The sequence below is a fragment of the Pan paniscus genome, chromosome 1 (genome assembly GCF_029289425.2).
Source record: "Pan paniscus chromosome 1, NHGRI_mPanPan1-v2.0_pri, whole genome shotgun sequence".
NCBI classification, from domain to species: domain Eukaryota; kingdom Metazoa; phylum Chordata; class Mammalia; order Primates; family Hominidae; genus Pan; species Pan paniscus.
This window is the reverse complement of record NC_073249.2, coordinates 131923528-132500243: the sequence shown is the minus strand read 5'-3', so window position 1 is coordinate 132500243 and position 576716 is coordinate 131923528. Positions and strand designations below refer to the sequence as shown.

Here is a 576716-nt window from a genome sequence, read left to right as displayed (position 1 = left end):
ACCCCAGCCTGCCACTCTCAGACTTGAAAAGGACTTTCCAAGCTGGAGGGAGAGGTTAGAGGGGAAGTGGAGGGATGTAGAGGGCAGTTACAGTGGTGGCGGGATGTGCACTTGAACACAACTCCAGTGGAAAGGTAGGTAACCCAGAGGGAGTCACCAAATTGCTTTGGATGGTTTCTATCATCTGGTGGAAAGGAAGCCTAAATAAAAAAATCACGTGTTAGAGAAATGAAAAATACTACTATTGTGTCCGTGGACTCTGTTCTTCTATTTGTACCACTATGGGGCCTCGTGTATGGGAAGTCATGAAGTCTCATGGCTCTGGAGTAGGAAGTTGCACTAAACGGTGAAAGGCTGGACAGGAGGCTCCTGGTGCATGCACTGGCCTGCACTGAGCAGCCTTTTGGTCCTCATCCATTGGGTGCTCTTCTCTGGAAGCTGGCGGGTCTGTAGAAGGAAGTATCATTCCTTCCTTCACATCCACCTCTTCTTCGAAGCCTTTGTGGATCCCCACAGAAGAATATGGTCATTTCCTCCTTGGACTCTGAGAGAGAGAGAGCTGGTGAAGGAGAGCTGGTGGAAGATTGCTCTAGATCCAGTGTGGGGCCTGGGGTCCCTAATGGTCAGCAGAATGAGAATTGAGTTAGAAATAGAGTCACAGAGTCAGGGAGAGCCAGGGCAAGCTAGAATCTGGGAGCATCCCTGCATTTGTCTCTCGCCACCTCTAACCATGATGACCAAATGGCTGCCACTTCACTTCTCCTGTCCAAATCTTGTGAAAATATCTCTTTCAGTTAACTATAATCTAGAACCATACAGGGACCATAACTCTGGGAGACATAGTTCCAGATTAGCCAAATTGACACATTATAAAATTGCTCATAGAACCCTATGAGCATAGAGTTGACAACAATACCCATTAAAACATAATTTATTACTTGTAAAAGGGTTACTTAGATGTTGCGAGGAAAATAGAGTGTAGGGGAGTAACTGTGGGAACAGGAGGCTAGCCAGGAGGCTATTGCAGTCTTCCAGTGAGACAGGAGAATGGCTTGAAGTAGAGGGAGAGCAGAGGAGGTGACCTTTGGAATTGGGGTGTATTTTAAAGGTAGAGATAAGCAGGCTTTGCTGATGGATTGAATGTGGCATGGGAGAAGAAAGATAAGTCAATGATAACACCAAGAAGTTTTGGCCTGAGCCAATGGTGGCTGTTTCCTAAAATGGGAAAGACTAGGGGAAAAACAGGTTTTGGGTTTGGGAGAAATTAAAGATTCTCTTTGCATGTGTTGAGATTAAGATGCCTGTTAGCTATCCAAGGAGAGAGTTTGTGTAAGTATTTGGATCAACAGTGCAGCTCTGGAGTTCAGAAAAGAGGTTGGCGGCTGTGACATGTATTTGGGAGTCATCAGCATCTAGATATTATGGGCATCTGGCATGATAGAGCCATGGACTTGAATATATTACCTAGAGAGTGATTATTGATAGAGAATGGGAGAACTAATGAGAACTAATTATCTTAGTTCAAGCACTAAGTTAATCCAATATTTAGAAGTTGGAAAGAAGATGGTGTCCAAGAGGGAATAGGAAGTTAAGGAGAAAATCCAGATGAGGGATTCCAGGGATCAAAGGAAATTTGTTTTTTATAAGGTAGAAAATAATACAGGATGTTTATCTTCTGCTAGGAATGATCAAATAATACGGGAGAGATTTATACGGCTGGAATGAAGGGATAATTTTAGGGGGCAGTGTCATTAAGTAATTGAAAAGGCATGAAAATGAAATGTTATTTTACACTATAAGTTCACATTCTAGGGACCTTCTCTTTGTGTTTATATTTGATGGTCAGTGCTTATACAACATGATAGGGTGCTTTTGACTGCAAGGAACAGAAAACCTGACTCAGCTCGCTTAAACAATTAGATAACGTCCAGTGAAAAGTCCATGGGTTGGGACTTTGAGCAAGGCTTGATCTAGCAGCTTGGTGCTGTCACCAAAGACTTCACTTCTTTTTTCTTTTTTTTTTTAAGCAGTCATCTATAACATGTCTCAAAGAGTGGTTACAAACACATGTGAAACAAATGTGAAATTCAAAGGTCTTGCCAAAGGAATGAAAAGCAAAGACTTCACTTTTTACAATTGCTCTGCACTGCTCTCCAATATGTCAGCTCCATGTATAGCTGGCTCCCTTTGTGGTCTCAAGACTGCTGCCAGCAGCTCTTGTGGCTACGTCTCTTCACTGTGTTCATCAAGAAAGAGCATCCTGCCATTCCCAGAAAAAGCCTTGATATACACTCCTCTTAGTCTTGGTTAGGTCACATGCCTACCTCTAAACCGATTTTTGCAGCCATGAAGAAGGAATGTGCTGACTGGCAAAGCTGGAATCACCTAGATCACAGTCAAAAAGCAAGGGCTGTGGGAAAGGAGAGCATAAGCATTCATTCTAAGTATCTGAACGAAAGTCGGAGGATGTCATAACAGTAATAAACCTTCCAAGCAACTATTGGAGGAAAATCACACAATTAAGTACACATGTCCTAGAACAGGTAAAAAGAGCATTTGGGAATGAGTTTATTCACCATTTGATGAGTAGAGATAATTGTTTAAGGGGCAGTTCCTTAGATTATAAGCCATCAGCTGAAACTAAGCCAAAATGTCTTTGGATTTCATGAGTATTAGTTTCTTATATGTAAGCCAAATTCAGTTAATAATTTAAGATTGGAAAAATATCTTTAGAACGCATGAAAGGGCTGGGCATGGTGGCTCACGCCTATAATCTCAGCACTTTGGGAGGCCGAGGTGGGTGAATCACTTGAAGTCAGGAGTTTGCCAACATGGCAAAACCCTTTCTCTACTAAAAATACAAAAATTAGCCAGGCATGGTGGCTCACACCTGTAATCCCAGCTACTCAGAAGGCTGAGGCATGAGAATCGCTTGAACCTGGGAGGCAGAGGTTGCAGTGAGCCGAGATCTCACCACTGTACTCCAGCCTGGAGACAAAGCCAGACTCTGTCTCACAAAACAAAACAAAGAATGCATGATAGTTTGGTTAACTAACAATTAGCTCTATGGGGTACATTACTGGTCAAGTAATGAAGTATAATTTGGTCCACTGGAGGGCAACAGTTTCTGGATTGCAGCCAACAGTCTTTGGTATGGTTTCTGCCCCAGTGTCAATCACAGTGCTGATTTTTAGTATCGGCTGTTAGGTCTCAGCAATTCAGAGGGATGTGGCAAAGTAGGGAGTGGTTAACATTTGCTGTGTGGAAGCTTTCTGATTATTGCAGTTCAGCCTCATTCCAGTCCATAATGAATCCCTTCCTTGTGATCAGCCAGATTCCTCATTAGTACCCAGACCTGTTTTCAATCTGCCAGTATTTTCCTTAGTGGAATAATTCAAATTCCTTAGATAATGAGGCCAAGAAATTACATAATGCTATAATTAATCCTGGCAGGGAAATATCTGGTTAGGCACCTTCTGCTGTAGCTTGTTCTGCCTCCTCATGTAATGTACTAAGCTCTTTGTCCCAGGTAGCCCCATGTGAGCAGGAATTTGAGATAAAGGTTGAAGCACCTTCTTTGAGGATGTGCCCCCATGCCAGTTTCTTTTTTGTTGACTCTGCTGCAAATACATCCCTTTTCTCTGTATAACAAAACACTACAACAGTGCAAGATTCAACCTCTCTAGCCTCTGTGTTGATGGCCAAAAAAAAGTAATAATAAACAAAACCAACCAAATAAACCAACCACTGGTCTGTTTTCCATAATTTCTCCAAAATGGCTATCATTCTTATGAGGACATCAAAGGTTTGTTTCAGGCATTCTTCCTTAGGATGTGGGTTACATAAAACAGTTCATGTTTGGAATTTTATTGACCATGTTCAATTTCTTTGGTGCAAAGGAACAAAATGGACTTAAAATTTATTAACAGCTAGATAGTGAGCTGAGGCTGCTCATCTGAGTGCTTGCTCAATTTCTTTGTGGAACCACTTCTGAGTAGGTGTGCCATCTGGATGCTTTTCCTAGATAACAGTGCCCCCTTCCACAGTGGGAAGCAAAAGCAGTCTTGTGGCCCAGTAGGTGCCAAGAACCTTTTTCATCTCTAGTTAGAATCCTCTTTTACTACAGTTGAGAGAATAAGGCTGTTTTGCATTTGAATGGAGAACTACATTCTAGAGATAATAAAGCCAACTCAACTCAGCCATGACTGACTGAGTCCACTGTGCAGTCACCCTCAAGAGCTGTAAACCATGAGCTAGGCCCAGTCCCTGCCCTCCAAGAGCTCTCAACCTAGCTTGCTTTTAATGGACTCTAGAGATCTCATTCCACTTATATCTCTCCCTATCCTATATTGTCCTTTTACCTAATTTTGTTTCAATACAATCATCCCAAGAATGTTTCTTTTTTTCTCATCTCCAATTAGTCAAACTACTGCCAATGGGAAGAAATCTCTCCAAGTCTGCAGTAGACAGCATTATCTTTTCTCTTCCCTGTAAGACGACATCCCTGCCCCCTGTCATGTGCCTTGCGGTGACTCCAGTAGACAAAGTATTGTCAGGCTTGGTCACTTGCTTGGGACAGTAGCATGTGAACAGAAGTGACAATGGGCACGTACAGAGCAGAAGTGTAGGAGATGGGCTTAAAGCTTGAAGCTGTGGTTGCCGGTTTCTACCAGTTTTTTGTTTTTCCCTCTGCCCTGATCTAATTAGGGGCTTCTCCATTGGTTTGCATCCTAGAATGTGAAAACATTGAGAAGAAGTGCAGTCAGGCTACAGTCACCAAAATGTATTATAAGTGAAAAAGATACGTTGTTGTAAGCCACTGACAATTTTACAGTCATTTACTGTAGTAGAGCTAATACAAACACCAAACTGTACATAAATAATAAATGGAAGATAGAATAAGTACAACAGTAACAATTCCCAGTCACCTTTATTTATATAAAAGTATATTAAATAAATTATCTCAATATATACAAATAGAACAATATTACCTACATAAATAGAAAATCCCCATATAGAAAACCTTTTTAAAAAATTATATATACAATGTCAACCATAGAAGCTTTAAGTACCTTAAATCATAAACTCTGTAGTTTGTGTAGTAGTCTTATAAAAATATAGTTAGCTCTCAAATGTTTAATGCCACTTAAGTCAGTTAAAGTGCAGATCGTAAAGCATATTAGGAAGGTGCCCAGAATACCAATGTCTCCTGCACTTAACACATTAATACAAAGTTTGCCAATTGTTTTGAATTTCCAAATGTATTCCTGAAAAAAAAAAGAACCTAAACACTATATTATAGACATATGTTAGAAAAGTCCTAGAAATGCACCCAATTTCCTTCCATTTTACTTTCCTACATGGATTGAAGTCAGCCCCTCAAAAGCTTTTCGGCTGGGCATGGTGGTTCACGCCCATAATACTAGCACTTTGGGAGGCCAAGGTGGGTGGATCACCTGAGGTCAGGAATTCAAGACCAGCCTGGCCAAGATGGTGAAACCCCATCTCTACTAAAAAATACAAAAATTAGCTTGGCGTGGTAGTGCGCACCTGTAATCCCAGCTACTCGGGAGGCTGAGGCAGAGAATTGCTTGAACCCGGGAGGCGGAGGGTGCAGTGAGCCAAGATCGTGCTACTGCACCCCAGCCTGGGCAACAGAGCAAGACTCCGTCTCAAAAAAAAAAAAAAAAGCTTTTCAAAAGTCCACCCAGGATTTTTTAAGACATTTTCCCATTTGTTTTTGCTTGGACGACCTGGTTACTCCTTGAGTGCGGAATATATAATCTAAAGCATGTTATGTGCAAAAGGTGCCATAGTGTTAAAAATTAAAACTTGGAATTGGTTGTAGTACCATTCGTTACATTTCAAAGTGACTAATGCTGATGTCAAAACCAGAATGCTAATGGTAATAACAGGTCATATCAAGAGCTTTTTTGAACTCCAGGGTCTTCATGCTCCGAAATACTCATTTGCGTTTCCATGTATTCTATCCTCTTCAAAGTTCTCGGTCACAGTGCAATATAGCATTTGCAGTAGCTCCAACAGTGCTTCCTTTATGAAACATTCAGTGGGGAGTTCTCCTTCCAGCTCTGCCCCACTCCTGCCTTTCTACACTTGTGTAGAGATATAGCCAGGATGATGACAAGGATGATGACCACAAATACCACAGCTCCAATGATGTAGAATATTTCTGAAAAATAAAGGGCATCTAGTCAACTTGGAGAGCTCAAATCCCATTTATCAGTGGACAAAATTGACGGCATAACCCCAAATTACACCATCCTATTTTTGTGCAATTTGACTTTCTTCCACTCTTTCCACCACACTTAGATTAGGAAAGAATTTGTCAAACCCTGAATGTTTCAGAGTAATTGACAATGGCTAAACACATTTAATGGGCATTTAATAAACTGAATAATGCACAGTCCAGAAAAGATATGTAGTTGGAGGTAAGAACAATGGCTGGAAAGAAGTGCCTAAAAACGATGCTGAGATTGATGGCAATGATTATAACAGAAGGTGAACCCTAAGTGCAAAGTGGGAGATCCAAAGTGCTACCAGGATTTGGGTGAAGAAGAGATAGTAACTAGTTGGTGCAGTAGCAAGGCCTTCTGGTGGAAGTGGCGTTTGAAATGCCTCTCCAAGATAGAGAAGGGCCAGGGAAGCAGAGAAGTGTGTGTGCACAAAAGGAGAGGCAGTGGAATTAGAGCTAGGCTTTAGGACAATGACTGAAGGCTGTGGGTAGGATGGCTCAGAGGGGTGCAGGACCAGAGGTAAAGAGAAACCTCTCCTGTCAGTGGCAATAAACAGGAGAGAACAGTTTATTTAAAGTGTTTTAAAATGTTCAAATATCATCTTCACATGGAGCTAAGCCATCATTTCTTTCTTCGTTGTTTCTTTTTTTTTTTTTTTGAGATGGAATCTCGCTCTGTCACCCAGGCTGGAGTACAGTGGTCCAATCTCAGCTCACTTCAGCCTCCGCCTCCCAGGTTCAAGCAATTCTCCTGCCTCAACCTCCCGAGTAGCTGGGACTACAGACACGTGCAACCACACCCAGCTACTTTTTGTATTTTGAGTAGAGATGGGCTTTTACCATGTTGGCCAGGCTGGTCCCAAACTCCTGACCTCAAGTGATTTGCCTGCCTGGGCCTCCCAAAGTGCTGGGACTACAGGCGTGAGCCACCACACCCAGCGTAAGCCATCGTTTATATCCCCTGACTCTTTTCTTCACTGGAAGTACTCAGAATACTTTCCCTGTAAGGCATGGAGCGAGACACACAGGCTTGCAGCTTCCTGCAAGAGTCTGAAGGCCCACAGCACTTCTGGTTAGGGACCGTTCCTCGCACCATGTGCCTGAGCTCCCAACATATGTACATGCATGTACACACACGTGTCCGCCATATACACACATGCATGCATGTGGGTATATTTGATATACTCAATCCCTTCCCTTGATGGGTTAGACTCTATAGCCTCTGTGGCAACAGCCCACAGTGGGTACTCACAAATGTCCACTGTGTCCTGCTGCAGCTGGTCCAGAAGCCACCCCCAGAATTAGAATTTAAGCATGAAAAAATGCCCAGGGAAATCTGTGACTTGTTGCTAAATCCTAAACACAGTTTGTGTATCCAGTGCTCAGCAGAGGGCTTAGCACATGACAGGTGCTCAAGAAAACACCTGCTAATACAAGGGCACAATCAACACAGAAACATTTCTAAATGTCCAAAATCTTTTTTGTACCAAAGCAAAATCAAAACCAAAAGCAAAATCAAAACCAAAACAAACAAATAACAACAAAAAACCTCTAGGCAGTTTGTTTTCCTGAATATTTAACCAAGGAAGTATATCCCAGCCCTGAGGGTGGAGCTACTCCTCCAGAAGTCACCCATAGCACCCATACCTCCAGGCAAATGGCTGGCAGAGCCACTCACCTCTGAATTCCCCTTTCTCGTGGCCCATACACTCGACCGGGCTGTCTGTACTCTTCCGGTTAACTGTTCGGGAGGGAATCACTGCTTGAACACTGAAACAGTAGTTTTCTCCTTTATCCACATCAATCAAAAACTCATTAGTGTTTGTTTTGGCTGTTTTCTGTAAAAAGATAGAGTTCTTAATTCATCTGGGCTCTGAGTCAATTCTTTCCCCTTTATTAAGTCACTGTGGAAGTAAAAACCTAGGTTCTAAGCAAAGCCTACAAGAACATAGCTGACACGTGAAGGATTAGAAGTGACTTCGCTAATCAGTTTCCCTTGATCACTGCTAAAAATGCCTTTTCCAAGACTGAGAAGATCCAATTTAGGCATATTGAACCCTATTGAGCCCCTTTAGAAGATATCTGCAGTAAAAGAAAAAGGAAGGGAGTATTATGCATTGAACCAAAAACAAATTTTGTGCCTGGGATCCTCAATAGAGGGAGAAATGTGAGCGTGGTGGGACCTTTAGAGATGACCTGATCCAGCCAGTTGGCTGAGGAACCTGGGTCTCTGAGGGGGCCCTGCCCAGAGTCACAAGGTAGTGCAGAGTCACAGGTAGGACCAGGCCTATTGTCCACCCCTCCCCACAGTGGGCGCTCCCCCTTCTACTCCATCACCTTCTCAACAACTCTGTTCTGCTATTTTTGAATTGGGGAAGAAATGGGCTGTAAAACCCAAGTATTCACAATTTAAAACAGGTCATAAAAACAAATTAAAAAATGCTCACCTTTCCCGAACTTGAAGATTTCCAATAATAAAGTGTATAAATTAAGTCCTTGCCAAAAACATCCCGGAGGCTTAGGAAAGTGTTGTTCCTTCTGACTAAAGTCCGTTCATCTTCTACGGTCACATTCACTTTTGTTCCCACTTGTTCAAAACTCTGAATTGTTGGCTGTCCGAGGTTTGCTGAAACAAAGGAAATGAGCTTGGTTGGAACCAAAGAATTCTGTACAAAGTCAAATCCTGTTTTGTTATCACAATTGACAACTTAATTATCTCTCATATAAAACATGTGCATAGAACCAGCTCCCTGAAAGAAGCAGGCGTGGCAGCCTGGAGCTGAATCCTAAGACATTCTGTGGTAGTGCTGGCCCAAGGGGAAGACAATGGAGCCTCAGATGTCATTTTAAGTTTTCTAGTAGTCACATTAGAAAAAGTAAAAAGGAACAGGTGAAATTAATTTTAATAATATATTTTATTTAACCAAAGACAGTTGACCCCTGAACAACATGGGTTTGAACTCTGTGGATCCACTTGTATGCAAATTTTTTTAAATAAAAGTTACACCAAGTGTGCCTGCCTCCTACTTCCTCCATCTTTTCTCCTGCCGTGGCCCCTGCTCTTCCTCCTCCTCCTCCTCCTCAGCCTACTCAACATGAAGATGACGAGGATGAACACCTTTATGATGATCCACTTCCACTTTATCAATAGTAAATATATTTTCTCTTCCTTATAATTCTTTCTCTTCCTTCCTTCCTTCTTTCTTTTCTTTTCTTTTTTTTCTTTCTTTCCCTTTCTTTTTTAGACAGAGTCTCGCTCTGTCACCCAGGCCGGAGTGCAGTGGCGCAATCTCAGTTCACTGCAACCTCCTCCACCTGGGTTGAAGTGATTCTCCTGCCTCAGCCTCCCAAGTAGCTGGGATTACAGGCACCCACAACCATGCCTGGCTAATTTTTGTATTTTTAGTAGAGATGGGGTTTCACCATGTTGGCCAGGCTGGTCTTGAACTCCTGACCTCAAGTGATCCACCCGCCTTAGCATCCCAAAGTGCTGAGATTACAGGCATGAGCCACCATGCCCAGCCTCTTTTCCTTATAATTTTCTTAATAACATTTTCTTTCCTCTAGCTTACTTTATTGTAAGAATACAGTATATAATACACACAACATGAAAAATGTGTGTTAATTGACTGTTTGTCTTATTGGTAAGGCTCCAGTCAACAGTCAACCGATAGGTAGGCTATTAGTAGTTAAGTTTTTGGGGAGTCAAGTTATACTCGGATTTTCAACTGCACAGGGAGTCGGTGCCTCTCAGCCATGCATTGCTTGAGTCAACTGCATATATCTGGAATATAATCATTTTAAAGTGTAATCAATATAAAAAAGTTTTGGGATATTCTACACTTCTTAAATTCCAGTGTGTACTTTATACTTAGAGCATTAGCCATATTTCAAGTGGTCAACAGCCACATGTGGCTAGTGACTACTATACTGAACAGGGTGGTAGCATAAACTACGATATTTTAGGTTCAAAAATATGTAGGGCTGTGAGAAAGCCCAGGAAATGTCCCTGGTACCTCGAGAAGCCGGATTTAACCACTGGGTCTCTGCAATGGCTCAATTATCTCATGTGCTTTGGTTAAATGACAGGAAAACAAACATCAATTCACAGGCCAAATATGTGTGTGCACATGCAAAACAAACACATAAAATATCTTCTATCTTGCACCAACAAAGGATTTGAAGTAGCTTACAAAAAAACTCAAGAACTATTAATATAAAAGAGAATCATGAGGATGCCATTAATTAGGGGGGAAATGAATGTCAACCATGCCACAGTCACCAGAGGGGCTGCTGACGCTGCTACATTCTTGCCTGGTGCCACAAAAGACACAAGCAGAAGCACCTGGGGGTCTGGAGGGTCTTGCAAATGGGGGCTCTGGGAAGGCAGCCACATTCACCTGGGGTCAGGCCCCCTATTTCAACCCTCAAAGTAGATACCAGAGGAGGATGGTTGGTTGGTTGTCCGTCCACCCCTTCTCTTCACCATTCCTACCTTGAGAAACTGTTCTCTCTCGCTGGGCCTAACACTCACACAACACCTTCATTCTAACCAGCTGGCCTTACAGGAGAAGCTAATTTCACTCTACTCAATGTGCTACATGCATTTATCTAAAATGCCTAGCTCAGAGCCACAGTTGCGGCAAAAGAATAAATCTCCTACTTGACAGGAATTCTCTTCATTCTTTTACTGGCTCCTAGGGCCAGCTTACAGGGGCAAAGGCTGAGGAGGAAAGTACTCCACCTTTCCAAAACCAGAACGAGGGTGACAGGCAGATGGCTGGGCAGGTGCTGGCACATCACGGAACTCAAATCATGGCCAACTGATTAGAAAAGGTCAGCATAATTAGGCCAATTATGGGCTCAGAGGGAAACCATGGACTTTCCTCATTGATTTATGACCATTTGGGAAAAATCCTCAACTGGGATTTTTGGTGTGATAACGGGACAGAAAAATCAGGATACATGATATATATATAGGGAAAAGCTAAAACCCCGGCCTTGGTGGATTTCCCATCCCTACCCCCTTCCCTGGCCCGCCCTCTCCCAACACACATTCAGCCGGTTACTGAGGACAGTAACAGGGTCTGGGGACAGACTGGGGGAGAAAGTTACTTGATGACACTGTCATCAGCTCCAAAGTTCACATTCTGTGAACCTCCTACCACATCTGGAATGTGTGAAGAGGGCTGTGATACATACCAGTTTCTGAGAAAAAAAGAATAAATATTTTTAATTTCGTAGCCCCTAAAGGCACAAGATCACGAGAATGTTCAGACATTTCTAACAAGAATGAACGGTATTACAGCCCAAGCCACTTACTCTCCAGGTAAGGTGTGAACTCTGGGGAGTTCTCATACAGAGGCTCCCCAGCAGAACCGGTGCTCTCCACATTCCCTGCCGGGTAGGAGAAGACCCGTGCCAAGTATGTCTGCTTCACATCCTTCACAATCTCGTCGGTGAGGTCACACTCTGTGTCTGTTGTGTAAAAGCATTTGGTTTTCCAATCTCCTGACTTAGTGCTAAAGAAAGAAAAGAAGGAAGAAACATAAATGGAATGTTACAATTTGCACCCAACAAGATAGACTGCTTCCTGGCTGTGGTGTTCTGTGCTAACATCAGGAGCCCTACAATCAACCCTAATGATGCAGTCACTGTGCTGAGCACTTTGCTTTTTTTTAAACATTGTTTTGTAGAGATGGGGTCTTGCTATGTTGCCCAGGCTGATCCTTCTGCTTCGGCCTCCCAAAGTGCTGAATGTACAGGTGTGAGCCATCATACCTAGCAACACTGAGCACTTGGGATGCATGTTTGAGTCCTCATAGCAACCCAGGGGATGGCTCTGTAATTTGCCTTGTTTTTACAAATAAGGCTACTGAGACAAAGTGAGATTGGGTGACTAGCTCAAAATCACACAGCTGGACTTTGAACCAGACAGCTATTTGACTCTTGGATCTGTACTCAACCATTTTGTTAAATATCTTTCTTTTAGAATGTAGACGCTCTCTGTCAGGGTAACAGGAGAGAAAGGGCAGTTTTCCATCAAGATGAGGCAACTGAGACAAAGTGAGGTTGTTTACTATAGTCTACTTATTATAGTTGTTTGTTATATAATGTTCTATATTCTATGTAGAATAGAGTCTATATAGTGAGTCTACATAATAACATGTTATACATATATTCTCTCATGACCACTATTAATAATATTATTAATCATTCATTGACTCCACTATATGCCAGGTATTCTGCTGGGCCCTTTACTCATGTTACTTCATTTGATATAATCCTTCCAAGAAGGTGTTGGATCTTTCTTATCCATGAGGACATTGAAGCTCACAGGCACTAAGCAACTTGCAGAAGGTCACATATCTAACGAGTGGCAGAGCTGGGTCTGTTTGCCCCATTATACTACATGCCTCCCTTCCTTTGCAAGATGTGAATCCATCCCAACAAAGATTACAGAATAACAGTACAGGTAGTATCTGTCTAATAAAGTCTGAGACTAAAAAGCTAAAGACAGATCTTTCTTTTGTGAGACGTCATTGAAGGGGAAATGATTTAAAGGACTTCTACTGACAATGAAATTCTTCTAAATAACCAAAATAATAAATAGGTGAAGCGTCACTGCAACTTGATTCACACACTTCTGTCCCATGGAAAGTGACAGTTATGCTGCTCTTCCCTTTGGCATTACTGACTGCCAGAGCCAGACCCCATCGTTCAAGGCCAGGTCCCAACTCCACCTGCTCCAGGAATCTCCAGATCTCCCTGCTGGGCATTTACATCTCCCTCCCCTGTCCCCCAGCATGAGTTTCTCCATGATGCTGTTAATATGAACACAGTCTGCCTGGTACGAGGGCTGCATGCCCTTGTGTGCCCCCATTAAGCAGCAGGGCTATAGGGTCTCGCTGACTATTAGATGGTTTGCATTTACAGGTTGAATTAATACATAATCTCAGGGAAAACAAGGCACCACATGGATTCCATTGTCTAAATTCACACATAAAAGCCACAAATATATTTTCTTTCAAAATCTGAACTAAGTAACCAGGCCAAAAGGATTTGGGTAAACACATTCTTTATCCTAAAGTGCACAAACTAAGATTGATACTGAAATATTTTGGTTTCTATTTATTTAATTTTATGTGATAAAAGTAGAGAGGCTATTTTGTTCCCGAATGACCAAAATGTGTTTTATTTTATCATTTCCATTTCAAAAAGTGAATGAGACTATGCTGTTTCCTTTTTATCAGTACAGCAAATAGTTGTTCAGATAACAGGAGAAAGTCTCCTAGGGCTTTCTATGTAACATAGAGATACAGTATTTGGTTCCTCCCAGCTCACAGCAGGGACCACATACTCTATAGCAAAATTTAGCACAAGGATTTATACAGTACCATGGTAAGTAGTAAAACTGTATAAACAGGTAATGAAGGGACAATTCTGTAGAAAATCCCTCTGAATGCCATTAATAGCATTAACACTTTAAAAGCTTCCAAGGTTCCTCCAGGCATTGCAAAACCCTCTGATTTGGAATTTTGAGTTAACTAAAAAATTCAGCCACTAATTTGGTTGCAGGTTGTTTTCCAGAAGCTTGTAAATTCAGCTTTAGAATTCAGAACATTTCCATGGAATGAATATCACCGGTGACGGTTTGTGCTAAGGCTTAAGCCAATAACATTTCCCAACCACCACTGAAAACTGTTAGCAAAGGTGAAAAATGCAGTTGGAGCTCCAAGTAGGGGCTTCTGCACAGCAGTAGTGTCCTGCGGCTGGAGCCAGGCTGCAGTAGTGAGAGCAGTCGGGAGGGAAGAGGGGCAGCTGCTTAAGATGCTAACTGTAGGGAGGGAAAACAGGCAGAGAGGAAGGCCAACTGAGGAGATGCAGTGGGCAAGACTTTCCTTCTTCCTCCCGCTTTGGAGCCTCCCATCAGACTGTGGCAGAGCCACCTGAGGGGTGGTGGTGTGTGGATACTGGGTAGACTTTGGTTCCAGACCTGACATGGGCACTCACCATCAGTGTAGTCATGAATAAATCCCTCACTTCTCAGAGCAACAGTTTCCTCAACTGTAAAATGACTGCTCTGGTCCTTTTTAACCAGGAATCTCATTTATTCCTGGGGTGGGCAGGAGAAGAGTGCACACCTCAGGCAAAGGCTGATGGAAAAGCTCCCAGGCCCTCCAGTACAGCAGCAAGAGATTGTTCAGTCCATGGGACCACCCTGAGTCGGCTGGCATTCCCCAAGCTGTAGCCCTGCGTTCTGTTGTTTGCAGATCAGGAGCTGTGCTCATTTAAATAACAGCGGCCTTATAAAGTTCAAGAACTTACAGTTAACAAAGGCTTATGTTTAAAAAACAGATGAATCATAAATATATTCCCATGTGTCCCTCAAATATTAGATTGAATATATTTAGGAGGTAAGCATTCCTCCCAAAATCTAATTTTTACCATATGGAAGTAAAATGTTTACTAAGGTAAACTTCAGGCCTGTATCAGAGAAATTACTTACTAATTCTCAATTGGTGAAATCTGAATTGACAAGTTTGACCAGAACTGTAATCATTATTTCAGGTTATGAAATTCCTTCATCTTTCTCTCCCCCCACCCCCATACATATCCACACATGCATGCACGTATGCATGCAAGTTCTCCTTGCTGGTTTGGCAACTGCTGTCATGAAGTTCATTTTGAAAAACAAGAACATTCACTTAAAAGATGCATCGTTATCTAGAAGTTGCATTCCTAATGCTGTAAAAGGCCTGGCACAAGCTGAAACAAAACAGAACAGCAAAATACCTTTTGTTTTAGCTGGTGCTACTTTTGTACTTTTATGTAATTAGCATTAAAATAATTTCCACAGCAGCTATTCTCTATTTCATAAGATCTCTACCAAGCCTCCTAGAACATTTCAAAAACCAAAAACTCGCCAAGAATATGGTGAAAACTATCAAGGAAGACATAACCTTTAGATTGAACATGCTGAATTATCGCCTCCTGGGGACAGCTGCCAGTCAGAGTTGAGGCACCAAGAAGCAGAGCCACCCCAGACCCAGAGGGTGCAGACAGCAGAGTATTTCTGCTCTGCCAGGCTCAGTGAGTCACGCATTTGGCCTCCTCCACTAAGATCATGTATTCTACCAGATTTCGATTCATGGAGTCCAAAGATGAATGAATCAAACACTGCTTAAGGGCAATGTATACATTGGGATTCCTCCCCACCTCTTCCCTAAGGTGTTAGACATTGTTCACAGTCTAGACAGCAACAGAAAAAGACATTAATGTTTAGAAGAGATTAATTAATCTATCATGACCCAAAGCACACTTCAGTGCCTACTCAAGATGGTTCATCTCTCCACAGTTTATACTCCACTTAGGAACTCTCCCATCATTTCCAAAAACAATTAAAACAATTAAAATGTTCTATCATTTTAAGGTCTGGAAATGTTGCAGGCCTAATAGAGTATGACACCGGCCAGCGAATTGCCAAGAATCCCTTCTTCTTCGTCATCTGTTAAATAATTTCATCCAGTAATCAGCTTTAAAGACATTCTTGTTCAGCATAGGAGAGTAGAAACATCAAAGACCTTAATTTTCTTTTTCTGTACCCAGCTTACCTTATTTGAACAGTGTAGACTTGATTGATGGGTTTGGGTTCCCACTCCAAAATTGTCTTGAAATTAGTTGATTTCCAAGTTAAATTATATGCTGCCACAGTATTTGTAGTGCCTTTAAACAACAGAGAAACAGCTATTATTACATGCACTTCAGAGCACTCGAATGTATTGATGTATAAAACTCCTTCCCACCTGACATCACCATAAACCTCACTTTTTATTTTTCAACCACAAAAGCTTCATTAGTGAATTATCAAGAGAAAAAGAATCTTCAAATTTTTTCTAGACCTAGAATTTCTTCATGACAAGATTCACCTTGTAATCCCAGGACACCGGCAAGGATCTTGACATTTTCGTTTGAAATTATTCATGGGCAAAGCCTTGTTATAACTTGACCGGGAAGAGCCCAGAGCCATCAGTGTGCCAGTCCAGGACTCAGCTCAGGAAGAGTCAGGTTCAGCCCGCCAGGAAGGGTTTTCAGTAAGTTACGGAAAAAGGCAAATCCCACACGTGTGACAAGAGTTAGGACTGCATACAAATGAAAAAAGCCAAACTTCACTTTTTCCACTTTTATCTGAAACGTCGCTACACTGAAACTTCCACAGAGACCCACGGGGACGTGTGGCCTGTCACACCGTCGGCTGTATTGGATCAGGATTATTTATTATGAAGGTCTGCTTTGCCAGTACGCAGCAGGTCCCAGTCTCTACGCCGTCCCGAACACCTCGTAGAAATACGGGGCATGCACAACGTTGTACCTGCTCCAATCTAAGCAGCAATCCAGCCCTTTTGGATTGCCTCTACCCAAACCTAGAACAAAGATGGCCAGGAAAAGACCAGGGACGCTCTTTATTAAGGGAAGATGCACATATAATGAAAGATAATATCCAAACCTCTGCACGCCAACATGTGCAGATGCAGGCACAAGTCCTATCATATTGAAGGTCGCAACCCACTGGGAAGCCCTTTCCCCAGAGTTAAAGCCGGAGCCAAAAGTCCGCTTATGCAACAACAGCCCAATTACTCGGACACCCCGAGCAAAACTCTCCAGCGGAAGGGGCAGCGGGGTCTGGGGCGCCAACTCCCTCCCTGCAACTCCCGCCGGCGCCCGAGGGACTCGGTTCATTCAAGCCGGGCTGGGTGAGCGCAGCCGAGTCCCGTAGGCGCGGGGGACAACATGGGCGCCCCGGGGAACCAGGGCGAGCCCGCTGCCAGCCAGGACTGTCGCCTCCCTCCTGCGTGTGGCGCGCCCCGGGCTTCCAGGGGCTGGTGCCACTCACCTGAAGCGCCGGCCACCTGGGCGAAGACCCAGCCGAGCAGGAGCGTCCGAGCGACGGCGGTATCGCGGCGCGGGACCCGGGGCCAGGCAGGGGTCTCCATGTCTACCAGTTGGCGGCGAAATCGAGCGGGTTCCGTGGCGCCCGGGGGGCTGGGGAGATTGGGCTGAAGGCGCCCTGGGCCGGCCAGAGGGAGTGTGAGGGGGTGCGGGGAGCTCGCAGTCTTGGGGAGCCGGTGCCCCGCGCGCTATAAAGGGCCGGCGGCGCGCTCTCCCGCGCCTCTGCCCGCCCCCGGCGCCCGCCCCCGCCGCTCCTCCCGACTCCCCGCCCCCGGCCCGGGTCACTTGCCGTCGCGGTGGGCGGCCCCCGGCGAGTCCACACCCCTGCCCCGCCTCCTCCCGGTAGGAAACTCCGGGACCCTGCAAGGGATGACTCACCCCAGTGATTCAACCGCGCCACCGAGCGCGGAGCTTCCCTGGAGGACGCAGGCGGGTCTAGTTGCCCGGGTCCCCCAAGGCCCCCGGATTCACCCAGGCCCGCGACTCCGACGTGCAGCTTAGGTGGGTTGCAGGTCTATGGCAGGAAAGGGAGGGCGCCTTGGAAGAATTCTTCCCTTCCATTTGGTGATAAAGTGGGAGAGGCGGCATTTACAACATTTAATAGAAAGCACGGGCTCTGGGCTCCCCTCGGGCAGCGGAGGGCATTTCCCGGATGCTTTGCCCACCTGGGGCAGAAGCTCGGGACCTGCAGCGAAGTAAACGTGTGGCTGTGAGCAGGGCCCTCTCCCAGCCACGGTGGCTTCTTCTACCCCACGAAGGTCAAGAATACCTGGCCTGCCCACCGCGCGGGGCCCTTAGCGGGTCGAACAGGAGAAAGGTGGTGCGAATGCCGGTGTCAGCCACGGTGTGACCGGCTCGGCTCACAGGTCTGAGGGTCAGTTGGCTCAGGCATCGCCCGGTACGACCAGAGATAGTGACTGAGGAAGAGCAGCCTCACATCTGGCAGTTTGCCTCTGGGAGAATTCCAGCGTGACATCTGCAGCTCTGTGGTTCCAGAAAGGATGGTTCCCACATTGAAGAAGACATCTGTGGGACTGAGTTCCACCGAAATGCAGAGGAACCAAAAATGAAAATGAAAAATGTAACCAGAGTTGTGTGCCACTAGTCTTAAGCTTTGGTTTTTCTAAATTATTTTCTGGCTTCTCCTTCTGGGCTTTGCTGTAAACTTGCCAAGCATGAGAACAACTCTTCATCTATTGAGTGGCATTTTAAGCCATCCTGTCAAAGTATCTCCTGTCATTTTTATTATTATTACTCTATATTGCCTGCAAGACACGACTGGAGAATTCTTAGTGTAAGAATTGTTTGTTTCCTCTCTCCTTCTTTCCCACGTTTTCCCAGGGAAGTCAGTCTTGCATTTTAATGCATACTATATACATATTTCATATAGCTTACTGAACCACTTGTTTTAACAGAATAAAACTGTGCAAAATTTTAATTTTCCTCCTTTGCCTGAACTGAAATAGCACATCCAGGTTTAGCCCTTGTAGACTTTCCTTCCTCGAAGCAGAAAGTTGCCCTTGATGATTTCCTCTTTGAGCTCTCTGCCAGCTCTGAAACCCACAAAGTTTATGTTTGCAAAACTAAGCCATGCAATCCTCTTTTTATGCAGGCTCTAGCCTGAGTCATTTTCCCTAAGAGATCTTCAGCCCCACCTGGGATGTGATTCTTTGCTCTCTGGGATTGAAGGTAGCTGAAGAGAAATAGTTACACTTTAGGTTTGTTACAAGACCCAAGAAATTGTTGCAATTCCACTTGGAGTCACTGACTTTTCTGAAATCATATAGGGCTTTAAACAACGTCAAGATCAACCATTTGATAAAAATGTTTACCATTGGATTGTGATACAAAATGTGCCTTAAATATTGATAAATTAGATGAATATTTATTTTGTATATCCATTAAAATAGACAGGAAAGAGAAGATGTTGGGTGTTTGCACAGGCTTTTTAGTCAGTACGGAATGACATTCTTCAAGATTTAAAAATGCTAAAATCATTACCATTTTCAAGAAGAGGGAGGAAGAAAACGTGGTAAATAATATTTCATTGCGAAGTGTTTTTCCCTGACTGATCTAATTGTGGCCAGATCAACTTTTTGACGGTGCGAAGTGTACTTTTTAATGGTGCCAAACAGCAGTTGATCTATAATAACTGCTGCTGGGCACCATTAAAAAGTACATATCTAAAATTTCACTGTTGAAATTTGTTCACAAGAACAAATTGACTGTTAAAATTATTCCCTAACCTTAACACAATTTTTTTTACTCCCCTCAGTAAAGTCAAGCTTAGCAGTTAACAGTTCCCTCCTCCATGACTGTCTTGGAGGCTCTGAGAAGTTCAAAAAGTTACTAAACTATAACAATAATCTCTCTGGCTTGACCAGTCCCTTTCTGATTGGATTTTAGGATGTCAGAGGATGGGAGAACCTCACAGACATTCTTTTATGGATGAGAACCCTGTGGCCAGCTGATCTGAGTAAACTGGCTTGCCTAACCACACAGTGCAGATCTGGTCTTCTGACCCCGGGGGCTTTCCTTCCATCACCAGGCTTTCTCCGACTCCCAATGAAGGAAAGTAAGACTGGGTGGTAAATCCATCAAATGAATGATTAATTAATCCATCCATAAGCACTCAAAAATGTTCTGCATGTACAAAAAGTGCAGAAACGTGCAAAACTGCACAAAAACTGCACACAAAGTATAGAAAATACTTTGCAGTTTGAGGAACTCATTGTTCTTAGGCAGAAATATCCTGATGGTTAGTCCTTGAAATAGACAGACAAGGAGACACGTAGAAGAGTTTGAATTCCCTTTGCATAACCAGTGATGAAATGTGGTTGATGAGAAGTCTGAAAATAACTGCGGAGATGTTTCAGCCCTTCCACTGTACTTTTATAGTACTTGCTGCCAATTTTACCGACTCATTTTCATTGAGAACTTCACTTAATCTCACTTGTGTGTTTACCTGTTAATCTTTCCTGTTGGATTGGGTTTTTTGTCTGTTTTTTTCCTCTCTCAACCCTTTCCACAATTATCAGCACATAATAGGCACTTAATACCTTTTGAGTCAATGAATACTTTATAAAACTATGAGTGCAACCAAATATTTCACTGGTGTTCAAGAGATGAAATCTGTCACTGAAAACTCTTTCTAGGGGCCAGGCAGTGAGTGTTTCATGATGCTGAGATTGGTAAGAAAATACAAATCCATCATGACTGGAAAGGCACCACTCGACCGCAAGTTCTAGCAGTCTAACCAGTGATTAGCTATCTCTGCACCACCAGAAAATCTCACCAGGAGGAGAGATAGCTGAGAAGCAGAAACCAGATACAGAAGTTTGGAAAATAGCTAGCATTTTTTTAAAAGACTGGATTCTACGATGATTCAGAATATACTTCATCATGCGATGAGGTTGTTGATAGTTTTCCTTGCATACAGAGGCTGAATAACTTTTTAAAACAAATTCCTCAAAATGTTTATTTCCCAGGAAAGAGATAGGTTAAGATACATGATAGCAAGTAAAATTGAGAATAATTCAGAGAAACTTATTTTATGCATATGAAATGGTAAAAAGAGCAATGAAACCATTTTACCCAAAATTCAGGTAAAAGGCAAAGTATGAGAAAATGCCAGAGGGAATTAGGAGTTAGTAGGAACACAGAGTTCTGGAGGAAAAGGAAAAAAGTGACTCAGCAGAACCTAAGAAACATCTGGCAGGGTATAGTTAGTCATGGAAAAATTGGCAGTCATGATTATGCATTTTGTGAAAATAGCAATATACTAGTCCAACAGTTCATTTAGACCAAAATTAAATAGTTGAAAGTCAGTATGATAAAATCTATTATCCTAGTCATTCAAAATACTTCTATCAACTGTCTAGAACAGCTTACAAGAAGCTTTGCTAAATGAGTTATCACATAGCACCAGTATTCTGAAAAATGTAACTTTAGAGAAAAACCTTCCAATTCAAGTCTTAGACTGGGATTGGTATTTTCAGCAGACATCTATTTTTATAAACGTAAAGCTTATCAAACTACCTTTCAACTTTCATTTTGATGAACAGTAAATATTATTTTATTATCTACATACAATGGTGACAAAATAGATAAATAATAAATATGAATTGTGGGTATTATTTTAGTAACAAAAAGTCATTTAAAATGAAAACCCTTAACCTATGTTCTTATTAATATAATATTTATGTGATTTAAAATTTTGTATATGGTATCATTTACTTAAGCATCTCTTGATTCCTCATTTCTGTAACTCTTTATACCTGACATATGCACTAAATTTGATGAACAGAAATTCATTCATTCAACAAATGCTTGAATGTCCACCAGATACTGGGTTCTTTGCTAGACTCTGGATGTACAGAGTAAAACAAAGAAATCCCTTTCCTGTTAAACATATCATCATTCCTACTTATGTCCAGATTTTATGTTTGTTTGTTTGTTTTTTGAGACAGAGTTTCGCTCTTGTTGCCCCAGGCTGGAGTGCAATGGCACAATCTCGGCTCACTGCAACTCCACCTCCCGGGTTCAAAGCAATTCTCCTGCCTCACCCTCCTGAGTAACTGGGATTACAGGCATGTGCCACCATGCCCAACTAATTTTGTATTTTTAGTACATACGGGTTTATCTATGTTGGTCAGGCTGGTCTCAAACTCCCGACCTCAGGTGATCCTCCTGCCTCTGCCCCCCAAAGTGCCAGGATTACAGGTGTGAACCACCACGCCCGGCAGATTTTATGGTTTGAATGATTTTCTATCAGCATTTGAATTGGATATAAAACAATCTTAACAGTGAGGTTTATTTACAAATTTCATTCTGTCCTCCCCCCAAAAAGATTTAGGTATGTCATGATCAGTTCATCAAATAGGTATCTTTAACTCAGAAAATGACTTACAGGTTTAAAATATACATTCTCTATCAGTTTGAACGTATTGATGAACTCTCAAAGTTTTGAATGTGGAAAAAATATATGAAGCTCAACAAGAAAGACAGCTTTATAAAAAGGCAAGTCTAGCAGAAAAGATAACCAAGTAGGAGGAGATTCCTCATGTGAGGAAAAAAATAAGTAAAATAATCAGCTTAAAAGCATGTGTGCAAGATATTTCATTGTTATTTTTATGTTTGTTTGTTGACATTTTATAGCCTAGTTAACAGATGCTCCAAATTTTGAGCCTGTAACCCTTCCAATCCCTTGCTGCCTTTGATGGTGATGCTCCATCCTATTATACCAACTCCACATTGAAGCAGAGCTCTCAAGACAGACGTAATTCCTTAGTAAGCAAAGTTATTTTTCACACTGGAAACATGTTTGTTTGACTGGTTGTAATTGTCATCCTAAACCATCATTACCCTTTATGTTACAACATATTAGCATCTCACAGTTCTAAATCAACTACTTCTATTCTCACAGTTCTAAATCAAATACTTCTATTCCTTGCCATAAGGGGAATAACAGGTTGCTTTAGCCTCATTGTTTGTGTCCCCTCACACCCCCCCAACAAATCCGTATGTTGAAATCCTAACCTCCAATGTGATGGTGTTAGGAGGCGGAGCCATAAGTAGATGATCTGGTCGAGGATGGAGCCTTTGTGAATGGGGTTAGTGCCCTTATAAAAGAGCTTCATCTTCCTTTCTGCCATGTGAGGACATAGCAAGAAGACGGTTCAGGAAGCTGAACCAAACCTGCTGGAAACTTGATCTTGGACTTCCCAGCCTCCAGAACTGTGAGAAATAAATTTATGTTTGTTTAAGCCAGTTGGACTATGGTATTTTTTGTTATGGCAGCCTGAATGGACTAAGATACAGGACATATACTATGGAGACAGCTATTAAAATGACCAATTTAGAGCGATTGATCTTAGACCTGCACCTTATTTTAAGAATAGTGTTTACTTTGCATCTCCAATCACAATGGATTTGTTAACCAAGATCCTGCCTTATATGGGTTAATCAATACTTATTAAGGGATTACTATGCACAGGACAGTATACCAGGAACTGTGAGTCCCTTTGGTAAAATATCTTGTAACTAGTCAGGAAGACGAGACAAATACTTAAGCTTCCACAGGGGAAAGTGGTACGAATGATGTGGGATATAGTGTCACATCTCTTGCTAGTAGATTGAAAGCCCTGTGTTGGAAGAGACTGCTCTATCTTTACAGGTAGCTACAGTGCTAGGAACAGTGCCTGGCACACAGTAGGTCCTCCGTATTCAGAAAGCTTTGCTTAAAGATACAGAAGATGTTCAGGATCTCTACAGAGAGAGTTTGGTTCTCACTGGGGTGATGAGAGAAGGTTCCCTAGAGGAAAGTATTATTTAAGCTGTGGCTTAGTCCATTTAGTCTGCTCTAACAAAATACCTTAGACTGGGTAATTTATAAGTAACAGAAATAACAGTTCTGGCAGCTGGGAAGTCCAAGATGAAGGCACTGGAAGATTCGGTGTCTGGCAAGGGCTCACTCTTTGATTCGTAGCCAGAAACTTGTTGTTGTATCTCCATGGCAGAAGGGACAAGGCAGCTCCATTTAACCTCCTTTATAAGGGCACAAATCCCATGCATGAGAGCAGGGCCTCATGCATCACTGCCTAAAAGGCCCCACCTCTTAATACGATCACATTGGGCATTAGGTTCCAATGTATGAATTTTAGGAGGAAACCAACATCAGACCATAACAAGCTGGACCACAGAGGAACAGCAGAGAGGAGGAGGAGAGTTTTAATAAGAAAGAGGAGGTCATGGCCTCTAAGAGTGAGCAGAAAACCAGTTACAGGCAGACTCTGGAGATAATGAAGATTCAATTCCAGACCATGGCAATAAACCAAGTATCACAAGAAAGCAAGTCACACAAACTTTTCGGTTTCCTAGCACATATAAAAGTTATGTTTATACTACATCATAGTCTATAAAGTATATAATAGCATTATGTCTAAAAAAGTACAGACCTTAATTTAACAATACTTTATTGCTAAAAAAAATACTACGAATCATCTGAGCCGTCAGAGAGTTGTACTTTTTTTGGTGGTGAAGGGTCTTGTCTTGATGTCGCTGGCTGCTGACTGATCAGGGTGGTGATTACTGAAAATCGGGGTGGCCGTGGCAATTTCTTAAAATAAGATAACATGAAGTTTGCCACATTGATTTTTCCTTTCACAAAAGTTTTCATCACCCTATATTGAGGTTACGCATGATGTCTGTGTCTTCTGCTCTACCCTAGCATCATGCAGGCAGGAATGTGTCTGTCTTGGTTCTCCACCAAAGGCCAGTACTTCTAATACTTAGATGCTATAATCAAGCACTTGCCAAAAAAAAAAAAAAAAACGAAAAAGTCTGATAACGAAGACATAGCCCTGACATGGTTCTGACAGTTTATGTCTTGGTTATGGTTATGACAAAACCTTTCTGAGGATTCAGGAAATCTGCAAAATGGCTTTGTTCTGTCTTTTATTTCTTCTTAGCTGATGTCATGATGTCAGTGGAAAAGCAAATGATCATTTGGGAATATCCAGTGATCTCAATACCAGTCTATTACTATCTGCCAGTGAAAATGGCCAAAAAATATTGTTCTAGCATCCTATAGGTATTAACTGAATGCTCACAACAACCTTCTGAGAGGTAGGTGGAACTTATACATTTTACAGACAGGCTAACTGAAGCCCAGAGAGGTTAAATAACTTGCCCAAAGTGGCACAGCTGGGAAATGGCTAAGCTGGGATTTGAACACAAATAGTGGAGCTGCAAGGTGCACATCCACAACCTATGTTGCTATGTGGCCTCTCCTCAGTCATGACATTAACACATGCACATTTCCTATGAAAGCTCAGTGAAAACCACTGCACTGATTCAAGTCCCTTTTTCCTTTTTCCCCTGTCTTCCCTACCTGTTGAAGTTGACCCTCTGTGATGCGCCTGGCTTCAAAACATGGGGACTTTCTGAAAGAAAACTAAGCCAAAACCTGGCCCAAGTCAAGAACAAAGGGATCTTTCTTTTGCTTTGTTTCCAACTCATTTCATCCACATCTAGATTGCTTTCCTCTCCAAAACAGGAAAAAGGAAGCTATCTCTGAAAATGGCTTATTTACCCTGACAACATGAGATAAATGCTCCTCAGCATCTTATTATTTATTAAGAAATATGGGTCATGATTACAACTCATAAATATTAGGAAAGCCCTTTCTGACCTACTTCTTGCTTATGGCATCATTGAGCTGATGAGTTAGATTAGTCCATAATCACTTTCACTTATCTATCAGCCATTCCACAGCCCTTTTCTCACCTATGAATTAATGTCCTATTTATCATCGTGATACAAACATCCAGGCTCAAGCTGGAACTTGTCGTGCAGTCACTTCTATTTCCCTGGAATATTTGTGCAGTGATTGCTCCCTACTTGAGAGCCCCGTAGGGAGCCTCTGCAGATGAGCTCCCTCCTATGGGATGTAGGGTGGTCTCCACTACGACCTGACTCCTCTGTGGTCAGTCACTTCCCCAAATGTAATCTATGTTGCCTGGTACCAGCTTCAGAGCCTGCCTCTAGTACCAGGTTATGTGATACCAGTGCCTGGGTGTCACCTAGAAAAATGTCGGCGTCTGCAGAACCCATGACTGAGGCTCATCCCAGGAAAAATCACCTTGTGCCCTTTTCCTCCCTCCCATCAGAAACATTTTTGTCGTTTGGCAATCAGGTTACAATAATCATTACAAGCAGTCATTAAGGAAAAAAACTCATAGGCGCAATGGTAGTTGATTGAGATGGGGCGTGTGTGTGTGTGTGTGTGTGTGTGTGTGTGTTAGGGAGCTGTTGGGGAAGGTGGAGATTTTATTTTTATAATGAAGAGGGTTTGGAATTGATTGTAAAGGCATGAACCACAAACACCCACCAGCTGTCTCCGAATATCCCACGAATGGGAAAGGAGAGCTTTGGACCCGTACGTGAGAAAGTCATTTTGCCTCTGTTTTTACAGGGCAGAAAGGTCATGCTGTAACTGGAGATATTACCCCAATGATACCAAGCAATACCAATAGATTCTCAGTCCCAGCTGCTTTTTAGCTGAGTGGGGTAGGGATGGTTTCTCACAGTCTCATACAGCGATGAGTTACAATAATAGGTGTGCCAGAGCTGCTATCTCTGTGGTTCTGTTTCACAGAGAATTCCACGCACTCTAAATTACCAAAGAGAACTTCTTCCTTCGTTGCAGTTTCAGCTCCAGCTGCTGCACTCTTTCTTGATGGTATCTGATGTCTGGCCCTGCTTTGGTATCTGCCTTTTGTACGCTGTATCCAATGTGGGCCTCCTGAAAATCTGATCCCTGGATATCTGATTCAGGCCTTTTCTGTTGCTAGAGAAGTGTGCATGCTGGCTCTTGGCTTTCTTATGTGCTTGTGACCTGTTGGGCAAGGCACTAAATAACTATTCTCCAGTCAGCATTTCAAAGAGAAGATTAGGAACACGTTAAGCCTTTAGTTTAAATGGTTCAGTTAATCCAGGAGTAAAGCACACTGAGGTTTGAGGCCATGTGAAATAGCTGACGTCTTAAAATGAAATGTAAGCATGGAAAAGTGGCACACACTCCTTCCATGAAGGGAAGGAAATGTGAACGCACGCTGCCCATATGTGTCTAGCCATTTGATTTCCCTGGGGTTTAGCTGTACTATCTGTAAAAATGGGGCAATGGGCCTGTGGTCTGGATCTCATATTTTATGATTTGCTACTTAAAGACTTGGATATTTGGGCCAGAGCTTATTATCATAGCTGATCTGTGCCAGTTATATTGAATAATTACTATTTCCAATTTTATTTTAAAGTTTTAATTGACATTTATCTGCTTCTAATAATTGTAGTTCATAGTTTCTGGGAACCTACTTTCCAAACTGACGTTGTTCAAAGCATCCAATATTTCCAGATATAAACTGGTTATGAGAGTTTAACACCAAAACCAGACTGATTGTTTCTTTTCACAGGAATTAACTCAGATATTAGAGGTCATTTGCTTGCGGGTCTGTTTGCTTTAGTTCGGCATTGACGTCACATGCAGTAATTATGGTTACTGCGGCCTTAGCACTGTCCATCATTACCAAGACTCGGCCATGCAGTCGGTGCCCAGTGAATGCTCAGCTCTCAGGGCTGGATAATCTCACCAGGCACATTGGTAGGGCAATCACACACCCAGGACAGGGTAGGTGCCCAAAGGAGACGGCTGGGTGAAAATGGGTTGCAGGACAGGCTCTGCACCTGCTATCAGTGTTCATCACTTTCCGTACTCAGCAGGGATGTGCTGTTCTGGGAAGGGCTTTGGGGAGGAGAGAACTAAATAGGGACAGGTGAGAGAGTAAGACACAAAGTAATTTTCTGGGATTCTTCTATCAAGTATAATATCCTCCCAGACAAACTCACTGAATTTTCCCTTCAACTAATAGCCTCTGGCCTCTCAATTCTTCAAAGCCTTCTTGATGATAATGGACAAGTATTGGTGGTTTCCCCCAGCACCCACTTTCTAATCCTCCCACCTTCACTAAGCACCTGCCTCAATGAGTAGATTTCCCTTTGCCTGAACACTTCACAAAGAAACCGTTGTTTTACCAGCATTGATGAGTATTCTGCCTAGGGTAGTATTGTTTAGTCACTGATAACATCCTGAATATTTTGAGTGCTTGCCATGCACTAGGCTTCTCTAATTTACTGCTCATGAAAACCCTGGGAAGCAGGCGCCATGACCTTCCCCATTTTACCCTTGAGAAAGCTGGGGCTAAAAGCGGCTAATGTAACTTGCTCAAGATCACACACTGGGGTGTGGTAGAGCTGGGGCCCAAAGCACGTTGTTTCGCTCCAGAGTGCATGCACTTGACCATGACCCAGCCGGTGAGCACCCTGCCCAGCACTCACTCTGCATCAGCACAGAGTGAGATTCTGCAACGGCATCAGAAGAACAAGCTGTTCCTCCTGCCCTAGAGGGGGCCTAGGGAGGGGAAGGCAGAAATATGCGCTACAAGAGGACACAGTGCCAGGTCCATGATACAGACAGAACAAGAGTGCTGCAGGGGCCTGAGAAAAGAGTCGTCAATTCTGGGTGCGGAATTATTTTATCTTTCAATTCACCTGGCTAACATGAATTATTATACATTAAAACAATGATTCGGACTGAAAACTGGGGAAACAGTGCCTTTTACACCCACACAAAATGGATGTATGGCTTCAAATAAAATTTTAGAGCCCATTTCTCATTTGCATTCCCCAAATAATTGGATGCCTCTCTGTTGACTTTTGTTTTTTCTCTTACTGTCAATTTTCTTCAAGGGTGAATTTAGCTTCCTTTAGCAGCTTACTTCATTCCTTCCCAAGGTGTTAATGTTGATGTAAAATCTTTTGATTAACTCTGAGGAGGAAGAACAGTCCCTTAAGTTGATCTGCCCCTCCCACACCCGTTAAACTCCTCTAGCTTAATGAAACCAAAGAATCAGACAAACCCCACATCCACCCAGCCCTCTAGTTCACCCCCTGAACAGTTGTTTGATTGATGGATAATGTTTTGACTTGGCTGCTCAAGCCAATGACAATAATGACAGTGTTTGATCTTGTAGACAAAGCCTAAAACTTCGCTGATGTCTTTAGGTGTTGAAAGGAATAAAAATTTCAGATTAGTATAATGATCAAAATGCTACTGAGGATCAGATCCAGGTAGAATTTGCTTTTTTCTGTGTAAATTCACTCAGAGTGAGGCAGCAGGAAACCCTAGGATGCGGTGGGTGAGGAGGCTGGAACGAACAAGACCTGAGTGGGTGGAAGGGTGGCTTCCCAACAGCCCTGCTGAGCCCCAGGCTGCAAGCCCCTGTGGGGGTGGAGGGTGGGAATGTCCCAGCAGGACGCCAGCAGACTTTGTCCTTTCTTGAAAACACAAACAGATTGAGAAGTCTGCACAAATTGCTACATGATACCCAACATCCTGTGGCTGAGTAAACGGAGACACTTGGCTACCTAAGTCCTTGCTTATGTTTAAAAATTTAGTATTCCAGGAAGCAGAGATTTTACACCAAGGATGTCCAGGTTTGGACATGATTTTTTTCCTCTTATGAAACAGAAACATGTCTGCACTCTTAAGATACAACAATATCATCCCAGGAATGCAATTATGAGTGTATTGCCTGAAAGAAATGAATATCTCGAAAAACAAATAGAGTCTTCTTTTTCCTTATCAACCAGATAAACCCGTTTTTAAAGAAAAGTTTGCTATGCAAGAAATTTATTCAGATGTATTTTTTCCTAATTATTAATCAACCAGAAAGTAAGTTATGCCACTGAATTAGTTTACTTACCTAGTCACTTTTTGCAAAGCATTAATCTAAGGGGAGAAAAATCAGACTTAGAAGTAAATAAAATGTTTTTTCCACTCCCTGTCCCCTTCCAGATGGGGAGGGATGGATGGGCTGTGAGGTCCCCCAGCCAAGAAGCTGGAAGAACTTTCTCGAATCCTGCAGAGCTGCTCAGGGGCCTGCTTTGTATCTGCCTGGCTGTTCCAGGGAGGTTGGAAGACAAACTGAAGGCTTTCCATTGCTGAACATCAGACCTCAGAAGTGCTAACTGGAGGGCTCCCAAGCTGGCTCAGATCAGCCTCATATTGCCCCGAACAGTATCATCACCGCTTTGCCCTGGTGGGGAAACTACTCTTTACCCTCTGTATGAACCTATGAAGCACGCAGGTCACTGGGGCAATTTCTGAGTTTGAAGTTGCTTGGATTTGCCATTGCTGCTATGTTGAGGGGAAGGGAGTGCTTTTGAAGAAAATGTTCATCTCTAGTTCCAGTAACAGGCATGGAATTGACACATAACAGGTGTTTGTTGAATTGAGCTGAATAAATTAGAATCTGGGGCAAAATATAGTTGTTCTTTATAGTTCTAAGTCTATTAATAAAGCAGATATATCCTTATTACATGTTTTACTGCCATAAATGTGTCTACCAGAACTAGGAATAATGACAGACGGAAGGGTTGAGGATTCTTTCTGACGATACCCTGCCGGGACACCCGCTTCCTCCCTCCCTGTCCAGATGGGGTGGACTACAGTGCTCTGGCTCACACCAGGGGTGGAGGTATTCCCATTATTTGTCTGTTTTGTTGTCTGTAGTGCTTAGTCAGAATGCTGCCTGTTACATTGCAGGGGTTCAATGACTTTCTGTGGAATGAATGAACAGACAGATGGTTACTTACCCCAGGGGCATAACGGCCTCACATAGCTGCAGCGTGAGCAGTGCCCTCTGCAGTCCTGGACCCAGATGCATAGAGGCCGAGATGTTCAGCCTTCCACCCCATGGCCATCCCGGAGCCTGGGGCTGACTCTGTTCTGGTTTGGCTGCTTCTCTTCAGACAGTTGTCAAGCTCTGTCTTTTCTCAAACAGCTTTATTAAAATGAGTTATAACTACAAGAAGTTAGTTCTATAGTTATCTTCTATTTTGCAAATTGAACATGCATTCATTATTCTTTGATACTTCCTTGGAATTTACATTTCCTGGATTTTTAGCCCATCTTTAGGGTCCTCTTTCTCACTTTCCTAAAAATGCTTTAATATATTTGATAATGTGTTGGGGAGAACATCATTTTCGCCAGGGATGAGCAGAGAAAGTCCTTGCATATTACCTACTCGTCTTTGATCAGTGGCCTCTGGCAATACCTCCAATCCTTCTTTCCCCGCCCAGCCCCACCTCTTGCCATATTTGCAACCGATTCTCCGCTACATTGTTGATTTCAGCATAGTGCCAGTTATTCACCTGTATGCCCTTAGATTCGTAACTGGCCTTTCTCTGTCCAGCCCTATATGTCAGGGAAGTCCACCTCCCAGGCTCCTTTTCCCTCCAGCCTCAGGTAAGTTCAGTCATTGGGAGGAACAGTCAGAAGCCTGGAGGGCAAGAGAAAGGGAAAAGCCAGGGCATTTCTCCCCACCCTCAGACTCTGTGCTGGTCAGCGTGTCCATTGCTGGCTGTGCCTCCATCTTGGACCCAGCTGGGCAGCCCTACACCTGGGATCTGGCAGCACCACTTCTTCCTGTTGCCCCCTGTCCCTGGGGATGGTAGCAGATGTCAGCTCTTGTTCTTCTTGAGACTGCCTCCTGTGCCCTTTCTGGTTTCTCAGCTCTTCCATGACTTTTGTAACCAATTCCCTGTAACAAATCCACTCTGTGTGAGAAACCTGGAGTGGCTTCTGATATCTGATAAGACTCTAATGGCACAGCCCAAAAATACCACTGGTGACTTCATGTGAGCCCCTCGCTTTCCTTCTGACTGGAATGGGTGCCTTCACCAGATACCCTGATAATCAGTTATCTGTGGAAAATCTCTGAAATCTTTGAATGGCTAAGTTAAAAGTAAGTATATATTTCATTAATTAGCATTCATCCAAATATTCACTGCATGCTGAAAAATATTTTTAATTTCTATTTCTTTTGGAGCAACCATTTGAAAGATTGCTGGTTGAAAAGAAAGAGCACTAATTTGGCAATGGTTTTGCTTGCCTTCCAAGCCTGGAGACAGCTGGGGTAACTGACTTGTCACTCACTCAACGTCAGGCCACCTTCCACCTCTGCTGAAGCCATTTGTGCAGTGTGCTTTGGACACCAGTGAGAACCCAAAGCTAGATCCAGTGTAGCTGTCCCAAGGAACCTGGCAGATGACTCAGGGCTGCAGGTCTGGGTTGGTGAGGTTCAGTGGGAAGGGAGTTGTCATCAGAGCCAGACGTGCCTACTTTGGAGTCCCAGCTTTGGATCTCCCAAGCTGTGTAAGGTTGGGAAAGTTTCTTAAATTATTTAAGTCTTTTTTTTTAATATCATTTTTCAAATGAGGAGAAGAAAGCGTGTTTTGAAGGGTTGTGAGGATTGCAGATGATGGGTGCTGGCACCTCAAAGGGAGCTCTGAAGATTACAACAGCAATTATTAGTAATAGATGCCTGTCTAAGATGATCCTGTATGTATGAAGTTGGTGGTCACTTCTTAGTTGTAGCAAGTGTGGCTTTGGCTGGCAGTTCTTAGCTCTCTGCTAAGTCATGAAGAAACCCAAGAAAACAGAGTTATGTTTGCTTTGTAAAACAAAGTATTACCAGTACATTCTGCTCAACTATGTACTGGTAGCATTTATAAACAATTTATTCTAACTTTTTTTTCAAAATACTGTTGCAAAAAAGTCTTGTTTCTTCTTTCCTCTTTGCACAGTCATTAAATTTCTGCAATTCTAAAACAGAATAGCATCTAATAGACTGCATATGAAATGTGTTTACTATCTTCAAATAGTTTCTGGCCTATTCATTAAGTACTCAATATTTATTTATTTATTTATTTATTTAATTTATTTTTTAAGACAGAGTTTCGCTCTTGTTGCCCAGGCTATAGTACAATGGTATGATCTCAGCTCACTGCAACCTCTGCCTCCTGGCTTCAAGTGATTCTCATGCCTCTGTCTCCCGAGTAGCTGGGATTACAGGCACGCACCACCAAGCCCCGCTGATTTTTCTATTTTTAGTAGAGACAGGGTTTCACCGTGTTGGCCAGGCTGGTCTTGAACTCCTGACCTCATGATCCACCCCCCTTGGCCTCCCAAAGTGCTGAGAATTACAAGCGTGAGCCACCGCACCGGGCCTCAATATTTATTTATGACATCATGTTACTCTGTTCAGTAACTAAAATAAATTGGCAAATATGGATCTGTATTTTATTTTTTTAGCAGAAGAATTCTGTCCTATATTGCTCTTTTCTTTTGGGTATTGGTCAAATTTAAATAACATATACGAAAGTGTTTTTTATGCTATCTGTTACTGGAAATAAAAGCTCTTTAATTAGTTAACTGAGATAGGTGAGATAGGATACTAATATACAAAGTTTTAATAGTCCCAAGATTGGCCCAATAGCTATATGGGCAATAATACTGTGTATTTAAATTAATTTTAATTTTAAAAATAATAAATATATTGTTACTATATGATCTTCAGTAAATAAAGAATATATAGAAAAAGTGAACCTCTCCCCTTCAGCCTCCCCAAGTTCTACTCTTCTCTCCAAAAGACTGTTAAGAATTTGACATCTATCCTTCAAGATCTTTTTCTATGTACATGCAGACACACATATGAGGCCTCCGCAGATATTCTATTTTTGTTTATTCCATAAATGGGATTATACAGAATGTATTCTGCAGGTGGCTTTTTGTTCTTTTTTACAATATTTTGGAGGGCTCTGTACGTTGATTGGTATTCTTATTTTTATTTTTATTTTTCAAAGAAAGCCTCGAGGCCCCCTGCTGTAGGTTCAGAGTGGCTCCTCCCAGGCAGTTAGACTCCCTGTCTATTGAACTTGGGGCGGATGTGCCAGGCAACTCCCAAGGTTCAGAGGCACCTTAGGCTTTACTGTCAATGGGCTTTATATTAGGGTGTAGACACCAGGGCTTTCTACCTGGCTTTACATTAGGGTGGTTGCCTTAGAGACAAAGACCTGCCTTCTAGGAAGACCCAGTGAGCAGTAAGGCCACAGCCAGCATCTGTAACTCTAAGACTTGGTTCCTGAGAGCTGGCTCTGCTCCTTTACCATCGACACAGTATATAAGGTCAGCTCATGACCCATACCCGAAGCCAGCTGCCATCTGTTTCCAGATATGCTCAGAGGTAACCCAGATCTAAGGCCTTTTAAAGAACACAATAACTGTTTCTACTAAAAAGTTGGCTTCCTTAATTGGTTCTTTTCTGGGTTTATTAATCTTGCCTGTTTATTAAACACATGTTGCTTAGTCTTTGTAAGCAGGATTAAAAAATGAAGAGATTCAGAATGTTTAACTTTGTGTAGCCCCGGGCTCAGACCTGGTAAATATTGGATGGTGTTGATAAAAATGCAGGTCCTGAATATATGACCTTGTGGGGCTAGACAGGCATCTTTCCTTATGAGACATCGGCTAAATTCTGGCTTCACCAAACTCTAAGCTGGAGGGCATGATACCAAGATTTTGCTTTTGATTTGAGCTCCTTTGAAAAAGACTGATTGATGCTGTTTAGAAACTAGGCAAACTACATGGTTAATTTTATTCAATAACTCTGTTAAATGTTTTGAGTCATTGCTTTTTTTACTCAAAAGGAAAAAGCCAGTGATAGTTTACATTATGATCTTTTGAGAAGTAAAAAATAAAACACCCAGGTAGATGGATAGGAGACGGGAAGAAGGAAGAACCTTGCAACCCAAACCATCCTATTAAATGCTGACTGGCATTGACTTCAAAAGCATGGGGTGAGAATAGTCTGGAGCATAGCTTCATCAATGAGCACTCTGAGGTCCGAAGACTGAAATGTGCTGAGAGTAAGTGCCAGCACTTCAACCCTCATCAAACAGAGGGACTTTTGCTATGGAAGGTGATCAAGGGACTTGTTTGGAGGCAGAAGGGAGCCTCTCTCCCTTCTTGCCCTTTGAGAAGAGAAAGGGGAAAAGAGTGGGCGATAGGTGTGGGAAGGCTGCTGGTTTGTCAGAAGGTGAATTGATAAACATGCCAGAGACTAAGTACTTCTGACTCTTAAACAACAGTTCAGGGCTGGATGTGGTGGCTCACGCCTGCACTCCTAGTGCTTTGGGAGGCCAAGGCAGGAGGATCGCTTGAGGCCAGGAATTTGAGGTTTTGATTTTCATGTCTTTGATGGTTAGTGATGTTGAGCATTTTTTCATGTTTGTTGGCTACTTCTATGTTTTCAAAAAGAAGTCATAGATACCACCTCACACCAGTCAAAATGGCTATTAAAAAGTCAAAAAAATAACAAGGGCAGCAAGGCTGTGAAGAAAAGGGAATGCTTATACACTGCTGGTGGGAATGTAAATTAGTTCAGCCACTGTGGAAAGCAGTTTGGAGATTTCTCAAAGGACTTAGAACTATCATTAAGTCCAGTAATCCCATGAATGAGTATATACTCAAAGGAAAATAAATCATTATATCAAAAAGACACATGCACTCATATGTTCATCGAAGCACTATTCACAATAGCAAATACATGGAATCAACCTAGGTGTTCATCAATGGTGGATTGGATAAAGAAAATGAGGTACATATACACCATGGAATACTACACAGCCATAAAGGAGAATAAAATTATTTCCTTTGCAACAACATGGATGCAGCCGGAGGCCATTATCCCAAGTGAACAAATGCAGGAACAGAAAACCAAATACTGCGTGTTCTCATTTATAAACGGGAGCTAAACACTGGGTAAACATGAACATAAAGATGGGAATCATAGACTCTGGGGACTATTAGAGTGGGGAGAGAGGGAGTGGATAAGGGTTGAAAAACTACCTATTGGGTACTGTGCTTACTACCTTTGTGATGGGATCATTTGTACTTCAAACCTCAGTGTCACACAATATACTCATGTAAAAAAACCTGCACATGTGCCCCCTGAATCTAAAGTAAAAGTTGAAATTATAAAAATATATATATATAAAAGAAAATGTGGCACATATACACCATGGAATACTATGCAGCCATATAAAAGGATGAGTTCATGTCATTTGTAGGGACATGGATGAAGCTGGAAACCATCATTCTGAGCAAACTGTCACAAGGATGGAAAACCAAACACCGCATGTTCTCACTCATAGGTGGGTGAACAATGAGAACACTTGGACACAGGGTGGGGAACATCACACACTGGGGCCTGTTGGGGGGGAGGGGGCTGGGGGAGGGATAGCATTAGGAGAAATACTTAATGTAAATGATGAGTTGATGGGTGCAGCAAACCAACATGGCACATGTATACCTAAGTAACAAACCTGCACGTTGTGCACATGTACCCTAGAACTTAAAGTATAATAAAAAAATTAAAAATAATAATTATGCCTTTAAATGTCCACTTTAAATATGCCAATTATGTTTCAATAAAAATATTTTAAAGAAAAAAAAGAAATGTTTGGAATGCCGTTCTATCTTCCCCATCCACCGCCTTTGCCTGTCAAGCAGTCTCCTTATGTGGATGGATTTGCTTTCCTAAGCAGCCTCTCCCACAGAGAGATGAGTGAAGTTGTTTTTTGATCCAAACACTCCGATCCCTGGCAATTTGTTTCCTCCTAGAAATTAGTGAAATTAGTGAATTGCCTTTTGAGTGTGCATGGCCACCTTTAGTGAACTTGAACCATTCAACTTGTCCCTCTAGAGCTTGCTTATTGTGGGTAAGGAGAAGTGGGAAAGTCACTATGGGATTGAGAGAGATGCCACCTAAGATAGATTTCCTCTGCATCTCTGTGAGGGCTCCTCAGCCCATTCCAAACACCACAGCCTGTCTTGTGTGAGGTCATTGACCTTTACAGTCTCTTGGCCTCTTGTGCTCTCCACCCGGTAGCTTTCATTGCCCTGCCTGGGTTTGGGGCCCAACCCATGACATAGATACCTTTGGGAGGTGAAAAGCTGAATTAGCAAGAGGCCAGACAGAATGACACAGACAAGCCTGTCTTTCTGGAAAGCCATTGTTCTCATGTCAACTCTTGAGAAATGTGTCTCTAAGATTTCAGCCAGGAAACTTATAAAGCCCATGCTCTTAACCTATGGGGCAGAAGATCCCAGGTCATGGGCTCCTTCAAGGACAGGGCCAGCATGGAAAAGCTGCTGTTACTATTTTCAAGACAACAGGGCCACTGAGAAATGTTTAGAACAAAGCTTTGGTGATGCAGAATCATTCGCACTTTCAGCACATTACACTAATCAAAGGAAACTCAATTATATTAGCTATGCTTTGTACCACTTTGTTTATTAAAACCAGGACATGAGCAATGCGTTTTAGAAATTTTTCAGTAAGTCTTGAAATAACAAAGGATTTCTTTATATAACTCAGTTTGTAATACCAGTGCTGTCCAACAGAGATATGTGAGCCACATATGCGACTTAAATTTTTTAGTAGCCATATTTAAAAAAATAGAAACAGGTGAAATGAGTTTTGAGCTTGTTTTACTGATCCCAATATATCCCAAGCATTATCATTTCAATATGTAATCAGTATAAAAATTATTAATGAGATATTTTACATTCTGGTTTTTGTTTTTACTTTTTTGTGGAGGGGATACTAAGTCAAAATTCAATGTATCTTTTTTTTTTTTTTTTGAGATGGAGTCTTGCTCTGTCACTCAGGCTGGAGTGCAGTGGCGCGATCTCGGCTCACTGCAAGCTCCACCTCCCGAGTTCACGCCATTCTTCCGCCTCAGCCTCCCGAGTAGCTGGGACTACAGACGCCTGCCACCACGCCTGACTAATTTTGTTTTGTATTTTTAGTAGACGGGGTTTCACTGTGTTAGCCAGGATGGTCTCGATCTCCTGACCTCGTGATCCACCCGCCTCGGCCTCCCAAAGTGCTGGGATTATAGGCGTGAGCCACCGCGCCCAGCCCAGTGTATCATTTTTAAAGAGCATCTCAATTAGAACTAGCTGTGCTTCAAGTTCTCAGTAGCCACAGGTAGCTAGTGGGTGGCTACTATATAGAAAGAAGAGTGTAATCCTAAGCCTTTTCTATACCACGGACTTTCTGCACTTTTGAATTCTAACGCAAGGAACTCATCATTAACTCAACTTGACCTGAGGTTCTCAGTATGGATGGCAAAGCTCATGTTAATGTGCTAATAATCTGCCACACTAGTCTCCTTCCTGGGCTATTCCTGCTTCCACTATATTTTGTATACACAATTAGGATGATCCCTATAAAGCTGAAGTTAGATACCATCACTTCTCTGCTCAAAACTTTTCCGTGGCTTTACATCCCAGTCATTACCATGGCTTACAAGGCCCCACACAGTCTGATCCCTGCCTACAGCGTTGGTCTCATTTCCTACAATTCTCTCCCTCGCTTGCTCCACTTACTCATCTCAGCCGCATGGGATTGTTGCTGCTCTTTGACCGTGCCAAGCACACTCCCGCCCCATTTGCTTCTCCCCTTGTGCTAGAGCTCTTTCCCCAACATCTTCCCATGGTTTACCTTGAACTTCCTGCACAATGTCATTCCTCAGAGAGGCCTTCCTGGAGTACTCTATATAAAATAGCCCTCAAAGAGGGTTTCTCTTAAGGCCCCTTCTCATGACCCTATAGTTTCATCCTCTTCTTACCCACTTTATTGCTTTTCATAGCACTTGTTTGTTAGCTAGTTTATTTTCTACCTCCCTCAGCCCCACACCACACAAGGTGAGCTCCATGAAAGGAGGGACTTCCTCTGTTTCATTCGGAGGCACTGGGGACCCAGCAATAGAATCTGGAACACAGTAGGTGCTCAACAAATATTGGTAAGTGAAAGAATAAAGGAATGAATCCAATTTTGGTGAGAGACGCTTCTGAGTATTATGGGTTCCCACAACAATAATAGATTTATATCTAAGGTCCTTATTTGAGCTTAGTTCTCAAACCAAGCAACTGTTTTCTCAGTGGTAAATACTCCCCTGAACAGAAACGCAATGGCCATGCATTCATCCAGGTCATTCAGCTCTGCTTGGTGTCTTGCTTCCTGATCCCCTTATTGCACTTCTTATTAGTGCAGCCATTATCTCACCTTTTGCAGGCCAGATCAGACATGCTTTGTTTTATTTGATGAATTGTAAATCGATAGTCATCTCACACAGCAGTTCCCAACCTTTTTGGCACCAGGGACTGGTTTCATGTGAGACAACTTTTCCACAGACTGGGGTTGGTGGGGCGATCTTTTCGGGATGATTCAAGTGCATTGGGTTTATTGTGCACTTTATTTCGATTATTATTACATTATAATATATAATGAAATAATTATACAACTCACCATAATGTAGCATCAGTGGGACCCCAGTCCCACCTGGGGGTGATGGGAGACAGTGACAGATCATCAGGCATTAGATTATCATAAGGAGCGGGAAACCTAGATCCTGCACATGCACAGTTCACAACAGAGTTTGCACTCCATGAGAGTCTAATGTGGCAGCTGATCTGACAGGAGTCGGAGCTCATGCAGTAATGCAATTGAAGGGGAGTGGCTGTAAACACAGAAGAAGCTTTGCTTGCTCGCCCACCACTCTCCTCCTACTGTGTAGCCCAGTTCCTAACAGGCTATGGACTGGTATCAGTTGATGGCCCAGGGGTGGGGGATCCCTGTTCTAACAAATCCTACATGTGTTGCTTTGCTCATGGCTCCTGCTTACAGCAACTCGAGTTGCTTAAAACTAGATAAACAATCTCTGTTAAGGAAGTCCAGCCTTCCTTGTGACTATCCGGTTGTCCTTCTCTTTAATAGTATGCACACATTCCCTTCAGAAACTCAGGGAGGATCCCTGGCATTTGTGTTTGGGCATTGGAATTCACACTAATTTCCCTGTCCAGGTTGGGTGCTCACAGCCATGAGGAGTTGCTAAGTAAACATCTGCTCTCGGCAGGGCCCTCTGAGGTCAGGCACAGCCATCAACAGTGGCTGCATGCCTCTCATGCTTCTGAGTTACGTTTGTCCTGCTTCTGAGAAGATCAGCCACTTCAGAATGAACCAATTGATACAATCGCTAGGTGCCCTCCTGTAGTACCTCTGTGAGGTTTGAAGGACTTGCCCTGATGAACCTCCACCTCCCTGTAATTCCCTAAAAGATCTGCAGCACAAAGCTGTGAAGGTGCTGGTCAGGGGTGGAATGCAACTGATGCTGTCACCAGACTCTAATCCCAATATCTCCCAGATATTCCACAGATACCACATTCTAACCAGAATAATCTGCATAATCTAAAGGGTTTATGATATGTGGCTGTGGGACTGGACCAATATGAGCCCACAGAAGCCTGCATACTTGGAACCACTCGGTGGGATCAATGTCATTAGGAGACACAACTATAAATGCTGTCATTCAACCCAGCTTGAATGAAGAACAAAGAACATGCTCCAGGAGAATAAAGAACAGAGCATCTCCTTGGTAAGTATTCTAAATATATAAGTATCATGAATTCTGATTAGTTGTAAGATAAAGCTAAAAAATCTTTTTTATATGAACATAGAAAAGTATAATGGCCGTTGCGAACTATCTGTCAGAATTACGCAAATTATTTAGAATTTATTAAAGGCTGTGTGACCCATTTTCTTTTTGTTGTTGTTGTTGTTGTTTTGTTTTTATTGCATGGCAGAGTCTAGGCTCAAGTGTCACTTCTTCAGAGAGGCTTTCCCTGACCATCCTAGGCAAGGGTCTTCCCTGTTATTTTCTGTCCTGTACACCGTTTGTGTCTTTAATAGCATGTATTGTAAGCTATAACTATACATTTGTTTTCTTGTTTCTTACCTGTGTTCCTGACAAGATTAGAAACTCCACAAAGGCAACAGAACATGTTTATTTTATTCACCCTTATATACTCAGGAACAGGTACCATACTTGGCCCATGAAGTACTTAAAAATATTAATTGAATGAATGATTTAGTGACAGTCTTTCAACAAATATCCCTAAACAAAAACGACTAAATCAAGATAAAGTATCATCATTATCAACAGTGAAATTGATATCACTGCTGTCAATATCAATTCCAAAAGTCTAAATTATTTTGAAAGAGGCAGTTGACTAATGCAATCTAGGAGTTAAAACAGGTTAATTCTTGAAAGGTCCGTTATTCTAACTGGGCAAATAATATTTTGTGTTCTAGACTTTTACATTCATGTAATACTGATTTATCAAAGTTTGTAAACTTTGCCAAGCTTTACCCAGAGAGGACAAGAGCAGTGAGGATGTTGGCTTAACTAGATCCAGGAGTGTGAGCTAATATTAGATTAGAGGTCAATTAATGGATGACTCTACCTGCCAGATTAGGACATCAAGGTTCATTCAATTCAGTTCCACAAATTTTTATCAATGACTTATAGTACTCCAGATGACATGAATTAAATAGGGTTCTATAGTCAATAAACTCAGTCTATCAGAGAGAGACAAACTTGACAATTTTGACAATCACTCAAATAGAAGCATGGACACCATGATTTAGTCACTCAGAAGAGAGGCAGCTTGCTTTCCTGGTACGCTGGGGAAGACTTGCCAAATGATATGATTTCCACCTTAGGGCCTTGGCACCTGCTGTTCCCTCTCCTAGAATAAATTATGGCCCCAGATTTTCGAGATCACCTCATAACACTTCAGGTTACCTCCTCCATCACTATTTATCTATCTGGTTTCTTCTTGGCACTTACCATTATCTGCAATTATCTAGATATTTCCTTTTTACTTGTTTATTGTCTATCTTACCCCTCAAGAACATAAGCTCTGTGAGAGCAGAGACCTGGTCTTTGTGCATTAGGGGTTTATGAAAACCTAGAAATGTGACTGAGACATGGTAGGAAATGGAGATGTCTATGGAGTCACCGAGGGGCTCACAGCAATAGGGAGTCATTGGAACTTCTCGATTGCAAATGATATGACAGAATTGCTTTGGAAAAATCATCCTGGCAATGAGGTTTGTCAGAATGATTGGATGGGGAGACAGCCAATGACTGGGGAGACACAGAATTGGGGTAAGAGAAACATTTAGAAGATACCTATAGTAACTTAGATGTGAGTGATATAAGGATATGAGTTGTGGTAGGAAGCATGAAAAGGGAGGTTGAATTCAAGACATAAGTTGAAAGAAGAAACTGCACTCACACTGGCCTTCTTATGAATCCTAAGGCAGGCCTAGCCCCATCCTGCTCATGGGGCTTCTTGGACCCTTTTCCCCCAGATCTTTGCATTTTATTTAGATCTCTGCTCATGTGTCACCTTATTAAAAAATGTTTTTTCCTGACCACCTTATCTTAAAAGCATCCTCCCCACCCATGCCCTGATTTTGCTTTTCTTCCAGGCGCATTCACCTCCTGCCATTACATTGTTTACACTGCATTATATTACACATTACATGTAAGCTCCCTGAAGCCAGGAGGGCAAAAACTCATTCTACCTTGTTTGCTACTCTATTTTCAATGAATGGCATATAACAGGAGCTCAACACATATTTGTTGAACTAATTGATACACAAATTAGATTAGATATAAATATGGTTAATAAGAGAAATGGTCAAGGGAGACCTTGGGTCATTAGGAAATTAAAATAACAGAAATAGGGAGCTTGGTAGGAATTACAGGTCCATGAGAAAAGCTCTTCATTAGGACAGATTCAGCTAAGCCTCTATTTTGCAGCATCAGTGTCTGAAACATAGCAGGCCCTCAATTAATCTAAAGTGAATAAAAGAATATCTTATTTGCCCTTCCAATTACTGTATGTCAGGAAATTAATAAAAATTACATCCTCAATGAATAATTTTCCTTCTTCAGATATTTTACTAATGCATATTGGTTTTACTAGTGAGGCTTTGCTAGATTTAACTAAGCCATCCGTACCACAGATTCTTTTAAACTACTGCCTTTAGGGTTTCCTTGGGGAGTACAATTAACATCTTAACTTATAACAATCTAGTTTGGATTAATAATGCCCTGATTTCAATAGTACGTAAAAGCTTTGCTTCTCTGGAGTGTAATTCCCTCACTCTCTTTTGTGCTGTTATTGCCATGCAAATTACATCTTATATATTATATGCCCATCACATAGATTTTAATTATTGTTTTATGCAGTTGTCTTTTAAATCAGATAGAAGAAAAAGGAGTTACAACCATAAAATACCATCTTCCATATTTACTATGTACTTATCTTTACCAGTACACTCTATTTCTTTATGTAGATTTGAGTTACTGTCCAGTGTCCTTCCATTTCAGTCTGAAGGACTTCATTTAGAATTTATTTTCTGTATGACATATTTGCTAGTTTTCAGTCAGGTCCGTGTGAAGAGACCACCAAACAGGCTTTGTGTGAGCAACAAGGCTGTTTATTTCACCTGGGTGCAGGCGGGCTGAGTCTGAAAACAGTCAGCGAAGGGAGATAGGGGTGGGGCCGTTTTATAGGATTTGGGCGGGTAAAGGAAGATTAGTCAAAGGGGGTTGTTCTTTGTCGGGCAGGGGTGGGAGTCACAAGGTGTTCAGTGGGGGAGCTTTTGAGGCAGGATGAGCCAGGAGAAGGAATTTCACAAGATAATATCATCAGTTAAGGCAGAAACAGGCCATTTTCACTTCTTTTGTGATTCTTCAGTTACTTCAGGCCATCTGGATGTGTATGTGCAGGGCACAGGGGATATGATGGCTTAGCTTGGGCTCAGAGGCCTGACATTCATGTCTTCTTATATTAATAAGAAAAATAAAATGAAATAGTGGTAAAGTGTTGGGGCAGTGAAAATTTTTTTGGGTGGCATGGAGAGATAATGGGCGATGTTTCTCAGGGCTGCTTCAAGCAGGATTGGGGCAGCGTGGGAGACTAGAGTGGGAGAGGTTAAGTTGAAGGAGGATTTTGTGGTAAGGGGTGATATTGTGGAGTTGTTAGAAAGAGCATTTGTCATATAGAATGATTGGTGATGGCCTGGATATGGTTTTGGATGAATTGAGAAACTAAATGGAAGACACAAAGTCCGAATTAAGAGAAGGAGAAAAACAGGTATTAAAGGACTAAGAATTGGGAGGACCCAGGACATCCAATTAGAGAATGCCCAAGGGGTTCAGTGTAATTACTTGCTTGGTTGGTGAGTTTTTAGGCTCTATCCAAGTTTTTGGGGTGCAGTTCAAGTTGGGCTGGTGTCTCGGATGAGACTGGGGCCTAATAAAAAGGTGTGTCTATACAGGAGCTCAGATGGGCTGTATCCTGTAGCATTCCAAGGACAGGCCCGAATTCTGAGAAGGGAAAGTGGTAAAAGTATTGTCCAGTCCTTTTTAAGTTGGTGGCTGAGCTTGGTGAGGTGCTTTTTTTAAAAGACCATTTGTTCACTGAATACCAAGAGCCTGAGAAACTGCTTCGGTGATTTGACTAATAAAAGCCGGTCTGTTATCGGACTGTATAGAGGTGGGAAGGCCAAACCTAAGAATTATGTCTGACAGAGGGGAAGAAATGACCACGGTGGCCTTCTCAGACCCTGTGGGAAATGCCTGTACTCATCCAGTGAAAGTGTCTACCTAGACCAAGAGGTATTTTAGTTTCCTGACTCAGGGCATGTGAGTAAAGTCAATTTGCCAGTCCTGAGAGGGGACAAATCTCTGAGCTTGATGTGTAGGAAATGGAGGCGGCCTGAACAATCCCTGAGGGGTAGTAGAATAGCAGATGGAACACTGAGAAGTGATTTCCTTGAGGATAGATTCCCACAATGGAAAGGAAATGAGAGGTTCTAAGAGGTGGGCTAGCAGCTTGTAACCTACATGGAAGAGGTTACAAAATGATGACAGAATAGAATGGGCCTGTGAGGCTGGAAGGAGATATTTTCCTTGGTCTAAGAACCATTTGCCTTGTGTGGGAAGAGATTGATAGGTGGAAGTTTTAGTTGGGGAGTAGATGGGAGTGGCCAGATGAGAAGAAGAAAAACTGCTGTGAGGGATAGAAGTTGGAATGCTAGCTGCTTTTTTAGCTATCTTATCAGCATAAGCATTGTCCTGAGTGGTGGGATCTGACACCTTTTGATAGCTGCTTTTTTAGCTACTTTATCAGCAGAAGCGTTGTCCTGAGCCATGGATCTGATGCCTTTTGATGGCCTTTGCAGTGAATGACTCCACCTTCCTTTGGAAGTAAAGCAGCCTTGAGAAGAGTTTTTATTAAAGAGGCATTAATGATGGAGGACCCTTGAGTAGTGAGGAAACCTCTTTCAGCCCATATAACAGCATGGTGGTGTAGGATATGGAAGGCACATTTAGAGTCAGTATAAATGTTGATGTGTAGTCCCTTTGCAAGCATGAGGGCCCAAGTTAAGGCAATGAGTTCAGCTTGCTGAGAGGTAGTGGAAGAGGGCAGAGCGGTAGCCTCAATCATACATGTGGAAGATACTATAGCATAGCCTGCCTTTGCTGGTGAGTGGCAATTAGGCCTGGTGGAACTGCCATCAATAAACCAAGTGTGATCAGAGTGAGGAAGAGGAAAGAATATGGGGAAATGGAGTGAATGTCAGGTGGACCAGAGAGATAGTCATGGGGGTCAGGTGTGGTATCAGGAATAATGTGGGAGGCTGGATTGAAGTCCAGGCCAGGAACAATGGTAATTGTGGAAGACTCAACAAAGAGTGAGTATAGCTGAAGAAGCCAGGGAGCAGAAAGTATATGCGCCAGGTGGGAGGAAGAAAATAGATTTTGGAAGTTATGGGAACTGTAGAGAGTGAGTTGAGCATAGTTTGTGATTTTGAGGGCCTCTAAAAGCATTAAAGCAGCGGCAGCCGCTGCATGCAGACATGAAGGCTAGGCTAAACCAGTAAGGTCAAGTTGGACAGAAAGGCTACAGGGCACGGTCCCGACTCTTGGGTAAGAATTCTGACCACACTAACCATGCCTAGGAAAGGAAAGGAGTTGTTGTTCTGTAGAAGGGATTGGGGTTTGGGAGATTAGTCAGACACGATCAGCAGGGAGAGCACATGTGTTTTTATGAGAATTATGCTGAGAAAGGTAACAGATGAGGAAGAAATTTGGGCTTGACTGAAGTAATGGGGGCTGTCTGTGAAGCCTTGTAGCAGTACAGCCCAGGTAATTTGCTGAGCCTGATGGGTGTCAGGGTCAGTCCAAGTGAAAGCGAAGAGAGGCTGGGATGAAGGGTGCAAAGGAATAGTAAAGAAAGCATGTTTGAGATCCAGAATAGAAGAATGGGCTGTGGAGGGAGGTATTGAGGATAGGAGAGTATATGGGTTTGTCACCATGAGGTGGATAGGTAAAACAATTTGGTTGATAAGGTGCAGATCCTGAACTAAACCTGTAAGTCTTGTCCGGTTTTTGGACAGGTAAAATGGGGAATTGTAAGGAGAGTTTATAGGCTTTAAAAGGCCATGCTGTAACAGGGGAGTGATAACAGGCTTTAATCCTTTTAAAGCATGCTGTGGGATGGGATACTGGCGTTGAGTGGGGTAAGGGTGATTAGGTTTTAATGGGATGGTAAGGGGTGCATCATCCATTGCCAAGGAGGGAGTAGAGGTGTCCTATACTTGTGGGTTAAGGTGGGGGGATACGAGAGGAAGACACGAAGGAGGCTTTGGGTTGGGAAGAAGGGTGGCAATGAGATGTGGCTGCAGTCCAGGAATAATAAGGGAAGCAGATAATTTGGTTAAAATGTCTGGGCCTAATAAGGGAACTGGGCAGGTGGGGTTAAATAAAAAGGAATGTATAAAAGAACATTGTCCAAGTTGGCACCAGAGTTGGGGAGTTTTAAGAGGTTTAGAAGCCTGGCCGTCAATACCCACAACAATTATGGGGGCAAGGGAAACAGTCCTTGAAAAGAAGGTAATGTGGAGTTGGTAGCCTCAGTATTGATTAAGAAGGGGACAGACTTACCCTCCACTGTAAAAGTTACCCAAAGCGTCTGTGATGGTCCTGTAGGCTTCTGAGGTGATCGGGCAGTATCAGTCTTCAGCTGCTAAGCTGAGAAGATCTGGGAAGGAGTCAGTCAGAGAGCCTTAGGCCAGAGCTCCAGGGGCTCTGGGAGTGGCTGCCAGGTGAGTTGAACAGTCCTATTTTCAGTGGGGTTCCGCACAGATGGGACACAGCTTAGGAGGGGTCCTGGGCTGCAGGCATTCCTTGGCCCAGTGGCCAGATTTCTGGCACTTGTAGCAAGCTCCTGGGGGAAGAGGGTTTGGAGGAACCCCTGGCAGCTGTGGTTCAGGTGTTTGGTGTTCTTGTGTGCTGGAGATGTGGCTGGGGTTTGTCTCACAGTGGAGGCAAGGAATTGCAACTCAGAAATACATTGCTACTTGGCTGCCTCTACTTTATTATTGTACACCTTGAAGGCGAGGTTAATTAAGTCCTGTTGTGGGGTTTGAGGGCTGGAATCTAATTTTTGGAGCTTTTTCTAATGTCGGGAGTGGGTTGGGTAATAAAATGCGTGTTGAGAATAAGATGGCCTTCTGGCCCTTCTGGGTCTAGGGCGGTAAAGCATCTAAGGGTTGTTGCCAAATGGGCCATGGACTGGGCTGGGTTTTTATATTTGATGAAAAAGAGACTAAATGCTATCTGATTTGGGAGAGGTCGGATAAAGAAAAGAGAGCATTAACGTTGACTATGCCTTTAGCTCCAGCCGCTTTTTTTTTTTTTTTTTTGAGATGGAGTCTTGCTCTGCTGCCTAGGCTGGAGTGCAGTGGCATGATCTCGGCTCACTGCAAGCTCTGCCTTCCAGGTTCACGCCATTCTCCTGCCTCAGCCTCCCGAGTAGCTGGGACTACAGGTACCTGCCACCATGCCTGGCTAAGTTTTTGTATTTTTAGTAGAGATGGGGTTTCACCGTGTTAGTCAGCATGGTCTCAATCTCCTGACCTTGTTATCTGCCTGCCTCAGCCTCCCAAAGTGCTGGGATTACAGGTCTGACTCACTGCACCTGGCCAGCTCCAGCCACCTTTTTAAGAGGAAATTGCTGGGCAGGTGGGGGAGAGCTAGTTGCGGAAGGAAACTGTAAGCCGGACCAGGCGTGAGGAGGGGAGGTGCTAAAAGGATTATAGGGTGGGGGAGCGGAGGCCGAGGAAAAATTAGGACCTGGCTTGGCCTGGTGAGGAGCAGCCTGGGGAGGAGGGGAGAGGTCAGATGGGTCTGTAGAAAAGGAAGATCAGAAAGTCTCAGTGACGCTTGGGGTTGGGACTGAGGGGACAGTCGGGAGGGAAAGAAGGATTTGGGACAAGCTGCATTGGGAACAGAGACTAGGGAGGGACTGATGTGTAAAAAAATGCCTGGACGTCAGGCATCTCAGACCGTTTGCCCATTTTATGACAAGAATTATCTAGATCTTATAGGATGGAAAAATTGAAAGTGCCATTCTCTGACTATTGGAACTACTGTCGAGTTTGTATCAGGCCCAAGTGGCATTGCAGTAGAAAATAAGATGCTTAGATTTTAGGTCAGGTGAGAGTTGAAGAGGTTTTAAGTTCTTGAGAACACAGGCTGAGGGAGAAGAAGGAAGAATGGAGGGTGGAAGGTTGCCCATAGTGAAGGAGGCAAGTTTAAAGAGAAGGGTAGAGACATGGAGAGAAGGGGTGGGGGGTGCTTGCCTCCCAGGAAAGTGGAGAAGGGGTGGGGAGAGACACAGAGAGAAGGGGGGGGTGCTTTCCCCCCAGGAAAGTGGAGAAGGGGTAGAGACACGGAGAGAAGGGGTGGGGTGAGCAGCCCTGGGCTGCAATGTGGGTGAGCAGCTGAAGCAGGCGTCCCTGCAATTGACTTGCCACCAAGGGAATGTGGGTGAATGACCAAGGCAGGCATCCCTGCAGTGATCAGATACCAATTAAATGTGGGTGAATAATCAGGCAGGTGTCCCTGCAATGATTAAACACCAAGGGAAGACTGCCTTCCCAAGTCTGTGACTGGTGCCGGAGTTTTGGGTCCATGGATAAAACGTGTCTCCTTTGTCTCTACCAGAAAAGGAAAGAAACTGAAATTAAGAGAAGGGAAAAATTGAAGTGTGGTGCTAAGATTGAAAGGAGAAAGAGGTTGAGGGATAATGAGAGAGGTTGGAGAAGAGAGTAAAAAGAGGCCGCTTACCTGATTTAAAATTGGTGAGATGTTCCTTGGGCTGGTTAGTCTGAGGACCAGAGGTCGTATGTGGATCTTTCTCATGGATCAAAGAGCAGGAGGACAGGGGATTGATCTCCCAAGGGAGGTCCCCTGATCTGAGTCATGGCACCAAATTTCACTCATGTCCATGTGAAGGGACCACCAAACAGGCTTTGTGTGAGCAACAAGGCTGTTTATTTCACCTGGGTGCAGGTGGGCTGAGTCCGAAAAGAGAGTCAGTGAAGGGAGATAGGGATGGGGCCGTTTTATAGGATTTGGGCAGGTAAAGGAAAATTAGTCAAAGGGGGGTTGTTCTCTGGTGGGCAGGGATGGGGGTCACAAGGTGCTCAGTGGGGGAGCTTTTGAGCCAGGACGAGCCAGGAGAAGGAATTTCACAAGATAATATCATCAGTTAAGGCAGGAACAGGCCATTTTCACTTCTTTTGTGGTGGAATGTCATCAGCTAAGGCAGGAACAGGCCATTTTCACTTCTTTTGTGATTCTTCAGTTACTTCAGGCCGTCTGGATGTGCAGGTCACAGGGGATATGATGGCTTAGCTTGGGCTCAGAGGCCTGACACTAGTGACGAATTCTTTCAGTTTTTAAAATCTGGGAATATCTTAATTTCTCCACTTTTGAAGGATGTTGAATTCTTGGCTGGCAGTCTTTCTTTCAGAACTTTGACTATGGCATCCTACTGCTTTTTGGCCCCCATGGTTCCTTATAAGAAATCAGCTGTTCATCTGATTGAGAATCCCTTATACATGATTAGTCATTTATCTCTTGCTGCTTTCAAGATCCTGTCTTTGTCTCAGCTTTTAGCAATTTAATTATGATCTGTCTAGGTGTGAATCATTTTTAGCTTATCCTACTTGGAAGGACAAGCTATTTATCCTGTTTTTGTTTTGTTTTTAGCATCTGGGATGTGTACATTAAAGTTTTGGTCAAATTTGGGAAGTTTTCAGCCATTATTTTTTCATATATTCTTTCTGTTCTTTTTTCTCCTCTCCTTCTGAAACTCTCATTATTCGTATTTTGGGATGCTTAATGGTGTCTCACAGGTCTCTGAGGCTCTGTTCGTATTCTTTATTCTTTTTTTTCTTTGTTTTCCTCAGACTGGATAGTCTCAATTGACCTCTTAAAGCACAGCAATTCTGTCTTCTGCCTGCCCATATATGTTGTTGAACTACTCTAGTGATTTTAAAATTTCAATTATTGTATTTTTCTTCTTAAAAAATTTCTGACTTTTAAGTTCAGGGGTACATGTGCAGGATGTGCAAGTTTGTTACATAGGTACATATGTGCCATGGTGGTTTGCTGCACAGATCATCCCATTGCCCAGGCATTAAGCTCAGCATTCATTTGCTATTCTTCCTGATGCTCTCCCTCCTCCCATCCCACATCCTCTGACAGGCCCCAGTGTGTGTTGTTCCACATCCATGTGTCCATGTTTTCTCAACATTCAGCTCCCACTGAAAAGTGAGAACATGTGGTATTTGGGTTTCTGTTCCTGCATTAGTTTGCTAAGGATAATGGGCTTCAACTCCAACCATGTCCCTGCAAAGGACATGATCTCATTCCTTTTTATGGCTGCATAGTTTCCATGGTGTATATGTACCACGTTTTTTCTTCATCCAGCATATCACTGCTGCCCATTTAGGTTGATTCCATGTCTTTGCTATTGTGTATAGTGCTGCAGTGAACATACATGTCCATGTATCTTTATAATAGGACAATTTATAGTCCTTTAGATATATACCCAGTAATGAGATTGCTGAGTCAAATGGTATTTCTGGCTCTAGGTCTTTGCAGAATTGTCACACTGTCTTCCACAATGGTTGAACTGATTTACATTCCCACTAACAGTGTAAAAATGTTCCTTTTTCTCCACATATTGCCAGTATCTGTTGCTTTTTGACTTTTTAATAATATCCATTCTGACTGGTGTGAGATGATATCTCATTGTGGTTTTGATTTGCATTTCTCTAATGATCAGTGATGAGCTTTTTTTCATATGTTTGTTGGCTGCATGTATGCCTTCTTTTGAAAAGTGTTCATGTCCTTTGCCCACTTTTTAATGGGGTTGTTTTTGTCTTGTAAATTTGTTTAAATTCTTTATAGATGCTGAATATTTGACCTTTGCCAGATAGACAGATTGTAAAATTTTTCTCCCACTCTGTATGTTATCTGTTTATTCTGTTGATAGTTTCTTTTGCTGTGCAGAAGTTCTTTAGTTTAAACAGATTCCATTTGTCAATTTTTGCTTTTGTTGCAATTGCTTTTGGTGTCTTTGTCATGAAATCTTTGTCTGTGCCCCTGGCCTGAATGGTATTGCCTAGGTTTTCTTCTAGGGTTTTTGTAGTTTTGGGTTTTGTATTTAAGTCTTTAGTCCATTCTGAGTTGATTTTTGTATATGGTGTAAGAGGGGTATCCAGTTTCAATTTTCTGCATATAGTCAAGTAGTTCTCCCAGCACCATTTATTAAATAGGGAGTCCTTTCTCCATTGCTTGTTTTTTTCAGGTTTGTCAAAGATCGGATGGTTGTAGGTGTGCAGTCTTATTTCTGGGTTCTCTATTCTGTTCCATTGGTCTATGTGTCTGTTTTTATACTGGTATCTGCTGTTTTGGTTACTGTAGCCTTGTAGTATAGTTTGAAGTCAGGTAACAGACTTTGTTCTTTTGCTTAGGATTGCCTTGGCTATTTGGGCCCTTTTTTGGCTCCATATAAATTTTTAAATAGTTTTTTCTAATTCTGTGAGGAATGTGAAATGGTAGTTTAATGGGAATAGCATTGAATTTATAAATTGCTTTGGGCAGTATTGTCATTTTCACAATATTGATTCTTCCTATCCATGGGCATGGAATGTTTTTCCATTTATTTGTGTCATCTCTGATTTCTTTGAGCAGTGGTTTGTAGTTCTCCTTGAAGAAGTCCTTCATTTCCCTTGTTGGCTGTATTCCTAGTTATTTTATTCTTTTTGTGGCAATTGTGAATGGCAGTTCATTCGTGATTTGGCTCTTGGCATATAGGAATGCTAGCAATTTTTGCACATTGATTTTGTATTCTGAGATTTTGCTGAAGTTGCTTATCAGCTTAAGAAGCTTTTGGGCTGAGACGAGGGGTTTTTCTAGATATAGGATCATGCCATCTGCAAACAAAGATAGCTTAACTTCCTGTCTTATATAAAAACAGTTTATTTCTTTCTCTCGCCTAATTGCCCTGGCCAGAAATTCCAGTATTTTGTTGAATAGGAGTGGTGAGAGAGGGCAGACTTACCTTGTGCTGGTTTTCAAGTGGAATGCTTCTGGCTTTTTTCCATTCAGCATGATATTGGCTGTGGGTTTGTCATATATGGCTGTTATTATTTTGACGTATGTTCCTTCAATACCTAATATGTTTTTAACGTGAAGCAGTGTTGAATTTTATTGAAGGCCTTTTCTTCATCTATTGAGATGATCATGTGGTTTTTGTCTTAGTTCTGTTTATGTGATGAGTTACATTTATTGATTTGTGTATGTTGAACTAGCCTTGCATCCCAAGGATGAAGCCTACTTGGTTGTGGTGGATAAGCTTTTTGATGTGCTGTTGGATTTGGTTTGCCAGTATTTTGTTGAGGATTTTTGCATTGATGTTCATCAAGGATATTGGCCAGAAGTTTTCTTTTTTTTCTTGTATCTCTGCCAGATTTTGGTATCAGGATGATGCTGGCCTCATAGCATGAGTTAGGGAGGAGTCTCTCCTTTTCAATTTTTTTGAATAGTTTCGGTAGGAATCGTACCAGCTCTTATCTGTGCCTCTGGTAGAATTCAGCTGTGAATTCATCTGGTCCTGGGCTTTCATTTATTGGTAGGCTATTTATTACTGCTTCAATTTTGGAACTCATTATTGGTCGGTTCAGGGGTTCAGTTTCTTCCTGGTTCAGTCTTGGGAGGGTGTATGTGTCCAGGAACTTATCCATTTCTTCTAGATTTTCTAGTTTCTGTGCATAGAGGTTTTTACAGTACTCTCTGATGGTTGTTTGTATTTCTGTGGGGTCAGTGCTAGTATTCCCCTTATCATTTCTGATTGTGTTTATTTGAATCTTCTCTCTTTTCTTCTTTATTAGTCTAGCTAGTGGTCTATTTTATTAATTTTTTCAAAAAACCAGCTCCTGGATTCATTGATTTTTTTGAAGGGTTTTTCGTGTCTCTATCTCCTTCAGTTCAGCTCTGGTCTTGGTTATTTCTTATCTTCTGCTAGCTTTGGGGCGTGTTTGCTCTTTGTTCTCTAGCTTTTTAACTGTGATGTTAGGTTGTTAATTTGAGATCTTTCTAGCTTTTTTATGTGGGCATTTAGTGCTATAAATTTCCCTCTTAATGCTTCTTTAGCTGTGTCCCAAAGATTCTGGTACATTGTATCTTTGTTCTCATTAGTTTCAAAGAACTTGATTTCTGCCTTAATTTCATTATTTACCCAAATGTCCCTCAGGAGCAGGTTGTTCAATTTCCATGTAGTTGTATGGTTTTGAGTGAATTTCTTTTTTTCTTTCTTTCTTTTTTTTTTTGAGATGTAGTTTTGCTCTTGTTGCCCAGGCTGGAGTGCATTGGCGCAATCTCGGCTCACCGCAACCTCCTCCTCCCGGGTTCAAGCAATTCTCCTGCCTCAGCCTCTCCAAGTAGCTGGAATTATAGGCATGTGCCACCACGCCCAGCTAATTTGGTATTTTTAGTAGAGATGGGTTTCTCCATGTTGGACAGGCTGATCTTGAACTCCTGACCTCAGGTGATCCGCCCGCCTTGGACCTCAGGTGACCCACCTGCCTTGGACTCCCAAAGTGCTGGGATTACAGATGTGAGCCACCACACCTGGCCTGTGAATATCTTAATCTTGAGTTCTAATTTGATTGTGCTGTCATCTGAGAGACTGTTATGATTTCAGTACTTTTGCATTTGCTGAGGAGTATTTTACTTCTGATTATGTGATCAATTTTAGAGTAAGTGCCATGTGGCGAGAAGGAGGATGTATGTTCTGTTGTTTTTGGGTGGAGAGTTCTATAGATATCTATCAGGTCCACTTGATCCAGAGCTGAGTTCAGTTCCTGGATATCTTTGTCAATTTTCTGTCCTGATGATATGTCTAATATTGTCAGTGGGGTGTTAAATTCTCTCACTATTATTTTGTGAGAGTCTAAGTCTCTTTGAAGATCTCTAAGAACTTGCTTTATGAATCTGGGTGCACCTATTGGAGATATATGTATACACACACATATACATATATATGTGTGTGTGTGTATATATATATACACATATATATACATATATGTATATATACATATATACATATATATGTACATATATACACATGTATATATGTGTATATATACATATATATGTATATATGTATATATATACACACACACACATATATGTATATATATTAGCTCTTCTTGTTGAATTGAACCCTTTACCATATGTAATGCCCTTCTTTGTCTTTTTTTATCTTTGTTGTTTTCAAGTCTGTTTTGTCAGAAACCAGAATTGCAATCCCTACTTTTTTTCTGTTTTCCATTTGCTTAGTAAATTTTCCTCCACTCCTTTATTTTGAGCCTGTGTGTGTCTTTGCATGTGAGATGGGTCTCTTGAAAACAACATACCAATGAATCTTGGTTCTTTATCTGTGTCTTTTAATTAGGATATTTAGTCCATTTACATTTAAGCTTAGTATTGTTATGTGTGGCTTTAATCCTGCCATCATAATGCTTTGCAGACTTGTTTATGTGATTGCTTCAGAGTGTCACTGGTCTGTATACTTCAGTGTGGTTTTGTAGGGGATGATAACAGTTTTTCCTTTCCATATTCAGTGCTTTCTTCGGGAGCTCTTGTAAGGCAGGTCTGATGGTAACAAATTCCTGCAGCATTTGCATGTCTGAAAAATATCTTATTTCTCCTTCACTTATGAAGCTTCGTTTGGCTGGATATGAAATTCTGTGTTGGAAATTATTTTCTTTAAGAGTGTTGAATATTGCCCCCTAATCTCTTCTGGCTTGGAGGGTTTCTGCTGAGAGGTCCACTGTTAGTCTGATGGTCTTCCCTGTAGGTGACCTGGCCCTTCTCTCTGGCTGCCCTTAACATTTTTTATTTCATTTCAACCTTGGAGAATTTGATGGTTATGAGTCTTGGGGATGATCTTCTTGTGGAGAATTTTACTGGGGTTCTCTGCATTTCCTGAATGTGAATGTTGGCCTGTCTTGCTAGGTTGGGAAAGGTCTCCTGGATGATATCCTGAAGTATGCTTTTCAAATTGATTCCATTCTCCCCGTCTCTTTCAGATACCCTAGTCAGTCGTAGATTAGGTCTCTTTACATAATCCCATACTTCTCGGAGGTTTTCTTCATTCCTTTCATTTTTTTTTTTTTGTCTATTCTTGTCTGCTTGTCTTATTTCAGAAAGATAGTCTTTAAGCTCTGAGATTCTTTCCTCCACTTGGTCTGTTCTGCTATTAATACTTGTGACTGCATTGTTAAGTTTTTATAGTGTGTTTTTCAACTCCATCAGGTCAGTTATGTTTCTATCTATACTGGATATTATGGCTCCTGCTGCTTCCTACAGACACATTCAGGCTGGCAACAGGTCAGCTCCTGCATTGTTTTATCATGATTCTTAGCTCCTTTGCATTGGGTTACAACATGCTTCTTTAGCTCAGTGAAGTTCATTTTTATCCACATTCTGAAGACTACTTCTGTCATTTCAGCCATACCAGCCTCAGCCCAGTTCTGACTGCTTGCTGGAGAAGTGCTGCACTCATTTGGAGAAAAAGGGACACTCTGGCTTTTTGAGTTTTCAGTGTTTTTTTGTTGGTTCTTTCTCATCTTTGTGGGCTTATCTACTTTCGATCTTTGGAGTTGCTGACCTTTGGATGGGGTTTTTGTGGGCCTTTTTGCTTTTGTTGTTTGTTTGTTTGTTTGTTTTTCTTTTAACAGTCTGGCCACTCTTTCATAGGCTGCTGCAGTTTTCTGTGGGTCCATTCTGGACCCTAGTCACCTTGGTTTTTCCCTTACCTGGAGGTATCACCAGTGAAGGCTGTGAAAAAGCAAAGATGGCAGCCTGCCCCTTCCTCTGGAAGGTCCTCCATCCCAGAGGGTACTGACCTGTTGCCAGCCTGAATGTGCCTGTAGGAAGTGGCTAGAGATCCCGGTCTTTCAGTCAGGAGGAATGGGATCAGAGATCTGCTTAAAGAAGCAGTTTGGCTGCTTTTTTATAGAGTAGCTGTGCTGTGTTGGGGATCCCTTCAGCCCCCAGTTGGTTTAGGTTCTGCAATATCCTCAGGCTGGACCAGCTGAGATGCCCAAACAGCCAAGGTGTTGGCCTGCCCCGCCACCCCAGGCTCCCCATCCCAGGGAGAAATTAGAACTCTGTCAGCCATAGAACATGGGCAGGGAAGGCCAAGTCCTCTGCTGGGGGGACCAACACCTTAGGAGAAGTGGATCAGGGTCCTGCTTGAAGAAGCAGTCTGACCATGCCTCAACAAAACAGCCATGTTGTGCTGGGAAACTGCCTCTGCCCCTGTAGACTTGGACTCTCCAAAGCCTGCAGGCTAGAATGGCTGAGTCATCCAAACAACCAAGGTAGTGGCCCACCCTTCCTCCCCAGGCATTCCATCCCAGGAGAGATCAGATTCCTGCTTAAAGAAGCATTCTGGCCAGGCTCTGGCAAAGCAGCTGTGCTGTGCTGGGGAGACACCTCCTCATCTGGACTGTCTGACTCTCCAAAGCCCACAGTCTGGAATGGCCAAGTAGATCAAACAGCAGATATGGCACCCGCCCCTCCCCCTAGGGGTTCAGTCTTGTATCAGGCAGGCTCCACCCTGTTGCTGGTGGCTTGCTGGAATTCCAAGCCAGTGGGTTTTATCTTGTGAGGTGCCGTGAAAGTGGGGCCCACAGACTGATGCTGCTCAGCCTCCTGGATTCAGCCCACTTCTTTGGGGTATGCACGGACCTCCTGATTTGCCTCGTTGCATACACCTTTATTAGAGATCCTGAGGCCAGAGTATGTAAAGCTCCTGGGTCTCTGTGTGTGCCTGAGCAGGCACTCTGCCAAGACTCCATACAGCTCTGTGTGTTGAACCTAAGGCCCTGATGGTGTGGGCTCACAAAGGGATTCCCTGATCTGCGGGTTGCAAAGATCTGTGGGAAAAGCATGGTTTCCCAGGGTTGCACATTCACTCACCACTTCCCTTGGCTGGGGGTGGGGGTTCCCTTGACTCTGTGTCACTCCTAGGTGGGCTGTCACCCCGCCCTAGTTTTCTTTATTCTCCGTGCTTTGAGTTGTTTCCCTGATCAGTCCCAATGCGAGTATCTGGCTATTTCAGTTAAAGGTGCTGTATTCACGCACCTCTTTCGTTCCTCTCTGTGAATGCCACAGACCGCAGCTGCCTCTAATCAGCCATCTTGGTCCCCTTTATTGTACTTTTCAACTCCAGAATTTCTATTTGTTTTCTTAAAAATAATTTTAATCTCTTTATCTGGTGAGACATTCTTCTCATACTTTCCTTTAGTTTAGACATAGTTTTCTTTAGTTCTTTGAACATATTTAAAGTAGCTGACTTTGTCTAGTATTACAGAATCTGGCTTTCCAGGGATAGTTTTTATTGGCTGCTTTTTCCCTCTGAGCATAGGCCATATATTCTTGTTTCTTTGCATGTTTCATAATTTTTACAGACATTTCTAAAAACTAGACTTTTAAAAATATAATGTGGTAACTCTGGAACAGATTCCCATCTCCAGGATTTGTTGTTGCTGGTTTGTTTCTGAACTAATTCTGTAAAATTTGCATTCTTTTTCATATGTGGTTATTGATGTCTCTGCTCAGTTATCTTAGTGGTCAGGTAATGATTACACAGAAATTTATCAAATGCTTAGGACCAAGAAGTGTCATAGTGTTTGGTCAGGGGGTCTATGTGAATATTTGAGATACATCTTCAAAATTCAGCCAGACAGTTTCCAACTCCACCTTAGCCTTCACTTCCTGCTTGGGCAGAACCTCAATATCAATCAGAGGTGAGAGTTTAGGCCTTGTTAGTTCTTTCCTGAGTATGTGCACAGCCCTGGGCATGCACGTAACCTTCTAGATTACCAGGAATATATCAAAGCTTTCCAAAGCTCCCTATGGACATTTCACTACCCTGACTTTCTTTTTAAGATTTTTTATTAGCTTATTGTTTGACCCAACTGCTATCTACCACTTTGGGCAGCTATATTGTTTTCAACCAATGCTTCTAGGAAAAGACTCTCCACAGTAGACAGGTACTTTCCAAGTCAGTTCAAATAAAGACATCCTTGCAAGTGGAGTCTCCCAGGAACTACCAGACAGATCAAATAATGACAATTCTCTGGGAATGGGGCTTTGAAGGAGATCTAATCCCACATAACCCCCTCCAGTGTCTTCCTGGATGCTGATTTTCACTGTACTTGTGGGCTGTTGGTTTTCAAGGCTGTTGTTGAGTTGTGGAGGGAGAAATAGGGATAGAGCAAATTAAAATGTCATAAATATTGCTACCCTTACTGAGATTGAGCCATTTTTCCTTGAATAAACTTTCCTTGTATTGCTGTAAGCCTTTGCTTAATTTCCAATGTTCTGAAAAATTTGACTCTGACCATTTTTGTCAGTGTTCTCACTGCTTGTATAGAGATGATTTTCCACGATCCTCACTTATGCTTTTCACTGATACCCCTCCACAGATTCTTTCAATGGCATTTATCTTTTCCTTGACATCAACTCTTATTTTTCCAAACACTGAAAAATCTAAAGCCCCAAATAGTTTATACGTGCTCTGTTTTCAAGAAGTGAGTTTTCTGAGGTAAATGTTTATTCTTATGAAAATCACCAGTAAAACAAGGCAATTAATGAATGTACAAACAGACAAGCCACAGAAAAGATAAATTGTTTGTGACTGTCTTCAACTTTCATCATTTGTTAATGTCTTTTTTCATCATTTGTTAATGTCTTTTTTCTTGTTTGTCTTAGTGCAGACCTGGTTAACCTGAAAATTCCTGGTTAGATTTTGACTGTGTGGGTCAGCTCCTCATCTCCCTGGGCCTGAGCAATTCTGGAAGAGAAAGAGACTGAGGTAGAGTTGGTCTTCAGCAGCTCCTTCACTGTTGGCCATCAGTGTTGTAATAATCAGCTTGAGCTGCCATCACAGATTGCCACAGATGGGGTGGCTTAAATGACAGAAATTTATTTTCTCACAGTTCTGGAATTCTGAGATCAAGTTGCTGGCAGGCTTGGTTTCTCCTGAGGCCCCTCTCTTTGGCTTGTTGGTGGCTTCCTTCTTCCTGTGTCCTCACAAAACCTTTCTTCTGTGTGTGCATGCTCCTGGTGTCTCTTCCTCTTCTTATAAGGACAACAGTCGTATTGGATTACAGCCCCACCCTTATGAACTCATGTAACTTTTTTTTTTTTTTTTTTTTTTTTGAGATGGAGTCTCACTCTGTTGCCAGGCTGGAGTGAAGTAGCATGTTCTCGGCTTACTGCAACCTTCGCCTCCTGGGTTCAAGTGATTCTCCTGCCTCAGCCTCCCTAGTAGCTGGAACTACAGGCGCACACCACCACGCCCAGCTAATTTTTGTATTTTTAGTAGAGACAGAGTTTCACCACATTGGCCAGAATGCTGGCCTTGATCTCTTGACCTCATGATCCACCCACCTTGGCCCCCGAAAGTGCTGGGATTACAGGCGTGAGCTACTGCACCCAGCCTGAACTCATGTAACCTTAATTACCTCCTTAAAGGCCTGATTTCCAAATACAGTCACTTTGGAGGCTAGAGCTTCAAAATATGAATTTGTGGGGAGGGACACAATTTAATTCATAAGAAATGTCTAATACACAGTAAGTAAGTTCCCCATAAACACTCATTGATCATATGCGTTCTCTTTGGCTCCTTGACCTTTACATTTCTGCACCATCCTTTTTTCTTCTTCTTCTTTTTTTTTTTTTTTGAGATGGAGTCTTGCTCTGTCACCCAGGCTGGCATGCAATGGCGTGATCTCCGCTCACTGCAACCTTCACCTCCTGGGTTCAAGCGATTCTCCTGCCTCAGCCTCCTGAGTAGCTGGAATTACAGGCGCGCACCACAACGCCCGGCTAATTTTTGTATTTTTTAGTAGAGATGGGGTTTCACCATGTTGGTCATGCTGGTCTTGAACTCCCAACCTCAGGTGATCCACCCACCTCGGCCTCCAAACGTGCTGGGATTACAGGCGTGAGCCACCACACCCAGCCCATTTCTGCACCATCCTTATCCCTCTGCAAGCACCTCCCAAACTAGGCACTATGGCTTCTGGTCTACTGTGACAGCAGCACTATGCAGAGTTGCCAGACTAGGAATCCTGACAACAGAGTTCAAATCCCTTCTCTGGTGTCAAAAAGCTGTATTGCCTTGGGCAAGTCAGTTAACCCACCAATTTTCTCTAGCTTTTGCATTTTTGAGTGGTTTGGCCCAATTATCTCACTGCTCTCTATTCCCTAGGCTCTTGATTTGTCACCAACTTCTACTACTAAAACATCCTTGCTTCATCTTCTGTGTAGCCATATCTAGGGGTCAGCTAGCAAAATATATCCTGGTAATGCACTGACTAAATAGCTCTCCAGAGTAGTCTTCGTCTCTGCCAGATGTATTTCTGGAAATACTGTCCCTGTTGCTGCTGCTCAGGTAAGAGTTGCATTAGCATTGCTGGGTAGTTTAGCCCAGGAAGGAAACATGCAGTGAGAGAAAGGGCTGGTATGGGAGGTAAGTAGGGGTAGAGTGGAAGCTGGGAACTCATTCACGTATATTTGCTTAATCAACTTTTGCTAGGAATCTACTTGTTCCAAGCATTGTGCAAAGTGATGAACCAGAGCTCACATCAAGGGCTTCTCTGACCATAGGATTTGTATTTGGCATGAATTATAGTTGTAGAAAAAGATAAATGACCTGGGTTCAAGTTTTGAATTTGTTGTTTATTTCTCTGTGACAACAGGCAAGCCACTTACCTCTTCAAAGTCTTGGTTATTCCATTTTAAAAAGAAGGGATGGATCAAGTGTTTTTATGGTCAGTTCTCCCACTTTGGCTCTCACCTCCTAGAATTCTGTTTCACTGGGAGTTGGGTGTAGATCCTGTCCAAAGAAAAATCTGTATTTTTGAGCTTGTTTTCCGCATAAGGCTGCTCTGCAAAGAAGATGGAAGGAGAGAAGTGTACAAGTGGCAAACGTTTGGAGGGGGTGGAATTAACCCCACAGTTCATTCAGAAAACTTGGAAAGGAACCCTTAAGGGAACCAAGTATTTGCATTCTTATACTGTCCTTTGGGGGTGCTATTAAGGAATACCTCACAGATGATAGGAAATAACTTGTTTTAGCAGTGTGGACCAAGAAGGGTCCATTGTGGGTTATTAACCCTAAGGAGATTAGCCAGGTGTTAATAGTAAATGCAGACTCAAGGGACAAAACTATCATTTGCCCAGTGAAATAGACACTTTAGTCACATGTTTATGTGTTTTGGTGCAAGAACCATGTTTTGTTAACTTCTCTATTTCTCATACCTAGCAACACAGAGCAGAAACTAAATGGACATAATAGTCCTTGTTCTCCAAATGAAATTTTCTTCATACCACCTGCTTAAAAATAGAGACAAAACCAAAACCAAATTTTAATACTGACAGTGTTCCCTAAATTGTTGAAGAACTAGATTTCATTATCTTCAACAAATTCAGTAGAAGTTGTCCATACCTTTGAAGTTAGCAATTTAAGCCTTTGCCTCTCCAGGTCCCAACGGTACCTCTATGTTCAGGCTAACTTGGTCTCAGTGTCAGCCTTCATGGACAGCTTGGATGATACAGGCAAGGTGGTATATCACAGTGGATAAGGCTCGGGCTTCAGGCCAGGGCTAGATTTGAGTTCCGACTCTGCCACTCACAACCTTGTAACTTTGGCAAGGTGCTAATCTCTCTAAGTCCAGTTTCCAAGTCTATGAAATGAGGATGATACTATTACCTACCTTACAGAGTCATTGTGAAGAATAATTTTTAAAATGCATTAAACTATACAGTGAGTGGCATAAAATTTAAAGGCACAGAAATTGTGAGCTTTTTGAAGAACTGATAGTTTGAAGAACTGATAGTTATGGGTAGGAAGGAGAACTTTCTATTTCTTTTATTTTTTCAGGATCCATATAGCATAGCTATATTGTTATTATTAATTATTATTATTGTACTTTAAACCTGTATATTAACTTTATCAGGAGACTAGGATACATCTGAACCACAGCATGGATACTTGCTCAACCTGAGATGTCATTAATTGGTTTTCCAGATGTCATTTCAGAGAAGTCCCATAAACCACTGTCCTGTATTATTAGCGTGCTCACAAGGTTTAGAAGAAATCAAGTTTAAAAAAATGCAGTCAAAGAGATGCAGCAAAAATAAAACAAAATTAAAAGTCATCTCATACATTTGTATTTATAAATAGTACCATGTTCTCTATGAAATAATACTTAAAATCTTTGAGGATATACATGTAACTTCTTCAAAGCCATGACAAGAAATAAAACATACACAAATCCTCAATACTGATATAAATATTTTTAAAGTCTTTCCAAACCAGTGAATCTAAACACTACACTTCCTTCTATTTTTCCTACCCTCCCTCCTTCAAATGAACACTCTTGTTTTCTTTATGTCCCAAAGGCACTTGAATTCATATACTGGTGATCAGAGACTCAAATTTTAAGAGCTGTTCCTCCCAAGTACTTAGAAATATTTGAAATAATTACATGCAGATAGACTCTCTGGAAGTTAGCTTTCCTTCGAGTAATTGGAAACAGTGAGTAGCTGGCATTTTAGAGTTTTTCAAAAGAGATATTAATCAGGGCAACTGTTGTATTCTTGGAGAAGGAAAATATGAGCTATGTGGTAGATAAATATTTTGGCCACAGTTATATCTAAAATAGGAAGATGACACTCCCAGGACTTGACAAAGCTTCATTGGATCAAATATGCAGCTCATGATCCCACTTTTTCTTGAGAATTTGGGGTTGAGAAGTGGCTGGATATCCATATTTGTTGAGATACTAAAGATTGAAGTCACAATAATGAGAATGAATTAGGCATCCGGGGATAATGAGGCATCCCAGCTGCTCTGAGATATTCACAGGGATTTTTGAGAGACCAGAGAGCTTCTCTGAAGTTTATACACCTGTTCAACTTCCTGTGTGTATTTCTTGAAGATCATTTATGCTCCAGATGCAAGATTCTCTCTTATTTTTCTGGAACTCCAGATCTCACCCTCCTTGTAACAGTTAGTGCTCTCGCAAGCATAACTCTAAAGTTTTCCTGAGGCTGGGGGATAAAAGCAAAACAGAATAAAGTTAGAGGCCTGAACAAATGAAATGGTCCTTCTCTTTTCTTTCTCTATGTCAGCATAAAAATCCCCTGTGTGTCTCTTTCAAATATGTGACTATTTTTTAAAAACTTCCAAATCCAGACAATAAATTTTGGTTCTCTGTACTTGGACCAAATGCCTAATAGAATGGGTAAGTTTGGGGCATAGTCACCACAGTGGAATACATTATAACAATTAGAATGAACAGCCTGCTACGAATGCAACAATACCAGTGACTCTCATAAGCAGAATGTTGAATGGAAGAAGCCAGACACACAAGTTTGCACACTATGTGATTTATTTTATATGAAATATAGAAACAGGAAAACTAACTGGGATAGGGATTGTCCTTTGTGGGAGGAGGTATCAGTGTGTCTTCTGGGGTGTTCATGACATTGTTTTTTGTTCTAAGTGCTGGTTACACAGTTGTGTTCTTTGCAAAAATTCCTTAGATTGTACACTAATCATACATATCCTTTCTGTATGTTTCATTTCATTAAAAAAATCTTTTTAAAAAATGATTTACGAAAGCAGCTGACCCTCAAGCCATTGGCCAAAACCTTGTCTGATTTCAGTCTGCTATCCCTCACTTATCTTTTGGCCCTTTCTGTATTTTCTAATTTACCTTGGAAGAAAATCCTTTAAGACTTTTCAAAGTTTTCCATGATGGCATCCCTAGTAAACATAATCAAGCATTTATGATTTTGGGTGGCATAACGATTTCCAGATTTCTCTATCAGGGATTTTGTACACTGTTGTCTAACATGTTATGAACTTCTCAGGGTGTTCTTGTTGGGGTCATTTGAGCTGTCAGCTAAATCATTCCTTTTGTTTGCAAAGATTTCAGGAAAACACATGTTCTTTTATGGCAAGACTGCAGTGGTGATTACCAGCTGGCATGGGTTTTGTGTATTTTATTTAGTGATTTCTTACAGTCATCTGATGATAGAGGGAAACTGGAATAGCTCAGATGCAAGGATGATGGAACACAGATTACAAAAAGACATTTTTTTCTGAGTGTTACTAATGTTTTCGATTTATTCATTAATAAAAAGTGCACAGTATAAGCCTTTTATCCCAATCCAAGTACTCAGTGAAAGATTAACAATAAACACTGGATGGCACAGACATGATTTGTTTGGCATGATTTAAACATATGAAAACAGCAATTAACATTTAATATACCACATGACTACTTTTGCTTTTAACAAAGTAATCATCATATGTGGTAACAAATACATATGATTTTTCATTTAGAAATATTACAAGAAAACCACACTTAATGTTGCAACAACAAAAATTTAACCCATTAACTACAAACTCTCTTCATTTTTCCTCCTTCAAGTTGCTGTTTTGTGTCTTAAACTGAGCCAGTCATATTTGAGCACATATTTATTTAGAGTGATAGACTCATTTAGAGTGAAAGACTTCCAAATTTCCCTTGAAAATATAAGATATTGTTAATTATATAAACACTATCACATCACATACCACAAAGACACTAAAAGTACCCATAAAATAGCTATATCCAGTAATTATTTTGGAAAGTCTGTCCAAGCTGTAAAATATGACTTACTGACTATGGGATAGTGCTTGGATAGATAATAAGATAAGCTCAGAAATGCTAGCAGTTTTCAAAGTGTTCTATTTGTTCTTTATTTTTATATTGATTTGTTGATAGAGTTTTCCCAGATATAATTAATAAGCAAGAAAGGAGAGCAGTTAAATTAATTAATTCACCTTTATATTTGTTTAATAGAAGAACCAAAATTTGGTTTTTAAAAAGGTGTTTTATGCCAGTAATGATGTGGAAATCTGCAGGTATCTTAAGCTCATCAGAGGAAATATCTTAAGACAATTTTAAAATGCTTGGGTCCTGAAAAGAAATGTCAAACGTAGTGCGATCATAGCTCACTGCAGCCTTGAACTCTTGGGCTCAAGCAAGCCTCCTGCCTCAGCCTCTGGAACAACTAAGACTACAGGCATGTGCTACTACACTGGGATAATTATTTTTTAATTTAATTTTATTTTGCAGAGATGGGGGTCTCACTATCTTGCCAAGCTGGTCTCAAACTCCTGGCCTCAAGCAATCCTCCCACATAAGCCTCCCAAACTGCTGGGATAACAGGCTTGAGTCACTGTGCCAGGCCCTGACTATTATTTTTTAAACACTACATTTAAAAGTTGTCACTGATTATTTAAAATAATAAACAGTAACAAAGAGGCCAGGCGTGGTGGCTCATGCCTGTAATCCCAGCACTTTGGGAGGCTGAGATGGACGGATCACCTGAGGGGTCAGGAGTTCACGACCAGCCTGGCCAACGTGGTGAACCTGTCTCTACTAAAAATACAAAAATTAGCTGGGCATGGTGGCTGGCGCCTGTAATCCCAGCTACTCGGGAGGCTGAGGTAGGATAATTGCTTGAACCCAGGAGGCGAAGGTTGCAGTGAGCCGAGATCATGCCACTGCACTCCAGCCTGGGCAACAGAGCGAGACTCTGTCTCAAAAAACAAAACAAAACAAAACAAAACAGGAACAAAGAATAATAAAATAGGTAGGAATTATCCCGAAATGGAAGGCCTTTCAGTTTCAAACAAGTTGACTTTTCAAGGCAACTAGTTAATTAGTTTTCCCCCAGCAAAGAATCACCTTCCTCTCTCAGGCAAGCTTGAACCTGACAACACTGCTTTCATCCCATGCAGGATGGTCACTGCAGTTTCTGGAACTCTCAGTCCCCCATCAGTGATGGTCTATTACAAAGATCTTTCTCTTCTCCTAGGAAGCACAAAGATCCTCTTTCCTGGGTCGGGCTGAGGTTCTTGAGGGCATAACTGTTACAAGGACGCTGAGACTTAAAGTCCCCAAATGTGATTTTTCTGCTGGAACAAACTATCATAGTCAAACCTCCCTTTTTTCAGGAACAGATGAAATAATCTGAGGAAGGTGCATGGCCTGTGTGAGTAGGAAGAGCGGTGAGGTGGAGGGGCCTCAAGCCCAGAGCTCAGCCGGCCCACAGCTCTCCAGCACAGCAGCGTGATGGAGACAGGGAAAAGCTCTCCTATAGTCAGACCCTTGGCTTTGACAAGGGTACAGTCACTCTCCCTGGATCCTGACCCAGAAGTCTTCTTAGTACTCTGAATTTCCTTGTATTTAAAGCAGAGATAAAGAGTTCCGTTCTGTAGGACCGGGACTTTTGGGTCAAAAGCTAAACACCCTGCTAAGCCTATTAATTTCTGTGTGATTTCATATACCCAGCACCTTGCTTAGATCTGGTCCTTCACAAAGACCTGAAATTCACTGAGTATTGAAAGTATTTCACAGTTCATCTACGTCTGTCACCTTGAACGTGAAACAGGTTTCATGCAAAATATTAATAAAGTAGTTTTTTAGTATGTCTGCCTCTCCAATAGAGATTGCCAAACACTGGGGCTGTCTTGGTCAGCCAGAGCCAAGGGGTGACCCTACAGTAAACACCATACCTCAGGCACTTCTGCTGAAGGGTCCACCTTTCAGCATATCTGCTACATGGGATCCTCTTTTCTGCCCTCCCTCTCTCCCCAGGGCCCTCCTCCAGTCACAAGAAATGACCTGGGATGTGCTGTTGACTTAGGGTGATAGATAGGCCATCCGGCAACTTATGACATGACCTAGTTCAAAATGATAAACTTGTCTAGGAATGCAGCTAAAAATATCAAGAGGACAAATTACTAGGAACCAGCTCAAAAGAGGGGACATTCAGAAACAGATAAAGCTGGGACCATGCCAGGTCCATGTTCCTGGCATTGAAAGTTACGGGGAAGTAAAACCCTAAGTAAGCATCAGCGAAGAGGCACAAATAAGGCTGAGCAGAGGGAAAGAACACAGCAAAAGGTAGAAGGGCAGAAAAAGAATAGCTGAGAATGTTTTCTGAATTTTAGTTTCTTTTCCTGGGTTTCTGTGCACTCCTCATAATAAACCTCCACACTTTTTGAGTCACTGTGGTCTGTTTGTTGCACCCAAAAGAGCAAAACCAGAACAGTTAGATGCATGTGATCTTCCCTTCCTTCCAGGGAGTGATTCAAGCCCGTGGGGGGAGAATCTCAGATGACTGGAGTTGTGGATTGCCCATACTAATGGGGCTCCCTAACAGATCAGTAATACTACAAACATAGCAGGCCTCAGGTCTCTAAATTACCGGACTGAAGTAATGACTCACTCTCCTCATTTCCAATTCTGGCCCACAGTTTGTAGAAGAGGGCTTTCCTTCCTTGCTGTGGGCTGTCGAGGACATTGACACCTGGCAGCGATCTTATTTCTCCCTGACACTGTTTCTCCCTGGCATTTGTAAGAATGGAGTAGAGGGGAATTCCTTAAGAAGGCATTTTAGATTTCTGGATAGTAGGAGAAGGAAACTAGAAAAGGCTCAACACCCCTACAAATTATTCTTTGATTTTTTCATAGCCAGCCATTGGGCATTTAACAAAAAAAAAAAAAAAAAAAAAAAAGGGCTTATGCAGCAGCTGTGACTTTAGGAGAGTTTCACCTCACCTGGTACTGACCGATAGACTGGTTACCAGGGCTGAGTGTAAATTCTGTTCCTGTATGGGAGGAGACAGAGGTGCCCGACCCAGGCTTGCTGGAGGGCAGCACTGTTGTGGCCAGGACCACCACCGGAACATCTCCCAGTGCTCTTTCCATCTATCTTCAAAGCAGGATTTCACTGCACAATTGAATGCTTTTCATTCTGTTGCCCAGGCTGGAGTGCAGTGATGCTATCTTGGTTTACTGCAATCTCTGCCTCCCAGGCTCAAACAATCTTCCTGTCTCAGCCTCCCAAGTAGCTGGGACTTCAGGCATGTGCCACCAAGCCTGGCTAAGTTTTGAATTTTTTGTAGAGATGGGTTTCACCATGTTGGCCGGGCTGGTCTTGAACCCCTGGGCTCAACCAATTCACCCACCTTGGCCTCACCAAGTGCTGGGATTACAGGCGTGAGCCACCCGCACCCAGTCTAAACAATTTATGGTTGTTGTTGTTTTTTAATGAGTTCATGGAAAGTTGATTTCTTCTGTCCGTCAATCTTAAAAAGAGTTCTCCTCTTACTGGAAACCTGTGCTGTGAGATGAATTTGAAAGGAGCAGACTCCTGTGACTAGCTCTGCTTCTTTCATTGTTTTCCATCTTGAAAAGCATGTGAAGCTGCTGAGTGAGGAAATAATATTTTCTTAAAATGTCATAGCTCATGCCTTTCCATCTTTGAATGGAAAATCTGACCATCAAGGCCTCACTGCTCTGTGCTTTCCACCTGCAAAAGCAATTGGAATCTAGGATGTAGGCTGAAGAAATAAGCAGTGCGTCCCCTCCAGAGAGTGCGGGAGCCCATACATCTTTGGGAGGCCAGAGCAGCCAGCTCACTGGGAACAGTCCAGAAATTCCGACCTCCCAGGGCACTGCGATGCCACTGTAATTTAGGGTGCTCTAACTCACCTCTTTCACCTTCAGTTCTGAGAAGCTCAGGAGCCTAGTTCCCATTATGGTGTCAACACAATGGCTGGGACTTAGAAAGACTTAAAAGAAGAAAAGAGGTCACAGCTCTCCCTGCCAAGCATAAAACAGAGGCCCATTTGTGCAGCCCCTCTTTGGTCATCCTGCCTCTGTTCTGAAATAATCAACTTCGTGAAAAGAGTGGGCAGGAGCCCCAGATTGTAGCTCCCATCCTCCCCGCCCCCAGCCCCACATCTCATAGCTCTTCTTTCATCTCGGCAACAATTACCATCTGAGAAAGGGCTCCAATTTACCTCCTTTAGAATAAAACCCACTTCAAGAAAAACCACCCAAATACTCCTCAGAAACAAGAGCTCTGATGGGCATGGTAGCATTTCCTCCCTGATGGGAAGGGGCAGTCTTGGGTCTGTCCATCACTCAGATGAATGAATACTGTCGCTAAGCAACCATCTCTAACCCCAGTCTAGAGCTAGCAAGAAGAGAAAGAATGAGGCCACTTATTTCCCAGTCTCTGCTCATTACTGGCTCATGGCTTTGTCTGGAAAGACTATGAATACACAAAAGTGTCCTCAGGCTTACACTAACGGTAATAGTATATTTCAAGACAGAGTGACAGAGAGCAACAGTGGCCTTAAAGCAGGTTGAAGTCACTTCTGCAGTTCTAGTGAGTTGTCCAAGGCCGCAGATTGGTAGCAGGGACCCAGTAGATACAGTGGAGTTGTATATATGCTATTTCATTTGAGTCTCACAAGCACCCTGGAAAGTGTTAGCTGTTTTACGTTTGAGAGACTGAAGTTTGAAGACAGGTGAAGTGACTGGGCCAAGATTACACAGAAAATGAGCAGCTGAGTCAGGCCTGGGTTCTGGGTCTGTCTAATTTAAAGCACTTGCCCTTTCCTCCACACGCACTGCAGCCTCCAGACTTCTGGGAAGGAAGTGAGGGAGCCAGCCAGGCAGGTGCTGGTGTTTATTAACAACTAAATATTTGCCAATTTAAAAATCCTATTGGGTTCCTCTCCAGCTGATCATGATTGGATTTCTTTCTGGCCACAGCAGCTTACTAAATGTTTATCCACACTGTTATGCTCATCAAGTATTTCGGGAACATGCCGAGGCTTCCTGGCTTCAGGAAAGGGGATGGAGTCAAGTCTTCATGGTGGACACTGCTGTGTCTGGAGTGCAGCCAATGTATGGCGGGGTGAGGAAGGAATTGTGTTCTTTTACTCACCCCTCAGGATGCCATTCTTCGCCCACCAGGCGACGGTAGTCCTTAGCTCAAATTTACTTCCGCCTTTTCCTGCCTGGAAAGCTCTTCTTATCCTCTAAGATGCTTCCCAGTAGAGCCTTCATGAGTCTTCCCAGCAGCTGATTGCTCCTCCTCCTTCTCTAGAACAATTTGCCTGGCAGGTGGGCCCTGCACTGCACTGCCCGAATCCTCCTTCATTGCAGAACTTGTTGCCCCCGTTGCTAGAACAGCTGTTGGTAGATGACCTTTGGCTGTCAGCTCCTCAAGGATGCCCGCAGCTGCCCACGTCAGGCCCCTGTCTGGTGGCCCACATCCAGTGATGAATCAGTGTAGCATGTGAAGGCTATCTCTATCTAACCCAGCACAACTCTGAAGGGACGGAGCTCCCTGTGGGGTCGCCTTCATCAAGCCTGTATCACAGCTTAGCATTTCTGCCCACCCTGCTTCCTCCTTCTTCGTTCCACAGGTGTTGAACCCAAGGGCAATCTGGATGCCCAACTCTGTCTCAGAGACAGTTTTCTGGGGAGCCCAATGTGCTACATTCTCCTTCAGACCTTCTCTGTACACAACCGTCTGGCCCATTAGATTGCGAGCAACTTAGTGCAGGGGTCCGGTCCGTGGCCTGTTAGGAACTGGGACACACAGCGTGGGGTGAGCGGTGGGCAAGACAGCAAGCATTACCACCTGAGCTCCGCCTCCTGTCAAATCAACAGCGGCAGTAGATTCTCACAGAAGCGAACCCTACTGTGAACTGCGCATGCGAGGGATCTGGGTTGTGCACTCCTTGTGAGAATCTCACGCGTGATGATCTGAGGTGGAACAGTTTTCATCCCGAAACATCCCCCCATCCCACCTAGCTATCTGTGAAAAAATTTGGAAAATTGTCTTTCACAAAACCAGTCCCTGGTGCCAAAAAAGGTTGGGGACTACTGCCTTAGAGGCAAAAGCTGTACCTTATTTATTTCCAGACCTACAGTGCCTAACCCAGCCTGGCCAGCAGGTGCTTGGTAGATGTCTATTGAATGAATAAACATAGTCACTTAAAATGATGAGAGAGACTGAAAGACTGATACTTGTGGATGGACATCTCAGATAGAGTCTTTTTTCCACTTTGAAAATACTGCCTTCCCAGAAGAGTATGCAAGCAACTCTATTATCTAAACTGGGAGGGGCATGGACTCCCTCCTTTCCCAAACTCTGTCCTGCTGGACTAAAAACTAGGCTTGGGGTGTGGTCCTTCAGGATTATTGAAATACAGTGAGGAGCCAGGTCCAGGAGCTGTGTCTGCAGTGCAGTCAATGTATGGCCAAAGGCTGGTCATTCCCAAATAGCAGCCCTGTGCTCTGCACCTCCTTCCGTGGGTAGATGGTTTTCTCCCAGTTTATTTCTGTTTTATTTTAACCTAACATTTAGAAGATACTCTGTTTCAGGTGAGATAAACCTGTTGCTCACACCTGTCCAGATGCCCTGTCCAAATGAGCCCCAGGGGCTACCTGGTGGTGGCAGTCATAGTGGCAGCCCAGATGGAAGCGTTTCATGTAGAACAGAGACAGTGAGACAGCTACAAGCCAAGGCATTTGGGAAGAACAGTGATTCCTTTTATGACCCTTCCCTGAATGCAATTGAGAGGCATAGGGTTCCTCTCTCCAAGGAAAGGATGGATTTATCCCCGACAGAGAAAGAAGGAATACGCAGTCCTCCAAGGGGGGAAACTCTTGTAAGTGCTACAGGAGGGACCTCGGTGAACACTTTGAAGTTCCCGGGTCATAACCTCAAATGCTCTCAGGACTATTATGTCAGTGACTTCAGGATTATTGGTCCAGGTCTGCTTCTTTTTTTTTTTTTTTTTTTTGAGACAGAGTTTCACTGTGTCGCCCAGGCTGGAGTGCAGTGGTGTGATCTAGGCTCACTGCAACCTCTGCCTTCTGGGTTCAAGTGATTCTCCTGCCTCAGCCTCCAAGTAGCTGGGATTACAGGTGAGTGCCACCATGCCTGGCTAATTTTTTATATTTTGGATAGAGATGGGGTTTCACCATGTTGGCCAGGCTGGTCTCAAACTACTGATCTCAAGTGATCCACCCACCTCTGCCTCCCAAAGTGCTGGGATTACAGGTGTGAGCCACTGTGCCCGGCCCCAGGTCTGCTTCTGAAGGAGCCTGGGTGTAGCCACCAGTGGCCACAGAGGCTCCTTGCCAGACCTCCTTGTGGCTTGGAACAAACTTGGCCCAAAGGAAAAAGGGACAAAAGAGGGGCCTCTCCCTTTGCAGAGGATATACGTCCTCTCCTGACTCAGGCAGGCACATTCCTCCTGTCATCAAGTGGCTCCCTCCGATGTGACACCGGAGGCCCTCCTGATTTACTGCCATGCAGCTGTGTTTGTGCAAGAATCTACATATAAACAAGAGTTGCCAGCATGTTGCACAAGCAAGTCCTAAAGTCATCAACACGTGTCTTTATTTGCAGTCTTCCACCGTGCCTTCATGTTCCTTAATGTTGTGTTTACTATTGGTGATCTCTCCCTGATGTTGGATGAGAACTCCAAGCAGATTCCAAGATGTTTTGCTTACTCTTAGGTAAGGGACAATTCCAGGGTGTTTTTAAGCAGCAAATACTGACTTAATTCAGCAATTAGAAAGTCCAGTCTAAGAGAGCAATCAAAACTTGGAACCCGATAAGATGTCAAACCCTGCAGAGGGCCTGCAGAGGGCTGGGAGCTGGCTGTGGAGGACTGGGTGGTGGTCTGATTGGCTTCTGCCAAGTGGGGCTGGCCCGTGGGGAGGGAAGAGAGGAAAAGTCTCACTTCAGTGGGGATTGTCATTAGCTGGCCTCACCTTTTAGTGCCTCTTGTCCTCCATCTCTTGGGGCACTTTCATGAGCAATTCTCAGGTTCCCCACCAGGTAGTGCCTTCAGCAGTACTGTCGGACCCAAGTCAGGGCATCTCTGTTTTGAAGGGTTGCTGGCAATCCCTCTTCAGTCCCAAGCATTTACCTCCAACTTCTTGCTATGGGGATCTCTCAGCCACTGCAGGAGGCCCTTAGGACAACATCCTTGATGACCCAAGCCAGGGTGTCTTTCCTTATAGTCCATCGTTACAATACTGCACAGCCCTTGCCCCAACAAACCAGGGGTGCTGGCCGGCCCTGCCAAGACAGCAATCTGCTGACCCGGCTTCCAAAGCAGCAGGTCGGTCCAGCTCTCAGCCTGTGGGATCCTAGGTGGGAGTCAGGCCTTTCTCCCCAATTATAGGGGTCATATATGAAGCTCTTTGGGGGCCAAGGAAGCAGGCAATCTTCCTTGCCTCAGGGAATAGAGGGGATGGGCCCATAGCACAGCTTTCTCCAGATAAATCCTCCTCATAGAATCCTCTCTCCTTGCCACCTCTTGGCACTGTTTTTGTTTTTGTTTTTGAGACAGAGTCTCACTTCATCATGCAGGCTGGAGCGCTGTGGTGTGATCTCAGCTCACTGCAACCTCTGCCTCCTGGGTTCAGGTGATTCTTGTGCCTCAGCCTCCCGAGTAGCTGGGATTACTGGCATGTGTGACCATGCCCAGCTAATTTTTGTGTTTTTAGTAGAGATAGGACTTTGCCATGTTGGCCAGGTTGGTCTCAAACTCCTGACCTCAAGTGATCCACCCCCCTGGCCACCCAAATTGCTGGGATTACAGATGTGAGCCACCACGCCAGGCCCTCTTGGCCCTTTTTCATTCTCTAAGTCGTGAGAAGATTTAACAGTTATGGAGCAGGTTTTCTGAATTTTCCTTTGAAGCAAACATGGAGATTTGACTTCTTAGTCTGGGATTACAAACATACTGTGTTTTGTGCCTCATCAAAGCTTCAATTTAATATCCTGTTACATAAAACTTTCCAAATGCTGGTTGTTACATTCCAATAATTTCAAATTATTTAAAACAAAAACCACACATCTCACAGGTATGTTTACGCAGTGGCATCAAAATCACTAGAAAGAGGACAGAGTCTTAGACTCAGCCATGAGTGAAAGCATTTTTCTGCAACACTTCTTACAAAATTTAAGGGCCTGAGGAGGGCAGATTCATGAACACACCTCTGCCCTCTGTGGAGAAAGGGAGAGGAGGGGCTGGAAGAGGGTCCTGATGTCAGTTTGGGTGATTGCAGAGGTGGAAGCAGGGTTAGCAGCAGGGAAATTTTCCTGCTTCCCCAAGTCTTCTGCCCTTCAGCAGGGGCAGCAATGTGGTCAAAGGCATGGATTCCAGGGCTGGCCAGACCTAGATTTGAATCCCAGCACTGCTGCTGATGAGCTGTGTAACCTTGGGAAAGTATTTCACTCCCTGGAATCTCAGGTTCTGCCTCAGCAAAATGAGGGTGTTGCTCACCTCACATTGCACAGTCATAGTAATGAGGTAAGATCTTCCGTGTAAAGTGACTGTATGGTCCAGCGTGTGGCAAGCTCTCCATGAGTAACAGCTGTTGCTATTTCAGCTCCAGCAGATGCTGTGTCTTATAGTGAACCAGGAGAGAATTTTGGAGAGAACATGCATGATAAAGCCCCCTGGGAAAAGTCACAGCAAAATCTCTCAAGCCTGAGCTGGAAAACAAAAGAGTTAGAAAAAATGTATTTACTAATCACATCCCAGGTGTCCAGCTGTAACTTTACGAGTCTTTTATTTATTTATTTATTTTTACTTTTATTTTTTATTGAGATAAGATCTCAGTGTGCCACCCAGGCTGGAGTACAGTGGCAGTCTTGGCTCACTGCAGCCTCAAATTCCCAGGCTCAGGTGATCCTCCCACCTCAGCATCCTGAGAAGCTGGAACCACAGGTGTGTGCCACCATGCCTGGCTAATTATTGTATTTTTTGTAGAGTTTTTCCATGTTGCCCAGGCTGGTGTCAAACTCCTAGGCTCAAGTGATTCACCCGCTTTGGCCTCCCAAAGTGCTGGAATTGAGCCACCACGCCTGTGTGTCAAGCTATAATTTTAGGAGTCTTTGTAAAGAGCACTTTAAAAGAGATTTTTCATTTAACGTTTGGAGTAACTCCATGACATTGGAAATTTCATAGAAAGAAATCAGAGCTCAGGAATGTTTCTTTTTGGTTTAGGTTTGGATGCCTATGGCAGAAAAAGCCTAAAGTAATAATGACTAAAATAGGATAGAACTATATTTCCCTTTCATATGAAAGAAGTTTGTCAATAGACAATTCAGAGCTTATACAATTTTATGTAGTGGAAGGACCTGAGCCCTTTTTGTCTTTTTGCTCTCAGCCTTAGCGTCTACCTTTTTTTTTTTTTTTTTTGAGACAGGGTCACGCTCTGTCGCCAGGCTGGAGTGCAGTGGCATGATCTCGGCTCACCACAACCTCTGCCTGTCGGGTTCAAGCGATTCTCCTGCCTCAGCCTTCTGAGTAGCTAGTACTACAGGCGCACACCACCACGCCTAGTTAATTTTTTTGTATTTTTAGTAGAGACTAGATTTCACCATGTTGGTTAGGATGGTCTTGATCTCCTGACCTCATGATCTGCCAGCCTCAGCCTCCCAAAGTGCTGGGATTACAAGTGTGAGCCACCGTGCCTGGCCTTTAGCTTCTACTTTATGGTCCGATTCCCGCAATCCCCTCCATGTTCCAGCCAGCAGGCAAGAAGAAGGAACAAAAAAGAGTGCACTCGCTTTTTTCAAGAACACTTCCTGAAAGTCGCATACATTGCTTTCACTTATAACTCATCAGCTAAAACTTAGTCACATGGCTAGACCTAGTTGCAAGGGAGGTTGGGAAATGTAGTGTTTATTGTGGGAGGCCATTTACCCCACTAAAAATCAGGGCTTCTGATACCAAGGAAGTAAAGAATGGCTTTGGGACCAAACAACCAGCAATTTCTGCTTTTGGTGTGAAATAGCGTGCCCAGAGTTTCTCAGTTGTGCCCTGTCTGCAGAAGACACTGCGTACCCCAGAGGCAAGTAGTAAGGACAGGGTGGTGGCGGAAGGGTGGGAGCTTAGCATAATGTCCACCCTCAAATTAGGGAGGTGGCTCTAGGGTTCCCGGCCGGCTCTCCTGCAATTCCAGTTACTTTGCCAGGAGCCTGGAGGACTCAGCTAATTGCCTGAATCTTCACTGCCACCTGGCTTTAGCCAGTGGTCACTGGTACTGAAGCCTGTTGCAGCCTGCAAGCCGGAGCGGAGAGGGAAAATTTCAAAGTCAGTGTTGAAATCATCAGGAGGAGTAAAAAGTAGAGCCATTTTTATTTCTTTCCAGGTCCCTGACCTCAGTTTCTCTTTGAGAATGGTGGATTTGTGGTTCAGCTAATATTTAGTGAGCATCTACTTTATGCAAGACCCCAGATAGCCCCGAGGCAATACAGACTTGAGTGGACAGGGTCCTACTTTCAGGATCATAGATATGTACACAGGTAACTCTAAGGCAAGGCCCCGGAAAAGGTAAAGTGAGGTGGGCAATCAGCGTAGGGCGTTGGGGGAACATTCAGGAAACAGAAGGCATTTGAGCTTGGCTTGGAGGAGCAGTTGGAATAGTGATTAGAGTAACTTGGGGAAATGGTCAAAGGGCACCCCAAAGAAAGAAAAGAAGAGCAGAAAGGGCCTGAGAAAAAGTAATTAACGTAGAACCATTGGAGTTTATGGAGGCTGTGTGGTGTGTGTGTGTAGTGTGTATGTGCATGTTTTTAGAATGGACATGGGCATGGAGACGGGGTGGAATGAGATGAGAGAAAAAACTGGGAAAGTAGTTTGAAGTAGCTCGCAGCAGGCTGTACATGCTAGAATAAGAACCCCAGGCTTTATTATGTAGAAAGGAGAAAGTCATCAAAACATTTTGAAAGGGGGTAACATAATAGGCTTCCCTTTCTGTCATATATATATATATATATATATACACATTTTTTTTTTAATATAAAGCAGCAGACATTCTCTAAGAGGGCCAAACACCAACACAAGTCACAATAGAGAGGGCTTATTATCGGCATTTTCAGTTTTCCATTTACAGACATTCTATAGTTAGATGATGACAAATTTCCATGGGAAAAGCTCAAAGTGTGGAATGAGCATAGTTCTGTTCCCATCTGAATAGGTTGTCACTAGCCAAGGTCACTGGGGAGGAGGCTCTAGAGACTTGTCCAGATACAGCTTCTCTCTCTGTGGGTTAGACTTAGCCTGACTCCCCAGGAGCAGGGCAGCCTCACCTGAATGGTAGCTGAGCAGGGCACTGAGCAGGGAGGGACAAGAGCTTCCTCTGCCCAAGCCCAGGGCACCTGGAAAGCCAGCCTCCTCTCCTGGAGGAAAGGAGGAGATTGAGAGGGTGACCCGGGGTGGTGGACAACTGTATCCCTCATGTTCTCTGCCACTTCCACCTACACTGTTGCAGTGTCTGAGAAACTTATCAGAACAAGTTCTCCTGTCCATTAAATAGCATTTAATCCTCTGAGGAGCCTTAAGAATTGGGAATATGCTACATTTTACTCTGGAAAATATGTTTAGTTTTTTGGTACTCACTGAAAACCTGGTGCATGGGAGACTGAAAAAAATACAGTGATGTTTTATGCACATGAAAGCAGCAAGTTATGTCAGTTACTTCATCTGTTACCAAGGATTTGGGAATTTTAGAGGCTCATTGGGTAAAAGCAGACTTTATTTTCATTTCCTAGACTGAAACAATATAGGGTTGTGAGAAGTTTAACTGTAATTTTTTTGTCATTGTTTAAAGCTGCAACTTTGAACATTGTGCTGAAACTTAGATCTGAGAGATTAGCAGATCTATATAGTAGCATCTGATTTGTCAGGGATCATCAGGGGATGAGGCATTTCAGAGAAATAAAATATTCCAGTATTTAAATCATATCTCTTGAGGGTCTTAATGTTTGTGTTAATCATTTTTTGATGTAAGAGTTTCCCAAATCTCCAGCTAACCCACTGCCTTGTGAAACAAGAATGCAGTATCAGATCCCATTTGCCCTGCTGATTTAAGAGCATTTGTATGAAAGCCAGTTATCAGATCATTCTGATGCACTGCCCTCTGAGGCTACCAAAACTTGTTGGGTGTTTACCCCTGTCTTCAGCGGACCCATTTGTCATCATCCTATAATTCTGTTAGCCATAAGTACCCCCAGTATATTTTCCTGGGCAAGAATGTGGTATTTCCGTCTGGTGTTGGCATTAGAGGATCTCCATCCGAGTGACAGTTGGGTTTGTTTAGGCTTGCTTTGATTAGCCTTGCTTGCTTGTAATGTGAAGTCCAAAGATCAGAATTCAAGTTCCATTTCTTTCTCTTCTCCTTGTATGATCTTGGACAAGTTATCAGCCCCTCTATACCTGGGTTTGCCTGCTAACAAAAATGGTCATAATAATACCCAGCCCAGGGCTGAGAATGAAGCTGTATCATAAATACAATGTGTTATACAAATGGTAGTTCATTTCACTACAAAATACCTGCTCATGCCCAACTTCACCTTAGGCATATAATTGATCAGGAGTGAGTTGTTGAGAGCACTTCTGAGTTTTAAATAACATGGAGAGGGGCTGTTTATTGAAGGGATAACTGTGGCAGATGCAGCAGGAAGGCTCTAAGGGGAAAGCGTCTCCCCTAAATTTCCTATTATGCAACTTAGTGTCCAGAACACTGTGGTGGTTGAGAATCAGGGTTCAGCAGAATATGCAAATTGCCTTTCCTTTCATCAGGACACAAAGAAAGAAATGAGCCCCCAAAATATCTCTCAGAAGTGACATGGGTTTATCATTTCCATTATCCTTGACACTTTTCAGGGGTTAAATGTCTCTGGCATGTTATTATTTGAGTATTACTAGCCCTTTAAGAGCCTCGACACTTCTGGAAAGCAGCCCGTGGAGCTGCTTCAGCACCGAGTGGGTCTGAGCTACAAGAGGGTGACCGCTAATCCTAATTCTAACCCCAACCTGAATTTATGAGGTCCTGCTGGTACGCAGAGGGAGGACTGGAGGGACCAGTCAGGTTGGCCAGCTGGCCCAGTGGTATAGGGAGCCGTTGGATTGGGGTTTGTCACATAAACTGGGACCCTGCCCAAAGCCGAGACGTCGTAAGATTCCCCTGTTTTGCACAACCCTGTGGTAGTAGCCACATCCTTATTGTGTAAACTCAGGTTTAACCACAGAACAACCAGCTTATGCCTTGTTAGATGAGGAGAAGCTTAACCCACTGAAGAGTACTTTCTTTTAATAAGGAGAGACAACTTCAAAAAAAATTTTTTTAGGGGCCCCCAAAATTTCAGATGAGGACACTATGAAGATTTTGAGTCTTGCAAGCTGTGTGATTAAAATGATCAAGTGATTAAAATGCTGTTTTAATGCGATTATAAAATGGTATTTTAGTTTGGACACATCCTTAGAAAGACTCCTTCTGCAGAAAAACTGACGCAGCAATTTGTAGAGGGAACTCACAGGTGTTCCATGAACTGAATCACTACATGGGGGATTTTTAAAAGCTGGATTGGGGGAGCAGTGGATGGTAGAATGAATCCTTTATCTTGAAGATATAGCAAAAGTAAATACAAATTATACAGCCTGTAAGATTAATGCTTTTGAATCATAAAAAATAAACACAAAATTCTTGTGGCTTAGTTGCATAAAGATAAGCAATTCAAAGTCCATATCTTTAATGATAGCCTTTTTCTGTCGTAAGTAAAGACTGCATCAAGGAATTAATGCAAACACATTTCTGCCTGCCATCCTTATATTTCTCCTTTCTTGCTAAAATTACCTACTTCACAGGATGTGAGAATTAAATGAGATATGTGTCACTGTGTTTAGCACCAAAGAAACACTAAATAAGTATTGTCAAGTTGAAATCTGAATAATGCTTTTCTTCTTCTCCCTGTCTTCCTTCTCCTTTCCCCATCCTCACCTGCTTTCTTGGTGCTTACTGAGAACTGACTGTGTCCCCTGGACTGGGGCAGAGGTGGCCCTGCTCTCCAGGAGCTTTGCTTATTCACTTACTCGACCAGTATTTATTGAACTCCAACTTGTACCAGGCTGTCTTCCAGCCCTGGAGACTCAGTGTTGAGGTTGAAAAAGTCCCTGTTTACATCCAAGGGTTAATACACCAATACATTAATCAATCCATAGTATAACCTTGAGTACTATTAAGCGCTACAAAGAAAGACGAAGAAGGCTAAAGGGATGGAGAATGGTGGAAGTGAGTTGGAGGCTATTTTACATGGATACATCAAGAAAGCCTCTCTGGAGAAGGTGGCATTTGGGCAGAGTCCTGAATGAGGTGAGGAGGTGGCCCATGAGAGGATCCAGGCAGAGGATGAGGCAGGGGCACAGGAAACAGCATGTGCAAAGGCCCTGAGGTGAGCACAAGCTTGGCATGGTCTCAGGAAAACAAAAAGATCAGAAGGGTATGGTCTCAGGAAAACAAAAATATAGTGAGCTGAGAGAAGGTTGTCACACAGGAGCCTGGAGGCGTGGGGTGAGGAGAAGATCACATAGGGCCTCATGGGGCATGCTATGAAGTTTGTTCAGATTGTATTCCAGGATTGATGGGAAGCTATTGGAGAGTTTTGAGTCCTTATATTGTTTATGTGCTTTAAAAGGATCACTTTAGCCACTGGAGAATACAGAAGAGCAAGAGCAGAGGCCCCAACCAGGGGGCTAGTATAGGGACGGAGAGGCAGTATAACACAGCGGGGAAGCCTCCAGGGCCAGACTGCCAGGGTTTGAAGCATGTCTGCCATTGATGAGCAGCATGAGCATGGACAAGTTAAATAACTCACCTGCACTTCACTTCTCTCATCTATAAAATGGAGATGTAATAGGGTTACCACATTGTACAACTCCAGAATCTCCCCCTGGAGTCCAACGAGTGCAGCGTGCACAGTGCCACTCAGAGCTGTGCAATGCAGCGGTCTCCATCATGAGTCCTACCTTGTTGTGTTACCATGAAGATTAAGGCATAACACACATGTAAAGTGCGTAGAACAATGCCTGGTACCCAAGAATATCTCAAAAATATCTGTTATTATTTGTAGCTGAGGTGAGAGATGATGGTAAGTGGATTAAAGTCGTTACAGTGGGGGTGGTGAAAAGTGATAAAATTTGAAATGAAATTTGAAGAAAGAGCTTGTGCTGGTTCCCAGGGCACAACCACTAATGATGATGGAATTCAGAAGCACATCCTTGCCAGGACTTCTAGGTGGGTTTCTTAGTATGATTCTATTTTGGAGCTGAATTTCTCAGAATCTTCCCCACCACGATGTTTTCCACCTAAAACGATGAGTGGATGTAGTACATATTTTATAGAGTGATTATGAGATTTAAACAGGATCTTGCATGTAAATACCCTAACTTAGTGCCTAGTACATTGTAAGTTTCAATGACCGTTAGCTATCATCGTCATCATCATCTGAGCAGCTCAATGTTTCTGCTTAATGCAGGCACATACCTACAACTCCACAGAAGAGAGATAGCAGCAGTTTTCCCCTCTTGTGAGGAGAGCTAAAGAGAACAGAAGCATTTGGGAATTAAGGTCCTGAGGCCATAGTGTCCCTAAAGGAGGCCTGTTGTTGTGCCCTTGGACACCCTCCATGGCCCTCAAAAGGCCTGGATAAGAACCAGCCCAACCAGGAAGAGAAGCACCGGAACCTAAATAAAGACATAGGATTCAAAAGGCATGATTCACCTTTATTTCATTGGGTTTACCACTTACAGAGCCCAAGTCAACCATGTAAAGCTATGAAATTTATGTTCTATTCCTTTTCCTGACCCGCTTGGCCCTAATGAACCTCAAACACAAATACTGGAGGTGGCAAGGGGACCTCGGCAGGCCCAAGAGCTGCAGATACCCAACTCCTCCCAGGCCCTCCTCAACACCACCCCGCTCTGCTCTGCCCCACTGATGCCAGGTCCTGGTATCATTGCTGTCTGACTACTCACACACCATGAGGTAGCGTCCCTGCTTTTTTTTTTTTTTTTTTCTGAGACAGAGTCTCGCTCTGTCACCCAGACTGGAGTGCAGTGGCACGATCTCGGCTCACTGCAAGCTCCGCCTCCCGGGTTCATGCTATTCTCCTGCCTCAGCCTCCCGAGTAGCTGGGACTACAGGTGCCCACCACCACACTCGGCTAATTTTTTTTTGTATTTTTAGCAGAGACGGGGTTTCTCATGTTAGCCAGGATGGTCTCGATCTCCTGACCTCGTGATCCGCCCGCCTCGGCCTCCCAAAGTGCTGGGATTACAGGCGTGAGCCACCGAGCCCGGCCGGCAACCCTGTTTTATTTGTTCTTGGATGTATGAACCATATAATTCCTTCTTCAAAAGTCATAAAGGCGAGACTCCAGCCAATAATTCCACATAAAAAGAGAGCGCCATTTTCTCGCTCTCAGGCTTGGTAACGATTCCTGCTGTGAGGCAGTCATTATGGAAATGACTCAGTCTTTCTCTCCTGTGTTAATAAGATTTTACTGTCTTTGATCCTGACTCAAAGTGGCTGAGAGCAATATGGGGATCACAGAAGCTGTACCAGAGTGTGTCACTATGTAACTTTTCTTAACTTACCAAAATACCATGTGGATAGGAGCCATTCCAGCCCATCGCCTTGCTTCCGAGTTGGCTGTAGTCTTAGCCGGGTTCACACAATGGGCATCTGCTAATCTCTTTCCTTACCTGCCAGGAAGTTGAGGCCAAAGTTCTGTTTTCTCTCTAAAGGCTAATCAAGCTGTAAAGATGGTTAGTGGGCTGAGCTCAAAATAAGGCACCTGAGCTCTCTTTGCATCTCTAACATCCACAACACTAAGCTTCTTCCTGGGGTCCCAGTGTGATAACTGACCCAGGCCCACATGGCAAACGAAAGCTATTAGGGTGACTGTGGAAACTTCTGTGTCTTCTTCTTGGTTGAAATTATCCTTCTGGAACACATCTGGGGATCCTGGCCATTTAGAAGCCATCCAGGAGCCATTCATTTATTTGACAGACATTACTGATCACCTACAATCCAATGCCAAACAGCACTAGGCATTGAGTACAGAGAGACAAAAGGCACAGCTTCTAATGTCAGGGACCTCAAGGTGTCATGTAGGGGACTGATGAAAAAATGAACAATGTGAGTCGTATGGTTAGTGCTATAAAATATTTTGGGTGCTACAGAGGCGTTCAAGGAGTACTGACCACACTGGTGGTCAAGAAAGATTTCCTAAAGGAAGACACACTTAGATGACCTGAAGGGTGCACTGGCGCCCTCTAATCAGAGAAGGGCGAGGAAGGAAGCAGAGGGACATTTCTAAAGAGAGAGGGAACAGCACATGCAACAAAGCTGGCTAGCTGTGACCACTAACATCCATTTCCTCCTTCCTGGTCGAATAGCTAGGTGATACCTCCCAGCCTCCCTTTCAGTTGAGGATGCTACGAGACTGCATTCTGGCCAATGGGAAGTGTGCAGAGACGCCGGGTGTTCTGGCCTACAGGATCCTCTTGTGTGTTCTCTGTGTGCTTCCCTACCTCAGCTAATTGGGAACAGATAGAAATCAGATCACAAAGGGCTTGTGTGCTGCCTGAAGGAACTCCATGTTACAGTGCTGGTAAGAAGCAAATGAGCACAGCAAAGTGACCATACTTAGTGTTTAGAAAAATGGAGGTGGCAGGGTATTAGGGACAGGTTAAACTTTACTTGAGCTTAAGAAATCCCCTACCTTTTTGTTTTCCAAAACACCCCCATCCTTTTGTGTTCCATGGCAAAATCTCAAAGGACCATCCTGCCCTCCAATATTTCAAGTAAGACCTGCCTCCATCCTTTCTAGAGATTCCTGTGAGATTCCTTTGTTTACCTGCCTGTGTAAAGCCCCAGGGCCCCTTCCTTTTCTTTGAGACATTCTCCTTTCATGAACATTCTCCCTATTGCAATACCCTGAATAAAACCATCTCCTTGATGGTCTGGTGCATTTGGTCTTTCACATGAGCACTGGATGAGGAGTCAAATCTTCTAAGTGAAGTTCTGCTTCTACTTGAGAGTAGACTTCCACCTTGCTTTATTTTGCTTTGTTTTGTTTCGAGACAAGGTCTTGCTCTATCACCCAGGCTGGAGTGCAGTTTTGTGATCATGACTCATTGAAGCCTCAGGCTCAGATGATCCTCCCACCTCAGCCTCCTGAGTAGCTGGAACTACAGGCACGTACCACCATGCCTGGCTAATTTTTTTTTTTTAATTTTCATAGAGACAGGATCTCGCTATGGTGCCCAGGATGATCTTGAACTCTTGGGCCCAAGTAATTCACCCGTCTTGTCCTCCCAAAGTGCTAGGATTAAGGACGTTGACTCCCAACATCCTTGGCCTCTGCTTTATTTTTCTTCAACACATCTTATTGCATATTATTTATCATCAGTCCTCCATTAGAATATAAACTCCTTGAGGAATGGACTTGCCTTCTTGACCACTGCATGTCCAGGGCCTAGCACAACTCCTGGCACGTAGCAGGTGCTCAATTATTAGGACAAATCATGGCTTGGTGACCTGATCCCAGACCACCTGAGCTTTCTACCACCCTCCCTCGGCACCTCTGACCTTTCTTGCTCTCCATTGTTTCTCTCCCTCTTTCTCTGTGTTCCTGTCTGTCTCTCTTGCTCTAATCTCTCTCTGCCTGCCTCTCCCCCTTCCTCTTTGTGGATCTCGTTCTTAATCCCTCCCTTCTTGTTTTCCCCTGTCTCCTCCTTGGGCCTTGGGCCTGCAGTTCCCTCTTAGCCCTTCAGCTCCTACTTTTCAGCCAGGTTGTTTATCGGGAGGATATGGACCCAGGTGACAGAGCACCAGCTGTGGAATAAGGAATGACCCAACCCCATCTGTGTTTGTATCTGTTGAGTCATACAACTTTAGCACCTTCGGACATTCGTCTGCTCACAGGCTCCTTGAAAGTTAAAGATTTACCCAGAACTGGCCAAGTCCATGTTTTGGTAACAATCAACAAAGTGATCTATAAGCCTTGCTCCAAGCAGATTGCTGAGTGCTGAGAAGGAAAAAAGAACCCAGGTGAGAGGCCCCTGCCTCTCAGGAGCTTCCAGTCTAGTTAGCCAAGGAGGTGAGGCCCACACACAGTCTTACAGGAAACAGAGAACAAAGACAGGTAGAATTTGGGGTGTAGGCTGTGTAAACCAATGGGTCTGGAAAGGATTGGCCATTGCTAACTTTGGAACTTCGAGACACGTGGTCTGTGTGTGAATGATGAAGCAGGGATCAGGGCTTCGACTGCAGACAGGAAAGCAAGAAGTGAGGGTCAGTGAGTTGCAGTGTTCTGTTGGTAACTGCAAGGCTCTTTCGGCCACTGTGGCCCAAGCTTGCTTGAGGGGCCTCCTGTCTTATCAAGGCCCCACACTGTGTCCTTCTCATCCCATCATCAAACTGAGTTAAGGTGCAGGACTCGGTGAATGGAGATTTCCTCAGAACACAGAGTTAGAGCTGATGAGCTGGGCAGCCAGGTGTGGCTGCACAGAGGAGCATAAGCAGTTGTGTCCTGGAGCTGCAGGCCTGATCTAAGTTTCTTCATGTGGAGACTGCATCTCAGTGTATCTGGAGTGAACTCTCCCTCTAGTTTCTTAATAGCTATCCGCTGAATTGATTGAGATAGTAGGAAATTGTCTGAAAATCTTGATGAATAAACCCTGCAGTATGGCTGATGCCTTTTCCTCTGCAGGCTCAGAAAGTTGCCCACAGGAAAGTACAGCTCTGAGACACAGTGGGAGGTGGGTGGCCAGGTTGAGCTGAGGGCAGAAAACAGAAGGTGGTGACTTCGTGCTGGTTGTGGAAACTCCAGGCTGATGGCGATCCATCCAGTGTGAAACTTGTTTATACTGACACAAAGCTGAAGAGCACTTGGCATTCCTTTAGTTACTGCTTTTATAAACAGAGGGGCCTGAAACTTCCTGGGAAATGCTGGGAGCATCGTATGGCCTCCTAAGGTGGCTCTTTGTGGTTCTATAACTCTGGGGAGGCAGAGAAGGGAACGCATACTTTCCTGAGCCCTGGCTCATTTATAAATGTGGCGGGTGAGGTGGCAGAAATGAGTAAACTGAGTAAATGTTCCTCCCAGAGGATGATTCTTAGAGCAAAAAGGGATTTGAGGGTGGAAGGAAGCGATTAGCAGAAAGGGGCGTGGGGGTGCGCACGGGGCATCTCCCAAGTTCCTTCAGGAGGCGAGCTCTCATCTTACAGTCTTGTTGACTCCTGTCCTTGCTCCCATCTAACCTTGCCCAAAATACACACCGAAAACCAAATCCCCCCAGGAAGGCCGGTTCGTTTAGTCACCCCTTCCTTATCGCTGACGGTCTCCTTGCTCACATTTCACTCCCATTGCTGACTCACAGGTTTGTCTTAAAAACTGCGGTTTTTGCACCTTGGGAAGATAATTTTATAACCCCATACCTGCTCTCTAGGTCTGGTCTGTGTGCTGTTAGAGTTGGTGTGTCTATGTCAGAGATACCAACAACATTTGAAGCCAAAGTTCATGGCCTGGGTTAATGGATATTTAGGGCAAAGGCCCCAGTTCCACATTCAGATCTCCCTCCCCCACCAATTAGTATATTTAGGAAATATTTAAATGGCAACTCAGCAATGATCAACTCGATTTACTTCTGTTTCTTTATTTTAAAAAATAGTATTATCCAGGCTCCACATTTCAGTATTAAGATGCCTTAAGTTATTGAAATTTCAATTGTAATAAAGTAATAAAATGAGTCCTGGAGGCACGGGAGTGAAAAGGGGCTAATATCTCTAATATTTGTTAACCATTCACCTGCTCTGCCAGGCATCATGGGTGCTTTGCACATGACTTCTTAATCCACCTAGAAATGAGGTGTCAAGAAAGTGTGATTTACTCTCATTTCAGTTGAAGGAAGTACGGCTAAGTGGCATGTGCAAGTTCACACAGCCAATAGAAAATGCAATTGGGACCAGAAGCCACATTTGCAGGACTTCAAAGCCAAAGTTCTTCCCACCACAAAACCAGGATGCCTTCCTCTGCCACTGGAGTCTGCTGGACCAACCAGCAGCACAGGCAATGGCTATTGCTTTTGGTTATAGCATCAACGCAATCTATCTAAGTTGTGTTTTTTTTTTTTTTTTTTTTTTTTTGAGAGGGAGTCTCACTCTGTTGCCCAGGCTGGAGTGCAGTGGTGTGATCTTGGCTCACTGCAATCTCCACCTCCCAGGTTCAAGCGATTTTCCTGCCTCAGCCTCTGCAACAGCTGGGACTACAAGCGCGTGCCACCACGTCTGGCTAAATTTTTTTTTTTTTTGTATTTTTAGTAGAGACGAAGTTTCACCATGTTGGCCAGGCTGGTCTCAAATTCCTGACCTCATGATCTGCCCACCTCAGCCTCCCAAAGTGCTGGGATTACAGGTGTGAGCCACCATGCCTGGCCCAATCTATCTAAGTTTTTCTGTGGAAAAGTAGAATTATCTGCTGAATAATAAAACACCTTTTAGATAAAATTGCATTATGGTTTTCAAACTTCTTGAATCCATATTATTTATTTCTTACCACAATCCTATAGATATCATTATTAGGGATTATGGTGAGCACCTGCTCACCATATTTTTACCAGCCCAGCATCCACTTCTTTTTCTTATGGCACCAACAGATCACTGCCCTTAGAGGATCACTCTTCCTCCATCCTCAGTCCATGTGATTTGCCTAGGGCTGACCCCAGTGACTGGCTCTAGGAGTCTAGACCCAAACCCGACCAATGAGGGCACTGATCTCTGATTGGTTTAGGGGTGAGCATGGGCATGTTGACCAATCAGAGGAAATGAGCATCAGCTCCCAACCTTTTGCAGAAACAATAAGACATTGGAGCTTTCCTCCTGGTGGTGGTGCAAAGCTGGCAGGAAGTGCTGGTCGCTGTCTTTGCCTAACTTGGGGAGAGCTGTTCTGAGAATGGAGGTAAATCCAGAGGAGAGCTGAGCTAAAGAGAGGGAGGAGACAGGTCCCTGATGACATTGTCTGGCACCCAAATACAGCAGTGCTCAAAGTCCAGTCTCTCCCGGACTTCTTAGCTCATTAAACTAAGAAAATCTGCCTTTGTTTAAGCTGGTTAGAGTTGAATTTCTGTCACTTTGTTATATATTATTCAAATTATTGCTCTCTACTGGCAAGGGAAATTTGGTTGAGATCACTGTTTTTCTTCACAAATGTATAAATTTGGAAAGGACACTTTATTTCTTATAAACGGTTACAGCCTGCAAGGTGGCCATCTGCAGGCTGGGGAGTGTAGCCTCTGGCAAAGACTGAAGACAGGCACTTTGAAGGAGGAAGGTTTGGACAGGAATTTAAGCTGAATGGGTTGGCCAAGTACACATATTCAACAGGTTATAAGAGGAGCCATGAATATTCATGAAGGTGGTCCTGACGCATGCATATTGAACAAACATGCATGTAACATACAACCCGTGTTCACCTAGGGGTGAAGACTTAACATTTAAATGTGTTACAATTAGGCCCTTAATGTCAAAGGTCTTTTTAGGATGCAAAGGCACTCAAGTGTGCATCCTCTGTAAACTGGCCAGAGTCAGTCAATGGTTGGTGGTCTTCTTATCAGGAGAAAGTTACTGAAATCAGTCTCTTGTCCAATCAAAGCTGTAGTGATGGCTTGTGGAACAGGGGGTCAGTTAGTGCATGGCAGTGGCTGCAAATTGTTTTACTATTGCTTATCTCTAGGCCAGTGCTTGTTCAGCTGCTAGAGAAAAAGGTAAACCTTGTGGCAGAGAACACAGTTTATTCTTTAGGTGTAGAGGTGAGTGACTCAACCCTTGTCTGGCATGGCTCTAGGTCCTGTTTATAATTTGGTATTTTATTGCCACAAAGAGTCTGTTCTGTCAGTCTTATGAGCTCAATTTTAACATTAATGCTGCTCAGTTCTTTCTAACCCATAAAAGGGAGGGGGCATAATGGGGCGTATCTGATCTCCTGTCAAGGCTCAGTTTTTAACATTTTCTGAGGCCTCCTTGGACAAGAGGGAGTCCATTCCGTCAGTTGGGGAGCTTAGGATTTTATTTTTAGTTTATAGTTTCATCCTTCCCAACCTTCTTAGCCATTTATGAGTTGTGGATTCTGGGGATACAAGAAGCAGCCAGTCCCAGAGATGTTTCTTATTTTGTCATAGGGTGGTGGAGTGGGTTGCTGATAACACAAGGCATTATGAGCTAAAGTTGAAATCCACTTTCACTTTCCCTGTCTTCTCAATTTTTCTCTCATTTGAAAGGGTGTGAGAGAGCCAGAGAAACTGAAAGAATTAGGAAGAAGAGGGGAGAGGTGGTGTTTGGGGACACTGTTGGAAGGGAGACAGGACCTGCATGTGCAATGCACATTAGGCAATATTAAATGTGACTCTAGGCATTTGGTGAGAGGTCAGAAATGAAAATGTAGTTTTAGGCAACCTAGATAAAGGTGAGAGGTGAAAGGTCAAGTTTCAGGAGTCTATGTGTCAGAGTCATGTGAACCAGAGCAACTCCATCTTAAATAAGAGCTGGGTAAAATGAGGCTGAAAACTACTGGGCTGCATTCTCAGATGGTTAAGGCATTCTAAGTCACAGGATGAGATAGGAGGTCAGTGCAAAATAGAAGTCATAAAGACCTTGCTGTTAAAACAGGTCACAGTAAACGAGCCGGCCAAAACTTACTGAAACCAAAATGGCGACGAGAGTGACCTCTGGTCGTCCTCACTGCTGCACTCCCACCAGCGCCATGACAGTTTGCAAATGCCATGGCGACATCAGGAAGGTACCCTATATGGTCTAAAAAGGGGAGGCATAAATAATCCACCCCTTGTTTAGCATATCATCAAAAAATAACCATAAAAATGGGCAACCAGCAGCCCTTGGGGCTGCTCTGTCTATGGAATAGCCATTCTTTTATTCCTTTGCTTTTGTAATAAACTTGCTTTCATTTTACACTGCGGACTTGCCCTGAATTCTTTCTTGCATGAGATCCAAGAACCCTCTCTTGGGATCTGGATCGGGACCCCTTTCCTGCAACATATGCAAGGAAAGAAATGCAGAGGAATGGAACTGAGCCGTGGAACAGACATTTGGGGTTGGGCAGGAGGAGTTAGCAGAGAGATCTGCATAGCTCTTATCCTACTTAGCACTAGTGCTGTTCAAGGTAGAACTCACAGCATAAGAATTCACTCTGAAACATAGAATAGGGTGTCTTTAGGTATATACATATAAATCAATATTCAGAAAATGCAGACTCTTAAGATTGTAAAATCTGCTGTTCTTCCATAATTTATTCATTTCTTTTGCAGTTGAAGAAAATGTGTTTAGGGCAAGTTACCGTTGGCATGTTTGACCATAAAAAATAGTTTGAGTTTTTAAAATAATTTCAGAATGTCTAAGAATTAAATATTTTCTCTGTGTACTTTTCTATATGTGAAATTTAGGGTCAAAACATCACAAAACGCCCTCCAAATGATAAGACCGAAATATTATTTTAGATCAGAGCCTTGTCAACCTTTAGTGTACACTAGAGTCTTTTGATTATTTTGAGAAGTCTGTAGTCTTGAAAGCATATCATATGAGAAGATAGATAATGATATAGAACTGCTAATGGAAACTTGTATGTAAGAATTTTGTTTTTTCTGGCTTCATAGAGCAAACCCTTGTTTACATAGAATAAGAGAGAAAAAAGAGGCAAGAGGATACATTACATTTCTAAGTTAAGTGCAAGCATCCTGGATATTGTAACAGACTGGGAGTTGTGTTAGAGTCTATTTGATTCTCAAAGCATTTAGCGGCCTTTCATTAGGCAGCACCCTGCCTTCCACGTCACAGGCTGTCACACACACTTGTTGAGGATGATGCTGGTGACGTCATCAGTCCTTTTTCAGCAAAGTCTCCTGAAAATAAAGCTCAGATTGGCTGTGCACATCTCTGGACCTAGTCCAGAGTCAAGCACCACTGAGGGCAGGGACCTGCCCAGGGGTGCTGCTGACGTTTGAGATGGAGTGGTTCTTCACAGCACAGAAGTGTTCCATCACTGTGGGACATTTAATATCCCTTCCCTCTTCACTAGATGTTTGCAACACTCCCCAATCATTGTGATAACCGTGACACCATGGTTACCCCTACATTACCAAATACCCTCTAAGAGATTCCGCTTTCCCTTCTTAGTCGGTAACCAGTAGAAGATTGCCCCTTTGGTTCTGAAGATGTTAGCTATTGGAACCTCAAAGGCTTAGGAAACTGCCAACACCTGAGATCTAACTTGATCTAACCTTAACCCACCATCTATTTCTGCCATGACCATGCTACTTTCATCCTTTATAATTGCCAGGCAGAAATAACAAATACTTTGGGATATTGTTGTTCATGACCACTATCCACCCCAGACTTTCCTATCAAATCACATGCAAGTGCTTTAAACCTGCTGCATTAGAATTAAGGCTTTGAGTTATTCACTGGGAAGGAAAAGTTCCAGAAGTTCAGAAACTTAGGAAGCAGTGTGGAGCCCAAGAGACGCAGAGAGCAGCAGCTCTTCTTTAGAGCACATGCAGCTTCTGAGATTCTTCTTCTGGGTGCGCATGTTGAGGAAAAGATGATCCCTCGGCTTCTGCAGCCGCCTTTGCACTTGCTCCTTCCTCTGAAGAGCTCACCAGGAAGTCTCTCTGGGCGCCTTCTCCGCACTCCAGACTTCCCACACTCCAGACTTCCCACACTCAGCAGCACCTCCACCCTGACCCTGCCTGCTTCCAACTAAGTCGTTTCACTTCCTGTTGCCTGGGGCAATCAACACATGTAAATTTTCAGAGCTGAGTTTTATTTTTTTTGAGGGAAAATATTTTAAGGAATTTTTAGGGGGATTTCAGTAGAAGACCCGGGGATTCCCAGCACTATTCTGCTATGCTAAGAATATTAAGTTGTAGTCCCCTAAATATTTGCAAAGTCACATTGTCCTTTCCCTTGTTTCTGAAAAGAACAAAACCATGCAGCCAATAGCTGATCATTCCATTTTCAAGTTCACCTAGGTCAGAAAACCACTGTGGGCGGTTGCTTCAAGGCAGCTTATAACTGCTTCCATGGAAGTCATTGTTTATTTTTATTTTTTAATTAATTAATTAATTAATTTGAGACGGAGTCTCACTCTGTTGCCCAGGCTGGACAGCAGTGGCACCCTCTTGGCTCATTGCAACCTCCGCCTCCCAGGTTCCAGCAATTCTCCTGCCTCAGCCTTCCGAGTACCTGGGACTACAGGTGTGCACCACCACACTTGGCTAATTTTTGTATTTTTTGGTAGAGACGGGCTTTCACCATATTGGCCAGGCTGGTCTCGAACTCCTGACCTTGTGATCCACCCGCCTCAGCCTCCCAAAGTGCTGGGATTACAGGCATGAGCTACCACGCTTGGCTGCAATTGTTTATTAAGAGCAGCTACTTGGCCTTCGGGAATATAAATATTTATACTACCAAAAAAAAAAAAATGCAAAGAATTCATGAAGGTCTCTAGAAATTTGAAAAAAGTAGTGTAATGGTGAAGAAGAGAACAGTCATTGGTGTTCTGGATTAAAGTCCTAGCTCTACCCACCTAATGCATTGGACAAATTACTTGACCTCTCTTATCCTCAGGAGTCTCAGCTATAAAGTAGGGATAATAATATTACTTATGACAGGGGGTTTTGGAAAGGATTATGTAAAATAAAATAAGTGAAGAATTGAGCTAATTCCTGGCATATAGTAGTCACTTAACATATTGTAATTATGATGATGGTTTTTCCTACAGAAAGAATGGACACTTGAGAAAATAAAGGTTTTGTTGGGGAGGGGAAGCAGGAAGGGAGGAAAGATGAGCCTAAAGAAGTAAAAACATTTTTTCCAATTACAAATTTATTAACCCCTAAAATGATGTTATAGTTTCAGAGAAAATTAGAAGCATAGAAAAAAAAAAAGCAAAAGATTGTGGTGACATATATGTAATTAACTGAACAAGCAGGAAGAATTCGAAAGCATTTGAATTGAGATCCTAGAATTCATAGCTGGTCTCCCTGCCCACCAAGAAGGCATGTTAATCTGGATTCTTTAGAGACAATAGAAATGTCTTAAATTCCTTTGGGTGCAGTAAAATGGCCCTAGCTTGCACTAGCCCCATTGAAAGGTAGAGATTAAATTGAAGATAACCAAGCACCTGTCATTCTTCCCACTGCCTTCTGGATCACTACAAAGAAATAAGGATTTGTCTTTTCAAAGAGCAGGAGAGCAGTAGCTCATGAGGCAGTGTTGATTGACGGTTCATGCTCGAAGAAAGGTATGAGTGCTGCACTCAATTTTAACTTAAAAAAAATCAGAGACTTGTATTTCCTGTTAGAAAGCTCTGCAGAGGGGTGTGACCAAGGATTCTGGAGAATTAATGACAGACATATGGGTAGCTTCTTAGCGACACAGGAGGAGATGAGATGCACGTATGCCGTGTGTTAGGGGGGTAATGGGTGCTTGGATTGAAACTCGTCTGCTGTTTGCTGAGCCCCACTCCTCCTTCAGAGTCGCTTTCAGGCCTCCATTTCTCCATGAAGCACTTTTAACACTGATCCACACTAAAAATAATGACAATAGCATATTAGTAACAATAGTAATTACCATTTATTTAATGCCTACCAGTTGTGAGGCACTATGCTAGGAGTTTAACATATAATATCTATTTCTTAACAATAATCGGATCCTAAAAACAATCCAACAAGCTTTATGCATATTACCTCTGATTTTTATAACGAGTAAGATAAGTTTTATTATCCTTGCTTCACAGATGAGGAAATAGGCTTAGAGAGGTTGTAGTGTGCCCAAGTCCTCACAGCCTGTTGCAGACACAGCTGGCATTGGACACTTTCCTGAGGGCAAGGGTCTGGATGTGCACATCTTTTGTAGCCCTCATAGCACAGCCCTCAGTCCCCCTTGTTCTGCAAAAGGTCCTCAGCATATGTTATATGATTATGTGATTCTGTCAAAGGTGTTCAAATGAGAGTGACTCCATCTTGAATAGGGGCTGGGTAAAATAAGGCTGAGACCTACTGGGCTGCATTCCCAAGTGGTTAGGCATTCTTAGTCACAGAATGGGATAGGAGGTCGGCACAAGATACAGGTCACAAAGACCCTGCTGATTAAGCAGGATGTGGTAAGGAAGCTGGCCAAAATCGGCCAAAACCAAGATGGCAATGAAAGTGACCTCTGCTCATCTTCACTGCTCATTATAAGCTGATTATAATACATTAGCATGCTAAAAGACACTCCCACCAGTGCCATGAAGTTTACAAATGACATGGCAACATCAGGAAGTTACCCTATTTGGTCTAAAAGGGAGAGGAACCCTCAGTTTCAAGAATTGACCACCACTTTCCTGGAAAACTCATGAATAATCCACCCTTTGTTGCATATAATCAAGAAATAACTATAAGTATACTCAGTGGAGCAGCCCGTGCTGCTACTCTGCCTATGGAGTAGCCATTCTTTATTCCTTTACTTTTCTAATAAACTTGCTTTCACTTTGTGGACATGCCCCGAATTCTTTCTTGCCCAAGGTCCAAGAGTCCTCTCTTGGGGTCTAAATCAGGATCCCTTTCTGGTAACACTTCAAATAAATATTTGCCATCTACATTTAGGGGTGGTACTATGGTGTGTGTACATCCTGGGGCTGGTATACAGGGAACCTGGATGTGGTCTCTGAGAGAGCTTGAGGCACCGGCATCCACTAGCCACGTGCTGCCAGCAGCTGGGCTGCCTGCCTCTCGCCATACTCATCCACATCCCAGAAAATGCCAGGATTTAGAGCCAGAGCTGACCACTCACACCATCTGGACCATCCCCATCTATAAATCTACACATATAGGGTCTTTTTTGAGTGAGACTCAGAGAGCGTGAGTCAACCAAGTTCATATAGCTAAAAGTGGCAGGGTTGGGACATGAATGCAGGTCACCTCCTAAACCTTCATCCCACCCTTTTCCATGATACAACAGCAAGGCAGGGCATGAGGGAATGTCAGAGCAGAAGAGGGCCCCTCCTGGCTGAGCTGTCCATGGTGGCGGTCTTTCAGGGAACCCGCCCCGAAAATCACATAGGTTCTTTTCTGTTTTCCTAAGCATCTGCTGGCTTGAGAAATAAAGGGACAAAGTACAAAAGAGAGAAATTTTAAAGCTGGGCATCCGCGGGGGACATCACACATTGGTAGGATCCGTGATGTCACAAAACCAGCAAGTTTTTATTAGGGAAGTTTTTATTAGGGATTTTCAAAAGGGGAGGGAGTGTGCAAATAGGTGTGGGTGACAGACATCAAGTACTTAACAGGGTAATAGAATATCACAAGGCAAGTGGAGGCAGGGCGAGATCACAGGACCATAAGACTGAGGTGAAATTAAAATTGCTAATGAAGTTTCGGGCACCATTGTCATTGATAACATCTTATCAGGAGACAGGGTTTTGAGATCAACTGTTCTGACCAAAATTTATTAGGCGGGAATTTCCTCTTCCTAATAAGCCTGGGAGTGCTATGGGAGACTGGAGACTATTTCACCTCTGCAGACTTGACATTAAGAGACAGGTACACCCTCGGGGGGCCAGTTCAGAGACCTACCCCTATGTGTGCATTCTCTTTCTCAGGGATGTTCCATGCTGAGAAAGAGAATTCAGTGATATTTCTCCCATTTGCTTTTGAAAGAAGAGAAATATGGCTCTGTTCTGCCCGGCTCACCGGTGGTCAGAGTTTAAGGTTATCTCTCTTATTCCCTGAACATTGCTGTTATCCTGTTCTTTTTTCAAGGTGCTCAGATTTCATATTGCACAAACACACATGCTGTACAATTTGTGCAGTTAATGCAATTATTACAGGGTCCTGAGGCGATACACATCCTCCTCGGCTGACAAGATTAAGAGATTAAAGTAAAACAGGCATAGGAAATCACAGGGGTATTGACTGGGGAAGTGATAAGTCTCCATGAAATCTTTACAATTTATGTTTAGAGATTGCAGTAAAGACAGGCATAAGAAATTACAAAAGTATTAATTTGGGGAACTAATAAATGTCCATAAAATCTTCACAATCCACGTTCTTCTGTCATGGCTTCAGCTGGTCCCTCCATTTGGGGTCCCTGACTTCCCGCAACAGCAGTCAGTCTGGCCATTGGGCTGGGGTGGAGTGACATAGATCACATGCCTGTCGGTCATGCCCCACCCGGCACCACTATGCAACAGCCCCAGATGCACATGCAGGACAGGCAGGGGACCAGCCTGTGGAGACCATTTTGTCTGCCTAGAGTTAAGCCTTGTCAGTGATTGACAATGTGGACCAAGGGAGAAGGTCTATTTTCTGAAAGTTTCATTCTGCATGCTCCCTTAAAAACCCATTGTAATGTTCATCCAAGCAAGCTACACGTTTGTGGCAGATTTCTCTTGATTATATTTGGCTTATTTTGCTTATTTCAGATTTTATCTGTTACACCTGTCTAAACATTCCAGAATAAACCACAGGTATGCAAATCTTGGTTAACTATTTAAAAATAGGGATACATGCAGTTGAAAATACTTTTATTTTACAAAGTGAGTTTTTAAACAATCTGTACCAAGTTTCACAGATTCACTGTTTTTTTCTTTCCTGGAGGAAATTACCCTACACAATAAAACTATATTCCCCTCATGTTGCCCCTTTCTTCAAAGTAGGTCAGCAAGCCCTTGGGCATATGTTATGTGGAAGGAAGGCTCTGTGGCAGATAACAGCTATGGACACTCGTCTCTGTCCTCAAGGGGTTTACACTTCATTTGCAGAAAAACAACAACAGCTGGCAGGTATTGAATACCTCTTGTGTGCCAGGCACTATACCAGGCACTTTGCATAGGCTATCGCATTGACTCCTCCTAACATGCTTAGTGAGGTGGTACTAGTGGGTGAGAAACTGAGAGGCTCAGGGAGGTTTTGTGTTTTGCCCAAGATCACAACTACTGTGAGTGGTGGAGCTGGTCTGTGTACTTGGCAGTCTGACTCCATGCACACCTACCTATTAAGTGCTACAGCCAGCAGGTGCCACCACTTAACAGTTGCTGCTGTGTATGGATTAGTTCCCCAACAAGGGTGCAGATGCCTGGTAGATTCCCAACATCTTACCTCTTTTGAATGCCCAACAGCCCCAGGAGCGCTGTGCTCCCAGTTGAGGTTGACTAAATGTTCTTTGACTGATTGCACAGGAGAGGGGAGATATGTTGTCTTGCGGTGCCCTGAGAATTGAGATGGACCTTATAAGGAATAAACTCTCTCAACAGTGAGGATGAAATCAAGCCCAGGAACATTTCCTAGGACAGGCCTCGGCAAGCCTTAGCGAGGACCTAATCATCCAATGCTGCCAAGAAGCAATAGTTTAGACGTCGTTATGTCCCACGTTCTCGAACAAGTTTACCTGTTGTACTGGAGAGTCGACTTTCAGTTTAGGGATCAGGAGCCTCCACATGCGGGTCCTTGCTTAGGAACCCTGCGGCAGCATTGAGGGGAGAGAAGCTCGGAGCCCCGCCTGCCCTCAAATGCTCAAAGTGGAGCTCTGAGCTGTAATAAGGCCTTGGTCCTGGCACCAGACAAAATATATGGGTGTATGTATATTTATGTGTCTATCTAGCCTTTATTCATTTATATATTTAAATTTTACATTTTGATGATGAAGCCATAGGCCTCACTCTACTTGTCTAGGAGCTGTGTTCTGAGTTCCACCTGCAGCTATCCCCGTGTAGATGTTATGCCGCTCAGGGCTGAGGCTGGGGAAAGGCAGGAATCAAAATAGAGGGGCCAAGTCCAGTGGAGGCTGGATCCATCCTGGAATATGTCATCTGTGACATTTAAAGCCACCAAAGGCATTTTCCAGCAACCTTTAACATCCTGGGCAGAGGGGTCTGGAAAAAAGTTGTGTTCCCTCCTTTAACCTCCCTTTCCACCTGGTGCTTCCTTTTCCAAGAATAAAAGGGCGCTACCTGTGTGAGTTGGCCAGGCCACTCTGCAGCCAAAGAATCCGGGGGCTGGCTCAGTGCCAGGCAGCACCACACCCAGGTCTGCTCTCCTGCACATTTATCTGCAGAGGCCCTGCACGCTGCTGGGGAGGAGAGGTGGGCTTTCTTGGCTGACTCATGCCGAGGAATTGAAAAGCCCAGACACATTTGGTTCATCAATTCCTCCCAGGTCTCAGCCTGTGCTTACTAACCCAGGCAGTGTGTACTGACACCGAGAAACTGGGTGTCTCCGGGAGTCAGCGATCTCAGATCTGTGAGTGACATATAGGACTTGATTTGATCTTCATTTCAAGTACCAACTGCTTTTTTATCTTCTTTTACTTTGTTCTTCTTTAACTCATTAGGGAATTTTTCAGTAGGATTAAGTAAAATAGATTCCTCAAATTTGTTTCCAAGTTCAGATCCAACCAGGATTTTTCAACATCCTCTTGGTTCCCTGCCACATACAATAAATACTATGGTCAAATATTATTACATCATGACAGCAACGTCTAAGGTGAGGCTTGTAGAAACAGCATTGAAAGGAGCCCTGGATATCCTGGTCCTCGTTCTGGAGATGGGGAGGCATTCACTCCAGGAATGGACCTTCTACCCTTAAGGCAGGCCCAGATCCAGGCTTCTCCTGCCTGAATACTACACACAGTTCCTAAGCCAGGAGCCCTATGTTGGCTCAAGAACCTGCAACTTAAAGCAGACTCCTCCAGTGCTAGAGACAAATGGGAGGTAGCAATGCCTGAACAATTGACCCTTGACAGCTTTGGATGGACAGAGAAGGTCTTCAACAAAGTCATTCTTTCTCATCTCAGTGGTCTTTGAAGAACTCCTTCCAGCTGAGCTACTGTGGAGTTAACTCAGCATGGCTGAGCATTTATCGGAACCTACTAAGTGCTGTGAGGTACCAGGCCCTGCAAAAGGATAAATGTGCCCAGTTCCTGTCCTGCGTGGACTCAAAGGGCGAGCAGGCCTTGGGTTGATGATTTAGCCCAGGACAATGATCAGAACACACTGCGGGCCTAAATGATTCACCAGAGTCTGCTTTTCTCAGGGATGTAGTCTTGACGGAATCTTAAAGAAGTTCCTTTATCTCTAGCATTTTCTCTTATTTTCTGTCATTTCCTACCTACTGTGGGGTTTAAAGGGGCTGATAAGGGAGGGAAGCAAATACACAGTGTGTTGAATGAGCAGGTTGGTTACCTTGTGGACAACTGTGCTTGTCCTCCTGGGACCTGGGAAGGATGGTGTAGAACTTTCCTGGCACCATCCCACTTGCAGGCGAGGAATCCGGGGGACGTGTCTACCAGTTCTGTCCGCCACTGGCAGAGAGCATTCACTCCCCAGAAAGCCTGGCCTGACCTGCCTGTGGCCCCAGCACATTCCTGAGGACAAAGAAATCCAGAGAAATTGCTGAGGCAGAGAGTCACAGAAGGCGCAGGCCTGTGGAAGGGTGAGGCCAGTGGACCTGGGCAAGGCATTGGCAGACGGTGTCATGCTCCCAGGCCTGGTGGAGCTGCCTGCAGCACAGAGACCAGCCCTCCTGAGGATGAGGGGAAATAGCAGGCAGCGTGGGAATGGCAGCATTAATACCCCACCCGGGGCAGAGGAACGTGGACCCAGCGATGTCAGCCTCTCCTCCCCACACCAGCGGGAGAAAGTGGGAGCACAGGCAGAGGTGTTGTTTCAGGCAGCTCTCCTAACAGAACTTTCCTTATGAAAATATGTAAGCACTCAGGGAAATAAGTTTGAATTAACTTTACATACACACAGTGAGGTTTCCTCAGTCTATACATGGCCTCAGCACAGGCTCAGAGCATCACCTGTACAATTCCTGCACTGACCGACACAGGTTTAGCTGGTAGCAGGGACAGGTGCTGGGTGGGAAGCTCTCAGTTCCTGCTTTTCACCCCCATCTAAGTGTTCTCTAAGACCAGGGATTGATCCTGGCTCACCTGGAGCGTGCTCCACAGTCCGAGGATTTGGGAGGGTTTCTGTGTTCATGCCTACCTGGCAGGCAGAGGTTTCTGTGACCTAAAAGCTGTCTGTGGGAGCCTGTCTGGCTCTGGTGAGCCTGCTTCCTGGGAGCAGCCCCAGCCTCCCTGTGTGTCTCATGCCCCCTGGACTCAACAGGGGCTTGGAAGATCCTGAGGCTGCATCAGGGTCCTTGGCCAAAATTCACACTGGAAGTTACTCTGCCTGACTCCTAGGTGCCAAGGAGTCTATTAATACTTATGAGCTGTTCATTAGCATTGGGAGAAATCAGCCCAAACTCTGGCGGGAAGGGAGGGTGTGTGTTTGTCTAAATAGTTTGGTGCTTGGTCAGCCGCCCTCCTGTTTGTGAAATCTGTGAGGCCCCTCACCACAGCCTGGGGCTGGAAGCAGGCCTCCAGTCGAGCTGGCAGCAACCCCAGCCCCCTAGGTTCTGGCCACAGCGAAGAGAACATTCAGGTTCGAGCCCCCTTCATCCTCAGGCCGGGAGGAGATTGAAGTCTCTGACATGTCTTTTCAACTCCTTCCATTTAATTGTTAATTAGGAGAGAGCAGAGGGAAGAAGGAAAGGTAAATGTTTCCCTTCTTGACAAAGCAATCACTCTGCGGCTGGGCCACAGTTCCCTGACCAGTGAGGAGCCCAGGTGAGTCCTCATCGGTTCAGAAATGGTGAGCAGTTCTTTCTAGCCCTGGCCTCCCGAGCCCAGGAAGCCTTCTTGCTTTTCCTCTTTAGGTGAACATAGCCCTTTGGGGTTGAAAAAAGAGCAGGAGATGGCCAGGCACAAAAAGTCATTCTCTAAAGATCTTGCCTAGGAAGAGAGAAATCAAAGCTAAACCCAGGCTCTGTATCAGATCAGGGACCAACTCTCATCTCAGCTGTCGACGCTGCTGCGGTTCCAGGCCTCTTGGATGAACTGGTTGGGCTGCCTGAGCAGTTTATTTCTAAAGGGTATAGGAGCCTCTGGGATAGAACTCATTCCAGGGGGAGAGCGAGGCATAGTGGGCCTCGCCAACAGTGAAGCGTCAGGTGTCGGAGGCAAGCTGCGATTCTGACTTCAGTGTGGTTGCATCTGTTCTCCATCTGGTCCCTTGGAGACCTCATCTGGGTCACAGGAGAGAAAGGGCGGCCAGTAAAATATATACACACACGCATATATATATGATAAAATATTCTTTAAAAATCTCAGCTTCATCCTGCCACCCACCAACTGTGTGACTGTGGGCAGGTTACCTCTCCTCTCTATGCCTCAGCCTCCTCATCATTAAATGGTGATGCCCACAGTGCCTGAGAGGGCTGCTCTGAAGTCATTGGAGTTCGTGTTTGTAAACTGCTTAGAATGCTGTAAATGCTAAGTGTTATATAAACAAAACCCAAAGCACCCGTAAGACAGGGCACAAGAAGCTCTAGTTTGGGACTGTCTGACAGCGCCCAAGGAGGCGAGCGAAGCAGGCCTCACGCCTCTCCGCAGACCCCGAGAGGCTCCAGCACATCAGAGAGCAGCACCAGCTCAGCTCCTGCAGCACCCAGGGGTTCCTCTGCTGGCAGGGAATGCTTTGGGGACGCAGAGACAGCTGGGGCTGGAGTGCGCATTGGAGAAAGGCCTGTGTGGGTGGGTAAGAGGCAGCTGCAGGTGGGCCGCTGCTGTGAATGTAGCCTCGTCCACACCTGCTGGCTCTGAGGCCCAAGGGGCTGGGTCACAGATAGAAGCCCCTGCACAGCTCCATTCAGAGTCAAAGTCCGTTTCCCTGTAGCCCCTAGGTAGCTCAGAGAAAGGTGAGGGTGGTCTCCTGGGAGGGGCCTGAAGCGCAGCAGTTCTCCCCATCTCACCTGTTATTCTGTTAAGTTTAGTAGCTGAGTCCACTTAGGCTACTATAACAAAATGCCACAAGCTGGGTGGCTTGTCAACAACAGAAATTTATTCCTCACAGTTCTGGAGGCTGAGAAATCCAAGATCGAGGCACTGGCAGATTTGGTGTCTGCTGAGGGCCCACTTTCTGGTTCATAAATGGCACCTGGCTGTGTCCTCACAGAGTGGGAGGGGCACGTGAGCTCCCGGGCCCGTTTCCTAAGGGCCCTCATGACCTAATCACCTCCCCAGAGGCCCCACCTCCTAACACCATCACCTTGGTGGTTAGAATTTCACCATAAGAATTTGGGACGGACACAAATATTCAGGCCATAGCATTTAATAAAACTCCTCCGTTCTTTTGTGTTTCACTTCTATGGGGCTGGGCTTCTTCCATGTTCATAAATACGAATCCCAATCCTTATGGACTGTGCTCACAGGAAACCTTATTTTGAATCCTTTGGCTCACTTGTGAGGGTAGCTGTTACAACTGACAAGTGGAGTCCATGAAAAGTCAACACCGAAAGGTGGGCTCTTTGAAAAGCAGCTGGAAAAGAAAGTGGAAGAAGAATGGGAGGCCAGGCTGCATTTGAAAGGAAGGGTGTTAATTAGGAACCCCTCATTTTAAAGAGGGGCTAGACCCCTTGCTCAAGGCTTAATAAGAGGCTTCAGAACTGGTCCTGCTGGCTCCCCCCAGCCTTCACCCCAGCTCCCCTCTGTAATATAAGCAGAGAGCTAGGGAAAGAAGGAGAAAGAGGGCAAGTGTTAGTCAATGTGGTGTTCACAAGGGGAGGTGAGTTCCTCCCCAAAGCTAGGTGGAGACTTGGATGTGCTCTGAGACTGGGGGTGCCCTCAGAGTAGAGCAGAACATGGTGACACTGGGAAAGCTCTTGAAGAACCTGGCTTGTGTGCTGGGAGTTTGGAGGCACCCATGAACGTTGAGGCCAAAACCTGGACATTTCTGAAGGCAGAAGGCCCGTGGAAGTGGCCTGGGTGGAGGAACGAGGTTACTGTCCATCAGTTGCTTGGCAGTAAGCTAATTGGCCAAGTGAGGCAATGCCCTGCCCAGAGAGGAAGTTAAAGGCACAAGCCACAATGCTGGTGAAAGGGAGATATGGCTGCCCTGAAGGGGGACTCAGAACAGGGGTATGGCTGGATACAGCTTCCAAAAAAACCTTGCCCATCATTTATGATAAGATCAGTGTACCATCAAAATTTCCAGGATCATATAGACCCTGACTGAGCCAGGGTGACACTAGAAACATCCCACACAGACAGGTGGCTGGCCATGTTAGATGGTCCCTGTCCCCCTCCAACCTAAAGGCACTTAACCCATGAAAGGGAAAGTGAAGAATAAGAGGACTGACCACACACTCGACCTCCCTCAAATCCCTCGCTGAGGGCTGACTTTCCCAAGGAGAGGGAAGAAATGAGATTTAAATTGGATCCGAGGTTGGCATTTTGAACCAGACTGGGCTGGACAATGAATGAATGTGATTGTTAGATTATGGAATATACTTAAGACAGTCATTACAGGATGGGCAAAAGTGGTAACTGGAGAAAGAGAAAACCTTATCATACTTGTTTCCCACCTACTTGAGACTCTTCAAGCCATTTTTGCAGCCATTAATTCTAGAAACACTAATAATATATCTTCCCTTTGAAACACAAAATTTGGAGAAACTTAAAAATGGAGCAAGAGTGGTTGCCTTGTTTGGAGCAAAGATCTGAAAACTCTGAAACATTCTTCAAGCTTGGGGAGCTGCTTCCAAAGATTTGTCGATGCATGGTTTATTCGTTTTCTAACGCTGCTGTAACAAATTACCACACAGTGGCTGAAAACAATACAACTCTATCATCTTATAGCTCCATAGGTTAGAAGTCCAACATGGGACTCATTAAGCTAAAATCAAGATCTTAGGCCTTTCTGGAGGCCATAGAGGTGAATCTGTTTCCTTGCCATTTTCAGGTTCTAGAAGTAGCCAACATTCCCACATTCCTTGGTCCGTGGCCATTCTTCCATCTTCAAAATCAGCAATGGAAGGTTGAGACCTTCTCCCTGCACCACTCTGACTTCTCTTCTGCCTTCCTCTTCCACTTTTAAGGACACTTGTGATTACATTGGGCCCACCCAGATAATCCAGGATAATCTTTAGATCAAGTCGGTTGGCAACCTCAATTTCACCTGCAAGTGTAATTCCCCTTTTCCATGCAACCTAACATATTTGCAGGTTCTGGAGATTAGGACATGGACAACTTCGGAGAGCCATTATTCTCCTACCACATGTGGCTTGCATATTATTGAATTCAACTTAATTTAACACAAATGCACGCAATCCTCACAATAAACCAGCCAAGATTCAATCACAAGCCATCACCTTGCCTCACAGGAGTAGGGAGAAGCCCAGCTTACTGTGAACCATGAAAGAGAGCAGCCAAAAGACTACTGGACATTGATCATGTCCGCAGGGCCAAATGAAAGCTGTTCAATCCCACTTATGCCCCAAGCAGGAGAGCCCGCAGGACACACGCCCTGCACTCACCTGCAGCGAGGATCTGAACTCCTGAGCTGCTGCCTGCCTCCACCCACATGCTCTGCTGATACCAGCACTTACCCTTTCCACTGATAAACATCTTATCAGCACGGCAGATATCTGGCTTTCAAAATCCTAAATGACTATGACCAGTTTGAGGTGCTACAAGATGCTGCTGACTTAGGGAACAAGAAAGGTGGAGTGCCCTCTCATTAGGTTCCTGAGTGGTAAAGAGAGCTGGAGCCACCCTCCCTCCCATCTTCAGGGAGGCCCAGGGTGGGAGAGTGTGCTGGAGACTAGGACTCAGTGCTCTTAGCTGCGTCTCCTGGGATGGGAGATGCAGGCAGGGATCCTGGCAACTCTTCTGTATTTTGTCAGGCTGATGTCTCATCCTCACAGCTCCTGGCTCAGGGTGCACTGACAGTTGCTATCTGGACTCCAGATATGGAAATGGGATTCTAGCCATCATTCCCTGCCATGCTGGCCCAGCCGTACTGGGCCTTATGAGTGTCCTGGAGTGTTGAGGAGGTGTGAAGAGCAGAGCCCCTGTGGAGTGTCACCTCCTCACACCTTGCTGGGCACTCTGGGGTCCAGGAAGTTCTCACCTCCATTAGGGCACCCTAGCAGGTTAGCTTGGCCCTGGGGTAGGGGCAGGGGTAGGGGCAGGGATTTGGTCCGGCATGACCCCTCGTCATTGGAATGCTTCCCCAGAGCACTCCCTCCCTCGGTCCTGTCATTGGGGCACTTTGAGGACAGCAAACTCACTGTTAGGCCACTCTCAGCGATGGGCTCCTGGGCAGCTGAGACATCAGTGAGGGATTCCTTCCCCACTGCAGCACAGCCACCCCGCCCAGCTGTTTTATACAAAAGCTCTCATTCTGTTTAAGAAGGCTCACCAGCCTGCTGGCAAGGGTGAGACGGACTGTTAAGCCAGAACCTCAAGCTATTGGGACTTGTTTACCCTTCTGAAGAGTGAGATGGGCCCGTTGTGCCCTAGAATCACAATACCACCTTGATTCAGAGAATGAGATGGGTCTACCCTTTCCTAGAAACACAATATGAGGCCTTGGCATCACCCTTCCCTGAGAACATTCATTCATTTAAGATGGGATCATCTTCCCCCTAAGAACTGACTGAAGACCTTCCTTCCAAAGCACAAAAATCCACAAATCCACTCTAAGCACATTTTTTATAATGAGCACTATGACTTTCATAATGGAAAAAAAAATCATCTGTATTTTTAAATGTTTGAATGGCAAGGCCATGTAGATTGCAGCCAGACGAGATCACATTCCCAATTAAAATAATCAGTTTCCAGTGTTCAGACACTTTGGTGGAGCTGTAGCCTGACAATAATTTTGCCACGGTTGTTTTAGGGATGAGTACACAGGGAAGTTTCCTCCCTCAGAAAGAACCCTGGACTAAGTCAGAAGACCTGGCTGTCAACTCCAGCTCTTTCTCTTTGCCGATGTGACCTTGAGCCTTGGTTTCTCCCTCTGTCAGGTGGGGAGAGGGATGTAGCCCCGCCTGCGGGCCGCCTAGGGTGTTTTGAAATTCTGATGAAATAAGGCCAGTGAAAGAGTGTCATCATCAGGTGGCCCTGGAGAGGAAAAGTGGCTGAGAATCCCCTGCAATGCTGGTGATTCTATCAGGCAACAGTAGCAGAGCATGTACCTGCCCATCACTCCCGCTGCCCTCAAGCACAGCTTCCAAGGGACGCCCTCAGCCGGGACTAGGACTCCAATGGCAAGGCTGGGAGACTGGGAGACCTGCCCGGCCGGAGGCCGGCTGCGCCATGATTTCCTTCCTGGCTTCAGTGAGAGTTTCCACCCAGTCTGGCAGTGAAGTAGTGCCAGGATCTTCTTCAGGAGCATGTTTCCAGGTGAGGAGTCATTTAGGGAACCATACCGCAGGGATCCCCCACTCTCAGGTGGACCCTTGGAGCCAGACTTGCCGACAGCCATAGAGGTCGTCATGCGCTGCCGCCCTAAGACTGCATCCTCTAATACTGCTCCTTCCCAGCCACGCATGTTGATCCTGCTCAGCAAGAATCAGAGAGCTCTGTATCTGCACTGCAAACAGCTGACTTCCTAGAGAAGTGCTTTCATGAAACTGTGTTTTAATGTGTGATGGAATGTAGGCTTATGTTGAAGCCGAGAACAGAAGCAGCATCTGTTTTCTGAGTCTACTAGGAAGATAGTCATTGCCTTGGCCTTGTCATAAAGGCTTAGTTTCCCTTTTATCTTTGCTTTTCTCTTCACCTTTACCTAACTCACGGCATTCTGCTGCATTTTGTGTATTCTCATACACCATCCTCAGTCCTCTGTGGAAGGAAGAAGGGTATTGCAGCTGATGCTCTCAGTGTCCCACCCGTATCCCTTGGACAAGTCCTGCCAACCAATTGCCTGAACCTGCATTTGCTCCTGAGGTTTCTCCCCTCTCTTGACTAGAAACCGGGGAAGGCAGCATAGTCTAGATGCTGTGGAATGAACACATCTCCAGCAGGAGCTCTGCAATTTATATATAAATATCCCAGCTTCCTCATCCTCAGGTGGAATAATTTCTCAGCATGTGTTTTGCATCTTTCCCCAGAGTTTCTAGGGTTAAGCTCTAGTGGCTTCCTGTGGCAGCTGACTTCATAGGCTCCCTTTCCTTCTAGGGACCCCTTCCCCACTTCCTGGCAAGAACTACTTGCACTTCCCAAATACACTCTTTCTAGAAGTAGATCTTGAATCTTTGCTTGAAGATCCACTTCTAGGAGAATCTAAGCTAAAAGGGATATGAATAAACAGAAATGAATAGAAACCAGTAAAATGTCTTATATATTACAAATAATCAAATAAATGTTTGTTGAGTTAAGGAGATAACAATGCAGTGTATTCTCAACGCTTAGCGCAGAGCTGAGTGCAGAGGAGATGTTCAATAAATGCTTGAAAGGGAGGTAAAATGATCCTAGTTAAGCACAGATTGGATGATCACCCAGTGGATGTATCACAAATGGGCTTGAAGAATCGTTGACTAAGTGGACAAGCCAAGCTCTGGGGATTCAGGTAGATTAGAGTTCTATAGGTATGACCTGCTACAGTGGAGGTGGGAGCCTTCTGAATGCTAAGAATGGGGCTAGCTTTGGATTTTCAGTTAGTCTTTCTTATTTCTGTAGTGAATTTTCTTTGATTATACAAAATTTATTTCAAACACCTTTACTGAGATATAATCTATACACCATAACATTCACATTTTATAGTATAATATTCAGTGGTTTTTAGTATCTTTATAGATTGTATAACTAATTCCAGAATACCACCTCCCCCAAAGAAACCTGTACCCATTAGCCATCACTTCCCATTCCAACTCCCCCAAGCCCCAGCCAAGCACTAATCTATTTTCTGTTTCTACAGATTTGCCTTTCATAGACATTTCAAATAAATGGAATCCTATAATATGTGGTCTTTCGTGACTGGGTTCTTTCACTTGGCATAATGTTTTCAAGGCTCATCTATGTTGTAGCATGAATCAGTACGTCATCTTTTTTATTGCCAAATAATATTCTATTATATGAATAGATCACATTATGTTTATCCATTCATCAGTTGATAGACATTTGGACTCTTTCCATTTTCTGGCTATCATGAATAATGCTGCTATGAACATCCATGTACAAGTTTTTATGTGGACCTATGTTTTCATTTCTCTTGAGTATATACCTAGGAGTAGAATTGCTGGGGCATATGGTAACTCTATGTTGAACTTTTTCAGGAGCTGCCAAATTGTTTTCCAAAGTAGCTGCACCATTTACATTCCCAGCAGCAATGGAGGAGGATTCTGATTTCCCCACATCCTCACTAATATTTGTCATAGTCTTTCTTTTCTAGTATATTCTCCTAGTGGGTATGAAGTGGCATCTTATTATAGTTTTGACTTTTCCCTAATAACTAATGGTGTTGAGCATAATTTCATGTACTTATTGAACATTTGCATATCTTCTTTGGAGAAATGTCTATTCAGATCCTCTGCCCATTTTAAAATTGTGTTACATGTGTTTTTTATTGTTGAGTTGTAAGAGTTCTTTATATATTCTAGATACTAGACCCTTATCAGACATACAATCTGCAAATATTTTCTCCCACTCTGTAGTTGTTTTTTCACTTTTTTCACAGTGCCTGTTGAAGCACAAGAGTTTTCCATTTTGATGAAATCCAGCTTATCTATTTTTGTCTTTGGTTGCTTTTGCTTTTGGTGTCACTTCTAGGAAACCATTGCCAAATCCAAGGTCATAAAGATTTACATCTAAAATTTCTTCTAAGAATTTTTTAGTGTTAGCTCTTACATTTAGGTCTTTGATCCTTTTCAAGTTAATTTTTGTACATGGTGTAAGGTAGGAATCCAACTTCATTCTTTTCCATGTGGATATACACTTATCCCAAAACATTTTGTTAAAAAGAGTATTCTTTCTCCTAGTAAATTATCATGGCACCCTTGTCAAAATTAATTGACCATAAATGCAAAGGTTTATTTCTATATTCTCCATTTGATTTCATTCATCTATATATGTCTATCCATATAGCAGTACCACAGTGTCTTGATTACAGTAGCTTTGCAGTAAGTTTTGAAATTGGGAAGTGTGAGTCCTCTTTGTTCTTCATTTCAAGACTGTTTTGGCCACTCTGGGTCCCTTGGATTTCCATATGAATTTTAGTATCAGCTTGTCAATTTCTGAAACAAATCCAGCTAGGATTTTGACAGGGATTTTGTTAGTCTTGTATATCAATTTGGGGAGTCTAGCCATCTTAATATTAAGTTATCTGGTCCACAAACATCAGATATCTTTTCATATATTTAGACCTTCTTTCATTTTCTTCAACAGTATTTTGTAATTTTCAGTGTACAAGTCTTGCACTTCCTTTGTTAAATTTATTCTAAGTATTTTATTCTTTTTGATGGTATTGTAAATGGAATTGTTTCTTAATTATATTTTTGATTGTTGATTGTTAGTGTATAGAAACAAATTGATTTTTGTATGATCCCACAAAATTTCAAAATCTGTTTTTTTCCTCTTCAAAATCAAGAGTCATTATTTCCAAGAAATGTTTTCTCCATCTTAAGGCAAGAGATTATTTGAAGCCTGCCATAGAGCACCTAAAGCTTGGGGTTGTCCTTGAGAGAAAACAAAAAATTCTTGGTGTCGGGAACTGTAGCACATGGTTTACTTAGTCTTTAAGATAAGGTAGGCTTACAGAAAGTCATGAACTTTAAAATGTCTGAGAAGTCCTTGAGCACAGAACACAGATCTGGGAGTAGTACAAACCGGTTACAAAATGAGACATTAAGCTCAAAGAGCTGGTAGTGTAATGACATGTGCAGAAGAAATGCATGTTAAAAAAATGAAAACAAGACAAATAAATACTCTCTCAAGGAAAATGAGTATATGCATTCCACTACCAACTTTGGGCATTGGTTATGAAATTTAGAGCTTGGTTAGATTTTAGGGTCATCCAGCCTTGTCCTCTGAATTTGCAGTTAAGAAAACTGAGTCTGGGCTGGGCACGGTGGCTCACGCCTGTAATCCCAGCACTTTGGGAGGCCGAGGTGGGTGGATCACAAGGTCAGGAGTTCAAGACCAGCCTGGCCAACGTGATGAAACCCCGTCTCTACTAAAAATACAAAAATTAGCCAGGCATGGTGGTGCGAACCTGTAATCTCAGCTACTCGGGAAGCTAAGGCAGAGAATTGCTTGAACCCAGGAGGCAGAGGTTGCAGTAAGCCGAGATCGCGCCACTGCATTCCAGCCTGGGTGACAGAATGAGACTTTTCTCAGGAAAAAAAAAAAAGAAAAAAAGAAAAGAAAACTGAGTCTGGAAAGGTGAAGTGGCTTTGGGTCCTATACAGGATAAAAAGCACAGTTTGGAAACAAATTACCCAAGATATTACCACTATGAGACTTTGGGAAAGGTTGCTTAACTTCCATCAACATTAGTTCTTCACCTGTGAAAAAGGAAAAAAAAGGATGTCTACATTGCAGACTGGTTGTAGGAAATCAGTTATTCAGTCAATAGTCTTTCCTGGGCACCTTGTGCCAGGCACTGCATTTGGTGCTGAGGATAGAGTGGAGAACAAAAGACATACAGCTCATGACCACAAGAAGAGTAGTCTCAGGATGAGAACTAAATGAGGTAGATAGGTAATAGGGTGCGAGGCTTAGCTTTTTTCCTCTGGCTCACTGTGTTCGCTCAGTTATTTTCCTAAAGGTGGGGGCCTTATTGTAGTACTCTTTTGTTTGTTTGTTTGTTTGTTTGTTTGTGACAGTTTCACTTTTATCGCCCAGGCTGGAGTGCAATGGCGTGATCCTGACTCACTGCAACCTCCACCTCCTGGGTTCAAGTGATTCTCCTGCCTCAGCCTCTCAAGTAGTCTCAGTGGGATTACAGGTGCCCACTGCCACGCCCAGATAATTTTTGTATTTTTAGTAGAGACAGGGTTTCACCATGTTGGCCAGGCTGATCTCGAACTCCTGGCCTCAGGCGATCTGCCCACTTTGGCCTCCCTTCCAAAGTGCTAAGATTACAGGCGTGAGCCACTGAGCCCAGCCTGTACTCAGTTTTTGAATCCTGAGTGCCAAGCCCAGTGCTAGACACACTGTAGATTCTCAATAACTGTTGAACAAAACGAATCTTCTTTATTGTACCCCAAGTCAAAGGAGGACTTTAAACACATAAAGAAATAACAGAGTTTGGCGTGGTGAGGATGTAGAGCATTTTAGGAGGAGGTGATGACCAGCATGATAAGCCTGGCATTAGGCCAGGTCCTCGTCCCAAGCAAAAGGTAAATGTATCAGTTGAGCAAAGGTTTATTCTATTTTATTTTTAAATTGAAGCTAATCTCTTGATAAAACAAAACAAAAAAAGCTTTCTGGTCCCTTTTTCCTTCTAGTCACATTCACACGTGACGGTCTTTTCTCACAGAATAAATCAGTTTAGCTAGGAAGACTGTTTTAAAATAGAAATAAATGCACTTTCTATCAACATCACTCTGAGAGAAAAATAAAAGCAAACCATCACAAGTTCGAGCCTGTCCAAACTGGGATGATAAGAACGATGGAGGCAATAAAATTATAGGGAGAAGGGAATTCAGGCACAGGAACAGGAGTCCAGGCCCCCAGGGCATCACTGGGGATTTCTGTATGGGAAGGCCCCCTCATTCTTCCTGCTGGGGCTGAAACAGCTTGTGGTTTGCAGTCCTGCTGGGAGGGGGCAGAGAGATCAGAAACCAGACTGGGAGCGGGGAGCAGCTGGTTATCATGAACCATGTATCAGGCATTACACAGACCAGCCAGGTCCCTAATCTCTCCTTGTCTCATAAAAATCAGCCCTCTACAGACCTTATGAGAGAGTGAAAAAAGAGTTGATGTTGAAAACAATACTCAAATGGAAAGCTAGAGGGCTGGATTTTGGATTCAACCCTGCTGCTCCTTGATTGCATGATCTTGCTGGACTTACCTCAACTCCGAATACCCATTTCCTCATTTGTAAAATAAGAAGCTGGAACTAGATGAGGTGTGTTAAGTCCCAAGAGTATTTTGTAATTTTGTAATTTTCAGTGTACAAGTCTTGCACTTCTTTTGTTAAATTTATTCCTGAATATTTTATTCTTTTTGATGGTATTGCAAATGGAATGACCATTTAGGGAGTAAGGGAGTAGAGGAATGCCCCTTTACTGTATCTCATCCATGGCAGCATGACTAATCAATCGCCCCCCACTGTCCTTCCAACAAGCTGCCTGAGCTCCTTCACAGACCAGTGTTGCACAGAACCAACACCAATCATTTGGAACTGGAGTGTAAAATACAGCTTACTTGCCATCCTCGAACAGATGTACAAGGCTTTCTTATGTGATTCTAAATCATTTTCTCTAGGTTTGTGCAGGCTTCCCAATGCAGCTGCCATGCAACAGAAACCGAATGATTCCATAAAGTCAAGAAATAACCATGATGGCTCTTCGTAAGCGTAAGCTTGGTGAATACTATCATTTTGGTAGAGTATTATTTTGGTAGAAGACTCCCAACACTGCCGTCATGCAGTGAGATCTTGCTGAAGGAAGGGGATCTCATGGGATTGGGGTCTGGGAGGAGGTTTGAAAAGATAAGGAAAGTTCCACTGAGGACTAGAGGAAAGGGTAAAATGACAATACCCTTCTTTGTGGGTCACTTCATAGTTTACCAAGTATTCTCATGTCCACTGTTTGCTTGTGCTTCAAGTCAGCCTTTTGAGGTAAGTGTCCTTATCATTGTTTCTCAGAGGAAGACATAGAGGTTCACAGAAATTAGGTAACTTATCCAAAATCACATAGCTACTAAGGAGTAAAGCCTGGGCCTTCACTAAATATGTAAATGTTGCTTTCGGCATCTGACCATGACCCTCCCTCTCTACCGCAAGTCTCTCTAGCAAGCTGCTTTCCAGAGAGGCAAAGCCGTTCCAACAATCATGGTTTGACAGAAGTCCCTGACAGAACAGAATATCACGAGTGATGGCAAACTTTTTTTTTTTTTTATATACCTTGGCTTGAGATTAGAGTAGTAATAAGCTCTAAAAACAGTAAATTCATCATAATTCTTGCCCACAGGATGAGAGAGCATGCATGGAAAAGAAACATTCAAGTTTGGAATCAGAGTTTCCAATAACTAAGGTTTTGGAATCACCCAGAATATCCATAAGCAGGATTCCCCCTAGATTTGTGATCTTATTTCCAGGGAATTCCTGGTTTGGATTATAAGTGAAAGTCAAATCTGTTTCTGACCAAGTTTTGGCTTTGATATCCTTAGTGAGGTACTCCCTTTTCCCAGACCCCCAGGAATTTAGCGCCCTAGTCCTGAAACTGGTGACTGGAAACACTTGGAAATTCTTGTGATTGAGCAACTGAGGACTTCAAGTAAACCCCTAGCAGTCAGGACACACCCTGTGTGTGAGTTAGTCCTGAGATCACTGAAGGAAGTTTAAATTCTGGTTCCAAGAAAGTGCCTGTTTATCTTTGTGTATTACAGGATCACTGGAGGTCCAGGGCAGTGTTCCCGGCCTGCCTCACATAGGAGGGTGAGGGGTGAGTGGGTTTCACTACAAATAAAGATCTTCAAGTGAATATTTAAATAATGAAATTTCTTCCAATAAAATTTTTCTTATATCTTATTCATATTATTTTCTTCAACTACTTATTTAGCTTGTGAAAATAATAACTATTTTAGTTAATTTCCTTTACTAGGCCCTCAAACAAAAATCACATCTGTGATAGAAAGCGCCTAGATACTTGCTCATACCCTTGTAAACCACACTCCTTTTTAGACTGGGAGATGGGAAAGGGGGCAGTCATGTCCCTGCATCCCAGCCTGCGGACCCAAATCCCTGCTGATGGGGAGGGCCAGAAAATGACAGCAGAAAGTAGGATGCTTCCAGACGTGGAAGGGTGTGGAGTTCTCGGTGTCACAGCTTGAACTTAGAAAGCACAGACTCAATAACAATGGAGGATCAACTGTGGTTTCAACACAAAACTCAGAATCTAAGTGCTTAGAATTACTATGGTCTTAGAGATAGACTGTTAGGTCTTGTTGCATACAAGGTTGTTTAGGGCAAAATGACGGGTACATATACAAAGTAAAAGACAGCGTCCTTTCCCTTGAAAAACATACTGATGGTCAGGGTATACAGAACACATAAACACGAAACAATTGGAGAATGATAGACAAATGTCCCAATGCGGAATAAATCAGACAGAAGGAGCAGAGGCGATATGACTGTGGAAGGGGATCAGGTCCCCAGGCTGCATGTACGTTTTCTCCCTAATCTGTCCCCATTGTTCTTTGAGGACATCTGCCCCATCCTAAAGCATCCTAAACCTAAAGTCTTCACTTATTCTTTCTCATTTTCTTTTCCCTAACGAATATTTCCACAGGTTTCCAGCAAGGGCAGAGTATCCTACGTTAATTAGAAGATAGAGAGAGATGCCCAGAAATAGCAAATAATAATATAATAGAGAAATAAATATAATATATTGATGATAAGAGAAACAACAGAAGATACAACATATCAGGGGTAAAAGAGATTAAGAATCAACAGCGTATTTTATAAAGAGAATATCCAGCTGACCAATAAACATATGAAAAGGTGCTGAACTTCACTAGTCATCAGGGAACTTGCTATGATCTGAATGTTCATGTCCCCCCAAAATTCACATGTTGAAATCTTAACTCCCAAAGTGGTGGTATTAGGAGGTGGGGATTTAGGGAAGTGATTAGGTCACAGAGGCAGTGTCCTCATAATGCAACTAGTCCCCTTATGAAAAGGTCCCGGCCGGGTTTAGTGGCTCACACCTGTAATCCCAGCAGTTTAGGAGGCTGAGGTGGGTGGATCATCTGAGGTCAAGAGTTTAAGACCAGCCTGGCCAACATGGCAAAACCCTATCTCTACCAAAAAAAAAAAAAAAAAAAATCAAAACACACACACACACACACACAAATTAGCTGGGTGTGCTGGCACATGCCTGTAATCCCAGCTACTTGGGAGGCTGAGGCAGGAGAATTGCTTCAACCTGGGAGGTGGAGGTTGCAGTGAGCCAATATCGTACCGCTGCACACAAGCCTGGGTCACAGAGCAAGACTCTATCTGAAAAAAAAAACAAAGAAACAAACAAATAAGGCCCGGGAGAGACCCCTTACCCCTTCCATCATGTGAGGGCACAGCAAAAAGGCGCCATCTATGAGCTGGAAAGTGGGCCCTCACCAGATACTGACTGCTTTAATCTCAGACTCCCAGCTTCCAGGACTGAGAAACAATTTTTGTTGTTTATAAGCTGTCAGCTCAAATGGACTACAATAGAACTGCAAATTAAATATCTCACTGTTATACTACCACACATCCAGTTGAATGGCAAAAAGAAAAAAGACAGGCAATACTAAGTTTTGGTAAGGATATAGAGTAACTAAAACTCTCACATACTTATGATGAGAATGTAAGTTACTATCTCTACTAACAAAATTGAATACATATGTACCCTATGACCCAGCAATTCCACTCAACTGAAATGTTCATATATGTTCACCAAAAGACATGCAAAAATGTACTTAGGAGCACTATTTATTATAGCCCCAACTGGAAACCACAAATGTCTGTCAACAGTAGTATGTATAAAGGAATTATGGTATATGTATATGATGGAACCCTATACAGCAATGAGAACGAATGAATCTTAATTCCAACTCTGTGAAACACCGTGATGAATCTCACTCACAGAGTGAATGTGAGAGAAATAAACCAGGCACAAAACAGTAGATACTGCAATTTTCTTTCTATAAAGTTAAAAAACAGACAAAACTTATCAGTCAAAAGTCAGAATAGTAGTTACCCTTGTTGGGGACAGTGACTTAAAGAGGGCATGGGGGAGCCTTCGGGATTCTGTCACTGTCTGGTTCATCATCTGGGTACTGGTTATACAAGTGCGTTTTCTTTGCAAAAATTCAGTGAGCTGTACGCATTTGATCTGTGCACTTTTCTGTTTGTATATCTTCATAAAATTATGAAGATAAAAATCAATGGTGCATGCAAGAGTAAAGTTGGACTCTTACCTCACACCATATAAAAAATTAACTCAAAATGGACCACAGACCTAAATATAAGAGCTGACATTATAAAACACTTAGAAGAAAACATAGGTATAAATCTTCACGAACTTGGATTTGGCAATGGTTTATTAGATATGACACCAAAAACACAAGCAACAAAGAAAAAGATACATAAGTCAGACTCCATCAAAATTGAAAACTTACATGCTTCAAAAGGCACTATGAAGAAAGTGAAAATATAACCCACAGAATGGGAGAAAATATTTGCAGATCATATATCTGATAAGAATCTAGCATCTAGAACATATAAAAGACTCTTAAAAGTCAACAATAAAAAGACAAATAACCAAATTTTTAAATGGACAAAGGATTAAATAGACATTTCTTCAAAAAAGATATACAAATGTTCAATAAGCAATGCAATGATGCTCAACATCATTAATCATTAGGGAAATGCAAATCAAAACCACAGAGATACCACTTCACACACAGTACCATGGCTAACATAAAAAAGACAGATCCAGACAATAACAAGTGGTGGTGAGGATGTGGAAAAATTGGAACTCTCATACATTGTTGGTGGGAATATAAAATGGTGTAGCTGCTTTGGAAACCAGTATTGCAGTTCTTCAAAATGTTTGACATAAAGTTACTCTATACTCCATATATTCTACTCCTAGGTATATACTCAAGAGAAATGAAGACATATGTCTACACAAATAAGTGTACATGAATTTTATTGCAGCACTTTCAAAATAGCCAACAAAAGTAAAAAGAGCCCAAATGTCCATCAACTTATGAATGAATAAGCAAAATGTGGTATATCTATATAATCAAATATTGTTCAACCATAAGAGGAATGAAGTGCTAATGTGTGCTACAATATGGATGAATCTTGAAAGCATGTTAAGTGAAAGAATCCAGTCAAAAAGGCCACGTATTGTGTAATTCCATTTATAGGAAATGTCCGGGAGAGGAAAATCCATAGAAATAAAAAGCAGATTAGTGGTTGCCAGGGGCTGTGGGAAGAAGAGAATAGGAAGTGACTGTTAATAGGCACTTTTTTTTTCCTGGGGAGGGGAGTGATAAAAAATATTCTGGAATTATACAGTAGTAATATTGCACAACTTGTGACTATACTTTAAACCATTGAGTTGTACACTTTAAAAGGTTGCATTTTATAATATGTGAATTATATCTTAATTTTAAAAATCTGGCAGAGGGAGACAAAATAAATAAAGTAACTAGGTAATATGAAAAAAATCAATAGCACAGTTAAATTACTTTGTTTGGAGACCATCTTTGTATCCCTTGCAAGAGCCTGCTGGATTCCATTCTAAACCTTCCATGCTGAAGAGTATGAAATTATGAAGCAGGGATGTGTACACTGTTATCTATCCCTACTTTTCTCCCTGTAGTACCTCCCACCTTGCCTTGTATGTTCATTTTTGCCTTATAGACTAGGGTTTCTCCAAGTGTCACCTGAGTCCAATTGCATCCCAAATCTCTTCTAATGCTTGTGCAAAATTCTTGGGCCTCACTCCACATACACTGAAACAGAAACGCTGTGGGTATAACTCTGGACTTGACATTTTTAACAAGTTATCCACCTATTAAAAATAATACTATTATTAATAATAGTAGCTTTTACCTATAAAATACTATTAATATGTGCAGGCACCATTCCAAATGCTTTACATAAACTGACTTATTTAATCCTCAGCACAATCTATGACTAGGTACTATTATTGTCCCCATTTTACAGATGAGTAAACTGAGATACTGATAGATTAAGAAACTTTCCCAGAGGCATAGAACTATTAAGTGTAGAGCTGAGAATGAAATGCAGGCAGCCTAGCTTCAGACTGCAAGCTTTCCACCAGGGCGCAATACCACCTCTTCTCCCCATTGATTCTTATGCTTCAGTCTAAGATTCACTGCAATGATTATTATTTAATGCATCACTTGCACCTGCAAAAATAAAAATCTGTCTCTGCCTTTGATGTGGAAATTTACAAAACCCAATCATCTTAAGGGGAACGTGCCAAGCTGGTGTGAGATAGTAAGTTTGGAAATTTGGACATGAAACTAGTACACACCTTTGGGAAAAGCATCATGCCCACTCCCCACCCCCAATCAATGAACTGCAATGATGCAAACCACCCAGAGAAGAGGCCTGTCTGCTGTGGGAGAAACCTGGCCTGAGTTCCATTCTGAAGCCCGGACCAGGCTTCCCCCATGGTGCTTCTGACTCACCAGGACAAGGTGGGGGAGCCTTATTTGTGGGTGTCATTGTTCTTGTCACAGAACTTGGTCAGGCCTGTTAGGAAGTCCCAGCCAGCTTCAGGTTGTCTACTGATGGCCCAGGCCACTTTCACGCTGGAATTGGGTCTCACAGCTTCTGTGTGGCCAGAGTCAGCACGGCCACAAGGGCCAGGGTTGGCTCCACATCACATGGGCACCTTCCAGTGCAGCTCTCCCAGGTGACAGGAGGCACACTGACAAGAGCTTGGTGTTGGATGGTGGAAAGGGCACTAGCCTGGGATGAGAAGACACAAGAAAAATTGCTGCATCTGCCCCTGTGGGTGGGTGCGATGGGCAGTCATGCAGTCTCTAAAGCCTCAGACACCTCACCTGTAGAATAAGGAAAATACTTCCCAGCCAACGCCTCTGCAGGTGGCTAAGATGACTGATAAAGAAAACATCAGTGAAACTGCTTCCTCCAGCATTGGCGTCATTCTGAATTGCCAATCTATAACTCTATGTCTGGCCTTCCTCAACTGTAAAGGACTGGCATTCGCTCACTCATTCAACAAATATTAATTGAGTGAACGTGTGACTTTCCACGTAGATAACATGGAGAGCTGCAAAGTGACTAATAGGCATCTGAAGGCTAATGTAGTTGAAGCAGAACTCTTGTTTCTCCAGGAAACCCGCCCCTCTTCCAGCTTGCCCCATCTAGGAAACAGCATCCATATCCATCCACTTGCTGAAGCTAAAACTCAGGAGTCAGCTTTAACTTCTCCCTTACTTCTTTCAATCCCTAAGCAAAGCCTTGAACATACACTTGAGTCTCTCTCCCACTTGCAACACCGCATTCCAGTCCAGTGCCACCATCCAGCTCTTCATCCATGGCACCACCTCCATGCCAGTCTCTGCTTCCTTTCAGAGGCTCTATACTCAGCAGGCAGGACAAATCACATCACGTCCCTCCCCTGCTGGGAAGTCTGCAGTGGCTTCCCAGTGCACTTGAACTGAAAGCCACGCTGTCAAGGCCCAACATGACCTGGCCCCTTCCCCTCCTACACAGCTCTCCTTTACTGTGTTCCAGCCACTCCAGCCAGCCTACTTACTCATCCCAGCATGCCAAGCTCATTCCCATCCCAGGCCTTTGCGCTGGCTACTGACCCTATCCTGGAATGCTCTTCTGCCGGAACATTGCCTGACTCCTTCTCATCACCTAGGTTTCAGTTCAAGTAGCATATCCTCAGTGAAGCCACCACTCCCTGTCCTGAGTTACTCTTTACCTCTTTATCTGTTCCAGTTTCTGTTATGATCTGATATTGCACCTGTTAGGATCTGATGTTATCCTAACTATGTGTTTATCTACATGTCAAGTATCTGTCATTCCCCTCAAATATACTCTGTTTCACAAGAGAGGCACTTTGTCTGGTTATCCCCAGCTCCTAATGCTTGACACATAACTGGCACTTAACAAATATTTCTCAAAGGGATGAACTGATATTACTATTACTGCACTGCTTTCAAATACATTTGTCTTGTTCTGAAAAGAATTTAAGGGGGTTATAGAACTGAATAAAATGGAATAAGATTTGTAAAACACCAGCCTAGGAAATTAGGTTTTTTTAAGAAAGAGGGTAGGATACTTAGAAGAACTCTTAGCCTTGCATTGTTCCTGGGCTCAGCCCCGGGAGCGCCTCTTCTCCACCCTCATGCTACCCCCACCTACCCTTTATTCTGCCATCCGCTCTAGGCTGTGGCTCCAAATACCAGCAATGCATTTCTATTCAGCCAGATGTCTACCTGAAACCCAAGCTCACTCATCTCCACTGGGGGTCTAACAGGCCCCGCACTCCTAGCGTGTTCAAATCTACTGCCCCAGATTCCCTTCATGGGAGAGCATGTAGTTAAAGACACTCTATCCTTTCAATTTCTCAGGGCCATCCTTGGCCCCCTCCTGTCCTTCGTGCCCCACACTGTATCTGTCAACAAATCCTATTACCCAGAATGTGACCTCTTCCCACCTACTACCATGCTGGCTCAGCACACCATCTCCTCTGAGTTCCTGCAGGGGTCCCCTAAGTGGTCTCCCTGCTTCTACCTCTGTCTCTATGTGTGCTGTCAGCTCGTTAGCTAGAGGGACCCTTTGAAGTTATGCCACTCCTCTGCTCCAAACCTTCTAATGGCTTCTCATCTTACGCAGTGTAAAGGCCCAAGTACAGCAAAGCCCTCTGAAGCTCGACTGGAGCTTGCTTCCGGTTACTTCTTGGACCCTATCGCTGCCTCACCCACTCCACTCCAGCCACGCCATCCTCCTTGCTGTTTCTTCAACATGCTGGGCACACTCCTGCCTCAGGGTTTTGAACTCCCTGTTTCCTATCTCTGGAATGCTTTTTTTCCCCAGGGATCTAGACAGCACACATCACTCCTTCAGGCTTTGCTCAGATGGCAACTTCGCCGTCAGTGCTTCTCAGACCTCTGCTCTATTTAAAATGTATTTTCAGAGTAGTATCTAGAACAGTGTTTGGTGGGTAGCAGGTACTCAGTAACTACTTGTTGTTTAATGAGTGCAGATGAAGAAGAGTGAGGCAAAGGCATGAAGCACACACTTCAAGGTCTTTATATTGCTTAGTGTTGAGCCACAAACTTGCCGCTCCACTTTCTAACAGTCAGCACACACATGAAAGCAGTTTCAGTTATGCGCATCACAGTACCCGTCTATAAAATCCAATCAAACCATTTGTTCAGGAAAAACATAATAACTCTTCCTGATACCGAGATCAGAGAGAAAGCTCTCCCATTATCCTTTCTGAAGAGGTTGTAATATTGTGAGCAAAGTCCTCAGTTCAGAGCACTAGAAAGCTGCAGCAACAAGGAGCAGAGTGCTTCTTGTTACATTTTCCAGTGTGGTTGATGCCTTATACCAGAGTATAATTAAGGTAAAAGCAGGGCCAGAACAGTTTGGTGCCGAGATGCAGCTTTCTTTTGAACGGATCCAGGAACAGACCTAGAGTAGCAGGAACTCCCAGAAACAAACCTGGAGTACCCAGGATCAGGCATGCTTTATGGCTCTTGCCAGTGCCTCTCAATGAAGCTTGCATTTGCTGAGAAATTGACAGGTAGTTTATGAGAATGGGTCATTCTTGGAGTGTCATGGAGATTGTACCAATATAGCTTTAGAAGCATGACCATGGTCCATGTACATGCATTCCCTGGAGTAATGCAGTGCACAACCTGTACAACTGAGTGAGGCATCCTCATTTAGGACGCTGGATAAGTGTAGAGACCTAGGCTTTAACTAGTAGCCAAAGCCAAAGGTGGCTTGCCACATATGTATAAAAGATGCAGTGCCAAAAAAGGATACATAATATCTAATGTACTGCAGAAATGGGCTAAAGCAACAGCAGTGGGCAGGGCCAAGATGCTTCATAGAAAGAACCTGGAGTTGGGCTATCAGAGAATGGCTACAAGAATACTAGAGTGAAAATGCTCAAAGCAGTTGAAACAAAATACACTCCCCCATGCCAGCTATAAAAGATCTCAGCAGAGCTCCCACTGACCAACTCACTTGAGCTGTGTGCTTTTTATTCAGTGCACAATTGTGAAATAAACATTGAGGTAGGGCCGGGCACGGTGGCTCACGCCAGTAATTCCAAGACTTTGGGAGGCCGAGGCAAGCGGATCACGAGGTCAGGAGTTCCAGACCAGCCTGACAAACATGGTGAAACCCCCGTCTCTACTAAAAATACAAAAATTAGCCAGGTGTGGTGGCGTGCGTCTGTAATCCCAGCTACTCAGGAGGCTGAGGCAGGAGAATTGCTTGAACCTGGGAGGCAGAGGTTGCAATGAGCCAAGATCGTGCCACTGCACTCCAGGCTGGGTGACAGAACGAGACTCTATCTTAAAAAAAGAAAAAAAAGCCAGGCACAGTGGCTCACGCCTGTAATCCCAGCACTTTGGGAGGCCGAGGCGGGCAGATCACAGGGTCAGGAGATCAAGACCATCCTGGCTAACACAGTGAAACCCCGTCTCTACTGAATATACAAAAAAAAAAAATTAGCCAGGCGTGGTAGTGGGCACCTGCAGTCCCAGCCACTTGGGAGGCTAAGGCAGGAGAATGGTGTGAAGCCAGGAGGCAGAGCTTGCAGTGAGCTGAGATTGCGCCACTGCACTCCAGCCTGGGCGACAGAGCGAGACTCTGTCTCAAAAAACAAAAAAACAAACAAAAAAAACACATCGAGGTAGATGGCTGAATTACATTGCTATTTGGGATTGCTAGCCGTAAACAAATCAGGAGCAGTTACCAGAACTGATGACTGCAGTAAGGTTTCCCACTAAGAAATTTGATTCTATAAAATTTACAGTAATACAAATACAAATATTCACTCCACTGGGGTTCACACTCAGTTCTCCTGTCCAAGGGCTCCTAATTTGCACATGACAGGAAGATCAGTATTTCCCTATGTCCATGTGTAAGAAGTACATTTCTTGAATTTTTGTGGTAAGTCAAGGACTTCCATGAGAATTAATTTTCACATGCATACATCCCCCAAAGATACATTTTGTCTTTCATTTATTGGAAGATATGAAGAAATTACATGATAATTAAGCTGAAAAATATGCAATGTGGCAATGACTAAGCAAACACCTCAGCTTTCATGATCGCCATTATCACAGCTGACTGGAGTCCCCAGGAATGCATTCATTCAGAGTCAAACCCGCGTTGAGAGCCTACCATGTGCCAAGCCCCGTGCTAGGCATTTTTCTGAGGATGGGTTGGGAGTGGGGAGTGGAGATAAAGATCAAGAAGACATGACCCTTGACCTTAAGGAGATCCCAATCTAGTGGAGGAATCATAACTTTCTCATCTGAAAGTTCATCTAGCCCTGCAAGGCAGTGCATGGTGAGCATGCATTTCAGGATGCACCTTGTATGATCTCTGTGGACGAGAGGGGTCTGGGGCCTCCAAGGGAGGCAGGCCTTGAGCTGGTCTTGAAGAAGATTAGAATATGGAAAACTGGGTCTAATAGAGGGGAGACAATCACCAACCTCCTTCCTCTGATTGCTACTCAGAGAGAAATTAAATTCGTAGGGCTTGGTGTTGCAGACCTGTAATCCTAGCACTCTGGGTAGCTGAGACAGGAGCCAGCTTGCCTGCCTTCCTTCTTTCCTTCCTTTCTTTCCTTCTCTCTCTCTCTCTCTCTTCTTACGAGACAGGGTTTCCCTCTGTCGCCCAGGCTGGAATGCAATGTTGCAATCATGGCTAACTGCAGTCTTGACTTCCAGGACTCCAACAACCCTTCCAACTCAGCCTCCCAAGTAGCTGGGACTACAGGCATGCACCACCACACCTAACTAACTTAAATTATTATTATTATTATTATTATTATTATTATTATTTGTAGAGACAAGGTCTCACTATGTTGCCTAACCGATACACCTCTGGAGCAGCTCCTGGGGTTCCCTCCTCCTAACACATACAGCCCAACATGACTTAGCCAGCAAGAAGGAAGAAAGGAGCCAATGACAAGAGCATGCTTATGATGAGCCAGGCATTCTTCTAATCACATTACCCACAATTCTAACCTCCCCCCGACTCTGCCAGGCAGGAGCAATTGCAATTGCTCACTTCTAGTAATCAAGGAGCAGAGGTGCAAAGATTTTCTAAGTCACACACAGTTAATAGGCAGCAAAGACCAACCACCCTGATAGGTCTGATGCTTTCTACTACTCAGACACAACCAAGTGTGGACAAGGAGGGCCTCAGAGAACTGGATCAGGTGTCCTCATGGGTCTCTCTTCACTGCAGGAGGATAAGAGAAAGAATCTCCAGTGTTCTATTGAATCCAAGCAGGAGCAGATTATTTAGGGAAGCCCGGGGCAGCAGTCCTTTAGAACTGGAAGTAAACTCGAAAAATGTCCAGTTCAACCTTGTTTTACAGAAGAGGGAACTGAGGCTTAGAGAGGTAAAGTGATTTGTCCAAAGTTAAGTGATGCCTACATAGTTTATGGCTCTTCTCCCCACAGTGTACTGCAAATCCTACATCCATGACCTTCATGGACACCAGGCAAATTAGGGTATGCCCTTTCTTGCAGGTCTTCTCTGTGTCTGTCTGGGTTCAAGAAGCAGGAAATGATGGAAAGTGCTCTGTGTTGACAAGGGACTTGTCCATTCTGGGTCCTTTGCTCTCCTCCAGGTCACAAACTCCCCACCTGATGTTCTCCCCTTTCATTCCCACTCTGCTTTCAGGAAAGGGTTGGACAGGTGACACCTTGGTAGGAATTTAAATCATATCATTGGGCACTATATTCATTTAGGCTGTCTCTCCAATCATCAATGAAAAACTTCATCCTCATCAAAGAGACTTCAGTCCCAGCCACAGATTGGTTTTTTGGAGGGGTGGGGTGGGGAGGGGGCGGGTGGTGACAGCAAGGCTAGGAGGGAGGGGGTCATGGGTGAGATCTGATACGCTTAATAGAGCAGCAGTCACTCCAAGCAGCTTTGTACCCTGAGGATCTTATCCAAGTTGGTTTTCGTGTCGGAGCTCAACACCGCCTTACAGAAGATGTTTTGGTGATGAAATAAGAGCTTTCGTATCTGTTTAGGCAGCTCGCGCATTCCCGCAAGCCTCCTGACCTGAGCAGGCTGAGTCAGGGACAGGCCTATTTGTTAGATAAACTCAGAGAGTTACAGGTTTCTCAAGACGTTATAAATCCATCCCGTGTGCGAGTACTTCCCTTTCCTTAAATGGATTATTAGAAAAGATTGGATGCAAATCAAGAATTCAATTTCTAACCAAGCAAATTTCCACCCACACAGAGAACTCATTTTAGCGTAGGCAACTTCTAATAAATAAAAGATTTTCTTCAACTCCGAGACTGACTTCTCATTAAAATGAGGTGGGACTCTACAGGGGTCTTTTAAGGGTCCCTGTCTGGGTGCTGAAATCCAACATGTCATAGTTTAAAAGCACCGTAGACACACTAAATGAACCTATGTACTCTCATTTGCTGCTCACACCTTCCCTGGGATGAAGGCTGCTGAGTGAGCTCTACGCTTGGCAAGGAAATGTGGAGCAGGTTGTACCCGAGAACGTCCATAATTCCACCTCTGATCAGACAGGTGTGGCATCAAATCCTGGCCCAGACACAAAAGCTGTTTGACTTTGGACAACATACGTAATCTCCCTGAGCCTGGGACTCTTCTAGGTCTTGAAAACAGGGGCACTAACACCCACCTCCCAGTGCTGCTGTGAAGACCACACAAGATACCTTTGTAAAGCCCCTGGATATAGTAATCACTTTGTTTCTTGCTAGCAATTATTATGTAAGGAACTTTTCTAAACATGTTTTTCTCTTTTCACATGAGGTTTTTTCCTGAGCATGTGGAAAACTGTGATGGTAGATATTTTGGAAAACACAGAAAACCATAAAAAAGAAAATAAAATTGTCTGTGTTCCCAACACTCAAAAAGAATCACTATTAACATTTTGATATACTTTAATTTCATAACATCCACACAGATGCACACATACTTCTATATAGTCACACACATATAATTTTGTGGTTGAGAATGTATACTGTTTTCTTTTTTCACCTAACATTATATTTTGAGCATTTTCTTATATAATTAAAAATTCTTAAAAACATCATATTCAACAGTTTCAAAATAATAATATTTTCTGTCTTAATTTCATTGTATACAATTCTTTGTGTTTCTGATTATTTCATATTTTTCTTTTTATTCCTAATTTTGCAGATGAATCGACTGATCAAAGCACATGAACTTTTTAAAAAAGAGTAATAAGTTTACGTAAATAAAGAAAGCTTAAATTATACAGAACTGAAAATATTAGAAATCTATATCTAATTAAATGTGTATAAATTAGCCAACTCCATAGACATTTCTAGTTAAGCATTCGTAAAAATACATATTAATTCTTTCCTTTTATTTAGAGATAACACATGCCTACATAACATGATGACCCTGGCCAAAAAAAAAAATCAGATGATAAAAATATTCTCAAGTTGTGAAAATGATGTGAAAAACATTTCAGTGACAACATTCTTCATGAATATAAACCTCTGATTTAATTCCTCTGATTTACCTTTGAACATGCAGAAGCATGATGGTTTTAAATTTTTTTTTAATGTGGTGGTCAGGATTATCATCAAACAAATATTTTACAGATATTGGTATCATAACACATCGGCTTATTAACATTTAAGGCTTTTTGCATGCACAATATCTCATTGTGAGAAAAACAATTTTAATATTGGTTATTTGCCATAATTTTTTAAACTTTCAAAGCCTTTTCAACATAAGAGAATGGCTGCACACATTTTCTTATAAAATATAATCTTTAAAAAATTAACTAAGATTGGTCTTTATGGTTCCTAGTAATAAGTCCTTGTCTTATTTTTTCAAATAGTATAAATTATACGCTTATGTAATATGCAGGACTGCATTAAGACCCAGTAGTTCCTAAACAATGTTACCAAATAACCACATAAATCCCAAATGCACCAAAGTTCAAGTATCTTTGTAATATCCTTCCACCTAATTGAAGTTGAAGCTGTTCCTTTTGGGTATTTTTCTACTTCAGTATGAAGTATATTGTTAGAATTTCATTAGTGGGTTCATTATGTGGCTTTTTAAAGACAAAAGTGGTTTTGATTTCTCTGATAGTTCACAATTCTGATGAGACATTTTCTTGGAAGTCATATAGTCAAGAGATGCTTTGAATAACCAAACACTCTTTAGTAGCTGTAATCTCTCAATGCCACTGTTACAAATGAGTGTTTATATCCTTGGCTATAATATCAGTATTTCCCAGATGGCTTACCTGTTCCCACAATACACTTCATTGTTTTAAAATCTGAATATTTCCATTATTATAATTTGTTTGATTATAATCCTGACCACCACATTTTAATGACTGATTGAATCCAGTTTAAACCAATTATTACATATTTTCTTCAAATTTGCTTTTAAGTAGTGACTTTGCTAGTGGTACCAAATCTATACAGCAGCCATGTAAGGTGTATTGCTTTTCTTCCTGTAAACTATTGGTGAGCACGAGAAGGCAATCCACCAAACTCCAAGATCTCCTATCCTCACCAAATAAGGTACAAATTCACTCACACATATTTTTCTGCAAAAAGTTAAAGCTACTTTCAATCTCAAATTCATGTTCAGCAGAACTTGTGCAACTGTTTCATGGTCCTGCGAAACCTTAGGGAAAGCCCGCCATATTTTGATAATAGGCTGTCTAAAAAATCAGAATCACTGGAGTTAACCAGATATATTTAACTATCATGGTGTAATTTTTCCGGCAGGTGGCCTGCACAAGCCAGTTCATTTTCTTTACTTGTCATGCCCACAGCCCCCACTTGAAGAGGAATGTTCCTTTCCATAGGAAAGATTTGAGATTTGGAAAAAAATGATGAACTTTCTTTCTGCAATAGGTGCCCTTACGTAGTTTATGTGGGCATTTCCTAGCTTGTCCAATTGTTCTAGTTACGTAAGCAGCCAACTGTCTTGGAAATTTCTTAAGCTCCTTCATGTTCTTACCAGTCAAAGTAGAGATCCTTTCTCTAAGACCATCAATGAAATGATCCTCAATAATATTAGAAAATTCCCATTTTTAACATTGGGGTTTCAGATGCTGTAGTTCCTAAACATCAGTGCCTCAGGTTACTGCAGCTGTTCAGCCCAGTCCTGGCATCCACTGGGCAGCCCTCTCAGGCCTGTGCAAGACCTGCTAGGAGAGCGCCCCTTGGGCAAGGTGGGGGCACTTCCCTGACTCCGCCCAATGCTGGTTCTGCCCTTTTCCAGTGGGTCGGTGGGTCGTGAAGGACCTGAAGGAGGGGGAAGAGCTACAGTCTATGAGCTATTAAGGCAGTAGTGGAAATTTGCTGTCCAGAAAATTTGTACCAACTCAACTTCCATCAGCAGGGGAGAAAAGTAAATCTTTGGGAACCTTTGCAACTTTCCCATGCCTGTTCTTATTTGCTCCTATGGCAATTAACAATGAAAGCCAAAAAGATAAGGGGGTCTGTGAAAGATGTCAGAGAACCAGAAAGGGGAGATTGGGAAGTTGGTCCTCATTCCTGGGCTCTGGAAAGCAATAGCAGGAAATTGAATAGATGATAAAAGGTTTACAAAAGCCTGAGGGATAGAAGAAAGAGGGATGTGGGGATGGCAAGGAGGTGCCTCTCAGTGTATATTTTCACCCCTGGATGACACAGAATGTCCTTGGGGCAAGGTGGCAGCCCTGCTCCTTTGCACTGAGTTCTAAGTGCAGTGCTGGGTACACTATGGAGCCCAGGAAGTACCGTGTAACGATAGGCTCCCATGAGCCTGGAGGAGGACATGGAAAGTGGATTTTTTAAATGGTCATCTGCAAGAAAAATCCAGAGTGGAATTCTTGTGTCTGGTCAGCTCTATGGACAATTAGGAGCTAGTGTTGCGTGGAAGAGACATAGGTGCCTTTAGACCAGCTCTCTACCTCTGGCTCGCTCTTTTGGTTTGGTTTCGTTTCGTTGGTTTAATTTTTATTTTATTTATTTTTTAATTAACAAATAACAACTGTACATATTCACAGAGTGTGTAGTGATGCTTCTATACATATAATAAATGGTGACAGATCAGGGTAATCAGCATGTCCATATCTCAAACATTTATCATTTCTTTGTGTTGGGACCATTCAATATCCTCCTTCTAGCTATTTGAAGCTATATAATGTGTATTGTTAGCTAGGTCATCCTACAGTGGTATTGAACACCAAAACTTATTCCTCCTAGCTAGCTATAATTTTGTACCTTTTAACAAATGTCTCCCCATCCCTCCTTTCCCCCTACCTTTTCCAGCCTCTAGTATATGCTGTTCTACTTTTTACTTCTTTGAGACAGCTTTATTTATTTATTAAGCTTCCACATATGAATAAACATGTGGTGTTCAACTTTCTGGTCCTGGCTTACTTCACTTAACGTAATGTCCTGTAGCTCCATCCGTGTTGCTGGGAATGACAGGATTTCATTCTTTTTTATGGCTGAATAGTATTCCATAGGGCTTGTTCTTAACAGACTATGTGAAGGAGGTGATCATCCAGGCTTTTTGGTCTTATAAAACTTAATCCGGCTGGGCACAGTGGCTCATGCCTGTAATCCCAGCACTTTGGGAGGCCGAGGTGGGTGGATCACGAGGTCAGGACAGCGAGACCATCCTGGCTAACATGGTGAAACCCTGTCTCTACTAAAAAATACAAAAAATTAGCCGGGCGTGGTGGCGGGTGCCTGTAGTCCTAGCTACTTGGGAGGCTGAGGCAGGAGAATGGTGTGAACCCAGGAGGCGGAGCTTGCAGTGAGCCGAGACAGCACCATTGCACTCCAGCCTGGGCAACAGAGCAAGACTCCGCCTCAAAAAAAAAAAAAATACAAAAATTAGCTGGGCTTGGTGGCATGTGTCTGTAATCCTAGCTATTCAGGAGGCTGAGGCAGGAGAATTGCTTCAACCCGGGAGGTGGAGGTTGCAGTGAGCCGAGATGGCACCACTGCACTCTGGCCTGGGCAACAGAGCAAGACTCTGTCTCAAAAAAACAAAAACCAAACAAACCTAACCCACTTTCCATCAATCCATCAATCAGCTTTCAACGAGCACCCCTTTAATGCTCCGCACTTTTGCACTTGGGCTGAGCCCTGCAGGGTCACACGTGAAGTGGAAGCCATAGTACCTGCCTGTGAGGATGTGGTCTTGGTGAGGAGGCCAGACCAACACCCATGAACGCATCACAAACCACAAAAGACCATAGAAAAGCAAGCATCAGACTGTGCATGGAGTGCAAGCTGGTGCAGTGGGAGTCCCAAGGACAGGAGGTGGACAGGACAAGGGCTTCAGCGCAGAGGTGAGGCTTGAGCTTTAGAGATCCCAGGGGTGGCCTTGAGATCTACATGCTCCTTTGAGTGTAAAGGGCTGATCGTTCTGAGAGGAGGAAAGGCATCACCCCTCACTTTCTGGGTCCCCTGCTCCTTGCAGGACCACCTGCACAACACCACCGTGCTCAAGGGCTATCAGTGAAGGAAAAGGGAAGAAAGGAACAAATGGCCTGTGGCGGGGTAAAAAACAACTCCAGCTCTTCCTACCAGGCCAACTTTTGTGACTGGCTCCCAGGCTGCCTTGCCTCTGGGGTTCAAGGGAGGCTTGTCTTCTGAGAGTCGGTAGGATTAGACAAAAACTCCAGCTCTGTTCCAAGGGTCTATCAATATCCTCATAGCTGGGTATGTTAAGTGCTGGTATATTTACCCTGTTTAATCATGGTTCCATCCCTCTGAAGAAAAAGCTGATTACAGCCACTTGGGGAGAGAGAAATAACAGTGACCTTCTGCAGAACCAGCGATAACTTATTCCTTATAAGGAGTGGATAAACAAAATGCCCCACACTCATCACTCAGGAATGTGCACCTCTTTGTGTGTTCTTCCTAACAGTACCTAGTAATTGGGCTCAACACCTCAGTGCAGCATTTCCTGTCATCTCTGGGACAGCAGAGTGGAGGTGACCTCCCTTCCCACTCATTGGAGAGAACATTAATTGCTAGAGGTAATCCTAACCATAAAGTTTCTGGATCAGAGTTGTAATTGCATTGAATACGAATAAAAGGCTGTTAAAAGGAAGATTTCTATTATCTGAGAAATCAAACTTTCTAGCAGCTTTAACACCTGTTCACAATGGGTTTTTATTCAACCCCCATTAAAAGAAGTCAAAAGTTACAGGTATCAAAGCCAAAGTCCCTCCAGAAGCTAACATAGTAATAAAACCATCAGTAATTTTAATGATTGTTTACATATGGTGCCTCCTCTAGGTCAGGCACTTTACTTATGATCTGTTAATTCCTGTATTAACCTAGTAATTATACCCAATTTTATAAGAGCAAATATTAAAGCTCAAGGAGAGATTACGTCATTTGCCAGAGTTCACACAGCTAACAAGTGGAAAAACAGAGATTTGAACCTGTTTTCCTGACTCCAAAGCCAGCAAAGTTCTTTCAACTGGAGCCAGAAATACCCTAATGCCCATGGGTGACCAGGGTCCCTTCTGGGCCATGTGGTGTGGAGAATGAGTTTGACCACCCCAACTTGTCTTGTTCCTCAAGAGGATTTCCCAGACCTTCAAGGAATAAAATAATGTTGTGTTTTCTCCTAAACTGGTTTTCATCCAAATCTTGTGTTGCTCAGAAAAACATGGAGCCAGAAAGCCAAATTCCAGAGTCCTCTCTGTGGTCATCCCGGGAGGGGCCCAGGCAGCAGGGTTATCCTAGGCCTATTCATGAGATGCTCCAGGTTGAGCCTCCCTCTCCCCGGTTGGCCTGGCAGCCTGTTCACTGGCTGCTCTCATAAGCCACCCAGGCTGCGTCCCTCCAGCTCCCATCGCTAGTCAGCTGGGCCAGACCCCACCCCTGTATTCAGTGTGGTTGCCAGACATGCAGCCCCACCATGATCCCCATTCTTCATTCAACCAATATTATGTACCCATTATACATGCAAGGCACAGTCTTAAGCTCTTGGGGGACAAGACAGAGATAATCCATGATCTCTGTGAGTGGTCATTCAGGAATATGGAGTGAATGCTCAACCAGTTACACAACTAATTGCTTAATTATAATTGTATAAATCCTTCAGAAGTTGCCAAGTTGCTAAGGGAGTGTGCAACTGGGGTGGGGATGGGGGGCTTGACTAGGACTGAGGGATGAGGAAAAGCCTCTCCTAGGAAAAAGACAAGAGGGCTGAAGCACACAGAAAGAGGGGTCAGTGGTACAAAATGAGGCCAGAGTGGTCAGCAAGGCTCCATCTTGAGGGCCTTTATAGGGCTGGAATTTATCTTTGGAACAAGGAGACTCCATTGAAGGGTTCAGGTTGTGAATGATACATGTGTATGGATCAGGGAAGAAAAGAATGATATGTCTACCAAAAAATTCTGAATTGTGCTGAGAATTAACAACTGTCTTTTTAGCCTTTTGTCTCCCTAAAATAGTAAGTTTCCAGTAACTCACAAGTTGACAATTAAAGGGGTTGTAATAGATGTCCTTTTAAAAAAATAATTTTTTTATAGACAAGGTCTTGCCTGTTGCCCAGGCTGGAGTGCAGTGGCACAATCAAAGCTCTCTGCAGCCTCAAACTCCTGGGCTTAAGCAATCCTCCTGCCTCAGCCTCCTGAGTGGCCTGGACTAGAGGCGTGAACCACCACACCCAGCTAATTTTATTTTTTGCAGAGACTTGTTCTCCCTGTGTTGCCCAGGCTGGTCTCAAACTACTAACCTCAAGCAATCCTCCTGTCTTAGCCTCCCAAAGTGCTGGGATTACAGGTGTGAGCCACCATGCCCGGTCCAATAAGTGTTCATGATAATGTGGATTTGTTCTTGACAATCAGGACTCGAGCCCAGGCAATCTTCTGCAAGTCAGAGTATTCACCCACCCCTGCATCAGTCTGAATCTGGAAAACTCTTCTGGCACAGCCATGTTTCAGTGAGTAGGCCCACCCTGCCCCATTCAGAGGGGTGGATTTGAAGAGGCACTTAGGGCCAGTCTGGAGGAAAGAGACAAGGCAAAGAGTAGGATGGTGCTGGGACCTCAAGGACCGATTCCTTTTATCAGCGTTGTCCACATGGGTTGCTCTTCTGGGCCCTGGGAAAGCATTAGAGACCCCCAGACATGATTCTCAGAGTCTGCCCTGACATGTCACTCCAGAAGATCGAGGTCTTTGGTCCTTGAGCCCTTTACTTTGAACACGAGAAGTGTTTGCTCGCGGGATCTACACAAGTCTTTTTTTTTTTTTTTTTTTTGGAGATGGAGTCTCGCTCTGTCACCCAGGCTGGAGTGCAATGGCACAATCTCAGCTCACTGCAAACTCCGCCTCCCCGTTCAAGTGATTGTCCTGCTTCAGCCTCCCAAGTAGCTGGGATTACCGATGCCCGCCACCAGGCCCGGCTAATTTTTGTATTTTTAGTAGAGATGAGGCTTCACCAGGTTGACCAGGCTGGTCTTGAACTCCTGACCTCAGGTGATCCACCCCCTCTGGCCTCCCAAAGTGCTGGGATTACAGGCGTGAGCCACCATGCCCAACCTCAAGTCTTTTCTGATCCTAACATTCTGGGACCTAATCACTTCAAAGGAGACATGCCATTTCCGGCTGAGGCCCCAAGAGGAATGTTTTATGGTGGACAACTCTGAGGGCTGGCATGGGGCCTGGAGAGGGAATGGAAAGGAAGAAGGGAGCTGATGGGAGGTCCACAAAGACTTTCGTTGAATGGTGGGGAGGGGGCAAGGCAGAAAGCAACTTATGGCATGATTCTACCCAGAGACAGCCCAGCCTTTGAAAACTTGCCTCGCCCAGAGTGAGAAAGATTTAAACAACACACACACCGACACACACACCCACATAAGCGCCCCCCCCCCATCATACATATATTCCATGCATTTCTTAATTAAGGGAATGCTAACATTTCTTTAAAGTACAATTCTTAAAATGATATTTTAAGAAGACCACATTTAAGGAGACCACATTCTTTAACTTGTGAGAATATACCTCCAACCTCTTAATAAAATTGTGATTAAAAAAAAACTTTCTCGAATTGTGACTAAATTTGATGTCATTGATTAAAATGTTGCCAATTTGCAACATTAATAACCTTGTTGCTATGCCTGTTCTACCAAAACCCTTTTCCTAGTATTTCTTACATCACCACACATCTGAAAAAGTTTCTTTCATGCGTGTCCGTGTGAAGAGACCACCAAAAAGGCTTTGTGCGAGCAACATGGCTGTTTATTTCACCTGGGTGCAGGCGGGCTGAGTCCGAAAAGAGAGTCAGTGAAGGGAGATAGGGGTGGGGCCGTTTTATAGGATTTGGGAAGGTAATGGAAAATTACAGTCAAAGGGGGTTGTTCTCTGGTGGGCAGGGGCGGGGGTCACAAGGTGCTCAGTGGGGGAGCTTCTGAGCCAGGAGAAGGAAATTCACAGGGTTAATCACTCAGTGAAGGTGGGGCAGGAACAAATCACAATGGTGGAATGTCATCAGTTAAGGCGGGGCAGGGCCTTTTCACTTCTTTTGTGATTCTTCAGTTACTTCAGGCCATCTGGGCGTATACGTGCAAGACACAGGGGATGCGATGGCTTGGCTTGGGCTCAGAGGCCTGACAGTTTCCACTGGGCTTCTCCCCTCCAAAGAGCTCCTGGGATGGCCTTGGGATCCACATGGTGGGCTCAGCCCACAGGTGGGGGAGGGGAAGGTGCTCTTCACCTGTGTTGCATCAGCAGCGTGAGCTGCTGCTATCATGTGTTGAAGAGAATGTGAGACAAAAAGAGATAATATTTGAAATGGAAAGAAAATAGTATTACTAAGCCAAGTGATCAAATATTGCCAATTTTGCTTGCCAGCTATCATGAACTGATAACAAATTAGCAAAAGGCCAAACTTACATGCACGAAGTTGTCCTGAGCAGTGGCCGGATCCAGACATAACACATCTCCAGATATCATTCATGGCTTACAAGCTTTGTAGTCTTTGCCCTGTGATGAGGCTATCCTCCCAGCGGGGTAGGAGGAAATGATTCCTTGTGCTCTAGCTGGTCGTAGTGGCTTATACTCTGGCCAGGAGGTCAGAAAACTGTCACAGAACCAACTCTGCTCATTATTTGCTGTGTGCTTTGGCCAAGTCTCCTAACTCATTGGAGTCTGTATTTCCTTATCTCTGAAATGACAGCAACACTCAACACACGTTGACTGAGGACAGACCGTATGCTAGTCTGAACTATGTGTGAGTGAACACATAGTCATCACTTCCATGAGAGTGGAATAGTGGATATAAAACTCAGTACCACATGTGAGTGACTCCAAATATTACAGCATCCTCATTTGCTAAATGAACTCTTAAGAAAAGGTTTTTACTTTTATATTGGTTGATATTAAAATATATCAGGATGTTAATTAAATAGACAAATGTCTGTGCATAATAATGTGTTATTTTAATTACTTATAGGTAAAATCACATGCTATTCATTAATTTGTAAATCTTGATTAAAATGTTGAGTTTTCATTATATATTTAAAAATCACAGCCAGGCACAGTGGCTCACGCCTGTAATCCCAGAACTTTGGGAGGCCAAAGAGGGCAGGTCACCTGAGGTTAGGAGGTCAAGACCAGCCTGGCCAACATGGTGAAACCCCGTCTCTACTAAAAATATTTTTTTAAAAATTAGCCAGACATGGTGGTGGGGACCTGTAATCCCAGCTGCTCAGGAGGCTGAGGCAGAAGAACTGCTTGAACCCAGGAGATGGAGGTTGCAGTGAGTTGACACGGTGCCACTGCACTCCAGTCTGGGTGAGAGAGTGAGTCTCCGTCACAAAAAAAAAAAAAAAAAATCACATCATGTTTATAATGCAGAAATACTGCCTTTACCCACTCACAGTGCAATACTTTTAATCAAATTCTTCCAGTGCACTTTTGATATCAGTGTTTTGACATTCCCTACGGCCAGTCTTCAAGCCCATTTTTCAGAGCACAGCATCTTCATATTCATCTGGATTGCTTGAGATTCAGCACTTCTTGAATCTAAATATGACGTTGTCATTGAAAATTATACCTCATGCCGTGATAGTTTTTTCCCTATTTGTGATCTCATAAGATAACTGTCACGCCTCTGAGCCCAAGCTAAGCCATCATATCCCCAATGACCTGCATGTATACATCCAGATGGCCTGAAGCAACTGAAGATCCACAAAAGAAGTGAAAATAGCCTTAACTGATGACATTCCACCATTGTGATTTGTTTCTGCCCCACCCTAACTGATCAATGTACTTTGTAATCTCCCCCACCCTTAAGAAGTTTCTTTGTAATTCTCCCTACCCTTAAGAAGATTCTTTGTAATTCTCCTCACCCTTGAGAATGTACTTTGTGAGATCCACTCCCTGCCCCCAAAACATTGGTCTTAACTCCATCGCCTATCCCAAAACCTATATAAACTAATGATAATCCCACCACCCTTTGCTGACTCTCTTTTTGGACTCAGCCCGCCTGCACCCAGGTGAAATAAACAGCCTTTTTGCTCATACAAAGCCTGTTTCTATGCAGACACAAAAAATGATGAGTTCATGTCCTTTGTAGGGACATGGATGAAGCTGGAAACTATCATTCTCAGCAAACTATCTCAAGGACAAAAAACCAAACACCGCTTGTTCTCGCTCATAGGTGGGAATTGAACAATAAGAACACATGGACACAGGAAGGGGAACATCACATACCGGGGACTGTTGTGGGGTGAGGGGAGGGGGGAGGGATAGCATTAGGAGACGTACCTAATGCTAAATGACGAGTTAATGGGTGCAGCACACCAACATGGCACATGTATACATATGTAACAAACCTGCATGTTGTGCACTTGTACCCTAAAACTTAAAGTATAATAATAATAAAATAAAATTTTTTTTAAAAAGCCTGTTTGGTGGTCTCTTCACACGGACATGTGAGACAATAACCACATATCCTTCAAGTATGGTATATTAATAATGTTGACTTTCAACATGATCTTTATCATGTTGATCTTTATATGGTTTGTTTACTGTGACCTCCAACACTCAACAATTATCCTCAGGAATAATTGCCAAACGTGTCAGATTTCTTTGCCACTTTTTTTCCTGTATTACCAGTAGTCTTCCATAAGATCCCACATTAGCATTACTTTAGATGGCTTAAGACTAACATATGTTCATCAAAAACAAGGTTGCTGTCTGAAATAAAGTGATTGAATGCTTTGTGTTCTGTAAAGACTCTACTATAAGATGACTCCAACAGATAATTTTGAGGAGAAAAGGCATAATTATGTGATAATTATAATAAAGGCTAGAGGGCATTAATAGCTCCAAATGAAAAGTGTTCAGAGATAAGAGAGAGTATAGACTAGCTATATGATTAATCATTGAGTTGTTCATTTTTCTTAACCTCTTTACCTAGAAAATAAGGCCAATCAACAATACCTCAGAATGTTGCTGGGAGGAGTAAATGAGTTTATAAATTCTAGCATAGTGCCTGGCTTGAAGGTGTACTTAGGGTGAGGGCCATCATTCCCTGAGTTCTTCCAGCTCTGCTCCCACTTGTGACTTTATGGGATGTTAAAGGAAAAGGAACAGGGGCAGGACAAGACAGGAACAAAGTATCTTTGCCCATTGTTCAGCTGAGACAGATTAGAGTTTTTCCAAAGGTGCTTTCCCAAGAACCAAAGGAAAACTAAGAACTAAAGACACAAAGACTGTAGTTACAGAGCCCCTCCCCAGATCTCAGTGTCATTGTTCCTTTCTGCATCTTTCAGTCCTGTGGCATTTTCCTCTGCTAGTCTCGCTTATACATGCAGCCACTACGGAATGCTGGGGCCATGTGAGAGGAGGGGATTTGCATAACAGTAGAAAACCACTGGGATTTGGAGGAGGGTGAACTGACTTTAAGTCAGCCTCTACCTTTCACTGGCTTTAAGATGTTGAAAATGTCCATTTGCCTCTCCAAGTCTCAGTTTCTTTATCCTTATGTAAACAAAAAAGTGAGACAGATCTCAATCAATTTATTTTGTTAAGGTTAAGGACATTTGCAGAAGAAATAAAGACAGAGTCACAGAAAGAGGAGAAAGGCCTGTGCCTTTCTCCAAAGATGATTTTGAGGGCTTCAATATTTAAAGGGGAAAAGTGGGCTGGAGGGGAAAGAGGGAGGGTATGGTAATCCAAGGGAGGGTATGGTAATTCAAGAGAAAAGGAACAGATAGGGGAATAGTCAATTATGTATTTGTTTTGTGCTCAGTAAATTGGCACTTTGCATAAGACAAGGCTAACATAGAATAACTCTGTGGAGATATTTAACCTCTTATCTGTAGCTATCTGCTTAGGAACAAAAGGAAAGTCAGCTTCTTGCATAACTCAGCTTTCAGCTTAAGTTTTTTCCTTTGGCATACTGAATTGAGGTCTCGAATTTTTATTTTCCTTTCACATTTCTCCACCCTTTTCTTTTTAAAAGCTTTCAGAGAAAGCATTTTAGAAGAAAGTGAGTCTCTGGTATTGGGTTTTATCTGATGTCTCATGGCAAGGACAGTTTATTCCTAGACGGATAGGTCACAAGTTGTTAGGCAAGCTCACCTTTAGTAAGTTGTGAAGCCTTACATCCCACAAAGGAAAAAAAAAACATAGGAGAGGGACGAGAGAAAGAAAACAACAAACAAACAAAAAAGGAGAACAATCCTGGAAACCTGATATAGGCCATATTACTCTGAACTCCATACATCAGTAGGCAGGTAAGAAAGTGTTTTATCTATATAAATAGGATGCTATTATTTTCTTCCAAAGTTTAAGTTGTCTAGCTTCAGTTTGTATGGCATTTAAAAAAGCACAGCTTAGTTTTTCGTGATTTTCAAATCAGGAAAAATGGGGAAAAAAGGAAAAGAAGGAAACAAATTGAAAACATTATTTTGGAGACTTGTAGCCAGAAAAAATTTTAGAATTCAGTCCAAATTGTAGAAAATAATAAAAATTAAAAAGCCTTAGGCAAGGTTAGAATCTAATAACAGGTGTACACAGTTTATTTGGAAACATAACTTTTCTCTCTCCAATTCCCCAATTTTATTAAAGACAAAATCATAGTAGGACCAATTTATTTGTAAAATAAGTTTTAGTTCTATTATACTTGCCTTAATTATTTGCATAAATTGCAGCAAGAATAATCACTTGTCATACAGGCTGTCTCTCTCTCTTTTTTTTAAATTGGCTTTGCTGTAACCTTTTTCATAAGGAGTCTAAGACTAGACCTTCTTAAAAGCCTTGAGCCCAGCCTGCAGATACCTGTGCGAATTGGGTGAATTTCTCTCTTTTCAAGGTGCCAAGAAAACTTAGGGTTCCTAGGCCTGCCAGAAAGTGATATTCTTCACTTACCACAGGTCAGGACCCTGTAAAGAACAATGTATAAAGCCAGTTTTTCAAGGGGCTTTTATCAGCTCTGTAGGTCAGCCTCCTTTTCTCAAGGCAATCTGAAAATGCCATTTCAGTCAAGGCCTTGGTAAAACAACCAGTGTCTCCAATTATGCCCTCTTATAAAAGAAAACAGATCCTTATTGAACTTATGCAAATAATTATTTTGTCATAAATTAAGAATACTCAAAAAATAGTTTCCAAATTTTGGAGAAATTAGGTTGAGAGAAAGGATATGTTTTTAATTTTGCTCATAAAAGCATACTTTACTCAGTTGTTAAAAGCTGCAAATAGCTTAAAAGAAGAGAAAGTTTTCTTGACTTTGAAGAACAAAACAAAAAGAATCAGCAAATGTTTTAAACAAAAAGTCATAAAAGATTATTTCAATCTTCAGTTAGTTCAGTCCATTCAATTAACTCCTGTTCTGCTCGATATTGGATCAACAATCCTCATGAATACATCAGACCTCCCTGAGAGTCCTGGAAGTTTTTCTCTATTCCAATGGCACAATCTCTCAATTTACCAGAAACCTATATTTAAGAGTACTCCTCAGAGTTCTATAACTGATTATAAACGGCCCTATAAAAGGATCAAAGTAGGCCAGGCGCAGTGGCTCACACCTGTAATCCCAGCACTTCGGGAGGCTGAGGCGGGTGGATCACCTGAGGTTGGGAGTTCGAGACCAGCCTGACCAATATGGAGAAACCCTGTCTCTACTAAAAATACAAAATTGGCCAGGCATGGTGGTGCATGCCTGTCATCCCAGCTACTCGGGAGGCTGAGGCAGGAGAAGCACTTGAACCCGGGAGGCGGAGGTTGCGGTGAGCCGAGATCGTGCCATTGCACTCCAGCCTGGGCAACAAGAGTGAACTCCGTCTCGGGAAAAAAAAAAAAAAAAAGGATCAAAGTAAATCATAGATGACAAAAATCTTAGACCAGTCATGGTTAAAGACACAATTGACAAAAAATTGTTTACTTCTGTGGCATACAAAGTTTTACATAATCGTCATAATTACTACTACTGATAACATATACTAAGACATATCAGAATTACAGGATTCTCATATAATTTTGGAACAAACACTAATAGCACATTTATGTAAATACTATCCAAAGAAGATTAAATACCATTTTGTATTTGACAATGCTTCCTTTATTATTTTATTGTACCAAATAAACCAAATACATTTCATTTGGACTTCATGAGACCTAATATCAAAACATTAATGAGGTCAAAAGGACTGAATTTAGAATATGATTTTGGAAAGTTTGTCAAATATCTAAAGTTTAAAACACTTGATATAACAAAATAGGATCGCAGGTCATTATAAAGACAGTCATTCATTTAGCCAAAGTGATAACTCGAAGATTTCAAAAAAAGGCAAAAACCTGTATTCTTTGAGAGAGGAGACTTACTTCCCCAAACAATAAGCCCTGATAAAGACAGCATGAGGCCAATTAAATGTCTCATAAATCTTATAAACAAATCTATTAAATTTTAATCACTTGACTATAACATATAATTTCTATAAACTTTTTAATAATATTTTACAATTTTTTAAATTAAAGTGTTAGTTAATACTCCAAGAAAATCTTGTTAATCTGACACAGGGGCCCAGATGCTGGCCTTGCATCCATGTAACCTTTGATATTAATGTTTAATTCATAGAGAAACTTTAAACTAATTTTATTTCTCAAAATCAGCCCTACAATCTCATGTGCCTATCTCTTCTGTGGTAGTCCCAGGGCCTAGAAGGGTTAAATAGTTTTAATTTCTGGCTCTGTGTCTCATGAACAGTTTATCTTGATAGTTGTCTTCTCCTGGGTTGGCAAATAAGGCTTTAACTGCTGTCAGTGTTTAAGATTGAACAGGATCTGGAGTCCTCTCTGGATCCGAAAGTAAAAGCCCTGTAACTTAACAGCACAGGACTTCAAAAGCAACACAGAGAGTTACATGGATATAATAACCTTCATGTTTTTAAATCTCAGTTTTCCTAGGACTTGCATTAGTTAGACATAGGAAGAGTAGGTCCTGGGTCATAAGTGAAAGTTTTCAATTTCATAGAAGAATTTAAAGCCAAGAGCACAGAATGTTATATTGGAAGAAAATATTTCCTTTAGACAATTTAGATAAAACATTTTTAGTATCAGGACACAATGGAAGTTAGAACCTGAGGAAAAAAATATAAGAGCTGACGAAAAAGTTGAAGGAGAACATTATTGTCTCAGGCCTTCTCAAAGGGGAGAGAAAACTGAAAATAATGACATGCAATAAAAGTTGAACTTTTGGGTTAAAAAAGTTAAAAGCTCTTATAATTTTATTAAGATTAAATCAATACCTTCAGATAAATTTGATGTTCCAACCAACTCTTTAATTTATTAGTGTATTGTTAAATACCAAAGAATATTATAATTTCCTTTTAATTATAGCCAATTTGATCACATAAAGTTCTTTTTCATAAATTCTCTTTTTACAACCCTTATTCCAACTTGCACAAACATTTATGACATGCTTGGATGTCCTGTCTTATCCTAAATATCACTCTTTCTTAAATAACCAGTTATTTTATTTTAGGTCAAAAAATTTACCATACAAGATCCTTTCTCATATAAAATGATTTTCCTTTTAATCTTTCTTACCCCAAATACCTCTTTATATGTATAACTTTCTTTACATCTCTTATTTACTGGTTCCCTTTAGCTTGTTTTATAAACAACCTTTAAATAACTTTTGAGTTAGACAAAAATTGTTTCCTTTTAATAAGAACACATTGTTTTTTAGAAAAATGATTTTCTATAATTTTTATTTAAAAAATTGGAAATGACCCAGGTATTTAATTAATATATATTATTTAATTTAACTTTAGGTTCTAAATTATACGACAAGTTTATTTACAAGCACTTATTCTATTACATTTGCCTATTTAACTTGTTTAAATAGTTGATCTAGATTACATATGAAAACTGTGATGGTCATCATTTAGAGTTATTTCCCTGTTAACAATTTTTATAGGCTGTGAATTTCAGGTGTTTACTTAAGTAAGAATATTAAGGTTAAATAAATGTTTTGGGTTTTTTTTGGTCAATAACTCAGGATTTAGCTATTTTCATTAAACCAACAATATTAAATGCTTTATTTATCAAAAAGTTACACAAAGATAATTCTCTTTTGGGCTACATTTATAGCTTTACAACCCTCATGCCAAATCTTGACACCTTATAGTATTTAAGAGAAAAGAATATAAAATTGCTTGACCAATAAATCTAAACAATAATGTATGTTGGCGATTCTGAAGACATTTCTAATTTTATTTTACCAATAATTTTAAAGCCAGTTTATTTATTAAAACTCTATTTAAGTCACATTAACTTGAAAAGCAACTGGGCTTATTTACTGAATTTGTGAGTTCTCCCTTATTTTTAAGCCAGTTTGGTACCTTGTGGCCATAAACATAACAATACACATGTAGGTATACATAAACACACCTAAGCCCACACACACTCATACAAATAAAGATCCTATAGCTTTTACTTCAGAACTCTAGCCATGAGATACCAATACAAACTTAACCAGTTTACCAAAAAACAGTTGGATGCGAACACGGTTTTTCTCTCAACAATAGTAGAAAGGTCCTCTGAACTAGAAAAAAATTTACATTTTCTTAAGCAAAAACCACATCCTCATGTTTTTATAAACTTCCCCAAAAACACATCATACTATCCTACTAATCTAACTTTTAGTAACTCTAATTCCCAGTAAAAAACCTAGGATTACTTAATTTAACTTAACATGACTTTAAGATTTTAAATTATTGGAGAGGATTTTGAGACAAAATTTACCAAATTAATCTTACCAAAGATTACTAAAGTCATGTGAACTGAAAAGCCTCTGAGCTAGCTTCTATTAAGTTGATGAACACTGACTTTTCTTTAAGCCAATTAATTAGAGCTCTTTCACATAATTGATAGTGAAATATTATTTCCACTTGAGACATAGGAACATATAGACATAATAGACACCCAGACAAAGGCAGATCTTACAGATTTAAAAGTTCTCATTTGCCTGTTTTCAAAACTTTTCTCTATTTTAGACTGTTAATCTCATGATTATCTGTTCTATGTCCTGAACAATTGTTAATGAGGCAACTGTAAATTTGCATCCCAAAGACATGACTTAGGTGAAACAATGTAGAAAATGTACATCTCAAAGGCACACGCTTAGATCTAAACAAAGGCAATGTCTGTTATGTGAACTTCAAGCCATTGTAGGGACCCAGAAGCTCTTACTAAGTGGAGATTTCCTGTAAAGATGTAAATTTCCTTTGCAAATAATTTTATTAAAGTGACTCAATTGGATAGGTGTTATTTTCAATTTAGCTTGATTAGATTACTAGCTTTATGGTAGATCCCTTTAAGGAATAGGGCCAAGAAAGCCTGCACAATTTTCTTAATTTAAATGTACAAAGAAATAAGTAGCCCCCTGTAGTAATGACCATTTCCTATAAACTGTCCTTAGCCATCCCTAAGATTGTGGTTCTCTGCCACCATTACACACACCAAGGCCAAATTCTCTCATAGTACAAGGTAATCTCTGGTACCCCCACCAAAGACAAAGACATCAGGTAATGCAATACAAGAAAGCAGAGCTTTAGACCTGAGAAAAATCTGCCCGTGACTTTTGAAACTCCACAAAGAAAGCAGGACACCCCGAAAAAGGGTGAGTGGCACCTTTATTCTGAGTTCTTTAATGGGTTTGATTAGAAGCCTTCTCTATGTTTTGTTTTGTTTTGAATTTGCTTGGTACCAAAGATGGCAAAGGGGGAAGGAGGAATAGAATGGAAGAAAAGTAAACAAAAGAACAATCTTTTAAGAAAGGAAGTGAACAGAGAACCTGTTTGAGTAGGTAGGTAGGCAGACATAAGCAAGGCAGGGCAGTGCCCTACCCCTCAACCAGGACTGCCAGGAGACTGTCAAGTGATGGTCAGGCAGTTATTAAACTGTCTGTCCAAAACAATTGGTCGAAGCCAGCAGCAGGGAACGGTGGTCTCCCAATAGATAGAAAACACCTGAAGCTGGTGATCAGCTGCTATCAATAAGATCTCAGGAGCTGGGCGAGTGGAGTCAAGCATGCGCATGCTAAGAGGCAAAATGGCAGAGTTTAGCTGGGATATGACCTTCCTCTAGGAACACTCTACTGGTAAGGGAACAACGCCTCAAGTGAGCATGCGCAAAACTTCGGCAAACACACTGTGCCTGGGGCCCCTCCCAAGTTCTGGGAGGCCGCTGCACATGTGGACGTCCCATCCCAAAGGAAGAATCAGGGCAGAAGAGACACAAGAGCCCGGAAGCATGCCAACATAAAAAAACCCAAGTTTACATTTGGATCTCTCAAGTTGTCCTCTTGGCCCTCTTCCAAGCGTACTTTACTTCCTTTCATTCCTGCTCTAATACTTTTTAATAAACTTTCACTCTTGCTTTATAACTTGCCGTGGTCTCTCATTCTGCCTTATGCCCCTCAGACGAATTCTTTCCTCTGAGGAGGCAAGAATCAAGTTGCTGCATACTCATATAGATTTGCTGCTGCTAACGAAACCAAGCGTATGATTTTTTCTTCTTTTTTGCAGCTGTGAGGAGTTTTAGCCAATTCAAAAACATTGTTCACCATAACTTGAAATTCTCATTTGGATTTGACCAAGTAAAGTAGAGTTGGTCGAATCCAATGTGAGAAAGACTAAAATAATAAGGAAACAACAAAACAACAACAACAACAACAAAACCAATGCGATTACTGAGCACTTTAGTGTTAAAAGGAAATTAAGATCAGCTGGTTGTCAATCTTAACTCTTAGTCATTAAGCAGGATTTTCAAGACAAAACTTCAATTCAGCTACTTACCTAGGAGTGGCGCCCAGGCTCAATACTCCTCTCTACCATTTTAGAAGCAGTAAAAGACTCAAACTCACCTTCCCTGTTGGATACAAGCTGAAACTCCAGAAAGGAGTTGCCTGCCATCCATTGTCATGGAAACAGGAAAACTCGCCTGTTTTGTTGGAAGTGAGTAAAACTCCAGAAAAGGAGTTGTACTTCAAAATAAACCTTAGATCTCAACCAAATTTGGGGTGATCAGGGATTCTCCAGAGGGAGGAGCTCCCAGACCTCAGAAAATTGTCTTATCTTTGAGCAACAAAGATAACCTAAGCTGGTACCAAGTACTGGTAAGAGATTTGTCAAAAGTCAGGGGCACCTCCTCTCAGAGTCCCTTCCATCGGCTGCCAATTTGTAAGCCAAAAAGTATCTGAGACAGGTCTCAATCAATTTAAAAGTTTATTTTGTCAAGGTTAAGGACATGCCCAGAATAAATAAAGACAGAGCCACAGAAATAGTCTGTGGTCTGTGCCTTTCTCCAAAGATGATTTTGAGGACATCAATATTTAAAGGGAAAAAGTGGACTGGAGGGGAAAGAGGAAGGGTATGGTAATCCCTATATTGCAAGAGAAAAGGAGCAGGTAGAGGAATAGTCAATTATGTATTCATCTTGTGCTCAGTAAATTGGCACTTTTCATAAGATAAAGTGAACATAGACTAACTGCCTATGGAGATATTTAACCTCTTATCTGCAGCTATCTGCTCAGAAACAAAAAGAAAGGCAGCTTCTTGCATGACTCAGCTTTTAGCTTAATTTTTTTTCCTTTGGCATAGTGAATTGAGATCCTGAGTTTTTATTTTCCTTTCACACATATAATGGGGACAAATGTCTTGGAGAAATTTTGAAGATTCTTCTCTCGGAAGATTAGATTGATCATATATCCAAAGTATTCAGTACAGAGACTGGCCAGTAAACAACTGTTAAGTCCTTTCTATTCTTCCGTGTATTTCCTAGAGTGGGCAAAGAATGGAGGGGACAGGTGGTCCATTTCCCTTTTTCTAGGGTAGCTTAGCAAGACACTAGTCATAGCAATAACTCTGAACCACTCCGTTTCCTTTTCTTAGTGAAGGTTTAAATTTTGTTTGAATTTTACTAAAAGAAATGCCTTGTCAAGGATGACTTCCAGAACTAGGGTTGGCTGCTTTGATTAGCATCTGCTCTGGAAAAAGCACCCACCTCAAGTTCAAAGTCATTCCCTGCTCTTTGGAGAAGATAAAGTAAGCACATGTCTTCTCTCACCAGCACAAGGAAAACTTCTCCAGGTAGAGGAAGGGTGAAGACCTCATCTTTCAATCTTTGCTTCTTGAACCACCTTCACAGATTTCACAGGGGCTAAAAAAGTCTATCTTCTCCCAGGTCAGCAAAGAAAAGCAGCATCCTTTCTCTTCTGTAGTCAACCTTCATTCAGGCTTAATGGAGTGAAAAAAATTATAACCCTCTTCTCAGAGAGGACTGTCTTTGTTAAAGAAAAGACCCTGATAAACATCTGGGGTTAGAAGGTGAGACCCTGAATCATGACTTAGCTGAAGACAAGCTCATTAGAAGATAATTAAACTTTTCTGAATTAGAATTCAATGGAACTTGAACAGAAAAGATTTATTGGGAGGGTGATGGAGAAAGAAGAAAGATGGCAAGCCACGTGGTTGAGAGGCCAAAAAACTGCTAAGAACAAGGAGGTCTGCTTCAGATTCCAAAGTCATTTGCTCTGTTCTGATGTAACTATCTCCACAGCTTCCTAACCCCTTCAGGACAGTCTGCTTTACAGGCATTCACATTGAGTACGAGTGGCTTTTTTAGTGGAAGTCAAGTGCATAGGCCAAGTCCCACATGTGGGTCACTTTGATGTAAAACAAAGACAACATCTACAGACTGAAGAGCCGAGTCAGAAACTGAACTAATTCAGTGGAAGCAGGAACTCAAAAGCCAAGGCTGACAACAAGCAAGTCTTTTTAGAATTTGTGGATATTGTAGGGGTGATTTTTCTTGTCCACAGGTCTTTGAATTGGTATTTGAGCCCATCTTTATGCATCTTATAGGACAAGGTAGGATTCTCTGGGTGCCATGTATGTGGCATATCCTAGACAAACTCAGCTAGTTTATCCTAGCATCTTTGGGATCTGCCTTGCCTCAGGAGTATCTGCTCCTAAGGCAGTGAGGCTCTCTACTATGTAAGTGTGAAAATAACCATTATCTTGTTACAGAACCAAACTGGGGTCCATTGGCTCAGCACAGTAAGACCAGATACCCACACCAAGGTTCGTAGCAGGAAAAAGGAAGGTATTTATTTGCAGGGTGCCAGGCAAGGAGGATTGAGCAGCTAATGCTTAAGTCCCAGCCTTCCCCATATGGCTTGTAGGTAAAGATTTTTAAAGGCAGGCATAAATTTCAGGAAAGCAGAAGTTACAGACAAAACCACAAATCAATACTGATTTAGCTAAGTCTCTGAACACCCGCATATTGATTTTGGCCGAAAAGGGTGGGATATCTTGAAGCAGGGGGCTCACAGGTCATAGTTAGATTCAAAGATTTTCTGTAATTGGTTAAAGAAGAGAAGTTTTGTTTAAAAATTTGGGGTCAGTGCAAAAGAATGTTACTCTGGTTGGTTATGACTTCCTCCAGGCTTCTCAGAAAGAAATTTAGAACAAAGAACAGTGCTGAGTTCAGTCCCCAATTCCCCCTTATCTGAGGTCTACATGCAAGAAGATCCATGTGGTGGGGGGTCCCAGTTTCTGAGAAGCAACTCAGAGACATGGTAAGATGTTATCTTTAGTTTTTGTAGGGGAACGAAACATTCTGTGAGTCTAGCTTCCCTGGCTATTGTTTTAAGCTACTGTTACCTTCTTGCTTTTCAAGTTGCTTATTTACTTCTCAGAACTAGCTAGGTGCCTAGAATTTCCCTTGAAGGAACTCAAGATCTTCCTTTCTTTCCATGTTTGGGGTTGGGGCTAGGGAAGAGGTCCTTAAGAGGAATTCTCTAATCCATCTCAATCTTCTCCCATAGCCTGTCTCTCTCCCAGTTCAGAGTTTTAGGACCAGAAGGAGGAATTCTTCTCCAATTTCTCTTTCCTTCTTTCTGGGTCTCCAATCTTCCTCAGACTTTATGCCACCACTAGAGATGAAGGTAGCTCACCCCAGGTGGTGGTTCTCACTGCTGTCCGCAGTGGGTGTTCAGAGACTTAGCTTCCACCTTCAAGATATACAGAAAGAGTCCCAGAGATGTTTAATGGCAGATCTCACTGAGGTAGCCCCAGGGCCTTTGCTGCCCATCTTTGGTGGGACCCACTCACCTCCACCTGTTCTGTTCATGCTTCCCAGACCCTCTCCCAGGGTTGGAGAGATCCTCCTGTTAACCACAGCATTCTCCCTTACCAGTTGGCCAAAAGAAGCGTGTGGGACGTCTATTGGGCGGTCACCACTCTCCCCTGCCAGGGACAGTATCATCTGGCCTCTGCATATCAGATCATATCTCCAATCAGATGCCTGATTCCTGACTAGGGCCTTTATTTCTTCCAGACATTCCAGTGGGTTGGCAGAAGTCACCATGTTGACTGTAGGAACTTTGGTCTTAGGCCCAGCCTTTGTCTTTTCTGTGGCCACTCCTGACCTCCCTTTATCAGTTGCTTTCTTGGAGGAATATTTAATAGAGAAGAGCCAGGGCCCCCCAGGCTCAGGGGCTCCATCTGTCTTGTCTCTCAGAGCCTCAGCTACCTCTCTTGGCTGCCAGTTTGGCCCCTTGTCAGTATCCTACAGAATTTCTGCCTCCAAGGTCTTCTGACCTCCCCTGCTCTGTTTTTCTGAGGTGTCCCCCAACCCCTGGCTTTCCTTATCAGGGCCTTTTGTTTTTTGGCTACACTATTGGTTTGAGCCATTGCTGGACTTACGGGAACAAGAAGACAACAGGTGAGAAAGCCCTAGGTTTTAACTTCCCCCAGCAATGTATTCCTTCCATGCCCAGCCACTGGGCATTTGTAAAGTACCCAGAGCCTGGTCATGGCCACAAACGCATCTTTCTGTCCTATATCCCATTTAGAAAACAAAAAATCTGCAGCTAGCTCACTGCCAGCGCTCATTTAATTTTACATAAACATGCTCCTTGAAGCTAAAGCAAATCTGACTGATTTTTCAATGTGAAAACAAAATATAAAAACTGTTCTTGGAGTTATTTCTAAACAGAACTTGTCTCTAATCCTAATATAACAGAAACGTATATGATGATCAGTATTTAATTTTATTTTTCATGTGGTAAATTTCAAAGCATGGGACAAAGGCAGAACATCCCATTCTGCACAAAAATATTGCGCTTCTCTCAGGACCTTCTTGCCATCTTTATCATTGTGTGCTCAGCAAACTTTGCAGCGACCAGTTGGATTCCATTTCCCTGATGTTGGTGGTATGCTCTTGGGGAAATGTCTTCCAGACAGGGAAGAAGCGTGACATCATCAGAGCATGGATGACCTTGAAGACTTTGCTGCCCTGGCCTGTGATGCTTTTCCAGCATTCTTTCACTCAGCGTCAGTCTGAAGTTTATATGGCTCATCGTGTGCTCAGGATTGTCCTTCCAGAACAGGATGTAGGAGCTTAGCACTGCAATGTTTAGAGGGTGACAAAAGAATTTCTTAGACCAGCTGGGCAGATGGCTTATGCCTGTAATCCCAGCACTTTGGGAGGCCTAGGTGGGTGGATCACCTGAGGTCAGGAGATCGAGACCAGCCTGACCAACATGGTAAAACCTGTCTCTACTGAAAACACAAAAATTGGCTGGGTGTGGTGGCGCACACCTGTGGTCCCAGCTATTCGGGAGGCTGAGGCAGGAGAATTGCTTGAATCCGAGAGGCAGAGGTTGCAGTGAGCCGAGATTGCACCACTGCACTCCAGCCTGGGTGACAGAGTGAGACTCCATCTCAAAAATAAAAAAGTATACATATAATTAAGGCCAGGCATCATAGCTTACACCTGTAATCCCAGCCCTTTGGGAGGCCAAGGCAGGTGGATCACCTGAGGTCAGGAGTTAGAGACCAGCCTGACCAATGTGGAGAAACCACGTCTCTACTAAAAATACAAAAATTAGCTGGGCATGGTGGCACATGCCTGTAATTCCAGCTACCCAGGAGGCTGAGGCAGCAGAACCACTTAAACCCAGGAGGTGGAGGTTGCGATGAGCCAAGATCGCGCCATTGCACTCCCGCCTGGGCGACAAAGTGAGACCCCATCTCAAAATAAGTAAATAAATAAACAAAAAAGAATTTCTTAGACCAAACCTTGTGCCTTTTGTGCTCAGTTGGATAGGAAGTGAGCATCTGATCAGCCAGTCCACTGCTCCCACATTCTCGTGATAATCCACAATGACACATGGCTTCTTAGTCTTCTTTCCATTTCTGTTGTTTACTTCAATCACAGTATCACTGTGGAATGTTGACAACATTGTCACCTCCTTCTTGTCACACCATTTCAGTGCCATAAGCTCACCACAGAATTAACATTATGCATAGGAATGCTACATTTTCTAGGATTTGACATTTTCCGTGATAAGAATGACTATATTTTATAAATGGAAACACCACTACTAAAAACAGAATGCTATAAATGGAATGATGTATTTTGTTTCCAAAGTCAATATACCACAGCGATGCAAAAATAATAATAAAAGCAAAATATTCTGTGGCAAACTTTGGTGGTAAGATTAGGACTGTAATCTGTGAGTTATCTTGGGGTAAACTCTGCAGCTGCAAGTGTTCCGGGGCAAATGGGAAATGGGTTAAGAAACCCCTTTCCCACTGCCTCTTTAGATTACATAATTCACTCTGGTTCTCCAGACGTCCTACTTTTAATAACACAAGCTAAAATTTATTGAGCACATCATATGTGCTAGGCACTCTGCTAAGCACTTAGCTTTCATTGAATCATTTAATTCCTACCACGACCCTGTAAAGCAGGAACTATTATTCCTTCACCTCAGAACTGAGGTGCTGAGAAGTTAGGTAACCTTCCCGCATAGCTAGAAAGTGATGGACTAATGATGAAGCCTGTGTTTTTTATCTCTATGCTCTACTGCATCTTACTGAGCCTTATTATGTCTGTCAGCCATTTCCTTTACCAAAGAGAACACCCTACTTCCTGCCCACCCAGTGAGTAGATAAGTATGTTTGACCAGCTGTCCTTAGCTTCGCACATGTAATGAGTATCAAGTAGTGTTTGGAGGATGGATGGAGAGGTAGATGAGTAGGGGGATAGGTAGGGGGGATGGGTGGGTAGATAATGGGCAGACAGTTGGATGAATAAGTGAATGTATGGGTGGATGAATGGATGATGGGTGGATAGATGAGTGGATGAATAGATACATGAGTGAGTGGATCATAGATGAATAGATGAGTGGATGGATGGATGGATTAATGAATAATTGGATGATAAGTGGAGAGATGGGTGGATGAATAGATGTGTGGATGAATGGATGATGAGTGAATAGATGGAAGGATGAGTGGATGCATAGATTGATGGGCAAATGGACGGGTAGATGGACTGCCACATGATCAAGGGGCTTTTGTGAAGAAAAACATTTAGGAACACAAGAAGCCCAACTAATGTAGAGCTACATACTCTCTGGCTGATTTGTTGCCTCTTTTCTCCAGATCCTATAGTCTATTCTGTTTGTAGGAGGAGAGCTTCCTCTAGGTATCTAGCCCCTACAGAACAAATAGAGCAACAGTGTTCCCTCTAACAGTTGCTTCTGCCTATGTTTATTTTCATAGGTGCTTCACATTAACTTTGGAATTCAAAATGGATTTGCTCAGGGTGGCTTGGTTTTCAGTAAGGCTGGCTGTTCCTTGATTCTGGTGGGATCCTGTGGCCCAAACCTGACTCAGAAGCACTGGCCTGCGGGATACATTGTTTATGTCTGGAGGTCTGAGGCACCCCTATTGTGCAGAAACAAGGAAATGCACATTTCCCAACACTTCGGCTACAAAACAGAGGCTAGGACTGAATATAGTGTGCTCTTTTAACTCTGAAAAAGTTCATGAAAAAGTCGAGCTTGCAGGATGGGAACAAACTCCCTTATTAGGCCTTTCCCCTTCACTTCCAGATTCCTGTCTACCCTCATCCTAACTCCCACACAACTCCCAGCCCTCTCCTCTTGTTCCCCTGATTCCAGATGACAAACTCACTCTTGCTAAGGTGTTAGTGATTTACTTCTTTTCTTTACCATTAAAGAAAAATTTCTTCAATAAAAGCCATATTAAACTCAAAGCCAGAGTCACTCGAATTCCCCAAGCAAGTCATATCCACTGGGTCTGTCATTCAGGCTATTAGTTTTATGTATTCTTTTTATTAACATTATATTTAAATCAAATTGATCAGAAAATAACTCAAGCCCAAGTTCATTTCCCATTGACTTTAGTGTTTCTAGAGAGTTTCTTCCCGTCCTCCTCAGACTGAAGATTTGGGGCACAAACATGCTAACCTTTCTCACCAATCCCGGGACCCTCAGCCCATGTCTCACTGCAAGGTATGCAATTCACCAGAAGTGGCCTGCCCTGCTCCTTACATAAGGCCTACTTGCCCCTTTGGAGTGACCAAGATGCTCTGGCCATGAGGCTGGGGCTGCGGTACTCCTCTGGCAGTGTTCTATCATCATCCTCAAGTACTAGGTTGGTGCAAATGTAATTACGGTGTTTGCCTTTTTTTTTAAAAAAGACAAAAACTGCAATTACTTTTGCACCTACCTAATAGTTGTAGTACAGGAAGGTGCTACAGGATGGTAGAAGAAGCCGGGCATGAAGGTACAGGAAGGTAGAGTTACCTCCGCTGGAGAGTTTTCAAGATGTTGACCAACACGTGCATTTTCACATGGGCATAAAAGAAAGGAAAGAAAAAATTGCATTTGCCCTCCTTTGGTCTCCCTCTGAGCTTTTTGATAAGCTCTACGTGCCCAGCTCTAATCCTTTTGCCTGATTGTGAGCTAAGATTACAGGTAAACTCTGTGAACTTTCTGCATGAAAAGTTATATATACAAAAAAGTTCCTTCCCTTGTGCTCTAAATCCTGTTTGCCATTCAAATAACAGTGGGAAATTGTTGTCGTATCCGATCAGCCTATTTATGTGAAAGCAGATTAAGTCTTTATGCTCTGTGAACTCTGGACAAACCTGCCCATGACAGGTGTGTCCCAGCCCCTGGCAATCGTTCATGCTGGGGCCCCAAGCTCCTTTTATTTCTTCAGATGGAGGGAAGGTGTGCTTTTGGCAGGGAGGAAGTAGTCAGTGTGAAATTGGAGAAAGGCATTCAGTCTTCCAAGTGGACACAGTGTCCCCGCGCACGGCTGGCAAGCAGGGTGCAGGCTGATTTCAGCCGGCTCGGCCCCTCAGGGATAGTGTGTAAGGTGCCCCTGGCCGCTGGGGTTACCTGGCTTTGCTATGAGGATCTCTGGCTGCTCTGGAGAGAGTTAAAAGTGTCTTAGCTTTTGGAATGCTTGCTATAGATTTGCCCATATTAGACCTAAAAAGAGCAAGCGTGTCAGCGTTGGAGCAATGAGAGTATGTAGAGTTGGCAGGCTGGCCAGGGGACTGCATCACCCCTGCGAGTTCAGAGGCATTTCTCATCAATGCCCACTCAGCAAAAAGACGCTGAATCTCAACCCTGGCACATTGAAAATTTCTTTGAATTCTCCAGCCCAAACAGCTCTTAGATATGCAAAGCATAATTGACAGAAACTTGAAGCTAGAAGCCTCCTTGAAAGGCCACCTATGCCAACCCCCAGGTTTTAGGCAAAACCACCCTTCAACTATTCTAGAAAATACTCCTGGAAGCTGATGGGAAGATTGCTGGCTTGAAATTTCCTTTTGAAAATATGATGGATGAACTCCGAGGGCATCCCGAATCCTTGTCTTTTTATTTTATTAATTTTATTGTGTGATGAAAGAAAAATTCTCTGAAGTCAGACGTCAACAACCCACCCCCACCACTATTCTCCTCCTCCTCCTCTTTGGTTGGTTCCCTGGGAGACCACCGTGAGACAAGATAAATGAGCAGCAAGGTTTTTGAAGCCAGTGCTCAGGAACAACACCTGTAAGAAAATAAAGGAAGCAGGACTGAGCTGCAGTACAACTGTCATGCAATCGGGGCAACCTCAGTGTAGCGACGCGGGCAGAAAGTACTTCTCTTTCCCTGCATCAAGGGATCAGTCTCAGGAAAGGAGAGGGATTGGTGCATATTGGGTCCCGTGCCCACTCCCTGGTCCAATCACTGTGGCCAGGGGATGAGTGATTATGATTGGCCAGCCCCAGGTCACATGGCCACAAATATCAGGGGAACGGAAAAGCTTGCTGGACAGACGGAAAAAACAGGTACCACACACCTCTAAAACTACCTCTCAAAATTCTGAAAAGACTAGTGAAAGTATACATAACTGTTTGGGAAGCCCAGGCGGGCGGATCACCTGAGGTCAGGAGTTCAAGACCAGCCTGGGCAACGTGGTGAAACCTGGTCTCTACAAAAATACAAAAATTAGCCGGGCATGATGGTGGGTACCTGTAATCCCAGCTACTCGGGAGGCTGAGGCGGGAGAATTGCTTAAACCCGGGAAGCAGAGGTTGCAGTAAGCCTAGATTGCGCCACTGCACTCTAGCCTGGGCGACTGAGCAAGACTCTGTCTCAATTAAAAAAAAAAAAAAGTATACATAACTGCCTAACAGAGGACGTAATAGGACACACCCAATAAATGGTCATTGTTGTTTCCTCCAGCAGCACCGTAAGAAGGAATACAAACAATCTTTCTTCTGCAGTCTTGGAGCAAACAGGTGCTGATAAAATCAACATTAGTTCAAGCCTCACCCCCAAAGTTGAACTGAGCCTGAACCTTTCTGAAGAATGAAGAATGTTTAGCAAACATTCCCCTCCAGTGTGCCTAAACTTCATGTATCTTTGTACTTCCTCGGCCAGATGGGCCTGGACCACCAGAAACGTCATAAGGATGTTTATCTCCTTGAAAACTTCGATGGTCCAAAAGTATTTCTGAAGAAAGACAGTCCCCAGTGTTTTTCTGACCTCTTCACAGAGCCAGAGCCAGAGCCAGGGCATTTGGATGAAGTGGGGAAATTCCTGTGTCCGAACTGAATATCAGCATCCTGCAATGTCTTGTTGCCAAGAATGGGTCATGTATGTCCTTCTCCTCCTCAAAACTATAAACCTCTCCAGAACCTCCTGAAGAATTAAGGACAGAGAGTTCTGGGCCCTCGGTGACAAGCCCACCACCCCTACTGCCCTGCTCCAATGCTATGCTGTGGCCAATCAGATGTCCCAAAGTTCCCCAAACTCCAGGGTCACCTGCCCTCTACCTCCTTATCATGCTCACTGTTCCCTGTATGAGAACATGATCTTCCCATCTACCGCTCCCCTAACTCAACCCTCAAAATCCCGCTCATTTTCAAGCCCACCCTAAAGCCTTTCCTACCCTTTCAGCCAACTGTGGTCTTGACTACCTTTAGTCTCCTTATGGAATATGTATTTTGCCTTATGCTATGTTAACTTGAATGATGATCTTCATAATTTATTTAAAGAACATTTATCAAGAACCTACTATGTATCTGTACTAGGCACTGGTGAGGAGATGCATGAGATAAAACGAACCCAGCCAATCTGGGGCTCTTAGCAGCCCCGGTGCAATGTATTTCAACTGATGATTTTCCAGCATTTTAAAATTCATTTGCTTGTCCTACCTAGCTCATGCATTAGATAATTCGGTCACTAACCTGTTCTGAGTTTTGGTGTCCCTCGATGACAAAATGAGAGCTTCAGGCTACATGGTCACTGAAGATCTCTTCCTACACAGCAGTGAATCTCTCATGTTCTATTGTTGCCTTGTCAGCATTTCATCACTTTGCTCCTGTTTTTATCATCCAGCAATACAAGGTGTCCCTCTGAGCTTCAGAAAACTGGGAGCAGAAGTTTGGAATTAATACATAATAGCATATCTATGTTTCCTGAACATAAACAGTGTGGTGGTCAAGTTGGTGAAAAGCCATAACCTCTTATCTGGACCACAATCTCTTCATCTGTAAAATGGGACAGTGGGAGTAGAGGTCACTAAGGCCCCTTCCAACTCTGATACTCTGTGATTCATAATCATCCCCTCTTTTGCTCCCACAAGAGCACATCATGTTCTGCAAGGAGATGGCTGCCAAACCGCCTGGAAGAGGGAAGCAAACACTAATCCACCCCGAGCCTCACCCCAGGGAGACCAGCTGAGTTTGAAGAAAACGCTGCAGTGGAGTCCAGAAGGCTTGGGTTTTAGCTGCTGGCCCCCATTCTCTGCATAAATTTGCTGTGGGAACCATTTGAACAACTTTAATCTCTGGAAAGAGCAACAGCCAACATTACTTGATTAAGTAACTCACCCTCCTTAACTCATCTCCCAGCTGCCTTTTCCCAGGTTTGGTGCCTCCTGGGTCCTGACCACAGTCCTGTGGGTAGAATGAACCACTGTCTGCAGCACCATGTTGAAGACTGCAGCTTCAATCAAAGAACTTGTTGGCCAGCTACCTGTCAGTCAAATAACTTGATGGATGATGAAAAATTTAGTCAACTAACACTGTTCCAAGCAGAGAAGAAGCTTTTTAAATGGATCTCCTTTTAGCCTACTATATTCTGTCTTTGTCCATTCTTGCAGCTGTAACGAAATACCTTAGACTGGGTGATTTATAAATAATAGAAATTTATTTCCCACAGTCTGAAGGCTGGGAAGCTCAAGACCATGGTGCCAGCAGATTTGGTGTTTGTTGAGATATTGTTCTCTGCTTCCAGGGTGGCTCCTGGTTGCTGTGTCTTCACATGGCAGAGGGACAAAAGGGGTGTTCTGTCTCCCTCAAGCTCTTTTATAAGGGTTCTAATCCCATCTGTGAGCACTCTGCCAAAGGTGCAACTTTTTAATACTATCTTAATTTGGGGGGCTAAGTTCTAACACATAAATTTTGGAGGGACATATACATTCAAACCATAGTATTTTTCATTTCCCTGTAAAATGTGCTGGCCAATGACTCTCAACATGAAGCCCACACCCTGTGCTTTAACTCCCACCAGCTGAGCTATACAAGCTATATGCTTACCAGGGGGCAGCTGCACTTGTCCCCAAGCCTGTTTATGGCAACAGTCCTTTAATTGTAACCATGTAATTTACTTGAGTATCAAATAAACCAATGAAATACAAGTGCAAAAAGAGATCTGTTGGTTATATAAAAAGAAAACTAAATTAAGAGGCAAACAAAGGTAAATTTCTAAAAATATTTGCAGTCAGTTTTGATGTTTGAAGTAAGTGACAGTGTTTGATGAAAAATAATAAAAAACGCAGAAAGATTCTACACTCAGTCCTATAGTGTCTATATCTTCTTATTTCCCTTTGAAGAAGCCAAAACAAAAAATTATAAATAAGACAGTGTATCTGTAGTTTATAAAACAAAAACAAAACACAAATGCCAATCAGAAGGACCCACACTGAAAGAAAAAAAGTCTTAACATCAAAACATTGACTAATCTTTTTTCTTTTTTTGAGATGGATTCTCACTCTGTCGTCCAGGCTGGAGTGCAGTGGTGCAATCTCAGCTCACTGCAACCTCTGTCTACCGGGTTCAAGTGATTCTCCTGCCTCAGCCTCCCCAGTAGCTGGGATTAGGGGCATGCACCACCATGCCCAGCTAATTTTTTTGTATTTTTAGTAGAAACGTGGTTTCACCATGTTGGCCAGGCTGGTCTCAAACTCCTGACCTCAAATGATCTGCCTGCCTTGGCCTCCCAAAGTGCTTCAATTACAGGCATGAGCCACTGTGCCCAGCCACGAACAATCTTTTAAGTTAAAATACAATATATAAGATATGTTTGAATCAGTTTTGTTACTTTTTAAGTACAAACCTAAAAATATTTTAACTGAACGTAAATGAATGACATTCTGTAGTCTGGGACCCAGGTATTTTATAGTTTTTCAACTTACGTTAATATTTTAGGATTGTCTCCATAGTTATTATTATTATGACAAATTTCAAGCATATATGAAATAGAAAAGTAGAGTGAACCTCCATATCCCGTTGTTCAAACTGTGCCATCTATGCTTCATCTTTTTCCTTTGCTGATGTAGTTTACAACAAACTTCAGACATGTCATTTTATCTCTACTTCAGGGATATCAGTAGATATCTCTTAAAATATGGAGATTTTCTTATATAATTGCAACACCATCATACCCAACATAATTAGCGACAGTTCTTTTGTGTCGTCTAATATTTCTGCCTTTTCTTAGATTGCCCCCAAAATGTCTTTTCACTATCAGTTTGCTCAAATCATGATATAACTACAGTGTACACATTACATTAGTTTGTGTCTCTAATGCCTTTTTAAATTTAGAACAGTACCCCCTTTTTATGCCATTAATTTATTGAAAAATCCCTTTTGTAAATAGATATATGAAAATTTCAAAGAGTTCAGAGAATTTCAAAGAATAGCAATTGACAAGGTTTTATCGGTGAGAAATCTCAAAAAATGCCAAAACAGACCCCAGATTTCTCAGGGTGCTCAGGGAGCTAATGTTGTCATGGCCCAGGGAAGAGTTTCTACCTCTTTCGGACTGACAAAATGAGCAGAGAACTGGAGACTGGGTTGAAAGATGAAAGGTTTAAAGTTCTGAAAAACAAAGATTCAAGCCGTCAAGAAAATGCAAATCAAAAACACAATGAGATACCACATCACACCCACTAGGATAACTATAATCAGAAAAAGATAATAAACAAGTGTTATTGAGGCTGTGAAGAAATTGGAACCCCCATACGTTGCTACTGGGAACATATTTTGAAAAACAGGCTGACGGTTCCTCAGAAATTAAACAGGGTGAACAATGACCCTGAAATTCCACTCCTAGATATAACTCAAGAGAAATGAAAACATATGTCCACACAAAAACTTGTACGTGACTGTTCATAAAAAATTATTCATAATAGCCAAAAAGTCAACACAATCCAAATGTCCATGATCAATGGATAAATTGACTGGTAGAACCACACACTGGAATATTATTCAGTCATAAAAAGGAATGAAGAACTGCTATGTGCTACAACATGGGTAAAGCTTGAAGATATTAGGCTAAGTAAAAGAAGCCAGCCTTCTGAAGGACACATATTGTACAATTCCATTTATGTGAAATACTTATAATTGATAACTGCAGAGACAGAAAGTAGATTAGTGATTGCCTAGGGCTTGGGAATTGGGAGGATTGGGGGAAGGATGACTGAGGAAATTCTTTTTGGAGTGATGAAAATGTTTGGAATTAGTAGTGGTAGTTGCACAATTCTGTGAATATACTAAAAGCCATTGAATGTACACTTTAAATGGGTGTATTGTATGGTATGTGAATTATATCTCAATAAAGCTGTTAAAACACACACACACACACACACACACACACACACACACACACACACACACACTGGGTTTAGGGGTCCTTTATTAGCCAGGCTTGAGTGTAGAGGGGCCCTGCCCAGCAGGGGTTCACCTCTGCAGAGGATAGAAGGGAGCCTGCTTGGTGGCTGTTGGAAAGAGTGACTCAGCAATGCCAGTGGGGGTCACCAAGGGAGAGCACGTGGTCACCCTCGCGGGTCCCTACAGTCTTCTGGAGTGGGTTGTTCTGGGTTAGGAACCAGATGGCCTCTTGACCCTGATTTCAGTAACTCCATGAAAGGAAACCCAAGGGGAACATGAAGGAGAACTGATTTTCCTTTTCATTACTGGCTGCCTCACTTCTTCTCAGGCCTGCACTCACCTTTATTTTCCTGCCTGCCTTCCTGGAGGGCAGTGAGACGCAGGCCCAGATCCTTCACACAGGGGAGCGGGAAGAGAGGGAGGAAGAGGCTGCCCATCAACATTGCCACCATGGCAGCCTCCTGCCCCTGAGAAAGTGGAAATGCCCAGGTATGACACGAAAGCAGCTTTTCCCAGGCAGTCAGGGGAAGCTAAGATCCCATGTCCCCGTGGCTTCAGGTGGAATGTGCTGTGGTGGGTGGGCTGTCGGGCAACATCCAGGCCTGAGGTCACAGAAGAGGAACGGTGGGACGGCGGTGCAGAAGTTTCCTTGCCTGATTTTGAAAGTCTTATTCAGGCTGTTCAAGCTGCTAGTCTTATCAGAAATGGGTATCTGCCTGGCCCACACATTTCCAATTTTCCCTCTGGCCACAGGATCCTGTGCCCATTTGGCAAAGGAATGGGTCTCAGAAGAAGCATGTGGTCTCATGGAAATTACAGAGCTCAACTGGATCTGCAGAAAGGGCTCTGGGCTGGCTGGTAAAATGAAAAGATTCCATTTGTGGAAGGGCAGCGGTGGGTGGGCCAAATTCCCATGAGGCTTTGAAGATGCTCCTGGGCATCAGCCGGCCTTCCAGCCTCCTCCCTCCTCACTCCCACTGCTTCCAACTGCTGGTCCCACTCAGAGGAAAAGTGGCCACAGGCCACAGCCCTTCCTGGTAGCTCCAAGGGAATAGGTAAATAAACAGAAATAAGACAAACATAAATAAGAGTGTAACTTACAAAGCGTGTGTTCCCAGGGAGAAGAATCCAGAGAAAACACAAAAAGTTGTCTAGAAGCCGCAGCCTAGATGCTAAAGAAGTGCTGTCTTCAACCCTGTAGAAACTGATACTCCACCCGCTTGTTCTTTCTGCTTCTAGTCCTGTGACCCCAGGAACCATCCTCTTTCCCTAGGACTATCAGCCAGCATCTCTCCTCTGTCGCCTCCAACCTGCCCTCTTCCCGCTCCACCCAGCACACCTGCAGGCAGGAGTGAGAATCGTTGCTATGTGGAGTGGGCAAGTGTCTTGACCACTGTCCTTCCCATTTACATCATGCCTGTCCTAGGGGTAATAACAATACTCACCTCACTGGGTGTGCTGAAGGTTAAATGAGAAAATGTATGCATCCAGCACAGAAAGCATAATATGTTTTCTTTTCTTTTCTCTCTCCTCCTCCTTTTTCATTCTTTCCACAATCTTTCCTTCCTTCCCCAAAAGTTACACTTTTCCAAGCTTAAAGCTCCATCTTGGCATCAACTGTAACCTGAATGTATGCCATTCACAGCTGATTTGCCGGGTGCTGTGCCACACAGTTCTGAACCCCAGTGAGGGATCAATCCACACCCAGTCCCCAGCTCTACCAGTCTCTGGAGCACTCTGCACTGCTCTCTCCAGCCCTACCTCATGCACACGAAAGGGGGCTTGGCCAAGTTTAGCATGTCATCACTGGCAGCCACACTCTGACCTGCAGTAACTTCTGCATTGGTTGACATTCACCGCTTTGAACATAGAAACAAGAGGCTCCCTGTAGCTGCTGCCTTTTGTGGGCTTCGCCATCGTCCTCCTGAGCAGGTGGTTCCTGCGAGGGATGCAGCTGTAATGTGCTTCCTTTTTTACTTCTTTGGGCCCTAGCTGCACCAACAGTATGCAGATGTTCTGTGACTGTTACAAGGACCCATGTTAGGTGTCACTGAAGCAACCTAAGCAAGCATGAAGGGATGGGAGGTGTTTTTTGGTCCGTTCTACAACCCTGTAAATAAGACTCCAGCCCTTCACTTTGGGGCCCACACATCACAGTGAAATAGCCAGGCCCATCAGTTTGCTCCAGTGGAAAGCAGTGTCCCAGGGAGAGGGTGATCGTCCTCTTCAGATAACTAGAAACTGCCCAGGAAGCCTCAGCTGTGCAAGAGAACACTCACCAGCCATGTTCCACACACTGAGGCTGCTGCCCTTCACCTGAGGTCTCCTTGACTACATGGCGATCCCTGGCTGGCTGGTGCAAGGTGACCCGCCCTGCCTTGGCCCCATTCCTGCAGCATGGACCTCAGTGGGCGATGGAAATCACCCTTTTCCTGAGCTTCTAGAGTGGCTTTCCCCCAAAAGTGGGCTGTGTGGAGTCTTGTGCATCTGCTGCATAGTCTTGAGAAATGCTCCACCAAAGACAGACAGAGAGAGAGAAAGAGAGAGATTCTATGGGCAATATATTTAGAAAATATATTTATAATTAGAAGGTATGGTATAATATATTCCTCTCCAACTGCTGTTCCCCCCATCTTGGAGGCTCTTAAGGTGTATGAGCTGATGAAGAGAAGGGAGAGGTCTTGCAATCAAGACGTCTGTTTAACATCATAGGGCCCAGTAGCTCCCAGATCAATGGAACACAGCTTGGGAAATGTGGCTCCAAGAGAGGTTCAGAAACCTGTTTGGACATCCAAGCCACATTTGGAGCCTCTTAAATACCACTTCCCATGCTCTGACTCACATGGGGTCTGGAAATCCATATCCCTAAAAGCTCCCCACTCTCTCCTTTGCCCTGCATGTGGGTGGTGCTGGGAACCACTCTTCTGGGACTTGGGGGCAGGGAGGAGGTTGGGTGGAAGTCCCAGGTTGCTGCTTTCTTTAGCAGTTATCCCATTCACTTAGGGCTTTCCAGTGAAGGAGACTGCTGCCAATTAAACAGAACTCCCCTCTCCTTGGTAAGAGCAGTGTTAGGAATGCCCCTTTCTGGACTCAGCCTCTGTTTTCATCCTAAGTAAATCTGAGAAGGCTCTTTGCTTGCATTTGGAACCTGTTCTAGGCTACAGGGAAGCAGCAGGATTAAGAAGAATGAATAAATGGGCTGGGGCTGCACATCCAGGGTGTCATCCATGGTGGTGGGTCTAAGGCCTTGCCTGGCCCCCTAGATCCTGCTGGGTCCTAAAATCCTCTTTCTATCCTGGTGTATTAGTCTATTTTCACGCACTGATAAGGACATACCCAAGACAGGGAAGAAAAGGGGCTTGATTGGATTTATAGTTCTACATGGCTGGGCAGGCCTCAGAATCATGGCAGGAGGCAAAAGGCACTTCTTACATGGTGGCGGCAAGAGAAAAAATGAGGAAGAAAAAGCGGAAACCCCTGATAAACCCATCAGATCTCATGAGACTTATTCACTATCACAAGAATAGCATGAGAAAGACTGGCCCTCATGATTCGATTGCTTCCCCCTGGGTCCCTCCCACAACAATGGGAATTCTGGGAGATACAATTCAAGGTGAGATTTGGGTGGGGACACAGAGCCAAACCATATCATCTGGGCACAAAATTGCATTTAATTGTCTCACACACTACATTGCTTCACACCTCTGTGCTTTGCTCTCAGGATTCCCTCTGTTGATACTCATTTACCCAATGCTTACTTTACTTGGATAAGTAAGTCTTTTACCAAAGATTGGCCTAGGTATCATTTTCTTCAGGAAATCTTCCCAAATATCAGGTTGGACCCAGTGTTCCTCCTCTGTCTTTCCAACATGCCAGGACAAAATCCCATTTTAACACTTAGTTCATAGGTGCTGAAAGGATGGGTTCATGAGTCCATGTGTTACTAAGCAATCAATGGGCTCGGTGCCCGATGCACACAGAAGCCAATACTATGGCACAAGCTTTTGAGAAAAGAAAAGTTTTATTGCTAGTCAACTGGCAAGGAGGTGTTATCTGACTGGATCCTGCAATTAGGTGTTTCCAGGAGGCATGATCTGCCTAGACCCTGCCGTAGAGTGATGCCAGAGCTTGATCTGATTGGAGCCTGAATTCTGCCATGCAGTGTCTGCTTCTTTTATCAGTCCCCCTCCTCAGTCCACTCCTCGGTTCCAGCCCTTAGGAGCCCCCTGTGGTTGCATATTTGCTTCATCTGGGCATGCTCAGGTTATGTGACCTTCAACCTGGGGGTCCATGGCAATTGAAAAACAACTCACAACTTTGTTCCATAAAAGTTGAGCCAGATTGGTCTGGTGCTGTTACACATACTTTCCCCGACCCCAGCTCCACCCACTTCTACTTTTAAACTCTGTGTGTGTATAAAATACAAGGTCTCATTTCTGAAAATTCTTGCTAAAATCTGTGTCATTTTAAAATGCAAATGATCCACCTATCCTTGATTCCTCAGTGGCCCTGGTGGAGCTCCTCTACATTCATGATTTTCAACTTATTGTCCTCTCCTCTCCCTTGTGAAGGGTTAGAACACCTCGACTGCACCTTAAATTTTTTAAGGTCAGAGAGTGTGTTTTATACATCTTTAAGCCCCTGAGGCCTAAATATTACCAGCTCATCTGTTGATAATCTCTTGGGAGACAGGTTTCATTTATGTGATTATTATCTTTTTGGTTTCACATCCAGAAATCTAAGCTAATGATTTTTTTTTTTCTTTTGCAGGCTTCCACATTAAGGACTCAGAAATTTCTAACACTTTACAAGAGGGAGGAGTGAACAGCAAGTGGTTTGGAAATCACAAATTTGTAGGAGCTCAGCAAGTGCTACTTAGGTCTAAGGGACACAGGGCAGGTTTGGATTAAGAAATGACACCAGTTTGGGGCCGGGCGCGGTGGCTCACGCCTGTAATCCCAGCACTTTGGGAGGCCAAGGCAGGCGGATCATGAGGTCAGGAGATTGAGACCATCCTGGCTAACATGGTGAAACCCCATCTCTACTAAAAATACAAAAACAAAGTTAGCCAGGCATGGTGGCAGGCATCTGTATTCCCAGCTACTCTCAAGACTGAGGCAGGAGAATGACATGAACCGGGGAGGCAGAGGTTGCAGTGAGCCGAGATCGCACCACTGCGCTCCAGCCTGGGCGACAGAGAAAGACTCCATCTCAAAAAAAAAAAAAAAAAAAGAAAGAAAGAAAGAAAGAAAGAAAGAAAGAAAGAAAGAAAGAAAGAAATTAAAAAAAGAAATGACACCAGTTTTGGCCAAAAAGTTCTTAAAATGAGACTTCACATTTTACAGAAATAACAATAATAACTAAAGAAAAAAAATCCTTTACCCTATAGATTAAATCTATTTTCTTTGCTTGTGCAACCCACTTATTTTCATGTGGAACCTGGACATCTGAACTAGAAATAACAGCACCAGTCGGGGTTCAGTGGGAGACTAGTGGTACCTGTGAGAGGGAAAACTGAGCTGAGGTCAAGAAATTGACTATCTACAAAGATGCGTGGGATTAAGGGAAATTAGTAAAGGATGATGAGGTGCCCAGGAACTAGCAACAGTCGGAAGCCATTACCTATGTTTCCTAGGTAACCTGGAAGGAGTTCCCAGAATCTGGAAACAATGTAACAGCAGGGGAGCATTGTTCAACAGGGGCAAGAATGGAGCCACAGCCCCCCATAGCCCACAGGAAGCTGGGGGGAGAAAGTCCCAACCTCACTCTCCTCCCGCCTCCCGTCTCCTCCCTTGGCCAAACCCAACAGAGGTCAGAGATCAAAGGAGCCTATTGATGCAGATCCTCAACCTTCTGGAGCACAGAGGATGGTGGAGAGGGAGGAAAGGGGATCTAAAGGGACAAGTGTAGAATATCCAGTGCAACAGCTTTTGATTAGAAAAGAAAGTCATATTCCTTTACTTAATATCCAAATCACAGCAACTCTGAGCCCCTACCTCCCACAAATTAGTCTTTTCCCCTCAAGCCCTGAAGAGGGTGTTGCACCCAACTTCCCTTACTGATAGAATGCAAGCCCCAGACCCTCACCTGCCACTGGCTTTTGGCAGGATCTGTGACACTAAAATTACATCCGCTCTTTTCTAATCCTAGCTAATATGGGCTAAGAGAGGACAGTCTTAGGATTCTGGGAACTTCCTGTCCAGCTGATTCACAAAAGTCACAGACCAGCTGTCTTCTAAAGTAAAACTACCTCCTGGCCATGACTGTAATATGCTAGATTTCTGGAGCCCTTTAGAAAAATGGGCTCCTACCGGGCACGGTGGCTCATGCCTGTAATCCCAGCACTTTGGGAGGCTGAGGCAGGCAGATCACAAGGTCAGGAGTTTGAGACCAGCCGGACCAATATGGTGAAACACCATCTCTACTGAAAATACAAAAATTAGCTGAGCCTGGTGGCAGGTGCCTGTAATCCCAGCTATTCAGGAGGCTGAGGCAGGAGAATCGCTTGAACCTGGGAGGCAGAGGTTGCAGTGAGCTGAGAGTGCCACTGCACTCCAGCCTGGGAGACAGAGCAAGACTCTGTCTAAAAAAAAAAAAAAGAAAGAAAAAGAAAAAGAAAAATGGGCTCCTTCTGGGTGCTTTTACTAAACACTAAATTAGAAAACATGTCTTTATCCTGCAGTCAGGAGACAATGATGTATCGGATGTCTGCTCCATATGAATTAAATAAAAGGAGATGTGAAAGTAAACAAAAAAATTGACTCTAAGTCATGAGAGAAACTTTTGCTTTCAAAATTTCATGACCATTTTGGACAAAAGCATGGGTTATTTCTTATGCAAAATGGCATTGTCTGTCCTTCGATGGCACTGGTTTTGTGATTTTCTGAGCTTCAGAGCCTCATTATCCACTTACCATCTATTATTACTAATGTTGTCTTGAACTGAGACAACATGTTGTAACGAACTGGTTGTGAAATTTACTGGCAACTTCCAGACATGCCCACCCATCCCAGAGTAGGATAAATAGGGGCCTGGAAATATTTGGTATGCTACAGATTATCATTCTTAAAGGCTTACCACAAACATTTCAAGTTTAGAGCCCAGAAACATGATTTGAAGAATTCTGGCTAAATAGGCATTGGCAACAATTCTCAGAACTACTTTGGCTGACTTGGGAGCATGCATGACTCAACTTTCACCTCTTTTACCTCCAATCAGTTATGGTAAAATCCTGTTTAATTTGTATTCGTAATCAGGATGGCTTTTAGAATGTTTCCCCTGACGAAGGAGGAGATACGCTGGATTCTAGTGCAGATCAGAAACTTTGAGTATGAAAACACTGTGGGATTGGTATTAGGATGTTCTTGGCTACAAGTAACTAAAAATCCAATTAAAAAACCCTGACATAATGGAGAAAAATTCTGATTTCACACAACAAAAAACACTACCCGGATATGATAGGCTGGCTCCCAGGTTAGTGACACCATCAAAATCCTAACTTCTCTCCACTTTCTTGCTTGGCCATCCTCAGTGCAAATCTATTGGCCTGTCCTCAGGTTATTGAACTTGTGGTTATAAAATGGCATTCACTGTTGTATCACATGAAAACACAAAACTGTCCAAATTAAAAAATGTTTCTGCATTTCTTTTTAAGAGGGATGCAATCTTTTCTTAGAATCCCTTAGGAGACTCCTGTTCTTTCTTTCTTTCTTTCTTTCTTTTTTTTTTTTTTTTGAGATGGAGTCTCACTCTGTCACCCAGGCTGGAGTGCAGTGGTGCAATCTCAGCTCACTGCAACCTCTGCCTCCTGGGTTCAAGTGATTCTCGTGCCTCAGCCTCCTGAGTAGCTGGGACTACAGGTGCGTGCCACCACACCCAGCTAATTTTTGTATTTTTAGCAGAGATGGTGTTTCGCCATGTTGGCCAGGCTGGTCTTGATCTCCTGACCTCAGGTGATCCACCTGCTTCAGTTTCCCAAAGTGCTGGGATTACAGGTGTGAGCCACCATGCTCAGGCGGCTCCCATTATTTCTTATTAGCCTGAATTGCATCACTGTTCAGGCTGAATCTGTTACTAGCAATAACAACAAGGTCACTCTGATTGACATGCTCTTTGATAGTCACTGACAGCCCCTTTTTAGCCCACTCTTGTCCCTTCTATCACCTGAGGGAGAGCTATAAACCTTACATTGCTGTTTTAAGAGTGGGTTTGTACAATAGTTAGATACAGGTTAGTAATTTTCCAGAAACACAGGTTACTGAGACAAATGAGCAATTTCCCCAGCAAAACTGTCAGTCCCGTCAGGAAAAAAGGGAATGTTTTCTCCGTCAAGTGGCAGTTGGCTGGCTTAAGAGGCCAGCAAGCAAATTCTATGTTTACAAGATCAATAATGGGGCTCCCGGAGTCAGAGATGAAATCTTACTATGAAACATCTTAGCTGCATCCAAGGTCAGCAACAGGGGACATTATTGTTAATTAGAGGCCCATGTGATGGCATTTGTTAAAGAAATGAATCTGTCCACCAGTAGCATACACCTTTTCACTTGTAGTGTAGCAGTCTTCCTGCTCCTTAGCTCAACTGGGTCTGAGTTCTTGTCTCACAACCAGGAAGAATGAGGCAAACAGATACCAGAGAGTGAGTGGAGTAGAATTCATTAAGCGAAAAAAAAATTCTCAGGAGAGAGGGGATGTGGGGGGTGGTTTCCTTCCCCAAAGGGAGGAAAGTCCCCCGTGTGGCTGGGTCCAGGGCCTTTCATGGACTCAGAACAGGGAGTGTGTGCTGATTGGTTTGTGAGTATGTGAAAAAGGCTAAAGTGAAGACACCGCTCAAAGGTGAGCACAACAGTGTAGAAAACCAATTAAGAAAGGGTAGATATACGTAAAATAGGTGAAGGGTGGGGATCAGTCAGAGGAAAGTGGACCAAATAGGAAGGCAAATTCTCAATTTAGTCCAAGGATTTAAGTTGTAGCTTGGCTTTCAGGCTTTAAACTATCTTCAGCTTGGAGGTGGTATTTCACCAGGGACCCTCCCTTATCTGCCTAGGCATTTAGCTGCCTCCTGTCACTATCAGTAACATATGGCCCTTTGGGTTAAAGTCCTGCTCATAGACCTAACAGGTCCCACACTGCTACAATCATTTCTTCCCTACTCTCCCAGCTTACATCAATCTCTCCACCTATTTTCTATCCCTAAAATCCTACAGCATGTATAGGTTATATACTTTAATTTATTATAATAGTGATTCGTCTTAACCAGGGAGACAGTGTCATGTAAGAGTTCCTGTGTTCAAATCCTTGTTCTGCAACTTACTTGCCATGGAATCTTGGGTAAGTTATTCAATGTCTCCATTCATGTGTCCTTATCTGCAAATGGTATAGTAAGGGTGTCTGGTTTATAAAAGTGTTATGATTGTTACAGGTAAAATAATTGGTATACAGCAAGTGCTCAATAACTGGTAGCTACTATTATTTTTTAAATATTTATGTCCTTTAGCCCAGAAATTCTTCTTCTAGAATAAAGAATAAGTAATCATGATTTTTTATAAAAACTATATCTTCAGCATTTTTTATAATATCAAAAACTGGATATAGTCTCGGTATATAAGAATAGAGGACTGGTTAAATACATTATAATCTATCCATAAAATGGAACACTATTCAGTAATTAAATATCAATATCTCTCTCTATATGACATGAATGTTCAAAAAATATGGTTACGTGAGAAAAACAAAAATAGAAAACAATATGGTAGTGAAGACCATACTCCTAAAAGGATGAGCCTCTCTGGAAGGGAATTACGCCAGGACACTTACCAAGTTGTTAATGGTGATTAGGATTCTAGGCTATGTTTTTCTTATCTATACTTTCAATTTTTCTATAATCAATTTTTAAAATAATTGTCTATAATTATAAGAAGTCCATGTAGAAATTCAGACTCTCAAACTGTCTTATACTATTTATGTCCTGGCCTTGGCTGACTGTCTTGCACCAAGCTCCCTACTCTGGGAACTAGAGTGAGGCTGTTCTAAGAGGGGGTACTTAGCCAAGGGCAGCCCACCTTGGGTGGGCTCAGAGACCCACAAGTTGTGAGGAGCTCTGTCCAGCAGGGGGATGGTGAGCACGAGGCTGAGCAGCTCCCTTTGGGATCTAGACAAGAGCATGAGGGATGGAGTGGATGTCCTGGTAGGTGATAAGAACAAACCAGGACTTGGGAGAAGGAAAGGAATAGAGATCCCACAAGACAGAGAAACTGTATAAATAAGAAAACGAAGGAGGTTTCCAACATTGCCTCAAGTTCCCAAAGGCTTGCTGGTTTCTGGACCAATTTTCGTCCACTGGTATCCTTAAGGTCAATGCTAATTTCTGAGAGTATTTTTGAATGAGTCTCTGTGTCTCACAATAAAAACAACAGAACCATCAGTTCTCTTAGCATTGTCTTCCCAAATGGATTATGAATGTCTTTAGGGCATGCAGCATGCCTTTCACATCAAGCACATGGGGTTCAAGGCCGTGCACATGTTAGCTGACCACTTAATGCTTCATTCATTCACCATTTATTCACTCAACAACTATTGAATGTATGTTTAGGGGGTGCCAAGTGTATTTCTAAGCACTGGGGAAACAACAGTGAATAAGACAAATCAAAAAATCACTGCCTTCTTGGGACAGGGAAACATGTGAAATACAATAAATAAAATATATAGTAAGCTAGGGCATGAAAACTGCTAATGAGAAAATTCAAGAAAGGGAGTACTAAGAGTGAAAAGAGGGTGGACAGGCATTGCAATTATAAACAGCACAGACAGAAAGGCCTCCCTAAGAAAGAATATTTGAGCAGAGTCCCAAAGGAGTTGGGGGAGCATGCCATGTAGTTATCTGGGGAAAAAGCATTCCCAGCAGAGAGAAGAGCAAGTGTAAATGCCCCGAGGCAATGAGAGCTGGTGTGTTTGAGAAAGACAGTGACACCAATGTGGCTAGAGTAGAGTGAACAAGGAGGAGAGGGAGGCCAATGGAAACGGGTCCATTGCCTATAACTGATATAAGTTGTGTTGAACTTGACAAGACTGGAGGACAGGGAGGCCCAAGAAAGGCCAATGGTTGTCACAGAGAGGCACTTGTTGAGGTGAAGCCTTGACCTCTAACCACCTAAGACTGGAAAGTGGAGCCTGAGTCATTGTTTGGGGTCCTATCTTTAAGTAGGAGAGATCAGGGAGGGAAGAGAGGAGAGTCTGGATTGCATGTGGTCAGATCAGGGGGGCACAGAAGGACTGTGGCTTTTACTCTGAGTGATGTGGGGAGACACAGGAAACTTTTGAACAGAGTCGAGACACAGTGTGACTTGGGTTGTCACAGATCACCAGGCTGCTGTGTGGAGAACAGACTGCAGGAGAAAGAAACAGGCTTTTGCAGCTACCCAGGGGAGAGATGATGGTAGTTCAGATGAGGATGGTAGTAATAGAGGCTGTGGGAAGAGGCAAAGCCACATTCCAGATGTGATTTGGAGGTGTAACACCACAGTAAACATGGTATCTTGAAGTGATATGACTCAAAACAAAGCCTCCGGCTTCACTTTCCAGTTTTAGATTGGAGGGTAAGCCAATCCCTCAACACATCCCTCCCAAAACCAACCTTCCACCTTTCTGGCACAGTATGACTCATGTCGCTTTTAGACAATAAGGCATTTCCATGGGCCATTGCCTGGATGAATCTTCTTTCCTAAGCTACTCCCATATTTCCTTCTTTCGGGCTATTCATCAGCAATTGTCTAAAATAATTGAATGAAGCACATTGTCCTTTTTGAGATCTCCTTATCAAGTCTTTGGTGAGCTCAGACAAAATAGCCAGACTGCCCTTTAAAATTAATTCACACACATCATAGTGAGTGGTGAAAAGCTGAAAGCTTTTCCTTGAGGATCAGGAAAAGACAAGGATGACCACTTTCACCACTTCTGTCCAATTTAGTGTTAGAAGTCCTAGCCAGATCAGTTAGGCAAGAGAAAGAAATAGAAGGCATCTAAAGTGTAAAGAAGGAAGTCAAGTTGTCCCTGTTTGCAGATGACATGATTGCATACATAGAAAACCCTGAAGACTCTACAAAAAAAGGAAAAATAAAAAGGACTAAAAAACAAATTCAGTAAAATTGCAGCATACAAAATCTACATATAAAAATCAATAGTGTTTCTACAGGCTAACAATGAACTATACGAAAAAGAAATCAGGAAAACAATTGCATTTACAATGGCTAGGAAAAATATATACCTAGGAATAAAGTCAACCAAGGAGGTGAAAGATCTCTATGCTGAAAATTGTAAAGCACTGAAGAAAGAAATTGAAAAGGACACAAATAAATGAAAAGATACTCTGTGTTCATGGATTGGAAGAATTAATATTGTTAAAATGGCCATACTGCCGAAAGCAATCTGTCAATCTGTGGACCTATTAAAACTATGGAATCCCTATGAAAATACCATGACATTCTTCACAGAAATAGAAAAAAAATCCTAAAATTCATATGGAACCACAGAAGATCCCCTAATAGCCAAAGCAATCCTAAGCAAAAAGAACAAAGCTGGAGGCATCACACTACTTGACTTCAAAATATATTACAATGTAGTAGTAACCATAATAGCGTGGTACTGGCACAAAAACAGCACATAGACAAATGGCACAGAATAAGAGCTCAGAAATAAATTCATGCTCCCACAGCCAACTGATTTTCTACCAAGTTGTTAAGAACACACATTAGGGAAAAGACAGTCTTTTCAATAAATGGTGGAAAATTAGATATCCACATGTAGAAGAATGAGACTAGATCCCTATCTTTCGCCATATAAAAAAATCAACTCAAAATGGATTAAAGACTTAAATGTAAAACTTAAGATATGAAACTACTAGAAGAAAACATGGGGATACACTTCACAACATTGCACTGGGCAAAAATTTGTTTAAATAAGACCTCAAAAGCACAAGCAACAATAGCAAAAATAGACAAACAGGATTATATCAAACTAAAAATCCTTTTGCACAGCAAAGGAAACTATTAACAGAATGAAGAGATAACCTACAGAATGTGAAAAAATATTTGCAAACTATACATCTGACAAGGGGTTAATTTCCAGAATACATAAAGAACTTAAACAACTCAACAGAAAACAAAAACAAATAACCAGACTTTAAAAAATGGGCAAAATACCCTAATAGACATTTTTCAAAAGAAGACTACAAATGGCCAGCAGGTATATAAAAAAATACTCAACATCACTAATCATCAAGGAAACACAATCAACACCATAATCGGATACCACCTCATTCTAGTTAGAATGGCTATCAACAAAAAGACAAAAGAGGCCAGGCACAGTGGCTCACACCTGTAATCCCAGTACTTTGGGAGGCTGAGGCAGGTGGATCACCTGAGGTCAGGAATTTGAGACCAGCCTGGCCAACATAGTGAAATCCCGCTGCTACTAAAAATACAAAAATTAGCCAGATGTGGTGGTTGGCGCCTGTAATCCCAGCTACTCGGGAGGCTGAGGTGGGAGAATCACTGGAACCCTGGAGGCGGAGGTTGCAGTAAGCCGAGATCGCGCCACTGCACTCCAGCTTGGGAGACAGAGCAAGACTCCAACAATGGATGAACAGATAAAGAAAATGAGGTATATATATACAATGGAATACTATTCAGCCATAAAAAATAAAATCCTGTCATTTGTGACAACATGGATGAGCCTGGAGGACATCATGTCAAGTGAAATATGCCAAACACAAAAAGACAAAACACATGGTTTTACACATACATGGAATTTTTAAAAAGTTGATATAATAGAAGCAGAGAGTAGAACAGTGGTTACCAGAAACTGGGGAGAGAAAAGGAAGGTTAGGGAAAATTTTGTTTATGGGTACAAAGTTACTGTTAGATAGGAGGATTCAGTTCTGATGTCCTGTTGCACAGTAGGGTGACTATGATTAACAGTAAAGTACTGTATATTATGAAATAGCTAGAAGAGAGGCTTTTTTTTTTTTTTGACAGAGTCTTATTCTGTCACCCAGGCTAGACTGTGGTGGCATGATCTCGGCTCACTACGACCTCTGCCTCCCAAGTTCAAGCAGTTCTCATGCCTCAGCCTCACGAGTAGCTGGGACTGCAGGCGTTTGCCAACACAGCTAATTTTTTTATTTTTAGTAGAGATGAGGCTTTGCCACGTTGGCCAGGCTGGTCTCAAACTCTTGGCCTCGAGTGATCCACTGCCTCGGCCTCCCAAAGTGCTGGGATTACAGGTGTGAGCCACCGCAACCGGCCGAGAGGCTTTTGAAGGTTCTCACCAAAAACAGATAATAAATGCATGAGATGATGAATGCACTAACTACCCTACTTGGATCGTTATACAACATATATATGTGTGTGTGATATATATATGTGATATGTAAAAATATATATAGTGTGATATATAAAAATATATATAGTGTGATATACATAAATATATATATTTTTTGAAAAATCAAATTGTAGAATGAGGTGGTATCCCATTATGGTGTTGATTGTATTTCCCTGATGGTTAGTGAGGTTGAGTATTTTTTGGAGTATTGTGTGAGGTATTGCTCCTCACACAAGGGCATTAGCTGTGGGGGTCTGCCCGCAGACCCTGACCCAAACGACGGATGAATAAAACGTACACTGACGCACAGATATTCTGCTTTGCCAGTCCAGCTGAGCGTCCGACCGCCTGCACACCGAGAGGTTTGTCACTGCGGTCGGCCCTGAGCAGCTTGCACTCCAGGCATTTATTTAGTATACAATTAATAATAGAAGCTTTGAGGAAACACACTTGTGGATAATTAACATTGTTAAGAGAGTAGTTCTACGAATGATTAAAGCTCAGGTACCACGGTCTAAAGTAAATACCATTAGGGGGCAATTTCCCTGGTCGACCTCCCTCACAGAGGGCCATCTGGCTCAAAGGTTAGTTAAAGGAGGTAGGGTAAACAGACTTAATTGGGGAAACCTCTATTGTTACTAGTATTTACCCTATGACTTAATGCTCTGAGGTAACAGGCTGCCTTCAGCCTGTTCAGTTATTACAAGCTATGTAACCTTTCAGCCTTCCAAAAGATTCATGACTATTTCCTATGACTTTCCCTAATATTTCCCTTTAATATTTCTGCCATCATCCTGAGTGAATCCCAACACCCCATTAATATGTACAATGACAATGTGTCAATAAATAAATCATCTACACATTTTCTTTGACAATGAAAAACAGTTTCTCCATAGCCTTGGGAAGGAGCAGGGAAGGGAGGGAAGAAAAACAGTAAGGAATGCTCAAGTCCGGGGCTCCTGGTATAAAGCTGCCCCTAAGTTAAAAGTTGGGAAGAACCTCAAAGAGTGATTAAGGTATCTTTCTATGTCATGAGTCACCACTGAGAAACATCAAGTGCTGCCCTGAGACCTCCAAGACTTAACATGCTTCCATATATAACTAATAAATTACTAGGAAGAGACTTAGCCCCTTGATGAATGTCTTATTGAGACTGGACAACATAATTTCTGTGAAATCAATAACCAGCCGTTCTTCCTCACCAATACCCTCCCTAGCTAAACATTGTTCATTAGAAGAGATGAAGCAACTTTGAAACATACATTATCCCCCATCTTTTTAGCTATTGCTGAGAAATTTTGAGTACGAATTAGTAACAGGGAAAAGAATCATACTTAAAAGCATGCCATAAATGGGGCTGTTGAATTTTTGAGTCAACCAGAACCAGAACTAATGTCTGCCAATATGCATGATTTAATTGCTCAAGGTCACTTTCAAGAAGCTGTGCTAAATGCTGACAGACTTTGTTGGAATTATCAGAATTTTTTCAGGCTCAGTCATCTTGGCCTACCTCAGGGAGAAGTCAGATAAAATGTCAGAGGTCTGACTACCCAAACTCCAAGTCACATATTTTCTTCCTTGCCTGTGCTCACTAGCTTCTTCTAAAGTCCATTGGTTTTAGAGTCAAATGATCTGCTTTTGAAATCTAACTTCAACACTCACTAGAAGCTTAAAATCATTTAACAAATATTTATTGAATACCTACTGTGTTACAGGCACTGTAAACATTGGTGAGCATACAGCTCTTTGAGCCTTGGTTTCTTCACATATAGATGGCACTAATAACCCTTCCTTTGACAGTAAACCCAGTAGGGGGCAGGATTAGTGATAGGATTAAGTGACATGGTGGGGCACAGTGGCTCACACCTGTAATCCCAGCACTTTTGAGAGTCTGAGGCACGCAGATCACTTGAGGTCGGGAGTTCAAGACCAGCCTGGGCAACATAGCAAGACCCCATCTCTCTCTCAAAAAAAAAACATTAGCCAGGCATGATAATGCACACCTGTAGTCACAGCTACTCAGGAGGCTGAGGCAGGGCAATCCCTTGAGCCCAAGAGTTCAAGGCTGCAACAAGCTAGGATCACACTACTGCACTCCAGGGTGGGCAAGAGTGAGACCCAGTTTAAAAAAAAAAAGGATTAAGTGAGATGTTTGCTGAACAGCCAGCACATAGTACATACACAGTAAGTGGTAGCCATTATTGTAAGAAAATATTCAGATTTTAAAAGTGGGTAAGAAACATTTCCTCAGCATACCACCCCTTGAACTAGCAAGTAAGAAACTTGATCCTCTTTGAGAAAGTAATCACAATTGGCCCCAGAACATTACACTCTTTTGAAATGGCCTCTTACTGTTCCATGCCTATGATTCCATGATGGTTAACTTATACATCAACTTGACTGGACAATGGGGTGCCCAGATATTTGGACAAACATCATTTGGGTATTTCCGTGAGGGTGATTTGGATGAGATAAGCATTTAAGTTGGTAGACTATGTAAAGCAGATTGCCCTCTCTAATGTGGATGGGCCTCATCCAGTCAGCTGAAGGACCAAATAGAACAAAAGGCTAACCCTTCTCTGAGTAGAAGGAAATTCTTTCTGCCTAATTGCCTTTGAACTGGAACATCAGCTTTTTTCCTGCCTTCGGTCTTGAACTGAAACATCAGCTCTTCCTTGGTCTCAAGCCTGTTGGCTTTCAGATATGAACAAACACCATCAGCTTTCCTGCTTCTCAGGCCTTTGGACACAGACTGGAACTAAACCATAGTCTTTCCTGGTTCTCTAGCTTGCAGACTCACCGTGCAGATCTTGGGACTTTCCCATCTCCATAATTGCATGAGCCAGTTTCATCCCATTCCTTCAAGTTCTCTGGAGAACCCTAACACGTTTCCAACGTCTTTTTCCACTCCCCATAATTTACTCTGTACTCTAGTTGGGCTGGACCCAGAATGCTGCTTGGCCTGCCATGCTCTTATGTGTCTTCCTGCCTTTGCACAAACATTTCCTCTGCCCCCAAAGCCCTCCTCTACCCTAATCTTCAGGGTCAACTCCTGCTCACCTGTTAGAACTCAATTTTTGTGTCACTTAACTCAGGATCTTATCCTTTTGAGTTTGGGCCTTCTCCCATGTTAGCCAATGCTCACATCATTTTCATATACTCTTTTGAAATCACCTCTTACTGGTCCTGAGAAGAATGCCATGATTAACTTTTACAAATGAAGGTTTATAAGCCCCAACCAAAAAAAAAAAAAGGAACTTCAGATCCACCATTGAACAGGAGATTTCTTCCAGATTACGTGCTTATTACTGTGGCCAGCTTGCCTTTAAAAGCTCTTTCACAATTAGAGATGAAAACTCCATCCTTCTGCAGAGGCAGCCCTAGCTGTAGAGGGCTGGAGACATGGCCCAGGCAAAGGGTATCAAAGGTATGTGTCAATCAAACCTCCCACAGGCCAGTGCTCTTCATCATGAAATGCAAAGGGAGATGTTGGCAGATACAGGTTATGTGGGATCCTCTGAGCTGAGATTCAGAGGGCAGTTGCAGCTCCTTCTTACCTCAGAAGCACTACAAATGGCATCACAGACAAGGGAGAATTTCCTATTGGTCCCTAGGATGGTTCAGGGAATATGAGAAACCAAAAAGAAAAAAGATAACAGAAGATGCAACGATAAAAGTTGGGGCAGGGACTCCTGGGCATGGAGAAAAAGCGTACAGGAATGCCGGGCAGTTCAGGCTGACCTAAGGAAGAGCCCTGGATCAAGAAAAGACTGCCTTCTCCTCCTAGACATCTGGAGTCCCCGTACCTCATCCTGATATCTGGTGACTCCTGGAGGTTTTCCTGGAGAGAGCGGGAGTGTCTACTTGACATCGAAAGGTCAGTATTGGGGTGAACAGTGAGAGGGGGTTAGTGTGCTGTGGACACCAGTGAATGGAGACCTAGAGGGATGGAAATCCACATGCAGTGTAGGAGATGAGGCTTGCACTCCATGAAGCTAAGGCACCGACTGCATTTTGCTTGAAAAGTCTTATACTGCCAGGATCTGGAGTTCAGATAAAACTCTCTTGGCTACACCCATCAGTGGAGTTACTTCTGAAGTTGTTAAAACAGTGTTGTTATAACACTGCTAGAATGGCTATTAAGTTGTGTATGGTATGGAATAGACCAGAGAAACCATAGGAACTTATTACACCGATTAACTAAATTTTACCTATAAGGTTTCTTCCAAGTTGCCATTTTCAAGATAGTCTTAACTTTAAAAACAAAAAGAAAGTATTTTCACCTCTTGCTTTACAGAAAGTAGACAAAAATATTATTCTAGATGAAATAAGTGTCTCCACAGCCAAGGATGTATCAGGGAGAATTGCATTCCCCTTGTTTCAACTTCTTTAAACATATCTGCCTTTAACAAATGTGCTGAACATGCGTTGTATACAGTATAATGTTTCAGTATATTCCAGTGATGAATTGCCCAGCACCTTATCATAAAAAATGCCCAGCACTTTTATCACTTTATCATAAAAGTAAATAGTACCGTGATTTTTAAAACTCCCAGTAGTTTGGGTACATAGAGATTTAATTATACTGGATCCCTTCACTCACACAGCATTGCTTATACATCTCCATGCATAACTTGGGTCCACACATCTAGCCTTGGTTTGGTTTTTCTTTTTGAAATATATGGTATATTACTGTTTCTTCAGTTTCATGTATCTTGCTAGCTGAAAGACAACTAAACGAAACTGAAGGCATTATCCTCCCTCCGATTCTCACTCCCTGCTGTGTCCCTGGTGGTGTCAAGGACACAGTTCTCCTTTCACTTCCCAGTGTTGTTACTGCTGGGAAGCAGGGCAGGTAAACCACAACTAAATCCACATCCTGCAAGACCCCTAGGAGCTGATTTCTCAGCTCAGAGGCAAAAGAAGCAGCAATGGCCCACACTCACCCACTGAAAACCCCTCTAAATGCTCCCCAGCTTTCAGAAGGCCTCATCTCATTCTTTCCTCAGACCCAGCAGGGGTCAGTCCTTGTTCCCAGCCTTCCTCAGGAGGCCCTGACCTCGGCCAGTGCTGAAAAAGGAGTCACTCATTGCCCTGGCTGGGCTTTGAGAAGGTCAGGCCTGAGGCCTGGGTGGCCTCACCTAAGGGAACAAACAGTACACAGAGTCACCCTTCACTGACCCTTGCTCATGGAGGAGGCATGATGTGAAAAGTCCCTGATCCTCCCTCCTTTGCTCTGGAATGTATCTTATTCCTTCCAGATGTTTTCCCTAATAATAGCTGCTTGATCTAATGTAAGAGTGAGTCTGTATTCCCCAAGTGCACTGTGGACAATGGGAAAATAATCCAGAAATGAGTGGGGAAAGAGTACTTGGGGGTTAAATAATCTTTTTTTCCTGGATGGTCCTCAGAGTTGATAACCCATAAGGCCTAAAGTTTGAAAGGAAGAACTAAAACTGTTTATTTGCCAATGACATAATGTCTGGTGTAGAAAATCCCAAAGAATCTAAAAACCAAAAATCAAGCAAAGAAAACCCTCATAGAACTAATAGTTGGGTTTACCACAGTTGCAGAATACAAGATCAATATACAAAAATCAATTGTATTTCTGTATACTATGAATGACTGTGTGGAAACCAAAATTTAAAACACAGTATTCATTTACATTATCACCTCCTCAAAATAAAAAATATGTAAGTATAACCAACAAAACATGTACAGGACTGCTGAAAACTTCAAAATGATGATGAAAGAAATTAAAGAAGAAGTAAATAAATGGAAAAACATATTGTGTTTATGGATTGGCAGATTCAACATAGTGAAGATGCCAATTCTCCTGAAATTGATTTATTAGTTTAACACAATTCTCCTGAAATTGACTTATTACTTTAACACAATTCTTATCAAAACTCCAGCAAGGTTTTTTTGAAGACTTAGACAAGATTATTATAAAAGTTATGTGGAAAGGCAATGGATTAGAATAATTGAAACAATTTCCTGAAAGAATTAAATGGGAGGAATCACTCTATCTGATTAAGATTTACTTCATAGCAACAAACAATAGAGACGATGTATATTAGTGAAGGAACAGATAGATCAATGAAATTGAATAGAAAAGCCAGAATTAAATCCACAAAAGTACAGTCAACTGATCGTCAATGGAGGAAGAATAGCCTTTTAAACAGACAGTGCTGGAAAAGTTGGACATCCTTAGGCAAAAAGAAAGAAAAAAATGAACTTCAATCTATATCTCCTATCTTATACAAAAGTAATTCAAAATTCCTTATAGATTTAAATGTAAAATGTAAAACTATAAAACTTTTAGAAAACATAAGAGAAAATCTTTAGGAGCTAGGGCAAGGTGAAGAGTTCTTAGACATGACACTAAAAGCACAATCATCAAAAGAAAAAATCCATTAAGTTGTACTTCATTTAAATTTTAAAATTTTGCTCTGTGAAAGACTATTAAAGAGATGAAAAGACATGCTATAGACTACTAGAAAATATTTGCAAAACACACATATGACAAAGGACTCATATCTAAAATACATGAACTCTCAACACTCAACAGTAGCCAGGGGCTAGGGAGTAGGGAATTGGGGGTGTGACTACAAAGGCATAGCATGAGAGATATCTCTGTAGTGCTAGAACAGTTCTGTGTCTTGATTATGGTGGTTGTTACATGAATTTACATGTGATAAGAATGTATAAAATCAGATGCAAAACTAGTGAACTTTAAATAAGGTGTGTGTATTATACTACTGTCAACTGTCTGGCTGTGATATTGGGGAAAATTGGGTGAAGAGTACACAGTCCCCTCTAAACTACTTTTTGTACCTTCCTTTGAATCTATAATTATTCATTACCTGGATAGTCATCAAGTTGTTAATCCACTCACAATAACTGAGACTTAACTCTATTCTCCCATTGTAGACAGCAAATCTTTACAGGGACTGAGGCTTATATCTCTTTATGCCCTCCATATTCTGGCCACAGCTGAGTGCTCAGTATGTTTCTAAATGATAGCTGTCCTTGATCTCCTTTGGTGCTTGCCTCAAATTGGAATCTTTGCCCCTGCGTCTTTACCTAAAACTGTCTGATGTATCCATCAGCCAGGCCCTGAGGAGCCCCACTTGTTCCAGATTCTTCAGATCCTCCTGGCAGCAGCAGGCCAGTCCAAATGAACATTCCACTCTGTACTTTCCAAGAAAGTGGAAGCTCCTTGAGACAGGATCTCCTTCTGTCATGTGCACCACTGTATCCCCATCCCCTAGAGTAGTGTCCAATATATAGTAGGGACTCAGAAAATATTTGTGGACTGACTACCCATTAAAAAGAGAGAGAGAGAGAGAAAGTAACGAGCAAAACAATCTTGCATGCAATCTAGCATGCAAAAAAGTCATAGGTCAACAAGGCTCGCTCTTCTAATAAGAAGAAGGAAGCAATCTTTATATGTGTGTCTCTTATAGAGGCCCATCTAAAAACACCTTCATGAGCCACCCTATGTGCAGTGATTTTTCCTTCTTCAGAATTTGCACAAACACCTCAAAGAATTGTTACTGTGTGGTGCACTCAGTTGAATTCTATCCAGGCATTCACTAAGCCATACTGTGTGCTGGGCACTGTACCAGCAATGGGGGTTCAGAGATTAGCAAAGTCTGCTTCCTGTCCCAAAGAAGCTTCCGGCACAATCGGGGGAGACAGACAAGCAGATCATTCCTATGGGTGTGCCTACAGTGCTAGGATGGCACAGAAGAGAGGAATCCCGGTATAGTCTGGGAACATTGGGGTGGGCTCCCAAGTTATCAGACAGATGGGGAGATGGACAGGCAGGCAGATGACCACTACTGAGTTCTGTGCCAGACACCATGCTGAATATTATACACATCCTCTCACTGAGGCTTCTACAACTCCATAAGGCCAGTTTTATTCTTTCCAACTCACCTGAATCTGGGAGGACAAGTAGGATCGGGCAGGTAAGAGGAAGGGGAAAGGTGATCCCAGGTTCAGAGAACATCATGAACAGAAGCAGGGAAGTGTGCACACCGGGATTGTCTGGGGACCTGCAAGCACAAGTCATTTGTATTACTGGGGCAAAAACTTGACTGAGATCAAAATGGAAAAGGAACCAGAAGTAACCAAAAGAATCAACCCCAGAAGGTTTTGTTTGCCATGCCAAAAATGACAACGGTCTTCAGACCAGTCTCTATGGAAGCCTGGCATTCATGGGGCTAGGCCATGAGTTACTGCACATGTTTGGTGCTAATTTCATTAAAATGTGTTTCAGATAATATTGTAGCAGATGCTGTTTGTACCCTGCCCATACTTCCTGCTCCTTGACATTGCATTACACACCAGCCCACTTCAAACTGCCAGCCCTTGCATTGCTTTGACTGAGTTTTCTTTGACAGACAGAGTCCACTGTGCCTGACCACATGGCTGGTTGCCCACACCCCACAGCTCTCAGACAACGGAGTTGGTTATAAAATTCCAGCTCCATTTCCCCTTGGGAGAAATAACTCTGAGCCACAGGTCCTATGCTGGCTCTCAGAGCTCCCCAGTGGGGTTAGCTCTGGTTGTCCACAGCGGTAATTTACTCGATCAATTTTCCTCCATTGGCTACCTTCCCTTTCCCATCTTTTGTCCTCACCTTCCTACAAGGTGTTTCCTGAGAGCACCTCTTAGATGAGCTGCTTGCATTTAAATCCTGTGTCAAAGTCTGTTCCTGGGGCAACCCAAGCTAAGACACACACACACACACACACAGAGGCATAGACTATCTCTGGTAGGATTCAAAGAAACTGATAAATGTGGTGTGGCTTCTGGGAAGAAAAACATTTCTTGGGAACAGGGCTGAGGGAGGAGACTTATTTGTCACAAAATATACTTTTTTTGTTGTTTTCACCTTTTGGCTTTTGCACCATTTCCATGAATTTTCTATTTAAAAAAATAAAATAACTTCCAAAGCTTGACCAGAGGCAATCAAAGAAAACCAATAAATCCTGTTAAAATTAAATAAATACTTTTTTAAAAGCTACCCAAAATATGTACTTTAAATCATTTAAAAAATCAACTGTGATTTTACAACAACATAGTCACATGGGCTTTGTATCAAAACATTGTAACATGTTGGAGACCACCAACGTATTAACTCATGTTGCCAGGAAAATTCTCTTTGAGATAGTCTGAAAAATTTATCTTTTCTGCTAGTTTCATTCATAACTTTGAATGTTTAACAGAGGTGTCACTGATTAGTAAGATTGTAGCTCTATATAGGTGATTTCTTAAAATCCAGGTCCATGCATGTCCTCTCAATTTGTACAAGCATACTACTATGGTAAACTGAGTCACACTCAACCAAATTCACACAGGCAAAACCTAGGTGATCATGATCCCTCCCACTGCATAATGGTGAGTTGTGCAGTCAGGATCGTATCACACGAGCACCTGTCCTGAGGCTGGGTTGCTTTTGATTTGACTTTTACATTTAACACAGGGAGTAAAAGCACTTAAATATTGTTAATGATTCAACTTAGAATCAAATTTTCCTCCTACTCCACATTTAAGGTATTGGGTCTGTTTAATTGAGCGCATCCTGAGATTTCAAGGCAAGCTGTTTAAAAATTAAAAATAAAGTAAAGCAAAACAATTTTATGACCTACTTCTGTGAATTGAACTTTCTCAACATTGGACAATAGAAACAAATGCAGGAATAAATTGAATACCAAGGCTGACATAAAACTGCAACTGTACCCATGACCATGAATGTCAAATGTTTACACTTCTTAAAATACTCACATTGTTCAGAGTGACTGGCTTTATAACAATGTGTGCCTATAAAGTACATATCTACCAATAAGATAACTTTTCATCTGTTTCTTCTATTGGTTTTGAATATAACATTTATTTGAAAAACAAGTTACATTTCCAAATGTTTGTGATCTCTGACGTGGATGACGGTGACCAGGGCCAGCTCCTACGCGGGCATGGGCGAGTGCTGTGGCCAGATGTGTGTGTTTGAGGCAGGCCACCCTGGCTGCTGTTGGAAAGGGAACTGGAGCCAGCCAGTCTCCACTCTGGGCAGACAACTGGAAGGTGCTGGGAGTCAGGCTAGAGATAAAGATTTGGCATCGCAAGCCTGGTGGGAGGTGGTTGACGTCTTGGGTGCTGAGGCTGGAGCCCAGGGCGAGTGTGAAGTAAGAGGAGGGGGTCAAGATGAAAGCCTGAGAAGCCATCTTCAGCCGCTCTTTCCACAGGCATCAGCATCAACCTCTTGACTACAGGACACCCCTGGAGGAGTGAGACTTTGGAATCAACATTCTTGAACACCCCACGAGACCTAAAAAAAAACCCTGCATATAGCAGCTGTTCTGTAAATGTTTCTAGACTGACTTATTTCTTCCAGACAGCAAGGGATTGTATTATAATGAGAATCTCATTTAAACAAATTCATCAAAATTCCTGTATTATAGCCAAACTTGTTTAAATGTCTCTACCTAGGTGGAATTAGCAGCTGGCATCTTTTTAAAAAAATTATCACAATTTTTAAAAAATATGCATACTCTGAATTTCAAGTCAAGGCTAAATTTTAAAAAAAGAAAAAGAGAGTGTGTGCACACACTGGGCACTTTTGAATGGCATATTTTCTCCCTAAAGAAGAAACAAAACAAGGGAGGAAGAGAGGAAGAGAGGGAAAGAAGGAAGGGAGGAGGGAAGAAAGGAAGAAAGGAAGGAAGGAAGGAAGGAAGGAAGGAAGGAAGGAAGGAAGGAAGGAAGGAAGGAAGGAAAGAAGGGAGGGAGGGAGGGAGGGAGGGAAAAATGCATGGTTTGTGGTTAACCAGGCCCTTAGCAGACATCCTATAGAGAAAGTACATGATGAAACATGCCTAGCCTGAGTTTCCTACCTACTCTGAATTTCTTTCCCCTCTGCTGATATTTAATAACTGGGCTCAGAGGATAATTCCTTTTATTTCCTCTCCCTGTCTGCTCCACTCCCCTGCAAACTCCTTCCAGGTTTCTGAAGCAGAGTCTGGGCCTCCCTGAGTGGAACTCGCCCAGCCACATTGAGAGAGAGTCTCACTGCTCATCTCCCTGGGGCCCCAGTGCCTTGAAGCTACTTCCTGAAGGACCATGTGGGGACCTGAGAGAGGACACTGAGCCTGCTTTCATGGTAAATGTGTGCCTTGCCCTGTTAGTTTCTTTCCCTGGGTGGGAACAGAACAACCAAGAAGGGGGAAATGTCTTCCGTGGCGGGGTGATTCCCACCCTTCCCCTCTCAGGAGGAACTTCCCGGCCACCCCACTGTCCGCATTGTCCCTGAGGGCTGGAGGTTGACCAATGTGGGCCTGGGATGGGCCTTACTGTGGTCCCTCACCTCCTCCCTCTGTCCCCATGTCCATCTGTGCAAACTCTGGTTGAGATGACTGTCACAGGAAGTCTGGAGGGAGGAAAGAAGTCACAGAAGGGCAACGTCGGAGGGGAAGGAGGGAGGGAAGGAGGCTCTGTGGTGGGTGGGACCCTCCCAGCACCGTCCTCAGGTCCAGGGCTCCACTAGAGGGAAGCGAAGGAACATAGGTTTCAGGGACCCTCGCTTGCCTTTTCAGAGCCCTGTGCCTAATTTCGTTTTTGTAACTTTACATTCTTAAGAAAGTGTCCGCAAATTCTGTAGGCTTCAAGGCCCCGAAACCAAATCCAGATGGTACCACTAGCTGACTTTGAGTCACTTTTCTCCTGCTGCCACCTCCCAGAACCACGCTCTACACATTCCTACATCCCTGGCTCACTTGGCTGCAGCCGCTGGCACAGGTCTCCTTGTTCTTTGGACATACCAGGCGGTGGCCAAGGCATTAGGGCCTTGGCATTGGCTGTTCCCTCTGCCTGGAAGCCTCTTCCCCCAGGTGAAGGCTTTTCCCACCTCCTTCATGCAAGTGGTGCTTTCTCAGTGAGGCCTGCCCTGAGCTCCCTAGTCAAGGTGGAATCCCCGGCTTCTTTGACCTTGTGTTGCCTTCTACCTGCTAAGTTCCCACATCAGTTATCATCTGCTAACACAATTCAAAATCTAGTTATTTACTGTTTTCTGTCCTCCTCCCACCACTAGAACTTAAGTTCCATGAAGGAAGGGAAATTCAAATCTGTTTTGTTTACTGACGCATTCTGAGCACCTAGTACATAGCAGTCACTCGGTTCATATTTGTCTGATAAATGCACGAAATTGCAGGTCCTAAGGCAAGGATACTGCCTGCTGCAGTTTGAGGACAGCTCTGGCCAATAGGCATCCAAATGAGAGAAAGAAAAATTGCTTCTCAGGGGCAACTGGCTTTGCAGGCTATCATGGGCCAAGGCCATGGACACCAGTGCATCCCGTCCCTGCCTGTCTGTCTCAGGATGCATCATTTGGCTCTGGGAATGTGCTGCCATCTAAGAACTTGCCAGAACTGCTGAGGCTGGGACAGGAGAGGGGCTGAAGCCTGCCCAGGCCGTGACTGTCTCACTGGTACTGGGGATCGTGGGACTTGTCATGTGTGGTGTCTAGACCTGGAAAAGTGTAGCTAATTACTAACATAGCAAAGTGCTGAGTTAAAGAACAGAGATGTTTACTCAGAGCTGGTGCTAATTTCCTGCCTTTGCAGTGGCTGCTGGACTGGGAGGTGCACATCTGGCAGCACTTGCTGGCCTGACCCAAGGATGCAGAGCTAGAGCTCCAGAGGGTGATCATCTTGTGTCATTTGAGTCCCACAGGGACACGTCACTGATTGGCATTTTACCCTGGCGCCGAGAAGAGGGCGTGGAGGACACCAAGATGTCCATGGGGTTGGCAACCCATAGTCAGCCAGCCAAGACCACCCCTGCAGACAATGCTGATGACATCATGACGATCCTAAGCTTTATATAGTAGTTCACAGTCGCCAAAGCTCTTTGTCATACCCTATTTAATTTTATGGTCATCCAAACCTGTAAGAAAGACAGAGCAGGAATTGTCATCCCATTTTCCACAGGAAGAATGTGAGGTCTAAAGGTGAGGCTGTGTATCACAGAGCTAGCAAACGTCATGCTGGACTGGCTTCAGCACTAACAACTACACCCTGTCCTGTGTGCTCAGAGACATGGACCCTTGACACCCCTGGGTTTAACACTTGCAGCTTCAACTATATCCTAGAAACCTCAAAGGCCCCTGAGTGTAGTGACTTATCCCTGCACTGTGGCTGAATTTGAATCCTCCTTCGATGAGGCCAGCTTGGGAGTCACATGGCTCACAGTGTACTTGGCTTGACATTTTTTAATCACCCTGTGGGCACCCTAACCCTCCTGTGACAATTTAAAAGCAAAACAAAAACCAAAAAAATTGTTTGCTTTTGAAAAATAGCCATCAGCTGCAAGTCAGCTAAAATCAAAGAGGCAATGGATGAGTGTGAATTTCATCATTAGGGGTGTAGTTGTCAATGAGACGTACTCGCGGCTGCCTTCTGATACACACTTGCCAAGTGTCAAATGTTTTGTTAGGTGCTTTACAAATGTTGAGTCTGGGTTGTCAAAGCCTGTGCTTTGAAATTCTACATCGTACTTTTCTCCTTGGAGATGCAACCTAGCAGCCTGTGTAGAGGCCTATATTTCTGAGCTCACATACCTTCAGACTCAGAAAGGTCTCAGAAAGTAACTTGTCTCTTTGTCTGTCTGTCTCTCTCTCTCTCCTTTACCATTGTCCTTCCTCTCTTCCCCCAGTAATTTTATAGCCTTCTTCTCCAATCTTCTCTTTCTTGGGCTGACCTGGAAACTCCAAATTCCTCTCTCTTCATCTTGCAGAATAATCCATTCATTCAACAAATAGTTTTCGGATGCCTATTTTATGCCAGGCCCTATGAGCCACTAGGGAAATGGCAGTGAACAAAACAGACATGAATCCCTGCCTTCCTGAGGAGTCCGTGCTAGTGGAGGACAAACAAACAAAAACAAGGTAAAGTCAGGCAGGATAAAGCAGTGAGGGAAATAAGACAAGAGGAAGGGGAATGGGGAGTGATGGGGCTCCCATTTGAGATGTGAGATCAGGGAAGGCCTTCCTGAAGAAAAGGTATTTGGGCAGAGGCCAGAGTCGAAGAGAGGAGAAAATCATGTCATCGTCAGAGGAGGAACATCCCTAGTGTGGGAATGAGCTAAGCCTAGAGTTGCAGAGTTAACAAACAGGAGGAGGAGGACGAGAAACAAGAGGAGATGAACAAGAAAAGGGATTGTTTAGTATATGTCGCATTCAACATTTGGAACACACTTGTCTTAGTCTAACCACGTGTGCTGCTGTAACACAAAACCACAGACTGGTTCCTCTATAAAGAACAGAAATTAGCTGGGATTGGTGTCCAGTGAGGGCCCAGTCTCTGCTTCCAAGATGGCACCTTGCTGCTGCGTCCTCTGCAGGGGAGGAACACTGTGTCTCACAGAACAGAAGAACAGAAGGGCAAACCCACTCCCTCAAGCCCTTCTATAAGGCCCCAGTCCCATCCATGAGGGCTCCACCTTCATTACTTAATCACCTAAAGCAGGGTTCCCAAGCCCTGGACCACCAACCGATACAGGTTCATGTCCTGTTAGGAACCAGGCCACACAGCGGGAGGTGGGGGCAAGCGAGCAAGCGAAGCTTCATTTGTATTTATAGCCACTTCCCATCCCTCGCATTACAGCCTGAGCTCCACCCTCTGTCAGATCAGCAGCAGCATTAGATTCTCTATAGGAGTAGGAACCCTACTGGAACTATGCATGCAAGGGATCTAGGTCATGCTCTTCTTATGAGAATTTAACTAATGCCTATGATCTAGCATGGAACAGTTTCATCCCCAAACCATCCCCACCCCTCCAACCTGTTGAAAAATTGTCTTCCACAAAACTGGTCCCTGGTGCCAAAAAGCCTGGGGACCACTGACCTAAAGGACTCACTCCTTAATGCTATTACATTAGAAATTAAGTTTCAACATGAATTGTGGAGGAGACACACATTCAAACCATAACAATACTTATACTAAAATAATTACATGTTGTTTATCTGAAATTCAAATTTAACTTGGAATCCCGTATTTTATCTGGCAACCCTGGATTTTGGCTTAAGGAGTGGAAAGGAGACCAATGTGGCCACAATGGAGGAAGCAAGGAGAAGATGGAGGGAGATGAGGTTGGGGAAATTTGGAGAGGAGAGGGTGGTTGACATTTCAAACACAGAGAAGCCATCTAGGTATGCTTCCAGCTCTTCCAGTGGAATTGTCTCCACCTGTCCAAGAGAGAAACCCATGCTGAGGGCTGTGAAAGAGGAAATAGGAAAGAACATAGCACAGGGAACTCAATCTAGACTGAGTCCTAAAGTGGTTCAAGTCTGCAGCATCCCTTCTTCGAACGAGGTAAGATTCTTTGGAAACCCTGGGGTATCAACTAGGTCTTGGCTCCTTCACCCAGCAGAACAGCTGGGTCCTGAGCAGACAAACTGAGGGAGGTGGAGTGGGGGCATTACCTGGGAGCCCAGAGGTTAGATTATCTCAAGACAGGTAAGGTGGGGGGATAGAGTCAACAAATTCTCAGGGATCCAGAATCCTTGGTGGCTGGCTGTGGGCATCCTGGGAGGGGACAGATCAGCCCAGGGAGTCAAGAATTTGCCATTGGCCAGGACAGTTTATTTGAGAATCTGAACTGCAAGCAAACCTTGGTGACAGATCTGAGCTGTAAGTATTAAGGTTGAAACAGAAAATACCCTTTGAGGTTAAGATGTATATAAACCATTGGGCCTCATGCTGGCTGACTTTGGGATCTGGGGAAAAGCAAGATAAACCTAGGGAGACATTTCAAGGAAATTCTGCTTTAGCCCCTGACGCCTACTTCATAGTAGGTGTTTAGTCCCTGAGGATTAAATGAGATGATGTATGTAAATCACCACACTTGGTACATTGGTAAGTATGACATTAAATGGTAAATGTCCCTTCTTCATTATACTGCTGTTCCCAAATCTGGGACCTGAAGGGAGCTTAAGACACCCTCTACCCCCTTGGCCTGCACACATATACACACACACACACACACAGACACACACACACATATATGAGAGAAACTGCATGGTTAGATCTGAGCACTACAACCGAATCTCTTCCCTTTCTTGTAGATAGTGAGCTGGTAAGATTAAAATGCCTGGCACATAGCAGCTGCCCAATAAATATTGCTATATGAGTAAAAAGGAAATAAGTGGCCTTATTCTCTCTGTTCTCCCAGAGTTCAATTTTTCACTTTCAACCCGACAAAAAAGGAAGTAGGGCTGCCCGAGTGGGGCTATGGAGAATCAGGAGCAAACTGCTCCCCGCCCTTCCCAGTTCAGGGGTGTTGCTTCATCGCCCGACTGACACGCAGGCCAGAGAAGCAGCTGAATCCCCGCAGAGCTGCTGCCTTATAAGGACATTGGCCAGGCCTGCCAGGTGTGTCATCCCAAAGCCCTGTGATGGCCCCAGTGAGTCAAGGCCAGGGTGGATTAAAAAAACTCAGAAAAGCCATATGGGCAGCAAGTGAGAGTTTTCTCACTTCCTTTCCTCCTCTCATGTTTCCATATGTTTTAAATTATTATCCCATTTACCACTTACCTCTGCAACTGGGAAAACAGAGAATAGAATTTTTGATTTAGAAAAGAGGTACTCATAAGCTATTACTCCAGTAGCAAAGGAAATTCTCTCTCTGATTTTCTGGTGGGTTGCTGGTGGGGAGTGAGCTGATGAAATGAAGAAAGTATAGCCTGCGGAGAAGTCCCCTTAAGAATGAATTTGTGGTGGCCCCTCCAGGACAAGGCAGGATCCAGCAGCGTAGAGAGCTGCCTCCATCCCAGGGCAGTGTGGGGAGACCCAGTCTCCCTCTGCTGAGGGAGGACTCGATGCTCCCAAAGGCAAGCCAGCAATGGGCAGGGAGACTTGGAGAAAAGTGGTCCTTTTGAAAGATATGAAGGCCCAAGAAGGGGCAGTGGTACTGAACAGAAGTGGCATAGAATCATGGCCAAGAAATTGGGCTTTGAAATCTCACAGACCTGGATTTGAGCCCCAAATTTGCCAACTTTAGCTGGGTGAACTAGAGCAAGTTAGTTTTTTTTTTTTTTTTTTTTGAGACAGAGTCTTGCTCTGTTGCCCAGGCTGAAATGATCATAGCTCACTGCAGCCTCGACCTGAGTAGCTGGGACCATAGGCACACCCCACCATGCCCAGCTAATTCATTTTTATTTTTTGTAGAGACGGGGTCTTTCTATGTTGCCCAGGCTGATCTTGAACTCCTGGGCTCAAGCGATCCTCTCACACTGGCTTTCCAAAGTGCTGAGATTACACCATGCCTGGCCTTCATCTTTGTAAATCTCCATGGCCTACTGTGTGAAATATTTGTTCATTTAGGAAATACCTACAGAGCATTTCAATGCCTTGCTCACTTTAGCTCATCAGAGCAAACCAGTGAAGTAGATTCTATTATTATCCCCATTTTACAGGTGAGGAAAATAGGTGACTTGCCCAAGGCCACACAGCTAGTAACTAGGAGAACTGAAATTTGACCCCAGGCAGTCAGGCACCAGGATCTGCAGTCCCAAGTTTAAACTATGCCAAGAGGCTATAATTGCACCTGCTTTGCCTGATGGAATTCTGGAGGACTAAGTGGACCAGGGCATGTAAAAAGCTCTTATCACAGTGCCTGAAGCATGGTCAAACTCAGTGAATGCTACCTATTATCATTTGTCTGTTATTTGTGAGGATTGCCCAGAAGTGGATCCTGAGAGGAAGGGTCCTGTGCAAGTGACTTAGTAAAGACAAGCTCCCAAAGAAACGGGTCTGGTACGGGAATGGGGCAAGTAGGCAGGGGACTGAGAAGAAGCCAAGCAAGGGTGCAACTGCAGGCAAGGTCTCACAAGGGAATGTGTGAGATTTCTGAGTTTGTCCCCATGGAGACAAGGGAGCTGGGCTTTGTGGTGTTAAACTGTTGGTCTCTGGCTAAGGGATGCCCTAAAAAGATGGAAACTTCCTGGCATGTCTGGGCTCTGCACCTGTGGGCAAAGCAGTGTAGTAACCAGATGGCAGTCTTCCAAAGAGAGTCACAGGTATGGGGCTGTTTGAAGCAAAAGCACCAAAAAGCACTGGCGGAGTTCACAGAAACAGCAAAAATAGATCCAAAGGCCTCTGAGGGAGCAGGAACTGAGCCCACCCAAGACCACCCCTTGCATCACTCAGACCAGCTCACATCTTCCATTCTGTGAACTTCATTCTGCCATTGTGCCTTCAAGAGGGTGGACACTCACAGTTTCTGGGGGAAAACTTAACAAGATAACAGTTAGTGAGACAAGATACATCTCTTCTCACACAAGTTTATGTAAACCATTCACACAAGTTTCTACAAAAGAATATTAATTGTGCCAGACACAGTGGCTCATGCCTGTAATTCCAGAACTTTGGGAGGCCGAGGAAGGCCGATCACCTTAGGTCAGGAGTTCGAGACCAGCCTAGCCAACGTAGTGAAACTCTGTCGCTACTAAAAATACAAAAATTAGCTGGGCGTGGTGGCACGCCCCTGTAATCCCAGCTACTCAGGAGGCTGAGGTGGGAGAATCGCTTGAATCTGGGAGGTGGAGGTTGCAGTGAGCCAAGATCACACCACTGCACTTCAGCCTGGGCGGCAGAGTGAGACTCCATTTCAAAAAAAAAGAATACAAAGAATATTAATTGCAACATTAATAATAGCTAAAATGCAAATAAGTCAAACTTATTTGATCTCTAGGGATCAAACTTAGATCTCTAGGGATTTGCTTTTTCCTTTTAACAATTGCATAATATTCTATGGTATGGCCGCATACCATGATTTATTCAACTAAGCCACTGATTTATTATTATTCATTTAACCAAGCCACTACTGATGAAAGTTTGACTTACTTGCATTTGAGCTATTATTAACAATGTTGCAATTAATATTCTTTTACATAAATTTGTGTGAGTGGTTAACATAAACCTTTGCAGTGGTCCCTTGGCTGTGGCTGATATTCATCATCTCCCTGCTCTGCCACTCTTTCTAGAATCCCCCCACTCCCAGCAAGTACTTCCGGCGGTGTAGGTGGCTTGCTTGATGAGGTGATGCAGACTTTTAGCCCTAAAGGGTTTATCTCCCACACTCTAAAGAACATGAATCCTAACAGGTATCCAGAGTTGTCGCCCCTTCCATCTTAACGGGTTCAGTCAACATAAAGTCACCAATATGGTGGACAAAGTACACTGTACTTTCAGTTTCCTAAGAAAGGAAAAAGATGAAATTCCATTAGCCATAGTCAAAAGAGCACGCCATCAATACCAAGAAAAACTGTAAACTCATATTAATTAACCTGTTGTGATTTGGTTAAAAAGAAACCATTAACCAACAGGAGCCAGAGAGGGTTCTCTAAGAACAAGTGAGGCCTAGGGCACATTGAGGATGAGCAAAAGAGAAATTGTAAATCGGTTTATTTTGGTCTTGGTAACAAGTGAAAAAGAATGGTTGAGAGAAATGTAGGTGGAAGAGATAAAAAGGAATGGATAAAGTGTCTATTATTCGTAGATTCCTTTTATACAAACAATTCTTTTCCACTGATAGTTGAAAACTGAGCGTAATTTTTTCCTGTCTGCTGGGTGGAAATAGATTGTGAAATGTTGTCTTGTGGTTTCTAAAGAGTAAGTAGAAAACTGCATTAAAAATGCAGCACTAATCCATGCGATGTGAGACCTGCCATCAGGAGCTAAACCACCAAGCCAAGGTCCCTCCCTCAGAAATTACCTGTGTGGCAGCCAGTTTCTCACATGCTAGCAGAGGCAAGTCTCTCAAATTGCCCTTTAATAAGCAAGAAGAAAAACTGTCTCCCAGATTGGTAGTATTTATTGTTTTTGCTATTACTATAATATCTGCTTGTAAAATCTCCAAAATATGAAGTAGAATGTGGAAGTCCCTAATAACTCTAACTTGATCCAGTGACAATATGGTGATAAAACTGTTAGTGGTCTGATATATATATATATATATATTTTTTCACCTCTTTTGTAGAATAAAAGAATGAAAGGAAGGATGGATGAGCAGATGGATAAAATGCTTTACAATCTGCCTCTTTCACTTAATATATTGCGGACATCTTTCCTTGTAAAAACATAAATCTCTTGGGATTTGCTTTTTTTTCTTTTAACAATTGCATAATATTCCATCATATGGCTGCACCATGATTTTTTTTAACCAAACCAATACTGATGAAAGTTCGAATTATTTGCATTTTAACTATTTTGACAGTGTTGCAATTAATATATATATATATTTTGAGACAGACTTTCACTCTTGTTGTCCAGGCTGGGGTGCAATGGCGTGATCTCGGCTCACTGCAACCACCTCTGCCTCCCAAGTAGCTGGGATTACAGGCATCCACCACCATGCCCGGCTAATTTTGTTATTTTTCATAGAGACAGCATTTCTCCATGTTGGTCAGGCTGGTCTCGAACTCCCGCCCTCAGGTGATCCGCCCGCCTTGGCCTCCCAAAGTGCTGGCATCAGCCACCGTGCCCGGCCTGCAATTAATATTCTTTTACATAAACGTGGTGTCTTTATCTGATTATTCCTGTAGGACAAATCTCTGCAAGTTCCAGGAATTGCTGGGTCAGAGATCAACCAAATTCTAAATTTGGAATTATTATTGCTTAATAGCCCTCAAAAGGGTCTACAAATTTACACTCTCACCAATGGTACATCAGAGTACCTGTTTCGCCACAACCTGCAGCTTTTATTGTTTACATGGGAGACAAGGAAGAATCCAATGTCTTTGGTCAATTTTTTCATAGGGAATTTGTCTTTTTCTTATTGGTTAATAAGAACAGATTGCTTATTAAGGACATTAATCCTTGGTAATATCAGGGAATATTTTCAGAACAAGCCATTTTAATGAAATAAATGCTCCTGACTAATGGGAGAAAAGGCATAATATTGTGATGTAATAATTTCACATTCATATACAGAGAACCTCCTCAGCCCACCCTGTGCATAGCATGCATAGCAGATATGTGCTGCATAGAACACACATAGAAGATAGACAGATGAACCAAATTGATGATTGTTTAAAGAAAGAGATAAACTAATAAATAAATGCCATATAGTGCAAAATATTATAAGGGAGTTTCAGGCAAGGTTCAGTGAGGGACTAACAGGGGAACAGTCAGCTCTGGCCAGGAAGGGTGGAAAAGGCTGTCTTTTTCCCTGGTGATCGTCTGTGGGTATCTTAGGTGGTTTGTCTTGCTGATTTGTGAGAGGTTGTTCTGATGCACTAGAATGAGAAACAGCATGCTGAATTCTGTTGGGATGTTCTGAATTTGAGAATACGGTAGAGCGGGATGGTGGGAGGGATGGTAATTCCCATCAAACACCTTCACCTCTCCCATCCCCTGATCTTGTCAGATAATACACATCTCTAGAGGGGGAGTCCCATGAAACCCACGCATGGAGCCCAGTAGAGTGATAAGCAGGTGCAACCTGAAAATGAGGAGTGTAGGCTAAATCCCCAAAGCAATTGGCAGTCTTCGATGAGTTTTAAGTGGTGTTGGCGATGGGGGCTGCACTTCCTATTTGTGTCATAGAAACCCTCTAGCTGCTTTGTGAAGGGGTTCTAGGAAAGCAACTCTGGAAGGCAGACCTATGTGAGGGCTGCTGGAGGACAAAGATGCTTGGGCCAGAACCAAGGTACCACACAGATTGGAAAGACATAGGGGTGGGAGCTGCTGACTGTTTGGACACCAGGGATGGTGAGCATGAGTGATGGTGCCATTCCCTGAGTTAGGAGGTGTAGAAGGAGAAGCAGGTTTGGGGAGTTTAGTGGAGAAGTAGGTACCTGTGGGGCTACTAGTGAAGATGCCCAGAAGGCAGCCACATACATGGATTCAGAACTTATAAGTCAGTTCTCAACTGGACCTTTGGAGGGAGAGTCAGCAGCCTGTTCCTGAACATTGAAACCTCGGAAATGGATGCTATTGCCCCTTGCAGGGTTAGGATGAGCAACAGGGCTGGCACAGAACCCTAGGGAACACCAACAGGGCAAGACAGAGGATGGAAGACCAAGACTACTGGGACAAACGCTAACTCTCTACAGGCTCTGAGATGCCACAAGAGTAAGGCAAAAACAACCTAAGACTCACTCTTTAGTTCATCTAGCAAACCCAAGCTGAAAATTTAAAATACACTCTAGATTTCAATGCTGGTTTAACCTGGCTAGAGTATGGAGTCCAGCAGTTCTTTTCCCTGGTATCATAGCTGCAAACCCATCCAAACTGTGCTCTGCTCCCAACCAGTTCTTTAGGATTGAAGGAGTTCAGCTTCAGCGTATGAGGCGTCTCTATCCCCTGATTCACAAAGTGACTTTTCCACAATCCCAACTAATTCTGTTTCCCTGAGCTGTGCTTCACCAATATACATCTTCTTCTTTCCCTGCAGCCCTGTGGAAAAAACGTTTCAACATAAGGAAGTGTATAATGTGGAGGAAAAAACCAACATGCCCTCTAAGGGTTCATGGTCTCATTGAAATGTGGCACATCCGCCAGCTTCCCAGGGCTCCCGGGCTGGGTGTTGGGGTGGACTGGGAGTCAGATGGTGATGATGTGCCCAAGTGCATCTGACTCTTGCCTAACAGAGGAGCAATTTTTAGCAAATGTTAAGGAGGATTTGCTCTCCCTTTAGGATGATCAATTTTTCCACTAGGCAAGACTCATTCAATTGCCTTTCCAGAACCCTTACACTCTAGTCTGAATCACACATTGGGAAATTAATAATTCACTATCTTGTGCCACCAGTCATGTCCTCAAGTGGATTCTAAATTCCCTGAGGAGCCAGAGGCCATGATGTTACTTCTCCTGGATCTCCCAAGTGCCCACAACTGGGCTACATCCATGGGAGACCCTTGATGAAGTGAAGTTGATCAGGGAATGCAGAGCACTCAGGCCCACATACCTCGGCCTTGGGGAGCATCTAGTGCAACCCCTTACAGATAGGGAAACTGAAAGCCACAGGGGTGCAGCAGCGTGTGCAGTCACACAGCCCATTGATGACAGAGCTGTTACACAAGGAAGTGAGGAGAAGCAGCAGGGTGACAGACCAAGAGTGTGGCCTTTGCCAGGCCTCCTTCACTTACTGGCCATGTGAGTGTGGGCTCCTTACCACACCTCCTCCACTTCCCCTGTTATAAAGCAGAAATCATAAGTGAACTTCAGGCTGGGTGCAGTGGGTGGCCCATGCCTGTAATCCCAGCACTTTGGGAAGCCAAGGCAGGCAGGTTGCTTGAGCGCAGGAGTTCAAGACCAGCGTGGGCAACACAGCAAGACCCCATCTCTCCAAAAAAAATACAAAAATTAGCTGGGCGTGGTGGCATGCACCTGTAGTCCCAGCTACTCAGGAGGCTGAGGCGGGAGGACTATTGGAGCCCAGGGAGGTCAAGGCTGTAGAGGGCCGTGATCATACCACTGCACCCTAGGGGCAGAATGAGACCCTGTCTCAAAAAAAAGGTGAACCTCAGCTGAGGGCATTATGAAGACCAAATGGGCAGACCCATAGAAAGCTCGTGGCACAAGGCCTAGAGTAGAATAAGTGTTCAATAAACATCAGCAAAAGGGAAATACATAACTCCAAAAGAAAAACACATAATTTCATTGAAGTGTTTGCCACCTCCAAGTATTTAGTATGAATTTATTAAATAACTTGACATTTTCAACTCAACTCTACTCATATAGAGAACACAGCTGGGAGTCGGGCACTTTGAGTTTCCTAAGCGCAGGACTGTTCCTTTCCAAGCAAGAGGTCCACACGGCTCCGAACACTGTCTAGGCTGTACTCTAACATTATTGTCAGCACGATTGCCTGCAACAGTCAGGTCTAGCAGTCAGAGCTGGAAATACCCTGCTCAGATGAAGTAATGCAACCAGAGGGCAGAAGGGAGAAGTGGTCCCCACAGCACGGGGGAGGAAGCGGAGGGAGGGTTACAGGAAAAAGCTTTTCCTTTTCACAAACTGTCACTTTAACTAAAATGCAGTCTCATCTCAGCCTGTTGTAGATGCTTATTATACACTGTAAAATCATACTCACTGGAGGTGTATTCTAGCTCCCATGTTTCCTCCCAAAGCTATGCGATCTTGGGAGTTATGCAATTTTTCTGTGCTTAGTTTCATGGTTTGCCCTTCATTCTGCAAAATGGGGACAACAGTAACTTACGGTTAACCCCTGATTAATTACTGCATCAATTTAAAAAAACAATTCCTGTGAAAGATTTAGAACAGAGTGTCTAGCGTATAATAAGCATTCTATAAATATTAGTTGCTATTGTTTTTAAAATTGTCTATCCTATAGTTTGAATACAGCTGTAGAGTTATTATTTCAGGAGCAAAATCTTGATACCCTTTTCCACCTGGCTCAATTTAATCTGAATTCAATTAAAAATCAAAAGAGAATTGAATTTAGAGTTCCATTCATGAATACAAAAGGCTGGGAGGAAACACACCCCAACTGACACAGTGGATGCGGTAGGATAGGACTATGAACAGATTTTGTTCTTCCTTTTCACCTTCTGTATTTTCCATCAATTATTTGTATGATTAAAATCAATCATTTCAGACAAGAGGGACATCGTGAGCTGTGAGAAACATCTTCTATCTGTTGCTTTCTGTAGGCAGAGACAAAGGAAGAGGCTCCAGTTTGCCATTCTCTTAACCGAGAGGCTTCCTACCTCATCTAATGTGGAGATTCTACTGACCCGGGAAGCCTTCCCTCCTGTTACCTCAAGCCGGCCTCCTAGCCTTTTGCCTCCTCCCACTCACAGCCTGCCTGGTTGCAGGTTGGTGGGAAAGGAGGGGACAGGGGGCTGTACTCCCCAGAGGCCCTTCCACTCCTTGACTCAGGCCGGGTTCTGTCAGTTGCACTCTTCTGCTGAGATGTCCATCTTCTGTTTGTGCCACCTCTGCATCCTTGCCTCATTGCCCTGCCCACTATGACAGCCTTCTCTTTCCAGGACTTCAGCAACTGGTGCATCCTTCTTTCCCTTCCATAGTCATGGCTGCTTTCAACACACAGCTGTTGTCTGTCTGTTTGCTTATTTGATTGTTTTATAGTATGATTCCTTTAATAGAGTCCAAAAACTAGCAAACTAGACCGTATTTATTGTGAGATGTATATGTAGGTGGCTTACTATAAAGAGCAGCAATTGTATCTATGGCACTGTTCATAGCACTTCATATACATTTGCCATATTTAATCTTTTAAACAACCTTATCAGCTTGCATCTTCTCATTATCCTTATATCACAGATGAAGAAACAGCACAGAGGGATGAAGTAGTTTGCTCAAGGATATATAGCTGGTGAGTAGAGGAAACAAGATGTGAATCAATGTCTTCTGGCTACAGATTCTGTGTCCTTCACCACTGTACCATGTTGCTTTGTAAAAAGCAGCATGGAAATAATTGTCCCAAAAGTCAGAATAGTAGGTAGCTTTAGGGGAGGCAAAGGATTGAAATCAGCAAAATATGTGGGAGAGATTCTGGGATGCTGGAAGTGGTCCCCATCATGACCTATGTGGTGTTTACATAGGAATTCACTTTATGATTATTTGTTGAACCACATGTGTCTCTTATGTAATATACAGACGCTCTTTGACTTATGTTGGGTTCATCCAGACATAGCTCATCATAAGTTGAGGAGCCAATGCACATGGCTTTAGCACCATTGCAAAGTTGAAAAAGGAAAATCGTATGTCAAACCATCCTAAGTTGGGGACTGTCGGTATATTGTTGATGGGGTTTTGGGGGTACTGAGCACTAAACTCTGGAAGGCAAGTGGCTACACTACAGGTTTGACTTCTCAGGTCTACCTCGACCTGTTCATTCCATAAAACACTGGAGGCACCTGCTTCATGTTCAGGACACTGGCACCAGCAAAGCTTCTGAGAAGAAACGGCTTCTGGACACTAGAGCAGCTGAAGTGCCTGAGGGGCTAGTGCCATTGAAATAAGTGTCCACGCCTTCCTTATCCTGCGGCCTGGAGCCAGGGTGGGGTGGGGAGCTTCTTCTAAACTTTCTGTCCTATGGCTGAGGCCCCTGGGAAGTCTTCCAGAAAAATCTTCCAGGAAGACCTGGGCAAGTCACAGCCCAGGGCAGCAAGGCCACAGTCATGCTGGAGCCAGAGGGAAAGGGCAGGTCCTCGCATCTTCCATGCTCGCATCCTGCCTGACCTGGGACCTCCCAGAACGCTGACCTCCATCTCTGCGCCATCTGAGACCCGCACAGGTGCAGCAGTCCTTGGATCTCTGCCTCCACAGAGCCCTAGCTCACTCCTCGCTAAAAGGTGGTGAGGAGCCTTTGTCCACTGCTGCCCAGAATGAGGCTCTAGCTTCTTCACAAAGGGGTTCACAAGTAGTGAGGCCTGGGATTCCGGAGTCCAATCCTAATCCAGTCTGAGGCAGGCAGGACCCTGTGACATTATGTTCTTCTCACTGCATCTTACACCTTACAGGGGGCCCCACAGTGTTGCAGGAGCAATGACTTGTGGCTTTGGGGAGGTCTTTGCTCTACTTCTGGACTCTGGCACTGGAGGCCTGATTCATATGCTGATGATGACACCAGAATTCCCCTTCCACCCCCTAACCAGGCTTGAAAGTCCAGCTTGCTTCCCAGCTCCCCATCATGGCCTCATCCCTGCAGAGTTGGCACAGTCCACACTTCTCGCTGCCCATTCTGCTTGCTCTCCCTGGGCCAGCTCCCCTTCTTTCAGTGCTGCTCATTCCAAATCGGCAGCTCACACCAGCCCCCTCTCCTGACTGCCAGATACCCTTCCTCTTCCTCCTCCTCGTGCTAATACTCAGTGTCTTAGTTTGTTTCGTGTTGCTGTAACAGAATACCACAGACTGGATAATTTATTTATTTTATTTTATTTTATTTTACTTTTTTTGAGACAGAGTCTCACTCTCATCCAGGCTGGAGTGCAGTGGCATGATCTCATCTCGCTGCAGCCTCCACCTCCTGGGTTCAAGGGATCCTCCTGCCTCAGCCTCCCGAGTAGTTGGGACTACAAACATGCACCACCGTACCTGGCTAAATTTATAAATTAAAAAGTTTATTTCTTATAGTTCTGGAGGCTGGGAAGTCTAAGGTCGAGGGGCCCTTGTCTGGTGAGGGCCTTTTTGCTGCATCCTCCCATGATGAAAGAGGAAAGGGCAAGAGCACACAAGACCGGGCTCACTTTTATAACACTTCCTCTCTTGCAATAACAAATGCATGAGATTTGTTACTGATGATGCGATTAATCATTTATGAGGACCCATTAATCTATCCATTAACAACATTCATTCATTAATCACCTCTTAAAGGCCCCACCTCCCAACACTGTTGCACTGGGAATTACGTTTTCAACACGTGAACTTCGTAAGCATTTACTGAGTGAATGTAAGCATTTACTGAGCGCTTACAATATACCAGACCCAGCATCAAAGTCTTATATACAATATCTTATTTAATCCCGGTTAAGCACACCTCATGACACTTGTTAGGGGTTCCATATGTATTGAATAAATGAGTCTTCACAATAATCTTTTGTGGAAGTTACTATTAATCTCTCCATCTCATAGATGAGAAAATGAAGACTTGGAGATGTTAAATAATCAGCCCACAGTCACAACGATGAGTGGCAGAGCTGGGATGTATGTCAATAGCAGGTCTGTTTCTAGGATCTATGTGCTTACCCACTGATATGCTGTCATTCATCTGTTCATTTAACAAATATTAATCCAGTACCTACTATTAGACACAGGAGTTGCAACGGAAAATAAAACAGACAAAATCTTTGATGTATAGAGCTAACATTCTAGTGAGAGAGACAAACATTAAACAAGATAAGTAACATGTATGATGAATAGTGGTGAGAGCTAATAAAAAGATAAAGAAGGGAAGGAAAGAGTAAGGGGTGTCATTTTAGATGAATGAACAGGGAGGCTTCACAAAGAGGGGATCGTTGGGTAAAGCCCTGAAGGGGGTGAGGGAGTCAACTTTAAGGAAAGGGCTTTGGAGCTAGGGTACCAGGTGCCAAGGCTCTGAGGTAGGAGAGTTCCTGACAAGTTCTAGGAATTGTGAGGAGACCAATGCCTTTGGAGCAGAGGCACTGAGTCTCCCTCAGTAATGGGAACTCAAAGAGTAGGAGGAGCCAGGTTGCATAGGGCCTTAGGTCTCTGTACAGAGTGGCATGAACCCTGAGTGTGATGGGATTCATCGGAAGATTACAAGGGGAGGCATGACGTGCTGATGTGGCTTTTGACAAGATTCCTCAGGCTGCCACACTGAGAGACACGGCAAATGCATCAGCATGGAGACCAGCAATCTGAACAACTGCTATGGCAATTCTTCAGATAAGAGATTATGGTGGCTGGAGCTTGGGTAGTAGCCATAGAAATGGTAGGAAATGGTTTATTTGAAATACGTTTTCAAGATGGAACCCATAGGCTTCTAGACTGCTGGGCTCGGCTGCCTATTGGACACCTGCATGTTCCCCTCACACCTCAGACTCATCATATCAGAAACTGAACTCATTACCTTTCCCCTAGAAATATTCATCCCTCCTGTACTTTAATCCCTGTTATTACCACTCCCAGCTAGACAGCGGCCCAAGCCAGAAACCTGGGCACCATCATCGATCCATCTCTGTCCACCTTCCATTCTGCTTTCTCCTTCTTCATCCCCAACTCCACTGCCTTTAATTCAGTCCCACATCCCTCTGGCCTGGACTCTCAACAGTTTCCCTCCTCTGGCCTGGTTCAGCAAACTCCACAAGGAACCAGGATGATCTTTACTGGAAGCAGACCACATCCATTTAAAACTCTTCTGAGACTCTCTGTTGACTGCTAAAGAAGTCCAAATTCTCTGGCCCAGAGATCTTCAAAAGAAATACAATGCAAGCCACATACATAATTTAAAATTTTCTAGTAGTCACATTAAAAAAGTAAAGCAAAATAAGGTGATTGTAATGACATACATGATTAACCCAATATATCCAAAATATTATTATCTTAACATGTAATTGTCAAAAGACAGAATAACAACAAATTTAGTTTAATGATCTTAGTTGGATTTTATTTGTGATTCTAGAATGAAGCAACATCTTATTTTATAAAACAGAATAAGTGTTCCAATGGGCTGAGCAGATTTTATAGACAGAAAAGGGCTGAAGAAAGCAGAAACAGAATGAAAAATCAGAGTGGTTGTTTCAAAGCTGCTTTCCTTGTAAAGGTAAAAGCAGAGCGCACTTTCCTCATCATGCTGGCTAAAACTGACTCTTTTGGGGATTAGGCTGTTATCTGTCTCTCTCCTGATTTCTCAGAAGGTCAGATAAACAATTTACTTTTGGCTTGATAGGGTGGAACTTCAGCACGCATAACTCCACTTTGGTTTGGTCTGCTGGGCCTAGTGCTCCTGCTCAGTCCAAACCAATGACATCTATAAATTTTATTAACACAAGGAATATTAAAAAGCATTAATGATATAGTTTGCATTCCTTTTTTCATAGTAAGTCTTCAATCTCTGGTGTCTACTTTACCCTCACAGCACATTGCACTTTGGACCAGTCACATTTCAGTCACTGAGGAGCAATGTGTGGCTACACAGGGGACAGTGCAGCTCCAGCCAATCAACCACAGCCTTGCCCTTGGTCTTCTCTAGCTCCTCTCCAGCCTCATCCCCACCCCCGCCCATGGTCCCTCACCTGCTTGTTTCCTGGGCTGCAGCAGATCTTATCCACACACCAGGTTGTTCATGATTCTCCGCCCTTGCACATCAATTTAGAGGTGTGCTGGAGCACAATCAAGTAAATCTCTTCCCAGCTCCCCATTCAGTGATGCCATATAGCCTGAAGTCAGCCAAGCTGGAAGCATCTATACTATAGAAACTGCAAGCACTCTAACACAAGGCTTTTTCTGTGGAACGGGTGGGCCCATTGTGAAACATTTGCCAGCATATCACTGCATGTAATGACCACCACCCTGCCCTGCCACCACCATGCTCTTCTGCCACCCCTCGTTCACTGGATAAACTTGGCCATCAGTGATCTGTGTATGTTTGCAGCCCTACTAGACTTTAACTTCAGAAAGCAGAGCCTAGATTTTTTTTATCTAGTGCTTGGCATGTAGTAGAGTTCTTTCCTCCTCCTATTTTTCATTATTTTTCTGAACACTCTATTATAATTATCATTGTATATAAAAGACCATCAAGAAAATATGTTTAAAATATAATATGAATCCTGTTTCCTCTACTTACTGGTGTCATGGCCTCAGGCAAGGTACTTAACTGTAATGAATATTTGTTTCCGTATAGGAAAAGAGGTTTAAAAACATATTCACTGCAAAGCTGCTGCAATGATTAAACCATCTAAATTGTTTAGTCCAGTAATGATTACATACCACAATCACTCAAAAATGTTTAGGAGTTATTACTAAGTGTTTAAGTATCTATTGCTTGTATAAAGTAGTTTCTCAAAGCCTTTTTGTTAAAATAAATGTTGAATGAAATTTTAGAAATTCCTCGAGTCCGATTCGGAGAGTATGAGTCAGAATTCCAGCTGCAGACAGATGGCACGTACACTCAAAGGGGTGACTAAGGGGAGTTTATTAAAAGAGTATTTACAAAAGTCTAGGCAAGTTTAAGGGAACCCCAGGGTTGGCAACAGTCCATGACCACCAATCAGCCTGAATGTGCAAGGGAAAGGAACATTTACCTGAATGCAGTAAGAACTGTAGCTACAGGAAAGGTCTATCAACAGGAGCTGCAGCCCTCCTTAAATGAACCCAGCAAGCCATCAGTGGAGGAGGTGGATAGATATCCTGCCTCACTTTCCTCCAGCTCTCCAGAAGATCGCCTGCCAGTGCTTCCCAGTGGCACAACCCAGGGAGCCCATGGCAGACCCTGCAGGCCAGCCACTTGGACAGTGAGCCCGATGGAGAGGGCAGCAGATGGACTGGAGGCCCAAGCAGGGAATCACATACACAGAGAGTCTTCAAGTGGGACAAAACCTCCATCAGCCTACAGGTGTCCAGTTTTGCTTACATATCAAAGACAATAATCATCGATACTGGGCAGTGTTTCTTTGGTTTTAGCCTTGAAGGAAAGAATCAGATAACAAGCATTTATGTGGCTATCTGGTTACTTCTTCTTCTTGTTTTTTTTTTTTTTTTTGAGACGGAGTTTCACTCTTGTCACCCAGGCTAGAGTGCAATGGCGTGATCTTGGCTCACCGCAACCTCCACCTCCTGGGTTCAAGCGATTCTCCTGCCTCAGCCTCCTGAATAGCTGGAATTACTGGTGCCCGCCACCATACCTGGCTAATTTTTGTATTTTTAATAGAGATGGGGTTTCACCATGTTGGTCAGGCTGGTCTCGAACTCCTGACCTCAGGTGATCCACCTGCCTCCACCTCCCAAAGTGCTGGGATTACAGGTGTAAGCCACTGTGCCCAGCCAACTACCTAGTTATTTTATCTGCAAGTGTATTCCCTCAAATATAAGAAAGCTGATTTTACTCTATGACCTTCCACTTTGTTGGCATCTCAGCATTCTTAGAAAAAGTTCTTTTCCATGTCTAACTTAAACAACAGAAATATGCACTACAACAGAAATATGTTGTATCTTAAACAGTTCTCCATAGAGCAGAAAAAGAATTGGTATATATAACCTTGATTAAATCACCACTATAGTATTTTTACCTTTACAATTGATCATCACAGTACTTTTCATTTTTGTCCTGTGATCCCCTTTCTAATCATCTATTCAGCTTCTAGCCATGGCCTGTCAGATATCCTACCCATGTCAGAAGAGTGGTTAAAATGCTGGTTTGATTATCTTTGCATCTTGTGGAAGCCTGGAAAAAGATTTATAATTTTCTTGGAAAGGCCTGGAAGGAGGCTATAATCATTTCCTGGCTTTGTTCTGGAAGCTCTCCAGCTTCTCCACAAAGCCCTTATGCTAGAGAGGACGGCCAGGAGATCAGTTTCACTTTCCTATCTATCCTAAGATAGCGGTCTTCTGAGTCTTTCCTTGTTTCTGCTGGCAATTTCTAAATGCAAGGGCTGATGCCCATTCCACAAGAAAGAGATAGGGAAGGAAGGGGGAAGGCAGCAAGGGTCTTGCCAACATTTTGATTCCTTCGGTAGAATGTAAGCTCCATGAGGGCAGGGGCCACATCTACCCACTCACCTCATGTCCCCAGCGCTTAGCCTAGTGTCTGGCACATTGAAGGTGCTCAGCCCTTTTGTAGAATGAATAAATGAATGAAGGCACACAATGTGCTGAACACTTTAAGATATTGGAGATCTTGTTTTTCAGATGGGAAAATGGAGAGCCCAATATTATTTAAAATGTCAGCAATGGGCAAGGCTTCAACCCCGTCTTCTGGCTTTTGCCATCCAATACATCCCACTACTTCCCATCTAAAATGATGCCTTCCTTTGTCAAGTCATCTTGCTTTACCTTTGCTATTACCTTGCTCAAGTTCAACTTTTGAGTAGCATGCCTGGACCCACAAGCCCCGCCACGATCAAGAGCCCCTCTCTCCACAGTTAACCCATCTATGTTGCTGTCTCTCACTGGCCTTGCCCCAGAGGTCTTCCCTCTTCTCATCTTAAGATCTGCAGCCTTTCGGGGGGTTTATGAGTGTATTGTAGAAGCTTTTTTTTTTTTTTGAGACAGAGCTCCGCCTCCCGGGTTCATGCCATTCTCCTGCCTCAGTCTCCCGAGTAGCTGGGACTACAGGCGCCCACCACCACGCCCAGCTAATTTTTTTGTATTTTTAGTAGAGATGGGGTTTCACCGTGTTAGCCAGGATGGTCTTGATCTCCTGACCTGGTGATCCACCCGCCTTGGCCTCCCAAAGTGCTGGGATTACAGGCCTGAGCCACCGCGCCCGGCCAACCCCCCGTCACCCAGGCTGAAGTGCAGTGGCATGATCTCAGCTCACTGCAATCTCCACCTCCCAGATTCAAGCGATTCTTGTGCCTCAGCCTCCTGAGTAGCTGGGATTTCAGGCATGCGCCACCACACCCAGCTACAGAGGTTTCTTTTTGAGTAAACTATATGTGGGATATTAGAAACTGTGACTGCCTCAGAGCCACCACCTGCCTGTATTGATCTCCATAGCCCAGTGGCTTGCAGCTCCTGGTGTGCCAATGGTCTGGGTGGATGCCTGCACCACCTAAGGCTGCCCCAGGGTACGAGCATCAAGCTGCAAACTGGTTCCAAAATGAGTTTCCCTTTCCTCCAACCCACCACCATGAGTTCCTGGACACCCCTGGCCTAAAAGTCCCAGAAAATAGTGAGGACAGTGCCTTGTTTGGGTAGCCCTCCCCCACCCACTCCCAAGATCCAGTGTTTCTCTGTCCAGGCTGTCTTCCCCCTGTATCCAGAACTGACCAGTTATAGACCTCTACTACCTCTACTTGCCTTGGCTCCATTCTCTTTGGCAGAGACAGATGTGGAGCTACCAGAGCCCTGGGTGAAAGGCATACTTTTGCATTTGTGCAGGCCCTTCCCACCCATTTATAGGTGTAACTTTTACAAAGCCTAGATTCCTGTGTGTTGGCACTGGGACAATGTTGTATTTAAGAAGCACAGGACAATATCCAAAATATAATTTAAAAGGAAATGCATTCTTTATTCATCCTCAGGTAAGTCATAACAGAGAATAAACATAGATAGGAACTCTAACATTTACTGAATTCCCAATTTCTTTCTTTCTTTCTTTCTTTCTTTTTTTTGACAGGATCTCACTCTGTCACCCAGGCTAGAGTGCAGTAGTATGATTATAGTTCACTGCAGCCTCAACCTCCTGGCTCAAGCAATCCTCCTGCCTCAGCCTCCCATGTACCTGGGACCACAAGTGTGCATGACCATACTCAGCTAATTATTTTGTTGTAGAGACAGGGATCTCACTTTGTTGCCCAGCCTGGTCTTGAACTTCTGGGCTCAAGCAATCCTCCTGCCTCATCGTCCCAAAGTGCTGGCATTACAGGCATGAGCCACCGTGCCCAGCCTAAATTCCCAGTTTCTTCTCTGTTCATAGTTCCTCCAATGAGACTTCTCATATCCCTGAAGAAAATTCCTCTACCCCTTGCTTCCATGACTGCCTTTTTCCTCAGCCCTATTCTCCTCCTCTCTTAGGATTTTATTAGATAGCTTGACTTAGCTTCTTTCCCAGCAATAAGGAATCTTTTCTCTTTGGAAGAGGACAGAAATCAGGGGCTCTGTAATCAAAGATTCTCTTTAGAGAGATAGGGGAGAGGGAGAAGTGAACACCCACACAGAAATCAGCATTGCCATCACTTAGACATTTTTCAGAATAGGCATAGCTTCATTATTTTCTTATTAGTCATTAACCCCTAGAAACATATTTTCAGTTGTTCTTTGTGATGTTTAAAGTGCCACATCAACAATTATCATCCCAGCTTGGAAACAGCCTGCTTGCTGGTGAAAAACAAAAACTCTATTCATGGGACCAGCTCAGAAACAGGGCTGTGATAAGTTTGAGCTAGTAGATCTTACCTGGCTGAAGCAGGGAAGGATGCAAATACATCATGTCTCTTCTTTGTGTGCAAGAGCCTGTTCATCCATTCATTCACTCAACCACTGAACCAAGATTTTCTGTGCAACCATTATTCTTCTGTTAGATGCAGAAGAGACTGAGAAGAATAAGACTTAGCCCTCATCTTCAAGGAATTCACCTCGAGTTGGGGAAAAATCACGTGATCACATCAACCATTAACACAATTTGGTGCATTATAGCAGACATAGTAGCAGGGGACCATGGGGCCACTGGGATAGCATAACTAAACCTGATATGGGATAAGCATGGATCAGCCTAAGAAGGCTTCCAAGAGGAGGTGTCATTTGATCTGGATCAAAAAAGAAAAGTAGAAGCTTTCCTGATGAAGAATGGAGTACAGGCACTTCAGAAAGAAGCATATAATAGGTGATGCCATAGTTACTTGAAAGAGGATGCTATTTTGGGGGAAGAATAGAAGTTCAGAATAGCTGGAGGGTATGTGGCACAGAGTGATGGGAGATGACACAAGCAAAAATGTGAAGGACCTTTGAAATTTTTGTATTGGGGGCCTGACACGGTGGCCCACACCTGTAACTGCAGCACTTTGGGAGGCCAAGGTGGGCGGATCACAAGGTCAAGAGATCGAGACCATCCTGGCCAACATGGTGAAACCCCGTCTCTACTAAAAATACAAAAAAATTAGCTGGGTGTGGTGGTGCATGCCTGTAGTCCCAGCTATTCAAGAGGCTGAGGCAGGAGAATCACTTGAACCCGGGAGGCGGAGGTTGCAGTGAGCCAAGACTGGGCCACTGTACTCCAGCCTGGTAACAGAGTGAGACTCCATCTCAAAAAAAAAAAGTATTGGAAGAAAATGGAAAAAAATTAAAATTACCAATACCCCTCATCATTTCTTAAATCTTATATGAAGTAAGTCACAGTAGAAATCCCCTCTCTGCCCATGCAAAACCATTCGACCAAGGAAACCACTGCTAATAGTTTGATAGATATCCTTTCTTCTTCTTACATTTATGCAGGCATATTTAAATCACGTTTTAGAAACAAAAAGTTAAGTATCCTATACCTACTGATCTGCAGCTTAATTTTTTTCAGTTAGTAACATATTTTCACAGGTCAGTTTATACAAAACTATTTTGTTACTTTTAACAGGCAACAAGGAACCAGTAAAGGACTTTAAGTTTGGGAACAAGTGGATCAAATATGTTTTTTATGGAGCCTGGATGGGAGAAAAGAGGAGGGAGGCAGAGAGTCCACTTAGGGAAGGCCATGGTGAGAACTCTATTGAAAAGGCCATAGGGATGAGATTTGGATTTCTGAGGTAGAATCATCAGGATTGTGACAGGTGATGGATTGGCTATGAGAATGGCTTGGTGAAAGTTCTTTTGTTGTATGTAACAGAAGCCACTCAAGGCAAGAAACATTTCGAAGCCAGGATTCAAAGGCAGGAACGAAATCGGGCCTGAGGATGGCCTGGAACCCAGAACTAGAAAGCTATCAGGAGTCAAGATCACTGTCTACTCTTTCTACGGTGTAGATCTCTCATTTCAACTTCTCTCTGAAGGTCCACCTCATTGTCCTCTGTGTGACTACTTCCCCATGCACTGATGCTTCCCCCAGCTGCAGAGCAAGTGCTAACTTAGATCAATCCAACCCAGAACAACAAAACCGGAATCTGGGGGGATGCCTGGCCATCGTGTGTGTGTACATGTATGTGTGTGTGTGTGCATGGTGTGTATCGAGGACTAAGCTCTGATTTTTTTTTACCATGCCTGGCCACTGCACGTGCGCACGTGTGTGTGCGTGTGTGTGTGTGTGTGTGGTGTTGAGGTCTAAACTCTAATTTTTTTTTTTTTAATCTTGCCCAAATTCCTATCTAAGGAGTCTGGGGAGTCATGCCCTACAAATCATAAATTCTCATCGATGAGTTTTATTTAACCCTATATATCATGACTTACTTTCCAACCTGACTTTGGCTTACTTTCCAACCTGATTCTGGCATAACATTAAGAGACAAAGTAGAAAATCAAAATATTTTACCCCAAAACGTGTTTCTTTGCCATGTTTTGAAATGGCCCTGCAAAGCTGTTCTTTGTGGGGGAAAATTTGCATCTGTAAAGAAACTTTATTAACATAGCTAGGTCTTTTTCTTCCTGACCTAAAGAGATTAACTAAGATCTGAATAGGAAACGTTTGTCATCTATCATCTCTAAGGGCAACCACTATAAGACTTTGAAAGAATTTTGGTCTCCACAATCTGTATCTTAACCTGAACATTCCCTTTCTATGAATCCCAGGTCTTTAGACACAGGTCTTTAGACAAACTCAACCAATTGTCAACCGGAAAATGTTTAAATTCACCTGTAGCCTGGAAGCCCCCCTTCCCCCCCATCCCTCTCCCAACCTTTGAGTTGTCCCGCCTTTCTGGACCGAACCAATGTATTTAAATGTATTTGATTGATGTCTTATGGTTCTCTAAAATGTATAAAACCAAGCTGTGCCAGGACCACCTTGGGCACAGGTTCTCAGGACCTCCAGAGGGCTGTGTCACGGGCCATGGTCACTCATATTTGGCTCATAATAAATCTCTAAATATTTTAGAGTTTGACTCTTTTCATAGACAGTGTTTTCAGAATTCCTGGGCAATTTCAACATAGAGCGAAGGTGAAGAATCTCCAGTTTGGCACGGCTCAGGGTCTTGGAGGCGCCATTTCCACGTTTGCAGGAGAGAGGATGTGATTGGCCCAGCCTGGGTCAGGTGTCCACGCTGGTCCAATCAACTGTGGCTGTAGACAGGGGCACCGGGACAGGATGGGAATAAGCAGGGGTTTTTTTAGCTCAGCCTCTCCTGCTAAGGAGTGGAAAGGAAGGGAGGAGTGGCCCGGACAACATCAAGGTTCTGTAGTTCCACATGGCACAGGCAAATCAGGTTTCGTGTTTACCTCTTGCTCCTTCTTCCCAGGACAAAGCCCTGGCCTTAGTGGAAAATGAGTACTTTATATCACTGGCACGGGTCCCATTACTCCCTCCCTGCCCGAAAGGACAAAGGGAGTGGCCTCGTACCTGGGCTGCAGTCCCCAGGCCTCCCTCCTCCACCAGGAGCCCGAGCTGCCTGAAGGTGCCTCTCTCAGAGCCATTTAACCAAGTCCCTCGGCAAAGAGCATGTCTGCTGGAAAGTGGAAGCAAACAGCTGTGAAATGATAGGCTGGAATCAACTTCTTTTTTGTCATCAGAATGAGTGACGGGGGAGTGAACTGTGGCTTCATATTTCCACCCAGATTTGGGGGAGGAAGGGAGGCAAGAAATTGCTGACCGGAGGAATTTGAATGCTAGAGAAGCTGGCCATTTGTTGTGTCTTCCCTCATATTTACTTCAACTGTTGTTAGGCAGTTCCTCCCACTCGCCTAAGACCCGTCTTCCTAAATGGAGAATTCCTCACACCCGGCCTCAACGGGAGGTGAAACCTGGGCTGCATTTGAAGGGACTTAGCCTAACCGCAAGAGATTCATGTTTCCTGTGCCTCCAACTCAAAGTCAGATTGCTATGGGGGCGTGGATCTTAACATAACTATCCAAACCCAAGAACAGCCCGAGGGTGGGTTGGAAGAGGCCTCTTTGTCTTCCTGTCTGCCAGGTCTTATCTTCTCTTTTCATATCCTGGTCTTGATCACCGCTTCCACAGTGTTTTTATACTTGGCCCACTTGGCAATTTATGCGTGTGTTTTTGAGTGAATATTTTTCAGTTTTGTTTTTATTTCTCTGGAAAAGCTAAGAGGGTTATATTGCTGTGCCAAGACAGAGGACTTACTCTAGATTCAGAAGACCCAGATCTCAAGTCCCAGATCTTCCAATTGCTAGTTTTGTACCTTAGGCAAATGACTTCGGTCCCCCCACCCCCATTCTCCTGTGGCTGTGTTTATACTTCTCTTATTATAGCTATCCTATGTCTGTGTTTCGTAGGAAATTTTGAACATCTTAATATTAAATTTTTATTTATCTTGGTAACAAACGCAGTGCCTAGTACATTGCCTGATACATAGATATACAAAAAAAAAAATGTAAATTCTCACAGTCTATGAAATTGGGACAATTACACCAAATTGTAAATATTAAGACAATTCATGTGATTTATAAACTATAAAAAATACTATGTTTAAAAGTTGTAACAATGTCACTATAAAATTTTGTAGAGTTTTTTTTTTTAATGGTTCTCTTATTCTTACTGCATATTTGAAAAGTTTAGGGTAAGGAGTTTGTGAGGAAAACCTAGGATTTCTTATTTGCAAGAAATTATTTTATTAATTACATGACTTACTCTGTTTCTGGCATAAGCCTCTGTTCTCACTTATGGTGTTTTTTCATTTAACTAGTTACATTGTCTAATGGTTAATATTTGTGGTGTAAAGGATGATAGCTCTAAATGAGGGTTTGTCAACCTTTGCACTATTGACATTTTGGGCCAGATAATTCTTCGTTGATGGGGAGGGGCCTGTCCTGTTTAGCAGCATCCCTTGCACCCCACCCACTAGATGCCAGTAGCCCTTCCCCCTAGTTGTAACAACCAACAGTATCTCCAGACATTATCAAATGTCCCCTGGAAGGGGGTGCAAAATCACCCCTTCTTCACTGTTGAGCACCATTGCTCTGAAGTTATGACTTATGCTTTTTTCTCTTGCATCTTCTGTTATTAACTTTCTCAATATTTTAAATGTATGTCTCTTAAGTGCTGCAAAATCAGACCACTCTGAAGTCCACTTAAAGCATTTTTCACTCACTTGGGTCTGAAGACATGCATGTCCTTCAATACATCTGATTACTCAGAGAAGATTTCCCTAGCTTGCCAGAGAAATTCCCTCTTTCTCCCTCATTCTTCCTCTATACCCAAGGTTGGCACAGATCAATCCTAAAATTCCATTCACCATGACTTCCAAAAGCAAGTAGGCTTCTTGCTTTTAAAGCCTGGGATGTCCTACCTTCTCAGAGTTCCCTAGGTGAACACATAATCAAGGCTCCACTGTCAGCCTCCCTGCACTAGAGGGACCCTTGATTTACTGCATATGTACATTTGGGTGTGGTCACTTTATGTTATCATAAAGACAAGTCTCTCCTAAGTGAACAGACACCCATCTTTTCTTGTACAAGTGTACTTTTTTTCTTAGCCTCCCTCCCTTTCTCTGTGTTTGGTGTCTTTATGGACTTGTGCCAATTTACAGGCAATGACTTAATTTTTCCACCCCATGGACGGCTGGAGCCAGTGTTACAGTCCTCTTGCTGCAGACAAGATGCCTACTTTCCTCCCAGCTTCCTGTTTACCTCACTTCAAGGAGCACCGAGGCCCAAGATTTTGTCTGAAATCCATTTTCTCCAAGATGCAAAAGCTGTTATTAATAACCTCCATTTGTTTGCCTATGACCTTGTTAAGCACGAATGTACCAAGTACAAATGGTACCCACTCCTCTGAGCACTTGGTACTCACTTAACAAATCCCTGTCTCCCTGATAGAAAGGATGCTGTGTCATCAGAAAATTGCCCTACATGCTATGCACACAGCTCCCATTCCTTCTTAAGGAACCTCATTCCTGTGGACAAGAAAGAAGGGGGCTTGCTGTCCTCTGACTGCTTATGCACATATTGAATGCCCAGGGTCTGACACACAACAACACTTTTTTCTCCTCAGCTTTTACTTTAGGCTCAGGGTGTATGTGCAGGTTTGTTACATGGGAAAATTGCATGTCACTGGGGTTTGGAGTACAAATGATTTCATCACCCAGGTGGTGAGCATGGTACTTGACAGCTAGTTTTTTAACCCTCACCATCTTCCTACCCTTCTCCCTCAATTAGTCCCCAGTGTCTATGGTTCCCATCTTTATGTCCATGTGTACTTAATGTTTAGCTCCCACTTATAAGTGAGAACATGCAGTTTTTGGTTTTCTGATCCTGCATAATGGCCTCCAGCTGCATCCATGTTCCTGCAAAGGACATGATTTTGGTTTTCTTATGGCTGCATAGTATTCCATGGTATGTAAGTACCACATTTTCTTTATCCAATTCACTGTTGGGCACCAAGGTTGATTCCATATCTTTGTTATTGTGATTAGTGCTATAATGAACATATGGGCACATGTGTATTTTTAGTAGAATGATTTCTGTTCCTTTGGATATATACCCAGTAATGGGATTGCTAGGTCGAATGGTAGTTCTAAGTTCTTTGAGAAATCCCCACACTGCTTTCCACAGTAGTTGAACCTGTTTATATTCCTTCCAGCAGTGTATAAGCATTCCCTTTTCTCCACAACCTCTCCAGCATCTGTGATTTTTTTTTTACTTTTTAATAGCCATTCTGACCAGTGTGAGATGGTATCTCATTGTGATTTTGGTTTGCATTTCTGTAATGATTAGTAATGTTCAGCAGTGTTTATATGCTTGTTGGCCACCTGTATGTCTTCTTTTGAGAAGTGTTCCATGTCCTTTGCCCATTTTTTAATGGGGTTGTTTGTTTGTTTGCTACATAACATTTCTACAGTTGCTTTTGGCAAGAGTGATGGCTCAAGACTGCTATCTTTACAAAGTAGCTACATTTTAAATTAACATTCTGAAGATGAGCTGACATCTAAAAAGACAGGAGAATAGTTTAATAGGAACCCATCTGATAAAGAAATTTGGATGGGCTGTTTAATGGATCCACCATGCTTCAAAATAATTCCCTTCACATTGACAACCACCATCACCACCACCCCTTTGAACTCCTACTTAGTGCTTGATGTACATTATCTCATTTAAATCTCACAACAATCCTGATGAGGTTTTACTGGAAGTAAGTAATATTACTTCCATCTTATAGATGAGGAAACTAAAACTCAGAGATGTTGTGTGAACTTGACCAAGGTCACACAGTTGTTAAGTAGCAAATTTAGGATTTGATCCAAAGCACAACAAAGTGAGATGCTGGACATTAGCAACCAGAACAGAGATTTCTCTGAAACTCTGAAGAGGAATAAAGAGCTTCCTGTCTAATCCCAGCAACTATCACATTAAGAAAAAAATCTTAAAAACATCTCTTGGGGTAATATGAAAAATACAAGATTAGGAATCATAAGATCTGGGTCTTAATCCCTACTTTACTACTTTCAAGCTGAATGATCAGGGACAATTTATTGATTACCGCTGAGCATCGGTTTTCTCATCTCACATGGAAATTACAGGGCTATTGTGAGTAATTATGTTTTAACTGTTAATCTCTACAAAAATGTAGTTCGACCACAGGCATTTCCAAAGAGTCTCATCACCCAGATCCTGGGAAGAACCTGGCTTCTCTACTCAAGTCAAGTTGGACAGCCATTGCTGAGGCTGTCCAAAGACAATGTTCTCTTTCTCATAACATCAGCGATGACACAGGGAAAGCGAGCATGTCAGGCCATGGGGCTGCTTCTCTAATAGGCTGGCCATGTTTGGAACATAGGTCTGGGCCTCTTTTGGCCAGTAACCACAAGGACAGGACGAACAGACGCAAGGGCATGCCTCCAAGTGGCTGGCCAGCACCCGGGGGCTTTGGAACACTGTGGTTAACCTCAGGGCCTGGCAGGAGGGAAAAGTCCTAGCTCCCAAGTTAGTCGCTTCCACAAAAGTAAACCAAAATGAGTCATATGAAGATGGAGAAACCACCAGAGACAGCTTTCCATGTAAGGATCACAGTAAAGAATAAAAGCCAGCAATGGGAGAACTCTAAGCCCTTGGATGGCTGATGTTTCCTTCTTAGTCAGTATGTGAGATGTGTGGCCAGACACGAGCATGGGTATGTGTGTGTGTGCAGTGAGGGAAATCTGTGTGTATTCTTCTGCCTCCTCTGTGGCTGGTTTGCCAGCTGCTGCTCAACATCATTCAAGTGGATTGGAAACTTATACAGTAGTATTATTAGAGGGTGACCCTGGTTCTTTTTGATATTACAAAATTGCCCTTTAAAAAGCTTTTCTTGCTTTGACTCTGAGAGGGGGCATGGAGTGGGGTCCATATATTCTACCTGTGCACATATGCATGTAAATATGAGTGGATAAGCAAGGACAGCCAGAGCTCTTGAAAGTAAATGTCTCAGTAGACGGGTTGGAAGACAAAATTGAGGAAATAGTCCCAAATGTAATGAAGAAAGGATGGAAATTATGAGGGAAAAGTTGAAAGAAATGTAGGATCATTTCACAAAGTCCAACATCCATCTAGCAGGATTCCAGAAAAAAAAAAGTGAAGATGAGGGGAAACATTATCAAAGGAAAGACAAGAATTTCAGACTGGAAGGACCCACCGAATATTGAGCAAAAAGAGTAAAAAGGGACCCATATACACTGTGATAAAATTTAGAAATATAAAAATAATATTTTCAGTGATTTCAGAAAGTAGATACTGTAGAAAAATAAGAATTAGCCCAAGCTTTGCCTTCTTGTCAGTAATTTTGGATGCCAGAAGAGTAACCTAGTGAAGCAATCGATGCCTTTGTAGTACCAAGGGAATTTGATTTTCCATTTAGAATCATCAATCCCAGTCAAACCATTCAAATGTCAGAGCAAATAGTTTTTCAGAACCACACTACTTGATCCTTCAGTAAATAATATTTATACAGTTATATTATAAAAATTCATTATTGATTTTTGTTCTTCAGAATTAACCTATAGACAAAATAAAAACTCAACTGTTTATCCCCCTATTCTGAAAGATTACCTGTGTGCACACTCCAGTAAGATAAAAGAGGAATCTAAGAAAAAGAAAGTCATAGGATCCAAGAAACATTAGAAATAATTTAAGGATGTAATTAAAATTTTAGAAAAATACGATGGTAACTGTGGTACTTACCTAGAAGATGATGAGACAAAATTAGGTCATTCAAAATGGTATGCTTAAGAATCTGGATGATCTTCATGATATGGTAAAGAGGATGTATGTGTCTATTGTCAATTACTTTAAAAACGAAAAGCAAATAGGAGCCCCAGAATAAAACAAAAATCAGAATTAGAAGCAACCTAAATTAGGACATAGTTTGGAAAAACTGATTAGGGTAGGAAAAGAGAATTCATTTTCTTTTGCATTGCCTAGGATTATTTATTTCTTATTTCATTCTTTGGTAAATAATTTTTATATATTCACAGGATTGACATTGGGGAAGAAACTGTATATTGGTTTTCAATATTTAGAATCAAATTTTAAACAAAGCAGGGAAGACTTAACTATGGTTTCAGAGTAGAATATAATTATTACAAACCCAGTAAATACAAAAGAGAATCCAGGAAAGGCAGAAGTTAGAAGGTGAAGGAAGTAGGAAGGGTGGAGGGGAAAATGGGGTAATGAGTTCCTCATTTTTCTTGTAAGGAATCAAGTGGAATACAGTCTAAAATTATGAAGATGGAAAGACACACAGGCAGTGGAGGATAACACACACCCTCATGTGGCAGCAGTCAATAAATACTGTTGAAAGTTGATAAATCAAAAAAGAGAGGTATAAGCATATTACTCAGTATTTTGTGGCAACCACCTAACTAACTGAAACCAGAACTGGTTAAAGTTGATTGCCGTTGGGAGTGGGATGGAGTGAGGACAGGGAGAAGGAGACTTTGCATAGTGTTCTGTCCTATTTGAGTGTAATTTCCATCACATGTGGGCATTACTTTTAAAATAAAACTGGAAAGAAGAATAAGATTACCAAGCGTTGACATTGGGGAAGAAACAGAAGCTTTTATACCCTGTTTGCAAGAGTGAAAACTGAATTGGTCCAAGCTTTTTTTAAAAAAAGTCATGAAATGCTGAGAAAACTTGAAGTTATGTGTGTGCCTTCAGGAGTTCTATTTTAAGTAAGACATGGAAGTTTTAATACACTTATGCTGCAAACTGGGAAGTGCTAGGGAACCCACATCCTCCCCATCAGCCTGGCTGGAGCCATCTGGGACAAGCATCTATTTGTTACAGAAATTTTATACAGCAGGAGCTTGAGAGTGACTCTGTCACTTACCTCATGGATGCACAAACTCCTGAGAAGAGGAGCCGGAGGGAATGGCAGTGGCCTTTCCTGAAGAAATGAGGGATGCTTTTCTCTCACAACTTCATGGCAGGCCACAATTTTGTCTTACACCATATTGTCACAGGAAGAAATGCTGCCTGCGGAGACTCAAGAACAGGACACAGACCAAACAGGAAAATCCCAATGAGACCATGGATCCCTGGAGGGGATCCTCTTTTGCAACCCTCAAAGGCAAAGCACTTTGCAGGCAGTAGGCATTTATATTAGTGTGCTAGGGCTGCCATAACAGAATAGCATACACTGGGGGGACTTACACAACAAATATTTATTTTCGTACAGTCCTGGAGGCTCAAGTTTGAGATTAAGGTGCACCAGGATTGGTTTCTGGTAAGGCCTCTCTTCCTGGCTTGCAGACAGCCACCTTCTTGGTGTGTCATCACATGACTTTTTCTCTGTGTATACAAAGAGAGAGAGAGATCTCTAGTGTCTCTTTTTATAAGGACACCAGTCCTATCAGCTTAGGATCCAATCCTTATGACCTCATTTAACCTTGATTACCTTCTTGAAGGTGTTATCTCCAAATACAGTCATATTGGTAGTTAGGGCTTCAACATATGAATTTGGAGGTGACACGATTCAGTCCATAACAGTATGGAATAAGCACCTATGGTTATTGAATAATGAATGCTCTGACTGCTTTCCTGGATACATGGGGGCCCTAATTTTTATGCTACATAATGGAGGCTGTAAGGAGAAAGAAACTATCCTTCTTGTTCACACCCATCTTATCCCTCCTCAAGGTGGATGTCATTGCTAATATGATTGCACTGCTAAGGTCATCAAGAGGGCAGTTTTTACAGTGTCCCTATGAGATGGCAGGGACTTGCTCACCCATCACTCAGCAAACATCCACATGTCCATGACCAGCTACTGCCCCCCTCACACCTGGCCCCACATTGGGACCTGGCTCATTCTATCTCCGTCACTACCAGCTATGGTCTGAATTTTTGTGTCCCCTTCCTCCACAGATTAATATGTTGAATCCTAATTTCCAACTCGATAGTATTAGGAGATGGGACCTTTGAGAAGTGATTAGGTTATAAGGATGGAGCCCTCATGGATCGGATTAATGGAAAGAGAAGAAAAGAAAAGAAAAAAGAAAAGAAAAGAAAAGGAAAGAAAGGGGTCCAGAGAGCTGCCTTGCTATGTGAGGACACAGCAAGGAGGCATCATCTATGATCCAGGAAGTGGGCCCTCACCAGACACCAAATCTGCTGGTGCTTTGATCTTGAACTTACCAGTCTTCAGAACTGTGAGCAACAAATTTCTGTTGTTTAAAAGCCACCCAGTTTAAGGTATGTTTGTTATAGTCGCCCAAACAGACCAAAATGCTCTCTCTTTCTAACCAAGGGGTAATGAGAGGCTGAGATCTGTATTCATTTTTAGGGGTAAATAATGGGGGCTCCACTTCAGTTTCTAGCCTTAATTGTATGCTCTCTGGAGGAGGAGAAAATGGGGATGGGCAGAGATGTAGAATAGATATTGTACACACCCCACAAAAAAATAGCAGCCTTTGTTTTCCATTTGCTGTCTTCTCTCTGTCCTACCATCTGTCCTCAGAGAGAAGAGGCCTCACAGGCAAGAAGAACACGAGAACACAGATGCTCCCAGGGTCCCTGGAAAAATGCCATCAAAATCTAGTGTACATCTGTAACAAAGACAGTTTATTGTTCCAAGAGGCTGCATGTTTCACCTAATAAAGAGTCATATAAACATAAGGAAGCTCTGGCCTCAAGCTACAAATGCATTTGCTCACTGAGTGCCTGACTGGAGGACAGACTGTGCTTCCTGAACAAACCAGAACCATATAAAAACAATCCTTCCTGAGTACACAGGACCCAAAGTGATTTCTCAGGATGCTCATTTCCTTTCACAAGTAGTCCCAGGTAGTATGTCATGTTCAGAGCAGTCCTGGTACTCTCCTAGAACACCACAGCTCAACATCCTTTCGGTTTCACTGTCCAGAGGCCTAGCATGCTCATTTCCTCTCTAAATCCCTTGACTCTCAAAAATGTCCCTAACACATTTACAGTTTACAAAGTATTTTCACATGTCATTTAATTCTTGCAAGTACTCTGTGAGATGACAGAGACTCAATCATTCATTTATTCAGCAAGCACTAATCAAGGGCTAGTTACCATGCCAGACCCTGGGGAGACAGAACAAGCTAAGATGTGCTGCCCACACTTGAGGAGCTCACAGAACACCAAGGGAAACAGACAATGCCCCGGCCTAGCTGCCACGGCAGGAGGGCACCACAACTTAAGAGAGCACAGAGGGAGTCCATTCTGGCTCAGGAGAACCAAGGAGGTTTCCTGAGGAATATGGTCTCATTCCTGATGGGAGTCAGAGCTGAGCAGGCAAAGAAGGGGACCAAAGGAATGCCAGGCAAGCAGGAGGGCATTCAAGTTATAAAAGAGAAAGCGTGGCCCAAGTGTGGTGCTTTGAGCAGCTGAGTATGGCTTGAAGTAGAGTGTGAAGTGTGGGAGGGGAGGTGGACAGGAGATAAATCCAGAGAGGAACTCGGGGCCAGATCACAGGTGAGTATATTTCAGGACATGGTAAGGAAATTTGGATTTTTACCCTAGGGAAATAAATAGGTAATTGCTAAGGGTTTTAAGTAAGGCAGGTACATGAATGAGCTGTGCAGTTTAGAAAGAGTAATCAGAATGGCTAGGTGCAGTGGCTCACACCTGTAATCCCAGGACTTTGGGAGGCCAAGGCAGGCTGATCACTTGAGTTCAGGAGTTCAAGACCAGCCTGGCCAATATGGTGAAATCTCGTCTCTACTAGAAATACAAAAATTAGCCAGGCGTGGTGGCACACACCTGTAATCCCAGCTACTCAGGAGGCTGAGGCAGGATTATCACTTGAACCTGGAAGGAGGAGGTTGCAGTGAGCCAAGATTACATCACTGCACTCCAGCCTGGGGGATAGAGCGAGACTCCATCTCAAAAAAAAAAAAAAAAAAAAAGAGTAATCAGCCAGTGCAGATGCTGGACTGAGGGGATAAGCCAGGAAGATCCTGAGTGGTCCAGGAGAGAGAAGAGATTTTCATTCAGAGCAGTGGGAATGGGGATGGGGAGTAGGGATGGTTCAGGATATATTTAAGAGGACATACAGGTCTTGTGACTGGATGACTGTGAATGGTGTAGGGGAAGCTGGGGCAAACATCCAGATTTCTGTTTGGGCCCATGAGTAGATGATGGTGCCATTCACCTAAGTAGGATGAGGAAGAGGAACAGGTTTGGGAAGAAAGTGAACGATTGATTGGGCATGCTGAGTTCTAGGGACATATAAATCCCAAACAGAGATGTTTGGGGAAGTTTGGGTTCAGGGCTCGGCAACTCAAGGGAGAGGTCTGGCTTGGTGATATGGATTTAGGGGACTCTGGCATAGTAGCTGTAGATGGTGTCACAGAAGTATGTGAGGTCTCCCAAAGGGAGGATGCAGAAGCCTGATGTCATTAGACAGATGAAGGGACTGAGGCTGCCTGAAGATCTCATAGCTGGTCCATGGCAGAGCTGGGCTGGAGCCAGGTCTTCTGACTCCAAGCCCAGTGCCCTATCTGCCACACAAAAGTCTAGCCAAGGACTCCTGGATATGAGCCTGGGCTGTACCTGGAAGCCAACAGGTTTTACCTCTGTTGTTTCCTTGTTTTATCTAATAGGAAGTAGCCCTTGAGCAGTGGCCAAGAAGCCCTTCATCATGTTGCTCTTGGTAGGCTACAAGGGTGAGTGGAGGAATAGTCTAAATACCTACTGGGGAGATACCCTTGGGTGAGACAAGGCAGAAAATGCTCACACTTGCCACCATGTTCACCCTGTCATTCAATCCTTACATCTGCTCTTCCTGGGTCACTCACCTTCCTGCTTACTTCCCTAGACTCTGCTCACATCAGGTTCTTTGCTTCACCTCCCCTCTCCATCAAAATCTTCTTGTTTTAGTCCCATCCCACCTCCACTCTATAGTTCTCTGCTAGACTATGAGATAAAGCAAGTCCTGCTAAGATGGGTACTAATCAGTTAATGAGAAATCCATCCCATGGTACCCACTCCTTTTAACCAGAATTCTTGGAGACATGTAAGTAGCATTGCTAAAGGCAATAATTTGAAGCAACTTGGCCAATTATTGAGGAAAGGATAGGCATATAGGCAGGAGAGGAAGCAAGAGAGAAAGTTGGGGCCGGATCACCATCGGTATGTTTCATATTACATTAACATGTTTGGATTTGAGTTCATTCAACATGGTGATGCAGTGGCCTGCTGGTTAAGGCCCTCCTTGTCATGACAGTTGACATTCTATTTCAACACCTGTAAACAATAGGTGTGCCCTTCTGTACACACACACCGTAAGCATCTCTTGTCTCCTCATCTGCAATACAGCAGAACAGAGACAGGGTGATTTTTCAAATCAAGGCCACAGGTCCCAAATGTTTTTCTCAAATTCTGTTAGTGATCTCATTGGTAGAACCAGTGCCAGGCCAGGCTAGAAATCCAATCAGAAACAATGTTTACTAAGGGCTGAATTAAGAAGGAATCTCTTGGGTGAGGGAGGGTTTTTCTCCCTTGGCAAAATATGATTTGCTGTTTTCAAGTTAATGAAAAGAAGGGGGGAAACAAAAAATAACAACTGAAAGATCTTTTAAAGGAAGTACAAACTTGGACAGACCAAGGAACACTTATGAAACAGCCTGCCCTGCTGTCTGGTTCCAGCCTTGCAAGACTTAAGCCACAGTGACCCCAGGGTCACGGAAAGAAGCAGCCCGCTGGGGTTAGGGTTTGAGGAGGAGGAATGTTGTCCAGCATATGTGGTGCAGGGCGGCAGGTTTATCTCAAGGGCTCAAGATTCTACAGTAAGCCCCAGGGTATGTTGACTGCCTGTCTGGGTAGACATCGGGCCACCCAGTCCTCTAATGTGACTCTGGATGATGGGTTGGCTGCAGATGGTGAGGCGAGCCCAGCTGGCCTTACAGCTACAGACAGGAAATGCCAGAGCCCTGGGGATTGGGCATCATGGAGTTCATGAAATCACATGCCTTCCAGCTGTAAGGTTGTCCAGTCTCACTCCCATCAGTTGATGTCTGAATTCCCTTAGCAACATTCCTACCAAGTGGTCATTAAGCCAGTACTTGAATAGCCCCCATGACAGAAACTTTTATCCTTCAAGAAAGTCAGTTTTGTCTTTGGATAGTTCTGGCTGGAGGGGTAGGAGTTACTAAATCCCTCCATTACTTCAACTGCCTGGTGGGGGATGGTTCTCTGCACTCACACAGAAGACATTTCTGCCCATCCCAAGTGGCAGGAGTTGGTCTGAACACCTGGGTCTGCCAGAAGGCACATCATTCTAGTCACCCTACATCTCCAAGCATAGGTGACAGGGGCATTTTGAACTGCATGTCACAGGAAGAGCTCTGCTTTGTTTACCTCTGAATCTTCAGCAGCTGCCCCATGATTGACACTAGAAAAACTAGATAAATATTTCCAAAAAATGAATTTATGAACAAGCCTAAGGTTTTGCCATTTATCTCATCAAGAAAGAGAATTTGGATTTACAAAAGTCAAATGTGATTTTAAAGGGCATTCAACACTCAACAAAGTCATTCTAACCACTCCTCCCTTAACCCAGTGCACGCCACCTAGGGTAAGTACCAAATTTTGTGCTGTGCTTTTGCAATGGGTCTCTACTTGAAGAGATATACTATTTCCTTTATCATATTGTAAATTCCTCCAGGAAGTTTCACCAGAAAGTTATTCTGACTTATTGTATAACTTCCAAAGTTATACAGTGCAGGGCAGACATTGAATAGTAAAAATGTTCCACACTTGGTCTATACTAGGTACCCACAAATATTTATTGAATGAATGAGTGAATGAATGGCAGAGGGAAAGGCTTTGTTGTTGTTTTGTAAAAGTAGAGAAGTCAGATTATCCAAACTTTACTTCTTACAAACATAAACATGCATATATGCACACACACATTCCTTTCCTTCTCTTAACTTTGAATAATTCTTGGAGTGTTTTGACTATTCCCAAACTTATTTTTCAAAAATAAATATTTCCACCATTTCCCTTAAATTAACCTACTGTATTTTTGGCCATTAATCATAAACCCTGGGTTTTATTTGTAGATAATAGTAAAAATTAATAATTAAGAATGTACATACTATAAACTGTAAAATAAGAACTAAAGAGACACAGTAAAGAATTATGGATAATAAATATTATTATCCATAAATATTATCCATAATTCTTTATTGTGTTACTTTAGTCCTTATTTTACATTTTATAGTATAAATAGTAGAGGAGATAAATAGAATACTTTTTAAAAATACTGAATTGGTCCAAAAGAAGGCAGAAAAAGAAGAAAAATAGAACAAAAAACAGATGAGACATGGAAAACAAATACCAAGATGCTATATTTAAACTGAACCATCTCAATAATCATATCAAATGTAAATGGTCTAAACATCCCAATTAAAAGAAAGAGATGTCCAGATTTGATTAAAAATAAGCGAAAAGCAAGACCCAAATAAATACTACCAATAAGAAACCCACTTTAAGTAAAAAGATACAAATAAGTGAAAAGCAAAAGGATATAAATGGTAATCTTAAGAAAGCTGTAGTGGCTATATTAATATCAGAAAAAGCAGATTTCAGAGCAAAAAATATATAGCCAGGGATAAAGCTATTTCCCATTTAGTAAAAATAAAGGTGCTAAATTATCAAGAGGACATAGGATAGGAATCATAAATGCTTATATTTGTAACAACTAACCTTCAAAATACATGAAACAAAATATGGAAAAATTGCAAGGATAAATTAACAGATACATGATTATAATAAAATATTTTAACACTTCCCTCTCAGTAGTTAATAGACACAGAAAGAAAATCAGTACAGATAACAACTCGAATGACACTATCAACCAACTTGATCTAATTGACATTCAGAGAACATTCCACCAAAAAACAAACAAACAAAAAGGTCAACATAATACAAATTCTTTTCAAGTGCATATAGAACATTTTCAAAGACAGACCATATTCTGGGCTATTAAGCAAGTCTGAATACATTTAAAAGGATTTGGGTCATACAAAGTATATTCTCTGACCAAAATGGAATTAAAATAGAAATCAGTAACAGAAATATATCTGGAAAAAACTGCAAATATTTGGAAACTAAATTTCACACTTATAATCTATAGGTCAAAAAAGAAATCTCAAGGGAAAATACAGTATATTTTAGAATACATAAAAATGAAAATACAACATATCCAAATTTGTGGGATGCAGACCAAGCAGTACATAGAGGTAAATTTATAGCACTAAATGCTCATATTAGAAAAGAACAGTCAGGCATGATGGCTCATGCCTATAACCCCAGCACTTCGGGAGGCTGAGGAGGCAGGATAACTTAAGGCCAGGAGTTTGAGCCTAGCCTGATCAACATAGCAAGACCCTCTCTCTATAAAAACTGCAAAACAAACAAAAAAACAAACAAAATTAGTCAGGTACAGTGGCATGCACCTATAGTCCCAGCTACTTGAGAGGTGAAGCAGGAGGGCCCAGGAGTTCAAGACTGCAGTGAGCTATGATCATGCCACTGCACTTCAGCCTGGGTAGCACAGTGAGACCCTGTCTCAAAAAAAAAAAAAGAAAAGAAAGAAAGAAAGAAGGAAGGGAAGGGAAGGAAAGGAAAAGAAAAGAAAAGAAAAGAAAGAAAGAAAGAGAAAGAAAGAAAGAGAAAGAAAGAAAGGAACGAAGGAAGGAAGGAAGGAAGAAAGAAAGAGAAAGAAAGAAAGGAAAAGAAAGAAAGAAGGAAGGAAAGGAAAAGAAAAGAAAGAAAAAAAGAAAGAAAGAAGGAAGGAAAGGAAAAGAAAAGAAGGCCCGGGCATGGTGGCTCACACCTGTAATCCCAGCACTTTGGGAGGCCCAGGTGAGCAGATCACCTGCAATCAGGAGCATGATTCAGGAGCATAATTCAGGAGCATAAATCAGGAGCATAATTCCAAATGCTGAAATGCCAAAAAATCAAAATCCTGAAAATGTAATTCTGGAAAAAATAATTTTTAAAAATTCTTTAAAAATATTTATGTTTTAAAAGGGTCTCTGTTTGAGAAATATACCAGAACACTTCATAGGCCACTTTACACAATGAAATAGGCAATAATAACATATATATTTTTCAAGCATAAACACTAGATATACTAACAACAGTTGCACAGATATAACAGTTATAAGCAGATGAACTGTATTCATAAAGAAATAGGTCAAAAGCAAAATGTATAAATGTAGATCACTATGGTTGGTAATTGTGTGCACTCATGTTTATAATTTCAGTTATCTGAAATACTGTGACAGATGACCTACGTCGTTTGATAAGATGAATCAAAAACTGCAATGGGTCACCACTGCATATGCAGTCGTGCAAAGAGCCTAGATCTCAAAAAATTTTACCTTTCACAAATGCAGTTGTATGAAGAGGAAATATCTTCACTTACTGAGAAAGCTTTGGTGTTTTTACACACAAGCACAATGGTTACACACAATCAGTGTTGTGATAATGCACTTTTGGGAAGTCAAATTTGCAAAAAAATGCATAAAACAAATCAAAACTCTCCAAAAGTCTTTACATGGTTTATACCTCTAGTATTAGAAATGATGCAAAGAGAAATACTTAGCATAGCAAATTGTAAAAAATAATGCTGATACTTTAAAATAGTGGGGGAAAAGTAAGAAAAAAACTAAAAAACTAAAAAGAAAATTCAGCATATTAAAAATATATTACAAGGGTAGATTGTGGGCAATTGCACACACGTAGTCCATAAGAACAGGCCAACTTTCATGATCATTAACTATTTTTTGAAGTCTTGCATTGTGATGAATAGCTGCTTTTCATCTTTTAGGGCATGGTTCTCCTCAAAGAATAAGTTCACATTCATTTTCTTTTTTTTTATTATTATACTTTTAAGTTCTAGGGCACATGTGCACAACGTGCAGGTTTGTTACATAGGTATACATGTGCCATGTTGGTTTGCTGCACCCATTAACTCGTCATTTACATTAGGTATATCTCCTAATGCTATCCTTCCCCCCTCTCCCCACCCCATGACAGGCTCCCATGTGTGATGTTCCCCGCCCTCTGTCCAAGTGTTCTCATTGTTCAATTCCCATCTATGAGTGAGAACATGCAGTGCTTGGTTTTCTGTCCTCGCGATAGTTTGCTCAGAATGATGGTTTCCAGCTTAATCCATGTCTCTACAGAGGACATGAACTCACCCTTTTTTATGGCTGCATAATATTCCACGGTGTATATGTGCCACATTTTCTTAATCCAGCCTATCATTGATTGACATTTGGGTTGGTTCCAAGTCTTTGCTATTGAGAATAGTGCCGCAATAAACATACATGCGCATGTGTCTTTACAGCAGCATGATTTAAAATTCTCTGGGTATATACCCAGTAATGGGATGGTTGGGGTCAAATGGTATTTCTAGTTCTAGATCCTTGAGGAATCACCACACTGTCTTCCACAATGGTTGAACTAGTTTACACTCCCACCAACGGTGTAAAAGTGTTCCTATTTCTCTACATCCTCGCCAGGACCTGTTGTTTCCTGACTTTTTAATGACCACCATTCTAACTGGTGTGAGATGGTATCTCATTGTGGTTTTGATTTGCATTTCTCTGATGACCAGTGATGATGAGCATTTTTTCATGTGTCTTTTGGCTGCATAAATGTCTTCTGTTGAGGAGTGTCTGTTCATGTCCTTCGCCCACTTTTTGATGGGGTTGTTTGTTTTTTTCTTGTAAATTTGTTGGAGTTCATTGTAGATTCTGGATATTAGCCCTTTGTCAGATGAGTAGATTGCAAAAATTTTCTCCCATTCTGAAGGTTGCCTGTTCACTCTGATGGTAGTTTATTTTGCTGTGCAGAAGCTCTTTAGTTTCATTAGATCCCATTTGTCAATTTTGGCTTTTGTTGCCATTGCTTTTTGTGTTTTAGATATGAAGTCCTTGCCCATGCCTATGTCCTGAATGGTATTGCCTAGGTTTTCTTCTAGGGTTTTTATGGTTTTAGTCTAACATTTAAGTCTTTAATCCATCTTGAATTAATTTTTGTATAAGATGTAAGGAAGGGATCCAGTTTCAGCTCTCTACATATGGCTAGCCAGTTTTCCCAGCACCATTTATTAAATAGGGAATCATTTCCCCATTTCTTGTTTTTGTCAGGTTTGTCAAAGATCAGATGGTTGTAGATATGTGGCATTATTTCTGAGGGCTCTGTTCTGTTCCATTGGTCTATATCTCTGTTTTGGTACCAGTACCATGCTGTTTTGGTGACTGTAGCCTTGTAGTATAGTTTGAAGTCAGGTAGCGTGATGCCTCCAGCTTCGTTCTTTTGGCTTAGGATTGACTTGGCAATGCGGGCTCTTTTTTGGTTCCATATGAACTTTAAAGTAGTTTTTTGCAATTCTGTGAAGAAAGTCATTGGTAGCTTGATGGGGATGGCATTGAATCTATAAATTACCTTGGGCAGTATGAGTCTTGCTCTGTTGCCCAGGCTGGAGTGCAGTGGCATGACCTCAGCTCACTGCAACCTCCGTCTCCTGGGTTCAAGCAACTCTCCTGCCTCAGCCTCCAAGTAGCTGGGACTACAGGCACACGTTACCATGCTCGGCCAATTTTTTGTATTTTTAATACAGACGGGGTTTCACGGTGTTAGCCAGGATAGTCTCGATCTCCTGACCTTGTGATCCACCCGCCTTAGCCTCCCACACTGCTGTGATTACGTGAGTGAGCCACAGCACCCGGCCAGGATGGTGACTTATCTAAATTATTTTGTGCTAGAAGTTCTTTATGCTCTACATTTCAAATATTCTGCCGTATACTTAGAACAGATGAGAGCTTTGGTCCAATCAAACATGCTGATTGACAGACAGGACACAGTGAACCTGCACACAGTGCTCTGTTTCCATTTGCCCTCTGTTTCATTATTCTACTTCTCTTCCAAAGCCTGGCTCTATGTTCCTTCCTTTGTGATTCTCCCCTCTCAGAATGAATCACTCCATGCTTCCTTGGTCACATAGTGTACATTTCTTTTAAGAGTTAATTGAATTTTTTAAGGTCAGATATGTAGTCCTTAAATATGGGCCTGTCCTAGTCACTAGAAAGCAAGCTCTTTGTGGACAAAGTCTGTCAGTTTTTTAAGAGCTTGCAGTAAGTGCCTTTATGAAGTGGCTGCCCAGCCCATAATACCCTCCTCTGAGAACTGCCTGCTCTGTCCACAGCAGCATGCTCCTTTCAGCACCTATGCTTGAGCTATAAGATCTTGTTCTCTGAGCTGGGCCAGAGTCTCTTCCCCAGGAATTTGGAATTGGGGTAGAGCCATGATCTGGCTGTCTCTTGGCCCCTTGCCCTGCACACAGGCCATTCAGGCACTGTCGGGTGGCTGACCTGGTGAAGGTCAGCATGCAGGGAGAGAAGGCAGCCAACTCAGGGAGAAGCAGAGCAGGAAACAAATAACACTCTCAGGACTCCGGACACACCTCAGTCACCCTCTGCCTTGGGTGGCCTGAGATTCCCCTAATCCCTTCCAAACATCCTTTCTTTTCTGCCAAAGCTCTTTTGAAGTGGCATTCTGTTATAAGCCACCTAAAGAGATTTAATTTTAATACTTACACGACCACAAACCAACTTACACCTACTATTTTCAGTATTCTTATTTTATATTTATGCTTATTTTAATTATTCAGAATTCCTTTGTGAATTTAGTACAGCCATTTCCAATGGCAAATCCACATCAACTGCTTCTGTTTTTCCTTAAAGTAACAGCAATGCTGTCTTTTCTTGTCAGAGCGGAAACCACTGACGGAGGATGAGCTGAGCTGGATTTCCAGTAAGAGGGAGGAAAGGAGGCATCTCTTCCTATCTTGAGACATTGAGGCAAATATTTACACTTGGAAACAAAACCCATCCTGAAGATAAAATGTCTCAAAATTTCCCCATTTGGAAATGTTTTCTTATATTTTATCTAAATTCTACAGACCTTAACTCCAGTTAAAATCAGAAAAAATCAGAAATCTAGAGAAAATCAGAAAACAGTTGTTATTGGTCTCTCACATACATACAAGCTATCATTAAGGTGCTGTTTAACCCTTTGTTTCCTAGGCTAAATAACCCCATTCTTGGCCTTCACCCTTCATCGTCTTTTTGGCTTGACCCAGACTGGAATCCAGTTTGCTCTTCCATTCCCTGCTGCTTGCATCCTGCTTGATTTCCACATTAAAACAGGATGTTGATAAACCTTCTCTTTTCTCCTCCCAAATGTCTTTAGTCACTTCTCTGCCCTCCCCTCCGTTCTCTCTGTCACTTCCAAAGTTCAAGCGCTCATGAACTCTTGCCTGTGTTTTATAACTAACACCTCTGCTCTCTCCTGTCTTCCTGCATCCTACATAGAACTGCTGACAAAGATGCCCTCCTTCACCAATGCGTTTTTCTAATGCCTAGTCATGATTATAACATTCCCTTGCTCAAAACCCTTCCCTCTTGCATATAAAATAAAGTCTCAGCTCTGTAGTCTTGCATTCACCCCACATTCTGCATCAGCTGGTCTAATTAATCTCCCACTACTCTACCTTTGTGCTTCCTATGGTCCAATCAAGCATGCTGATTGACAGACAGGACACAGTGAATCTGCACACGGTGCTCTGTTTCCATTTGCCCTCTGCCGACTTTCATTATTCTACTTCTCTTCCAAAGCGTGGCTCTATGTTCCTTGCTTTGTGATTCTCCCCTCTCAGAATGAATCACTCTGTGCTTCCTTGATCACACAGTGTATACTTCTTTTAAGAGTTAATTGAAATTTTGGCTGGGCGTGGTGGCTCATGCCTGTAATCCCAGCACTTTGGAAGTCTGAGGCAGGTGGATCACAAGGTCAGGAGTTTGAGACCAGCCTGACCAACATGGTGAAACCCTGTCTCTACTAAAAACACAAAAATTAGCCAGGCGTGGTAGCATGCACCTGTAATCCCAGCTACTCAGGAGGCTGAAGCAGGAGAATCGCTTGTACCTGGGAGGTGGAGGTTGCAGTGAGCCGAGATCGCGCCATTGCACTCCAGCCTGGGTGACAGAGTGATACTCTGTCTCAAAAAAAAAAAAAAAAAAGAGTTAACCAAATTTTTTAAGGTCAGACATGCAGTCCTTAGATATGGGCCTGTCCTCTTCACTAGAAAGCAAGCTCTCTGTGGACAAAGCTGGGCCCTATACCGCCCAGTAAGCTCCAGGTCCCTAATGTAATGTATGGCAGGCAGTGTGTGATCTGTGAATACTGGTTGAATCAAGTTTGAAAAAACATACGTATCTGCAGGCAAGCTGTGGGTCTACACGGTTTACTCTGGTCATGTGACTACTATTTCAGAAGATCCATGAGGTCAAATGACTCAGCAAAATTTTGCAGGCCAAATAACAGGAAATCCGAACTTCAAAAGCACACTCCATTACCACTGATCTAAAACACATGTGCCTGGAGATCCAGTGCTGGAGCTGGGGAGATTTTCTACAGCACATACCAACCGACCGCCCGCAGCCTGATACTGGGCCTCCAGGAGGGACTGATAAACCACAGGCTCCCCCGGTGTCTGGTCCCCCAGCAAGGGCACTTGCAAAGCCTGCAGATCCCTAAGCATGCATACAGAACTTTGCCTCCCTTTTCCAAGAATTCTGTCCGCCTAGACTTTCCAGATCATCGAGACCTGCCCCTACAGACACTCAAATTTTTAAAAGTAAAATCTATTTTGATAAAACATATTCCAAAAGGAATACAATCCCACAATTCCCCACCTCCTTAAGACCTCTTCTTGATAGATCCAGGCTGACATCAGATATATTCATTGCTGTCTTTCGTACAGGATTGCCCATCCTACTACTGGAGAGGTAAAAATCATTGTGCCCTCAAATAAAAATTACCACAATAATAATAGCCAACATTTATGAGCACTTTCTATGTACCCAGCACACTAAGAGTTACTCTACATATATTGTTTCATTTTTGCTTCGCAATATCCCTAAAAGGTAGGTGTTATTTTTCCCATCAGTTTCCAGATGAGAAAACCAAAAAGCAGTGAGGTTAAGTTACTTGCCCAAGGTTGCAAATTAAATAATGGAGACAGGCCCTAACCGAGGCCGTTGGGCCCCCAAGCCCACACAGGTAAGCCCTCCACTCTGCTGCCTCCCTAGGTACAATGAGCCTGAGGTACAATGACCAGCTGGTCCCAGGACTTTGCAGGCTTTAGCACCATGAAACACCAGGAAAAGCTGAGAGTTGATCATCCTCGCTTGAAAGCTGGAAAGCACTCCGCTAGAACCCTTGGCTTTTATAGGCCCTGTGCTCCTCTCCAATGGTCCATCCCTATCTGTTGAGGATGGGGAAGGAGTCCCTTTCCCAAGCAAGTCAAACTGGTTAAGTCCAGGTCTCTCTCTGCAAGGTCAAAAAGAGACACTGGGGCTCTCTAAGACAATTAATAACGCAGCTTTTCGGCCGGGCACGGTGGTTCACACCTGTAATCCCAGCACTTTGGGAGGCCAAGACGGGCGGATCACAAGGTCAGGAGATCGAGACCATCCTGGCTAACACAGTGAAACCCTGTCTCTACTAAAAATACAAAAAAATTAGCCAGGTACGGTGGCAGGCGCCTGTAGTCCCAGCTACTCAGGAGGCTGAGGCAGGAGAATGGCGTGAACCCGGGAGGTGGAGCTTGCAGTGAGCTGAGATCATGCCACTGCACTCCAGCCTGGGTGACAGAGCGAGACTCCGTCTCAAAAAAATAAAAAATAAAATAATAATAATAATAATAATGCAGCTCTTCTTTAAAGCATATTTGTTCAATACTAGTGGGAGTGAGAAACTTCTATGAGTAAAAATCATGTTTTTTCTTTATATTCAAAATGAGAGAATAGTTGTATACACTTATTATGGGCAATTTTCTAAACCATTCTATGTATATTAAGGCATGTTAAACAGCTAATTATTTAGATAACAAAAGGGAAAGGAAACCCCTCCTTCCCAAGAAGCAGCATGGCACCATGCATTATTTGGTGTCACCTGTCAGCAAACCACAATGTGACTCTAGTCTCTGGTGTGGATGCAGGTCTCGGGGCTGAGGCTCTGCCTGCAGTTGTGCCCCATTATTTGTTTGGAAATGTCACAAATAGGAATGCTTCCATGAGAACCCTGACACCAGGAACTTAAAGGAACTGCTTACTTGCACAGGAACAGCTCTAGGCAGAAACCTGAGTTAACTGACACTGCGTTTCCAGTTTATTCCAGTGTGGTTTTAGTGCTCCTTCAAAACTAGTATCCCAAGCAGTGTCCATAAGCCCCAGAGACTCCCTCTTTAATTTGCCTGGGTCTGCTGGCCTGAGAAAAGTAACCGGGCTTTGTCACTAGTCTTTTCCTCAAAGACCTTTTCTGAAATCATCTGTGGTTGGGGAGGCTGAGGTTAATGGCAGTCTGGTCCCCAGAAAAGTGGGGCTGCTGTCTTTGGAGAGTGTTGCTTCCATATGACATTAAGTGCTCCTTTGAGAGTTCAAGGTTAACTTCCAGACAAAACAAACAAGGCTTTCTGCCTTGTTTGCATCTGCACAAGCTGGGACATTGTCTTGGCAGGAAGACTCAACGGTTTAGGGAAGGACAACAGGCAGAGGAAAGCTGATCAGCCTAATGGTAAGATTGGCCCTGCTCTGTCTCCCAGTGCCTCTCTGTTTATCTTGGACTCGCTTAGCAACGTCCAACAGGCTGGACGGAGCCATTCCCTGGAGGGTTCCTTGAGCCTACGCATCTCACAAGCCTCCCCCAGAGGGATTCCGCAGTTCCAAGAAGGGCAATGGCGTTTGAGGGGGCAGCTGGGTTACTCTTCAATGAAATAAACAACTCCTTTAGAAACTACAGACCAAATAGTATGAGGGTGCCTGAAAAGAGGAGTAATAAACAACACCAAAAATATGTTCCATGGAAAATTATAAAGGCATTTTTAAAGGACCCTGGGGCTCACATTTCTGTTCATTTTATTTTATTTTAAAAATTTTTTCCTTAAATTTAACTATTTAGGAAATTGATTTTTAAAACCACAAGGTCAAGATATTTTCCTCCTTCAAAACCAAAACCGAACCTAGTCTGTTTTCTTTCAAAGGAAGTTCACAGCATTTCCGTGGAGAGAAGTGGTCACCTTGCACAGGCATCTCAGTGCTACTTTGTCTCAATCTCCATAAACAAAACAAAAGAGAAAAACCTGCTCACAGAATCTAATTTATAAGAATATAAAAAGAAGATGCAGACCAAAGAGGATAGCCTCAGAAATATTAAGCTGTTTTCAAAGTAATAAAATCTCATGTCAAACTAATAAGATCAAAACCAATCACAACTTCAGAGTTCACTTGTGTAAAGGATTTAGCTCCAAAGCATTGATGACATCTTTAAAGTTAAAATATACCCAGCTGCATGGAGTGGCTCACGCCTGTAATCCCAGCACTTTGGGAGGTTGGAGCTGGCAGATCACTTGAGCTCAGGAGTTTAAGACCAGCCTGGGCAACACGGCAAAACCCCATCTCTACTAAAAATACAAAATTTAGCCAGGCATGCACACCTGTAGTCCCAGCTACTCAGGAGGCTGAGGCACGAGGATCACTTGAACCCAGGAGGCAGAGGTTGCAGTGAGTCAAGATCATGCCACTGCACTCCTGCCTAGGCTACACAGCGAGATTCTGTCTCAAAAAAATAAAATAAAATAAAAATAAAGTTAAAATATATAGAAGTGATGGCCTCTTGCACATGGACATACAGAGAAAAATCTCTAAAAGCCTTGTTCTTTGGCCCTTTGCATTCAGTTTAAAGCAAATTAGATACAGTAGAGACCCATTCACATATTGTTTACATATTGCAAACTTTCCTACTCTCTAAAATGTATTTGCAGTCCCAAAATCAATACTTGTGGTCCTTTCAAGGTCATTAGCAGACACACACCAAGCAGCAAAAAATTTCAGTTACCCATCGCACTCCTTCCTAGTTGATCTTAAACAAGACAATTCTCTGCCTTCTTGTTTCAGCTGTCATACTGTAAACTGGGATCCTTTTCACAGTCTATTTAGTGCAAGCTTTTTCATATTTCTGTGCTTTTTCTTGGTGATTTTGCTGCTTAAAAGTGTCTCCAAAAAAAGAAAAAAAAAGCCTAATTCATAGCAACAGAGAACAAAATGGTAATTGCCAGGGGTGGGGGACAGGGAGCAGGGCAAATGAGAAGACATTGGTCAAAGAGCACAGATTTTCAGTTATAAGAGAACAGGTAAGTTCTGTGGATTCAATGTACAGCATAGGTAATGACAGATGTATTAATTTTGTTTTGGTAAGCATACACAAGCTTCAGTAGCCAATTTGTTTAAGTGGAAGAAAGGATATCAGTGATTGAAGATCAAATTAATGAAATAGAGAGAGAAGACAAGATTAGAGAAAAAAGGGTGAAAAGAAACAAACAAAGCCTCCAAGAAATATGGGACTATGTGAAAAGACCAACTCTACGTTTGATTGGTGTATCTGAAAGTGACAGGGAGAATGGAACCAAGTTAGAAAACACTCTTCAGGATATTATCCAGGAGAACTTCTCCAACCTAGCAAGGCAGGCCAATATTCAAATTCAGGAAATACAGAGAACACCACAAAGATACTCAAGAAGAGCAACCCCAAGACACATAATTGTCAGATTCACCTAGGTTGAAATGAAGGAAAAAATGTTAAGGGCAGCCAGAGAGAAAGGTCGGGTTACCCACAAAGAGAAGCCCATCAGACTAACAGCGGATTTCTCGGCAGAAACTCTACAAGCCAGAAGAGAGTGGGGGCCAATATTCAACATTTTTAAAGAAAAGAATTTTCAACCCAGAATTTCATATCCAGCCAAACTAATCTTCATAAGTGAAGGAGAAATAAAATCCTTTACAGACAAGCAAACGCTGAGAGATTTTGTCACCATCAGGCCTGCCTTACAAGAGCTCCTGAAGGAAGCACTAAACATGGAAAGGAACAACTGGTACCAGCCACTGCAAAAACATGCCAAATTGTAAAGACCATTGATGCTAGGAAGAAACTGCATCAACTAATGGGCAAAATAACCAGCTAACATCATAATGACAGCATCAAATTCACACATAACAATATTAACTTTAAATGTAAATGGGCTAAATGCTCCAATTAAAAGACACAGACTGGCAAATTGGATAAAGAGTCAAGTCAAGACCCATCAGTGTGCTGTATTCAGGAAACCCATCTCACGTGCAGAGACACACATAGGCTCAAAATAAAGGGATGGAGGAAGATCTACCAAGCAAATGGAAAACAAAAAAAGGCAGGGGTTGCAATCCTAGTCTCTGTTAAAACAGACTTTAAACCAACAAAGATCAAAAGAGACAAGGAAGGCCATTACATAATGGGAAAGGGATCAATTCAACAAGAAGAGCTAGCTATCCTAAATATATATGCATCCAAGACAGGAGCACACAGATTCATAAAGCAAGTCCTTAGAGACCTACAAAGAGACTTAAAGACGCCCACACAATAATAATGCGAGACTTTAACAGCCCACTGTCAATATTATACAGATAAACAAGACAGAAGGTTAACAAGGATATCCAAGACTTGAACTCAGCTCTGCACCAAGCAGACCTAATAGACATCTACAGAACTCTTCACCCCAAGTCAATAAAATATACATTCTTCTCAGCACCACATCACACTTATTCCAAAACTGACCACATAGTTGGAAGTAAAGCACTCCTCAGCAAATGTAAAAGAATAGAAATCACAACAAACTGTCTCTCAAACCACAATGCAATCAAATTAGAACTAAGAATTAAGAAACTCACTCAAAACCGCACAACTACATGGAAACTGAACAACCTGTTCCTGAATGACTATTGGGTAAATAACAAAATGAAGGCAGAAATAAAGATGTTCTTTGAAACCAATGAGAACAAAGACACAATATACCAGAATCTCTGGGACACATTTAAAGCAGGGTGTAGAGGGAAATTTATAGCACTGAATGCCCACAAGAGAAAGCAGGAAAGATATAAAATTGACACCCTAACATCACAATTAAAAGAACTAGAGAAGCAAGAGCAAACACATTCAAAAGCTAGCAGAAGGCAAGAAATAACTAAGATCAGAGCAGAATTGAAGGAGATAGAGACACAAAAAACGCTTCAAAAAATCAATGAATCCAGGAGCTGATTTTTTGAAAAGATCAACAAAATTGATAGACTGCTAGCAAGACTAATAAGAAAAGAGAGAAGAATCAAATAGACGCAATGAAAAATGATAAAGGTGATATCACCAACGATCCCACAGAAATACAAACTGCCATCAGAGAATACTATAAACACCTCTATGCAAATAAACTAAAAAATCTAAAGAAATGGATAAATTCCTGGACACATACACCCTCCCAAGATTAAATCAGGAGGAAGTTGAATCCTTGAATAGACCAATAACAGGCTCTGAAATTGAGGCAATAATTAATAGCGTACCAATCAAAAAAAGTCCAGGAACAGATGGATTCACAGCCAAATTCTACCAGAGGTACAAAGAGGAGCTGGTACCATTCCTTTTGAAACTATTCCAATCAACAGAAAAAGAGGGAATCCTCCCTAACTCATTTCTTGAGGCCAGTATCATCCTGACTCCAAAGCCTGGCAGAGACACAACAAAAAAAGAGAATTTTAGACCAATATCCCTGATGAACATCAATGTGAAAATCCTCAATAAAATACTGGCAAACCAAATCCAGCAGCACATCAAAAAGCTTATCCACCACGATCAAGTCGGCTTCATCCCCGGGTTGCAAGGCTGGTTCAACATACGCAAATAAAGGTAATCCATCACATAAACAGAACCAACGAGAAAAACCACATGATAATCTCAATAGATGCAGAAAAGGCCTTTGACAAAATTCAACAGCACCTCATGCTAAAAACTCTGAATAAACTAGGTATTGATGGAACGTATCTCAAAATAATAAGAGCTATTTATGACAAACCCACAGCCAATATCATAAAGAATGGGCAAAAACTGGAAGCATTCCCTTTGAAAACTGGCACAAGACAGGGATGCCCTCTCTCACCACTCCTATTCAACATAGTGTTGGAAGTTCTGACCAGGGCAATCAGGAAGGAGAAAGAAATAAAGGGTATTCAATTAGGAAAAGAGGAAGTCAAATTGTCCCTGTTTGCAGATAACATGATTGTATATTTAGAAAACCCTATTGTCTCAGCTGTATATCTCCTTAAGCTGATAAGCAACTTCAGCAAAATCTCAGGATACAAAATCAACGTGCAAAAATCACAAGCACTCCTATACACCAATAACAGACAAACAGAGAGCCAAATCATGAGTGAGCTCCCATTCACAATTGCTACAAAGAGAATAAAATACCTAGGAATCCAACTTTCAATGGATGTGAAGGACCTCTTAAAGGAGAACTACAAACCACTGCTCAACAAAATAAAAGAGGACACAAACAAATGGAAGAACATTCCATACTCATGGATAGGAAGAATCAATATTGTGAAAATGGCCATACTGCCCAAGGTAATTTATAGATTCAATGCCATCCCCATCAAGCTACCAATGACTTTCTTCACAGAATTGGAAAAAACTACTTTAAAGTTCATATGGAACCAAAAAAGAGCCCACATTGTCAAGACAATCCTAAGCAAAAAGAACAAAGCTGGAGACATCACGCTACCTGAATTCAAACTATACCACAAGTCTACAGTAACCCAAACAGGATGGTACTGTCACCAAAAGAAAGATATAGACCAATGGAACAGAACAGAGGCCTTAGAAATAACACCACACATTTACAACCATCTGATCTTTGACAAACCTGACAAAAACAAGAAATGGGGAAAGGATTCTCTGTTGAATAAATGCTGGGAAAACTGACTAGCCATATGTAGAGAGCTGAAACTGGATCCCTTCCTTACATCTTATACAAAAATTAATTCAAGATGGATTAAAGACTTAAATGTTAGACTAAAACCATAAAAACCCTAGAAGAAAACCTAAGCAATACCATTCAGGACATAGGCATGAACAAGGACTTCATGACTAAAACACCAAAAGCAATGGCAACAAAAGCCAAAATAGACAAATGGGATCTAATGAAACTAAAGAGCTTCTGCACAGCAAAAGAAACTACCGTCAGAGTAAATAGGCAACCTACAGAATGGGAGAAAATTTTTGCAATCTATCCATCTGCTAAAGGGCTAATATCCAGAATCTACAAAGAACTTAAATACATTTACAAGAAAAAACCAACCCCATCAAAATTGGGCAAAGGATATGAACAGACACTTCTCAAAAGAAGACATGTATATGCAGCCAACAGACACATGAAGAAATGCTCATCAGAGAAATGCAAATCAAAACCACAATGAGATACCATTTCACACCAGTTAGAATGGCGGTCATTAAAAAGTCAGGAAACAACAGATGCTAGAGAAGATGTGGAGAAATTGGAATGCTTTTACACTGTTGGTGGGAGTGTAAACTAGTTCAACCATTGTGGAAGACAGTGTGGCGATTCCTCAAGGATCTAGAACTAGAAATACCATTTGACACAGCGATCTCATTACTGGGTATATACCCAAAGGATTATAAATCATGCTACTCTAAAGACACATGCACACGTATGTTTATTGTGGCAGTATTCACAATAGCAAAAACTTTGGAACCAACCCAAATGTCCATCAATGATGGACTGGGTTAAGAAAATGTGGCATATATACACCATGGAATACTATGCAGCCATAAAAAAGGATGAGTTCATGTCCTTTGCAGGGACATGGATGAAGGTGGAAACCATCATTCTGAGCAAACTATCACAAGGACAGAAAACCAAACACCGCATGTTCTCACTCATAGGTGGGAATTGAACAATGAGAACACTTGGACACAGGGTGGGGAACATCACACACAGGGGCCTGTCATGGGGTAGTGAGTAGGGGGAGGCATAGCATTAGGAGAAATACCTAATGTAAATGACGAGTTAATGGGTGCAGCAAACCAACATGGCACATGTATACCTATGTAACAAGCCTGCGCATTGTGTACATGTACCCTAGAACTTAAAGTATAATTTAAAAAAAGAAAAAAAAGTAAGTCAGATTACATAACCCTCTAATCAAAAGCTCAACAGCTTCCCATTTCACTATACAATTTGCTCCCATCTCCTAAAACGTCTGTCCTCACTTCCTACTATCCTTCCCCTCACTGACTCCCTTAGGTCCCACTGGAAGTGTTCCTAATACACACTGGGTCTCCTTCAAGTCCTTACTCAAATGTCACCTTGTGCATGAGGACCTCCCTAGTCACACTGTCACCCTTTCCTGCTTTATCTTCCTCCATAGCACTCCTCACCACTCAACATCATCTTAATTATTTACCTGGTTTATTTCTTGCCACTCCATACCACCACCTCCCTCACACACAGACAGTCCCACAGAACACATAGTCAATTGTTAGCTACATGAGGACAGGGATCTCTGCCGGTTTTACTCACTGTTGCATTCTTACTGTCTTAAACAGTACCTGGTTGGCACATTGAAGTTCATTTATAAACATTTGTTGAATACATGAATGGGAATAAATACTTTAGTTGAAGTAATATCATCTAGGGAGCCATGGGAGAATTTGAATCCAGGTCTTTTGCTCTAGCTTTTCTACCAAGTAATATCCATTAAAATATTTTCAGCTATAATAATAGAATACCCAAATAAAATAATGAAGATAAAGTACTATCTTACAAAACAAGATATTCTGAGGTAGGTGTTTTCATGGTTGATTACTTCAGTAGCCCAGTGATGGTATCAAGGCCCTAGGTGGGTTTTTTGTTTTTGTTTTTGTTTTCTTACCTTTTCTCATTGCCATCCTTACTTATTGTAGCATGTTGTATTTCTCAAAAAATGCCACACCTACATATTTATCTCATAGCACATAATTTTCACACAATGTGACTGGCAACTGACACTCCTCCCATTAAGGGAAGGGTCTGTGTTCTCTCTTCTCAAATCTAGGCAGGGGATTGTGACTGTCCCAGTCAATGGAGTGGGGCAGAAGTGATGCTATGTGACTCTTGAGGGTAGATCACAGAAAGGATACAGCTTCCACCTGGCTCTCTGTTTTCAGATGCTTGCCTCTGGAACTCATCCACCATGTTGTGAGGAAATCCAGGACACATGGAGAAGCCAACATAGAGAAAAGCTAAGGCCTCCCTCCAGCGGGGAGCATCAGCTTGTCTGCCATGGAGTTAGCTATCTTGGAAGTGAGTCCTTCAGCCCCAGTCAAGCCTTCAGATAGTTACAGCTCCAGCCAACATGTGACTGTAACTTCATGAGAAATCTCCAAGCCAGAACTGCTCTCAAATTCCTGACTCACAGAAACCATGGGAGATTATTATTATTGTTGTTTTAAGCCACTACATTTTGGAGTAATTTGTCAGAGAGCATTGGATAAATAACATACTTTGCATATTGTCCTTGGGTTTATCCCTTCATAGTTAAAGCATGGCTTCTTTAGCTCCTGATAGCACATCATCTTTTCAGGTAAATACAACAATATTTTGGATACAGAATTCAATTAATCTGCATAGTTGACATCAAGAAACTAGTAACTTCTGAATCCAAATCTTGATCCAGGATTGCATCACTAAGAGCTACAGGACTGGCTAGATGTTTATACTCTTTTTAATCAAAAGCAGGAAGCTACTCTAAAATATTTGAGACAATTCACTTATCTTTACCACTAGTAAGTTCACGAATGAAATTCTGTTTGGAGCATCCACTATGCTAAGAAGCCACGGATTTCATCAATGGAAACCTATTTCCAACATTAAGTATGCCAGTTAGCAGAGCCTCTACCATTGATCATAGATAAAGGTCATGGGAGCTCTTGTAGTAGCTGCTTCTGGAGTACAGTTTTCCTAATTAGAATGCTGGCTTTCCACCCTAGGGTGCAAATTCCCAATTTGGGCAAATGACTGTACCTAAGGTATAATGTAACCCATAATACACACATGAGATCATGATGCTTGTGATGAAGTATATTCAGTTACAGACAGTTTTATACCCAACCTGGCTTTCTTACATTTAGTTCATTCTCACCTCCCCTTTCAAGCACTCTGTCAATCTCAGTATTAATTTTCTCTCACTTCTGAGGAGTCCCATCCACTCAAACACAGGAATGGGTTTCCTTTCTGATATTCCTGCCAGTATACGTTCCAGAGACCTTGTTTTGGCTCCTGTGTCAGCTCAGTGCTTGCCTATTTCCCAAGGAAGACAGTAATCCTTGTAGACAGTTCAGTTCAATCCTATATTAAAGAAGGTTCAAACCTATATTAAAGAAGGACATATGCTATATTTCTTTAACTGCCTCATAATTTGCAATTAGAGTCAGTAACTCTCATAATGGCTGAGGCTGCTTGGAGCCTGCTGGATTAAGACCAGGATCATATTATTTTTTAATGGCTGCCTTTTGGGTTTTACAAGAAAGACACTGAAAAGATAACGAATACATTACATTCCCATCAAATATCCATGTTCTCCTCAGTCTCCATCTGGGGATAGATAGGAAATGCCCTATTCTCTCAGTGGCAGACATCAGCCAAGGTTTATCAAGCCATATGGATACATGGGCATTTACTAAGGAAGGTGGAGATGCCAATAAAGCAGGGGCTATGAAGGTTAACCCCAGGAGAGAGCCTGGATTCCAGGCCACTGCTGCCAACACTGTGATCCTAAACATGCTCCTTAACCTTTCTTGGCCCCTACATTTCCTTGTCTATAAAACAAAAGGTCATGAGATCCCTTCTAGCTGGAGAGCCTATTTCTGGCTACCTAGAGTTGTCACTTCTGGGCAAACCTGGTATTGCTGCCCTCTTTGTTGTTTCCATTTTTTATTTCCCTCCTCCCTCCTTTTTTTCCACATAGAGTACCTACTATGATCTCAGAACAGTCCCTGCCCTCAAGCACTTCTCCACCTAGTAGAGGACATAGCAATGATAATTATTATAATCATTATTATTTTAATGAGAATAAACACTAAAATGCTAACTGCCAATATTTACTGGGCTCCCACTATAAGCCAGGTATTATGCTAAGTGCTTTTCATGCAACAGCTCATTTAATTTAATTTTTGCAATACCCCTAAGAGGGATGAACTGTTATTCTACCAGTTTGTGTTTCAGGGATGTCAAGTGATGCACCTCAAAGCCCATAGCTCTTGCCTGATAGAGCCTTTTGAACAAATAAAAAATCACAGCGCCACACGACAAGTGCTACCATACTGGCATGCACAAAAAGCAGTGAGCAGCTACCAAGAAGGAGAAAAAAAGATCCCTCCCTACATGAATCTGGAAAGACTCTTTGAAGAGGTATCATCGAAGAATAAGAGTAACTTTACCTGATGAAGAAGAATCTCATTGCAAGATTAGATTAACCCGTAACTTAGAAAGTGATGAAGAAATAATAAGTATCACTGTTTTCTAATAATATTACAGTAAAGGAAATGACTTGGGTTTTCATCTGGCTATGTGTTAATGTGGATGATGCACGTTTTTTCACAACATGCACGCATACAAAGATACCCACTTCATGGTTTCAATTATTGCTTCATTTCCTCCTTCGTGCTAAGTGATGCTGCCTATTTGTTGAAAGGGTACAAGAGTTCTCTTGTAGTCTTCTGCCTGCCCTTCCCCAATTTTCCAGTCTATGGGTTTGTTAATCATGTGGTGATTTTCCAGGACAAGAACTTGAAAGTACTTTACTTAAGATATGTCATAGAATAGATCAGGGAAAACCCCTTCACTTTCTAGGAACATTAACAGCTACGTGAAGGCCTCAGAGAACCATTCCCTCATTTAATTTCTGGCTTTGACTTATACCTAGCCACATATTTCAGAGTTTAAAAGTGTGGAAATGTGATGTTTTTCTGCTGAATATTCATGTCTTCTTTAGATAATAGGAACTCAGTTTTTCCTGGGGAACCACTTTTCCCTCAGTCTCAGTCCAAGGGCTTGAGAGTGGTTACCCCCGTCCTAGGCCTGGCCAATCAAGGTAATAGTCATGATCCATTCTGGGCTGCAAAGCATCAGCCTTGGAACTTTGCTTGGTCTTCTTTGCAGCAAATCTAGTGAGATATGAGCTTGGTACTACAGGTGTCCATCATTGCCACAGTTGAGTAGAGTCTACCGAAAATGAGGCTAACACAAGCAGCCTCCTGTGTGGACAGAGAGAAAGCAATGAAAGGCATTAACAAGCCTGAGCAGAAACACACTGTATTAGCCTCGTTCACTGCCAGAGGGGCCCCTGAAGGGGACACAGTGACACAGTATCTACTGATACTGCCCTTATTCAAGAGGTCAGTGCTGTCCTTCACCCCTACCTCATTCCCTACACCCTGGCTAGAATCTCATAACTCCTCCAACAACTTAAAATCACTCTCTCACCTTTGTGTTAGATTTCTGTTTCCAACTCTGCCCCTGTCCCCTGCCAAGACCCACCAGCCTCATGGCAGAGACATCTCTTCATGTCCCAGCAAGTACATCTGTGTGGTCAGTCAGGAACCCTCTCAGGGCCAGTTGCAGCCCTTCCATCACCAGGTGACCCTATCTTATGACCAGAGAGCCTTAGACTTTCCACCTTCCCTTGAGGCCCCACGGTCTTCATGCCAAAGAATAAGGTGCCAGGCTTCTCCCTGGACATCCATGGCCTCAACACTAGTGCTGTCTGAGACTACTGGCTCCTCACACCAACCCCCAATCTGCAGAAAAGCAGGTTGGGATGTCTGAATGAGTCTACATGAAGGATATTCCTTCAAATGTGCATCAGCGTGCATGAGGCTATTTGTTCTGTAAGATAGCCCAGCCATATCCCAGAGCTGATTAAACAACAATTATGCCACAAATATTATACCCAACATTATGATCTTCTAGGATAATACCCTGATTGTCTCTGAACCTCACTGAATGTCATGGTTGCTGGTGACCCACTGTGATGTTTCTGGGCCACATTCTATGTAGCTAAATTGTTTGAGATATTAACATACCTGGAAGGACCTTTCCTCAGTCCATTAAAAATCCTCTAGTCTTTTTAGGCCACTTAAGGAAGGGTCATAGCTAGCATGGTATGGTCTACAAACTTCAAGTCTACATTCCTGACATGACACCATCCTTCCTGGTAGGAACCAGCCACAAGAAGAAAGGCCACTCAGGTTTCCTAGCAATGCCTTATTTTGGACACATTCCAAGACAGCCACAGTCAAACCAAAGTTTCAGGCAGGTCTCAACTAAGACTGGTTCGTATTTCCAAAGTCACTTATAAGCCAAGTCCTGGGACCCAGAATGTATTTTCCCATGGAAACAGTGACATAGACTATAACAAAGGCATCAGGCCAAGCCACAAGTGCCTACAGCTATCATGGTGCCAAGAGCACTATTTCAATAACTCCCAATCACTTTATGTAACATTGCTTCCATAGGAAAGCTCCAATTGAGTTTCAATCTCCAATGCAGGATTCTAGGAACACATTTCCAAGCCCCCACATTCATCTCGGCAGCATGAGAGAATTACCTCTTTTGATCAAACGTTCATTCATTCCCACAAATACTTATTGAAACTCTATTTTTCATGAGCCACTGCTCTAGGTGCTGGGGATACAACAGTGAACAAAAGTCACCTACAAAGTTCTGAAGTGGAAACACAAAGTGATCTGATACCATATTGGCCAGCATAATGAAGGGAGGGTCATCTTACTGTTTCTTCCACAATGGCCAGTGAGTTCCACAGGTGAATTTCCATTTTCACCCTAGAATACAGAAATGCAGACTCTTGGTTTCCTAGCTTAACAATGATAAATCTAGTCTTCACTTTGCATTCTATTTTTCAAATTTAGCTGTTGACACTCAAACTGATTAGAAGAAAATCATCTAGATAAGACACATTCTCTCTTCTTCCATGTGGCAAAAAAGGACCCTGGGGACACACTGAGTCTTAATTGAGCTTGACAGGCTTCCTTGGAAATTTTGAAGGGTTTGGGGAGAAGGGGAGGAGGGTGATGCCCCCATGCCAATGGAATCACCAGACCAGTGGATTTCCAGTCAAACCAGATGGCAAGAAAGGAGCTGCATTCTTCTGCTTCCCAGCTGCTCTTGGAGACTCTTCCAGGTAAGTTAATCTGGAATCTGTTTACCTCTCTAACATTTGCTTACTTCCGTAGCACACTGAGAATTCTGCTGCCAAACTGACTGTAGATTGGAGTTTGCACACTTCACTCTTTACTACCACTCATGTATTCACCCAGAGCACTTAAAGACTTCCCAAATTTAAAGGGATGTTTTCTAATTTTCAAGTACTTATTGTCCCTTATAAAGTGATCTTGTAAGGTTTTTTTCCCCCTTCTTGGTCTATGTTTAATGTTTTTTTGTGATTGAAGCAATGGGGACAACTCTTCCTTACAGAGAAGAAAACAAACTCCAAGAGTAGTAAATCTTCATGAGACTTATTCCTTCTCCTTTTCCTTCTTAATAGGTTTATTTATCTGGATTAAAACTCACATTAAGCTTTTTTTGGAGGGTATTTGCAAAAGGCCTACACTAATAACAAGTGACTTTCCAATGGCATTATTAGATTATGAGCTTCCTTGGAACAGGGAGTATCTTTAGTTCTGCTGAAGAGTGCAGGATGAAAGTTAGACAAAAAATAATAATAATAATAACACATTTAACAGTTATGCAGATATTGCTCAAAAACTGGCTTTTACTAGCAGGGTGGCACATTTCTCTATTGACCTCAGATATCAGAAAAAGCAAAGCAGTCTTTTAAAGATGCAGACAAAATGTTTCTGGAATACATCTGTTGAAGAACATGGGAGAGGATAATTATATTAGTTGTATTAGGAAATAATAAATTTGACCTGCAAATATATAGAGTATTTAAAAATTCTTTCTTGATAACTTTTATTCCCATGGAGAGTAATTTTCCCAAATCCACTGAAATGAGTTCACATAACTCAATGTTTGTAAATAGCATCCCTCTGATCTCCTACAGAGCAAGTGGAACTGTATTCCAACCCCAGGGCCAGAAACTTGAGACCATGTGCCAGTCCATGGCACCAGAGTCCGGTCTGTCCCCATCTCTATGGCCACTGGTGCAAATATCAAGAGGAGAAGTGGAGGTGGATGGGCCTCCTCTTCTTTTTTTACCCTCCCATGGGGATGGGATGTAAAAGTGGGACCAGAAGAAGACAGAAATAAACAAGTGTTCTCCTGTCCCTTTTAGGAGTCTGAACATGGAAAATAGAGGCCCAGAACCTGCCAGAAGACAGCAGTTTCTGGCAGACATCCAGGAAAGCCCTCTTGTTGTGTCTTCAAAGGCAAAGTGTCACCTTTTCTGGTCTGCAGGGCTTATAGTCAATTTGACTCCATGCTTTGCCACTTTCTAGCTGTGCGACTTTGGAAAAGCAACTGAGCCTCACTCTTTTCCTTTATAAAATTCAGAATAATATAAATTTTACCACTTAGGGCCAAGGATTGAATGAATTAACATTTGTACAGCATAATAGAGGCACCATATATGTGGCACGTAGTAAGCATGCCAGAAAGAGTAACTAGTATTGGGTTTTCCTTACATAAAATTACAAAGCCTATACTTTATTCCCCAGGTTGGAGAAGACGCTTTTCCATTTAAGCCCAAGAGATGCAGAGATTCAGCAGTTTATTGGCAATGTTTTGTACATGGCGTGATGGTCAGTAAGAGAATTCTAGCCTCTATTCAAAGTGTTAGACTCTGAAAACAAGTTTGGCTAGTTCTTTCTGTTCAAGAATGAATGACATCACTACCTCAGTCCTTGAAAACCAAATGAGAGAGTCATGGAGGGTGCTTAGCAGAGTTTCCCCCACACATTTCTAGAGCATTTCCCGCAAGCTGACATTTCAACCCCAAGCAAATAAAAAGTTAGGCAACACTTTCCTTAAGTACCTTCTACAGAAAGAACACTGTGCTCTAGTTACAAAGCCATGAATGGTTGGGGAAACGGATGCAGTAAAGCATCCAAGGCTAGGCCGGGCACAGTGGCTCATGCCTGTAATTGCAGCACTTTGGGAGGCCAAGGTGGGTTAATCACCTGAGGTCAGGAGTATGAGAGCAGGCTGGCCAACAGGGCAAAACCCTGTCTCTACTAAAAATACAAAAATTAGCCAGGCATGGTGGTGCACACCTGTAGGCCCAGCTATTTGGGAGGCTGAGGCAGGAGAATCACCTGAACCCTGGAGGCAGAGGTTGCAGTGAGCTGAGATCGCACCATTGCACTCCAGCCTGGGAGACAGAGCGAGACTCAAAAAAATAAAAAAATAATAATAAAAAAAGAACACCCAAGGCTAGATGTAAAGATGGAGCCAGTGTGGATTGAGCCCTGAGCTGGGCATCAGAAGAGCCTGGATCCTTGGCTCATCCCCTCCCCTTAATAGCTGCATGATCTCAAGTATGGCAATCGATGTCCCTAGGCCTGTGTGCTCAAGTGTACAATGCAGGAAGTGAATCTGAAGGTTTTTTCTAATTTGTGGTCTCAGTTAAGAAGAAAAAAAGGAAACATGAAAAGATGTGAGATAAAATAACAGAGCAATACTCACTGCATCATAAATCCGGAGGTGGCTAGGCTGGACCAAAGGGGTCATCAGGTAGAAAGTTAAAGTGTCTATTTTTCCCAATTAAGTTTGTTTAAATGATTTAAATCCTTGAACTACACACTTTCCTAAGCTGATAGGAAGGAACTAGTACTGAGTACATTCGCTCACTGGGGCATAAATCTGAGCTGCTGGTGAAGGTTGGAAACTCTGGCATGTGAACCTATCAGAAGCCTTCGTAAGGAAATAGCCACTGATGAGTTCGTTGTGACAGAGGGCTGCAAAATCCTGAGACAGCCTGAGTTAGGAAAGAGGCTTTACCTCCCAGGAGAAAGCAAAATGATCTCATGGAAACCCAGGACTTACTGATAATCACCTGTAAATGAAGCTCTGCCTACGCATCACTTTGCAAGGAGAATCAATGTCAACATAAGCAGACCCGCCTTGAGGGAAAACAAGGCAGGCTGCTGTACTGAGGAACAGGCTGAACTGGGGTGTGCCTCTCCCATGCCTGCTGCCCAGCAGTCCACCCTAAAGATAAACCAGCCCCAACTGGCTAAGACCTTATTCCTCCACAGCAAATGTGCACCCAACTAAACCTCTATGGTGGTTTCAGACACCAGTATCTGTAGGAGGCCGGCAAGCTGCTCATTTCAGCCCCTTTCAATTCAAGATTCTGGGTGCCCCCAAAGTTCAGCCTATTTACCTCTCCCAGATCATGGGTACCCACCCCTGTTCCCACCTCTGTTGGCAGGGCCTTGGCAGGAGGTCTTTCCATTTCCAAAAAATGGAAAGACCCTGAAGTGAATCATAAGTCACAGTGCTCTCTTGGGATCCCTGTTACAGGAAGTAGCGGGAAACAAGATGCCTTCTCATCCCCATACTGGTGTCAGCTGTCAGGAATGTGGTTTCTCAGAAACATACTGGGTGACAGCCTTTGCAGATACTTTAAGGTGAGAAAGCTCCCAAAAGGGCAGAGAAAGCCCATTCCCACCTGGAACAGAAGTCACCTAACACTGCTCTGATTAGGAAGAAATAGTAATCATTAAACCATATGCACCGTGAGAAAACATGCAAAGATGGATTCTACACAGGCTGGGAGTTCTCACGCCCTGCAGGCTTTCATCATCCTGACCTTTCCAACTAGAACGTCGTCTTTTGCTGGCTAATTTGTAACTGCCCTTCAAGATTCACTGGGGATCAGAAGGCTTCTCCCTGAGCACCTGGCCTGCCTCCCATGGCCCATGCACCCCCTGCCCTTGTTACCGTCATCGGCCAGGGCTTTCCCTCAGAGCAGTGTCTGAGTGGGCCCCAAGTGCCTGATTCAGTGTGTGGCAACAAAGAGCTCAACAAAATATTTCAGGCAAATCATCAATAATCAAATGAACAATTTTATTGGGTATTGTCCAAAGTAACATCCTGCTTCTAATTCATGGAAAAGAGCACAAATTGGCCATGGCATGAGAGAGCACCTTGAAGAGTGCTCCCAGTCCACAGCAGTTTGAAGCCTCTATGGGAAGAACAGTATTTTCTGAGCAATGGTGTTTCCCAACTTAGAGAGAGAGAACTGGTCCTTGAGAGAGTATAGATTTTTATTCCCATTAGATTCATTAGGCAACTGAGGCAGCAAAGTTTCATGGCCAAGTGTCATGATGGTGCAGAATTGCTACGATAGGGCCAGCTTTTCATTCTCCAACCTTGCACTTGTTTGGCAGGTGTCTCCAGTCTGCCAGGCACTTTGCTAGGCACACAGGTGGTGAACAAGACCGACTCAATCCCTGCTGTCATATAGTGGGTATGCCAGGGACTGACATTAGATGATTAATAAATATATCATTAGATGTTGTCATTAATATTATAAAGTAAAAGTACAGGACACCTACACATGGTTACATGAATGGGAAGGGCCTGGTTGGCTGGCATTTATGAAGAACACACTGTATATCAGGGACTGTGCTGTGCTCAGACCTGAGGCAGTTTACCACGGCCCTCACACTGAGCTGGAAGCAGAGGATTGAGATGCTCCCATGGGGAGGTCCTATGGCTTTCATGCAGCCCCTGTCTCCTCCTTGTCAAAAGTGGAGATAACACTTTGCCTACTTGCTGCTAATCTTAATGTGAAGATCAATGATCAAGCACTTTCTCTTTTCAAAATACTGGGTAAAATTAACATTGAAAGCTTTTCTTTTCTGTAAAAAGCTTTTACAGAAATGAGCAGTGTTAAATTGAATTAAGCTTGGCCTAATGCTGCCTCCATACATATCTTAAGTTTGGCCTAAAGGTTTCTCTGTACATAGTGAGCTGTAACCTAACTTGATGTGTAATCAGACTGTAACTTACTCTTGTAACAAGTGGCCCGATGTCAGCCAATCACAGCAGCTGAACCCAGGTCAACCACAGACAACCCATGTTCAAACCAGGTTCAAATAAGCCAAACTCCAGCTTTAACCATAGGGCTAGTGCTGTACCTCACTTTCCCCTTCTTCCACTTTCTGTATTTGACTTCCCTTTTTCTGTCTGTAAATGTCCAGCTGTGTGGCAGCCCCTGGAGTCTCACTATATCTGTCCTGATTCTAGGGATGCCCAATTCATGAATTGTTCTTTGCTCAATTAAACCCTGCTAAATTTTATTTGTTTAAAGTTCTTTTAATAGTGTTTATTTCCTTGAGTTCAGATTTATATTCAACAATCAGAACTCATTTCTCAACAATCCGAACTCTCATTTGTCATTATATATATATACACACACACACACGCACATATATATACACACATACATATATACATATATATGACTATATATATACACACGCACATATATATACACACACATACATATGCACACACACACACACACACATATATATATATATATATATACATGCCATTTTTTCAAAGACAGTAGCGCTGCTAAAGGGTAAAACTAATGGACTGAGATGCATGCTTTCCTTGGGAACACAGCATAGGAAGGTCACCGCTCCTTTCTCCCTCCCGCTTCCCTGAGGTAAGAGAGTTTCCTTCTCAGAGACCCGAGAGGAGATAGACATTTTGCTTTATGTTTCTCTTTCACACCAGTCTACCTCACCATGAGGTGCTGTGAGAATTACAAAGAGAATGTGATTGACATTGGGGATGCCCCAAATGTAGCCCTGGTTTTGATGCACTCACCTCCAGGTCAGGGAAAGAGTTTCCTTGTCCTCAAGCTCACATGACAAAGATGTGGCCTGGAAGAAGGCCCTGCTGGATAGGACAGAACCTGGCAGTCCTCTGAGGGCCCTTCCCAGGAGGTTTGTGCTCCCGAGGGCCAGGACAAGCTGGCATTGGGATGCAGCTCCGTGATGCACCCTGGAGCTGTGGAGCCCCAGGAGGGCTGGCCTAGGGGAGCTTGTGCCAATAAAGGAGAGTTTGGTTCATGCCCTGACTCTTTCCCCAGGTCTGGCTTCTCTCCTGCACAGCCTCCCTCCTACCTGGAAGTGCTGGGGACTCAGCACCAGGTTCTGCCTTCACAGGAGAGGACAATGAAGATGCAACTAATGTCTGTGTGGCACCTGATACAAGAAGCTTGAAGGGCTTCCTCTAAAAAGAAAGCAGCACAGAAGAGGCCATCTGCAGAGCAGCAGGTGTGTGCATGGCTGTCAGGTCTGAAAAACTCACCCCTTCCTTGGCAAGGGGAAGAGCATGTAGTCATGTGATTCACAGGACCCTTTCATGACTACAGCAGCATTTGTTCTGCATCACCTTCCAGGCAGGTAAGGAGCCTGAGGCTCAGAGTTGGCCAAGCTGCCTGTCATGGCACAGCTAGGTGGTGACAGACTCAAGCCAATTGGGCATGTTTCTGCTACATTGCTGCCTTCCCGTGACCCAGGGCCTCCTACTATAGAGAAGGGAGAAACCAATTACTTGAGAGTGTCCTTTCCATAACCATATGGCCTGCTTTCTCTCCCTCCCCTCCTAAACCTGAGAAACTAGCTCACTCTAAGTTGTTAATGACTGAAAAGCACACCCTGCAGCATATTTGTGATTTACAAAAACAATGCCCTAATAAAAGGATCAGTTTTTACAGTTCTAGGACTGTAAATGCCAGGCAAGAGATCTGCAGAAGAGGTATTTGAAGACCTCAATGGAGGGTCTGACTCTTTCCCCACCCAGAGAGTGAGCTTTTCCATCCAGAGCAGTGCCATCACTGCTTTACTCTGTGCCTTTGGTGCAAGGCACAGTGCTTACCACATGGCAAATATTCCCTAAGATATCTGGTGATAGATGAATGAAGAAGTGGATGGATGGATGGATAGATGGATGGATGGATGGATGGATGGATGGTTGGGTAGGTGGGTGGGTGGGTGGGTGTGTGGATGGATGGGTGGATGGATGGATGGATGGATGGATGGATGGATGGATGGATAGATGGATTGATAGATGAACTACCCCCAAACTACTCTTCCCAGTAAATGAGTCATTCATTCACTTACTCCAGTTATGTCTACTAAGAACCAAGCCTGCAGCAGGCAATAAACCATGCACTAGAGATATTGCTGTGAACTAGACAGTGTTTAGAGTCTAACAGGGGAGTTGGTCATTAAACAAACAGGGGCCAAATAGTTATTTAGTGATAGTATGGACTAGGTGTGCTAGTAAGGCTAATGGCCACAACTGTATGTTCTGATCATTTAGGTATCCAGCTGCTAATCTGTAATCTAATTTTTAATCTGGCCATTATTCTTACCAAATTCTCATTTTTTAAATATGCTTGGATGCTGTTTAAACAAAACCTATATGATTTATTTTCAACCCAAAAGAGTAATGCTTAAGGTACATGAAGGAAAACCAAGGCACGTATATCAAAGCTCTAGAGAATCAGGTTTCAGTTCCATTAAACTATTTCCACCAGCCTCTTCAATGATTAGGATTTTAAAGCTCAAAATAGTTTCCACAGCAGTATTACAATGATATAAAAATTACATGCATAGAAACCCTAAAAGGAAATCACAAAAACATAAATAGTAGATATTTATTAAATGGTATAATTATGGGTATTCTTTTTACTATTGCCATTTTTTAAGTTTCTTATTTAATGGATGATTATTACTTTGTAATAAAATGAATTTTTTAAAAGACTGTTTAAATGTATGATAGATGATCTCATTTTCCTTTTAGAATTATTCATATTGCAAAGTCTACAGTATATTACACTTAGTGGATTTTCACTATGTCTTTCTTTTATCTCCCCACTATGTATTTCTTGAATGAAGGAACAGATGAATGAGTTTTGAATTCTAATAAGACCAACATATGGAAATTTTTGTCTTAAAGTGTTGCGCTCATATTTTCCAAACAGCGATCAAAGTCGAGACTTTTGGGCTTCCTCGAAAAAGACCTATCAAAAGCTTGTTTTAGTTGTCTTAATCAGTTCTTAGTTATTTTTGCTTGTGAATATGAGTTTTGAATATAATAAATGGATTGAATTAAAGAAAATATGTTTAAACACATTCTGAAATGTATTACTTCTCTAATTTCTACTATTTAAAAATTATGTCTCCTATTGAGAACAACATCCTGCAGGCTTCTCAAGAAATCTCACTTGTTATCAACAAATATTTGGATCCCATCAGAACATTTGTTTTTCATTTGTAATTGTATTTACTTTGGAGTCCTTCTGTGAACTGTTTGGTTATGACTAATAAGTTAGGAACAATTAGCTAAAATTCATTCAATCATAGGAATTTACATTTGGAGGGGTCATTAATGGTCATTTAAGTCCAGCATTTCTCCCAAGCAAGAATCCCTTCTACAGTCTTGGTCAGTAGTCTTTGGTGTCTGCTTGAATACCTCAGATGCTAAGAATCTCACTGACTCCCATGGAAGCTGAGTTTGTTTGTTTTTTTAAATGCTTATCTTCATGCCCATCAAAGATGAAAGTTTTATTTTGTTTGCATGTACACTTCTAATCCCCAGCACAGAACTCAGCACATCAAAAATCTTCAGTAAATGTTAATTGCCTGAATAAGTGGAGGTTTGAATCCATTCATTCATTTAGTGTATTTATTGAGTGTCTACTATGTGGTGGGTATTTATCTGAAGCACTGGGGGTACAGCAGTGGACAAGAAAGACATGGTTCCTGGCCCACGAGGTGTTTTCACTCTAGCTGGAAAGACTAATCTACCCATATTTCCCTTTCCTACTTAAATCTTAGACATATCATCAGTAGGCAGATGGAAGCAGCCACTATTAGGACAGGTTGAGGAATAAGTAGCAGTTTCTTACACATTCTTAGAGATTACTTGAGAACCTCCAGGGAAGACTACACTTCCTGTCAGGCTGGGCTGGTGGATGTTCAAGTCAGTATTGTTTGAATATTAAAGAAATGTAACCTTATTTTATCCCTATAGCTGATGCAGCAGGACATTCAATACAAAGAGAGAGAAGATGAAGCTGTATTAACACATACACATATGTTCTACTTATTGATACATTTATATATATGTATACACACACACATTTATTCTTATTCAAACACATACACACTCACATAAAAATGGAAAGATATTCACCTAATTTTTTAAATGATTATCTCCAAGTAGTGGGATTATAGATTTATTCTTTTAGTTTTTCTATATTTGACACATTTTCTTCAGCAAACAAATATTACTTAAATAAGCAAAACAATTGTATTAAACACACACACACACACACACACACACACACACACACACACACACACAGCAAGTCCGGCTAACTGGTCACGCTGCTGATGCCTCCATGCTTTGTTCCTGCAAATGCCTTCTCCCTCCTCTCTCCCTTTCATCATCTTCCTCGCCCTGTAAATAATCTCAGCTCAAGCATCATCTCCACTAGAAAGCTCTCCTGATGCCCACCTTCCCCAGGGACCCTATACCCCCCTTTCTTTGTGCACTTGCTGAACTAGGTAGAGACATTTATGATGGTGCCTTACAGCTATGCATGGCCTGCTCGCCTGATTGCCAGTGCCTGCAGGCCTGGCTCTGTGCCGCTCATCTGCACAGTGCCTCACCCTCAGTAGGGAATTGGGAGATAAGGGATGAATCCCTGAGCCTCTCCTAGGTCACTGATATGGCTGCTCATTGGTCATTCTCCTCTGTAGCTGAGATCACATTGCCCTCTTTACAAACTACTGATGGCTCCTTACTGCCTACTGAAAAAAATGCAACACCTTAGGGCATCCAAGAGCCTCCACAATATGATACCAGCTTGTACCCCATCCCAGGAGTACTCATCCAGCCCTAAACAGGTCATGCCTCCCCACCTTTGCCACTGCTATTCTTTTAAACTAAAATGATTTTCCCCATCTCTACCTAAGGAGTGTCTAAAAATAATTTCTACTCATCCTTATACTAGCTCGAAAGCCACTGATGCTCTGATGTGCTCATCAAAATCTCTGTTGGGAGTATCTGCAATTTCATATGCCCTGGGGTTCCTGTCTGTCCCTATAGCCACGTAAAGTAAGCACCATGAAGGCAGGGGTCATGCCTTAATCTTAATTTAGGAGGCACTCACTGAGGAGCTGTTGATTTAAAATGATTTGGAAAAGAAAAAGTCCATGTTCTCTTCCAAATGAAGGGCTACACAAGTTACTGTGAATGGTTTTAATACAGAAAATGAGAGAAAAGAGATCCAAAAAAAATAGAGTGAAATGGGATAGGTTACCAGTCAAACAAAGAATGAAACCATATAAGTAGAATTTGCTTTAAGATAAACATTTAGGTATTGAATATCTGAGATTTCTGTTTCCTTGTTTTATGAGCACAGGATTGTAGGAGAGTCAGCGAGCACCCCCAACACCCTTAAGTTCTTAGGTGGTATTTTTGGCTAGAACTAGAAACCAAATGGACACCAGGCAGATTAACAAGATAAAAGCATACTAATTGTATTGGTTTTAAGGAACGTAGGTGTCATGCCAGATCCCTATTGACTCCAATAGGAATGGCACCATGTTTGAGAGGCCAAACAAGAGACCCAGAGCCAGCAAACGAGACACGGGGTTTTATTAGGGAGAAATTACATACAGGAATAGTCCAGTGGTGGAAGACTGAACAGGAAACTGTAACTGCTTGAAAAAAGCATGTAGTTAAGATAGCACCTTCACTTAGCACGCTCCCCCCGACAACCTCCATGTGGCAACCCTCATTTCTTAAGTCATTGCTGGCAGGTGCATCTGCCGTATAGGGTCATTCTCAGGGTGTGAATAAGTCAGTGCTGCCAGATGCAACTACTGTGCACGTGGGATCTTCACAAGAGAGTGAAATCCAAAGAAATGCCCAAAGCAAGATGTCTTTACACTTTTTAGACAAAGAACAATGAATTTGAGAAGAAATGACAAGAAAAAGGGGATCTGGCTAGGGGTAGTAAATTTTAAGGGAGTCATAGGAGCTACATGAGGGGGCATATAACTAGTGGACGACAGGGGTTACTTCGGTAAATATTTATTTAGGTCCACTGCAGCCTTAACTTCCCAGTCTCTGGTAATAAGGACGATTTTCTTGCCCTGGTACATGGAGGTCCCCCTCTAAGAGGAAGCTTTATGGCTTGCTGCATGCAGGGGGAGACAGGACAACTGGCCCTTTCTGAAACTACAATTTCTTCAATGTTTGTAACTCAAAATAATAAATATACCAATGGGGCATATTTTGAGATCGCACATTCTTCATTCCTTCAGAATTCAAAGTCACAGATGTTGGCTTTGTCCTCGACATTGCCTCTGATAAGCTTGGTGATCTTCACCAAGTCATCAAACCCTTCTGAGCTTTAATATCCTCCTCCTTAAAATGTATATAAGAATCAGTAGAAACAATAGCTACCACAGAGCTGTAAAGAGTTCATAAGGTGCTACAGAAATGTAAGGCATTTGTGAATGTGGTGTAATTTTTTTCAATAAATAAATATTAATTGAGCATCAATTATATGCCAGGTGCTAGGAAAAAAGAGAAAAATAGCATTAGTGGCATCTACTTGCTTCCTTCCTTGCAGGCATATACTTTTGCAATTTGTTTCTGTCCTTCAGTGACATCAGTGCATAATGCCAGTTTCCCTCTCTTGTCTGTGATAGGGAAAGAGAGAAAGGAGCACACATAGCTCCCCACACATTCCCTGGCCCCAACCCTGCCAAGCCCTACACTGTAGAATCACAGAGGGAAGGCAGACAAAGGAGAGATTATGGGTATTAATGCTCTGGGGAAAATGCAAACCAGCCTGTTCATACCACCGGTCACAGAGTTTGATGATAGACCATGAGCTGTGACCATGAAAGGGATGCTGGCTTGACATTAGGATCAGTATATTTATAAGCAGATCAGGAGCTTATCCCATCATTAGAGCCCTTTGATCTCCCTTGCCCACCAAAAGGAAAAGCAAGACACCATCGAGTGAGGAGCCTGGGCCAAAGGTACCATGATACAGTCCAGTGCCTGAGGAATAAAACAGCCCCCGCCCTAGATGCTGCACTCAGATGGGAATGGAGGGAGTACTTGGGCACCTCTAGAATCATTCATTCAATCATGTATTCAAAAAATACCTATCAAAACAGTGATAGGTATCAAAACCTATCAAAAAACCTGTCAAAACCTAACCAAAAAAGGTTAAAACACTGACTTTTTGCTGCACAAACTTGGGTTCAAAACTTAGCTCCACCCTTTAAAAGATATGGGACCCTAAGCAAGTTGCAGAACCTCCCTAAACCCACCACTTCATCCAGAAACTAGGATAACACTAATAGCTACCCTTAGAATTGTGGTGGAGATTAAATGTTACGGAGCTCTTAGCACTGTGCCTTGCAACTGCTAAGCATATAATGAATAATAATTGTTATTATAATCATCGTTATCATTGATATGTGCCAGGCACCATCCTAGATCCTAAGGCCAAAGAGTTAGAGAAAAAAAAAAAGTTATTGCACTCAGGCAGGCAGACTACTCACTATAATACAATATGGTAAGTATTACAACAGGGCTAGGAACAAAAAGTTGTGGGAGAAAAGGGTTTGAGGGAGAGGGGTGGTGGCTTCCCAGAAGAGACAGTGTTTTCATTCAGCCTTAGAGGATAAGTAGGGATTTCACCAGGAGAAAGAGAGAGAATAAGGTAAGGCATTCCAGGCAGAGAAAATGTCCAAAGCAAAGGTATGGAGGAAGAAAGGAGCAAGGTGAGTTGAGACAGCTGCATGCAGCGCATTCTGGTCCTTCCTCTTCTCTAGTACATTGCAGAGAATCACCTTGTTCTGCTCAGAAAACACAACCTGGGGTGTGCTGGGCTGATAGAGAGATTCCAAAGAAGGAAGTGCCCAGGACTCTGGCACTGTTTCTGCTGCTTGGAATTCACCCTTCAGCCATTCCAGATGCCTGATTGCCAGGGGGAAGAGCAGAGTTGCCAAGGTCCTAGCTGAGGGAGAAAAGAGGGCAGAGCCTCCCCAGAGCTGGAAGGCCCTTTCAGCAGAGCCCTGGGGAAGCCACAGTCAGCTCCATGGCAGCAATCCCTGTAGGAGCAGCCAAGGAGCTGAAGCGCAGGCAGCCAGGCTGGCCAGCCAGCCTCCACCACAACAGTCGCTATTTACTTTGGATGCTGGCCGTCCCCACAATTCACACACAAGATTTATTACCAGAAAGTAAGTCATACAGGCTGCAGTAATAACATACTTCCTAAACGCAAGCCTTCACTCCTGTGGCTAGGGCAGGAGGATAGGACAGGAGGAATATCATCCAGTTATGGGGAACATCTATCATGCCTTATATGTTTAGAGAACATTTAAGTTCCCTAGGGAAGTCTTTCTCTGTGTCTTCAGCAACTTTGGTATCTGATCACTATAACAGGGTAATAGGCTGGAATTTTCTTTTTCTTTTTTTTTTCTTGAGACAGAGTCTCGCTCAGTTACCCAGGCTGGAGTGCGGTGGTGTGATCTCAGCTCACTACAAGCTCCGCCTCCCGGGTTCATGCCATTGTCCTGCCTCAGCCTCCCGAGTAGCTGGGACTACAGGAGCCTGCCACCACGCCCGGCTAATTTTTTTGTACTTTTTAGTAGAGACGGGGTTTCACTGTGTTAGCCAGGATGGTCTCAATCTCCTGACCTCTTGATTCGCCCGCGTTGGCCTCCCAGAATGCTGGGATTACAGGCGTCAGCCACCGCGCCCAGCCTAGGCTGGAATTTTCAACTGTGTGTATACTCCCTGTCTTTTCCCTGACCTCTTATTTCAATCAGGAAACAAAGTTTTGTGATTTCTTGTAAGGGAATTCTGACAAAGTGGAAAGCAGACAGCAGACATCAATTCTAGAGCAACGGAAGTCAGAGGCCAAGGCAGGAAGAATGTCTTTAAGGAGCAGCAAGGTAGGAAATGGAGATTCCTAGAAACTGGAAAGAAGGTGGCAAGGTTTTAGAGAGGAGCCGCTAAGTGGTTACGGATTCCTGGAACTGAGCTTGGCCCTGAGGGGAAGAGAGAGAATTACCACCCAGCCACCTGTGCCAACAGATAGTTTCTGTCCATTGGAGACAGAAACAGGCCATTGGCTGGCCTGGTAATATGGTTTGGATGAACCCAAATCTCATGTCAAAATATAATCCCCAATGTTGGAGGTGGGGCATGGTAGGAGGTGACTGGATCATGGCGGGAGGATTTCTCATGAATGGTTTAGTGTCATCTCCATGGTATTGTCCTCGCAATAGTAAGTTCTTGTGAGATCTGGTCATTTAAAACTGTGTGTCACCTCCTCATATCTCTTGCTCCTGCTTTTGCCATGTTAAGTGCCTGCTCCCGCTTTGCCTTCTGCCATATGAATAAAAGCTCCCTGAGGCCTCCCCAGTAGCAGATGCTGCCATGCTTCCTGTACAACCTGCAGAACTGTGAGTCAATTAAACCTCTTTTCTTATAAATTACCCAGTCTCAGGTATTCCTTTATAGCAATGCAAGAACAGGCTAAAACACCTGGTCTACTACCTTCTTATTTGCACTGTTTAAGCAGAAGAGTTCCAGGCAATACGAACTTAGTCTAATTTAAATCATAAAAACAGAGTCGCAGTTTCTGCAATCAATTCCTAGACTTGAGCCAGTTTACAGATCCCAATGCCTTGAAAGAAGGGGAGGTTTGAGCTCCTTGAAGAAGTACCCATTACACTGCCAAAAGTTTATGCCATTAATCTTTTTCTCAGCCCTCCCCAAAGGACCTATGGCCTTTTGCCAGGGTGACTGTGCATTAGGGAAAATAAAATAATCAGACTTTTAGGTGATTATTGGACACTGACTTACTGGATTACTGACACTAATCTTAGGAGACCCAAACCATCACTGTGGTCTATCAGTCAGAGTATAAATTTTATTTATTTAGACATATGGTCTCACTCTGGTTGCCAAGGCTGGAGTGCAGTGGCATGATTTTGGCTCACTGCAGCCTCGACGTCCCCTGGCTGAGGTAATTTTCCCACCTCAGCCTCCAGAGTAGCTGGGACTACAGGCTCATGCCACTACATCCACCTAATTTTTTTGTATTTTTAGTAGAGACCCGGTTTCACCATGTTGCCCAGGCTGGTCTTGAACTCCTGGGCTCGAGAAATTCACTCCCTTCACCCTCCCAAAGTGCTGGGATTACAGGCATGAGCTACCATGCCGTCCTAGAGTGGGAACTTCTGAAATTCAGGTAATTAGTGTAGTTTTAGCTGAAGTCACAGTGAGTCCAGTGGGTCTCCGAACGCATTCAGTGGTCATTTCTCCAATTCCAGAGTAAATAATTGGAATAGACATATTCAGCAACTGGCAGGATCCCCATGCTTGTTCTCCGACTTGTGGAGTGAGGGCCATTACAATAGGAAAGACCAAGTGTAAGCCACTAGAATAGTCTCTACCTAGGAAAACAGTAAACCGAAAGCAATACTGCATTCATGGGAGGGATTCTAGAGAATGGTGCCACTATCAAAGGTTGGAAGGATGCACAGGTGGTGATTCCCACCACATCCTCATTCAACTTGCCTATTTGGCCTGTACAGAAGACAGATAAATACTGGAGAATGGCAGTGGATTATAGTAAGCTTAATCAGGTGGTGACTTGAATTTCAGCTGGTCTTTCAGAAAAGGCTTCATTGCTTGAGCAAATTAACATATGCCCTATTACTGGTATGCAGCTACTGGTCTGACAAATGCCTTTTTCTCAATACCTATTAATAAAGACTACCAGAATTGATTTGCCTTCAGTTGGCAAAGCCAGCAATACACCTTAACTGCCTTACCTTGGGGTATATCAACCCTTCAGACCTAAATGTTATATTATAGTCTGCAGGGACTTGATCATCTTTCCTTTCCATAAGACCACTGGTTTATTACATTGATGAATGCTGATTCCACCTAGTGAGCAAAAAGTAGCAATTATACTAATTAGTAAGACATTCGTGTGTCATATGGTAGGAAATAAATCTAACAAAAATTTAAGGGCCTTCCAACACTCCTTTATGGTTAAGAAAACACTCAGCAAACTAGAAATAGAGGGAAACTTCCTCAAGTTGATAAAGCATATCTACAAAAAAATCTACAATATAATACCCAATGATGAGAAACTACAAGCTTTCCCACTAAGATCAGGTAAAAGGCAAGAATGTCTCCTCTCACCACTCCTTTTCAACATTGCACTGGAAGTCCTAACATAATGTGATTTTTTAAGGAAATTTTTTAAGGAAATAAGACTGAGAAGGAATAAATAAATCCATGCTTGTTCACAGATAACCATGATTGCCTATGTAGAAAATCCAAAACAATCAACAAAAATATTCCTGGAATTAATCAGCAATTATAGCAAGTTTGCAGTATACAAGGTCAACATATAAAAGTCAATTGCTTTTCTATATACCAGCAATGAATAAGTAAAATTTGAACTTTAAAATACAATATTATCTACATTAGCATTTCCAAAAATGAAATACTTAGGTATCAGTTTTGTTTTAAATGTGCAATATCTATATGAAGGAAACTAAAAAATTCTGGTGAAAGAAATCAAAGAAGAACTAAATAAATAGATATTTCATGTGTATTGATAGAAAGACTCAATATTGTGAAGATGTCAGCTCTTCCCAGCTTGACCTATAGATTCAATGCAATACAAGTCAAAATCCCAGCAAGTTATCTTGTGAATATCAACAAATTAATTGTAAAGTTTACATGGAGAAGCAAAAGACCCAGAATAACCAACAAAATATTGAAGGAGAAGAAAAAAGACAGACGACTAATACTACCTGACTTCAATACTTACTATAAAGCTATAGTAGTCAAGACAATGTGGCATAGTGAAGGAATAGACAGATAAATGGAATAGAATACAAAGACCAGAAATAAACCCACATTAATATTGTCAACTGATTTTTTACAAAGGTGCAAAGGCAATAAACTGGAAAAAAAATGATCTTTTCAATGATAGTGCTGGAATGAATGGACATCCATGTGCCAAATATAAAAATCTAAACACAAAAATTAACTCAAAACAGCTCATAAACCTGAATTTAAAGCATGAAACTATAAAACTCCTAGAAAATAACATAGGAGAAAATCTAGATAATCTTGGGTTTGGCAATTACTTTTTAGATATGACAGCAAAGTCATAACCCATGAAAAAAATTAATAGGCTGGACTTCATCAAAATTAAAAACTCAAAAGACCCTTTAGGAGAATTAAAACACAAGCCACAGACTTGGAGAAAATATTTGAAACAGATGTATCTGATAAAAGACTATTACCCAAATAGTCTCATTCACTTCTGTTAAGATTGCAAAATAGTATAACCACTTTGGAAGTCAGTTTGACAGTTTCTTACCAAACTAAACATACTCTTACCATATGATCCAGAGACCCTGCTTTTGTAGAAATTAACAAACTGATTGTAAAATTTATGTGAAAATTCAAAGGACTGGGAACAACCAAAAAAAAAAAAAAAACTGAACAAAAAGAACAAAGTTGGAGGACTTAAACAAAATTTACTATAAATCTACAGTAATCAAGACAGTATGCTATTTGTGTATGGACACACATAATTGATCAAACAGACAGAATAGAGTCCAGAAATAAATCTTCATACTTACAGTCAATTGATTTTGACAAAGGTGACAAAGCAATTCAATGAGGGAAAAGACAGTCTTTTCAATAAATGGTGCTGGAACAATTATATATTCATATACAAAAAAAACAAAAAAAATCTTAGACCCTCATCTCTTACCATGTATAACTCAAAATGGGTCATAGGTTAAAATATAAGTCCTAAGTCTATAAAACTTCTAGAAAAAAAAAAACAGAGAATCTTTGTGACTTTGGGTTAAGCAAACATTTGTTAGATGTGACACAAAGCAAGATCCATAAAAGAAAAAAAATTACACTGGAATTTATCAAAATTAAGTGTTTACTTTTCAAAAGACATCACTAAGAAAATTAAAACAGAAGCCACCATCAGGGAGAAAATATTTGCAAATCACATTTCTGATAAAAGACTTGTATGCAGAACTCTTACAACTTAATAATATAAGACAAACATGAAGAATGAAATTAGACTCCTATCTCTCCTATATACAAAAATAAAGTCAAAAGGGATTAAAGATTTAAATCTAACACGTGAAACTACAAAACTAGTAGAAGAAAACATTAGGGAAATGCTTCAGGATATTGGTCTGGGCAGATTATTTTGTGTAAAACCTGAAAAGCACAGGCAATAAAAGCAAAAATAGACAAATGGGATTACATCAAGCTAAAAAGCTTTTTGCACAGCAAAAGAAACAATCAACAAAGTCAAGAGACAACCCACGAATAGGAGAAAATACTTGCGAACTATCCATCTGATAAAGGGTGAATAACTAGAATACATAAGGAATGCAATGCAATTGTTTTTAAAAAATCAAATTTTGAAACAAGCAAAAGATCTAATAGACATTTCTCAAAAGATGGCATACAAGTGGCAAACAGGTATATGAAAAAAATGCTCACCATCACTAATTATCAGAGAAATGCAAATCAAAACTACAATGAGATATCATCTCATCCCGGTTAAAATGGCATTTATTAAAAAGATGCTAGTGAGGATGTAGAGAAAGGGGAAGGAACCCTCATACACTGCTGGTGGGAATGTAAATTAGTGCAGCCACTATGGAAAACAGTATGGAGGTGCCTCAAAAAACTAAAAATAGAACTACCATGTGATCTAGAAATCCCACTACTGACTACATATCCAAAAGAAAGGAAATGAATGTATCAAAGAGATATCTGCACTCCCGTGTTTATTGCAGCACTATTCAAAACAGCCGAGATACAGAATCAACCTAAGTGCCCATCAATAGGTCTATGGATCAAATGTCGTGTATATACACAATGAAATATTATTTGGCCATTGAAAAGGAATGAAATCCTGTCATCTACAGCAACATGGATGGAACTGGAGATCATTATGTTAAGAGAAATAAGCCACGCATAGAAAGGCAAATATCACATATTCTCACTCATATGTGGTAGCTAAAAAGGTGGCACTCACAAAGACAAAGAGTAGACTGGTGGTTACCAGAGTCTGGAAAGGATGGAGGGGAGGGAGGAATGAAGAGAGCTTGGTTAATGGGTACAAATACAGAGTTAGATAGAAGAAATAAGACTTAATGTTCGATAGAACAGCAGGGTGAATATAGCTAGCAATCATCTATTGTACATTTCAAAATAGCTAGAAGAGAATAAACTGAATGTTCCTAGCGTCAAGAAAAGATAAATGATAATGGTGAAGGATATCCAAATATCTCATATACCCCCAAAATAGATACATCTATTTATCAATTTAAAAAGACAACTCTGGTCAGGCACAGTGGCTCATGCCTGTAAATGTCAGCATTTTAGGAGGCCGAGGTGGGTGGATTACCTGAGGTCAGGAGTTTGAGACCAGCCTGGCCAATATGGTGAAACCCTGTCTCTACTAAAAATATAAAAATTAGCCAGGTGTGATGGCAGGCACCTGTAGTCCCAGCTACTTGGGAGGCTGAAACATGAGAATTGCTTTAACCTGGGAGGTGGAGGTTGTGGTGAGCCGAAATTGCCCCACCACTGCACTCCAGCCTGGGCAACAGAGTGAGACTCTGTCTCAAAAAAAGGAAAAAAAAAAAAAAAGGCAACTCAGTTTTTAAAATGGGCAATAATGTAAATAGACATTTTATCAAAAAAGGAAACACATATGACTAATAAGCATACGAAAGGATTTCCAACATTAGTAGTCATTAGGGAAATGCAAATTAATACCACATCCACTAGAATAACCATAATAGAAAAGACTGACCTTACTAAGTCATAGATTGTTGGTGGGAAAATAAAATGGTACAGCAACATTGGGAAACATTTTTGCAGTTTCTCAACATGTTAAACACACACTTACTGCATGACCCAGCAATTTCACTTCTAGGTGTCCAGTCATCAGAAATGAAAACATATGTTCACAGAAAAACTCATATGCACATGTTCATAGCCGCAGGATTCACAATAACCCAAAACTAGAAACAATTTAAATGTCCATCAACTAATGAATGAATAAGCATATTGTTGCTTATCTATAATGGAAAACTACTAAACAATGGAAAGGAACAAACTACTAATATGTGCAACAGCATGGGTAAAACTCAAAATATTATTAAGTGAAAAATGCCAGGCACAAAATATAATATATTGCTTGACTCCAGTTACATGAAACTTCTAGAAAAGGCAAAACCATGAAGACAGGAAACAGATCAGTGGTCGCCTGAGGCTGAGGGTGGGAAGCAGGATTGACTGCAAACAGACACAGAGAAAACCTTCTGGAGGTGATAGAAGTGGTCTAAAACTGGATTGTAGTTATGGTGGCAAATCTGGAAACTTACTAAAAATCAACTATGCAGTTACAATGGATGAGTTGTATGGAATACACATATATTGCCATTACTTTTAATGACAAAACCACAATTACTTTTGCAACAACCTAATAAATTAAACCCCAATAAAGTCATTTTTTTTAAAACAGAGCTAATTCTTGCATACTTGAGTTTGTAGACTTAAATTCATACTGATTTCTTGAGCTTTAATTTTCCCCAGGCATAAATCATCCTTGCTAATATGAAAATCAATTTGGACAAAAGCTTTCCACTTGCCTTCCTCAACCTGTAATTTATTTTGAAAGCACAGAAGTTTCTGTTGCATGCCTCTCCTTCAAAACCTTTGCTGTCTTCTGATTATCTCACCTGGGAGGGCTCAGTCACTGGGTCAGAACAAAAGAATTCACAGTCATCATGAAGTGCAGGTACTATTCCATCTTCTATGTACCATCTTCCAAATCTATAGCAATGATTACTTGGAGCCAAGATCACTGAATTTTAAAGACTGAGAAATTCATCACAAGACTTCTAATTTCTAATTAACTCTCACTTTTATTAATTTAGAGATGAAATTAAATTTATTGCAAAGCTACTCTCTACCCTTCCAGATCCAGAGCCACCCAAGGACTGAGTTCAAGAATCTTAAAATCCTAGGTAAAACTAACTGGCCCATTTGGCCACACTGCAAATCCTTCTTTCTTCACACTTGGAAAGTTCTGTGGGTGGTTTAAAAGATATTTTTAAATTTTCACAAAACATATAACCCAAATCAAATCATGCTTATGATCTCTTTCTAAATCTATAAATTTCAACTTATTTGAATCACTGATGAAATGATCACTCCAAATAATACAGCTGGATGAAATCTGAACCAAACCGTACCTACCAGTCTGTGCAACGAAATTCAGAGCAAAACACACGCACAATTCTGGCAAGTGTTCATTGCCCACATCTACTAGCAGCAGACCCATGACTCTATTTACAAATCGTGGGTTATACATGAAATGTAACTTTTATGTCAAGATAATTATCTCTCCAAAGGAAATAATGACAGTTATATCTTTCAAACTTGCTTTCCTTTTCTTTTTGTTTGAGGCCACTCAGTTCTTCCCAGCTACTGTCAGCACTGCTTCCCTACAAAGGAGAGTATCTGACACGAGGCTTTTATTGAGAGACTGTTTCGGTTAAAACCTCTCTGAGATTCTGAATGGCAGAAAAATTGTCTCCCAGAAGAAACTTATCAGATCTAGCAGAGTAAAAGTCATCAAATGACAGAATCTCAGAGTTGAAGACCACCCACCTAACCCAGGAATCATCTCTACGATATCTCTTGCATTCATCTATGTAATTCTAGGAAACTGTGACTCTCTGAGTCCAGAATTCTATAGTTTAGTCACTTTTTCTATTTTGTTTAGCCATTTGAATATGTCAGAGAGTAGGGATCAATTCTGGCTTTTTTAAGCTAGATGGCTAAACTTCTGAATCTAGGGAAAAGTATACCAAAAATAAAAAATAAATGTCATTAATTTAAGCACCCAAGAGAAAACAGCCCATTCCCTCTCCCTAGGATCATCCCATTGACCATTCAGCAGTCGTTTCATTTCATGGCCTTCACATAATGTGCACAGAGGCCACTTCCCACCTACAGGAGGACTGATGAGCATGCAGCAATCTGCAGTTTCTGTTCCTGGTTCACAGTTTTTATTTTCATAAGACCATGATAGGTACTTCCTCCACCCAATGTGGTATATTTAAATTGTGAATCATTATACAGGAAGTAAAAGGAATTCCCAAAGCTCTATACATATATCCTTTGGGGTTTTTTTTAATTAAATGAGGTTTCATGTATCAAAAATAACACGTACAAATTATGTAATAAAAACAATTCATAAGGCTTTCAAAGAAGGACTTAGAGTGATTATCTATTGTAAGTATCATTGTGCCAAACAGTTATTACTCACGGGGCTGAGGGTGGCTTGCATTCTCTCTAAAAATAGATCTTTCCATGAAAACACATAATATGTTCTTGTTGCTGTTCGAGGTAAAAACTACAAAAGAGGATATTTTTATCCTCTAGGCAGTTAACATTCATTCCAAATAGAACCAAGCAAATCATTTACAAAAGGAAAAAAAAGGAACCCAGACATCTGGAAATTTGCTGTGTTTCTTTTCCTGCAGTTTACATTTCTGAAATTCCTTTCCTTATTACATAAAACCATATTCTTTAACCAGTAATATCCAATAATGAATGTCCCCAGTTTGTAGGCGGTGACAGTAAATTCAAGCATCAAAAACAAAAGAAAAATAAACAAAAAGAGAGAAACAGAGATCATTCAAAGAATAAACAGTCCACTCTAACACATCTTTTTCTGTCATTTCTCTCCCAGGCTCCACATTGAAAGGCAGTGCAGTGTTGCAAAAGAGCCTGATCTGTAATTAGAAAGGGCTGACTGCAAAGATCTGTGTGAGAACACTGGCTCCATCCCTTACTACCGATGTGACCTTGAGCAAGATTCTTAACTAGCGATTCCATTTGCTCATCTGTAAAGTGTGGATGATGGTATCTCTCTCGTGGCGTAGTAGGACTAAATTAGATACATGAATAAAGTGCTTAGCACCCTGCCTAGCACACGGCAGTTAGCAAGTAGGATCCTTGCTCTTAGACTTGAGCAGGATTTTGAGGAAGGAATGGCTGAAAACTGAGGGAAAAAAGAAAAGAAAGAAGTGAATGACATAAACAACTGAAGGAGGCAGTTCTGCCTGGTGGCCTGCCCAGATATTGGAACCCTTTGTCCGTATTGATGCATTTGATACCACATATTTGCATCTTGGTGGCCCCAAAATCACACACCAATTATTTTTCCACCTAATATATTTGTAAGGTAGCTATTCGTAAGCTCCCATTTTTATAGAGGCCAAGCTGAAATACTAAATGTTGAAGGCCCCAAAGGCAAAGCCAGGCAGGAAAGCCACTGCTTACTGTCATCATTCTGCTGCTTCATCCATCAGCACTAAGAGTAGGTCTAATTGTTATTTTCTATTTTTTTTTTTTTTTTGAGACAGAGCCTCACTCTGCCTCCCAGGCTAGAGTGCAGTGGCATGATCTCAGCTCACTGCAACCTCTGCCTCCTGGGTTCAAGAGATTCTCCTGTCTCAGCCTCCCGAGTAGCTGGGATTACAGGTACGCACCACCACACCCAGCTAATTTCTTTGTATTTTTAGTAGAGAAGGGGTTTCACCATTTTGGCCAGGCTGGTCTCGAACTCCTGACCTCAGGTAATCTGCCTGCCTTGGCCTCCCAAAGTGTTGGGATTACAGGCGTGAGCCACCGCACCCAGCCCATTTTCTTTTTTTTTTTTTTTAATCTCTGATACATAAATTTAGGTGAAAATTTAAAATATTCATGATAATACTCTAAATAGGTTAAAAAAATGTTCACATCACAAGAACTAGCAGGTGACATGCACAAATGAAAACACAATTTTATTTTGGGATAAAAGTTATGCATCACATTTGTGCTGGATTTCAATAACTCAAAATTTTTAGAATAAAAGCCCTACTCCCCATGTGTAGATCTTAGCAGTCAATATTATTCTTTTCTATCTCTTTTTCTAAGTAGTAACACCTAAAATTACTGAATGACAGGCAAAGACTTTAGCAGACCTACCTACCTATAAGGTTCCCTCCCATCCAGTCCCATGAGGCATGGATGACCCTAAGAGACAATTTCCTAGTGACCGTGGCCCATTCCTAGCACAATTACTTACCATGAATGAAACGAAACCCAAGAAGAAAGCGAGCAAGCCATTGAGAACAAATTGCAAAATATATGGTTTTTAAACCTTAAAGACAGGTTACTGGGATCAATAATCTGCAAGTTTGAGAACCACCATCCTGAATGCTTGAGATATCTTAGAAGCACTGCAGTCCTGAATTAGCAGAAAGTCCAGAACTGGAGGGGGTTTCTCATAGAACTTCCTGAAGGATGCTAATTATCAACCTAAAACCCAAGAGACGGCACTTTCTCCTTAATCCCAACCCCATAAAAAGCAGCCTGGGAGCCATTATGCAGCCATTATCTTTCCCAAAACACACAGAAGAGAAGGGGAGAGAAGAAGAAAGGGAAAATGAACGAAATCAGTGGAGGTGAAGGGAAAGGGCCGGAAGGGAGTTCTGCCATCCTGAGTCTAAAAAGCTGAATGAAGGAAAGACACATTATGTTTCAGGCGAGGGGGGTTGTGTGCCTGCAATTCCACACCAGCCTGATGCCTCTCAGGCAATGTACTATGGGGTGCCCACGGCTGGGATAATCCATCCCTTCCCTTTGAGAAAGGCAACAACCTTCCCGTTTCCAGGCAAGACTCACAACCTCATACTCACTAGGAGTGTAACTGAGAAATTCCCAACATTGCATTTCTATTCCCGGGGGAAACACTCAGTGCCTTTGTGATCAGTTTTCAGATGGCAAATAGAATATTTTTCTCTTTCTTAAATTGGCATGGTTTTAGGCCCAGCACAGTCAGATAATAAAGACTTGGCTTTTAGCCAATTTTATTTGACAAGAAACTTGAGAATTTCCAAAAGCGTAATATGGGCATTGATTCACAGTGTCTTTAAAAACTGTATACCAAAACACACGTGCACATCTAGCGTGCAAATGCCTCGTAAGCGTCATGTTTTTCTACCCGTCTTGGTCTGCTGCCCTGCTTCCTGTCATCGTGAACAGGATGTGACCCAACAGGATGTAGTGCTCCCTTGTTTTCTGTTTTCCAGCTCTGAATAACTGATGTCTGGGTTGGATGACTTGATCATTGACCTCTAATGACCATGGACAACCAGAGGAAAATCCACACTCCCATAATCTGAGACTCAAAGCCTGGAAGATGGCTGGACTTTCTATTCTTTCTCTAGGTTGCTGGTAGTCTTCTAAGTAGGTAAACTTGGGTGAACAGCAGGTAAAAGCCGAACAGCTGATCCATCATCTGACTGGATCCATAACTGTTCTTCTGCATCTCTGCAGAGCTGTGCTGCTCTAGTGGGGAGCACTTTGGACACCGCAGGAGAATATGACAGGGACCATGGGCTGACTCACAGCCCACCCACCACCCCACCACTCTCCAGCCCCTTGCTGGGCACTCCACTTGACCATCTGAGATCTCGGGCACTTGCCTACCTGGATGTGTGGAGAGGGTCTGATCCTGACCATCACAGCTGGCTCCTTCTAAAGGGCTGTCGTTTATTTAGTGCCTATCAAGGGCCTGGCCCTGTGCTGGGACTTCACAGACCCAACAGTATATTATTACTCCATTTTATAGATGAAATAGAAAGGTTAGATAACTTGCTCAAGGTTAAAGCTTTTTCTACTCTGGCACTCTTCTAAAGGAGCAGTAATAGAGAAACCTGGAGACTTGGGAATTGCCAGTATGACCAATAGCACACCAAGGACAAACACTGTAGAAAGACCAGAATGGTCACCTTTGACTCAACCCCAGCTCCTCTTAGTCACCTGCCATGCATCAATTTGTCCAGCCCTTTGGGAAGTCATTTAAATCTCTCACCTCTTCCAGTCATTCAGATAACATCTGCTATAGACTCACTACTCCGCTGTCTTTATGTCCCCACTGCAGTCCTGTGTACCAGAGGCTGGTCCTCTAAGAACCACCTGTGAGTGTCTGTTCTATCCTGCAGTCCTCTCCATGCACAACAGAGAAACAAAAAAACAGGAAGAGGGCCCGAGCGCCATGGCTCATGCCTATAATCCCAGCACTTTGTGAGGCCGAGACAGGAGAACCACTTGAGGCCAGGGTCTTTACAAAAAAAAAAAAAATAGCTAGGTGTGGTGGCATGCACTTGTAGGTCTAGGAGGCTGAGGCAGGAGGATCACTGAACCCCAGGAGTTTGAGGCTGCAGTGAGCTATAATTCTGCCACTTTACTCCAGCCTGGCCAACAGAGCAAGATTCTGTATGAAAAGAAAAGAAAGAAAATGGGAAGAGGGAGGGAGCGCTGTCCCAGGCTGGCGTTCTCCAGCTTTCAGAGCTGAAATCCCAGTGGTCAGGGCTCAGGCCAGCAGACTACTGCCTCACCCCCATCCGCATTACTGCAGGCTGGCTTGGGCCACCAAATGGTACATTTCCAGTATCCACAATGTAAAGAAACCTCTGTCTTATTGCAAAGCATATTATTGTCCACTGGGCCATAAACAGAGGAAGGAAGATGGGTTTGGGAAAAGGCAGGAGGGAGTTAAGAACTCTATTGGCAAGACACATTAAATTTGGGGTTTCAGAGGACCATCTAGGTAGAATTTCCATTAGGCAACTGGAACTCTCTATCTGATGGAACTCTGAAATACTAAATAGTACCTTGGTTCTCCCACAGTATAATTATATTCATGAGAATCGAAACTATCTCCCATAATGTGAATCTCTTCACCATAATTTACCACTGAATAAGACCCAAATATGCACTGGATTTTAAAAACTGTGATTTATGCAGCTAACAGTTCATAAGTCAAAATTAGAATCCTTCCCTAACTCCATACTTAACCCTGAATTAACCTTCAGATGACTATGATGTTTTTAAAATATGTGGTGTTTAAAGGGCAAAAAGAGTCTATTTGAACAGTTAAAAGGATTTTAGTAATCTATGGCATGTGTTCTCAGCCTTAGCCACAAATTTTGATACCTGAGCCAAATAATCTAGAGATTATTTGGTCCAGAAATTAATTAAAGGATTCTTTTTAAAAATTCTAATATGCACTAAAGGTTGAGAAACAATGAACTCTAGTTTACTCTCTCCAAAAATATAATTTTCCAAAATACTCAGCCTCTCTAGTGATTAAAGAATAGGATAATAACTTGTCATCATCTCATATTGTCAAATAGGCAAATACTAAAAAGAATCCTACTATCCAAGCATTAACAGAGTGTGTTTTCAAACCATGAGTTACTACCCATTCATGGATCATGAACTTAACCCCACCGTATCTGGTATTTTAAAAAATGTTTTTGAAAAGAAAAGGAAGACGAGAAAAGAGAGAAAGTTTATTGCGCCTAGTCAGGAAAATATGAAAATTTATTTCAGTTATACTTGTGTGTGTGTGTGTGTGTGTAAGTGGGTCACTATACAAAATGTATGTCTTCCAGTGAGTCAAAAGATTTGAAAAACACTCTAGAATGTTGAGAAAAGCACTCTCCCCTGGGCTGCTAGTGGGAATGTAATTGGCACAATTTTTCCCAAGGGCCCTTTGGCAGCAGCCTTGAAAAGCTTCACTTTGATCTGGGTGTTTACTCTTCTGAGAAATTATTCTTTTGAAATAACCTCTCAAATGCACATTTGCATGTAAAGATGTACACGTCACTGCTGTTTTTCACAGTGAAAACATCAAAATATCCAACCGTATGAATCACAGTTAAATACATTATCCATGAAGCAAAATACAATGCAGACATTAAGAATAATGAAATGGATTGATATCTATTGATTTGGAATGATGTTCAGATACATCAAAAGAAAAAGCAGGTTACAGTACAAAACATTAGGCACAGCATAATCTCATTTTGGGAAATGTGTACTGTATTTATAATAAATCTAAGCCATAGAAAAGAGAAGTTAGGAGTACAGGCAAAGCATGACCTTCCGGGTTCCCACATCCTGGCTCTGCAACTTCCCGGCTCTGCAACTTCCCAGTTACACCATCTTGGTCAAAAAACTGAACTTCACAAGATAATCCTTGTACCTACCTCAGAAGATTGTTGTGAGAATGAGCTGAGTTAATACAGGTAAAATTCTCCAAGCAGTGTCAAGCATTTGGTAACACAAAAGAAATATTAGTTCTATCTGTACCAGAGAGAGAATGACAGATTTCACATCAGAAAATCTTAACAGTGGCCATTCTCTGGGTGCTGGGATTACGAGCAAATTTCATTTCCTTCTTTATACATTTTGTATATTTAAATTTTATAATCAGAAAAAGACAAGACAGCGTAAAAATTAAAAGTATATAATTTTCTCTTAGGGTTCTAAAGTGTCTTTATTTTGATAACTTTAGGTTAAAAAAACAATACTTAGAATGAGAGTAACAACATGTTCTCCTTGGATTGTGCTTACTTCTTTCAAGAAATTCGGTTTGAGGGTCTTTTGCCCAATCAGGCAATGAACTCTGCTCTGAAATTTCATTTCCCTGATTGTGGAATTCTTTCTGTGACTTCAGAGACTGGTACAAAGATTTTGCTTTCCAATCTCCTTCCGTAAAAGGTTTTCTGCTTTCTCGCACTCTATCAGTCTAGAGTCTACTAGCAGAAATCTGTATTAAATTGTCCCGTTATATAGGCCTGAAAGCGACTCTCTGTCTCAGTATCATACCTTAGACGATTCCATTTCTCATGAAATGATGATGACATCGTGTCCAAAGAACACTTCAAACTGAGTTGTCCTTTGTGTTTATCCATGAATTAAAAACAGGGACCTTAAATGGCCTTGTGTGTGGGTGGGGAGACTCATTATTAAAGAAAATGGGGAATTACAGAAATGCACGGAAAAAAAGGATTTAGAAATCATCTATTGTTTCTCAAAGTCCATATTAACACACTAGCATATTTCCTTTCAGTCTTTTTCTTTGTAGAGTTATCTTAGATTGCTTTAGACAATTTATAGACACAATTAATCACTTTTTTACTTGATATTATATGAAAAGTGTGTACCATGCTATCATATAATTTTCAAAAATATTTTAATAACTGTGTAAAGTGTTGTTGAGTGAATAATTTAATTATTTCTTTTTTAAGGAACATTCTGATTGTTTTAGCTATTATAAACAGAACTATAAATAAATTTTGTACAAATTTTGTATGAAAACTTTAATCTTTTTACATATGTAAAATTGTTTTTTTAACATGTGTAGAATCCAAAAAATGGAATTACTGTATCAAAGGTCATGAGCTTTTTAAGTCTTAGGATAGTAGTTACAATATTACAACTGACCTGTTATCAAACTACTCTCTATTACAACTGACCCTGTTATCTAATTACTCTCTTCCGTTGGAATTGGCATCATAAACTGGTATAATGCTTTAAGAAAGCACTGGTAATATGGATTAATTTATGTGCAGCCAGGTTCCAAAAAGGATTTGAAGCAGTTTACAAAAGCAAACACAGTTAAATAATTTGATTAAGTGGAAAAATCCAGGTAAAAGGGAAAAGTAAGAAAAGAAACAACTAACATTTATTGAATACTTATTGCGTATTAGCACTGTGTTAAATTCATCGTATATAATTTCATTTAATTCCTGCAGCACAGAGGTAAATATTATTATCCCCATTTTCTAGATAAGAAAATGGAGGCCTAGGCCAGGTGTGGTGGCTCATGCCTGTGATCCCAGCACTTTGGGAGGCCAAGGCGGGCAGATCACATGAGGTCAGGAGTTCAAGACCAGCCTGGCCAACATGTTGAAACCCCATCCCTACTAAAAATACAAAAATTAGCTGGGCATGGTGGTGGGCACCTGTAGTCCCAGTTACTTGGGAACCTGAGGCAGGAGAATCACTTGAACCCAGGAGGCTGAGGTTGCAGTGAGCCAAGATCACACCTTTGCTCTCCAGCCTGGGTGACACAGCGAGACTCTGTCTCAAAAAAAAAAAGAAAAAAAAAAAATGGAGGACTAGAAAGTTAATAACTTGCTCAAATTCATAAAACCAGTAAGAGACAAAACAGTCAAAGTCTGGAATTTGAGCTCTCATCCATTATACTGCACTTCATGTGGGGATGTACTAAAGTACATTTATTAGGGCTAAGCCAAAATAAGAATCCACTTTCCAGTGGTCTATGCAGCGACAGAGGAAAATTTAAAGATTTGTGGTATTCATATGTTAAACACAAACCAATTTCTTCTCAGTGTGAGCATACTATTTCATTGCACTCTCTCCAACATTTGGATCATTTTATTTTTAACGTGCATACAGTACTTAAGACATTTAGTCAGCGAATGCTATATCACTGTTGTTTTCATTTTAATATCAGGAGTTTACATCTTTCATATGATAATTTATTCCTGTGTCTGCATGTCTTCCTTTGTAAATTGGCCAACATTTTTGCTCATTTTTCTGTTGTTTTCCCCTAAAATTTTTATGATCCTACCTTAGAATAAAGATACAAGGTTTTTAGAAACTATTTGCAGTAGATATGACAATCCCTAGTTTTGAATTCCTATCATTTTACATTAATTTATGTCTGTAGTCAAGTATTTTCCAATATGATTTTCTATTACTTGAAAACTTAGTCCTTCATCCTCTAGAAACTTGACAAATAGTAAAATTTACATCTGTGAAGTTTTTCTATGATACAATGTCTGTTTAATTCTCATTCATCCAGAATATATTTCAAGCCATGATGTAAATTGAGAACCTACACACTTTCTTTTTATTATTACTGCTTATTTATTATTTTATTCATTTATTTTATGTGTAACTTTGTTCCAACAAGAATTTTATTTATTCATTATTATTTAAGTAGTCTTTCTGTCTATAACATGTAGTTAATTCTTGCACAGTGTATGTAATATGCAGTATCTTTAGGCCACTGAGTGTACTCCACAGAAGTCATCCTTCTGTCACTATAACCGTATCACGTGCACTGATAACACAAGTACTCCCAAAATGACCCAGTCTCCTTTTGAATTTGATAAATTGCCTGAATATACATTTAGGTAAATTTTAAGAATACTTTGCCAAGCCTTCTACCCCACGAAATAATCCTAGTGGATTTAGTTTGAAATAGCATTAAAGGTACAAATTAACTTTGAAACAAGTCCTATCTTCACAATGTTTTCCTTTCTTGACATGATGGGCCTTCTGTTTATTCCAGCCTTCTTTCGCATTGCTCATTGAAATTTGTGCCTTTATTTCTATCTGTTACGTTTGTTTCCCATTCTGCCCCCACTTTAGTTTCACTTTGTATCTTCCCAGTTCCTTAGAGAATGAACAGCCACACATAATGCAATAGGACTTTTATTTAGGGTAGATGAGAAATCCTAGATCAGTTTTCATTTTACTAAACAATTAGTTAACAGAAGCATTGCCTAAGAGGCCTGTGCTCTAACTAGAACGGCAGAGTTCTCCAAGTCATTTGTTTCATCCGGTTAATAACCACTTGAAAGCCCTGTGCTCTCTTTCAAGTTACTTGGCTCCATCTTCTGGTTTGAATTATGAGTACTTGGAGTAAGGGCAGTTAAAAGTTGCCAGAGCAGGGCTGAGACTGGGGTGAGGTGAGTTGCGCATCTAGGGTCCAGATTTAAGGAAGCGTCTGCTCTCAGGCCCCCTGGTGCCTCGTCCACCACACCTGGTCCCAGCCTGCCCCAGGGAACCGGCTGCTGTGAGCCAGCTAGCATCTGGCAAGCAGCTGGGAGAGGGAGCCACCGTTTCCCCCATAGCTCTGCCCTGGGCCTGCACAGTGGGAGTTGCTGTCACCGTCCACAGGGAGCACTTGGCCCAGCCTGGCTAATGGGCCCCACTCTTGCTTCTCCAGGTCACTTTTGTGTTTTTTAGATGCAAGAGGCATCTACAGCTGGAACAGACTGACAGCCTGACACCATCTAAATGCTCTTACAAGATCCATAAAGCCAAATCATTTCCATTTGAGAAGCACTTTGTCTGAACTGTGTTATTGGTCCATGGGTCATGACCTCCCTCTAGCCTGTGCCACCCTAACTGCCCTTAACTGTCCAGAACAACCACCACCCCTGCCCCTGAAGCCTTCCCTGGAAGGCTTCAAGCACAAGAGCTCGTTTTTTAAAAATCCAAGAAGAGCTGAATATGAGCAGATGAAAGCAGCTATAATAAAATGATTATAAAACCTATATGGGAGGGGAGTTTAGATAGATGTGACACTTGATTCCACAGTCTTTCCATGCTATTCAAATGCAGAGAGTAAAATATTTTTGGTTTTGTGCTATTTACACTTAGTAGTGTTCCAATATCTTTAATTTGTGAGTATTAAAAACATTCTTTAGTTTTATTATTTTGAAATGAATACTCAGTAAATCTTCCAAAGATGTAGAGGAGGGTTGGGTAAGAGAAACTTATATAACCGTCTTAGTTAACAAAGTGAGGGATATTCTGCTTAGTTAGAAATGGCTCTAAAAACAGAGAAACTAAGATTATAAAATTTAGAATGAGAGATAAAAGGAAAAAGAAAAGCAAAGCAAGGTTGAGGAGCAAATGAGAGGGAAGAGAACATCGGAGAGCAGAAATGTGGCAGGAGCAGCAAGAGGCCCACACACAGTAAGACCCCAGACAGATTTGAGGCAGCAGGCAGGGCTGGGGCATTCAGTGTGGGGCAAACGGGCCTCCCCACCACCACCCCACACAAATTGCTCACAATAATCCTCAAAATTAGCACTTAGTACAATCATTTTTGTTACTAATAATGACTGTATGCCTTTGAGAAAGTTGAGGCACACAGTCCCCCCACTTAAAGCAGCCATATTGATCTATTTCATTATAATGTTATTTGTCTCTTAAATCATTTGTTATAAAAGCAAATAGATATATCAACCCATAAAAGACACAGTGGTTTACATTCTTCATGCTCCGAGTGCTGCTGTAAGCCCTGTGACAACAGCTGTGCTTTTTGGCAGTGAACATGAACTCACATCTGTCAGTGCTGTCAGCCATGGAGCCCTCTCCTGTCCCATCCTGAGCTGATATCCAGCACTGTCTGTGGTTTACCCCACCATGGCCTCGTTGCTTGTCATTTAATTTGTGTCCTAGAAAACAACTATGCCTGGATCAGCCCTCTACACATACAAGGTTTCTGTGAAGGGAGCACCCAGGGTCATCCAGTCAAATTGGATTAGGGCCTAACCTAACAACTCTGTTTTAACTTAGTTACCTCTTTACAGGCCCCGTTTCCTTTTCTGCTTTCCTTCTCTCAGAACAAAGACAGCATTGTTGTGAGACAGAGTAGGGATGAGACTTGACCTCCCTCCCCCATGCCCCACCAAGGACTTTTACTGCAAGCTGATCGGTCTGTGGGGATCCCGATCAGACCATCCAGACCTTGCATCATAAATCTGAGGTATTAGGGGTCAGGGCTTCAACATATGAATTTGGGGGGACACAATTCAGCCCATAACAAATGTGAACTTTTAAAAAGTTAACCTCAGTTATCTAGAACTCTTGCTCATCAATCTAGAATCTCATTTTCTGACAGCCTCACACAATGGAGTTGGCACTTCTCTGGCATCCTTGTCATACCAGACCCGTTCATGACTGTGGCAGAAGCTCCTGCAAGTGCAACAACTTGTGAAAGATGCACAACATGGGGTGGGCGGGGAGCAGGAAGGACAAAAAGAGCCAGAGCTGCCTGATTGTTTTGTTTTCCCACTATCCAATAAGCAAATTAATATTATTATATCTGCAGCACTAGTCTATAGGAATTCATATTCTAGGTCAGAGTTATTGCTTTTTTGTGTTCCTATAAATGATATATACAACTTGTTTTAAGACAGATTCTGTGCCCTGCCTTTAGAGATCTTAATCTAGTCTGGGTGGGCCCAGGATCTGCCTGTTTCAGCAACGCCCCAGGAGATTCTGTCTTGGGAGCCACGCTGCTAGCGGTGTTAAAGCAGTGCCATCTGGGCTGTGCACCAAACAAGGGCCCAAGACCCACAGCTCCCAAGTCAATCAGCTGATGGACTTTGAGTCAAATCAGCTGATTCCTTGAGTTGTACAAGCACATTTTCCTAATTTGCTACAAATTAAACAGGTCTGTTTCCTATTTCATTGTTAACCTAGGCTTTTAAAACTTATATAACATTAGCTATGGGTTATTGAACCTATAATAACCAAACCAGTGGAGGCTCATGCCTGTAATCCCAGCACTTTGGGAGGCTGAGGCAGGTGGATCACTTGAGGCCAGGAGTTCGAGACCAGCCTGGCCAAAATGGTGAAACCCTGTGTCTACTAAAAAATTAGCTAAGTGTGGTGGCACGTGCCTGTAATTCCAGCTACGTGGGAGGCTGAGGCAGGAGAATCGCTTGAACCCAGGAGGCAGTGGTTGCCATGAGCCAAGATTGCACCACTGCACTTCAGCCTGGATGACACAGCGAAACTCTGTCTCAAAAACTAATAACAATAACCAAACCAATAAGTTGCTTTGGGGCCAAGTTATAGGGTAGGCAAACAATAACAATTTTGCAAATTAGCCATTGTTATCACCATTTTAAAGATGAGGAAACAGAGGCTTACAGAGAATAAGTAATTTTCCCAAGATCACACAGTTGGCAACTGTCTGAACCTAGTTTCGAACCCTGAGTCAGCTCAATTCCAAAGGTCCAGTGATTTCCAGACAACTAAATAATGCACCATTTAAAATTCTTCAGTAAGAACTCGTAGTCAGTGCTTTTAGTCTATACAGGATATCAGTTTGTTCCAGGCAGTGTAAGATGCGTAACAATATTGAATGTCTTTCATTTTAAGACAATTGTAAGATTTAATGAGGACATCAATGTAAGAATAGCTTTGGGGAAGCATAAAACACCACAATAAATATATATGTCAAATATAAGATGCCTCACTATTTGGAAATATTAAACATTTTGTGAAAAATAAAACATAAAGATGGTCGGCTGGGTGCAGTGGCTCACACCTGTAATCCCAGAGCTTTGGGAGGCCAAGGCAGGAGGACTGCTTGAGCCCAAGAGTTCAAGAACAGCCTGGGCAACATAGCAAGACCACCTCTCTACAAAAAATATAATTAAAAAATTAGCTGACCATGGTGGTGCACACCAGTAGTCCTAGATACTCAGGAGGCAGGAGGATTGCTTGAGCCAGGAGTTCAAAGGTACAGTGAGCTATGATCACACCACTGCACTCTAGCCTAGGTAACAGAGCAAGTCCCTGTCTCAAAAAAAATAATTAATTAAAATAAAGATGAGGGAAAATACCCTAGAATCAATGAAGAAAACCACACAAGTTGTCTTGACAACACAGCCACTGGCCTGCAGTGCCATCTGCTGTAAGGAAGTGGCAACTACAGTAGCCCTCAATGCCAGGGTTTTACCAGGGCAGGAGGGCTAGTAACCTCTTAGTTACCCAGGTGTCTCAGAGTGCCAGTGTCCAAGTCATGGATATGGAATAAAGGGGGAAATACAAATAAAAGTAAAAGATAAGAGGAAGAAAAATAAAGAAGATGGAAGAGAAAAATAAAATAGGGAGGTGGTGTCATCATCCCTGCCATTAGGAGACTACCTCTTACCTGCCAGGTATTTTGCACATTTTATCTACAACCTATTTTGTTGATCTGTCTTACCAGGGGCTTGCCTTTTTTATTTTTCCAGTCTTTTCAAAGAACAAGCTTTTATTTTTATTGATCATCGGTATTGTGTTTTTGTTTTGTATTTCACTCATTTCTGCTAGCGTTCCTTCCCTCTACTTACTTCGGATAATTAGTTTCCATACATATGCCATGTGATTTTAAATCCTAGCATTTCAGAGCTGGAAGGAGATCGAGAAAAACCTGGCTCTCTTCTCTCATTTTACAAAGAGACCCAGAGAAAGAGGAAATTTGCCGTATGTCCTACAGCTGGTGCCTCGTTTCCACACAGATGAGTAATTGCTCCTCCTCCATTCGTACCATGTTCCCCTCTTCCTCTTCTTTCCCTCCTCCCTTTCCTTTTCTGCTTTCCCTCACTCAGAACAGAAAAAGATAGCATTGTTGTGAGACAGAGTAGGGATGGGACTGGGCCTCCCTCCCCCGTGCCCCACCAAGGACCTTTACTGCAAGCTGGTGGGGACCCCAATCAGACCATTCAGACCTTGCACCATAAATCTTGTTCAAGGCGCCATACCCACTGATTGGAGGGCCTTGAAGAAGCTAAAATAAGCAGCTCTCACCATCAATCCTACTCAAGGGAGTTAACCCTATCTCCCGCATGCCTCAAGGCCAGAAGAATGGAGTAATCTTTAACCTTAGCTTCATTATGGTAGGAAAAATCACACCCAGGGGTGAAGATTGAACATGCTAATGAGACATGTGACATGTGAAGAAGCATGTTATGAACTGCACAGGGGCTAAAATTTCTCCGCCTCTACATACCTAAACATCACTTTCCCACCATAGCCCCTTTAAAACTGCCTCTCTAACTCCTCCGGGGCCAGCCAGACTCAGTCTCTCTCTCTCAAGCCTTGTTTAGGAAAACTCTTTTGACCTCAGGTCAATTTCTATTGTATTAAAAGCCCAAGAACTCATGGCTGGTAACAGTTGGACTGATAAAATTCAGGATAAATAGGCAAACTTCCCCCTTAAAAGATCTAAATTTAAAATCATAGTGCATCAAATTTTGTACATTTGTGCTGGAAGTTAGTGGTTTTCCTGTTTTTACAACATTACACATGTACTCCAAATAGACAAGGTTACCAAATGCAAACAAATTTTAGAAAACAAAATTCAACCTGCCTTTGAGAAGCTTATACTTGTACCTATTAAAAATGGTGATATTCAGCTGGGCACGGTGGCTCACACCTGTAATCCCAGCCTTTTGGAAGGCTGAGGCGGGCAGATCATGAGGTCAGGAGATTGAGACCATCCTGGCCAACATGGTGAAACCCCAGTCTTTACTAAAATACAAAAAATTAGCCGGCCGTGGTGGTGCACGCAGGTAGTCCCAGCTACTCGGGAGGCTGAGGCGGGGAATTGCTTGAACCCAGGAGGTGGAGATTGCAGTGAGTCGAGATTGTGCCAATGCACTCCAACCTGGGGACAGAGCGAGGCTCCGTCTCAAAAAAAAAAAAAAAAAAAAGTTGACATTTATTTCAGATATTTGGCAAAAAACAAAAATAGATGGTATCTTGGCAATCAAAATGTAAACATAGGCCAGGTGTGGTGGCTCACGCCTGTAATCCCAGCACCTTGGGAGGCCGAGGTGGGTAGATCACAAGGTCAGGAGTTCAAGATCAGCCTGGCCAATGTGGTGATACTGCGTCTCTCCTAAAAATACAAAATTAGCTGGACGTGGTAGCAGGCACCTGTAATCCCGGCTACTCAGGAGGCTGAGGCAGGAGAATCACTTGAACCTGGGCGGTGGAGGTTGCCACTGCACTGCAGCCTGGGCGACAGAGTGAGACTCCATCTCAAAAAAAGAAAAAAAATGAAAATGTAGTTTTACATTTCCAGTTAGACAAATGAGCATTGCAGGTCATAAAATTCACTGAATGTTGCAGTAAACTGGCTCTGGGAAAGATAAACAGAGGCTGCGGTTTGACCTGTGGGCCCCTGCCCTGCCTTTCATGACACCGCTCTCACTGCTCTCAGCCTTCAGAAGCCCTGGTGGCCTTGTGGTGTAGCTCTCTTCCTCTAAAAACCTGCGATAAGAAACGTATCTGGCATTAGTCATTTACATCTTATTATGGATTTATTACTCAAATGCCCTCTCCCAGGGCCATTTGTATTTTAATTTTTTCTCCAATGTGTGTTAAAAAGTTGTCCTGTCTAAGACAGCATTTTAGGTACATTAATCAGGTAGGGTAGGCAGGAGAGAGGAGGGCTTTTCAAGTGCCTTGACAATCATTCCACCCACTTACCTAAGACCCTGCTATTTCAAAACAAATTAAGTTGTCCATGTCGTCAAAAAATGTAGTCTTTAACAGCACTACCCAAAACTGCTGGGTTTTTTTTTTTTTTTTGGCCAGTGTTAATACTTGTTACACACACCACACAAACACACACACGGGTACTTTGGTTAAATCTCTAGTATACTGATGAACACTGCAATAAATGGGATACAGAACAATATTTCTAAACCATATCTAACCATAGGATATTTTTTTCAATAGCGCCTCCAGGTCTACCGTTCCTCAGAACACGCAAGAGAGACCAGGTCATAATCTCCCTTCTGTTCAGTCTCCAGCACCATAAAAGAATAATTCGAAATGCCTTCCTGCTAGAACTCTCATTACTCATTAAAAGACACAGAAAGAAGAAAATGGTCTCTCAAGACTGGTACTCAGAGTGTCTCAGAGTGCCAGCAAGTGCTTCAGCAAGAGGCATCCCAGACACAGGTAAAAATGCTTGGTGAAGGTAAGTAGGAAATTTCTTGAGGTTGTTCATAGGAAGGCTCTGCCCTGCACAAATGCAGAAATGTAGGAGACAATAGATGTGATTAACATACAAACACCACTAATATCCAACTAAATGGAAATGGTGAGACAAAAGAAAGCCAATAAATTAGACCAACCAGTCCCCAGCAGTTCATACATCTTATCTTCAGTAGAATTCAAGGACTTAGCAGTCTGACTGTTCTATCCTTCTATACTATGGTCAGAGAGTCTATGGTTAGATTGTTTGGTTTAGTCTATAAAGAACCAACCTCAATTTTATTTTATTTTTATTTTTTTAAACTTAAAAAAAGAAAGAGAGAGCGAGAGACAGGGTCTTGCTATGCTGCCCAGGCTGGTCTTGCATTCCTGGCCTCGCATTCCTGGCCCCAAGCAATCCTCCCTCTCAGCCTCCCACAAGGCTGGTATTACAGGCATTAGCCACTGCACCTGGCCTTTTTTAACTTTTATTTTAGATTTAGAGAGTACATGTGCAGGTTTGTCACCTGGGTATATTGCATGATGCTGAGGTTTGAGGTACAAATGATCCCATTACTCAGGTAATAAGCATAATAACCAGTAGTTAGTTTTCTAATCCTTGCTCTCCTCATTCACTCCCCCAATAGTCCCCAGTTTCTATTGTTGCCATCTTTATGTCCATAAATTCCAAATGTTTAGCCAACCTCAACTTTAAAATCACACATTAAAAAAAAAGTGTAGAGTTAAAAAGTTCCAGATGACTCCCTACCATACACCATCATTTTTTGTAATATCCCCTAAAAAGCAAACTAAATTATGTTATTTAAGGAGTGAAATAATATAAAATAATAAGTATGTTTAAGTAGGCTGGGCGCGGTGGCTCATGCCTGTAATCCCAGCACTTTGGGAGGCCGAGGCGGGCAGATCACCTGAGGTCAGGAGTTTGAAACCAGTCTAGCCAACACAGCAAAACCCCATCTCTACTAAAAATACAAAAATTGGCCGGGCGTGGTGGTGCGTGCCTGTAATCCCAGCTACTCAGGAGGCTGAAGCACAAGAATCACTTGAACCCAGGAGGCAGAGGTTGCAGTGAGCCAAGATCACACCACTGCATTCCAGCCTGAGTGACAGAGTGAGACTCCGTCTCAAAAAAAAAAAAAGGTATGTTTAAGTAAGGGGGTAAACAAAACTCAGAACAGTGGTTACCTCTGAGATTGAAAGCTTAGCAGGAGTTGTGTCCAAGGAGAAGCATTATGGGAATATTCTAGTTATTTAATTGGGTAGTGAGTTTAGGTGTGTTCATGTCATTATGCCTTATAACTTAGTATATACCCCATGTGTACTACAGTTTTTATTATGCAATGTTTGATATATGCAAAAGAATATATTAACATAAATAATGTAATGTGACATATATAATCTTTTGTAACTAAAAAATATTTTTTAACCAAACTGAAAGTCCCTCAGGGCTAAAGGAGAGACTGTGTTCCAAGGAACACATTTAAGAAGGGAGCCTGGTGGCTATACTGTTCTCTTGCCTCACCTCCCCATAAGAATTTTCCTGCTGGGGCTGGGCATGGTGGCTCACACCTGTAATCCCAGCACTTTGGGAGGCCAAGGCAGGTGGATTATCTGAGGTCAGGAGTTCGAGACCAGCCTGGCCAACATGACAAAACCCCATCTCTACTAAAAATACAAAAATTAGCCAGATGTGGTGGAGCATGCCTGTAATCCCAGCTACTTGGGAGGCTGAGGCAGGAGAAATAGTTGAACCTGGGAGGTGGAAGTTGCAGTAAGCTGAGATCGTGTCATTGCACTCCAGCCTGGGCAACGGAACGAAACTTCATCTCAAAAAAAAAAAAAAAAGTATTTTCCTGCTGGAATCTTGCTGCCCCCACCAAGCCTACCCTTGCTCCCTGCTCTTCAGAGGTACAAGGGGAACACAAGCCCCTCTCCTTCCAGTCCTTTGAGCACAACCAAGACAGGGTAGCATTTTCTAAAAGCTGTTCTACAAAGTGGGAGCAAATGAGAAAGATACAATCACAGAAAGGCAAACGGCTTCTTGGTGTGGCATGCTGGGCCCTAACGGCTGAGTTAGTTCTGCCCTCAGAAGTATACCTTCTCTCCCTCCCTCCTTCTCCCCCTTATTTTCATCCTCTAGTGATACTACATGGCTGGGGGTCCCCTGCTGCTCCATGCCCCTAGCCCTTTAGCCATGCTCGCTCTTCTGCCTGGGAAGCCCTTCCCACCTTTCTCTATCTTGCCATTTCTTGTTCATCTTGCACCATTCAATTCAGGCCCCCTCTCCCAGGAAGGCTTCCTGGAACCATGCGACTGGGCAAAGAACCCGCATCAGCCTGCCTCATCATTAACCCTCAACTGAGCTTGACCTCGCTGGAGTGGGCAAATATTCCTTCTTGGTGTTCGTGCCCCTTGAGTTGGCCCAAGTCCTGGCACAAAGCAAGTGCTGAGTCAATCCCTGTTGAATAAAGATAGGCTAAAATTAATCAAGGTTCCCCCAGAGACCAGATTTCTAATCCAAAGATTTCAAGGAGAAAAGAAGGTCTTCTGAGGCTGAAACTTCCTCATCCTGAAATGACCAGGATCCAGATTTAAAGAGCTGGGAGTCCTTTGCACACACACCTTGTTTGGTTTCCTTACCCCCACCTCCCTCCCTGTCTCAGCCAAGTGCTCCCCAGTGCCTCCTTATCTATCCAGTATATCTTGAGCCATTTCTGGACCAACTACAAAGACCCAAGACCTCTTGCATCCTTCATCTCATCTCTGGCTTCCAGTCTGAGGTATAAGCCCCCATGGCTGACAGGAAAGGCAAGAAGGGGAAGGATCTGGTCCTTCTGAGTCAGTGATCCTGCCCGCACTGGAGCCTCTGATAACTGACTCTTGTAAGGTGAGCCCCTTCTTAGTCTGGGACGAGAAATTGCTCCATCAGAGTCTAACATCATGGTATTTTATCCAGAGGGCATCAGGCCCAAAGCATGGTGGGAGCTCAGCCACAGGAGCTGATGAGGAGGGGAAGGAAGCCTGGGAAAAGTGGGATGAAGGGTGGGAAGTCTGGCCTTTCTTAGTGCTGGCCCCAAAGTACAGTGTCAATAAGATTCACAGGCTGAAGCTTAGGTCAAGCTTCAGTCTGCATCTGGGAGACCTGCCCCAAAGAGGTAATGGTCAGACACTTGAAAGCAAAGCAGGCAACCTGAGTGGCCCTAACTGCATCTTTGTGTGACCAGATTGGGACAGAAGAAAGATCTCAACATCTTCAGAGAGCACCTAGAAGTTTTAGAAAAAGGTGCCAAAGGCCTTTGGAAGAGATGCAGATTAGAATATAAGACAAACATGAAAATCATGAGAAAGTTAGGAACAGATGGGCAGGAGGGGAATGTGAGGTATAGGATGAAGAAACACACAGAGAAGAGGAAAAACTGTTAAGGCCAAAGTGCTACAGAAACTCCAGGGGCCTGCATGGGGTTGGAGTGAAGAGATTGAGGGTGGGAAACTGTGAGAGCTTGGCACCTTAGCTGAGCCAATAGATCTGGAGATACAATGATCCTAAGGCTAAGTAATGATGTTGCCTCAGTGAGGAATAGAGAGGGTCAGGCATGAGTGCCCAAGCTGTGGGGGGTAGAGGGGAGTAAAAAAAAAGGCAGAAACAAAAGAAACAAGGTAGGTATGTTCAAGAGCAGGTGCATCCATACAGAAGTGTTAAGCGTGTCTACTTCCCAAGTGGAAGCTCAGGAGGTGGCATGCATTGTCGTCATCTGTGGGAGTACAGTCAGGGTGGTGGGAAAAGTTGTAGAGGAAAAATTATAAAGATAGTTATAGAAAATAAACACAAACCCTCCTGGAAGGCTGGGGGGTTTGCATGGCTTCAGTAACAGATTTGGCTGAAGGCAGCCTAATCCTCTTTACCTTTAGTTGATAGCAAAAAAGCAAATAACAAGGGAATGTGTGGAGTTGAAATAGCTTGTTTACTCTTGTGGTCCTAACACCAAACTGATCAACCTCAGGTGCATAATTGCTCTCTGCTGGGGGGTGAGGGGGTCGGCAATGTTAATTACCCTCTAGTGGTGTTTACTGAAGACCTTTGTCATTTAATCTGTACTAAATAAATGCAAACTTTGCCGGCTTATGGGGCAATGCTCCAGACTCAGAACAGAGCCCCTTAGCTGGACTGACAGCTGTGTTAGTGTATGTCTCTCATCCGTTGCTGGGTCAGGGTCTGCAGGTCGGACCCTACAGTCATCGTGTGTGTCTGTGTGTAAAGTTAGAAAAATAACAAAAGTAGAGAAAATAGTTTAATGAACCCCCAGCAATTTAACGAAGTTTAATGAACTTCAGCAATTATCAATGGATAGTCAATCTTGTTTCCCCATACCTCCAACCATTCTCCTTTGCCCTGGATTTTTTAAAAACCAAATCCCAGACAGCATATCATTTTTGGTATGTAAATCTAAAAGATAAAGACTCCCTTATTTTAGACTTAGCCCCAGTGCCATCATCACACCCCCAAATTCTTTAATATAAATTAGTTAATATCATCAAACATCCAATCACTGCTTACATTTCCTACAGTGTCCTCTAAATGATCTTTCATTTTTTCATTTGGTTTAATCTGGATCTAAACAATGTCCACACATTGTAATTAGTTAAAATATTGGTTTCCTTTAATCTGTAGGTTTTCCACATCCTCTTTTCTTTCTTGTTATCTTTTTGCTGTTGTGGTGGAGATTGTTGTCAAAACACAATGTCAAAATCGATTTTCCCATTCTTGATTTTGCCGGTGGCATCCCTGAGATGTCATTTGACTTGTTCCTCTATTTCCTATATTTATAGTAAAGTTGGTAGTCAGATTCCACTGGATTTTTCTGGCATGACAATTTCACAGGCAGTGATACGTTCTTCCCTGGGAGGAGGTTGATGGCTGACTGCCCCTCTTTTATGATGTTTGGAAAACTGTGATATCCTAATTCTTTTATTCCTTCTGCTTCTATAAGCCACAATATGTCTATTAAGAGAAACTTCCCTCATTGATTATTTGATTACCCTTAAGTATTGTTCGTATAAGAGAGGTAGAATATGTGTTTGATTCTTTCCCTTTAAGTTTTTGAAATGAGTTGGTCCCTAGAATTTTCTAGAGGCAATCAATAAGGATTTATTTTCATTTGGTATTATTGAGAACTTATGAATATAGACATATTCAATGTATTTCAAGGATGGGATATTTACAAGGGTTTTAGGGTCTGGCATAAGATGGGTTTTTCAAGGCAGGGATGCTGATTTAATTGGACAGTTTGTTATATAATAAGTTGAGAACTGGCGAGCACAATGAAGGGTAGGAAGTTGAAGCAAGTTTTGAAGGGCACAGTCATGTGGTAACCCAGTTGAGTGATCTACGTATTATCCTGATGACAGCTATTAACCATTAGAGCCTATTGCTCTAACAGGTTTTTAGGAAATTCCTAAAACTGGATTTTTTTAAAACAAATAATAAATTTATCTGAAACGACATCTTAGTTCACAAGTGTAATAATAGTTCTTTCTTCCTTTTCTTTTTCTCCAGTACAATCTTTACTTGGTTTTGGTATCAGGTTGATGCTGGCCTCATAAAATGACCTGAGCAACTTTTGCTCTATTTCTATTTCTGGAGCAACTTGTATGTTATAGAAATTAACTGTTTCTTAAAAGTCCCTTAAAAGCCTCTAGATCTGAGTTGGGGTGGGGGGAGTTTAGGAGAGATATTTGGCTGCCATTTCAATTTACCAAACATTTAGTGGTTTATTCAAATTCTCTATTTCTTCTTATACCAATTACGGCATTTTACATTTTTAGGAACATAACCATTTTATTTAGGTTTACGTACATTAGGGTTCATAACACTTTTTAAATGTTTTAATATATTTTGTTATTTCCTCCATTATTCTGTCTTATTTTGAGTCTTTCCTCTTTTTTCCTGATCAGTCTTGCCAAAGTTTGGTCTTTTAATCTTTTCCATGGGACTGACTTCTGTTTTATTCATCTTCTCTACTTTTCTCTGTGTCACTGATTTCTGCCCATATCTTTATTATTGCCTTTCTTCTTGTTTCACTGTGTATGCCGTTGCTTCTTGTGTTGAATGCTTAGCTACTTTATTTTTAACCTTTTGTTTCCTGATAGATATAACCCATACAGTTCCATCTAACTGGCACTTTAGCTGTGTCCCAATTTGACATGTAGAATTTTTATTAACATTCAATTTTAAATATTTCTTAATTTCCTTTATGACTTAAGGATGTTGTCTAGTAAGATGTTTTTTGGTTTCCAAATGAGGTTTGGGTAGTTTTTGGTTTCTGTTTGTTTGTGGGTTTTGTTTGTTTTTTGCTATTCTGCTGATATGGTTTGGGTCTGTGTCTCCACCCAAATTTCATGTCAAATTGTAATCCTCAGTATTGAAAGCTGGGCTTGGTGGGAGGTGATTGGATCATAGGAGCTGAGTTCTCATGAATGGGTTAGCACCATCCCCTCAGTGCTGTTCTCATAATAGTGAGTTATTGTGGGATCTGGTCATTTAAAAGTATGTTGCACCTTCCCCATGTCTCTCTCCTGCTCCAGCCATGTAAGACATGCCTGCTTCCCCTTCGCCTTCCACCATGAATGTAAGTTTCCTGAGGCCTCCCAAGAAGCAGAAGCCACTAAACTTCCTGTATAGCATGCAGAACTGTGAGCCAATTAAAACTCTTTTCTTTATAAATTACCCAGTCTTGGGTATTTCTTTACAGTAATGCAAGAATGAACTAATACATCTGCTGTATTATTTATTGTATGTGAAAAATTACCACATATGTAGTGACTTAAAACAACATGCATTTATTATCTTATAGTTTCTGTTGGTCAGGAGTCTGGGCACAATCTAACTGGGTTCTCTTTCTTTTGTAATGTCATGTAATCATGGGAATGACTTTTCATCACATTTACCGTGTATTTTTGGTGTATTAGGGGTCTCCAGAGAAGCAGAACCAATAGGATGGATGGATGGATGATTGATAGATAAGATAGACAGACTGATAGATATTATAAAGAGATTTATTATAATGAATTGACTCTCATGGGATTATGGAGGCTGGCAAGTCCAAAATATGCAAAACCAGTGTTCTAATTTAAGTCCAAAGGCTAGAAGCTGCTGTAGAACAAGGAAATGTCAATGTTCCAGTTCAAGTCCAAAGACCACTAGGATGCTGTAGGCTGACAGCCAATATCCCAGTTCTAAGGCCATCAGGCAGGAGAATCCTCTTACTAGCAGGGTGGAGTCAGCCTTTTGTTCTATTCAGGCCTTCAACTGATTGGATGAGGCCCACATACATTAGGGAGGGAAAGCTGCTTTACTCAGTCCACTAATTTAAATGCTAATCTCATCCAGAAACACACTCACAGAAATACCCAGAATAATGTTTGACCAAATATCTGGATACCCTATGGCTGACCTATTCAAAATAATACATAAAATTAACCATCATAATTGGTTGAAAGGTACAGGTCCCACCCATATCTGAAGAAGGGAACTACATAAGGGTGTAAACACCAGGAGGTGGAAATCATAGGGGCCTTAAAATCTGTCCACCACACATACTGTTATTCATTACTTCTAATTTTATTGCACTGTGAAATTGATTGAGCCTCCCTTTAAGATCTAATACACAGTTTATGTTTTTACTTTAATGTTTCACATGTACCTGAAAAGAGAAAGGACACGTATTCACTGTTTGATGGAAACGTATATGAGTTATAAATATCTAATGGCTCAAGTTTATTAATTAAATTGTCCAGACCTTGTATATTTGTTTTCTGTGTGTATGTGTGTTGGGAGAGGAGAGGAAGTATCTACTGTCTACTTGATCTATTGGATACTGAGGGGAGCCAGTTAAAAATCTCCAACTATAATTCTGATTTATCTGTTTCTGCCAAAATTTCTGTTAGCTGCTGCTTAATAAATATTAAAGCTGTATTGTTGGGCACATTTATGACCTCCCTTATGAACTTTCTATCTTAAGTTTTATTTTGTCAGGTTTTAAAATTACTACATGAGCTTTCTTTGGTTCACATTTGCACTATATCCTTTTCAAGCCTTTTAACCTTTTAGTGTCTGTTTTACACAAGTTTCTTGTAGAAAACATATTGCCGAATCCCTTGCTTTCATTCAATTTGAAAGACTGTTTTTCTTAATTGGTTAGTTTAAGCCACTTACGTTTATTGTAATTGCTGCTCTATTTAGGAGGCAGCATAGAATAGCTCTAAGTATGGTTCTAAGTATGGGTTCTAGATCCAGACCACCTGGGTTCAGGCCTTGGTTCTGCCACTTTCTAGCAAGTTAGTTAATCTCAGTTTCATCATCTATAAAATGAGGATGATGAAAGTAATAGTACCTTCCTCATAAGGTTATTATGAGGATCAAATAAGAAACACCCAGAAAAGTATCTGGAACATATTAGGTACACTGAAAGTAAAAATTGTTATTAGTAATTTTATTTCTGCTATCAAATTTCATATAATCTAATTATTGCACTTTCTTTTTATTCCTTTTTCCTCTGCTCTCTTGCCTTTCATTTGACAAAATTTTCTTCCACTGCTTTAAAAGTTACATGTTTTATTCTTTTTTAATGGTAGTTACCCTTAAGACCAACATTCACAAATATTTATCCTTATTGATTTATTAAAGTTAACAATTTTTTTCATCTTCCCCCCATATGACAGTAATTTAACCCAGTACTACTCTAAGTACTCTAAGTAGTACTGGGTTACTTATCTCATCCATTCCAGAATGAGATTTGAGCCCACATGTAAATCAACACACAGCTTCCTTCATTGAGAAAGTCTTGCTACATAAGTGTCAGCTGAATCAAAGAGTTTGCTTATGACATAGCTGATATGCATTCTGGTACAAGCTCCTTATCTCTTAGAGAACAATTAAGTTTTGTGAACCGCCCTTTGAATGGCACTATTTTAGATCACTGTCCTATCATTTTGGCCTCTCATTCCTGAGCCCCACACCCCTCACAATATTGATATTGTCTATAATTTTAGGTCTGAATCATTATAAATATACTGTTCTTTGTTTTTAGACTTTTGAAAAGAGTTTTTGTAAGTCAGGTTTAATGAAATACAGTTTACATACAATAAAATTCACCTTTTCTAGTGTACAGTTCTACAAATTTTGACAAACAGATACCACTGGGTCATCAGTACCATTCTCCATCACTTCAGAATATTTCCATCACTTCAGAAAGTTTCTCCAGATTCCCTTCACCCCCAGCAGCTGACAACCATTGATCTATTTTCTGCCTTTTCCAGAATGTCACATAAATGGAATCATAGAGTAGCTTATTATATCTGACTTTTTTTCACTTAACATGCATTTGAGATCATCCATGTTTTTGCATATGTAAGAAGTCTGTTCCTTCTTAATGCTTAGTTGTATTTCATTGTATAGATGCATCACAGTTATGTATAGCCACCCACCAGTTCCTGGACACTTGGGTGGTTCCTGGTCTTTTTTCTAACACAACAATAAATTCAGCCTAAATATTTGGCCACTCTCATGCTATATCTATTGTATCATCTCCTGAATTTGTTTCTCTTCCTGTTTGATTACGTCCTCCAAGAATGTCATTCAAATGAATCTTTCATAAGAATATTTTTATTATTAATACATTCTCACATTCTAATGACAATATGGCTTAATAGAAAATAAGTTCAAAGTTATGCTTTTAAATACTTACATATAGAAACATTTTGCTTGAGATAAACCTTTTCAATCTGAAGGTTTTTTTCTACCTTGAAATTTATCTCCATTATATCTTCAAATATTTCCCCTTCCCTGTTTTTATATTTCTTCCTTTCTGTTCTAGTTTTACCCTAGGTATAAGCTAGAAAATTTACAAATAAGCTAACTTGTTTTTTAAAACTTTTTCTACTGCCTCTGGAGGTTTGCTGAAAGTGCTCTTCCAATTACTAATTCATCGTCAGCTGCATCTTTTAGACTATTGCACATTACTAATACGTAGCATCAATATTCATTCTAATTATTATTTTTATGCTTAATATGTTTTAGTTTCATATTTTTTCCTGATTCATATTGCTAATATCATAACTCATTTTAAATAAATTTATCATGCTTATTTAAAAATCTTGGTCCATCTGCTCTACTGATCAGTTTCAGATGGCGTATGTTATTCAGTTGTGGTCTTTTAACAGTAGTTGCACTCCTCCAGTGTCTAATTCTTTGTCCTATGAATTCATGTTCCCCTGGGGTTTCACCTACTCTGTCTGATAAACATGCATCCAGGAAGGCCCAGTGAGTTTGCAGTGGGAGGGTGGTGTGAGCCCAGAAGGAAATCGCTGGCACCAGAGAACCACTGTCTATCATTCCCAGTTTCTCCCACTTACCCAGATCTTTCCTCCAGTCAGGTTTCTACCCTTAGGGAGAAGCAGCACCTAAAGGAAGCAATTAACCTAGCAACCCTGAGGGTGGCAGGGGGAAGGGTAGAGGCTTGATTGAGAGGAGGTGGAGGGAGGTCGGCCTGCAGTTTTTTTTGTTTTTCGTTTTTTAAATTCCTCACCCCAACAGTGCTTTTGCGCTGGTCTGACATTACCTGGAAAACTACGCCACCAGTCGCTTCAGTGGACACTACCATTTCAATTGCGAAGTCAGGCAATGATTGCCCTAAGGCAAGGTGGGAGAGAAGTCAGAGTAAACCACCTCGAGAGCGCCGGTCTCCCGGAGTGTCTGGCTTCGACTCCTGCCTCCACAACTTACTGGGTCTCCTCGAACAAGTTGCATCACCAATGGCCGTGCCTCAGTTTCCCTCCTCCGTAGATTAGGAATAACAATAGCAGTGAGAACAGAATCCAGCACACAGTAAATGCTGCTTACCTGTTTGCTATGTGGAATACGCCACTACACTGTTGCTCGGCCCTCAGGAGGGGTCTGCTGAGACTTTCTACTTCCTGCTCAGGGCAGAGGCCGACCACCCGCCCAAAGTCGTGGCGGCGCCGGCTCAGCTTTAGTCGTCAAAGTGCACATCCTGGGAGCCGCTGCCTCGAGGTGGTTGAGGCGAGAGGGCAGGGAAGCGTCTGAGCCTCTTCCTCCCACCAGAGCAGGACCCCAGCTGACAGCGGGTGAGCTGGGCAGAAACCCATGCCGGGAAGAGGCGGACCCAGCGGACCGCAGCGCCCGCAGTCGCCGGGCCAGGCGCAGAGGCGAACGGGAGGCGGCGCTGCACCGTGCCCGCCCCTCCCCGGCCCGGCCCCAGCCCCAGCCCCAGCCCCAGCCCCAGCCCCGGCCCCGGCCCCGGCCCCAGCCCTGGCTCGCGGGCGCTGCGTCTCCGCGTACAGGAGGCGGCGGCGGCTCCCAGTCACCGGCCCCCGCCGGCAAGCGCACGATGCACTGCCTGGGCGCCGAGTACCTGGTAAGCGCTCGCAGCCTCGGCCCTCGGGGGAGGAGCCCCGGGGAAGGGTCGAGTCTCCCTCCTTCACGCACCTTCCCTGCCGGACGCTTCCGCCTTTCCCGCGCCTCGGGGATCCCGCCCCCGCTTAGTACCTTGGGGCCACCTGGCGGGGAGGAACCTGGACCCTGCTCCAGTGCTGGGGCGGAGGCGGGGGAGACGCGGGCCGCGGGGCGCAAACTTGGGGTCGTCCTCAGGTGCACCTCCAGGTAAGCACTTGGCGGCAGGGGGCTTAACATCCGCTCGGCGCAGAGCAGGTGTTTCAAAGGCTGTGTGAAAGAGCTTCAGGTGGCCACGTAAAAAAATAATATTAATTTAAAAAATTTAGAAAAAGATTGGTTACTTTGGCCACTCTTCAAGTAGATTTGGGTTCGGTTTCCAGGTAGAGTCCACCTGTTTATCTTCTTTTTCTCAACTCTCCCTTTTTCTGGAAGGTTTCTGCAGAAGGAGCCCCTAGGCAAAGGGAGTGGCGACCCCAGATTTATAGGAAATGCACAGATACGGCATGGTTATTCCTGTTCTTTCTCTTTTGGACTGGTTTGGTAAGTGTGGGTGCTTGGTAGGAAAGAGGCCAGAGTGTGTGTGCACGTCTGGAAATAACTCTGTCCCAAATGTAAATCGTAGTTGGTGCTGCAGTGAGAGACTTCTGCCGTTAACCCACAATAAACATCAGTTAGTACTCGGGAGAATTCTTGTCCTAGACTCGCTAGAAAGGCTGTCTTTTTGCTACAGGCCATGTTCTAAGGGGTGACTCCATTAGGAAATGGGAATTAACAGTTTGCAATGTGATTGCTATTTAGTAAGGCCAATGTGTCTCCTTTTACTCTCCGAACTTACTGAACAGAAGTTCTTTTAGCACCTGCCACACCCCCAAATCAAATATTCCTCAAGCTTTTGGTGCACCTTTAACAAAGGAAAAGCCAGGGTAAGCCTAGAAATAAATTGCATTTCCTTTAGCTGAACATCACACACACACACGCGCGCGAGATATGTTGTGTTTAGCAGCCAATACTGTTAACCATAGCTAACAAGGAATGATTTTTCCCACTCTAATTTCGAGGTATGTATGATTGCTGGTAAACTCCATCAGGCTATGCGGTTATAATCCTGAGAGAGTCTGTTGGAAGCCAAATCTTGCTGCTTTTATACTTATTTTAGAATTGTAGGTAACAGCAGAAAACGTCTCACCCGACATTTTCAAAGGCCACTTTCACGAAATCATCCATGCCAGGCTAAGGCATGCTATTTGCTGCGTGGTAAATGATTAATTTATAGAGCAGGGTAATAACTACCAGATAGTAATTACCTTTGTTGAAAAGAATTCCATCTGAATAGGCCCTAAAATATCATGTTTGTTCTTTCCAAGTAAGAAAGGCATTTGTTCACTTATGACCCATTTCACATAGACAGGCTTGGTTACAGGCACAGTGGAAGGTTAGATCTGAAACACATAATCAGATGTTTTTTGTTGCTTACGTTGGAACTCTCCCCTAGGAGCTGGGAGAGACAGTGCACCTACAATACCTTCTGCTTAACTTCGCAGATGGTTGGTGTTTTTATCTGAGACTGCTGTTGTATAAATGCAGGGAGCAGCTGGCCTGCCTTGTGCCTGGCAGCTTTGACCTCAAGCTGTTATTGTGATTTAATGATCTGCCTTAGCCCCTCCACAGCTTCAGCCTAGGACCTCACTACCAAACTCTCAGCCCAACAGCTGAGAATCCTGGGGAAAATCTTTGTAGATGACCTATCACAGCCTGAAGAATTGTGAACCAGCTGAGAGGTGGCACGGAGCTGGAAACTGCTTTAAAATTACATTTCATTTGCAAAATAAGTCTAAAGTTTTAATATATCCAAGTTCTCACTATGGCATTCTGTTTTAAGAGTCAGAGTCCTTTCTTAGCTCACTGGCTTTTAGTGTCTTTTGCAACATTTTTTATTTGCAGGTATTTAAAACAGAGCAAGGAGTGTTTTGTTTTTGGACTTTTTTTTCTGCCGCTGTTGTTCAGCTTTCAGGTCTTGTGACAGATGTCCTGACTGGTGATGGTGTGCCCTGAGTTAGGGCTGGACAAAGGCTTGGGGGAAGGAGCTGAAATTATAAGCAGAGATGGTTCTTGTAAATGCAGCACCAGCCTGTGTTTATATTTGCATTAAACACAAGGAGCAAAGTCTCAAAGTCTGGACTATCTCTGCCTCTACTTACCCCTCCAGTATCCTCTCCTGCCCTGCCTTTTCCTATCATCCCTCAAGATTCCATTTTCCTGATTTTGCAGGCACGGTTGACAGTGACTACCTTGGTGGCCCCACTAGACCAATGTACACACCTCCTATATCACCTCTCATATAGAATCGCAATTGCGTGTTTGAAATTAGGACAATGAAGGTTTATAGTAGTAGTTTCTTGGAAGGCCGAGGCAGGAAGATCCCTTGAAGTCAGGAGTTCAAGACCAGCCTGGGCAATAAAGCAAGACCCTGTGTCTACAAAACATAAAAAATAATAATCATAAAGTCATAGTTTTATTAGGAGGGACTCAGGAATCCTCAGAAACCACTCCCACCTCTCCCACCCAGAAAAACTTTCCATTCTTCACCACAGGCTTTCCAAAGGAAAGAATGATGGTAAATGGAAAACATCACTTTGTTATTAGATTACTGGTGAGCTGGGCAGAAGCACATGACCCCTTTCCTCCCTCTAAATCCAAACAGAGTCCAGACCTTACTACACTCCAACTCGAAAGGACGAGACAAGCATGTCAAGGCATGGTCAGCTTGCCATGCCAGCCACATTGGCAAACAGAGTCACACCTACTCCACAGCCTTTAGGTAAAGGGTGAGTGACACACACTACTAGCAAAGGTGACCCATTCATTCTAGAATCTGACCAGTTAGACTTAGGAGGATCTTGGAGAGTGGGGAGGGACAGGGAGCCTCCTTCCCCAGGAGGTCTGCAGCCCGTAAGTCCTGCTTGCCTTCTAGGCTGGGTTCCTGGAGGCAAGGAGTAGGTTCTGGTCATTCCTGTGTCTCCCAGTAAGAAAGTCTCAAGCACACACTGGGCACTTGAAGAATGTTTGTTATTTTGATTTCTAAATTAGTAATAAATGCAGAATGTCTAGAAGGTATTTGAATTTAGGACAATGTACCTTTGCAGCGTAAGGTATCAATACTATATATTAATGAATAGTGTATTATATCTGTTCTCCTGGAATGAACTTGTCAATATAGAGTATTAAATGGTATCCTATATATTGCATACAGTACTGGGAAACTTACTAAGTTTGCATTATGGGAAGATACATATTCAATCTTGGCAGAGAGCCTGTCAGTATGTATTAATGGCACAGTTGTTTGAACTGAAATTTCAAATATTCCACATTCACTATGAGAGTGGATAAAAATGATGATAGATTGCAAGATGTTCTTGTCCAGCAGAATTCCTGTGGTCCTTTATTTTGTATGTCTTAAGCAGTTACTCCAAAACACTATTTGCAGATTGGTGAACAGTGTTTCAGTACATATCAACTGTGTTGCTTCTGCAGAATCCCTTAAAAGTAAGAAAAGAAAAACAAAAAAAGTAGTAGAAAAAAAAAAACCTTGGGGAAAGAATTAGCATAGCCCTGAAGCACTTAAATAAAGCAAGAACATCAAGGGAAGAAAAATTGAATTGTCCCAGTAAAGTTAGACCAAAAAGAAAAATGATAGACTCTTAAGGAAAAGGTTAAAAAGCACAGAGGTAAGAAAATGGAGAGAAATCTGTTTCAGTGGATTAGATTCTCTCTCTACCTAAATGTATAAGTAGCAGAGGAGCAGGATGCTGGTAGATTGGAGTTGCTGACACTGTTACTGACGGAGCAAAGCGCTATGAGGCTGGAGAGCTTCACGTTCCACCAGGCTCCATTTTATATCGGCATCTGCAGGGGTGTGGGGCACTGTGCGCTCAGCCCTTTGGCCAGGCTCTCGTATGCCCCCGTTTTTGCCAGGTGTTTATCATGGGCTACTCGGTGGTGGCTGGAGCCGCGGGAAGACTCCTCTTTGGCTATGACAGCTTTGGCAACATGTGTGGCAAGAAGAACTCCCCCGTGGAAGGGGCCCCTCTTTCAGGGCAGGACATGACCCTAAAAAAGTAAGTATCTAAATAAGTCCCCAGTCTGTAAGGAACTGTACCTCAAAACTTTGTATAAATTCATCATTTAGAGCCTGGAAACTTTTCCCATTCAAAACTCTGTCAGCCTATTTCATAAAAAGGAAGGCTGTGTATATAGTACAGGTAAGAGTACAAGTTTTAGAATCATAGTCCTAAGTTCAAATTCAGCCCGTGCTACTTTTCAGCTGTGTGATCTTGGGCAGAGTACTTAACCTCTCAAAGCCTAGTTTTCATCTCTCTAAACTAGTTATTATACCTACCTCACAAGGTTGTTTTAAGGATCCATGAGACACTGCATGAGCTAAAGTATAACAAACGTTAATTGCTGCTATTATTCTCCATAATGAATCAGAATCATGTTACCAATCGTATATGTTTGAACCCTACATCATCCACACATTGTTTCTACGTGGAAATACCCGAATGCCACCTGGAACACTGGGGACCTGTGTCCCACCCCTGCCCCAGCTATGGCACTGTGGTGTTGCATTCTTCCCCCTACTCCCTTACCCCACCTCCCACAGGGAAACAGAAAGGGGAGAGAAGAGATGGGAATTCCCTAGAGGGGAGAGAAATCCCTGACCATGAACTTCTAAGATGGAGACTGCCTTGTAAGAATTTTTAAGATTTTAGCTCTTGCTTCACATGACAGAACAAAAAAATGATGTTTTATTTTTATTTTTTATTTTTTTGAAACAGAGTCTCATTCTGTCGCACAGGCTGGAGTGCAGTGGGGAGATCTCAGCTCACTGCAAGCTCCGCCTCCCGGGTTCAAGAGATTCTCTTGCCTCAGCCTCCCAAGTAGCTGGGACTGCAGGCACCCGCCACCAGGCCTGGCTAATTTTTGTATTTTTAGTAGAGACGGGGTTTCACTGTGTTAGCCAGGATGGCCTCCATCTCCTGACCTTGTGATCTGTCACCTCAGCCTCCCAAAGTGCTGGGATTACAGCCGTGAGCCACCACACCCGGCCAAAAACGGATTTTTAAGACTCAATAATAAAAGTAGCTCCTTAGAAGAGAAATCCTAAGGATCTCAATAAATCCTGAATATAAGTTTGGAGTCACCAAATACAAATCTCAGACTAAGCCTCTTATCCTCCTGAGTGTTGCTCCTAAGGGGGCTCTTGCTCTTTCTGGGCATGGACTAATTACGGGGCATTTTCTCCTGCACTCATAGAGCCACTTACAAAGAAGACAGGAGGAGGAAGGGCGACTTAGATGCCCATGTGCTCCCATTTCACATTGTGTTCATAATGCAGTGTCAACAAACAGTCATTCCTGGTTGAAGTGAGTATACATTCCATTATTCTCAAAAGCCAAAAGGTAGAAGCAACTCAAGTGTCCATCAATGGTTGAATGGATAATCAAAATGTGATATGTATATTACAATGAAATATTAAAAAGGAAGGAAATTCTGACACATGCTACAACAGGGATGAACCCTGAGGATGTCATGCCAAGTGAAATAAACCAGTCACAAAAATACAAACATTGTATGATTCCACTTACATGAGATATGTAAAGTAGTCAGATTCCTAGAAACAGAAAGTAAAATGGCGATTGCAAAGGGCTGGAGGAAAGGAGGGTGGGAACCTATTGTTTAATGGGTACAGATTTCAGTTTGGGGAGATGAGTTCTGTGAATGGATGGTGGTGATGATAGCCCAACAACGTGAATGTACTAATGTCACTGTACACTTAGAAAGATTCAGATGGGGCTGGTGCAGTGGCTCATGCCTGTAATCCCAACAGTTTGGAAGGCCAAGGCGGGCAGATCCACAGGGTCAGGAGTTCAAGACCAGCCTGGCCAACATGGTGAAACCCCGTCTCTACTAGAAATACAAAAATTAGCCAGGTGTGGTGGCAGGCACCAGTAGTCCCAGCTACTCAGGAGGCTGATGCAGGAGAATCACTTGAACCTGGGAGGCAGAGGTGGCAGTGTCATTGCACTCCAGCCTGGGTGACAGAGCGAGACTCTGTCTCAAAAAAAAAAAAAAAAGAAAGATTCAGATGGTAAATTTTATGTATATTTTAACACAATTTTTAAACTTTTTCAAAAATATGTATATCACACACCCAGGAAATCTGTTCCTCATCTCCTGTTGCACCACCTTTCTCCCATCCCTAACAGGAGGGAAAAAAACCTTCCGGGACCCCTTCTCAAGGTCTCTCCCATAGAGGGCAGCCTACAGGGTCTTCCTCTGCCATTCCTGGGGTCTTGGAGCCTGGATAAGTGGTAGGCAAGGGTCTGGAAGCTGTAGCTGCTAGCGCATAACCTGCTGATGGCAACACCAGTTTCGTTCTTGTCCCCCCTCTACCCTGCCCCTGGGGAGCTGCAGGAGGGTTCTCCTGAGTGTCCTGGCTCTCAACCTGGGAGAAGGGGGAAAAGACAAGCCTTTGGTTCCCAGCCTTGTTTCCCAGCCTTGGCCCCCTCCTTTCCACTTCTCACTTCCCTGTGTTCAGTTATTCTCTGAAGCATATTTGAACACTCTTGGGTACAAATGTGTTCTCCGTGGAGTCCATTGAATAGTTTGTGCATTGGCCTGATCTAGCGATCAATGGACAATTTAACCAATCGCTTCTTTTCCTCAGATTTTCTCAGGTAACTCCCTAGTGCTATCCCCTAGACAACACTAAATCTGGAGAAATAAAGCTTTGTTAATGTTTTTGGATAGTTTCCAAGCTGCACAGCTTCATGGATGACCACCGGTAGGCATCATAAATGTTCAATTATGCTGAAACAATTATGAAAGTGTGCCTGGGTGATCCCTGCATTTGATAGCATGTGGATATTTTTTAAGGCCCACAATTAAGACCAGTGAGAAGCAATGCTCTAACACATTCTTCTGTTTCATCTATTTCCTAGACATGTGTTCTTTATGAATTCCTGCAACCTGGAAGTCAAAGGTATGCAGCTCAACCGCATGGCCCTCTGTGTATCCAACTGCCCTGAAGAGCAGCTTGACTCCCTGGAAGAGGTCCAGCTCTTTGCAAACACCAGTGGTAGGCACTAAGGCCTGGTTTGTTCTTTTCCCCATGATGGGGTAAGCTGTGGGGACCTAGATGAGATCATTTATCCTGACTCTGCTTTCTCTGGAAAGCTGGAAGTTTTACTTCCTTGTGGGTGCCTCTTTTTGTGTGGCCGTAAGCATTTTCTCTTGAGCTTGTTCAGGTTATTTTTGTTCTATCTGGATTTATCTGAAGCCCTAGCTATTCCATGTATGCTCCCTGCCACTGCAGGGGAATGGTCATCCACAGAGAGAGAGAGAGGAGACAGCCCACGTTTAAGACCCAAAGGCGGGGTCAGAAGGAAGGCAGAGAGCTCCATGCACGTGGGCACATCCGGTCCTAGAGATGTACGTGCAGGCTGCGGGTAGAATTGCTGACAAATTGGTCTTTTCATGAGATTTTTGGGGCCAATAGATACTTCCACTGAGCAGTGGGATATCACAAGTTGTACCAGAAGCACTTGTATAACTAAAATACCTTGTACTGGGTCCACTGTTTAGAATTTTATCTGTCTGAGAAATGGTTTGCCAGATTTTTAAAAATTATTTGCAAAGCCAGGTTTAAACTATCAAGCTTCTACAAGAAATTGTTTTCAAATATGCTTCAGATTATTTTAGGACCAATCATGTAACTTTTAGTTTTGAATTTGGGATTTTAAAAAGAAAGGAAGAGAGGCCCTCACTAGACCTCAGATTGTATGCCTATTACTTTTGTGTTTCTGTCACCCGTAGACCTTGTAGTTGATTCTTTCTCCTTTCTGGTTTGGTAACATGGCTGTGGTTTCCTTACTGACTCACCTGGAAAGAAGGTATAATGTCTGTGTGTTCTGCTTCCAGGGTCCTTCCTGTGTGTTTATAGTTTGAATTCCTTCAACTACACCCACAGTCCAAAAGCAGACTCACTGTGTCCCAGGCTACCAGTTCCTCCAAGGTAAAAGCTTCCATACTTTTTCCTTAACTCTAAACAAAAGTTACTGGGTACTTGGTGTGCATCTGTTACTCTTCTAGGCATTGTGGGAAGGAGATATCAGAAGAGCTCCTGCCTGCAGGGAGCTTACAGTATATGGAGGCCAGTGATAAAAACATGGAGGGACTATTTGCAGTATGCCTATGGACAGTGGATTAGAAATCAGGCTAAATAAGGAGAAAACTCAGCAAACAATAAAAATACACGTAATCTTCAAAGAACACTAGAGCTAGCAAGAAGTAACATATGAATTATTACTAATGGGGTGATTTTATAAATTAGTGTGTATTTTTTTCTACTCCAATTATTTATTGCAAAGTAGAAATCATTTACTTTGGCCGGGCATGGTGGCTCACACCTGTAATCCCAGCATTTTGGGAGACTGAGCCAGGTGGATCACGAGGTCAGGAGATGGAGACCATCCTGGCCAACGTGGTGAATCCCCATCTCTAAATATACAAAAATATATACTATTTTTTTGTATACTAAAAATATAATTTTTTTGTATACTAAAAATATACTAAAAATGCAAAAATTAGCCGGGTGTGGTGGTGCATGCCTGTAGTCCCAGCTACTTGGGAGGCCGAGGCAGAAGAATCACTTGAACCCAGAAGGTGGAGGTTGCAGTGAGCCGAGATCGCGACACTGCACTCCAGCCTGGTGACAGAGCGAGACTCTGTCTCAAAAAAAAAAGAAAGAAATCGTTTACTTTTGGCTTTTTATCATAATTAGACTCTGTTAGTTTTTATTGCTCTAGATATCTTCATAAGAAACAGACCAGATGGACAAGGCCAAGTGATCACCACACCTTTCTTAATGAAAACAGAAAGCACAGGTCCTTATCAAGAGTACACTTGGTGGGCTCCTTGCAAGGTCTTATTCACCCCTGTAAATTAGTGTACTACCTGGCACATGGTAGGCACCTTACAAATATTTGTAGAATAAAGTTGTAATGATGGAGCGGTGGTTGCATTGCCATGGCGAATGGCTCATGTTTACACCTTTGAGAAGGCTAAGGGGAAAAATACAATGAGTGTTGATTGCCACCATTATGATGCTGAGATGTACTAAAGGAAAACTTGTATTGATATTGAATTGTCATTCTTTTGAAAAATGTGAGTATGTTTACAATGTAGGAGACCTCTCTGAAAAATCCCTGAGAAATAATGATTATTTAATTAAAACAAAGCATTATTCCAATCCTCTAGGGTGGTGTTTATTGAACTCTTGTTTGGGACTTACAGTAAGAAATTTATTACATCCCAACTCCTGTATGCACATACCTTCATATGTCCTTACATATATAAAACAAAACTAGAAATCTCACAAAACAACATTTACCCTTATTACATATGATTCACACTCTTAGTTACTACTCTGTTGCCTTTTTAAAAATAATGTATTTCATAGTCTTATAACTGGTTGCAAGTGAAGCTTGAAAAATGCTGAACTAGCAGGTGCTCACAAACACAAAGAGACTTGAGAAGGTTTAAATCACATCGGAGGCAGAAAATAGCCATTTTGTGATATTCTTTTCTAAAATAAATACTCCATGTTGTAAGTAATTGAAGGAGGAGAGAACTATTTGCTGAGGAGAATACCCATTTCATTTTTCTATAATATTCTTTTTTTTGAGACAGAGTCTTGCTCTTGTCACCCAGGCTGGAGTGCAGTAGTGCGATCTCAGCTCACTGCAACCTCCATCTCCCAGGTTCAAGCAATTCTTCTGCCTCAGCCTCCCAAGTAGCTGGGACCACAGGCGCATGCCACCATACCCAGCTAATGTTTGTATTTTTAGTAGAGATGGGGTTTCTCCATGTTGGCCAGGATGGTCTTGATCTCTTGACCTCATGATCCGCCTGCCTCGGCCTCCCAGAGTGCTGGGATTACAGGCATGATCCACCACGCCTGGCCTATAATATCTTATTTTTAAAATTCTGGTAATTGTAAATGTGTTTATGATATTTTACATTCTGGTAAAATGTAAGGTATCATAAACACATCTTAATGAAACATACTGAACCCAATTTAAAAAAAAAACTAGAATGTTTTAGTAATAGGTGGAAGGAAAATTCTCTAGCACTTGGAGAGGAGGACTTTTTTAAGAACACTATTTGTAACTGTAGATGTAACTACGGATGGAATTGAAAGAGAATGGAATTTTTAAGGTTGTAATTTAACCAGAGTTGGATAAACTCTCTTCTTACTATAAATGGGATGGCAACCATAATTCCACAGGAAGCTTATATCTTGATACTTATGATGATAATGGCAAACATTTATTGAGCTTTTGATACTTTTCTAAACCCTTAACATAATTTGGGCCTCAGAAAACGTCTATATTGTAGGTATTGTTTTCATCCCTATCTTACAACTGAGAAAACTGATGCAGAGAGGTTTAAGTTCATACATCCAGCAAATGGAAAAGCTGGCATTCAAACCCAAGCAGCGTCTATGTTTGAGTCAAGACTTGGTTTTATTTTGACTGGTGAGTGGCCTTCCTAGACTCACATCAAGCTGGGAGAAAGAGTCTCCGTACCCTGTGTCATAATAGCACCATTTCTTCTCACTCTCAAGCCAGCCCTAGTCCTTTTCACCCTAAATGCAAATGTTTCCAATACTAACTGTTCAAGTAAAGACAAAACCCTTGACTGAGTGGCCTGTTTTGGACAGAAAGAGAGAGAGAAATAGCCTCAAGGGCTCCATTCCCTTTTCCTGCACAAGCAAGTGTTTGTTTAAGGTGAAAATGATCATATTTATCATGGAATAGCAGTGCCAAGACTGAAAAGCTGGAAAACATGAGAAGGGTGGCTTTAGGGCCAAAGAACATTTTCTAAATACCTCTTTTTGACTAAACTGATTGTTTCTTCCTCGTCTGTCGGTCATGTGAGGTATAACGTACCCTTTTAGAGTAATGGCTAAATATCAAGGAGTTTGTGGACCTAGGTATGAGCTTTTAAGAGCAGTGAACAAGCACTGCAGAAGATAACAAGCAAATAGATCTTTTTTCAGTTTGGTGTTCAACATGGTAATGTATTTTGAGTCCCTCATGTATTCAAAATCTAAAAGGCGTGGATATTTTCCCCCCAGTAAATTATAGTTCTACCCTCCCACATAGGTGCCTGTGCATGTCACTGCATGGTTTGCTCAGCTGAATTCCATATACCTGGTGATCTAAATATACAGGCAGCTTACCCAATGACTTCCTGCAAGTTTGAGTGGCTTTGCTAATGGGAAGAAGAAAAGCAGAAGTGGTGAAGAAACCTCAGGCCATGGCCTAAAGATGCATCCCTGTGAGCCGGGCATAGTGGCTCACATCTGTAATCCCAGCACTTTGGAAGGGTGAGGCGGGCAGATCACCTGAGGTCAGGACCAGCTTGGCCAACAATGGTGAAAGCCCGTCTCTACTAAAAATACAAAAATCAGCTGGGTGTGATGGCGGGCGCCTGTAATCCCAGCTACTTGGGGAGGCTGAGGCAGGAGAATAACTTGAACCCGGGAGGTGGAGGTTGCAGTGAGCCAAGACCACGCCATTGCACTCCAGCCTGGGTGACAAGAGCAAAACTCCATCTAAAAAAAAAGATGCATCCCTACCCCAGCTAATGAAATACTCTAAATCTCGAAAGGCGTAGCAGTTGCATAGATGTATATGTTTATCAAAGTCTCTAATTTTATGTTTAAGATCAGTGTATTTCATTGTATATAAATATTGCCTCAGTAAAAATAAGAGGAATTCCTTACATTCTGAAGTGTATTAAGTTAAAAAAAAACAAATAATAGAACAGTGTGCAGTATACTTTTGCATAAAAAGTGGAAAATGTAAGTATATATAAACCTACAAATATATATATATCTAGGTATATATTTGCTTGTATAACCATTATTACATCAAGCATGACTTACAGGATGTAGTCAGAAAGCAATTTAATTTTTGTCTTTCTCTGTCTCTTTAAATTTATTCAGTGGGACTAGTTTTTTCTGCCCCTGAATAAAAACACAGGCAATTCCCAAGGCTTCTCTGGTAACTTTTAGGTAATACATACTGAGTCACTTTAAGTTGTAACAGACACTTTAAATTCAATAATTAAAATGTTCAGCCCAGACCAGGCACAGTGGCTCATGCCTGCAATCCCAACATTTTGGGAGGCCAGGGCTGTAGGATTGCTTGAGGCCAGGAGTTCAAGACCAGCCTGGACAACATAACGAGACCATGTCTCTACAAAAATTTAAAAATTAGATTGGCATAGTGGAACATGCCTGTAGTCCTAGCTGAAGCTGAGATGGGAGGATCTCTTGAGCCCAGGGGTTTGAGGTTGTAGTGAGCTGTGATCATGCCACTGCACTCCAGCCTTGGTGACAGAGCAAGACCTTGTCTCAACTTTTTTTTTTTAAATTAAAAAATATTCAGCCCAATGTGATAAACTTCTCACTTGATCGGAGGTTCAAACTTCTGCCCCCTGCACACTTGGACCAGGAGCAAGTGGGAAGGCCATAGTCCAGGAAGGAGGCTGTAGTCAGCTGCTCTTCTCCTCTGTTTATTCCTCCCCTCCTCTCCCAGCTTGCTAAAACAGGTTTTGTCTAAGGGGCTGGTGCAGCAAAAGTGAAGGAAGAAAAGAGTAGCAGGAACACATTTACTTGTCTGATACTAGCACCAGCATTCTCTGGGCTTGGGAGATGTCCCGGCCAGCTCTTTCCCTCATGGGCATGTTTTGGGTTCTTTGGGGCTCTTTCAGCTGCAGTGCCTTTCATGTAGTCTAATGCATCTGTGCTCTGGCTGGTCATGTGAGAGGGTTTCCTCAGTCCTGAGGCATTAATTAGCTACCTCAGAGAGCAGCCACCTCCAGCTCCTTCTGCCAAGGTCCCCACAGCCTTCTACAGGGCTGTCTTAGACACGATCAGTGGCACCCCATCACTGGGACTTGTGCACATACAGCCCACAACTAGACCCCAGGAAGCCCTCTGCACCCTTTACCCTGACAAATGCCCTGGGGGCTCTTAACTCCCCAGCTGTAGCTCTCTGCTCTGCTGTTAAAGCCGCTCACCCTCCAGATTTCTTGGGGTGGCTCAGACCTTAAGCCAGGGGATTCCCTAAGCTCTCTGAGTTTTCCATGAAACCCTTCTCATCTGACTTAGGAAAATGGGGATGGAGTCACATGACAAGTCTAGTAAAAAAAAAAATTTTCAACTCTTCAAAAATTACTCTTCTAATGATTCTCTGCACTTGTCATCACCTGTGCAGAGTAGATTTTACTATATGCAAATAAAAATTAAAATCAAGATGTCAGGATCTTAGGATAGTGTGTAGAGGGTGACAAATTAAATGACTAATAAGGAGCTGATGTGAGTAACTTTGGAAAACAGCTTTGTGACTAGATACTGTAAGCTAAAGACAAAAGGAACTGTATATAAACACTGTACTCCAGATAGTACATTTGTTTGTCACATAGCTACTGGTTAACAATTGTTTTTTTCATTTTTTAAAAATTCCCTAAACAATACAGTATAATGGTTAGCAATTCTGAAATTACATACTAGAATCGATTATAGGGCCTAGAATCAGTAATACCCCACCATACCCAATACCCAGATCATGGTTTCTAATCATTGGTCTTCAAGGGTTCTTTGGAGAAATGGCAGGTTCTAGGACTTGGATAAGGAAAATACCAGCTACGTCTGGTATCATCATCCTGTAGCATCAGAAAGTAAGGAAGTTCTCAAGAAAGAAAAAGAATGGGTCTTGTCAAAAGGACACAGATGACTCTTAGTGGCCAAAGCTGGAATAGATTGAATAACACAATTAAGATTATAACCCAAAGAAAAGAATAAATGTTGATGAGGCCATACTGATATGAATAAATAATTGAATAAATAAATAAATGGGGGGAAGGGATAAATCCTTTTTTTCTTTTTTTTTGAAACAGTCTTGCCCTGTTGCCCAGGCTGGAGTGCAGTGGCACGATCTCAGCTCACTGCAACCTGTGCCTCCCGGGTTCAAGCAATTCTCTTGCCTCAGCCTCCCGAGTAGCTGGGATTACAGGCACCCACCATGACACCTGGCTAATTTTTGTATTTTTAATAGAGATGGGATTTCACCATGTTGGCCAGGCTGGTCTCAAACTCCTGACCTCAAGTGATCCACTCGCCTCGGCCTTCCAAAGTGCTAGGATTATAGGCATGAGCCACTGCTCCCGGTGAAAGGGATAAATCTTTACTTCTTCCTCCAAGAGGTGGAATTTCCCTCCCTTTGAGAGTGGGCTAGGCTTAGTGACTCATTTCCAAGGATAGAGAGGGAAAAGAGAAAAATAACAACTTTACATGGAGAAACCCGGCAGGTACCACCTTAACTAGGTGATCAAGGTCAACTTCACCAGTGTTGTCACGTTCCTCGATAGGATTCTATGAGAAAGGCACTTCACCTCTGTGGCACTGTCCCAAAAACCTGTTGACTGTAGCCTAATCATGAGAAAACATGAGAGAAATTCTACAAATTAAGGGACATTTTACAAAATACCTGACTATGAATCTTCAGAAATGTCAAGGTCACGAGAAACAAGGAAAAACTAAGAAACTTGTCACAGGCCAGGCACAGTGGCTCACACCTGTAATCCCAACACTTTGAGAGGCAGAGGTGGGAGGATGGCTTGAGCTCAGGAGTTCAAGACCAGTTTGGGCAACATAGCAAGACTCTGTCTCTACAAAAAACATAAACTGTCATGACCAAAGAGGAGACATGACAATAAAATGCCATGTGCCATCCTGAATTAGATCCTGGAATAGAAAAAGGATGTTACGGTGAAATCCAAATAAAGGCTGTAGTTTAGTTAGTAGTTTAGTGACAATGTTAAATCTTAATTTTCACAAATATACTGTGGTTATGTAAGACATTTACATTAGGGGAATGTGAGTGAAGGATACACAGAGGAACCCTCTACCATCGTTACAATTTTTTTGTAACTCTAAAATTATTCAGAAATTTAAAGTTTACTTTTAAAAATGCTCTGCTTATCAACTTCCAACTCTTTTATGCTCTCAGCATGGATGTGGGTTTAAGAATAATCTAACCACTTTTCTCCCACCTCTTTTTTGGCATGCCCTGAATGGTGGAGTCTGGCGTCTCATTTTGGAGTAGAATTTTTATTATCTTTGAGCTCAGCCGCAAATTCCATTTAAACTTCCTATGATATTTACATATGCTAATAAAAGTCTCTAGAATGGTTTGCAAGAAACCAAAAATCATGGGTGCCTGTGAGGAAATGTACTTCGGTAGCTCAGGGACAAGGAAAGGCAATTTCTTGCTGTTTGGTCTCTTGTACTTTTTGGAATTTAAGCCATGTGAATGTATTACCCCTTCAAAAATGTAATTACAAAAAACACCGTTTGTGTTACTCTTCTCTTGAACCACTATCCAGTGACTCAGGAACTGTTTCTGTAATATTGAGACTTCTGGAGAAAGATTCTTCCACGTGTTCTATGTTGTGCTTCATTAGAAGCTTGGGAAGTCATTTCTTTTCTTCAGGGCAATGAAATCTTTTAACATTTGGATTCTCCTTTGTTTCATTCTTATACATTGCACAAAATGATTGGTGATTGGGTTTTGAGCAGCTTTTTAGATAATTTGACACTTCTTTGGTTGGGATTATTTCCACCATTTGGGGTTCATGGAAAGAAAGAAGAACAGGACCCTGCGAAGGTATCAGTGGCCTCATGAAGATTCATTAGAATGCATATTTCTAGGCTTTTTTACATTTCAGGAAGAAGCTAAAAAAAGGTCAACTTTCTCATCTACCCAAGGCAGTTATCAACTGCAGCATCAATCACACATTTACTATCCATTTATTGAGCACCCACTGTTCATAGCAAGGCTCTCAAGCCTCATATGCCTTCCTAAACAGGACGGAATTAAGCTAATAGTGTCATTAACACAGCTTCTGTCTCATCCAGTTCACATCCCTAATAGTTCCTTACAGAAATAAAATTCTTTTGTTGGGGTTGGTAGTTTGTGTCTAAGAAGGGCTAAGACAGGAGAATAAAAAATGTGGTTCCCACTGGGCACAGTGGCTCATGCCTGTAATCCCAATACTTTCAGACATCAAGGCAGGTGGATCGCTTGAGCTCTTGTTGCCCAGCCTGGGCAACATGGTGAAACTCTGTCTCTACAAAAAATGCAAAAATTAGCTGGGTGTGGTGGCACATGCCTGTAGTCTCAGCTACTCAGGAGGCTGAGGTGGGAGAATAGCTTGAGCCCTGGAGGTAGAGGTTGCAGTGGCCCATGATCGAGCCACTGTACTCCAGCCTGGGTGACAAAGGCAGAACCTGTCTCAAAAAAAAAAAAAAAAAAAAAAGAGGTTCCCCATAAATAAAATGTAGTATATGTACACATACCACAGAGTAGTATTTAGCCTTAAAAAAAAGAAGAGATCCTGCTATTTGCAACAACGTGGATGAACCAGAGGATATTATGTTAAGTGAAATAAACCAGGCACGTAAGGGCAAATCCCATACATGATCCCACTTGTATGTGGAATCTAAAAAAGTCAAATTCATGGAAGCAGAGAATAGAATTGTGGTTATCAGGGATGCAGGCAGGGGAAATGAGAGATGCTGGTCAAAGGATACAAGTTTCTGTTACGTAGGATGAATAAATTCTAGATATATAAAGTAGAGCATGGTGACTATAGTTCATAATACTGTATTGTATATTTGAAATTTGATACAACAGATCTTCAGTTTTCTCAAAATATGATAACTATGGGAATTTATGGATACATTCATTAGCTTAACTGTAGCAATCATTTCACGAAGTTTATATATATCAAAACATCACATTGTATACCTTAAATATGTGCAATTTTTATTTTTAAAAATGTTGCTCCCCAAGTTTAGGTTTTTGGTTTCTGTGGGTTCCCATGATCAACTTCCTATTCAGAACATCAGCTAATCGATGTAGCAGAGCATACTTGCCTGGCTTTCTAAGGTGTGCTCTGCAAATGGCATGCTAGACGCCTCTCTATTACGGTAGTTCTTAAGCTTTTTTGGTTATTGAGAATGTTAAATAAACATCTTTTAAAGATAAATGTTAAATAAACATTTTTGCCATCTTTTTTTCTCTATTTTTAGCAAGTCATTTCCCTTATTTAACCGATGTGTCCCTCAAACACCTGAGTGCTACTCCCTATTTGCATCTGTTTTGATAAATGATGTTGACACCCTCCACCGAATTCTAAGTGGAATCATGTCGGGAAGAGATACAATCCTTGGCCTGTGTATCCTCGCGTTAGGTAATTCTCAGTTAAGTTAATTTTAATAGTTGTTTATGGAATGCCAAAGTTCCTAGCATTTTATATGTTGTACAATGAAAATTAGCCTCTTGTTTTAAATATAAAACTCTGTATTTTTAATAGATATTTTCGGTGTTTCAGATTTAAGTGGGATGGGGGCAATACGAATAGAGGAGCGGCTGGCCCTCTGGCAGAAAGCCTCAGTGGGTAGGGTTGCCTTGATATACTGACCATGTTCTAGTGTCTGCTCCTCACTGGGGATGGGTATATAAAGCAGATTGCCAATTTGTGGATGGGACATGAAAAATACAACTGTCAGGGTGACCAGAAACCATGTCTTCTGGCCAAACATGCCTCCACCTGTAGGTGGATCAGAAAGCAGATCAGAAAGCTGCTTGGTGAGCAGGGCAAGGACATGTGTGCATCCATGTTAAATGGAGTCAGACTGCAAGGGCCTGCTGTATCCTGCTCCTCTAAGGGACATACCTGCTTTGGGTTGTAGACAGGTCAAGGCCTTCAGCCTTCTCTGGGCATTTCTGGAAGCAGCTACCCACTCTTGATCTTTTGAGTTCCCATTTTCTATGTTTCAGTTGGCTGAAATCAAGAGCCAACTTTCTCTTTGAACAGGTGAATACACTCTGCCCCTTTAGACAGTGGTAAGAGCCTATTGTCTCCTCGCTTTCCAGTGGCAGCCCACAAACCTCTTGGTAGAGAGAAACTCTTTGGTCAGATATTAACATATTTCTAACAGTTAACAAATTGAGTTTTCCACAATTTCATTACTAAAAGGTTCTTAATTCCTGAATGCTTGGGGATATTTAACTAGTCACTATTATGACTTTCAGACTTCTTACTTAGGCTGAAAATGACTTCAATTGACTCAAACAAGATGCTTTGACTCCCAAATACTGGCTTGGTTACAATATATAACAAAAAAACCTCAGGTTATTCCTGATATCTTATATAATGACCTAATGTCCCTGCAAGGACATTGTCATGTGCTTATTAGATTCATAATGGTATTAACAGCTGTCGTTTACTGAGCACTTACCATGTGCCAGGCATTGTACTTATTCTTCACTCATTAAAACCTCATCAGAATCCCAGTACCACTCATAGGAGACGAAACTGAGGCTTAGAGAGGTTTAGGACTTGGCCAGTGTTGCACACCTAGGAGAAGAGGTGGCAGAACTAAGACTCAAACCCAGATCTGTGTGATCCCAAAACCCACCTTACTAAACATAACTCTGATCTAGATGCAATCCTGATTTCCTATGTCGAAAATAGTACATACAGCTTATTTCATGGTTAGGATCTTAAATTCTTCATTTTAAAGACATTATTAATCTTTCATATTTAATAAGAGTACCTTAGAACATGTAAAGTTACAACTTTACATAAGCCCAGTATGAAGTCAGAAGATTTAAGTGTGATAAGAATTTTAAATGGTTCATTTGGACTTGTAAGAAAAAAAGATTTTGGCATTTGAGAATAATATTGCTATAAAATTTTTTTTCTTTCTTTCTTTTTTTTATTGAGACAGAGTCTTGCTCTGTTGCCCAGGCTGGAGTACAGTGCCATGATCTTGGCTCACTGCCAACCTCTGCCACCCGGGTTCAAGCGATTCTTGTACCTCAGCCTCCCGAGTAGCTGGGATTACAGGTGCCCGCCACCATGCCTGGCTAATTTTTGTATTTTTAGTAGAGATGGGGTTTTGCCAGGTTGGCCAGGCTGTTCTCGAACTCCTGACCTCAGGTGATCCACCCGCCTCGGCCTCCCAAAGTGCTGGGATTATAGGCGTGAGGCACCATGCCCGGCCAAATTTTTTTTATTTTTGAGAAGAATACTAGGACTTTCAGAGACAGGCTTACCACACTTGATTGAATGGTGCATCAGAGACTGCCCCACGTATACCTTGTTATTTTTATTTAGTGTTTAGTAGATATCCCAAGATATTTAGAGATTGAATACAATCCTCAGCCGTCACTGTTCTGGAGGGTTTTGTCATCGCAGTGCTACCATCATCTCCCCTATCCTTTGTTGCTATTGAGGTTTATGTGTTTTGCTTAATTTTTCAGCCTTGTCTTTGGCCATGATGTTTACCTTCAGATTCATCACCACCCTTCTGGTTCACATTTTCATTTCATTGGTTATTTTGGGATTGTTGTGTAAGTATTTCTCTACTTGACTGATTTCTTTTCGATTAAATGAAAAGCCTTTCCATTAAGTACAGAACTTAAAAGTTGGCATTTTTAAGCTACATGGAGTCTTAAAGAGTATCTAGCCCCGTCACTTTACAAATGAGAAAACTTGGCCTCAGGGAGGACGATGGGAGTTGCTATGTCTCACAGACAGTGCAAAGTTAATGACCAATCTTTTTTTCTTTTCTTTTTCTTTTTCCTTTTTTTTTTTTTTTTTTTTTTTTGAGGCAGGCTGTCACTTTGTTGCCCAGGCTGGAGTGCAATGGCGCGAACGCAGCTCACTATAGCCTCAACCTCCTGGGCTCAAGCGATCCCCCTGTCTCAGCCCCCCAGGTAGCTGGAACTACAGGCACATGCCACTACACCCAGCTAATTTTTGTATTTTTTGTAGAGACGGGGTTTTGCCATGTTGCCCAGGCTGATCTCCAACTCCTGAGCTCAAGCGATCCTCCCACCTTGGCCTCCCAAAGTGCTGGGATTACAGGCATGAGTCACCACGTCCAGCCAAATCTGTTGTTTCTTCTGCTGTGCTATGCTGCTCCTGAGATGAGCTTTCCAATACCGTGATCCTGTATCCATAACGTTAAAAGAGAATCCCAGTACCCACTGGGAGCATTTTAAAGGATTTCTTCTGAATGCGCACCTCACCCATTGGCACGTGGGTGCCCACAGTTGTCATGCAAAGGCTCTGACCAGCCGGAAGACACACAGGCCTGCATGGAAGCAGAGTCCTGGAGACCCTGTACTGTGCCCATATTTCCCTCCCGGTTGCTGGATTGTGGATCTCACCAGCAGTTGTTGGGAAAGAGGTCCGAGGGACAAGGGCATGCAAGAGGCTCAAGGCAGCAGCCATTTACCAACTGGTGTGGGGTACAGTCAGGTGTCACTTAATGACAGGAAGGGATGTGTTCTGAGAAATGCATCACTCAGCAATTTCCTCATTGTGTGAACATCACAGGGTGCACTTACACAAACCTAGATGGTAGAGCCTACTACACACCCAGGCACATGGTATAACCTATTACTCCTAGGCTACGAACCTGCACAGCATGCTACTGTACAGAATACGGTTGGCAGCTGTAACAGAATGGTCAGTATTTGTGTATCTAAACACATCTAAACACAGAAAAGTACAGTATTATTAATCTCATGAACCACCATCATATATGCAGTCCATTGTTGATCAAAATGTCATCATGCAGTGGATGACTATATTTTAATTTTTAAAAACTGATGTGATTGTCATGTTTCTTTCCCCTGAGTCATCAGCTCTGCCCTCAGCAACTTAGAGCCCTGTAGCCCTGTGTCGGAGGACAGGCACAATGACTTCTGAGGGTTGTTTCTTCCTGTCCACTCCAACCTTCCTATAGTTACTGTGGATATGGCATAAGGTGGTATTTCGTACCTAAATGTGGAGTACTTGCAATGTCAGGGCATCTTCCAAATGAGCTTCTGACTTCCGTGATTCCCACAGGCCGTGTAAATTTGCCTGGTTTTGTGGGTGAGCAGCCAATATCCAGGCTCCACAGGAGTTATCACCACCAGAGCTTGCTTAAAACATTTAGACAGTGAGCTCTGGCATTGTCCCTCTCACCATCCTGTCCATGGGGTTTTCCTCCTGCTCGCATCCAGACCCAACCTGTGAGTTAGGTGCCTGTGTTCTGGGGTCACCATCCTGGGTCTCCCAAAACAAGCATCATCCCAGAACTTGTGGGTCCTCTATGGGTTGCCCTGGCTCTGCCCAGCTTCTCCAGAGGGCAGCAGTTGCTTGTAGGGTCCGGGTATTTGGGACCCACTGCCAGAGCAGTGCCACGCGGCCGGTGGGCAGTGGCTGGACTTCCTGTTTGATTCTGTGTGCTGGGGAAAGGTTATCTCATGGCGTGTGCCCTGAGCTCTGCTACTGTTCTCTTTTCTAGTTGTCTGCGGTGTTTTATGGTGGCTGTATTATGACTATACCAACGACCTCAGCATAGAACTGGACACAGAAAGGGAAAATATGAAGTGCGTGCTGGGGTTTGCTATCGTATCCACAGGCATCACGGTAAGAAATGCTCTTCTAGCAGTAGGTCAGGTAGCCAGCCAGGATTCTGAAATCCAAATCATTGAATTCTAGCCAAAAACAACTAGAATTTGTTTTTCTTTTGATTCAGAATGTGCCTTCTTTGGATTTGAGATACCTGTATAGGGATAATTCAAAACTCTCCAAAAATAAGAAAAAAAGGTTTTAGTTCTTCCCAAGTCATTTCTGCCACCTCCCAGAGACTACTGTGTTATCCTTGCTGTTGCACTCTTCTCAGCCCCAAGGGGCTACAAGGTGGGCATGGTGGGTGGGCGGAGGCAGGCTTACGGCGGTTCCCATTCCCTGTTTGTGAGGTGCGGCTCCCCTTTGCCAGTGTATGCTCAGCTTCCGCTGCCCTCTAGCACACTGAGCCCTTTGTTTCCAAACCCACTGGCCACTGGGTTATTTTGGTGTTCAGAGAACCTGCTGCCTCCTCAGTGAACTCTCTAGCTGAAAACAGGCTGACTTAGAATATTGAGGGAGCAGGTATTAGTTACTGGTGGTGGGTGGTTGGCAACCAGATGTCATTCAGGATCCTCTCCAGGGGCCGTTAGGAAGGCTCAAATCACAAGGCCCTGGGGCAGACCCCACACTGGCTTCAGGTCACCCAGAGTCGTCGTTGCTGGTGTGTTGGTTACTGACTGTTCTGTGGAGCAGCTGCAGCCAGGGGTTTCCACAAGCCCATTGAATCTTGCAGCAAATGCAGATTCTCACACCAACAAAATTCTCTCATACGAAATCCTTCTATTCTCATATTTGGTAGTTTTCACATTTTCTCCTTTCCACGGTGAGGTTTTGGGTTTGTGATCTTCACATAAAATGTGCCAGGGAGTAAGGGTACAATAAAGTAAAGCACCTGGTTGCTCTCGCCTCAGGCAGGGACCAGACCAGACACTCAACAGAGTCTGCAGAGGAGGCTGGGGATGAAAGGGCTTCCCCATTCCCCAGGCTGGGCATAGGGGAAGAGGAGCAGGGCTGGGGGCTGGGGAGGGTCCAGTTCCTCCGTCTACCTTCCACAGGGCTCCCTTTTTGTTTGTACACTGCACCATTTATGCCACCCAGATTTCAGGGCCGGGGAAAGGTTAGGGAGAGGGGAGGCCATGTGAGCAGAGAGGCTGTTTTCACCTGGGTCCATGAGTTCTGCACAGGGTCTACTCTAGAAGGCAGAATTGAGTCCCAGCTCACCTCCCGTTCATTTGTTGTGAGTTCTTACCAATTCCCGGTGGCTAGATGAGCTAGTTCACTCATCCTCAGAAAAGCCCAGATGGAAGTTCCTCCTCAGCCTTTACAACTGAAGGGTCTCCTCTGGGTGTCTTGCGGGGCCTCTCCTGATACCCCTCCCTGCATGGTCAGGAGGCTGTGCTCCCAGATCCTGGAGCAGCTTCTGCACAGTTTATCCACTGTCATCTGACTGTCTTTCCTCCACTTGACTGTTGACGGCAGAAACGCTCCAGCACAGCTGGAAGAGAAAGAGCATCTCAGGCCAAGGGCACAGCATGCATGAGGTCACATGGGCAGGGGTGTGACTTGCAGGAAGTTCCCTTGATGGAAGCCTGAGATGCAGGTGCAGGGAGGGTCATGTCACAAAGGTCCTGATCTGCAATGATGATAGGTTTGATCTTTCTCCAGAGGCACTGGGGCGCCGTAGATGGATTTTGAGCCGAGAAACACCATCTTTGTGTTTGCGCTTTACAAAGGTCCCCTTAGCTGTGGAGTGGAGGAGGGATTGAGGTGGGGCGGCAGGGGGTGGTCAGGGAGGTTAAATGCAGAAAGCTAATGAGGTTATTGGGGTCTAGAAGAAAGAGGCTGAGACTTGAGCTGTGGCATCAGCGGTGGAAACAGAGAGGAAAGGAAGGCATGAGCGGTATTGAGGAAACTGAACCAGAGGTGATTGAGACTGTACTGGGCACTTTGCCAGTCCTTGACCATAAGAATGGCCCTGCTCTCTAGGAGCCTAATCTAATGGGAAATTCAGACGAGAAAACATTTATAGAATATGTTAAATAGTACAATAGGGTAAGTGTGGAATAAAATGGGAGCACACAAGATGGGAACCTAACTTACTCTTGGAAAGTCCAGAAAAATTAGGGCCACTGGAGGTAAAGAATACAGGGGGAAGAGGAGGTTCTAGTATGAAGATAATGAATTTGATTCAGGATAAATTGAGTTTGACATACTGTAGGACATCCACGGCCTTGTCAATAACTGATGTGCTTATTCTTCCAGCACCTAGAGGAAAGTGAGGCTGGAGGTTTTTATTTGGAGGTTGTCAGCATCTAGGAAGGATGCTGAAAGCACAGAGGAATAGGAGATACCCCCAGAAGATCTCAAGAAGCAGCAATTAAAGAAGTAGGAGAGCTAAAAGAAAGATCATGGAAGCCAAGGGAGGAAAATGTTTCGAGAAAAGAGGAGTGGACAAGGGATCTAATGCTATGCTGAAGTCAAGCAAGACCTGGAATGTTCCCACGGCATTTAACATTCAGGAGGTCACATGAAGTGACTTCAGAGAGAGCCGTTTCAAAAGAGTGTTGGGGTCTGGATGTTTGTGGGTGGTTGAAGAATGAGTTGGGGTATGGAAATACAGATGATGTGTGTAGACAAGCCAAGAAGCTCGGCCATGAAAACAGTAAGAGACGGCAGTGGCTGGATGGGGATGGAGGGGTGCAGAATGGTTTGTTTCATTAATATGAGATTTGTAAATGTTTATATGCAGGGAGGGAAAGCTAGAAGAAAGCACAGAAGGTGGCTTTGAGTCTTTTTGCCTCATACTCATATTCCCTTGACTTTTGCAATATCTTGGGTTCTGTGGGATGTGGAGGGGAGGATATAAGACAGTTCCTTGACATTAGAAGACCTTATTCTCATTTTATCTTTTTCACTGACCAGACTACAAGGCCCTCTATGGAGGGACTGTGTCTTGTTCGCTATTATATCTATTAAGATCTATTCCAGGGACCAGCACTTACTAGATGCTCAGTTAGTGTTTGCGAATGCATCTGTAAAATTATAACAAAGTAGTGAGTAACTATCTTAAAAGAGCTGTTTGCTGAGATGTCATAATAATAGTAGGGCTTGCTTTAAGCTCTACCCAGTTCTCCATTATTTGGAAGTAATTTACTCAAATCCCTTTCTCACCAGGCAGTGCTGCTCGTCTTGATTTTTGTTCTCAGAAAGAGAATAAAATTGACAGTTGAGCTTTTCCAAATCACAAATAAAGCCATCAGCAGTGCTCCCTTCCTGCTGTTCCAGCCACTGTGGACATTTGCCATCCTCATTTTCTTCTGGGTCCTCTGGGTGGCTGTGCTGCTGAGCCTGGGAACTGCAGGTAAGGGACAGTGGGTGTGGGTTCCATCACCTTGGAGTCATACACAGAAGACCATTTTGGAACCACTGGCCTGTTTCTGTAGGCACCTAACCCCTCATTGAGCCAGAGGTGTCTGATGACAGCAGCGTTGGTGCTTGGGGCTCTGTCATGGGGAAAAGTGGGAAGTTCTTTTACCTCTTTTGTATTGGTTTTAAAGAAGCTGGGTTTGTGTTTCATGAGAGAATAAATTCAGTAAGGACTGAAAGCTCTAGGAAAAACTACAATATGAACAAAGGCCAACAGCAAGAATATTACCAGATGTCTCCAGGTTTAAGTTTTATCCAAGGTAATTTGCCAACCCCTATCAAATCAGTAGGTGATAAAGAAGAACCCAGGAAAGACTCTATTAAAAATATATTATGCAGCCGGGTGCTGTGGCTCATGCCTGTAATCCCAGCACTTTGGTAGGCCAAGGCAGGTAGACCACGAGGTCAGGAGTTTGAGACCAGCCTGACCAACATGGTGAAACCCCGTCTGTACTAAAAATACAAAAATTAGCTGGGCGTGGTGGCATGCACCTGTAATCCCAGCTGCTGGGGAGGCTGAGGCAGGATAATTGCTTGAACCTGGGAGGTGGAGGTTGCAGTGAGCCGAGATTGCACCACTGCACTCCAGCCTGGGTGACAGAGGAAGACTCTGTCTCAAAAAAAAAAAAAAAAAAGTGTTATGCCCAGCAGAGCCAGTGTACATTTAAAGCAAACTCTTAGTTCACATGCCTTGGTCCTGAAAAGACAAGATTCTCTCCTCCATCCTTTTTTCATATCCACACAGTGGTTCTTCACCAGGGCTATTCCTCAGAATCAGCTTTGGTGCTTTATTAAAATACAGTTATCTGGGCACCAGCCTCAGAGATTCTGATTCACGTGGTTTGGGGTGGGACCTAGTATATGTTCTTGTAAAGCTCCATAACAGGGCAAGCATATTCTAAAGCAGCACTATTCAGAGTGCAGTCTGAAGCCAGATAAGGAGCTTAGCTAGAATGGACGTCATTCCATTGCTTCCTTCATTGAGAAAGTTTTGCTATGGAAGAAACCGTCAGCTGAGAAACAATGTGCTTAGTGATGCAGTTGATCTACATTCTGGCACAAGCTTTTTATCTTACTAACAATGTGAGGTCAGACAGCTTTTCTGTGGACCACACTTTGAGTGGCACTGTCTAGATCTTTTCTAACTCCTCTGTTTGATTTTCTTAAGGCCCAAATTCAGTACACATGGATGCAAGTACAAAAGAGTAAGTGGCTTCCTGATACTGTCACCAGACAGATAAGGACCACAGCTGATGTCAAATCAGCAAGGCTGATGCAGTTCCTTAACGTTTTCTCAAGTTTATCTTGTCCCTTACTGGCTCCAGTCATATAAGTAAGAACAGCTGCCATGTAATAGATTCTTAGTAAACTCAGTCCCCTTCCTTCTCCTCTGGAGCTAACTGAGGCCACAGTGCCAAGATCGTCAGCAGGCTGCCTGGAAGGCATGGCCCTTGGAGGCCTATGTTTCCACCTTCAGAGGTGCATAGGGGCAGTCTTCTACTGGGGGCTCCCTGGAAGCTCGCTGAAGGCCTGCAGTGAACTTCTGATAATTACCCAGGGAGGAACATTGGTCAAAGGGGTATAATCCATCAGAATGAGGTTTGTCTGGAAGTGAAAGAAAACTCAAAACAACAGTGGCTAAAGTAGGATGTAAGGTAATTTCTCTGTCACACAGATGAAGTCCACACGGAGAGGATCCATGCCAGCCTAGTTCTCTAGCGCTCAAGGACTCAGGCACCCGCTTTCTTCTTCTGCAGCCTCTGTCCTTGCTTCCACCTCATAGTGAAAGGCTGCTCAGGCTCCCACTGCCATGTCTTATTCCGACCTTGAGGAGGGTGGCAGGGAGGAAAGCGAGCATGCCCCTCCCAGAAGTCACAGGTGGCGCTTCCACCCACACCTCATCAGCCAGGTCCCAGTTACATAGCAGCGCTTATCTGCAAGGGACACCAGGAAATGTAGTTTCATTTTGGGCAGGCACGCACCAATCAGAGGTTCTATAACCAAGAAAAGAGGGGAGAATAGATATCGTGAGACAGGTGAAGTCTCAGCATTGGATGGCCTTCCTCTAGCGAGCTTGAAGTGGGCTCAGCCCTGGTCAGAAGGGAGGGCAGTGGCCCCGGTGCATGAAGGGAAACAAGCCTTTGTTGAAAATGTCCTAGATTCTAATCTCTGTACTGGATGCTTTCTTATGTTCTGTCCCCCAGGCATCACAGTCCCCGTGTGATGTGGGTATTGCTATGTTTAAGGTACAGGCAGGAAAATTGAGGTTCTGAGGAAGTCATGTGCCGGAGGTCATACAGCTGGGAGGCATGACGTGCTGTGACTCTAGAGCTTTGGAATGGAGCCTGTGCTCTTTCCACTACCTTACACCTCCCTTGCATCTGGGATCCAAAGCTAGGAAATAAAAATAGGCCTCTTTAGGCCAGGCGCGGTGGCTCACGCCTGTAATCCCAGCACTTTGGGAGGCCGAGGCGGGCGGATCACGAGGTCATGAGATCGACACCATCCTGGCTAACACGGTGAAACCCAGTCTCTACTAAAAATACAAAAAACTTAGCCGGGCGTGGTGGCGGGCGCCTATAGTCCCAGCTACTCGGGAGGCTGAGGCAGGATAATAGCATGAACCCGGGAGGCGGAGGGTGCAGTGAGCTGAGACCGCACCACTGCACTCCAGCCTGGGCGACAGAGTGAGACTCTGTCTCAAAAACAAAAAACAAAAAATTGGCCTCTTCAAGTTTGCTCAGGATGAAGCTGTATCGGGGACCACAGCAGTTGGCTGGTGGATGTGGGCTGTGCCCATAATGTGTCTGGGACTGGAGGTTGACAGCTAGAGCCAGCTGGTGATGAGGTGTGATGGAGGTGGTGGCAGTGGCCCTGGGCAGCAGCACTGTAGGGCTTGAACCCTAGCCTCTAGAGAATCACCAGAGAAACAGTGAGGTCTTAGGAAATATGGCTCAGGACCAGTGAAGGACCCTCCTCTTCCCACCTCCTTAGGTGCAGCCGGCCCAGCCCGGGGGCCCCTTGTTGGCTGTGAATCTGGATAAGGGGAACTGTGTCTATGGCTAGACCCCATGATGTTTTGGAGCAGGGATGGTTTTAATTTAATTCAGAAGCATTTGCTGGGCACTGTGGGGATGAGGCGCTGAGCACGGCACTAGGGAGAGGTAGGGAACAGGATTGAGGTCGACTCTCTGCCCTCAGTACTTACAGTCAAGCAGGATGGTCCAACAATGAAACATGTGATCGCAGTGAAGGTTGATGGATGTGATGATCAGAGAAATCTGGGGAGCTATGGGAACACCAGAACAAGGCTGTAACCCACGCTGTGAGTCAGGGAGGGCTTCTTAGAGGGCAGGCTGGAAATTGCCAGGTCAGAAAATACAGAAAGAGGCAAAGGGGGATGCAGCAGGGGTCAAGACAGCACAAGGAGAGGACCTGGCCACAGAGGTCAAGGGAAGAGCCCAGGCCAGTGAAGTCAGAAAGGAACAAGCCCCAAGGCTGACTTGGGCATGAACTGCCAGCCTGTGCCCCTTAACTGCCAGCCTGTGCCCCTGCCTAGGCCTAGGTTGGGCCCAGGGCTTAGTAGCCTCCACTGCAGAGAGACCTGGAGGTTATTCTTCAGGGCTGAAGGTAGCGTGTCATTCTGCAGCCACCTCTCAGGATCACACAGTGAAGTGTGACAATTCACTGTCAGTGCAAGCAGCAAACAGCGAAAACAGTAGAGGGGCCGGAAAGGAAACTGGGTGCCCCGGACCTATGGGAGGCATCTATGAGCAGGTCGATTTTAGGCTTTTCAGGAGAGAAGGTGCTACGCAGAGCCACCACCCGCGCTCCCCACCCCGCGGGGGTCAGGCATCATAGAAACCAAATCACCCGTCCCCTCCTTCCACCTGCCTGTGGCCAACCCAGGTGCACAGGGTCCCCTTTGTTCTCAGAGGCCTTTTCACCAGTGCCAGAGAGCCTGGCTCTGCGGCTCGGCAGATCAGCAGCAGCATCACTTTTTGTTCTTCAGAAGATGCCCCAGCTAACACTTGAGAGGGACTCTGAGCCGCTTTCACCTCTTATGAAGAGGCGCCAGGTGATCGGGTGGCGAGCCCGCTGCACAGTGCCCGATTGTCTCATTCCACGTCCCACAGGCAGCTTCAGTGGGGACAGACACACTCTTCAGTTAGCGCCCAGTTTTGTGTGTGGGCGTCCTCAGTACATAAATTGTTGTTTGTTTGTTTTTGTGTTTTGTTTTTTGTTGGTTTTTGTTTGTTTGTTTTTCTTGAGACAGGGCCTCAATCTGTTGCTCAGGCTCAAGTGTAGCATCAACCTCCCGGGCTCAAGTGATCCTCCCACCTCAGCCTCCCCAGTAGCTGGGGCTGCACGTGCCACTATGCCTAGCTAATTTTTGTATTTTTTCGTAGAGACAGGATTTTGCCGTGTTGCCCAGGTTGGTCTAGAAATCCTGGGCTCAAGCAATCCACCTGCTTTGGCCTCCCAAGATTTTGGGATTATAGGCGTGAGCCACCCAAATAGTTGTGTCAGATGGTTGAATGAATACTATTTTTTACTGCATTAAAAAAAATAGGAGTGAACTTGGGTTGATCATTTTTGCCCAGATGTGCTATTTTTCTAATGACTGTTAATCATTCTTTTGACTAGTTGACAAATTCTGACTTGTTTGGGGATTTTTTTTCAGCAGGTCATATCAAGCCCCCATCTTGCACCACCCAACAATGACATTTAGTAGTCCATTGGGATTTGTCTGGTACCAGCAATAAGACAGTAATTACTAAAATCCAATAGGAAAAAGTGAAAACTGTGGTAACCTTGGTAATCTGGTAGGTTGGAAAGAGCTCAGATGACCTGGTCACCTCCAGTGGTCATTAAGGTGGTCTGGAAGCTCCAGAGTCTGTACAATAGAAGAGAACCATATTGGATTTTGGCAGGGAGTGGGCTTCCCGCGAGGTCTGTGCTGCAGTTAGAAGATTTAATCACAGGACTGCACACAGCATACACCGTGTACTTGGGATACACAAAGGGGTGAGCTTGGAAAGGAGGCAGCAGGGTCAGACAGAGAGTTTTCCATAGGTTTCCCATCAAATGACCTGGAACCCAGGCTGGCTCTGCCTCTGCTTCCTTTTTGCCATTTTTGCAATGGAAAACTGATGTAAGGTTGCCTCACAAGGATGTTAGGAGGCTGAGATGAGACAAGAGCTTTGCTTTGCAAATAAGGGACCATATGTATTTTTTATGTTAGGAATTAATGTTGACCAAGGAACATCTAGTACCTTCAACTCTGTAGTTTATTCTTTGCTTTCTCTGGCACATTCAATAACACGATTTAGAAGAAAATTCTCTTTTTTTTAAGTTCTCAGAGATCTAGAAGATAATTGAAGTTATTTTGCAAAAGCCTGCTAGTGGCCCAGTCTTGTTCTAGGAAAAGAGTAAAGGGAGGTTGCACGGGAGAGAGTTGAAACAGCTCCTGCATTTCAGAAGTTCCTGGTCTGTTTGGGAAGGTGCAAAGGAAAGCAGTCTCCATGCACATCCCCATACCTTTGCTCCTGCTGGGATCTTCCTCTAGAATCCCCTCCCCTGCCCAACTCTCACCCCAACTCTCCCCCTAAACTGCTTCCCCAAACTAGTCATTCTTCAAGATTGGTTTGGGTATTATTATTCTTGGAAAATCACCTATAAATTTCTCAGCCATACTTAGATATTTCTCCTCCATTTTTTTCCTTGCATATTTTATATTCTTCATTCTTTCAACAACTATTTATCTCATGCCTGCCCTGTCAGCCCTGGAGTCACACTACATGCCCTGGGTACTTGAGATACAGCAGTGAACAAGACAGCAGTTCTGCTCTCCAGGCCTGACATTCTACTGGGTGGGCATAGAGGCAGTGAATAAGGAAATATGCATCCCTTAGTGATAAATGCTATGAACAATAAAGCAAGATGTATTGTCATCCCACAAGAGGAAGAACACGTGAGGGCCAGGACCATGCCTTTTTCTTTCTGTGTCTCTTAGCTCAGTTCCCTACCTGAATGGATTCAGTTAGGGGTGCTGACCCAGGGAATAACATCACATCAGTGTCATGGTTGTGAAACGAGATGGATACATGAAGAACTCATATATTGCAGGCTGCCTGTCAATGAGATTTTCCTCTCTTTTTTCCTAATCCTCATGCTGCCAGAGCCGAAGCTGAAGCCAGTGGGAGACACAGGCAGGATGAATGTCAGTAGGCTGGGGCTGGCAGGACTCTCGGGCCAGTTTGCTGGACAAGACCAAGTGCACAGAATGTGCTAGAAAGTAGAAACCCTCCAAATTAGGCCTGCTTCCCTTGGGGAATTATCCTGACCAGCTGGACTGCCTTCCATAAGGAACTGCCATCTATAACAATCATTATATCACCTTAGTCTTTTGAAATGCTTTAAAGCTTGCTAATAATATCCAGACTTACAGCTAACTGCACTATGAATATCTTTCAGATTATTTTGATGCTCTCAAGGAAGATCTGTAGAAAATTGTCTCCAAATCTCTTTAATAGAATATATTACTTGAGGAAGATATATCCATTCATTCATTCAATCAACAAATATTTATTGAATATTTACTGTGTGTCAGACCCTATTAAAAATGCTGGAGATACAGCTTTTCTTCCAATTTGGAGGGTAGAAGGAGACAGGCTTTAAATAAAGTAAGTCAGTCAATGTTATAGTACTTTAAAAGTTGATAAGTGGCATGGAGAAAAATTAAGCAGAAAGGACAAATAGGAAATGCATGAGGGGGCAGGGTGTCATTTTAAATTTGACGATCAGGGGTGCCTCACTGAGAAGGTGATGATGCAGAAAGATTTGAAGTAGGTGAGTGCAGAGCCATAAGACCATCTAAAGCAAGGGGAAACATCCCAGGCACAGAGGCTGGCAAGAGGCTGGAGTTCTAGGGCACAGCAAGGGAAGCCTATTCAGCGAGAGTGGAGTGGGCGAGGGAGAGCTTGGTTCAGAGGGGAGTCAGGGTGCACACAGTCAGATCCTGGGGCCTTTCTGGCCTTTGTAGGAACTTTGGCTTCTAACCTGAATTGGGAAGAAGTCTTTACAGGATTTTAAGCAGAATAAAATCTTGACCTGACTACATTTTAATAGCAGTGATTCAGTAAGAAGAGGATGGTGGCTTGGAATAGGTCATAATGGTGGAAGTGGCATGACATATTGGATTCTGCATCTATTTTGAAGGTAGAGCAAATTGGATTTTCTGGTTACATGAAAGAAAGAGGAGTTGGAGAAGACTCTGAGGGATTTTGGCCTGAGCAACTGGAAGATAACTTTGCCATAAACTGATATATGGGGCAAGAATTTGAGTATAGCATTTTAGGGGTAGATCAGAAATTAATTTTTAGTTGCTTTAATTGAAATGTCTTTTAGACCACCAGATGGAGATGTCAAGTAGGCAGTTAGCTATCTGAGTCTGAAGTTAGTGGAGGAGGTCCGGGCTGGGATTCACATTTAGGAACTTGGGAACATATTAATAGTATTTAAAACCATGAGATTAGAATGAATGTAGATAGAGAAGGGAAGAAATCCAAGGACTGTGCTTTGAGGCACTTCAGGATGCCCGGGAGATGAGGGAGAACAAACAGAGAAGACTGAAAGGGAGTGACCAGTGGGTCGAAGGAGAAAGGGTGGAGTGTGGGGCCCTGGAATGCAGGTGAAGGGTTTCACAGAGATGTGCGTGGTCCAGTGTGGCAAGTGCTGCCGCTAAAGGAAGAACTGAGGATTGACCACTGAATGATCATGATTGGAGTAGGTGAAGAGAAAGTGGGAGGAAAAGAATTGGAAAGAGTAAGTATAGACAATCTTGAGGAATTTCACTGTTAAAAGGAACAGAAATGGAGAGGAAGCTGGAAGAGGAAAGAGTCCACAGTAGATTTTTCTTAAAGATGGGAGATAGTTGCAAATGATTCAATAGAGAGAAAGATTTTGATGAAGAGGGTGAAAATTATTGAAGAGTTATGTTCACACAGGTTAGAAAGAATGGGATCTGGTGAAGTGTGGCCATAGGATCATGGGCCATTTATTAATATCATGTTCTGGGAGAGGACTCAGATTATGGACCCGTGTTGATAGCAGGTTAGGTGTGAGGTGGTCAGCACTAGCAGAGGTTTTCTGATTGCATCAGTTTTCTCAGTGAAACAGGAGGTAAGATCATGGGCTGAGAGTGAGGTTGGGAAGGAAGCTCTTGAAGGTTGAAGGGGGAATTTATAAAACAGTTGGGCAGAAGAAGGGGAAACGAATGGACCAATATGGGAGCATGTAAGTTTCTGATATTAACTCAGATGGTATCCTCTGTCTGACTTTTTTTTTGCCTCATTTATTGTTCCCCCTAATAGCTGAGGTCCAGCATAATACCAGCATGGAGTAGATGCTCAATAAATGTGTAAGTTAATTTCAGAATTGGAATTCTATCTACCTATATCTCATTTATAGCTAACCCTGTGTGGCACTCACTGTAGCTGACCCTATTGCACTTACTATTCTAAGAGCCTTACCTGTTTATTATACTTAACTCATAACAGCTATGTGTATTGCACTAAAAGCCACAAGACAGGACGAGATCACCAAGGGTGTGAGAAGTAGGTATTACTATTCTCCGATTTCAAGTGATGAAGCAGATGTCAAAAAAAGTCCCACTATTTGCAGGAGGTTGCTTAGGGGACAGTGCAGAGATGTGACTCTCAGCCTGTGTGACTCTCAAGCCCAAGCCAGTAATCACGGTCCCAAGTTCATCTTGCCTACTCTCTTCTTCACCATCAGAGAGCTGTGGCCCACATTGCTTGTCACGCATTTCAAAGCTGAGCCTGGAACCAAGCCTTCTCACAATTCAGTGCTCTTCCCACCACCATCCCCTGAGATCTGTCATATCTTGGGATCTACCCATAGTCTACCTCCCATTAACACCCATTAGCTACCCATGATAGTAGCTGTAGTGCCCAGTCCATAGAGACAAAGCAACTGTCATGTGATGAGGGGATCTTGCCTGCATTGACACAGCCATCCAGGAGAGGGCAGTCATGTGTGCCTAAGCACGTCTACCCCACCCACAGGCTCTGCAACCGCAGACTCTGAGCTAGATCCAACTTGTTTCCTGGCTTTCGCCCTGAAGCCAGAGCGCCCCTGAACGTTTGTCTAAAGCAATGGTTCCCAAGCCCCCGCCCCCGGTGACTTTTTGCCCCTGATATGGCATTTGGCAATGTGTGGACACATTTTTGGGTTGTCGTGGCTGTGGGAGGGGAGGGAGAGCTTCCTGGCATCTGTGTAGAGAGGCGAGGCTTGTTGCTAACACCCTTCAGTGCGCAGGACAGCCCCAGTCCCAGCGAAGATCTGGTCCACAATGTCGGTGAGAAACCCTGCCCTAAAGGAAAGTCCTAAACAGCCCCAGGAACAAATAGAAGATGGCTTTGATAAGGATGTTCAGAAACAATAGTGATCACTCAAAAATAACTTGCAGGTTCTGCTTCTTTGGGGAATGCCAAATGCCATTCTTTGCGGGAATGCCAAATAATGTCTAAGCGGATCTTGACTCATCACTTCAGCTGCTCCCACCGCTGACTGTGCCAGGTTGGGAGGTGTGCGCATATGTGCACTTGACAGCACAGGGCAGCTGAGAGGAGAGTCTGGCCCCCATTAGCGTCCAGGTCCTGTAGGACATACTTACCTTTGTCTGTCTGAAGAAATCATCCTTCCTGTTCTGTGGAAATGTTCTCCGCCCGCAAACTATTTGTGATATTGTAAACCTAGTTTTGCAAAAGCATAATCTGTCGCTGATACTGCTGGGCCTTGTAGGAGGAGCAGGTACTTCTTCCCTGGCTCAGAGCACTTCTCATATTCCAGAGTGGTTCTCAGAGTCCACTGACCTCATCTACCTAACAGGCATTTGTTTGGGAGGGGCCACCCCTCTGGAATTGGGAATGTTTCCTGAAGCATGCCCTGAATCACCCCATCTTAGAAAAGCATAGGCATTTATCCATGCCTTACCCAAAACAGAGATTGCCTCCAAGCCAAAGTGAGCCCAGCATTCATGAAACATTAACCTCTCTGTAAATCAAGCTGCTCCACTGTTTCTTACAATGTAATTCTTGTTCAGCAGAACATAGAGCTTGGGAATTAAGATCAGCCTTAGTCAGTGGAATCAGTTTTTGATCTACAGCACGGATATCCTCCCCTTTCCTTCACACAGACCCTACTGTGAATATCTAAGGACTCCTGAATGACGAACCTAAAGTCAATTTATAGCTATGACAGGAAATATGAAACAATCTCTAAATGTTCTTCAAGCTATAGGTTTCACCAAAGACCAGAGCACGCATCTTCTTCCCAGTAGTAGTTGTTTTAAAATCCATAGTGGGAAAAGATCTAGAAATCATATGCAGCCACAAAGCTGGGATTTGGGTTTACCAGTGAATTTACCAGTGGATTTACCAGCAGAGTAAATTTGGATTTACCAGTGGATTTACCAGCAGAGCTAATTCAAGGACTTCTTTAGAGGAGAGAAAAGAAAGCAGGGTATAGCCACGTGAATGGCAAAAAGTTGTTACGGTGACCTTGCTGGCCTCAGTTGAAAGTAGTACTGTGCTCCTGAAATTTAATGATAGTAATAAACCATTATCACTTATGGTGCGATATGTCTATGGGTTAGGCACTATACCAAGTACTTTCTAAGTACTCTCACTCCGTGCTCAATATACCACCAGGAAATAGGTATTCTAGATAAGGAATCTAAAACTCCTCCAGGTATTCCAGATAAGGAATCTAAAACTCCAGGAAGCCAAATAACTTGTCCAGGGTTACCCACAAAGGGGTAAAGCTGGGATCTGAACCTGGGAAGGTTAACACTGAGGCCCAGTAGATATTTTAAATGTGCTAAGAGAGTTTGCTCTTGAAATGAAATCTGAAATAGATCCTTTTGAGATAACAAAGACCCTTGTCTCTTTTATAAAGTTTAAATTTTTGGTGAAGTAGGATCCTATAATGTGATACTAAAAGCTTTGTGTGGTTTCATCAATGTGCTGAGTTTGGTTTGCATCACAAAGTCATGTGGCAGGAAAACTATGGATTTTTGGAGTCCCATGTGTTTAGGTTTATATTCTTCTTCTACTAATTTTGAGCTCTGAGACTTTACAAAAGTTACTTGCCTCTTCTTCTTTTTTTTTTTTTTTTTTTTTTTTGGAGACTGGAATGTTGCTCTGTCACCCAGGCTGGAGTGCAGTGGCGTGATCTCGGCTCACTCCTACCCTCGCCTCCCAGGTTCAAGAGATTCTCCTGTCTCAGCCTTCCGAATAGCTGGAACTACAGGTGCCTGCGACCATGCTTGGCTAATTTTTGTATTTTTAGTAGAGGTGGACTTTCACCATGTTGATCAGGCTGGTCTTGAACTCCTGACCTCAGGTGATCCGCCCATCTCAGCCTCCAAAATTGCTGGGATTACAGGCATGAGCCACCACACCCAGCCTACTTGCCTCTTCTAAAGGCAAGTTTTCACATCCACAAAGTGGGATGAGTATTATAGCATATGTCAGGTGTCTTGGAAATTGCCTACCAATGGTCACTGTAATTATCACCGTTGGTGTTATTTAGAAGTTAAATGTGTGTTTTTGATTTTGATTTTTGTATATTTTAAATTATGGTGGGTACTTGATTTTGGCATTTGTTTTATGTAATGCCAAAGGCCAAGCATAAAGAAACATGGCTTGTTGAACCGTGGTTCATGCTTAGGAAAACATTGGTGTAAAGCATGTTTGTGTTTGAAACTTTAGGAGCTGCCCAGGTTATGGAAGGCGGCCAAGTGGAATATAAGCCCCTTTCGGGCATTCGGTACATGTGGTCGTACCATTTAATTGGCCTCATCTGGACTAGTGAATTCATCCTTGCGTGCCAGCAAATGACTATAGCTGGGGCAGTGGTTACTTGTTATTTCAACAGGTAGGTCCAGTGTTTTTTTTCTATTGGTTTGTCTATGTGGTTTATCTATGTGCTTCATGTTAATATCTCAAAAGATATTTGGGAATGTTGACCTAGCCCCTTAAAAGAAGTTGGCAAGAATAAAAGAGTAAGCTAAAATTTGGGCTGTATTCTCATTTGGTGGTGAGAAGAAATATTACACCCTAAATCTGTCACATTTCCAACCTTTTTACTTTAAGCTAGAAAATTTAGAAAGAAGACAAACAGAGAAGAGATCATATTGCTTAGACTTGAAAGATAAAAAGGGGCTGCTCTGCCTATGGAGTAGCCTTTTTTTTTTTTTTTTTTTTTTGAGATGGAGTCTTGCTCTGTCATCCAGGCTGGAGTGCAGTGGCGCGATCTTGGCTCACTGCAAGCTCTGCCTCCTGGGTTCAAGCGATTCTCCTGCCTCAGCCTCTCAAGTAGCTGGGATTAAAGGCATGCGCCATCACACTCGGCTAATTTTTGTATTTTTAGTAGAGACAGGGTTTCACCATGTTGGCCAGGATGGTCTTGATCTCTTGACCTCGTGATCTGCCTGCCTCGGCCTCCCAAAGTGCTGGGATTACAGGTGTGAGCCACAGCACCTGGCTGCCATTCTTTTAATATTAAAAAAAGGAAGGGTCGAACTCCCCTATGAATATCCATCCTAATTGACTTCAGACAAAAAAATTACTGGTCTATTTTGAATATACTTCAGTAAATTCTGTGAGCCTCACTTTGTCCTCTGCAAAATCAGATAACATTTGCTTGGGGAAAAAAATTAATCCTAAAGGAATTGTATGTAATTACAAAATATAATTTATATTATAGTTAAGAACCAGTGAATTAGTTACACACTTCTCTGCTTATATCCCTATCACATCATGAAAGCAATTGAGGACACACACAAACACACACACCCCTGAACGCTTTACCTCTTCTGTGTGTGTGACTCACCCCGGGGCAGTGAGAGCCCTCAGGACAGACGAACCCAGCCAGGGCAATGGCAGGACTGGGCTCAGAAAGAGAAGTTTACTCTTCATAGGGCTGATCCTCTTCCAGCCTCTCAGACCAAATGAGAGATAAACATGAGCTTCATTGGGAGAGACTATCTGCCAGGGGTGATTCCTGCCATTGAGCAGTTTCCTCCTGATGATAAGGAACACTGTCGGGTGTTTGTTTGTTTGTTTGTTTGTTTGTTTGTTTGTTTGTTTGTTGAGACGGAGTCTTGCTCTGTCACCCAGGCTGGAGTGCAGCGGCACGATCTTGGCTCACTGCAACCTCTGCTTCCTGGGTTCAAGTGATTCTCCTGCCTCAGTCTCCCGAGTAGCTGGGACTACAGGCGCCCACCACCACGCCTGGCTAATTTTTGTATTTTTAGCAGAGCTGGGGTTTCACCATGTTGGCCAGGATGGTCTCAATCTCTTGACCTTGTGATCCACCCGCCTAGTCCTCCCAAAGTGCTGGGGATTACAGGATGAGCCACCACACCCGGCCACCACTGTGGGTTTTTAATGTAGTGGTGCAGTTCCGGAGCCTCCATCATTAGAGACTCCAGAGGACTCACAGAGGGGCTGTTGCCCTTGGCATTGAGAAGCTCCAAGCAGCCGGGGGTGGGTTGTGTGTATTGCTTCCTCCCAGGTAGGGGAGCAAAGAGAGTATTCTAACCAAATTTGCCAGCAGGTAATATTTGCCTGACAGTAATTTTGTGTTATCTTAGAATAATAAAATCAAAGCATTTTCAATGAGGACTTCTAATTTGGACTTCCAGTGAAGCATATGCATTTATCTCCTAATCTCTTCCCTTTCTCCAGCCACTCAAAAAATCATGAAAGATTGAAACAGGCACAAACACACCAGGACAGTAAGAAACAGAGAGGCAATGACAGCAGATAAGAAACACCAACCAAATGGTGAGAGCCAAAGAGAGGGAGGTGGAGCGGTGCCCTAAGCCCGCTGGAGAAAGCAGAAGCAGCCTGTCCGTGTGTGTTGGCTGCATGAGGAGGACAAATAAGATGCAGCCTGAAGTGAGCCACAGAATCCCAGAGAGGCTCAGGAATTCAAGTATAAAAAGTATTTCCAAAGATTAGCTGAAAGCCTTCCTCAGGAGTAGTTAGACCCCCAAATTCCACACCAGCTGAAGACAGGAAAATTTGTTCTCCAGAGAGAGAAAGCAGAGAGGGCCCGGACTTGGGGTATCAGGTACAGCTGAGGCTGGGGGCAAGTCTCTGTACTGAAAGCAGGGGGAGTAAGTGAAAGCCTAAACACTGAAATGAGGTCCCCCACACACACCAGCACTCCACATTCCACAGTTCAGCTCCCAGAATGTTGGCAGCTCATTTGATATTCCCTAGGAAGAGGTTAGAGGATGCTTTTGTGGAGAAACTGCCTAACCCAAAGTAAAGACCTACAGATAGTGCCATATGGGGTCCCCCAATGAAATGGATTCCCTGACTCCTAGCAAAACAGTGAAGCTCATCAGACAACAAGCAACATGCCTCACACAGAGCTTCCAGGTAATTCTGGAGAGCCTCACTCTTCAATTTGAACTGTTTACCAGTGATTATTAAACATGATGAATGCCTCTAAGTGAAAGAAGAGATCAAAATGAACAAATAAAATGAGCTTAGGGAAAACGGAGACAATGCAGGCTGCAAAAGGAAACAACAAAACAAACTATAATATTATCAGAGAGAACAAAGATGTATTGCTAGGATCCCCTCCCACCAACAAAAGAAGGGCATAGTGAGAAAACAAGACTCTTGAGTAATTAAAAGTATGATTACAAAAGTGAATATTTTCTATTGAAGGATTAAAATATAAAGTGGAAGCACTCTTTCAGAAGGTAGAATAAAAAGACAAAGAGACACAAAATAAGAGAGAAAGGATTAAAAGAGGATAAATTTGGGAGACCCACTATCTGACTAATATGAGCCCAGAAATACAGAACAAAGAAAAGAAGAAAGAGAGGAAATTAACAAAGAAAATTTGCCAGGGCTGGAGGACACAAGTAAAAAGAAGATTCCAGAAGCTTCCCGAGGGAAAAAAGATCACAGGCAAAGGATCAAGGACCCAGAATAGGATCTGACTTTCACCAGCAACTCTGAACCAGAAAAACAGTGAAGGAAGGCTGTAGAAGTCTAGTGAAAGATTATTTCCAACCTAGAATTGTATAGCCAGTCTATACCTAGTATAGAGTTGTATACCTATTCTTACTACCAGTCAAGGGTAAAGAAGAATAAAGTCATGCACAGGCAGTCCCAAGATTTCCCTGCCCTCATCCTTTCTAGCAGGGATGTTCCCCACTGAAACTCATGTGTAAGCCAGAGAGGAAAACATGAGTTTCAGAAAACAGGCTTGAGCAGAGCAGAGCAAGGAATTCCAGGAGGGTAGCTGCGCAGCAGGCGTGGAAAGCGTCCAGTCCAAGGTAGACAATGGGCTCCAGGAGAGATGTCACCATGAAAAGAAAATGGAACTGAGGGAATACCAGGTGTGTTCGAACACGTTAAGAAAAGCGTTACACATTGGTGAAGCATTGGGTGAGGCCCATGGAAATCCAAGCTAATAAAAAAATGTGAAACAATTAACTTCAGAAAAAAAAGTTGTACAGGAAGGGAATCTAATTGGAATATGCTACTTAGATCAGTTGTGAATATTATTCACAGCACATATTATTTATGTATGAATAACAAACACTAAGCATTAACTAAAAGCTTTGATGTAATTACATTGGAAGAATGGGAACATGAGTGTGAGATTGGGGGAGTTAGGCTATGTAAGAAAATAAAACCAGAATCTTTCATAGTAGAAAAGTCAGTAGACAATATCTGAAGCCAAAAAACCAAGAAATAGCAGTAAGAACATGTAATTTTGAGGTGTGGAAGTGAGTTCTCTAATAACAACTAAAATATTATCTCAGGGAGAGAGAATTATGAATGGGGGAAGAAAACTGCTGTTTTTCCTATTAAGCCTAGCAGTGATTTTTGGCTTTGTAAGACACTTTACATATTACTTTGATTAAAAAAAATTAATTTATAATATAACACACAATGATTTATTTTTAGCACAACTATTGCATTTATTAAAGAGCTCTGCTTCCTTTTTGATTTTCTGCCTAATTTTGAAACCTCAAGGTTTTTCCTAATCTTCAAAGTTCACAATTCTTCGTATCCTTTTCTGGCCTGCACTCAGGGTGAGGATTAAATATAGCCAGGGTGCATTCATCTTTGTCATTCATTTATGCACTATGAGGGCTGAAGAGTTCATACAAATACCATCAGGTACCAGGATATGGGCAATCTGTAGAATTTACTTTTTACAACCATTTGCTTGAAGAAGGATCAACTGAGAGCCATAAAGGTGGTGTTAGGGATGTGATAGGAAGGAGCTAGAACCCTTCAGGGTGGTGAAGGGACACTTGAGGTGTGACATCATCATCATTTTCAAATATACAAAAGAGGGTTTCCAGCTGCTCTATATCTACGGATGGAGAAGAGGAAATGGATTCATAGCAGAGCCTAAGGAGTTTAGGTAGAGATAGATGAATTTCCTAACCTAGCAAGAGTTACCCAGGCCAGCTAAAGAATCCTCTTCTTTCTAATAAAGACGATTTTCATTTTCTGTAGAATAGGAAAGAAACATACAACCTTCTCAGCCCTCCAAACCCCATCTTGCAGTGATTTTGTTGTAAGAAATATGGGAAGAGACATGGTCTCTACGGGGACCACACAGTCCTTTGCTGGGACCAGCTTTACGTTGGAGGCCGTTTGTCCCATGCAGCCCACACCTAGTCCAGGAGCCTCAGCACAAAATTAATTCTCCATAATGTCAGAAGAGTTTTTAGTGAGCACGAGGCTGGATCTAACTAGAGCTAAAGCTTGTCTCTAGGACCATGATGTGGCTTGCCTGGCTGTATGCACTCTGTTGTCTGATGGGACTAGAAATTACAAAACAGTACTTTGTACCATGACCCAAAGGTGTTAGAGGACTTGGATGGATGGGACCATTAAACCCTTTGCCCCACAGCTTGGATTGATGTGGTATTTTGGGCAACTGGCTTCATTGTTCTGGGAGCCAGCACCATTAGCACTCAAAGCAGCCACACATCCAAAGGAAGGGGGAAGCTGGGCTTCATGGGGCATATGCTAGAGTCGCCTTACCCTCTAACACTGCCCGTGTCTTCCTTATTGCCGCTACCCACAGAATTGGGGTGGATGTGGTCCAGTGGGAAGATCTAGAGAGAGATGAGGAAGGCTGACTGGGGGCCCAGTCCTCCCCAGCCTCCTAATACACTCATCGCTGGGTTGCCCCATATGCTCAACACTGCAATGTTGTCCCCCAGGTCAATTCTTAAAATATGAATAAGTCCAGAGGTAAGTATTATGTTTAGCATCACTGGGTGCGTCAGATCCTCTTCCTGAAGGCAGGTTTGGCTGGTTGTGAGGGAGACAGAGCTGGAGGCACTAGCCCCACACACAGCAGGGGAGAGGTGGTAGGATGACGTTACCTTTGAACATGGAAATGAGTCTGAGACTAGGTGGGGGCCTCAGAGACACACCACTTCATTAGCCTTTTTTTTCTGTAGGGCTGTTTCTAGTTTTGAGGGCAGGTATTGAGTGACTCCTGGCTCCAAGAGCTGGCTTGGGTTGAAAGGGCCCTCTTTTTAAGTTCCGTCTCCCATCACGTGATAACCCAGCTTCTGGAACCTCTGCATCTTCTTCCAGCCAAGCCAGGCAGAGCCTCAAGCCATAACCAGGATGTGTTACAGACTAGGGAAGCTGAGGCAGTGCAGGTACTCCTCTGCCTGAAGTGGTTAACCCCATCACAGTGAAACCTCAGAAGGCTGATGCCTAACCCCAAACTTTAATACCTGGAGGGCTAACCCCAAGGCCCTCATTCACAGAGGCCTATGAATCATGTGTTTCCCTACCAGATGGAAAGCAGGTGTTGTCCTCTTCTCCCTGCCTCCCCTCTTGAGCACCATAATAAGTTCTAAGGCACATAAATCTCCTCAATGGAAAAGTAAACATTCTTCCTTAAAAAAAAAGAAAAATGAGGGAAGGGAAAAAAAAGTGTGTCAGATTTTCCTGGCCTACACTACTCTTCTGGTTTATCAGATCTAAATGAATTCCTATTAGCAATAGCTTCCGTGGTTTTTCCTACTTTAAATAACACTGTGTTGAAACACACATCCTTTTTTTTTGTGGGACAACTGGGTTGCAGTTTTTCAGCTCCCAATATTACTTTCATGTTCTCTTTTTCTTCCTGGCTGATTTGAGTAACAGCAAAATGCAGCCATTGCCAACTCTTGAAACATTTCTGGCTGCCTTCCTTTTCCTCTCTCAAAACCTAGGCTGCTGTCAAAACCTTAATTCATAGTGACTTATTAGCAACCAGAGCAAGTTGTAGAATAATCCATTATAAAGAAACCAAGCTTCACTTGGAATCTGTGAAGTTGCTTCTCAGAAAGGCCTTATTTTCTAGAACTGGCTTCAGCGGGAATTCAGAGGGTCACCCGTGGGGTGGCATCAGCCCCCACTCCTTTGTTTTATCTTTCAGGTTTAGGGGAGAGTGATGGCTGTACCCATTCTGTTCTTTCTCACTTTTTTTTCCCTGCCTGTGAAACTGACTTGTACACATTCTTGGGAGCTGCGTCATGACAAGTCCCGTAAATGATTCACACTGAAGTGACCTTTAAAGAGCAGAGTAGAAACCAGCAGGATTTGGGGAGCCTAGAGCTGTGTAGGAGCCAAGCACCCAGGGCTCTCTGTCCCTTTCCTGTAAGTGGGAGCTCACTGTTACCTCTCTGGCCACTGATCCTGGTCATGTGATTTGGTGATGATTTTTAATCACCAGGTGAATGCTGGCAATATTTATGTATACTCCTGTGTAAGTTAAACCTTGGAGATTGTGCCGCAATTAAAATTCTGAAAGTGAAAATGAGATGAATAGGCACCCTAAAGGGTTGGTGGATGGGCTCTGCATTATAAAGAGGGAAACTTTTTTAACTCATCAATTTTTTAAAATTTTTTCTGTTTTATTTGTAGCATTAAGTGGCACCAAAACGAATTAAATTAATACAAGAAACAATTTAACCGAAGCTACCAAGGAGTATAAAAAGTTCGCCAAATGCTTATTATGTCACAACTTTCTAAGTTGTTAGTACCACAGATGATTGGAACCAGAGAGCTTTTGCTGCTTTATAAAAAGTGTTTTTAAAATGCTATCCTTTTCCCTATTTCCAGAAGTAAAAATGATCCTCCTGATCATCCCATCCTTTCGTCTCTCTCCATTCTCTTCTTCTACCATCAAGGAACCGTTGTGAAAGGGTCATTTTTAATCTCTGTGGTGAGGATTCCGAGAATCATTGTCATGTACATGCAAAACGCACTGAAAGAACAGGTAAGGCTGCCTCCTGATACACAGCACGTTCTGTGTTTGGGTTGCCAGAAACTTAATTACTGGAAAACTACAGCAGGTCCCAGGACAGAAATGTGACCTGTGACAGCGGGCCGTGCAGAAAGCTCCTGCACTCCTCAGCTCCCATCCCCCGCCTCTCCCAGCAAAACTTTTATTTTCCCAGAGTCTGTGTTTTGTTTATGGTTTTGTTTATTGGGTTTTCTCCAACTCGGTGGATGGCGTGGGGAGGGAGTAGTTCTGAGTTAGCTGATTTTCCTTCTTATGTAAATGCCAAACAGACGGGATGAACTCTTAAGGTGAAATTTAAACAAGTTTTTTTGTGAACATTTATCATGGCTTTTTAAGTAAAAAAATATACCATAAGATAGGAATAATATTTGTTCATTTCTGTTTTAATGCTAAAATATTGCCTGCCTTTTGTGTTTCCTAGAGACAGTCATGGGAAATTCCTGGTGTGTGTGAGGAAGAAGGAGGGAGAAAAGGAGAGGGTTTGAATGAGAGTGTGTATGTGTGTGTACATGCGTGTGTACACATGCGCTTGAGAGTGAGAAATGGGCAAGCTGACCTACATCTCAGCTCAAAGGACAGAGAACTGTAGGGCTTTTGTGCCTGGGGGATTTCTCCTCCTAGTTTTTATTTCCATGCACATTTGGTTATGAATGCCAGTGGAAACCAGAACACCAGGAAAACAGCTGTTCTCATGGTATTTCTGGCCTGCCAAACAAGAGAAGATTGGACTTTTCCCAACTCTTCTGTTCTCACACAACGTTAATCTCTCCCCCGTCACCACCTTAGAGTTGGTGACTTGGTCAGTTTCACAAACTTACCTGATTCCAACCTTTTGAGTATAGCTATGTGTCCTTAGTAAATTCGGGACATTTTACCAATAGGTTTACATTGTATTTTAGAATTGTTTTCATTTACTTTTTAAAAAGATACCTGAATTGTTGATATTTTAAAATCTATAACCAAGATTTAAAGTTAGTTTATCAATTAGAAGCAATTGATTGGATAACACATAAAATTATCTGGCTTCCTTATCTGGAAATGCATGCTAAACAGTTGCCCCTGATTGTAGAATATTTTCTTGTATTTCTATTAATATTTTGCTTGGCCACATTTTGATGACTTGAAGAGGCATTTCCATATCCAGGACAAAACTAGCTACTTTTGGCTCCTGCATTTTGAAATCAATCCTTCAGTCTTAGGAAACTTGCAGGATTTCTTGAAGAACGAGACAGCGTTTTATTTTAAATCTATTTGTGATATGTGTGTGTGCGCATTGGTAATAGATAATCATAAATTAATGAGCCGCCGGGAGCTTGCTCTCCCTCCTAAAGCTAGGCATCTTAAACTCTCTGGGGAAACGGCCTTTCATAAATCTAAAAGAGAAGTCAGTGGAAGGCCCAAGGTCTCTCTGACTGAGGTCTAAAAGGTTATTTATCACTTCCCAGATCCCACAAGGACCAAGGGCCAAAATTGCTTTTAGTGATGTCACTATTGGGAAAATGTGTCCTTTCTTAGGTTAAAAAAAAATTTCTTCCTCAGCAGCCTTACTGCCCCGCACTGTGTCTACAATTTAAATGTCTCACACAGCCACTGTGTGATTTTCCCTAGTTAAATAGGCTCATTCACCAACACAGCCAGGCTGAAAAGTGTCCAGATCAAGTTTCATCCAATTGAATTCACATTGGGATGAGCAAATGTCCATATAAGGCTGAGTTATTCCTGGGGTCCTCATCCTAGGCTATTTCAGGATTGTTTTCAGGGATGTGTTCACTCTGGAGAGTGGGTAGGATGCCTCCGAGCACCCTTCCCCCAAGAGGTTCATTAAAGTATTCATTCTTGAGCTATGCACAAGTTCAAGTTATATTTCAAAGGAGTAATTTATCCCTCGAAATTTAGTCCCGAAAAAAATCTCACTACAGGATTTATTTCCTCCAGAGTTAAACTTGATTCTTTATTTATGTGGGCACATAACTAGTATCTACAGTGTATTATTTGTTTTTTTGTTTCTGGGATGTGAATTTTTCGTGAATATAAACTTTGGTTTGAAAAAGCAAAGTGTACCATTTCAGACACTTAAGGGCAGATGAAGGGGGAAGAGAGGTTTTTTTTTTTTTTACTGGAAACAGAAGGCCTGCTTTTGTTTTGCTGTTCAGTATGGACTAACCTCCCTAATAGCACCCCTAACACGTAAGTCCACAAGACAGAATTGTTGCTCCTTAGTAATACTAGAATCATAATTAGTAGTAGTAGTATGCACACAATAGAACTTCTCCCACGCCACCAGTGTTTCCCCAGGTGCATAAGTAAAAACTGTGTTTCCTCAGAAACTGCCTGCTTTTCTTCTTTCCTGTGTTGTTTTTGACTCTGTTCCTTTGTTCTCAACCTGATCCAGCAGCATGGTGCATTGTCCAGGTACCTGTTCCGATGCTGCTACTGCTGTTTCTGGTGTCTTGACAAATACCTGCTCCATCTCAACCAGGTACGTCTCTACCTCTTGCCTCAGGAACGCACAGAAGGGTCCAAAGGTGGGCTTCATCTCTTAGGTCAAGGTTTGGCAAATTCTTCTCTAAGGGGCTAAATTGTGTAAACATTTTAGGCTTTCAGACCAGTCTCTCTGTCACAACCACTCAATTCTGCCATCATGGCAGGAAAGCAGCCATAGGTAAAATGTCAATGGGATGGATGTGGCTATGTTCTAATAAACCTTAACTTATCAACACTGAAATTTGAATTTCATATGATTTTTACATGTCAAGAAATTTTCTTTTTTTGATTTTGATTTTTTCTCCACCATTGTAAAATTGTAAAAATTGTTCTTAGCTCCTGCCAGAGAAAAGTGGGCGGCGTGACGGAGCTAGCTCCTGGGCTGTAGTTTGCATACCCTACCCTAGAACCATAGGCCTTTCAAGCCATGCTTCAAATTCTAAAAGAAAGCTTTTCTCTTTTCAGAAATAAAGAGGGGAGGGAGTATTTAGAAACCCTAAGCATAATGAATATATATCAACTAAGAGCTAATTGTCAGTGTCTTCTCTAAGAACTATAATTTTCCTGAACTAGGAAAAGAATTGCCTCCCTAATTTTCATAGATTTCACCAGTCTTTCCTTTTCAAGCTGTAAATATGCCTTTAAAATTATAAAAATGATATCTTGCAATTGTTTGGATTTCAGATTTTTTTCCTTTCCTGAATTTTTCAAATTGATGGAAATTTAAATATGTTGTATTTCTCTATAGAGCATTTAGGAGATTTTAATAGTCCTTAGTCAAATTTACACAAAGCAGTATTTTTGTAAGTTAGCAAACTGTTTTATAATTTAAATGTTCACAGAAATCTCACTTAGAAAAGTATTTCTTATAATTGCCCCCTCCCAAAGAAATGTACCTTTAGAAGTAAAGGGACTAATTAGACCACCTATGTTTAATGTCTTTTAAGTGGTATTTAGAATACTTTTCATTATTCAGGGAAAAATGTAGCCTTCTTATAGTAAGGTCTATTTTTAGGCTCTTAAACTTGAAGAACATTTTAGAGTATATTTAGTTTTCATTTGGATTGCTATAAGCCAGCATGTATAAAACACAATCAAATACCATAGGACCTTTAAGAATGGGGGGGACATATAACAAGTCAGTCCAAACCCTTTAAATACATTTGTCATGGTGTAAGATGTTATAGCTATTGTGTATATATCCAGACGGCAACTTCATAAATATTTTGAGATGCATTGCAAAAATGTATTAACTATGATAAAATATATATGCATGAAAAATAAAGTCTAAGAAACATATAGATAGACTAGAAAGACAAAAGCAATGAATGGGACCATTGATATACAAATATGTTGGCCATATGGCCCTACAAGGCCCCAGGGTTGACCTGTCATCCCCTCTCACTGTACTACGGGAATTCAGGTACTTTCTGCATCCCTCTTTCACTCATGGTTTTCATACTGGCCCCTGGAAGCCTAGAGGCTCCTGTGGACACTGTGGGGACCACCACATTAGGAGGGCAGAGAAATGGGTGAGGTGGAGGAAGGGTGAGCCCTGGCCCCATATACCATGCCTACACTGCCCGGCCTTGCAGCCTGAACAGCTCCACTTTATGTGGTTTAGGGGTGGGAGTGTACTGAAGGTTTCATTTGAGGACAGGTCTCTGCTGCTGAAACACATTTGAAAACCTCTGGTCCCATTTTCATTTGTTTCCTCTGCCCTGTTATCCTGAGATACGTATTTTCCTGCCTTCTGAACTTTCACCACCTTAATTAACCCAGGACCATTTCCCTTGGTAATTCAAAATGTTTCCAAACTCATAAGTGACATTAATGTTAACCACACCTTAATGACCATTATGAAGGTGACGACTCCTTTTAAAAGCTGTGTCAATGGAAGTAATGATCCCTGATTCACAAAAAAACTAAGCCAGACTTGATCCAGCTCCTGTAGTGAGTCAGTGGTGCAAACAGGGATAGGTCTTTCAGATTCTAATCATGGTGCCTGTGCACTAGGCTGTGGCTAAACCAGCTTTGTAGTGTCTTTTCCTTGGGGTGACTCCTGTAGAACTGGGTATTGCCAGCTGATATGGGTGATGCTCAGAGGCCTAAGGTTCAGGAGACTGGGAAGAGGAGGAAGAATGAAAAAACAAGAATTGATGTGAATATTAATGGAGAGGGAAGGGTCCCCTCTGGTCTACATTGACTACTGGAAAGCAGAGTGAAATAAAAATGTTTAAGAATAAAGATGATTGTAAATGGTGATCAGAGCAACTGTCAGCCTCATTTGGCAGTAGACAAAGGAAAGTGAGCATAAAGTGAGAAAAGGAATTTAGATTCACCTTTTCAGAAATTTCCTTACATTGGAATGACTTACTAGGGGACATTGTGGCATCTCTGTCTCTGGAAATCAGATTTAAAAAGGCTGAACCCTATTTTATGTTCCTCATTTTGTGGAATAGGAGCTGGGAAATACTAAAAGATAATGAGATCCATTTGTTACCATCAAAACTCAGATGCTCATCTTTATTTAACATCAAGGAGATGGTTGGGTTTTCCCACTGCTTCTTAAAAGCCTAATCCATCTTCACTAAATCCTAGTAGGGAGGCAGGTGGCAGTTGCTGCATTTTGTGAACACCCAGCCTAAGGCTGCACAGGCATTCACTTGCAAGGTGGGGAATGAAACTCTCAATCTCATAATTTCTCATTTACTTTTCTCCCTACATCATAAATACTGAGTGTGTGCATACTGAAAAAATTACATGTTCACTTCACACATGCGTTCATCCAGCAACCATGTGTTTATGCTGTATGCAGACTATTTCTACCTGGGCATAATAGGGACCAGGACCATGGTGATACAGAGGTGATACAGAGTCATTACTGTATAGTGCAAAAGGCAAGCCTCCAAGAAATTGACAAGCTAGTTGTTGGGAGCCAGGGGCCAGTAAGGGGTGTATGCATGAGACATTTATATGACAGTACAGAAAAGTGCATGTTTAAGTGTTGGGATAGGGCTGTGGAAGTTCAGAAAAGGGGAATCTTGGTCACTGGGAGAGGTCATTTGACTCTGTAATTAAGGGAAATTTCCTAGGAGAGGTGGACCTGAGTATAGAGCACCCCCGCTGGAGATCACCAGCTACTAACGACAGCAATAACAGCTGTGGGTATTGGCAATAAACTATTTTGCCAGTTGTATGCTGAGCACTTTTCCTGCATTATATCAGTTGTTAGGTTTTTTGTTTTCGTTTTTGTTTTCTTTTGTTTGCTCCTGTTGCCCAGGCTGGAGTGCAGTGGCACAATCTCGGCTCACTGCAACCTCTGCCTCCCGGGTTCAAGTGATTCTCCTGCCTTATCCTCTGGAGTAGCTGGGACTAGAGGCACATGCCACCACATGCTAAGTTTTTGTGTTTTTAGTAGAAACGGCATTTCACCATGTTGGCCAGGCTGGTCTCGAACTCCTGACCTCAGGTGATTTACCGGCCTTGGCCTCCCAAACTGCAGAGATTACAGGCATGAGCCACCATTCATGGCCAGTTGTTAGTTTTTGAGATAGTGTCTCCAGTTTACAGATAGGGAGATTGAGGCTTAGAGAAGGCACATAGTGGCAGAACTAGGATTTGAATCCAAGTCTGTTTTCCCTCCAGGACCCAAGCCCTTAACCACTGTGCATTTTTAAAATAGCCAGAGGAGGACTCATGACCACCACCTGGGGATGTTCTTTTCTGCTCATTGCAAAGCCAGAGTCCAGACAAGTAGAGCTGGCAGAGCACATCTTGTTACACAGCAGACTTTTGTGGAGGAGGACAGGAAAGGTGAAGGAGCAATGAAGATGATGAACTCACTGTAACTGTAATCAAGCAGTTATCCATCCAGAAAAGGCTGGTCAGGGTGGCCTGGCCCCTCTTCCTTTCCTCAGGCAAGTTAGTGGTCAAAGCGTCTGGGAGTGTTGGCTGGCTATTCTCAGAGACTTTCAGGCAAAGGGACCTTATAGCCTCCCCTCTCCCTCCCAGCACTTTCCAGGGGCCTGGCTAAGAAACCCACTGTGAGACTACAGGCTAAGCACTCAGCAAGAATGGTGTACTTACTGTTTCTTACGGGGTCTGCACACAGTTCCTCATGGAAATGTCTCCCTAAGTGCACATCTCTTGTCCATTGTGGACACAGGCCTCTGTCCCAGCCATGATGTTGGCTTTAGGTCAATGTTCCTCTAAGTATGAAACCCACTGGTGAGCCCCAGGACTCTTCCTGATGGTTCCAAACTGATCTGAACATTCTAGAAAATCCTTTTTTCAATTTTTATAGGCAAATAGCAGGATTCCATAGGTTTTTCATTTTGCATACAACAAGGAGCTGTTTGCCAATCAATAAAGTAAAGCGTGTGTTATTAAAGCTTACTAAAATGTGTTCTTTATAAATCCAAATTGGTGTCTTAACATAGTTTCTTAAGGACTCAAACTCATTACTCTTTTCAGACATCTAACTGCCGAGGCAATGCCTGGTGACCCTGCAAAATTTGTGAATGCACACACGTAGACAGTTGGGATTTGCAAACTGGGAAAAGAACACTTTGCTACCACCAGTGCTGCCTTGAGTTGACTGTGTTGTTTGGTTGCAGTCATTCTTGTCTTGATGTTTTACTTCTGTTGATTATTCCATTTATTTTTTTATTTTTTATTTTTTTGAGACAGAGTTTCACTCTTGTTGCCCAGGCTGGAGTGCAATGGCACGATCTTGGCTCACTACAACCTCCGCCTCCCAGGTTTAAGTGATTCTCCTGCCTCAGCCTCCCGAGTAGCTGGGATTACAGGCTTGTCCCACCACACCTGGCTGATTTTGTATTTTTAGTAGAGATGGGGTTTCTCCATGTTGGCTGGTCTCGAACTCCTGACCTCAGGTAATCCACCCACCTCAGCCTCCCAAAGTGCTGGAATTACAGGTGTGAGCCACCGTGCCCGGCCTTTTGTTTATTCATTCTTTTTTTTTTTTTTAAATCACTTTAAGCATCGCATTCCTCTTCAATGCTTTGTTCTTCTTCCAGCAGAAGTGGGAATGGGTATAGGCAGTGAGCTGTGGGCTAGTGTCAGAAGTCTGAGAACCACCGTATCTATACCAGTCTCCTGGGAGAAGCTTCCAGGTAAAAATGACTTCAGTCAGGTATAGCAGCAGTTTGCCTCTGCCTCTTCATTATTTGAGTAACTTGGGTGAGTCCCTTAACCTTGCTGAGCTTCTGCAATATGAAAGGGTTAGGTTCAGTGACCCCCAAGGTTCTTATGTGGCTTTTTGACCCTTGTCATGGCATCCAGCCCAGAGCTGGGGGCATGCACAGTGCTGCCCCACAGCATCAAAGCCATGAGATGCTTTGTGTGGGAAATGGGGTGAGAGTGGAAAACAATATGAGCTGTTTGTTTTCCTGTAGTGTTCCAAAATGACAGGCTCATTTCTCTTCATGATATACCTTGTATCCATGGTGAGGACTTATCCTAGAACCACAAAAATCAGTGATGTTTCATGTTGCCTCAATTCTGAGGCACTGGAATCTTGTAGAGTTGTCTGAGAATGTGAACGAACAAAGAGGAGCCATCTATCTGTATCTACTTACAGCGATCCTGCCAGTAGTTCTGCTGTAACATATAGTGATAAATAAAATAACTGGTGATGAGATACTGGTCAAATGCCAGGCAGCTCGGTCATTCTCAACAGTAGGAGTGTACTGTAATGTCCAGTGCCTTTCACAGCCCTTTTCTGCCTTGGGCTATTATGCAAGATAGCTGTGAGCCTGATGGATCTGTGCTGCATCCCCTTGAGGAGGGAACCAAGTGACCCCGATGCACCTTGATGCAGTGTGTAAAGCGTGCAGCTTACTTTCCTTTGTCATCCCTCTAGATAAGATCTAGTAAGTACATGTACAGATTGTTGCCTCTTGCTATTTGATCAGAAATGCCAGCAGCTTCCTGTCTTTCTGACTGATGAATATACTGGTCAGAAAGGTCCCAGATAATCTTGTGAAGGTCAAGGCAGAGAAAAACCGGCTGCTTCTGGGGAAATATACACCTCTCTCCCCTTCTTACCTCATAGTGCCTCTCCCCAACCTGCTCTGCCTGCCAAGACTGTTTTTAGTGAACATAATGTTGGTCTCTGTCTTCTAAGCCTTTGCGGCAGATTCAACTTTGTAGTATCTCCAAATATTCTCTTCCCCCGCCCCTTTCCTTGCAGTTAGCTCTGTTTCAATGACTGTCTTTCTCGTAGTCCATCAATAGCTAAAGCACTCAATGACTTTTCCACATCAGGTTTGGTTGGTTCATCCCAAGCCAGTTGGCAGATCTCCAGTGACTCCTCCTTTCTGCTCTCCCAGAGCAGCATGTGCATCTCAGAAGAAAAGTAAAAATATTGTACAGTTTATCTCACTAGATTAGGAAAATGATGTAAAGTTTCTTAAGAAGAAACAGTTCTTTCAGAAGCTGGCATTGCCATAATAGGTAGTCTCATCACGTAGCATCCAGACAGCCATTCTTTCAGTGACAGCGGTGGTTCTGAATCCTCCACCCCTGCTGACTGGTTTAGAGCTATTCTGGGCAGCCAGCTGATGTTGAGAGCTCTGGAGAGATGCCTCGTGTGTGCATGCTTCAGAAAGAAGCTCACATGTGTGTCAATATGATAGTTTGCATTAAGGCCCATTTATAGACAATGGTAATCCCCACACCCAGCTGTTGTGTGGCAAATGCTACTACCCTGGCTTTAGATAGAAAGGAATTAAGACACCTATTTTTCAGAGGCCCCAGGCTGTCTGGGAGAAAACAAACTGAATCCTCATGTTTCCTGGTGCATGGTTCAGAAGCTGCCAGGCATATGGCTGTGGCTTAGTGTGGCTTTCCTGGGAGCAGCCTCTCTGGAGCCTAGCTCCCACCTGCTGTGGGCATGTTACAAGACTCAGGGCTCAGGAGGGTGAGGCCCAAAGCCCTCTTCTCCAAGTGGGCCTTAGTGCTCAGTCCTTTGGGGTAAGGCCCAGTGAGCAGCCGCCATGTTAAATTGGACTCTGAAGTGCTTCCTGATATGAAATTTCAGTGCCTTCTTGGAGAGGGAAGTAATGTTTGTTGAATGAATTATTGCATGAGAAAGGGAGGGAAAGTTATATAAGGGCACTCAGGCAGCTAGGAACTCCTGCGAGACAATTGAGTGGTCAGTGCAAATGACTTCAACTTCCTCCTAAGTGTGCGGCTCCTGAAGACAAGAATACCAGCCACTCACTGGCACTTACTATGTACCGGGTACTGTGCTACTTTATGTGTATCAACTACCTATAGCCTCACAAAGTAGCCTGTGTAGTATTTTTTAAACAGATGATAATACTTTGGTTCAGAGAGCTTAAGTAGGTTAAGACAGGAGGAAAGTAGCAGAGCTAAGACCTAAGACCTAAGACCTAGGTTAGACAGGAGGAAAGTAGCAGAGCTGACTCTTGAGGTTTTGAAGACCCAGTAAGTCATTTCCTCTTCCTTGTCCAAGTTCTGAATAATTGTGAGATGTAAGAGTCAAACAGATGAAGATTAAAAATATCACCTTGAATATGAAATCATCTGATTGGAAAATTCCACAGGAACAGCTGTAGGCAAGTCGGCTTGTCAATGTTTTACCCCTGAATCAGAATGACCAACCCACCTTTCACCAGGCCCAGCCAACAAGGTGAACCTCTCTATGGATCTGAGAAAGGATGTTCCTGGTGACAGGTGGATCGCAAAAGAGAATGAGGAAGGGCCTGAGCCCGCCTGCACTCTGCTGCTCCCTCCAAATTTGCCCAGTCCCTTAAGTTCACCTCCTTCCCTGAAACAAATGAGAGGCATTAGCCTAAAGGAAGTCCCTGACCACAGAAACCCAAAGCCAGGGAAATCAAGACTAGCGTGACAATGGGATTTAGAGCCAGGTTTTCACCAGTCCACTAGGGCACTCCTTCCACAGGGTAGGGACTCAGAAGCCCAGAACTTTAGAGATCATGAAACAGCCTCCCCTCATAATAGCGGAATCTGGGGTCCAGAGGGTTCGAATGCCTCACCCAGGTTACACAGTGGGCAGAGCTCATTCTGATTCCATTCCCTATCCTGCATCTTCTCTTCCTTGCCCTTCTGAGCCTCCTGGAGGACAGACAGGTGTGTCACTTTACACAGTATGTCTACATGAGCTGCCCTGGGGTACCTTTTGGCAGAAATCTATGTAAATCTCCCCCATATCTTGGGCAATATGGAAGACAGGCCCATGCTCATGGAGGCAGAAGGGTGAGGAACATTTGCATCCTGGGAAGTTTGGGGTCTCACCTTTTATTAATGGTAGCAAGGGCAACTGGGACTGTTTCCAACAACACTAGTTGAAAAGGTCAGCTAATCCAAGGAGTTGCCATTTGTGTAAATCTGAGCCTTCTTTCATAAGTCTGAACTCCATGTAGAACATGAAGCAAACCCTTTATGTTCTTTGTGCCTTCCTGTCATGACATGTTCTAGGTACACTGGAAATACGCTGAGGGAGACTGCCCAGGTTTTTAACTTTAAGAAATCCACCTTTGAATCAGCACATCCGGTTTCCTCATAAAGAAGGAAGCAGGTGACATGTGAAAACACTGTGTTCTGATGAGCAGGGTTCGGATGTGGGGATCTGGCAGCTCAGACTGACTCCTCCTATGCCCTCCCACCCACAGGTTATTGTGTGCGGTGGACACCACGCTGCCTGGGCTAGGCCGGGCCGGGCCATCATCTGTGATCACAGCTAGGCAAGGGCTAGAGTGGGGAGGTGCCTCAGAGTGGAAAAGGGAACTTTCCAGTCTAAGTTGTTAACATTACTCCCAGTGCTCAAGAAATGTGAAGAAGATAGATTAGCTTCAACGTTTCCCAAATTCACTTAGTGTGGAAAATGAAATGAAACCATTAAGTAGCTCCTACCCCAAATGTCCTCTTCCCTTAGGATAGAGAGCAGGATTCTTTGGGGCATTGCTCTTTGTCTGGAACAGTTGTTGTCCAAGAGGTCTGACTGCCCACCTTGAAGTCCATGCTCTTGTAAGCAAGGCAGTGACTGTAGGCACGTTCCTCAGCTGTCATTCTTATTTGTCCTACGGCATTAAGACTTGTTGAGAGAAGGAAGTGATGATTGGCCAGAGACTAGAGAATGCATTCATAAAAAGAAAAAAGCATATGAAAGGAGATGTGAGTCACTGTGGCTGAAGGAATACATGCCACTTTGATTTAGCAGTCACTAAGTCATGTCCTGCTACAAGCAGGACTCCCATGACACCCCAGGCCACCACCACCTGAGTCTCATCTTTGAATGACTTCTACATGCTATGAAGAGCAGCCGCAGATTCAGATGTGCAAATGATATTGTATCATGTCTCTCAACCTGATTTCTAACTTTGAGCTCTCATTCCACTGGACGGGTGGAAAACTTAATTTGTTATTCTTGAGCTATCCCTCCTTGGAGTTATATGAGGTTTCAGGTGTCCCTAGACATTAACAGATATAGGTTGCCCTTGAGACATCATCTTCCCATCTTTATGGCTACTCAGGCCCTGCTTGGGAAGTAGGAATCTTTTACCTGTGGTCACCTATGGTCCTATCTGCCTTGATGTGCTAGCACTAGGTGACTACCTGTCCTGGTCACCTAGAAGCCCCATGTCTCTGGTACCCCCTCACTCCCAGGCAAACCAGGACCCTGGGAGTGGTCAGAGAAGAGCCTTGCCACTTCTCCAAGCTGTGTTTAAAAAAAAGGTGGGGGGCAGACCTGGACCTTCAGTCAAGACCCGTAGACCTTTGTTTCCTCTTCCCCCAGCCCAGGAGAGTGTCATTTTCTAATGTGGGGCTGGAGGAAACCTGCACACTCGCTTGCTGCTCCAAGGTGTTTGGTCTATATTGGGAAACCTCTTTCTTCACCTTTTCCCCTGGTAGGTAAGGGCTTAAAGAGCCTAAATTTTGGAAAACAAAAGCCAGTGAGAATTGAAGACTGGATGTCTTCTTGCCTCCACTCCCCACCTGGCCCCCTAACCTTAACTGGGGGAATGAGCACAGAGCCCAAGTCCTGCTTGAATGGGGAATGTGGAGAGAAGAGAAAGGAGAAAATACACAAGGAGGAGAAACAGAAGCAAAGAGAGCAAAGTCAACCATCATACATGTCTTAGGGATGGCTGGACATTCCTCCTTCCATTGAGAGTCCCATCTCTACAGACATTTGAGAAACAAGTTTGTGAAAAGTAGAAGAGGAAGTGGCTAAGAGAATTTTGCTTCAAACAGCTTTCTTATCTAGGTGGGGCGAAAAAGTTCCCAAAAGTTTTGGCAAGTGGATCCAGGCTTTGACAATGTTTCAAGTCGTTTCCTCTTCTCTGTCTCTTGCCTTCTACAGAATGCCTCAGTTGGCATGGGTGGGGTAGAGAGAGCATTTGCTAGACTTGCATTCATCCCAGGAACAAGACAGCTGAGGTTGAATGACTTCATCAGGATGCACCCCAGTGCGGGTGGAGAGGGGTGCTCTGGGTGTGTTTGCCATGCCCATGTCTTGCTTCCATCAAAGCAACAACAGAGAAATTTGGGCTGGGCGCGGTGGCTCACACCTGTAATCCCAGCACTTTGGGAGGCCAAGGCGGGTGGATCACGAGGTCAGGAGATCGAGACCATCCTGGCTAACACGGTGAAACCCCGTCTCTACTAAAAATACAAAAAATTAGCCGGGCGAGGTGGCGGGCGCCTGTAGCCCCAGCTACTCGGGAGGCTGAGGCAGGAGAATGGCGTGAACCCCCAGGGGGCGGAGCCTGCAGTGAGCCGAGATCGCACCACTGCACTCCAACCTGGGCGACAGCGAGATTCCGTCTCACAAAAAAAAAAAAAAAAAAAAAAAAAAAAAAAAACAGAGAAACTTGGTTGGGGCCCAAAGAATGCGAGGCTCCTGACCTCGCTTAGTGCCCTGTCCCCAGTCCCCAGCCTGGAGCTTGGCCAAAGCGGACCTTCCATGTGTGTCCATGGATTGAAGAATGAATATGAGGACCCGAACGCCCTCAGTATCAGCCCTGGGTTCATGCTGCCTTCACACAGCTTTTTAACATATACCAAAAGGAGCAGGGAGGCAATAAAGGAAAAATAAATACTAACTCAAAGAAGCTGCCCTTTCTTGTTGGACCTGCTCTAACCACACTTAGAACTGACTACAAGGGAAACTACTTTCTGAGCAGAAGATCCAGTGGAGAGAGGAAGCTAAAATGGGAGGGACAGATAGTCTTTGAGGTTCAGAAAGAAAATACCTGTCACGCTACAAAGCCACAGTAATGAAAATGGTGTGGTACTGGCATAAACATAGATACACTGTGCTACATAGATCTATAGACCATGTGAACAGAATAGGAAGCACAGAAATAATGCCTTGCATATATGGCCAAATGATTTTTGGCAAAGATACCAAGACCACACAATGGGGAAAGGACAGTCTCTTCAACAAATGATCTTGGGAAAACTGGATATCCACAAGCAAAAGAATGAAGTGGGACCCTTACCTTATACAGGAAAATTAAAATGAACTAAAGACCTAAAAGACCTAAAACTATAAAACTCTTAGAATAAAATACAGGAGAAAAGTGTCAGAACATTGGATTTGGCAGTGATTGCTTGGATATGACACCAACAGCACAGGCAACACAATAAAAGTAGACAAATGGGACCACATCAAACTTAAAAACTTCTACACATCCAAGAAAATAGAGTGAAAATCATCCTATAGAATGGGAGAAAATAAATTATATATGCTTACAAGTTACTGTCCAAAATACATAAGGAACTTCTACAATTTAACAACAACAACAACAACAAAAACCTGATTTTAAAATGGGCAAAGGATGGCCGGGCGCAGTGGCTCACACCTGTAATCCCAGCACTTTGGGAGGCTGAAGCGGGCAGATCATGAGGTCAGGAGTTTGAAACCAGCCTGACCAACCTGGTGAAACCCCATCTCTACTAAAAGTACAAAAATTAGCCAGGCGTGGTGGTACATGCCTGTAATCCCAGCTACTTGGGAGGCTGAAGCAGGAGAATTGCTTGAACCTGGGAGGCAGAGGTTGCGGTGAGCCGGGATCATGCCACTGCACTCCAGCCTGGGCGACAGAGTGAGACTCCGTCTCAAAAAAAGAAAAAAAAAAAAAAAAGACTGGGCGCAGTGGTTCATGCCTGTAATCTCAGCACTTTGGGAGGCGGAGGCAGGCAGATCACGAGGTCAGGAGATCAAGACCATCCTGGCTAACACGGTGAAACCCCGTCTCTACTAAAAATACAAAAAATTAGTTGGATGTGGTGGCAGGTGCCTGTAGTCCCAGCTACTTGGGAGGCTGAGGCAGGAAAATGGTGTGAACCTGGGAGGCGGAGCTTGCAGTGAGTCGAGACTGCGCCACTGCACTCTAGCCTGGGCAACAGTGCAAGATTCTGTCTCAAAAAAAAAGAAAAAAAAAGGAAAAGGACTTGAAGAGACATTTCTTTAGAGAAGCTATACAAATGGCCAATACAAAAAGACACTTGATATCACTAATCATTAGGAAAAGGTGAATCAAAACTGCGATATATCACCTCACACCCATCAGGATGACCACTATCAAAAGAACAGAAAATAAGTGTTGGTGAGGATGTGGAAAAGTTGGAACTCTGTGCACTGTTGGTGGAAATGTAAAATGTTGTAACTGTTATGGAAAACAGTATGGAGTTTCCTCAAAAAATTAAAAATGGGTCTATAATACTATATGATCCAACAGTTCTGTTCCTGAGTGTATAGTCAAAAGAATTCGAAGCGGGATCTCAGAGTTATTTGCACACCCGTGTTCATCACAGCATACGCTCAATGGCCAAGAGGTGGAAGCAGCCCAAGTGCCCTCAGCAGATGAATGGATAAAGAAAATGTGATATAGCCATACAGTAGAATATTATGTATCCAAGTATATTTCTTCTTTTCCTTAAAAAAGAAGGAAATCCTGTCATATGCTACAACATAGATGAACCCCAAGGACGTTATGCTAAAGTAAATAAGCCAGTCACAAAAGGACGAATACTGTATGATTCCATTCAGTATTTCCAATCATCCATATAGTATGATTTCTTTCTCAACCTCAGTACTGATTCCATTCATACAGTATTTGCCTACTTTTACTGTATTTGTCAAATATGGTATTTTGACTACTTTAGATACTTTAAATGCTGAATGTAGTAGTCAAAATACTGTATTTGGCAAATACAGTAAAAGTAGACACTGTATGAATAAAATCATGCAATATTTGAAGTATCTAAAGTAGTCAAAAATCATGGAAACAGAACGTAAAAAGGGCGCTGGGGGCTAGGGAGAGGGGAAATTAGTGTTTAGTGGGTATAGGGTTTCAGTGTTGCAAGATGAGAAAGTTCTAGAGATCTGTTGCACAACAATGTGAATATACTTAACACTACTGAACTCTACAGTTAAAAACGGCTAAGATGGTAAATGAATGTTCTACATTTTTTTTAAATGACAAAAAAAAAAAAAAAGGCAAAGAGCTGGTGTGGTGGCGTGCACCTGTAGTCACAGCTACTCGGTGGGCCAAGGCGAGAGAATTGCTGGAGCACAGGAGTTCAAGGCCAGCCTGGGCAATGTCGTAAGACCCCGTCTCAAGAGAAAGAAAAGATATGTTACTGCAGTGAATGTCTCTGAAGCAAATGCCTTTAAATTATAAACGTTTTTCACTGCAAGGTGGACCAAACTATGTTACCAAACGATAGTTATTCCCAGCAGCCAGTGACTGGATTTCTGGCCAGGCTGTCTGTCACCAGGCCTTCACCAAGCAGGCTGGCAGGGCAGCTCTGGCTTCCCCACCCCTAGGCTCACCAACAGTGTGCTTGTGGAGGGGCATGCACCTGACTTGAAATTATCTCCCCAAAACATGCAACACATGAAAAACATGAATGTTCCAGTTTCTGCTCTCCACCTCTCTCCCACCATTTCCTCAGTTCTGGGCTTCAAATCAGAGAAGGTTGACATTCTCTTAAGAACCAATCGGCCAGGCGCGGTGGCTGATGCCTGTAATCCCAGCGCTTTGGGAGGCTGAGGCGGGCGGATCACAAGGTCAGGAGATCAAGACCATCCTGGCTAACATGGTGAAACCCCGTCTCTACTAAAAATACAAAAAATTAGCCAGGCGTGGTGGCGGGTGCCTGTAGTCCCAGCTACTCGGGAAGCTGAGGCAGGAGAATGGCGTGAACCCGGGAGGCGAAGCTTGCAGTGAGCTGAGATCATGCCACTGCACTGAAGCCTGGGCAACAGAGCAAGACTCCATCTCAAAAAAAAAAAAGAACCAATCTTCTGCCGGGCACGTTGGCTCATGCCTGCCTGTAATCCCAGCACTTTGGGAGGCTGAGGCGGGTGGATCACAAGGTCAAGAGATCAAGACCATCCTGGCCAACATGGTGAAACCCCGTCTCTACTAAAAATACCAAAAAAAAAAAAAATTTGCTGGGCATGGTGGCACGTGCCTGTAGTCCCAGCTACTCAGGAGGCTGAGGCAGAAGAATCGCTTGAACCCAGGAGGTGGAGGTTGCAGTGAGCCGAGATCGCACCACTGCATTCTAGCCTGGGTGAGCGAGCGAGATTCCATCTAAAAAAAAAAAACAAAACAAAAACCAACCTTCTAAAGTCTGTAAGTCCCATAGACATCCACTGAGTTGGCCCAGTATGCCAGGCACCATGGTAAACATTTGGCATACACAGTCTAAGTTTATCTTCTCTAGGACTCTGCGTATTAGGTAGGTATTATCCCCATTGTACAAATGAGGAAACTGAGCCCCAGAGGATGAAGAGCATGTCCAGGGTGACAGCACTACTATGTGGTCATCCTCGTGGCTCCAAAAGCTGTGGCCCACCGGCTTTGCTGTGCTGCCTGGAGTTCCTTGCCAAGGATAAGTGTAAGGAGGAGGAAACCAGGGAGTGGCGCTCACTAATAGGGACGAGCCCATCTATGTCATCTTCCTTCTGAGGAAGCTTGAAGTCAGTAACAGCCCAGGCATTCCCCGTCCTCCGTGTTTCCCATGTCACAGGTCCACTGTTTAATTTTGCCTTCCAGAAAGCCAGGCCTTGCTTCTGATTTGCTCCTTTCCACCACTGATTATGCACAGGTCAAATGGGATTAAAGGATGTAACAGCACTCCAACTGGGAAAGAGCTTGGGGGATGAAGGTGACACTTCGACACGGTCCTCTAACTTGGACCTGCCTCTTCGTTAGGAATCATTGTTCTGGTGGGCTTTCCCTGCCGAGTGCAGAGCTTTGCTGGCAGATCAATGAAGGATCAAGTCCAGCAAGATGCCGTTGCCTAATGTGGCCTTTTCTGAATTTGTGGGAGGACAAGGCTTATCTAAAACAAAGAGCACTGGCTGTGAGCACCTGATTCCTGTTCCATCTTTGTCGCTTCCTCTACCTGGTCACAGCCTGTCGAGATTGCCAATTCCTCATTGGTGAAATAAGAGCATTTTTCTAGGTGATATCTAGGATGCCTTTTAATCCAACCATTCTGCTGAAAGAACAAAGGGATCAATCAATTGAATTTGGGTTTCATATGAAGAAATATTATTCAGAAGACATTATTGGTTTGCCAGAGGATCTTTCTTTATCTGTTCGACAAATATTAGCCCCACAGAGAGGCCAGGGGTCAGAAGGCATTTCAGCAGAGAGAACCGCATCTGTGAGTGGAGGAACCGCAAGGGCCTTCCAGGATGGTGTGAATGCAGTGGCCCACAGCAGGTGTGTGAAGGGGCAGGCATGGTGGCAGTGCTGGATACACCTCATTAAGAAACAAAGACTAGGCCGGGTGCGGTGACTTATACCTATAATGCCAGCACTTTGGGAGGTCAAGTTAGGCAGACAGCTTGAGCTCAGGAATTCGAGACCAGCCTGGGCAATATGGCATGAACCCATCTGTACAAAAAACTACACAAAATTTGCCAGGTGTGGTGGCGCATGCCTGTATTTCCAGCTACTCGGGAGGCTGAAGTGGGAGAATCACCTGAGCCTGGGAGGAGGTTGAGGCTGTAGTGAGCCATGACTGAGCCACTATACTCCAGCCTGGGTGTCAGAGTGAGACCCTGTTTCAAACAAAACAAACAAACAAAGACAACTTAGATGTAGAGACTTTCATCATCAAAGAGGCTATAAATGTTCAAAACCCTGACAAAGTCAGAATAATGAAACTCACTAAAATCAGGATGCAGGAGAAGGCGTGAGAGGACTCAACTTCCTTACCTACACTGCCTAAACTTAAAACCCTATGTTAAAAAAACAATAAGTACTCTAACTTCCTAATGTTTCAGAAAACTTTTTTAAAACCTACGTCTTGTATGTGAAGGTGCAATTTATCTGAAATTTGGGTATCCCTTCAGTGTCAGTTTAGTTTCATTTTCGTTTGTTGAAGTCAAATGAACATTTGTCCTTTTATTTAAAATACCATGGAGAGTATGAGTTCATTATTGTAGCGCATGCTCAGTGTATCCAGCCTGCCTTTCTTCCTCTGTGTATATTCACAGAGGGGTGCTGGGGTGAAGGCCAAGCAATGTTAGCAGTGGTTATTTCTAAGGGGTGGGATCACAGTGACCTTCTTGCTTCTTTGTCTCTGTGTTGTTAGATTTTTTTTAAGATTAACATGGAAATAATAAAGCCATTCTAAAAATTAAGCAAAAAGAAAAGTTTTAAAAGAGCAAACAAAATAGCACGACCCTGTTCGTGGCTTCATAGGCCGCTCTCATATTCGTCCTTCCTTCTTCCACCCCACCTCCCACCTGGCTGCAGCCCCAGGGGACTGGCTGGTTTCCCTCCTCACCATCTCATTGGATGTTTGTTTGCATCCTGGTGACCGGTGCATTCCTGAAGGGATCTGAACGGTGAATGCAGGGCCCTGGAAGGCCCAGAGGCTGTGCACTGCCTCGCTCCACATGTGTTTGTGATAAAAACAGGGCTCAAGATGAAACTGGTCTGGGACGGTTCCTGCCAGTTTTACTGTAGGTCCAAGGAAGGCCCCTGGATGTATGGGGATGTATCTGGACTCGGATTTCACTGTATTTTTTTTCAGTTCTGAGGAAAGTATGAATGCCAGTGTTATTTATTCACTGTTCAGTTTCTCAAGTTTGTTTTAGTAGTTCTTGCTTTGAGAATAAATATCGGAACTCTGTGAGGAAGGCATTCCAGAAATAAAGCTGGCTATTCATGGCATGGTTTTTGGCAAATACCTTCCCTCCACTACGGAGGGAAACTCTGTTTACCTTTTTGAAGAGTCGGCAGAAACCCAGGTTCACAGTTCTGCCACCAAAAGAAGAAAGCAGTTCAGTTCAGTGAGAGGACAGACTCAGCATGATGGACAAAAGGCTGAGCTGTGCTGGCTAAGCGTTTGATTTCAGGAGTAAAAAAATGCTCTTTCTATGTTAAAGCTGCAATTAACTTTCTTGGATAGCTCTCACAGTAACTTAAATAGGTAATCTAGATTTTCTCTTACCTAAAAGGACACTTAAATCTCATTTTCTTCAATAATTAGAATTTTCTATAAAATGAGAATAATACCGGCCAGGCGCAGTGGCTCACGCCTATAATCCCAACACTTTGGGAGCCCGAGGCAGGCAGATCACATGAGGTCAGGAGTTTGAGACCAGCCTGGCCAACATGGTGAAACCCTGTCTCTACTAAAAATACAAAAATTAGCCAGGCGTGGTGGGTGCCTGTTATCCCAATTACTCAGGAGGCTGAGGCAGGAGAATCAATTGACCACAGGAATACAATCGCGCCATTGCACTTTAGCCTGGGCGACAGAGTGAGACTCCCTCTCAAAAAAAAAAAAAAAAAAAAAAAAAAAAGAGGCAGCAGGGAATAATACCACCCATGGTGATTATTTCACTGAGTTGTGGTGAAAACAGATGAGATCTAATGAGACGATGATCTGAGGGTGACTGGCCACGAAGCACAAACATAAAGCATCATGGAACATTGGAGTTGGTGGAAGTCTTTTCCAAGCAGCAAAGTGAGGGCCCTTGAGAAGTGACGTGATTTGGTGGAAGCCGTTCCGCAAGTCTTTGGAGGCAACATGACTGGAATCCAGCCTCTTTCCACTAAGCCATCCTGCCACATCCTCAGCTGTTTTCAATGGTGCATCTCATGAGAACACCACTTTGTTATTTTGAACTTTCCAGGAGAAAAAGCACAAAGTACAGCTCAAAGTAAAGTTTTCCAGCAGATGGGCCTGAACGAGTTAGAGGTCCACTTCATGGAAGATGGATGCAACATCTATGACACGCGTGGGACCGGGGGCACACTACTTTACCGCTCTGTGCTTTAGTTTCCTTAACTACCTCATCGGGTTGGAGTTAAGAGGACTAAATGAGTGAATGTGTTCGGGGAGAGGTAGCATAGAGCCTGGCACATAGTACATGCAAGATTAATGCCATTGTTATTTATTATTAGCGTTATTATTTATTTACACACAGAAGTTGCACACCTGCCTACTGACTGGAAAAGAAAAAGGCCACAGATGGAAATTAGAAAGTTGTAACTACCATTAGGTCTGTGCCAAGGCATTTGGGATATATCACTAAGGCATCCACCGAGGTGGGGGTGGAGGGGAGCCAGAGTGCCTGGAGGAGTTACTATTCCTAATACTCCTATTTTATCCCAAGAAGAACTCACGGTCTTTGGGCCTAGCCCCTGGCTTATGACTGCTGGCGGGTCGGTGTGCTCAATGGCTGCATGGCCACCACAGCATTTCCACCCAACTCCAGCAGAGCCCCGTAGGCATTGTGGAGGTGCTTGGGGAGTCTCCTAGGCTTGAATAGGAATGAGCCTTGGAAGGTGCAGAGCTTCGTGGCTCAGCAGAAGATGGTGATGAGGGAGATCTGACCTGAACCTCCCCAGGGCAGCCTGGGAGAGCTTCCAGAGGCACAGGCTGAAAATCGTGAGTCCTCCTGAAACTTCCTTTCACTGCCCTTGCTCCACACTCTGCGTCAGCCCCACCCACCGAGGGCTGACCCCTGACTCTTCCAGACCTGTTTCCCATTTCTCCTCTGCTGGGGCCCCCCAGTAGCCTGCTGGTACGCTCATGTCTGTGGCTCATGTTGCTGGCTCCTGCTGCTGCCTCCTACCCTGCTGGAGACAGGCAACACTGGGGCCAGCTCGTATGCCACTTCCATGAAGCCTTCCCTGATCCCTCCTGCTGGGCCCTCTCTTCCCCTCTCCCTCCAGCTTGTGGTTCTGCTCTTTGTGGCCCTCACATGTGCACTTGTGCTATGTATTTCATTGTTTTGAAGCCCTCACAGCCACACAGGGTGTCCTCATTGTGTTCTTCCCCCAGTGCTTCTCAGCCACTCGGGACAGTCCCAGGTGACCAGTCCATTAAAGTCTGAAAACTAATCCACCTGTACCTGGAGGGAGTCTTGAATCCCAAGCAAGGGAATGAGAATTGGAACGTAATATTGAGATACTACCAATGCCAACTTGGGAATCCTTCCTCGTATCTATCTTGTGTGTTTATAGCTTCAATTTCAAGACAGAAATATCCACCCGTTTTGTGATGCTAAAGAAGTATGCACACTGAATTTTGGGAATAAATCAAAAGCCGAACGCCACTACCTCCTGCTTGCTTGTTTAAAGGTTAGCCTTTAGGATCTCTTAACTTCCACAACCAATAAAACGTGTTTCCTAGTCCTTATTATGGCCAATCATTTCCACATTTTGTTAGAGTCTGCAGATTACCTTGGCACGCTAATCCTGAGTTCTGTCATCCCAGGCAAATACAAATGCTTAGAACAAGGACTTACGATGAAAATGTTAGTGCACTCCATCTTCCAGCTGCCTGACAAGCAGCTTCTACTCAGAATAAGTATAAATTAGCTAATGCTGAAGCTGCAGAAATGTTTAATCCGTATCCTGTGTCTTGAGTGATTCCTCCCTCCTCCCCCTATTCATTCAGATGTTAATTCTAGATCTCTCTGTTGCACTCAGGGTTGAATCTGGTGAAATGCTAGTGGTATGGTGCCTGCAGGAAGGCATATATAATTTCTCTATCAGAGTGCTTTTAATGCCCTCTTTCAGTGGGCCTGATACATAAGAAAAGATAAATGCTTATGGGCCCCAAAACTCTTTGGAGTCAACACATGCATGAGAAAGTATAATACCTTTTTAAATTTTAATCATTTTAGCCAAAGAGCAAAATCTGTTTTTACTGCTTATGAGAGATGGTGCTAAATTAAATACGAGGCAGTGATCTGCAGAAAAAGAAGTCCCCACAAAAACAGTGCTTCCCCATGGGAAGCAAGAAGCACTTTAGGAAGCTTAGAGTGGGGAAGTGATGGGGTGGTGGGCTGGAGACAGCCTGAATGAAGAGAGGAGGCAGAGACAGAGGCTGAGCGGCAATGGTGGAGCTGCTGTAACAAAGTAAGATGATGCTGGGGGCTGGCAGGTGGTCTAAAAAGCCCTTTCCTGGATCCCTGTGGGTGTGAGGGATTAAAGCCTACAGGTAAAGCAACTACAGGCCCCTGCCACACCTCCTCAGGTGCTTAAAGAGTTGCCTCTGTGTTCCCAGTTGTAAATGAGATCATCTTTGGTGATGTCTGGATGATAATAACCACTCTTTATTACACATTTTCTCTGTGCTTTACAGGGAGTAGGTTCTTTAATCCTCCCAACATCCCTTTGCGGTAGGTGCTGTAAGTCATTTTATAGATGAGGAAATTGAGGTCTTAGAGAGGTTAGATCATTTGCCCAAGACCAACAGCTAGTCAGTGGTAGAATTGGGATTTGAGCACAGAGACAGTCTGGCTACAGAGCCTGTGCTTACCGTAACCACCATGCGTTTAAATAGCAATTTTTCCTAATGAAAATTGATAGTGTAATGTCCAGAAGGTTAGAATTAAAAAAATAAAAATAAAACGGTCTCTGTCTCATGGATTCACCAAGGGACCTGGGGGAAATGCCCTTGATCTTGGTTTCCAGTCTATAAAAGAACAATTAGGCCATTCTTCACCCACCCATCCTACAGATGTGCTTTGAGGATGAATGAATAGATTCGTCATCAGGGCTTTGAAAACCCAAGATGATTGAAGATGCCTAGTTAAGTAATATGAGTAAATGAGTTTCCACATCCCTGCACAAGACTCAGGCCCCCAAACTGGAACAGCTTTCCAGCAACAGCTGGTTTGAGATTTTCAAAGCAAATTTCACACACATTCTGTGTAAGTCCAAAACCAAAATTTCCTTGTGGAACTTTTTTTTTTTTCTTTTTGCAGGAAATTCATCTGACGTCTCACTGAAAATCTCTAAGGCAAGCATGGTGCCCTATCAGGGATATGGTTTCCAGCCTTTTGTCTTTTTTTTTTTTGAGACGGAGTCTTGCTCTGTCACCCAAGTTGGAGTGCAGTGGTGCGATCTCGGCTCACTTCAACCTCTGCTTCCCGGGTTCAAGCGTTTCTCCTGCCTCAGTCTTCCCAGTAGCTGGGATCATAGGCATGTGCCACCACGACTGGCTATATATATATATATACACATATATATGTATATTTTGTATTTTTAGTAAAGACAGGGTTTCACCATGTTGGTCAGGCTGGTCTTCAACTCCTGACCTCTTGATCTGCCCCAACCCCTGGCCTCCCAAAGTGCTGGGATTACAGGCATGAGCCACCGTGCCTGGCCCAGCCTTTTGTCTTTAAGAACCAAACATTCTTCTCTTGCTGGCCTTGAAGAGGGAGTTTGGTAAATTGGGTCAGTTAATTCTGCTCCCTTAACCCTATGCTTGTTAGTGGTCTTCATCTCTTCCACTTACTCTATTAGGACCCGCACCATGGGAGGCTGATTACTGCAGTAGACTCCACACTGATTTCCTTACGATGTGTCTGAAGGGGTGTACAAAAGGGTTAATTTGCATATCATGAAATAAAAAACTCTCATCCTTTATCCAAACCAAAAGGAATGACAACAACCCAAGCAGGTAGTATTCTCATGTATTTTCCCAGGAAAGTTATAAATTCTTGTTGTAATCTGCAATGCAAGTAGCATTTTTAAAGATTTCAAGAGACATAAATGGTCTTGAAATGTAGTCATAAGGGGAAGGTATTTTGGAAAAAATAACCTGAGAAATCGTCTCATGTGAACATAATCTCACTCACTCACACACACACACACACACACACACACATTTGTAGTCTTTGATATAGTAATCTTGTTTCTGAGAATTTATGCTTAAGAAATTATCTAAAATCAGGAAATCAAGAGTTCATTGCATAGTTGTTTATAACAGCAAAACATTTGAAACAGTCAACGTGTCCCAGCTACACACATGCACGTACACATGCACATATGTATATCCCAGAATATGCGTTAAAAATTAAAATTATAAAAGCCATGTAGTAACATAAAAATGCTTATTATACAAAGAAAAAAGCCAGATATATAATCATGACACCATACCAGTTACACTGTATATTTTTTATTTCTAGCTTTTTTTTTTTTGAGATGGAGTTTCTTGTTGCCCAGGCTGGAGTGCAATGGCACGATCTTGGCTCACCGCAAACTCCACCTCCCGGGTTCAAGCAATTCTCCTGCCTCAGCCTCCCAAGTAGCTGGGATTACAGGCATGCACCACCATGCCTGGCTAATTTTGTATTTTTAGTAGAGACGGGATTACTCCATGTTGCTCAGGCTGGTCTTGAACTCGTGACTTCAGGTGATCCTCCCGCCTCGGCCTCCTAAAGTGTTGGGATTACAGGCATGAGCCACGGTGCCTGGCCTATTTCTAGAATTTCTATTCAATTTGTTTTCTACTCTGCCTCTTCATTTTTCATACTGTTCTGTTTATTCCTATAAGGTCACTGTTTCTTTCACTATTTTCTTACTACCTTTAACATACCTCCCTAAATACTTTTTTTCCAGGTTGTTCTCAGGGTAGATTCTGTTTGTTGTGATGTTCATTTCCATGGGTCCTCTATAAAATTTTCCTGTGAGCTCCTCGTCTTCTCCAAGGGTTGTTATCTGTAGGACTCCTCTATTCCCTGGCCTGGGAGGTGGCGATGTTGCTTTGCCTTTGCAAAACCCCAGTAATTTTAACACTCTTAGGCACATAGTGCATTTCTGTACCACCTTCCTGGAATGGCTGACTGAGGCTGAATTGAGTATGAATCCTGAATTTGTTGAAGGAGCTCACTTCCCTAGCAAGGGCCTAATTGCATGCCTGTTGCACCTTTGGGTTCAGCTCTCACAAACCATTAGATCCCGCTTGCTTTCTGGTACCTAAACTTCCTTTCTTGCCCTCAAACTCTATTGTGCATTAAAAAATAACTTATTGCCAGGGTGGTGGCTCTCGCCTGTAATCCCAGCTACTCAGGAGGCCGAGGTACAAGAATCGCTTGAGCCCAGGAGGCAGAAGTTGCAGTGAGCCAAGATGGCACCACTGCACTCCAGCCTGGGCAACAGTGTGAGACTGTCTCAAAACAAGCAAATAAAACCCTTATGCTTTACCCATCATTTCCACATGTTTGTAGTGGGACATTCATATTAACCATAAGTACCTATTTATCTTTTCTATTTGCTGCAACTATATGAAAATATATATGGATATAATCAGACTGGAAAGGACTTTGAAAATGGTATTTGTTATGGGTAGAGAGAGGTTTATTGTAACTAGTTTGCAAACACTCTGTATTAATATATTGCCTTAAAAACAATTGTTATAAGGATTATCTTTTAAACAATTCTTTTCTGTTTCAGAATGCATATACTACAACTGCTATTAATGGGACAGATTTCTGTACATCAGCAAAAGATGCATTCAAAATCTTGTCCAAGAACTCAAGTCACTTTACATCTATTAACTGCTTTGGAGACTTCATAATTTTTCTAGGAAAGGTGAGATATCTTGACTAAATAAAGGAGCCTGGGATTCTGAAAATTAAGCCATACAACAATTGGTTTGAAAGGGAAAAATATTTCTTGAGTACTTACACTATAGTGGGTGCTGTGCTTCATTATCTCATTTAATCCTCAATCCCATGAGGTATCCCTACTTTGCAGAAGAGAAAATGAAGGTTTAATAACCTTTCCAGGGTACTACAATAGGTAGAGCCAGAATTTTAATCCTAGTCTTACTCTCTTACCTGTGATCAGTTCTACCATTCTGATTCCCTCTTTTTCAGGTCTAAAATGAAAATGCTACTAATCTCAGAAAATGAATGTTTGTGGGTTTCTCATTAAGAATATATGGAAAGAGTATTGAAACCTGGACTGGGCACAGTGGCTCACACGTGTAATCCCAGTATTTTGGGATACTGAGGCAGGCAGATCACTTGAGGTCAGGAGTTTGAGATCAGCCTGGCCAACATGGGAAAACCCCGTCTCTACTAAAAATACAAAAATTAGCCAGGTGTGGTGGCGGGTGCCTGTAATCCCAGCTACTCAGGAGGCTGAGGCAGGAGAATCACTTGAACCTGGGAGGCGGAGGTTGCAGTGAGCCGAGATCACACCACTGTACTCCAGCCTGGGCAACAGAACGAGACTCTGTCTCAAAAGAAAGAGGGATGGTTTCTAAAAAAAGTTTTAAAGTGAATAGGCTTATTTTGGTGTTAAGTGAAAAAGCAGAATAAAAAGCTTGTGAGATATTATTACATTTATATAAATACAAAAGCTAGGCACAGATAAAATTACATATAACCTTCCTACTCGCCATTAACTGGGTTTCCTTTTGATACAGCTTTTCATTTTTTCCTCTGTTTCATTCTGCCAAAATTTCTGACAAGCATTCTTTACAATAGTGCACACACACGTTGCACACAGGAACGTATATTAAACCATTACTTGTAACTGACAAAAACATCTAAGCAACTGATTCATAAAGATTTTCAACAAACTCTTCTTTTGCACAGGTGTTAGTGGTGTGTTTCACTGTTTTTGGAGGACTCATGGCTTTTAACTACAATCGGGCATTCCAGGTGTGGGCAGTCCCTCTGTTATTGGTAGCTTTTTTTGCCTACTTAGTAGCCCATAGTTTTTTATCTGTGTTTGAAACTGTGCTGGATGCACTTTTCCTGTGTTTTGCTGTTGATCTGGAAACAAATGATGGATCGTCAGAAAAGCCCTACTTTATGGATCAAGAATTTCTGGTAAGCAAACATTTCATTTCCAATTGCAATCTCCATGCTCGCAATCTCGAAAGTTTTGTAAAGCCGCACACACGAAAGAGGCTCATACCCAGCCTCTCTCTTCTAGAGGCCTCTGAGGCTTCTACTACCCCAGGGCCTGAAAGTGGGATTTGCGCTGAACTCTCCAAGGCTGAACCCACCTCCCTTTCTGAGAACCTTCTCCCTGAAGAAGTGAAGCTGAACAAGAATGCTGATCAGATGGATTCCTAAGTAGCAGCAGCACTTCTTACCCTGGGCAGAAGATGTCCTGAACACAGTAGTTCAGGTCCCTTTGGTGCTCATGGCATGATCTGGCCTTTTGGGTGGTCTAGAAGTTTAACAGTTGATCTTTTTCTAAAGCATTTTTGCATCTCCAAGCATGATGTTCATACCCACTATATTAGGGACAGCACACTTGTGTGCTCCTCTGTGCCAGTACTGACAGATCTGCAATTCTCAGGCCCTTTATTAGCCCAGGCACACCAGTGTGAGAAAAGCCACACCCTCAGCGGAGCGCCCATACTGCTTATATCTGGAAATAGCAGGCAGCTGTTTGCAACAGCCTTTGCAACACAGTTGTTGCTTATTTGCCTTATCCTGGGTGGACAGGGATATTTTAACAGCTGAATGATGTCTCATCTCTTTTCCTTGTCTGAGTTATATGATATTTGCATACTTTTCTTTCATTCTGTTGCCATAAAAATTAGGTGTTAAAGCCCTTTTAGCTTTAAACAGAGCATTTAATGCACTCTTTGGTTCAGCAGGCACTCAATTTTTTAAGAACCACTTCTACAATTTATAATTAATGTATCCTCATCCTTCTCCATATAAAACATAAACTACAAATTTTACTTTTTTTTTTGAGACAGAGTTTTGCTCGTTGCCCAGGCTTGAGTGCAATGGCGCAATCTCGGCTCACCGCAACCTCCACCTCCTAGGTTCAAGCGATTCTCCTGCCTCAGCCTCCCAAGTAGCTGGGATTACAGGCGTGCACCACCACGCCTAATTTTGTATTTTTAGAAGAGACGGGGTTTCACCATGTTGGTCAGGCTGGTTTTGAACTCCTGACCTCAGGTGATCCATCTGCCTCGGCCTCCCACAAGTGCTGGGATTACAGTTGTGAGCCACCGCACTCAGCCAAAATACAATTTTTACTTTTTACTTGTTTATTGACTTATTTGTATGTACTCTAAGGAAAGTGCTTATGATGGTGGTATGTAGCTAGCCAGGTCTCCATCCCCTGATTTACTTTTCCAGTTAAAAATCCACCTTGAAATCCGGGCACTATGGCTCACGCCTGCAATCCCAGCACTTTGGGAAGCCAAGGCAGGTGGATCACATGAGGTCAGGAATTTGAGACCAGCCTGGCCAACATGGTGAAACCCTATCTCTACTAAAAATACAAAAATTAGCCAGGCACAGTGGCAGGCGCCTGTAATCTCAGCTGCTTAGGAGGCTGAGACAGGAGAATCGCTTGAACCCGGGAGGTGGAGGTTGCAGTGAGCTGAGATGGCGCCACTGCACTCCAGCCTGGGCGACAGAGGGTGACTCCGTCTCCACCACCTCCCCCCACAAAAAAATCCACCTTGAAATTTACCCCTTAAAATAGTTTTTTCAACAGAAGAAACTTTCTTAAGGATCCAGTTATCTGAAATTTAAGGCCAAGAACTTGTAAATGGCTATCATTGGGACTCAGAAATTGATACTCCATAATATGGCACTTTGACATGCTGAACTGAAGAAGCCTCAAGAACTCTCTGACCTTCTCCCAAAGCACAGGATGAAGCTGTCATCTGAATGAAATCCCCTTATCTGCCTAAAGTCCAGACCCACCAAAGAAAAAAAACCACCTCTGGCCCCTTCCCTGAGTTTTCCATTAACTGGACTTATATAGCAGAAACAAAGACTAAATTCAGTCAACACACCTGGACAGACTTTTGTCATAAACCACTGTCCTGTGGGCCCAACAGACTTTGTTCCCAGCCACTAAGTGTTCTTCAAGCTCATTAAACTCCCCTAAAAGTAATTTACCACCCCCATAAAATCATCCACACTTCCCCATCTCCCTTTCCCAAAAACAGAATTATCTGTACCCCATTTAGACAATCACTGTGATTCTCCCCTGTGCTAATTTATATGCCATTTCTCCTGTTAATCTGCCTTTTGTAAGTTAATTCTTCAGCAAACCGTCAGAGGGCAAAGGAGAAGTTTTCCCTCGGCCCCTACATTATCAACAGTACAGACACATAATACTATTCTAACTTGTTCTTTTGTTTTTCAGAGTTTCGTAAAAAGGAGCAACAAATTAAACAATGCAAGGGCACAGCAGGACAAGCACTCATTAAGGAATGAGGAGGGAACAGAACTCCAGGCCATTGTGAGATAGATACCCATTTAGGTATCTGTACCTGGAAAACATTTCCTTCTAAGAGCCATTTACAGAATAGAAGACGAGACCACTAGAGAAAAGTTAGTGAATTTTTTTTAAAAAGACCTAATAAACCCTATTCTTCCTCATTGTCTTTGTCATTATTGTTTGACCAGGTAACAATACTGCAACTATATTAGTTTACCATTTTTGTACAAATTAGGACAGAAAAACTCTTCTAAAACCATGTTTATATGCATCTACTTACAAAGTACACTATGTAAGAACTGAGGTAAGTTTGTAAGTGCACAACTAATAAACCTTTTTAAGATAAGGATTTTGTTAGCAGAAATCTCTGGAATTTTTTTTTTTAAAGGGACAGCATCTCACTATGTTCCCAAGGTTGGAGTACAGTGTCTATGCACAGGTGCCATCATAGCTCACTTGGGCCTCCAGCTCTTAGGCTCAAGTGATCCTCCTGCCTCAGCCTCCCAAGCAGCTGGGACTACAGGCATGCCACCATGCCCAGCTTGGAAAGTTGCTTTTATACAGAGTAGGATACTTCCCTACTCATCCAATCCTGGAAATATGCTAAATGGATTAACTTTTCAAAGTACAATTCTTAGATTTGGTGACAATAAAAGCCAAAACTGTATACTCTAACATGAACTACCACCTGAACTGGGCATGTACAGGAGAGGCAGGAGTGTAACCAATGATTTAGTCTGTGCACATACTCTTCCTTTTTTTCTGAATACTCTTCCTCCTCTTTGCTAATGGCAAACTCCTACTTATTCTTCAAAACCCAGCTCTGATAGCATCATGCTTCTGCAATGCCTCTGAGCAGCATTACTTGCCCTCTCTTCTGTCCTTTTCCTCCATGCTCTTCTCTGATATGACTGTGAATCCACTTTCTGTTATGTCTCTCCACCAGATCACATTCCATGATGGCACACACAATTTATCCAAACTCCTGATACACAAGCACTCCTCTTACAGCAGACATTCTGGAAGAAGTGGTTTTCAACCACAGCCCCACCTGAGAAATTACCTGGAGACAGATTTTTAAAAATACTTCTGCCTGGACCTCAGAGATTTATGTAGATGGGAGTGAGGGGAAGAGCTTTTCGTTTTTAAAACTCTAACCAAATAGAAACATTTTAACATGTTGATTGGCAGCCTCATGGGAATCAATCTGACTTAAATGGCAGGGCAGGTAGTGTGATATAAGGCTTCCCTTCCCTGAACTTTGAAGAGTCAAAGGTGACAAGGAAAGCCTTAGAACTCAGGTCTACTTTAAATGCAATGACTTTTTTCTTAAATGCCACCATTGAATTAGGTTGACTCCAATAGTTTCCTTTACAAGCAGTTTCCCAGAAGCATTAAACCTAGTCATTGTGGAATGATGAGCAAATAGCCTTCACTTTTGTGGGCTCATCAAACCATGTGTATATACTCCTCATCTCTCAGCAAAAAACAAGACGGTTTTCGCCCCCAAACCTAATAGAGCCAATCCTATTAGAAGACATGGCTTGGCTGAGACAATGTCGGAAAGTGTGAGTTACTAATTTTCTTTTAGTGACTGCATTTTTGTCACTATGACACCTAGCTATTGTTTGTCCTTCCCTCTGTCAGGACCGAAGGTTTATGTTTCACTATAAACCCTAGCTTATTACCAAGCAGCACATCCTATGGCTGACCTAGCATGTTTCTTATTCATGTTTATTTACCCTAAGATAGGAAAATTCCCCACCCCTCCTGTCAATATTCCTAAAGATTTTAAGATTATTCCAAGTTGAATTTAAGATGAATCTGGGCCAGCCAAGTCAGTGAAATAAGCAAGGGTCAGAAAATGATTAGAATTCTGTCATTTACTATGTGTAATGGTTTCCTAAGCCTCAACTCCTTAAGCATAGAGTGCAGTGTTGTGTGGAGTAAATAAAATGTTAATGTACCTTGTAACAGTACCTAGGAAAAAGGTACTTAAAAAAAAAATCTGACCCTACCTATCTAGAAGCTAGCCAGAAAATAATCAGCCTGTGGTTCATATGAAAGTTCAAAAAAAATATTTATTTATAAAAAATACAATGGGATAAGTTTATGCTGAGAAATGCAGCAATAAATACAGTTGAAGAAAACAGAGCAACTCTACATTGATACATTGGCACAAACAGGAAGAGCAAATGCATCACCCAGGCCTAAATGTCCACAGGCCACTTTTGTACATGCTCCTTTAGAAACACCACTCTGAAAAGATCTTGTTCGCTAGGTAAGAGAATGAGTACACATATAATCACAAATGCACACTGATCATGACTTTATTTAAAAATTAGCAAACAATACTGTAGAAACATTGATATGTAAATTTCTAAAATGCTGCATCTTAAATTTAGTTGGCAAAGACCACATTTAGCAATAAGCATGAGTTTAGTCTTCCATGTAGAAACCAGATATACTAAACTGTAAAAAAAAAAAAAAAAAATAGTTTCCTATTGTTTGAAAATACCAGTTTAATATAAGATTGTAAAAATGCATAGATTTTTGCATAAAAGAACTGGCTGTACAAGAGTACTCCCCTTTCACAGTATTCCTTTTTACTTCATATGCGAGTTATTGATTATGCTGTAGGATTTAACTATTACAGCACTAAAAGGCAACTATTGAGGGAAGAGGCAGAAAAAGGAAAAAGGAATGTACGTAAGGCAATTTTTCTTAAAAGTACAATAAGCTTAATAGTGTTTTAGGAAGACAAGATAAAAATTACTCAAGGCTAGCTTGGTTCTCACTGAATAAAAACAAAGGACTAAATACTGAGCTCCTTCTGTGTGGATCTAATAATCAATGCCTTGGTCGCTATATTGGTAATCTCTGGGGTAGTCATCCTGGTACTCGCCATGATACTCATCAGGGTATTCTGCCTGATAATCACTATCACTGATTTCCGAACCATTTGTTCCTGTTCCTTGGCTTCCGTTGTGAATGACAGGTTCTGTAGGAGCAGCACAGTATTTGGGATCATATACTTGCCGCCCAAGCCCATACACACTCATTCCTTTCTGGGAAGCAACTTTGTTGGTACCCATCTGTAGGGAAATTGTTGAGTTGTCCACCGGCTGTAATGTTAGCTTCTGATCATAGATGTCTCTTCTGGTACCTGGTGCTAACATCCCTGCCTGGTATTAGAATATAGTATAAAAGTTAAAACAGCAGCTAGAATCTATTCTTGTGAATAATTTATAAATTATAGAATTCACATGGAATATGAACAGTAATACATGAACTTTCATTTGGTTCAGGGGTAAAGCTAGCTTAACCAAAATATCCTGATACCGAATCACTTCCATGAAGCAATATTCATTGGCTTTTGAGCTAGGTGAGACCTTTCTTCAAAATCCTTGCTCTGCTATAAAATTACTATGTGGCCTCAAACACGTAAATTTAGCTTTAGGTTTCTCAAACTGCAAAATGGAGACATTACTACCTACTCTGGATTTAAGAGAGAATGAGACATAAAGAATGTGAAATCATAATGCTTCCACACCAGAAAGTTCCATGTGAATGCCCATGGGGACCACATACATTATCTGGGTTACCAATTTCAAAAGTTTATAATATATTCAACAGAAACTATGTTGAGCAGATCTTAAGGACTTGAGTCTTTTCAAAAGGCTGAGATACAGAAGAGCCAGCCACTTCACAGCCACTCCCCTCTTTTTCAGAGTACAGTAACTCATACTTCATCTCTCTACTTACATCAAGCACACACTTCCAGGTTCAGAGTGGGTAGAAAAGTAAACGTGAGTGGCAGCTATGAGAGACATAATGCCACACCCGGTAGGATGTGTTCCATAAGGGCAAAGTTTGATAAATCTCCCTTGGACTCGGTAAGAAAATGTTTTTCAAACCCTATCCCAGCTGTTGTTGGATGTGAGACCTGTCTGTTCTCAAATGGTTGTTGAACTTCCTTCTGAGGTGCTGGTGATCTATTTTTAACAAGGAAATATTTCTATCTTGGATGTGGTATACTGGTATTTTCACCATGTTGCATTTCCATCTCCTTATATTGACACATCTAATAGGAATGCTAGTTAAATCCTTCTTAGTGGAACACCAGGTAATTTTACCTATTAATTAAGGGCTCCTTAAAAAAAAAAGTCAGCATTTAAATGAGCAATATTTTACTTGGATTTTGGAGCAAGAACACTGTAATAAACATATCTTTTTTTCTGCTGGCTAGGTAGAAAGGCCAGCTGTTCTAACTGCCAACAAAAACCACGAGACACATCATGCTTTTGCTGCTATCGAAAAGGTCTTTTGATTATTTTGCTTTCCCAGCAAAGTCCACATTCCTGAAGGAATATACTCTAAATAAACTATACAAAAAATACCTACTTTAAACTTCTGGTTAATAAAAATAAGGTAAGTGTACTCTTGTACAAGTATAAAAAGGTATTGCTTACCTGGCTGGCTCCTTTATTAGTGCCCATCTGCAGACTAATTGTGGTCTGGTCAAAAGGTTTGTCAGTTTGCATTTTGGGATCATAAAGATGCCTCCTAGTCCCGTAAGCTGTCATACCTGCCTGGCTGGCACATTTGTTGGTTCCCATCTTTTAAGTTAAAAATAAAATTGCACAAATTATCAGATGTCAACAATATATACAACACAAACAAAACTTTCCATGCTACCAAAAAGACAGAAGGGGCACAACCGACAAGTTACTGAGCTGAGGCTCCAGTCAACTCTTCTATGTGTCTACAAACAAATTTCAAGTGCTAACTTTAAAAAGAAAATTTTAAAGTCACTATAGATAAAACCTCATACATAGAAGAATTAAACACACTTTAGCAGGTGGACTGACACACCAAAAGTCATTACAGTGGCAGAATAATTTCCTCTGCTACTCTTTCCCCAGATAACCAAATTAAGAGGTACCAGCTTCGGTTATTTCAACAGAAGTAATCCTAGGCCAAGCAATATGCTGTTCTACTCCAGGAATGTTTTACATAAAATGTGAAAGCAAATGCCAAGTGTTTTCTCTGGGAGCTTAACAAGGGCTTTTTAAAGTTTCAAAATCACCAACATTTTCTCCAGAAAGGAACCACATTTTATTCCTGTAACTCCCATGTCCTTGGACAGAGCTGGAGAAAGGTGGAATGAGGAATTTGAACTCAGCAAAGTTCAGGGAAACAATAATTAATTTTTCTTCCCCACTGAGAACAGTATGGCTTCAGGACCAACCATTACACCCTGTTCCACTGGTTAGGCACACTTTTCTGATGTTGGATCTTTTTTCTTTAAAAATAAGATTAAAGAAAATCTTTATTACTAAATATAAAATCTGTTCATTGAAGAAAATTCAGAAAACACATATAAGCAAAAAGGAGGGGGGAAAAATCATTGTGATACCACCATCCATTCACTGTCAACATTTGTGAATATCCTTTTAGCTTTTTAACCTATGTGTCTATGTATATATCTATAGATGCACATATATACAAATACATACAAAAACATGTGCATTTTTAATTTTAAAAATCCATACTGACCACAGTATTTGATGATCTGATTTTTTTCCCCCATAACCTATCTTTTCAAACTCTAGTGTATAATTTTACATTACACTTTGCTTTTATGGAGTTGTAATTCAACCAACTGACTACTGTTCTGAAATTTAGGTTTCCAGTTTCTCACCACCAATACAATTTTGTACTGTGTAAAAATAAATCTAACTTGCACAGACTCAGTAGAAAGGGGCACTGTATCAAGCAGGTACAGTGGCTTTTGGAGAGTAAAGCCAACAGCATTTGGGGAATTAGCAATGACGTTTCCATGACCAATGAAGAGAACAATGAAGAGAAGGAAAACATCTGAACTACGTATTTCAGAAGAATTTAAACTGACAAATTCTAACAGGGCTTGGCTGCTATATCATGATTTGGTACTGTAAATAAGTGACTTTGGCATTAAGGTTGTGTAAAATTGCCTAATTTGGTCAATAACATTAAGGAATTTATAAAGTACATTTCTGGCTGGGTGTGGTAGCTCATGCCTGTAATCTCAGCACTTCGGGAGGCCAAGGCAGGAGGACTGCTTGAGCTCCAGAGTTTGAGACTATCCTGGGCAACAAAGTGAGATCCCATCTATATATAAAAGATAAAACAGGCCAGGTGCAGTAGTTCACGCCTGTAATCCTAGCACTTTGGAAGGCTGAGGCGGGCAGATCACCTGAGGTCAGGAGTTCAAGACCAGCCTGGCCAACATTGTGAAATCCTATCTCTACTAAAACTACAAAACTTAGCCAGGCATGGTGGCTCATTCCCATAATCCCAGCTACTTGGCAGGCTGAGGCAGGAGAATTGCTTGAACCCAGGAGGCGGAGGTTACAGTGAGCCGAGATCGCGTCACTGCACTCCAGCCTGGGCAAAAGAGTGAGACTCTGTCTCAAAAAAAAAAAAAGATAAAATAAAAAATTTAAAAGTGTATTTTTCTTTAAAAAAAAAAAAAAAAAGACAATATGATGCAATTAAAAATTTTCATTTCCTGGAGAAACAATTGTCAAGTCAGGTGGCATACCTGAGGTTTCCTCTAAAAAATTATCATTGTCTTATGGGCTTTATAAATAGATATAAATTGTATAAACTACACCCCCCTCCAGTACTATAGTACTTCTATCTATTCTTAGGAGAGGCTTAATATTTTGCATGGAGAGAATTAATCATATTGAATAAGTAATTGAATAAGCAACACCACATTACTTACCTGCAGACCAATTACACTTTGGCCAGCTTTTAATTTTCCTTCATCAAAACGTCTTGTTTGTTTTTCTGCATACTTAACTCCAATGTCAATGGTTGTATGGAATCCTTTTGTTTTAGCCTAGACAGAAACATGCACACTAACTGAAAAGGCCAACAGAGTTTCACAGAAGGAACAACAAAGAAATGATATGTTCATAGACAAAGGGGCCCAAACTAGAGATAAAAAATATTTAAGGCTGTTCAATAATATACTGCATCATTTGAAATGTGAGTGTTCTAAGTAAGCTATCTAGTACGATGCAGCTGATGTCAGCAGCCTTTCCACAAAGCTACTAATTACAGAAGAGACAGGCCCCGCCCCACCTGGTCTGAACCCCCATGAAAGAGCAATGATGCAATTCATCACCAATGTGGTGGGAATCTGTTAACCAGCCATTAAAGACATGTACGTACCAGACCTGCTAGAGCCACCAGAGTAGTCTGAACCTGGGTCATGTTTCCATTCTCAAAAAGATCATTTGCTTCGAATATGTCATGTGGCTTCATACCATAAGCCTGAATAGCTTTAATAAAGTTGCCAATATTCTCCAACTATAAAGAAGAAGAGTTTTATAATTTCTGGAGCTAAATATTGACATTCATAATTTCTAAGAATTCCAAGTCTTCATAACCAGTTATAAGATGCCGCCCAGAAAGCTGTTTGACAAGGATTCAACCAAATACGTACTAAGCATGGCTCTCTCTGGAACAGGAAAGAGCAAGAAGAGAGTGTGTCTCTCACTGTGGGTCACATCACAGTCTTAATATTTTTAAGCAGTTACGTGTTTTCAGTTTTTATGGGCAAGATCTTCCTTATATATTTTAAAAGGATTCTGTATCAGAGCTATCCAGGCCTGGAATTTTATTTGTCAAAAGGTATATAATTACTCATACTAATAAATAATTCATTATGTGTTATTTTAATTTCAGAATACATTTGTGGTTACTAAATACTCATTCTCTCATATCTCCAAACACATGTTCAAGACCAGTAAGTATCCCATTTTCCTTACTCATACACACTCATGAACTAAGGTTATGTCTGATACAGTGCTCTGCAGTCCACTGTTAGTTATGTGGAATGCCTTGTTTTTTCCCTTATCCTTAAGGTCTGGGTTGCATTTCTCTGTGTAAGCTGTGTCAAGTCCTTCCCTGAATGTACACAGACTAAATATAGGAAAACTTCTAAGCTAAACGTAATAATTACAGAACTAGTTAAATAAGTAATTACAGAACCATTACAAAAGGGCAAAAAATTAAATATGCACAAATTTCTGCTACAATGTCTATGTAAAAACCGTAATCAAAAAGTTAAAAAAAAAAAAACACAAAACGAAAAAACCAAACCTGAAATCAAGTTTTCACTACATAAAATGCAACCAACTAGAACCAGAGGTGGTTGGTTTGGCTGTTACCTGAGGCCAGTTCAGTGAGGACTCGTTGACCTTCTTCACTGAGCCTGGCTGTAGCTTGTTTATAAGTCTGAAAAGAAAAATATGAGAGACATCTTATTTACTGGCACACAAAAACAAGGATTGAAATATCAAGTTGCTCCCTTTAGCATCAGTAAGGGAAAGCATTAAAGATATCTGTAGAATATCAAGGTCTGACATCCTGGGCTGAGAAGGAGAGTGAGAGAGAAGGCCGTGGAAAGAACTGGAAGAGCAGAAACAGATTCTGGAGGGCTGTAACTCACTCGCAGAGGATGATGCCATCCTTTAAGCCCAGCTGGAAGTTGGTGCCAATGCTCATGCCTGTCACCTCTTCTATCCAATTGCGAAGATCTTCTTCTGCCTGATGATCATACTTGGAAGCAATCTGAAATACAGGTTAACTCATTTTAGAAGAATTTCACAAAAGCACCAGAAACTGCCAACTCACAACGCGCTCTGCTTTCACTAGCCATTAAGACCACAGCTGTGAAGTGTAGTAAATGACACTCAATAGAGCTCAATGGCAAACTTAACCGTTACAACTTCAGTAACTAATAACAAATTTTTGGTGAAGACAGTGTCATACAAAATTTTGAACAGAACATGGAGAGGCTGGGACTGACAAGGAGAGAACATCAATCAAGAGACATCAGATTTCATGATCCACAGGAAGTGACAAGGATTTAATGGTATGTTACAATATGGCACTCAAACTTTAAGGTTTAAGTCATTAATCACCCTATTCCAAAAAAAGCTGGGGAAAGGATTCTGACACATGCAGTTATTTTACAGAGTATCTCACCTGGCCAATACATAACATTCCAATAGTTTTGTTGACTGGAAAGTTCTGGTATTTGCCTTCTATTCAGCCAAATACACACTATATACTAAACACACACACACACACTTTCCTCAGTACTAATTACTGTACAATATTTAAATTCTGTTTATGTAGTCTCTATCCTATTAGACTTCTTACAGGCAGGAAAGGCATCTAGTTCATTCAGATTCTTAGTATCTAGAATTGAACCCGACACCCAAACATGTGATAAAACTAAAAGAAAGTTTAACTTTTTACTTGCAGAATTCAAAAATAAAGGCCAACTTACCAACACAAATGCTATGCTATTATACATGGTAAAACTACTAAACATAAGTTTTGAAAGATCCCTTTTTAATAAGACCACAGACCCCAATTTAAAATAATTGAAAAAATAAAATTTAAACAAAATATTGTGAAAAAAATCACATGCCCAAGTTCTTAAGCTATCCCTTGTCCTGGAGTCCCCTTAAAGTGGCTGGTCAATCAGGGTTATGGAGAACACAGCTGAGGCAGGCATAGTGGCTCACACCTGTAATCTCGGCACTTTGGGACTGAGCTGGGTGGATCTCTTGAGTCAGGAGTTCCAGACTAGCCTGCACAACATTGAGAGACCTTGTCTCTACTAAAAATAAAAAATTCAGCTGGGCTTGACGATGCATGCCTGTCATCCCAGTGACTTGGAAGGCTGAGGTAGGAAGATCACTTGAGCCCATGAGATCGAGGCTACAGTGAGCCATGATCACACCGCTGCACTCCAGCCTGGGCAGCAGAGTGAGACCCTATCTCCCGCCCCACCGCCAAAAAAAAAAAAAAAAAAAAAACCCACAGCTGGGAAGAAGGAAAGATCCAGTATCATTTGTCTTCTCATTCAGCACTGGTGAAAATGCCAAGTATACATAGGAAATGCTCAGGAGATGGAGATCATGAGCTTGGGAATCAATTACATCATTGGAAATGGGAATGAAGGTAGAAATGTCTGCTGTGTCCATAAGACATAGGGAGGTTTAATCATTGGAAGAAATGAAATGGCATCTTGACATTTTAGTCACAAAGAGGTCCCACAAGTTCCAGTCTACACCACTCACGGAGGAACCAAGCAGAACTGTGGGAAATGCCCTAGGTTCATAGTGCCAGAGCATATAGGACTGTGGACTGCATTCAGGTCCTTTCCAAGGGAGAGAGCCTGATCACCAGGATCAGGACAGACATTTACGAACCTGGACAGCTTACCTGTAAGTCACCCAACAGTGAAAACCAACGCTGAGTCTTAAAAAACAGACTCAAAGTGTACACTTGATCACAGTTCCTTTTTGTGTCCATCAAAAGCCACAACAGCCTTTTAACTTCTCAAGGTAGGAAAAACATCCCGTTTCCCGGGTCAAGTAGGTGGAAATGTCTACATTCCAGGTCCCCCTCTTGAAGGCTCACCATGCACCTGAGCCTGAGAGATCCCCTGGCACATAATCAGACCACTCCTGGGCTGTTTTCAGGGCCTCTTTTCCCCTCCCCGCCACGCCAAGGCATGAAGCTTCTGCTTTGACTGAGAGAGGGCAAATGATTTCACTAAATTACTGTGGCATTAGGGAGATGGCAGTTCTTGATCCTTTGCACCCTTTACCCAAGTTGGAGAAATGGCTCTACAGCTTTGACAGAATAATGGATAATTGATTTAAACTGTAGATTTACTTAACCAGAATTACAGAAGAAAATCCAGTAAGTTTATATTTTCATATTAAGACGACTAACTTTGCAGTGTTTCATGGATCAAGTCTGGCCTGGAGGTTAGTTTATAAAAGACAGTCTTAAATACAATTTGTTTTCCAGGCTAGTCTCAAACTCCTGGTCTCACGCAATCCTCCCGCATCAGCCTCCCAAAGTGCTGAGATTACAGGCATGAGCCACCACCCCCTGCCTCCATTACTCCTATTATACCTCAGATAAATATTCTTGGATAATATATCTGCTCCAACACATCAAATAAACCCATTTTTATGGCACTTTTAGAAAATAAAACAAAAATTGGCAGACACATTTAAAAAAAATTTTTTTTTGAGATGGAGTCTTGCTCTGTCACCCAGGCTGGAGTGCAGTGGCGTGAACTCAGCTCACTGCAACCTCCACCTCCCGAGTTCAAGCAATTCTCCTGCCTCGGCCTCCCGAATAGCTAGGATTACATTCACACACCACCACGCCAGGCTAATTTTCATGTTTTTAGCAGAGACGGGGTTTCACCATGTTGGCCAGCCTGGTCTCGAACTCCTGACCTCAGGTGATCCGCCTGCCTCGGCCTCCCAAAGTGCTGAGATTAAAGGCGTGAGCCACTGCGTCCAGCCAATAGACACGTTTAAGTCTTGACTACATTTTTACACTGGGGTCTTGTTCTGGGTGCCTAGAAAAATAAATTCTCACTATATAAACTGGAGGTGGTGGTATGAAAGGGGATAGGCAAAGAAGAAAAGGAGAAAAGAGTACTCCTCAAGCATTAACTATGGAAAGCAAATACTAATTGTAAGGTGATTTTTTTTTTCCCAAAAGTGAGGGCGTTCTCAACTAGGAGATATATTTTGATCAATCTGAAGAAAAACATAATATGCTAGGGTGAGAGGAGTTCTGCCTTGGCGCCATGCCTGGCTCCATCTATCTTTGCTATGGGCCTGGGTTAGTTCCTGTAACTTCTCTCGATCCAAGAGGAAGTCTAAACTGGATGCCTGCACTAGGTCCGTTCCTACTCTCAGCTATCTACACAATTTGGTTAAATAATAAAAAACTGAAGAAGTATTTTCTCGTTTCTTCAAATGTAGAGAAAAATTATGTTAGAGTAGTTTGGGATATTTCACAGGATGGTGATGGTAATTCTCATACCAAATGACATCAATTAATATTTAAGCAGAAAAACATTAAAAGCATATTTATGCGTCCTTTGTTCAAAATGTGTCCAACAGATTTGGTGCCATGCCCCAAACCACGAAGTGACTACAGACCTAACTTGAAATATCCTAGTAGATCCCAGTAAGAAGTTTTCACCTTCTCTGTTGGCAGTTCTTGTCAAGGAAGTGATGAGATAGAAAAATCGAGCACTGGAGTCAGATGGACCTCAGTTCAAATCCTGGCTCTACCAATGAGTGGTTGTGGTGGGGAGCTCTGGACAGGTGATGCTGTCCTTGAGACTTACCATATGACCACGTGCACAGAAGAAATTCGTATGTACATGCATGCAAAACTCAAAGCCCCATATGATCAATTAAAAATTAAGACTAGGAATGCAGCCACATCAAATAACTGTTGGTTTGGGCTACGGGTTTCCTTTAAGTAAAGGAGCAACAGGATTCTCCTATCCAAATACTTCGAATATTTTTCTAGTAAGTGAGCTTTATGCAGTCAGGCCAGCTAAACAGCATTATCTTTTAAAATCAAGGAACTGAGAGCAATTTTAAAAAGTAATCTTTGGCCAATAAAAATGATTTACTATTTTCATCTAAAAAGCTTTAATTTCTCAACATCTGGCAGAAAAATGCTGACATTTTCTTTCTCTCAACAAAAGAAAGTTAGCTTAAAATAATTGCTTAAACTTACCTCATTAATACTTCATGGAAATTTCACTCTAATTTACTTAAAAATTACTCTTCCTGACAGGGCGCGGTGGCTCACGCCTGTAATCCCAGCATTTTGGGAGGCCAAGGCGGGCAGATCATGAGGTCAGGAGATCGAGACCATCCTGGCTAACATGGTGAAACCGCGTCTCTGCTAAAAATACAAAAAATTAGCTGGGTTCGGTGGCAGGAGCCTGTAGTCCCAGCTACTTGGGAGGCTGAGGCAGGAGAATGGTGTGAACCTGGGAGGCGGGGCTTGCAGTGAGCTGAGATGGTGCCACTGCACTGCAGCCTGGGCAACAGAGCAAGACTCTGTCTCAAAAATAAAAAATAAAAGTAAAATAAAAATTACTCTTCCAAGTTGTTGATAAACATCCTTTTCTTTATTCTTCTTCAAGATTTGTTTTCTTGGCCTTCCCAAGCTGCTTTCGCAGACTTTCTGCCTGGCTCTTTCAAATCCACAGCAGCCCCTCTCTTTATATGCCCACCTTCCTTTCTTAAACACGCACACATTCTCCAAGCAGTGCCTGACAGCCTTCTTTGCGTCAAGGAGCACTTGCAAATGATCCAGAGACCGAGGAGAATACTGTCTAGGCACACCTGCTGGAGACTCCTCCCCGAAACTCTCCAACATCCCTCTTGCCAGATACAATCAACATGTGAAGAAAATGAAGACCAACAAAAAAGCCTCCCAGGGCATCGGATACAGCTGATCCTCCTCCCTACATTCAGCGCTTGGCCTGCTCTGCTCTCCCTCCTCCGACAGCTTCACCTGCTCCTCTTCATGTTCCTGTGCCTAGGTCCAGGGCTCATCCTGTTGTAGTCGTGGTGGCGGCTTCAGCCCTTAGAGCTTCCCTTGGCTCTCTCCTCAGGACAGCTAAGAGCACCAGTGTGGAGTCACCCTTCAGTTCAAATGCAGATCAGTCCTTTCTTGTTTCATGACCTTTCTTTAGCCCTCACTTTCTTTTGTAATTCTAAAATAATAATTGGTTTTTTTTGGTTGGTTGGTTGTTTTTTTGAGACGGAGTCTCGCTCTGTCACCCAAGCTGGAGTGCCATGGCGTGATCTCGGCCCACTGCAACCTCCACCTCCTGGGTTCAAGTGATTCTCCTGCCTCAACCTCCTGAGTAGTTGGGATTACAGGTGCCCACCACCACACCCAGCTAATTTTTGTATTTTTAGTAGAGATGGGGTTTCGCCATGTTGGTCAGGCTGGTCTTGAACTCCTGACTTCAGGTGATCCGCCCACCTTAGCCTCCCAAAGTGCTGGGATTACAGGCCTGAGCCACCGCGCCCAGCCAATTCCAAAATAATAATTTTTTTAAAAAAATTAGGCTGGGCCAGGCGTGGTGGCTCACGCCTGTAATCCTGCAACTTTGGGAGGCTGAGGCAGGAGGAATCCTTGAGTCCAGGAGTTTGAGACCAGCCAGGGCAATATAGGGAGCCCCTGTCTCTTTAAAAAAAAAAAAAAAAAAAATTGGCCAGGTGAGTGGCTCATGCCTGTAATCCTAGCACTTTGGGAGGCCAAGGCAGGAGGATTGCTTGAAGCCAGGAGTTCCAGGTTGTAGTGACTGATAATCATGTCACTGCACTACAGCCTGGGTGGCAAAGTGAGACTCTCTTTAAAACAAAAATAAATAAATAAATGATATACAAGTATGTAGCGCATGCATTCTCAACAGGGGTGGTAGTGTCCCAAAGAGGTGAAAAGTGTTTCTTGTGGTGGTTTCTACCAATGGTAAAAAAAATCTTAAGACAATACAAAAACTTGGGACCCTCCAAAGCTCAACCCTACCCAACAAAATCTTATTCCTCTGTACTAAATCTAGCAGGGGATAGGAGGTAACTAGGAACAATGTCTAAAACAACTCTTGGAGAAGGTGATCATGAAAACAAGGTTAAGAAACACTGATATAACACGAAAATGTACAAGTCTCTCCCCCCCAAATCACACTCCATTCCCAGAGGGAATGGCCTATCCTTCAGCCAATTATTCTTCCAGCCCACAGGCACACATATCACATATCACTATTAATCATATATCCAAGAGCTCTGGACTAAGACCGCCTTCAGAAACACAACCCCGATGGCCTATGTGTCCTAACAGTGAAGGAAGACACTAGAGCAGATACAAGCCTACCAGCTGCTGGGAAACAGCCATGCCCCTCCCTGGCTCTGAGATTTGAGAAGCTTCCCCCTAAGAACCCTCAGAAAGGAAGAAAGAGTAAAGGGAGACCTAGCTTCAAAAAGCACCTCCACAGCTGACCCCAAAGCTCGATTCCTGCGCTGTTGAATGGTACTTCTCGGTGTACACCAAGAGCATTCAGCTCAAGTACAATTTGAAAAAAAGATGGGGGCACATCTGCCATGAGGTAGAGTGATGACATTCATGTACAAGAACTGTCTGATGCCCCCATTACACCCAGGACATTCCAGAATCTACTGAAGAATGAAGACTGCTTGTTTTTCACATGGATTCCTTCTCACAATGTATTATCATCACAGAGCTTGTTCAAACCTGGAAGCAGACAATTCCAGGTTATTGTCCCCAGTGATTACAACAGTCTCCCTAATTTCAGTTGTGGCTCCCCGTTTTGAGCCACCAGGATAATCCTGCATTACTCCAAACTCTCTAAGTAAACTCGTATTCAACATTAGCTTCTGTTTTTCAAGTGTTCCGTGTGTTCCTTAGATTCTTCTTTCATCTTCTTTCTCCATTAATCCTTCTTTCTGTCCTTCATCTAAATGGCTAGTTCATACCAGGCACAGTTCAAAGGCAAAGTCTCTGTCCTAAAAGCTTACATTCTAGCAGAAAGAGACAAATATTAAATACCGTGTATTAAAGAGTTCACAAAAATATATATAAAATAGGGTGTTTAAAATAAAGAGAGAACAATGGGGGCTACCACGGTCCCAAAATAGGGACCAAATAGATTTCCATCTCAAGTATCAAGATTCCTCCTCTCCTTCCTTCTCACTGTCACTTGCTATTCTTGGTATCTCATGCAAGGACAATGAACAGGTTTCAACATTTTCATCTACCCTGTCTCTCCGCAATGAATCCTATAAACATTTACTGAAGATCACACGCTTTCAAGTCAAACTTCAAAACCCTGTGTTCCCAATTCCAGTGTGACCTTGGCAAGTAACTGAACCCAGGTCACCCCATTTCTTGTGGGTAGACTCCTTCCTTCCAGGGCCACTGTGAGGATGAAGCCTGTTCAATAGGAATGGAACCCACTGCAATACCTGACACACAACAGCATGCACGCCCTCCAATTTTATCAGCTCCAGGTACGAGCAATCTATTAACCAAACCCCACTGCAACTTGTTCAATCCATTGTTTGCAATAGCAAAGAAAACCCCACTACAGACAGGCTCACCTGGGATGCCAGCCTTCACCACTGTCCACTCCCTTTACCACTCTTCCTGAGGCTGGTTCCTGCCTCTCTGTCTTTGCTAAAGCTCTTCCCTCTGCTTAGAATGTGTTTGCATCCCAAATTCTTATTCTTTTTCAGATTGTTGCTGACAAAAAGGATAAAGGAACTATTTTACAAAATCAGGCACGTATCTTATGGGGGATGGGAGTGGGAATTCTAGAGAAAACATTTTACATTTGGGACAGTGATGTCAAGATAGAATGCATGCTTTTCTTGAGGTCACCACAGAATCTAAGACTCATTCCATGGCACGAACGTGCTAAAGATTTGATGCGGAGGAACTAGACATTTAAAAGCTGTGGAAAATCATGCTCGCCTCAGGTAAACAGAAGTAAAGTCCAGGAGCATTTTAAAGCCAGGTCCTCCTCTCAGAGGTACAACTGTATCTTCAGATCAAGGTATCAGCATATGGCACCAACCAGCACAAATTTTTTCCCTCCAAATGTCTATAATCAGGTAAATACAAAAACATCATGACTCAATATACAAATATTGTGAGACTGACGAGAAATTAAAGCTTCAAAAATTACTAGGACGGGTGCAGTGGCTCACACCAGCAATTTGGGAGGCCAACGCTGGAGGATCACTTGAGTCCTTTGAGACTAGCCTGGGCAACATAGTGAGACCCTGTCTCTACAAAAACCACAAAAATTAGCTGGGCATGATGGCACACACCTGTGGTTCCAGCAACTTGGGAGGCTGAGGTGGGAGGATCACTTGAGCCTGGGAGGTCAAGGCTGCAGTGAGCAGAGACCATGCTACTACACTCCAGCCTGAGTAACAGAGGGAGACCCTGTCTCAAAAAATATATAAATAAGCCAGGCACAGTGGCTCATGCCTGTAATCCCAGCACTTTGGGAGTCCGAGGCAGATGGATCACCTGAGGTCAGGAGTTCGAGCTCAACTTTGCTAACATGGTGAAACCCTGTTTCTACTACAAAAAAATTAGCTGGGCATGGTGGCACACATCTGTAGCGCCTGTAATCCCAGCTACTGAGGCAGGAGAATCGCTTGAGCCTGGGAGGCGGAGGTTGCAGTAAGCCAAGATCATGCCATTGCATTCCAGCTTGGGCAACAAGAGTGAAACTCCATCTCAAAAAAAAAAATTTTATATATATGATTAAAGAGGAGCTGGTCCAGTGCCTAAAGCAAAGAGTATAACAAACAGTAGAAAGATGCAGAGCAAACAGAATGTCAATTTTGTCTTCTCTGTCTAGAAAATGACCTTTAGACTGCAAAGCTTAGAACACATATAGTTTATAGTGGATTTTTGAAAGTTCAAATCTAAACAAGGAGGGAACAAGTATAGACACTGGATTCCCAGAAGAATCTAGACTCAGAAATAACAAGTAACAAAAAAGTGCGTATCAAGCAGCTCACTGTGAGAGAAGCCTTGGCAAACGGTAGTAACAAGAACCTAGAGAGAAGCCTGCTCCCACTCCATCCCCACCCAGAGGGCAAGGATCTATTACTGGCTGAAGAGCCCGGCAGGTGCCCTCCTAGAGTGGACTCTTGGGGAGAGAGTGTGCAAGCAAGCACTCAGGGAGAAGGGCAGCCAGCACCAAGGCTGCATGGACACACAAGGCATGTCCAAGAACACCTGCCCACGTCCCCTCCTTGAGGGGAGGTCAGGCTCCTGTTCATCTTAGTAACCCTCATGCCCATGCCTGATACATAGTGGGCACTCAATCCATGATTTTTCACCCACTGACAGGATTACCAGCCTAGGGAAATGCCTCAGATTTAAAGATCTATCTTGTTTGGGAAAGGCATCTGCATTTGAATGCCACTGCCTTTTATGGGCGTCACATCTCCTTGATCTGCCAATCTGGTAATCTTAGATGGCCCACTGGGGATATAATTGCATTACTTTCTGATAAAAGTTCCTTATGTCTAGGGCACTCCTGAAGCCCAGTTTAGTAACCCTAGAAGGAGGGTACAGTCAGAAGGAACACCATGCCCACTGTGCTGATTATGTCATGGCAGAGGAAACTCGTGGTGATGTGTACCTCAATGTTTGGATTTAGATGTGTTCTCTTCTGTTTTGGTCATTAATGACTTGGAAACTACTTGGCATACTTATTAAGGAAACTGGGAATCAGAAGGATCTTTCTTACGTTAATACACAGTTTATTCAAAATATATGTAAAATCCTGCCCCAAAGTTTTAGAACTAGTAACGCTTACTCAGTGAGTTGAGTAAGTTAAAAAGCCAACACTATCTTGGTCTGCATAGTTATACAATTCTTCATAAAATAGTATTGCTTATTTGTTTAAATCAAAACAGCCCCATGAGGTAACCAAGGAAAGCATTATTTATAAGAAACGGGTGCGCATGGAGTTCATGTGAGCCATAAAACCTCCCAGAGTGATCATCACCATACTTTATAGACAGGAGAAGTCAATTTGACAAAGCAAGGATTAGAATCCTTCTTCTACACAGAGTTACCTTGTCTACCTGGCCAAGTGATTCTGTTGGTTAAAACAGAAGGAGCTAAAGCTTTGTAATCAAAGGAAGTCAGTTACCAATCCCAGTGTACTCTGGTAGGTTAAACCACATCTGTGGGAATACTATGATCAATTCTGAGTGATGCATTCTGAAGAGACACTGATAAGCTGACATCAGTTTCTAGAAGGAGTAAACTAGGTGGTGAAAGGATTTGAGAAACTGGCTAGCCAGGAGTGGCTACATATGACCTGGAAGTTTAGGAGAGGCAGGTTAGCTCCCATCTAAACATTTAGATGGAAGTCATATAGAAGAGGGAGTTGATTTATTCTGAGTGACACACAGAGGACAGGCCAGGGAAACATATGGAGAAATTCCCGAGAGATGGACTAGAAGCAAACAGGCATGGAGAAATACCATGTTTTGAGTGCCAATGAAGCACAGGCAGGAAGAGATGACCTCCAAGAAAACTTGTTGGAGAACATTCTCTCACTGGGAAGGAGGCCAGCTGGGTCTTGAATTTTAGAGATCTGTAGAGATTTTGCTGAAAGGAGATCTTAGCTGAAGCCCCACAGGTAAAAAGAGGTGAAAATAGAGATGTTCCTCAAGTTTTTGTTTTCTTTGTCTCACCACTAGAATATTTGAGTCTAACAAACTCATTCCCGCATTTGTAGGTATCAGCTCTTTGCCACTCTCCAGATTGTCAAGCACTGTCTCTTCAGCAGGACCTCTAGGTGCCTCCAAAATAACCCTTGAGTCAGGAGCATGGGTAACACTGAAGAGCTGTCATTTATCTTTCCATAATGACAAGGCACATGACCTGTTTGCAACTTTTCTGTAGTTTCAGAATGTACACTCACTCCTCATCAACTCTTCAGCAAGCCCGCTCCATAGGACAAGCCTCAGTCTACTGTGACTCAAGGAAGGCATGAAATCCACCTCAACGTCATTGTCCCAAAAGTTCGCTGTATTGTTCTGAAGGAACTGGTCTCAACCAGCCTGGGGAACCCTCATCTCACAGATCACTGACCACAGGCATCCCCATGCTCCCATCTGCCAACCCCAAAACTGAGTCGAAACACCACGCGGCTCCTTTACTGAGGGTTATTATTGGGACAAGGCATGAAAGTGGGCCAAGGAGAAATGGGATCTCAGCCCTTTGGGTCAGCCTTAGTAAATCTGGAACTCCTCTTGGAGTCTAGATCCAGGTCTAGATCTCAGATTGCAAATGCTTTTTTGCTTACTACAATGGAGTCTGTCCATTTGAGAAACGTGGCTTTACACAACCAGCTATGAACAGAGAGGAAATCGAATTTTAAACATGGGATAGATGCTGATGGAATCTTACAGATATGTTAACTGTGCAAAAGAGCACCATTTTTTCCCCAATGAAAATGAGAAAATATGACATTTCCATTACAAAGTAGGATAGAATTTCCCATTCTCTCTCTTTTTTTTTTTTTCAAGACAGTCTTGCTCTGTCACCCAGGCTGGAGTGCAGTGGCATGATCATAGCTCACTGAAGCCTCAACCTCCCAGGCTCAAGCGATCCTCCCGCCTCAGCCTCCCGAGTAGCTAGGACTACAGGCATGTGCCACCACAGCTACCTTTTTAAAAATGTTTTGTAGAGATGGGGTCTCCCTGTGTTGCCTAGGCTGGTCCCATTTCCTCCTTTTAAAAATATTCATACTGTGCCTTATGAAATACCATACAAAGGTATTTTGTACTTTCTGAGACCCTCAGTAAAAAGCCATTAGGTTCATTTTGCTTTTAATGAGGATGTGTGAAAAAAAGATGAAGTCAGAGGCAAGGCTCAAACACCTGCATGCCACCAAATCCTATGCAAATGCCACCCAAAGATAGGCTGGATGCAAACTGAAGTCCAAGCTTCTTAAACACCAAGACAAAGAGGGACATAATCAACTACAAGATTCAGAGTTCCTCTAAAAGAAAGTCAGCCTGAACATGGTTTCCCCTTTCCAGTCCTAAAGTCTGCAAGGATCTTATGATGAAGTCACAGGGGACCCTCCACATCGACAGTAAAGGTGAACTCCATATTTTACATAATTGTAATGCAATCTGAGAGCATGGATGAGGGAGAAAATAAGTTACCCTGAAAGCATTACATCTTCCATCAGAGTGCTATGCCCCAACACAAAGGTCTCTTGGAGATAATACAGTAAAGGCTTGCTACAGACAACCAGGCTCTAACAAAATAAACCCAACTTCCCATCCCTTCCAGATCAAGGGCCAATGGAAAGAGGAGTGAACCAGTGCCCAAGCTCCAAAGGGGCAGCCCAATCAGCAGTGCACTCACAGGGAGGGCTTAGCCTGGGCCATCTCTTCCTATTCCTGCTCTCTTCCCCATCGGACATCAGTGGCTCTAGCATAATAAGGTCAGGAGCAAAGTGACACCCCTATTTCAGATGAAAAGAGGACTTCTCCACATCAGTGCCGCGTTTTCATGGTCCTCTTCCCTTCCCCTTCTGAGCTGGGCCCCTTCTCTTCCCGCTAACCCTCCTGCCCTTCTGCTTTGCCCCCACACACCATCTGTTTTGGGCTGTTGACTTTACTTGGTCCATCAATGGGTACAGGCTACCCTGTCTTCCCTGAAATGGCAAATTTTTAATTGAACCTGCTGCCAGCCTCATACACTGTCCTGTTTGTCATTTATTTCATGCCAAGCCTGCCCATTTCCTCCCTTAGTACTCTCTCCTAACCCCTGGAAATTTGCTCTACCGACGATCGCTCAAAAGGTCACCAGTGCAGCCTGGGCAACACGGTAAAACCCTGTCTCTACAAAAAATATAAAAAATTAGCCAGGCATGGTGGTGCACACCTGTAGTCCCAGCTACTCAGGAGTCTGAGGCAGGAGGATTGCTTGAGCCCAGGAGGTCAAGGCTGCAGTGAGCCAAGATCACACCACTGCACTCCAGCCTGGGGGAAAACGGGGGAGGGGGATTGCAGGGAGTGCGGAACAGAGGACGATCCTGTCTCAAACAAAACAGGTCATCAGTGACTTCTCAGTAGCCAAATCCAGTGGCCTGTCTCCAGTCATCCTCTGGGCCTCTCTGTAGCACCTAATATTTTCCAGGAGGGCCCTCTAATCTCTCCTCCTCCAGCTTCTTGTTAAAGGACTTTATCCTGGGATTTCTTGCTCTGGTCTGCCCTCTCTGGACTCAGTACCCTCTCGTCTTGAAAGATGTCAATTCTCCCTGAGCTCTGGCCTCAGATTAAAATGGTTAGGAGCAAGGGCTCTGGAAACTGAATGCTTGAATTAGAAGCCCATTTCCACCATGCATGAAGTTTCCTCTGCTTCAGTTTTCTTCCCTGCCAACCAGAGATCATTAACAGCACTTACATCAGAAGGTTACTGGGAAGAATCAATGACTTAATTCACATAAGTTGTAAGAACTCAATAAATGTCAACACTTATCCTTCCATCTATGCTTTGCTGGCCATTCCAATCAAGATACTGGAAAGATTTCTTCCTTTGAATTCAATATATCATTAAAAACCACTTACTTGACATGATTTGATAGCCATTTTGATAAGATATCATTTTAAAGCTACCTAAAGCTTCCTGGATTTTTTGTTTGTTTGTTTTTGAGATGGAATTTCGCTCTTGTTGCACAGGCTGGATTGCAATGGCGCGATCTTGGCTCACCGCAGCCTCTGCCTCCCAGGTTCAAGCGATTCTCCTGCCTCAGTCTCCTGAGGAGCTGGGATTACAGGCATGCGCCACCATGCCTGGCTAATTTTGTATTTTTAGTAGAGATGGGTTTTCTCCATGTTGGTCAGGCTGGTCTCGAACTCCCGACCTCCGTTGATCCGCCCACCTCAGCCTCCCAAAAGTGTTAGGATTACAGGCGTGAGCCACCATGCCTGTCCAAGCTTCCTGTTTAAAAAACTATTATCAAATAATTTGTGAAAAAAACGCCCTCATCCCAGCCCACTGCCAATTCCCACCTGAGTCTGCTGGGGATGAGGGATGGAGTAGGGATTACAGATGTCAGTGACTCATGACTTGGTAATAAAGAAACTAAAGCAAGTTACTTTTTTCTTTTTTTAACATCAAAAGATCCTCCTCCTCTTTCTTACCATTGGTAGGAACTAATTTTTTTGGAGAGCAATTTGGCAATACCAAAATACATTTAAATGTTATGTCAAAAGTTACACACTTTTCTACACAAGTACTTTTAAAGGAAATATCTACCAGTAGGGAAGCAGTGAATAATCAGTGGAAATCCATACAACAGACTATAATTCAGTTTTCAAAATGGTTGAACAATATTCAAAGCAGTACAAGCACTTAGGGTAGGAGTAAGGTATACAGCATACTTTCACTTATTTACTTTTCTATTTTGGAACTGTTTGCATAAAGAGAAGTGGTTCTCATAAGCAAGGAAGATGGCACCCTGAGGTAGATGTACAGTCTTCATGCAGAGATGACTTGTCCAAAGGCTGTGGGCTCAGCAGGGATTCGGACCCAGATCTGACTCCAAGTCTAAGTCTTTTCCATCATTGGATGCTCCCCTTTCCCTACTCCACAACAAAGCTGAGAGACAGGAACTCTCTGTACTATACACAGTCTTAGCACAGGCAACTATGCTATCTGCCTGAAGATGCTTAGACTCTGGCTTAACATAAAGTCCTTTTAACTCATGGAGACGTGACAATATATCCAAATGTACCCACCACCAATATCATCGTATCAGACTAAGGCACATGAATATATTGCCCAGTTGTAGAAAGGACTAATTGGGCCGGGCACAGTGGCTCATGCCTGTAATCCCAGCATTTTGGGAGGCTGAGGCAGACAGATCACCTGAGGTCAGAAGTTCAAGACCAGCCTGGCCAACATAGTGAAACCCCGTCTGTACTAAAAATACAAAAAATTAGCCAGACATGGTGGCGTAGGCCTGTAGTCCCAGCTGTTCAGGAGGCTGAGGCAGGAGAATCACTCGAACCCGAGAGGCAGAGGTTACAATGAGCCGAGATCACACCACGGTATTCCAGCCTGGGCGACAAAGTGAGACTGTCTCCAAAAAAAAAAAAAAAAAAAGTCGGCAAGGGGTGGGAGGAATTGATTTAAACAAGCCCATAGGAATCCTTAGTTCCAAAGCGCGTTGCCAGCACAGTTCAAAAGTTCATAAGGCTGGGTGCGGTGGCTCACACCTGTAATCCCAACACTTTGGGAAGCTGAGACGGGTGGATCACTTAAGGTCAGGAGTTCAAAACCATCCTGGCCAACATGGTAAAACCCCATCTCTACTAAAAATACAAAAATTAGCCAGGCATGGTGGTGCGCGACTGTAATCCCAGCTTCTCAGGAGGCTGAGGCATGAGAATTGCTTGAACCCAGGAGGTAGAGGTTGCAGTGAGCCAACATCGCGCCACTGTACTCCAGCGCAGGTGACAGAGCAAGACTGTCTCAAAAAAAAAAAAAAAAAAAAAAAAAAAATTCATAAGATATTTGGCAGAGCTGTTTCAGACTAAAAACACTTGAACTCTCCCACTGGCCCATATGAAGACCAACCTCCTGCCACATGCATGTTTTTTGAAGGTGATGTAAGACCAACTGCAGGAAAGGGTGTCACTAAAGAAGAAAAAGAAGGGGGGGAAAGCTCAGAGATGAATAAACCTTGACATGAAAATCTGGCTGGCAAAGAATGCGTCTGTATGTAAGCAAGGAGAAGTAGGGATGGGGTTTTTAAAAAATACATCCAATTCTTTGAAGAAAGATAAGGAAAATCCACCCCAGTATTCAGAGTAGAGAATGGAACCATTCAGGGGAAGGCATCTAGCCATAGGTGGACTCTAAAGAGCAGCCCTAGGGTTCCAGCTCAGCTGCTAAGGCCCAAAGACCACAGCAAGCTCACAAGATGATGCCTAATGTACGTATAATTTCTACACTCAATTAGAAGCATAATATGATTGCTGTTGCTATTTTTGCATTCAAAGTGGAATCACATGTTTGAATTAACCAACAGCAGGACAGAGACTTGCTATACATGGTATTGATTGTTTTCTCTCCTATTTCCTCCCATAAGAAACAAAAGGAGACCGGGAAGTTGTGCACTAATGAAGCACACCCTATCCATTCACAGAGCCTGGGTAACATTAAGGGTGAGAAGCTGCAGATAATGGAGAAAGATCAGTGTCCAAACATTTGGGAGTGGAGGCGGGAAGAAGCAATGAAGCCATAGCCCGCCCAGTGTGGCCACTCCACAGCTAGAGTTCCCTGGAAAATTATCCAGCAGAGGGGAAATAACCATAAATGCTTAGGTTACAACTGACCCAGAAGAGTCCTTCCAAGCACAAAAGGCCTCCTCTTTTCTCTGCATTCATGCCTCCAATTCCCTGGTCTTCCCACTGCAGACACAGCACTCAACAGTCACGCCCACACCCTGAAGTTTCCTGGTCCCTCCCTACTTTGTGGGGGAAAACTAGGCATTAGTCTTCTCCACTCAAGGACTTGCTTCACACAGGTCTAGGTAGAGACTTCATAAGAACACATAAACTCAAAGCCTCCAGATTCAAGCAAGCCAAATTCAAACACTTGAAGGAAAATATGTTAACCAGCTAGCTGTGGAGGAATACAAGCCCTATCTGAAACCAAGAAAGGAAAGATATATCTTATTTAAAAGGAATCAACCTGTTAGAAAAAGCAGAATACAACCATGCCCGGTAAGCAAGACCTCTAGCTCTACAGAGAAGTCCTCAGCCCCAAGGGCAATGTGGACAGAATGGTGCAGATCTACAGACCTGGTGCTTTCACTGTGGAAATGCCTCACACGCTGCCTGGTGGTGGAGTCCTGGATAAGGACTCTGGGGCAGATCACATTCCTGACACAGAAATGAAACACAGTAGTACTGCTTGGTGTCATGTCCCCTATCCACCAGAAATCTCAGGCAGATACAAACAGATTCGTGAATGAATATTAAAGTTCTAGAGATAATATCAACATTCAGAAGAGAAAAGCAGCTCAGAACACAAGACTGAGCCTAATTAGCAGAGAACCAGTCAGCAAAATGAAACCATGGCTAAAATTTATATAATGTGGGCTTTTGATTCCAGGCATTATTCTAAACACTTTACATGGATTATCTATCTGATTTCTCCCAACAACCCTATAAAGATGAGTGTTATGATATCCTCATTTTACATACAAGACAGGCAGGTTAAGTCACTTGCCAAAGTTCACAGTAAGATGCAGAACCAGGAATCCAACCCAGTTCCCACAGTCCATGTTCTTAACCACTAAGCTCTACTTTCCCTGACAAGAACCTTGTATGACAGGTATGGGGAAGTCTTCAAGTTCAAAAGGGTTCACATGGCCATAGGTTTTTGTAAAACTTAAAGATATTTATATATTTTTCATAATGAGGACCCCCAAATTGTATAAACTTCGTCCCCACAAACAACCTGGATCTACCTATGAGTTCCAAGAATCCTTAACAAAAATCTGAGGGTACAAGTACACATGAATAAGTTAAGAGCCCATTTGGGCTATAAAATAAGTTCAGAGTTAAGGAGAGCCAATGCACATGGTATATGCTACAGGAGGGTAATGCCTAGATTTAAATGGAACTTGCCAACAAATTCTAAGGACAAGCTTTCTCCAACCACCACCTAGTTTCACTGAGAAAGAAAATGCAGGGCTGGGCACAGTTGCTCACACCTGTAATCCCAGCTCTTTGGGAGGCCAAGGCAGGTGTTATCACTTGAGGTCAGGCGTTTGAGACCAGCCTGGCCAACATTGTGAAACTCCAACTCTACTAAGAGTACAAAAATTAGTCAGATGTGGTGGCAGGTGCCTATAATTCCAGCTACTCGGGAGGCTAAGCCAGGAGAATTGCTTGAACCTGGGAGGTGGAGGCTGCAGTGAGCCGAGATCGTACGACCTCACTCCAGCCTGGGCCACAGAGGGAGACTCCATCTCAAAAAAATAAAAAAGAGAGAGAAGAAAATGCATTTCCTCACTCTCCTGAATACAATGCTAATGATGGGTGAAAAACCAAAACCATCCAATTGTGCTTACTTTTTTTATGCCGCAGATCAGATTCATTATGACTTTAAGGATACACTGTTAAAGAGGGAAAGGAGGCAGGAAACACTAACCCTCATGTCCCAACCTGGAAGGGAAACAGGCACTGGGGAAAAAAAAAAAAAGCCTATACCTCTGTTGATGGTGGTATTAGCAATGTCATCATTGTCAAGATTGTTTCTGAAATCTAAAAGAGTGTCTAGAGACAGAACAATTTCCACAAATGTTAGACTGTAAAAAATCAGTGAGCTTGACGATAATCCTCGTTAAAACTCCAGAGTAAATAAGGATGAGAATTTTAAAGAGGAAGCATGGTATCTCTTGTCACTTCAGCAAAGTGTATCTTATTTATCTGTTTTGGTCAAGACAGGAAAACAAAAACTAAAGCAGACCAACAGCAACAGCTGGTTCCTACCAGGAGCAAAGTCCCTGGCTGAATGGCCCCTTCTCCAGCAGTATTCAGGAAAATGCAGGCACTGGACAAATCCTTGCAGAGGACACCTCTACCATTCCTAACTTGGAAGTCTAAGAAAGAGCCCAGTCAAAATATCTATCTTAAGAAATAATCCCAAAATCAGCAGCAAAGATGAAAAATTTCAACATAATATTAACTATTTAACTACTTAAGAAAAACAAGGCTAGGAATGGTGGCTCACACCTGTAATCCCAGTGCTTTAACAGGCCAAGGCAGTAGGATCACTTGAGGCCAGAAGTTCAAGACCAACCTGGGCAACATAGCGAGATCAAAAAATAAAATATTTTTTAGAATATTTTCTTTTTAACCACATCCTTCAAAATCATCACACTTGCACTACAGAATTATCTTATTTGGACTACAGAGTTGATTTCTAACTTCTTATGTCTAGAGATAGCAAAATCTATTCCCGATGAATAAATTCATTAAATCAACAAATATTCAAATATTTATTGAGCATATGCTATGTGCTAAACTATATTGTAAAATATCGATCTTGAGACACACCCGTGAATAAGAGAGCTTTATCTCTGGTGGGAAGAGACAGATAATAAGCAAACAAAAAAAGATTTTAATTAAAAACCAATTTCTGAACTTCCAAGTTTAAAAAGAAAAAAGCTAAGCCCACCAACATATTTTTACCAAGATTCTGGTGCTCTACCAGCAAGACAAGGCAAACCACCCTCGGGTGTAATTTATAGCTGGGTCACCCTGGGTTACTCTGATCAGAAGTACCCTCAGAGCAGCTGTGCGTCTAAAGCGCACCCGGCAAACAAGCTGGGAGGACTTCGCGGACACTGGTCCTATCTAATTATTACTGTATGATTGTTTAACTTCAACAACCAAAGATTTTGGTAATAAGCCTTTCAAGAAGGTTTTTAGGTGTTGAGAAATACCATTTTGTAATCAAGAAGATCCCGTGGGAAGCTGCTTTGCTCAAATCAGACATTCCAAGGGGGCAGAAGACTGGAAGAATGTGCATTCCAATTCCATGCTTCTTAATATTCCAGTTAGCTTCCTCCCAAAAAAAATACCGAGGTAAGGTTATTTCAGCTCCCCATTCGTCAATTTATTTTTTCCACTTTCCCTGAGACCTGTAAGAAAGGTTCCTGCGGCATTTGCTCTAAACCTGATGAAGACATGCTTCACTGCGTCCTCTCTTCCCATCCAACTTTACGGGAAACTACCCCCAACTCCAACATTTTGCCAGGAAATACTGTGCTTCCCTTGAGTACCTGTTATGTTTTTTCATGGTTTATGAGGCACAGAGTTGTTTCACTTTTCATTTTGGTTCCCAAGATGCATTCAAGGGCCTGGTTCAACCTGTGGAATACCTGTAGGGCCCATTATTTTATGAGTGTTTCCATCCTCCACCGAACCATCCCTACCAGTGTCTGCATTTTCCCTGGCCCTTTTACTCTCTGATAGTTTTTGTAAACTCCAAGTTATTGATCATTTGGTGTCATTTTTTTCTTTGTTATTAAAGAAACTTTGTTCATATTCCAGGCTGAAAGACTGGAATTCTTAGGCTTTTTTTTTTAAGGCTGTTTTCACACATCTTCTTGCCTATTAAAAAAAGTAAGCTTGTGTGTTCTGCCATGTATTATCATCTTACCAATCAAATGTCTTAAAGATTTTTCCCTGAAATTTTACTGATTAAAGTATTTAAAATCAGAGACTTCCTCAATTCATTGATGAACTGCTTTTACAGCTAGAATATTATATAACAAGACCAAAAGGTATTAATACAAACCAAATACTTAAAGAGGCAGGGACATACAAATCTTAGAAATATAATACTAAAAACTAATTTTCTGTTACTAAGAGCTAATAGCTACAATACAGTCACTGAGTTGAGTATAAGCCAGACACATCTCCACAACATGGTGTCTGGGGGTGGCAACTATTGTTTTCCCCCATTCTACAGAACAGAAACTAGGAGAGAGATGTCAAGTAGCTTGCCCAGCATCACAGAAGGCAGGAAGTGGCAGAACGGGGACTAGAACTCACATATGCTAGACTCCCAGGTCCACTCCACACTGTCTCCCCAGGATGTTTCTATACTTCTTTGTTAAATGAGATGTGGGGGTAGATGGGGGGAATCTAGCATTCAAGCAATGTATCAATTATGCAATAAAGAAAAAGCAGGAAGGAATCAAAAGGTGTCAAACCACGCAATGTCACTTTTGTATATACCCACCTTTCACCCGGGAGTCCTGAGGCCTCAGTCAAAATGCAGCATCTCATACAAAGGCCTAGCAAACATGGCTATTTGATTCCCAGGCCCAGAACAGATCAGAAACAGTATGACATAAATAATCACAATGTCAAGAAGTGACAGGTGGGTAGCAAAAATGGGAGGAAGGGCTGGGCGCCATGGCTCACGCCTGTAATCCCAGCATTTTGGAAGGCCAAGGCAGGGGGAATCACCTGAGGTCAGGAGTTGGAGACCAGCCTGACCAACATGGCAAAACCCTGTCTCTACTAAATAATACAAACATTAGCCGGGCATGGTGGCAGGCGCCTGTAATCCCAGCTACTCGGGGCGCTGAGGCAGGAGAATCACTTGAACCTGGGAGGCGAAGGTTGCAGTGAGCTGAGATCGCGCCACTGCACTCCAGCCTGGGCGACAGAGCAAGACTCCGTCTCAAAAAAGAAAGAAAAAAATATGGGGGGAAGGCGACAGACAGCAGAGTCTTGTGTAGAACATCCCTAAGTACTTCACTCAACTAAGACATCGCTTTTAGAGTTAAAATTCTTAGAATAGTCCAACTTCTGTGACCTTGAGCAAATCTTTCTGAGCTTCAGTGTACTGATCTGTAAATGATGTTGGATAATCCCAGCAATCCTCCTCACCTTACAGGACTGCTCTGCTGTTAAGATCAAAAGACTTCCTATGAAAGAATACTGTCTGAAAGGACTACAAAAATGAAACGGGTTATTAAAAAATGGGTTTGGTGCTTAAAGGGATAAATCCACAGCTTTCATAACTAACTTTCCAAAGGTTCTAAAAACTGAGGTTTTACCGTTTTTAAACATTTACAATAATTACAGTGATCTAGCCTGTGTATGCATTTCCTTGGATCTGCTCAGTATTAAGCAGGAAAAGGGCAAAAGCTGCTACATTAGTCAGCAAAAAAGAAATTGGCATGGATATTATTAACATCCAAGAAAAGTAAGTCACTTGAAGGACTGCCAACGTTATCAGTACCTCATTTACAATGCAAAAGGTAGTAGAGACTCAACTGCTGCCAGCCAAGAATCACTGGGGGGAATTACAATGAATGTGCACAACCAGGCCAAAGTATCACATCACGTCCAACATTTTGGACATGCCCATTCCTCTGAAAAGTTTCCTAAAGTTCGGTTTGTAAATCCTGGAAGGAAGGAAACAGTAACTTGTTACAAACTTTTCAGTTGGTGAGGTTTGCACTCAATCATACACAAACCACTCACCTTTCTGCTCTCTAAAAAAATTGTTAGCAAACTGTTGTCTAATACGGGCAACACGTTTGAAAAGGTAAAGGACCTAAACATTTCAACTTTAGATACACAGACTAAAATCAACTCCTTGCTTCAAAGACAGTATGATGTGCAGACTAACAGCGGGAGACAAGAGCCACAACTCTCCCTTGGGGTTTGACAACGGTGCGCTTCATTACCTCTTTACATAATTCGCTTCACACCGCCTACCCCCGCAGCCCCGGGATGTTCCAGCTCTGACAATGCCAGTGCCTTCCACCAGCGGTCGGACGGTGCGGTGGCAATCCTGACATGCTTGGGCTCCCGGGAGGTTAATGGGAATTAAACCACAGCAGCCCTCCTTTGTGGCGCTTTGGCCAGAACAGCAGAAAGGAGACAATGAGCGTTCTGTGCACAGTTCCGCGCCGATTGGCTGGTCTCTCCCCCCAGAAACCCCTGATGTCATGGGCTTGGAATGCAGGGAGGGAGGAAGGAAGGAGAGGATTTGGGGAGGGGGACGCCTCTCATCTCTTTCCCAGGCCAAAAGTCCTAAAGATAAACCTAACGCATTCTTGGGCTCAGTGGCAAAGCTGAGCGTCACCAAATCCCAATCGCTCCAAACTATAAGCCGCCTCAGCAAACAAGCCCCAAACAAAAGCAACCCACAAAAATACTCCTTTATGTCGTGAAAGTCTAATGTACTTCAAACTTCTCAGTGTTTCATAAAAAGTCTCACGCCTAAGCAGATATCACTCGCACAGTGGCGCGCTCAGGCTTTGTCTCCATTTCCCGCAAAAGCAACAGCAGAAGCAGCAGCAGCAATCTGCCTCCAAATGCCTCCCAGGCACCGAGATCGGAGACTGTGATGGGTCCCGGACCGGCTTCCGTTCCTCGGGGCCCCTGGGGTCGGCGGGACATTAGGCGGTCTCTCTCCCCGTGGGGAGGCGCGGAGTCCGCCAGCACCCGGGGCCCGGGCAGATGGCGGGGTCTGCGGCAGCGGCTCGCCGGGTCCCTGGCCGCGCAGACGGGCTCCGCCTAAGGGCGAGTGGCCACGCAGGAGCGCCCCCTTCCCGGAGGGCGCGTTCTGCAGTCACCAAACGGCCCCCGAGACCCCCGCAGCCGGAAAGGCTGGCGCCGCGGGACTCCAGGCGCCCGGGAACCCACCGCCAGCCACTAGTCCTGTCCCACGGCGCGGGAACAAAGCCAGGCGGGTGCCCGGGAGCCGGCCCCGCAAGCCCGGGGACTGGACGCGACCGGGACAGGCAGAGACGCTCGCGCCGCCTCGACGTCCCCTCTCCAGGAAAACGGTGAGCCACAGCGCGAGGAGCAAACGAAGCACGGCCCAGCGCCAGGCCAGCCCAAGGGTGCCCCGGGGGCCCCCGCGCCCGCCCGAGCCAGGCGTACCTTGTTCTTGACTTCGGCCGAGAGCCCATAGGAAGGGCCCTTGTTGAAGTGGGTCATGGTGGTTCGGGCGGCGGGAAGAGGCTGCGCTGGGGTCCGGGGTCTCTCGCACTTCGCTTCCCCGCTCCTGGCCCCGAGGAGTGGCCGCCGCGGGGGATGCTCGAACTCCCTCCTCTGGGAGGCGCAGGAGACGGCCGCGGGGCGCGGGCGGTGCCTGGGCGACTGGGTCCAACTGGGTGCTACAGAGCCTCGAGCTCCGCTGCGAAGCGCCCGGCTGCCTCGCTCGCCGCCCGCACCTCGGTTCCCCACAGGCCGCCCCCGCCTCCGCCTGGGCCTTCGGGGATTGGCCGCCGGGCCCGACCAATGGAGGGCCGCCTCCTCCCGCCTCTGCGCCGAGGGGCGGTGCGGCCAATTGAAGGGCCGCGGGGGCCGCTTTCCCTCCCGCTCCCTCCCCGCGAGGTCCCCGGCCCCCGCCCCAGCCCTCACGCCACCGGGGCCGGCGGCTAGGCGGCCCCGCCCCCGGGCTAGGCAGGGCGCCTGGGGGCTTCCCAGCCACAAGCCATTCACGTCAACCTCCAGGCATCCTCCGCGGCGGGCCGGGCCGGGCCGGCGGAGGGGAGCGGAAGCCCACCGGGGCTGGCCCGCCGCTGACCCGCCGCCTCCGTCTGCCTCCTCCCGGGCTCTGGGCCCAGCGCGCCCAGATGCCGGGCAGGACCCCTCCGCCCGCTGCTGGAACACCAATAGCAGCCTTGGAGCCTCTGGGCCGGAGGAACGGGGGCCTCCACCGACACCTGCTTCTTCCCTCACCTCGCAGCCTTCCACACCTGTTGATCTGACCTCTGCCCCGCTGCCGCCAAGGAGTAACCTAAGGCTTTTGGCCTGATTCGAGCTCACTCCGTCTAAACCTCTAAATGCGGTGCGAAAAAATCCTGGGGAATGTGCCATGCAAAGCCTGGGCATTTCAAGTGCTTTTCTGGATTCTCATCAACTCCTCTTTACAGGCATCTTTATCCGGAATTCAGCTCGTCCCAAACCCCACGTGGTGTAGCTCTGCTTGTGTTTTTGAATCCCGGGGCCTCTTTGAATCAGAAGCCCTTTGTATAGAGATAAGTATCCTTTAGGCCAGAATCAGCCTCCATTTTTTTCGCAGTCCCATTTCCTACCCGTAATACTTTCTTCTGATTTTAAAGCCATTTGATAGAGAAGGGACAGGGAACAGAACCTTCGCCCCCCGCCTGAGCAGCTGGTAGACTAGATATCTTCCAAACATTATCTCATTTACTTCCCTGGAGTTACAAATAGGTAGATTTCATGTCCGTTGAGGGGTGAGAAAGCTGAAACTTTGAGACTTAAGAATCCTGGCCGAGGTCAGCCTCCTCCGAAGCTTCATCTCTTGCCACCACTTTCTGGTGCACACCTAGGACAGATTTCAATCCCTGAGATCCCAGGATGAAACCTATGTTTGCCAAATACCAGCTACTGTGCCAGAAGAGATCATGGAACCAGGTGTGGAAACCTGCTTGAGAAGAGGAGCCAAAACATCATAGTTGAACCGTCCTGGAATAGAAGTGAGTAAGGTGAACCAGGTGTGGTGGCTCATGCCTGTAATCCCAGCACTTTGGGAGACCGAGGTGGGAGGATTGCTTGAGGCCTGGAGTTCAGGAACATCCTGAGCAACATAGCAAGATCCTGTCTCTACAAAAAATCCAAAGTTTTTTTAAATTAAAAAAAAAAAAGTGAGTAAGGCAGCTTGAACCGGAAGTGCACAAAACTGCTATCCAGTTTGCAAGGCTTTCCCCAATGACTTTGAGGGATGGAACCTGAAGGAAGCGGGAGGAGGCAAATAGGGAGGAAAGTGAAATGATTTATAAATGACTTGCTAATTTTGTCCAAAGGGAGTAATGATAATTAGGGCATTCTTCCCACACGAAGATGACACAATTGACCCAATATCATTGAGGCAAACAGTTTGGGCTGTTTTTCCAGTAGTATGACAGTGACGGTGTGTCAACCGCAGGACCTCACCCACATTTCTTTGGGACCTAGGAGTGTGGGAAATAGCAGCCAGATTTGAGGTACAAATCACGGTGTCCAGCCTGCAAAGCCTTTTTGCAGCAATCTAAGCCTGACTGCTCCTGTTGTATGGTCAAAGTCATTTTAATCTACTTTAGCTTATCGTAAAATGTTCAAGAATTGTATTTTGTCTTGAAAACCATGAATTTTATTGTGTATGGGGAGTTATTTTTTAAGGAGTGCAGGATTTCAGTTTTGGATGATGAAAAAGTTTTGAAGATGGGTAGTGACAGTGGTCACACAACATTGTAAATGTACTTAATGCCATTGTACACTTACATGGCTTTAAAGTAAACATGAAATTTTCTACATTTGTTTGTTTGATCAACTGTTATCCTCCCTAAGGTACTTGAAGTTCTTTCTGACATTGCCACTGGAACTTACTATTTAAATATTGTTGGTCCTCTTGGATTCCATCAGTACTACAGAGACTTCCTTCGTTTCTAATTTAACTCATTGTGTAAGAACACGTAATGCTGTTGTTAGCACTAGGGAATGTATCTGAGTCTCATGCACCAAAGTGTGTTAGCAGCAGCAAATCTGTATGGGTCTGCAGCAACCTCAATTCTTGCCTCCTCCAAAGAAAGAATTCTACCGAGAGGCATAAGGCAGAGGGAGAGGCCAAGGCAAGTTTTAGAGCAGGAGTGAAAGTTAGAGCAAGAATGAAACGAAGTAATGTACACTTGGAAGAGGGCCAAGCGGGCAACTTGAGAGATTCAAGTGCGCTGCTTGACCTTTGACTTGGGGTTTTATACATTGGCATGCTTCCAGGGGGTTGTGTCCCTTTTCCCCTGATTCTTCCCTTGAGGTGGGCTGTCTGCATGTGCAGTGGCCTGCCAGCACTTGGGAGGGACCACATGCTCAGTGTGTTAACTGAGGTTGTACGCATGCTCACTTGAGGCATTCTTCGCTTACTAGTCAAGTGTTCCTAGAAGAAGGTCATATATGAGTACCAGTTAAATGCCACCATTTTGCCTCTTAGTTCACACCTGTGAGCCCACTCAGCCAACTCCTAAGATCCTATCCAGAAGCTGCTGATCACCAGTTTTAGGTATTTTCTAGCCATTGGGAGACTGCCTTTCCCTGGTGCTGGCTGTGACCAGTTATTATTTTAGAGAGACAGTTTAACAACTGCCTGACCACCTGATGGTTGCGTGACATTCCTGGTGGGAGCGGGGAGCCCTCTCCTGCTCTGCTCGTGTCTGACTACCTACTGTGGCACTATAGAATAAAATGAGAAAAACTTAAAATTTGGGACAATTTTAACAGCTTTATTGAAGTATAATTGATATAACAAAGTATATTTAAAGTGTTCAGTTTGATACACACATATACACATAGATACACCTATTTAAAAACCCATCACCACAACAGACAAAGGACATATTCATCATACCCAAAAGTTTCCTCATGTAGCCCCTCCCTCCCAGTCTTCCTTACCTCTCCACCCCACCAGGCAACCCCTGATATGCTTTATGTAACTATACATTAATTTGTATTTCCTAGAATTTTATATAATTGGAATCACACATTGTATACTCTGTTTTATCTGGCTTCTTTCACTCAGCAAAATTATTACGAGATTCACTGACGTTGTAGCATGTATCATTAGTTCATTCCTTTTATTACTGAGTAGTATTCAACTGTAGGGATACACCAGTGATTTTACCCATTCCCTTATTGATGAACATTTTGGTTGTTTCTAGATTTTGGCTATTGCAAATAAAGCTGCTATGAACATTCATGTACAAGTCTTTGTATGGACATATGCTTTCATTTCTCTCCCATAAATACCTATAAATGGAATGGCTGGATCAAGTGAAAGATGTATATTTCACTTTTTAAGAAACTGCAAACTTTTTCCAAAATGACTGTACCATTTTACATTCCCACCAGTGCGTATGAGAGTTCCAGTTCCTCTGCTTCCTCACCAACAGTTGGTAGGTCAGTTTTTTTAAATTTAGTCATTCTTATAGATGTGGAGTATGGTATCTCATTATGGTTTTAATTTGAATTCCCTTAATACGTAATGATGTTGGGCATCTTTTCATGTATTTATTTGCCATCTGTGTATCTTTTTCATGAAATGTTTGTTCAGATCTTTTGCCTACTTTTTATTGGATTGTGTGTTTTCTTATTATGGTATTTAACTTGTCACTGTTAGGATACATTTCAAAAATCCTGACCAAGTTCTAACAGTAGAATGTGTCAGTAAATGCTCAGTTTAAGTAAAACGTCACATTGCAAACTAACTACCAGGGTGTGGCCCAGCAATCTTAAGTACTTTCCCTGGAAGTTTCTGTAATATGCAGAACACTTTCAATTGAAATAAATGCTGTTAAGGAGGTCAACTCAACCTTTCCAAATTTTTATTAATTAAAAGCAGTTGTTGGAGAGTTGTAGAAAAGTATTTTTTCACAGAGGCAAATTTGTGGGTCATATTGCCATACATCTTGCAACGAAAATAATAATATAAAGTGTTTTGAAGAATTCACCCTGTAAATCTGTCAGAGGCATGTGAACCAAAGCAACTCCATCTTGAATAGGGGCTAGGTAAAATAAGGCTGAGACCTGCTAGGCTGCATTCCCAGACGGTTAAGGCATTCTAAGTCACAGAATGAGTTAGGAGGTCAGCACAAGGTACAGGTCATAAAGACTTTGCTGATAAAACAGGTTTCAGTAAAGAAGCCAGCCAAAACCCACCAAAACCAAAATGGCGGCAAGAATGACCTCTGGTCGTCCTCACTGCTACACTCCCACCAGCGCCATGACAGTTTGCAAATGCCATGCTAACATCAGGAAGTTGCCCTATATGATCTAAAAAAAGGAGGCATGAATAAGCCACCCCTTGTTTAGCGTATCATCAAGAAATAACTATAAATAAGGGCAACCGGCAGCCCAAGGGGCTGCTCAGTCTGGAGTAGCCATTTTTTTTATTCCTCCTAATAAACTTGCTTTCACTTTACAGACTCGCCCTGAATTCTTTCTTGTGTGAAATCCAAGAGCCCTCTCTTGGGGTTGGATCAGGACCCTGTTCCTGTAAGAAGTCCACAATGCCAGAGAATTAAAGAGAACCACAAAGGTATGGGTCAGTTATGGTAAAGGCAGAAGGGACCCTAAAAGGCTCAGAGGCTAAGAGACTTTTAAGCACCTGCTATGTGCTAAGCACTATTAGAGGCACATAACAGGCAGTGAGATCAAAATTCATCACCCAAATAGGGGCATTTTTGAGAGTGAAAGGGCACTATTAATATTTTTTTGTTTCAGGCCGTCCTGATAAAGCCCCTTCATAGTGTGCTCATTTCACCCTCAAAAGTGTCCCGTTGAGATGCTAAATCACAGTCACCCCACTTATAGGCATCACTTGCAATAACCCTATAATAATCAATATTATCTATTCCTACTTTATAATCAAAAACTAAGGTTTAGTATGGTACACAACTCGGTCAATATCAAACAGTTAACAGAGAGCAGAGTTGGGATTTGAAACCAGGCCTGGTTTAGAATGATTGCTCAAAAACCAACTTCCCAGACTCCTGAAGAATCTGAAGTCACCCTTTTTTGAGGGGGGCAAGGGGGGATGCTTTATGGAATTTATTATAAAAATGCCCCTGGCCTGGCGCAGTGGCTCACACCTGTAATCCTAGCTCTTTGGGAGGCAAACGGATCACATGAGGCCAGGACTTCGAGACCAGCCTGGGCAACATGGTGAAACCCCGTCTCTACTAAAAATACAAAAATTAGCCGGCAGGGTGGCACACACCTGTAGTCATAGCTACTCAGGAGGCTGAGGCGAGAGAATTGCTTGAACCCAGGAGGTGCAGATTGCAGTGAGCCAAGATTGCACCACTGCACTCCAGACTGGGAGACTGCACTCCAGCAGAGTGAGACTCTGTCTTAAAAAAAAAAGCTCCTATCCTTTACATCTTTTTCTTTATAATAACAACTTTGTATTGGATTTGGCAGTGATCCTTTGTTGTTGCCCATCTTCATTTGAAATCAGTTTTTCCAAAACACATGTGAGCAGCCGAATAGAAGAGATGCATAGGATGAGGTATGGGAGAAGGGGAGCAGAACTGCCACGGCCTCTCTGTCACGCCCCACTTCAGGAACCTTCATGGGTTCAGCTACCTGGAAGCTCCCTGAAATTGCTCTTGTAAGGTACATTTGCTCCTTTTTCCCCTCCCTTTGGAGAGTGCTCACCAGTTACTCCAGGTGATACTATTAGTACATCCATCGTGTGCCACCTTTTCCACCAGAGGCAAGCATGTGGCGGACTTTTCAAAGGGATTACCTTATCCCCCACTAGGCCAAGTACTGGGCCCAAGGAGGCACATGACCCAAACAAGGTCCACCGGAGTTCTTTATGATAAACAGATATGGAAGCTGAAAACGAAGTCAAACTGACTTAGACAAAAAGTGGACTTTAGTGGTTCATGTGACATACAAGTCAAGGAGATGTAGCATTGGGCATGGCTAGAGTCAAGGACTCAGTCAAAGGCATGACAAACCAGGGTGTCTCCACGTACCTTTTCTCTTCTGCTAACTCCCTCAGCCCTACCCACCAGGGGAGAAATTTACCACTGAAAGGTCCAGGTTTACATCCTAATCTTCTAAGTGAAAAACTTCCCAATGGTTCTAACAAAAGTCCCAGAATTGAGCCTCACTGTCACCTACATATTTCCATGCTAATCACTGCAGCTACCAGGAGGAAGGCACTGCTGGCAGGCCCGGGTATGTGCCTAAAGTAGGTGTGGAGGTAAGTTGGCAGCTCGGCCAGCACCACAGGAGCTGAGAGAGGGAAGACGCACAACCCCAAAGGAAAATGGGGGAAGAGATGCTGGCGAGGCAAATAAACATGATGCCCACTGCACAAGCTCTTCTCTCTCCAGTCTGTATTGCAAGGCCGCTCACTTCCATGGCCCCTTTAGAGTCCCACACTTGATTTTTTATCCGTTGTTTTTTATTTTATTTTTTTTATCTCAAGGAGGGTTCCTAAACTTGTAAAAGCTTCAGATCCCTCAAAATCTGAAGCTATCCTACAAGAGAGTCACCCAGAATATCTACCTCCCTCTTCTCAATTTAGGAACCAAGTGTTGTCAGTTGCTCAACTACATTGCCTTTCGTCCACTCCCAACAGCTTGAAACTGAGGTTCTTATTGCCACAAAATGGCATCCTGCCCCTAGCCTTTTTCTCCTGATTCATCTCCAAAGCCTTACAGCAGGGCAGTTCCTTTAAAAATTAAAAACACTATTACCATATACCTCTAGGAAATATACCCAACCTAATTGAAAGCAGGGTCTGAAAGAAATGCTTGTATACCTTTTTCCACCAAGATGTGGAAGCAACCTGTGTCCATCAGTGGGTGAATGAGAAAACTAGAAGTGGTATATACATGCAATGGAATATTATTTCCTTAAAAAGGAAAAAATGCTGACATATACTGTAACAAAGATGAATGCTGAGAACATTATGCTAACTGAAATAAACCAGTCACAACAGGATAAATACGGTGTGATTCCATTCTACTATACTATATGGTATTCCGAATACTGCACGATTCAGCTAGAGGATGAAGAGACCAGGTAGTGGGGAGTTACCATTTAATAGCTATAGAGCTTCAGTTTTGCAAGATGAAAAAAGTTCTATGGATGGATGGGTGGTGATGGTAGCACAACAGTGTGAATATACTTAATGCCACTGAACTGTTCACTGAAAAATGGTTAAGATAATAATTTTTATGTGTATTTCACTGCACTTTTTAAAAATCTGATGCCTCAATAGCTTTTCTAAATATGCATGGGATCATAACTACCTTACTTAAAAGTCTAGTGGCTCTTCATTTGGCCACAAGCCAAGCCCAAGCTCTTTGCCTTACAGAGTTGCTATAATGATAATTTTTTAAAATCATATATGCAAAGCACTTAATTATGCCCCAGTGCCTGACACAGGGTAATTTCTCAATCATTGGGTGTTATTAGCATGATTATTACTAAGACTATTATCTGGCCTCTCCCTGCCTCTCCAATCTTGTCTTCTGTCACTTCCAACCTTGTGCTTTAATTCTAGAAACAGCCCTGCATTGGCCACGCTGTTTCACACTTAGGTATCTTTGAATACGTTGTTTTCTCTGCTTCTATTTGTTAATATTTATCCTTCAAAATTGAATTCAGATATCACCTTTCCCAGAAGGCTTCCTTGTCTCACAAACCTCCATGAGATTTATTCGGCCCCTTTTCTATGTGTCCTTTCTATTTTGTAAATGTTCCTATCGTTGCTGCTGACACAGTGTCATGTAATTTATTTGTTTACATGCCCCTTTCTAGACTGAGAGTAGATTTAGGGCAGGAAACTATGTCTTCTTCACTGCATCATTCCCTAGGATCTTATATTGAATCTGGCATAAAGTAGATGGTCAACAATTGCTTGCCTGATGAATAATATGACGAGCACTTAGTCATTTTTACAAATCTTATCCCATTTAATATTCAAAATTACAATTAGAAGGAAACATTATTGTCCTCATTTTTTTTTAGAGGAAGAAACCGAGGCTTAGAGAGGTTAGTGACTTGTTTAAGGTCACACAGCACTAAGATCAGAACTAGAGCTTAGGTTTTTTTTTTCTGCTTCTGAAACCTATGTTTTTCTTGGCACATTAAGTCATTATAATCTATAGTTTCCTCAGACAGGAAGTGTAAAGAACACAGAAAAGCAAGAATTAAATTCTGGGGTGGCTCAGAAATTTGGAGAAAAAGAAAAAGAGCAAGTAAAATCACAAACAAGTACAAAGAATACTAAAATGAACTCAGCAAACAAGGAAGAAGAAAGTTTTAAGGAAAAAGCTGAACAAACATACAAGGTAAATGCAGAAAGGAAAAGAGCCTTTTATTTTTCAGTATGGTCCTTCTCACGGAGAAGCCTCAAGGCCACAGCTCCAGCAGAAATCACATTCTGGGGTAAGGAAGGGAAGAGTCAGTGAAGAAATGGAGGGAGCAGATTTAGAAAACCGTGTTTAAGGCCAGGTGGCAGTGGCTCATCTCTGAAATCCCAGCATTTCGGGAAGCCAAGGCAGGTGGATCACTTGAGCCCAGGAGTTTGAGACCCACCTGGGCAACATGGTGAAACCCCATCTCTACTAAAAATACAAAAATTAGCCAGGCATGGTGGTGTGTGCCTGTAGTCCCGAGGATTGCTTGAGCCAAGGATGTCAAGGCTGATTGAGCAGTGATCCTGCCACTGCACTCCAGCCTGGGCGATGGAGTGAGATCCTGTCTCAAAAAACTAGAAAGAAAGAAACCAGTGGAAGGAAGCTGAGAAGGGGGCAGTCCTTAACAAGTAGATAGCTGGGTTGAGAGAAGCAAAAGCGAATTTATAGGGTTTCTAAAGGCAGGGGCCAGGAAAGCTGAAGAGGTGAGAGTTCTGGGGGTGGAAGGGGCTGGCAGGAGCTGAGGGAGTGAAGTGCTCATTCTGGACATGAGGAAGGAAGACAGACCACCTCTCCCTTTGAAACTCCTCCTGCCACTTTCTCTTTCTCATGATAGCTGTCCTTCCTCTCCTCATTCCCATATTCATTTATTCTCACTCTCTCTCTCTTTCTCTGTGTGTGTGTGTGTATGTTGTTTCTTCTCTCTCCTTGCCTTATTCCTGCTTGAAACAATTGGGAATACCTCACTAATTTTATCTATTGTCATTCAGGTTCAAAGACATTGCTGATTCTCTAAATTTGGTGTTAACAATAAAACACAGTGTTTTGACAGCAGCCACAGGACTTGGCAGTCCCAAAAGGGAATTCTGGAAGAGAGGAGAGGCCTCAGTCAGGGTTGTCTTTTTCTGGAGTTCATAACCTTCACAAGACTTTTATGCAATTATTTTTGTGTGTGTATGTACTCACCTACATTTTTAGGGAATAGGATTCTACTACATTTATTTATTGTCAAAGGGAAGGAGGATCAGAAAGGTTCCAGGCCCCACTGCCTTTTATAATACCTCTATCAAATACAGGTGCTCAGTTTTAGCTTCTTTATAATAATTTGTGTTCTTGATTTCGATAAGGATACAGCTTAAAAGCTTTTATTCGTAAGAAGTAGGGTTAACATCAAGAATCTCAACTCAGCAATCTTTTGAAATGCAGAATGACTCACATTCCAGTGTCACATTCCAGTCTTCTTTGTTGCTTATCAAAAACCTTAGATAATTTAAGATGGTATCAAAATACTAATGCAGTTTAATTCCTTTGTAAACAGTGTTCACTCTGAAACGTCCCTATTGAAATGCAGTTCCTTTTCACTAGTTGAGGCAGTGGGAATAAAGTGTATTAATGGTCTAAATTTCATCACGTAGCACTGTTCTGACAAAGAAAATTATTTGCAGATTATGCTGAAAGTTGCTTAGCACCTGTTTCTTAAAATAAATGTGTTTACTTTTTGATAGTGAAGACGCTTGGAAAATAGGCATTTATTCCCATAGTATTAAAAGCATTGGCCAACTGTAATGGTTCCCAGGGGGAGGATCGCTTGTGGTCAGGAGTTCAAGACCAATCTGGGCAACATAGCAAGACCCCATCTCTACAAAAAATTTAAAAATTAGCCACACAGTTACAGTGAGCTATGATCATGCCATTTCACTCCAGCCTGGGCAATAGAGCAAGACTCTGTCTCTATAAATAAATAAATAAATACACTAATATAGTAGGCAGAAAACTCAAGTAACATAATTTTTTTGTTAAGTTCCCATTAGATGACTCACTTCAGGAGGGCAGGAACCATTCTGTTCGACATTGTATTCCCCACACTTTATACATATTAATCATTCAATAAATGTTTATCTTGTTAAAATAATTAATTGGGAAGCATTCTGCTGAGACTGTACCAGTGCCTCAGGTTCCAACACAAGCAAACTAAAACCCAACTCAATGTAAGCACTAAAATGAAACAAACTTAACCAATTAGAAATGATCAACTAACTTCTAGATGAGGCCAAAGGGACTTTTCACCTTAACCTAATTTTTTTTTTTTTTTTGGCCTTGCTTTCACAAACACCTTATAAATGTTTCACCTCATGCTCCCTGGGTGGAATGCTAAACCCCTTGCCGCCTGGTACTGCCCAATTCATGAATTGCTCTCTCCCCAAATAAACTCTGTAACATTTTCATGTGCCTAAGTATATCTTTTAACAATCTAATCAATGAATATAAAATAACAAGTTGATAACAATATCATATCATGCTCTAAAGCATCTTCAGAGGTATATCATTTGGTGAACTTTATTTCATGAAATTGACTCATTAACTGTTTGTTGAGAGCCAGTCCTGCACAGGGCTCTTCCAGGCCCTGGGAATACAATCGTAAATGAGAGGGTTAAGATCCTTCCTTAGGAGCTTTTGGTCTAGTAGGGGATGGGTTACAGGCCATAGTCAAGCAATAGCATAAGGAAGATTATTTCAGGGAGTCAAGAGCACTGTGAAGATAGTGAATGGATACTATGCTGGGGAGTGTGTGTGCTGCTTGAGAGAGGGTGTCTGGGGAGGAGGTGATGTTCAAGCAGAGGTGAATGTTGAGAGGATAAGGGAGAAATGCATTGCTGGCAGAGGGTGTCGTCAGGGCAAGTGTATTGAGAGAATCAGCTTGAAACAGAAAGAAACAGAAGTGGCTGGGGGCATTGAGCAAGTGGGAGAAGGATGAAGTGAGAAGGGTAGGCAGAGATCAGACGAAGCAGGGTTTTGAAGGCTATGAGGATTTTGGCCTGAAAGGAGGAACAATGAGGATCTGTGATCCTGAAAAACCCATCTGTCTTTATTTTCTGAATTAAAGATTAAAATAAGACCAGATTAGTGAAGTATTGAGGTGATTTAGAAATAGAAATTCTTGAATGGCGCATCAAATAACTCACCTGAAAAATAAAATTAGGTAGGTGGGCACATTTTCCAGCCATTTTAGATAAATAAGCACTGATTATAATACTTGCTCAACTGAGAGCTTTATGATTCAGAGAAGGAATGTGGTCAACATAATAGGAAAGAATTTTTCCATTCTTTTTTGTGTATTTAGAATTGGCCACTATACTAGTTTCCATTTCTTTCTCCAACTTTGCATTCTAAATAGTTTGGATCATGATCACAAATTAAAAAAAATATATATATATGTGTGTATATATATATATATGTGTATATATATATATATATATTTTAGCCTCACCTAAAAGTTTTTTTCTTTCAAAAATATTTTTAGAGAAACTGCTTTGTAAACTGATTTGAGCAATTTTTGCTTTCAGTTCTCAGCTTGAAGAGGATATGGGTGTGATTTATAGGCATTATTCCAAATGCCAAAAAAAAAATCATTTTCAGCTGTTAAAATTTTCCTTTGAATTGCCTGGTTTTACTGTTGTCTTACCAGAAATGCTGTGGTCTGACTGTGTCTTCCAAAATTCATGTTGAAACTTAATCTCCAATGCAATAGTATTAAGAGCTGGGGGTCTTTAGGAGGTGATTAGGCCATGAAGGCTTCTCTCTCATGAATAGGATTGAGGCCCTTATAAAAGTGGCTTCACACAGAGTTCAGCCCCTTTTGCTCTTCTGCTTTTCTGTCATGTAAGAACACAGCAACAAGCTGCCATCTTGGAAGCAGAGAACAGCCTTCACCAGATATATACTGAGCCCCCTGGCAACTTGATCTTGGAGTCCCAGCCTCCAGAACTGTGAGAAATAAATTCCTATTGTTTATAAATTACCCAGTCTCAGATATTTTGTTATTGTAGCATAAATGGACTAAGACAAGGAAAAAAAGAAACAGGAAAAAAAAAAAAACTTCAAGAAACTTAGCTACTTAATTATTTTCAGAAAGTATAATGGTTTTATATATACAGTTGATTCTTGAACAACATGGGTTTTTTAACTGCATGCATCCACTTACACATGTGGATTTTCTTCTGCCTCTGCCACTCTTGAGACAGCAAGACCAACTCCCCTTCTTCCACCTTCCCAACCTACTCAATGTGAAGATGATGAAGATGAAGACCTTTGTCATGATCCACATCCACTTAATAAATGGTAAATATATTTTCTCTTCCTTATAATTTTCTTAAGGACATTTTCTGTTATTTAGCTTTCTTTATTATAAGAATATAGTATATAATGTACATCGCATACAGAATATATATTAATTGACTACATTATTGGTAAGAACTTCAGGTCAACACTAGGCTATTAGTAGTTAAGGTTTTGGGGAGTCCAAAGTGATGCATGGATTTTCAACTGCACAGGGGGTTCATACTCCAAATCCCCATGTTGTTCATGGATCAATTGTACATATGATTTATTTCCCTCTGACATCGTGTTCTCTGGAACATATTCTTAATGAAAGTTTTGAAATACAGTAGGCAGTACAGGGTAGAAGTTAAGAAAACAGCCTTGAGTTTGTCTGCTGTGGACCTTAGGTAGATTATTTACATGATCTTTGTAAGCTTCAGCTGTTTCATTTGTAAAATAAGGTTGTGTGGGATTTAAATGATAATATGTTATTATTTCTAAATATATGTTCCCAAGGTGAAATTAAACTTGCTTTAAAAAAAACTGTGAGCTAACTACACGTATTTTCTTCATATTTTATCCAGTCTGTAGTATTCTGTTATAGCAACAGAAAGATGAAGTTTACTGCCGGGAGCAGTGGCTCACGCCTGTAATCCCAGAACTTTGGGAGGGCGAGGCAGGCGGATCACTTGAGATCAGGAGTTCAAGATCAGTCTGGCCAACAGGGTGAAATCCTGTCTCCATTAACAATACAAAAAAAAAAAGTAGCCAGGTGTGGTGGTACACACCTAGAACCCCAGCTACTCGGGAGGCTGAGGCATGAGAATCTCTTGAACCCAGGAGGTGGAGGTTGCAGTGAGGCGAGATTGTGTCATTGCACTCTCCAGCCTGGGTGATGACGTGAGACACTGTCTCCAAAAAAAGAGAAAGACTAACTTTAGTTAGCTCATGGTTCTAGAAGCTGAGAAGTCCAAGAGGATGGTGCTGGCATCTGGTGAGAATCTTTTTGCTGTGTCATAACATGGCAGAGGGCATCACATGGCAAGAGAGCAAGAACATGCATGTCAGCTCACATCTCTCTTCCTCTTCTTGTAAAACCACTAGTCCCATCGTAGAGGCCACACCCTGATAACTTTAATCCAAATTACCTCCCAAAGGCCCCTACCTTCATCAACATATACATTGTCCCAAAGGCCCCTACCTTCATCAACATATACATTGGGGAATTAAGTTCCCAACATGAAATTTGGGGGACACATTCAAACCATAGCACTAACTCTAAGTTATTTATCTTATACCCCAGTTATTTGTGTATTCTTATCTTGGCATGTATGAGTTAAACCACCATTAGTTATTATTACATGATTAACTTTGGTAATAACCGCTCTTTTTTCATGGGTGCTATTCCCATCTTTAAATCTTCTTTTCTTTTTTTTTTTTTTTTTGAGAAGGGGTCTCACTCTGTCACTCAGGTTGGAGTGCTTTGGCACAGTCTCAGCTCACTATAACCTCTGCCTCCCAGGCTCAAGTGATTCTCCCACCTCAGCCTCCCAAGTAGCTGGGACCACAGGTGTGTGCCACCACACCTGGCTAATTTTTTGTATTTTTGGTAGAGATGAGGTTTCACCATGTTGCCCAGGCTGGTCTCAAACTCCTGAGTTCAGGCAATCCACCTGCCTTGGCCTCCCAATGTGCTGGGATTACAGGCATGAGCCACTGCATCTGGCCTTATACCTTTTGTTCTTCTTCTTTTTCAGAGACAGGGTCTTGCTCTGTTACTCAGGCTGGGGTGCAGTGACTCAATCAGAGCTCACTGTAACCTCAAACTTCTGGGCTCTAGCAATCCTCCTTCTTCAGCCTCTTGAGTAGCTGGGACTACAGGCATGTACCACCATGCCCAGCTAATTTCTTTTTTTCTTTTTTTCTTTTTTTTTTTTTTTTTGAGACAGAGTCTTACTCTGTCACCCAGGCTGGAGAGCAGTGGTGCGATCTCAGCTCACTGCCACCTCCACCTCCCAGGTTCAAGCGATTCTCCTGCCTCAGCCTCCTGAGTAGCTGGGACTACTGGTGTGTACCACCATGCCCGACTAATTTTTATATTTTTATAAAGATTAGGTCTCTATATTTTTGTAGAGACAGGGTCTTGCTATGTTACCCAGGATGTTCTCTAACTCCTGGTCTCAAGTGATCATTTTGCCTCGGCCTCCCAAAGTGCTGGGATTACAGGCATGAACCACCACACCTGGCTGCATAGTATCTTAAATCCATGGGATAGGGATTATATTTTATATCTGTTCCTTACTTGTTCCTAGCTGAGTTCTGAATACAAAGCAGGTATCCATTTATTATTTATAAGTTAAGATTACAATGTTACCTCCTGAGGACTGCTGAGTCATTTATACAACCATCCAAAAGACTGGTTAACATGTAACTTAAAAAGTTGTTGGCTCCTTCAGATGTAAGCCAAAAATACAGTTCTAGTCCGCGTCAGCCCACAAAGGATGAACAAAGGTTGGCAAGTGCTGCTCTTAAAATGCACACATCTTTTTATCCAATTTAGTCATTCCACAAATATCTGTTGAGTGTCTACTGTGTACCAGGTTCTGTCCTAGACTCTGAAGAGACAGCAGCGAGACAGACAAAGTCCATGCCTTGAAAGTCATGATTTTCTCTGCTTGAGTTTTATTATCTGAACTAATTCAGAAAAAGTCAAAACGATTGTTCTTAGGTCTTTTACTTAACCAGAACCACACGGGCCCAAGGACAGCTGCACAATCAGCCTTGCCTTTCTATTACGGAACATACCTGTGCTTCCAGAATAAACTCCAAACATCTAAGTGTACAAAGTCTTCTTCACATAGAATGTCTCACTGACAACTAGGTTGGCAAAAAGGGCTCTCAAATTCCATGTTCTAGTCAGTGGCCTGCTTTTAGTAATTCAGTAAAGCAGCTGTATCCAGAAAACCTTTTTTTCTATGGTCCTCTTTCTGTCTTACTGTCTTACCTGGCTCCCTCTCACCGAGCTGATCAGTCATCTTCTCCAGGAAGCCTCCTTTGTCCTGCTACTCCATCTGGGTAAATACACACTTCTGGGTTCCCATGACTTTTAGTTTTTAATCTATATAATAGAATTTAATGCCCTGTATTACAATTGACTGTGTATGCTCCTTAGATTTAAAGACTAATTCTTTTATTACTGTGATGACTGTAATAAAAGAAAAAAAGTAAGAAGAAAGGGAGGGTGTGTGGTGACATTGATAAGAATTCTCTCCAGAGCCCATTTTTTAGAGTCAGACCCATTTGTGTCAAACCCAGCAACACCAATTATTAGTTGTGAAGCTTTGAGCACATTACTTATCTCAGTTGGGTCTCTTGACCCTGGCACTAATCATTTGCTTAATGAAAGAATAGTAATCATTATTAGAGGCTTAATTAATTATGATAGCATGACTCTGTGCAGGCACTGTTTTCAGCACTTTTTACAAATTTCCCTATAAACTAACATAACCCTGTGAGGTGAGTAATGTTATATCCCTTCCATAGATAAAAATGAAGAAACTGTGGCCCAGAGAGGGTGACCTGCCCAGGTTAGTCAGAGGGGTTCCAGGGTCCATTCACTTAACTATTACACTCTAGTTGCTGGCTGCAAGGGAGAATAGGGGAAGAGAGACAAGGATGAGCTCAAAGAACCCCCTGCTTCCATCAAGAAAAGCATCCTTCGCCACTCTCATTTCATTTACTGGGAATTATCCTGCCAATACCCCAGAAGTGCCGGTCTTCAGTCTAACATTCCTTCTGTTATGGTCTGAATGTTTGTGTCCCCTCAAAATTCTCATTGAAATTTAATACCGAAGGTGATGATATTGGGAAGAGGGGTCTTTGGGGGGTGATTAGGTCACGCAGATGGTGCCCTGTGAATGGGATTAGTGCCTTATAAGAAGAGGTAAGAGAGCTAGCCTGCCCTCTTTACTCCATAAGAGGATACGAGAAAAAGTTGGCAGTCTGCAACAAGGGAAAAAAAACCTTCATCAGACACAGGATCTGCCAGTCCTTGATCTTGGACTGCGCAGCCTCCAGAACTATGAGAAGTAGATGTTTGTTGTATGAACTTCTCAGTCTATGGTAATTTGTTAGTGATGTCCGTGCTAACTAAGACAGAAATTGGTACTGAGAAGTAGAGTGCTCCTTTAACAAATACCTAAAAATGTCAAAGCAGCTTTGGAATTAGAAGTTTCAAAGTGCATGCTAGAAGAAGCTGAGATTGTCATGATGGGATGTTTAAAGTCAATTCTGGTGAAGGCTCAAAATAGTAAGAGAAGAGCTCTAGAGGAAGCTTTTATCTTCTTAGATCCTAAGTAATCATGGACAGAATGTTGGTAGATATAAGAATGATAAAGGCCATTTTGATGAGGTTTCAGATAGAAATGAGGAACACATTATCAGACAATGGCCAAAAGATGATCCTTATTACAAAATGGCAAAGAATTTGGTTGAGTTGTGTTCATGTTCTAGTGTTTTGTGGAAGGTAGAATTTGTGAGTGGTAAAATGGATATTTAGCTGAAGAGGCATCTAAGTAAAGTGTTGAAGAAGTGGCTTGGTTCCTCCTAACTGCTAACAGTGAAATGTGAGAAGAGAGAATGACTTAAAGATGGAATTTTTAAGCAAAAGGAACTAGAACATAATTATCTGAAAAATTCTCAACCTATCTGTATTGCAAAAAAAATATGAAAAGCACGTTTGGAAGAGGACACTCAGGGTGTGTGGCCAAGAAACCATTCAATAAGGAGATTAGGTGTGAACCATGAATTTAATCAGCTCCCCACAGATAAACTGACAGTTTAACTTGAAGGGGAAGGAGAGGGAAGGAATGAAGGAAGGATGTCAGAAGTCTTGGAGTTTGCAGGACAGTACCTTAGAGCTATTTGGCTGCAAATGTGCACTATTCTCCAAGACAAGGGAAGAATGACCGTGAAAGCGATTCACAGATCATCAGGGCTGCCTCCTTAGTTTTGAAATGAGGAGCTGTTGCCTTGTTTTCAACAGGTCAGATGATCCTCACTCAAAGCTGTGCAGGCTTGACTCCAACCTAGCAAGACCTTTGGGGGCAGGACCCCTTCCCGTCAGAGCCACAGGATAGGGACTGCAGCCTCAGTGGGTGTGGAAGGTGAGACTGCCACACAGCGGGTCCCAAAGGCAGGACCGTTTCTCCAGCAGGCCTAGAGGGCAGAGTGCAGAGCTAGGAGACTTAGGAACCCATGGAGTTTGCCTTGCTAGATTTGGGCTTATTTGGGACCCGTCACACCTTCCTTCTTCCCTATTTTTATCTTTTGGAATAGGAATATCTACCCTATGCTTGTTCCACCATTGTATTTTGGAAGTACATAGCTTGTTTGGTTTTATAAGTTCACAGCTGGAGAGGAAATTTGCCTCAGTATGAATTGTATGTGGAGTCTTACCCATATCTGATTTAGATAATACTTCAATGAGACTTCAGACTTTAGATTTTGGAGTTGATGCCAGAATGAGTTAAAAATTGGTGGTGAGGCTGGGGAGCTGTTGGAATGGAATGACCAAGTGTATTTTGCATTTGAGAAGGACATAAGTTTTCAGGACCATGAGCAGAATGTGACAGACTAAATTTTTGTGTCCTCCAGAAATCCATATGTTGAAATCTAATCCCCAGTATGGTGGTATTTGGAGGTGGGACCTTATTAGGTCATGAGTATGGAGCCCTCATTAATGAATGGGATTAGTGCCCTTATAAGAAGAGATCAGAGAGCTAGCTTGCTCTCTCTACTCCATGTGAGGATACAAAAATAAGTCATCAGTCTGCGAGCCAGAAAGAGGGTCCTCACCAGAACCCAACCATCCTAAGCTTGAACTTTCAGCCTCTAGAACTGTGAGAAATAAATTTCTGTTGCTTATAAGCACCCAGTCTATGTTATTTTGTTAAAACAGGAAGGTGACTAAGACACCTTCCTTTTATCTCAAACTCTCTCCTAGCTATTAAACAGATCTCATATAAACACACTAATTATGTCTGTTTTGTGGATCTAGCAGGAAAACACAGCTCCGAATACTAAAGAGCCTTTCTTCTTTATTTGTGACTGTCATCTTCTCTGACAGACCAAGCAGCTTTGGAAGATCTGTGTGGGAAAACAAGGTCACCACCTAGCCAGCCAGTCTGTCTTCACACTCACAGGAGACTTTATTAATTGACAGAGAGATGTCAGTTTCTCTTCCAATTTCTGAAATTTCCTTTTCACTCACTATTCCATTTAATGCATAGGCTTGGCTTTTACACATTATACATAATTTCCTTCTAAAATAATTACACAAATACCTCTAAGAATGGTGGGTCTCAATATAGAAGCATGGTCAATAAAGTAGATGACCCTCCGCTGAAAACGACCCCCCGCTGAAAATGACCCCCCAACTTTACCCCCACCCACAGTAGCCCCCGTAGCTAGGCTTGTATTCTTTTACCCTCCCCTCTAAGTTTAGCTGATTAGAAGTCTGAAGATGCCCCAATCGATCCTCTTACCTGGGTATTTGAAGTTGAATTTCTTGTTTGGTCACTTAAACTGAGGTCTTATAAATTTAGAGCAATCTTATACGTAGAAAAACAGAGAAAGCAGGTTTAAAAGTTAGGTTGCAGGTTCTGGCTTCCTCAATAAAATCCCAATATAATACTAGCTCAAATGAGATCTATGTTTCCCTCTTATATAAGAGTCTGAGGCTAAGCAGTTGGGTCAGGGCTAATAATCACATTAGCTCCATGGAGTTGGGGACCCAGCCTCCTTTCACCTTGTTGCTCTGCCATTCTCCACCTGTAATTCTATTGCTAGGTTAAAGACAATTACTTCAACTCCTGCCATCTTATTCACACCCAGGCAGCAAGGAGGGAAAAAGAGGAAAGGAGGCACCCATTCCTTTCTATTTAAGAGTGTAACCTGGAAGTTGTACATATCATTTCTGCCCATATCGCATTGGCTAAAGCCTAGTAAATGCCTACAATTAACAGCAAGGGAAGCTTGGAAGTGCATCTGTCAGCTGAGTGGCCAAGTGTTCAGCTAAAACTCTCTTTTCAGAGAGAAAGGGGAACAGTGACATCATAGGTACAACAAGCAGCCTCTGCTCATCTCCACAGGTAAAACTGATCTCCAGGAAGTGAGCACGAAGTTGAGGCTCAGAATAAAAGCAGCTGTGAGAGACTTGGGGCCTCCAAGAGACAAGGAGAGCAACACTGGTTCCTGTTAGCATCCAGTTCTTGGGTTTTATCCCTCATTGAGGTGCAGAAGCTTTCCTTCCCTTGTGTATAATAAATTCCTGGCTTTGCATAAGCCAGCCCAAGTGGCCTTCTGTTCCCTGATACCAAAACGTCTTGTCTAATACAAACTCATTATATGCTCCTGGAGGGCAAGGGTCACATTTTACTTTTTTATTCCCGACCTAGGGTTTAGGTAGTACCAATCAATGCTCAGTAAATAAATACTGATTTGACTTAATGTATTGCTTCCTTCTGCAGCTGGATGCATTTGCTATCTGTCTCCATCATTTTTTGCCAGTTATAGAATGTAGGCCTCCAAATTCCCTCAAAAAAACAGAGAAGGTGGAGTCATGAGGAGATCAAGAAATGTCTTAATTTGAGAACTGAAGAGGAAAATACCAACAGTTTTGGCACAGCTCTTCCCTGAAATCTGTCAGCACTCAGGGAAGGGCCAGCAGCAATGATACAGCAGCAATCTTCATGGCACTGTCAGGCAAATCAGGAGGGCTACAAGGGCCTGCTTCTCTCCCCTGTGTGGACAAATGCTTGTGGCTGTGAGTTAAATACCAATGCAATCAGCTCACTCTCAAATGAAACTGCTCTGGCCCAGACTTGGAGAACAGTCTTGCATGAAACTTTTTTTTCCAGTGTTTTAAATTTAACCAGCTGGAAAGAAGTATCATTTTATTAAATCTTTTTGGCCGGGCATGGTGGCTCACGCCTGTAATCCCAGCACTTTGGGAGGCCAAGGCAGGCAGATCACCTGAACTCAGGAGTTCAAGACTAGCCTGGCCAACATGGCAAAACCCTGTCTCTACCAAAAATACAAAAATTAGCCAGGCGTGGTGGTGTGCACCTGTAATCCCAGCTACTCAGGAGACTGAGGCAGGGAGAATTGCTTGAAACCAGGAGGCAGGGGTTGCAGTGAGCTAAGATTGCGCCACTGTGCGTGGGTGACAGAGCAAGACTCTGTCTCAAAAAAAAAAAAAATCTTTATAAAATGAAAGATTTGCTTTTTTTTTTTTTTTTTTCTAGACGGAGGCTCGCTCTGTTGCCCAGGCTGGAGTGCAGTGGCACGATCTCGGCTCACTGCAAGCTCTGCCTCTCAGGTTCATGCCATTCTCCTCCTGCCTCAGCCTCCCAAGTAGCTGGGACTACAGGCGCCCGCCACCACACCCGACTTATTTTTTGTATTTTTAGTAGAGATGGGGTTTTACCATGTTAGCCAGGATGGTCTCGATCTTCTGACCTCATGATCCGCCCACCTCGGCCTCCCAAAGTGCAGGGATTACAGGCGTGAGCCACCAAGCCCAGCCTGAAAGATTTGCTTTTTTAATGGGAAATCTGTATTCTATCAAAGGGATAAAAAATAATGCTCGACTAGTTCATTTGATACAAAGGCCAGCACAACACTACCCAAATACATGCTTTTGTTGATCATCTTTGACAGAAAATAAAGCACGGGGTTTTGAGAGGTTTGCCTAACAAGGGCTTTTAAGCTGCATTCTGTGGTATCATAATAAAAACTGCAGGGTTCATGTTAAACCAAATAATTTTACATGTCACCCTGGCATGTAGAAGGTATTCAGTTAGTTCTTGCTGAATAAGTATATTTCAAACTGTTGCTGAAAGAATAGTCTAGAAACATCTATATGTGATACATTCACATTTGACTCTCAAACCATACAGAATTTGTTAGTGAATACCAAAATTAGCTTCACAGACACTGGGAAGGAAATCAAGACTATTGGGGAGGGAAAGGGGTAGAAAGGGAGGTGTGTGGAGTAGGAGTGGGACCCAGGGAGCTTTTAGTGTACTATGACCGAAAAATTGTAAATTACCACATTGCTGCCTTCTGCTTTATACCAAGTTTGTCCAACCCGCAGCCTGCGGGCTGCATGCAGCCTAGGATGGCTTTGAATGTGGCCCCACACATATTTGTAAAGTTTCATAAAGCATTATGAGATTTATGCTTGGGCCTTTTTTTTTTTTTCTCATCTTATGTCATTAGTGTTAGTGTATTTTATGTGTGGCCCAAGACAATTCTTGTTCCAAAGTGGCCAAAGGAAGCCAAAAAGATTGGACACCCCTGCTCTATACATTACAGTGTATAATTTTATTTTATTTTATTTTATTTATTTATTTTTTTGAGACGAGTTTCACTCTTGTTGCCCAGGCTGGAGTGCAATGGTGCAATCTCAGCTCACTGCAACATCCGCCTCCTGGGGTCAAGCGATTCTCCTGCCTCAGCCTCCCGAGTAGCTGGGATTACAGGCATGTGCCACCATGCCTAACTAATTTTGTATTTTTAGTAGAGACGGGGTTTCTCCATGTTGGTCAGGCTGGTCTCGAACTCTTAACCTTAGGTGATCCACCCGCCTTGGCCTCCCAAAGTGTTGGGATTACAAGTGTGAGCCACCGTGCCTGGTCTACAGTGTATAATTTTTACAGCACTAAAGACTCTTAACATTTTTATAATTTTAGAGAAGGGTCACTGAAGACACAATGCTGCTTGGAGCGTTTTTATCCCTTATTCATTTAAGAACATTTTTTCAGATCGTACGTTTCTGAGTCATTTTTTTAAAATGATATGTTTGTTTACCTACATTAAATTAGATGATGCTGTGATACCACTCTTTCCCAAATAAATATGTTTCCTTTAGAGATAACTAGTTCAGCCCATCCCCAGGTTCAATGAGTCACTAAGAGGACTCACAGGACTCAGCCTACTATCATGTAACGCTAATGGCTATGATTTATTTCAGCAAAAAGATAACAAGCACAATCAGCAAAGAGAAAAGGCATCTGGGGTGAAGTCTGGGGAAAACCAGGCACAAGCTTCTAAGGCTCCTCTGTCAGTAAAATCACAAAGGATAAATTAACCCCCCAGCAGCAAGTTCTGTATGTGAAAACAGGTGTGAAATGTTGCCAACCAAGGGAGCTCATTAGAGACTCGGTGCCCCACGTTTTTACTGGAGCCTGGTCATGTAGGCAGCCCCAACCTGGCACATATGGAAATACTGGCTTCCCAGAAGAAAGCAGGTGTTCAGCACAAACCACATTGTTTGCACAAACAGTCTGGCACAATGAACCACTCTTATCAGTTAATGGTGGGAACCCTCGCAAAATCTCAGTTCTCTCCCACATACCAGCCAAGGGCCAACCTTGCAAGCCTGCCTTTTCACAGGCAGTAGTTCGGGCCTGCTATGTTAATTATTTTCTGCACAACATCATCAACAGAGTGTCAATAATCATGATAGTGACATTTACAAGTTTGATGGGGTTCTTTTTGCCCCCAAAGCTGATGTCTAGTCCCTTTCTTTATCATGAAATTAACATTTATGGAGCCCTTATCACATGCCAGGCACATGGTTTAAATCTTTTAATATTTACAGTAAATGGGTCCTGTTTTTGTCACAGTTGTACAGATGAGAACATTTAGATCCAGCTAAATGAGTTAAGTAACTTGCCCAAAGTCTCACAACTAATATTTGTAGTGCTGGGATTGGACCAGGAGGGCCTAACTCTGGAATAGGCACTGGGGAAGTTCTCAACAGTTTCACCACACACCTTCCCTTTCTTTTCTTTCTTTTCTTTTTTCTTTTTTTAATATGGTCATCAAAAATAATTACACATTCACACACACACACACACACACACACACACACACACACACACACACCTATATCTCCCCATACTGTATGGACAGAACACAAATACAACCAGGTATATAACCTGGTGCAGACTGGCCTTCCAATATGTGTTGAGATGAATGAATAATGAAGCACAACATCTGAATGTCTAGCATTTAAGTACCACATCCTTAAAATATCAACATCATGTCAACTCCTGAAACTCAGTAGAAGGACCCTAATGAAAGAAAACCTAGACAAGCCTCACCAATAAGTGCTTTAGTTACCTGTCCATTTGGACCTGTTTTTTGTCTTGTTTTGTTTTGTTTTTTATCTTTTGAAGTTGAGAAGACTGAATGTCACATTTGAAATAATGCACATATTCATCACCAACAAGTTTTTTGAGTCCTTAAAATGTGCAGAGCACAGAATTACTGCCCTTTTTTCAGAGATGTGTCATCAGCAGCTCTGCTGGAACTACCCTAGAAAATTTGGCCACGGTTCTTGCTCTTGCTGTGTCTGGTCAAACCAGCAGGTTTGATCTGGGACTATAACTTCAATATGTGCCACCCGCGTTTCCATCAGAATGGAAGGGATTATAGCCTTCATCAAGTTGGACTAAGTGGTCTTCCCTGAATGGATTATCCAAGACAGCTGCTCAACGAAAGAAACCACTGCTAGCTCTCTGCACATAAAATAAAATTTTTTTAAACTTCAAAAAAATTAAAATAAATTAAAGCCAAGAGCCATAAACAATTGAAAGCATCTGATGCCTGCCTGGTGTTCCCGGTTCCTGCTGGAGCTCAGCTTCAGCCCAGGTGAGACCAGACGCTGTTGTCATACAACAGGCTTAGCCAAACATGTGGATTTGATTTATCAGAAAGTTAAATTGGGGACTCTAGTGCCTTTTGAAAGACGTAATCTGCTCCAGAGACCTTGCAAAGGGCATGGCTGACCTTGCATCTGTTGTGAAACTGGTAATACCCTCAAGGCAGGGAGGAAAGCAAGTTTTGACAGAGCAGAATTGAGAAGCACGAAGCTGCCAGGAAAGCAGAGGCAGAAAGTATAAAGTAAGATGATAATGATAACTGATTTCTTCTTTGCAACTGATTCTTTCAGGATGCTATCCCAAGGTAATAATAAGACCTAATGTATACAATGCTTTACTGTTTTTTTTCAAAGGGCTGTCACATGTATGATCTCACATCCTCTTCACAGCAGCCTGGAAAGGAGGCCAGATCTGCATTATTACGCCCATTTTGCAGATGTGACATAGGCATAAGGATAATGTGACTTTTCCAATATCTTGGAACTAGTGAATTGTCTTTTAATCTTGGTCAGTGCTGCTCAATCTTCAATGTCCAGACAAACCACTTCGGGATCAGCAGGTTCAGTAGGCCTGGGGTGGGCTCAAGAGTCTTCATTTCTAACAAGCTCCCAGCTCATACAATAAGAAATCAGAATGCAGAATGCATTACTTTTAAATTGGTTATTTGTTCTTATTCTGAAATAAAGCCTTCATTCACAAAAAGCATAAAATTGCACAGATGCTTAAAAATATTATTATAGTCCAAATACCGTATGACCTACTACCTGGCTAAGAATTTGAACATGACCTGAAGGCTTCTCCCTCATGGCACCTCAACCCCATTAGCCCTCTCTCTCTCCTCCCAGGAGAAAACACTGTCTTGGCTTTTGTAATAATTATTTTCTAGCTTTTCTCTAGGAAATGGATATTTTGAAGGGTTTTTTTGTTGTCGTTTCCCTGGTCCCTGAGACTTTGAAATCACCAGTATTTCACACATGATAAAGGTACACAGGCCAAAGAAGTAGATCTTATCTTTTGAAATCTTTAGTAGGAAAATCCCCTAGAGGAGTCCAACTGGGGCTTGCTCTGCAAAAGTGTTCATAAAGAGACGGTATCACCTGCACAAAATACTAACTTTAGGAATGGGGTGTCGTGGGAAAAAAATGGACCCTGGCTCCTTGCTACTGTATCAAGTCAATATTTAACAAATCAGTTAGAGACATTCAGAGTCTAATTCTGATGGCGGGACAGATAAGAAATGTCAGTATCCAGACGAGATAATGAAACAGATGAGGAGGACGTTGCTAAATGTTCTGTCTGCCTTGGGTAGTCTCGCTTACAGTGTTTCCTATTCCTTTCATTTGACGAAATCATCAAGCCTAATTTTCAAGAAAACAAAATTTCCTAAAACAACTGCCTGTAAATATTATCTTTCCTTTGTTCAGCCCCCAGGCTGATTAAAAGTTGGACTGGCAGCACATTCAAAGGGGCAAGAACATAAGAGCTGCCCGTGGTTGTATTTAGTACCAGGTGTCTAGGAAGTCTCGATGTAACAAACAGAAGGATGGAAATTTCTCAGATAGCTTGTGACTAGGCCTGGGAACTTAACAGAGAAGAAGGCCAAAAAAGGCTCCTGCTTCTCTAGAAACTGACCCTCCCTCAGGCAGTCTCTACTATGTGTGTATCAGTTAACTATTGCTGTGTAACAAATCATCCCAAAATGTAGTAGTTTAAAACAGCAACCACCATTTCTCATGATTCCTTGGTTTGGCTGGGAGATTATGGTGCCGGTCTTCCCTGGACATACTTTGGCTGAGGGCCAGCTGGGCTAGAAGGACTAACATGGTTTCACGCACAGAGCTGACAGTTGGTGCTGGCTGTTGTCTTGGGTACCTCAGATTTCCTCTTTTTTTTTTTTTTTTTTTTTTTTTGAGATGGAATCTCGCTGTATCGCCCAGAGTGGAGTGCAGTGGTGCAATCTCGGCTCACTGCAAGCTCCGCCTCCCGGGTTCACACCATTCTCCTGCCTCAGCCTCCCAAGTAGCTGGGACTACAGGCGCCTGCCACCAAGCCCAGCTAATCTTTTGTATTTTTAGTAGAGACAGGGTTTCACCATGTTAGCCAGGATGGTCTTGATCTCCTGACCTTGTGATCTGCACACCTTGACCTCCCAAAGTGCTGGGATTATAGGCGTGAGCCACCACGCCTGGCCGGATTTCCTCATTCTTAAATGTTAGACCCAGGGATGCTAAATATTCAAGATTTTAATGAGCCTCGGTTATTAAACCACTGGTAGCTTGAAATCAGCCGTGGTGGGAATACTTTTACCACAAAAACATAAGCAAATGCTGTAAATCAAGTCTCTTTCTGTGGAATGCTGGTTTACCGGAACACTGCTGCCTACATCTGTGTGTGCCTTGTAGAGCCCTTGCACCACGTGGCTGCTCAGTATGTCTGTTAAATTGAATCCTCAGTTAAGAGACAGAGAGTTGTAAACAATGCTGCAGTCTTAGTGTCAAAAAATATCCAAAAACTTATAAAATTAGGGAACTAGATCCAAGATAGCTGAGTTTCTTTTGGGGATATGCAGTGATCACCACACACACACACACACACACACACTCTCTCTCTCTCTCTCTCTCCCCCACTCTCTCTCTTTCTCCCTACATATTGTAAACAGCATCAGCAGCTCTGTTCATTTAAACTGTTAACAGTTTTTGGATGGGGAGTTTCTGACTCTGGCATAAGTGTGTAATTATACACTTATATCCTGAAATATAAATGTAATCATCTAGTTTCCCACAGGACAGGAGTCCATAAAGCTACACTGATGTGTCTGAGAGAGATATGAAGGTGAAGAAAAGATAGGACAGTCAAGAGGCATGCCTCACCGTGTATCTTTATTTCTGTCCTCACTGTGTTGTCTGTGTTCTGGCATATTTTGACTTGTGCCTTTCTATGGCTGCCTCTGCACATAACTCTGTCTCTTCTGCTGTTGACTAGAGTGGGTAGTTTGTCTAGTTTTCTCTGAATTTGTCTGGGTCCCCCTCGGATCTCTATCCTGGTGAAAGAGGAGTATGCATAGCAAGTTTGGTTAGTTGCCTTTTCTGCATAGATTGCTATGTTTCTTGACTAAGCATTCCCCGGGGCCTTGGAAAGCACTGACCCCCTGCATTTCCAGGACTTGTTTGCATCCGGAAAATGACTAATTAGGTCCTTGGGACTTCATTACGTTCCTATCCCAGGTATCTTCTTTGCTTCTTCCACTGCCTTTTTTTTTTTTTTCTTTTTCCTTTTTTGACTGGCCAGAGAAAAGTAAAGAACAAAAGTAAAGCTCATAAACATAGTCTATCCACTTTTACTTGTGTTGCAGAACAGTCTCCTGTGCTGCTGGCTTTCCTTCCTTTGCCCAGTCTTAAATGTTAGCGCTCCCCAAGGTTTTGTCTTTTGACCTTTGACTTCTGCCTCCTCTCACTTACTGGGTGGTCCTGGGTGATTTAATCCACTCCCTATTACTGAAACTGATGGCCCAAGCCAGACAGCCCCAGAGCCATGTATTCACTTACCTACTGGACATCTCTAATGGAATATCCCATATGTTCTCAATGCTTACATTCTGATCGACACTTATTGCCTATTTCCTTAAACCTCAGCTTACAGGAGACATTCTAGACATCTTCTCCCTCATCTTCAGACCCATCCTATTGAGTCTACCTGTTTCAGTTATCCATTGCTGTATAAAAAACTACCCTAGGCCAGGCGCGGTGGCTCACGCCTGTAATCCCAACACTTTGGGAGGCCAAGGTGGGTGGATCATTTGAGGTCAGGAGTTCAAAACCAGCCTGGCCAACATGGTGAAACCACATCTCTACTAAAAATATGAAAAGTAGCTGGGCGGTAGTGGCACACACCTGTAATCCCAACTACTCAGGAGGCTGAGGCAGGAAATTCGCTTGAGCCTGGGAGGCGAAGGTTGCAGTGAGCCAAGATCATGCCACTGCACGCTAGTCTGGGCAACAGAGTGAGACCCTGTCTCAAATAAATAAATAAATACAAATACAAATAAAAAACTACCCTAAAACTTAGTGGCTTAGAACGATTTATTATTTCTCATGATGCCATGGGTTGCCTGGGTATTCCTCTGCTGGTTTCCCCTGGGCTCCTTCATGTGTCTGCGTAAGTTAGTGACAGCTGGGCTGGAAGGCCTAAGAGGGCCTCCCTCACACATCTGACAGTTGACGTTGGGGAATGGTTGCTGGCTAGAGAGCCTCAGTTCTTCTCCATGTGGCCTCTCATCTTCCACTAGGCCAGACTGCCTTCCTTGCATTGGAGTCTCAGGGCAGCTTTCCAAATGAACAAAGGCAGAAGCTGCCAGGCCTGTTAGGCCTAAGCTTCAGGACGCTTAGGTCATGTCTGCTGCATTGTATTTGTCAAAACAAGTCACAAGTCCAGCCCAGATCCAAGAGGGTGGAAAAACGAACTCCACTCCTCCAAGGGAGAAGCAGCAAGGTCACACTGCAAAGGAGCATACAAACTGGGATGGGAGGAATTTATGAGCATAAAACAAACTAGCACACTAACATATGAAGGCCTGTAGAATTTGTTCTCTGTCAAGGTCTGTCCCAATCTGACCTGTGTTTTAGGATGATAACTCTGGTGATTTGTGGATATGAGTTAAAAAGGTCAGAGATTAGAAATAGGAAACCCAGCAGGGAGTACATTTCAGTAGGCTAGGCAAGAAGGAAGAGGGCATTGTTCATAGGCTAGGGATGGGGAGTGCATATGGAGAAATGGACATGAGATATTTCTGAAGTAGAATTAGAGAGAGGCCAGTGTTTACTATATGCTCTGTACCAGCATAGGTGATATAGGGAGATGTGAGTAAGATATTAGTAAGAGCCAGCCAACAAATAGATACTCAAATATTTGGTTAATGAGGAACTTAAAATCTTTTTTGGAAAAAAGGAAAACCTAACAACAACAAAAAAAGATTCTAGTGAACTACACATGTTTACTTCATCTGATTACAGAACCTCTCTTTCTCGTTTTTTTATTTTTTTGAGAAGCAGTCTTGCTTTGCTGCCCAGGCTGGAGTGCAGTGGCACGATCTCAGCTCACTGCAACCTCTGCCTCCTGGGTTCAAGTGATTCTTGTGCCTCAGCCTCCTGAGTAGCTGGGACTACAGGCATGCACAACCATGCTTGGCTAATTTTTGTATTTTTAGTAGAGACAGGGTTTCAACATGTTGGCCAGGCTGGTCTCGAACTCCTGACCTCAAGTGATCTGCCCACCTTGGCCTCCCAAAGTGCTGGGATTACAGGAGTGAGCCACAGCAGCCGGCCACTTTCCCTCTTCTGAACACACATTATACTTACCATCTGTCCTGTTCTCTGCACATGTAATAACATACTGCCTTCTACTGTTTTGTTTTGTTTTTTTGAGACAGAGTCTCTCTCTGTTGCTCAGGCTGGAGTGCAGTGGCGCAACCCTTGGCTCACTGCAGCCTCAACCTCCTGGCTCAGGCCATCCTCTTGTCTCAGCCACCTGAGTAGCTTGGGTTCCAGATGTGCTCCACCACACCTGGCTAATGTTTTGTAGAGACAGGGTCTCACTTTGTTGCCCAGTCTGGTCTTGAACCCCTGAGCTCAAGCGATCCTCCCACCTTGGCCTCCTAAATTGCTGTGAGTAGAGACATGAGCCACTGTGCTGGCCTTCTATTATTATTTAACCTTTTTATTTTTGTTAACCTTATTTTTCTTGCTAGATTTTAGATCTGTGAAAGGTCTAATGATGTGAGGCCACTCAGGAAATGCACAGAATATGCTCTGTGCCATATTAGAAGGAAACAAATTGGATGGGGACTCTTGTCAGAGAAAACACCAAAGAGATTAGAGTTGCAGTGGAATAATTCTTAAAAACACACATAAGACAGCAAGTGTTCACCAAGAAGATTGGTGGCTACCAAATGCTTGCTCCCTTTTCCGTAGCAGAAAGTTGTTGTTGGGAAGTGGCTCTGCAGTCAAGGGCCATCTTTCCCAGCCCCACCATTCCTCTCCATGGAGTCATGTGATTCATTCTCAGAAAAGGAAAGTGAGTGGGAATGGTGGAGGCCACATCTGGGCCACCATGGTTAAGACGCAGATTTGCCTTCTCTATTCTCACTTTCCTTTCTGCCAGCGGGACATAGAGGATGCAGAGGGCCTGGAGGATAACGGATCATGGGTGAAAGAAGCTTGGGTGTCTGAATTACTGCATGGTGGAAAAACTCCCCCCAACAGGGAACTCTGGCTTTGGGCTGCTCTTTGAGAGAGACATAAATTCACTGTGTTCAGCCACTGAAATGTGGGAGGATTATTTGTTACAGCAGTGTATTAGTCAGGGTTCTCCAGACAGATAGGACCAATTGGTTATGTATACGTATAGAAAGAGATTCGTTGAGATTTATTGTAAGGGATTGGCTCATACAATTATGAAGGCTGGCAAGTTCAAAATCTGCAAGGTAATTAGCCAGGCATGGTGGCATGTGCCTGTAGTCCCAGCTACTCGAGAGGCTGAGGCAGGAGGATCACTTGATCCCAGGAGGTCAAGGCAGCTGTGATCATGCCACTGGACTTCAGCCTGGATGACAGAGTGAGATTCTGTCTCAACAATCAAACAAACAAACAAAAATTTGCAAGGTAGGCCAGCAGGCTGAAGACCCAGGGAGGGCTGATATACAGTTGAAGTCCAAAGGCCATGTGCTAGTAGAATTTCCTCTTGCTAGGGGACGTGAGACCTTTGTTCTATTCGCCACTTCCACTGATTAGATGAGACCCACCCACACCATGGCGGGCAATCTGCTTTACTCAAAGCTGACAGATTTAAATTCTAATCTAATTCAAAAGCACCATCACAAAAACATCCAGAATAATGTTTCACCACTCTCTGGGCACCGTGGCCCAGCCAATTAACCACCCCAAGCAGCTAACGCTTCCTTTATTTGCACCAAGATGTGTTGTGACTAGTAGCCAACTCATGCAGAAATGTCATATTTCTCACTCCTCTGTCTTCACTTAGAGGCTGTTCCTACCCTGGTAAAGAAAGATACATTATTTTCAAGGTATAGTGAATGCCTCAAACTTTCTACCACGATATAAAGACTTGTTTGCAAAAGCCCTGGAGAACAGAGCATAATCATGACATTGTAATCCATTATGTCTGCATAGGAAAGGATATGGTCACCTGGGTTTTATTAAACAATTTCTGTCTCTGCCTAGAATCAGAATCAGGCACAGCGAAGATTACCACCAAGGAGCCTGCCCCACGTTTCCATTTTCAACAGAAATAAATGATGGGTTATTCTTGTAGTTGAGTGCCCTTTAGAGTGAGGTCGCCTGACTTCTGTTGTGTTCACTGTTGTGCCTCTCATGTCTTGATTCTTATGATGAAGTTTATAAGCAGGGTAGAACAACAGGACTGAAAAGAGGATGGATATAAACCAGTACCTTAGGGAACAACTAGTAAAATTAACTTCCTTACCTTTGGCAGCAAAAATGGGCACTCAAAAGCTAAACATCTCCCCTGCCCCTTGCCATGTTTTATAAGAAGTGGAGGGGAATTAGTATTATTTCTTGGCTCTAACAATAAAACTAAAAAGTTTCCTACAACCAGCATTCTGATCAATGCCCTGTAATAATCTAGGTAACTTACTACCCTCTTTATGAAGCCCACCCTTACCACTCTAGAACCCTTTATTTCTTTTCTTTTCTTTTCTTTTTTTTTTTTTGAGATGGAGTCTTGCTCTGTCACCCAGGCTAGAGTGCAATGGCACAATTTCAGCTCACTGCAACCTCCGCCTCCCAGGTTCAAGTGATTCTCCTGCCTCAGCCTCCTGAGTAGCTGCGATTACAGGCACCTGCTACCACGCCCGGCTAATTTTTGTATTTTTAGTACAGACAGGGTTTCACCATGTTGGTCAGGCTGGTCTCAAACTCCTGACCTCAGGTGATCCAGCCTCCTCAGTCCTCAAAGTGCTGGGATTACAGGCTTCAGCTACCATGCCCGGCCAGGACTCTATTTCACAGGCATTTATTCACAAATATCAATTGAGCATCTACTATATAGTGCTATATAGCATTACATCAAGAATTGTAAAGAACTCGAAAAAGCACAAGTTGTGGTCTCATACATCTCAATAAACTCAAGATATAATATCCACGTACACTAACTTTGTGTGTGTGAGAGTGTGTATGCTTAAAGGATAATGCTATTCTGCTTTTATTTATTAATTTTTTTAATTTTTTGAGTCACCGTGTTGCCCAGGTTGGAGTGCAGTAGTGCAGTCACCACTCACTGCAGCCTGGACCTCCCGGGCTAGGTGATCCTCCCCTCTCCGCCTCCTGAGTAGCTGGGACCACAGGCACACACCACCACATCCAGCTAATTTTTAAAATTATTTGTATCCATGGTGTCTCTCTATGTTGTTCAGGCTGGTCTCAAACTCCTGGGCTCAAGCAATCCTCCCACCTCAGTGCTGGGATTACAGGTGTGAGCCACTGCACCTGCCCAAGTCCAGGAGAAACTTTAACCCTCTGTGTTCCTCTTGGACTTTCCTTGTCTAGGATATCTGAACACTGTCTATGGCCAGTAGAACGGGCTGGTTTTATAGATCCCTTACCTTGAAGGCCAATCTGCCTCTCTGATCTCTTTTTAAAAATCCCTTTTTCCTCTGAATTGTAATGGAATTACGTAATCACTACTGAGGGGATCTGGGACAGGGACAAGAGGGGATAGGGAGATCTTATTTGTGGGGGAGAGTGGGACTGTCCGGCAGCCCAGGGGCCTGTGGGTCTGGTCTACTTCCTGAGAGTCCCTCCCTGATTCTAGAAGGAGGACAGGGCAGACATGGCATGAGGAGGAAGCCTGTTGACTTGTTGACTTGCAAAGAATCTTAGCAAGGTACCAGAGTGAATGCACCCGGACACAGGGAAGCCCACCATGTGGACATAGCTTGGTTGCTGCATGTGTAACTAGAAAAAATACAGTTGTCTGTTGCTGGCTTCCTCCTTCTCCCTTTTTTTCCCCATCACTTGTTCTTGAAGCTAGTGGGAGTTGGATTCTTCCTGTTTGACCGTGTTGGAGGGATATCCTAGCCTTCAGCTCTGTGGCCTGCAAGCCCCTCAGGCCTCTCTCATACCTCGAAGAGGAGAGATGGGGTCAGGAAGAGACTTCCTACTTTCACTATATAGTGCAGCTCTTGGTTTATTTATCAGATTGAAATGTTTGTTTGTTTGTTTATTTATTTATTTATTTCAGACAGAGTCTCACTCTGTCACCCAGGCTGAAGTGCAGTGGTGCCGTCTTGGCTCACTGCAACTTCCACCTCCCGGGCTCAAGCGATTCTCCTGCCTCAGCCTCCAGAGTAACTGGGATCACAGGTGTGTGCCACCACGCCTGGCTAATTTTTGTATTTTTTTTTTTTTAGTAGAGACAGGATTTCACCATGTTGGCCATATGGTCTCAAACTCCTGGGCTCAAGCGATCTGCCTTCCTTGGCTTCACAAAGTGCTGGGATTACAGGAGTGAGCCACCACGCCTGGCCTGGATTGAAAACTTTAGACTGAGGTTTAGGTACTTTTGTTGGGTTCAACCTTCAGTAATTCCTCTAGGCTAGGGTTCAATCCCAGTAACCAAGCTCACCAGTCCTTGCTCCCAAATATAACTGCTACTTTTCTCTTTTTTTTTTCAAGCTGAACCTCAAAAAGTTAGCCTGGCGAGGGGAGGATGATGAGATTTCCCCTCTTGTCACATAAACAAGGAAGTAAAGGAGGCCCCTTGTGCTCTCAGAACTCCAAGCATGAAACGATGTGAGTCTAAGCATTTAAATCACTTATCTGGGATGAAGCATAAAAAGCTTGATTTTTTTTTTAAACCAATTAGGTTTTAGCCTCCATGATACATTTTGGGGCCTGTGGTTATCACTGCAGTTACACTTCAATTCATGCATTGGATACTTTGAAAAGGTTTAATAAACAATAAGAATATCAGCTGCCATTTATATTTATGCTCCTAGCACTGTCCCAGGGGCTTTAATATGGTACCTATAACTCTTCCAATTATTCTCGTTTTAGAGTAGAGATAACTAAGACACAGAGAGGTGAAAAAAATAAGCAAACAAAAAAACCTGCCCAAGGACACACGACAGGTCAGAGGTTAAAAAAAAAAATTAGCTGGGCGTGGTGGCGCACGCCTGTGATCTCAGCTACTCTAGAGGCTGAGGCAGGGTTCACACTCTGGGCTCTTGGTTTACCGAAGTTCTCATTTATTCCACTATCTCATAAGAAAAATGAAGCAAATCAAGTCACACTTTAAATCGACTGAGGAGATTTTGCTGTAGAAAGGAATCTGGTAAATCCCTTCATCAAGTAAATAATCCTTTGTGTGTAAATCTGGACTTATATAAAGTATATGTTTTTTGGCACGGTTAAGGTGAGCTACCATGTTCCTTTCCGGAAAGTAAAGATGATTTAAGGAATATGAAGGAGGCCTTTGTTCATTCCTTTGATGGATATTTATTCAGTGCTCCTCTGTGGGAATGCTAAGATGAGAAAAGCAGACGGTCCCTGTCTTCAGGGAGCATATCATTTTTCACTACCCCTTGTTATTGGGTTGCTAAAAAAGAGAATGTCTATTTTATTTGTGGAAGTAAGTCAGTAGTTTAAAAAACTTTTATTTTCTTTTCTGCTTATTGCAGTAATGCATCTCATTAAAAAGTGTAAAAAAACCAAACATTATAAGAATGTATAATACAAAAAGTTAGTTTTCAGTATTGCCAGCCCCAAAGAAACAACCACGGTTATAGATGAAAATTTAGCCCTTAAAACTCTTTCTCCAGAGGAGAAACAGAGAATACCAGCTAGTAATTTCCCTATCCTGGCTCCTGCAGTACCTTCAGGACTTGGAGATTTTTTTTTTTTTTTTTTTTTTTTTTTTTACTGGGCGGCTCCTGACCTTGGGGCAAACAGAAACACAGCTGAAAGTAAATATGGAACAAAACTCTGGCCATGGGGCCTGAGAAAGGCTTTTTTCCACTGCCTTTTAAATGTATTTTCATGAAAAGACACCAAAGACATTTAAAGTTAGGATTGTTCTAGAAAATCCAGGATAGATAGCCACCAGATGTCTATGGGGAATCAGGGCACACCACAGTAAACACTCAATAGATATTTGCTGGAGGGAGGAATGAAGACTCTACTTATATTTAGAAAATTAAAACAACCCTGAAATACATGCTGGATTTTACAGGTTTTCGATTTATCTCCTCCTCTTTTTTTTTTTTTTTCCCCATGCAGAGCAAAGGGAAAAACAGCTAAGTGTTTCCTGGCTGAATTGTATTTTGCTTTCAGTTTCTGCCATTTCAGTTCCTGTTATCGTGCTTTGAGGTGCACTGAACTGCAGCAAACCCAGAGGATCCAAGGCTACGCTGAAAAGCCTCTGACCACAGTGCAGGGAGCAGAAGACATTAATGACGTGATGTCGACACAACCCGCACTCAGGATCCTCCAGGAAAAGAACACAGAGATAACCCCGGATCGATGGTACTTTTTGAAAATGCTTTACTGCAAAAGAGTGGCTAGGGTTTTACAAGGGCTATGAAGAAACATATTAAGGTTAATAAAGCTTTTTATTGAGTGTTTACTGAGTGTTACTATGTGCTTTACATCTATTAACTCATTTCATCTTCAAAACAACCCTATAAAGACGTTACAACTACAATCCTCACCTTACAAATGAAACAACTGAGGCACAGTGAAGTGCAGTGGCCTGCCCAGGTAAAAAGCAAGACAGAATTTGAACCCAGGCAGCCTGACCCCAGGGTCCAGGTATTAAACCATTCTGCTATAGTGCCTCTAAGATAACAGAGAAACTTGATGAATTACTGGGTTACTGAATTTTAGTTTACATAGGTTGTTTTTTTCCCCTTAAGAGTAGAACAAAACATACCTAAAGTATGGAAAATAACATTTATTTTATTTTATTTATTTATTTGAGATGGAGTCTTGCTCTGTCACCAGGCTGGAGTGCAATGGTGCGATCTAGGCTCACTGAAACCTCCGCCTCCCAGGTTCAAGCAATTCTCCTGCCTCAGCCTCCTGAGTAGCTGTGATTACAGGCATGCGCCACCATGCCCAGCTAATTTTTGTATTTTTAGTAGAGACAGGGTTTCACCGTGTTGGCCAAGCTGGTCTCGAACTCCTGACCTCAGGTGATCCACCTGCCTCGGCCTCCCAAAGTGCTGGGATTACAGGCGTCAGCCACTGCGCCCAGCCAAAAATAACATTTAGAAAAGTTTTTAGCCTTGGAGCCCTGGAGGCAGAGGCCACAGTGAGCCGTGATCACGCCTAGGCACTCCAGCCTAGGTGACAGAGCAAGACTCTGTCTCATAACAAATGACTTCCGATGGGACAGCCCAATGGGAGCTATAGAAAACCAATGGGAAGTAAAATTGGATGACTTATGCCCTTGACTGCAGGAATGCAATCACCGTGGGTAATGGGAGGATAAATGGGAGAATGGAGGCAGGGATTTAAACCTTGCCATCCATGTTTACTAGCTGCAATTAACCCTGGGAGTTTCTTAGCCTCCAGCGTTGGCTTCCCTCTGAGTTGTGGGTTGGCCCCAAAGATGCCAAAATTTATTCCAGTTATAAGTTATATTTTAACCAAATTTCTGGTCTCCATTTTTCCTTGGAGAATCACACAAGAAAGGAAATAAGACTGAGTTTCTCCAAAAATAAAATTATGTCATTTTTCTTTTCTTTTGAATTCCATTGATAAGCTAAGTGTAGAAAATAGTCCACTGCTAGTGTCAAACTTGTAGATGAGAAGCACAGCACATCAAACAAAAACCTCAAGGTGTAAGAGTCTTTTTTTTTTAATCAAAATTATGCAAATAACAGATGAGGCTGGACGTGGTGGCTAACGCCTGTAATCCCAGCACTTTGGGAGGCTGAGGCCGGGCAGATCATGAGGTCGGGAGTTTGAGACCAGCCTGACCAACATGGTGAAACCCAGTCTCTACTAAAAATACAAAAATTAGCCAGGCGTGGTGGTGCACACCTGTAATCTCAACTACTTGAGAGACTGAGGCAGGAGAATCACTTGAATCCGGGAGGTGAAGGTTGCAGTGAGCTGAGACCGTGCCATTGCACTCCAGCCTGGGCAACAGAGGGAGACTCCGTCTCAAAAAAAAAAAGAAAAAAGAAAAAAATAACAGATAATAACCTGGTCAGGGAGAAAATTCAAATGTATAGAAACCCATGTTCAAAAAAGTTAGAGTTCTTCATTTCCTTAATTTTATCTCCTCCACGGGGTAAGTATAAATTTAAGTGAAGAAAATGATTTTAATAAAGTCAATTTAAAAAATTAGCTTCTGCTCTGAAAACCAGAATGACAAAATTTAGCCTTAAGTTTGTGTTCTTGTTATCATTTATTCATTGATAGGCGGTATCTCTTTAGCTCTCATGGTAGTCAAGCTGTTATCTGAGTTTCAGGTACTGTAAATGTGCTTTAATTGTATAGTTTTTTTTTTTTTAGAGACAGGGTCTCATTCTATTGCCCAGGCTGGAGTGCAGTGGCATGATCATAGCTCACTGCAGCCTTGAACTCCTGGGCTCAGGCTATCTTCCTTCCTCAGGCTCCAGGGTAGCTGAAACTACAGGTGCACACCACCACCCCTGGCTATTTTTTAAAATTTTTTGTAGAGATATGGTCTCACTATGTCATCCAGGGTGGTTTTGAATTCCTGGCCTCAAGTGATCCTCGCACTTCAGCCTCTCGAAGTGCTGGGATTTCAGATGCTACCATGCTCGGCCTGTGTATTCTTTAATAGATCTGCATGATAATTCAAAAGTCAATTGTTCTCTCTTTAGTGCTTTGGGTAAAATGCAGTGGAGTGGAAAGTCGGCCTAGGAGCTAGAATGCCTTAGTTTTAGTTAGGGCTTTTGTGACCAGCCACCTGTGTCTTGGAGTATCTTTGGTCCTGTGTCCTCACCTGCTAAAAATATAAGTGAGGTGTCCAGTTATAGACCTTCTATCTCTAAATTGTGTTTTCGCGTCTGAGGTTTTGTTTTGTTTTGTTTTGTTTTGTTTGAGATGGCCTGGCCTGTTGCCCAGGCTGGAGTGCAGTGGCATGATCTCGTCTCACTGCAACCTCCACCTCCTGGGTTCAAGCGATTCTCCTGCCTCAGCCTCCTGAGTAGCTGGGATCACAGGCACACACCACCACGCCCGGCTAATTTTTGTATTTTTAGTAGAGATGGGGTTCTACCGTGTTGGCTAGGCTGGTTTCGAACTCCTGGCCTCAGGTGATCTGCCCCTCTCAGCTTCCCAAAGTGCTGGGATTACAGGTGTGAGCCACTGCACCTGGCCTCACATCTGAGTTAGTAACTTCTGTTGATGGTACTCAAAGAAGAAGAAAAATATCTAATTTAAATTATTTTTCTTTTGCTGACTGCAAGCAGAATTAGCTTATTTGTGCTTTGGCAAACTCCTACTCCTATGGTTCTGTCTTTTCTTTCAACCCCATAATGGCTATTTTGTATCTCAAACTTATATTCACATGATTACATCTGATTTATTTTGCATGTCAGTCTAACCACTAAGCATATGTCATCACGTTACTTAATTTATAACAGAACATAAATTTGCTGTGTTGGCTCCTTTAGTTAAAATAGAATCTAGTAATTTACAGTCACCCACAAAGTAATTCACAGTGAAGAATACTAAATAACAATTAACAATGGCCAAGAGGCTCAGGAGAGAAAAAATTCAAGGCAGATTTCTGTTAAAAAAAAATTTTTTTCTTAAAAAAAAAAAAGCTACTATCTTGTTTTCTATCTTTTTTTCTGGCATTCTTCTGTCCACAGAGACAGGTTTTTGTTTTTTGTTTTGTTTTTTATTTTTGAGACAGAGTCTCGCTCTGTCACGCAGGCTGGAGTGCAGTGGCGTGATCTCAGCTCACTGCAACCTCTGCCTCCCGGGTTCAAGCTATTCTCCTGCCTCAGCCTCCTAAGTAGCTGGGACTACAGGCACGTGCCACCACACTCCGCTAATTTTTTTTTTTTTTTTTTTTTTTTTTTAGTAGAGACGGGGTTTCACCGTGTTAGCCAGGATGGTCTCAGTTTCCTGACCTTGTGATCTGCCTGCCTCGGCCTCCCAAAGTGCTGGGATTACAGGCATGAGCCACTGCACCCGGCCACCAGAGACAGTTTTATACTCTTCATTTTTGGAAGAGCCCCTCTCTAAAAAGCCTCAGAATCTGTTAGTATCTTTCTGCAGGGGGAGAGGGGAAGGTATACAGAGAATCTAATGAAATCTATAGCTTGTCTTCCAGAAAATACATAGATACACGTAAATCCCCAAAGTCACAGCCATTTCCATGGACTCCAGTTTAAGAATCCCTGGCTTGGAAGTTGGGGGAAACAAGATCCAAAAATGTTGGATATATGATTACTGACTATATTATACAGCAAACAATGGTATAAGCCAGACCCTTAGTATTCCAAAATATTTAATATATAATTTGGGTAGGGAGTAAATTAACTCCTATTTACAATCCAGTAAATTTATGAAAAATATCATGTTAACAGGTTTGGTTAAACAAATCTGGGTTTCAGACCACTGTGCCCCTCTCCAGAACAGTAGCAGAAAAATGTAAGGAAATCCTTCCATTGTTACTGACTCGTTTCCTTTTCAGAACTGGAATATACCTTTTAACATGCATTGCCTTATACTTAAATCTATACATTCAGCATTCTTATATAAGTCACGACTCTTTCTTTCTTTGCAATAGAAAAGTCCCTAACAAAACAAGGATTCATGTGGTAGCCCTTGGATACTTTAATTATGTGACTAGACAATAGAGGAAACAACAAATTCATAAAAACAGTGACATTCTAAATCACAATTGTCAAGATTGATACCAAGTTAGAGCCTCCACAAAAATCACTGATGCTTCTAAGAATTCAATGACTTCTGTTGCTCGAATCAGATCACTCTAGCCAATGTTGATATGAAGAATGTATGGGCAGCTCCCCAAAGACCTGTTGCCACTTACTCCAGTGTTTTTAGAACAGAAACAGAAAACTTTTCCTGGTGGTTTATAAATCCTTCTAGGAGTTCTCACTGGTTTACGGACAAAGGCAGTCTTTTAAGAAAACTTTGTTTAAAAAAAATTATAACCGACAGGAGGCTGTAGTAACAATTTGAAACATGAAATACATACGTGAAATACATAAAAAGAAAACTAAAGCAAAAGAAAGGAGACTCCAATTAGGAGTCTGGAGTGGCTTTATTAAGCCCATGACTTTAAAGCATGTTGAGAGGCAGACAAGTGACTTCTCTAAGCATAATGAATGGAGTTTTTCCATTAAAGAAAGGCTGTACTATTACTCTACATGTCCAGCAAAAACTAGTTTCATTTCAGAATTAATTTTTTCAGTAGTAGAAATTACATTTTTTCTGCTTTCCTCTTGGCTCTTTCCTTATTCCTTTCTTGGGTCTTACGCTACGTGTTTCACCAAATGGCCAGCTCCTGTTTACTCTGCTTGCTCTGATGAAAAGATCATTTGCTGCCATGCGAGTGGGAATCTCCCAGCTTTACCATTTTGTCTGCTGGGCCTCTCTCCTGTTCCCGCCACCATTACTGGGGTTGACACTAAGAAACGCTCACAGGAAACTGGTGCCAGTGGTGGCGTGGGGATGAGAAGGAAGCCAAACAAGAACTGCAGGGAACTAGAAGGCCTACTCTGGGGGCGATCTTCAGAAGGCTTCTGCGGAGTAGTGAAGGTCGGGTCTTCTGCATTGCAGGGTGCCAACCATTGGGCAAGTGTATGCTTCTTCACATTATCTTTTGGTTCATGTATCCATGTCCTCAACTAAATTGAAAGTTCTTTGATGGCAGAGACCAGGTGGTAGATGGTTGCATCTATTCATTTGGCTTCTCCCACACACTTTCCTATTCTTCTCTTTTGGGCTCTTTGGGTAATTTCTCCCCTACCCCATATGGCATTGATGGGGCTATCAATCACAGTCCCAGACCTCCCTGGTCATAATGATTGGTCCATGGGGACTTGGGCAGAGCTAATCAAAGGCTTCCCTCCTATTGATAAATGAGTATCGAGAGAGGCATTCATTCTCTGTTCTTTGGGGTTGCTGAGTTGGGAGATGTGAACCTGAGGCTTTTGGTGATTGTTTTGCTTGCCAACTAGAGAATGCCTGCATACAGAATGAAGACAGGAAGAGAAGAGCAGGGCCAGGAAAAAAGAGGAGGCCAAAATAGGGCCCTGACAGTTATTATTTGAGCTCTTGAATCTATCAGGCTTTGAAATTGGGTTGAGACCTAGACTTTGTTTATCTGAATCAAAATTATTTTTTAATTTAAGTTGAGTTTCTATTATCTCAACCTTAAAAATTTTAAGTTAATTTCTTTTTTCTTTTCTTTCCTTTTTTGGGACAGAATCTCACTCTGTCACCCAAGCTGGAGTGCAGTGGTGCAATCATAGCTCACTGTAACCTCGACCTCCTCGGCTAAAGGGATGCTCCTGCCTCAGCCTGCCCTGTGTAGGTGGGACTATAGGCGCATCCCACTACACTCAGCTAATTTTTAAAAATTTTCTTGTAGAGATGGGGTCTTGCTATGTTGCCCAGGCTGGTCTTGAACTCCTGGCCTCAAGTGGTCCTCTGCCTCCGACTCCCAAAGTGCTGAGATTACAGGCGTGAGCCACAGTCCCCGGCCACAGATAATTTCTTAAGGTTCATAATGAATCAACAGCATTGTTATAGTGCCAAGTGCACCATAGATGTTGGTTGGTGGAAACATGATTTGTTCAAAAACTGATTCCAATTGTACTTTAGCAGAGGGCAAAAATCTTCAGAAGATATGGCAAAAATGGTACAGGAAAATCTATTCTAATGCTTTGTTAATATTCCCAGCCCAGAGATACGACACTTTTGGGTAAGGGCTGACAGGAGGGACGGGGCGGTGCAGTGAGCACAGGGGCTAAAAAGCACAGCATCCAAAGTCAGGCAGGACTAGGTCTCAATGTTGGATCTGCCACCTGGCAGCTGTTTGACTTGAGGCAAGTCACAGAGCATCTCTAAATGTCAGTTTTATAGAGAAAAGGGAAATAGTACCTATAGTTTACTGGATTGTGAGGATTAAATGTAAGGCAATTAATACAATGCTAAGAGGCACTGTGAGTACCCAATACATGCTTATTATAATGATTATCAGTGTCTTGGAAGGAGACATTGCTATGAATTAAACTTTATAAAATCATACAATTATTTTTAAAAATAGAACTGAGAGGCCCTTTGAGAGCAAAAAAGTACTCATCTCTCTCTATATAACACTAAAAAAAATTTATTAGTAATTTAAATCCCCTGCATTTCCCCCACAGCCTGCCTTTGGCTGCATGCAAATTTAAGACATGAGACAAAGTTCGATTCCTCTATATAAGAAAGGGATGGATTGTAAAGTCCATTGACTGTTGTATCTGCCAGCACCAAGAATATTCCTGGGAAATGGTAGATACATTAAAAATATTTGGTTTTTTAAAATTAATTTTTTATCTTTTTAGATTAAAAAGATTTTTTTTTTTAGAGATAGGGTCTTGCTGTATTGCCCAGGCTGGTCTCAAACTTCTGGATTCAAGTGATCCTCCAGCCTTGGCCTCCCAAAGTGTTGAGATTACAGGTATGAGCTACCACTGCCATGCCCCGGCCAAAAATATTTGTTGAATGAAGCCAGGTGCGGTGGCTTCATTCAACAAATATTGGAATATATATATATATTCAATATATATCTCTAATATATTAAATATGTTAATATAATATTCAAATATATATATATCTAAATATACAAATATTTTTGACAGGGTTTCCTGTCACCCAGGCTAGATAACAAATATATATATATTTTTATATATATATGTGTATATATATGTGTGTGTATATATATATACATATACACACACACACGTTAACATACATATATATATACATATGTACATATATATTTGTTGAATGAAAATAGACTTGGAATAGGGAGAAATCTTGAGTGTGACTGGAGAAAGGAAAGGGAAAAAAATACCTTTGTAAAGGGGAAAGGAAGAGAGAAAGAGAATTTGGGCAGCTGGTAGAGGAAAAGGGAATTTGGTGGGGGGAAAGTATTTCAAGAAATCTTTAAGGATGTTTTGCTGGTGATATATGATACAACCCAACCTCCCCCACACCCTCCGAATCTTCAGTAAAAACCAACACTGCTATTCAAAGCCTTTGGAATCATACTTAGGGGATTTTAGCATGTGACAATGCAGGCAACTGACCTCCAGGGCAGACATGGGGCCCAGGAAGCCTGATTACATCTGTATTGTATCCAGAGGAACAAACAGGGCCCAGAAAGGTTGCCACTAAAAGTATGGCAAAAACCACAATTACTTTTGCACCAACCTAATAGTAACTACTCTCTAGGGCTGCTGTGAGGATTTAGTGAATTAATACATGTAAAAGACTCAGCATTGTGCACTCACTACTATTATTACTGTTAACTTTAGATACTTGTGGTTAGTATCCAAAACATATCAAAAAGTGACTACTTGGTTTTAAGTACATCAAATTATGCCTTCTAAAAAATATTGCAATATTTTAACAGTTTTTTCCATAAATTTGCTTTTTCAAATTACCTATAATGTGATGGGTGTTTCCTTATGAATAGTAATTGAAAATATGTTTGGCTAGATTTTATTTCTATGTCTCAGGATGTCCTTGGAGGGAAGGCAGGGGTCTTAACATATCAAAAGTAATTTCCTGGCTTTAGAGTTTAAAGGAAATAAACAAAGACCTACTTATTTGATTGGCCAAATGCTCGCTCGACAGGGTTAAAATCTAATTAAAGTATCTTTTAGATGTTCCGTGGTTGGACTAGCAGCTGTAGGTCAGAACAAAAAGTGAAATCCTAGGATTAACTGTCATACTCTTGTATCAAATATTTTTCTGTTGATTCAACTTCCCATGGTAATTTTTTCTGGATGAGGCTTTGCCACCACTTGTGTCTGCCACCTTCTGAGTTGGCACCGATAATGTAGTACGGAATAGAAAAGCAACTTATCTGATGGAAGAGCTTTTCAGGACTGTCTCTGTGTCTCATGAGAGACACGGGTACCTGCAGATTCTGTGGATTTTGTTGTGTGGAGCATGAAAGGGAAGAGTCATGGAATCGCAAGAATGATAGGCTAAGCCCTGGCTCCGCCACTAGCCAGCTGTGCAACCCTAAGCAGATACTCAAGCTTTCTCAGTTTTATTTTCTCCAGAAAAGTGGTAATGATAATACTTACCTCATTAGGTCCACCCCTAACATTTCCAGGACCCCTGGCAAGAGTATACACAAAAACCTCTGCCACCGCCCCCCTCCCTTCTCTTTCCATCTGGCTCCATCCTGCCCTTCACACCTCAGCTTGCAGGTCCTAACTCCTGCCACACCATTCCCCACTGAAAACCACCCATGCCATCTCTCAGCCCAGGGGCACAGTTCACTTGCATTCCATGGGGCAAGGAGCCCATGCAAATCCTAGAAGCAGGCTCAGGCCACTGAGGCAGGGAATTTTGGGGCCTGGGCAGCCAGAGTTTGGTCTAGAAAAGTGTGGCCCTTCCATCCCCATAGGGAGGAAAGTGGCAAATATGTGTCTTTAAAGTGTGGGCCTCAGTTGCTTGGGTCTGAGGATTAAATGAGTCAGTGCACACACAGCACTTCTGACATCAAGCGGGGAGTGTGCCCTTGGAGAAAGGGATCCTTCAATAGGAGTCAGTGCCCTTAAGTCTCCTGTAAAGGTCTTGTCAAATTGATGTTGGAACACCTCAAATATTTACCAAACAATGAGAAGCACAGTCCTTAGGTGGATAAAGATTATGGTGACATTTCAAACTCGATAACAGTGTATTGAAAGGCCCAACATAGACTATTTCAAGTCAGAGAAACCTATTCAGGTTCAGATTTGCAGACTGATCCTTTTCTCTTTTTTTGTTTGAGACGGAGTCTCAAAATATTTGATACTCTGTCACCAGTCTGGAGTGCAGTGGCACAATCTCGGCTCACTTCAACCTCTGCCTCCCAGGTTCAAGCGATTCTCCCGTCTCAGCCTCCCGAGTAGCTCAGACTACAGGCGCGTGCCACCACACCCATCTAATTTTTGTATTTTTAGTAGAGACGGGGTTTCACCTTGTTGGCCAGGATGGTCTTGATCTCTTGACCTCGTGATCCACCCACCTCGGCCTCCCAAAGTGCTGGGATTACAGGCATGAGCCACCGTGCCCGGCCCACTTTTTTTTTTTTCATGAGTTAAGCATGAAATAAAAGTAATTTTTAAGTGTCCTTTCTTGTTCTCATTTAAAAACCTAGTTTGTTTCATTTATCTATAATCAATACATTCTTTGGCTTTTTAGCATCTGAAAATTTCTTACATGATATATATTTCTAGAGCTTTTAATTATGGAAATGCTGAAACGTGTATGAAATAGAGGGAATATAATGGGCTTATTTGTGAATCTCCATGTACCCTCTGCCCAGTTAGCTTCCACACGTATGGCTAATCCTGTTTTATCTATAAACTCTCCTTCCTGCCCCACTCTGGCAATGGATTTTCAATCAAATCTCAGGCCTCTTATCATTTCATCCAAAAATACTTTGTTTTTTATAAGATTTTGATGAAAACATTTTAAGCTTTTTCCATCTGGCTGCTTTAGACTCCGCTTGTTCAACTGGGCTGTCAATGGACCAAACCACGAGTCTTTTTAGATGCCTTGCATGGTTTTAGGTCCAGATAATTCAGGGCAAATCGGTTTGAAAATTGAACCTCTTTTAATTTGTCTGCCAGACTGGAACTGAATAAGGGAACATTTTGGATACTTTTTATTCCTTGCTGAATTTCTGCCAACTCTGTATATGGTATTTCCATAAAAGTCTTGTTTTTCTCCCTTTTCTTTGAAGAATGAAACTTCTTTTCCCTTTTTTTGAGAGGCGGGAAGAGACTGTCCCCAGACTCCATTCCTCCTGCGGCTGCTTGGCTTTCCTTGGGCTATATTCCCTTCCTACTCTGAGTGTGTACGTTCTGGGGGTTGGCAGTCCAGTGGGGACCCAGACATGGGGAGGGTGGGCCTTCTTGATGTCATACAAAGATTACTGCACTTCAGTCACTGGAGCTCAACTGAAAACTTAAAAAAGTTCTCTTGGGCTGGGTGCAGTGGCTCACGCCTGTCATCCCAGCACTTTGGGAGGCCGAGGTGGGTGGATCATGAAGTCAGGAGTTCGAGACCAGCGTGGCCAAGATGGTGAAATCCCGTCTCTACTAAAAATACAAAAATTAGCCAGGCGCAGTGGCAGGTACCTGTAATCCCAGCTACTCAGGAGGCTGAGGCAGGAGATTCACTTGAACCCAGGAGGAGGAAGAGGTTGCAGTGAGCTGAGATCGTGCCACTGCACTCCGGCCTGGGTGACAGAGCAAGACTCCATCTCAAAAAAAAAAAAAAAAAAAAAAAAGTTCTCTTTACAGTCATTGAACTTTAAATCATTATCCTAAAAAGACTGAGAGAGGAAAAAAATGATTTCAAATTGGGCAGAATTTTTTTTTTAACATCTCCTTGCCAGAAACATTGTTCTCATTTTCAGTTGAATGGCTTGGGTATTAATTAAAGCTTCATGCTCAGCCACTATCTCCTTTTCTACATTCTTGCTGCTAATCGTCATATATGTAACACATGACTTCTGTTTAAATGCTCAAGTTTATTAGAGTGGAAAAAAATCTCAGTTATACAGGAAAGGAAAAGAGATTAGGAATCAAGTCCAACCATGTGCTTATTCATCTGCATATGGTTAAAGATTTAAAAGAATCCATTGGTTTCTTTTTCACTGCTGCATGCAGGCCAAGGAGAAAGGAGGAAAAAAAATCATTTTCCTATCCATGGTGTAGAAATACATCTTCTGCCTTTTGCCTGGCGGGCAAGAAATTTCTTCCTCTTTTAATATTAAGCGAAAGTACCCAAGCTTTGGAGAAACTGTCTCCTTCTGAAAGGTTATTTTTCTAATTACCTATTGCTTTGTGACAAATTATTCCAAAACTTCGTGGTGGAAAACTACTACCATTTAATCATGCCTATGAACTCCGTGGATCAGCAAATCACAGGGCACAGAAGGGAGAGCTTTTCTCTCTTCCAAGGTGTCTGAGCCTCAGCTGGGAAGACCAGAAAGGCTGGAGTGACTCAAATGGCAGGGCTGGAATAATCTGGAGACTTCTCCTCTTGCATGTCTAGTGCCTCCAGTGAGATGACTCAAAGTCTATACTAAGATGTGATTGTCAACTGGAATGTCTACAGATACCATAAAATTTACCCAGTATACAATTCAGTGGCTTTTAGTATATTCATAGAGATGTACAACCATCACCACTGTCGAATTCCAGAACATTTTCATCACCTCCAAAAGAAGCCTCATACCCATTAGGAGTTGCCCTCCATTTCCCCTTCTCACTGCCCCTGGAAACCACTAAGCTACTTTCTGTCTATGGATTTGCCTACTCTGGACATTTCATATGAATAGAATCATGCATTTGTTGTCTTTTGTGGCTGGCTTCTGTAACTTAGCCTACTGTTTACAAGGTTCATCCACACTGTAGCATGTATTAGTACTTCTTCATTCCTTTGTGTGATCGAGTAATATTCCACTATATGGATATACCACATTTTGTTTATCTGTTCATTAGTAGAGCATTTGGGTTGTCTCTACTTTCGGGTTATTATGAATAACGCTGCTGCGAACATATAAGTTTTTGTGTAAATATATGTTTTTAATTTTCCAGGGTATATACACCTATGGGTAGAATTGCTGGGTCATATGATAACTCTATGTTTGATTTTTGTGAAACTGCTGAACTGTTTTCCACAGCTGCTGCACCATTCTGCATTCCTACCAGCAATGTAGGAGGGCTCCAATTTCTCCAAATCCTTGGCAGCATGTATTTTCTGGGTTTTCTTGGACTATGGCCACCCTAGGGGGTTGCTGCCCTTAGTTTAAAAAGAGCCTCCTGGCCGGGCGCAGTGGCACACGCATGTAATCCCAGCACTTTGGGAGGCCGAGGCGGGCGGATCACGAGGTGAGGAGATGCAGACCATCCTGGCTAACACGGTGAAACCCTGTCTCTACTAAAAAAAAAAAAAAAAAAAAAAAAAAAAAAAAAAAAATTAGCCGGGCGTGGTGGCAGGCGCCTGTAATCCCAGCTACTCGGGAGGCTGAGGCAGGACAATGGCGTGAACCCAGGAGGCGGAGCTTGCAGTGAGCCGAGATCGCGCCACTGCACTCCTGCCTGGGCGACAGAGCGAGACTCCGTCTCAAAAAAAAAAAAGAAAGAAGAGCCTCCTTAACACACCAGGGGAGCTACCACTGCTGGAGACAAATGTGACTGAGGGCTTGAGGGCTTACTATTTAGCAGGCTCTGTGCTAAACACAGTACATACATCATCTGAATGTTTAGTGCTCACTACAACTCTAACGCGTACATTATGCTTATTTTACAGAAAGGTCAAGTAACTTGCCAGAAAAGGGATAGAGTTTGGGAGATGTGGATTTCCCATATTAAAAAAAAATTAGAGAACTTGGATACTAAGGTAGGAGTTTGGTGGACCAAGTGAAAGGTTATTATTATTATTTTTTCAAAACAAAACAAAAAACATCTGGCTGATTGTGGTTGGCAGAAGTCTCAGATGGCCCCCAGACCGGGCATGGTGGCTGATGCCTGTAATTCCAGCACTTTGGGAAGCCGAGGTGGGCGGATCACTTGAGCCCAGGAGTTCGAGACCAGCCCGGCCAACATGGTGAAACCCCATCTCTGCCAAAAATACAAAAGTTAGCCAGGCTGGTGGTGCACTCCTGAAATCCCAGCTACTCAGGCGGCTGAGGCATGAGAATCGCTTGAACCCGGGAGGTAGAGGTTGCAGTGAGTTAAGATTGCACCACAGCACTCCAGCCTGGGTGACAGAGTGAGACTCTGTCTTAAAGAAAAAAAAAAAAGATGTCCCCTAATATTCCACCCCCTGATTTACATGCCCTGGATAATCTACTATCTGTAAGTATGGGTGGGATCTGTGAATATCATGACATGTCATTCCTCTGATTATGTTACATTAACATGGCAAAAGGGACGTAATTATGATCCTAATCAGTTGACCTTGAATTAATCAAAAGGGAGATTATACTGACTCAGTCATGTGAGTCCTTAAAAGATAGGAAGTAGGCCACCACAAATCCTACAACTGCAAGGAACTGAATTCTGCCAACAACCATCTGAATGTATCTGAAAAAGGATTCAGAGTTGCAGATCAGAACTCAGCCTTGGCCATCATCTTCATTTCAGCCTTTTGAGATCTTGAGCAGAAAACCTTCTTTGCCTGGATTTCTAACCTACAGAACTATGAGGTAATGTATTGTTTTAAGCCAATATATGTGTGGCAATTTTTTACACAGCAATAAAACTAATACACAGATCACTGACTGACTAAAGAGGAGATAGGCCGGGCGCAGTGCCGCATGCCTGTGATTCCAGCACTTTGGAAGGCCAAGATAGGAGGATTCCTTGAGACCAGGAGTTTGAGACCAGTCTGGACAACATAGTGAAACCCTGTCTCTATTTTAAAAAAAGAAGAGATGAATTCACTGATGTGACATTATGTAAAGCAGCAGTTCTTAAAATGTGGTCCAAGGTCCCGGGGAGTCTTCAAGACGTTTTTAGGGGTTTATGAGGTCAAAACTATTTTCATAGTAATATTAAGATGTTATTTGCCTTTTCCTTGTCATTCTTATGATGGTATAGTTTTCCAGATGCTACAAGATGTGTGATGATATTGTTCTGACAGCCAATGGAATATGTCCTTTTATATTCTTGTGTTTAAAATTTTTGTCTAATTTCTACAATGGTAAATATTGACAAATATAGCTCACACAAACAAAAGCTCACTGGGATTTTTTTTTTTTTTTTTTCCTGAGGTAGGGTCTCACTGTCACCCAGGCTGGAGTGCAGTGCCATGATCTCGGCTCACTGCAACCTCCACCTCCCAGGCTCAAGTGCTCAAGTGATCCTACCACCTCAGCCTCCCAAGTAGCTGGAACTATAGGTGTGCATCACCATGCCTGGCTAATTTTTGTATTTTTTTTGTAGAGATGGGGTTTTACTGTGTTGCCCAGGCTGATCTCAAACTCCTGGGCTCAGGTGATCCATCCACCTCGGCCTCCCAAAGTGCTGGGATTACAAGTGTGAAACACTGTGCCCAGCCAGTTTTCAATAATTTTTTAGTATAATGAGGTCCTGAGATCAAAACGTTTGTGAAGCATTGGTCTAGATAAAATATAACTGAAGTGAGCCTAGACAAGTCTGAAGCTATAATTTTTTTCTTTTTTTTTTTTTGAGGTGGAGTCTCGCTCTGTCCCCCAGGCTGGAGTGCAGTGGTGCCATCTCAGTTCACTGCAACCTCCGCCTCCCTGGTTCAAGCAATTATTTGCCTCAGCCTCCCGAGTAGCTGGAATTACAGGCGCCCGCCACCACACCGGCAAATTTTTTGTATTTTTAGTAGAGATGGGGTTTCACCATCTTCGTCAGGCTGGTCTTGAACTCCTGACCTTGTGATACACCCACCTTGGCCTCCCAAAGTGCTGGGATTACAGGCGTGAGCCACCATGCCTGGCCAAATAATTTATGTATTTAATTAGTGCCTATGTTTTGTACAGAGCTGTGGTGTAAATACTATCAAAAGTGGAACAAGGATACAAAACTAGAATGAGGTCCAGTCCCTGAAGACAAACATAAATAATCAGCAATAGCATTCATTATTCCTTCCACAGGTGTTTCTAAGAACAAGGACTGCAATTCGATGGTATATAACTCAGCACTAACCTTCGGTATGGGTGGCTATGTCACAGAGTTATTTAGAGAATTTGCTCAAGCTAAATGAAGACAAAGACTTTGTGGGTGAGGCAAAATCTAAGTTGGGAGTGAAGTAGAAGGAGGACAAATATTTAAGGCATTATCCTTTGGAACTCAGGTAAAATACCACTTTCTTAGAAAGGCCTTTCCTGATTTCCCTATCTAGAACACCAACTACCTTCTACTCCGTCATAGTACCCTGTTACCCCATTTATTTCCTTTTGAGGACATTTTTTCTTTTTTCTTTTTTTAAAAAAAACACCTAACGTAGCTATTAAGGTAAGCCTGGCTGGAGCTAGAATGCCTTGGTTCAAATCTGAGCTCTGTCACTTTCTAGTTCTATAATCTTTAATAAATTACTTAACCTCTCTGTGGTGTAAATATTATAAAAAGTGGAACAAGGGCCGGACGTGTGGCTTACACCTGTAATTCCAGCACTTTGGGAGGCCAAGGTGGGTGGATCACCTGAGGTTGGGAGTTCAAGATCAGCCTGGCCAACATGGTAAAACCCTGTCTCTACTAAAAATACAAAAAGTAGCCAGGTGTGGTGGTGCATGCCTGTAATCCCAGCTACTCGGGAGGCTGAGGCACAAGAATCGCTTGAGGCCAGGAGGCAGAGGTTGCAGTGAGCCAGTAAGGTGAGATTGCACCACTGCACTCCAGCCTGGGCGATGGAGCGAGACTGTCTCGAAAAAAAAAAAAAAAAAAAAAAGAAAAGAAAGAAAAAAGTGAAACAAGTATACAGAACTAGCATGAGGTGAAGTCTCTGAAGACAAACATAAGTAATTAACAAAATCATTCATATGTTCCTTCCACAGGTGTTTCCTCAGTTCCTCAATAAAACGTGCTCATTAAGCAAGAAATTTTTGTTGAAGAGCTGGCTTAGGTTGTAACTATGGGACTGAAAAGGAAAGGGTAGATATGAACTAAGTCAAAGGCAGAATCAATAGGTGATGACAAAGGAGAGGAACAGTAAAAGTAATTTCAAGGAGAGAAGAGGAAGACAAGAGAAAATTCTGGGGATAATGAAACAAAAAAGGCAACCAATTATAATTGGGTAAGGAAAGAGTGAAAAAGCAAAAATGATTCCAAAGTTTGTTGCTTGAGGGACATGATAGAAGCTAGTGGGCTAGCATTAGTTAACTACTCCAGTGCGAAAAGGAGGAGCTATGTCAAATTCATGTTTAAAATGAGTGGGCAGCAAGAACACAGTTGTAGATGATTTGTTTTTAGAGTGCTAGAGGGATGTGCCCTAACAAAAGAATGTTGAAGGCGGACAAGATTTGGGTGTCTGCTCATTGTGCGCCAGGGCTGAAATCATGGGAAGAAACCCCGTGAGGCTCAAACGCTGACCTGTAGGGAGAAGGACAATTTTCTTTAACACTTACAATGATGTTCTTATTGTTGGTAAAAGGTGCTTAATACATTGCTATCAAATGCCTTTTGGGGGATGGGGCTTTTCAGAAAAAAATAAAGCACTCATTCAACCCAAGGAACTGTATAGTAAAGGGGTACGTTTCTCAATTTTAACTTACCATGTATCTTTGAAAGGTAAAATGATGTGTTCCAAGTTGCTTTTATAAGGGGAAGCTTGGGTCATCTCCTTCCTAGCAAGGACATCTTGCTATTCAACTCACAATTGTCACCACTCCTCTTGTTGACACGGTTTCATAGCACTCTTCGTTCCAGGCTAAAGTTTCCTGTCATGATTTTTGGGCATCCTTTTTGAAACAGTTAGACATTCTAACCTGGCAAGCTGCTGAGACCTTTTAGGATAGCTGAACTGTAGATAGAAATCTTCCAGGGAAGTAGGTGTGGGCAGGATGTGTGGTTTCCCTGCCTCTCATTTGAAGACTGATTCAATTAATTTTTTCATGAACAGTCTCCTACAGTAAAAGTTGCATTCAGAGTGTTCTAAGAGAAATTGGAAGGGACAAGCTGGCTACTCATCTTCTTCAGTTTGAGTTGGGACTGGCGCACTATCTTTCTGAATGTCACAGAAATGCACAGCAGGGAAATTGTGCCACCAGCCCCCTCTGCTAATGGGACCTTGAGGACTCAAATTAGCCATAACAGTAACACACAGCAGAGCATGCACTTGTTTACCAGAGTAATCTGAATGATCAGGAAGATGCAATAACACATGCCTCAGCCTGGCTCTGAATGAGTACACAGCAGCCTGAACCTATGAAAGATATAATATTTCTAAACTTTTGGTGATATAACACATACACATTCTTTCTCTGACATTCCAGGCTAACCACTGTCTTAAGTTAAGGCTCTGCAAAACATCTGGGACATATGTTTCTGGAAAAAATTATAGCATCTTTTCTACAATTCTCTCTGGTCTGATCTTTGTAAGCTCTGACCTGACGGAAGCCTCTGCAGCAGGATTACCTGTGGGGGCCCAGGGAAGCTGCCCCACAGCACAGAGAGGCATTCACTAAACGCAGTTCACTTTCCCTTACCATTCATTTACCTAGTGCCACTCAAGGAACAAAGTACAGAGCAGAGAAAGCCTTAAACAGCAATAAAATGCAGATGCTGTTGTCCCTGAAAAAATCACTTTCTCTCTAGAACAGTCAAGGCTTATTTCACCTCAGCCCCTGGTTGAATGATACTAATATGCTCTGATACTCCAGGGAAGCAACCAGTGACTGAGATTTGAGGATTAAAATCAAAGCACAATGAACTATCATTTGGCTGCCCCAGGCCCACTAAATCCAGACAGCAAAGTGTTCTCACCATTCTGAGACACCTTCGGCTACACATTTCTCCAGCCAAAAACCTAGGAAGATGTCCGGCTGACAGATGCGCCTGTTACATGATTCAGAGAAGACAGTTTTTTTGTTTTTTTTGCTTTTTTTTTTAAAAAAAAAAAAAAAGAAAAAAGGCTGGATCAGCCTCAGGATTTTAATCTTACATGATCGTGGATAATCATGTCTCTTTTCACAAAAATTCAATCACTTCACTAATCACAATTTATTAGATTTATATCATACTTATAAAGCAAAAGATTTAAGAGGAAAAAACCTATATATACTACAGGAGAGAATCTTCTCTTTTCTGTTTTTTATTTTGTTTTGTTTTGTTTGTTTGTTTTTTTTTTTTGGCTGCTTTGTTAAAGAAGCAGAGGTTAGAGGGAAGGAAATGGAATTCCTGTTTTTGAGGAGCTCCTGGGCCAGGCACTGCACTAACTATTGTACTTCTATTACAGTAGACATGGCACCACTAGAAACACAGTCTCAAGCAGGACCAGCGAAAGAATTCACAGGGTCTAAAATATAAGTTCATTGTTTAAAAAAATATTCAGAAGTTCAAGAGAGTCACAGCAGAACATTAAACCAAGTGGAGGCCCTCTTCAGTGCAGAACTCTGTGTGACTGCACAGGCCACACACCCGTGAAACTGGCCCCACTAAGAAGTCAGCTTTACCTGAACTTGAATTCTGGCTTTGCTACTTACTAGTCATGTGATCTTGGACAAGTCATCTGTAAAATGGGAATAATAACAGTCCCTACATCATTGAGTTTTTTTTTTTTTTTTTTTTTTTTTTTTTTTTTGAGACGAAGTTTCACTCTTGTCACCCAGGCTGGATGGAGTGCAATGGTGCAATCTTGGCTCACTGCAGCCTCTGCCTCCCGGGTTCAAGCGATTCTCCTGCCTCAGCCTCCTGAGTAGCTGGGATTACAGGCATGTGCCACCACGCCTGACTAATTTTTGTATTTTTAGTAGAGACAAGGTTTCACCATGTTGGTCAGGCTGGTGTCAAACTCCTGACCTCCAGTGATCCACCCGCCTCAGCCTCCCAAGGTGCTGGGATTACAGGTGTGAGCCGTCATGCCGGCCTAAACAAGAGATTTTAAAAGATACTCTGTATTAAGGCCAACTACTCAAAAAGCAAGACTGAAGTACAAAAAATGATACTGGTTTATGCTCAAGGTTCTGGAGGCTTGTGGAGTGCAAATTGTCATGAAGCCAATTTAATATAACTGCTTCCTTTATGCTGAAAGGATTCACTGGGGACATCACTGTTTCCATACAGGAAATAAAGCCTTTTGTATCTGAACCAAAACTCAGAAATACTTTTTTTTTTCTCTTCTTTTACAAGGCAGAATACTTTACAAAAAAAAAAAAAAGCTGTAGGACAGGAAATATTACTAATCATACAAACTCTATATTTAGTTCTGTAAAAAAAATACTACTAAAACAGCCAGAAGAAAATTTGCAGGTAGTAATACATATTTTTATCTAGAAAAGAAATTTGGTTTACAGAGGCATAAACACTTAGTAGTTACGTTTATCAATGTTTGTTTCATAAAAGAAGCCTCAGTTTCTTCACTGAGTCATCTGTACATTTTTTATTCCTTACCATCAATAATTCTCAGGACTGTCAGACGCCTTTACAAGAAACATGTAGGGTTTTTTTCCCCCCAATTTGAGTACATACTACTGTTAACTGCAAAATTCTAAAGAAGTCAGTTGCCATTTGTCAAACAATTCGCCCAAGGTACACCGATTTGGGATACTTTTCTTTCAGAGCCGGCCACTGAACAATGAAGTAATCTGAGAGATGAAACAGAATCTTTCCGGACATGGATAACGTTTCTACACGGCAGATGCTTTCAACGTAGACAATGATCACTTTCTTTATTCCTAGTATCCCAAGGAGAAGGGCAGATACACAGATAGGAACACATGTTCCTGGTCCATTACACAACACCTGAAAGAAAAAGTTGAAGGTCAAATGAAAATACAGAATAATAATCTAAGGGAGGCATTTTGCATTAAGAACAGCCTGATCTCAGAGGGGATCTGCTTATGTTTCTAATAAGTCCTTCTCTGTCAAGAACCAGGATGCAGCAAACAGCGCATGTTTAAGCCCATGCACTTTGGAGCCAGGCAGAGCTGTGTTGTCTTGGCTCTCTTGCTTACCAACTGTGTGACTCAGGGCAAATCACTTAACTTCTAACTTCTAGCACAGTTCCTGGTGCTCAGTCAGCACTCATCGGACAGGCATGTGTTGCTCTTCTCTGACTGCTCTGTGGACCTTGAATATCACATAAAAATACAGAAAACAAAATCAACTGAGATTCACTGTTTTCTTTAATGTACCAACTTATTCTTGATTTGGGAGAAAATGTCTTTAATTGACTATGAAGATTTTTTTTTTTTTGAGATGGAGTCTCGCTCTGTTGTCCAGGCTGGAGTGCAGTGGCGTGATCTCGGCTCACTGCAACCTCTGCCTCCCGGGTTCAAGCGATTCTCCTGCCTCAGCCTCCTGAGTAGCTGGGACTACAGGCGCCCGCCACCACACCCGGCTAATTTTTTTTTGTATTTTTAGTAGAGATGGGGTTTCACCATGTTAGCCAGGATGGTCTCGATCTCCTGACCTCATGATCCGCCCACTTCGGCCTCCCAAAGTGCTGGGATTACAGGCATGAGCCAGCCCAGCTGAATTTTTATAAGCCATTGAAGAAAATAAGAGAAAACCTGTTTCAGAGAATTGTTGGTAAGATATTACTGTTTTCAGAGGAAAAAGCATTTTACACAACATCTTAATTATATGCTCATGTTGACTGAATTAGTAAAATCTAATAAAGCACTTTATTCCACAAACCATAAAACAAGAGGTTTGTGATTGTCTACACATATCTGTTGGGCATGCTCTATGTCACATGATCTTACCAGCCTAAGGTCCACAAAACTTAGCACCAGAGAATCCTAGAGTTGGAAAGGTTCCCATATATACTGTCTATATTGTTTATACCACCCCAGCATTTCAAGGACTCTCCCCGACAGAAAGAGAGCCATCTTGCCTCCATGTGAACATGGTCAGGGCTGCAGGGTTTGAAAAAGGTCACCTGGTCTAGGCTCCACCAGGAGGTGTGACCACCTGAAACACCATTCACAGAGCTTTGGGAAAAGAGTCTGTTTTAGATGAGACCAGTCTTCCTTATGTCTTCCTCAAAGCTCTCTACCTACCATCTACAAATCCCCTTTCTGTCTTTTATGGAGAATTTGTCTTCAGACTTTCCCTTGAATTACCAGCTACTAAGCTGCTGTCCAGACTGGTCTTTAATCTCCATTAAGTTGCCCCTATAACCCTTCTTCATAGTCCCCCAAGGCAGTGTAATAGAAAATGGAACTGAGAGTCAGGGGAACAAGGTTAAACAAACTGCAAACCAGCTCTGTGATTCTGGGCAACAGCATAAAGAACAATCACCACCTCGGCCCTCACCACTGCTATTTATTCACAACGCACTATGGCCAAGTACTGCACTAAACATTTTACGTGTATTACATTTTAATTAATCGTCACAGCAATCATAATTTGAGACAAGTTCTCTTTTTTGTTTTTCTTTTTTTTGTTTTTAATAACTCTGTATCATTCCAATTTTAGTATATGTGCTGCCAAAGTGAGCACAAGCAAGTTGTATCATCCCTTTTTGCAGAGGAGAAAAGGCAGGCACACAGAAGTTGGGCAAGTTGCTTGATCACATGTTTAGGAGGTGAAGGAGTTACGTTGCTTCAGGTCACTTTTTTTTTATTTCTAGCAGTTACCTTACTAGAAAATGGGTAGGCTGGACTAAATGTCTTTCAGGGTTCTATAACTCTACAATTTTCCTCTATCTTTGTCTTAAACCTAAATTACAAACTTGCTCTGAATCTTTTCAATGTTTAGAATTCCAAAAATCCAATTATTGCCAGGCACTACTAATATTTTGGACTGGATATTTTAGTTATGGGGGCCTGTCTTGTGCATCTTACTTAGCGTGCTTCGCAGCATCCCTGGCCTCTACCCACAAGATTCCAGTAATCAAGACAACCAAGAATGACTCCAATCACTGCCAAATGTCTGCAGTTGACAACCACTCTATTAATGCACTCCCTAATCCTTGGATTATTTGTGTTGCTTTTCTTCGTCTTTGTTTCAATAATACAGAACAAAATAAAAACTACAGCTAAAAAATAATGCAAGGATTGCTGGATCTTGAATGTCACAGAAAGAATTTCACATTTGTTCCTCTTTAAAAAAATGCACAAATCCATGTGTTCATTTCAACATCTAGTCAACTCTCTATATACAAACTATGTATACACAGCTAGAGATGTCTGTATATGGGAAGGGAAATGACTGGCATTGCTGGGAGATGCATTAACAACCTGCCACAGGTCAGAAGTAGAGACTGTTAAGATAAAAGTGTAAATTAAAGGTATTTTGTTTATCTCTCTTGCATCCGTATATTTGGAAGCACCTTACTACAAAAGTCCCTGGTACAATAAAACCACAAACCCATAAATCAAGGACTGAAAAAAAAAGCAAACTAATCTCAAAGGAAACCTAATCTAAGGAAAGCTACTTTTAATTACACAAAGGTTTTACCTCTTTTTGCAGCAGCCTAGGCAAAAAAATAAAAGTGGATTATGGAGTCTTCATTATTCAAAGAAGCATACCAGAGAGACTTATTCCAAGCATTGAACAAAGCAGAACTCACTGAGACAGTCTAAGTAAAGATGTTAAATGATATAATGATTGGAACTGTCTTTTTAATTTTAAAAAACACAGAAATACTCTTCATACTTCCATTTCTCAAAATATAAATTATCAGTGAATGTGTCTCACACCACCACCCGGGCCATCTCTCTTCCTCACTACTCTGTAAGCTCCTTATGGGCAGAGTCCGCTTCTAGAACAGTGTATACTCTGCACCTAGAACAAAGCAGCCATTCACTAAATTTTGCTGAAAGGAAGAAAGAAAGGAAGAAGCAAGGGAGTATAGAAGGAGTGGGTCTTTGCTTACCCTATATTGACTCAAATGTTTCCTTTGCCAAACTTGACCATCTGTAATTCTAACCATACACTTATGTGGTTGACTGACAGCTTTTTTTTTCTTTTTTTGAGACAGAGTCTTGCTCTGTCACCAGGCTATAGTGCAGTAGCACAATCTTGGCTCACTGCAACCTCTGACTCCCTGGTTCACGTGATTCTCCTGCCTCAGCCTCCCGAGTAGCTGGGATTACAGGTATGCATCACCACACCCAGCTAATTTTTGTATTTTTAGTAGAGACGGGGTTTCACCATGTTGGCCGGGATGGTCTCGATCTCTTGACCTCATGATCCTCCTGTCTTGGCCTCCCAAAGTGCTGGGATTGCAGGCATCAGTCACTGCGCCTGGCCCTTTTTTTTTTTTTTTTTAACCATCCCACATCCATCACCTTTTCCTCGGGAACGAACCACTGTATCCTTCGCTCTCAATTTAAGTGCTTGTGTAGACCTGACTCCACACCCAGCTGTAAAGAGAGGATGTATGACTCCAGTCTGACCAATCAGAGCATCGAATTCCCCTGGTGAAAGTCACTGGTTCAGGGAAGAGCACACAGTCCAGTCAGAAACCACAAGACTTAGCAGAACACTTGCTGGAGCTGCTGAGAAAGCCGCACATTTTCTACTGTTCTGGAACTGAGGAGGATGTGGCCTTGGTGCTATTGACATCCATTTTGCCACCATGTAGAGAGCTTGAGAATGAAGCCATCACAAAGCAGAGCAGAGCCGAGAGATGAAGACAGGCCAGGTCCCAAAGGCAGCATTATGATCCATGAATCCAGCTGTGCCTGAAGGAAACCAGATCTGTCCCTAGACTTGCCAGGTAGGTGAGGGAATACATTCTATTTCTGCTGAAATCATTTGAATCAGGATTTCTGTCACTGGCAATAAGAAGCATACTAAGTGACACAGCCCTTTGTTTTGTTCAGCTCCCTGACTGGCCTCTGACCATGTGCAGCACCAACCAGTAGGGGTTCAATATGTGTCTGCTGGATGATTAACAAATCAATAAATAAACTTCTCTAAAAGCAGGAAGTCTAAGATACTAAAAATAATATGTTATGGGTTTAGAAAACGGAAAGAGGACAGGACTGATATAAATACAAGGTCATGAGCATAGATGAGCCAGATCAAGGATCAAGAGCAGTTTCAACAGGATTGTTGTTCTGGAGATTTGGGTCACCACAGGTCAAGTCCCATTGGCTGAAACATAACATTCTGCATGTATGAAAAGACATATTTTCAGGAAACTCATGGATAAGAAAAATAAGTAAATACATAGAAAAGATGTATTTAACTTGAATAGTCTGAATTCGACTCCTGATCCAGTAAAACACCCCCGCCAAATATGGGCTAAGAACTTTGGCATCCTGGGTTGGTTTTTAGGTCAGAGATCACGGAGTTGAGGGTGACCCGAGAGAGCATATGAAGGTAAGACTGAAAGGCAGCTGAAGAGTCCAATTAAGGCTTCAATTTTAAGAGACTGGACAGAGAAGCAGAGTCCAACTCTAAGGCACTGGCCCAAACACAGACTTTCTGATAGCCTCTTGCTGATGGAGGTGAAGGCTGGAGAGAGGTAATGAACTGTAGGAACACAGCTGCAGGGAAAGCTTTATTGAGCTCCTGGGGCCATGGATGAAGGTAGAGAACTGGAGCCCACTGTCAAAGCTGGGCTGGCTCGGGTAGGTAGCCTACATGGAGGTCAAGGGTTCTGTCAAAATCAATGCTTCTGTTTATAGGGTATTGGCTCCATTATGTAGACAGGTAAATGGGGAAATGAGGAAGGGAGAAAACACTGACATGTAGGAGTTGTCAATAAAGAAAGAAAGAGAAGAAGCTTGGCTGTAAAGCTGAACAGGAAGCAAAGTCAGGAAAATGCTTTAAGAATGGTTAGACAAAGAAGAAGAAAACCACAAGGTCCCTTGCCTATCCCTAAAAGTGTGTCAAAGATGATGAAATGATCAATACCATTTCTTGCAGGTAGCAGAGCTACAAAGATAGAGACAGAGAAAAGATCTTCAGATTTGGTCAAGAGAAGAGTAATGGAAACCTCAGAGATGGCTATTTCAGTGAGTCATCGGACCAAAATACAGGGCAGGGGAAAAGTAAGCATGCTGTGGGAGAGGGGAGCTCAGGTGTCAGCTGGATGGGCCAAGCAGGGCTGGGGAAAGGGTTTACAGAATGGAATGAATGATCTACATGTGAACATAAACATCAGTGAGAACAAACTGATAGTGAAGGAGGAAATGACCACATAGAAAAGGGTAAGTTCTTTCAATACCAGGAGAAAATAGTAAGTATTCAGAGTATTTGGTTCATGAGGTTGGTTTGGGAAAAGTTGTACTGAGAATATGATAAAAGATAAAAATAGTGGCATAGAAAGTTTTCCCCTCTTTTAAATATTAACTTTTCATCTCAGTGTGAAAAATAGAGAGAAGCACAAAAAAGAACACAATCCTTTTAATCTCACCAATCTTAACATTTTGGTGTATTCTCTTCTAACTTACGTCTTTGTATATATTTATACTCTAATATATGTTCATATATGCATATTTGCAATTGTGAGAGCTTATACATAATATTAGTAAAGTTAATTTTAGTTATATTTGTTTTTAAAATACTTTTTAAAAACTCACGGTTTTTAATGACTGCATATATTTAATCCTATGGAGATCTCATAACTCATTAACCATTCTCTTGTTAATGGAAACGGTTATTGTTGGAAATTTAGGCTGACTCCTTTTTTGTTATTCTAAATCATATTGTTATGAACATCTTTGTGTATAAATCTGTGATCCCTAAAGTTTAATTTTGCGTTAAACTATATACCAGAGTTCTTGCTGAGTGAGAGGTTGGAAGAAGTAGCTTTCAGGATTTAAGGAAGTTGTGGAAAGTTTAATACAACAATTATTATGGATCAGGAATGGACCATGTGGTCTTTTTTTTTTCTTTGTTTTGTTCCTGTCTAGAATTTGTTTAAGCAATTTCCCAGTGTATGAGCTGTGGTTGCAGGCAGAGCCCCTTTCTCACAGCAGAAGTGAGATACTCCTTTCTAGGCCTCCTTACAGCTAGTAGATGGGCCAGTGACTTGCCCAGCTATTTCTGCCTAGATCTGACCAGGAGCTAGTGCTACAGAGGGGCAGGGCTGGAGGAGACTCTGTCCTGGTAGCAAAGGTACTGCTGGCAGGGGTCCAGCATCCAGTGCCAGTGGTGCCAGCTGCAGCGTTCACTGTCCAGCAACAGTAGCAGCAGCATCTCCTGAAACCAGCTCTGTGGCCATAGAATTTCATTCATGGTTCTGGCTGCTCAGTTCCCACTTTGTCCCTCTATATTTTCTAAGCCTGCTTAATTAACATTGCTGGTAATTCCAAGAGTTCTCAATAGCCTTCACTAAATCCTTTTTCTGCTTCAATCAGCCAGAGTAGATTTCTATAGTTTGCTATCAAGAACCCTAACTAGATGGGAGGAACAAAGATTTGAGAGCAGCAAATGTAGAGACAGAGGGGGCCAGATCACATCGGAGCAGTCACAGGATTTCCTCAGACAGGGCTAAAAGCACTGGACCATGGGCATAGGAGTCAGACAGGGCAAAACATGGATGGCGACTGCACAGCAAAAAAGAGGCTGGGAGAGTGCTCCAGGGTACGGAAAGGATAAGCAAAAGGACTTATCTAAGACAGGAGGGCAAAAGCAGTGGGACAAAAGCCTCAGGCAACTAGAAAGAGAAGAATCTGAGAGTAATCAAGGGAGTAAAGAAGAAAATGCAGTTGGAGTCAGGTGGTATATAACATGCAGAGGTTACAGTCAGGGGACAGGAAGGCCGGGCTGAAGCCTGGGAAAGGCAGTGCTGAATGTCAGCGATCAGTGGAGGTGGACAGCAGGAAGGAAAAGGATGTGCAGCAGATGGGGATGACGTATTTGCTTGGCTCACATGATGGTACATTGTATTTCTTCTTTTTTATGTTTATTTAATCATCTGAGGAGTAACAGTTAAACAGAAACATCAAAATATCAAGAACAACATTAAATCACCAAATAAATTCTAAACCCTCGAATCCCTGACTGTCTATGAACCCAAGGTCTCTTACAATTCTATTGGTAACAGAATTTTCAGAGATGTCACCATTGTGTATACAGCATTTTGGGGTCTACTTTTCCACGTATACAACTACATCCATTCCATGTTTCTACATAGGCACAATTGTGCCACTGCGTGAATGTACTACAGTCATCTAGCCACTTGCCGATTTCTCTTTACCCAGAATAGCTTTCATCTTCTTTTAAACCATACCAAAAAGGTAAGCAAGTTATAAATAGTTTTCATTTAGGCTAATGCACTAATGTTTTAAGGATACTGAATTTATTGGCTCATCCTCAAATATTAGTTACTTGCATTTTGCTTGGTGACAACTCAAAAAAACTTTCCAATTTAATCAAAAAAATAACTGAGAAGAACAGTAAACTTTGGTTCTGTAGGATCTTGCCCAGTTGATAAGTTCCCTCTAACTCGCTCTATCGATTATTCTGGTCTGGTCAGAATATTCCTGCTTGTTGTGCATTGACATAATCCATCAAGAGGCTGACTAACATGGTGCTTATGCACCAAGGCTTTGCAATCATGCAGACCCTGGTTGGCTGCTTAACAGCAATGTGACCTGGGACAGTTTACTTACCCATGCTATGTCTCAGTTTCCCCTGTCATGAATTCATTCATTCAACAAATATTTTATTGAGCAAAGATAATATGACAGGTATTGTTCTGAGCATTAGGGATTTATTAGTGAACAAAAGTCCTTGCCCTTGTAAGGTTTACATTCCAGTGAGTAGGCAGAAAATAATAGATATGTAGTCATGTGTTGCTTAACAATGGGGATACTTTCTGAGAAATGCATTATTAGGTGATTTCACTGTGTGTGCACATCACACGGTATACTTATAAAAATCTGGATGTTACACCTACGCTAAATTGTATAGCCTACTACTTCTCCTAGACCACAAACCTGCACAGCATGCTACTATACTGAATACTGTAGGCAACTATAACACATGGTTAAATATTTGTAGATCTAAACACAACTAAACATAGAGAAAGTATAGTAAAAATACTGTATGAAAGACAGAAAATGGGACACCTGTATAGGGGACTTATCATGAATGGAGCTTGTAGGAATGGAAGTTGCTCTAGGTGAGTCAGTGAGTGGTGAGTGAGTGTGAAGGCCCAGGACATTCCTGTACACTATGGTAGAATTTATGAACACTGTACACTTAGCCTACACTAAGTTTATGAAAAAATTTTTGTTCTTTCTTCAATAATAAATTAACTTTAGCTTACTGTAACTTTTTTTACTTTATAAACTTTTAAATTTTTGAAAAAACTTTGATTTTTGTAGAAACATTTAGTTTAAAACACACATTGTACAGATGAACAAAAAGATTTTTTATATCTTTTTTTTTTAACTTTTAAGCCTTTTTGTTAACAACTAAGACACAGACGCACACATTACCCTAGGCCTACACAGCATCAGAATCATCAATATCACTGTCTTCCACCTCCACATCTTGTCCCACTGAAAGGTCTTCAGGGCCACTAACACGCATGGAGCTGTCATCTCCTATGAGAACAATGCCTTCTTCTGGAATACCTCCTGAAGGACCTGCCTGAAGTTGTTTTACAGTTAATCTTTTTTTTTAAAAATAAGTAGAAAGAGTACACTATAAAATAATGATACAAAGTATAGTATAGTAAATAAGCCAGTAATATAGTTATTTATTATCAAGTATTATGCACTGTACATAATTATATGTGCTATACTTTTACATGACTGGCAGTGCAGTAGGCTTGTTTACCAGTGCTACATTAGGACATCTATGATGTCACCAGGTGATCGGAATTTTCCAGCTCCATTATAATCTTACGGGATCACTATTGTTTGTCTGTCATTGACTGAAAAGCAGGATAAGGAAATGGGGTGATACAGAAGACAAAGACTTTCCTGAGGAGGTGACTTACTTACAAGCAAGTATCTGATGAATTGGTAGGGTATTCTGGGCAGAATCAGATGCTGATAAGAGCAAGAGGCAGTAAAGAGGATGATGAATGAAGATTTTGTGGACTGACTCGAAGTTACTGAAGACCAATGGAAGGGTTTGGGGGTTGAAGAGGAGGGGGAGCTTGAGACAGATTATAGCTAAATAGAAATGTTATACCAGGGTGAAACTGTGTCTCAGGGTTCTGAACTTCTTGTAGTGAATAACCTAAACAAAGATGCAGGGCAAGACAGAATTGGTCCTGCCAGTTCTTAGTGGGAGGTGGAGAGTCAGTTCTAACATATTCTCTTCTTGGGAATTGGTAGTGGTGAAGTGGAGAATGTTAGGGATGGGGAATGCTAACCAAACCAGAAGCAAATGTAACACAGGGGAAATGGTATCTGCTGGGGAGATTAAATAAGATAACACATGTAAAGCATTTAACACAGTGCTTGCTCCACGGTAATGTGTCAATAAATGGTAGCTATTATTATCCATCAAAGAATAAAGTAGTATACTTGTGGCATTTTTCAAACTTTAAGGGTACTGTGTGGAACAAAGGCCAGAGCCTTATGAAACACATAGACTATGTGGGCTATGCTAATCTTGTCCTCAAGTCCTGTTACTCTGTCACAGGCATAGCATTGACCTGGCATGACTTAGCCTACCTTTCAGGGGATACCAGATAACAGTAACCCAGCCATCCACTTCGGTCTCTTTGTCTTCCAGTCATATATATCACTTGGAGTAGACTGGGCAGGGCAAAAATTGAGGAAGGGTCACAGAAAATAGTGCTCTTGGTAATCAGGCTTCTATCTTTTTATATAAATATATATATTATAATATATTTATATATTTATATATATCAGGCTCCTTCTATCTTTATATAAATATATAAATATATTTTAAATCTTATTTATATTTATATATATTTAAGTATTTATATTTAAATATATAAAGATATTAAATATAATTATATATTTTTATATCTTTACATATTTATATACATTTATATAATATATAAAGATATTTGTAATTTATATATATTTATACATGTATAAAGATAGAAGAAGCCTGATTACCAAGGGCAGTATTTTCTGGACTTCCACCAACGGTGGATGCCTAAAAGATTCCTGAGCTTCCCCTACTCAGGATCTGCAGTGACCCTGTAGTATACTTCTCAGACCATGGCCAAATGGCCTTGAAGGTCTGTAGCCATAACATGGTGAACAAGTCTGATGACACGATGAATAAGCCTGAGCTTGTCCATTTCAAAACAAAAGTTGTCAATTTTGCCCTCGTACTAGACTTCCCAGCCTACTTGCGAGCATGCTGATTTTTGGGGTTTGGGCTAAGCTATAAGCAGTGCAGACATCCAGACATCAGGCTCCAAAATCCCCTCTACAACTCAGGGATGCACAGCTTTGGTTTCAGTGCATGTCAGTAGCATCCTACAGACCCAACGTGCTACACAGTCTGCACGTTCCATGCATGTTCATGGCTGCTTCCCTGACTGTAACTGCAGGGAAGACAAAAGAGCTCAGAGGTTGTCAAGGCCACACTAGGTTGGTATTTCATTTTCTTGCCCTGATGTTCCATCACGAAAAACAAATACATAAATAAAGACCTAAACATTTTTTTGGTTGGAATGGTCAGGCCATGCCTGCTTAGCATCATCACTACAGATCTTTATCAGGCTAACCAAACATTGTTTTCCCAACCTTCCTGGCTGCTCCTACTTTCAGTTGAGGAAACCGAATCTTTTAGTTTTCCTGTTCTCTGGACCAAGGTGATGATTTCCTGGCTTCTTGATCTTTTTTTGTTTTCATTGTGTTTTCAACTCTGAAATGTTTTCACAGAGGGTTTTAAACCCTACTAACCCAGTATTTTTTCCTTTTGTTTTCTCCACACCCTGAAGTAAGTGGCTTCTCAAAAGCACAGACAGCTAGAGCTAGATGAAGCCTCAGGGAATAATTTAGGTCAATCCCTTTCCTTCAGCTTGAGGAGTAAGGGAAACACACTGACATTTTCTGGGAAACTGCCACTTGCTAGGTATAGAGTCTACATGTGGCATTTTGCAAAATTACCTCATTTAAATCTTAGAATAGCTCTGAGAGGTAGATGTTCTGTCTTCCTGTTTTAGACAAGGAAGCTATGGTTCAGAGAAATTAACTGGTCTATGTGAGATCATACAGTTAGCTAGTGACATAGCTGAGACTCAAACCCAAGCTTTTTGAAGATTAGGCCAGGGTTCTCCTCTCTACCATACTGGCCTGGCTGAGGCCTGCCAACTAGGTCCAGCTTTTGTTAGAAGTGGGCTTAAGGCAAGAGGGTTCTAAGAAAGGTTATGACACAGGGAATTTAATTAAAGGTTAAATTCTGGCATTTGTTATTAACATTTTATATAGCTTTAATAGAGATATCAGTAGCAGACTATAACATGCTATTATTACAGTAATATGGATTAGGAAAGGTTTTCAGCAGAGAAAATGGTGAAATGGTTAACATTTTCACAAGAAAAGGGAGTATCCGTCCTAAACAGGAAGAACTGGCTTGAATTCAAAGTGATTATATAACTCCTGACTTCAATCATGGCACTCTCTTAAGTAGGTAAGTGATATTTTTCCTGTGACACTTCCTTAATTTTTGTACACGTACCTATGTATTAAATTTCTATCTTGCTGAACTGAAAACTGGTCAACAGTGTTCCTTATTTTATGTGCAGGCTATTTTTGCAGTATAAAAAATAAGCTTAAGAATTTTTATAGAAGATGATCTGATTCATTAATTCCGAGTCAAAGGATATGTAAGAACACTTCTCTATGAGATTCTGTGCATGTGTGTGTGTTTATGTGTGAGAGAGAGATACAGATATACAGAAAGAGACAGACACATTCATATATTCAAAGATAATGAAACAGAGGCAAGGAGGTAGAATATGACAAGTTGAGATCCTAAAGTTGCTGTACTCTTGGTGTGCTTAAAGAACGTGGTATTTTGGGCCAGGCGCAGTGGCTCAGGCCTGTAATCCCAGCACTTCGGGAGGCCGAGGCAGGCAGATCACTTGAGGTCAGGGGTTTGAGACCAGCCTGGCCAACATGGTAAAACTCCATCTCTACTAAAAATACAAAAATTAGCTGAGCGTGGTGGCACGTGCCTGTAATCCCAGCTACTCAGGAGGCTGAGGCAAGACAACTGCTTGGACCTGGCGGGGCAGAGGATGCAGTGAGCTGAGATCGCGCCATTGCACTCCAGCCTGGGTGACAGAATGAGATTCTGTCTCAAAAAATGTATATATTTTGGAGCCAAGTTTGGATTCCACACATTGACTAAGTAGTCAAGGTCTGCCAATAAAAACGTCCTTCACTGTCAGTGCATTCAGGCTTTCAAAGGTTGTTTCCTTTAATTGTCCATCACACATTTCCCAAAATCCTAGCAGTGATGCACCTCACCCAACAGTAACTTACAGAAGCTGAATGACACTGCTTTGTTGAAATTAGGAGGTTTTTGGAGGGTTTTAAAAACTGACTTCAAGTTTAGCTGAGTTACGTTAAGACTGCTTGACTGCACTAATGACGCTTTCCTACTGCACATGCAAAAGACAAGAGCATTGGTAGGACTTCAGGAAAGCAATGAGTTTATCCCAGTTCTATTCAGAGAGGATCCCACTGAAAGCAAGTAGAGGAGTGACTCTATGCTAGTGTTTCTCACACTTTCACGTCACATTCATCAGGGGTACTTAACAGAAATGTAGATTCTTTCTAAATCAGAATCCCTGGGTCTAGGCACCAGGAATATACATTTTAAACAAGCTCTCAGGTGATTCTGGTGCACACTGGAGATTGGGGACCTCTGCTCTACACTATAGGAACAGGGCTGGCTATGTCCAAGCATGGTACCCCTACTTTCATTCAACCTGGCAGAAGGGGTCTGTGTGTGTTAAAGAGGAAAAGCAGTGGGAAGAAGGAGATGTGGGCACTGGTGATCCATCAAAGGCCATTCTCTCTCATCCTGCTCAATACCACTTTAGGGGCAAGCAGCCCTGCTGAACCCATCTGGGAGGGGCTTTTCAGTGAGCCTGAGGTTTCCCATAGCAGAGAGAACTGCCAGATATTGGAGAACTCAGCCAGAATGCCCTTCCATGTGATGGTTAGGTGTTCAGAGTCATCTCTTAGAAGGCAAGTATCCCTGGGTGGAGTTCTATCCAAAGGACTAGAAGTTAGTTCCCTAATAATCTGTTAACACTTTATTTTTATTTTTATTTTTTTGAGATGGAGTTTTACTCTTGTCACCCAGGCTGGAATGCAGTGGCACAATCTCGGCTCACTGCAACCTCCGCCTCCCATGTTCAAGCGATTCTCCTGCCTCAGCCTCTTGAGTAGCTGGGATTACAGGTGCCCACCACCATGCCCAGCTCATTTTTGTATTTTTAGTAGAGACAGGGTTTCACCGTTGTTGGCCAGGCTGGTGTCGAACTCCTGACCTCAGGTGATCCACCCGCCTTGGCATCCCAAAGTGCTGGTATTATAGGTGTAAGCCACCGCACCCAGCTGTTAACATTTTTAAAAAGGGTAGTTGAGAGCATCCAGAGAATATGGACAGGATATAAGGAAGACACCCAAAAGTGGAAAAACAGAAAGACATTAATAGGGAGGTGGCGGGTGGCAAGGCACCATATCCCCTGCCACTTAAGGTCATCTTGCCTGCCAAGGTGTCCCATTCCATCCCTGCTAAAAGGGCATGTGAGAAATGGTTTGCTGCAGGTGCTTCGCATTACAACCTGGGTCTTTGGGGAGGTGAGGGCACAATAAGTAGGGCCTCATTGGTGGGGCTCAGTCTGTCAGTAGCACCACAGTGAACCCTCTCCCAGAGTAGTCTTAAAGGCAGGGGCAGCAAGTTTTAATCCAGCAGTTGATCTGGGAGACAACTTGCCTGACTAAAAGCCAAATCTTGTTAAGGAAGAGATTCTCAACCACTATGGTGAGAATATTAAACCTCTGAGTTTTCCAATTCAAATATGAAGCCCCTGTTTATTGAAACAGTTTCTGCCTAATTGCAAACAAGATGGGGTATTTGAGGCACTGATGGTCCAGGGAAGGGATAGCTGTGAAAGCATGGGCTCTGGAGCCTGACTGCCTGGGATTGCATCCTGGCTCTACCACTTCCCCCTGTGACCGTGGGGGAATCATTTCACCTCTCTGTACTTCAATTGCCTCATCTGTAATATGTGGATTTGAGTAGTGCTTCCCTTATGGGGTTTTAGCGAGGATTAAGTGAAGTAAGATCTGCAAAGAACTTAGATCCTAGCACGTCTTATATTTGCTGCTTTTTTAATTTTTAGTTTCTCCGTACAGGGCTGCCTCACAATAAATACCAAAAGGTGTGTCTTGTAACTGAAGCGGGGAGGAGAATCTTTGTGGCATCTGTATGGTTGATGTTCTTTCAAGATCGACAGTGGCTCTTTTGACTGCATTACAGTCTTCTCTCCTCCTCCAAATCCCACTGAGGGCATGGCTGGGCCACAGTCCAGGCATCTCCTGTTGGGGTAACAGGTTCTCAGGTTCTCATTGAAGAGCCTTTTAAGGGGAAAAGAGGTGGTGGTGGCAGAATAAACCCCTATTTTGTGCAGTTCAGCTAACAGGGAAAGTAATGCACACCAAGTTATTTACTGGTAGGGCTTCTCAGGGTAACATTTAAAATAAAATTCTGCTGGAGAATGTAGACAGTCTATTCTAGGGCATAAAAATGGAATTATCTTAACCAGGATTAAACCACACTTCCTGAGTCTGACGGAGCGTTTCCAGGGAGAGTAAGTGCCATGCAGCCTTCTATGCCAGTTGTCCATTGTTGTTCCTGACTCCCACCTCCACTGGCTGTCTAACCCCATTCAGCCTTCCCTGCTGGCCCACTATGGTGTAAGTCTTTGAAACAGAGAGCTGGGTCTGAAAACAAAACCAGGCTCCCTTTGGTTGGGGGAAGTGCTGGCAATGGGAAGGTATGAAAGAAAACTGGATAGAGGGACACTTAACTTTAAATGTGATGTTAATTATAAGCAAGTGTGCTAAAATCCATGTTAAAATTCTAATAACTACCACCAGCTTATCATTGTGTGTTGTCTCATCTATATGACTTTATTAAAAAATATATTTATGAATTAAATAGTTACAACCTGAGCAGAAGGGCAGCACAGTATAACAATAAAGTACAGATGCTGTAGTCTCAGGCTGTCTGGGTTTGAATCCTGTCTGCCACTTGGCCTTCAGACTTTGGGTAAGCCAATTTTCTTTCTAATGCCTCAGTTTTCTTATTCACAAAATGAGGATAGACATAGGGTTACTGTGAGGATTAAATACGTATAAGGTATTATAGTGGTACTGGCATTTTACCTGGCAGTTGGGCTTGGGAAGATGAGTAAGCCATCAGAGAGCTTACAATCAAGAAATGGTATTGTATTCAGCCCCTATCGCATGCTTTGCACAAAGCAGGTACACACAAAAAAATCTCATGGGAAGCCTGCAGAAATTACTCATACATTGTTGGGTGTCTAGAGGTGCTGGCAAGTTTAATATCACAAAATCTCTCAGAACAAACACAGGTTTTATATAATACCTGTACAAATATGAACAAAAACTTTTGAAACATGTCATTAGTTAAAAACTCCATGCTCCAGTCCTGAGAGTCTTTAAAAACTATGAAACATCCTTATAAAAAGCAGACTACAAAGAGAGAGCTTGTCCCAGAGGTCAAATTCCCTCCATTCAGGCAATTTAAGGCAAAAGAAAAATGCAATTTAAATCCCTCCACCCCCACCAAAAAAGACATAGTCCACAAAGTTAAAAAAAAAAAAAGTCCTCTAGCTAAGTATCCAATTAAATATTTTCATTAGACCCATTTTTTTTTTTTTTTTGGAAAACCTGAAATGAGGCTTCAAGTGCTTATCTGAATGGTTAGACGTAATTATGAGGCAGGAGTATCTATAACTAATCCTGGCATTCTTGAAAGCATGCAGCCCCCAAATGTCCCCAACACACCAACTTACTCCTTTTCCACTCTTCCTTTTCCCTCCTCTCTCACTCTGTCTTCAGTCAGTGAAAGGCAAATCTCTGTGTTATCCCATTCCTTGCAGTTTTAACCTGCCAGGGGATTCCCTCTCCAGCTCCCTCCTGAGGGACTGGTCCAGTTCTCTTACTGGCCAAGTCCATCTCTCCTTTGGCTCCAGCTGTCTTTCCCACGCTGGATTCCTCATGGAAACCCTCTTATCCTGCTGGGAAAGGACCTCTGGCAGCACTGCCATTTACAATCTTATTATTTTAACTTTAGGAAACAGCTCTCCTACTATGATACATTTCTCTCTTTTCCTTTTCTCGCCCAAATCCTGCTAATTTTACTCAGAAAGCCTCTCAAATCTGGGCCTTGCTCTTGATCTCCACCATCCCTGCCTGGTGCAGGCCATCTCTCCTCCCACCTGGTTCCCACAACCCTCCCACCCACATTCCCAGCCCCAACCCCTCCTGCTCCATTTCACTCTTTACAGTGCTGCTACATGCCTTTTTCCTAAAATGCAAATCTAGTTTATGTCATCACTTATCGTCAATGGCTTATTCCTGCCTTCAAAATAAAGTCCAAATATCCTGGATTAAAAGTTCCTTCCTAAACTCACTGCCTATACTGTTATTCTTCATTATTGTGGTTTGAAGGCTCACCTGAATTATTTTCTACAGTAATAGAGAAGCTGCACAATATTGTTCCAGTTACTAAAACAACAATAAATGTGAGGAATCAAGAAATGTATTTCTGGCCAGGCGCAGTGGCTCATGCTTGTAATACCAGCACTTTGGGAGGGCAAGGTGGGAAGATCACTTGAGCCCAGGAGTTCAAGATCAGCCTGGGCAACAGGGTGAGATCTTGTCTCCATAAAAAATAAAAAAAAAATTAGCTGGGTGGCATGCACCTGGGGTCTCAGCTACACTCAGGAGGCTGAGGCAGGAGGATTACTTGGGCCTGAGAGGCAGAAGTTGCAGTGAGCTGTGTTCATGGCACTATACTCCAGCCTGCGTAACAGAGCAAGACCCTGTCCTAAAAAAAAAAAAAAAGAAATATATTTCCTGTTGGTAGCCATACATTTGGTGATCATTTAGGTACAACCAGTTGTGCAGTTCTAAAGCAGACTTAATTGTTCCAAATGCTTTCTTTGTTCAAATTAATCAGTTCTGTAATACATAAACCAGGATTAGCAAAGATTTGGCCAGTGTGAGTTAATTCAACCTATGCTTACTGGAAATCAAAAGCTTTAGGACCAATATGCCACACTAAAACAAAAAAAAGAAAAAAAAAGGAATGAAGAAGGAGAAAATCACCAAATTGAAGGTTCAGAAAGAGAAGAAGAGAGGGCACAAAGACACATACCTACCGAATGACCAATTCCACCTCAGGCTGCGCCTGATCAAAAAATGGCAGTTAACACACACTCATATTCTTTGTAAAGAATTTGTAATTTCATTTTAGTCTCCACAGCCACAATAGGAGGTAGCTATGATTACCCATATTTTAAGGTGAGAAAACAGGCTTGCAATATTTATTTTGCTTACCATGGTAATCACTGGTTAAATACAATGCTTAAGGTTAGGGGGTAATACTCAACCCTCCTGTTTCCGTGGAGGGAAGGGAATTTCCAAGTCCCAGGTGGGAAGAGTACAGTCTCTTCTTTTCAGCCTTCTCACTCTATCCTTCCCTAAGGAGAAAGAGCAGCTTGCCTGATCAGTGAGTTTAGGAGGACAGATTGAGGATGCTCAGCCAGCCCCCATGGGTTTTTTCACTTTTTAAATTCTTTTCACCTTATCGGTTGTCAACATGTGACCATGCTCTACACCCCAACTGGTGTGCTGGATAGGGAAAAACAGAGGCAGGCCTGCCGTCTAATTTAGGAGAGAAGTATTAGTAAACCTAGGGTGGCTGCATATATAAGCATCTTCCAACATGGCTTTTATTGTTGATAAAGTGAATAATTTTATTTCTATGGCTCTTTTTTTAATTTTTAATTTTAAAGACAGAGTCTCACTCTGTAGCCCAGGCTGGAGTGCAGTGGTGCCACCTCTGCTCACTGCAACCTCCGCCTCCTGGGCTCGAGCAATTTTCATGTCTCAGCCTCCCGAGTAGCTGGGATTACAGGTGTGCACCACCATGTCTGGCTAATTTTTGTATTTTTAGTAGAGATGGGGTTCCACCATGTTGGCTTGGCTGATCTCGAACTCCTGACCTCAAGTGATCCACCCGCCTTGGCCTCCCAAAGTGCTGGGATTATAGGTGTGAGCTACCAAACCCAGCCATTTCTATGTCTTATTTCTCAACTGGTTATGAATATAAGTGGAGAAGACAGAGGGCTATTAACTAGCTTCCTAAAAGTCAAATACAAGGCATAAATATAGGCATTCAATTAAATGAATGAATGGATTTGTCCAAGGCCACATAGCTAATAAACTATAGAGTAGAGACCTGAATCTGTGTCTGACAGAAAGGCATGATTTTCTAAACTTCCACTTTGGTGCTTCTCATATGATGTTCTATTTCCAGGCTTAAATTCATGCTTCAATATGGTTGCCAGGAAACTGGAAACACTGGTTGTTGCAGGCACAAAGTATGCAGGCACCTACCTTAAAGACGCAGGTATGCCTAAGAATATTGCTGATAATCTATTTTTCTACAACAGTGATGAGGGATGAGTTCAGCAATGACTGCTTGTTGTCAGCTATCTCATGGGCCAATATTGATAAAGCCCTGTAAGTACCTGGGGGGGGAACCTGGAAGGTGGGAGAAGTAGCGCAAGCGGCCCCAGCAGCAGCATGGAACAGATCAGGGAGGAGAAAGACAGGCAGCCTCGCCTGAAGTTGGATGAGCACAAGAGGGGCGGGGCAAGGGACTGAGGACCAGGGGAAGGAGGCTGAGCGGGTTGGGGATGGGGAGAAGGCAGGGGAAGGAGGATGAACATAAAAACGCCAGGACAGCAAAAGCCTGAAGAGAAAAATATGTCCAAACAAAAAATATAAAGGGGAGACAGATAAAAGAACAGGAGTAAATCACATGCTACGAAAACAGCCACAAACGGATTTTCCATTTCATGTCAAAATGATGAAAAGTGAGAGCTGGCCTGTGTGCCAGTAGCCTTCAGAAACTCAGAAATAAAATATCCCATTTGAAAATAGTTTGGGGAGCCAGTAGATGATAAGATTCCTCCTGCAGGCAAAAGTGAATTAAAGCAACGATAGTATCTACTGCTCCTTCCCCACTCCCACTGTTTGGCTGGCAAGCACATATGAGCTCAGCAGGACTCTGTAATTGCTTTTTAAGAGTATCCGGTAGAACTCAAGATTGTGTGTTCACAAACTCCATATAAAAACAGGGTCATCTTTGCCTTCCACGAAGTGTTTTTCACCCTGTTTCAAGGCCCAGCTTAGTCTTTTTCCCCCTTACTAAAGTGGCAAACAAAGAATTCTCTGACACACTGCACCCACTGCAGATGAAAGCGCTTAAGTGTGAGTGAAAGCAACAATGTTGAGAGTGACATTTACTAGCTGAAAACAGTGAAATCAGAGCGTTCCAGTTCATGGAGATTAAATGTCAGGCTTTAAACATTTAGCAGAGTATTAACTATGGAAGTTTTAAAATTTAGGATTCGGTTTTATATTGCAAACAGCACTTAAAGCAAGGAAACAAGTGGTCCATAGGCTGAATAAACATATTTATTTTCAATGGAAAGTGAATGAACTGCAGGGCAGTTACTGAGCTCAGTGCAACAATACCAGAGGTGCTCACTGTCCTTCACCATCCCAGATTAATAAGAGAAGGGTGACATTCCTCACACTTCATGTTTTGGAAGATACAAGTCAAAGTCCAAAACACAGGGGTTTGCAGGCACATAATATTCCACAGTGGTTGTGGACTTTAAAAGTTCAAGAGTTTTTATATTATTGTTCTAGAACGAATGCCCTCATTCTTTTTTTTTTTTTTTTTTTTTTTGAGACAGGGTCTTGCTTTACTGCCCGGGCTGGAGTACGGTGGCACCATAATGACTCACCACAGCCTTGACCTCCTGGGGTCAAGTGAGCCTCCTGCCTCCACCTCCTGAGTAGCTGGGACTACAGTGTGTGTCATCATGCCTGGCTAATTTTTAAAAAATTTTTAAATATTTTGTAGAGATGAGGTCTTGCTATGTTGCCTAGGGTGGTCTTGAACTCTTGGCCTCAAACAATCCTCCTGCCTCGGCCCCTCAAAGTGTTGGGATTATAGGGATGAGCCACCATGCCCAACCTGAATGCCTTTTAATGCACCAAAAAAGTTAGAGAGGAAAATATAGCACTTTTGTTTTCTTTTAAGATTATTTTCCATGGATAAATTTATGACAAAATTAGCTATAATTTCTAAATATAACATCCATTTTTTGATTCAATCACAAAACCTCAGAATTTGATATCAGCAGTCCTTTCATTCAAAGTCAGCTAGTAAGTGTCTTTTCTATTATGCTTACTATGAGGTGTTGGATAGATACAAAGCCAGTGATAATGGATATTTCAAACTTTGTTTTAAACATCTTGTAAGCATTGTATTCAATTCCCAATATCTTTATGAGGTGGCCACGATTATCCTCATTTTACAGATAAGAAACCTGGGGCTTTGAAAGATTAAGGACTTTGCCCAAGACCAGAGGACTACTAAATTATGTAGAACTGAAACTCCAGCCGCTGACTCCAAAGCATGGGTAATTAACTTTTTTTTTTTTTTTTTTTTTTTTTGAGACAGCGTCTCGCTCTATCCCCCAGGATGGAGTGCAGTGACACAATCTTGGCTCACTGCAACCTCTGCCTCCTGGCTTCACGTGATTCTCATGACTCAGCCTCCCCAGTAGCTGGGAGTACAGGTGCCTGCCACCATGCCTGGCTAATTTTCGTATTTTTAGCAGAGACAAAGTTTTGCCATTTTGGCCAGGATGGTCTCGAACTCCTGACCTCAGGTGATCTGCCCGCCTTGGTCTCCCAAAATGCTGGGATTACAGGTGTGAGCCACTGTGCCTGGCCCAGAGTCTCGCTCTATTGCCCAGGCTAGAGTGCAGTGGTGCAATCTCGGCTCACTGAAAGCTCTGCCTCCTGGGTTCATGCCATTCTCCTGCCTCAGCCTCCCGAGTAGCTGGGACTACAAGCGCCAGCCACCACGCCTGGCTAATTTTTTCTGTATTTTTAGTAGAGATGGGGTTTCACCGCATTAGCCAGGATGGTCTCGATCTCCTGACCTCGTGATCTACCTGCCTCCCAACGTGCTGGGATTACAGGCATGAGCCACCGCGCCTGCCCCCGCCCCCGCCTTTTTATTTTTATTTTTTGAGACAGAATCTCGCTCTGTTGCCCAGGCTGGAGTGCAGTAGCATGATCTCAACTCACTGCAACCTCCACCTCATGTGTTCAAGCAATTCTCCTGCCTCAGCCTCCTGAGTAGCTGGGATTACAGGTGCATGCCACCATGCCTGGCTAATTTTTGTATTTTTAGTGGAGACTGGGTTTCACCATGTTGGCAGGAACTCTCCATCTAGCAGTGACCACAGAGATGTGAACAAATACAGTTTAACTCAAGCAATGCCACAACAAGAATATGAAGAGAGAGACACACAGAGTAATTCCGATCTTGCAAGACCTCACAGAGGAAAAGACATTGAAGCCAGGTCTTGATGCATGAGGATAAGTCTTTCAGGCGAAAAAGGCAATCGTTACTCTAGAAATAAGGAACTGCATGTACCAAAATTTAGAGGGCTTGACACATCCATGGAATGTTCAGAGTTCAGTGTGTATTTGAGATGGGGAGCCTGGAAGCAGAGACACAGGCAGTTACAACAGCCAGGTGAACATGAAAAGGGAGGCAGGAGCAAGGTAATGGAGGAGGCCAGAGTCAGGACATGTTTCTAAGCCAGAAACGAAATGGTCTATGACCTACTGGTCACAGGCAGTAAGAGAGAGGAATCCATAGTTGCTGGATTTGTATAATGTTATATCATTTAGGCCTCAAAATTAAGGAGGTAAGACAGATTGGGAGTGGGGACAGGGATCAGAAAGATGGTATCTTAGTTCAATTTGGAAAAACTGAGTTTGAGATACTTGGGAAGCAGTTAAGCAACCTCTTTACTGCATTCTTTACTTGAAGAAACATTGAGTATCTCTTGTATCAAGTAAAAAGAAAATTAAAAGAGGAACAAAACTGGACCCCATCCTCCTAGAGTTCACTGTATAGTCTGGTTCTTCATGGAGCAGTAGATAAGGGGAGCTTATAGGGGGATTTCTGTTTGTTATGGTGACTAAGGGGTGCTATTTGCACTTATTGGACAGGTGCCAGGGATATGGACATTCTGCAATACTTGGGACTGTCTTACATCCCTCTTGACTTTCAAATGTCCCATTGGACATCTACGTAGTGAAAATCTGTTTAGAACTGTTTGAGCCTAAAACCTAACTCTGTTTTATATAGAAAGGCAAAATTTTTTTTGCAGGTTTTATACTGAATTGCCCTAAATAGAACCTCCATGGAAACTGAGGGAAGACTGTACTTGGTTTGTTTGGAACTTTACAAAAGCTGTTCACCATTTTAAAAAATTACATCATGGGCAGCAAAGCTGCTCACAGGTTTTGAGTTATCAATACGATGAACCCGGACTGGTCTGAATTGTAGCTGTCCTACTCATGGTAATTCTATATTCAGAATCTATGCACTTGATTATGCCTCCTGGTTGGTCATGCCTGGGTATGTACATATTGCAAAACACGTAATTTGATTACAAATTCCTTTCCTTTTATTTTTTCCTTTTTATTAAAATTAGAGCATTTTATTGCACTTTTGGAATTATATATAGGTAGGTTCCATTAACTATGACTTTCATTTTAGGATAGGAAAGGGCATGATATAAAAAGGATTACAATAGGTTTGAGAATCACTAGTGAGAGATGGATATATATAAATTGAATTGAATACAAAGGAATCCATGGAAACACTTCAGAGAGGTAAAAAGTAAAAGGGAGAACCAGGAAGAGAGATTATTGGCCATGGGAGATCTGGGAAGACTCATGGAGGAAGTATGAAATGAGCAGGTGCTGACTGATATCCTCCGTTAGAATAACTCCAGAAATGTGAGGCTTAGTACCCACCTTAGAACCTGCCTCCAGTGAGGCCCAGTCATTCTGGCATGGCTTTGTTATCAATTTCTTTTCCATGCTTTACCCGTATCTTCCCGACAAAGGCCTTTGTTCTGGAAGGCTCCAATGGGCAGAGCATGATGAATCCCTAACCTCTGTGATGTCTCTTCTGGAATCTGAAAACTGTGGTCTCTGTAATACTTTCTGGTTAATCTCCTCTTCTTTAGGCTAAATCTCCCCACTTCCTCCAACTGTTTCTTATATAACTCGGTTTCATATTTCCTCACCATCTGGATCATTTTCCTCTGAACATGCTGCAATTTGTCAATGGCCCTTTAAAAGTGTGATGCCTAGAACCGAATGTGGCTTCCAGAGCTGAAATATATAACTGTATTTCCTAATATTTCCAAAAGGCAAAAATGTTATCCCTCTGCACAGGCAGTGAGATCAGGACAGAGGAGGGGGGTGGGGATGGTCTGTCTTAACAATCACCGTACTGCCAGTATTGAAAAATTTCCTTTTTTGTTTGAGCAAGTTCTATATGAATTTTTAATACTTGCAAGTAGACTTCTGATCTCAAAGAGGGGTTCTCCCCCTTTGTTCGTTTTTGTTGTGAGGTATAAATGAAAAAATGTAGGTCTGGCTAACAAATACTAACAATTATTTTTATTTGCTGATAGCATTCATCTACCAGCATCCTATGGTCATTTCCCGTCTGAAGACATTTTTCCCTTAACAGACTGTGCCCTGCCCATGTCCCAAGTCATCTAACCAAGACTGGCGGGAACACCACCCTTTCCAGGGGCTTGGTCTATAAATGGAATTAGTATTGCTGCCTTAAGCTTGAATCTGGTATGTATCTGGAAAACCTCTGCATTCCTGCACGTCTAGTGAACCTCGGCTTTAGCCCCAAAATGCAAAGTTCCATCAAGGCCCCTCATTTTTCATCCCATTTTGGTCTGAGACTGAAATCCTGCAGCAACTTGACTGGCTATTGCCAACATGTTGTCTACACAAGCTAAAACAGTACCAGTTTATCTCATTCTAGATGCTAGGGGCCCCATAAACCACAGCAATACCACCCACTGGTTTGAACTTATGGAAACTATAGCAGACCTCTGCATAAGGAAGCCAATCTGACATGAATACTAGCTTGCTATCCTCCTTGAATGCAATGACTTCAAGAAGTGGGAGACAGGTTAGCCATGGAAGTCTAAGCACTTTATGTTATATCTGCCAGCTGCCCAAGTTTCAACATGCCCTTACAGCTGAACAGACCAGTTCCAAGGTAAACTAAATGAGAGCAGGCATATTTGTCTGTTTTGTTAGCTGATGTATCCCTCACCCTTAGAATAGTGCCAAGCACATAAGAGGTGCTCAACAAACCTTAGTGGAATTAACTAATAAAATGATCTGGTATGCTAGACATCTATTTTTGTTTTTCTCAGTATTTCTTTCTTCTGAGAATCGCTTCTTTCCCATTCCATGTTATTCTGGTGGAGCTGTCAGTCACGAAACAGAACAAGCTAACAAATGGTGTCATGAGTCTAGGGGCTCGCGGAAATACAAGTCCCTAACTCCTAGATTCCCCACAGTAAGCAGGTATCTGTAGTGCCTCCTACTTCTAGAGAATTTGAGGCATACAATCAGGAGCAGTGATGAATGTGGGTGGTACATGCTGCAGGTAGATTTATTCAGAGGCTAAATTTTATGTGAACACTTATCACAAAATCCAAGCCAACAGGGTAAAATAAACCTCTAGTGAGATAAGCTTATGTTTCTATTACTGACTTTCATAACTAATCAAATACAAATATCAGAAATTAAATTATTCAAATAAATTTAAGATGAAACTTTTTCAAATTTCTGTTAGATGAAATACAATTTTTATAAGGTTAGCTTTAGTATGATAATACTATTTAGAAAAATAGGTTTTTCAGAAAAAATGTAATCTGTAGAATAAAAAAAACCCTATATATTGGATTTAAATGATCCAGTAAGTGGGTAGCAGGAGAGCTATGGTTGTATAAGGATTTTTAAAAATTGCGGTAAAATATATATAAAATTTACCCTCTTAACCACTTTCTACATGTACAATTCAGTGATGGTAAGCACATTTACAAGGTTGTGTAAATATCACCACTATCCATTTCTAGAACATTTTTATGATTACAAACAGATACCGTGTATCCCTTAACCAATAATTTCCCATTTCCCCCCTTCTTCAGCCCCTGGTAATGTCTATTCTGCTTTCTGTCTCTGTGAATTTGTCTATTCTGGCTACCCCAAAGAAGTGGACTCAGACAGTATTAGTCCTTTTGTGCTGGCTTATTACCATGATGTTTTCAGGGTTCATCCATGTTGTGGCATGTATCAGAATTGCATTTTTTATGGCTGATTAATATTCCATTGTGTATATATACTACATTTTGTTTCTCCACATCTGTTGATGGACACTTGTTTCTACCTTTTGACTTGTGAATAATGCTGCTATGAATACTGGTGTACAAGTATCTGTTTGAGTCTCTGCTTTCAGTTCTTTTGAGTATATGCCTAGGAGTAAATTTGCTGGATCATATGGTAATTTTTTTAATTTTTATATTTATAAAATATTATATATTTTATTTATAATCATGTTTTATTTTTTGAGGAATTTGCAAAAGGTTTTTTAAAATGACTTACAAGACAAAAATTTATTAATTTAGGAACCATACATTGTGAAAAATTTTACTCTTCACTCTCTATTTCACTTATCATTATTAAAGATGGAGTGATTACTATAGTAAGTAGAGCAGAGAATATATCATTTCCTTGTAGTGAAGGAAGGAGGAATTTCCAAGCAACACAAAGAAGTCACAATAATTGTGTTGTGCTGAAATGGATTTTGACCAGTCACCACGGTTTTGACAAACACAAAATACACTCTTATAAAACCCAAAGTTCCATTCAGAAATAGAGAAAGAATAAATCCCATTATTTGATCATACAATTGTATTCTCTGTATGCAAAATAATTGATCAGTATTCATCAAACATGTAACAGTCATGAAAGATAAGGCAAGACTGAGGAACTATCACAGGTTGGAGGAGACTAAGGAGATCTAACAACTAAATATAATGTGGATTCTGGATTGGATGTGGAACAGAAAAAGAACAATGGTGGAAAGACTGGTAATAAAGTCTGTAATTTAGTTAATAGTATTATACCAGCATTAATATCTTGGCTTTGATAACTGTACCTATGATTATATAATATGTTAACATTAGTGGGAGCTGAGTAAAAAGCACATAAGAATTCTCTACTATTTTTGCAACTTTTGTGTAAGTTTAACATGATTTCAAAATTAAAAGCTAAGAGGTATTATAGTTTCTAGACTTTAACAGGCATTTGAAATTATTAACCCAAATAATTACAGATAGCAATGATAAATTTGGGGTTTTAAGTATGATCCATGAATGAGCCTCCAACATTCACAGAGGAAAAAATATTAGACTTTTTATAGTTAGTGCCTCTAATAAACAATTCTCTCATGTCCCCTCATTGTCATACTGGTCCTGTGTTTCTTCCTCCTAGATCCATCCTCCCAAACCTTTCAACTTTATCTTCTGGAACAAACTTTACATAAGAAAGCTCCTCCTAACATTTATAGCTTCTCAAATAATTTTCCTCTTCAACTATTGCCAAATCAATGTTTATAGCTCAGATTGCTCTCTGAGTTCTGACAGTACATCCAATGGACATCCCTACTTCCAAATGCAGCTGAAGTTTGATTCATTTGCCCAAGTTAGAAACATAGGACTCAGCCTAGATTTGTCCTCAACCACCTCCATTCTCTGCTCCCAAGTATCTTAGTCTGTTTTGTAGTATAAAATCCAATATATTCCACTCACTAAAGTATAAAGCTGAAATTCAGCCATCTTTATCATTGATATAGACACAATCAAGTTGTCTATCAATGATAAAGATAAACCTCACTTTGGCTTAAATGGCAAAAGAGATTGTAGAAATTGGTTATAGGTGAATTCAGGAAATTTTTGATGGTGAAAATGCCCTTTATATTTTGTATTAAAAAAGAAAGAAGCTATAAGCTATTGTATACTGATATTTCTATCAGCCATGTGCCTACTCATTTGTGTATTATGGATTTAGAAAATACCACAAAAATGAATTAGTTCCTTTTGCCATTCCTAAATTCTACAAAGAAAAGATAGTTCTTGATTAGAAGAGGAAAAAAAGCCAGAATATCATTCCATATTTAGTAAAAAGTTCTAAAGATTTGGAAGATAAAATTCCAATTCTAACAGAGCATAGCAGAAATAAGAACAACCAAAGTTCTTCATTATACAAATAAAGATATTGAATAAAGTCAGAAGAAACCATCCTGACCATATATTTAGAATACTGTGTGTTGACCTGGCCTCACTATAATCAGAAAGTCAACTCAAGAACAGAATGATAAATAGGAAGGCATCTAGATTAGCCTAGAAACCTGAAGATCCCAATTACTTCCTGCTATGGACTGAATATCTGTGACCTCCCAAAATTCATCCTTGAAATCCTCACCTCCACGGTGATGATATTAGCAGATGGGCTTTTGGGAGATGATTAGGTCATAAGGGTGGGACCCTCATGGAATAGGATTAGTGCCTTATAAAAGAGACCCTAGAATGTTCCCTCATCCCTTCTACCATTTAAGAGTACAGTGAGAAGACCACTGTCTATGAACCAGAGAGTGGACTCTCACCAGACACCAAATGGGATGACGCCTTAACTGTGGACTTCCCAGCCTCCAGGACTGTGAGAAATAAATTTCTTTCTTTTTTTTTTTTTTTGAGACAGAGTCTCACTCTGTCGCCCAGGCTGGAGTATAGTGGTGTGATCTCAGCTCACTGCAAGCTCCACCTCCTGGGTTCACGCCATTCTCCTGCCTCAGCCTCCTGAGTAGCTGGGACTACAGGTGCCCGCCACAGCACCTGGCTAATTTTTCTTGTATTTTTAGTAGAGATGGGGTTTCACCGTGGTCTCAATCTCCTGACCTTGTGATCTGCCCACCTCGGCCTCCCAAAGTGCTGGGATTACAGGTGTGAGCCACCGTGCCCAGCCGAAAAATAAATTTCTATTGTTAATAAGCACCCAGTTTATGGTACTGTGTTATAGCAGCCTGCAGAGACTTCCATATAGAACAGGATTAAGATTCATTATTCTTTATTATTGGAATCTAAAAACTATATGTGACTAAGTGTTTTAATTTGTATTTTTAATGACTTAAAGTGATGAAAAGTTGATATGGCTTGGCTATGTCCCCACCCAAATCTCATCTTGAATTGTAGCTCCTATAATTCCCATGTGTTGTGGGAGGGACCCAGTGGGAGATAATTGAATCAAGGGGGTGGTTTCCCCCATATTGTTCTCGTGGTAGTAAGTCTCACAAGATCTGATGATTTTATAAGGGGTTTCCCCTTTGGCTTGACTCTCATTCTCTCTTGTCTGCTGCCATGTAAAACGTGCCTTTTGCCTTCTACCATGATTGAGAGGCCTCCCCAGCTACATGGAACTGTGAGTCCATTAAACCTCTTTTTCTTTATAAATTACCCAGTCTCAGATATGTCCTTATTGGCAGCATGAAAATGGACTAATACAAAAGTAAAACTCAAAACATTTAACCAAATTTAGTTTAATTCTCATTTCATCATATGAACTTCTACTAAATATGATTTGGATCTTTTCGTGGATGTCACAGTAACCTGAAATCTCTAGGTTGGGGAAATAATACCATCCAACTGGGTCAGAAGTAGACTCGGAACTGAACTCACACAAACTATTTTACAGTTGTTTCGTCTTATTAGAGTGAGCTACTGTGCACTGCAGTGGAGTCCAATAAGATTTTGCAGCTCATTAAGTAATAACTCATTCTTCACATCTGCTACTGAGAAACACAAATGCCAGATTTGGTAGTCACGAAAGCTGTGTATCTCAAACAGGCAGTTTAGTCATATACCCTATCACCATATGTGGGTTTCTCCTTGAGAACATCTGTGGTCCATGGTCAACGGGACCTGTTCCAGGAGCCCCTGCTTTGATAGAATTTCCTAGTATGTCATGTTAGAATCAGTGAATCAGAGACTCTTGGAGCTGGAAAGAAATTATAAGTTCAAAACTGATATCACAGGAAAAGTATAATCTGATGAGATACCAGTCAAATCTTTCTTGTATTTGTCCTGTTGAAACAATGAAAAACAGGTCAGGCACAGTGGCTCATGCCTGTAATCACAGCACTTTGGGAGGCTGATGAGGGCGAATCACCTGAGGTTGGGAGTTCAAGACCAGCCTAGCCAACAAGGTGAAACCCCTTCTCTACTAATAATAACAAAAAAAGTTAGCTGGGTGTGGTGGCAGGCACCTATAATCCCAGCTACTCAGGAGGCCGAGGCAGGAGAATTGCTTGAACCTGTGAGGCAGAGGTTGCAGTGAGCCGAGATTGTGCCACAGTGACACTGTCTCAATTAAAAAAAAAAAAAAAGAAACAATAAAAAAAACCCCAGAAGAATCTTTTCCTCTCATCACAAATGTTAGAGTTGCTATATATAATTAAATATAGAATTGTCTCATTTTTCTAGTGCAGGGTAACAAGCTGTATTTGAAATTAACCATAAGCTATTGTTTATTCACTTATCCTAGCCCTCCATCTCTTTTGATGGAAATAAGTTTCCTGCTCTTGTTTTGATTTATTTTTTATTTTTTTTTTGAGACAGAGTCTTGCTCCGTCGCCCAGGCTGGAGTGCAGTGGTGCAATCTCGGCTCACTGCAACCTCTGATTCTCCTGCCTCAGCCTCCTGAGTAGCTGGGACTACAGGTGCCAACCACCACGCCCGGCTAATTTTTTGTATTTTTAGTAGAGATGGGGTTTCACCATATTGGCCAGGCTGGTCTCAAACTCCTGACCTTGTGACCCACCCTCCTCAGCCTCCCAAAGTGTTGGGATTACAGGCGTGAGCCAACGTGCCTGGCCAGTTTCCTGTTCTTTTTAATAAAAATACAGCAACCAGGATCTGGATATCTACAATGTTTTGCCAACAACTAAAACAAACAACACCCCAAATCTGTACTGACTCTGCAGACAAAAGAGGTCAAACAATTACTTCAGAGTCTCAAAATTAATTTATAGGCCTAGTGAGAAAACTAGACTAGTCTAGTAGACTAGACTCCAGCTTGGATATTTTACTGTTCTCAGGTTCCAGTGAGATAAAATGCTTCAGCATATATTTTTAGTCATGGGTTATTTTTATTTTATTAGCATTGCCTTTAAATCACTTTTTTCTTAAAAAAAAAAAAAAAAAAACCCTTCCAGCATTTCCAAATTTATGATTCCCCACTTGAATTATGCAATTCCATTATGAAGCAATGGTCTATAGTTTACCCTTTATCCAACTTTTATCATTTTTTATTTAGAATCATTCTCAGAAATACAAATTAGCTGATTACTGAACAAGTTCTAATTACTCCCCAGAGACCGTGGGAGCTTAGGGTTTCAGTACAGCATTGTTCACTGTTTGGCTGTGAAACAGACTTCCTCCTCTGGTGACTGATCTGTTATTGATTTAAGAACTGACCTAAAGGGCTATTTGTTCTGGGCGCTTTGAAGAGCGTTTGCTTCCCCTGACTTTCAGAACTATTCTGTTGGACATCCTGAAGCCTTAGGCCATAATCTTTACTATGTAGTTTGTGCAGCCTGGAATAATGGAATAGTGGCTAATTAACCTGTTCTCACCTCCAAAATAGGGCCTGTGATTTAAAACACCTCTAAAAAATCACACTGATGCTTCAGTCTGGAACCCTGAGGCAGGTCAATTCTGTTCCCAGTCCAGATCATCCTTCCTTCTTAGCCTCAGACTTGGGGCCATGGCTGGATTCTAGATTACAAACTCTTCTGAGCACAAATTGCCATCTCCATTTCCCATGGTGCCTAGCTCTAGTCTCAGCTCACAGCAGTTACTCAATACAAAATAAAAACAAATTTGTAAATAATTTTTTTGAATTATCTACAAATAGTTAAAATTACATGTAAACTTATAATTACAATTATTTACAAATTGATTTATAAATAATTTTTATTTGTTAATAAAAAGCTTATAACAAAATTATGGCTAAATAACTTCAAAGAATAGCTTTGACAAGTAGGTTTTATGATCCCAGAGCAATGACATCAGAAAGTCTTGCACCATATTAATAGTTTCAGGCTATCTTAAGAAATAAAAAGTAATTCAATGAATAGCATTTTCTTTAAGAATTACGTGAGCATGTTGATGGAATGGCAGCAGAAAAAGACTCGAGTTCCTAAGGCTTCGTTATGATTCCTAACCCTTTGCAATCTGAAGAGAGCGCTATACAGTTTTAAACTTGCCACGGCACTCAGAACAGGGGAGGCCTAAGTCCCCCTTCTTTGATAACAAAGAGGGCAGAACACACCTGATAGTGGGTTGGGAGCAAGTCAGGGTAATAAAGGTGAGCCAAGAAGCAGTTCAAGGGGCTTGTGAATGCCGTTCACCTCTCAGTGGGATCCAGGAGGGATCAGAGGGTGTTAGCTGAGGACGAGATATTTAACCGAGAGAGATGGAGATCTGCAGGGAGCTGGGACTGGGTGCTGCTAATTTCCATCTGGTAGAACTAGCGTGTTCCAGTTCCTTACTATTCAGTTATTAATCAAAGACCTCTCCAAGCACCTGACACACTGCTAAGCTCCACAGGGATAATAAAGCCAGAAAGCTTGGTTTTTGGCTCTTAAAGTACTCACAATCTAATTTGGGGAGGGAGAAAATTCAGCAGAAGTTAAATGACTAGAGAACAATTAAATGCTAAGCTCTAAGTTCAAGAGGAGTTCACAGGAGGGCAAGATCTGGATGGAGTAAAGGTGCAAGACAAAAAGCCTCAGAAGAAGCCTCGAGAAAATGAGGAACCAAACTGGGGAACTAAGGTTGTTTGTAAATCAGGTGCATGTGGATAAGCCCTTCTTGAGAGGGGCAGGTTTGGACGGATGTCCTTGAATGGTGGTCCAGCAGGACAGAGCTGAAATTCATTAGTAAATCCTGACACACTGTTTTTGGAAGCGATGGAGTCTGTGATGAAAATATAAGAGGGCTGGAAAACAAAGAAGACAGAAGCAAATAATCCTTGGTTGTTTCCATGCCTGAAGAGGCTCACTGTGGCATGAAAATCAACATGAAAACAGTCAGAATACCATAGCATCCAAACTGGGCATTGTGTAGACATTCCGTGGTCTAAGTTTTAAAACATTTATTAACTCCTTATTAGCCTCTTGATTTCTGGAAGAGAATATTTAACTTAATGACAAAAGAGGAGAAAGATCCAGCAACCTACCATGGGGGCTTCTTATGCATGAATGTTCACACAAGACTATGAAGTAGATATCATGGTCCCTGTTCTACAGATGAGGAAAAGGAAGTTTATGGAGAATAAACAGCTCACCTAAATTTGTCCAAATGGTAGAGTGGCAGACCTAGATTTTAAATCCTGGTATGCATGTTGCCCAAGCCCATTTTCTCTATCCATGTAGACAGCACCTGATACCCTTCGAGAGAAAAGTCTATGATGTCTCATTTGTTGTGTGGTCAGAGAGCTGAACCTGGAGCTGGGAGTGACAAGAACTGTTTTTTTTTTATTCATGCTTTCCTATTAGTTCTAAGACTTTGGACAAGGCACTCCCTTCTTTTGGTTCTATTATCTAAACTTTAAAAATAGGGTATATAATTAAATTGTTGGTAAGGTATCATCTGTGTAAGTTTGTAATTCTAAGTGTACAAATGCCTTCTCCATCAGAGAATGACCATTGAATAATATGACTGCTCTAATAAAAAGAGGAAAGGGAATATGCAGACACATGCTGATTTTTATATTTAGAAACCCACCAAGATATAAATATAAATTTAGAAATCTGCCAATATCTAAATCTGATAAATATGAACTGTTCTGCCACAACAGCAATGGCAGCTCCAGGACTTTAAAGAAGAAGGTTCAGTGACAGCAGGTTTATCTCACAACTCTGTGCAATAAGCCCACTGCCTTCATTTATATGGCATGCATTTAGTCCCCAAGAACATCTATTAGGCCTCCAAGCCACCCCTCAGCACCGCTACTGCCCACTCAAATCCTCAGAAAAAGGCTTGAAGGCTGCACACAAATACAATCCAGTCAGGGAACCTACAAAAATGAAACCACCAGAGGTAAGAGACCACAGAGAGGATAGCCCAGACAGGTAGTCACTATTTAGGGCTGCTTAACATCCATCCTGCAGTCACCAGCCCTTGCAATTTTGCAAAAGGTGTGTGTGTGTGTGTGTGTATGTGTGTGTGTGTGTGTGTGTGTGTGTGTGTGTGTGTGTGTGTGTGTGTAGTGTGGTGTGAAATACCTTGACCAAATATGTGGTCCAAATACTGACCAACTATGTGAATCAGACAAGATGTGTGTCTGCTATGGCCCAAGGAGGATCATCAGTTTGCTTCAGAACTGGCTGATAAAAAAGACAAGGCAGGAGGCCCTGATGAGTGCTGGTCTTAGAAATAAAAAGGGGATAATTGAAGCAGACAAAAGGCATTGAGAAAGACCTTGTCCAATTCACATCTGAATAAAGTCCATCAGTAATCCCTAAGTTCCTACACATCTAACTCCTGCAATGCTTAACTGTTTTTAACACCTATCTGCTTCCTACAGTCAACTGCAGGAAAAGCCCTTAAAACAAAGAGTCACTGTGCTAGGGAAAAAAAATGGCAAAACTGGTGAAAATTAAAGTTCATTTCCCAGTAGACCTAAGGGAGACCTAGGAGAAGAATTCCTGCGGTATAATCTGATCGGGGCAGTTGGAAAGGAGTGCAGGTAAACAGGCCAACCTCTAGGGTCTTTGTGACAAAAACAGGTGGGAGAGAATGTCAAGGATAAGATGAAACAGGGGCTTCAACATGATCCCAATGGAGGGGAGAGGTGTAGATGAGAGGAAGAAAGAGAAAGAACAGTTAAAACATGGAAAGAGACAGAAGAGAGAGGAGGGCCACGAGCATGTATCAGGGAGGGCCATAGAAGGGCAACCACCTTCTCGAAGGCCCCTTGGGATGTGTATGGGTGACAGGTGCTCCCTAAGGAAACCCTGGGGAACCCCAGAATGACTCTAATAGCCACATCGACATCATAATTCAAGCACATATATATATATTTGAGATCTACAATATCTAAAATCCAATGAGGCACTGGAGCTCCAAGGATCATATGTCCTGGCAGGAGGTGAGCAGAAGTAAGTGGTTTTGAATGGCAGGGAATCACTTTCCCAGCAGAGGGAGTGGCTTGGTTAAAAGCAAGTGCATCTGCCAACTGTGATCCTTCTATTGGAGCTTCTCATTACTCCTATTTGATAGGAAGGAGAAGCTAAGTCAGAGAAGCTAACTGATTAGCTTTGAGTCACCACACCTAACTACTGACAAAGATGAGAGTAAAGCCAAAACCTCCTGATTTGTAGGATGGTATTTTTTCTTGTGTATCACAACTGAGGTAAAATGGATGCAAACCAGAGAAAAAAGTAGATTGGAAATTATAGGAAATCAAATGGGAAGCAAATATTCAGGATGAATTCTCAATGAAACCTATAAAGAAAATATGAGGTGGCCAGGCGCGGTGGATCAGGTCTGTAATCCCAGCACTTTGGGAGGCTGAGGAGGGCAGATCACTTGAGGTCAGGAGTTTCAGACCAGCCTGGCCAACATGGTGAAACCCCGCCTCTACTGAAAATAAAAAAATTAGCTGGGTGTGGTGGCACACTCCTGTAATCCCCGCTACTCGGGAGGTTGAGGCAGGAGAATAGCTTGAACCCAGGAGGCAGATGTTGCAGTAAGCCGAGCTCATGTCAATGCACTCCAGCCTGGGTGACAGAGCAAGATTCTGTCTCAATTAGTAGAAAAAAAGACAAAAGAAAAAAGGGACGGAAGGAAGGAAGGAAGGGTAAATATGGGGAATTCTTTTATGACCTTAAGCATGAAAGTTTGCCTTATATAAGCTGCACCTGGTTTCCACAGAGAGCAGGAAATTCACCCCCTACCTTCTCCCAACCTCCAGCCCCTCCCAATTCTGTTCTTTCATAGAAGTGACCAGTGGGGAATTTTTCTCTCCCTGTGTGACTTCACAGAGATGAATCATGGCTCCTTGAAAAACTGAAATAGGCAAATTGGCTTAGGAATAATTAAACAGCAACAGACCAAGTTCCCTGAATCCAGGCACTGCCTCCACTAACAAGGCTTATCTACAAAATACTGTACTGTGTAAGTAAATCTTGTGAAAAATAACATCTGGAACTTTAAGATGTGGACACAACTGATTTAAGCATGTGACACCTGTCTTTAGAGAAAAGTGATTAGCCCACAAAAGCAAACCTGTTTTCACAAACTGTCAGCCATAAACATATTTTAAAAATTGCTTGTGTCAAAGATTTGTATAAGTGGCTTAAATGTGAATTCAGGAAGACCAAGAATGCAAAATGGTATTTTGCTAACAAATGGAATTTGCTGCCCTTTGCAATTCTACAGCTGATTCCACTGCAGGATTTCACTTTTTATGGCAGAATATGGAAGTTTTGACATTGCAAACACGTGAAACTTATAAATCTGGTATTCACATTTCTTAAAAGAATTATCAGTCACAATATGTTCTTTCTGTAATTTGAAGGTCTTATCAGCAGGGACCTTCTTGCTATTTTTAAGCATGTATAATACCAGTTCAAGCTCTCTAACCTGTTTCTGATTGGATCTTTTACATTCCTCACCCAATAATGCTAACACAGCTTTTGCAGTAAGCCATAATAGTATTTGAAATTTGTAAGGTGTTTACTCATTCCACTTACCCTCATTCTTGATTGTAAGGTCCTTTTGAAGAACATTTTAATAATTATTTGCCCATGTATCTTAGGGAAAATCAGTTAACCCTTTTGACTATGTGGAAAAGGCACCACTGAAGTTGAGAAGCAGCTTGGCTTATATTTGCTGTAAAATGCTGTCCTGGTATGAGTGGAATTTCAAATTGCATGCTAACAGGTAAAGAAGCGATAACCTGGCTGGGCACAGTGGCTCACGCTTGTAATCCCAGCACTTTGGGAGGCCAAGGTGGGTGGATCACCTGATGTCGGGAGTTTGAGACCAGCCTGACCAACATGGAGAAACCCTGCCTCTACTAAAAATACAAAATTAGCCGGGCATAGTGGTGCATGCCTGTAATCCCAGCGATAAGCTTTCTACAGCTGATTTAACTTCATATATGTTTTACACTAGAAAAAGAAATCCATGATACATGGCCAGGTGTGGTGGCTCATGCCTATAATCCTAGCATTTTTTGAGACCGAGGTGGGTGGATCACCTGAGGTCAGGAGTTCAAGACCAGCCTGGCCAACATGGTAAAACCCCATCTCTACTAAAAAATACAAAAGTTAGCTGGGTGTGGTGTCATGCGTCTATAATCCCAGCTACTCAGGAGGCTGAGGCAGGAGAATCACTTGAACTTGGGAGGCGGAGGTTGCAGTGAGCCGAGATCATATCACTGCACTCCAGCCTGGGCAACAGAGTGAGACTGAGTCTCAAAAAAAAAAGATAAAAAATTATACAAGGAGAAAAATAAGTCATCAAATTGCAAAGTATCAAAGAGTAAGCGCTAACTGAAAAAGATACATCTACTCAATGACTTCTGGGCAGGGTAAACAAGGAATTAGAAAGACCATGAAGGAGAGGGCCTTTGATCTCCAGAGGCTGTTAGAAAACACTATCTGTGTTTTAATCTTTTTTTTTTTCTCCCCCAAATGAAGTAAAAAATGCTAAGTGGTGGCCAGGCGCAGTGGCTCACTCCTGTAATCCCAGCACTTTGGGAGGCCGAGGCGGGCGGATCGCCTGAGGTCAGGAGTTTGAGACCAGCCTGACCAACATGGAGAAACCCTGTCTCTACTAAAGATACAAAATTAGCCAAGCATGGTTGTGCACGCCTGTAATCCCAGCTACTTGGGAGGCTGAGGCAGGAGAATTGCTTGAACCCAGGATCCAGAGGTCACGGTGAGCCAAGATCACACCATTGCACTCCAGCCTGGGCAACAAGAGCAAAACTCCGTCTCAAAAACAAAAAAAACAAAAACAAAACAAAACAAAAAAAACCCACAAAACTCTAAGTGGTTCTACAACACCAAGAAATTAAAGTAAAGCAACTATTGATGAAAATGTTTTGGAACTCGATGCTGTAAAGGTGTGTGGTGGTTGCACAGCATACTGAATGTACTAAAATGCCACTGAATTGTACACTGTAAAATGGCTAATTTTATGTTATGTGAATTTCACTTCAATTAAAGAAATAAAGCAAGTGTACTCTGGTTAAGGTGAATGAGAAACTTTCGCCATTTTCTTATGGTGCTTTGATAAAGAGAATATTTAACACTTTAGAAACATGTTATCAAAAAAATCCTTAGACGAATTCAGCGATTAATTCAGAGGGAGCAAAAGTTAACCAAGGAGCAGTTATGCAATGTTTTTTTCCTATTCTACTTTTTCCAGCCCACCTAAAAGCTGTAAATGGTCATCATCAGGTTTTAATAGCTTCTCTGACTTCTCCTTTCCTAATCTCTCTCCTACCTAGATTTACTCTTTCAAAATTTATTGAACTCCTACATGCCCCACGCTCTAGAATAGGTGCTAGCACTGCCAAGATGAGTAATACACCTCACCGTTCCTCAAGGAGTTCACAGTCTGTATTCAAATTTTTAAAACTTCCCATGACACTTCCCTACTGACTCTAGTTACACAAACTCTAAAACTTTAATGATCCCACTTAACTTGGAGAGCAGCACCATTCTGAGGCTCTCCATTACATATTCAATTATCGGTGCTGTCTGTGCCCCCTTCTTTTATTTTTTCCTCAGGTCAAAGAGCGATTTTAAAGATTCTAAACAGAAACATCACTTTCTTGATTTTCAAGTGCTATACAAATAGAGCTCCTGCTTCACATGATCCTTTAAAATAAGCACTGAAAGTCTGTGAAGCTGGGACTGGTTCTAGGAATTATTCATGCATCTAAGGTCATTTCAAAGGCTTCCCTTCTCTTCACCCCACCCTCTGTTCTCACCTCGTCACCAGCATCTCCCATTACCCTCATCTATAAGGCCAGGTCTCTGGAGCTCACTGCCTGTGACCACATCAGTCCCTTCTTCAAAAACAGTTTTGTTTTCCTTTTTCTTATCCTCTCACAACTGAATTCCTTTTGATTCAACTTTCATTTTTGTTTTAACTGTGACCTCACAGCTATCCTTGGGAAAACACATTGGCTTTCACCTTGAAAGGAAGAGTCCCCACCAGCCTCAGATCCAAAATGAGCCTGTGATGGGCTGGAACAGTGACAACTCAAGAGTGATGCAGGCAAAGCAAAACAAGAGAGCAAAAATCACAGGCAAAGCCACGCTGGCTTCTGCAGACAGGAAAAACGTAATGTTTGCCAAGTGGAAAAAGCATCGACTTAGAAAGAAAAATCATTTTCAAGCTGCTGAGAGTCCCCCCAAATGGAGACGAATCAAAACAACTCAAAGCAATCTAACTGCTAATATGCAGCCTAATTTTGACACAGATGTTGTTCTGAACTCACTCAATGTGAAACAGAAGCTATAACATTTAAACTAAATACCTCATTTATGGATGGAAGCAGCTACAGGTTGTCACTCAGCCAATGTGTCAGTGGCACAGCTGGTAATTTCACCATGCAACTGGGAAAAGCAGTTTGTCAGTCACAAGAAACCAGATATTTGGGGGGATTTTCACATCAAACCACTTCTCGCAGTGGACTCTGACCATCATCAGACTTGCTAAATGCACATACAGTGCAGGGCCAGTCCTTCTGTATCTTTAAGGAGGCTGCCAAATTTACAGCACATATATGGAGAGGAAACACACAGTGGGAAGGGGTAACACTGGCATTATTTTAACACATTATAGAGGACTGGGCAACAGAGGAGCAGGAACTGAGGAAACCTAAACAAATGGCTCCCAATTATGATTTCATTAATCTTGGAAAACATGAAGCAGTAGACAAGTGTGGTCTAATTGTTTCTCATCTGACTTGGCTTGGAAAACCTTACTCTCACTTAATTCCATTGACAGATAAGCATCTTGGGACAGCTGACCTTTTCTTTGTCTAGCCAAGTTTCCTTTGAACATGTTATAAAGTTTTTTGATCACCACCAAATATAATACCAGATGAAAGTCATTATACAAAGAGAATCAAATTAACAACAGTTAAGGAGAAAAAGTTCCTGTAAGGGTTCTGGCATGTCAACAATTAACAAGAGTTAATTGCCTCTTCTTAATATTTCAAACACATGTTAATTAGTAGGCCAATAAAAATTTTATATACTATACAAACAGTGATAATCTTGGTGCCACCTAGTTTGTGGCTCACCACAGAAAACACCTAATCAAAAAAAAAAAAAATCACAGTATCCTACTTATAGATAATAACCCACCATCCATGTCATCAACTTTTTTTTTTGAGACGGAGTCTTACTCTATCCCCCAGGCTGGGGTGCAATGATCTCAGCTCACTGTAAACTCTGCCTCCTGGGATCAAGCAATTCTCCTGCCTCATCCCCCTGAGTAGCTGGGATTACAGGCACCCACCATCATGCTTGGCTAATTTTTGTATTTTTAGTAGAGACAGGGTTTCACCATGTTGGCCAGCCTGGTCTCGAACTCCTGACTTCAAGTGATCCGCCCGCTTTGGCCTCCCAAAGTGCTGGAATTACAGGCGTGAGCCTCCGCACCCAGCCATCAACTTTCTACTGCTATGAACTTAGACATTTCACAGCTCAAACTGGGTATGAAACATGGAAAAAAATGACTAAATAAAATAATGGACTTCTTTCATACAAAGCGTGAGTGAGTGTAGATGTAATAAGTACATCTAAATTTGTCATGGTGAATTAAACCAGCTTCAGGCAAAGAGGCAGAGTATTAGGTTGAAATGGTCCATTTCCTTTCAATTTGTTAATATGGAGAATCTGAAATTTATTTTTTACTTGATTAAAAATTAAATTAGGTTTCATTTTTGTATGCAGAGCTCTTTCCTTGAGTATTTCATTTGGTAATGGCCAGGGTGGAATGAAGCCAGTAATCAAACACTGCAGACTTTGGAAACCCTCCTGGTTTTTCAGACTCTTAATAAAGCCTGAGAAGAGCACCAGTATAGGGAGTGGGTGTCTTTGTTTTTGTGATGACTCACTTAATCCAGTATTCATTCATTTATTTTTAAGTCATTCCTCAAATATGTGGAAGCTTTTCTAGAAAGGACCATGGAAAACGCAAAAATACTTGGCCTTTACCCTCAAGAACTTTATAGATCTTTTCCCCCCAACATAAGCAGTCCTCTTACTTTAATAATCAGCAATCTCACAAATTAACTTTTCTATTCTTCTCCTTGAAACAAATTCCTCTTTAGGAGTATATTTTCAAGAGAATATGAGATCAGCCTACTCATTCGATCTGGCTAATTTTTTTGTATTTTTAGTAGAGATGGGATTTCACTGTGTTAGCCAGGATGGTCTCGATCTCCTGACCTCGTGATCCGCCCGCCTCAGCCTCCCAAAGTGCTGGGATTACAGGCATGAGCCACCGCGCGCAGCCTTTTAAATAGGGTCTCTATTTTCAACTGAATTAATCTGTATTTCAAGTCTACCTGTTGTTTCTTTACTCCATTCTCCCTGAAGCCAAAGTATAAGCTTCCTGAAGAGCTGTTTTATTCATCCCTTTTAGTACCTGCTGCATTAAAGATATTTTTTAAAATACTGGATAACTTTTCAATTGAGCAAGTTAGCTAATATTGGCAGAATCTAATACATGTCTAAAGAAAATTGGAGTTACATAACATCTCGGTTACTTAGGTCTCTCTGGCATGGGCAATTTCATGGATGTTCTTAAAGTGAACATGAAGACTTGAACAACTTGGTTTGCATGACTTGTGGGATTTTTCTGGGTCAAGTGAATAGCGAGCCATTTTCACAGATCACCTCAGTCCACTCAGGGGTAGAGCTGTGTTTACTTTTATACCTCGAGTGCACAGTATAAATCCTGTCACAGAATAGGGTCCTAGTCAAGTTTCATCATGAGATTTTAGGAATTCAGTCACATCTTCAGGCTCTACTTCTAATTCTAGCTCTGTTGCTACTTCCATCACCTCTGCAATTACTTCTTCCACTTGAGTCTTGAACCTCTCAAAGTCATGCAGGAGGGCTGGAATATACTTCTCCCAAACTCCTGTTTATGGACATCTTCCCATAAATCAAGAATGTTCTTAATGGCATCTAGAATGGTGAATCTTTTCCAGAAGGTTTTCAATTGACTTTGTCCAGATCCATCAGAGGAATCACTATCTATGGCAGCTACAGCCTTACAAATGTTTTCTTAAATAATAAAACTTGCAAGTCAAAATTATGCCTTGATTTATGGGCTGCAGAATAGATGCTGTGTTAGCAGGCATAAAGATATTAATCTCCTTGTATATCTCCATCAGAGCTCTTGGGTAATTAGGTGCATTGTCAATGAGCAGTATATTTTGTATTTTTTTAAATAAAAACATCCAGCCCAATATATCAAGAGCAGTAATATTTTGAAAGGAAGCTTTGTCTCTTGAGTAGTAGGTCTCAACAGTGGGTTTAAAATATTCAGCAAACCATCCTGTAAACAGATGTGCTGTCATCTAGGCTTTGTTGTTCCACTTACAGAGCACAGGCAGAATAGATTTAGCATAATTCTTAAGGGCCTGAGGATTTTCAGAATGGTAAATGAGCACTGGCTTCAACTTAAAGTCAACAGCTACATAGAATCAGCCTGTCCCTTGAAGCTTTGAAGCCAGGTATTGACTTCTCTTTAGCCATGAGAGTCCTGAATGACATCGTCGAATATAAGGCAGTTTTGTTTATATGGAAAACATGTTGATTAGTGTAGCCACCTTAATCAATTATCTTAACTAGATTTTCTGGATAAATTGCTGCAGCTTCTACATCAGTACCTGCTGCTTCACCTTGCACTTTTATGCTATGGAGATGGCTTCTCTCCTTAAGTCTCAACCAACCTTTGCTACCTTCAAACTTTTCTTCTGCAGCTTCCTGACCTCTCTCAGTCTTTACAGAATTAAAGAGAATTAGGACCTTGTCCTGAATTAGGTTTGGCTTAAGGGAATGTGACTGGTTTGATAGTCTATCCAGACCACTCAAACTTTCTCCATATCGGCAATGAGGCTATGTCATGTACTTATCGTGAAACCAGTGTGTTCACAGGAGTAGCACTTTTTTTTTTGAGATGGAGTCTCGCTCTGTCGCCCAGGCTGGAGTGCAGTGGTGTGATCTCGGCTCACTGCAAGCTCTGCCTCCGGGGTTCACACCATTCTCCTGCCTCAGCCTCCCGAGTAGCTGGGACTACAGGCGCCCACCACCACGGCCGGCAAATCTTTTGTATTTTTAGTAGAGACAGGGTTTCACTGTGTTAGCCAGGATGGCCTTGATCTCCTAACCTTGTGATCCGCCTGCCTCGGCCTCCCAAAGGGCTGGGATTACAGGTGTGAGCCACCGCACCCAGCCTGGAGTAGCACTTTTAATTTCCTTCAAGAACTTTTACTTTGCATTCACAACTTGACTAACTGCCTGTTGCAAATGCCTTCCTCACTAAGCTTAATCATTTCTAGCTTGTGATTTAAAATGTGAAACATAAGAAATACTACCTTTCACTTGAACACTGAGAGGCCACTGCAGGGTTATTAATTGGCCTAATTTCAATATTGTTGTGTCTCATAGACAGAGAAGCCCAAGGAATGTGTGTGTGTGTGTGTGTGTGTGTGTGTGTGTATGTGTGTGTGAGACAGAGAGAGGACAGCAGGCTGTTGGAGCAGTCAGAACACATACATTTATTGATTAAGTTCACTGTCTTATGTAAGCATGATTCACACTGTCCCCAAACAATTACAACAATAACATCAAAGATTACTGGTCACAGGCCAGGCGCAGTGGCTCATGCCTCTAATCCCAGCACTTTGGGAGGCCGAGGCGGGCAGATTACTTGAGGTCAGGAGTTCAAGACCAGCCTGGAAAACATGGTGAAACCCCATCTCTCTTAAAAATACAAATATTAGCAAGGCTTGGTGGCATGCACCTGTAGTCCCAGCTACTCAGGAGGCTGAGGCAGGAGAAAGAGTGCTTTGTGATAAAAGTCACAAAAATCCAAGGATGATATCTTAGTCTATTTCAGGTGCTATAATGAGATATGATAAACTGGGTGGCTTATAAAGAACTGATATTTATTTCTTACAGTTCTGGAGCCTGGGAAGTCCAAGATCAAGGCACCAGCCAGTTCAGGGTCTTGCATACTACCTGGCACACTAATAAATGGTAGCTGTTTAAGAAAACAGTATGTCCTGTTACTAACGAAAGATCTACAGGGAGTTACTTTCCCTCTCCTTAGTGATGGTCTTACTTACCAAATCTGGCTTCACCCGGTGAATTAGGGGAAAGGAGAGCCACATGGAGTGCAAGGTGGTGAAAACGGTGGAGGGCCAGGACTGCTGAACCTCCCGGCTTCTTGGAATTCGGTGAATGTAGTATTTGGTATACTAGAAGGAAACAAATGGAATCCAAATCAACTGAGTCACTGATATCAAAGTTAAACATAGTAACAATTAACAGCTGTAGAAACAGAAATGCTTTCTTGTTTATTTTAAATTTTCATTCTAACCACTTTTAAATTAGAGTTGTAATGCCTATCTCATGCTTTATATAACACATCAGATGGGATCACATATGACAAAAAAGTTCCTATGATTCAAAAAATGTTAAAGTCAGTTTGAACAATAAGTTGGGGGAAGTTTCTATAAACTATGTTTCAGGCAAAGAATTTAACCTGCTGATATACAAAGAATTCTCACCAGTCAATATGTAAGACAAGTAACCTAGTATCAAGATGGGCAAAGACAGACAGATAACTCCAAACAGAAGAAATACAAATAATGATAAACATGTAAAAAGATGGCTAACAAGCACAACAGAAAACAAGTCATTTTCGCCTACCTGATTGGCAACGACAGTGGATAACCAGTGTTGTTGAGAGTATGGGGAAATAGACATTTACATTCACTGGGTAAATACATGGGTACAACTTTTTGGGAGGGCAATCTGGAAATATCTATCAGAACTTTAAATGTGTCTTCCTTTGATCCAGCATTTCTGCTTCTGGAAATATATCCCACAGATTACCCCACTGTATCATTGTTTGTATTTGTGGAAACTGAAATTAGACCAAATATTCTCCAGTAGGGAATGGAGAAGTGCATACAGTAAAATATATGGAGATATATTAACAAATGACATAGAACTATATGAACTCGTATGGAAGATATCCCAAGACACGTTAAGTGAATCATGCAAGTTGGAAGACAGCATGTTTAATATAATCCAGCATCAATTAACAAAATACTCACATGCATACATACACACATCAGTATTTGTTAGTTTGGTTTTTTTTGAGACAAGGTCTCACTCTGTTGCTCAGGCTGGAGTGCATGGTGCAATCACAGCTCACTGCAGCCTTGACCTCCCTGGGCTCAGGTGATCCTCCCACCTTAGACTCCCAAGTAGCTGGAACCACAGGCACATGCCACCATACCCAGATCTTCCCACCTCAGCCTCCAGTAGCTGGGACCACAGGTGTGGGCCACCATGTCCAGCTAATTTTTTTGTATAGACAGGTTCTCGCCATGTTGCCCAGTCTGGTCCTGAACTTCTGGGCTCAAGTGATCTACCCACCTTGGCCTCCCAAAGTGCTAGAATTATAGGGTTGAGTCACTATACTCGGCCATGCATGAGTATTTTCATTAAAAAAAATCTGGAACTGGGCTGGGCACAGTGGCTCACACCTGTAATGAGAGCACTCTGGGAGACCCAGGCAGGTGGATCTTCTGAGGTCAGGAGTTTGAGACCAGCCTGGCCAACATGGTGAAACCCCATTCTCTACAAAAAATACAAAAATTAGTTGGGTGCCTGTAGTCTCAGCTATTTGGGAGGCTGAGGTAGGAGAATTGCTTGAACCTTGGAGGCAGAGTTTGCAATGATCAGAGATCATGCCACTGCACTCCAGCTTGGGCGATAGAGCAAGAGTCTGCCTCAAAAAAAAGAAAAAGAAAAAAAATCTGGAACTGGAACTACATGCCAGAAATTACAGAGAAGATGATATTACAGGATATTTTCATTTTTCAGGTCAGAATAACTTTGAATATGTTTAAAATTTGCAACAAGAAAGTGATATTTTCATAATCAAGAGAAACCAACATATTTTCCTTGAATCAAAATTCCAGATATATTGGTTACCTATTTCTGTGTAACAAATTATCTCCAAATTTACCAGCTTAAAACAATAAGTATATTCTGTTTTTCACAGTTTCTGTGGGTCAGGAACCAAGAGTGGCTTAGTGGCTTGCAGTGACTCATGAACTTGAAATCAAGTGGGTGGCTGGGGTTGTAGTCATCTGAAGGTTTGACTGGGGCAGGAGAATCCACTTCCAAGGTGGCTCACTCATATGGCTGGCCATTTAGTGCTGATTGCTGGTTGGTGTCCTTAGTTCCTTGCCAAATGGATCTTTCCATAGGGCTCCTTAATTAAGTGTTCTCATTATGCAACAGCTAGCCTCTTAAAAGTAAGTGCTCCAAGAGGAGGCAAGGCAGAAATTGTCACATCTTTTATAACCTGACCTCAGAAGTCACATTTTGATATTTCTGATATTTTGATATTAGTTACACAGATCAACCCTATTTGATATGGAAGGGGCTACACTGGAATGTGAACACCAGGAAGTGAGAATCATTGAGGGCTTTCTTGGAGCCTGGCTACCACACAGTTAAGTCAGAAAGAAAAGAACAGAATAATTAATACATTCTTCCTTTCCCCTTGGCCTTGAGAAACAATATGTTCCTTGAGAAAAGAAGATAGAAAAGCCTTTTTCTAAACCAGTGAAAAGCATATAACTACATTCTTGCACTCAGAAAAAGGTGTGAAATTGTGTTTGGAGGCTTCTATTATGCTCCAAGAGAACATGAGTGCAGTTCTTACAGACTCAGCACAAAGTGAAAATGGAAATGTGTGACCACTCTGCTTCTTCATATGATGGCAAAGAATATTTTCTCATCTCTCCATGGTATACCAGTGTAGAATGGGAGACCTGGGCTCAATATGTATCCACTATTTTTATTTATTTATCAATCTTTTATCAAATCAATGTTTTTCCTTCCAGAAGCTAAGGTACTAAATATTGAACTAGAAACTAATACTGAGTAGTTCCCAAACTATAAACCACTCAGAAGCAATAGCAAATTGTTTGAGGTTTATGCTCATCTAAGTTGTGGAGATTACTAATTGAAAAACAAGTAATAGGCCAAGCAGTACTGTAGAGTCAAAATCCCTTCTCAGAAACCTTTTGGGTCAGAAGTGTTTGGACAGGTAATATGGTTTATATACCACATATTATATAATATCCTTTTTTGAAGTTTGGGAAAGAAATAAAACATTAATATCTCTGCAACAATACATGAATATTCACACTAAACAGGATAAATAAAGACTATAAGCTTCATGCTGATTCAAATCAGGTTTTGCCGTTAAATAAGCTTGTGACAAACTGGATTTTTTTTTTTTTTCCAGTTTTCAGAGCTCTTTAGGATTTCAGACTAAGGGACTGTGGACCTATACTACAAACTACATTTGAATCCAGTAAGATGTCATGTCATTGTTATTATTGTGATAAAAATAATTCAGTAGAATTCCATCATAGAAGTTTTTTTGGCTGTTACTTCCACCAAATTGTGTGGCCTAATCTCAATACCTATAATATTTTATTTAAAAAAGCATGGGTGTTTATCATGTTCCTTTAATTTTGTTAAGGCTGTGAGCATACAACTTTACGAAGCAGCAGCAATGAACAACATTTCTGGATTATATCCAGACAGTGTCACCAGGACTGGAAGGATGATCAGTTTGATTCTGGCTCCCCTGATTACACCTTGGCTCCAAGGACGTAAACATCCAAGCCTGGTAAAGCCTATGCAAGAGCGTCTGGGGCTGGAGATAGCTTTCCTAGACCTGGACGTGGAAGAAAGTCTACATCTCATCCCTGGCAGCAGCCTGGAGCAGTTAAGAAAATGGGTTTAGGAAGTCTCAGTCCATTTTCAGAAGAATAGAAACTAGTGCAAGCATGTTCTGGGGTGGGAACTGAGGGACCTCCAAGATATAAAATAGAAAATCAGGCCTGAGGGTAAGGCAACAAGACCAGTAACTAAAGTTTGATGACCTCTCTTTTTACTTGTGGATGTACCATACAAGGAGCCAACCTCCCAGTCTCCAGACCAGAAGTTTAGCTGGGAGGGGAGTCTTGGTTCCATTTGTGTGCTGGAGCTAGCTCAGCCAATGACCACATGCCTACAGTGACCAATCATCTAGACTGCAGAGGTGGATCTCAGCCTACACCTGTTGTCTCAGCATAATTATTGATAGTGCCCCATGCTCTCAGAAGTATCAATTTAAATAATAAAGCACATGGTTATCCACAGGGTAGGGCAATGAGGAGCCTCTTCCAAGTCAGAGGGCAGGATACTTGTTCAGCACAGCCTGAAGAGTCAATATGATGGGAGAATCTGCATCAAAGTCAGGGATGAAAGTTGAAGTGGTGGCTGGAAAGAAAGCCAAGGTGGAAGCCCTAACCGTGACATTAACAATGACTGGCACGGGACAGGAGAGTCCATCTGGTGCCACTCTCTGGCTTACAGCTCTAAACTAGAGAAGCCTCCACTTCCAAATCCTATCCGATCTTTCTCACATTATTTTTTGACAGTAAGTTCAGGTAACTGAAAATCCTACTAAAAAGACTGCTCTATAAATCCAAGTCTCCACCTACACATCCCCCCACCATTGTAGCATATCAGTTCTCCTCAGAGATATCTTTCCTGACTAGCCTTTCTAAAATATCCCCATCCTCCCCTCTCCCCATCCCCACGTACACATATTCTTCCCTCCTCCATCACCAAACTTTCTGTGTGCTTTAAAATAACATCTACTATACTGGCATATTATATACTTATTTATTTATGTATTGCTGTCTCCTCCATTAGAACATAACTTACACAAGGAGGCCAGGAACTTACTTTTAGACGGAGTTACCTCTTGTCATCCAGGCTGGAGTGCAGTGGCACGATCTCAGCTCACTGCAACCTCCATCTTCTGGGTTCAAGAGACTCTCCTGCCTCAGCCTCCCGGGTAGGTGGGACTACAGGCACGCACCACCACACCCACCTAATTTTTGCATTTTTAGTAGAGACAGGGTTTCACCATGTTGGTCAGGCTGGTTTCCAACTCCGGACCTCAGGTGATCTGCCCACCTCGGCCTCCCAAAGTGCTGGGATTACAGGCGTGATCCACTGCGCCTGGCCCTGGGCCAGGAACTTTAATCACTGCAATCTCAGTGCTTGTAAGAGTACTTGGTTATAGTTTGTAGTAAAAAAAAAAAAATTATTGAATAAATAATTCAATATGTCATTACACAGTAATATAAATCAATTCCATCTTCCTATCACCTAGCTGAGATGTATTTAGAATATAGAAAGGACACAAGGGGGGTAATTTGAGAGTGCATACTTAAAGCCTTATTTGCAAGGGCCACTCTTTAAATGGGTTGAACTGAATGGAATTCATGAAGCTAGAGGAGAGAGGCTGGGGTAGCGCAGGGAATTGTGGATTTATAAACAGCCAAAGCTAGAAGGCACCAAACCCCAAAGGTTGGGGAAACAGGAAGGAGGGACACAAAGGAATCAAAGACAAATGCCCCCCTTCCCTAACATGTTCTAGGTGAAAAGCCTCTGTGGGTCCTCTTTCCAGAAAATAGGACCATGAGAGAGGAGTGTGCTGAGGCTTTGAGGTATGCACACAAAGGGGAAAGGAGCCTGCCAATTAGAGCAGCAGGGCATCCCCTTCTGCATCTAACACTGCTTCAAAAACTCTCTGCCCCACTGTTTTTCTATGATACCTGCTATGCTGCCAGGCAGTCAAGTAGATGGGAACCCGGGCCATCCTGACAGGGACAGTGCCCTCAGATTACCTATACTTGACACAGAAATTGGGTGCTGGGTTACTTGATGTCCTGTGTCATTTAAAGGAAACACTGAGAGCCAGGCTGTGGCAAAATCTTAAGAGAGTTTTTATTATTTTACATAGCTTTAGAAAATAAAATCAACTATATAAAGAAGTCAATGAAAAATAATCAATACAAGGCTTATATTCTGGTCTTAAAGTTTCCTTTGAAGACAAGGGAATGAGACAGAGGTTCAGACAGCTACAATTCAGGCCTGCTATGACCTTTGGCCAGGAATTACCTAGGGGTTCTGACATCTGGAGAAATCCAAATGAAGGCATCTTTATAGACGTTGTTTTTGTTAGTCTGTACCTTTGCTCTATGGGAACTGTTCCTGACCCAGCTTCATGTCCTATAATGGGATGCAAGACATAAAAGATGCCTGCTCCATCATTTTACCACCCCTACCTCCCACTCCCAGAACTACCATTTGGTTCAGGAGTGGCCACATAACCCTAGCAGGGCCAGTCTTTTCCTGGATTCCTATAGACCAAGGAAAGTAGTTCTTCCTTTGAGGGACACTGTAGGCTGCTAAACTGGATCTCAATCCATCCTACGGGGGCTGAGAAATACATACATACATACATACATATATATATATATATATATATATATATACACACACATATATATATATACACACACACACACATATATATACACAAATATATATATATATTTGTATTCCTCTATCCACTAGGCCTTTCTACAGTGACTTAAAACTATTATATTTGCCACCACAATGGGCTACTCCTTCTGTATTCCCAAGGTAGAAATCAACAAATCAACAGTAAAATCTATCATAGATTTCCTTCTAGATATGAAGATCTATGAGGTTGCCAGGGACCGAAAGGAGAGAGGAGGCTGCCCCCATGTTTCCTTCTCCCAAAACTTCTATACACATTCCATAGCTAACCACTTATTCCACATGTCTCGGCTACTCCCACAATTCAAGTCATTACCATCTCTCACCTTGACTACTTCAACAGCCTCTTAACTAGTCTCTTTGCTTCTCCTCTTGCTCCCCTACAATCTATTCTTTATAGAATTGCCAGACCCATCTGTTTATAACGTAAAGCAGATCCTTTCATTCTCCTGCTTAAAATCCCACAAAGGCTTTCCACTGCACCAAGTCCAAATGCCTTACAGTTGCTCCCAAGGTCCCATGTAATCTGGTGCTGGCTCACATCTCTAATTCCTCCTTGTTCATTCACTTGAGCCACACTGGTCTTCTGTCTGTTCTTTGAATGTGTCAGACTCACTCCTTCCTGAGGGCCTTGTATGCTCATTCTAACAAGTTTGATTTGCTCCCAGACTGTCTCACAGCTAGCTCCTTCCTGCACATCAGATCTTGTCTAAACATTACCCACTCAGAGGGGAGACAGTTCTTCTCCAAATATGTGGTCTCTCTCCACCACACTGTCTTGTTTTACCATCTTCATAGCAATCACCACTACCTCCAATTAACTTGTTCATTTATGTGTATATGTGATTGTATGTAGTCTGCCCCTCTTCCAGTGATGCAAGCTCCATGAGAGAAAAGGATTTCATCTTGCTCACTGCTACAATCCCACTGCCTGATGTTTTGCACATCATGGGTACTTGGTAAATAACTTGCTGAACAGACAAATGACTATCATTATAATTTCTAGAAGTCTAGTCCATGCTGGATGGTGATGGGAAAGATGCTGGCTCTTAACCTCATGACATCTCAGGGTTTTAAGGGACATACTATTCCAACTTTCTCACTTTGCAGATGAGGAATCTGGACTTTCCTAAAGTGACAGCACCAGGACCTGAACCCAGGTCTTCCATGTGTTCTGAAATATGCTGCTGACTCACCTCCTTCTCTAGACCTTGCTTGGATCTCTGTGTCTCACTGCTGAGGAGCTGCCTTCCCCAACATATAAGGAGCTGAACCACAAAGTTTACTCCCTGCCTCCTGCTACTCTTATGTATAGCCAACTACTCATCCTGATCCATTTCCTTTTTCTTCCTTGATTTTTCAAATCACCCACTCTCAAACCCATAGAGTTTGTTGTCTCTTTCCCTGCCTCTACAGGAACTAAGCTCCCTGCCTCCTCCTCTCTCTTTGCCCTCTGTGCCCTGTTTTGCACTGTAGGCTTGGGTTACCAAACCCACCTACCACTGTTACCAGTGACCGCCTGCCACCTACCCCCACACATTCCCTAAGCCTTTTAGGGGAAAAATCAAAATAAGAACACAACAGGACCTCAGAAATTTTGAGACTTTCCTGTTGAACTTTAGGCCTCAAGGCCCTTATGGCAAGTTCTGCTGTCCTGCTATTGCTCCTACCTGGCAGTCAGCTGGGTTATATGTTCCTAGAAAGGATGTTTTTGTTTTGTTTTGTTTTGTTTTCTCTCTTTCTTTCGTCTCTGTCTCTTTCTCTCTTCTTTCTTTGTAGTTCAATGTGTATATCCTGCAAAATTTACCTGTCTTCAATATAATCCAGTCTCTTTCACACTATTGGCCAAAGAAGTAAGACTCTTTTTTATTCTCTATCGTATAGAAGAAGACATATTTTAGTGAAACAGTGAAACAACCTTTCCATCTCAGCTTCCTAATTTCTGTAGAACAGGGCCATGTCCCATAGTACTCTGTATGCCCACAAGGCCTCCCAACGCTCCCTATATGAACTTGACTGATGTATAATCAAATGTATGGTGGCAAGAGAGATAAGAAAAGTAGGATGCTGAAGAGTGAAAAAACAGAGAAATGGATTTTGTTCAGGCTTCTAGTGTCTGATAGTATATGAAACACTGAGTTAAATACTAACAGTATATGACAACTTGTAACTTTCAAAGTATGTTCCAGAATTACATCACTGTTAAAAACCACAAACATATCTGGCTTTAGATTTGTGAAAACTAAATAGGAGTTTATAGTGATTTAGATGGAAATAATTCCACCAAAGAATCCAGATGGCATCATAAACCACAACAGAGGAGATCAAGTGGTTGATGAAGTCATTCTTTGCTGTTACCACACACTGAAACATACAATACATTTATTATTTAGTGAATGCCACACGACTGAAAAGTCCTGGAAACAAGACAAAGTTAAAATGGTAAAATTTCATTCAACCAAAAATGGTTTCAGCTTTCTTTCATAACTATTTAAAAATAATGCAATGCATATTTTTAAATGTATGTTGGATGGTTCAACTAATCATTATGAAATCAAGATGACCATAATTTACCACAAAATTTTTTTTATATGTCCTTCAAGTACTTGGTAGATACTTTATGGTGCTGATGAAATGCCATGAAGTGTCATATGAGTGAGGGTGCTGTGGGCCCCTGATATAGTTTGGTTGTGTCCCCACCCAAGTCTCATCTTGAATTGTAGTTCCCATAACCCCCATGGGAAGGACCAGGTGGAGATAATTGAATCATGGGGGCAGTTCCCCTGTGATAGTGCGTTAGTTCTCATGAGTTCTGATGGTTTTATAAGGGGCTTCCCCCTTTGCTGGGCACTTATTCTCCCTCCTGTCACCCTGTGAAGAGATGCCTTCCTCCATGATTCCAAGTTTCCTGAGGCCTCCCCAGCCATGTGGAACTGTGAGTCAATTAAGCCTCTTTTTTTTTTTTTTTTTTTTGAGATGGAGTCTCACTCTGTCGCCCAGGTTGGGGTGCAGTGGTGCGATCTCGGCTCACTGCAACCTCCACAACCCAAGTTCAAGCAATTCTCCGGCCTCAGCCTCTCAAGTAGTTGGGATTACAGGTATGCGCCACCATACCTGGCTAATTTTTGTAGTTTTAGTAGAGACGGGGTTTCACTCTGTTGGCCAGGATGGTCTCAAACTCCTGATTTCAGGTGATCCGCCCACCTCGAACTCCCAAAGTGCTGGGATTATAGGCGTGAGCCACCGCGCCTGGCCCAAGCTTCTTTTCTTTATAAATTACCCAGTCTCGGGCAGTTCTTTATAGCAGCATGAGAACAGACTAATACAGTCCCAAGATGGGTCCTGCTGATAACCACTTACTTTGCATGAATCAAGCTCTCTGGACCTCAGTGTCCCACTGTGAAGCAAGGAGGGCTGGCTGAGATCAGGGATCCTTAACTAGCCACCATGATCCCACAGCTGGCTCCAAGACTGGCTTGTCAAAGAGAAACGAGGCTGCACTCCAGCTCTGCCCCAGGGACTGAAACCACCCTTCACTTTACCTCCAGAAGCCTCTCCTTGCCTGGTGGTCTGAGACTTCAGGGAAAAACAAAGTAGTTTGTTTCTGAAAAAATTATGAGATTCCGGCTCAAAAGATTTTTAAAGCCTTTTATAAATGCACATTTATTCTCTCTCAGCCTTTATTGACTCCTTCTTTTGACAATATCGCAATTTTCCTTTGGGTAACTCATTCCTCTCATATTCTCAGCCGGACGGTTTGGTGGTATTTGCCGCCTGTCCCCTTCACCCCTAACCCTGCCTCTAAGAGTAGGCCTGGAATGGCTGAAGCAACATGGAGGAATCATTCCTGGCTACAATGATTAGCTGAAAGATGGGAGTATAACCCCACTGGAGTACCATGCGGCAGGAGATGTTTGCTGGGGCTCTCTCTCCCATATGCTGTAAGAGATCCTCTTCTTCCTCATGAAGAGGAAGAGACATGAGGCCAGGAGGTGCTACAGGTTTTTGTTACCCTAATGAGAGAGCTTGGAGCTGCTGGAGGCAGCACTGTGGGAAGCCCAGTGGAGCTGCCACTGCAGAAGACAGAGCAGAGAGACAACTCTTGCTATAGGGATATCCCTGGGCAACCGGACCAAGCCTCGCCAGAAATAAGACTGAATTTTTCCTGTTTTGTAAGTTGACAAATTCCCTTTATTGTTCAAGCCAATTTTAAGCGTAGGTTTATGTCACTTGAAGTTGAAGCACCCTTCCTTTGTCCTTAAAATGGTATGAAAATTGCATTCCTTTTCTTAAAATAAAATATATATATTAAAATCATGTATGAAACAATTGTTTACGACATTGAATTTCAGAGCTGTACTCTCTAAGCATGGATTCATTCACTTGTTTCTTCATTAAACTTTCAACAAGCACCTGCCAGGTGACAGGAACTGGGCTAGGGAAACAGAGGTGAATAAGACATTCACAAGGAACTCACTGCAGTCTATCAGGACAGCACAGGAAAAGTGATAATTGCAGTCAAAGGGATAACTATAATATGAAACAATTATTAAATATAATGTTAGCACCAAGTAAGAAGTAATAAACTGGACCAGGTGCGGTGGTTCACACCTGTAATCCCAGCACTTTGGGAGGCCAAGATACGTGGATCGCCTGAAGGTCAAGAGTTTGAAACCAGCTTGGCCAACATGGTGAAACCCTGTCTCTACTAAAAATACAAAAAATTGGCTACACGCGGTGGCTTACGCCTATAATGCCTGTAATCCCAGCACTTTGGGAGGCCGAGGTGTTTGGATCACCTGAGGTCAGGAGTTTTGAGACCATCCTGGCCAACATAGTAAAACCTTGTCTCTACTAAAAATACAAAAATTAGCTGGGTATGGTAGCACGTGCCTGTAGTCCCAGCTACTTGGGAGGCTGAGGCAGGAGAATTGCTTAAACCCAGGAGGAGGAAGTTGCAGTGAGCCAAGATCGTGACACTGCACTCTAGTCTGGTGACAGAGTGAGACTCCATCTCAAAAACAACAAACAAACAAACAAAAACCCCAAAAAACAAATTAGCCAGGTGTGGTCATGGGCACTTGTAATCCCAGCTACCTGGGAGGCTGAGGCAAAATAATTGTTTGAACCTGGGAGGTGGAGGTTGCAGTGAGCCAAGATTGCACCACTGCACTCCAGCCTGGGCAACAAGAACAAAACTTCACCTCAAAAAAAAAAAAAAAACAAAGTGATAAACTATAAGTTTTTTTTTTTTTTGAGACAGGGTCTCCCTCTCTTGCCCAGGCTGGAGAGCAGCGGCATGATCATGACTCACTGCATCCTTGACCTCCTGGGCTCAAGCGATTCTCCCACCTTGGCCTTCTGGGTAGCCAGGACTACAGGCATGCCCCATCACATCTTGCTGATTTAAAAAAAAACTTTTTCTAAAGACAGGGTCTTCCTATGTTGCCCAGGCTGGTCTGGAATTCCTGGGTTCAAATGATCTTCCCACCTTGGCCTCCCAAATTGTTGGGATTACAGGCGTGAGCCACCACGCTCAGCCAATACATTATTCTTTGATAAGGTAAATCAGGCTTCATGAAGAGATTCCTGATCTAACTTGTGCAGGATATAAAATTTTCTAAGTATAATAGTGTGGGTGTGGTTGGTGAAGGGTCTTCTTGCCAGAGGAAGCAGCGTGTTCAGAGCTGAGAGACATGAAATAGCATGGAATATCTGGGGAACTGTATTTTGGTACGTAAGAAGCAACAAAGAGAACAACAGAAAATGGAGTTGGAGCGGAATAATGGGAGCAGAAATGCATTCAAGAAATACCAGTCTAGTAATTATGAAGAGAATGGACAGAAGGGGAGAGGGCACGACCAGAGAAGGGCAATCATTGGGGAGATCACTGAAATACATCAGAAGAATGATGCTGAAGGCCTGACGGCCAGCAGCAGCACTAAGGTAGAGGAATGGAGATGACAAGCAGTGAGAAGGGAGATTTAGGACGCTGGAGAGTTTGGGATAACTCTCAGGTTTTTACCTAGGGTGAACGGTACTGTCATGACCTAGGGAGCAAATAGCAAGAGCGGAAACAGGCTGACAGCACATCATGATTCACTGTGGTCTTGTTTGGAGCATAATTTTGAGTTGGTAAAATACTCTTTAAGTATAAAATATATCAATATTAGAAAACATACACAGGTATTTTAGGTTGAAATGGGACAGACAGGAGTTTGTACTATAACTGAAGCAATGGGTAGACCTAGCAGGCAAGTGGACGGAGGAAGACAACTGGGAATCTAGGAAGATAATATTCAGGAATCTGGATGCCGGACTGATGCTGACAGGCCCTGGAGAAACACGGCCTGGAGCAGAAGCCTCGCTTGACGTTGACAAGTCAGACTTGAAAGCCAGGTGTGAGATCTCTGCCGGGTGCAGTGACTCACGCCTGTAATCTCAACACTTTGGGAGGCCGAGGTGGGCGGATCACTTGACCTCAGGAGTTCAAGACCAGGCTGGGCAACACGGCAAAACCCTATCTCTACAAAAAATACAAAATTAGCCAGGTGTGGTGGCTCGCACCTGTGGTCCCAACTACTGGGGAGGCTGAGGTGGGTGGATCGCTTAAGCCTGGGAGGCAGAGGTTGTAGTGAGCCAAGATTGAACCACTGCACTCCAGCCTGGGTGACAGAGTGAGACCCTGTCTCAAAATAAATAAATAAATAAATAAGATTCCTAATCACAGCCAGGCCTCCTTATTTCACAGTAGAAGACTAAGGCCCAGAGGGGTTGATTCACGCAAGATGACAGAGCTGGTTATTAGCAGGACCCACAGCTCCTTTACTCATATGTTGCTTCATGACATTTCATAAGCACCATAAAGTGAGCATCTACCAGGTATTTGAAGGACAAGGGAGTATCCCTCGGCACCCATTGTTTCCCTTTTACTTCCTTGCCATGCTCACCTGCTTGGTCAAACCTGACTAAAACTGTAAGTACATCTCTAGTCACAGCCTGGCCACATGCAGAGCTTAGAATTATGCTGTCCGTGGTGTGACTGCAACTACCAGAATTATTTCCTTGGGCCTAAAGGCTGGAAGGATCTAACAGCCTCCATTTGTACAAAAGGAAGGACATAGGGAATTCCAAAACAGGCCATGTCCTGATTTTATAACAGCACAAAATAAATTGTATGTTTGTACTCAATGGTATAGATTTTTTTTAATTGTGCTATTTGTGTTTTTAAAACCAAACATTGGTGATTAGAATGCCATAAATTTGCTTTGAAATGGAGAAACAACAGTACTATATTATAAAATGTTACTGCTCTTCATGTTGTAAGAATCCCATAGAATACAAATTTAACTGGCACTGGGAAATTGGTTAAATTACCACAAGGTTGAAATAACTGCACTATGTTATTCACAGCTATTTTAATTTCATCTGTTCAGAACATGATTTAAAGAAAGTTTAACCTGACTGGCTTTAGGTCTAGAGATAGAGGAAGGAATAATTGAGATTTGGGGAGGAATTTAAGAGATTAAGCTGTTTAAAATACTTTAAAAGCATGTATATATCTACCTGATATACTATTTCAAAAATAAGAATCTATTCACTGAAATGGCCACATCAGAATCTCTATTTGCAGTAAATTACAAATATTTTCTTATTCAAATATTTTGCTCATTTAGACTGGCCTCCTTTCAAATTAGAGATTTTTTTTTACCTTTACCTATAATTCAGTAAGTTAAGGTCCATATGAATGAGGAAAAGTGCACATATACATTATACACACTCAAAACCATAACTATGTTAAGCCACCAGTTGTAATATACATTACAGTTGACAAACTGAAATAAAACCCCACAGTTTAAACTATACAGTTACAAACATTTCTTTCAGAACTGATTGGGAGGCCAAGGCAGAAGGAGACTAGCGTAGGCAACACAGCAAGACCCCATCTTTACAAAAACAAAAATTAAAAAATTAGCTGGGTGTGATGGGCCTTACCTGTAGTCCCAGTTACTTGGGAGGCTGCGGCAGGACTGCTTGAGCCCAGGAATTCAAAGATGCAGTGAGCTATGATTGCACCACTGCACCCCAGCCTGGGCAGACAGTGAGACCCCGTCTCTTTAAAAAAAAAAAAAGAAAGAAAGAAAGAAAAAAAAGAAAAAAAAAAGAAAGGGAAAAAAGAACTGCTTAGGAACTGTGGAAAGTAACAACAAATACACTCAATGTAGACATCTCAGCAAGCTGTACACAGTCTCAGTCCACTGTGTGAAGTTAGCACCCCACCTTGTGGAAAACAGTAGGTGGTGTTCAGTGGAAGAATGTCATGTTAATTTCAGAAGAGCTGGTTGATAAATCCTGCAACCACCAAACTGCCACTGATTCTTATATAAACAGAAAATGCAAAACCAAAAAAAGAATGCAAACCAAAAGAATCCCTATTTATTACACTAGCAGTGAAACTTTTGTACTTCCAAAATAAAAGGATATGAGCGTCAAAATATTGGTGCTTGTGGTATGTGTTTGGATTATTTCTGTAGAAAATATTTATTTAAATATTCATAAAAAAATAAATATTTCATATTAGTAGGTTTTTACTCCCACTGGGGCTTGTATCTCTTCTTAGTTTTGTTTCTAAAAAATAGCTGTTTTCTAATTGTAACTTTAGAAAATACAGAAAAATATTCAAAGACAAAACCAAAAATCAACCAATATCTCCCTACTCTTTTGAAGAAGCCCCCACCCCACCTAACACTCTAGCTCACAGAGATCTCTCCCTCCTCTGCATTCAAAGCACTCATTGTCCTTTGCTTATCTTTGATTTAAACATACACACACACACACACACACACACACACACATACACACAGTTTTAAAGTTCTTCTGGTCTTCTCAGTTTCGTCAGACTCTTCGCGTTATTTATCATTCCCGTTACTTTCTTGGCACCATGTCTTCTGGAGTTCTCTGTCACTTTGCTCTGTTCCCAACTGTTTGTTCTCTAGGACCACCTATGAAGTCTTCACACTGGAACTCCCTTCACTGCTGTCCTGAGAATTCCCTTCCCTTCTCTCCTGGACTGAGGCCCAGATCCCTGGAACTGAGTCTCCCTTTTGGGTGCCCCCTGTTTTGGTGGGGCACACCCTCTGTGGGAGGGTACATGAGGAATCCATTTGAGACACTGCTCCACTGTACTTCTGAAACCTCAAATGTGATTCCTTTTCTTGTTCTTTCTGGAAGTTTTTAGTATCTTCTCTTCATCGTTAGTTCTGAAACTGTAGATGACGTGTCTACAGTTTCACTGGACTCAGGATAGTCCTTTTATTTTAAAAGTCGGGTCCTTCTGTTTTGGAAATTTCCCTGGGTCATAATTTTGTTTCATTTTGAACTTTTCCCATTTCCTTGTTCCTTCTGAATAATGGACTTCCAACATCCAGTTTGGTTGTCTAATTTTCTTGCCTTTCTCTACTGTTTTTTACGTTTTCCTTTGGCTTTTAATCTTTTTCTTGAGTTCTTCAATGTGATCTTCCAATCTTTCATTGAATTTTTATTGCTGCAATCAAAATTTTAATAGCCAAGGGGTTTTTTTTGTTCTTAGTTTTTTAAAAAATAGGTCTCATTCTTGTTTTAATGAAATAATGCCCTCTCATCTCTTCGAACATAATTGTTTTCGTTTAAACTCCCCACTGCCACTGAAATGCCCTTTTCTCTAGTTCCTTTCGTTAGTTTTCTCTTTAGAGGCTTTCCTCAAATGTCTGATAGTCTGTGGATGTTGATTCAACTACTGATTCTCAAGGGCGATGGGAGGGGAGGCCCCCCATACACACGTTATAAGGTCTGGAGACGTTTTGGGTTGCCATAACTGGTGGTGGGGGGTGGGGGAGCACTCTTGGCGTCTGGTGGATAAAGGCCAGGGATGCTGCTAACATCCTGTAACACACAGGACATTCCCCTACAATGAAGATTTGTCTGTCCCAAAATGTCAATAGTGACGAGGATGAGAAGCCCTACTTCACATTAAAGAATGAGGTATTAAAAGGCCGACTGCAGGCTCTATGTTCAGTTCTCTACCGCCTCTACAGAGAACTAGTGCAGGTCAGCGGCTAAATGATCAGCAGTGCACTGCCACCTGGTGGCAGGATGAGGGAGTGACATTGCAGAGGAAAGAAAATATAAGTCCTTCAACACTTGGAGGGGCCCGCCTGGTCCATTTCTGAAGCTTCAAGGACCTTTTAGGGGAAGGAGAGGAAAGAGGAAGGTAGAGAGGAGAAGGAAAAGAAGTAGAAGGAAAGGAGAAGGAGCGAGGAGGGGGAGAGAGGAGAGAGAAAGAGAGGGTTGAAGAGAGAGGAGAGGAAGAAGAGAGAGAAGGAGGGGAGAGGGAGAAGGGAATGAGGGAGGAAGGGAGACAGGGAAGGAGGGAGAGAGAGTGCACAAGTGTGTAGAGTTTAGGAAACGGTTTTGAATCTGTGCAAAGTGGTTCTGGGAAGTCCCTCTAAATCCCAGGGAGTTTCCAGGTTCCTCTAGGCAACACTTTAAAGACCCTTGGAGATCGGGATGCTCCCCTTTCAGACATCCCAGGGTTGGTGATGGCAATCCCATTCTTACAATTGCTCAGAACAGCTTTGTAGTCATGTTTGATTCCTCTGTTTTCTGCCGTGAAATTCTGTTAACTCCACTTTCAAAAACATCCAGAATCCAATTATTTTCCCTTACTCCTGGCCCTCCTGATGCAAGCCACATTATCTCTTGCTGGGATTTCTGCAACAACCTCCTAACTGATTTCCTTGGTTTTGCTTTTGGTGTATTTGTAACACAGCCACACGAATGACCTGTGTAAAACAGTATGATTGTGTCACTCCTCCAAGCAAAACTTTCCAACAGGTCTCTGTTTTCCTCAGATTAAGAGAGGAAGTTTTTAAAAGGGCTTACAAGGCCCTAAATTATCTGGTCTTTGCCCGCTCCTCCCGTCTCCTCTTCAGTGTCTCTCCTTCCACTCACTCTCCTCCAGGGACCAGGATTACCTGCTATTGCACCAACATCCAGGAATATTCCTTTCTATGGCTTTTCCAGAGACTTTTCCCTCTGCTTGAAACACTCTTCTCTCAGGAGTCCCCATCGCCTTCAAGGTCCTAAGAGCAATCACAACTTTTCCACCCCATCAAAATTCCCAGTTCCCCATCCCTGTGCAATCTGCCCCCACAGCACTGATCACCTTCTAACAGACTTTACTATTTTCTTCTTCACTATGTCTGGTATTACTGTCTTCTCATCCAGGTCAAGTGGAGTGAGTTCCATGATGGCAGACATTTTTTTGTGTTTTTTGTTCACTTGTGTATCCCAACTATCTATAATATTGCCTGGCAAATGGAAAGCAAATATTTATTGCTGAATAAACAAAGTATTTTTTTTTTAAAAAAAAGCATTAGGATTCTGACACCTACTGCATTATAAATTTGGGAAAACTGAAAATCTTTGTGAAGTTTTTAAACATCAGGAACATGCTTCTGTATTTATTTTTACCATATTTAATGTCTCAATAAGATTTCACTATTGGGCCCATATTGATCATTTCCTTTTATTCAAGCTCCTTTCCCAGTGTTTAATATTTTAGGTCTCTTTCTTCATTATTTTTCTAACAGTTAAAGCTAGCATATAAGGAAGTGATTGAGTTTTGCATATTTGGCTTTAATCTGATACTTTTCTGAACTTGTATTACTTAATAGTCTTTTGTTGATTTTGTTTCTAGATATAATTATTTATAGCATATATTACTTTATTTCTTCTTTTTCAATGTTTATACCTCTTATTTCGACTTAGGTGGAGGGCCAAAACAAAACACAGTATGACTAATGGCAGATACTCTTCTTTTGGTTCTGATTTTAGAGAGAAAGAATGTAATGGACATTGGCTTTTGGCTCCAAGTATACTTTTTCATTTTAAGGAAACCATTGACAATGTTGGAATAATGGGTTATTTGTGCAAAGCAGTGTTTTAGGAAGCTAAATGTGGACAGCCAGGGATATCAATGTGATTTAAAGAAGACTAGAGTCCAAATCAGTAGTATGTGTAGAGTTTGCATATACATTGCAAATGTATTGCAATGTATACATTGTATTAGTATACTAATTGTATAGTATTAGCATACTGTATTAGTATATTAATAGAATTAGTATAATAGTATACTAACAGAATGGTATACTAATAGAATTAGCATACTATATACTAATAGAATTAGCATACTATATACTAATAGAATTAGCATACTATATACTAATAGAATGGTATACTAATAGAATTAGTATACTAATAGAATGGTATACTAATAGAATTAGTATACTAATAGAATGGTATACTAATAGAATTAGTATACTAATAGAATGGTATACTAATAGAATTAGTATACTAATAGAATGGTATACTAATAGAATGGTATACTAATAGAATTAGTATACTAATAGAATGGTATACTAATAGAATGGTATACTAATAGAATTAGTATACTAATAGAATGGTATACTAATAGAATTAGTATACTAATAGAATGGTATACTAATAGAATGGTATACTAATAGAATTAGTATGCTAATAGAATTAGTATACTAATAGAATGGTATACTAATAGAATTAGTATACTAATAGAATGGTATACTAATAGAATTAGTATACTAATAGAATGGTATACTAATAGAATTAGTATACTAATAGAATGGTATACTAATAGAATTAGTATACTAATAGAATGGTATACTAATAGAATTAGTATACTAATAGAATGGTATACTAATAGAATTAGTATACTAATAGAATGGTATACTAATAGAATTAGTATACTAATAGAATGGTATACTAATAGAATTAGTATACTAATAGAATGGTATACTAATAGAATTAGTATACTAATAGAATGGTATACTAATAGAATTAGTATACTAATAGAATGGTATACTAATAGAATTAGTATACTAATAGAATGGTATACTAATAGAATGGCATAGTAATAGAATTAGTATACTAATAGAATGGTATACTAATAGAATTAGTATACTATTAGAATGGCATAGTAATAGAATTAATATACTAATAGAATGGTATACTAATAATTAGTATACTAATAGAATAGTATACTAATAGAATTAGTATTATATTATTATACTAATTCTATTAGTATATACTCAGTATACTCAGTATTGCTGGCTTGAGTAAATTATTGAAAAATATGAATAGAAGGCATAGTGGCCACAACAAAAATAGTTTGGAATATCTATTACACTGCTTTCTACACCATATATTTATACTCCTAACTTCTAGGTGTACTTCAGAACAGGAATTCAATCAACAATCTAGCACAGGAATCTCCAACCATCAGGCTGTGAATCAGTAGCAGTCTGTGGCCTGTTAGGAACCGGGCTGCACGGCAGCAGGTGAGTGGCAGGTGAGCCAGCATTACCACCTGAGCTCTGCCTCCTATCAGATCAGCAGCAGCATCAGATTCTCTTAGAAGTGCGAACCCTATTGTGAACTGCGCATGCAAGGGATCTAGGCTGTGCACTCCTTAAGAGAATCTAACTAACGCCTGATGATCTGAGGTGAAACAGTTTCATCCTGAAACCATCCTCCACCATCTGTGGAAAAACTGTCTTCCATGAACCTGGTCCCTGGTGCCAAAAAGGTTGAGGACTGCTGATCTAGCAGAATGCTAGAGTGGGCAAGGGTTGACAAGCCCTTTAATGTCAGCAAGTTATTTAATTTGGGCTTCTTTATTTCCCATATTTATTGCAGTAAAATTGGAAAGTTATAAAAGTGCTTGCAGAATGTGTATAAAATGTCCTTTTTAAAATAACTTACAGAATAAAATAATACTATAGCATTTAGTGAAAAACTGAAAATGATAGGAAATGGTACAATAATACTATAGTTTACAATCATTTTAAAGTAAAAAGCAGTCTAGGCGCAGTGGCTTACACCTGTAATCTCAGCACTTTGGGAGGCTGAGGTGGGTGGATAGCTTGAGCCCAGAAGTTCGAGACCAGCCTGGGCAACCTGAGATTGCTGCACTGCACTCCAGCCTGGGCGACAGAGTGAAACCCTGTCTCACAAAATAACATAACATAACATAACATAACATAACATAACATAACATAACATAACATAACATAACATAATGACATGCCTGTATGAACCAACATGGAAAGTTATCAAGGTACAGAATTAAATTTTTTTTTAAAGTTGCAGACAATATATAGGATGTGATTTATAAACTAGCCATAACCTGCTCCTTCCAAAAAACACCCAACACTGTCTCTAGGGTTATATGTATGTGTGTATATATAATTCATACTTTGTTATATGTATACATGTAACAGAAGGGGAAAAAAAGCACTGGCAGGATATAACTCAAACTGGTACAGTGGTTACTTCTAGAGAGTGGAACTGGGATAGTGACAGGAAACTTTCACTTTTTACTTTGTATATTTCTTTCTTTTTTTTTTAGATGGAGTTTCGCTCTTGTCACCCAGGTTGGAGTGCAGTGGCGTGATCTCGGCTCACTGCAACCTCTGCCTCCTGGTTCAAGTGATTCTCCTGGCCTCAGCCTCCCAAGTAACCGGGATTACAGGTGCCCACCACCACGCCCAGCTAATTTTTGTATTTTTGGTAGAGACTGGGTTTCACCATGTTGGCCAGGCTGGTTTTGAACTCCTGACCTCAGGTGATCTGCCCGCCTTGGCCTCCCAAAGTGCTGGGATTACAGGTGTGAGCCACAGTGCCTGGCCTACTTTGCATATTTCTGTATTGTCCAAAGTTTTAAAATTAAGAAACCAACAGGCCAGGCATGGTGAGTCACGCCTGTAATCCCAGAGCTTCGGGAAGCTCAGGTAGGAGAATTGCTTGAGACCAGGAGTTCAAGACCAGCCTGGGCAACATAGCAAGACCCAATCTCTACAAAAAATAAAAAAGCCAGGTGTGGTGGTGCATTCCTATAGTTCTAGCTACTTGGGAAGCTGAGGCAGGAGAATAACTTGAGCCCAGGAGTTCGAGGTTGCAGTGAGCTATGATCATACGACTATATTCCTGCCTGGGCAACACAGCAAGATCCTGACTCTTTAAGAGAAAACATAAACAATAAATAAAATTTGGAATGAACAGAAAAGGGCAAAGCAACAGAAAAATAACCACTCACAGTCCTGCCACAGTTAATTATGGGGCATATTCAATAAAGATTTGCTGAAATTTCCACTAAACACAGTGTCTTGTATAGAATCAGCACTCATTTTGTATTTTTTGATTGAATTAGCAAATAAATAATGTTTATTGGGAAAACATAAGCCTACTTACAGAATAGTGGGAAATCTAATTAAGTGGCCTGAAAGTTGGCTCTGACTTTTAACCCTTCATATCAGTTTTCAGCAACTTCTATTGTTGTTTTATATATGAAAAACTCTACTCTATATTTTTTTAAATGCAGGTTAAAAAATGTTTTATTCATATGTCACCGAGCTTTTTTCTTCAGTAATGTGAAAAGGGGCCAACTCATGCTGTAACAGAAGTTACAAGGAGTAATAGTTGGTTGCCAAGGGAGGCAGTTAAGAAACAAGGCTCAGATTCAGAAGCAAATAAAAGAATGAACCAAAATCCACACTGCAATGCCCTGAGCCTCATTTCCTTCCACGCCTTGGAGGGGTGGATGTCCCTGCTGAAACATGGCCTATTGCTCTCCAGGAAGAACGTTCTGATTTGAGTTTTCATTTACCTTCATAGGGCTCTGGTAATTGGCTCTATTTGGAAAGGTTACTCTCCAATTTTTGCTGGAAGATATTACTTTACTACTCTTTACTTTAGAACTAATCCCAGTGGAAATTACTTTTGCTTTGGTAGGCTTTTCAAGGTATTTTTTTTTTCATATAAGTAATTTCACAGTCAAATATCCTTTTTTTTTTTTCTTAGCTCTCCACTCTTTGCCTTTCTAATTTCAGTTGTTAGTCAAGGAAGCCTGTTTCTTATTAAAAAGCTACTTAAACTACTCAGAGAAAGACAGGCTGAAGAGTAGAGTTAAAAAAGTTATTAAACCAGGAGTATTATTTGCCTTTACTCTTGTGTAATTATAAATAAGGTGAATTAGGCACCTAAAATATTATACACCATTAAAAAATACACTGATTCAGAAGAATCAGAAGAAATTTGAATGAAGAATTTGTGCAAGAAATGTAGGCCACCTCTAACACTCAATTAATAAAATTATACTAGTTTAAAATTTAGCTTAAAATCTGCTGTATATTAATATCTAGCATAAATAGGTAAATACCAACATTTTTTTCTTGCATGAGGGCTATGAAAGGTTATAATTACAAAAAGATAAATAAATAAACATTTAAAAAATATGGGGGCAAGCACAGTGGCTCACACCTGTAATCCCAGCACGTTGGGAGGTGAAAATGGGCAGATTGCTTGAGTTCAGGAGTTCGCGACCAGTCTGGGCCACATGGCAAAACCCCGTCTCTACCAAAAATACAAGAAATTAGCCTGGTGTGAGTGGTGTGCACCAGTAGTCCCAGCTACTCAGGAGGCTGAGGTGGGAGGATTGCTTGAGCTTAGGAGCCAGAGGTTGCAGTGAGTCGAGATCGCACCACTGCACTCCAATCTGGGTGACAGAGTGAGACCCTGCCTCAAAAAAAAATTATTAAAAAATAAAAAATAAGGGCCAGGCACTGTGGCTCATGCCTGTAATTCCAGCACTTTTGGGAAGCTGAAGCAGGCAGATCATTTAAGCTCAAGAGTTTGAGACCAGCCTGGGCAACATAATGAGACCCTCTTACTACAAAATATCAAAAATTAGCCCAGTGTGGTGGTGCACGTCTATAGTCCCAGCTACTTGGGGGGCTGAGGCAGGAGGATCACTTGAACCCAGGAGGTGGAGGCTGCAGTGAGCCATGATTGAGCCACTGCACTCCAGCCTGGGTGACAAAGAGAGATCCCGTCCCAAAAAAATAAAATAAAATAAAAATAAAATTTTTTTCTACAAACTAGCAAAAACATTTAGAAATTTATTGGATAATTCCATATCAGAATAAGTTATTAACCAAATGACAGAAATTTCCTGTTACTTACATAACTATAAGTGATTAACATTTCTAATTTGTATCTTCTGATTTCTGGGAAGCTCTTTGTGTTTTTGGAGGAGCAAGCCTGTGTTGAAAATGTGGATTTTGGCTTCTCACCAGAACCAAGTGTGAATCGATGCCCTTTTATTCCTGAAGCGTTCCGCACGAGATGGATGAGATCTTCTGCCAAAGCACAAAGTGCAGTTACTATTAATGCTTTAAAATGATCCAGATTTTCTGGTTCACTTAAGAAGTCCGAAAAAAATTAAATTATAGAGAGATAGTTCAAGGCCTGTAACCACAGGAGTGTTTTCTATAGCCAGGAAATTGCAACTTACGCAATTATAGTACATTATTTAAAAAGTGAGGAAAATTGGGGGAGGGAGGGGTGCTATTTACACAAATGGTGCAGAATAGGCATCCACACCAAGGGTACCTCAAAACTCTGACTTTCATTAGAAAATGAATTTGACTTTGGTTCTGATAGAATAGCAATATAAACTAGCTTTATAACCCTCCTTCTATAAACAGTTTTAAATGCTGTCAGAAATATAACAAAAATACAATTTTATCTGAACCAGAAAGAAGGAAACGGAAGTCCCTAATTGCCACAAACAAGAAGAAAATGAAAAGGGAACAGACAGCCTGTGACATGAAGGTTTGAGGAGGATGACATAATTATTCCAGACACCTAAGGGCTGGGATTTCAGGGCCTCTAAAGGATGGGGAGGAGAAAAGCCTACAAAGAAACAAATTGATAGCTGATATTTCCAAGACAATAACAGCTCCCCTATATCTGAAATTTATTAATAGAAGGCCCTAAGGCCCAGTTGTTAGTCTTCTTCTATTTTCTATCAATCAATCCCTGGGTAATTTTTTTTTTTTTTTTTTTTTGAGACGGGGTCTCACTGTGTCACCCAGGCTGAAGTGCAGTGGTGTGATCTCCACTTCCTGCAACCTCCGCCTCCTGGGTTCAAGCAATTCTCCTGCCTCAGCCTCCTTAGTAGTTGGGATTACAGGCATCAGCCACTGTGCCTGGCCTACTCCCTGGGTAATCTTATCTAGTTTCTTGTTTTACCTACCATCACCTATACACAGAAGACTCCAAAATCTATATTATAGACCAGACTTCCCTTCTGAACCTCAGACTCATAGATCCCATTGTATTATCTACATCTTCTCTTGTATGTTTACAGATAACCCACAATTACCCCTCCTGATGACCCCTCTAACCTTCCCTGTGTAAGTGGCAACTCCATTCTTCCAGTGGCTCAGGCCAAAAACCTGGGTGCCATCTTCCACTCCTCCTCATTCTCTCACACCCTACATCTTATCTGCCAGTAAATCCTATCAGCTCTGACTTCAAAATATATTGAGAATCTGATTTCCTTCTCCCGCATCCACTCCCAGTCTAAGCCATGCTGATCTCTCATTTGGAGCACTGCAATAGCCTCTACACCCCTCTCCCTGCTTTTGCCCTTCTCCCCTTCAGTTTAGTCAGCGACTAAAGTGATTCTGTCAGATCATGTCCCTCCTCTACCTAAAGCCTCCCAATGGCTCCCCATTTCACTCACTGGAAAAAGCCATCCAAGCCAAAAAATGAACAACAAGGTCTTAAAAGACCTAAGCCTAACATCCTTACCTTAACCTCTATGACCTCAGATCCTACTCACCTGCTTCCTTCGCTTTGGCTACATGGACTTTCTCGCTATTTTACAAACATGCCAGGCACGGCCCCACCTCAGGGCCTTCTTTGCAGTTACTGCTTCCTCTCCCAGAATTCTCTTTCCCCAGATGGCTTAACATCTCACCTCCTTCAGGTCTTCATCTAAACACCACCTTTCCTGGTCACTACCTAAAATTACAACCCCCCTTTAACCCTCTGAATCTTCCTATTCCCTTGCCTTGCTTTATTCCTCTTCTTAACAAGTTTTCACTAACGCATTATAAATTTTACCTAATTATCTGGTTTATTATCCCGCCACTAGAATGTAGCCTCCATAAGGGCAGAGATTTTTCTGTTTTATTTACTACTGTATTCCTAACACTTAGTAGGTATTCAATAAATATTTGTTAAATAAGTTTGTGAATGCTAAACTTTGTCATGAAGGAAAACTAGAATTCTAATCAAAGGAAGGACAAAACCAAGACATATTTTCAGGTAAACAAACAAAAACATGAAAAGTCATCACTTGCAGAACTTCCATGAAGGAACGAATGAAATACATACCTCTGAAAGAAACACACTGAATCCAAAAAAACAAGTAGGATACAAGAAGCAAGGGTAAGAAAGAAAATGCTATATAAATATACATCTAAATAAGCACAACTGTATAAAGCAATAATAATGATAACTAATTTAGGTGGTATAAACACAAATTAGAACCAAAATACTACACAATAATATGTAAGAGGAGAAGGAGTGCTCACAGTTAAAAAATTCTCAACACCTTGTTTAAGATGACAGCAAGAATGAGAAAAAAATAAAATAAAAATAAAAGGTTTGTTTTTCAGGAGGAGGATGGAGATATTATATTTTTTCCTTTAACTAGTTACTCAAGTTAACAATTTAAGAATAATGTGTAAGGGGCCAGGCGCAGTGGCTCACACCTGTAATCCCACCACTTTGGGAGGCCGAGGCAGGTGGATCATTTGAGGTCAGGAGTTTGAGACCAGCCTGGGCAACATGATGAGACCCTGTCTCTACTAAATATACAAAAATGACTCAGGTGTGGTGGCACGTGCCTGTAATCTCAGCTACTCAGAGGCTGAAGCAGGAGAATCAGCTGAACCCGGGAGACACAGGTTGTACTGAGACAAGATCGCACCACTGCACTCCTGCTTGGGCACCAGAGCAAGACTGCATCTCGAAAAAAAAAAAAAAAAAAGGGTAATGTCTAAGAGAATAGTATAATTTCCATTTCCAAATGAAAGGAGAAGGGGGGAATAAAGACATCTTCATTAACACAAACAGAAAGCAGCCCAAGGAGGAAAAACAAAAAGATTCCAAGAAAAAGGTCTAAGTAAAAAGGACAAAATAAAATAGGAGAAAGAAATCTAATGCATCAGTAATCACAACAAATGTATATGTACCAAACACGCTAGTTAGAAGACAATTCCCAGTTTTGAATTTTTAAAATTCTGCTATATGTCATTTATAAAAGACACATAAAAAATGCAATAACACACACAAAAAAGTGAAAATAAAGAGGTGGGAAAATACATACCATGCAAACACTAACCAAAAGGAAGCTGGTATTTCTATGTTAACGTTAGATAAAATAGATTTTTTTTTTAAAAAAAAGCATTATTAGGGATAAAATGGGTCACTTCATAATGATTAAAAATAATTCACTACATAGAATCAAATTTGAGCTTCATAATGATTAAAAATAATTCACTATGTAGAATCAAATTTGAGCTTCATAATGATTAAAAATAATTCACTACGTAGAATCAAATTTGAACTAGAATGCAAAAATATGTACAGAAAGCTAACAAATACAAAGAAAAAACACCAATTCACAATCACAATTTTTACATACCTGTCTCTGTTTTTTGGGATTTTTGGGTTTTTTTTGTTTGTTTGTTTTTAGAGATGGAGTCTCACTCTGTCACCCAGGCTTGAGTGCAGTGGCATGATCATAGCTCACTGTAACCTCAAACTCCTGGGTTCAAGCAATCCTCCTGCCTTGGCCTCCCACAGTGTTAGGATTATAGGTATGAGCCACAGCACTCAGCCCATGCCTCTCTCTTACTGAATAGATCAAGAAGTCAAAACAATTTATAAAGATATAGAAGATGACTTGAACAATGCAGTAAACATTATGGACATACACAGAACTCTGCAACAAACAATGGGGAATATAATTTCTTTTTAAGCACAGAAAATGTACTCAAACTCAAACATACTAGGCTACAAAGTAAGTCTCAACAAATACCAAGGAACTTCTTTTACAAGAACACATTCTCTGCCCACAATGTCAGATTAGAGTTTTACAAAAAGTCCAGTTACATGTTACTTACAGACAACACATCCAACCTTGCCTCAAACAACAAAAAAATGAATATTAAAATTGACAAATGTCTGGCTTCAAACAAGCAAAATTAGGAATGGAAGAGGGCACAAACTACACCTACAGCACAAATTACAAAATTAACAAGAGAATATTATTGATAGGGTTTAGATCTGTGTCCCCACCAAATCTCATGTCGAATTGTAATCCTCAGTGTTGAAGGAGGGGCCTGGTGGGAGATGACTGGATCATGGGGGTAGAGTTCTCATGAATGGTTGGTCATGATCTCCTTGGTACAGTATAGTGAGTGAGTTCTCACAGGATCTGTTTGTTTAAAAGTATGTAGCACTTCCCTCCATCCCTTCCTCCTGCTCTGCCCATGTGAAGTGCTGGCTCCTCCTTTGCCTTCTGCCATGATTGTAAGCTTCCTGAGGCCTCCCCAGAAGCAAAAGCTGCTATGCTTCTTGTATAGCCTGCAGAACTGTAAGCCAATTAAACCTCTCTTCTTTTTAAATTACCCAGTCTTGGGTATTTCTTTATAGCAATGCAAGAACGACTAATACAATTATGAAAATACTTATGTCAATACATTAGCAAATTTACATAAAATGGACACATTCCTAGAAAAATGTCTTAACAACACTGATTTAAAAAGAAACACAAATCTTGAAGAGTCCTATAACCATTACAAAAAGGACACATCAGGCCCAGGTGGTTTTGTCTTAGACAAGTTCTGCAAAACTTAAAAATAATCAATTCCATGCTTACACAAATTCCTCCTGAGAATAAAAAGTTGTCTATACTCCACAGCTCATTTGATGAGAGTACTGTAACCTTGATACCAATACCAAAGAAAAGCATGAGAAAGGAAAAGTACAATCTCACACATGAACATACATTTAAAAATCCAAAACAATATGTTTGCAAACCAAATCTAGCAATGTATTAAAATATAACACACCATAAACAAACTGAGTTTATTCCAGGAATTCAAGAATAGTTCATACCACGTACTTGGCCATATAAACAAATAAAATGGGAACAACCATATTATCTCACATGCAGAAAAGACATTTGATAAAAATCAACAACCAAGTATGATTTAAGGTAAAACTCTTGGCACATTTTTAAAATCAGAAAGAATACAAGGATGTCCACTACATTATTCTCTATTTGTTGCTGTTCTGGAAGTTCTGACAAAATAAAATGAGAAAAACAAAAGGTGTAAGGATTAGAAAGAATTAGAACTACCACTATTTGCAGATGATTAGATTATCTTCACAGATAACAAAGATTCATAGCAAATTATCAGCTTTAATTAGAATGTAGCAAGTAGTTCTTCTAAGATTACTATACAAAAATCAAGTGTATCTCTACACACCACCACCAAGGAAAATGTCACTAAAAGATATATTACTTCCAAAAGTAAAAAAACAATACAAGACACTTAGAAATAAACACACCAAAGATATGCAAGACTCTTATAAAGACAATTAGAAATGTTACTGAAAAGCATTAAGGAGATCCAAACAATGAAGAGAGAGAGAGATGAAGTTTCTGGATAGGAAGACATCATCATATAGATATAAGTTCTCCCCAAACTGATATATTCAATTTAATGCAAATAAAGATATCAACAAGATTCTTTTGTGAACTTGTCAAAACGAATTTAAAAACCTATGTAAGAAAGAAGGAAAAACTAAAACACCTCAGCCAGGTGTGGTGGCTCACACCTGTAATCCCAGCACTGTGGGAGGCCCAGGCGGGCGGATCACGAAGTCAGCAGATTGAGACCATCCTGGTTAACATGGTGAAATCCTGTCTCTACTAAAAAAAAAAAAAAAAAAAAATTAGCCAGGCGTGGTGGAGGGTGCCTGTAGTCCCAGCTACTTGGGAGGCTGAGGCAGAAGAATGGCGTGAACCCGGGAGGCAGAGCTTGCAGTGAGCGGAGATGCACCACTGTACTCTAGCCTGGGCTACAGAGTGAGACTCTGTCTCATAAAAACAAAAACAAAAACAAAAACAAAAAAACTTCTGAAGGATAAAGCTAAGGGAGTTTGGTACTGGGTGAGGGATAGACAAACAAACCAGTTAACAGAATAGAGAGCTAGGCTGAACAGCTATATATTAGAAGCAGAAAAAAAAATAATAGAGAGCTAAGATACAGACCTACACATACACAAAAACTTCACGTATCAGTGGCGGCACTGCAGAAATGGACTGCTGAATAAATGGTGCTGGGCTGGGCCCCTATTTTGCCATATGGAAATTAGATCTCTTTCAAACATTATACAGAAAGAAATCAATTCCAGATGAATTAAAGACAAGTGTGAAAAGCAAAATGTGGCCAGGCACGGCGGCTCATGTTTGTAATCCTAGCACTTTGGGAGGCCAAGGTGGGCAGACTGCTTGAGTCCAGGAGTTCGAGACCAGCCTGGGCAACATGGAGAAATTCTGTCTCTACAAAAAATACAAAAATTAGCCAGGTGTGGTGGTGCGCTCCCATAGTCCCAGCGACTTGGAAGGCTGAGGTGGGAGGATTGCCTCAGCTGGGAAGATCGAGGCTGCACTGAGCTGTGATCACGCCACTGCACTCCAGCCTGGGTGAGAGTGAGACATTGTCTCAAAAAAAGAAAAGAAAAATATTAAAACTTCTAGAAAATAACACTTGAGTATAACTCTATGACCTTTAAGTCCTAAGGGAAAATATAAATTTGGATTCCTAAAGGAAAATATAAACATTAAAATCTAAAACTTCTGGCCGGGCGTGGTGGTTCACGCCTGTAATCCCAGCACTTTAGGAGGCCAAGGCGGGCGGATCATGTGGTCAGGAGTTCGAGACCAGCCTGGCCAACATAGTGAAACCCTGTCTCTACTAAAAATACAAAAATTAGCTGGGCATGGTGGTGCACACCTGTAGTCCCAGCTACTAGGAGGCTAAGGCTGGAGAATTGCTTGAACCCAGGAGGTGGAGGTTGCAGTGAGCTGAGATCAGGCCACTGCACTCCAGCCTGGGCAACAGAGCGAGATTCTGGCTCAAAAAAAAAAAAAAATCTAAAACTTCTCTTCATATAAAACAGTGAAAGGATAAGCAGGAAGAAAATGTATACCGTTTTATATATATATAAATAAATACATATATACACACACATACACACACACAACTCTGTTGTATGGATATGGAAATATATTGTCAATGTAACCTTCAAAGAAATATATATATGCACATGCACACACAGTTAGTCCTCCAGATCTATGGGTTCTGCATCCGTGGATTCAATCAACCATGGATTGAAAATATTTGGGGAAAAAAATGGATAACTGTATCTGTACTGGACATGTACAGGCCTTTTTCCCCTTGTCATTATTTCCTAAATAATACAGTATAACAACTATTTACATAGTATTTACACTGTATTAGGTATTATAAATAATCTGAAGGTTATTTAAAGTATATGGGAGGATGAGCAATGTGCAAATACTACATCATCTTATAAAAGGGACTTGAGCATCTGCGGATTTTGGCATCCGTGCAAGGTCGTGAAAATACATGCACACGCGCACGCACACACAGATGGTCATTTCTCCTTAGATGACCATCTGTGTGTGTGTGTGTGTGTGTGTATGTAGATATATACATATGACCTATATATAATATGAAAAAGGATTAGTTTACAGAATAGACAAGTAGAAAAAAGAGAAGAAAATGGTCCTAAATTGAAGAAAGATCGTAAGAGTCCACTGAATTCAAGAAAGAATTAATAAGAAAACAGACATGTAGACATGGACTGATTAAATTTCAGAATTCTAAGGAAAGAGAATCAAACTAGGATCAAACATCTTTTCTGGAACTCTGACTGCTGGAAGAGAATGGAATAGTATTTACACACTCTGAGAGGAAAAAATTATGGCATTACAATTAGTATTGTACATCAAGCCAAACAACTGTAGGGATATTATGTCACAACAAAGGTATCTTCAGGCTGGGCATGGTGGGATCAACCCTGTAATCCCAGCACTTTGGGAGGCCGAGGTGGGCGGATCATGAGGTCAGGAGATTGAGACCATCCTGGCCAACATGGTGAAAACCCGTCTCTACTAAAAATACAAAAATTAGCTGGGCATGGTGGCGCATGCCTGTAATCCCAGCTACTTGGGAGGCTGAGGCAGGAGAATTGCTTGAACCAGGGAATCGGAAGTTGCCATGAGCCAAGATCACGCCACTGCACTCTAGCCTGGCAACAAAGCGAGACTCCATCTGAAAAAAAAAAAAAAAAAAAAAAAAAAAAAGATATTTTCAGAGATGATAGCCAGGCGTAGTGGCTCATGCTTGTAATCCCAGCATTTTGGGAGGCCGAGGAGGTGGGATCACTTGAGGTCAGAAGTTTGAGACCAGCCTGGCCAACATGGCAAAACCCCATCTTTACTAATAATACCAAAAAAATTAGCTGGGCGCCATGGCACATGCCTGTAATCCCGACTACTTGGGAGGCTGAGTCAGGAGACTCACTTGAACCCAGGAAGTGGAGGTTGTGGTGAGCCGAGATAGCACCACTGCACTCCAGCCTGGACAACAGAGTGAGATTCATTCTAAAAAAAAAAAAATAGATACTTTCAGAGCTGAAAAGACTCTGGAAATATACTGTCCATATAACCTTTCTCAAAAAAAAAAAAAAACACTGAAGGAAACACTTGAGCCAAATAGAAAACAAAATGAAATCAGAAGAAGACATGGTATACAAGAAACAGCGGTGAGTTAAGACTATATAACTGTTGATGTTATGATGAGATTTAATTAAAAAGTGATACTTGAGCTAGGAGAAAGCTAATGAAAATCTACTCTACAGTTTTTAAAATTTTATTTTTTTTCCTCTCATTCTTGACATTTCATGATTCTTTTCCCTCATATTTGCCTTATTGCCTGGAGAATTCCTTTAGCCTGACTTTCAATTCACAAGTAAGGTTTTCGGCTATATTTAACCTGATAATTACTGACTCAGCACTTTTAATTTTGATAAGCACTTTGTTTTAATTTCCAAGGAATCTTTCTTGTTTTAACATTGCTTCCCTTATAAAACAGATTATTCTTGGCTGGGCACAGTGGCTGACGCCTGTAATCTCAGCGCTTTAAGAGGCTGAGGCAAGCGGATGACGAGGTCAGGAGTTCGAGACCAGCCTGGCTAACATGGGGAAACCCCGTCTCTACTAAAAATACAAAAATTAGTTGGGCGTGGTGGCGGGCACCTGTAATCCAAACTACTAGGGGGGCTGAGGCAGGAGAATCATTTGAACCTGGGCGTTAGAGGTTGCAGTGAGCTGAGATCACATCATTGCACTCTAGCCTGGGTGACAGGGTGAGACTCTGTCTCAAAAAAAACAAAAAACAAAAAAACATATTATTCTTGTTTATTTGGAATATCTCCTTGAATTTCAATGATAATATGAAATTTAAAAAGTTATTTTCTTTTTTTCTTCCTCTTTTTAAGTTTCTTGTGATCACCCAGGAGCTAAAAAGTTATTTTGTTTCTATGTTAACTTTTGGGAGGGGCCCTTTGTTTTGAATCCGTTAATTATCTTCACAATATCTAATCATATTTCATTTTCAGCTTATTATAAATGAAAGTCTAGATTAGTGTCATCTGATAGAACTTTCTGCAATGATAAAAATGTTCTATTCTATATGATCCAAAATGGTAGCTACTAGCCACATGTGGCTACTAAGCATTACAAATGAGGCTAGTGCAACCGAGGGACCAAATTTTAAATTTTACTTAGTTTTAATTAATTTAAATTGAAATACACGTAGCCACATATGGCTAGTGGCTACTATACTGGACAGTGCAGGTCTAGATTGTTAATTATACTTGGCTAATATGGGTTCTTCCAGCAAATGTATTGATCACTATTGATTTCTTCAGCAAGACCCCACCTTTTCCTAGTCTGGTGAGCTCCATGGAAGGTACAAAAGATGGCTGAGCTGAAGCGTAGAAAAAGATCAGTAGGGAAACCCCCCAACCTTAGTAAGGCTTGGCAGGAAGGTGTCTGTCTCTGCCTCTTTGTCTTTCTGTCCTTCACCACCCTCCTATACATACACACACAAACACACACACACACACACACACACACACACACACACACACACGTGGTGGTACCCAGAGGTGGCCAGCAGAAATGTTCACGCTATCTCCCTCAACAGCTCATTTGCATCTCTACAGAGCTCTTCCCAGCTTCAGATTCATGAGTAGAGGCTCTTTTAGGAATGGAGCAGAATTTTCTAACAGTGGCTGCATTGCCCCAGTAGGCAAGTGTTAGTAAAAGGAAGTTGAACAGAGATGCTTAGTCCTACATTGCACTTCGAAAATACAAAATAATGGCACTATAAAAATCCAAAATCTGGCTGGGCACAGTGGCTCACGCCTGTAATCCCAGCACTTTGGAAGGCTGAGGTGGGCAGATCACGAGGTCAGGAGATCGAGACCATCCTGGCCAACATGGTGAAACCCTGTCTCTATTTAAAAAAAAAAAAATTAGCCAGACATGATAGTAGGCACCTGTACTCCCAGCTACTCAGGAGGCTGAGGCAGGAGAATCGCTTGAACCTGGGAGGTGGAGACTACAGTGAGCTGAGATCACACGACTGCACTCCAGCCTGGGTGACAAAGTGAGACTCTGTTTAAAAAAAAACAACAAATAAATAAAAATAAAAATCCAAAATATTTTTACAGTTAAGACTATTAATGTGAAGCAAACCCAACTTACTTGGTTCTAAGTGTTGTGATGCACAGTATATAACTACTGCCCCCCTAAAATTCATGTCCACCTGGAATCTATGAATGTGACCTTATTTAGAAATAAGAGCACTGCATATATGATCAAGTTAAGATGAGGTCCTTCTGAATTAGAGTGGGCCCTAAATCCAACTGGTATCCTCATAAAAAAGGCATGTGAAGACAGAGATACAGAAAAGGTCATATGATGGTGGAAGCCGAGATTAGAGTGACGTAGCTGCAAGCTAAGGAAGGCCAAGCATTGCTGGCCACCACTAGAAGCCAGGAGGAAGCAAGGAGGGATTCTTCTTCAGAACCTCCGGAGGGAGTATGGCCCCATGACACCTTGATTTCAGACTTCTACCCTTCAGAGCTATGAGAAAATACATTTCTGTTGTTTTAAGCCACCCAGTTTATGGGTGGCAAAAACCCAGTTTTGTTACAGCAACCCTAAGAAACTAATACAGTATTGATTCCTAAAACAAAAACGAAATCACTTTGGCTTATTTTCCACAGAGGAAAAAAAGTACCACACATTTTGCTATAGCTGAATGATAGCAAGCAGATTTATATACCGATCTTGTTTGACGTGGATTTTTTGAGAATACATTTTAGTAGTATGTTAGTTGGGGATAAGGTTTACAAATGACCAAAAGTTAACACAAACAGCCTTGAGAGAGAGAGAGAGAGAGAGTGTGCGTGTGTGCGTATGTCACAAAGGTGGGAACAAAGGGAGTGGGGTAGGGTTCTAGGAGTGGGTCCTGATTTCCCAAGAAAAGAACCACCAATCCAGGACCAACACAGCTATAGCAGGGCCTCTTGAGCCACTGAAGGCAGCACCAGACACTGGCTTCTCCTCTCTTCCTGTACATTATCTTCATTCTTGTATCTATAGACTACCTTTATCTTCTAAGTGAAAACATGACTGTCAGCAGCTTTCAAGCTTTATCATTTACAGAGCTTGCCTGAAGACAGACTGATTCCATTCTCTAGGTCTCCAAGCCCAGAAAGCTCAGAGAAAGACTTCGATTGGTCTGAGTTAGGCCAGCTGTCCACCCCTGAACTATCCAGAGCAGCCCTGCAGCTGGGCCGTTCCCAGAGAGAGGGATGGATAAAGGCACTCACTCTACATAAGGAACAGCTCTAGTTTCCTTCCTTAATTAAGAAGTAGTTTCACTTAAAAAAAAAAAAAATCTCTAAACACTGACTAAAATGCTATAATGAAGTGAGCAACCAGGGGTAAAGAAGTACTAATAATTTCAAAGGCAGACACAAGTATGATTTGGAGAAGAAACAGCAGTCATAGATAAATCAAATTATCAATAAACGTAACACATTGATAGAGAGCTTTAATGAAGAGCCAATAAGCACATGAACAGGATGCTTCGTGTATGTAAGTATAAATAAAATAATTTTCACTACTGGAATTCAATGAAAAACTGCTTTCTCTATTTAAAAGAATAAAAAATATGCAAAAAATTAAGCAACCATTTTTTTTCCTTCAACTTTTAAGTTCCAGGGTATGTGTGCAGGATGTGCAGGTTTATTACACAGGTAAACGTGTGCCATTGTGGTTTGCTGCACAAATTAATCCATTACCTAGGTATTAAGCCCAGCATCCACTAACTATTCTTCCTGATGCTCTACCTCCCCCAACCCCTCCCTTCAACAGGCCCCAATGTGTGTTGTTCCCCCATATGTACCCATGTATTCTCATCGTTCAGCTCCTACTTATAAGTGAAAACGTGTGGTATTTAGTTTTCTGTTCCTGCATTAGTTTGCTGAGGATAACGGCTTCTGGCTCCATCCATATCCCTGCAAAGGACATGATCTTGTTCCTTTTTATTGCTGCATAGTATTTCATAGTGTATATGTACCACATTTTCTTTATCCATTCTATCATTGATGGGCATTTGGGTTGATTCCATGTCTTTGCTATTGTGAATAGTGCTGCAGTGAACATATTTGTGCATGTATCTTTACAACAGAATGATTTACATTCCTTTGGGTATATACCCAGCAATGGGATTGCTAGGTCAAGTGGTATTTCTGCCTCTAGATTTCTGAGGAATCGTCACACTATCTTCCACAATGGTTGAACTAATTTACATTCCCACCAATACTGTAAAAGCATTCCTTTTTCTCCACAACCTCACCAACATCTGTTGTTTCTGGACTTTTTAATAATCGCCATTCTGAGTGGTGTGAGATGGTATCTCATTGTGGTTTTGATTTGCGTTTCTCTAATGATCAATGATGTTGAGCTTTCTTCCATATGTTTGTTGGCTGCATGAATGTCTTCTTTTGAGAAGTGTCTGTTCATGTCCTTTGCCCACTTTTTAATAACAGTTTTTTTCTTGTAAATTTGTTTAAGTTCCTTGTAGACTCTGTATATTAGACCTTTGTCAGATGGACATATTGCAAAAATTTTCTCCAATCCTGTAGGTTGTCTGTTCACTCTGATGAGTTTCTTTTGCTGTGCACAAGCTCTTTAGTTTAATTAGATCACATTTTTCAATTTTTACTTCTGTTGCAATTGCTTTTGGCATTTTCATCATAAAATCTTTGCCCATGCCTGTGTACTGAATACTACTGCTTAGATTTTCTTCTAGGGTTTTTATAATTTTGGGTTTTACATTTATGTCTTTAATCCACCTTGAGTTAGTTTCTGTGTAAAGTGTAAGGAAGGAATCCAGCTTCAATTTTCTGCATATGGCTAGCCAGTTCAACTCCTTGCAAAATAGAAAATTCTTTCCCCATTGTTCGTTTTTGTCAGGTTTGTAGATCAGATGGTTGTAAATGTGTGGTCTTATTTCTGAGTTCTCTATTCTGTTCCATTGGTCTGTATCTGTTTTTGAACAAGTATCACGCTGTTTTGGTTACTGTAGCCTTGTAGTATAGTTTGAAGTCAGGTAGCATGATGCCTCCAGCTTTGTTCTTTTTGCTTAGGATTGTCTTGGCTATTTGGGCTCCTTTTTGGTTCCATATGAATTTTAAAATAGTTTCTTATAATTCTGTGAAGAATGTAAATGGTGGTTTAATGGGAATAGCATTGAATCTATAAATTACTTTGGGCAGTATAGCCATTTCACAATATTGTTTCTTCCTATCCATGAGCATGGAATGTATTTCCATTTGTTTGTGTCCTCTCTGATTTCACTGAGCAGTGGTTTGTAGCTCTCCTTGAAGAGGTCCTTCACTTCCCTTGTTAGCTATATTCTTAGGTATTTTATTCTTTTTGCAGTGATTGTGAATGGGAGTTCATTCATGATTTGGGTTTTGGCTTGCCTGTTGTTGGTGTATAGGAATGCTAGTGATTCTGCACATTGATTTTGTTTCCTGAGACTTGGCTAAAGTTGCTTATCAGCTTAAGAAGTTTTTGGGCTGAGACAATGGGATTTTCTAGATACAGGATCATGTCATCTGCAAGCAAGGATAATTTGACTTCCTCTCTCCCTATCTGAATACACTTCATTTCTTTCTCTTTCCTGATTGCCCTGGCCAGAACTTCCAATACTATGTTGAATAGGAGTGGTGAGAGAGGGCATCTTTGTCTCGTGCCAATTTTCAAGGGGAATGCTTCCAGCTTTTGTCCATTCAGTATGATATTGGCTCTGGGTTTGTCATATATGGCTCTTATTATTTTGAGGTATGTTCCTTCAATACCTAGTTTATTGACAGTTTTTAACACGAAAGGATGTTGAATTTTATCAAAGGCCTTTTCTGTGTCTATTGAGATAATTACGTGGTTTTTGTCTTTAGTTCTGTTTATGTGATGAATTACATTTATTGATTTGCGTATGTTGAATCAACCTTGCATCCCGGGTATGAAGCCAACTTGATCATGGTGGATAAACTTTTTGATGTGCTAAGCAACCATTTTTTAATTTGAAGATTTATTTTATAGAAATTCATATATTTTGGTAGCAAAGGAAATGTATTTCATCACCAGCAAACATTTGACTGCCCATTGTAGGTAGGGCACTGAAGTGCCATGAGATTATTACCAGAGACAATTAAACTCAATGTGCAACTTGTAATTTTCTTAGAAATAGAAATTGTCACTTACCATGTTACTAGGGTCTCTATCAGCTCGATCTAGTTCAAAACAATTTATTTTGTTGGCACTCATTTCATCAGTGTCAGCAATGACATAATGTCTAGGTGAGTAGGCATTGGACAAGCTCCCAAGCAGCCTCAGGATCTCAGTGGTATGCCCACCTGGAAAAAATATCAGAAGTCCTAAGATTAAGAAACCCACAATGGACATATCCATTTGACCATGTTATACCAATATCATGGTTTCAGGTTGGGGTTGGGGGGGGCACTGTAATTGTATATTTCTCAGAAGACACAAGGAACATTTGAAAACAATAAATCTATGCCCTCGTATAAATACAACTTTTATATCAAAAGCAGATAATACATGTATAAAAATAAAATCAGCACTAGCAGTAGGTACTAAGGAAGGCACAAAACAGTATAAGACATAGCTCTTGCTATTAAGAAGACTGGTGAGAAAGGGGCAAGACACATACATGAAGACAAAGAAGATGCAAGACAGTAAGAAAAACTAAAATGTGAAGGGTAAGCAAATGGTTATGAAAAATCAATGCCTTAAAAATAAGGAAGAACCCCGGAAAAGGCTGAGATGACTTGAAAGGTGAAGATAATGGAGAGATAGGAGTAGGGAGGCCACTGGGTGGAGATGGGGATTGTTAGGGCATGAGATGACAAGATCTGAAACATGTGTTCAAAGAGTGATAGGAATACTGGGAAGAAGGGTACAGGTGAAATAAGGCACGAAAGCAGGATGGGAAAAGGGAAGCCAGTCACTGAAGGTTCTATGTAGAGAAGTAAGGTGAAGGGGGCATAAGCGCTGATCAGCAGGGCTTGGGCCTTCCTAAGAAACATCTTTTGTTCACCACTGTAACCCCAGCTCCTATCAGAGGTCTCAGCACACTGCAGGTCCTCAAATATTTATCAGCTTCACCAAATAAGTAATGTTCAGTTTCTGAAGTCATATAATCTCCAAAATTTTAATACATTAATTTCAAAAGCATAAATTTAAAAATCAACTATGTTCATTGAGACAATGAAAACATTGTTTATGAAAACAACAATAGAATATCTACCTATCTATAAACCATTTAAGCAAAACAGTCAAACTCCTTATCAAGGGGCCCCATCACACACATTTCAGTCTCGTTTCACAAGCTCTCTGCCTCAGTCAGGTTGATGTCTTCAACATTCTCTGCATTCACCTTATTCGTTACTCACTCCTTGCCTCTGGTCATGCTGCTCCCCCTACCTACAAGGCTTCCTCCACCCCACCTCCCTTATTGTTGTAAGAAAGAGTATATAGTGATACAAGAACACAAACAAAGATAAATTAAACATGAGTTTTCCCCCAACACAAATTCCCTCCACCCCCTCACCTCCCCCCAGGTGGAGTTTCACGCTTGTTGCCCAGGCTGGAATACAATTGTGTGATCTCGGCTCATTGCAACCTCCACCTCCCGGGTTCAGGCGACTCTCCTGCCTCAGCCTCCCGAGTAGCTGCAATTACATGCGTGCGCCACCACGCCCGGCTAATTTTTGTATTTTTAGTAGAGACAGAGTTTCACCACGTTAGTCAGACTGGTCTTGAACTCCTGACCTCAGGTGATCCACCCACCCGGCCTCCCAAAGTACTGGGATTACAGGCGTGAGCCACCATGCCAGGCCCAAATTTTTTTTTTAATAGTAGAAAGGAAAGGATTTCGTTCTAGATTCCAGAAGGAATTATATATAGAAACAAATTTGGCATAGATTTAGTGTGAATTTCAGGAATTAAAATCATACATTAGCTTTATAACCTGTCACCCATCTTCTTGACTGGGGCATATAATTTACACATCTGGTTTATACTCATTTTAGTATCTTTGGTTTAGCCTCGAAAAAAAACAAAAAAGTTAGGCCAGGTGTGGTGGCTCATGCCTGTAATCCCAGCTATTCAGGAGGCTGAGGCAGGAGAATCACCTGAGACTGCACTCCAGCCTGTGCAACAGAGCGAGACTCTGTCTCAAAAAAGAAAAAAAAAACAAGCGGTGGTACTCCAAGTAGGTATTTGTTTTCACAGCTGGAATAATTAAGGATAAAACCTAATATCCACAACATCTTCCACTACAATTAAAACTTCATTATACCTGCTTTAATAGTCTTTTATTTCCTTTTTTAAATTTTTTATTTTTATTTTTATTTTTTAAGGAAACCCTCATTGAATACTGTGAAAGTTGTCAGGATAAAAATAGAGTCACTTGTGACAAAATGGAGCTGGGAAAGGCCATGAAGGAAGGGTTCTTAATGCTCAATCGCCTGAAAACAAGAACTGTTACAAAAGACTATACCAAAACCACAACCTTGTACAAAGGCCACTGCAACCTTATGCAAAAAAAAAAACTTCTGCAAGGACATCGGCCCAGCAGTTGCCTGCCTAACCTTGGACTGATGCCACCCTTATTATTGATCCCTGTAAGCAAGGATAATTGTTTCAAAACAACTTATGTAACCCTCCCCATTTTAGCTTTAAAAATTGCTGTCTTCCCTTGCCTCTTTGAATGTGCCCATAGTTTACTCGGCATGTGTGTTCCTCACTACAATGCTTACTCTTGAATACACTTATTATCTTTGGAGAATCTCTCTCTGTTATTTAGCTTGACAGTATATTCACTGAAAATTTAAACTTGTTACTGAATAAAGTCATTAAAATGATGGATTTTGTCTTCCATTTTACTCTCCTATTAAGATACATTTTTTTGAGAATAAGAATCTCTAAGTTCTACCTTAAAATACATCCAGCATCCAATCATTTCTCACCATTTCTTTTGCTACTCCCCTGCTCCAGGCCACTATCACCTCTCATACGGATTATGAACAGTTTCTTGATCTGTTCCCTGACCCACTTCCCCTTCAGTCTATCGCAACATAACATCCCGTGTGACCCTATTCGAGTTGATCAAATTATTTACTTCTGCTCAAAATCCTCCAGTGGCTTCATGTCTCATGTGAAATAAAAGGCTTCTTATACTCTGACCTCAACTATGTTCCCTCTTGGAGCTCATCTCCTGTTCCTCCCCGCTTACTCAGTCTACTCTAATCACTCTAGCCTCCTTGCTGTTGGCTGTCATCTCCCCAAGAAGGCTTTCCCTGACAATCTTCATAAAAAAGCAATGCCCCTTCCCCAAATCGTAGTGTTTATCACTGCATAACTTACTATGTAGTCTATTTATTTGTTTTGCTTTTTATCTCCCTCTATCCATGCCTCACTAGAAGGCAAGCACCATACTATGAGGGCAGGGATTTGTGTTTGTTACTGCTGTACCTCCTATTCCTAGAAATAGCAGGCTGTCCTATTGAATGAAAGAATGAATGAAAGTTTGATATTAAATCTAACATTTGCCTAAGAAGGCTGTATTATGTTTCAAAGAAAAGTAGTTTTGGCAAATGTTCTCTGAACAGAAGTGATCTACTAATAATTTTTTATTTTTTTGAGATGGAGTCTTGCTCTGTTGCCCAGGCGTGATCTCGGCTCACTGCAACCTCTGCCTCCTGGGTTCAAGCGATTCTCCTGCCTCAGCCTCCTGAGTAGCTGGGATTACAGGCACCTGCGACCACGCCCAGCTAATTTTTTTGTATTTTTTAGTAGAGATGGGGTTTTGCCATGTTGGCCAGGCTGGTCTTGAACTCCTGACCTCAGGTGATCCACCTACCTCAGCCTCCCAAATTGCTGGGATTACAAGCGTGCGCCACAGTGCCTGGCCTACTAATAATATTTTATGATATCTAAAGAGTAAATGTCGCTTGGTCTTCAAGGTAAATATTGAAAATGCCTTCTGCCTCCTCCAAAATTTTGGGCATGAACTATTAAACTGCTTATTTGATTACAAGTCTTCCTTTAATTGGCATGGTTCTTTCAGGCCCTTGATACCTTCCTACCCTCAATAATCTGAATGAAGGCACCATTTGCCAGGTGAATTATCAACCTTAATTTTGGTTTCTAGTCCACCAAATGTAACACTATCAAGTGAATGGTTCTAACATCCATCCATTTGTTCAAGTCAGAAACCTGGAAATCACCCTTCAGTCCTTCCCTCCCACATCCTCTACTTTCAATCCACAGTTGTGGATTTAACTCCTAAAATCTTCCAATCTCATCTGAATGCGATTGCTTTTCTCCAGCCCCACACCTATCACTCCAGTCAGACTCCAGTCTCTCAACTCTGGCCATTCCAAGTGCTATCACCTTCTTTTCACATCCTTATCTGAAATATTCAAAAGGCTCCTATTTGTTTCTCTACTTCGGTCTTTGTCAAGACATTCTTTTGACAATGCAGGCTTGAAGTGGGTGACTCTCCACTGAAAAAGATAAGCCATGTGCGGTGGCACGTGCCTGTGGTACCAGCTACTCGGGAGGCTGTCTCAGAATCGCTTGATCCCAGGATTTAGAGGCAAGCCTGGGTACATAACAAGAGTCTGTCTTAAAAACAAAAACCAAAACAAAACTTCAAAAGCTCCTTTTGCCACCAAGACTAATAACATTTATTAAATGCTTATGTAAAAAGAGAAGAAAATGTCAAGACCTTCCAAATTTATTATGCCAAGGGGAAAAGCTAAGCCCTGGAAACTGACTCATGAAACATGGCTTTTTCTCTTTGGTGTATGTCTGTTGCTTCCTGACCTTTGTGTTGAGATGTTATACATTAACCAGATTCCCTAGTCTTTATTCAAACCTAGACTAAATGACATTGGAGATAGAGGCCTTTGTGATTGTTACCTCCTTATACCAGAATGTTAAACAAATCCCTTAGTGTGTAATCAATAGTAGTGTTGGGACTTAGAAAATAATATCCCAAAATGAAGGCCTTAGAAGTAAAAATTTTTCTCTGGCCTTCTCCTGTCCTCTGTCTCTCAGTCCCATACTCCCCTGAGGCTTGCCATAGAAACTAGAATCTCTCTTTCCCAGGGCGGGTCACAGAAACCAAGAACTCCTTCTCCCAAAAGCTGGTCATAAAACCTAAAAATACTACTCTAATTTTACTCCACCTTTCTGTGTAAAAACTGGCCATAAAGAAATTATCCGAGCTGGGGAGCTGGGCGAGGTGGCTCACACCTTTAATCCCAGCGCTTTGGAAGGCAGGAGAATTGCTTGAGGCCAGGAGTTCAAGACCAGTCTGGCACACATAGCAAGACACCATCTCTATTTTTAAAATTAATTAATTAAATTAAAAAAATTATCTGATCTACTTTGTTTGACGGTAGGTCATAAGACCACCATTCCAGAGAGGGCCCTACCCCATAACCAGAAGGAAAGGAATGCATGCTCAGAGAGACCAAGAAAAATCTAGACAGACAGGCCTTGCTGGGCTTCCCTACTGTCTATTAGCATTAAATTATACCCTTTTGTCCAGTCATAATTCTACATGGCTGTCCATACTTTGCTGAACCTAAGCATAAAAACAGACCATTTCCCTTATATCTCTGGGTCTTCATTCAGAACACTTTCATATATGCTTCATAAATTTGTATGCCTTTTCTCCTATTATTTTTGCCTCATCAGTGATTTTCAGTGAAACTTCAGAGGGCAAAAGGGAAGTTTCCCCTTGGCCTTTACAGTAGCCAACCAAATCTTGTATCTGTATGTTGGCCTTTGTATGGAAAATATTGTAATTTTGTTCAGCATCTCTGTTCTTGCCTATACAAACTACCTTCATTCTTCCCCACATGGGGAGCACTGATTACATTCTTTGGTATAGGTTTGCTCCCCAGACACCCAATCTCACGCTTTGTGCTTGAATAAACTCTTCTAACTGGATATTGAGCCCTTTGATTATTTTAGGTTGACACTATATGTCAAGCACTTTATTGAACACTTTATTTTTTAATTTAAGCTTTTGATTATATCATTTTATTTTATTTCATTTTGAGACAGGGTCTCACTCTGTCAACCAGGCTGGAGTGCAGTGGCACAATCTCAGCTCACTGCAACCTCCACCTCCCAGACTCAAGTGATCCTCCTACCTCAGCCTCCCAAATAGCTGGGACTATAGGTGCATGCCACCACATCCACCTAATTTATTTATTTATTTTAATGTAGAGACAGGGTTTCACTATATTGCTCAGGCTGGTCTCCAACTCCTAAGCTCAAGCAATCCGCCTGTATCGGCCTCCCAAATTGCTGAGATTACAGGTGTGAACCACCACGCCCGGCCTAAACACTTTAAATATGATCATATTTAATCTCTCCTGTCCTCTCTCAACCCATGTAGAAACAGAAGGTTCAGCGAGGTTAACTAATTGCCTGAGATCCCCAAGGTAGTAAGTGGCAGAGATGTGATTCATGTGTGGTGTTATGACAACCTAGAGGCCTGTGGTCTTAACCCCTACATGATATCAACAGTGGAGTAGCAGCAATTGCTTTATAAAGCAGGATTTTAGGCCAGGGGTGGCTCACGTCTGCAACCCCAGCACTTTGGGATGCTGAGGCAGGAGGATCACTTGAGGTCAGAAGTTCAAGACCAGCCTTGGTCAACACGGTGAAACACTGTCTGTACTAAAAATACAAAAATTAGCTGAGTGTGGTGGTGCGCCTGTAATCCCAGCTACTTGGGAGGCTGAGGCAGGAGAATGGCTTGAATTTGGGAGGTGGAGTTGCAGTGAGCTGAGACTGCGCCACTGCCCTCCAGCCTGGGCAACAGCGTGAGACTCTGTATAAAAAAGAAAAAAAGCAAGATTTTAAATACCCTTTACAATCTGGACTCAGTTTACCTCCCTACATTGAACTCTACACGATAGTGTTCTCTCAACTCTGGTCATTCCAAGTGCTATCACCTTCTTTTCACATCCTCCCAGCCCTCAAAACCCTGGCTGTCCCTCATCTGACTAATTCTGGGTCATCTTTCAAGTTTCAGTTTAGCATCATTTCTTCCAGGAAGCTGTCTGTTTTTTAAGACCTGATAAAGTAGTGCCCTTCCTGAAGACTGCCATAGCAATTTGTACTTCTTACACAATTATTACAAGATTATAGCATTTATCTCATTGTGGCAAATACTCATTTTGATTTATTTTGTTAGTTTTTTTGTATTCTGTTTCATTTACTGCTGTATCTTTGCATCTCTCACAGGACTTAGCACGGAGTCAGCACTCCGTGGCAAGTAATGTTAGTCAGTTTTGTTATTTCCAGAGGTTAGTTTAGTGTTTGGTCTTTCTAACAGCTCAAAACAGATTAAGTGAATAAAGTAATGCGTTATACTTGAACATAAACTTAGTACATTTACTCATACTATACATGTTCTATCTGGATGCAATCTCCTGCCATACCCAAATGTTTACATTGTGTCTGTGTGTGTCTGTCTGTCCCTGTCAAATATGTGTATTTAAAATTGTAAGCACCTACAGAGTTGGTGGATTTAGATTGTATTACCTGACAGGTCAGTGTGTTGCTCACACTCTGCCACCGCGTGTATATTGTTCTACAGCCCGTAGATCATTGTTTTTATCCTCTTGGACTTTGTATATTTATAAATGTGACAATTCATTTTGCCTCATTTGTCATGTAGCATTCGTGTTTCCTAAACTAAATACGCAATACCTAGATTAATAATGCACAACAGCTATACGGGGAAACTGCATGTTTGCATCAAAAGGCTTCTACGTTCTCTGTTCACTAATTGTTTGAAAAATATACGCTACAGAGAGTCTTAATTACAGACAAGTGTAAATTACTTGTCATAAAAAAAACCTCTGGGCCGCGTCAGCAAACCAGCCCCTACCCTGGCTGGACTGCCCGGTTCCGGCAAGGCAGAGAAACTACAAATCTCTGCATGCAACACTCCAAGAAGTGCTAAGGGTACCAGGGAAGAGCGTCGCGGTGCACTCTGGGGTTTGTAGTGACCAACCCAAGTCCGACAGTCGCCTCCTCGATACTTACCGGACCCAGCCACTACCAAGATACTGAGAGACTCCCGGGGCGTAACGTCCCTGGAACGAAGCACTACCCATATTCGCAGGATTAGGAAAACCGCCACAGCTCCTGCTGCCGCAGCTAGAATAACAACGCACACCATGCAGAGAAACGGCGCATGCGTCCAACTTCCGGGGACCAGCCGCTGTCAAAGTTCACAACTACGGGTGCCGAAGCGACTCAAACGCGGAGGACGCACGTCCTGGTGGGCTGGTCTTTCCTGAGCTGGGAGGAGTGGAGGCGAGGGAGAAACTGGGGTCCCAGTCACAATCCATTTTACCTCATTTATCATGTAGTATTCGTGTTTCCTAAACTAAATACGCAATACCTAGATTAATAATGCACAACAGCCATACAGGGACACTGCATATTAGCGTTAAAAGGCTTCTACGTTCTGTACGTTCACGTTTGTCAGCGGAACCCCTGCTTCTGCGCGGATTCTGCGCAGCTGCAGTCAAGCGTAAGCTGAAAATCGTTAAGTTAAGCGCTGGGGAAGCTTGATTTACGCCCACGACGAGGTCAGGCAGTCTCTGCGCCCTAAAGGTCCCGAAACTCCCCAGTTAGGAGGTGTTCTGGCTCTGTCAACTTCGTAAATGCCACCTGAAGCTAAGGGAATACATCCTTTCTTTTTCTTCTTTTTTTTTTTAATGCCAAGAGAAATGTTTCTGTTGCACACAGATATTACTGAAAGTGTTCGCCAGTAAGGACCCTAGGCTTAAACATCGAATTTAGGGCCCTCATCCAAACCCCCTGTCTCCCAACATGTATGTTTTTAACTTTTCTCGAGGTTTTCACAGCTCTCAGTGTGACCAGAGTAGTTGAGGGTGACCACCTAAAGGTAAGCCACACTCCTAAGAGGATTGCAAAGCTCAGTGGCTCTAGGTAGCAGGATAGACAAGGCACAGTCCTACAATTAATATTCAGTTAATTTTATCACAAAGCAATTCCAGTGTGTTTCTCATGTCCTCAGCCAAAATGATGATCTGCCAACACCCCCTTCAATCCCAATTTTGCTTATTATGTCTAATTAATTAATTGTTAATAAATTAATTATGTCTAATTAATCCACATTACGACAACATAAAATACTAAGATCAGGAGCCCCTTCACCCCAAATATAATTTGCCTTCGGTCCACCATAGACCTACCTGTAGGTTATATTGAACAGGTATACAGATGAGTAAAAAGGTTCAGAAAGGTGCAACTGCTTGCCCAAGTGGAATAGCGTCAGATCTAGAATCAGAAACCAGAAATCTGAGTCCTGCTAGACAGGAGTACTGCATCCTGTATTCCTTTGCTAAATTCAAACTTGCCTGATCACCACACTTACCTGGAGCCTAGAATATGTTATTAAAAGTGCAGACTCCCAGGGTCCATTAGGAAACACTGAATCAGAATTTCCGGGGATCGGGCACCTGGGATTAGCTTATGTAACCAGCGTGTCCATTCCTATCAGCAAGCAAGTTTGGGAGACTTTGTGAGTAGAGTCCGTGGACCTTACAACACTTTCCAAATTGTCTTCCATCAAATCTTCTTTCTTTTCTTTTTTCTTTTTTTTTTCTTTTTTCTTTTTTTTTTTTTTTTGAGATAGAGTCTCACTCTGTCGCTTGGCTGGAATGCAGTGGCACAATCTCGGCTCACTGCAACCCCCACCTCCCAGGTTCAAGCGATTCTCCTGCCTCAGCCTCCCAAGTAGCTGGGACTACAGGCATGCACCACCATGCCTGGCTATTTTTTTTTTTTTTTTTTTTTTTTAGTAGAGACAGAGTTTCACCATATTGGCCAGGCTGGTCTCGAACTCCTAACCTCAGGTGATCTGCCCGCCTCTACCTCCCAAAGTGCTGGGATTACAGGCATGAGCCACCGCGCCTGGCTCCATCAAATCTTCTTAACTATACATTCTCGCAGTAAGACCTTAAAGTGGATATTATTTCCCTTTTTACAGACAAAGAAGTAGATTCCATAAAAGTTAAATAATTTGCCTAAGGCTACTTAGCTAAGGGTGGAGAAAGTTCATAGTTGTGGACTTAGAAGTCAGTGTCTCTCAAATTTTAATGGAATCAGAATTCTCTGGGCTTACAAATACATAGTTGGAAGTCCAGAGGTAGGGTCTTTGGTGTAGTAAGAAAAACAGCTCAAGGATAATACAAAGAATATCATTTACTTGTATATGCCCGCTCTGCCATTCCTAATAATGTCTTCAACCTGAAACAGTCTTACCTGATACTTAAGACACTAGTGGTCCCAGAATGGGATGTGTGGATGGTTACATCCAACAGGGCAATCTCCATAGCCAAAAAAGAGGTTATCTTGTCGGGTCTTTTTTGCCCCTCCCCCCCAGTCTTGCTCTGTGGCACGGTCTTGGCTCACTGCAACCTCCACCTCCCGGATTCAAGCGATTCGCCTGGCTTAGCCTCCCAAGTAACTGGGACTACAGGTATGCGCCACCACACCCAGCTAATTTTTGTATTTTTAGTAGAAACGGGGTTTCACCATGTTGGTCAGGTTGGTCTTGAACCTGACCTCATGATCCGCCCACCTCAGCCTCCCAAAGTGCTGGGATTATACGGGTGAGCCATGACGCCCGGCCTGCTTTATTTTTTATTTTTTTAAGGCAAGGAAACTTATTCTAGAACCCTTCACAGCCGACTTTCTTTCACTCCTTTTGGCCATACTTACATCACTTTCCCAGGCATAAAAGGAAAGCGACTTCAAAGCTGGTGGAGGTGGGAGGAGGATGATCTACAACTCACCTGTAATATATGGCTGTTGGATGGAGGGTGGGTACTGAACAAAATAGGCATCCTCTCAGTGAGGAGGAAGCTGCAGGGAGGGTTGTTGGGTAGGCAAACAATAGCATCTAGATTGCTGTGATGATGATGTGTCTGAAACAGCTTTGTAAACTGACACATGCAATGAAAATGTCAGGCATATGATAATTACTTAGCTGCAGGCCCCACGCTCTATATTAAGGTAGATTTAATACTTGGAGGACACCCTTGCATTTCCCATTACTTCATCCCCTCACTATTATAATTACCTATATCTGTAGGAAATATTAGTTTGACCACACTTGGCATGTAGCTGGAATGAATGGAAGCAATCAAACATTGGGGGCTTGCCAGGAAATGCAGAGAATCAAAGAGGGTGGGGTACCAGACATTGTTTGGACTTATTGGTTGAATTATTCTGAATTAAGGTGATCATAAAACTCTTCAGTTTTCCTGCCAAGAAAGTTGAGAACTGCAGGGAGCAGCTAGGTAGCAGGCAGGGACAGGAACATAGCTGAGAATTCCTGCCAAAAATGTCACCTGGGTAAGCCAAGTCCTGGGCTGTGACAGAGACAGAATGTACAGATAATCAAGAAGTCAAGAAGCTGTAGTGGGCCAGGCATGGTGGCTCATGCCTGTAATCTCAGCAATCTAGGAGGCCAAGGCAGGAGGATCACTTGAACCTCAGAGTTTGAGACCAGCCAAGGCAACAGAGTGAGACCCTATCTCTATAAAAAATTAGCCAGGCATGATGGTGGTGTGTACCTGTAGTCCCAGCTACTCAGGAGGCTGGGGTGGGAGGTTTGCTTAAACCCAAGAGATCAAGGCTGCAGTGAGCCATATTTGCACTACTGCACTCCAGCCTGGGTGACAGAGACCCTGTCTCAAAAAAAATAAAAATAAAAAAGGGCCGGGTGCGGTGGCTCATGCCTGTAATCTCAGCACTTTGGGAGGCTGAGGAGGGTGATCACCTGAGATCGGGAGTTTGAGACCAGCCTGACCAACATGGAGAAACCCCGTCTCTACTAAAAATACAAAATTAGCCGGGCATGGTGTCACATGCCTGTAATCCCAGCTACTCAGGAGGCTGAGGCAGGAGAATTGCTTGAACCCGGGAGGGGGAGGTTGCAGTGAGCTGAGATCGTGCCATTGCACTCCAGCCTGGGCAACAAGATCGAAACTCTGTCTCAAAAAAAAAAAAAAAAAAAAAAGCTATAGTGGATTAATCAGGAAAGTTAAGACTGAGCGAGAAGAAGCAACAATTAAAATTTCTCTTGGGAAGATGAGTTGTGCTGACAGTGCATTTAACAGATTCATGGAAGTAAATTATAGTGCTGCAAAAAGCATGAAAACTATGTTAATAGTTGACAAAATGAATAACGATATGTGGTCTATAACCAGTCATAAGTAAAGCATGTCTGGGAGGTGATTTTTTTTTTTTTTTTTTTTTTTTTTCTGAGACAGGGTCTCACTCTGTCACCCAGGTTGGCATGCGGTGGTGCGCTCTCAGCTCACTGCAGCCTCAACCTCCCTGGGCTCAGGAGATGCTCTCACCTCAGTGTCCCAAGTAACTGGGACTACAGGCGTTTGCCACCATGCACGGCTAATTTTTGTATTTTTTGTAGAGTCAGGGTTTTACCACGTTGCCCAGGCTGGTCTCAAACTCCTGAACTCAGGCAATCCACCCGCTTCAGCTTCCCAAAGTGCTGGGAGTACAGGTGTGAGCCACGTAGCTCAGCCTGGGAGGTGATTTTTATTCTCTTCTTTTTTTTTTTTTTTGAGACAGAGTCTCACTCTATCGCCCAGGCTGGAGTGCAATGGCGCGATCTCAGCTCACTGCAACCTCCGTCTCCAGGGTTCAAGCCATTCTCCTCACTCAGCCTCCTTAGTAGCTGGGATTATAGGTGCCTGCCACCACATCCGGCAAATTTTTCGTATTTTTAGTAGAGACGGGGTTTCACTATGTTGGCCAGGCTGGGCTCGAACTCCTGACCTCATTATCTGCCCGCCTCGGCCTCCCAAAGTGCTGGGATTACAGGCATGAGCCACCACACCTGGACAATTTTTATTCTCCTCTTAAATCTATTTCCCAAAGTTTCTACAGCAAATATTACTCATGCACATTTTTAAAGTTATTTTAGAAGTTCAGATAATTTTGTACTTTTCTGTAGGATTGTACATGTTAATTTATTCAACATATTTAATAAGCATCTGCTATGTGCCAGACACTGTTTTAGGTGCAGGGGATGTCATATAAATAAGACAGTGGTCCAGGCAAAAACTTTGGACTAGGGAGATAACAGTGGAGGGAGAAGAGGTCAGATTTGATATACATTTTATGGGTAGAGTCAATAAAACTTGTTAAGGGATTAGATATTGGGGATTAAAAAACAAGGAGGAATCCAGATGACTCCTAGATTTTTTTATTCAAAACTGGTTAGGTGGTATTATATGCAAAGAATAGACAGACTGAAGGAGAAACAAGCTTTTGTGGGTAGGGGAAGGGGAGGAGAGGATGAAAGTGAAGTGGTCTGTTTTTGACTTTAGTTTGAATAACCTGCTAGACATCCAAGTGGTTATGTCAGATAGGCAGTTTTATGTACAGACCTGAAGCTTGGGTCAGATCTAGTGGTATAAATTTAGAATTCATTAGCGTATAGATGGTATTTGAAGCTATCGGACTGGGTGAGATCACCAAAGAAGAGTTGAGGTCAGTCCTGTCAAATAGAACTTTCTACAATGATATAAGTGTTTTGTATCCATGTTGTATACTATCCACATGTACCTTTTAAGCAATTGAAATATGGCTAGTGTGATTGAGGAAATGAGTTTTATTTCATTTAAATTATTTTAAATTTAAATAGACACATGTGGCTAGTGGCTACTGTATTGGACAGTGCAGGATAGAGAAGAGTCTGGAGTCACTAACATTCAGAGGTCTAGTAGAGGAAATTGAGCCAGCAAAGAAGATGGAAAAGAAAAGGGGTGATAAGAGGAAAATTAGCAAAGAATGTTGTCCCCAAAAACCAAAAAAGGAAAATAATTGAAGAATGAGAGTGCAGTCAGCTATGTCACATGCTGTTGACAGGTGGGATCAGACATTTTGGGAACAGGTTAGTCACTGGAGATCTAAATAAGGTAGTGATGGAAGGCAGATGGAAATGAGAAGAAAGAATGGGACATGAAAAAGAAAAAAAAAACAGTCTCCAGTTATTGCAGGTTTTTCTTTGAGGGGAATGGATAAATTGGGTGGGAGATGGAGGAGCATTTGGAATTGAGGAACCTTATTTTTTTAAGATGGGAGTTAATTGACATATTGATGTTAAAAAGAGGTGGTAGAGGAAAATTGCTGTGGGAGGGAAAAAGAATGAGCACAGGAATAAATATCTTCAAAAGATGGAATGGTTTGGAACCTGAAGCACAAGTGGGGAAGTTGGACTTTGATAGGAGGAACGACCCTCATTCTGTCGTAACAGAATGGAGAACAGGGATGAATGTAGATATAGGGATGTTTGTAGAATTTGTGGTGAGTCAATGAGAGTGTGGAGAGTGTACAGTGTGGGAAGCTTGAAGGAAGACAAGGTATGAAATAATCATCTTAAAGAGTAATTGGCACACTCACCAGGACCAGTGTAGGATTTCTGGGCAGATTATAATGCCCATTTGAGGCTTCTGATAGCAAATATAACGAGAAACTAGTCAGCATAATTTTATATATTTTCCCCCCAGTGGAAAAGGCAGATAGTTGGTGCTATGGTTTGACTGTGTCCTCCAAAAAGCATGTGTTTGAAATGTAACCTCCAGTGGAACTTTGTTGGGCGGTAGGGCCTAATGGGAGGTGTTTAGTTCACGAGGGCTCCACCCTTATGAATGGAATAGTGCCATTATGAAAGGGCTTGATGCTGCAAGTTCCATCTCTTGCTCTCTTTGTGTTCTTTTGCCCTTCTGCCTTCTGCCAGCCTTGGATTTTGTACTTCCCAGCCTCCAGAACCATGAGGAATAAATTTCTGTTCATTATAAATTACCCAGTCTCAGGTATTCTGTTATAGTAGCACAAAACATACCAAGGCAGTTGACTAGAGTTGGAGCATTGATGGGTGAATACAAAGGAGAGAGAAGACGCTCTTCAAGGGAGTGAGGTCTGTGGAATTTCATGTAATCCTAGTGGAAAATGAAGACAGGAGGGTGGGGGTGGGGGAGTGGAGGAATAGTAGCATGGTAGTAAGATCTGTGGATCGGAGGCCCCCAGAAGATTGAAAAATTGCAATGAAAGAACTAGAGTAAGTGAACTGTAGACATAAGAGATGGTCAGAGAGTGGAATGCTTGAAGTGAATGTTGTGTTATTACCAGTAGTAGTATTTAGAGTATCACTGGGAATGGATGAAAAATATCACTGGATCCTGAAATCACTGAGGGGTAGAGAGGAAAATAATTAGCTAGGAGCTCATGTGTTCAAAGAGTAAAAAATTGGAGAGTGGTAGCAATTAAAAAGATCATTGGGTATGAGCTGGATATCTTCCATCTGTCTCTCCAGATTCATTCTCCATGCTTTCCCACTTCACTCAGTTCCATGTTAGCTGAGACTTAGGGACTAAATCAACCGGTTTCCTTGCCCTCTGATTCTTGTTGAGTTTGGCCAGTGATGATCTTCAGCAGAAGATCTGATGGAGGGAAGGCTGTGTCCCTGAACTGAAGGTTTCTGCTATTTTCGATATGGCCTTTTCTATACATATATTTTCTTCAGGGTCCCCGCATTTCCTTTCTTTGTTCCTTCAGATCTAGGGGGTGGTACCAGCTCCACTGTTACTAGCCCTAGGTTACTGCACCATCCCTTGTGCTTTCCCTACCACATTCACACCTTTGTAAATAACCCCTTTATAACTCATCCTCAAATTAACCTGATACAAGTGTGCCACCTGTATGCTATTGGGGATACAGATACTGACTGATACAAGGTGATACAACTACATGGCAAGTACTTTAAAGGAACTGGAATTTGAAAGAAGGAGGAGAATGGTGTGGAAGCAACAATAGAGAGAAAGAGGGATGCCCTCCCCGCCTCCTGTGGGAGTGAGAAACAAAAGGCTTCTATTTGAGAGACATACTGGGGAAGTGTGAGAGAGCAAGCCTTCAGCTTAAGAAGGGAAGTGAAGAAGACATTCAAAGAGAAGCTTAAGATAGAGGGAAAATTTGCAGGTTATAGCAGGATGCCCAAAAGGTGCTGTGAAAGGCTTTGAAGGGTGGTGTGGAACAGAGGTTGGGTCAGATTGGGGGAACTATAGAGATAGGAATTAGAATGATAATGGATGATCTGAGAGGCTTCTGAGGATTTAAGTAAATAGGAATGTAGGCAGGCTTTCAATTCATTTTAGTTCAATTCATATCTATTAAATGCTGCACACTAAGCTAGGCACTGAGGGGTACAGTGGTAAGGTAATAACAGTTAACACCCAAGCAGTGACTTAACAATGAGCCTGACTGTATAAACTGCATGCCTCTTCACAGGGCCTCCTGGAGAAAAGTCATTCAACCAGTTCTTTTATGGGTTGCCTGGGAGTGTGGGCTGCTAGGGATCCTGGCAGCTAGGTCCCTTCCCAGCAGAGTTCAACCATCGTCAATCTTAATAAGGGTAGAAAAGTATAGATAAAAAAGATTGAAGCTTTTATGCAACAACCAGGGACACCACTTTGGTCAGCATCATGCCTGTCCATGACAAGGTAGGATAAAGCTGGAAGGGATTTCTTAGTCTGGGTCAGAGACAGAACTGGGACCATGTGACCACCAGGAGTGATGGTTATACACTTTGCTGTTAAAGATCATCTAGAAGATTGGGCAGGATGGGTGATAAAAATTGTCCTAGCACAACCCAAATAATCTTAGTTATAGTCAAGATTTTTTTTCCTTTTTAAATATACTAATGTATATTTGAGTCACAACCTTTTCCTGGATGAAGCTACTACCTAGGACTCTTCAAATGCTAGCCCTTGAAGGCTAAGGCAACTATTTAATACTTACCATAATGGGCATTCATTGTGTATTTATTATATGCCAGGTACTCCAAACATGGATTAGCTAATTAGACACTTCTGATACCCATTTGACAAACGAGGACATTGAGGTACAGAGAGATCATATCATTTGCTCTGGGTTACAAAGCCAGGAATTGGTAGAGTCAGGGTTTAATCATAGTCAGTCTGACTCTATAGCCCACACTTGTATCTTCTCCATTATCATTAAAACTATTTATTGTAGGCTGGGTGCAGTGGCTCATGTCTGTAATCCCAGCACTTTGTGAGGCCAAGGCGGGCATCACTTGAGGCCAGGAGTTCAAGACCAGCTGGCCAACATAGTGAAACCCTGTCTCTACTAAAAATACAAAAATTAGCTGGGTGTGGTACTGCATGCCTGTAGTCCCAGCTACTAGGGTGGCTGAGGCATTAGAATCACTTGAACCCGGGAGGCAGAGGTTGCACTGATCAGAGATGGCACCATTGCCCTCCAGCCTGGGTGACAGAGCAAGACTCTGTCTTAAAACAAAACAAAACAAACAAAAACAACAACAACAACAACAAAAACAGCTGGGCGTGGTGGCTTACTGCTGTAATTCCAGCACTTTGGGAGGCCGAGGTGGGTGGATCACGAGGTCAGGAGATCAAGACCATCCTGGCTAACATGGTGAAACCTCATCTCTACTAAAAATACAAAAAATTAGTTGGGCGTGGTGGCGGGTGCCTGCAGTCCCAGCTACTCAGGAGGCTGAGACAGGAGAGTGGCATGAACCCGGGAGGCGGAGGTTGCAGTGAGCCGAGATTGCGCCACTGCACTCCAGCCTGGGCCACAGAGTGAGACTCCGTCTCAAAAAAAATAAAAATAAAAGAATGAAAGAAAAAAAATTTATATTTATACTAGCTACTGTGCTATATATTAAACAAAACAAGATAGAAATATTATTTACTATGTCTGATTTTTCATTTATACAGTTAAATAGAAGGACAATGATTTTTTAAGTGGTTTTTTTAACATTTCTGTCAAGGATTGCTTTTCCTTTTTCTTGCTTTTTCTTCAAGTACATTCAAAAAGGATTCTCTCAGATAGATAGATAGATAGATAGATAGATAGATAGATAGATAGATAGATTGACTCAAGCCTTGTTTAAGATGAATTTAGTGAAATTACTAAGACACAACAATTGTATTCTTTCTCTTTTTCACTTTATGTTGATTTATCCCAGATACATCTTTTCAGACATGTTTATAAATCCCTTGCCCTAACCTTGTACACCCCAAATGCTCCATCAGTTCCAAATTTAACAAAACATGAAAATATTATTTAAAAGTACATTCCCAGACTAGCATGGGAAGCATCATTCATACCACATTATAATGTTTATTAATGACAACCACAATAATAGCAGCTTCTTTAATTTTCCAAGTGACCATTTTTTCAGTTTTTGACCTATAAGTAAAGTAAAGGCAATTATGTTTCTGCACTAAACATTGCTTATCTTTGAAATCTACTAAATTAATTTTCTCCTCAGCCGAGTCCTCCCTCCCCACAAAGCCTGTGTCTGGCATCCTCATTACGTTTTTATTTTCTCCTTCATTGTGTACATTGCCCTTTTTTCTCGAATTATTTTCTGCCGCCACAGAGCTTTTTGTTTTTAATAGAAACACACAAATTGTGTCTCTTCATTTTTTATGTATTCATTATTCCTTAACTTTATATGAAGAAAAAGCATGGCATACCTACTGTGAAAATCATATGCATAATAACACACACTGCCTACCATTTAGTAAGCATGTACGTACTTTCTCAACCACCTCTCACAACCATCCTATGGTCTTAAGTACTGTTATTATCCTCATTCTGTAGGTGAGGAAATGGAGGTTTTACCATGTTAAATGAACACTGCTGGTGCTTTGACTTAACTTCCTGTGGATGTACCGTGGCCATCTAGTGACTTCAGGAATATAGTGATGTTGCTTAAGGGAATGTATTTAACAACACACATTTCACAGTAAGAAGGAGGAGACAGCAAAATGAAAATTACGGATATGCTACTTAAAGGTTATTATTATTTTCTCTTGGAATTTTTGTGCAAATAACCAATAACACGTTACAACAGTAGAGAGACAGCTCTAGCTATGTCTCTTAACCTGGTTTCTTTTCAGCATTTCCATGACTTATTTAATATCCTGTTCATCTTTCATCAACATTAGGCTGATGAATCTTCATGAATACCTTCTCAATTTGTTAACAAAACAGGTTTGTTAATTTACTGACAGACTTTTTTGATATAAATCTCAAGTGACTTAGCTATTTTGCAAGCCTAAGATTCCCATCTCCTCTAAACCATCACTCCAGTGGGCTCTTTACTGATTATATTTGTTTGGGATAAGTTGAAATATAACCTAAATGAACCTGAGAAAGTATTCACACTTTGTAATACTGGATTAATATTTGCATATGGAACTGTGGAATAACTGTGTCTTAACTTAGAAATGTAGAAGAATCTCTAATTTCCCTTTCTGAAAAGATGCTAATAATCTAAACAAACCCTTTTATGGTCAGTTTCTTACATCATTTATCTTTTCCTGAATCTTGAACCACTGACTCTGTCTCACTGTGTCTTTACCCTTAGCCTATAAAACTAGCTCAAGTCTTTCCCATTAAAAAATAAAAGCAAAAATCAATAAAACCCTTCCTCAATCAGTCTGGCTCAGCAAAGCTCCTTTAAACTGCCAGACAGTCCAGCCACATTAAAATGGCACTCCAGTCTTTAAACCACACCTTTTATCTCTTCGCCAGAGTGCCTTTCCACTCCCATTCTATTTTTACGCAGTTGGACTATGTCTTGGAACTGAAGCCTTCTACTGAGCACAGAGCAAAGTTATATTTCAGATGTTGAGAGGTGATCATTCTGAACATGCAGTCAGGCAGCCTATTCTTGGTGAATTATATGGATGTTCCTGTCAGCATATGGAGGAAGCATGGCCCTCCCAATGACTCAGAAGTCATATATTGACACAGACTTGCCCTAGAATGACACTGTCCTGTGCATGCTGGGTACCTCTATAATATACTGACCCAAAGAGTGTCTGAGAGCTTGGTTGAAAACTAACAGGAACAGATCCTTTCTCTGATAAAGTTTGCAAATAAATGGGGCATATAAGGTTTGTCTTATCTTGGCCAACCTTCCCTGTCAGCTACCACTAGGTGGCTCTCCACTGATCTTTCTAAAAGGGTTGAGGAACCACTCAAGAGGGGGGATCTTCCAGACTTAGGTCTCACAAGGAGAACCATTCTCTTTACTCCCCTGATGCCTTCTCTCATCCTTGAATTTCTTTCTTCCAGACCTCAGTCTGGTGGCCTTGTCTACCTCCTTCAGAAATATTCAAGCACTTCCCACCAAAAAATGTAGACGTTTCATCTCGGTTTATTCTTCTGTATCACAATGCCTAAGACTTCATCTGAGTGAGTATATCAGTAACTGGGGGTTTCAGAGGACTGTGAGCTCAAGCCCCATGAATAAGGTTGACGGTGAATCTGCCAATGGTGGTTGAATTCTCATACCAATGTGAGAAGTGAGCTGTGTCACTTAGAATGTAAGCACTCGTTGTAATAAAAAGCATTCAATTTCCTCAGAGACAACAAAATCTAATCCTTTCTCTGTGAAATAATATATTTTTAAAGGAATTTTGGCTTTATTATATAAGAACAAGAGATTCCTGCTTTCTCTACTACTTTGAAGAATTAGAGCCAACTTTAGAATTTGTTGACTCTGAGTCTCTTACGGAAGTTTAGAATGGAAGGTGGGGGAGGGGGCGGTTGAATATTTGAGTTTAGTCTGCCAAACAAAGGTGCCTGAAGTTTATAAGATTTACTGTTGCTGATTCATATGCTTCTTCAGATGTATTTGTTTATTGACCCCTTCCACCTCAGTTGAGTTCTGAAAGGGTAGGGCTTTGCCCAAACTCCAGCTGTGGCTAAGGTGTTTTCTGGTCCTTCTTCATCTCTACACCCAATTTGGACCCCTGACTCTCCAGGGAACAAGCTATCTATCTCATGCAACAGTGGCAGTTACTGACTGTGAGAGTGGAGATAGAGGGTACTATCTCTGGAGGCCCCAAGATCTCGTTATTCTAAGTTTTAACCAACACATTCAAGAGAAGTTCTGAACTTTGAGAAAACTTTTCCAACCTAAGATACAGAGCACTCTGTTTTTCCAGCTGTTCAAGATGCATTTCTTTTCTTTTCTTTTCTTTTTTGAGGCGGTTCTTCTTCTCTCTTACCCAGGTTGGAGAGCAGTAGCATGATTGTAGCTCACTGCAGCCTTGAACTCCTGGGCTCAAGTGATCCTCCCACCTCAGCCCTCTGAGTAGCTGTGACTACATGTGCATGCCACCATGCTTTGCTAATATTTTATTTTATTTTATTTTATTTTATTTTATTTTTTTGTAGAGACATGGTCTCACCATGTTGCCCAGCCTGGCTAATCTTTAAAAAAATTTTTTTTGTAGAGACAGGGTCTCACCATGTTGCCCAGGCTGGTCTCAAACTCCTGACCTCAAGAGATCCTCCCACCTCGGCCTCCCAAAGGTCTGGATTACAGGCATGAGCCACTGTGTCCAGCCAAGATGTGCACTATATGTATGCTGGGCAGTAGAAGAACTGTGGACAACCCTGGGCAGTAGAAGAACTGTGAACAACCCTAGTCTTTTGGACTCTGTTGGGGCTTAGAAAGCAATGCCCTGGAATATGGTACTTTGACATGCCTAGTACCTTGAATTAAAGAAAATTGAAAGGCTTCGGAAAAAAGACTCAGAACCAAGGTCTCTCTCTGACCTTTCCCTGCCCTTTGTCTCTGGGATCCTCTTTCTTTCTGAAGCACAGGGAGGGACTCTGTCTCTGGAATTTCCTTATCTGACTAGTGAAGTTTTTTTACAAAAGAAATGCAATTGTCTTAAGACCCCCTCCCTAGGAATTTTATCAAATAACCAGGAAAGAGGCTGGGCGCCGTGGCTCACGCCTGTAATCCCAGCACTTTGGGAGGCTGAGGCGGGTGGATCATCTGAGGTCAGGAGTTCTAGACCAGCCTGACCAACATGGAGAAACCCCGTGCCTACTAAAAATACAAAATTAGCCAGGCGTGGTGGCACATGCCTGTATTCCCAGGTACTTGGGAGGCTGAGGCAGGAGAATCCCTTGAACCCAGGAGGCGGAGGTGTTGGTGAGCCAAGATTGCACCAATGCACTCCAGCCTGGGCAACAAAGACTGAAACTCCGTCTCAAAAAAAAAAAATTAAAAATTAAAAAATAACCAGGAAAGATTACCACCGGATAAAAAAAGAGACTGGGAATCTTTGCCATGCTCAGACAGACTTTTCATTTATTCTTCTGAGGGCAGCTCCAAGAGATTTTCTGGCAGAATTTTTCTGTATAAGACAACCTTTGTTCACAGTGACGTTCTGCCCCTTATCTTCTGGCCACCTCTTCCAGAGTTCAGAGGAACTTTATTCCAGGCCATTGTTTTTTGACCTCATTCATTTCCCCTACAACCCTGCTCCCCATCTCCTCTTCCCCTAGGAAGAAGAGTATATAAGCATCTGGACTTCATTGAGTTATCGGGTAACCACATTCCTGTGATTTCCCCCACCTCCAGCCCCCAGCTGGTTAAATAAACTGTGTATGCCCTTTTCTCCTATTAATCTGCCTGTTGTCAGTTCAGTTTTCAGCAAACCTTCAGAGGGCAAAGAAGAGTTCCCTGTTTGACCTTACAACCTACTACTGCTACCCCAGCTCAGTCCCCTGAGAGTGGTACTCATGCCAATGGAATTAGTCATTGCTAGTTGTCATCTTAACTGTCGGATTCTTTCTGTGAAAGCCAGTGTTCTTAAAAAAGACCAGGCTATACTTGCTGTCTCATTTTCCCTCGTTCATTTTCATTTCCCAATTCACTGAAATGTAACTTCTACCATAATTATTCTCTAATAACATCTGTATTTTCAAGTCCAAAGAATATTGCCTTTTTAAAAAATATATTATTATTTTTTTCTTTCCACAATAAGACATCTGAAAGCAAGAATATTTCCTTTTCTTATCTTTCTTGTCTTCTCTTAGCCAACTGAAAAAAACCTTTTTTCTGAAATTATTTTCTTCTGTTGACTTTTTTCTTTTCTTTTAGACAAGCATGTTGACATTGACATAATATACCATTTTCTCTGATTCTCCTCATACCACTATTGTTCTATCTTTATATTCTTCTTAGGTCTCTCTTTTTCTATCTACTTTCCTAAAAATTACAAAAACAAAACAAAACTGTTGGCTGAGCACAGTAGCTCACACCTGTAATCCCAACACTTTGGGAGGCAGAGGCAGGAGGATTGCTGAAGGCCAGGAGTTTGAGACCAGTCTGGGCAACATAGTGAGACGCCATCTCTACAATAAAATTTTTAAAAAATTATAGCTAGGCATGGTGGCACATCCCTGTAGTCCTAGCTACTCAGGAGGCTGAGGTGGGAGGATCACTTGAGCCCAGGAGTTCAAGGCTGCGGTGAGCTATGGTGGTTCCACTGTACTCTAGCCTGGGTGACAGAGGCACACCCTGTCTCTTAAAAAATAAATAAATAAAACTTTTATTTATAAAATATATTCAGAAAAGTACTTGAAATCATAAAATGGAAACGTGGGTACCCACCAGCTAGATTTTGCTGTATGTTTTTTTCAGGCTCTCACTTTCTTTTCGTCTAAGAAGCTTATTTATCCCCTTTTGGTCTTTGCATTTCTAAGGATTCTTAGCTATGGATATCTTTCCTTTCTACTTTTTGTGGCAGATTAATAGTTGTCCCCAGAAAACTGTTCTCCCCTTCTTGCTGGTCACGTGTTCACTCAGCTGGCAACTACATTTCTTATCCTCCTCTGCAGTGAGGAGTGGTTTTGTCAGTAAGTGCTTGCCAATTAAATATAACTAGGAGCAATGAATACAACTTTTGCCTTACTTTGTTAAAGGAAGATGGCTTGCCTTGGACTGCTTTCTTTCTCTTTCATGGACATGTCTGTGACCAGCTGTGATGATGAAGATGGGGAAGACATCCTAGAAGAGGGTGGAACAACAAGATGAAAGGAACCTGGATCCTCTATGACCTGAATTTTAGAAAGGCAAACCTAGAACAGAGCTGCTCTTTTAGTCTAGGCCTGGCTGTTAGGTGAGAGGAAGAGAAACATCTATTTTCTTTATGTCACTGGATTCTGGGATCTCTTAGCCTTTACTCTAACTAATACAGAAATTGATACTTGGAAATGGAAAACTTCTAAAATCCAAAAACATAGTACTGCCTAAGCAGTCAGAAAATTGGCAGTGAGGAAACAGACCTCTCAGGCTGGGAAAGTGTTGATCCTTGTTAGGATGTGATAAAACATTTGGTAAAAATGTTACCTATTTAACTTGGAAGGCTGATCATGTTCCTTCTGTAGTTGAATTCTAGGGGAAGCATTTGGAAGAGACCAGAATATAGATATATAAAGGTTTCTCTTTGCTGCATTTAGCAAGGTTTTTCAAGAAAGCAATGAGCTCACATAAGAAATGATGGGTTTGCACGCAGGATGGAAGAAAGTAAAGAATGTACACTCTATGGCCACACCACCCTGAATGCGCCTGATCTTGTCTGGTTTTGGAAGAATTTACAGAATATTGGGGCCTCCCAGTATTGGAAAGTTCAATTATTTCTATAGTCCAAACAGGATATTGGAATGTTGCTCAGAGACTTTCTCCAAGTCCTCCCATTAAGATTCTTCAGCCAAAGAAAGAGATCTAGCCTTGCAGCAAAGATCAGATTAAGGGAGTTGCCCTCACTTATTTTTTAAGATTATCTTAAAATAGCCACCATTAAAACAATGAAAAGATGAATGAGTAGATGATAGGAACTAGTGAATAAGCAAATTTAAGAGGTAGATTGAAAAAATAACTTGCATTGTAGTTCCTGGTGAAGCAGGAAATTTTCCCTGACTGCTTCATGAGTAGGACCCGGAGTGTGGGCACTGGGGCTAGCCAGCCATTTCTCCACTAGCAGGGGTAAACTCCACTCACTTGAACCCATTATGCTCAGCCCCTCATGGGAGGGAGCATGCAGGTGAGCAGGTGCAGGAGCTGGGGTGAGTGCTTTTGGGTGCTGGCAGAAGCAAAACTCTGTGCAGGCCCCGTGGCAGTGTCTAATGGGGAGTACCTGTGACCCCTAAAACCCCAGAGGGTGTGTGTTACAGTGCGCTTTTAGCTGTGCTGTCCGTGGATGGCTTAAGTGTTAAACAGCTCAGTGGGCCCTCTGCTGTTTTGCATGAGGCAGTTGCTCTTCACCAGCAAGGGCAGAGGGTCAGTGTGACAGCCTTTGGAGTGATGCCTCTTATTTGGCATGCAGGAAAAATCAGGTTTCATGAACGAATTGAAGGGTGGTGAATGTGGAGAATTTTATTGCCAATGAAAGTGGCTCTCAGAGGGAAGGGGAGCTGGAAAAGGGATGGAATGGGAAGGTGATCTTCCCCTGGAGTCCAGCCATCCCCTGTCAGACTCCTCTCCAAAGCCACACCATCAAGCTGTCCCTTTGAAGTCAAGCTGCTTCTCTCTGACATCCAGCTGCTTCTCCTTTTCTCTTCTCTCTGCTGGTGGAGACTGGGGTTTTTATGGGTACAGGATGACGGTGGGGCAGGCCATGGGTAGTTTTTGAAAAGGCAACATTTGAGTGGGAAAACAGGAATGCACGTTCCCTCTTTGGGCCATGGTTCCAGGCTTGGAGGTGGGACCCTCACCGGGGACCTGCCCTCTTCTGCCCAGAATTTTCCTGCCTCCTGTCCCTATCACTGGCACATGTAATGGACGGGTGACAAACGGCATAGAAGCCTACAAGTCCCCACACGGTTTCATTTTTCATGATTTCCAAAAATATTAAATGAAAAGTTATAGGAATAGACAATTCATAAGTTTTTAATTGTACACCCTTATAACGAGCATGATGAAATCTTATGCTATCCCAGCCATCCCTCCTGGAAGGTGAATCCTGCCTTTGTACAGCATGTCCATATTGTATATGCTACCCAACTATTTGTCATTTAGTAGCCCTCCCAGTTATGATCCACTGTTGTGGTATGGCAGTGCTTGTGTTCAAGTAACCCTTATTTTACTTAATAATAGCCCCAAAGCACAAGATTAGTGATGCTGGCTATTCAGATAGCACAGAGAAGCCATAAAGTGCTTCCTTTTAATAAAAAGGCAAAATTTCTCAATTTAATAAGGCAAGAAAAAAATTGTATGCTGAGACTATTAAGAAAGATCTACAGTAAGAACGAATCTTCTGTCCATGAGATTGTGAAGAAGGAAAAAAATTCATGTTAGTTTTGTTATGGCACCTCAAATTGCAAAAGTTACAGCCACAGTGTGTGATTAGTGTCTTGTTATAATGAAAAAGGCATTAAATTTGTGGGTGGCAGACATCTAAACATGTTCTGGTTCATGGCAATGGGGTTCAGTACCATTGTGGTTTCAGGAATCCATTGTCTTGAGACATATCGTCTGCCAATAAGGGGGACTACTGTACTACATTTTTGTTTGTTTGTTTTTGAGATGGAGTCTTGCACTGTCGCCCAGGCTAGAGTGCAGTGGCGCTACTGAACGGTGACAGCGTGCTGGAAGTCCTCACAGCCCTCGCTCGCTCTCGGCCCCTCGTCTGCCTGGGCTCCTACTTTGGCGGCACTTGAGGAGCCTTTCAGCCTACCACTGCACTGTGGGACCCTTTTCCTGGGCTGGCCAAGGCCAGAGCCGGCTCTTTCAGCTTGCAGGGAGGTGTGGAGGGAGAGGCGCGAGCGGGAACCGGGGCTGCGCGGGGCGCTTGCGGGCCAGCTGGAGTTCCGGGTGGGCGTAGGCTTGGCGGACCCCGCACTCGAGCAGCCGGCCGGCCCTGCCGGCCCCGGGCAATGAAGGGCTTAGCACCTGAGCCAGCGGCTGCGGAGGGTGTACTGGGTCCCCTAGCAGTGCCAGCCCGCCGGCGCTGCTCTTGATTTCTCACCGGGCCTTAGCTGCCTCCCTGCGGGGCAGGGCTTGGGACCTGCAGCCCGCCATGCCTGAGCCTCCTACCTCCTCCGTGGGCTCCTGTGCGGCCTGTGCCTCTCGGATGAGCGCCGCCTCTTGCTCCACGGCGCCTAGTCGTATCGACCACCTAAGGGCTGAGGAGTGCAGGTGCACGGCACAGGACTGGCAGGCAGCTCCACCTGCAGCCTCGGTGCAGGATCTACTAGGTGAAGCCAGCTGGGCTCCTGAGTCTAGTGGAGACGTGGAGAACCTTTATGTCTAGCTCAGAGATTGTAAATAACACCAATTAGCACCCTGTGTCTAGCTCAGGGTCTGTGAATGCACCAATCGACACTCTGTATCTAGCTACTCTGGTGGGGCCTTGGAGAACGCTTATGTCTAGCTCAGGGATTGTAAATACACCAATCAGCACTCTGTATCTAGCTCAAGGTTTGTAAACACACCAGTCAGCACCTTGTGTCTAGCTCAGGGTTTGTGAATGCACCAATCGACACTCTGTATCTGGCTACTCTGGTAAGGCCTTGGAGAACCTTTGTGTGGACACTCTGTATCTAGTTAATCTAGTGGAGAGGTGGAGAACCTTTATGTCTAGCTCAGGGATTGTAAATACACCAATCAGCACCCTGTGTCTAGCTCAAGGTTTGTGAATGCACCAATCGACACTCTGTATCTAGCCACTCTGGTGGAGACTGAGAGAACCTTTGTGTCCACACTCTGTATCTAGCTAATCTAGTAAGGACGTAAAGAACCTTTGTGTCTAGCTCAGGGATTGTAAACGCACCAATCAGCCCCTTGTCAAAACAGATCACTGGGCTCTACCAATCAGCAGGATGTGGGTGAGGCCAGATAAGAGAATAAAAGCAGGCTGCCCGAGCCAGCAGTGGCAACCTGCTCGGGTCCCCTTCCACACTGCGGAAGCTTTGTTCTTTCGCTCTTTGCAATAAATCTTGCTACTGCTCACTCTTTAGGTCTACGCTGCTTTTATGAGCTGTAACACTCACCGCGAAGGTCTGCAGCTTCACTCCTGAAGCCAGCAAGACCACGAACCTACCAGAAGGAAGAAACTCTGAACACATCTGAACATCAGAAGGAACAAACTCCAGACGCGCCACCTTAAGAGCTGTAACACTCACCACGAAGGTCCGCGGCTTCATTCTTCAAGTCAGTAAGACCAAGAACCCACCAATTCCAGACACACTACCTTGGCTCACGGCAACTTCTGTCTCCTGGGTTCAAGTGAGTCTTGTGCCTCAGCCTCCCGAGTAGCTGGGATTACAAGTGAGTGCCACCATGCCCAGCTACTTTTTGTATTTTTAGTAGAGACAGGGTTTCCCCATGTTGGACAGGCTGGTCTTGAACTCCTGACCTCAGGTGATCTGCCCACCTCGGCCTCCCAGAGTGCTGGGATTACGGGTGTGAGTCACCACACTTGGCCTTGTACTAAGTTTTTGAAGAAATTCTATTGCTAAAGAAACCATAAATCTGACTTGGAAATGCCAGTCATTGTTCATATCCTAAGGCAGTCGCTAGGAAAACATATTCTCCAACATCCACTTCAATTTTTAACCTGAAGAATAATGCACAAGGAAGAACCTCCCAGAGGGTGAACCCAGGGGCCCAGATGAGGTTAATCAAGGAATCTCTTTCATGGCCAGTGGAGAGATTTCTGCTTGGAAAGAAAACAAACGAACAAGCAATTAAGGACTACTGATTGTATCAGGTTTCCATTCTTTTATTTTTCAAATGGAAGTTTTTATTGTGGTTAATTCTGTTTCTGTTCTAACCTTGCATATTGGGTTGAAAGTGGGGATTGAGTATCTTTCTTTTATGTTATGGGTCATCGGACTGTAAGCAGTCATATCTGGATGTATCAGAGCAGGCTGTACTTCCCCCAGAGGTACTGACCTTGAGCTGGCTGCAGAAAGTAGATAGGACCACAGGTAGAGAGGGAGATTGAGCTGTATGTGAAGAAGAGTCCACTCAGATGTTTGGGTGTCCCAAGGGATTGACTATATCTCTTTGTTAGCCTTCACCTTCATGTAATGCAGTCTTTTTGGGAGTACTGATCTGTTTATTCAGAAACCTATTACCTGCATATTGACAATTCCGAAATTCGTATGTCCAACCAGGATTCTCTTCTATGTTCTAGACACATATATGTTATCCAAATACTGGATACCTTTGCATGAATTTACCACAGGAGAGACTTCAACTATAACATGTCCCAAACTGAAATTATTTCCTTTTACCTTAACCACATATCTCTTCTGTGGTAGATTGCAATAAATAGTCATAATCTTGTCCCATCCCTTTATATATGACCCTGTGCAATGTGACTTTTCTGTTTTTCTCATTAAGAGATGGACTCCAGACCTTTACTTCATTGTGTCCGGGTTGGCCTATGACTTGTTTTGACCAAAAAAACGCATAAAAAATAATGATATGGGAATTTTGAGCCTGGACCTTAAGAAGCCTTGCTCTCAGTCTCTTGGAAAGTTCCTGTCATCATGTGAAGAAACTTGGGCTAAGCACCTCCCTTTTTTCTGATACAAGGTCTCACTCTGTCACCCAGGTTGGAGTGCATTGGTGCCATCATGGCTCACTGCAGCCTCAACCTCTGTGGCTCAAGCAATCCTCCCACCTCAGCCTCCCAAGTAGCTGGGACTAAAAGTGCCTGCCCTCACATCTGGCTAATTACATTTTTTTTTTTTTTGGTAGAGATGGAGTCTCACTGTTTCCCAGGCCGGTCTTTAACTTCTGGGCTCAAGTGATCCTCCTACCTTGGCCTCCCAAGGTGTTGGGATTACACCATGCCTGGCTGGCTAGCCTCTTTGAGGATAAGAGTCTACATGGAGAAAGATGCCCAGCTGACATCCAGCACCAACTTGCAAGGCCCAGTGAGATCTCTTGTACCATAATTATTAATAATTTTTAAACGGCAACAACAGAGTGATAAACCCTTCTAAGTGAGTGCTGTATGCCACTGCACAGGTTAAACATCTGTGAACTGGTCTTGATCACCAGAGAGTTTATCTGGACCATCAAGAACCCACCAACCTTCCAGGTGACTGTCACCACATGAATGAGCTCAGGTGAAACCAGCAGAAGAACCTCCCAGCTAAATCCAGCCCAAATACTGACCCACAGAATTGTTAACCCATAAATGATTGTTGTTTTAAGCCACTAAGTTTTGTGATCATATGTTAGGCAGCAATAAATAACTAAAACATACTTACTCCCTTATCGCCTATCCTGGATAATTAAAGCCTGAATAATTTAACTTCACCCACAGTATGAGACCTGAGGAATTCTTCAGGCTTTCTACTTACTTGTGCATCCATGAGTATGAGTTGTGGAGTCAGACTACACGAGTTTAAATTCTAGCTCCTCTTCTAATGTGACCTTGAACACATTATTTGTGCCTGTATTTCTTCATCTGTAAAATGAAGATAACCTTATCTTTCTTACTAGGATCTGTGAAGGTTAAATGACATAACAAATGAACAGCACTTAGCACGGTGGCTATGCTTAATAAATGTCATGATTGCCTTGGATCCAATCATACTGTACCTAAGATTCAGAATGAAACTTGCAGGAGTACTACAGAAGACTGCTGGGGTCACACAGGAGCAGTTTTCAAGGAGGTCAAAAACAGACATGGTCCTAGAGAAACTACAAATTAGTGTAAAGTGACAAACTTGTGCTCTGGAGTCAGACTTTCTACCTTCATATATCAGCTCTGCCACTTGTTCTGTTTCTTGGCACATTACTTAACCTCTTTAGGGTTTTTATTTTTATTTTTATTTTTATTTTTGAGACAGAGTTGCTCTGTCTCCCAGGCTGGAGTGCAGTGGCGTGATCTCGGCTCACTGCAACTTCCACCTCCTGGGTTCAAGTGATTCTCCTGCCTCAGCCTCCCAAGTAGCTGGGATTACAGGTGCCTGCCACCAAGCCCAGCTAATCTTTTGTATTTTTAGTAGAGACAGGGTTTCACCGTGTTAGCCAGGATGGTTTCAATCTCCTGACCTTGTGATCCGCCCGCCTCAGCCTCCCAAAGTGCTGGGATTACAGGCGTGAGCCACCGCGCCGGCACCTCTTTAGGTCTTAATTATGTATACTGTAAAATGAGAATAATAAAAAGAAATCCCTCATAGTATTATTGTGAGAATTAAGTAAGGACTAAATGATTAAGTCATGTAGGCTTGCCACATGGAATATTCACACCACATGATATTTGAAAAGTGAGTATTGGTCAGAAAGGCAAACTAAAATTGCTTTAAGAGAAAAATTACAACATATAAAGTACACTGTATACAAGACTGCAAACAAGATATGAGGTAAGCGATCAGGAGCCAAAGGGAAGATAAACAAATTAAGTTTAGAGAGGAAGGCAGATGTGAAACCATTCAAGACTTTAGTCATTGCATCAGAAAGTATCGGAGTTGTGTTTCCTCAATCTCTGCAAGCTACAGCTGCAAAGCAGAAGGTACACTAACAGCAGGCTTTGGATTGTAGGTAACAGTTCAAGCAATCCGAGGTTATTCTCTACCAATTAGCCATTCAAATTTTAAGTAGAGGAGTGACATTTTGAAAGAGTACCTTGACAACAACTGGAGAACAGAAAGAGCAGGACAGAAGGTCCACTGCCTGTTTTTGTAAATAAAGGTTTATTGGAACATAACCTTTGTATTGAACCATTTATGTATTGGCTATTGCTGTTTTCCGGCCTTAGGTGTAGAGATGAGTAACTATGACCATCTGGCCCACAAAGCGTGACCTATTTACTGTATGATTCTTTAAGAAGTTATTTGCTGATCCCAGGGAGACTGTTGCAGTAACCTGGGGTAAGACAAGGGTGGATAGCTTTGCGGAAGGGACAGTAAGAACTTTGGAAAGGCAAACCTATAGATTGTGCCAAAATAGTCAATGTCTCTGAGGAAATCATGACCCAGATATCAGTTGGGATCATCCGTTTTGTTTTTAAACTAGATAATATTGACTCAAGCCCCTATTACACAACTCTTATATTATATAGTGTTTCATGAAGTATCCTGCCAATTTTCCAGACGTGATTTCAGCACTACCTCTGGCCCCTGCTAATGGGTTCAGTTTATGGACTATTTCACTGGACTCTAGGTGTGCTATCTCCTTTCTGCTCCTTTTTGATCTAGCAGTGCAACTCGGCCCCATCCTGTGGTTTCTTCATTTACCTCACCAGCACCTCCCCTCACACCATGTGTGCGTCTTGCAGAGGTATGAGAATTTAGGGGTAGTGGAAAGCCTACTGGAAATTTGGAAGAAATGAGGGGAGTTAAAGAAATACAAGTAACTTAGAATATTACACATTTTAAAAAAGTATTTTAGGCATACCATGAAGTTACTCTGCCATCCCTTTCTTTTCACTCTTTCTCATCTCTTCTGTCTTGTCCCCAACTCCTTCCACATCTCCAAGTTAATTTCTTTTTCTTCCCCTTAAAAATGTTTTTTTTCTTGATACATAATAGATGTACATATTTTCAGGGTACATGTGATAATTTAATACCTTTATATACTTTGTAAATATCAAATCAATGTAATTAGGATATCCATCACCTTAAATATTTGCCTTTATGCTAAAAATTCAAATTATTCTCTTATAGCTATTTTAGAATATACAATAGATTATTGTAAACTGTAGTGACACTACTGATTCCAAATTAATTTCTGATATAGAACAGTCCTTCTTGTTATTCCTATCTCTTATTAACCCAAGTTCTCTAGGCACACCATCTATATATAATGACTCAAGATGTTTTCCTCTGAGAAGAATTCTACTGCCAGCTATGAGAGAAATGGTTAAACTTCACTCTAGTAGCAGGGTTTCTTGGACCACAGTGAGATACTGGTTTGTATCAAAAAATGTGTAATCCAACTCATCCAGCTGGAGGAGCCAGGAAAAGGAGGTAGTCCAAGATGGGAGTAACGAAGTAGGGAAACCCAGATCACTTCCACAGGAGTAGTGTAAATACCTAAGAGGTGTGTGTGAGGTTGTAAATGAGAGAGGACACCAGGAATCAGGAACAGAGGAAATCAACCAAAGGAACTGTATTGTAGACTCTTGCCCCCTTTTGAAAGGAGATGGTGTCGTAACTTTTATATATGTTCCACTTAATAGAGTATTAGACACACCGTAGGGACACAAGAAATAGTTGATAAACGGAACTCTTAACTTCATGCCAGTCCTGAAATCTAGTTCTCTTTGTGCTCCTGGGGCTTTGCTGTTTTGATATAGATCAATTTACTGCTCCTGAACAAATCAAGCAGCATTAGTTTTATTTCTAAACAACCTAAGCAAAAGAGCATCAGTAAGTGTATTTCATATATTCTTCCTTCAAATAGATGGAAACTAGCTCTCAATATATTTGTATCATAACAACATTAATAACAAAAAACAGTTACCACCATCATTTATTGAATGCTGACTAGATCCGATATACAGTATCAGATCTATATAGCACAATGATCTGTGTACTCTCATTTAGGCCTCATAATAGCCCTTTATTATATTCATTTTACAGATGAGAAGATTCTGGCTCAAAGAGGTTCTCTTTCCTAAAGTCATAATAACTGGTGGTTTTTTTGACTTCAATACTCTTGATCTCAATAACACTAGTCCTCGCTGCCTCATAACTGGTTGCCCTGCCCCATTTCTAAACCTTTGTTCTCCTTATTCTCTTGCTTAAAATCCTTCATTGTTTCCTCATCTCCTCCAGGGCAGAGTCTATGTAATTCGGTGTGGCATAGTTTATTTTTCATAATCCTTGACCACTTTAGTGGCCTTAGCTTCTCCTGCTGTTTCCATAAACGCATATTGAGTTCCAAACATTTGTGGTTCCTGGGGACATGCCCAGCTCCTCTGTGCTTCCGTGGTTTTGCATGTTCTCTCTCATTCTGTGGTATTCTTCCTCCCCATCTGCCTAGGCTTCAAAACCAGAGACCCAAGTTCTGATAAATCTCTTTTTTGAGATCTCCTAATCTCTCTGGATTTTGATTCTCCTGTTAGAAAAATTGAGATGATCTTTCCTCAGTTTGGAAACAGGTTATCTGTAATGAATTGTGGTCTTGCGTCTCAGTGGCTGTATCATCTTGGGAAAGTTGCTAGGCTTCTGTAAGCCTCAGGTTTTTTCTAGAACGGGATAGGCTGGGTGCAGTGGCTCACACCTGTAATCCCAGCACTTTGGGAGGCCGAGGCGGGTGGATCACCTGAGGTCAGGAGTTCAAGACCAGCCTGACCAACATGGAGAAACCCGGTCTCTCTAAATACAAAATTAGCCGGGTGTGGTGGCGCATGCCTGTAATCCCAGCTGCTCGGGAGGCTGAGGCAGGAGAATCACTTGAAGCGGAGGTTGTGGTGAGCCGAGATCGTGCCATTGCACTCCAGCCTGGGCAACAAGAATGAAACTCTGTCTCAAAAAAAAAAAAAAAAAAAAGAACAGGGTAATGATGTTTCTTTAGAATAGTGCCTGACACATAGTAAGTATTATCTTATCATCACTATTTGGTCAGGCACGGTGGCTCACGCCTATAATTCCAGCACTTTGGGAGGGTGAGGCGGGCAAATCACTTGAGTCCAGAAGTTCAAGACCAGCCTGGGCGACATGGTGAAACCCCCTCTCTACTCAGTTAGAAATGAATCATTATTATACGGATCTTGCACAAACTAAATAAGAACAACATGATCTAGGATAATAGTTATTACCACATTGTGCTTCCTTAGTGATTACCTGCTCATCTTTTAAGATTCAGCTCAAATTCACATTTACAATGACTTTCTGTATGCACTCTGTACATTCTACACATGGTTAGTCATTTTGTCAATTGTGCTAAAAAACTCTATTTTTATTTATTATATCACGTGTAGTTATTTGTTTAAGTCCTCATTTCCTCTGCTAGTCTGGACTCCTTGAGGACAGGAACTATTTTATTATTCATCCAAACCTAGCATAAGTAGGTATTTAATATACTTTGATTAATTGATTGCATATATATACATTCATTAATAAACAAGAATGATCCTCAAGGAACTTATAGTTACTACAACAATGATGATGATGACAACAATGATGTAATGTTTATTGAGTATAATTTGCTCTACACTGTCCTAAACTCTTGGTACTCATTAACTCATTCAATTCTCACCAACTCTATTAGGTATTATCCCCATGAAAGTTTTTTTTTTTAATTATAAAATCTTATTATCACTATTTGGTCAGGTACGGTGGCTCACGTCTATAATCCCAGCACTTTGGGAGGCTGAGGCAGGCAAATCACTTGAGTCCAGGAGTTCGAGACCAGCCTGGGCGACTTGGTGAAACCCCCCTCTACTAAAAACACAAAAAATACAAAAATTAGCTGGGC

At 42.3% G+C, this 576716-nt stretch overlaps 4 protein-coding genes, 1 long non-coding RNA gene and 1 other non-coding gene across 17 annotated transcripts; 2 read left to right on the top strand and 4 right to left on the bottom strand.

Moving 5' to 3' along the window:
- Nucleotides 1-4820: 4820 nt before the first annotated feature.
- On the bottom strand, nt 4821-17456 carry F3 (coagulation factor III, tissue factor). 2 transcript variants are annotated; one of them, XM_003808444.6, is made up of 6 exons: nt 17148-17456; nt 15868-15979; nt 11576-11775; nt 8701-8879; nt 7932-8091; nt 4821-6190 (listed from the first exon to the last, which is right to left on the bottom strand). In XM_003808444.6, exons 1-6 carry the CDS (start codon nt 17245-17247, stop codon nt 6054-6056), a joined length of 888 nt encoding a protein of 295 aa, XP_003808492.2. In that variant the 5' UTR covers nt 17248-17456; the 3' UTR covers nt 4821-6053. The 2 variants fall into 2 exon arrangements, with proteins under 2 accessions (XP_003808492.2, XP_008958771.2); XM_008960523.4 differs by lacking the exon at nt 7932-8091 and having other exon boundaries at nt 6065-6190.
- Nucleotides 17457-141133: 123677 nt separating this feature from the next.
- On the bottom strand, nt 141134-296326 carry LOC103784411 (uncharacterized). 2 transcript variants are annotated; one of them, XR_001338421.4, is made up of 5 exons: nt 295975-296326; nt 181713-181831; nt 155688-155870; nt 150206-150349; nt 141134-149531 (listed from the first exon to the last, which is right to left on the bottom strand). It is a non-coding gene; the product is annotated as an uncharacterized LOC103784411 (long non-coding RNA). The 2 variants fall into 2 exon arrangements; XR_610041.5 differs by lacking the exon at nt 181713-181831.
- Nucleotides 296327-296379: 53 nt separating this feature from the next.
- SLC44A3 (solute carrier family 44 member 3) lies at nt 296380-373278 on the top strand. Of its 8 annotated transcripts, none has more exons than XM_055115843.2 (15): nt 296380-296509; nt 296980-297087; nt 300520-300662; nt 303549-303589; nt 304528-304621; nt 313775-313935; nt 316014-316103; nt 318053-318177; nt 321334-321520; nt 333384-333549; nt 340794-340950; nt 343373-343456; nt 367212-367349; nt 368363-368599; nt 370899-373278. In XM_055115843.2, exons 1-15 carry the CDS (start codon nt 296483-296485, stop codon nt 371001-371003), a joined length of 1863 nt encoding a protein of 620 aa, XP_054971818.1. In that variant the 5' UTR covers nt 296380-296482; the 3' UTR covers nt 371004-373278. The 8 variants fall into 8 exon arrangements, with proteins under 8 accessions (XP_054971818.1, XP_034787473.1, XP_034787468.1 ...); XM_034931582.3 differs by having other exon boundaries at nt 303549-303685; XM_034931577.3 differs by having other exon boundaries at nt 303549-303685; nt 343370-343456.
- On the bottom strand, nt 373037-403338 carry CNN3 (calponin 3). 2 transcript variants are annotated; one of them, XM_003808448.6, is made up of 7 exons: nt 402908-403338; nt 379480-379601; nt 379199-379265; nt 378198-378335; nt 377746-377862; nt 375446-375592; nt 373037-374158 (listed from the first exon to the last, which is right to left on the bottom strand). In XM_003808448.6, exons 1-7 carry the CDS (start codon nt 402962-402964, stop codon nt 373817-373819), a joined length of 990 nt encoding a protein of 329 aa, XP_003808496.1. In that variant the 5' UTR covers nt 402965-403338; the 3' UTR covers nt 373037-373816. The 2 variants fall into 2 exon arrangements, with proteins under 2 accessions (XP_003808496.1, XP_024783849.1); XM_024928081.4 differs by lacking the exon at nt 402908-403338 and adding an exon at nt 401704-401833.
- A 193-nt stretch (nt 403339-403531) lies between these two features.
- On the top strand, nt 403532-439388 carry LOC100992247 (uncharacterized). 2 transcript variants are annotated; one of them, XR_008626196.2, is made up of 4 exons: nt 403532-404472; nt 407946-408059; nt 437441-437557; nt 439043-439388. It is a non-coding gene; the product is annotated as an uncharacterized LOC100992247 (transcript). The 2 variants fall into 2 exon arrangements; XR_008626198.2 differs by lacking the exon at nt 403532-404472 and adding an exon at nt 406722-406917.
- An 18605-nt stretch (nt 439389-457993) lies between these two features.
- Nucleotides 457994-551405, bottom strand: ALG14 (ALG14 UDP-N-acetylglucosaminyltransferase subunit). Its single transcript, XM_003808451.5, has 4 exons — nt 549440-551405; nt 541541-541692; nt 503268-503399; nt 457994-459435 (listed from the first exon to the last, which is right to left on the bottom strand). Exons 1-4 carry the CDS (start codon nt 549573-549575, stop codon nt 459205-459207), a joined length of 651 nt encoding a protein of 216 aa, XP_003808499.3. The 5' UTR covers nt 549576-551405; the 3' UTR covers nt 457994-459204.
- Between the last annotated feature and the right edge of the window lie 25311 nt (nt 551406-576716).

Bases quoted from the DNA above. Each gene is read 5' to 3' on its own strand.
- F3 (XM_003808444.6), bottom strand. From the start codon at position 17,247: ATGGAGACCCCTGCCTGGCCCCGGGTCCCGCGCCGCGATACCGCCGTC. The intron at 15,980-17,147 runs GTGAGTGGCACC...TGTTGTTTAAAG, and splicing joins CCAGGTGGCCGGCGCTTCAG to GCACTACAAATACTGTGGCA. The intron at 11,776-15,867 runs GTAAGCTGGGTA...TTCTTTCTTTAG, and splicing joins GTCTACACTGTTCAAATAAG to CACTAAGTCAGGAGATTGGA.
- ALG14 (XM_003808451.5), bottom strand. From the start codon at position 549,575: ATGGTGTGCGTTGTTATTCTAGCTGCGGCAGCAGGAGCTGTGGCGGTT. The intron at 541,693-549,439 runs GTAAGTATCGAG...TATTTTTTCCAG, and splicing joins CTTGGTAGTGGCTGGGTCCG to GTGGGCATACCACTGAGATC. The intron at 459,436-503,267 runs GTAAGTAAGACC...TTTTTCTTTCAG, and splicing joins ACCGGGTGAAGCCAGATTTG to GTGTTGTGTAATGGACCAGG.
- CNN3 (XM_003808448.6), bottom strand. From the start codon at position 402,964: ATGACCCACTTCAACAAGGGCCCTTCCTATGGGCTCTCGGCCGAAGTC. The intron at 377,863-378,197 runs GTACGTACATGT...GTTTCTGTCTAG, and splicing joins TGGTGGCTCTAGCAGGTCTG to GCTAAAACAAAAGGATTCCA. The intron at 375,593-377,745 runs GTAAGTAATGTG...TTAACTTAAAAG, and splicing joins AAAGTGTAATTGGTCTGCAG to ATGGGAACCAACAAATGTGC.
- SLC44A3 (XM_034931577.3), top strand. From the start codon at position 296,483: ATGCACTGCCTGGGCGCCGAGTACCTG. The intron at 316,104-318,052 runs GTAAGTATTTCT...TCTCTTTTCTAG, and splicing joins GGTTATTTTGGGATTGTTGT to TTGTCTGCGGTGTTTTATGG. The intron at 321,521-333,383 runs GTAAGGGACAGT...TTGAAACTTTAG, and splicing joins GCTGAGCCTGGGAACTGCAG to GAGCTGCCCAGGTTATGGAA.